Below are 576,716 nucleotides of genomic sequence, written 5' to 3' on the forward strand. Positions count from 1 at the left end.
AGTCGACAAGTTAGTAAACCTAAAAAAAGTTGGTGGCAAATACGAAGAATAAGATCAAGATCAAACAGGAAGCCACAAGGTTGTGACAGATTTGGTGCAAAATAGAAAGAAACATTAGAGTTAATACATATAGCAAAAAAGAGGAAAGAATAAGAAGGTGCGTAACAACAGGAACGCAAATAAAAATAACATGTACTTCTTCTTCATGTACCATCTCCTTTCAGAACGTTGGTTACCATCATAGCTATCCTAATTTTATTCACAGCCAACCTAAATAGCATGCTTGTATCAACACTCTCGCAAGTTCTTCAACCATGAGGTTCTTATTTCCGTATGTTCATATCTAGACCTACCTCCACACACACACACACACACACACACACACACACACACACACACACACACACACACACACACACACACACACACACACACACACACACACACACACACACACACACACACACACACACACACACACACACACACACACACACACACACACACACACACACACACACACACACACACACACACACACACACACACACACACACACACACACACACACACACACACACACACACACACACACACACACACACACACACACACACACACACACACACACACACACACACACACACACACACACACACACACACACACACACACACACACACACACACACACACACACACACACACACACACACACACACACACACACACACACACACACACACACACACACACACACACACACACACACACACACACACACACACACACACACACACACACACACACACACACACACACACACACACACACACACACACACACACACACACACACACACACACACACACACACACACACACACACACACACACACACACACACACACACACACACACACACACACACACACACACACACACACACACACACACACACACACACACACACACACACACACACACACACACACACACACACACACACACACACACACACACACACACACACACACACACACACACACACACACACACACACACACACACACACACACACACACACACACACACACACACACACACACACACACACACACACACACACACACACACACACACACACACACACACACACACACACACACACACACACACACACACACACACACACACACACACACACACACACACACACACACACACACACACACACACACACACACACACACACACACACACACACACACACACACACACACACACACACACACACACACACACACACACACACACACACACACACACACACACACACACACACACACACACACACACACACACACACACACACACACACACACACACACACACACACACACACACACACACACACACACACACACACACACACACACACACACACACACACACACACACACACACACACACACACACACACACACACACACACACACACACACACACACACACACACACACACACACACACACACACACACACACACACACACACACACACACACACACACACACACACACACACACACACACACACACACACACACACACACACACACACACACACACACACACACACACACACACACACACACACACACACACACACACACACACACACACACACACACACACACACACACACACACACACACACACACACACACACACACACACACACACACACACACACACACACACACACACACACACACACACACACACACACACACACACACACACACACACACACACACACACACACACACACACACACACACACACACACACACACACACACACACACACACACACACACACACACACACACACACACACACACACACACACACACACACACACACACACACACACACACACACACACACACACACACACACACACACACACACACACACACACACACACACACACACACACACACACACACACACACACACACACACACACACACACACACACACACACACACACACACACACACACACACACACACACACACACACACACACACACACACACACACACACACACACACACACACACACACACACACACACACACACACACACACACACACACACACACACACACACACACACACACACACACACACACACACACACACACACACACACACACACACACACACACACACACACACACACACACACACACACACACACACACACACACACACACACACACACACACACACACACACACACACACACACACACACACACACACACACACACACACACACACACACACACACACACACACACACACACACACACACACACACACACACACACACACACACACACACACACACACACACACACACACACACACACACACACACACACACACACACACACACACACACACACACACACACACACACACACACACACACACACACACACACACACACACACACACACACACACACACACACACACACACACACACACACACACACACACACACACACACACACACACACACACACACACACACACACACACACACACACACACACACACACACACACACACACACACACACACACACACACACACACACACACACACACACACACACACACACACACACACACACACACACACACACACACACACACACACACACACACACACACACACACACACACACACACACACACACACACACACACACACACACACACACACACACACACACACACACACACACACACACACACACACACACACACACACACACACACACACACACACACACACACACACACACACACACACACACACACACACACACACACACACACACACACACACACACACACACACACACACACACACACACACACACACACACACACACACACACACACACACACACACACACACACACACACACACACACACACACACACACACACACACACACACACACACACACACACACACACACACACACACACACACACACACACACACACACACACACACACACACACACACACACACACACACACACACACACACACACACACACACACACACACACACACACACACACACACACACACACACACACACACACACACACACACACACACACACACACACACACACACACACACACACACACACACACACACACACACACACACACACACACACACACACACACACACACACACACACACACACACACACACACACACACACACACACACACACACACACACACACACACACACACACACACACACACACACACACACACACACACACACACACACACACACACACACACACACACACACACACACACACACACACACACACACACACACACACACACACACACACACACACACACACACACACACACACACACACACACACACACACACACACACACACACACACACACACACACACACACACACACACACACACACACACACACACACACACACACACACACACACACACACACACACACACACACACACACACACACACACACACACACACACACACACACACACACACACACACACACACACACACACACACACACACACACACACACACACACACACACACACACACACACACACACACACACACACACACACACACACACACACACACACACACACACACACACACACACACACACACACACACACACACACACACACACACACACACACACACACACACACACACACACACACACACACACACACACACACACACACACACACACACACACACACACACACACACACACACACACACACACACACACACACACACACACACACACACACACACACACACACACACACACACACACACACACACACACACACACACACACACACACACACACACACACACACACACACACACACACACACACACACACACACACACACACACACACACACACACACACACACACACACACACACACACACACACACACACACAGACACACAGACACACACACAGACACACAGACACACACACAGACACACAGACACACACACAGACACACAGACACACACACAGACACACAGACACAGACACAGACACAGACACAGACACACAGACACACACACACACACACACACACACACACACACACACACACACACACACACACACACACACACACACACACACACACACACACACACACGCTCGTATCAACCCCAGCCCCGGGGACATGTGTGTTCCAATGGAAAAGTGGAACCCACATGTCCGAAGATCAAACCGGTCACACCCCGTAATAGAGTGGTACCTATCTGACCCCCAAGCTATACCTCCACCCCTCCCCATCGAAGGACATACCGAATGGGGATAACTACAATGGATAGACCTGCCTCCCGACAACTCTTAACGATACTATCAAGTAGTGTTTGCAGATCTTCTTGACTAGAAGCTAGGAGTACTGTATCGTCCGCATATCGCAAATTATTGATGACTTCACCGTTCACAAGTATTCCTTCTTGTTTTTCAGAAAGAGCATTTCTGAAAATTCTTTCGGAGTAAACGTTGAAAAGCAGTGGTGACAAGAGGCATCCCTGCCGACTCCTCTTTTAATATTAAGAGCCTGTGATTCCACACCATCTACTAAAACTGATGTCGTTTGATTCCAATATAAATTTGCAATTATTCGAACATCTCTGCCGTCCAAGCCTATGTATTTTAGAGCTTCGATCAATATAGAGTGCTTAACACGATCAAATGCCTTTTGGAAGTCAATAAAACAACAGTATATGTCTACAGATATATCCCGACATCTTTGAGCAAGTACGTTCATTCCAAACAATGCCTCTCTCGTTCCAAACCCGTTACGGAAACCAAACTGTGCGTCATCCACGTATTTCTCGAATTTATTGTAGATACGACCATATATTACCTTCAGAAAAATTTTCAATAAATGGTTTAACAAACTGATGGTTCTATAATCAGCACAGGTTATAACATGTACAGTAGGGGAAAATGGGAAGGAGATGACATCAAAAAAATTTATCCACAAATTGAAACACAGGATAGGGGAAGAATCAATGGCCGTTAAATTCCTGGCAGCAGCCAGAAATAAATTCGACCGCATAGAAGAAATGGACACAAAAAGATTATGTAAATTAAAATTTTTACTAATTTCTCTATTTTTATATGAAAACTATTAAAAATATCAATGTTAGTAATAAATAAAAAACACAGTAAATGTACTTTTAAAATGCCAATTTGCAAATTGTGGGTAATTAATCAGCACGAAATTATTATTTCAAGCAAAATAATGTAACAATTTTTATACCAATTTAAAATATATATGTAGGTATATAGACAAGGCGAAAGGCTCGGGTTCGTTCGAAAAAATACTTCCATGAGATTTTTTTGCATAATCATACCAAAGGGTAAGTTTCTAGGGATCGTCCATGCGAAAAGTGGTAATAATTTATTTAAACAATATCTTTTTAACAAATTGTAAAAATCAATTATTTCGGATCGGACAGATATATTTTTTTATTTTTTTGGATCATTGTGAACACAAAAGGTTTCTTGGAATTTTTCTCCAAGTTGATCGTTTTTAAGTTATACACAATTTAAAACTGAAAAAAAATGAAAGGAAAACTTTGTGACACAAATATTGCTTGTCTCTCTCATACAGGCGGCAGCCTAACGCCCGTCCCGTCATGGGACATGTCTTAATGAAGCAAAACGCTTCATTGAGAATTAAAAACCAATGTTGTAGAAAAAGGTGTCAAGAATATTTATCGGGAGCTGATACAAGAAGGCTGGAACTTCAATTTAGGCACTTGATTATTACGAAAATAATATCTTTTACTTGTGTTTGTGAGCCTTGGAAATCATAATTTTTTCGTTTTTTTTTCAGTTTTTAATTACTCATAACTCAAAAAGACCAGCTTTGGACACAAACTAAAAGTGACCTTTTTTGTTCAGAATGATAGAAAAATCTAAAAAAAAAATCTGTTCGGGCAAAAATTACTTTTACTATTTGTTAAAAAAAAATGTTTAAATTAGGACCATTTTTAAACCGGGAGATATTAACAGAAGTTCAACCACGATTTTCTAAGTCCTACCCTTTGCAATAGGTTAGAGAAGGTACTTACAATTTATGGAAAAATCCATGGGTTTCCTGTGACATTTTCGTGTGAAAATTAGATTTTCCATGAAAAAAAAATTGGTACTTGCGATGAATTTCTGAGTCTTGCCATATCCATAGAATAACAGGATACTATCTATTTTATGAAGAAAATTTTTTGGACAGGAGGGTTGTAAATGGACTAAGGGAGTATATAAATATACAAATATGTAATGAAAATAATGAAATTTTCATAATTTTCTGAGTCCTGCCAACTTAATAAATTAAACATATTTATTTCAAAATGACCAAAAAAATGTTGGCATGACGTCACCTAATGTTTAACTGCACTTGTCCCTTGGAAAATTCTGTGGAAAATTTTCACCCTGGGTAAATGATTTTCTGAGTCATAGATTAAATTTTATTATAAAATAAATAGTTTAACTAGACATAATTCAAAATGGCAGGATGTTTAGTTACACCTTTTTTACTATACATAGTTAAAAAATATGTAAGAAAATTCGTGGAAAGTTACACGATTTTCTGAGTCATGCCATTTCCCACATATCTCAAGAAGGTTGATATAAGTCTATTTACAAAGAGGGAGGATGGTTATGGTAGTATAGTTATTTCGTATAAAAAAATAAAATTGTAAGTCTGTAAAATTATTTCAGGGTGTTATACAAACATATTCATATATCACTACAATTTTCTGAGTCATGTCATGTCGAGTATGCTTAAAAAATACTAATTTAAAACCGTCTACAACGTGGCAGGAGAACAGCAAAGATATTTAATACATAAAAATTAATTTTTATATCATTAAAACAATCGTACGCTATTAAATATTATTTTCCTGAATAATGTCTCGGAAATTTTACACACCTTTCAAATCTAATAGCAAACTGTAACATCTTTATTTTAAGTGGTTAGATCATATTTTTATCCAAGTAAAAGCAAAAAAAGTAAATAAATAATTTTTACAATTTATTGGTTATAGTAGGGAATTGACCTACCTATTATACCGGGTGTCCACTTATATTTTCCCCCATTTTAACTGCCTATAACTTCTAAACGGCTTAAGATAGAAATATGAGGTTTTCGATGAAATGTTTTATTTTAGTAAAAGTTTTGTCTGAATGGACTGAATTGTTTATATCGCTTTCAAATACGAAAAGAAAAATGGCGGATTTTTGAAAAAAAAACGTTGTTGACTTTTTTTTAATGCAACACCCAGTATATTTTTTTGTAAATTGAAAGAAAGGTCATTCACCTATCCAGCGATATAAAGTTTTTCAAAATCGGTTGTCAAATCACTGAGTAAATAATTTTTAAAATGAGCGGTGCAACGTGGATATCACATACCTAAATAACATAACTAAGCAAAATGATATTATGTTATGTGATTTCCACATTGCATCTTTCAATTTAAAAATTATTTGCTCAGTAATTTGACAACCGATTTTAAAAAATTTAATATCGCTGGATAGGTAAATGACCGTTTTTTCAAGCTACTAAACAATATAATGGGTGTTTCAATAAAAAAGTCAACAACGTTTTTTTTTCCAAAAATCCGCCATTTTTTATTTAAAAGCGACATAAAAAATGGTCATTTACCTAAAAACTTGAAAAAACGGTCATTTCCCGATCCAACGATATAAATTTTTTTAAAATCGGTAGTTGAATGACTGAGCAATTAATTTTTAAAATGAGAGATGCAATGTGGAAATCACATAACATAATATCAATTTGCTTAGTTATATTATTTAGGTATGTGATATCCACGTTGCACCTCTCATTTTAAAAATTAATTACTCAGTGATTTGACAACCGATTTTGAAAAACTTTATATTGCTGGATAGGTGAATGACCTTTCTTTCAATTTACAAAAAAATATACTGGGTGTTCTATTAAAAAAAAGTCAACAACGTTTTTTCTCAAAAATCCGCCATTTTTCTTTTCGTATTTGAAAGCGATATAAAAAAATTCAATCCATTCAAACAAAACTTTTACTAAAATAAAACATTTCATCGAAAACCGCATATTTCTATCTTGAACCGTTTAGAAGTTATAGGCAGTTAAAATGGGGAAAAATATAAGTGGACACCCGGTATTATACAGGGTGTCCAGAAACTCTCCTAACAAACGAAAACCGGAGATTCCTCAGATAATTTTAAGAAAATTTAACTCAATTCACCTAGTCCAAAAATGGTTCCATGGAAAGCTAGAGCTCTTTAAAGAGGCGTCTTGTAATTAGTTTCTTTAAAATAGCTCCAGAACGCTTTTATTTAGAAAATCAAAAACTGGTATGGTATGTTTAACAGTAATTGGTCGAGTTCAATTAGTTACCACTATAAACATTCTGGATTAACCGATAATAGTATAAAAGGCCCGGTTTCAGGTAAAATTTAAATGTTTTCTGGTAAAATTTCTTTGTTTTATTATGGGAGTACCCTTTAGTCAGTGTTAAATGTCAAAAGACCAACTCTGTCTACCTCGGTTGCTTATCGCTCCGGGTGGGTCTTAACAATAGGCCAGGTCAGATAAATTTAATAATATTTACGACCGCACTAATTGAACTCAACCATTTACTGTTGAACAAACCATACACCTATTTATCTTCCAGAGGTCAATTATCAATTGTCAATTTTTAGTACCGGTCATAGGGGTCCGTTGTTGGGTACGAGAAAAATCGATTTGAAGAATTTTTCGTTTTTTTTTTTAATTAAAAAAAAATAAAAAATACTATTTGAGAAAATGAAGACTGCTGCGTTTATTTCTCTTCCAGAAATGAATCGATTTGATCAATTGTGAATTTCTAGTTGAGATGTGGATCTATCGACGAATCCTTAAAGTTCCCTGGACCGCAAGAATAACAAATGAAGAAATCCTGAGAAGAATTGGTACAGAACGACAACTGATGTGCACAATTAAACAGAAAAAAACGGCTTACCTGGGACACATAATTAGAAATGAAAGATATCAGTTTCTGCAAACCTTAATGGAAGGAAAGATCGAAGGAAGAAGGGGAGTGGGCAGGAAGAAAATGTCATGGCTCCGTAATGTCAAACAATGGACAGGACTAAAAAACATAGGAGACCTAATACATACTGCAAGGGATAGAGAAAAATGGTCAAACGTGATCGCGAACATCCATTAGTGGATTGCATAAGAAGAAGAAGAAGAAGAATTTCTAGTAATGGTCATAGGCGTCCGTCTTAGGTAGATCAACGGATATTTTATCTCACAACTTATTGGTCTTTAAATTTTTAGACATTTTTGACAGTAGAGTATTAAATTATGAGGTATTCCAGTACTAAAAGTTACTCTTGCTTTAAGTCGGCAAATAAACCTTTTTTTTATTTTTTTTTTCAATTTTTTTTCAAATTCAACAAACGAAAAATTTCAAAATGGATTTTTCCAGAAAACGGTGCATCCAACCGACTTAAAGTAGGAGTACCTTTTAGTACTATAATACCTCACAATTTAATAATCTAGTGTCAAAAATTCCTAAAAGGAAAAGACAAAAAAGTTATGCGATAAAATAAACGTTACCTCACCCAAAACGAACTCCTATGACCGGTACTAGAGATTCGCAATTGATGGAATCGATTTATCTCTGGAAGAAAAAGAGATTTATCTCTGGAGATATAAAAAAAAAACTAATTACAAGGCGCCATCTTTAAAGGTCTTAGCTCCCTTAGGGAAGCCGCACACCAAAGAAACATGAAAAGTAAAACATGAAACGTAAAACATGAAACGTAAAACACGTTTCATGAAAATAAAACACAGCTAAACAAATAGGTTCGCACACACAAAAAACTAGTGTGATTCATGCGCATGAAACATTTTTATCTTGGTGAAACCTGTTTCATAAAGTAGATCGTGTTGTATTTTTCGGTTTCAGTTTCATTGTTTTACAGGGTATTCCATTTGAAAAAACATAAATTTGTGTCACCCTGTCAATACGAGCAGCCCTGTATATTAGAAAATACTGTTAAATCATAGTCCTATCTGTGCCCCATGTTTTACCTAAATAACTTTTTTTCATGTCTCTTACGACAAACGAGTAATAGACTTATATTAAAATTCTTGAAACATATGCAAAATGGCATGACTCAGAAAATCGTGGAATTTTTCACGTATTTTCTTGCAAATCTAGGACTCCTGCCGTCTTACGTTTAACCTTCCTGCCGAGTACCGAAAAGGTATTGATTGTATTTAAGTATTATAACTTTTTAAAGGCAGGACTCAGAAAATCACGGAATCTGGGTAAAAATTTTTTGCAGAATTTTCCAAGGGACAATACTTAAGCATTAGGCGACGTCATGCCAATATTTTTTTTGATCATTTTGAAATAAATTATATGTTAAATTTATTTAGTTGGCAGGACCCAGAAAATCATGAAAATTTCATTATTTTCCTTACATGTTTGTATACATCTCCGTTAGCCCGTTTGCAACCCTCCTGTCCAATAAATTTTCTTCATAAAATCGATAGTATCCTGTCATTCTACGGATATGGCAGGACTCAGAAATTCATCGCAAAACCCTATTTTTATTTTTTGGGAAAATCTTATTTGTACTGGAAAATGTCACAGAAAATTTGTGGGTGTTTCCACAAATTGTAAGTACCTACTTCGTCTACACTTCCAGTATTAGTATGGTATAGTTAGACCCGAACCCAGACATCCAAAGTGAAAGTTATCCTTCAACACCAAATTGTTCTATATGGTCCACATAATGTTCAGAAAAATCACACCATTTTGAGCGTCGGGTTTGGGGGGGAGAAGGGGGAGAAATCTGCAAATTCGTAGTTTTTTAGGTTTTTCGTCAATATTTCTAAAACTAAGCGGCTTAGCATGAACAACCCTTTACACAAAAAAGGCCCTATGCATAACCCTTCTAAAATGAGCGGTTCCAAAGTTACGGAGGTAGTATAGTATAATTGGTCCAAAAAAAGGCCTAACCCAGACATCCAAAGTAAAAGTTTTCCTTCAACACCAATTTGTTCCATATGGTCCACATATTGTTCAGTAAAAAGTTAAACCATTTTGAGCGTCCGGTTTGGGGGGGAGATAGGGGAGAAGTCGGCAAATTAGTAGTTTTTTTAAGTTTTCCGTCAATATTTCTAAAACTATGCTTTAGCGTAAGGAATGTTCTATAGAAAAATGTTCTACATAAAATTTAAAACAAAAAAGGTTCTATACATAATTGTTATAAAATCAACGGTTCCAGAGTTACCGAGGGTGAAAAGTGTAGGTTTTCGATACTTTTTATATTTACCAATTTCTCCCCCCCCCCTCTCCCCCCCCAAACCCGACGCTTAAAATGGTGTGACTTTTTTCTGAACATTATGTGGACCATATAGAACAATTTGGTGCTGGAAGATAACTTTCACTTTGGATGTCTGGGTTTTTGGTATAGTTATATCGTTGATTGATAAATAACAAATTTGTATAAAACATTTATTTTAAATTTCATGTAGAACATTTTTGTATATAGTATTGTTTACGCTAAAACATAGTTTTAGAAATATTGACGAAAAACTTAAAAAAACTACTAATTTACCGGCTTCTCTCCCATCTTCCTCCCAAACCGGACGCTCAAAATTGTGTAACTTTTTACTGAACAATATGTGGACTATATAGAACATTTTGGTGTTGGAGGAAAACTTTTACTTTGGATGTTTGGGTTAGGCCTTTTTTGGACCAATTATACTATACTACCTCCGTAACTTTGGAACCGTTCATTTTAGAAGGGTTATGCATAGGGCCTTTTTTGTGTAAAGGGTTGTTCATGCTAAGCCGCTTAGTTTTAGAAATATTGACGAAAAACCTAAAAAACTACGAATTTAGCGATTTCTCCCCCCTCTCCCCCCCAAACCCGACGCTCAAAATGGTGCGACTTTTTTCTGGACATTGTGTGGACCATATAGAACAATTTGGTGTTGAAGGATAACTTTCACTTTGGATGTCTGGGTTATGCCATCTTTTGGATCAACTATACTATACTATATTGCAAAAGGCAGGACTCGGAAAATCGTGGCTGAACTTCTGTATATCTCCCGGTCTTTCGAACCTTATTCTGAGGTATCTCATGAAAGTGATTTAGCAAAAAAAATTATTGGAATATTTTTCCGAGCTTTTCTCCTTGTTTTATTCAAGATAATAAAATTATTAATTAGGTATCTAACGTTTTTAAGTTTTGCGTAACTCTCGAACCCTTAATTGGTGTTAATGTATATTAGTATGCAGTTCATTATCAAAATGTCGATCGCACAAATAAACTCTACATCATACTATTGTGTCGTAAATAAAATTTTGTATTTATTAAAATACACACAATATTGTCTAATACAAAAGTTTTATGTAATTACATAACAATTATATTTGTTCCATGGTAAATTACCATTTTGTTCTAAGCGCACGTTTGTTGCTCCATTGCGGAGTTGTTATTTTAGATACAAAATGGAAACTTTCAATCTGTAGGTTACACTTTTAGCGAAAAATCTTTACATTCAATTTAAAAATTATTTTCGTGTTTTTCTTTATTTTAGAACAGTTTAAAAAAGTGAGACAATTTACAGTTTATTAGACTCTAACGTGCAAATATAAAATCATAGATTATGTTCAAAATACTGTAAAAATCGGTACTTTCAATAAAGTTATTTTTAAATAATGAATGGGTTGCATGTGTGAGTCCATACTATTGTAGTAAAGAAAAGAGAGACGTTCTCACAAACAATTTATTTTACAACTGACGACCGGTTTCGCTGTCTACAATATTCACAGCATCTTCAGGTCACGGTAAAAGTAAAATTAAATGCTACAAATAACAAAAAACCAGAGTTAGCTAAGTGGTCTGGTTGAAATCAAAGGGTAATGATCAAGCCAATATTAAAGTATATATACTTATGCAATCATATAAATACTAAAATGTACGTAAATATGGTTTAACAACCCTCACACTCACATACATGCACGCATTCAAATGTAGTGGCAACTAAAGTATGTCAAGTATAAGTATAAAATGTACACTTACTTTCCGGTATAAGGGAAGAATATAGTAGTATTCAATATCATACTTTTTCTCTAAATTATGCTAAAGGGAGAGATGGTAGAGGGACAGATTTGATTGTAAAGATTGTCGGACAGATTGTCGTGTTCCCTTACTAATCCCCTCAAGATCCTGCCAACTATTTTGTTTTTTTTTTTTGTGCATTACAATCAAATCTGTCCCTCTACCATCTCTCCCTTTAGCATAATTTAGAGAAAAAGTACGATATTGAATACTACTATATTCTTCCCTTATACCGGAAAGTAAGTGTACATTTTATACTTATACTTGACATACTTTAGTTGCCACTACATTTGAATGCGTGCATGTATGTGAGTGTGAGGGTTATTAAACCATATTTACGTACATTTTAGTATTTATATGTGTGCATAAGTATATATACTTTAATATTGGCTTGATCATTACCCTTTGATTTCAACCAGACCACTTAACTAACTCTGGTTTTTTGTTATTTGTAGCATTTAATTTTACTTTTACCGTGACCTGAAGATGCTGTGAATATTGTAGACAGCGAAACCGGTCGTCAGTTGTAAAATAAATTGTTTGTGAGAACGTCTCTCTTTTCTTTACTACAAAAGTTATTTTTATTAATTCGACGTAGCAAAAGTAGTGATTAACTGCTCTGCTTCCGTTCAAATTATTCTTTCTCTTACGTCACATAGGTACAACCTACAGTCTAAGTGAGCCTGAGATATGTCCTCGGAATGCCCCTTTGATTACATATTTACAGGTCTCATTTTGTTATACTGTCAAGTATGTGTTAAATTAATTTGCAAAAAAGAAAAAAAAATGTTTTATTTTGTAGGTTAAGGAGAACGAAAAGAAAACTTATAATTTTCAACCCAATGTCAAAATTTCACTAAACGAGGAAAAAATGTAGATATCAGTATATGAAACACCTTTCAAACAAGTATTTGTACATTAAAGCCATCTATGTATAGTCCAGGGTAATAGGGTTTTTCCCATGACACTCGAGCAGCCAGGGTACTGAAGCGTTTTTTCGACAGGTAATAATTATAAGAGCAAATTGTAACTATTTCCTGCGTAGGATCTGGCGGCCATTTTTATTTATAAACAATTAAGTGTCAAAAATGGCATTTTTCCCTTTTTTTTCAAATCAATGGAAAACAGTGGAACTTATGGTTTTTTAGTACAAATATCTTTGAGATTATGGAAAAAGCTTTAAAATGACGTATTACAAAGTTTGATACTCATTAATTGTTAATATAATTGCGAAAAAAGGTCGGAATTGAAAAAAAAATTAATTCCGCAATATCTATTGTAAAAATTAGTGTACAGCTTTGAAATTTTTGTCATATAAGGTTTCTTTAGTGCTTAATATGTGATAAAAATTTCAAAGCGATTCATTCAATTGTTTAAATTTTATTCAAATTGTTTATCCCAGAGAGCATTTTTTTGCAATAACATAAGTCAGAAAAAAATGACGTTAGAACCATTTCACAGGTGTCAAGTGAAAGAGAATGAGCTATTTTTTCAACTTAATTTAAAAAAGCGAATAAAAAATGCATTTATTAGTAGTAAATAATTATGCAAATGTACCGTAAATCTTTCCTTATAAACTTTTTATTTTGTTATATAAGAAATTATATATATTTATTACAAGTTTTTATCAATTATGATATAAATAACATTACTTGGTAGTTGTGCACTTAAAATAGGGTAAAAAAAGTTAATTTTTTTGGAAAAAGTTATTCAAAAAGTTTATAAGGAAAGATTTACTTTTGCATAATTATTTATTACTAATAAATACATTTTTTATTCGCTTTTTTTAAACCAACTTGAAAACATAGCTCATGCTCTTCCATTTGACACATGTGGAATGGTTCTAACGTCATTTTTTTCTGACTTAAGTTATTGCAAAAAAAAATGCTTTCTGAGATAAACAATTCGAATAAAATTTAAACAAATGAATGAATGACTTTGAAATTTTTATCACATATTAAGCACTAAAGAACCCCCATTTGAAAAAAATTTCAAAACTACACTAATTTTTACAACAGTTATTGCGAAAATATTTTTTTTGCAATTCCGACCTTTTTTCGCAATTATATTAACAATAAATGAGTATATCAAACTTTGTAATATGTCATTTTAAAGCTTTTTCCATAATTTCAAAGATATTTATACTAAAAAAATCATAAGTTTCACTGTTTTCCATTGATTTGAAAAAAAAAGGGAAAAATGCCATTTTTTGACAGTTAATTGTTTATAAATAAAAATGGCCGCCAGATCCTACGCAGGAAATAGTTATGATTTGTTCCTATAGGTATTACTTGTCGAAAAAACGCTTCAGTACCCTGGCTGCTCGAGTGTCACAAACAGGGTATATTTTTGTCTTATTACCCTGGCCTAGTAGTATATTCGAAGATACACCTGTTTAAAAATAGCCAGTTTTTCGAAAATGGCATCGTTTTCGCATTTGTAAACTGATAGTACTTTTGCCTGACAAGCTCATTTTGCCAAAATGCAGGAGAAGGTATTTCAATATGTATACAATAATCTCTATTTATTGGATTTGTTGGCCGAGCCTTTAATTTTTTTTCGCCTAAAAATTGAGCTTTTTGCTTTATAAGTAAGCCAACACAAGTTGTCGTTAAGGATTTCTCCCACCCGTTTAATTATTCTGCAATATTAGAACTCAATACGTGAACGCTAGTAGATATTGCTGACAATATAAAGCTACAAACTAGGCGTCACTGCATAAGGTCACCTCCGAAGCATTAAATGAATTTAAGTATTTGATTAAAGTTAAAATTAAAACTGCCCTAACTTTCTTTCTCTGACACCTAAAGACTTGCTTAAACTCTTAAAATTTAGGTTTTTTATGTTTTAATAATAATGTTGAGGGCGAATATTGCAGAATAATCAAACAGATGAGGGAAATCATTAACGACAATGAATGTTGGCTTACTTATGAAGCAAAAATGCAATTTTCAAAAACTGGCTATTTTTAAACAGCCGTATCTTCGAACATAGTAGATGAATTTTAATTCACAAATGCTCATTTGAAAGGTATTTAAAACACATTAATTTGCTGGTTTCTACTTTTCCTCGTTTAGTTAAATTTTGACAATTAGTTGAAACTCATAAAATTATATAAGTTGTCTTTTCGTTCTTCTTAACGCGTTCGGTGGCCATCTTAAACAAACGCCACATGACTGGTACCACGTACTTAAATGGTTCATTTAGTAACTCAGTACTACCGCCGACACTCATGCGTTGTCGGCACCATTGATTAAACCTTCGTGCCGACACACTTCGGCGTGGGTGCTGAATGAGTTAACCTATAAAATAAAACATATCTTTATCGGTTTTGCAAATTATTTTCTCAAAAAGTTGACATTATAACTAGAAAAATGTGACCTTGTGCGCCAAAATCGGTCCACTGAGCTCAGAGATAGCTCTTTAATTATACATATGGTAAAAAGGCAATTTTTGGGGGCATATTTCAGGTTCAGGATCACATAGAGGCTAAAAAATAGCTGTAGATTACTTTTTTAAGGTACACTAATTACTACAATTTCGTAAAAATCCGCGGATCCTCCCCCTACAAAAGTGGCCGTAAATTAAAAATATGGCTCATAATTTCGTTATATTAAAGTCGTATTTTTAATGTAAAAGGCATAATTAATATATATATATATATATATATATATATATATATATATATATATAAAAACATGAGATGTAGATCCTTGAAACACACTCAGTGATCAAAAGATCCAAGGTTAATGGTTTGACGACCACTCGTACGAAATCAAACAGATGAAATAGAGAATGTGGAAAAATCCCCTTACGAACAATTCACACATCCACCATTTCGGGTTGGGAAAAATTTTTTGAATAGAATCAAAGATCCAAACACCAGTTCTTAGAAATGTGTTTCGTCCTCTTCAACCTCTCTGGGCTTATCAATAAAGATGAGAGGCTGAATATCTTTAGACACATTCCAATCAAAAAACAACATTCGAGACCTAGACATAGAAGGTGCGTAAATCTACGGCAAGTCCGACAATGACAGTCTCAAGTTTTAATTCCCTAATTACTTAAAGTAAGTAAAATATATGTTTAAAAACATGAGATGTAGATCCTTGAAACACACTCAGTGATCAAAAGATCCAAGGTTAATGGTTTGACGACCACTCGTACGAAATCAAACAGATGAAATAGAGAATGTGGAAAAATCCCCTTACGAACAATTCACACATCCACCATTTCGGGTTGGGAAAAATTTTTTGAATAGAATCAAAGATCCAAACACCAGTTCTTAGAAATGTGTTTCGCCCTCTTCAACCTCTCTGGGCTTATCAATAAAGATGAGAGGCTGAATATTGCCGTAGATTTACGCACCTTCTATGTCTAGGTCTCGAATGTTGTTTTTTGATTGGAATGTGTCTAAAGATATTCAGCCTCTCATCTTTATTGATAAGCCCAGAGAGGTTGAAGAGGGCGAAACACATTTCTAAGAACTGGTGTTTGGATCTTTGATTCTATTCAAAAAATTTTTCCCAACCCGAAATGGTGGATGTGTGAATTGTTCGTAAGGGGATTTTTCCACATTCTCTATTTCATCTGTTTGATTTCGTACGAGTGGTCGTCAAACCATTAACCTTGGATCTTTTGATCACTGAGTGTGTTTCAAGGATCTACATCTCATGTTTTTAAACATATATTTTACTTACTTTAAGTAATTAGGGAATTAAAACTTGAGACTGTCATTGTCGGACTTGCCGTAGATTTACGCACCTTCTATGTCTAGGTCTCGAATGTTGTTTTTTGATTGGAATGTGTCTAAAGATATTCAGCCTCTCATCTTTATTGATAAGCCCAGAGAGGTTGAAGAGGGCGAAACACATTTCTAAGAACTGGTGTTTGGATCTTTGATTCTATTCAAAAAATTTTTCCCAACCCGAAATGGTGGATGTGTGAATTGTTCGTAAGGGGATTTTTCCACATTCTCTATTTCATCTGTTTGATTTATATATATATATATATATATATATATATATATATATATATATATACAGGGTGGTTCACCTTATTCGCCTCGGTCTCTGTACGGAAAACCACTCGATATTTTAAAAAAATTTCTTCACAGAAATATACAGGGCCTTTAATACTACAACCTAAAAATAATGTGAATTATACAGGGTGCTCCAAAAAAGAGTGGTATATCAAAGTTATATTTTTTCTTATGGAATGCACTATATCTGATGACATTACTGAATTGACCTTAAAAAATAAGCTATACTTTTATAAGGGTTCCCTATACCTAAATACAGGGTGTTTTGATTTATTTCGATTTTTATGAAAATGTAAGGTTTTAGAAAAAAATAAATATCTACGAATCTAAGAATCAGTAACAACTTCCTTCTTGGATCTTAATAATAGACTATTTAGCATACTTAAACAGATGCTTGCTGCAACAAAATTTCTTACAGGGTGGTCAAAATATGAGATTGTTCTATTAACAAATTCAAGCTGTAATAACTTACTTATTTTAAACAGAACACCCTGTATCTTACTAGTCTATCGCGTAGAAAATTTACTTAGCTTTCAATTTATATTAGGGTTTCCTATACCTATCTTTTACAGGGTGGTCAAAATATTAGACGGTTCTATTAACAAATTCAAGCTGTAATAACTTACTTACTTTAAATGGAACACCCTGTATCTTACTAATCTATCGCGTATAAAATTTACTTTGCTTTCAATTCTTATTAGGGTTACCTATGCCTATCTCCCTTCATTTTTGAAATATTTAAAGATTTCCTAATTTGTAAGCTTTAAAAATTAGAATAAAGTACCTATGTCGTTGTTATGTACAACACATCACCAACACCGGCAATATATTTAAATATCTTAGTCAAGATACTTTCGTTAATAAAATTCATATTTTTATCATTTAAACACACAGAGTGTTCTTATTTTAAATGACATACTCGATATTCTATTCTTTATAATGGAAGATATTTCAAATCTCTTCAATTCCATGTAAACATTCTCAATACACATGTTCTTCTGTAAATGTTAATTCCCATGTTATTCTGTAAATACCCATTTTTACATATTTTTGTACAATAGGTTCGTTTTCGTCATAGTAGCCATTGCATTTAATTGTCTGTAATTGCGATTCAAAGATTCAAACAAAAAGTGGTGTTCTTAAATTTATTTAATAACCATTGGTTTAAGATATGGAAAATACTTATACAGAATGAAATATAATTTAAGTATCTTCCAGAATACGGCATCTAATATAGGGTATGCAGTTTAATATAAACATATTATTCAATGTCACATGTAGGCCAAAATCAACTAAAATAATACAACACTCTGTGTGATTACATGATAACAATGAAAATTTTATTATTGACAGTATCATGTCTAAGTATATTGCCGGTGTTGGTGATGTGTTGTACATAATATGTAACCACTAATTTTTAAAGCTTGCAAATTAGGAAATCTTTAAATATTTAACAAATGAAGGGAGATAGGTATAGGAAACCCTAATAAGAATTGAAAGCTAAATAAATTGTCTACGCGATAGGCTAGTAAGATACAGGGTGTTCTATTTAAAATAAGTATGTTATTGCAGCTTGAATTTGTTAATAGAAAAATCTAATATTTTGACCACCCTGTAAAAAGATAGGTGTAGGAAACTCTAATACAAATTGAAAGATAAGTATATTTTCTACGCGATAGACTAGTAAGATACAGGGTGTTCCATTTAAATTAAGTAAGTTATTACAGCTTGAATTTGTTAATAGAACAATCTCATATTTTGACCACCCTGTAAGAAATTTTGTTGCAGTAAGTATCTGTTTAAGTATACTAAATAGACTATTATTAAGATCCAAGAAGGAATTTGTTACTGATTCTTAGATTCGTAGATATTTATTTTTTTCTAAAACCTTACATTTTCATAAAAATCGAAATAAATCAAAACACCCTGTATTTAGGTATAGGGAACCCTTATAAAAGTATAGCTTATTTTTTAAGGTCAATTCAGTAATGCCATCAGATATAGGGCATTCCATAAGAAAAAAATATAACTTTGATATACCACTCTTTTTTGGAGCACCCTGTATAATTCAAAATATTTTTAGAATGTAGTATTAATGGCCCTGTATATTACTGTGAAGAAATTTTTTTAAAATATCAAGTGGTTTTCCGTACAGACACCGAGGCGAATAAGATGAACCACCCTGTATATATATATATATATATATATATATATATATATATATATATATATATATAGTGGTTTGAAGTTTCAGCAATTCGGTCATGTGAAATAAATATTGAGAAATAACAAATAGACTTTTATTTCACATGACCGAATTGCTGAAACTTCAAACCACTATAACACAGTACGGTCGAAAATATTTGTACAAATATATATATATATATATATATATATATATATATATATATATATATATATATATATATATATATATATATAAAATGATGTTGGATAATCGAGTACAAATATAAAAATAAATAAGCAAAATTATTTTTATATATATATATATATATATATATATATATATATATATATATATATATATATATATATATATATGTGTGTGTATGCTTTCTGTTGTTTTCCGGGTTGACTCCGCGTGTTGAATGATTTTGGTTTTGAGAAAAACCATTATTTTGACGACGTTTCGGCAAGATCTCACTTGCCATTGTCAAGTCAGGTAGTTCCGCTTCTCGCTGTTGCTTGAAGTAGACTGAATTTTTATTCACGATACCGTAACTTATATAGTTGATCCTGATGTATTTGCTTGACCTGCGCGTCTCTTGGATCTTGTGATTGGTCCAGTATATGTTGGGGGGTCTGGAAGGGTGACACGCGTAGATGTCGCTGCTTGATTTATTTTGGTCTTTTTCTTCAATACCGTTTTCCATGTTGTAGGAAGCCGTTGCGCATCATCTCTTTGGTTTAGACCGTTGGGATTTCTTTCGATTTCTATCGATTCTCTGATTTCACGTTTTCTTTTTATTTCTATGTTAGCTAACATCGTTGTTTGGTTCAGGTTTATTTTATGTCCTGTATTTGCGACATGTTGTGCAAGGGATGACGTGGTTTCTCCCCTTTTGATGGCATTTCGGTGTTCTTCTCGTCTTACATGGATTCTTCGGTTGGTCTGTCTAATGTACGACTTTCCACAATCCCCACACGGAATCTCGTATACTCCTTGACTTTCTAACGATATTTTGGTTTTTGGTGTTGGTAGAATAGTTGAGATCTTTCTGTCGGTGTTAAATATCGTTTCTATGTTATGTTTTCTCAGCACTCTCCCTATTTTCTCTGTTGTACCCTTAACATATGGCAGAATGGTTTTGCCGATCGGTTTCTCGTCTTCTGTTGGGTCCTTCATTCTTCTTCGAGCATTTTGAGCTTTTTCGATGGTATATGTTGAGAAGCCGTTTTCTCTTAACCCGCCAGTGGTCGCTATATGATATTTCCTCTCACGGTTTCAGAAAATTGCGCACAACTTTTTTTCTGGGAAATTATACGCGCTGTAGTTCCTTCTAGTCTCCTAACTATCCTACCTCGACTATCTAATAGACTCGTCCGCTCAGATAGTGACTCAGTTTACTTAGTATCACCATATTGTTGAGTCAGTGCGCTTCATGTGAGAGATTCTCTCATCAAGCGACCACCGGCGTCACCAACTGTGTATAAAAATTAATTTTATTTTTCCCGTTAAAACCTAAAATAATATCCTTTTATGATGTAATAAAAGGCGCCGTTGATGTGGTCGATGATATGAAAATCCTATATTGTGTTTCACGGGTTAGTTGTAGATGGTCACTTACCATATATTTTTCAATGTTAAATATTGGCGGCATCAATAGTCACATTTTATATACAGATAATAATAATAAAACAGAAAAACGTCGTGTCTTTTTAAAGCAAATGGCTTTATCGTTGATGAAACCTCATCTTTTTTGTAAAATTTTGTAAAGAAAGGCAAAAGTTGGATATGTGAGAGAAAATCTCACGCGCGACCACTCGCGTAACAACCTACCTAGCGACCAATGCCGGATTAACGCAGTTTTCACATTATGAATTTCTTCATTTTGATGTTCTTGGTCTGTCAGTCTTTCAGATCTTGTAATCAAGGTTTTGATGACTGAATGTAATTGTGCAGGATGGTGGTGTGAAGCAGCATTTAGATATCTATCGGTATGTGTCGGTTTCCGATACACTGTATGGCCTATGTGTCCGTCTTGTTTCTTTATTATTAACACATCTAGGAATGGTATTTGATCGTTTTCTTCCAGTTCCATAGTAAACTGAATTTTATGGTGGATATTGTTGATGTGTTCTAAAAATGCCTTTAGTTTTTCTTCTCCGTGGGTCCAGATGATAAAAGTGTCATCCACGTATCTAAGCCAAAGTTTAGGTTTGTATTCAGCTGTTAAGAAAGCCGTTTAAGAAAGCTGTGCTTAAGTTTGTATTCAGCTGTTTCTTAACAGCTGAATACAAACCTAAACTTTGGCTTAGATACGTGGATGACACTTTTATCATCTGGGCCCACGGAGAAGAAAAACTAAAGAACACATCAACAATATCCACCATAAAATTCAGTTTACTATGGAACTGGAAGAAAACGATCAAATACCATTCCTAGATGTGTTAATAATAAAGAAACAAGACGGACACATAGGCCATACAGTGTATCGGAAACCGACACATACCGATAGATATCTAAATGCTGCTTCACACCACCATCCTGCACAATTACATTCAGTCATCAAAACCTTGATTACAAGATCTGAAAGACTGACAGACCAAGAACATCAAAATGAAGAAATTCATAATGTGAAAACGGCATTAAGAGAAAACGGCTTCTCAACATACACCATCGAAAAAGCTCAAAATGCTCGAAGAAGAATGAAGGACGCAACAGAAGACGAAAAACCGATCGGCAAAACCATTCTGCCATATGTTAAGGGTACAACAGAGAAAATAGGGAGAGTGCTGAGAAAACATAACATAGAAACGATATTTAACACCGACAGAAAGATCTCAACTATTCTACCAACACCAAAAACCAAAATATCGTTAGAAAGTCAAGGAGTATACGAGATTCCGTGTGGGGATTGTGGAAAGTCGTACATTGGATAGACCAACCGAAGAATCCATGTAAAACGAGAAGAACACCGAAATGCCATCGAAAGGGGGAGAAACCACGTCATCCCTTGCACAACATGTCGCACATACAGGACATAAAATAAACCTGAACCAAACAACGATGTTAGCTAACATAGAAATAAAAAGAAAACGTGAAATCAGAGAATCGATAGAAATCGAAAGAAATCCCAACGGTCTAAACCAAAGAGATGATGCGCAACGGCTTCCTACAACATGGAAAACGGTATTGAAGAAAAAGACCAAAATAAATCAAGCAGCGACATCTACGCGTGTCACCCTTCCAGACCCCCCAACATATACTGGACCAATCACAAGATCCAAGAGACGCGCAGGTCAAGCAAATACATCAGGATCAACTATATAAGTTACGGTATCGTGAATAAAAATTCAGTCTACTTCAAGCAACAGCGAGAAGCGGAACTACCTGACTTGACAATGGCAAGTGAGATCTTGCCGAAACGTCGTCAAAATAATGGTTTTTCTCAAAACCAAAATTATTCAACGCGGAGTCAAACCCGGAAAACAACAGAAAGCACATATAGCTCCCGCGGAAACTTCAAGTGTAACATATACATATATATATATATATATATATATATATATATATATATATATATATATATATATATATATATATATATATATATATATATATATGGTAAGTTGTATTTTTACATGATCTTTGTTCCACTTTATCAGTTACTTTTTAGCTCTTGAAAATGAATGTAAACACATTCGAAAGCTTGAGTAATTAAAAAATAGTTTTCTAGTAGCCCTTTTATTGACTCCAACCCACCGAAACTCAAAATTATATATATATATATATATATATATATATATATATATATATATATATATATATATATATATATATATATATATATATATATAAATATATATAAATATATATATATATATATTTTGATTCCATTACAAGTTTTAATTATTAAAAATACTCGTAGCACAGTGATTATCTTTTAAGAAAAATTGTAATTTCTTACCATGTTAAAATGTTTAATATTTAAAAATGCATTTACATTTTAACATTTTCAACAAATAGATCATAGAATTTGTGTATAAATTGAAACATACCTCATGTTTTTATATTATAAGACTTAGCCATCTTGGAATAATATGTGATTTTTTTAAATGATTCGTAGACCTTTACCGCAGGGTTTAGGAAATGCTATAGTATCGTGTGACATGCAATGGAGTAATTAAACCAAATAATATACAATACAGATTTAGCATCAAATCAGTTTATAATAGGTACATATTGTAATGTAAAAAATAATTATTTGAAGTATATTTCATAAAATACTTTTGATTTATGCCAATTTATGGTACGTTATAAGCTAATAAAAATCAAAAGTTTTGCCTGAAAAGTATTCTGAATAACTATAAGTAGGCTTCGAATGGTTTTATTCATTTGTATATTAATTGAAATAAATATCTATCTTTTTCTGAATTAATTAATGGACATTTTACAATTTTTAAACTATTTTAATTATTTTGTTTTATTTGTAAGGCATATGTTTGCTTTTTTACTTGTTTTAGACATGAACATAGGCGCCCATACCCGTGTTTTAATAGTACAGTATTTCTCATGATCATTTTTCAGTGCGTAACAAATGATAGGAAAAAGGGTAAGTCCGTGGTAATACACATTTATGGCATTTATTCTAACATGACCTTTTAGTTAAATCTGACAGTTGCCACATTTTATTTTCAATTTGGAATAAAAACAAATCAAAAGTGTTTCTTGCATTTATAAAATGGTATTTTCTTTGATTTGTATAGTCATAAATTATACAGATTATATTTGTAATATTATTATCTAATTAAAAAACATTATTTTTTTATTATGGCGCCATCTATCGACAACTAGAATAAATGTTATAAAAATGTCACCGACGAAATGTAATCACCGACACGTGCCTTTTTTCTGTCACATACAATTTAATGCGTTAGAAAGAAATCGAAAAACTGTGACGCACTGAAAGGTGATCATGAGAAATACTGTATATTATTCAACGAGCATGTAATGATGGCTATTACTCACGATGATGAAGTTTGCGACACGAGCCGTAGGCGAGTGTCGTAATTTATCAGAGTGGGTAATAGCAATTACATGCAAGTAGAATACTATACTTTTTCTACGACCTTTCTTATTTGGATTAGTAGAAAAATATAATAATTATCAACTACCTACTAACATTATTTAAAATCGAAAGATTTTATTTTTCATAAGAAAACATATTTTATATAACTATGGCAACACTGTTAGAATTACCCTCTTTGAGCTTATGAAACATCAAAGTTGTCATTAATGTCATGGAATGGCGGTGGCTTTTAAAAATAAGACATATTTTAAGGCAATTACATGAAAAATAACGTGTGCTGTCAATAAAAATCTATTGTACAATCAACAGTAAGTAAAAGAGAATTCATTGATATAAATTTCATATCCGTAAGCCCTTTTACGGAATAAATACCGACTGTTTATATTTACCTTTTAATGACGGCAATCTTAAAATGTCAAATGTTGAAATTTAAACGTAAAAAATATACTTAACCATTGTTACAGTTAAAAATCCTTTAAACATTTTTCAAATGTAATTGTTGCTATAAATTACAATGATTATTTTATCAAATAAACAAGTTTAAGTAACTTATTTGCTAATAGGTATATTACAACTGCCATGCACCACTTGAATCTAATTTCAACCCGTGAGTAATGATCCGTGAGTAACTTTAGCCCGTGAGTAATGAAATATTACTCACGGGTAAAGTAATGGGTGTTATTATCTATTCAAAAATAGCGAATAATGAGCATATTAAACGGTCGTAGAAAAAATATATATTGTTAAACGGTCGTAGAAAAAATATATATTGTTATCCATATTGTACAAAATGTAATGTGCAAAATCTTCACGTCGGCCCTCCCTAAAATTTTTTATGTGGGCGCCAATGGACATTAATGTCAATATTTTACTTGCTATAACTACTTATACAGTACATTTTTATAGCCTTTGATCGAAAACATTCTTTTGTACTACCATGTTCTAACGATATAAAACGGGAATTGTAATTATTGCTGATAATTTCAGTTGATTTACCTGAACCTACCTTAATCAATATTCAGAAAATTTTAGTGCCGGAGGAAAACTTTTATTTTTGTGATATAGCTAACACATATATCTTTAACGAAAAAAGTGTATCTTTTCTAACGTTTACCGACGTAGTAGCTCATAGTCGGTGGTTACTCAAAATAATTGTAATTTTTGAAGTACACCACTCGAAAAATTAAATACATATCTCGTTATTAAGAGCTATATGTGCAATATTGAGTTATACGTGTTTAAAACAGCGATTGGTGCCTAATATTCAGTTAATTTTATAACCAGTACAAGTGTACAGAAATATCTGAAGCCGCAAAGGTCACTCAGGTCAAATAAAGGAGATGGTAGTTCAGTTAAATGCGTTGGCGCAAAGAGTTAACATTCATTATAAAATGCATTTTGAACGAAATCAGTGGTTTTACGAATTGCCAGATAAAATCGCCGACTATTTGTTTATTCAGAATGCATTCTTACTATTGTTTGTTTTTTAACCAAGAGGAGCGATTCAAATTTACCGCGCCGTAATGCTTGTTTCTAGTTGGTCCAACCGCAGGCAAGTTTACTCTAGTTATTAAATTATTTTGACACTAATGACATTTATCAAATTTTGGCACTTCTGTCATTTATAGGTTAATTAAGTATATAAATCGGAGATTTTGTGTGTTTTCTGCATTATTCCTTTAATTTTTAGATTTTTAGTCTACTTTTATATAAAAAGAGTTGTTTTTAGAACTCTTTAGCGATGTGTTAGTATAATATCGTCCTATTAGAGGTAAAACTCACTAAGTGCACTTTTTTGAGAATTTGACATCTTCATCAATCTGAACTAAATACGGTAGGTACTGCCCAGCCCTGGAGAAGTCACCTGGGGCTCTAACCCTTCTAATTGCTAAGATAATTTATGGTACAATTCACTAAGTGCATTACTGTGAATTTCGATTTCAGAGCACAACTCATTAAAACGTATTATTGCACTTAGTGAATGTTTCCTTCCAATCTGGAGTGCAATATTGTGAACTTCGGTTTCAGGGCAAAACTCATTAAAACTTATTATTGCACTTAGTGAATTTTTCCTTACAATCTGGAATACCGAATCGGTACTTAGTGATCTTTTAAACAATACATTAGATAACATAATCTATTTTGCGATTAAGCAGGCGACTTGTGCGTTACATTGTATTGTTAAAACTGTACATTATATTTGTATGCATTATCTGTTCAGCGATTGATTAAAAAAATATGAGCTTAAATTTCTTTGAACAGTGATAGCTTATATAAATGGTACCTAACATAATCTATTCTGCGAATAAGCAGGCTACTTTTGTGGCTGTCATAAATGCCGAAAGAATTGCATTTGTTTTCGAAGCACGAAACTTATTGTTCATTTTTTAAATAATAGACTGTTATTTCCGATAGTTTGTTGTACGTCAGCGAAATTTTATGGAGACAAATTCATTAACTTCTCAATATCCAATAATTGTGTTCCAAGGAAAAACTAATCAAGTACAAAGTGTAGTTAGTGAGTTTTACCTCTAATAGGATATCAATATCCAATAATTGTGTTCATGGAAAAATTCATCAAGTACAAAAGTTTATCTAATATTGATTGTATTATAGTTCCTGTGACGAAATATGGCTTAAAATATCTGTTTTTATTTATTCTTTAAAGGTACATTACAAAAATTCCAATATTCGAGTCAGGTGAATTTGAAAAACAATTTGTACCTTTGAATCTTCTCAACTTTCTGAAAAGTGTAGTTAGTGAGATTTACCTCTAATAGGACGATATAATATGGATTATCATCGAAAGGTGATATGATCAACGAAAAGAGAAGATGCATTTGGTGACTTTTCTAGTAACTTTCTTGGGTGTGAATCTGTTTTTTTAGTTTACTCGTTTATTCCTCTTGGTTAAAAAATCAACATAGACATGAATATTATGTATGAGATAATGAGGACACGAAGTACACCATCCCGTGAAATTATACACAATGTTTTAAAATTAACGCAGGAGTAAGCATAAGAAAGTATGTACAGTACTTATTGAGTTACACAGGATTTAAGAACGGGTTGCTAACTGGACAGTTAACTTCATTGTATGTTTAAAAATATTTAGCAAAAAAAAAATTATATCTATTACATATTTTATGTTTGTTTTGTAAACAAGTATTCTACCGACTACCACCAAATATACAAATATTTATTGTTGTATAATATGTCAAGTAATTGCATCAATCAACTTAAACAGGTAGGTACCTACATGTTTGCAGTTACCAGATGCAAGAAATTAAGCTTTTTTCATTAATAGACGTTTGTGGTTTGAAGTCATTAATAAACAATTAGCATTCCTTATTTCTATTTACCTGAAATAATTGACAAGAGGAAGTTCACCAATGTACACTGTAACTTATTACGTATAATATTTCGATTCATGATCAAAACTGTCCATAGGAAATATACATTGAGACAATTATGGCAACTGCGCTCTCTCGATGACAATATGGTTGTTAGCATTAAGGAGTATTAACCTCAAAATTGACAATTCATTTCGGCCGATACAAATAAACCTCAAAACATTACAATGTAGTAGCTAAATATTTTTTTCCTAGGAGATGGGAAAACTTTGTCTGTTCAATTTTAAAATTAGTTTTTAAATAAAAAATATTTTAAAAATTAAAATAAGATAATTAACTCGTTAATCATAATCTTTGTTTTTGATTTATTTATGGACAGCTGTGCTTCCAAACTCACTGATTCTTAACAGCTCTATTGCACCAAAGCTCGTACTCAAACAGAAACTTCAACTAACACAGATTACCGCAGTTGCCAAAATTATCTCAATGTATATTCCCTATGTCCAGCTGTACGATTTACGTACTGTATAATTGTTATTAACTTTACTGTTAAGCAGGTAACAAATAAAAAACCGAAAAACTTTTGAAACTCGATCGATCTGACAACGTCGCGTAACCAAACTTTTGATCGATCTCACCTTGGCAGTTTCAGATATTTCTTATTTCTGTCCGTCTATTGGGACCGTGCAAGTTCGAAAAAGCGACACCTGGTTTCATAGCTCGGCAACATTTTTCGCACTTTTAATTATATTGGCCAATCATATCGGTCCTGGTTACTGGACAATTGTCGAGGCCATAGTCCAAAAAAATTATAATAAGAAAAAGTAATATTAAGGTTACGTTATTAAAAGGTAAACAATTGTATGTAGTAAATAAAAGTAATCATTAAAATGCACCACTACAAGCAAAATACAATTAATTAAATTTACTTTTATATAATAATTGAAGGGCTTAATGTGGAGCAATGACAAGCCACACATGGGTTCAAAATGAGTTAGTGTTATTTTCGGTTAAAGTAATTGTATAACAAGACACTATAAAATTATTACAGCCTTTCGTTAATAGATGGCGCGATAAGTTATGGTAACAATATTGCATAGGTCCAGTTTTCTCTAATATCTACTCGACATAATGACAAGCCACATCAAAATGGCGAACATGGGCGGGAGCGATACGGATAATTCAGTTAGTTTTAACGAATTTAGCAAGAAAAATACTGAAGTTAAGTCGACTTTCGATGACAGTGACTGTGATCCTGACTATGTGGTACCTAAAAGTAACACAAATAATGAAAATTCAGAAATATATAATTATTTTCCGAAGTGTGGCTTGTCATATTATTACCATTCAAGATTAATGTAGTGGCTTATGACGTGGCTTGTTATATTATTGCATCTGATTGTAGGATAATGAACAAAGTCTGTCAATAAAAACCAAACACACCCGTCAAAAATTCCAACAAGTTGATGGAGACAAAGAAATAAACACTGTTTAACACCTACAGGGTTGAATTTCTCCGCTATTCGCGCACGATCGTTTCTCGTATCACCTCCAAGTACTTGCACATGGCGTATACGTCCCTATATTGACAATGTTGCAAATTTCGAATGTTTTTTTCTCGTGGAAAGTAATTCTAAAGGACGTATCCACTAGGTTAGTACTTCGTGCTCCGTGTAACTGATCCGTATAGTGGCTACGTTGGTGCTCCCGGAGCGGCGCTCACCCTCGGTGATCCAATCGGTGGCGGTTTATATGTAGAGGAGCGCATGCCGTATCAATTGGAGCAGTTACACAGAACACGGAGCACCAGCGTAATGGATACGTGCCTTAAGACTACGAATATGTATACCTTATTATCTTGATAAGATAAATTGAGTTATTTGTTTAAAAATAAAGATTATAAATGTTGTGACTTCAATATTATAAAAAAAACATCTAAATATTGATACTTGCAGTAGGTATCTACTATTAATTTTGTATATTAATAGAAAAATTTCGAAATACCACTACAAATGTTTAAAACAAAATTTTATTCAATAAAATATCCAAAACAATTTGGTGATTCCGAAATATTACTTCAGGATACAAGAAAATTCAAAAATAGAAAAGTATGTGCCTTTTATTTTAAATAAATCAAAGCACATTAATATTTTCCTAGTATCAGATACATTTAGATGCCATTATTTGAGCTTCCATAATATGGCATATATAAAAATCATTGCAATCTGTATTTTCTTCGCGTGCAATATGAAGTGAATGAGGTATAGTCCGTCCGCTATAACTTTTCCCATGCGGTACGATTCATTTTCAATCAAATTAAGTCAAAACATAAATTGAAACGGACGTCGATGTGTATATGTTACAGTTCAAGTTGATTATCCAGTTGGAGTTGACTCCAACTAGTTGGAGTCGACTCTAACGGCTGGTTTCAGTAAAAGTTGATTATAAATATAAAATGAAGATTTATATTCAACATTTACTAGTAAAAGTAGACTCCAACTAGGAAAAGTATACTCTTCCCAATGCCATTTAGTAAAAGTTGATTCTGATTCACACAACAGCCGATTCTAGAAATTAAATGTTACTGAATATGTTCAAATTAGTCTAGGCTGTATCGTCGCCCCCGTTAGGTAAATTACTCCGATTCGAATTTTTTGCACAAACTTACTCAAAAAGAGGTCCTTATAGCAAATCTACTGGGTGCCAGGCAGTACATTGATCGATAAATTGTTTAAACAATTTTCTTAGACAAATTCACAAAAATAATTTTTTCACTTCGAACAATTTTTTTTTAGATCATTTGGGTTAGTCTGAGCAAAAAAAGGTATTTTGTGATTTTTCTCTAAAATTGATTGTTGTCGAGTTATACGCGATTTAAAATTTGAAAAATGCGAAAATAGCCATTTTCAAGGCTTAATAACTCGGTTAAAATCGATTATTTTATTATGAAAGTCAGAGAGTGACCTATATAACGATAATTCCTCTATAACGATCAAAATACTAAACATTGTTTGGTTCGTCATAAGGACAATTTAATTCTTTCTCTATACCGATATCGTTCTCTCTTTATAACGATAACTTTTCAATATTCGATGACATCACTTTTCAAGAAACAACTCATAACCATTTGCGTTTGGCAATAACTAAGATAACTAAACCGTGAGAATTTTACCAATTAAAGATAACACTTAATTGAAACACAGGGAATAACTGAAAAAGCTCTAGCGTAGGTGCAACTTGATACAAAGTGATTAGTGAGTGATTCATTTTGTGGCTCTAATTTAGCAAACATTTGGTGGTTCAAATTTCAATCCGATATGCAGAAAGTTGAGTATTACACGCTTTTATCGTTCGGGCGGTGTGCCTTAACTGTTTTCACACAGATGCTGTCCTCTATTGACTATTGACGACTTCTAAGTTTCAATTTCGGTTGTATCTCGGTCTGTGAACAGTCAAGATGTTTTCGAAAAAGCGTAGAGTACTCTCGGTTAAAGAAAAGTTATCGATAACTCGGGCAATAGAGAAAATTAACACAAGTTATTTAGTACAGTATGATTACTATTACAATAACGATTTTTTTCTCTCTCTCTCTCTGTATAACGATCTCTCCTTATAACGATGAAAATTCTCGGTCCCTTGCATATCGTTATAGAGAGAGAGGACTGTATTTTATTACCAAGCTTTATCTTTAATTATTAACAATGAGCGCTAAGTGCGTATTAGGCGGCCGTCAAGGGTGAGTGCTAAAGAGATGCACCATTCCGGCCGTCCAATGGTGAATCTCACTCGCACTCACATTGACGGCCGCCTCAATACACGCTTAGCGCTCATTGTTGATAATTAAAAATAATATCTTATTAATGAAATAATGACAAAAATTTTTTCAGGATCTTATAGAGGTAGCTTTAATTTTTGATTTTTTTAGTTTCTGACTTTCATAATATATAATATCGTATGGCATTTTTGCCTTTCGGGCAGTTCCGGCGCCAATTATATCTTTAACCCTGTTTCAAGTAACTAGTGTCGATGTACACTAGCCCAGGGGGACCGACGGCTTAACGTGCTCTCCGAGGCACGGTGAGACGGCTCGTGTCATTATTGGAAATGAAAATGGTTTGTCTTTGGCAGGACCGCAAATAATGATATGTACCACCAGTGGTACATGTACCACAGATTGAGAACCGCTGCTTTACATAATATGAAATAGAGTAGATAAAAATTATTTTTGTGAATTTGGTTAACGAAAATTGGTTAAACAATTTTTCGACCGCGGTACCGCGTGACACCCTGTGTATTTGTTATAAGGATTGTTATACGGATGTATTTCTTTGAGTAAGTTTGTGCAAAATATCGAATCAGAATAATTTACCTAACGGGGGCGACGTTACAGGCTATACTAACAAGTAGATGAAACGGTCAAAACAAAGAAACGCACACTCATCAAAAATGCACTTGAGATTCTCGTATAATCAACATTTACTGAATCGATCCAGGAAGAGTCAACTCCAACTAGTAAAAGTTGATTTAAATTTTTAAAATCAACTTTTACTGCTCGTTTCAGTTGGAGTCGACTCCAACTAGTTGGAGTCAACTCTAACTGAGAATCAACTTGAACTGTAACATATATACATTTTGTATACTGTATACTATATACAGTGCTAGTCAAAAGTCCGTACCCCCCCCCTCTTATCTTTTGAACGGTTATACCTATAAACGTGAAATTTGGAGGGAGGAAATAAACGAACGTAAACTTCTTAACTAGTCATGACAGGTGACATAATAGTGATAGATGATGTTACAGAGCCACTGTGACCGATAATTTTAAATAGGACCTTATGGCAAGTGATACCTCGTTTGAAAGGTATTCAAAATACCGATTCAGTCATACCAATTTTTTTGGGTTTAAGTTGATTTTGATTTTGGTGAATAAATTAAATAAACATAATATTGTAGTTTCGCATTTAATTAATAAAAATTCAAATGTCCGCCTATGGTTTTTTTGTCAAAAAATTTGACGTTTTTTAATTCTCTAGTAGTTTTTGCGTCAACGTCAACCTTTTTGATAAATAATCATAGGCGGAACTTTGAATTTTTATTAATTAAATGCGAAACTACAATTTTATATTTATTTCATTTATTCATTAAAATTAGCTTAAACTCAAACAAAATTAGTATGACTGAACAGGTATTTTCAATACCTTTCAAACGAGGTATCACTTGCCATAAGGTCCCATTTAAAATTATCTGTCACAGTGGCGCTGTAAAGTCATCTGTCACTATTACGTCACCTGTCATGACTAGTTAAGAAGCTTACGTCCGTTTATTTCCTTCCTCCAAATTTCACTATTATAGGTATAACCGTTCAAAACATACGAGGGGGGGTACGGACTTTTGACTAGCACTGTATATACTACACACATCGGCGTACGTTTCACTTTCTGTTTTGACTTAATTTGATTGAAAATGAATCATACCGCATGGGAAAAGTTATAGCGGACGGACTATAGTTTGCAATTTAAGGTTTACATGTATCATAAAAGAAAATGTAAAATATAAAATACATATATGTATTCATATTTTTAAATACATAAAATTGTCCATATATGGACCAACCAAATACGTAAATATATTAAAACATGAAATAAGTGCATCAGCAATTATCTACCTTATTGCTAAAACTTAGAAAAAGAAAAACAAATTTTGGCCTAGCCAAAAATAAAATTAATCTAAAACACATGTACCCGGTTATTTCCGAAATCCACAACCACAATTCGACCCTCAGGATTTAAACAAATTCCACTGGGTCTATCCAGCTCCCCTGGACCTCTACCGACGCGTCCGACTTTCCATAGAAAGTTTCCACTACTTTCAAATACTTGTATTCGATTATTTCTTGAATCTGCTACCACTATATTACCTTCGTCATCACAAACAACTCCTTGAGGTCGTAGAAACTGTTTAAAACTAGAACCTTCTTGGCCCAAGAATTGTGCCTGATGAAAATGCTGGTCCACCACAACTAATCTATGATTGTTGAAGTCTGTCACAATTATGTTACCTTTTGGTGTAAAGCAAACACCTCGCGGTGAATCGAAATGCTTCCACATGGTCGAAGATCCTTCAAAGCCATACTTATTTAAGAAAGTTCCTTCACTAGTGAAAAGTTGTATGCGATGATTTCTGGTATCAGATACAATAATCTGTCCTAATGAATTACAAGCAACATCCCAAGGGTAGTTAAATTGTCCATTTCTTGTTCCCTTTTCTCCAAATTTTAAAATAAACGTCCCATCCGAGTTAAAAACCTGTATACGGTGATTGTCTTTGTCAGCTACAATTATATGGCCATGATGATTAACTGTTACTCCTGCAGGTCTATCAAATTGTCCAGGTGCTGTCCCTTGACTTCCAAATTTAAACAAAAACTTGCCAGTAGAACTAAATATTTGTATGCGATTGTTGCTGCGATCCGCGACGATTATGTTTCCCAAATGATTACAACAAACTCCCCAAGGTCTACAAAGTTGACCGTCAGCCTCTCCTTCGGTACCAAATGACAAAGTTGGTAAAGGACCAGTATCTTTAGCTACCACATGATTAACACCATATATAGGACGATTTCTAAGCGGTTCATCTTTCACTTCTCGTGGAAGTTTGACAAATAGCTGCGGTTCTTTAATGACGGGAGGTCTGACTACTCTGGAAGACATTAAAGAAGAATTAACAGTTAGACTACCTATAGAGGATATTGCACGCAAAAAGCCATTATCTGGCGGTAGGAACATGATACCGTCATCTTCACAAGGTATAAGCTCTGGTCTCAGTGCGCGGATTTGCTTGAGTTCATTTACAGCTTTTTCATTTACAGCTATCAGGTCGAAACTATTGGCTGAGTCTACAGATTCATTTAAAATATCGGAAATGCAGGATAATTTTGTTAAGGCCATTCGAAGATTTTCCACTTGTGACATGAGTAATTTCCCTTTTATTTGGCGTGTTTGATCAATTCGTTGTAGGAGTTCGATTTCTCTTTCTTCTAAAGCAGCTATATATCTAAAAAAAAAATAAACAATATTTTATTGTGTATTTAAAGCAGCGTAGACTAATTGAAAGATATCCAAATTGTCACAGATGAAAATGTTGAGGTAGTGGAGTGATAAAAAAGAATAAAATTAAAAATGATTGATTGGCGAAACTAGGTAGGTATAGCGTAAATTGATGAGAAAATTAAATAAATATAGGTTATAATAATTCGAAGTTTTATTTCCGGAGAAATAAAAAAAATATAAATTATTATTATAACTTGTTAGAATACTTCCTAATAAAATATCGTAACCTTAATAAAATTATTATCGTAACCTTTTATCCAATAAAAAAACCTTGCGGCTTACCAAATAAATATTCTTTTATAGTTCTTTAGTAGTTCTACCGAAATGTACCTAATCTCTTTTATGTTTTATTATTCATTTGTAATTCATCTGTACAAAATAATCGTTATTTGGGTTAGTTCAGTTTCATCACGTTCCGTTTGAAAAATATTCTGTTATTTAATATTCTTACAGTTCCAGAAGTTTAGAGCACCCGCCAATCCAACAGCTAATTTTCTATTTGAATATCTTCCTATAAATAGGTTTACTCTGGGTATCCTAGTCACTTTTCCGTTAGAATTTGTGTTGTGAATATTCGTTTTTAGTATAGTATAGTTGATCCAAAAGATGGCATAACCCAGACATCCAAAGTGAAAGTTATCCTTCAACACCAAATTGTTCTATATGGTCCACACAATGTCCAGAAAAAAGTCACACCATTTTGAGCGTCGGGTTTGGGGGGGAGAGGGGGGAGAAATCGGTAAATTCCTAGTTTTTTGTTTTTCGCCAATATTTCTAAAACTATGCGGTTTAGCATGAATAACCTTCTATACAAAATTGTTCTAGATTAAATTTGAAATAAAAAAGGCCCTATGCATAATCTTTCTAAAATGAATGGTTCCAAAGTTATGGAGGTAGTATAGTATAACTGGCCCAAAAAAAGGCCTAACCAAAACATCCAAAGTAAAAGTTTTCCTTTAACACCAAAATGTTCTATATGGTCCACATATTGTTCAGTAAAAAGTTACACCATTTTGAGCGTCCGGTTTGGGAGGGAGATGGGAGAGAAGCGGTTAAATTAGTAGTGTTTTTAAGTTTTTCGTCAATATTTCTAAAACTATGCTTTAGCGTAAACAATGTTATATACAAAAATGTTCCACATGAAATTTAAAACAAAATATGTTCTATACATAATTGTTATAAAATCAAAGGTTCCAGAGTTACAGAGGGTGAAAGTCGAAGTTTTCGATACTTTTTATATTTATTGGGCAATATTTATGATATAACTATACCAAAAACCCAGACATCCAAAGTGAAAGTTATTCTCCAACACCAAATTGTTCTATATGGTCCACATAATATTCAGAAAAAAGTCACACCATTTTGAGCGTCGGGTTTACGAGGGAGAGGGGAGAGAAATCGGTAAATATAAAAAGTATCGAAAACCTCCACTTTTCACCCTCCGTAACTCTGGAACCGTTGCTTTTATAACAATTCTGTATAGAACCTTTTTTGTTTTAAATTATATGTAGAATATTTTTCTATAGAACACTCCTTACGCTAAAGCATAGTTTTAGAAATATTGACGAAAAACCTAAAAAAACTACTAATTTACCGACTTCTCCCCCATCTCCCCCCCCCCAAACTGGACGCTCAAAATGGTGTAATTTTTTACTGAACAATATGTGGACCATTTAGAACAATTTGGTGTTGAAGGAAAACTTTTACTTTGGATGTCTGGGTTAGGCCTTTTTTTGGACCAATTATACTATACTACCTCCGTAACTTTGGAACCGTTTATTTTAGAAGGGTTATGCATAGGGCCTTTTTTATTTCAAATTTAATGTAGAACAATTTTGTGTAGAGGATTGTTCATGCTAAACCGCTTAGTTTTAGAAATATTGACGAAAAACCTAAAAAACTACGAATTTGCAGATTTCTCCCCTCTCCCCCACCCCCCCAAACCCGACGCTCAAAATGGTGTGACTTTTTTCTGAATATTATGTGGACCATATAGAACAATGTCCATGTTGGAGAATAACTTTTACTTTGGATGTCTGGGTTTGGGTCTAACTATACCATACTATTTCACAATTTGCGGAAGAAGCTGCAATTTGGTCACCACTTTTGTTTGGTCGAATTAACCAATTTAATTTGGTACCATAAGTTAAAATTATTTAAATCTTAATATATTTTTTTTACTTTCACTCTTTTACTTTATTCTTCTTCTCACCGTCGACCCGACTCTCGTTGTCACTGTATTATTTATAGGTTTCAAGATTTGACTGACGTATCTACAAGCCAAATTCTGTTACAATTAAGCCCGATAGTGCTCAGTTCAATCGAAGGTAATGTGTAAGAAAATTAGAAAGTACATACTTATTTATGATCAATGCTTAAGATCTCATATTGAAACAGTGCATATTTCATTATTTGTTATTTTTATTGAATAATGTTATTTAATACTCTTGTGCAGTCTCAAGCTTAAACATGTAAGACAAGATGGATTAGCTAAACAGTAAATGTTTTGTTCTTTTAGGATATTTTAAACTTAACAGTATATTTCTTATGTGTTTGAATTTAATCAACCATCTGATCTTGGCAACAACGCTCATAACGCTTTTCCCTCGTAGCGCCACTATCTTGACCTTGACCTGTTTTGGCCAACCTTTTGAACCTACGAGTTTCCTGCACAACCAAAACTAGATCTATTCCACTTTCAACCGCCGACCACAGCACACACACAATTTCAAAAACTGTAAGTTGTACGTTTTCATTACGATTCAGAGCAAATAAATGATTTCAACCATTGTTAACATCGACATACCATTCGAATAATGTTTTTTTTTGTAGTAATATAATACATTTATATTGAAGTACTAGCAGTGTTTTGACTCATTTCATAATAAAATTGAACCTCTACCTATGGAAATATACCACTATCGAAGGAACCACAGAAAATCCATCCGAGAAAACAGCTGTACCGGTTGTTTTCTGTACCCTGGCTCAAGAAGTAAGCCACACTTGGACGATTAGAAGCCCTAATCGTTCATGGTCCTTCTCACCGATGCAAAAATCAGGGTTTATAATAATAATTAATAATAGCCCTTCACCGCAAATATTTTAAAATATCATACTCTACATTACCACGTTTCGCCTAGCCACGGCGCGTCGACGGCGATTTCAAAACCAGTCGGTTTGGAAACTGGAACCACTATTTAAACAAGATACCTGGCGAACGATTTCGACATACAGGGAAAATAAAAAGACATTTATTTTGCATAAATAAAAAACTTTTATAATAATTAATTTTAAAACTTGCCAATTCATTGTAACAAGTAGTTTTAAGGATTACACAAACATTTATTTGCTCTTTGAACTCTTAAATATTTTGAATTATCACCAAATTTTCTAACTTTTCACTTTGAATCAAATTATGAAATTTCACTGAATAAATATTTTTAAACATTTTTACACAATCGTAAATACTACACTTACTTCACAATGCCTCCATGTACTTTTAACCATTTTTTATAAATACATACTACATACATTAACACGTTGAAAAATTTACATTTATTTTTATTTTTATTGAACTTGTGGTTTTTGTTTTCTCTTTCAGGGCGCTTATTTTTAATTTTTTATTACGCAGTGATTTTAGGGTGTTTTTGATTTAATTTTCATATCATACTTGCTTATATTAATTACTGTACTTGATTAATAATGGAGGCACTGAAGAAGCAGCGAGCAACGGCAAAGTCAGGCTTAACGCGAGCGTATAATTGGTGTGATAAGATTTTGGCCTCACAATTAACCGTAACAGAAATGCAGTTGAGAGAACAAGCAATAATTAAAAACTTTGAACGCTATAACGAAATACAAGATGACATAGAGCAGACTAGTGACGTTGCCGATGCTTCTGAAAATCGTGATGCTATGGAAGGCAATTATTTTAAATATTTTTATCTTTATTACGCGAAAGGTGCAGATCTCTCGTAGAGTCAAATCTACCCACTCTTGTCAATCAAACTCCCACTGTCACATTAACCACGCCTACTAATGTAAAATTGTCTCAACTATCTCTCCAAATCTTTTCAGGAAACTATGATGAATGGACATCTTTCCTCCAACTTTTCACCAGTCTGATAATTGACAACCCCTCTCTAACAAATATCCAACGGTTCATATACCTGAAATCTTCGCTAAAAAATGAAGCTCTCGCCTTAATTGACTCCGTAGAACTAACCCACGATAACTTTAACATTGCTCTTGACCTCCTAGAAAAACGCTACTCCAACAACTTAAGCATAATTAACGCTCACTTAAAATCCATTTTGGACTACCCTGCTCTTACTAAGGCTAATGCTCAAAATCTCAGAGATTTCATAACCACAATAAGAAAACACATACAATCTTTGAAAAACTTAGACATTCCCGTAGATACTTGGGATATCATACTAGTTTACATCTAATCACGAAAAATTGACTACAACTCGAAAAAACAATACGGAGAAAAACGAACCAAATCTGAACTACATACATTAGACGAGTTTCTAGACATTCTAGAAGATAGATGCATTTTATTGGGCGATTTAAATGACTCACGTGACTATAAAACGGAAAAACTTATTCCGAAATTCTCCCGCGCTACCTCTCTTCACACCAATGCCACCTACAATAATTCCTCCACTTCTAAATGCATATATTGCAATGACTCCTCTCATAAAATATATCGTTGTCCAGCCTGTTCATCTCTATCGCACTCTGATAAATTAAACTTCACACACTCTCAGCACATGTGCACAAATTGTTTGGGCACAAAACATTCTTACAATGAGTGCATCTCTAGAACTTGTTCCAACTGCTCTAAGAAACACCACACCATCTTGCACATACAAAAAACCCACACCAACTTCTCACAGCAATCTCAAAATTCAAGCACACCTCAAGGCCAAAGAACTACCAATCCTCAGGGCAATCAACATAATTGGAGATACAATTCAACTCAAACCCATTCTGAAGCCAATTCCAGAAAACATCATAATTATCGTCATCAAAACTCAAACCATAACCGTCAAACTCCAGAACAGTCAAACCCTAATTTAAACTCTTCTAATAAACCACACACAGAATACGACAACATGCCATCCTCTTCTGGCAATAACTCACACCCCGAGTTCGTTACAGCGGTATCTCTAAATTCCACAGGCGAACCCACATTTTCAGCTAACCCTTGTAATGTTCTATTAGCAACAATTAAAGTAACCCTTCGATCAAAATCAGGTCATATGATAACGGTTAAGGCGCTTCTCGATAATGCCAGTCAAAGTAGCTTCATATCAAGGAAACTGTTCGAAAAAATTAGCTGTAAAACTTACCAACAACCACTTCAAATTTCTGGAATTGCCCAGATCTCAATTATGTCCAACGAAATGGCAGATCTTACAATATTCTCGCCTAATAATACAAGCAATAAGCTTAATATGTCTTGTTACGTACTTGATAGAATAACTACCCCACTGCCGCAAACGCACATACCCTTAGAATTACTCGAAATACCACACAACATTTCTTTAGCCGACAATGACTTCTTCTCAACTTCAAATATTGACATTTTGATAGGAGCTGACAAGTATTACGAACTTATTACAGATGGCATCGTAAGATTAGGAAAAAATCTCCATGTACTTCAAAACACCTTTTTCGGTTGGATTGTCGCAGGTAGTGTACCTTATAATCATCCACAAAATAAAAGAGTATCCCTATTTACTCAAACTTTCTAACATTATCTCCGAAAACACTTTTTCGCTTAACTCACTTCTTCCCAAATTCTGGGAAATGAAAGAATTACCCACTAAAAAACTTCTCACCCCTACTGAAGAAATTGCAGAACTTGACTTCAAGAAAAACTTTAAAATTTTAGAAAACGGACGATTCCAAGTCGATCTCCCCCTTAAATGCCCCTCAGAGCATACCGAACTAGGTGACTCTTTCCTTATCGCTAAAAAACGATTCGAAGGTTTGGAAAGGAAATTCCAATTAAATAATTCTTTATTTATTGAATACAAAGGGTTTATCGATGAATACATTACACTTAATCACGCACGATATATTCCACTCACACTATATAATAATTTATCTGAACACAAATACTTTTTGCCCCATCATTGCGTTATAAAAGAGAGCAGTACTAGCACTCGATTACGCGTCGTTTTGATGGATCTTGCAAATCTTCCTCTGGAACCTCCTTAAATGACATTATGCTTCCAGGTCCACAAAATACAACCTGATCTATTTGACATTCTTTGCCGCTTTAGAATACCCCAACTTGTTTCTACCGCTGATATTTAAAAAATGAACTCTAAACCCCTTGAGTGCGTTGAACTTACTAGCGTGACGTACGGCCTCAGATTTTCAAGTTTCTTAGCTACCCGGGCAATAAAAGAACATCCACTGATATACAAAAATACCCTCTTGCTTGTGAAGCCCTACTTACACAAACTTACGTAGACGACATCCTCTGCGGTGTCGAAACTGAAACTGACTTAGAAACCACTTATCACGAATTAAATACCGTTCTAGGCAGTGCTTGCATTTCAACTCACAAATGGGTTTCCCATTCTAAAAGGTTTACTGAAAAATATTGCAATAATGATCAACCCACTTCGTATGATATACAAATCGAAAATGCCTCTAATAAAGCCTCTAATTTAGGACTTTCATGGAACCCTTCTCCAGATACACTCTCAATTTCAGTACCTGAACTCCCAACTGACACTCACGTTACAAAAAGAACTGCTCTATCCACTTTAGCCAAAATGTATGACCCCTTGCGGTTAATAACTCCAGTGAATCTACATGGAAAGTTATTCATTAAGAAACTTTTCCTCGAACGAATGGATTGGGATGGTATCTTGCCTCCCTCCTTAGAAAAGGAATGGAGAATTTTTGTAAATAATATACCTCACTTAAAATCATTAAAAATCCCACGCGCTGTATATTTCTTAATAGGAAAATCACAAACATACAAATTCATGGATTTGCTGACAGTAGCGAAAAAGCTTATGCAGCATGCATTTATTTTCGTACATTATACTCTGATAACACAGTTTCCTGCATACCTACTGGTTACCGGAAAATCTAGGCCTATCAGGACAACTACCCTACCTAGACTCGAACTCTGTGCTATGCTACTCCTCGCAAAACTCACCAACCGAATCATATCAATATATGAAAACAAACTGTCATTCTCTAGCGTCAATCTATGGAGCGATTCAAAAATAGTACTATCGTGGATACAATCTCATGCGTCCCGCTGGAATACCTTTGTTTCCAATCGAGTTGCTCAAATCACTGAATTGACAAATACCTTTCACTGGCGCCACGTAAAATCTGCAGAAAATGCAGCAGACTCCCCATTTCGAGGATTATTGGCTCAAAACATTTTAAATTTAGATCTATGGTGGTCAGGCCCTTGATTTCTGCAAGACCCCAACCTAAACCTCACTTACTTTAATGAAAAATTTGACGAATGTAACTTACCAGAAGAGAGGAAAATCTCACTTCTTATCACTAAAAATTTTCCCCATACCGAAGAAAATTTTTGGTATAAAATCTTCCTAAGATTTTCAAAATTTTCAAGACTAGTGCACGCCATAGCATATGTTCACAGATTTACTCATAACTCTAAATTTCCCACTAAAACCCTTACCGGTCCCCTATCTGTAGATGAAATCCTAACGTCCACTAATTTTATTTGCAAAACTATTCAACACCAATACTTTAATTCAGAAATCTCGGAACCCGTAAGTAGTAAACCACTATCTAATAAAAACGTGGTGTCACTTAGCCCATTTATAAATCACTCTGGTTTTTTGTGCGTCGGTGGACGTTTAAAAAATGCAGACATTCTAGAATACCACAAACACCCTATTTTACTTCCCTTTAAATCACATGTAACCACTTTACTACTTTCACACCAACATATTAGACTTGGTCATGTTGGACCACAAGCCTTACTTTCCAACGTCAGACAAAAATTCTGGCTTTTGAATGGCCTAAGGGAATTTAAGAAAATTATCCGAAACTGCTCCATTTGTTTTAGATTTCGCGCTCAACCTGCACAGCAAATCATGTCCGATTTGCCAAGGGAAATAGTTTCGACTACACGCCCCTTTCAAAATGTTGGAACCGACTATGGTGGACCACTGATGATAAGATCATGTCACCTTCGCAAGGCCCCTCTCACAAAATGTTGGGTGGCACTTTTTGTGTGCATGACCACAAGGGCTGTACACATTGAGCTCGTATCTTCTCTCTCTAGTGACTCCTTTTTACTAGCGCTTAAACGGTTTATTGCTCGTAGAGGGAATCCCTCTGTTATATTCAGCGACAATGGTACCAACTTTACCGGCGCAAACAACTGTCTTCGTGAGTTGCACGACTTCCTCAAAACCTCTAACAATTCCACTTTAATTTAAAACTTTGCATCAGAAAACCTAATAAAATGAAAATGGATACCCCTCACAGTCCTCATTGGGGAGGAATCTGGGAATCCGCCATAAAATCGACCAAACTTCACATTCGTCGAATATTAGGCAACGCTCATTTGACCTTTGAAGAACACGCCACTATACTAATTCAGATAGAGGCTATATTAAATTCCAGGCCAATTTGCCCTCTCTCTAGTGACCGTGCCGACTTAAAATGCCCGACTCCTGGACACTTCCTTATAGGCACGACACTTACTTCTTACCTTGAACAAGAAATCACTCACATATCCGAGAATAGACTCAACCTCTTTCAGCGCTGTACTCAGCTTCAACAGCATTTTTGGAAGAGATTCTATTTGGAATATTGGAACAGACTACAGGGACGGCCCAAGTGGTCTCAAATTAAGGAAAATTTGAAAACAAACGATCTTGTTCTCTTAAAAGAAGATGAGACCCCCCTCTCAAGTGGCCTTTGGCCAGAATATTAGAAATATTTCCTGGTTTGGACGGAAAGGTCAGGGCTGTACGGATTCGCACCAGTAAAGGAGTCTTCATCAGGCCCATCACAAAGCTCTGCCCCTTGCCTCAAAATCCTTAATCCTTGGATTGCTTTTGCTTTATTTTTGTTTTCGCTTATGTTCTTTTACACATCTTAGGTTTTTTTTTGTATTTTTCTCGCATTCTAGTTTATTCGATAGAAATCGTTCCTTTCGTTTTCTTTACCTCATTATTGAATGGGACATTCAACGGCCGGGGACTATGTTTAAATTTAATCAACCATCTGATCTTGGCAACAACGCTCATACCTCTTTCCCCTCGTAGCGCCACTATCTTGACCTGTTTTGGCCAACCTTTTGAACCTACGAGTTTCCTGCACACCCAAAACTAGATATCTTCCACTTTCAACTGCCGACCGAAGTGGTCGATTGCACAGCACACACACGATTTCAAAAACTGTAAGTTGTACGTTTTCATTACGATTCAGAGCAAATAAATGATTTCAACCATTGTTAACATCGATACCATTCGAATAATGTTTTTTTGGTAGTAATATAATACATTCATATTGAAGTACTAGCAGTGTTTTGACTCATTACATAATAAAATTGAACCTCTACCTCTGGAAATATACCACTATCGAAGGAACCACAGAAAATCCATCTGAGAAAACAGCTGTACCGGTTGTTTTCTGTACCCTGGCTCAAGAAGTAAGCCACACTTGGACGATTAGAAGCCCTAATCGTTCACTTATGTTTTTACGAAGTTAATTGATTAAAGACAGGACTTGGCAGTTATGTAAAGAGAAAAGTATACAAGAGTAAGCAACAAGACATCTCGCATGTATTATGACAATAACTTATCAATATCTGATGTTTCATACGACACTTATTTGCCTTAATTGAATATTTTATCCAGATATTTATGTCTATTTTGTGATAATTTTAATATTTTTGAACATAGTTATTTAGAGAATTTTATAGGTGAGATGAAGTAATAAGAGAATTATTCTAAATAAATGTGACGAACTAGACTAAACTACAGAGATGGATGCTTGGAATAAGCTTCAGGGATAGGACAAGAAACGGGAAAATTAGTAGACAAACCAGAATAGAAAACATTGTAGAAAGCAATACAAGGCGAAAATGGAGAGAAGAGGAACATACGAGGAAGAGGTTACAATAACTAGGGACGGCAGATGAAGCAAACAATTGCTTGGGTGAAGATCAAAGGCAGACAAGCAAATCAGGGGAAGACTGTATATAGATAGACGGACGACCTTAAAAGAATTACGATCAGCTGCGCAGAAGAGCAGAACAGAGATGTGTAAAGAGAAAAGAAATAGATAAGGACTCTTATGTTTGTTCTCTCTGGGCTTATTGTTAGGATTTCCACAGTTTTCACTGTATTCCTTCACACAACCGTTCTCTCTAGTTAATGCCGTTTTGCCCGTTCCCTTCCTGTAGATTTCTTCTCTCCATTGCTTCGCCCACTTCATCTCTAAAGGATCTTCGGAGCCTGCCTCTCTTCCTTTTTCCTATCGGGCTCCACTCTTTTATTCTATTTATCCAACGATTTTGGTCTGCTCTTCTGACATGTCCGTACCAGGTTAATCTCTTCTGTTCGATGTTTTCTATTATATTCACTCGTTCACTCCCATTTTTCTCTTAATCTCTATGTTATTCATTCCACCTCTTCTTGTTACTCTTCAGCTTCTCCTTAGAATCTCTAATATCTCTGTTTATCTCTAATATCTAATCTCTAATATCTAATATCTCTGTTTTTATTTTGTTTTTGTTTTTCTTATTTATTGTCCAATTTTCACACCCATAAGTTTCTTGTTATGGTATTATATATTCTTCTTCTTATTTTTATGCTGATGTTCTTATCCCACAGTACCGGGTTCAATTTTCGTATGTTCTCTTGTTTGACCTAGTCTATTTTTTATATCATCTTCCGTTGTTCCTTTGTTTGATAGTATGAAAGCTATATACCTACTTGTACTTGTCTGTTCCTCTGATTTGTTTACCTTCCTCTATTTCCAGCTGTTTTATTTCTGTATTCTCCGTTGTTAGGTACATATTTAGTTTTCTTTAGGTTTATTTCCATCCCATTCTTTGTATATTCCTGTTCCAGTTTTCTCATCATAAAACTGAGATCACCTTCGTCTTGTGCGATCACCATTTTAGCCCGATCAAAGAACAATCTGACCAAAAAAAAAATAAAGGAAGGATGAAAATTTGGGAACAGGTAGTTGAAATTGTCTATTATTTTATAAAAAAAAGTTTACAATTCTACACCCCCTCCATTTTACAAAAATAGGGAAATAAGGGTTGGTTTTTCATTAAAAGTGCTGTATTTCGGAAAATAAGGCAATAATAACAAAAAAAATTATTTAGAAATCATCAAGGTACTTTTATCCTAACATTTTGACTAAAAACTTTGTTTGCATCTTGATTCGTTTCTAACCTATAGCCCTTTTTAAAGTACTTAACAGGGGCGCTTATTTGAATTGCGCGCGCAACAAAAATGTCACATTTTAAAATTAACAAACTTTTAAATCGATAATTTGGGGCATTTATCAAACATTAAAATGTACGAAAAAAACACAATACCTTTAGAAAAATATCAATTTTAACGTGAATATATTTTCATTGTGAATTACAAATTTTTAATTTAGAAAAATATGTTTTAAAATATACTAATACAAGTTTTGAGAGCAACACATATTTTATGTCACAAAAATTTACATCATCATTTAAATTAAAATTCCTTTTAGATTTACGTTTTAAGATGGCTAATTAACATTTAGATTTAAAATTGCACAACGTTACTTTAAAGGATAAAAATTTGTATGGCGATAAAAAATGAATATTTTTTTGATTTTTATTTTAAGTCAATTTTCAAGATTTCGATCAATAATATCTTTGTTGAAAATTCATAAAAAACTTTAAAAATATGCTTGTAGATACTTGAAAATGTACTCTTTCGAAAGCGGTATCTATTTTTCTTATGCATAAAATACTTTTTAAATAAGGCTCACTTATTATAAACAACTACAAAAAAAGTCATGTTTTAATAAAATCGATGCCATTCTTTTCTGAAAGCCTTTTTTAAATGAAAATATGAGAACATATTAAGAAAGGCTTGAATAACATATTACATATATATACAACACGCCTATTGCAAAGGTAAAAATATGGGGCACGTAAACACAGGTGAAAAAGTTGCTTAAAAGAGAAAACGGCGCGCTTCCTAAACACAGTAGACGAACATAACCTAAAAAAAGGAACAATGTTTACGCTGCAATGTTTTGTTATCGTTTTCGGCTGTCGTTTTTGAATTTGAGTTTTTGAATTTATAACTTATTATCAATAAAAGTGATCTGTTTGTTATAAAATAATTGTGTAAATATTTACAATGAGTGCGAACAATGAAACAAATAATATTAATTCTTGTTTTATTTGTGAAAAACATTTAGAATATGATAACGAAAAAATTGTAATTGTCAAACGTGGAATTGAAACATTAAAAAGTGTAAGTTTGGAAAGAAAAGATGATAGACACAAAATGATTTTGGACTGTGATGAAATTAGAATGTAGACAAAAATATGTATTAAAAAGAGGAGAAACGTTTTCATGCTGCATGCGGAAGTTGTCAAACTGGTAATTGTACAAATCATAAAAATAAAGACATTATAGTTTCTGATGATGAAGATGATAATAGTTTAGATGGTAGCTGCCAAGAGACCCAAAATTATGATTTTACAGACACAAATTTTACATCAGACGAAGATGAAAATTAACTTTGAATAATTTAGATTAATTAATTAAATGTAAACAGTGACGATCCAGTTCGATATACAATAAACGATTTTTCATTGCACCTTTTATCATTTTAGTACTTCATACTCATTTGATCCTTTAACTTAGGAGGCAACATCAGCGCGCGAAAAACGCGTTCCAAGATTGCAACTTTAATTTTGAATATTCTGTCGAGATATCTGGCACACATATTCGCAATATAGTAAATAATTGTGGTACAGAGCCCAATTTAAGAAACATGTTAGTATGTAGAAATTACTCTAAAATTAAATTAAATATAAAAAACGAGTCTGTGCTGGTTTAGGAAGAACAAAAAATACAGTTTTTTCAAATAAACTTTTTTTATCCCATGTCTAGATTTTGTGTCACAATGCAATTACTAAAAAACGATTATCTATAACAAGAAATCGAACTTGACTGTGCCTTTGTTTCTGATAGTATAGTGTATAGTGTCACTGACACTGTAGTACTGCCGACACACTGTTGCCGCACTGTTGAAAGTTCGGAGAACTATCGAAAAAAAATATTGATGACGCGCTGATGTAGCCTCTTAATAGAGTACATTTATTTTTAATTAAGTTAATTTAATTTTTAAATGAACTTTAGAAAACCTAATAAATATTTAGTAAAAGAAATATTTTTTTGAGAAATTTTGATACATATATTTTCATTTTATATGTTTATATTGAAATAATTAACTTAAAAATATAAGTATGTACAGTGGAACCCCGATAAGTCGGCCCCCGATAACCCGGAAGTCCGGCTAACCCGGACCGATTTTCATCAGATAAACATTTTGATTTTCAGGACATATATTTTGTATTTTGACAACGACCGCCGATCTGGGCGTCGAAATGTTAATAAAATTATTTTTCAATTTAATTGTGGCTTATTTCCCATCAAAATACATAGTTAATTATCAGACAAACATTTCAACAATAAAAATGTCTGAAATATAATATTTGAGAGATAATACGTATTTGTGTAATTTGAACTACATAATATACCATAGTAAAAATGACTCATGGCACACAACGTTTATTGTCGTGTTATCGAAAACAACAGGCACCTGTAAGTATCCTTTATTTATTTGAAACTGTCTTAGGCCGATGTCAGATTATGCGTTTTGACCGGATGCGTTTCCGCCGCATCCGGTGAAAACGCATAGTGTGACAGATCGGTCCGGTTGCGTTGGAAACGGATGCGTTTTGAGTCATCGGTACGCGCTTACAAACTGCACCAGACTAAACGCATAGTGTGACAGGTCGGTAAGGTTGCGTTGGAAACGGATGCGTTTTCACCGCATCCGGTCAAAACGCATAATGTGGCATCGGCCTTAGCATTGTTTAGAAAAGATTAAAAGACTATTAAAATTCTTTTTCAAACAATGGTCTTAGTCTTTACTGTTATTAAATAACATAACTTCGTTGCGATTGAGACGGTATTGTGTGTAGTAAAGTCGCATTGTTCGCTTCCGTTCTGTAATCGTTCGTAAATCTATTCAGATTTTGTGTTTGCGTGTTTTTTGTCTACGTAATGGCAATAAAACGTAAAAATGTTGTTTTTGTTTCAAAATGATATCAAAAGACAGTTTGGACAATCGGTGCAAAGCTAATAAAGCTAAAAATGAGACTCTCGACGACGCGACGCTTTGTATGTGTGGTTTTGTGCGAAACTCGAACGTGGTTTACCAGTGTCTGTGTGCCAATTATAACGGAGTTCTGTAAGCATACCATATTTTATTAATTTTTACCATTTTCTCCGGCTAACCCGGATTTTCGATAACCCGGATCGGCCGCGGTCCCGATTAATCCGAGTTAACGGGGTTCCACTGTACTTTAAAATTATAGTTTTTCAAATTATTAACTTGATTCGAAAAGAAAATAATATAGGATACGTGCACGCGCATGTAATTCGTTCATGTAAGTACATACTTACAAGAAAAACCAAAGTTTTCAGTTCTTTTCCAAAAATTCAAAAAAAAAAAATTCCAAAATTTTTCCACTGGTCGTAAATTTTTTTTGAAATTTTTTGGAAAATCTTAACCTCAAGCCCTTAATAGATCTGTAAAGAGTGTGTTCACCAATTTTCAGATTAATTGATACAAAACTAACCGAATAAGACCGTTTTAAAAATTTTTGGTTTTCAACCCTTATTAAAAATAGGCTATATCTCATAAAATTATCGAGATCTAAAAAAAAATTTAAGACCATTCTTTAAGGTTAAATCACTCTGATGACTATTTTATTTTTCACTGTTACATTTTTTTTATTATTTCATTATTTTTAAAATACAGCACTTTTAATGAAAAACCAACCCTTATTTCCCTATTTTTATAAAATGGAGACGGTTTAGAATTGTAAACTTTTTCTTATATAATAATAGACAATTTCAACTACCTATTCCCAAATTTTCATCCTTCCTTTAATTTTTTTGAGGTTTTTGTAAAGTTTTGTGTTCCTTGATCGGGCTATTTGGTCGTCAGCAAAACTTAGGGTATTATTAACTTAGGTCTTATTTATATTCGTTCCTGACTGGTATACCCATTCCTTTCCACTTTCTTTTTTATGGTTTCAGGATTTTTCCAGGAATATTTTGAACAGGGGAGGGGCTAGGGCTAGAGCAATCCTGTAGTAGCCTCATATGCCTTCATAAAGCGTCGTTTAGACACAGCGATAAGTCACAGCAACTAATTGTGATGACAAGTTGCTGTGATTTGTTGATGATTGAAACGCTGTTTAGACGCTGCGATATGTTGCTGTGATTTATCGCGATGTGATTGACCACAACAAGTTGAAGAGGGGAGTATTGTGTACACTTTAACACCCTTCAATAAATTATAACGAGTTTTCATCCTACATCAACAAATAGATCCTGTTACCTTCTTCATAACAAACAGACAAAGGTTGGGTATGTTATACAGGGTATTTACAAAGTTATAACCAATTTTATATGAAAATCGTAACATGTTCAACTCACTGTATAAATAAGAATAAGCACAACGGCAATGGTTTATTGATGCCATATTTTTTAATTTATTGTCAAAATTTTTAATTGATATTGCTAATTTACTTTATATCTCATAGGTACGGTGTGAGTTAAAACTCAAGTACATTATTTTCTCAGTAAAATTTAAATGGGATACCCTGTATTTTATATCACTATTGAAAAGTACCATTACCGTACTTTAATTTGTATACAATATTCCCTATGTCTAAATTTATTAGTTTTCGAGATACATATTTTTATTTTTCAATGGACCAGTAGCGTGGCTACCCAGATCACCAGAATTTAATAAACTGGACTGATTTTTGGGGTTACTTTTAGAATAGAATGCAGGTTATAAAATGCCTCCAACAACAAGAGATGAGATTAAAAATAGAATAAAAAGTGTATTTCGAAGTGTTAATTTACAAATGCTTCGTAGTGTAAGTAACTCATTCAATGACCGTTTTTAGACATGCATAAAATGTGTTAGGCGGTCATTTTGAACAACTTTGTAACTTTGTAATTTAAATTTTTTCAAAAATGTTGTGTTTTGAGTTCATGTCTTTTTTGTAAAAATTTTTACTGATAAATTATTTTTAGTTCTTTATTTGTTACACTGGTACATTTACATACAAAAGTAGTTTTTATTTGTTTTCACAAAATGTTTGTTTTGTGTTTGTTTTTTTTTTGCAAAATTTATAATTAATAAATTATTTATCTTTCTTGTTTCTTACACTTACACACAAAAGTAGTTTTTAATTGTTTCAAAAATCGTGTAAGTATGTTGTGGTTGTGTTTTTTTTTGTAAAATTTATTACTAATAAATAATTTTTCTTTCTTTATTCGCTACATTGTTACATTTATTACCAGATTGATAATCAGTACTTAATAGTAAATTGTCAGTTTTAGACAATTCAGTCATGGCGTACTCAAAATTTGGAAAGTTTTAGACCCGTAATTAATAATTTGCTCTGAAAAATGAGAATATATCGAAAGCTAATAAATTTAGACATAGGGAATGTTTTATAAAAATTAAAAATTAAATTAAAAATTTTTATTTATACAGTGAGTTGAACTTGTTACGATTTTCATATAAAATTGGTTATAACTTTGTAAATACCCTGTATAACATACCCAACCTTTATATTTTTGTTATGAAGAAGGTAACAGGATCTATTTGTTAGGATGAAAACTCGTTATCATTTATTGAAGGGTGTAAAGTGTACACAATACTCCCCTCTTCAACTTGTTGTTGTCAATCACATCGCGATAAATCACAGCAACATATCGCAGCGTCTAAACAGCGTTTCAATCATCAACAAATCACAGCAACTTGTCATCACAATAAGGTGCTGTGACTTATCGCTGTGTCTAAACGACGCTTAACAAAACATAACATGCCCCTTTTTTAACAAAAAACTAAACTATCCAAACAAATTATCCAAATATTATCCAAAATACATACCTACTTGCAATATTAGGTACCTACATTGCCACATTACTTACTCTACTGAAAATGAAAACATTTTTGGTCTGTTTACTATTCGTAACTCCTGGTACAAAATTTATTATTTACATTAATTTGTCTGTGTGGCCTATTTAAGCTAACATTTGAATTGTTAAAACTTTGAACTGAAATTGGTGTATTGTTGTTCTTATTTAAAGCCTCATGCACCATTCTTCCCAGTTGTAAGCTAAATTTCCATCCATTGACAAAGGTTGAATTTAATTGCCTACTTAAGTACATTACTTTTTATTTTTACAACGACAGGTTGGTTATGCTCTACACTCTACAGTTCTTCTGTGTTCTTCCATGATTGCACTTTATCTTTTGACTGTTTTTACTAAAATTTCTTTTAAAACCAGACCACGTGTTGTTAGGTTATGTTTCGACTTTAGGTTATGTGTGATTATTATTATAAGGATTCTCCGATATTTGACTTAGATTTTTACTTCTGACACCATGCTGTTTATTCTCTGTAAGCTTATTGTTAGAATTGACGACCAGTTTCTGTTCCTATTACATACCGGGTGAGTCATGAGGAACTGTACATACTCCTACCTCATATAGAGGCTCCTATGGGGAATAACAAATGACCATTAAAAAGTGTCTGCTCCCATTGTTTAATAATATACAAGGTGAGTTTCGCATTTTGACAGAAATTTATATTCGTCATAATTTTTGAACGGTCAGATCGATGTGTCTCTTATTTTGGTCAACCGTTACACTATTACCACCTAATCAACTGATTTATTCAAACTAGAAAAAAATCAGGCCCGGCTTTAAAAAATTAGTTCGTTTGGGTCTTAGAAAAAATTTCACCCTGTATAAGCTTTTTGAAAACTCTAATATGAATTTTACAAATAAGACAAATAGGCAATATAAATGGCATATTTATTTTTTTCCCCACAAGATTATTTAATTTTTTATAAAAAAATCAAATTTGGCTATGATTTAAAAGTTTGGTAAAGTAAACCATAGATTTAAAAAAATTAACTTTTATTACAAAAATTAATTTTTTAAACAAATATTTGATTTATGTTACCACCCAATCAACTGATTTATTCAAACTAGAAAAAAATCAGGTCCGGCTTTAAAAAATTAGTTCGTTTGGGTCTTAGAAAAAATTTCACCCTGTATACGCTTTTTGAAAACTCTAATATGAATTTTACAAATTAGACAAGTAGGCAATTAAAATGGCATATCTATTTTTTCCCCACACGATTACTTAATTTTTTAATAAAAAATCAAATTTACCAAAATCGGAATTTTAACCTAAAAATGAAAAAAAAGATGAAATCACGGTTTAACTCGCTACAACGTTTCATTTTAAATTTTTTTTCTGAAATTTTTACAGCACACATCTCTTACCATTGTAAAGACTATGACAATTGTTGTAGACGTTCAGTCTTCTTCTCGTAAAAGTTATGAATTTGTAAAAATAAAAGGTGCAGCTTCGTGAATTGCAAAGTTAAATCGCAAAAATTAAGTGAAAAAATTTAAAATTTATCTATTTGATCACGTCTATGTTAAACTATAGAGTCCAAAGACAAGTGTTATGGGGAGTTTTAGATCTAGACGTGCTATAGAAAAAAATGGTGAAACTTTTAATTTTAAGAAAAACGTTGTTTAATTTTTTTTATTTTTATGGTAAAATTGCGATTTTGACCAATTTGATTTTTTAATAAAAAATTAACTAATCGTGTGAGAAAAAAAATAAATATGCCACTTTAATTGCCTATTTGTCTAATTTGTAAAATTCATATTAGAGTATTCAAAAAGCGTATACAGGGTGAAATTTTTTCTAAGACCCAAACGAACTAATTTTTTAAAGCCGGACCTGATTTTTTCTAGTTTGGATAAATCAGTTGATTGGGTGGTAACATAAATCAAATATTTGTTTAAAAACATTGATTTTTGTAATAAAAGTTAATTTTTTTTTAATATATGGTTTACTTTACCAAATTTTTAATTCATAGTCAAAACTGATTTTTTTATAAAAAATTAAGTAATCGTGTGGGGAAAAAAATAAATATGTCATTTTAATTGCCTATTTGTCTAATTTGTGAAATTAATATAAGAGTTTTCAAAAAGCGTATACAGGGTGAAATTTTTTCTAAGACCCAAACGAACTAATTTTTTAAAGCCGGACCTGATTTTTTTCTAGTTTGAATAAATCAGTTGATTAGGTGGTAAAAGTGCAACGATTGATCAAAGTAAGGGACACATCGATCTGACCGTTCAAAAATTATGACCAATATAAATTTCTGTCAAAATGCGAAACTCGCCCTGTATATTATTAAACAATGGGAGCAGACACTTTTTAATGGTCATTTGTTATTCCCCATAGGGGCCTCTATACGAGGTAGGACTATGTACAGTTCCTCATGACTCACCCTGTATAAACTTACGTGCATAGAAATCGGCCCACTTAAAAATTTGGTCATTTTTTATGTCTCTTATTTCCTAAACCTGTTGACCGATTTAAGTGATTTTTTGAACAGGTTATAGCCTGATTCTTTAACAATACCACTGTAATAATATTGTTGCTAAACAGTTAAATTTTCATTGTATACCGGGTGTACCAATCAAACTGTGTTTTTTTCTCAAAGTTCGCTTCACCCTGTGGAATATTCTAGCATTTATAAAATACTAAAACTTGAACCCAACTATAGCCTCAAGTTTTCTTAACATTCTGTTTTTTGAATCCTTCATTTATGTTGGATAATAAAAAAGTTAGGTACTTTAACAACTAGACATGTTCTTCATCAATACACGGTGTTTCTAAATAAATGCCACAAACTTTAAGGGATAATTCTGCATTAAAAAATAATGGCGTTGGCTTTATAAACAATGTCCGCAAATGTTTCGTTTCCGAGATACGGGATGTTGAATTTTTTTTTACAAACTGATGATTTATTTTATTGCTTTAAAACCTGTTGAGATATGCCAATGAAATTTGGTGGGTTTTAAGACGTAGTTATTGCACATCTTTTGACATACAATTAAGAATTTAATATTCACCATTATCGCTCATACGTGTAATATGACCGATCATATTACCCGTATGCACGCTAATGGTGAATATAAAATTCTTAGTTTCATGTCAAAAAATCCGCAATAACTAGCTCTTAAAACCTACCTTTCATTTGCATATCTCAACTGGTTTTAAAGCAATAAATAAATCGTCAATTTGTAAGAAAAAATTCAACATCCCGTATCTCGGAAACGAAACATTTGCGGGCATACGTTTATAAAGCCAACTTTCATTATTTTTTTATGCAGAATTACCCCTTAAAGTTTGTCGCACGTATTTAAAAACACCGTGTATTGATGAAGAACCGTTGTTGAAGTATCTAACTTTTTATTATCTAACATAAAGGATTGAATCAAAAAGCAGAATTTTAAGAAAACCTGATGTTATATAGGGGAGTGCAATTAGACCGAAAACATGCATTGTTTCGGAAAAATTCGAACAAGCGTATATTTTTCTAAAACTTTTTTTGTTAGTTTATATACGACATGTTGAAGTAAAAAGTTCTACTCGCAGATTTGGCCGCTAATTGTTTATTAATTGTTTAAACAATAACAATTGTTTTATATAAATCATTTTAAAAATATCGTTGAATTCATCATTTTACTTTGATCAAATATGTTTCTATTTTGTTTTTGATTATGCTGAATCCGAATATGGCATTACAATTTGAAAATTATTTTACAGAAGCTCTTATACAGTATGTCTGCGTAGCTAGGAACCAAACGGAAAACTTTTTTATTATAAATTTTACGAAAAAAAGTTTTTCTTTATAAAATGCTCTACCTGGTCAAAAATCTAAGATACAACAATCAGATATCAAACTTTTTTAATTTTATACGAGGTATGTAAAAAATATGAATTTTTGTAAGAGTTAAGTGCCTGTATGTGCACAATATTTTAATTAGAAGGATATTATTGAAGACTGAAATATATTTTTTAATTCTAAACAACTTTTTTTAATAACAATTTTCGATATTGTGAAATATAAAGGTACTTTACTCTTGAGTGAAATTCATATTTTTTTATATACCTCGTATAAAATTAATAGAATTTGATATTTGATGGTTGCATCTTAGATTATATACGATGCAGAGTATTTTATAAAGAATAACTTTTTTTCATAAAACTGATAATAAAAAAAGTTATCAATAGGTTCCAAGTTACGCAGACATACTGTATAAGAGCTAAAAAAATTTTTTTTGTTGAACATTTATTATTGTTGAAGCTTATTATTAAATGTATTTTAGGTAAGTTTTGTATAAACATTTTGGTAGCTGGTAATTTTCGGTTTTTGTATTACATTTTTGTTATCTTTCTTAATTTTCTCAAAAAGAAATAGTTTATTTCATTTCTAAAGTAAAATAATTTAGTGCATTTTAAAGATTACATTCTAAGCTTTAAAAAAGTCTGTTCAAACTTGAGTAATACCGTCTTAAAGTGGTGGTAATTTTGTAAAAAGTTTTCAAAAATTACATTTTTTGAGACGTCGTATCATTTGAATTCAATTTTTGAGATTTTTTTTTAATGAAACATCGTTTAGTGAGATGTTTAAGATGAAAGTTGTGCAAAATTGAGGGTCTTATAGAAAAAATTGTATTAGTTACACATTTTTAAATCATTTTTAAACAAAATTCATGTAAGTCTCACTTTCCGCCCACACCGTACTTATGCCCATACATTTTATTTTTATTTATTATAACCATAAGATAGCTTAAGTATTCTTCTTTTATGTACATCTTGTAAAATTTCATTTGATCCATTAGTTAAAGAATTACATTAAAATAACTCAACCGTGCACTTCGCCGTACGCTAGTTTACAGTGCGCCAATGTTTGTGAGAAGGGTGACTTTAGCGTTATAAATAAAAAAATATAGAAGCTACAGATTTAACTTTAGAAAAATCTTTATAGAAAGTTTTTTTTGTAAAATTTCCTGAATTTTTCCATGGTCAGTTTTTTTCTAAAATTTATATTTTCGGAGTTATTTGAAAAGACATCTAATTTCGCAGTTCATTTGTTTAATAAAAAATGAAGCACCCACTTCTCGAGTAGAACTTTTTGATATGTTGTTTATTAAGCATTTATTAATGAAATTATAAAAAGTTTTATCTTGTTTGATTTTTTCAGAAGTGAAAATCTATATGCACTCCCCTAATAGTTGGGTTTTAATTTCAGTATTTTATAAATGCTAGAATATTCCACAGGGTGATTCAAAATTTGAGAAAAAAACACAGTTTGATTGGTACACCCGGTATACAATGAAAATTTATTGTTAAATAATCAGGCTATAACATGTCCAAAAAATCACTTAAATCGGCTAACAGGTTTATTAAATATTAGACATCAAAAATGACCAAATTTTTAAGTGGGCCGATTTCTATGCACGTAAGTTCATATTAAACACAGACCAATTATTACATATAGTCCGTCCGCTATAACTTTTCCCATGCGGTACGATTCATTTTCAATCAAATTAAGTCAAAACAGAAAGTGAAACGTACGCCGATGTGTGTAGTATATAGTATACAGTATACAAAATGTATACAGAAAGAGTCTGTAATTTGGAATAAATTCAATATCTCAAATATTCATTGTTTTATTGGAAAATGCTCAGACACGTCGATTAGTATTTCAAATTGTCCTTTTTGACATACAATAATAATGTATACAAGGTGTACCAATTTCGAGATATGACGTCATCGTTGATTTTCTTAAATGGCAACACTGTCATTTTGACAACTATTTTCATAGCGTGTGTAAAGTTATACACAACTGCAAAATATCAAATTTTTATTCTCTACCGTTTACAAGATAATAGAAAATAACAAAGTTATGTCTGTAATTTGGAATAAATTCAATATATAAATACTAATTGTTTTTTTTTTGAAAAATGCTGTGACCAGTCGATTAGTATTTCAAATTGTCATTTTTGATATGCAATATTAATGTATACAGGGTGTCCCAATTTAGAAATATGACGTAATCGTTGATTTTCTTAAATGGTAACACTATCATTTTGATAGCTATTTTGATAGGGTGTGTAAAGTTATACACAACTGCAAAATTTCAATTTTTTATGCTCTACCATTTACAAGATAATAAAAAATAACAAAGTAATGAAAAACAAGTAATCAAATAATAATTGAATTTAATTATTTCAGTTAAGCAAATACTCATAATGTTGCCCTCAATTATTGTCAAATTGTCAATTGGCAATGGGCAGCGTTATGAGCATTTGCTTAAATGAAATAATTAAATTCAATTATTATTTGATTACTTGTTTTTCGTTACTTTGTTATTTTTTATTATCTTGTAAATGGTAGGGAATAAACATTTGAAATTTTGCAGTTGTGTATAACTTTACACACCCTATCAAAATGACAGTGTTGCCATTTAAGAAAATCAACGATGACGTCATATCTCTAAACTGGGACACCCTGTATACATTATTATTGTATGTCAAAAATGACAATTTGAAATACTAATCGACGGGTCTGAGCGTTTTTCAAAAAAACAATTACTAGTTGAGATATTGAATTTATTCCAAATTACAGACTCTCTCTGTATATATGAGCAATATTTTTACTTTTTCTAAAATTTTGGGGGCAGGTCTACCGATTTTCCCCAAATTTTAGTATGTTATTGTACTACAAACAAAAAGACATTCTGAATTTTTTCAGATTTTTCTAAGCCCAGGCGGCCATTTTGTGAGCCTTAAAAAACTCAAAAAACTTAATGTTGCTCTCAATTATTGTCAAATTGTCAATGGGCAACATTATGAGCATTTGCTTAATTGAAATAATTAAATTCAATTATTATTTGATTACTTGTTTTTCATATCTTTGTTATATTTTATTATCTTTTAAATGGTAGGAAATAAAAATTGGAAATTTTGCAGTTATGTATAACTTTACACACCCTATCAAAATAGCTATCAAAATGACAGTGTTGCCATTTAAGAAAATCAAAGATGACGTCATGTGTCTAAATTTGGACACACTGTATACATTATTATTGTATGTCAAAAATGACAATTTAAAATACTAATCGACGGGTCTGAGCATTTTTCAAAAAAACAATTAGTATTTTAATTATTGAATTTATTCCAAATTACAGACATAACTTTGTTTTTTTGTATTATCTTGTAAATGGTAAAGAATAAAAATTTGATATTTTGCAGTTATGTATAACTTCACATACCCTATAAAAATAGTTATCAAAATGACAGTGTTGCCATTTAGGAAAATCAACGATGACGTCATATCTCTAAATTGGGACATCTTGTATGCATTATTATTGTATGCCAAAAAGGACAATTTAAAATACTAATCGACGGGTCTGAGCATTTTTTAAAAGAACAATTAGTATTTGAGATATTGAATTTATTCCAAATTACAGACTCTCTCTGTATACACATAGACGTTCGTTTCAATTTATGTTTTGACTAAATTTGATTGAAAATGAATCGTACCGCATGGGAAAAGTTATAGCGGACGGACTATATATTTTATAATTACCTAAAGATCAATAATACAAGTGTCTGTAGACTATCGATGTCTGTCCATCTTCCACTTCTGGGCCTGGGCTTCTTCTATTTTACATGTTACTAATGTTAAGGTAGGTTTACAAATATTAAGGTAAGTTTACAACTTAACACAACATAACAAATACGTGCAGAACAGAGATAAGCTTCTAGAGAAGGTTCAATATTGGTGCTCAACAGAGGACTGTTGATTGATTATGAAGTCAGTACTGATTGATTATGAATAAATGAACAAGCTAAGAGGGACACAATAAATCTCAAGGATTTTTGTCCTACACGATATAAATAGGTATACCGGAATGTAAAAACAAAGAGAAATAAGTCAATACAACAAAATGTGGTAAACATATTTCCCCATTTTAATGCATAAAAAGTTTATAAAAAAGTCATCGAATTTTTGTTTATTTTAATTAGAACTAAAATCTACTTACCGTCGCATTATATTTCTTACTTCAGTAGCAGCCTGAATCGATCTTAACTCCACATTCTCAGTCATTCTCTTCACATTATCAATCGCCTCTCGAATTGCGCTAATAGCTTGACGCGTCTCTGTATTTAATTTCTGATGAGTCGTCTTCGCCGATTCTATTGCATCTTCAATATAAATGAGTTGATGACCACAATGTTCTTCTAAGAGACATTCAGTGCAGGCGGGAATGATACATGTTTGGCAGAATAACCTATGAGGTTCTCTGTGATTATCACACAAATTGATAGCAATGTTATTGCAAGGACTTGTACTGATCTACAAAAAAATATTTATGTAGGTATTAATTTAAATGAAACGAATCAAAAATTAAAAAATCTAACTAGTATCCAGATACAAAATAATAAATCTCCACTGTTTTCTATTTCTTATTGAAGCATTCTTAGTTTAGTAACTTAGACACAGTAATTTAGCTCTGCTTCGTTATAAATACCGATCTGATGAGAGACACATTTAGAACTGATTAAATTACGAAAGAGTATAAATTATTACTAGCGTAATCAACTTGGCATATGGATGAATATTACCGCATTTATACTCAGTCCTGTTGGACAAGGAAGTGGGCAGCGTGAATGTGTAAATAGCTCACTCGCGCTGCCGCTGCTAATGCTACTGCCATTGCACGGCGCTCACTTAAAAATCGGTTTTCGAGATGGAAGTCAAAGGACTGGCAGCGCAAGCGCGAGTAATCGCGTCGATATCGTATTTCGGGCAATATTTCCGGCAACGGCAGCAACAGTGGCAATGGCTGAGTATAAATCCAGCATAATACAATGAGAGGTGGTCGCTTATGGCTCGATAATAACTCACAATCGCTTACTAATTAATCAAATCATTATAATTTAGCTCTGCTTCGTTATAAATACCGATCTGATGAGAGACACATTTAGAAGTGATTAAATTACAAAAGAATATAAATTATTACTAGCGTAATCAACTTGGCATATGGATGAATAATACCGCATTTATACTCAGTCCTATTGGACAGGGAAGTGGGCAGCGTGAATGTGTAAATAGCTCACTCGCGCTGCCGCTGCTAATGCTACTGCCATTGCACGGCGCTCCCTCAAAAGTCGGTTTTTGAGATGGAAGTCAAAGGACTGGCAGCGCAAGCGTGAGTAATCGCGTCGATATCGTATTTCGGGCAATATTTCCGGCAACGGCAGCAACAGTGGCAATGGCTGAGTATAAATCCGGCATAATACAATGAGAAATGGTCGCTTATGGCTCGATAATAACTCACAATCGCTCACTAATTAATCAAATCATTATAGAATCCCTGTTCGACGAAAATGCACATTTCATGTCGTGATACCTTTAAGTATTTGAGTACTGTGTACATAAAGCTGAGAAGAGAAAGAAATAATCCCCAAAGGAAGAGTTTGGCACGGAGAGTCTTGAAACTTTGCACCTCCTTAAACCATCCCAAGACTGCTTAGAACTTCCAACAATAATTGTGTGTGTGTGTGTGTGTGTGTGTGTGTGTGTGTGTGTAATTTTTTATTGTGCCCCTGTTAAAACTGGACCCAACTAATTTAGGCTGGAGGCAGTTGATAAACCATCCACAAGCCAAGGTGTGAGACACCGTGCTGAAAGCTATAAGGCACTAGGATGACAGTGCCATAAACGGTTCATTTGGACAAAAGGTCACACGCCATTATATTAACGTAATTATTTGAATTTCATCTTATTTAAGTTTTAATTATATCGTATATAGGAAAAAAAACAACTTTTGTCACTAGGACACGCAAAAACAAAGAAGTGTTGAAGAAGACTATACAAGGAATGAAGTGATGAAATTAACAGATTGGTATGTGTCTGATGAATTCTCCTGTTCGGATGAAAGACACTATGCGATTTGACCTTAATATACTATATCAGGAATTAAATACAGAAATTTTACAGAGAGAAACTGGATAGAGTATAGGGAGGCCCTCAGTAGGGATCGCAGGGAAAATATGAACTTGTTTAAGGCTTTAGGCTATAAATTCGGCAACAGAAACGCTAAGCGGCTATTGTGGTGGCTTACTTGGAAAACTGTTCGGAAAAAATCAACGAAGAATAAATACGGGCAGTAATAGTCCGCTGAAACAACGTCTTAAAAAACCTAGCTTCGGAAGTCCAAACCCTATTTAACAAAGTCAAAAGTAACCAAGACTGGTATAACTACAGATATAAGCTAACTCTATGCAATAAAGGAATTCGGAAAACCAACAGGAATTCTTGGAAAGTTTTACGAGGAGATTCTAGATATTCCAGCCTGCTACCACATCCATAAAGTCCTGACAAAGGAAGATGCTACCATTAAAGAGGTAGGTTTCTAAAGAAGGCTAATTGTAATTTACGGAGACCAAAGAGAACTCTTACAGAACTAATAAACATACACTTTTCAGCCTCAATAAATCTGAATGATGCTGATAGGCTAACCAACCTAAACCAAAGACCAACTATTCGAAGTTCTATAGATTGGGAAATAGTCATCGCAATCACAAGACCAAGCAGAATTAGATGGGATACAAATAAATTTCAATACTCCAAGACAATACTCCAAAAAACTACGAAAGAATTCAGCAACTGATAAAACTCAGGAACGAAAATTGGCTATGAATAAGGCTATGAAAATTGGCTATGAAACAAAAAATTCGAAATAAAATAAAAACTAACAGGATAAGAATAGGAACATTGAATATTAAGACTTTATTACGATTTGGGAAAATGGAAGAGCTGGTGAATGAGATGGAAAAGTACAAGATCGAAATCTTTGCGCTACAAGAAATTCGATGTAAAGATCAAGGAGCAATAGTAAAAAAGAAATAAACAACGTTTTATTCCGGAGATACCAAACTCAAACATAATGGTCCTAATTAGCAGCAAACTAAGGGACAAGGTGATAGATATGGAATATGTGGAAGATCATCTTATGTCAGAATAAAGAACAAGCAACCTAATTTAACAACAATAGGAAAAGATATAAACAAAGACATAGCTGGTAAGGAAACTGTCCACACAATTACGAATACTAATGGGAGAATGCTTTGTAACCTAGCAGCATCAATACAATTATATAATAATCATACACTTCAAACACAAAAAGAGCATAATCTTAAGGTAATTCAATAGATCATATTTTCAGAGAACAATTCAAGATGTCAGGTCATATCGTGGTGCAAATAAAAATAATTAAAGACCCAAAGAAATACACAAAAAGAAAAAAGTTAGAACTTACGGAAACTAGAGTCGGATACTGATACTGTTCAGAAAGATTATTCTAAAGAGTTGGAAGCAAATTTTAAAGTCTCGAACCCCAATAAATTAAAAGGTCACGAAGACTGCTAACCAGCAAGCAGGGAAAAATCTAGCTTCAAAGAAATGGCTGAAGACAGGTAGAGAAGAAGATTCGGAAGAGAATATGAGGAGAAAGAAAGACTCGACAAATGCTGTACAAACAAAAAGAAGATATGGATTGATGAAGTTATACAAAAGTTGGAAGTAACTAGCAAGAATAATGTAAAGCTTTATAAATATATAAAATTACAAAACAAGAAGAAACCAACAGTTAAGATTGATAATTGATGCCAAAATATGGGAGAAATACTACGAAGAGTTATTTAAGGAGAAATAAAGTTTCCTCCAATGAACAGAAGAAACATACCATAATGATGAAAACGAAATCGAAAAGCAGTCATATGAGGATTTTTTACGTGTGATACGAAATCTAAAACAAAAGAAAGCAGCAGCCCAAGATGAAATCCCAAACGAGCTAATAAAACGAGGTGGAGAAGAACTACAACGGAAAATATACGACCTAATAATAAGGATTTGGAAAGAGGAAAGGATGCCAGAAGAATGGAAAACTGGATGAATATTTCCGATTCTAAAAGGTGGCACCACACAATGCAGCAACTATGGAGGAGTAACACTGTTAAAACAACTGCTACAAAATATTGACATCATTAATCAGACAAAGACTCTCAAAATACATTGAAACGAAAATAGGAGACTACCAGCAGGGATTTAGATAGGGAAGGTCAACAATAGACGCAATACACATAATCATACAGTTAATTGAGAAATGTTACCAACATGATATCGAGTTACACATCATTTTCATAGATTTTGCAAGCCTTTGACAAGAGCAAGACCTGACCTAATAAAAGACATGAAAAACCTAGATATCCCAATGAAACTTATAAAGATTACAAAAATGACAATGATCGACTGCAACAATAATAACAGATGGCAGAAATAAAAGGTATAATTATAACATAGACGTCGCAGCTTGTGGCATATGCTGATGACAACATTGATTAGCAGAAATATAAAGAGTTTAAAGGAAGAATTTGCGAAGTTATGTAAAGGGTCGTTTAAACACAGCGATAAATCAAACAACTTATCAAGGTCCATCGAGTTGTTGCAACTTATCATTGTGTGTAAACGGTGCATCGCACAACTTATCAAAGTTGGAGTTGGGTTGAAGGTGGTATCGCATTGAATCGCAGCGTCTAAACAGCGTTTCAACTTGTCATCACAACTAGTTGCTGTGACTTATCGTTGTGTTTAAACGACGCTTAAGGAAGCATCCAAAAGTGGTTTAGCAATAAATCAAAACAAAACAAAATACCTAATATGCTCAAGAAAAATGCAAGTAATATTGTAACAAGTTTAATATTGGTGAATATGAGTTTGAAAAGGCAGAACACTTTAAATTTCTTAGGGTCTCAGTTAATGGAACTAATGATAGATAAGAATACAGGCAGGAAACAGAACCTACTGAAAATACAACAACTTTCTCATCAAAGATAAGAAGCTTACTCAGAATACTAAACTGAAAATTTACAGAGCAGCAATTAGACCAGTAATCACATAATATGGTGCTGAAGTAATGTGTCTGATACAGAAAGATGAAGAAAGTTTGTGGATCCTAGAAAGGAAAATAATTCGGAGGATAGCAAGCCCGCTAAACTTAGGTAATAATGAATTTAGAAAACTGATTATAGACCTATTGGTTTACTACCGGCACTCTCCAAAATTATTGAGGGACTCATAAAAGCATGACTTATGTCCTTTTTGAAAACAACATTTTATCACAAAATCAGTTTGACTTTAACCCTTTCGCTGCGGTCGCTGCGGGGGCAGATTGCACTTGCGCGCAGCGGTCAGGGTTCTCAACAGGGTGTCAAGTTTTATTTACTTCTTATTCGTTTTGAACGGAAATTTTGCTAATTTAAAAAAATTAATTAATTAAAAAATTAATACATTATATATATTATATATTATACAGTACAATTTTCAAAGGAGGAAGACCTAACCCTTCGGTCCAAACCTAACTTTCGGGTATTAGAGTGTAGAGTACCCCAGGAGGTATTTGACCGCTGCGCGCAATCACAATATACCGCGCTGCGGATCTTAGACAAGGAAAGATAGAGGACGGGTAACACTCATTTAATACACACGTTCCAAGCAGCGTTTAAGCATGGTAGTTTAAGGAGACCCGGTCTCCTTAGAGCTGCATTACACAGACCTACAGTGTTTTTGGTGCCAAAGTGTTGAGAGCTGATTTTAGGTATATTTGGGGTGCTGATTCCGAATATGGCTTTAGTTTTGCCCTATCAGCTCTAGTTTTCAAGATAACGGAGGTCGTGCCAGCTATTATGCATTAAAATACGAATATGCTGACATGGATATACTAAATTGGAATAAATATCACACAATTAGAAAAAAAAAGTATATTTTAAGGCATTTAACTACAATAAAACCCTTTGTACAATGAAACATATATACAATTAGTTTTGAGAAAAAACTAACAAAATAGAAAAAAAACTTTGACATAACGAAAGTTTCTCTTGCGCGATTTCCTGGAATGGACTTTTAAACAGTCTCTCTTCAGACTCCAGCAAAAACCTGCCATCATACGGGTGTCCCATATTCCTTGGTACCGGTCCTCCATGGTTTTTATGTCTTGGTGAAATCTATCACCTGGCTCACTTGTGTCACCTAAGTTTTCAGGGAAACGGTCCAGGTGGCTGTGAAGATAGTGGACTTTGATGCTTATATTACATCCGTAATTGGAAATTATTCAGCAAACAATTTACCAGCTCAGCATAGTTTTCACTTTTGTGATTTCCCAGAAAATTTTTCATAGTGTCCACAAGAAAGCCAAGCCTTTTTTTTTCACCTCATTCATTGACCCCACAAATGCCGTATCCTTTGTAAGAAGTCTCATCTGTGGTCCATCAAAGAAACCAGCTTTAAGTTTTTCCGTATTTATCTGGGGCAGTTTCCTTCCTATGTAGGCGAAGCATGGTCAATTAGAATAAGTGCCTTAACGAATTGCTTCATTAGGCCTAGCTTAATATGGAGGGGTGGTAAGATTATTTTCTCTCGTTCGACTAAAGAGTGGGCAATAATGTTCTTTCTTGCATAAATAAAGCATAATACATTGAGAACAACAAATATACCGAGGAAGAGGTTTAATTAACAATGTATATTCCTTTGAATAACATATTCTTCATTATCTGACATATTAAAACTACTAATTTCGGAATGTGCCATATCCATAAAACTAGAGCTGATATAAAAAAACGGAATCCATATTTCTATTTATCGCCCCTAATATAATAAAAATCAGCTTAAAGATTCACGGCACCAAAACAAAATTTTTTTTCTGTAGGCCTGTGTTATTAACGCACACGCTGCCCGGAGATTGGACAAGGGCGGCTTATCGGCCAGCAGCCTCCTCTGCGATTTTAGGATCCTGACTACAAATAATGAAAAAACTAAAAGTGCGAATTTTGTGATGAAATTTGGTATGTGGGATTAGAATAATATTTGGAACAACTTGTTCAAATAACTTTTTCCGATATCTGTAATGCAAAGCAAAATATCGGTAATTTACCATGTTTTTGGATTCGCAGTAGGCCGCTTTTAGAATTAAAAAAATTCAGTTGAGTATCTTAAAAAATGTGAACCTTCAACCTGAATGGACTGCAAAACTTCAAATCTGTATTTATTTTGATATGCATATCTACTTACAGAGATAGAATTGTTAAGAAATAAACGACACAAACTTTGGTAACACTTTTACAATTAGACTTACTATTTTTAAAATGATATGTTATTATGAAATTGTGAATTATGATGATATTATAAAATGTAAATAAAAATGGTCAAAAAAATGGGGCCTTAAATTAGATTTTTTTGGCGGATTTTATTTTGCTAGTGCAAATTTATCTAGATATTTTACAGTTAGGTAGGTATAGCATCCCCTATTGTAAAAATCACGAGCCGCCACTGATAAAAACATATGTATGTATTGAAACATATGTACTTAATATGAGCAACTTAATAAAACATTTACCGTACACAAATTCTTCATTTTATACATTTTTCATGTTTTCATTTTAAATACTCAATGCATAACAATACCCCAAAGATACGTCGATGATCAAAATCTCTGGTGACGGTTTGGCTTCACTTTTGGTCATATGATTACTCGTCCTCTCTCTTTCCTTGTCTAAGATCCGCAGCGACCGCAGCGAAAGGGTTAAAGTCAAACTGATTTTGTGACAAAATGTTGTTTTCAACGAAAAAGGACATAAGTCATGCTTTTATGAGTCCCTCAATAATTTTGGAGAGTGCCGGTAGTAAACCAATAGGTCTATAATCAGTTTTCTAAATTCATTATTACCTAAGCTTTCCTTGTCTAAGATGACTCGAAAGACGTCACTTGAGGATGACGAAACACTAAAGTAAGTTATTTGCCCGTGCCGATGGCGTCGAAAGAGGTTATCCGCTTGTCACTTAAAAAGCGAATGACGTCTTTCGACTTTTCGACGTCATCCGACGAAATGGTTAACTAATAAAGACTGATGCCATGTTTTTTGTACTGCATAAGGTTTACCAAGCACTGAACAATAATCTTTACACTGCGACTGTTTTTTGTGACTATGCCAAAGACTTTGATTCTATACATCACGAAATTTTGATAAAAAATAACTTTCTACGGAATTCGAGGTATTGATTTGAATTAGTTCCAATCTTACTTGGTTAACCTTCGGATTACCAAGGGGTGTAAATTTTTGACCCCAATGCATGTTTTTATTTTATAAATTCAGAAATATTTTCAATTTGAAACTCATTATTTTTTTATTTGACTTTAATATCATTCTAGATACCCTCATATTTTGTAATAAAAAAAATTCCCTATATTTTTCCAAAAAAAAAAAACTGCATTTGGGGTCAAAGACGAACTCCCCTGGCCTTATATTTATATTAAGTAGGGGAGGGTTGGATAAAACGGGATAGTCGGATAAAACGGGATACCTAGCCTAGAGACCCAACTAGTGGTGCTATCAATCGGACAACGACGGAAACTTGTTATCAATCGTCATTTTAACATTCTCAGTTCGTTTTACCTCGATGCCACTATTTGATGAAAAGTTGTTGTGTTTAGAATTGTTTGACTCTATTTTTTTGATACTTTGTACTTTTAAGTTTGTTGTTTTCTACATTATACTGCCTACATAAAAAATATAATTCCGGTGACTATTACATTTAATTAAGCAGTCATTAACGAATATTCTCATGTATAGTCTACCTAATTTTACTTTCACATTTAGGCAGCAGCCATTTTTGTTTTGAAAAATGTCTGAGTTTGGCAAAACGGGACACTTATGAGTTGGATAAAATGGGATACAGTTTCTTATGTCCCGTTTAATCTACCTATTTATTTGTTGGCTTATTAATTTTTTAAATAGAGATATGAAGCGTTTTCTCATACCGCAGAGAAGAACAACATATTTTTATGTGACTTTTGTTCTGATATACGTACCTAGTCCTAAATAAAAGGTCTTATTTCTCATTTTGCCATAAAACATAAAAAACGCCTATTTTTAAGTTTCTGACTACTGAAGATATTATTCTTTCAAGAGTAAATTTTAGTATACAGTTTAATGTCTACTTAATTTAGACATAAATTAAGTTTTAGATAATTTTATACAAAAAATTAAATATTATAAACCTATCCCGTTTTATCCAACCATGGTTGGATAAAACGGGATGTGTAGGACTTTAATAAATATTTTTTTTTACTATTTTCCAGTTATTAAAAATAGCAAAATATATGTGTTTTGTGTGCTGTAATAAATGTTATACCTATAAAAAATAATATGATAATTTCTTTATATTTTCCGTAGTAAAAGTAAACAAGAATGGTATCCCGTTTTGTCCAACTCTCCCCTAAATACCATCTATTATGTGGAATTGTATGTAAGAAACATTCCAATATTGAAAATAAAATGATTGTTAAACCAGTGACGACGTAAATTAGTGTATATTTTAAAATTTCTTTAGTTCTAAGTTCAGAATGATGATTCCTGTTTTTGTTCAGTTGTAATTAAAAATATGTTTTACCAATGTTTATTTATCATTTATTGATACAATTATTGCATAAGTAACAGTATTATTAGTAACATTAAAATTATTATCATTTATTGATACAATAGTAACATTACAATTACGAATACATTATTTTATTTTTAAAAACAACTTAATTTTTTTGTCAATTGTCATTTTTGACTTGGGGTCATTTTTGATCCCCGTTGGTCATCCGTGTAACAAAAAAATGTTGGTCATCGGAAGGTTAATAGAAAACAACTGTTTAGAGCAAAAAATGAAACAGGCTATAGTCTCAAAAAATTTGTATGTGCGGTACCACAAGGTTCAATTTTGAGTTCTCTACTTTTCCTGATCTTTATTAATGACTAATTTTATTAGTCATTATTAATCACTAATTTAAAAATCGACGGAAAATTTTTTCTTTTTGCTGATCGTACCAGTATCACTTGGAGCAACTCAAATATTGCAACTCTTCATGCAACTACATATAACTTCTGATCTACTTTTAATAAAAACTTAGTACGACTCTAATTTACTATGGAACTTTAGGGACCTCATTGCCATCTTTATAAACACTCTTTAAACGATTACTTTATTATTTGTACTCCGATTTTCAAGATTCTTGCATCAGTTTATAGGTACATGTATTGATGTCGTTTGTTATTATTACGGTAACAAAATTTTTTTGCTTAGATGACATTATACGGGGCTGAATGGAAGCGTTGTATTTTCTCCAACTTTAAAAAATTCTGTGGCAAAATTGGGGGGTCGATTTTGTTACATACTGCTTTTATATTATCCTGGAGGTCTCCCTGTAAGATTTTGTTTTTTGAATTATCTGAATATCTCTTTTCTTTTAAAAGCTGTAAATAAAACACTGCTTTGAAGGTTTATTTATTAAAAAAAAATCAAACACACTAAAATTAAAAACACAAGACAAAATTAACAAAACAAAACAATTCAATAGCGGGTATGTCCACCTCTCGCAACAACAACTGCTCGCAATCTGTTTAGCATCGAACAAAGATGTTTTATCCTTGCCTGGGGAACAGCCCGATATTTCTCTACCAGGGCCATAACTGTACCAAATTTTCTGGAGGCCTATGATGACGGCGAATGTTTAATTCATCCCATAAATGCTCAATAGGATTGAGATCTGGGCTGCATGCGGGCCGTTCTAATCTTATCAATCCAATCCAATCCAATCAATACAAAAAATTGTACAGCTCTTACAAGAAGAGATATTCGGATAATTCAAAAACAAAATCTTAGTAATACCTCCAGAATACTACAAAAGGAGTATGAAACAAAATCAGCCCTCCAATTTTTCCACAGAATTTTTGAAAGTTAGGAAAACATACAACGCTTCAATTCACTCCCGTATAATGCCATCTAAGCAAAAAAAATTTTTACCTCCTAATAACAAACGACGTCAATACATGAACCTACAAACTGATGTAAGAATCTTGAAAATCAGAGTGCAAATAATAAAGTTATAAATTGTCAAACTTAATCAAACATTTTTGGTGGCGGCATTTTGTGCCGGTGAGTGTATAAAGAAGGCAATATGAACGTAAATTAAAAAAAATGTTGTGACTGGCTGATTATTAACCTAGTCTATGCCATTAAACAAAAAAAGACTAAGTTATTCTTTTTTAACGTAAATAAAACAGTAGCATTATCCTATTATAAACGTGCTCTTCAACTCTTGTTCTGCTTAATAACAGCCAGATCAGTACCGTTGATTCTGTACAATTTCTTGGTAGTTTTTTTAGACAGCAACCTTAAATGGTCCCTTCATATCGATTTGTTAAGTAAGAAACTAGCCTCAGCTTGCAATGCAATGAGATCTGTTTCGAAGGAACTCAAATTAGCATCTTCAAAAATAACATATTTTTCTTTGTTCTAGTTTCATTCTTCGATATGATCTTTCTTTTTAGAGTTCTGGCACAGCTGCCAATTCCGATGTTATTTTTAAATTACAAAAAAGAGCAATAAGGTATCTGTTTGGCCTCATGAGAACCACCGATTGCAGAAGCTACTTCAAAGATCTCAGGATTTTAACAGTTCCTTCTTTATATCTGTACCATCTGTGAATAAGTCGATAAATCAAAAATACAAACTTTTCAGTATGGCCATTTTAAACATTTTATTAGTTTTTGAAGAATAAAAAAGTTCAGTTTCGTTTTCGTAGAAATTGGTGGGCAATCATGCAACGAATGACGTACATAATTATGAGCTTTGAGCATGTCACTTACTTTAAAAAAAATCTAACTTACCCACTTATTCACTTCAAATTTCTGTGGTCTTATTGAGTTACCGACTTATTGTACTTAGTGTAAATTTCCAGGACAAAAAATTCAACATTTTTTTATACTTTATTTCTTTATAAAAAGTAACATCAACGTTAATTGGAAAAAGAAACTAAAAAACTACTGTTTATCTGCATCAAACTCTTATAAATTAGGGTCCAAGTCTTGCATATCTGTAGTGGGAAAATTTCGGTAAAAGTTATGAAAAACTTCCAAACTCTTCCAAATCAGGGTCCAAGTCTTGCATATCTGTAGTGGGAAAATTTCGGTAAAAGTTATGAAAAACTTCATCGATGAGCGGCAAAAGATCAAGTAGGTCTTTCCTTTTCTCCTTACCACAAATTAACCCAACACAGATGCGAAACCCTGGCGATAACTCTGGTACCGAGTTTTGGTAAACTCCTCCCACTTTGAGTTACCAAAAGGGTAGTCGCTTAGTAGCTCGCTTAGTATGTAGGCTTAAGCTTAATGTCAGTTCCTGAATAACCTCGACAGTACATGCGCTTATTGTAGTGTTAAATTGACGGGCGGATTATTGGGAATTTTTTCTATTTATCAAGTGTGTTTAAATAGTTTTGTTATATGTATTTTAAAAAATGGTTGGATATACGTGTATTTGTGAAGGGTGTTCATCTTAGACGGGTCAAGGAATATCTTTTTTAGATTGCCAAAGGATGAAGTAAGGTATGTAGTGTCATTATTAAATTGATTTACTTTCTAAATACTGATTAAGCGGCATATTACTTATATCATATTAATTATATTAATCTCGAAACTTATATAAAATGGTTACTCAAGCTATGTGTGTTAGAAATAGTTCCAATAGTATTTTTTCAAGAAATATTTTGAAAAAAATCCTGTCTGGATAAGAGTAAATTTTAGTTACTAGTAAGAATGAATAACGCCCTGTTATTGAAGATAGTCAAAATAATCTTAAAAAATAAATGCGATATTAACAAGACATTAAATTTTTATTAAACACATCTTATGTTATAGGAGCTATGGTTAAAAGCTACCAAAAGACAAGATTTGTTAGAGGAGGATTTAACTAGATAAAGAATTTGCGAAAATCATTTTGAAAATAAATTTTCATGCACATTTTCACGACGAAAACTCTTGTATGGCAATGCTTTGCCGTCAATTTTTTCCGAATACAAAGATATCTGCGCGAATACGTCTGAGGAGTCGCCGAAAAAAGTTCAAATATTTTCAGGTAAAAAATTAGGTAAATATCAATAGTTTCAATAATAAAAAGATATGATTTTTCAGATAATAGAATAACGCCTGCGGCGGAAAATTTACAGGTAATATCCTCTAAACAATTTTCTATCAGCCCCAGTAAGGAAAAAGATGAACACATTTCTACAAGAATTACAAAATATGTTTCCCAGTTATCACCTTCAGTAGCATTACAAACACCAGCATCTTTTATGTATAACTTGCCACGTGAATCTAAACTGAAATGTAAAATCAGGTTTTTAAAAAGTAAACTTTTAAATAGAAAAATATGTAAAAAAAACAGAACGGTACAAAACAAGAGTAAGAGCAGTTTAAAAAATTATGTGACAAATTTCTTAATAAATTATTGGCCGAAATTGTAAAAACTCAGGCACTGTTGCAGAAAAAAGTCCCGAAGGCCAGAAGATATTCTCAGGCTTACAAACAATTCGCTCTCACATTATACTTTTTTGGACCCAAAGCTTATCACTTTTTGATAAAAATTCTTTATTTACCAACTAAACGTTGTTTGGAAAAAATGACTGGAAAAATTGTTTGTAAACCTGGATTGTCTCAGACCTCTATATTTAATGCGGTAAAGTTAAAAGTTAAGACTATGTCAGAATTGGATAAAAATTGTATTATATGCATTGATGAAGCTGTCTATATTTAATGCGGTAAAGTTAAAAGTTAAGACTATGTCAGAATTGGATAAAAATTGTATTATATGCATTGATGAAGCTGCGCTTAAGTCAAATCTTTATTTTCATTTGGGTCGTGATGAAATTGTTGGATTTCAAGATATAGGCAAATAAAAAAATAAATAGTTGCAAAAAACGTTGCGGTTATTCTGGCAAGAGGGCTGTTTCAGAATTGGAAACAGCCAATTGCTTATTTTTTTTTAAATACAACCTTTGATGCCAATGACTTAACTGAAGTTCTCACTGAATGTGTTAGCAAATTATCAGAATCTGGGTTACATGTTCAAGGTTTTCTAACTGATTTAGGGTCAAACTTTATAAAGCTTTCCAGAAACTTAAATATCACTGTCGAAAACCCTGAATTTGAATTGGGAGGTCATAAGCTTATTTATTTTTTTGATCCTCCACATTTACAAAAAGCAACTAGAAACAACTTAATTAACAATTCGTTCCATTTTGATAATAAAAAAACTTCTTGGGTGTTTGTGGAGCATTTTTATAGGGAAGATAAAAAACAGCCTTATAGATGTGCACCTAAACTTACCGACGCGCATATTCGACCAACAAACTTTAAAAAAAATGAAAGTGAAGTTAGCGACTGAAGTTTTAAGTGGAACAGTTGCAAGCGGTATGCAGACTTACATGACATTAGGAGCCCTACCCCTTGATGCTGCAGGTACTATTGAAGTAATAAATAAGTTTGATAAATTATTCGATATATTCAATTCTACCAATATATGTCACCCAAATAAATTTAAAAATGTTTTTAAAGGTTTAGACTACCAGCTCAATTACATTGACGACATGTGGACATTTTTGGATAATTTGAAAATATATAGACAATAAAGATGTAACATCAAAATCTAAATTTCGTACCGGTTGGATGGTGACAATAAAAGGTCTAACAGTTCTTTGGCAGCGACTGGAAAGGGCAGGGTTTCTTTACTTAAAAGGCAGACGAATAAACCAAGATAGTTTAGAAAATTTTTTCGGAAATTTTAGACAACAAGGAGGAAACTTCGTAAACCCTACCCCAATTCAATGTGAAAGACCATTTAGAAAATTATTTTGCCTTAATTTTTTACACCTAGAACATATGAATTGTGCAGATGACTTAGGGAATATATTAACAAGCTTAAATAATATCAAACACAATATTTTTGAACCTAAAAATCTTACCAAAAATAAATACCGCTATATCCATTCCGGATTCCAACTACCGGTACGAAAATATAGGTACAGCAGAAAATGCCTTTACTTATGTATGTGGATATTTGATCAAAAAAGCTCTACAAATGCACGATTGCACTCTTTGCAATAAGGTTTTTCAAGAGGCATATTAACTACACTTTATCTGGTTTTGTTCTGGAAGGCCATACCTGGATTTTCCAAATTACTGTCACCAGACGACTGTCACTTTTCTAATACCTAGTTTACTTTCTCTTGTTTTGTTAAGGATAAAACTTTGTTTTGTTTTGTTTTGTAGCTAGTTTACTTTCTCTTGTTTTGTACCTACCTAGAATTCGCAAATTACCCTATTATATTTATATCGTGTTCACTTTCAAGCAACTTTTTATTATTTTTCAATATACACAGAAATTTAATAAATGACCATTTATATATAAATCTTTAACGATTGTCACTTTTCTAACAATTAGTTAACTTTCTCTTGTTTTGTTAAGGACATAACTAGAATTCCCAAATTACCTATTGTATTGTTATTTAATTTTTTGTTTAACACAGAAATTTATTAAATGACCAATGTTTTGTTAAGTTTGGTTTGTCTTAATTTTTAGTGTAAATATAGTAAATATCAAATCAGGTGTAAAAGTAAGTATTATAGACCAAATTAACTATTTTGTAAGTTATCAATTGTATTGGTGCAAACACTTGCACAACAACTGTGCTCCTTAGGCCGCTATTATATTAGGCAACTGGTGACGCCACCAAGTTGCTCCACCAGTGACTCATGACGTCACGGGGCATTTAAGTAAATGAGACCTATTAGACTACGGCAACTGGTTGCGCCACCAGAAATTGTTGTCGATCTGGTGGCCGAACCCGTCCACCAGCCGGGTAACCGGGCCTGGTGGCACCACCAAGCCGGGGCATTATGTTATATGGACCCTATTAGACTGAGCAACTGGTGTCGGCCACCACTAGTTCATTTGTATTGTAATCGAGTGCTTCGTATTTCTTTTCTATTAACTTCTATATTTTCTATTAAAAAGCGTATATTTTTCTAAAACCTTTTTTGTTGATTTAAAAATATGTTATATTAAAAAGTTCTTCTCGCAGATTTAGCCGTTAATTGTTTATTCATTGTTTAAACAATAAAAGCTCTTTTTATATTTTAGAAATATCGGTGAATTCATCACTTTACCTTGATCAAAAATGTTTCTATTTTGTTTTTGATTATGCTGAATCCGAATGTGACGTTAATTGGAAAATTTAAAAAAAAATTGAGCTTTTATATAAAGGTACAGTATGTCTGCGTAACTTGGAACCATATGGGAAACTTTTTTCTTATCAATTTTACGAAAAAAAATATTCTTTATAAAATGCTCTGCATAGTCTATGTTATACGAGGTATGTCAAAAAAATTGTATGTAAAGTACCTTTAGATTTCACAACATCGAAAATTGTTATTATGAAAAGTTGTTAAGAATTAAAAAAACTATGTTTTGGGTCGCATTAATTTTATTACATCATTCTAATTGAAAAAAAAAATGCATTTTTTTTAAATTACAGATACCCAACATCATTTTATTACAAATATCTATAAGTATTTTATTATTAATTTTACGAAAAAAGTTATTTTTTACAAAAAGCTTTATATGGTCTAAAATCTAAGATCCAATGATAATATATAAACTTTTATCAATTCTATACGAGGTATGTTAAAAAATATGAATTTCGTCCAAGAGTAAAGTACCTTTACGGTTCACAATATTTCAATTAGAAGAATGTAATTGCATATTCAAACATAGATTTTAATTCCGAACAACTTTTTATAAAACATTTTTCGATATTGTTTAATATAAGGATACTTTACCCTTGAGCGAAATTCATCTTTTTTGACATACCTCGTATAAAATTCACAAAAAATTGAATCTGATGGTTGCATCTTATATTTTATACTATTAAGAGCATTTTATGAAGAATAACTTTTTTTCGTAAAATTGATAACAAACAAGTTTCCAATTGCATTTGATTATTTTTCCAATTCCAATTCAGTTTATTATTTTTGCTGGTGGCTATTCTCGGCCACCAGTTGCCCGTGCTCACAATTTGGTGGGCCCACTAGTTGCGCCACTAGTTGCGCCACCAGTTACCTAGACTAATAGAGCCCTTAGTTTCAATGTTACCAATTTTTGTACCGGCATTATAGCATAGCTTTCGCATCTGTGTTGGGTTAATCTGTGTCCTTACTAATTGGCAGAAGCTTATCTGTGATTTCGAGGCAATGTGTTTGGTACAAACTGTAGAACCAGTTCTTGTACAAAGTTAATGAAACGGGTTTGTCTAGTGTTTTTTTTTGTACATGTCAAACATTTTAGCAATAGATAAGTCACTAGACAAGTACTTTTTAGATGTCCTATTTCTGCAATAGTGGCTATCGTATTTAGAAATTGACAAAATGTGATCTTTGGCATTTTGGATTTCTTTCGCAGAGCGTTTATTACCTGATGGCGCAATTCCACGTCTATCAGGAGAAATAATTCCAGAAAATGCATTTTTTTCTTTTCACCCACTATCTCAATAAATCTTTTAGTTTCGCCAAGGGTTGCAATGAGGCAAGTTTTACAAATTGGCTTTTGTATGCCAGCAATAATGACGCTATATTTATATCAACATTCTCTATATTTTTTTCTTGGTCCTAGCTTTTCTGTTTTCTTTGGATTAATGTTAATTAGAGAAGCAATATAGTTAGCCCTTCTATCCTGACTTCCCAAGTTCCAATAATTTTGAAAACATTAACCCCGATCTTCATCTAAAAACCTTTTATTACATTTCATACGACATGCTTTTAATGGTCTCATATTTCTAGGTTTTACGACCTTTCGTTTTTCAGTAGTGTAACTTTTACCAGTACATATTTCTGAGTTCTTTACTTTCTTGTCTTTGCTTTCGTGTCCTTCCCTGTTTCTTCTTTTTTTTTTGTACTATTTGGCTCGTTTTCCACTGAAACAAGGTCTTGATCTTTTTCCTTTGTCTTGTAGGAATCTTTTCTTGTCCTGACGGACTAGACTTGACTTGAATATCTAGTTACTCACGATTCAAATGTAAAACCCCCTAATATTTTGTTATGTTGATAAACAGGTAATTGAATATACAGTACAACCTGCCATATCCGGACCTCCCCATATCCGGACGGTTCTTTGTCCGCATCTATCGAAATATACCGAGAAAGTCAGTCCTGCTGTTGGACAACGCACCCTGTCATCTCGACCCAAAAGAACTAAAAGATGGCAAAATAATGTATAATAGAATCTATACAACGTGTCTATCGACGAAAGTTATTGACGGCGTTGATTACTGGAATGTATGAAGGAGAAAACGTTTCAAAGACTATAAAAGAAGTGGTTTTGATTGATATCCGGATTTTTTCATATCCAGATCGGTCTGTCGCCACATTGATCCGGATATGGTAGGTTTTACTGTACCGAGAAAAATAAAGCAAAATGCAACGTGCCCAAGTGGGTATTTCTGCATACCTAGTTAATCACGGACTGAATATTATGTACCCGGATGGTCAAGTTAAGATACATTATTTCAAACAAATATTTAAAACTTCAATATTAGATAAGTCGATATACCGGTTCTGATACCTAATAAATCGTCAAATCCAAATATTCACGGGCTTCTACCAAGTAAGCTACTGCATATTTGAATTACTTATTTATTCACCTGACGGAATTGAAAGAGAACTATTTCAAGATTGAGATATCTTGTTTTTACGAAAATTTGTCTTATCCACTTATTCACGGATGGTACAGATATATTTTATAAACTGTTTGCTTAATTCGTAAACACCTAATGTCTCTCCAGTAAGACCTAAAAAAATCATAACTACTCCACCCGAAATTCAACTTTTGATGTCTATATTACCGATCCCGTCAACTGAGTTAGTAAAGAAATCCTATATTATATTCTGCAAAAAAACTATATGACCATCTCCTTTTACAACTTAAATCTGCAACATCCTTCCCAAAGTTCCGTAAAATGACTACAGCCTATTTATCAGAAAGACAGTTATTTAGTAGAAGAGTTTTTTAAAGAATACCTAAGAAATTACACTACCCACATGTACATGTACAAGTAACATTTATTTCGGTGTCATTATGCAGCAGCTTAAACTCGTTAGTTCTTGGTTGATTGTGCAATTTGCAATTTATTTCAATTTTGCAATAGATTGTTTTTGTATTATTTCATTGTCTTTTATTTTACAATAATGTAAAAATTACAAAATTTTCAGAATTCTTATTTCCAAATTAAATAAAACTAGTTTTAAGCGCCGGACTCCACTTGCGATTTGTAGTCGCGCGATTGTTTTGTCGCGAAGATTGAACATATTGTTTCAAATACAAGTCAATCCATTTGCGACTAAATAATCGTGGAGTGACTTGTATTTAAAACAATGTATTCAATCTTCGCGACAAAACAATCGCGCGACTAGAAAATCGCAGGTGGAGTCAGGCGCTAACGTAAATCAAAGTAGGTACTCCTTAGGATTTGAAGCGTGTGATTGTGTGATGCAGTTAAATAGAGGTATTTTTAAACTTTTAAACATTATTGTTGGTTGGCTGAATAATTTAAACGTTATAAACCACTTCCTTTGATAATAAAATGTTTAAAAAAGTTATTTATTCATATTTTGAATCAGTGGCGTGCTGGACCTTTTTAAGCGGCCCGGTGATTTTATAGAAAAGCGGCCTTTCATCCTCATTTTACCTTCTATTATCACAACATGTGAACAAGTTCAATTAGAGCTCGGATGGTACCTAGAGGAATATTTTGAACATCCATGTTTAAGTTCGCATATTTAATCTATGTTTCCTTGACGGATTACTTTTAAAGGGTTTTTACCCATTTGGTTAAGAGAAATAAGGAAAAAAATATCCTGTTGGTGACACAACCCGCTCTAGGCCGAAACCAAATTTTTTGAGTAGTATTTACATCTATATTAATAACCTATATGTTTCCTGCAGCCGATTTTGATGATATACATAGTTATAAATAAATGAAGATCAAAAACGGTAAATTTTCGCTTTTTTCGTCTATAACCAAAAAGTTTAGTATTTTAAACAAATTTGAGAGTGAAAAACTCATAAATCGTATAAAAAACTTCAATATGGCGTTCGCTGAATAGGTCTATCCTTATTGGTTGCTTAGAAAATTTCAAAATAAATCATAAATTTTGAGTTTTTATAAATATTCATAACTTATGTAAAAATTAGCTTAGAACGTTCTTATTACACGGAATGCTGAGACTTCTGGTGCTTAAATCATACCCTAAATTTCAAAGCAATTGATCAAATAGTTTTTTTTTTTATATAATTGGCTTTGGCATGAACCAATTAGCCAGACTTATTTTTTATTTATGAAATATAAAGGGAACATTTTTTTTTGATCCAATATAAATAAATTGATTTTTCAAATTCTCACACCCTAGGATAAATGTAATTGTGTTAGTAAAATGTGTGTTTCTGTTTAGTGCATTTTTTTATATGTATATTTTTTTTTTATTTATTTTTTTTTAATTATATTTTTGTTTTTTTTAATGCTTTATTTATGTAGTATTTTGTTTAGTTTTATTTCCTTTTTTTTCATTGTTTTTTTTTTGTTTTTTTTTATTTGTTTATCATTATTTTACTTTTTTTTAACTTTTTTTTTAATTATTTTTTTTATGTTAATTTTTTCGTGAACACACTTACAATAATATTTTGTATCGCAGAATTGCTTACAATGGTGTTAGTTTTTTACAATTTCATTTTGCAACGAATTAAATGATTATACAAACATTGATATAAGTTAATATTATTACTAAAAATTATACAATTTAGACTGGTTGGCAAACAGAATTTGAGATTTACCATTTCTTCGAAAAATAATTCTATGCTCTTCTTATTTCTTGAACATTCTAGGATTACATGGTTCATATCACCAACTTCTCCGCATGGACAATATGGGTTTTCATCCAGTCCTATTTTATATTTGTACAAAGGAGTCATAGCATGATTAGATCTTATTCTGTTTATTGTAACAATGAAGTTTCGTTTGGTTAATTCATGAAACCAGGTTTTCAATGGTATGTTATTTTGGTGGCCGACATAGTTAAGCCCTGTGACTGATGAATTATATTCTTGCTGCCACAATTGTTTTAAATGTGAAGTAAACTTGGAGGTAAGATCTGTATATGGAACAATATTGGTGGTTAGATGGTAGCCTGTGTCAGTGGCTGATTTGGCTAGTGTATTCACTGCATCATTACCTTTTATTCCTGAGTGCCCTTTAATCCACACTACAGTTATTGTTTTCCTTTGTTTTGTTGCTTCAAAGTTCAGTTTTAATATTTCTGCCTCTATGTTAGTAAGGTTTTTCGATGATTTCAAGTTTGTTATTCGGTCAACTGCACTTTTACTGTCAGTGAATATAACATGATTTTGTGTGTTTCTCGACTGGACGAATCTAAATGCATTTGCTATGGCAATTGTTTCGGCGGTATATATGGAACACTCATCTGGTAGCTTGAACTTGTAATATTGGGAAGAGTTTGCGTCATAAAAGGCACAGCCTACTTTTCCATTCAACTTGGATCCGTCAGTATATATGTATTGGTGTTCAGGCCATCTTCCATTAATGGTTTCTAGAAAGTTTTCTTTTGAGTCCAGGTAGTATGTTTTTATATGTTTTGAAAAGAAAACATGGGGAGGTTCGGTGTAGATAGGTATAGTTTTGTTGATAGACAGGGAGTTAGAGATTTGTGCCAGTGTGGTATAGCTGTTTACTAGGAGTGGAGTAGCTTTTGAGTGCCAATATGGATGGGTGAGTACTAGGACAGTGAGGTCGTGAATGTTACGAAGATAGCTGGCTTCTTTGGATATGGCTTTAGCCATAAATTTATGACTAATTAGCTGCCTTCTGAAAGATAGTGGAGGTTCTACAGATTCGACTTCTATAATATTTATTGGGGTAGATTTAAGATAACCAAGACATATTCTCAAACTTGTGTTTTTCTGGGTCTCTATTTTGTTTCGGTGAGTATGTGCTGCTGTTCCATATAGGTGACTGCCATAGTCTAATATACTTCTAAGCATTGTTTTATAGAACAGTAAAGCGGTATTTGGATCTGCTCCCCATTTGGTATGGCAGAATGCTCTCAAAATATTCATAGCGTTCTCGGTTTTTTTTTATTGCATGGTGGATGGTATTTTTTCTGTCTAAATAGAGTCCAAGGTATTTAACACAATTTTTGATTGGAAGAAGATATGGTCCCAGTTGTAACTGTACTTGAGTTATGTCCCTTTTTTTAGTAAAAATACACACTTCAGATTTTTTTTTCAGAAAGAATTAAGTTGTTTGAATCTAACCAGTGCTTAACTGACCATAGGTTTGTGTTTAAAATGTTCTGACAATTTGAAATAGTAGTACCGTTGGTGTAGATAACTATATCATCAGCAAACTGTATCATATTCACGTTATTCAAATTTACTTCGAAGTCCATTGTATATAGTATAAAAAGTAGCGGGCTGAGTATGCTGCCTTGAGGGAGTCCTAAATTCGATGTTCGGGATCCTTGAAGATTTTGGTTTAATTTTAGTGAAAGTCGTCTATCGGAGTATAGTGAAATTAAAAATGAACATATTTCATGATGTATTCCTATTGATGTCAGCTTATGGTACAAAATGTTTAAATTTACGTTATCAAAAGCCGAGGAAAGGTCAATAAAAACTGCAGCTGTATGTTTTTTTATTGTATATCCTGTCAGTATATCTGTAACGAGAACAGTAATAGCTTCGAGAGTGGACCTACATTTCCGGAAACCATATTGTGAGTTTGGTAGGATGTGTTCAAATTCTAGCCATTGTTCTAATCGATTCTTTATTATTCTTTCCAGAGTTTTAAGAATACAAGATGCCAGGGATATAGGTCTGTACGAACTTGAGAGGTCTAGCGGTTTGTCTTTCTTTTTAATAGGTAATATTATATAGTTCTTCCAGCTATCCGGAATAGGGCTTGCACCAGTCCAGATACTATTATAGATTTCTAACAGACTTTTTATGTTTAAATGGGAGGTGAAACAGCATGGAGTAAGTTATATTGTCCTCGCCTGGTGAAGTATTATTAGATAGTTTCAACGATCTTTCTAATTCCCACATCTCAAAACGTTCAAGTAAGTACAAGTTGTTTCTGGGAACAGTTTTTAAAGATAACAGATTGTATTCTATGCATTCTTTTGCCCAGCCTGGTAAGATTGTGGCATGGAATTCTTCTATCCAATTCGCTTCCAGATCAATAGGTAACTTATTCTGCTGCTTACGATTCTTAAAACTATTTACCTTTTTCCATACTTCAGTGATGGGAGTTGTCTGATTTAGGCTCTCAACATATTTCCTCCACTGAATTCTTTTTGTTTCTTTGAATGTTTTTTTTTGCGATGGCATCAACTCGTTTGAATTCAAGTAAATTTTGTATGTTTGGGTTTTCTTTCCATAATCTGAAAGCTTCTTTTCTCCTATGAGCAATGTTGTTGCAGGTCTCATTCCACCATTGTTTTGGTTTGTGCTTCCAGTACTTGATTTCTTATTATTGTTCTTTTCGGGATACAAATGTTTGCAGCTGAGTTTATCGTGTCTATGAAATTGTTGTAGTTACATGCGGTGCTCATTTCCTCTAGTGTTGTCGTGTACAGATTCCAGTTGGCTCTTTTAAGAACCCATATGTTGTGAACTGGACCATAGGTTTGTAAGCCTGAGTCAGAGTTATTAAACTTCATATATATAGGAAGGTGATTGGATCCATGAGGATCCTGTATGACTGACCAAGATATTAAATGTACTATGTCTTGCGTACAAATAGACAGATCAATGGCACTTTTTCTACCTGACGTAACAAGTGTGGGTGCACCATCATTGAGATACACAAGATTGCAGTGATTAATAGCATTGAGCAAAGAAACACCATAGACATCATTAAACTCACAACCCCAAGAAAGATGATGAGCGTTGAAATCTCCAGCAATTATAAAAGGTCGTGGTAAGTTTTCGAAAAATTGTATCCATTCTCTTACTTCTATCCGAGTCTTTGGTTTAATGTATATTGACAATATGTACACTGCTTTGTTATTAGGTAAAGTTTCACTTCGATGCATGTACACATCATTCTTGCTGGTTTCTGTACTACGACTTCTGAAAATAATCTATTGGATTTTACTAGTATGGCTACCCCACCGTAACCATCCATACGATCTGACCGAACAATATTATAACCTTGGAAGTTATAAAACCTTTCCTGTTTGAACCAGGTCTCTGACAAAGCTGCTATGGTAGTTTCTGTTGTATTTAAGAGATATTCTAAGTTTTCTTTATTGCCAACTGCAGATCTGCAGTTCCACTGTAAAATGTTGAGTTTGTTTATAGCTGAGAAGACGACGAAGTAGTTGGTATATTGTGCACGTTTAATAATTGTTTACTAATTAATATTTGCTGTAAGTCTTGTTTAGTAACATTGGGATTATTAGTTTCCCTAAAATTTTTAAAAAGTTCGGTAACAATAGTAAAAATTATATCTAAAATATCAGAGTTTGACTCTGTTTGTAGCGTGTGAGAATTTGAATTTAAATTATTTTTATATGAAGGACTATTTATAATTGGAATATTAGTTCCTGATTGTCTAAAGTTAAATGTGTATTCTGGATCTGACTGTGTCAAGACAGGACTATTCGGTCTCTGCCTTTTGCTGCCTTTAGAAGATTTGACGACTGTATATTTATTATGATTACTATTGGCCGAAAATGTGAATGGACGAGTAACAGAAGAGCTATTTAAACTTTGGTTAACAAGAGGGTAATTAGAAGAAGGCAAATTTTGTTGATGAGAATCTTTAATAATGTTATTTGATGTTACGTCTGCATAAGATTTGCGGGGAATTTGTTTGTTGGCATCATGGTAATTAATATTACTATTAGTGCATTCTTCATGCATTCTTTAATTAATTTCTGTCTTTTGAATTCTGGACATGACTTAAGATTTGTTGTGAAGTGGTCTCACATACAACTAAAACATTTTGGGGTTAATGTTGTTTCCTGACACTCTTTTGTATTATGGTCTTTCTGGCAATTGTTACAACGGGGGTTACTCCTACAATGCTTCCCCTGGTGGCCAAATCGCAAACAGTTGAAACAAAGCAGGACTTTTTGTTGATATGGTTCAATTTCTTTCAACACCTTATTTATAGTAACGTATTTTGGAAGTACTTGTGTTTTAAAGCTTACTACACACGATTTAGTAGGAACATAATTTATTTTATCATCGGTAACCGTTTTTCTATTTATTCTAGAAACGTTTACTACCTCAAAATTAGAATTTATTTCGAATTTTTTAATTTTATTTTTAAGATATTCATCGGAGAATTCTGTTGAGACATCCCGTATAACACCTTGTCTAATAATAATAAATTTAGGTATATAAACATCCAAATTGTTTTTAACAAAAACCGGATCGTCTTTCTTGTCGATAAGGTAATTAGCGTTTTTAGAATCCGTAAATTTAATTCTTAATTTATTTCTGCCAATTGTATCGATACTAATTATTTTATTATCTAATTCTGGGAATTTTGTAAGAATAATGTCACCAATTTTTAATGCATTAAGTTTACCTTTAAGATCGCTATCTTTATTTTCAACATATATATGGAACGGTCCACGATCATTTATGGTATACTTAAAAATTTCTTTTTGTTTGTCATCGTTAGATTTAATAGGATCGGAAGTACTTACAGTTTGGTTGAGTTCAGCCTTACTAAAACCTTTAAAATTGCTAGGGGATTCCATTACAACATCTGGACTACTAAGGGTGGTATTGGGAGGTCCATCAGGTTCAGGGGGCGGTTTACCGCCCGTGTCCGCACTCATTTAATTAAAAAATAGAAACAAAAACGCGAGTTATTAGTCTATATATTATTTGAATAATTATCGATACTTATTATTCGTATTAGTAAAGCGTTTAGATTACTCGTCAGCACCGGCTATTGACACGTCCGACTCACACGAGAACTAAAACTAGAATGATCAAATAGTTTAAAAGGTATTTAATTTGTTTATCCCAAATTAATTTTTTTTGCAACGCTATAAGTCAGAAAATGATAAAGTTACACCAATACTTTGGATAGTTTATGAAAGAAGAAGATTTATACTATTAATTTAATTAAAAAAAAATGACAAAAAATAATTCTAAATACTGCAAAATTATTTTGCAAAAACATGTAAATTAAAAAAAGGGGGGCTAACTTCGTCCCTAATTGTCGTAGGACAATTGTTTTTCTTTCTAAATGTGTATAAGAATTCAGTCTTTCCAAATATGAAATAATAATTTTTCTACGGGTAACGGTTAAAAAGTTATTCTAATTGTTTATAAGTAAACAAAAAATCGACGTATTTTTGCAAAATAATTTTACACTGTTTAAAATTACTTTTTGTCATTTTTTTTAAATTAAGTCAATATAAATGTTCTTCTTCCACAAACTGTCAGAAGTCTTACTGTAACCTCATAATTTTCTGACTTATAGTGTTGCAAAAAAAATTTATTTGGAATAAACAAATTAAATAACTTTTAAACTATGTATTTGACCAATTGCTTTGAAATTTAAAATATAATTTAAGCACCAGAACTCTCAGCAATTCGTGTAATAAGAAGGTTCTAAGTTAATTTTTACATAAGTTATGAATATTTATAAAAACTCAAAATTTATGATTTATTTTGCAATTTTCTAAGCAACCAATAAGGATAGACATATTCAGCGAACGTCACATTGAAATTTTTTAGACGATTTATGAGCTTCTTACTCTCAAATTTGTTTAAAATGCTTAACTTTTTGGTTATGGAAGAAAAAAGCGAAAATTTACCGTTTTTTGATATTCATTTGTTTATAACTATGTATATCACCAAAATCGGCTGCAGGAAACATAAAGATTATTAATATAGATGTTCATACTACTCAAAAAATTTGGTTTCGGCCTGGAGGGTGATGTGTCACGAGAAAAATCTTATTTCTCTGGACTAATATATTTTTTACAATATGTATTGTATTGTGGTGGTCAGCATGTTAGATCACGTAAGCACTGATGATGATTGGTCATCCAATGGAAAACTAGTTCTGTGATGTAGCCCTCTTTAGGGATTTTTAAATATATACCTTTTATACAGGATTTTATTCGTTTTTTATTTTATAAAACATTTACTTAACTGTCGATCAATAACTTCCGCATTAAAGTAGATTTTTGAGCAAATTCGTCGATTATTTCATTATTTTTAATATAAGCTCGTACAAAGCCAATACTTCTTTTTCTATAGCCATTAGCATAAATGTTTCCAAGTGATCTTGTGTTAAAGTACTTCTTAGCCGATTTTTTTATGTATTTCAATGTTGAAAACCTTGTTTCGCAAGATACTTGTGTCACTGATAGAGTTAATAAATGCTTATATACTAAACTTAAGTGCATAGAAATCGGCCTACTTAAAAATTTGGTCATTTTTGATGTCTTATATTTTCTAAACCTGTTGGCCGATTTAAGTGATTTTTTGAGCATGTTATAGCCTGATGCTTTAACAATACCACTGTAATAATATTGTTATTAAACAGGTAAATTTTCATTGTATACCGGGTGTACCAATCAAACTGTGTTTTTTTCTTAAAGTTCGCATCACCCTGTGGAATATTCTAGCATTTATAAAATACTGAAATTAAAACTCAACTATAGCCTCAGGTTTTCTTAAAATTCTGTTTTTTTATTCATTCGTTTATGTTGCGTCTTATTAATTTACTTAAACTGCTAAAAATGTTTTTGAAATGTTCTTGAAATTAAAAAAATATTTTTTTTTGTTACATCTAAAATTTTTTGTGAAAAAAACCTATTTGACCGGCCTCAAGAGGCCGCGGCCTCTCGGTGATTGCACCGATTCATTTATATGGCCAGCACGCCACTGTTTTGAATCAATTTAATAATATTAATTAATTAATTAATTAATTTGAATTAATTTTGAATTAATTTGAATTAATTTAAATCAATTTTATATCGGTATTTTGGGTCAATGTTACTGAAGTGAAAATTTCTTTAGGGACGTTGTGCCCTTTTTAAATGAGGCAAAAGTATTAAATTAGCGACCGTCATTGCTTCGACGAAATAAATTTTTGAAGCGAAAACTTTTTTAGGGACGTTATACACTTTTTAGATGGGGGGAAGTGTTGAATTATCGACCGTCATCGCTTCGGCGAAAAAAATTTTTGAAATAAAAACTTCTTTAGGGACGTTGTGCACTTTTTGGATGAGAAAAAGGATTAAATTAACGACCGTCATTGCTTCGACGAAATACATTTTTGAAGTGAAAACTTCTTTAGGGACGTTGTGTACTTTTTAGATGGGGAAAAAGTATTTAATTAGCCACCGTCATCGCGACCGTCACTGCTTCGACGAAATAAATTTTTGAAGCGAAAACTTTTTTAGGGACGTTATACACTTTTTAGATGGGGGAAAGTGTTGACTTAGCGACCGTCATCGCTTCAGCGAAATAAATTTTTGAAATAAAAACTTCTTTAGGGACGTTGTGCACTTTTTGGATGGGAAAAAAGGATTAAATTAACGACCGTCAATGCTTCGGCAAAATAAATTTTTGAAGTGAAAACTTCTTTAGGGACGTTGTGCCCTTTTTAGATGAAGAAAATGTATTGAATTAGCGACCATCATTACTTCGACGAAATAAATTTTTGAAGCGAAAACTTTTTTAGGGACGTTATACACTTTTTATATGGGGGAAAGTATTGAATTAGCGACCGTCATCGCTTCGGCGAAATACATTTTAAAAAAAAACTTCTTTAGGGACGTTGTGCACTTTTTGGATGGGAAAAAAGGATTAAATTAACGACCGTCTTTGCTTCGACGAAATAAATTTTTTTGAAGTGAAAACTTCTTTAGGGACGTTGTGCCTTTTTTAGATGGGGAAAAAGTGTTAAATTAGTGACCGTCAATGCTTCGACGAAATAATTTTTGAAGTGAAAGCATCTTTAGGGACGTTGTGCCTTTTTTAGATGGGGAAAAAGTACTGAATTAGCGGCCATCATCGCGAATGTCATTGCTTCGACGAACTAATTTTTGAAGTGAAAACTTCTTTAGGGACGTTGTGCCTTTTTTAGATGGGGAAAAAGTATTAAATTAGTGACCGTCAATGCTTCGACGAAATAAATTGTTGAAGTGAAAACTTCTTTAGGGACGTTGTGCCCTTTTTAGATGAGGGAAAAGTATTGAATTAGCGACCGTCATCGCTTCGGCGAAATAAATTTTTGAAGTAAAAACTTCTTTAGGTACGTTGTGCACTTTTTAGATGGGGAAAAAGTCTTGAATTAGCGACCGTCATCGCGACCGTCATTGCTTCGACGAAAATCAATTGTTGAAGTGAAAGCATCTTTAGGGACGTTGTGCCCCTTTTTACCCTGTCTCTAGGAGTGCGACCGTCATTGCTGCGACGAAATAATTTTTGAAGTGAAAACTTCTTTAGGGACGTTGTGCTCTTTTCAGATGGGAAAAAAGTATTAAATTAGTGACCGTCAATGCTTCGACGAAATAAATTGTTGAAGTTAAAACTTCTTTAGGGGCGTTGTGCCCTTTGTAGATGAGGAAAAAGTATTGAATTAGCGACCGTCATCGCTTCGGCGAAATAAATTTTTGAAATGAAAACTTCTTTAGAGACGTTGTGCACTTTTTGGATGGGGAAGAAGTATTGAATTAGCGACCGTCATCGCGAATGTCATTGCTTCGACGAACTAATTTTTGAAGTGAAAACTTCTTTAGGGACGTTGTGCCTTTTTTGGATGAAGAAAAAGTATTAAATTAGTGACCGTCAATGCTTCGACGAAATAATTTTTGAAGTGAAAGCATCTTTAGGGACGTTGTGCCTTTTTTAGATGGGGAAAAAGTACTGAATTAGCGGCCATCATCGCGAATGTCATTGCTTCGACGAACTAATTTTTGAAGTGAAAACTTCTTTAGGGACGTTGTGCCTTTTTTAGATGGGGAAAAAGTATTAAATTAGTGACCGTCAATGCTTCGACGAAATAAATTGTTGAAGTGAAAACTTCTTTAGGGACGTTGTGCCCTTTTTAGATGAGGGAAAAGTATTGAATTAGCGACCGTCATCGCTTCGGCGAAATAAATTTTTGAAGTAAAAACTTCTTTAGGTACGTTGTGCACTTTTTAGATGGGGAAAAAGTCTTGAATTAGCGACCGTCATCGCGACCGTCATTGCTTCGACGAAAATCAATTGTTGAAGTGAAAGCATCTTTAGGGACGTTGTGCCCCTTTTTACCCTGTCTCTAGGAGTGCGACCGTCATTGCTGCGACGAAATAATTTTTGAAGTGAAAACTTCTTTAGGGACGTTGTGCTCTTTTCAGATGGGAAAAAAGTATTAAATTAGTGACCGTCAATGCTTCGACGAAATAAATTGTTGAAGTTAAAACTTCTTTAGGGGCGTTGTGCCCTTTGTAGATGAGGAAAAAGTATTGAATTAGCGACCGTCATCGCTTCGGCGAAATAAATTTTTGAAATGAAAACTTCTTTAGAGACGTTGTGCACTTTTTGGATGGGGAAGAAGTATTGAATTAGCGACCGTCATCGCTTCGGCGAAATAAATTTTTGAAGTAAAAACTTCTTTAGGTACGTTGTGCCCTTTTTAGATGGAGAAAAAGTATTGGATTAGCAACCGTCATTGCATCGACGAAAATAAATTGTTGAAGTGAAAACATGTTTAGATACGTTGTGCTCTTTTTAGATGAAGAAAAAGTATTGAATTAGAGACCGTCATCGCGACCGTCATTGATTCGACGAAATAATTTTTTGAAGTGAAAGCATCTTTAGGGACGTTGTGCCCTTTTTAGATGGGGAAAAAGTACTGAATTAGCGGCAGTCATCGCGACCATCATTGCTTCGACGAAATAATTTTTGAAGTGAAAACTTCTTAAGGGACGTTGTGCCTTTTTTAGATGGGGAAAAAGTATTAAATTAGTGACCGTCAATGCTTCGACGAAATAAATTGTTGAAGTGAAAACTTCTTTAGGGACGTTGTGCCCTTTTTAGATGGGGAAAAAGTCTTGAATTAGCGGCCGTCATCGCGACTGTCATTGCTGCAACGAAATAATTTTTGAAGTGAAAACTTCTTTAGGGACGTTGTGCCCTTTTTAGATGGGGAAAAAGTATTACATTAGTGACCGTCAATGCTTCGACGAAATAAATTATTGAAGTGAAAACTTCTTTAGGTACGTTGTGCCCTTTTTAGATGGGGAAAAACTATTGAATTAGCGACCGTCATTGCATCGACGAAAATAAATTGTTGAAGTGAAAACATCTTTAGATACGTTGTGCCCTTTTTAGATGAGGAAAAAGTATCGAATTAGAAACCGTCATCGCGACCGTCATTGCTTCGACGAAAATAAATTGTTGTAGTGAAAACATCTTTAGATACGTTGTGCCCTTTTTAGATGAGGAAAAAGTATTGAACTAGCGGCCGTCATCGCGACCGTTATTGCTTCGACGAAATAAATTTTTGAAGTGAAAACTTCTTTAGGTACGTTGTGCCCTTTTTAGATGGGGAAAAAGTATTGAATTAGCGACCGTCATCGCGACCGTCATTGCATCGGCGAAAATAAATTGTTGAAGTGAAAACATCTTTAGATACGTTGTGCCCTTTTTAGATGAGGAAAAAGTATTAAATTAGAGACCGTCATCGCGACCGTCATTGCTTCGACGAAATAAATTTTTGATGCGAAAACTTTTTTAGGGACGTTATACACTTGTTAGATAGGAAAAAAGTGTTGAAATAGCAAAATCCACGAGGAAAATAAACTTCCTGTAGCTGGCTGTATACCATAAATCACAAAAATACCAAGTTTCTTGTAAAAGGTATATATTAAAATACCCTAAATAAGGGTCACAATACAAAAACGTTTTCGGATTAAGGAATCCATCATCAGTGTTTAAAAGCCCTAAAATTAAGTATAACCTAATTAAATGAGATAAAAGTTAAAATTGACAGAGGTTTTCAAGAACAAGAGGCCATACTTACAAAATTTGCATGCCTGAGCCACCAAAATGTATAGGGTAATGTATATGTAAAGGGTTTTTACCCTATACATTTTGGTGGCTCAGGCATGCAAATTTTGTAAGTGTGGCCTCTTGTTCTTGAAAACCTGTGTCAATTTTAACTTTTATCTCATTTAATTAGGTTATACTTAATTTTAGGGCTTTTAAACACTGATGATGGATTCCTTAATCCGAAAACGTTTTGTATTGTGACCCTTATTTAGGGTATTTTAATATATACCTTTTACAAGAAACTTGGTATTTTTGTTGAAATAGCGACCGTCATCGCTTCGGAGAAATAAATTTTTTAAATGAAAACTTCTTTAGGGACGTTGTGCACTTTTTAGATGGGGAGGAAGTATTGAATTAGCGACCGTCATCGCGACCGTCATTGCATCGACGAAAATAAATTGTTGAAGTGAAAACATCTTTAGATACGTTGTGCCATTTTTAGATGAGGAAAAAGTATTGAATTAGAAACCGTCATCGCGACCGTCATTGCTTCGACGAAAATAAATTGTTGAAGTAAAAACATCTTTAGATACGTTGTGCCCTTTTTAGATGAGGAAAAAGTATTGAATTAGCGGCCGTCATCGCGACCGTCATTGCTTCGACGAAATAAATTTTTGAAGTGAAAACTTCTTTAGGTACGTTGTGCCCTTTTTAGATGGGGAAAAAGTATTGAATTAGCGACCGTCATCGCGACCGTCATTGCATCGACGAAAATAAATTGTTGAAGTGAAAACATCTTTAGGGACATAAAATTAACATGAAGTAAAACTCCCTAGTGTAGTTGGTATATTTAATAAAATTCTAAAAAATTTTTTTTTTTTTATTAAATATACCAACTACACTAGGGAGTTTTACTTCATGTTAATTTTATTTAACCAGATGGTATACAGCCAACCTTCGGGTATTATCCCGTTTTATCTTTAGGGACGTTGTGCCCTTTTTAGATGAGGAAAAAGTATTGAATTAGCGACGGTCATCGCGACCGTCATTGCTTCGACGAAATAAATTTTTGAGGCGAAAACTTTTTTAGGGACCTTATACACTTTTTAGATGGGGAAAAAGTGTTGAAATAGCGACCGTCATCGCTTCGGCGAAATAAATTTTTTAAATGAAAACTTGTTAGGGACGTTGTGCACTTTTTGGATGGGGAGGAAGTATTGAATTAGCGACCATCATCGCGACCGTCATTGCTTCGATGAAATAAATTTTTGAAGTGAAAACTTCTTTAGAGACGTTGTGCACATTTTAGATAGGGAAAAAGTATTGAGTTTGCGACCGTCATCACTTTGCCGAACTAACTTTTGTACGTATATATACAGGGTGTCCCGAAAAGATTGGTCATAAGTTATACCACACATTCTGGAGTCAAAAATAGTTCGATTGAACCTAACTTACCCTAGTACAAATGTGCTCATAAAAAAATTTATAGCCCTTTGAAGTTACAAAATGAAAATCGATTTTTTTTCAATATATCGAAAACTATTCCAAGATTTTTTATTGAAAATGGACATGTATCATTATTATGGCAGGTTCATCGTAAAAAAAATTATAGTGAGATTTGTCCACCCCATAAAAATTTTATGGGGGTTATGATCCCTTAAACCCCCCCAAACTTTTGTGTACGTTCAAATTAATTCACTATTGTGATACCATTAGTTAAACACAACGTTTTTAAAACTTTTTTGCCTCTTAGTATTTTTTTGATAAGCGAGTTTTTATCGAGATGCGGCTTCTTTTTTAATATATTTACATAAAATTTTTATGGGAGTTTTGTTCCTTTAAACCCCCCAAATGTTTGTGTACGTTCCAATTAAACTATTATTGTGGTACCATTAGTTAAACACAGTGTTTTTAAAACTTTTTTGCCTCTTAGTCTTTTTTTGATAAGTCACCTTTTATCGAGACGTGGCTTCTTTTTCAAAATATACCTAAAAATGTAAATTATAAATATATTTTCAGATTATTAACAGGTCTTTATAATCGTACTTAACCATATATAAAAATATGTGGTGGATTCGATAAACATTCAAAGTATCTCGATAAACACTGGCTTATCGAAAAACTCCTAAGAGGCAAAAATGTTTTAAAAACTTTTAAAATGTTTAACTAATGGTGCCACAATAAAAATTAAATTGGAACGTAGGTACACAAAAGTTTGGGGGGGTTTAAGGGAACAAAACCCCCATACAATTTTTATGGGGTACCCCAATTTTACTTTAATTTATATTTAAGATGCTGCTGCCATAAGAATACCACATGTCCATTTTCAATAAAAAATCTCTAAGAGTTTTCGATATAAATATGAAAAAAAATCGATTTTCATTTTGTAACTTCAAAGGGCTGTAACTTTTTTTGTGTGCACTATTGTGTATAGGTAAGTGAGGTTCAATCAACCTATTTTCGACTCCAGAATCTGTGGTATAATCTATGACCAATATTTTCGGGACACCCTGTATATTATGTGTATGTATTATTGTGTTTTCAATTTATCAATCAAAGGCAAAATGAAAATTAAATTAAAATTTTTTTAAATAACGAGGGCACATAAATTTAATACACCCTGTATATTGATCTGTAAATATTTATTAGAATTTAGTTTGGATGTAAGTGGATTTCTCTTTTAATGAGCTTTCCGATGAACCATTAAAGACTTTTGTGAATAATTAAAGTGAAAAGGACAATGTATTTAGATTTAAAATGGAAATAGATTGTTTGTTACGGGAACTATAGAATCCACAGGTAGATGGTAATTATCATTTTCTAAAAAGGGTGGTTTAAAAGAAAGTTTGGAATTTTAATATTTGTTTCAACCCGAGTAAATGTTGTAGAGTTTCCCCGAAAGTAATTAAGGATGGTCGGAATAATTTTGAAAATGACTGTTTGTTTGTCGAATGGAAAAGTCGATGTTTCTGATTCTTGGCAATGTGGAAGGGGAAAAGTGGATTGGATGATTGAGAGAGTTTGAAAAAGAAGGCATTATGTTTTTGGCATCGCTGAAGAGCAGTTCGACGTTTTCGTGGATAGATAGTTAGCAAGTACCAGTGGCTGTTTGATAGTGGAGAATAGTGTTGAAAAGTGGAACGAGAGACAGATCAAATTGAGACGAAATACCTCTTTGATTCTGTATTGTGAGAAGGAGAGCAGAGAATTTTTGGAGTTTTGTTTGAATCGAGTACGTGTCAAAAGAGGCCCAGCTTGTTGGAGAATTGGTGCTGGTATGCTGATAGTTTTGAAGCTGGAGAACGGAGAGGGCTTTGATGAGTAGCCTTTAACATAGTCAACGAGGGAGAGCTGTTTTTGGGTCGCGAGAAGACATCAGAGTGAGTGAAGAAAAAGGTCAGTCAACTTATGTGAAAGATATTTTTATGTTCGGAAACTAAAATTTTGAGTAAAAAGTATATGAATTAAAATTACAATATTTCTAAAAGTATAGCTAATCTTGCGAATACATAAATTTGTTTTGTTTAGTTTGTTTTACCAAAGTCATCGGGAACAAACCGATAAATTGTTTTTTTTTAACTATAATAAATTTAAGTGGTAAAAATTTCATTCGGACATTTGTGTCCACAGGTTTTAGATTTGATAGATTTTAGAGTATTGATTTTTATAAATAAAAGACAATTCTGTATGTGTATTTTAATATTTTGCTTTATTTCTTTTCCCTATATAATCCCGATTAGGATCAACTAAGAGATACTGAACCCACGAGAGAAGATAAGTATAACATGAGATAATTTAGATTTTTTTATAGTATAAAAAGGCACCCTGAGATTTTTTATTCATTTTTATGTATGATTTGCGACAATTAAATAATTAATCAAATAAATAATAATTAATACAAAATTAATAAGAAGCAGATCATAACAGTATACATAAGTGGCATAGAACGTAGTTACGCAACACGTATATAATATTAATATAGCTATACCACTTCTTTTTGGACGGGGAAAAATCATTGAGATCGCAATTTATATACTATAAGAAGTTTTCACTTCTGTCGGCACTCCCATGAGTGCTTTAAAAAATTTTTTCCATTTTTCAAGTACACTTTAGAAGACCAAAAATAAGCATTTTTTAAGATTTTTTTTTCAGAACCTTTATTAAAAATGAACATAAAACTTTTTACATATTAATATCTAACTCTTAGCGAATACAAAAAATATTTCTTTTTTCATTTATTCACGTACACTAATATTGTAGAGGGCGCCAAAGTCGAGGCCTCGAAAAAAAGCAGTTCCGATGGCTCACAGTTAATCTCAGGATTGGGATCTCCGAAACAAAAAAATCGTAGGGTATTTGGAAACGGAAGGTTTCTTACGTGACAATTTACCACCATTAGTGAAAAATTCCGCAAAAAATAAGTATTTAAGGAAATTTTAAAAAAATTCGTAAAAATATCGCCCGTTTTTCTTCAGTTTTTTATGTTAAAAAATATTTATTTTTTATTTTTTGGTGAAATTGTGGCCAATTGTCACGTAAGAAACCTTCCTTTTTCAAATGCAGTACGATTTTTTTGTTTCAGATATCCCAATCCTGAGAAAAACTGTCCGGCATAATTTTTCGAGGACTCGACTTTTGCGATTATTATATTACTATCTACAATATTAGTGTAAGTGCATAAATGAAAAAAGATATATTTTTTGTACTCTCTAAGAGTTAGATATTAATATGCAAAAAGTTTTATGTTCATTTTTAATAAAGGCACTGAGAAAAAAGTTCTTGAAAAAAATGCTGATTTTTGGTCTTTTTTTTTTTTCTTAAAAAACAACCCCTATCTTTATAAAAAAAATAGATTTGAATATAGGTCATTTTATTTATTTATCTCTTTATTTACATGACATATTTTTCTGTCATTTACAATAAAAAATATCTTTTTGTAATTTTACATCCCTTAAAATACCCAGCATGGTGGAAAATATAATATCACAGAAAAAAATGATCTTTGCAGAAAAAAATAAAATTTATACAAGAGATCTATAGAAAAATATGTAAAAAAAATTTAGGCATTTAAAGAAAAACAGTCATGTCACTAGCTTATTCTAATCTGCATCACTGTCGCCACTGTCATTCGTCCCTGTTTGTTTTTTTTTTACAATAACTCCGTTCATTTTAAAGATACCGTATCCATTCAAAAACAATTTGAAAGGGCTATAAAACCACATTGATTACATTTTTTAAAAATGTTTGGTTTTTAAAAGGTAAATGGTTAAAGGGCGCAAGACAGTGGCGTGCTGGCCATATAAATGAATCGGTGCAATCACCGAGAGGCCGCGGCCTCTTCGAGGCCGGCCAAATAAGTTTTTTTCACAAAAAATTTAGATGTAACAAAATTTTTTTAAATTTATAATTAAATGATATTAACAAAACAATTCAAAAATATTAAATTTTTTTTAATCGTAAAAACAGTTTAAGTAAATGAATAAGACTTAAGATTGTTACAGATAATATTTATTTTCATACATAGACCACTAACCAAAAATGAGGTGCAACAAGAAATTCAATATTTAAACACTAGAAAAGCTCTTGAGCTGGATAAAATAACACCCAGTTTGATAAAGGAACTACCAGATAAAGCAATCACACTGATAACTCATCATCTTCAATGCCATTCTACGCTCAAACTACTTGTCAAAGCTCTTTAAAACGGCTGAAATAATATTAATCCCAAAAACAGGAAAAAATCTAAACGAGGTTTCATCATATAAGCCAGTAAGCCTACTAACAATCGTATCCAAAATACTTGAAAGACTACTGTTACAAAAACTGAACTCGGACCCCAACACGGAGGAATAGATATCCAACCACCAATTTAGCTTTCGAAAAAAACATTTAACGATACAGCAGGCTCATATAATAGTACACACGATAAATTCTGCAATGGAAAGCAAACAGTACCGCACGTGCACAGCTGCCTTTCTAGATGTTAGTCAAGCCTCTGACAAGGTTTGGTACACAGGCCTGATTTTCAAAATCAAGAAATATCTTCCCATCACCTAGCTGAAACTGTTAAAATCCTATCTAAATAGGAGAGAATTCCGAACAAGAGTGAATGAAAGTTATTCCAATAATTTTCCTATTAAATCTGGTATCCCACAATGCATTGTTCTTGGACCAAATGTATACCTGCTATACACAGAAGATCTACCTTACAATAATGAAACAATCACTGGTACATTTGCAGATGATGCTGTCATCCTTGCAGCCAATGAAAATACAATTATAGCATCTAACATTCAACAGGTACAACTGAATGAAATCGAGACATGGTCAAACAAGTGGAAAATTAAAATTAATGAAACAAAATCAGTCCAATTGACTTTTACCTTGAGAAGAGACCAGTGTCCCCCAGTTTTACTTAATAATATCCAACTTCTTTAATCCTCCGCACCAAATACCTAGGAATACATCTTGACTCAAAACTCAATTGGAAGGAACATATTTTTAAGGACCGAAAACAAGTGATGAAAGTGATGACCTAAGAATGAAAGGTCTAAACTGGCTAGTAGGTAGGAAATCGAAAATGACCCTAGAAAATAAAGTTTTTGTCTACAAAGCTGTCATAAAACCTATCTGGGCGTACGGAATCTAACTTTGGGGATGTGTACGAGCAAGTCAAATACAGCCATAATTCAAAGAAGAATCGAAAATACTGCGAATGATAACTTATGCACCTTGGTGTGTATCAAACCTAACGCTTCATGAAGATGTAAGACTCCCGTTCATACAGGATGTGATCACTAAATACAAGCATCATGAAGGACCGGAATCACACAGTAACCCCCTACTTCAACCTCTATTAGAACATCATGGCAATGGCAATAGGGACTCAAAAAATCTGGCCAGCTGAGCGGGCCTTACACGGTCTGCGGGCCTTACACGGTCTGCGGGCCATCTAGTACTCAAAGTTTGTCATTAAATATAATCATATATTATGATACAACAAAAATCAGTCCATAACTTATTGTGACCTTGTGACGCATCATGTCTGGCTAGCACAGAAATATTTGCATGAACCACAGAGAACAGGTTGGACATAACATTAAATCGATAAATGAGTATAGAATATTAAAAATCAATTCAAATTCAAGAAGCTGTTTCAATACGATTAAGTTACAAAAAAAAATAATACAAAATTCTGATAGTAAAAGGTAAAATAAGAATGGGAGGCCGCTTTTCTATAAAATCACCGGGCCGCTTGAAAAGTTCCAGCACGCCACTGGCGCAAGAAATGTGACACTCGCGCTATCAACCTATCATAAAGTAGTGATATCTCAGTTTGTACGCTACAGTAAGGGAAAAATCAAAATTTCTGTCAAAAAAACCCTACATTTTTGTACACATCATTTTGTTCATACAGTGCGCTGGAATAAGTGTTACCTCCCTAATTAACTTATTTATTTATAGCACATAAGCAAAACGCTCGGACAGGTCGATTTTTAAAATAATCATAGTATATTATAGCATCAATATTTCGAACTTTACGCGATCTCTCTTCAGGTAACAGGCATAACTTTGATTTTTTTAAATGGAAAAGTACTTCATGTGACACCTAAATTTAATAAAAGCTTTTGAAATACTGATTAGGTACAAAAATGTATAATACTTTAATCCTTTTTGAGAGCGTAGGGGCAAAATTTCGGTCGAATTATTTTTAAACACATCAATTTTTTCCGAATCCTGAGAAAACTAATAAATATTTTTGAAAAATTTAAACGCAGAATGAAAGATTACATTATTACAGGGGGGGGGGGCTGAAAGTCTCTTATAATAAACAAAAAGTTTTTTTGAATGATGTATTTGAAATTAAAAATCAGACTAAATTTTCTCTTTTTTTCACCGCTGTGACTTATTAAAATAAACATTATAAAAGTTCCCAGGGACTTTCGACCCTTGATAATACTGTATTATTTCATTCTACGTTTAAATTTTTCAAAAATACATTTGTAACTTTTCTCAGGACTCGAAAAAAATGTATGCATTTAAAAATAATCCGACCGAAATTTTGCACATACGCTCTCAAATTGGATTAAAGTATTATACATTTTTGTAATTAGTATTTTAAAAGCTTTTAAATGAGGTGTCACATGATGTACTTTCCTATTTTAAAAAATCAAAGTTATGCCTGTCACCTGAAGAGGGATTGCATAAAGTTCGAAACATTGATGCTATAATATACTATGATGATTTTATTAATCAACGTGTCCGAGCGTTTTGCTTATGTGCTAAAAATAAATAGGTTAATGAGGGGTGGAGGGTAACACTTATTCCAGTGAACTGTATCTCTTGCATGCATTTTAAACCAGTGCAACTTTTTGAGCATAGAAATGTCATTAAAATAAAAGTTATTGTAGAGGAAAACGATGTACATATTTAAATTCTGGTAGATGCGGGTTAAATACACGCTCATTTTTTCTGACAATATTTGAGTGATCAATCTTTTTTGCACCGAATCTCGTTTATTTTGAATGTAATCGACATTTAACAATACTAATTTAAAAGGTCTTTTCAAGCACTACAAAAGTGTTTTTGACACTATACACGTAAATACGATCATTTTTCTGTTATTTCAAGTTAAATGCACCGATTGGAACATTCGAGTCTCTTTGTTTTTTCATAAGATACAAATACGTTTTTTGCACTTTTTTCGTTATAGTAAGAGATTAAGTTATTTGTAAAAAACCGTCCGAAAAGATGTCATTTTTCAATCACATATAATTTAAACAGCATTGAGTTATTTTGATCAAAATTTACTACTATACTCTAACGACTATAGGTTATTTTGATAAAAAAATTTCTACCACCGAGCAGGGGTGGGAACCACCCCCAAGATAAAACCATATTTTGGCATAAACTTTGTTTCTTGAGCTATTCCCTACTTGAGCTTCTCTTGAGCTGTGAAAATATCATTAGTCTGGGCTGATTATCGGAGAATAGGCCATTTTTGGGAAAAGTTATTTACCAGCAATTTTATTGCTGGAATCGAATTATTAGATCCTATATATTAATAATATAGGTATGCAAAGTCCTCAGATAGTGTGCTACTTTTTTTATAAACAAAATGGCGCACGAAAATCGTGTTTTTTTCAATTATTGCTCTATTAACTCCGAAGATTTTAACTTTACAACAAAAACACCCAAAAAAAATTCACCGCAATTAAGTTCTGCATAGAGATATGTTTTTCCCGATTTGCTCCGACGAAAATTTTCCTCGGAAAATGCGGGTTTTCCCAACAAAATCTTTAAATTTCAAATAAAGTTTTAGATAAGTAATTATCTACCAATAATTAAATAACTTGGTGACATAAAAGCTTTCTTGGTTTAGATTGTAGTTCCAGAAGCTGGTGAAAATTAAACGAATATTTTAGCCACAATTCAATTGTTAATTAATAATTTATGGTCGCAATAATAACCAAAATAATTATGATACACTGATTATTAAACTTTGAAATCTTATAAAGATGAGATGCCTATTTAACATTTTGTCGACAAAATATAAATTTTTTATTTTTTGGCATAATCTTTAAATGTTTTAAAAAATAGTTATAAACAAATTAACGTTTCTCAGAAAGTTTTTACTATATTATAATTTTAAAAAATAGCTAAAATGCGCATTTCAAATATCTTGAAAATGAATGCTTTAAAACTTTTTTGCAACCATTTGCAAAAAAGTTATGAAACATCAAAGTAAACATACGATTATTACGGTGTTTATAATTTTTTTTAATTCTTTCAAAGCGTAGAAGTGAGTTTAATGTACAAGCTAATTATTTACAAAAAAAATATCGATTATAAGTTTAATGGTTATATTTTAATTAAAGATTAGAAATATATTTTTTTGTAATTTACACGCGCGAAAGTAGAATAATACAGTACTGTAGCTAAAATTTTGACTCGGAGCGACGACCGGCGGCCGCGCGACGTACACTTTAATAAATAATGTATGCTGCGTGTCAGTCGCTTCGAGTGAACATTTTAGCGCCGACTCTGTATCAGGCCTACTTTTGCGCTAAAAATTACAAAAAAAGTATTTTTAATCTTTGATTAAAATATAACCATTGCACTAATTTTTGACATTCTTTGTGAGTAATTAGATTGTACCATAGACTCACTTTTAAGCTTTGAAACAATTAAAACAAATTATAAACAAAGGAGAAATCGTATATTTACTTTGCTGTTTCATAACTTTTTTGCAAATGGTTGGAAATTTTTTTTTCCACCTACCTCTACTGAAAGTATACTTTTCCGGACCTGATTGTAGGGAGCCAAGTTGTACTTTTCCTCCCTAGGGAGGTAAAATAAAAGTGACGTCATGGTATTTCATTCATGAAATATAACTCATTGACGCCCTGTACAATATCTATTTTCTATTACGTAAGTATCTATACATTTTAACGTTTATTTAAAAATACCCTGTATTTTGCAGAATGGTAAAAAACAGTAAATTGTTATTTTGATTTAACAATGTTTACTTTAATAATTTGACTTATATTTGACAGTTGACAGTTATATTATACCTACTTATTAGTTTTAGTTCTAATAAATTTTGTTGGTTACTTATATAAATAAATTAAGTAAAAATGAAAAAATGACTTGTTATTTTTTAGAAAGGTGGAAAAACCATATGTATAACATGGGAGTAAAGTTCCTTTTCCTCCCTTGAATGATTACTGCCCTTCGCTACGCGTCGGGCAGTAAACTTCATTCTCGGGAGGAAAAGTAGCACTTTTCTCCCTTGTTATACAAATAGCTATTAAAGCATTCATTTTCAAGACCTATGAAATACGCATTTTAAGTATTTTTAAAATTAGAATATAATAAACAATTTCTGAGAAATGTTAATTTGTTTATAACAATTTTTTTTAAACATTTAAAGATTACAGTTGAACCTCGATTATCCGTCTCTCTATTAACCGTCACCTCTGTTAACCGTCAGGGTCCATACATAAGTTATATTCAGTCTTGTGATGGATGACCGAAGTTAAGCTTAACGTTTGAGTTAAAGTTAAGATAACTCTCAGGAATAACGTGCCCATAACTATATTGGTAAAATTTGGTGTGATGTATCGATCGCAGTTATGAGATAGTTATATCATCAACGTTACAGTAGGAAAAATGAAAGAATACCCATAAACGAACATATAAAACACGCTGTATTTTTCTGTCACCGTGTCACACAAAAAATTGGCCAGCGCAAGTACATGTAATAATTATTATTACATGTACTTGCGCTGGGCAATTTTCTTTGTGACACGGTGACAGGAAAATACAGCGTGTTTTATATGTTCGTTCATGGGTATTGGGTGCGTTCGGACGACCACAGCGGCTGGACAGCTGAGCCAGCAGTAGCTGTCAGACGTCACCGCTGGAAGCCAGCCGCTGAGAGATTTACTAAGCTTTCCCTATCACGGCTGGATACAACCACTCAGCCGATTTCTGCTGAATGCCAGCCGCTATGGTCGTCCGAACGCACCCATTCTTTCATTTTTCCGACCGTATATTAGAAAGAAGTTTTGAGGAACAAATTTTGAAGTAACAAAGAGAACCTTTATGTAAAAATAGTACAAGTTGGAGTGAGCGCGAGAGATTGTTCCGAACATACCCGTCGTCGGCTACCGCCGATGACCGAACAGCAGACAGCTGTTTGGGTTCCTTGGTGTTTCTAAGTTGCTTTCAAACGGTAGATTGAAACAGGGTTGCCAGATTGGTGTATTTTCCCAAAATTTTGGGTTAATTTGAAAGCGTCTATTGAAATTTTTCTAAGCAGAAATTGTAGTGGGATTTTTTGGGGGCGGAAAATTATGGATGATTTTAAGGGGTCATGGTAAATTAAATTTGCGAATGTACATAGAACTGTATATTATACTCCCATATAATTGAAGACGATAGGAACTATGAATTATTTCCATGGCCCTCGTTGATATTGTAGTATGAATTTTGCTTTACTGTTCTCTTCATTTGACTAATAATTTATTAAAATGCGGCAACAATTTAAATTTGGGGACTTTGGAGTATTTGAGCTTCAATTTCAGGGAATTTCAGTTTCTAAGTGGGGGATTTATAAAATATCATCTGGCAACTCTGGATAGAAAGCTCAGTAGCTACTTAAAATAAAATTTCAACTTATATCGCTCGATTTGATTTTTGTATAATTTTTAAAATTGTATTACCCTTCTATTCTTAATTATTAAATTACTAGCTTCTAAATTCACTTGATTTCTGTCTAAAAACAAGTCAAAAGATGAACCTAACCTTGCATAACTACAGAGTTATCTCATAACTTGAGGTTTAACGTCGCGTTATAAAGTGACCAGATAACTCAAGAACTGTCAAGAAATAACGCAAATAGTTAAGTATGATACATCACACCAATTCGATGGTTATAACATAACTACAGGATAACTTTACGTTAACGATAACTTCGATCATCCATCACAGGGCTGAATGATTATAGTATGTACAAAGTAAAAATTTAGTCATCAATTCATTTTGTTTGAGTATTGAGATAAGCCAAACGAAATTCATTGAAATGTACACGTGCAGTATGCCACCACCGCATTTTTTTATGTAAATAATTTTTGTTTTTATTCAGGGCTCTGCATTAAATTTCAATTTAACTAGGTAACTAATGATAAATGATACCGTGCTTTTAGAGTTCTATTTTTAGAATCGCAAGCCGAAAAAAAAACGCACAACATAATAATTATTACAGTCAATATCTGTGTGTCACCATAATTCAGTTTGATTCAAATTCGAACATTTATTGTGTCACTTAAAGCTTTCGTTTAATCAAATTATGTTTTGAAAAAATGGAGCCTACAAACATCTGGAGCATCAAAAAGAAAACGTGTTGTTTTGTGAATTGAAAAAAAGGTAGAAAGTATTGCAGAACTAAAGAAAGGAAGAAAGGTGATTCTGCTGTCGCATTGAGCAAAAAGTATGATGTTCCGAGAACAACAAATCAATGATTTAAAGAAAAATGCTGAAGGAATTGAAAAGTATGCTTCGCAATTGAAATCGTTGGATGGCTGGGTGAAACATCATAAATTTGAGAGTTATATTATGAATTTTTATTTTTTTTTAATGTTCTGTTAACCGTCTTTTCGATTATCCGTCATACCCTTGGTCCGATGCCCTGACGGATAATCGAGGTTCCACTGTATGCAAAAATATTAAAAATTTATATTTTGTCGACAAAATATTAAATATGCTTTTACCTTTATAATCTTTCTAAGTTTGATCAATGTCTCATGATTATTTTGGTTGTTATTGCGACTGTAAATTGTTAATTAACAATTGAATTGTTGCTACAGTATTCGTTTCATTTTCACCGGCTTCTGAATTTATAATCTATACAAAGAAAGCTTTTATTTCACCAAGCTATATAATTATTGATAAATAATTACTGGCCCAAAAAAATTATTTGAAAATTCGAGATTTTGATGAGAAAACCCACATTTTCCGAGGAAAATTTTCGTCGGAGCAAATCGGGAAAAACATGCCTTTATGTAGAATTAAATTGGGGTGAATTTTTATTTGAGTGTTTTTGGTGTAAAGTTAAAATCTTCGTAGTAACATATAGAGCAATAATTGAAAAAAATACGATTTGTCGGCGCCATTTTGTTTATAAAAAAAGTAGCACACTATCTGCGGACTTTGCATACCTATATTAATAATATATAGGATCTTATAATTCGGTTCCAGCAATAAAATTGCTGTATTGATGGTAAATAACCTTTCCTTGTACTTTACTAATTAGACCAGCGTATTATAACTATTTTTTTTTCAAAATTTAAAGATTATGCAAAAAAAAGAAAAATTTATATTTTGTCGATAAATAATTAAATAAGCATCTCATCTTTATAATCTTTATAAGTTTGATCAATGTATCATGATTATTTTGGTTATTATTGCGATCATAAATTGTTAATTAACAATTGAATTGTTGCTAAAATATTCGTTTAATTTTCACCGGCTTCTGGAATTACAATCTATACCAAGAAAGCTTTGATGTCACTAAGTTATTTAATTATTGATTAATAATTACTTACCTAAAACTTTATTTGAAAATTAGAGTTTTTGTTAGGAAAACCCGCATTTTTCGAGGAAAATTTCGTCGGAGCAAATCGTGAAAAACATATCTCTATGCAGAATTTAATTGCGGTGAATTTTTATTTGGGTGTTTTTGTTGTAAAGTTAAAATCTTCGGAGTTATAGAGCAATAATTGAAAAAAATACGATTTGTGGGCGCCATTTTGTTTATAAAAAAAGTAGCACACTATCTGCGGACTTTGCATACCTATATTACTAATATATAGTATCTTATAATTCGATTCCAGCAATAAAATTGCTGGTAAATAACTTTTCCATCAATTTTGCTAATTAGCCCAGAGTACATGTAAATTGATGCATTAGGACGGAATTCGGAGCCAAATCTCTCATTGATTGAACTACAAGTAGCTATCCTAATTTCTCCCCTATTCAAGTTTTTTATGTGCTTGTACGAATTTTCAAAGAACCACCCTCAACATCTTTTCTGATTCTGAGTAATCGGCCTTGTTAATTTTGTTTGCCTCAAACCAGTGCCGGTTTAACCTAACTTTGGGTCCTGGGCGCTGGAGGTTTAGGGGCCCCATTCACTGCTATTCGTTGTCAGTTTTTTAACAAGAAAACACATGCATTAACTATGAAGGTTTATTGTAAAATCCATAAAACATTTTTTTTAAAGAATCAAGAAGACTAGCCAAAGTAAAAAATAATCCCGGGCCGGCGTAGCTCAGGCGGTAGTATGCTTGACTCGCGTGATGGTAGGCCGGGGTTCAAATCCCAGCGTCGACAAGAACATTTTTAAAATGTCTATAGGCCCCAGGTAGACTCAGCCTGAATAAAATGAGTACCTTGGGTAAAACCAGGAATAATAATAGGCGTTGAAGCGTAGCACTGGCCCTGTTACCCTCCTTGAACGTAGGCCCTAGATATAGCAGACTACCCTACTATAATCCGAAAGGCGCGTCAGCGGTATAAAACGGGAGACTATTATTATAAAAAATAATCCAAAAAATACATTTGAAAACATAAATTAAAAACAGAAAGTTTCACAAAACAACACATGATCAACAAAAAACATATTCTAAAAAATACATAAAGACAAGAGTTAGATTACTTTTTTTGTTGACTTGGCATTCGCAAACTGCCATATAATATTATCACAATTATTCAGTTTCTTCAGTTCTTCATTCTCTATATACAATAGTGATAATGCGTCTATACATTTGACCAGGGCCGCGTTTAGGTCAATTGACGCCCTAGGCAATTCTCTAGTAGCCGCCCTTCAACCATGAACCATTTTTGCGAAAAAAAAATGCAGAAATTTGCAAAAACACTAAAAATGGATTTAAACTACGATGTTTATATACCTATAACAGAAAAAAATTTCATTTCAGTTCGATCACATCAGACTTCTTTAAAAAAAAAAATTTCTTAACAAAATCGACAAATTTTTAACACGTTCTTGCGTCATACTTAATGGGAAATTATTATTAATTCTTGACATTTTCGAAAATGACCTTTCAGCGGACACGTTGGCAACTGGGATGCACAAGTAAATGTGCAAAGTAATGCCAAAATTAGGGAAAATATCTTTCAATCCACTTAGTGCAGTCACTGAAGGTTTTCACCTCCGGTGAATGGTGGTGAATGCCACCCCTTCTCGGTGATGAAAATTATTTTTATTTTATGGTACCATAAATCGATAGAGACAAATTCTAAGCAAAATTTGTTATATAAAATTATTAATATAAATCAATACTTTTTGAGGTATTAAAGATCAAAGATTTTATTTTTTCTTACTTAAAAAAAATGCATGTTTTAAAGCTGTTTTTCACGTAGAACTCAATAACTATAAGCTTTTACAAAAAAGTTATTATTATCAAAATTGAAGAAAATAAAAAGCTGAATACACTCCTTACTTAAAGAACTAAACTAATAATTCAAAGTGAGTTATGGGTAATTGAATGTATATTTTTTTCAACGAGTACTCAAATCTACATAAGTATTCAAGCTTAAATAACGGGAAAAGATGCATTTTATAAAATATACCTACTAATTACACATGTTAAAGTACTTCTGATTACCTATCAAATGAGCTCCAGTAGAAGTTAATATCATCACAATTAAGCAAGTTATGATGAAAATAAGAGAACCCTTTAGAACAGGGGTTGGCAAATACTTTTAAGCGCGGGCCAAAATGAAATTTTCAAAATGTCTCCCGGGCCGGAGGACTACACCGCGTACGTACGTGTTGCCTATGCTAATGTTTTTGGCGGAGAAAAGAGATACAAAAATTGCTTGCAGAATTTTTCAACGGGCCGGATTAAGTAAGCAAAAGGGCCGGATACGGCCCGCGGGCCGGCTTTTGCCCATCCCTGCTTTAGAACTTTTTAGGTAAAAGTGAAAAATAAAACATACACCATTTCCACAAAAATTAAAATTTATAGTAATCCTTAGCATAATTTCTTTATATTAGCATAAATAATGATTTCAACAATTTTGACCGGTTTAGAATGCATATTTAAAAAAAGATATAGTTTAAAAAATCAAAATTTTTAAAATTACCGTAATTTTCATTTTCTTTTGATAATAACTCCAAAAATACTCAATATACGTAAAAAGTGATATATTATGTATAACCAAATTTTGGTTTTTTCTGTATCAAATATTTTAACTTTTTATATCGTAGTTATCGTAGTATAATCGAGTTATTAAAAAAAACAATAACTTTTTTGGAAAAATTTGTAAAAGATAAATTTTGAAAAATATTTGTTGCATAAATTGTAATGCTATCAACTTATTTGGGAACTCATTTGATAGATATTTCTAAGTACTTTGACAAATGTTTCATAAGGTTATGTTATAAAATGCATCATTTTCCTATTATTTAAGCTTGGATACTTGAATTTGGGTACTCGCCGAAAAAAATATACATTCAATTACCTCTAACTCACTTTTAGTTAACATTAAAAGGTTTTTTCAGTAAGGAGTTTATTTCATTTTTTATTAGCTTCAATTTTGGTAATAATAACCTTTTTGCAAAATCTTATAGTTTTTGAGTTATTTATGAAAAATCGGATAAAAACATGCATTTTCTCACACAAAATTAAAATCTTTGATGTTTAATAACTGAAAAAGTTTTGATTTATTTTAATAACTTATGTAACAAATTTTGCTTAGAATTTGCCCCTCTATCGAATTCTGGGGATATTTTGAATAAAATAATTTTACGATTTTAACTCTCGAGAAGGGGTAGCATCCACCTCCAGGGTAAAAGCGCAAGTTGATACCATGTCACCTTTGTTCCTTGAGACATCCTCTAACCACTAACCAATTTTCATGCAAATCGATGGAGGTTCAACGAAATCGGAGGTAATAGCTCATATTATCCACCTTCAGTGACTGCACTAACTCTTCTTTAAATATTAAGATATGTCAATTGGTGATTTTATTGTGGCATTCAAATGACCCTTTAAGTGAATGCATTCATGCATGAATGATGTATCTTGGCATGATGCATCTTGAATTTTGGCAAATCTCTTAATAACACGAAAACGTTGATAAATAAGATGATAAGATTCCAGACGTCTATTTAGGTCTCTTATCAGAGTGTCGATTATAATATAGAATGTGTGCATTTTCATCTCATCGCCTGCTAAAAAGTTTAGTTCATCATCGGCCCCCTCGTCAAATTGAATTTTTCTTTTTCTCATTCTTATTTCTTTATATGTTTTATTTGGGCATAATTTTTTGGCTTCCTTGCGTTAAGTTAATTTGAAAGAGCTTCATACTCTTTAATGACAGAACCCAGATCCATAATTTTTATATACAAATATTTTTTGTACAGTATTTTTGCCGCCCTCTTATAATGTGCCGCCCTAGGCAACTGCCTATATTGCCTAATGGATAAAGCAGCCCTGCATTTGACCTTAAAAATGTTTTTATTCGTTAAAGCCTGATTCTCATTAAACTTGCAAGAAACCGGACCGGCCACGGCAAGGTACGGGCAAGGTTTTCGGAGCCAATTTACACTGCGAAAGGCTTGCCGCGGGTTGGTTGCTTTGTAGTGAACAATGTTGAAATTGAACGTTAATAAAAATTGCTCTAATATTAGACGAAAAAACAGAAAATGAAAACAAATATTGCAGAAATAGAAAAATACGTTGTTAATGCTAATAGGTCTGGATCCTGCGTATGAAAAAGTTGATTAATATGTAGCAAGCTGAAAATTTTTTAATAGCTTAAGGGTGTCTAGTCGGACAAACTTTGATGTATGGGAACACTGGAACAGGGGAAGTTTTAATTGTGGAACAGGTTAAAAATTTGAAACGTCAGATTACGAAAACGTCCCATGTATTTTGTCGGACAGAACTTCCAATTGATTTGTTACCCCTTCATTAAACTCTCACGCAAAAATCAGACTGCTATTTGTCACCTGTCATAATTCCTGTCATTTGACATGTTCTACGTGTTCTACTCATTAAAATGCCCAGTTGGTGATAAATAACAGTCTGATTTTTGCAGGACAGTTTAATAAAAGGGTAACAAATTAATTGGAAGTTTTGTCCGACAAAAGACATGGGACGTTTTCGTAGTCTGGCGTTCCCAATTTTTAACCTGTTCCACAATTAAAACTTCCCCTGTTCCAGTGTTAAAACTAGATACCCTTAAGCTATTAAAAAATTTTCAGCTTGCTATTAATCAACTGTTTTCATACGCGGGATCCAGACCTATAAATAAACGCACAAAAGAATGAGAATTTGCAACCTTACACTCCGAACTTTTTTTTTAAATATAACCGAATGACAGTAGATAAATTATTTAACAACTTATGGCTGCATATTGAACCATAATATTCAACATAGTTCTTGAGTCACTCATCAGAAAACCCTATGAAACACCAAGACAGTACAAATCACTGCATATGCAGACGATGTAGTTCTACACTTTAACACTACTAACTGAAGCGTTCAAAAACATTGATCCTGAAGCACGAAAAAGGGAGCTTTAAATAAACGAAGCAAAAACGAATTACATGACCGTCAAAAGAACACCTGACAATGAAAATTATCACAATAGACAACTATACTCTTGAACGTGTGGATGCCTTCACATAATATCTGTGCACAGAAATCAGAAGAATTCGGTAAGGATCGAAATTAATGCACGTACTTCCAGAGGGGAATCGTACATACTATGCTATTAACACATTGATGACATGAAATTATTTGACAAAAGATCCAAAATGACTATGTACGGAACATTGATTAGACCCGTATGGTTGTGAAACCCGAGCAATGACGAAAAGGGATGAAGCCTCAGTACATCAGAACTCAGTACATTCGAGAGAAAAATACTGAGAGAAGTATATGGCCCGGTGCAAGAGGAAGACGGCACATGGAGAATCAGTATCAGTAGAAACAACGAGGTTAATGAATTGAATGAAGGTTACGATATTGTACAATTTGTGAAAAGTCAAAGACTCATGGCTGGGACATGTGCAGAGAAAAGACAATGAATAAACAACAAAGAAAATATTACAATGGAAGCCGATGGGAAGGCGAAAAAAAAGAAAGGGCCAGAACGAGAGGGATGGATGACGTGGAAGACGACATGAAAACCATGAACATAAGACAATGGAGAAAAAGTACACAAGAGAAATCCGAATGGAAGGATATAGCCAGACAGGCAAAGACCCATCCAGAGTTATGATGCTAAAAGAAGAAGAAAAATTGACACATATTGAGGGACCTCTTCAAAAACATAATACTTCTTTCTCTATCGTCTTTATAAAACTGATTTTAAACAACCAAAATTGCAGATTACTTGCCGGTAAGGTATTCACACTATCGTGACCTTCACAAGATTGTTTCGAAAAGAATGTCGCATGCAAAGCCCGTCGCTTGCCGGTGCCTGACACGCATAGTGTGAATTTCATCCCGTGAAGTTCATAAGATTTTATGTAAAATGTATCTTGCAGAGCCGATGCCTTGCCCATGCCGAGCACTTGCCTTGCATGATAGTGAGAATCAGCCTTAAAGTCGAAAAAGACCGCTCGCCTGACGCATTAGAAATTCTTCTTCTTCAGGTTCCGTCCCCTATCGGAGGTTGGAAATCATCATCGCTATTTTAATTTTATTGGCCGCACTTCTGAATAATTCTAATGAGCTGCAACCGAACCACTCTCTCAAATTTCTTAGCCAGGATATTTTGCGTCGTCCTGGGTTTCACTTCCCTTGCATTAGAAATTAGTATCGTCAAATAAAATTGCAGTTAAAATATTGGGAAAAGTTGTCTTTACATCCTGGATGACATCAAATTTTTCATAAAATGTATTTTTCTTTAAATTTTGGCATAACGTTACAAAATGGGTAATTTCATTATGCAAGTTCTCTTTGGTTTCATCAACATTTTTTTTATATTTCTCGCAGAAAGTATTAATTGACGTCTTGACTTCTTCTTTATCTAGCGTAAAAGAACATCTTAAAGCTGATGGTACATCCTTGTAGCTTGTAGCATTAAATTCTCTTTAAAAGATCTTGAGTAATATTGTCGCAGATAACATTAAATACTTCAATTCTGAATATCTCTGGCCCCTTTAAAATGATTTGACTTTCACCTGCTTCTTCGAAAAATGTTTTTACTTTCTTTATTCTTTGAAGGTCAGTTGTATGGTAGATGTTTCGAGATATCCTCGCCTTCGCAAAAGAAAGTTTTCGCTTCTTGTTCAATTTCGCTAAACCTATTTCTTACGTCTCCACCAAAGCTCAAAAGAAATATCGTTAAATTCTACTCCAATTGACACGTTTAAATCCACAGTTTCTAACGTTTTGCTGGTTGCATTCGCTCGTTCCAAAATTCTTGCCCAAATCAGTGTCAATAGAGCTGTCTCAAAGGTATCCATTTTATTGTACAGTGCCTTGGCTTCACTTCTATCTGCTGATTTCTCATTTCTATTATTGTTTAACTGGGAAAAATATGTTTAATAGATCCGTAGTTTTTAAATACTTAATGCACTTACAGCGTCAAATCGTGCGGACCATCTAGTTTCAATTAATCTTTTTACACAACATTTGCCGCTTTCTTTCAGTAAATTCCACCTTTGAGGAGAAGCCCAAAAAAAACGTGTAGACACTTTAAACAGTTCTGAAATAACTAGTTGCTTCCAAGCTGGATTCACATGCAAAATTCACTACAATTCGAGACATCTTTCTGAAAATTTTCTGTAGTTTTTGGAAAAGGGCCCCGTCACAAACATTGACACGATGTGTATAAGCGTGAAGGCTACGCCACTGTGTATAGGCGTGAAGAGATGTAACAATAGAACATAGGTGTTTGCAGTGTATTGGCGTATCTGCGTATGAGATTATTTTCGGAAAATATGTAGATTATTTAGCGACTACTTTTTTATAATTAAAAGGAACGGGCTCTTTCGGGCCCCCCCGGGGCCCGTGTCCCTGGGCTCCCGCCCCATGCGCCCAGTGGATAAACCGGCACTGCCTCAAACACTGTTCATCGTTTTGAGTGTTACTACACCTATAACTGAATTTATTGTTAAGGGGATGGGTACGTATTTTCGGATGCAATGCTATTCAAATGGGGATTCATTTTTTTCGAATCCTGAAAAAACTAATATGTAAGTATTTTTGAAAAATTTAAACGAAGAATGAAAGATTACGTTCTTACAAAGGGCCGAAGTCCCTAAAAACTTCTATAATGTTTATTTTAATAAATTACAGGCATGACAAACTAAAAGAAAATGTAGTGTGATTTTTAATTTCAAATATCTCATTCAAAAGAAACTTTTTATTTATTCTAAGGGACTTTCGGCCCTCGGATAATAATTTAGTCTTTCGTTCTGCGTTTAAATTTTTTAAAAATATTTATTAGTTTTTTCAGGATTCGTGGTGATATTTTCCAAATCTAACATTCGCTATTTTTGTCATACAACGCACTGAGTCAAATAGAATATGATGACAAGACAGTGACAGTTTGAAATATTTGACATGGCATATGGCATCGGGAATATTTTGAGTTATTGATTAAATAATATTAATAGTGTATTTGATAAATAATTGATTTAAGACGATCCAAGCAGAGAATACATCAGGATATATTCTGTGATCCAAGTATTTTGTTGTTAAAGATGTTCAAAATTATAAGCGTTCCATAGTAACAATATATGATTAAAAAATTACGTTAACACTTTTCGTCTTTTCTCGATTGAGTAGATATTAGGTTTTGTTGTAGATAGATAGATAGATGGATAGATAGATAGATAGATAGATAGATAGATAGATAGATAGATATGTTTATTGTTTCTAATGAAAAATCATATAACAAGAGGTTGAGTACAAATTATTACACATAAATAGTCGACGCTTAATGAAGATTTAGTTACAATTATTCATTTAATATAAATGAACGCAATCTGAGTGCATTAATAAAAAATGTACACAGTTCCTTAATCTCAGTGGGAGAATGGGTTGTATTTAAAAACAGAAAAAAGCTCTCGGTATTCTCTACAAATGATCGAATAAGGGGTGATCTAAAACACGAGTATAATGGACATTCCAACAAAATGTGGGAAAGAGTCTCTAATTTGTGTAAATTACATATTGAACATTTTTCAGTTTGGTCGATGTGATACGAAATCCCTTTATAATAAAATTTTATGTAAAGTTTAGAGCAAAGTCTGATTTGTGAATAAAGTCTTGTAATGGGAGTTTTTATTTGTAAATAGCTTTGCGGTTGCCTATTGTGTGAGAAATGTTTATAGTACAAAGAATAGCGAGAACTTGTTAATGCTGATAAGTCATCTTGGAAGAGTTTTTCTTTCATTTTTAATAACAAACCGTTTCTTTGATGCCTCAGTAACCCCCATGATAAATTTTCCCAAGTTTCTTTTGCATCAATTTCAGAAAAATAATTTTTTAGCTGAACTACCCAGTTATAATTCTCATTATTGTCATTATTGTTACATAGCTGACGAAGACGGTTATAACAAATTCTTGGATACCTAGAGGAGTCCATAAGTAAAATTCTCTCAAGCCAATTAAGTGATATTTTAAAAATTAAGTATTTTAAGTGAACTTGGCCAACTTCTAGCCTAACATAAGTATTGGGGGTATTTTTTGGTAGATGCAGCAGTCTCTTAAAGAAATTAGTTTGAATTTGTTCTAGAGTATTTGAGTAGCGCAGACCCCAGACAGATATACACTGAGAAAGACAGTTTAAAATAATGGAATTATATAATGTAATTCTCGTCTCCCATGAATTTACTATTGCATTAGACAAGAGGTTCATTACTGCTCCTATAGACTGCTTGGCTCTAGCAATCGTAGTAACGGCCATCTCTCGAAATAACGAGGAACTACTAAACGTTACACCCAGATAATTAAATTTATTAACGCTTTCAAGTTTTTGACCATTTAGTAGGAATCCTCGCTCTTTGGAGAAATGGCCACCCCTCGAGAAGACTAAGATTTTGTTTTTGGAAGTGTTTATAGTCAGTTGATTCTGTGAGGTGTAGGTTTCCAATATTCGTAATTTGCGGGTCATGTCAACTTCTGATTCTCCTAATATTATCAAATCGTCGGCATAGAGTAATAGAAGGATATCAGTATTACCATTAATATTAATTCCCTTTGCCCCTGCCTCCCTAAAAAAGGCCTCCACATCTGAAAGAAAAATTGAGAACAAAGTCGGGCTTAAGCATTCTCCTTGAAGAACACCTTCCGTTATTTTATATTGTCGTGACAATTGTGAGTTTGAGCGAACCTGGAAGGTAGCCGTTGACGGATTTTCGCTAAGCGATGTACACTTTCTGTGGGCGACGCTTTTACATACTGAACATGAGACTTCATCGGGGCCTGTTAGAATCGAGTTCGAGCAAACAGAACAAGTGGGAGGCATTGTGGTTGACTGTGAATTGATAATAATGGCAATGAATGATTGATATCAGTATAAAATGTCAACAATTTTGATTTGGCTAAATTAAATCCAGGTTTCCTTTTTGGTATTCGAATGGTTTTCACTTGTAGTAAGAAAAGTGTAACTTACAGTTTGTAGTGCAGCACACCGAGTGGCCTTTTTTCACTTTTAAATACAGAACTGTTAAATTTCTTGACTTTACGCACTATACTTAACAACATACATGTGTTCACGTCTGCGGTCGGCACTCAACTCCTCAGTTTTGTTGTACATATAAATTATTACACTCACTGACACTGAATACATAGTGAGTGAAAAAATTATCACATTTATTAACTGAATAATTAATAATTTGCAATTATACAAATAACAGTTATCCAAGAACATTCAAAAGCCATCTCTTTAAAGTTAATGATGACATTGTCAAGTAGAATGACATTCTAGTAATGTTTACATATCCATACCAGTGTGAATTTTACTACACGTAATTTGCCGTGTAAAGACAAAAAAGTAGGGATAGCCGTAAAAATTTGCGAATTATGTACCGATGGCCTTAAAGGAAATAGTGATTAGTACATTACCTGTGAGGATGATCCCAAGGAACCCCCGCCTACGGAATGAGAAACTGAAACACCGGAAGGTGCAAATTTTGATATTCGATGGTCTTTGGTGAGGCGAACTCTTTGATGTGCGCGGACACATGTGTCGCACAATATTTCACTACAATCCATGCATTTTGAAAATGCAGAAGCGCCTTCTTCGCAATTCCCACATACCGAACTATCTTCTATTGTCACAGCCTAAAAGAATATAAAAAAAGGTAATGTCTTTTAATGTGGACATTAAAAAATAAAACAGATTAAGTACAATTATTATAAAGTGTAGATAGATTTTTCGAAGTGTTTATATTTTAAAGTGTATCTGGACCTCGGAGGTAAGCAACACTAATGTCATAGCAACTGTGTTTTTTAGCCTGTGTTTGCAACAAAGTTTAGAGCACTTAGGATGTAGAATAAAAATCTGATATATCCCATAATTGGTTGAAAGACAATATGACCATATTTTAATGATAATATAATATAACCAATTTGTATATAGTGAAATCACTGAAGGTTTTCACGTCCGATTTCGCTGATCCTCCATCGATTTTTATGAAAATTGGTCAGTATCTAGAAGATACCTCAATAAACAATGGTGAAATGGTGCCAACTTGCGCTTTTACCCTGGGGGTAGATGCCAACCCTTCTTGGGGACGGAAATTATTTTATTAAATATATCCCCAGAAATCGATAGAGGGGCCAATTTTAAGTAAAATTTGTTTTATAAAGTTATTTAAATTAATCAATAGTTTTTGAGTTAATAAAGATCAAAGATTTTGATTTTTCATAAAAAATGCATGTTTTAATACGGTTTTTCGTGAATAACTCAAAAAGAGTAAGTTTTTTCAGAAAAGTTGTCATTACTAAAAATTAAAGTTAATAAAAAATCAAATAAATACGTTATTATTTAAACCTTTTAGTATACAGTGCGTCCATAAAGTAACGCATAAATTCATTATTTCTTAAACCGGCGACTTTAATGAAAAATCCCGAAACAGGTCGATTTTTATTTTTAAATTACAATTTTTTGGCATATACAGGGTGAGTCATGAGAAACTGTACATACTCCTACCTCGTATAGAGGCTCCTATGGGGAATAAGAAATGACCATTAAAAAGTGTCTGCTCCCATTAGAGAGTTATCAAGTAACTCTATGAGAATACAGTAACGTTATAAATAACATGTGAAGTATACAGTAAAATAGCGTTACCGTATTCTCCTAGGGTTACTTACTTGATAACTCTCTATTGTTTAATAATATACAGGGTGAGTTTCGCATTTTGACAGAAATTTGTATTCAGTCATAATTTTTGAACGGTCAGATCGATGTGTCTCTTATTTTGGCCAATCGTCACACTATTACCACCTAATCAACTAATTTATTCAAACTAGAAAAAAATCAGGTCCGGCTTTAAAAAAATTAGTTCGTTTGGGTCTTAGAAAAAATTTCACCCTGTATACGCTTTTTGAAAACTCTAATATGAATTTTACAAATTAGACAAATAGGCAATTAAAATGGCATATTTATTTTTTTCCGCACACGATTGCTTAATTTTTTATAAAAAAATCAAATTTCACTATGAATTAAAAGTTTGATAAAGTGAACCATGTATTTAAAAAAAAATAACTTTTATTACAAAAATTAGCCTTCCATACGGAGTAGTTTGTTTGTTCAGTTGTATCTAGTTGTTTTATTTGTTCACTGAATTGTAGATTCTTTTCTGTTGCTATCATTTCTTTTAGCTCCTTAACAGCATTGTTTAACTGCGTTTTTGTTTGTGGCGCTCTAGTTGCTTGCCACTGTTTTCCGAGTTTTCTTTTCTGGGCTATTTTCTCTCTTATTGATATTGAAGTGTATTCACTCTTCATTTCATTGTTGCTGGGTGTTGTTGAGTCCCAGGCAGCTTGTTGCATAACTAAGTTTAGGTGTTCTACTGCATATTCGATCTCCTCATTGGTCTTTAGAAAAATGTTTAGTTGAAGTCGCTCCTCGACCAGTTGTTTAAAGATGTTCCAGTTTGTTTTTCGGTTGTGCAATACACATGGTTTTTCCCTGTGGAGAATTTTTTTATTTAGTGTTATATAACAACTGGCGAATGATCGGAAGAAAGTTCATAACATGACTCCGCATGCATATAGTTCCTGTTAATTTGTTTAGTTATGCTATAGTCCAGAAGATCGGGTGTTTTATTTAAGTCGGTTGGCCAGTACGTTGGTTCTTGTGTTGTTACTACTTCTAGATTATCGTTGTTTATTGCTTTGTATAGCTCTCTTCCTCGGGTCGTATCTAGTCTAGAACCCCAACTCTGATTATAGGCTTATACGGGGCTTGGTATTATAGTCACCGCCATAAATGAATCGGTTGCCTAGTTCGTCGAAGAACTCTTTAAAGTCTTCTTTTGTTATTTTGTGCTTTGGAGGGCAATAAACCGCAGAGAAAGTAATGGGGCCTATCCAGTCTTCTACAACTATGTTTGTGGCTTGTATGTATTCTTTTGCAAGACAAGTTGCGAGATGATGTTTGATTGTGTTTTTAATAATGATTGCAGTGCCACCGTGGGCGGTTCCATCAGGATGCATGGTATGTTAAACTGTATAGTATGGAATTTTTAAGACATTCTTTTTTGTGAAGTGCGTTTCTGATATTAATATTAGATCCATTTTATGACTTGTCAAGTATAAACTAAGTTCATGTTTGTGTTGGGCTAATCCATTCGCATTCCAGATAACAAATTTCAGTTTGTCTGCCATCACTTCATCTTTGCTACGACGGTGGTAAGAAGGTTGAGCATGGTGCTCATCTGCTCCATGAGACCCTTCATCATTTGTTTTAGCTCTTGTATATCAGATGGAGGTGTAGTAATTTGATTCAGTTGTTGATTATTATTTGCGACTTGGCTGTAACATCTGGTACTATGTAATTTTGGTATGCTCTTCTTGCACTTTCTTCGGACTCCTTCTTCCTCAGCGGGGGGTATCTTTCTTTCTGCAATTGCTTGTATACAGTGCACCCTCTGTAGTTGGCAGGGTGATTACCATTACATAAGACACATATGACATTTTCTGTTCGATGTTTCTGTGTGCATTCTTTTGTTGGGTGGTGGTTTAACGCACATTTTACACATCTGGGTTGCCTGACACAGAAGTTCTTCGTATGCGCATATCTCTAACATCTTTGGCATTGTGCTAGATCCCTTACAGGCCTTGGTGGTTCAAATTTTACTCTTGCATTTTGTAGTGAGTCTATATCATATATATCTTTGTTGTTAGAGCTTGATTTAAAATTTACAAAAAATAATGGAAGTGGGTTTTTTGTTATTCTATGTCGTATGTTAGTGATTTGGTTCACAATATGCCCTTGGCTCTTCAGTTCCGCCTTTACCTCTTCTAGGTTGATTGTTGGATGTAAAATTGGTCAGTATCTAGAAGATACCTCAATAAACAATGGTGAAATGGTGCCAACTTGCGCTTTTACCCTGGGGGTAGATGCCACTCCCTCTTGGGGGCGGAAATTATTTTATTAAATATATCCCCAGAAATCGATAGAGGGGCCAATTTTAAGTAAAATTTGTTTTATAAAGTTATTTATATTAATCAATAGTTTTTGAGTTAATAAAGATCAAAGATTTTGATTTTTCATAAAAAATGCATGTTTTAATACGGTTTTTCGTGAAAAACTCAAAAATAGCAAGTTTTTTCAGAAAAGTTGTCATTACTAAACATTAAAGTTAATAAAAAATTAAATAAATACGTTATTATAAAAACCTTTTAGTATACAGTGCGTCCATAAAGTAACGCATAAATTCATTATTTCTTAAACCGGCGACTTCAATGAAAAATCCCGAAAGAAGGATTTTTATTTTTAAATTACAATTTTTTGGCATATACGGGTGTCCAGAAATTCTACCGACAAACGAAGACAAGAGATTCCTCAGATAATTTTAAGACAATTTAACCCAATTCACCTAGTCCGAAAATGCTTCCTAAGGGAGCTAGAGCTCTTTGAAGATGGCGCCATGTAATTAGTTTTTCGTAAATACCTCCAGAACGCTTCTATCTAGAAAAACGAAAATTTTCATACATTTCATCCATTGTGGATTTCTAGTACCGGCTATAGGCGTCCGTTTTGGCTAGGGCAACGGTTATTGTATCGCATAACTTTTTTGTCTTTAACTTTTAAGCATTTTTGATATTGGATTATTAAATTGTGAGGTATTCTAGTACTAAAAGGTACTCTTACTTTAAGTCGGTAGGACACACTGTTTTCTAGAAAAATCGATTTGAAAGTTTTTAGATTTAGGAATTTGAAAGAAAAAATTGAAAAAAATTTAAAAAAATTAAAAAAAAAACGATGTATTTTACCCACTTAAAGCGAAAGTATCTTTAGTACTCGAATATCCCATAATTGAATAATCTAGTGTCAAAAATACTTAAAAATTAAAGACAATAAAGTTATGCTATAAAATAACTGTTGAACTACCCAAAATGGACGCCTATGATCGGTACTAGAAATTCGCCATTAATGAAATCGATTAATCTCTGGAATATAAATAAATGTACCAGTTTTCATCTTTCTAAATAGTTTTTTTTAATCTTTTTTTTTTAATTCGAAGAACAAAAAATTTTCAAATCGATTTTTCTAGAAAACGGTGTATCCTATCGACTTAAAGTAAGAGTACCTTTTAGAACTAGAATATCTCACAATTTAATAATTCAAAGTCAAAAATGCTTAAAAATTAAAGACAAAAAAGTTAGGCGATAAAATAACCGTTGCCCTACCCAAAACGGACGCCTATGACCGGTACTAGAAATTCGCAATGGATGGAATCGATTCAGTTCTAGAAAGTAAATTACCATACCAAATTTCGTTTTTCTAAATAGAAGCGTTCTGGAGGTATTTAAGAAAAACTAATTACATGACGCCATCTTCAAAGAGCTCTAGCTCCCTTAGGAAGCATTTTCGGACTAGGTGAATTGGGTTAAATTGTTTAAAATTATTTGAGGAATCTCCTCTCTTCGTTTGTCGGTAGAGTTTCTGGACACCCTGTATATCATACCAGTGACGTCATGCATCTATGTAATCGATTATTTTTTTAAATGAGAATATGGGTCATGTGATAGCTCATTGAAAGGGTATTCAATTCTCTATTCAATAATATAAACACTAACATAATTATTTATACAGGGTGTTAATAATTTTAAATTAATTTAATTGAGACAAAAAGAAGAATGTATGTAATTTATTTAATTCAAAATACGTTTTACTGTTTTCAGAAAACAGGAAAAACATGTTAATTTAACAAATAAATATCGCTTTTCGCTTAAATTCAAAGTTAAAGCTGCCACCCACATGCCTCTCGGCAATTTGAATATTTCGTTTAAGCGAATATCAATGTTTATTTTTTAAACAAAACATGTTTATGTTTTCTGACAGCAGTAAAATGTATTTAGAATTAAACAAATTTCATATCGGCATCTGTCGTTTTGAACCTGAGGGTCTTTGACCACTTTGACGATATATTTCAGGTTGTTTCTGGTTGGTATAACCTGATCCTGAATGGCCAGTAATGAAACCTCCGTTTCAGGGAACATCTTTCCTGATGTCAACCAATAGTTCGACGCTGTATTGTCGACATAGTCTTGGCTGACCTCATTGGGATGTCGCCCGTGCAGAGGTTTACCCATCCAGGTGCGCATTTTTTCGTCTTTAGTGAGGTGGTTTATGCGCATTTCTGGTTCTACTGCGCAGGTAGCGCGATGTAGAGTAGATGTCTCAGCTTGCATATGAAAATAAGTTCTTAAATTCGCAATTTGTTTATACAGGGTGTAACAAAAATACGGGTCATAAATTAAACCACATATTCTGGGACCAAAAATAGTTCGAATGAACCTAACTTACCTTAGTACAAATATGCACACAAAAGAAGTTACAGCCCTTTAAAGTTACAAAATGAAAATCGATTTTTTTGAATATATCGAAAACTATTAGAGGTTTTTTGTTGAAAATGGACATGTAGCATTCTTATGGAAAGAACATCTTAAAGAAAAATTATAGTGAAATTTGTGCACCCCATAAAAATTTTATGGGGGTTTTGTTCCCTTAAACTCCCCAAACTTTTGTGTCCGTTCCAAATAAATTATTATTGTGGTGCCATTAGTTAAATACAATATTTTTAAAACTTTTTTGCCTCCTAGTATTTTTTCGATAAGGCAGTTGTTATCGAGTTGCGGCTTCTTTTTTAATATGTTTACATAAAAATTTTATGAGGGTTATGTTCCTTTAAACCCCCAAATGTTTGTGTACGTTCCAATTAAACTATTGTTGCGGTACCATTAGTTAAACACAGTGTTTTTAAAACTTTTTTGCGTCTTTTTATTTTTTTGATAAAGCATCTTTTATCGAGATGTGGCTTCTTTTTTAATATGGTTCAAAATATACTTAAAAATGTAAATCGTAAACAAATTTTCATATTATTACCAAGTCTCCATAACCGTACTTTACCATATACAAGTATGTGGTGGATTTGACAAATATTCAAATATCTCGATAAAAACTGACTTTTGAAAAAGTACGAAGAGACAAAAAAGTTTTTAAAAACATGTGTTTAACTAATGGCTCTACAATAATAATTCAATTGCAACGTACACAAAAGTTTGGGGGGGTTTAAAGGAACCAAACCCCCATAAAATTTTTATGGGGTGTCCAAATTTCATTATAATTTTTTCTTAAAATACTACTGCCATAAAAATACCACATGTCCATTTTCAATAAAAAATATCTAATAGTTTTCGATATATTGGAAAAAATCGACTTTCATTTTGTAACTTCAAAGGGCTGTAACTTTTTTTCCGTGGACATTTTTGTTCAAGGTAAGTTAGGTTCAATCGAACTATTTTTGGTCCCAGAATATGCGATTAAATTTATGACCTGTATTTTCGTTACACCCTGTATAATTGCTCACCTATATCCATAAGTCCTCTTCCTCCGAGATTCCGTGGTAATGTCGTTCTTTCTACTGCACTTTTAGGATGGTGTTTTTGTGCCTTTGTGAGGTGTGTTCTTACTTTTCGCTGAAGATTTTCTATGTCCGTTTAAAAACAAAATCTACCCTATATACTATGGCACTTTTATCTTGGGGCGATACCCACCCCTTCAAGGGGGTGGAAATTTTGTTGGTCAGAATAAACACGGAAGTGGCTAGACAACCTATTTCTAAGCAAAAACTGGTCCATATTTTTTTTGAGAACTCAATACTTTTTGAGTTATGCGTAGTTGAACATTGGCCATTTTCATTGAAAAATTACACATTTTCGGACGGTTTTTTGTGAATACCTTAAAAACTAGGCATCGAACTAAAAACACTATATAAAACATTTTTTAGATTATAAATAACAAAGAAATTCGTTCCTTCGTAAATTTTTTAAGTATTTATAATACAAAAAGAGATATGTTAGGTGAAAAGAGTTTGTTTTTTGGTGCATGCTCAAATTGGTGTATTCAACTTGAAATATCAGAGGAACGGTAGGTTTTAGATGTCTAATGCTACCAACGCTTTTTGTAATGTTTGAAAAGCCTTTAAAACGAGCACCCTTAAATGTCGGTTACATTCAAACTAAGCGAGATATGGTGCAAAAAAATTATATGACTAATGTACTTTAAGGAAAAATGAGAAGTACATACATTTAACCCCTCATCCACCAGAATTTAAATGCATTGTTTTTCTTTTGCAATACCTTTTAATAGTGTTATTTCTACTTTCAAAAAGTTGCACGGGTTTAAAATGAAATGTTTTTGAAAAAATAAGATCAATTTATAGAGCGCATTATTAAATTTTCTTAAAATTCTTCCTTTTTCTCCATGTAATTAGAAAATAAAAATGTTCTACCCCCGAGAAGTGGTGGGAACCGCCCCCATGATAAAAGCGCCATAGTATATAGGGTGAGGCAGATAACTGGCCTATTAGAAATATTTAGAGAACTAAAGGCAACAGAATCATGAAAATTGGAATGAACGGGTTTTGAAGGGTGATCTATTTAATGAAAATATTTTCATCAATTTTCCACTTCCGGTTATACCGGAAGTTGCTTATAACTTCGTTTTTTTAAATGGAACACCCTGTATATTTTTACATTTTTAGATTCTACTCGATGTCTTCTTTCTTAAAATATGCGGTTTTGTAATGTTATACAGGGTAGTTTAAAAGCTAATTACGTTTTTTTTATTAATTTCGTAGCAACTTTCACACCCTGTAGAATTGTAGTAGTTGGATATCAAAAACTCTGTTTATGTTAAAATGATTTTTAATATAGTCTACTATTACTAAAAATTATTAGTATAGCTAAATGTTAAATTTTAGTGTACAGGGTTGGTCGAAACTCGGAATGAGGATTTTCTGAATTTTCTTAAATGGAACACCCTGTATTTTAGTATTGCAATGAGAAGACATTTTATGGTACTTTTTTATTTCTTAAGCATTCCCTATACCTAAATGCTTTAATTTGTGCTTAATTGTTAATCGCGCCAAGAATGTTAACTACGTACGTATTTTGATAGCTCAACCATTATTGGCAATTTTAAAGATCAGTCAATATTAATATGTATTTATTTCCGAAAAATTATTTGTATTGAATATTTTCACGGCCAACCTAATAAAATTTCACGTATTTTTTGTTGAAATTAATGTTTGGCTTGAATCACCAATAACTCACAAATTAAAGCAGTTAGGTATAGGGAATGCTTAAGAAATAAAAAAGTAGCATAAAATATCATTTCATTACGATAATAAAATATAGGGTGTTCCATTTAAGAAAACTCAGAAAATACCCTTTCCGAGTTTCGACCAACCCTGTATAGTACAATTCAACATTTAGCTATACTAACAATTTTTAACAATAGTAGACAATATTAAAAATCATTTGAACATGAATAGAGTTTTTGATGTCAAACTACTACAATTCTACAGGGTGTGAATTTTGCTAAGAAATTAAGAAAAAAAAAACGTAATTATCTTTTAAACTACCCTGTATTACATTACAAAACCTTATATTTTAAGAAAGAAGACACCCAGGAGAATCCAAAAATGTAAAAATATACAGGATGTTCCATTTAAAACAACGAAGTTATAAGCCACTTCCGGTATAACCGGAAGTAGCAAATCGATGAAAATATTTTCATTAAAGAGATCACTCTTCAAAACCTCTTCATTCCAATTTTCATGACTCTGGTTACTTTAGTTCTCGAGATATTTCTAATAGGACTTTTATCTGCCTCACCCTGTATATGATAGACTTTGAATTAGGAGATTGGGCTTCTCCCAAAATTTCATTAAAATCCATGAAGTAGGATAGAATTCGGATGTAATATCTTGTTCTTAATCTTGCGCATTGACTGGCGTAATAGAAATAGAATGAAATGCAAATATTGTAAACTATTAATTTTTCAGAAAAATGAACTAATTGGAAATAAGAGTATGACTAATATTCTATTGATTTATGCAATAATCTACAGTGTGTCCCCGAAATATGGCATCTAACATTTTTTCAAATGCAGGAATTAATGATGCGTAGAATCATAAAATATTTTCATACAAGGTGTTTTTAAATATCAAAATAAGGAGTAATTTTATTTTTATAGAATGCCAGTATCTAGTACGATAACGACAATAGATCGGTACTCGGGCGGCCCTTCCGTCCAGCGTTTTTTTAACCGAGTTATTAAGCTTGAAAATGGACATTTTCGCATTTTTCAAATTTTAAATCGCGTTTAACTCGATAACAATCAATTTTAGAGAAAAATCACAAGAGACCTTTCGTGCTCAGAATAACCCAAGTGATCTAAAAAAAATTCTTCGAAGTAAAAAAATTATCTTTGTGAATTTGTTTAAAAAAATGGTTAAACAATTTTTACGGCACCCTGTGGATTTGTTATAAGGACCTACTTTTGAGTAAGTTTAGGCAAAAAAAATGAATCGGAATAATTTACCCAACGGGGGCTACGATACAGCCTGGACTATAAGTACATGCAGAACAGTGTATAATTAAAAAATCTGACGATTTGAGCGGGGCGTAAGGTCATGGGTGAGTCACAAAGTTTCACAAAAAAAAGGCGAATATTTCGCGAAATGAACGTCAGATCGAAAAGCTGAAAAATACTTGTTCAATATTTTTCAAGAATCTATCGAATGATACCAAACACGACCCCAACAGGGAGGTGGGGGTAACTTTAAAATTTCAAATAGGAACCTCGCGATATTTTGCGAAAGGAACATCTCAAAAAACTGGAAAATACGCGTTCAATATTTTTTTAAAATCTATCGAATGGCATCAAACAAGACCACCCACTTAGGGGGGTGGGGAGTTTACTGAAAAATCTTAAATGGGGGGCCCCATTTTATATTGCAGATTTGTTAAATAAATAACTTTTATTCGACACATTTTTTCGAATTATGGACAGATCGCGCTAAGAATGGATAGCAAAAACTAATTAAATACAAACGAATATCTAGGCATAACTGAGATATAATCTGGAAATAATAATGAAAATGTTGAGTTGTATATTACGAAGAGTCTGTAAATCAAGCTTACTAAATACTTTTAACATTTTCGCTTCTTATCGAAGAGGATGGAATTCGGCTAGGAACCGTTCTGTTGAACGGTTGCACCTGATTGAAGTAATCATATCACTCGCTGGCGCGTGAATGGCACCTGACTGAAGTAACCATATCACGAGCTGGAGCATGATCGGCAGCGAATGGGTTAAAGGCAAAAGCTCACCGATTGCATATCCAATGAAGAAATAAAAAAACGATCAAAAGTACCATATGTAATCTAAAAGATTGCCGTGTTAAAATTGAACTGAGCAAGACACATAGGAAGACTAGAAGACATCCGTTGGACGAACAGAATTGTTAATAGGCGACAAAAAGCAAATAGAGAACTAGAGGCAGACTTGAAACTAGATCGTGACACGACGATGACACGAATGGATGTAAAACATTACGAATAGAAATCAACGGACCCACTTATAGCCCAGGAGGTAGTGTCAAATTTAACCGGAGCATTTTAGCATGGTTGTTTTCTTTTTATTTAGTTAGGTGTTTCAAAGCTTATTAACAAATGATGTGTCAGCTGGCCCAAGACCGGGGATTTTAGCCAAGAAAAGGTAAAATGTGAAACTTGATGGAAAAACGCTATAACTTGTCAAATATTTATCACCGTTACTTACGTGTATAATAGCCAAGGATACCTAGCTACTGGCTGTCACCCAGACGATTCGGGTTCAAATCATGACCCTGAAAATCTTTTTTGTTTTTAAAATTGACATTTTGATTTGAAAAATAATTTTTTTTTGATAATACCACTTTTTTATTATTTATACGACACAATATAAAAAAGTCTGTATGTCTTTTATAGAATCGTAAACTTCGCATTTGATCATATAAATTCAGCTGACCCTTTTTTCTTACAATCTAAAATTCATAAATTAATGATTTATACTTTTTAATCTTTGCCAAACTACATAGTTCAAGAATATTTTTTTATTATTAACTAGCTGACCCGGCAAACTTCGTACTAAAAAATAATGTTTAAAAGTTAAATACCTAAAAATTACCAGAAAGCCAAAAAGTACCTACTCAAAAATATTGCGTATACTTTTTTTTCTAATAAACAATATTGTTTTTGTACTGTCTGCGTAAATAATGATTACTTAGGTTGGTCGTATTAACTCAGATACCTTTCCGGGTTCATGTACAACAACTTTGCTTGAGGTCATCATATGATCAATCAAATGCACAGTTTACGATTCGATAAGGGGCATACAGACCGGAATGGGACGTTTCGATGCCGCCGGTTCATCGCCGGCCGTTTCGATGCCGCCGGTTCATCGCCAGTCCATTTCATCGCCGTCATATCTCGCATTTCCTAGAACTCCTAATTAATACTAAAAATAACTAATAATTGTAACTGTCGAAAATTCGGAAATATATCAGATAGCGATTAGTTGACTGGCGATGAATCGGCCGGCATCGGCATCGAACTGGCGGCATCGAAACGGCGGCGATGAAACGTCCTAGACCCATACAGACAAACATTCATTTTTATATATTATAGAGAACAAGGAAATATTTAGATTAATAAGGGGTTGGTGATAGAAAAATGAAAAATTTTCACTTAGATTGGTCGTACTAACTAAAGAAGCTTTAGGGGATTATGTACAACAACTTTGTTTATTAAGGAGGTCAATCATAAATATTAGGTTTGTTCTAGCATCAGTTTCAAACGGTTTGAAACCATCAGCGAATAGTGGACCAGCGCGAGTAGAGAGGATAGCACTGGTGACTGTATTATGTTTTCTCACTGACCAACTGTTTGCTGACGGTTTCTGACCAGTTTGACTGCTTGCTAGAACAAATCTAATATTATATATTATCACATATTATGATCAAATGCATAGTTTACGATTCTATAAAAGACATACAGACTTTTTTATATTGTGTCGTATAAATAATACACCAAATCGGTGCTGGACAATTAAACTGCCACACTAATTTAAGACATTTTTATATAATAGAGGTATCATATATTACTACTGACCTTTTATTTATTTTATATTAGGTAGAAATGTTTCATATTCTTTATTAGAATACGGGATTATAATAAAATATTGCTAAAATTTAACAAAATAATAAATTTTCCATTTTATTTTTTAATGTTTTTGTTGCAATGACAATCAACAATTGACATAATGAAATGTGACAGGTTGCCAATTTTTGTCGTAGCATCCGCAAATACATCAAATACATCCGCAGTAGAGTTGTAAAAAACAATGGACTTTAGGGTTACATGATATTGTTTTAAAAAGAGATATTAAAATATAACTTACTTAAAAAGTAGAAAAGGCGAGGTATTAGTGGATATTATTAAACGATGCGTCCGGGAAGCAACGGAAATTTTCACAGACCAGTGGAAAGGTTACTCAAATTTAAAAAAAATGTGTCTATATTTACAAAACTGTGTATAGTATATTGATTGATGGTTATGTAGGATTCATTATATTATGACAGCGATGCTAAAGAATATTTAAGAATATAGTAGAAGCCATTAACATGGTACGACGCCCGTAGGGCGTCGGAGTGTATTTCTCCATGCAGACGGCCGCAGGACGTCTGTGTATTGCTACTTTGTCTGTGAACTACCGACGCCCGTAGGGCGTCGCCGTGTATTGCTCCTATTACTCCTATTGCTCCTATACAGGTTAAGTTTGGTTTGGTTAGGTTATGTTAGGTTCCCAGACCGTGAAATGAACTACCGACGTCCGTATAGTGGAGGAAATGAAGCATTTTGGCTCGCAATTTTTTCGTCCAGCATGGATTTACATACTTGAAATTTTTACAGAAGGTAGGGAATAGTCCAAGGATCATTTTCTATATCATGCCGCTGTACGCTAAAACCTTGGGGGGTGGTTGCCACCCCATGTCGGGGCGGGAATTTTTTATTACATTTTAACCATGTAAATCGATGTAAAAAGTGATTCTAAGAAAAAAATGTTTTTTACATTTTCTTCGTAAAACTAATATTTTTCGAGTTATTCGCGCTTGAAAGTAACAGTTTCTCGATGCAAAAATCGACTTTTTTAAAGGGTTTTGTGAGAATACCTCGAAAAATATGCATTTAATCAAAAAAACTGTAGATATCAAAATTGTATCTTTTAGTAACAAAAACCAAATTCATTTTCTGTAATATCTGTAAGACCAATACACACCGAGATACGGCATGTTAAAAGTTAGCTTTTTTCGTCAAATGCATAATTTGAAATATTCAAAGTAAAATAACGGAAAAACTTTACATTTTTTGAGGAAAATTTAAATAATATTTTTTCAAGTATACAATTAGAACGTTCAAAAAATAATAATAAAAAGTTTCTAGCTTGAAAATTAAGCGACTTATGATCAAAAAAGGTCGGTACCTGCTTTTCTCTATGAAAAAATCAGTGAAAACAACCCCCTAACTACCCTCCTAATTAAAAATTTGTCTTCACCTTTCTGTAATTCCTTTTAAATTTGTATTATCAATACACCCAAAAAGTTTGACCTATTTAAAAGCCTAATTTTAGAAAAATTGGAGTTTAAAGAAAAATTACTTTTTTTTCAATTTTCCATTTTTCACCCCTTACTTCAAAATATCTCCGAAAATACTGGAGATACAAAAAAATGATCAATTACTAAATTGTAGCTTTTTTAATAGTTAAAATTCCCTTGTGCATAGATTTTCATCACAGTGAACAGTTAGCGAGATATAGCTGTTTAAAACCTCTATTTACAAGCAAACACCCCCTTATTCGAGCCCTTTAAACCCATCCTAATTAAAAACTAAGGGATTTTACGGAATTTAGTTTACACATCTTATAACTCTTCAAAAATCCTATAAAGTTATTTTTGAAAAAACTTTTATCGCCAAAAATTAAGGAGCTATGTTTATAAAACGATTTTTTTTTAGAAAAATTCGGATAGTCCGCTTATGGATAATTTTCAATGTATGTATAATACCACAGAAACGGTTCGTATACTGGAAGATGACAAAAAAACTATTTGTATTTGTATTTGTACATATTTGTAAATTCGTATTTTGGTGTAAATAAATGTTTTTGTAATTCTTTCATTCTACTTTTTTTTCTGTATAGATGTATTAAAATATCTACTTATAAAAACTGTAATGTTATTAAGGGTGGTTTTTAAGGGTTGAAATATTAGATATGATATTAAATCCTAAAGTATAAAATAATCATTATTTAACCAATCAAAACCAAATTTTACCCATATTAAAGTTTACTTTGTTTTTATATAATTTTTGACAATTAGGGGCAGTTTACACCCCTAAAAATAATCAACGCCCTTAAGTATGATATAGAATATGAAGTACAGGGTGAGATGATCCTAATCCCAAATTTTTATGTAAATCGATGCAAGCCGAAATTATTCTTTTAGGATAAGTAATTTTTTATATATAGCTCCAACAAGGGTGGTTTGAAGGGTTGAGAGAGTATGATAGTATATATTAAAGCATAAAACAATCATTATATAACTAATAAGAACCAAATGTTGACAATATTAAAGTTTAAATGTTATTTTATAATTTTTTTAAAATTAGGGGTAGTTTTCACCCTTAAAAAACAAAAGCGTACAACGGCTCAATATAGAAAATGAACTAGTGGGTGTAATGAGCCTAATCCCAAATTTGTGTACAAATCGATGCTGGACGAAAAAATTGCGAGGTTTTGCCATTTTTTCAACTTCATTTCCTCGACTAGTAGGGCGTCGCCGTGTATTGCTAATATTGCTCCGTAGGAGCAATACACCCACTAATATATCTTATCTTATCACTTTTAAATTAGGTTACGTTAACCTAACCTAGGTTTATAGATATATATAATACTCTAGATTGCGCCCTGTCATCTTAACATGAGTGACGATTGCGACAGAGATAAATGAGCCTATTTGGTCGGTAGTCTCTTTCTAATCCAAGGGGAGTATCGACGACGTCACTCTCCTACTCTATAGAGCAGTGGTCGCCAACCTGTCGATCGCGAGCTACCGGTAGCTCGCGGAGGCAATTCTGGTAGCTCTCACAACGATTTTAATTTAAAAAATACAAACTGCAAAAATCAGAGAAGCTTCCGAAAATTCCACAAAAAATCTAATTGTCATAATATTAAACATAAACAGCGGCAACGTTGCGGTGAGTGATCTGTCGCTGACGCCATCAAGCTAGAATCGGCTATTTATAGAACCGACCTGCCGGACCAGCGCGTTAGTCGTTAAGCCTGGTTTTCCTCGAAAGCGGCACCGACTAACAGCGACCGTAGCACTTCGATGAATTACGTCAGATTACGGTGAAAAATTCAAGGTTCTTCACTGGGGCAATGGAATGTGTAAGCTCAACAAGCGGTGACTGCCAACGCATCCTTGGAAACCAACGCTATTATTTTGCATGGTACAGTTTTTTATGATGTCATTCATCGCAGTGTTACGATCGGAGGTTGTCGGCACCGCTTTCGAGGAAACCAGCGCTTTAGTGTTAGAGAACGATCTGGATTGCTTTGAACGGGATAAATACGCACGGCGCGGCGACATTGCGCTTAGTTTAAAACTGAACGCGTAACCAACGTCCAGCGGTTGGGTTAGTAGAGAACAACAAAAATAATATTATGGCAAGCAGTTGTAAGAAGGTAAAGACTCCTGTTATATGTCAATGGTAAATACATACCACTTTCATTCGGAATGGGAAGAACAATACTTTTTTACAGAAGTTAAAGATAAAAATGTGTGTTTGTTATGTAATAAATACTTCGGTCTCCGTTGCTAAAAAAGGAAATATTGAGAGACATCATAAAACTGTACATTCTAATTTTGAAAAATCATTCCCACTACGTTCTGCCGCCAGAAAGGAGAAACTGAAACAGTTAAAAAACAGTTAATTGGACAACAATCAATATTTTTAAGAACAGTCGACAAAAATAAGGCTGCAACTGAAGCATCGTACCGTGTGTCCCAGATAATTGCACAAAAAAAGAAACCTTATGAAGACGGGGAAATGATAAAACAGGCGTTTTTAGAAGCTGCTGATTCGTTATTTGCCAACTTTAGAAATAAAGACGAGATAGTTTCAGCTATAAAATCTATGCAACTTTCTGCTAATACAGTGATGAGACGTGTAGAAGTAATGAGCAATGATATTTTTTTACAGTTAAGAACTGACTAAGATAACTGTGTTTATTTTTCCCTTCAACTGGATGAATCAACAGATGTCGTTGACACTGCCCAGATGGCCGTGTTCGTCAGGATGGTTTTTAGTGATTTTACGATTAAAGAAGATCTTTGAAGTTCAATCCACTGAAAGGACACTACTGGACAGGAGTTGTTTTCTCATGTAAAACATATTATTTCTTCCGAGAAAATTCCAATATCGAAAATGGTAGGCTTGACAACCGATGGCGCTCCAGCTATGGTGGGTTGTGATAAGGGTCTGGTGGCGTTATGTCGTAAAGATGAAACTTTTCCGCAATTTCTCTGTTACCACTGCATTATCCATCAGCAAGCATTATGTGGAAATTTCCTGAAACTAAACAACGTTATGAAACTGGTGGTAAAAATTGTGAACAAGATTAGAGCTCAAGCGTTAGAAAGAACATTATTCAGAACCTTGGCCGATGAAGTTGACTGTCAATACGGGGACCTACTCCTTCACTCTGAAGTCCGATGGTTAAGTAGAGGACGGGTGCTGAAACGTTTTAATGATGTCCTATCTGGCATAGTTCAATTTTTCAAACAACGCGATGAACCGACTCCGGAACTAGAAAATTCAATCTGGCTTAGAGATTTTGGTTTTCTCGTGGACATTACAGAGAAATTAAACGAACTTAATTTGCAGCTTCAGGGGAGAGACAAAAAACTAGCGGAAATGATTTCTGATATAAAAGCATTTATCAACAAGCTGGAGTTTTGGAAACAAAACCTAATTAACAGCGATTGCAAGCATTTTCCTATTCTTTCAGAAAAAATATTTCCAAATACATTCTAACCAAATGACAACAAATATCATGTAGAAATAATTTCTACCCTGAAGAGTAACTTCAAAAATCGTTTTAAGGATTTCAATGAAATGGCTTTAGTAGCGCAGTTTGTTGTTTCACCCTTTATGGAAATTGATATCCAACAGTTTGCAGCTTGTGTTATGCAGCACTTTGGCGAAGACATCGCTGCAACAGAAATGGAAGTCATTGAGTTTCAAAATGATTTAGCCTTAAAATCGTTAGGAAGCTCTCAGACCAAATGCAACACATACAATAAAATTCATACCTAAAATGTTGCACAGTTCATAATAGCGTACATCTGTTTATACTCAACAGAGATAACGTCCCATAACACATTTTATCATTATGTAGAATACAGGAGCGTGCCAATTTTGGAACTTCCGAATATCAATCAGTATTTGAAATGTCTTCAAGCGAAAAAGATGTTATTGTAGCTTGGCAATTTTTAAGAAGATGTCAGAGAAAAGAAAGAAAAATGCGTCGATGACGCACCCACTGAATGCATTTAACATTATTCATAGTCCAGCAATTGTTTTACATGACCAGACATGAACATTTTTGCTAGGAGTGTTTTTTTTTTATAAAATTACTTACTTTTTGAGTTATTTGCAAGAAACCGTATAAAAATGTGTTTTTTTTAATGAACATATTTACTCTCAAAAACTCGACACGTTTTAACTTAGTGAAAAAATGCTATAGAACAAAAATTGCTTAAAATTACGTAGTTTATCCATTTCCGGCCTTATTTTGAACGTATAATTTTCACCCTCGGGAAGGGATGAAACTTGCCCCACATGCTACCTACTTACATATGTCTATGAGAGATTTTCATGTTATTTTAAAGGGTTCTTTACAAATTTATAGGTTTTGCAATATTTTACCGTCAGCATTAACTTTAAAAATATCACAAATTTTTATTTATATAAAAATTGTTTTTTTATATATTATTAAAGAAAGAAATATGAAAATAAACATGGAGAAAACAAAGATAATGGTCATGGGAAATGAGGATAAACAAGTAAATATAGAGATAAATAACCAGAAATTATAACAAGTAACAACATATAAATACCTGGGTGTGAAAATATAAAATGGAGGAAGATCAGAAGAAGAAGTCAACGAAAGGATAACCATGCCGTTCAGAATCTACTACAGCTTAAACAGAGCATTCATTGGAAAAAAGGAGTAAGCAGCAAGATGAGGACAATGATAGAGGTATATAAAACGATCTTCAGGCCAATCCTTACCTATGGTAATGACAGCTGGGTGCTAACACAATCATCGAAAAGTAGAATAAACTCAATGGCCATGAAGTACCCAAGAAAAGTAAAAGGAATTACAAGACGCGATAGAATAAGAAACAGCATTGAGAACACAACTTGGACTGAAGCGAAGCGAAGGGCTAAGAATAAACAAGAGTGGAGACGATTTGTATATGATATAGATACATGAAATTTATTTTTTAAACACCTTGCACCGTTAAGTAGAAAGATTTAGATTATGTTATTATGAACATATAAAATTATTTACTACTTGGACTAAAGAAAAATGGGATCTGTGTAACAATTTAATAAATTTAAATTATACTAGAAAATAACATGTTTTTTTTCTCTGATTCTGGCCTTGATTTAGAACTAGAACCTTTAGCCACGTAATTGGATAACTTATCACTAACTCAGATGTAATGTGTAGTGTGTGTGTTGAGTAAGTGTCTTGTTACTTTGCAAAGTCGACGTCATTGTCTTTGCAAAGAGACGCTAATTGTATCCGAACGTCTGCGGTCCAACATAGTTAGAATCTCTAAAAAAATGATTTGTCAAAAAACTGTAAATAGGTATTAATCTGTAAACATTAGATAGATAAGTCAACAAGCACGTTTATCCTTTTAAGACTTTTTTACGTTTATTTTGTAAGTAAACAAATCATTGTAAAAAATTGAATTAAATAAACGTATTATTATCTCAAAACTTAAATAAATTTATCCTATTATCCCTAATAATTATATTCTACGCCCTAATTCCAAACACACACATTTGCACATCTGGGCACTCTTTACTGCTCTTTTCTTGAGAATCCGATCGCCGTTGCATCGGAATTCTAGGAATTTTAGTTTAAGTGCTTTCAAGGGATGCCTGTTAACCGTTGAAACATATTAGACCAGACTATGTCATCGTCCCCGTGAGGTAAATTATTCCGATTCGTATTTTTGTACAAACCTACTCAAAAACAGGTCCTTATAACAAATCCACAGGGTGGCGGGAAGTGGCGCGGTCGGAAAATTGTTTAAATAATTTTTTAAAACAAATTCAAAAAATCAATTTTTTCACTTCGTAGGTATAATTTTTTTAGACTCTTTGGGTCATTATAAGCAAAAAAAGTCGGTTGTATTTTTCTCTAAAATTGATTGTTGTCGAGTTATACGCGATTTAAAAGTTAAAAAACGAGAGAAAATGGCCATTTTTAAGGCTTAATAACTCGGTTAATAGTACATTGTGTACCTAGTAGGAAAAGCTTAACATTCCCGGACGATGTAAAGATTGCTGTCGAGGCGCAAGCCGAGACAAGGGAATACAGAGTCCGGGAATGTTGCTTTTCCTGCAAGGTATACATACTATTTTTTCGAAAATCTAACATTTAAATTATATTAAAATAAATATGTTAAAATTTTCAAATAGACATATTCTGACTCAAATATTCTTGATGCCACCAAGTACATGTTTTGTAACTATAGAAACAAAAATATTGAATTGTCAAATTTGACGTATTTGCGTATTTTTGACAGTACTTATAATACATTTGTTCTGAATCTGCTGTAAGGAAAAAATATTTTTCTATGGATGTTATACAATGTGCAACTTCTCTCACTACTTACATACATTCAAAACGAACAATTTCTTATGCAGTGAGAAAAGTCGGCCATTGCAGTGGGAAATATTTTTTCTCACGGGTTCTCGTACGGTTTTCCATATCGTCGTCTTAATACTATAACTTGATAACACGAAATTAGTAGTTTTGAGATAAACGAGTTTAAAGATTTTAAAGATATTTGTGCTGCTACCATGATGTTGGTAAAATACGGAATTCACTCTGCGGCTCTCAAATACTGTTCCTTAACTTTTTGGCAACTGATCTATTTGGGAATACGGTGCAAATTTGTTTTCCAATATGGAAAAAACCATGAAAAATTAAAGTTATCAACTTTTAGCATTACCATAATGTTAACATTTGGTAATGTCGCATGTTGTGTCAAGTTGCATATAAGTGAACTTTTTAACACAACTAATATTTTATACATTATTTTGTTGAAAATTAGCCCCCTGCCATGGGGGTTACCAGATCTGCTAACAATTCTCGAATTCTTGCATTAAAATGAACCGAATAAACAGATAGCAATTATGTGGTAAGCTCAATGGTTTCAGAAAAACATGTGCTACAACTAGATAACTCGAGTTATCTAGTTATAGCATTCAGTGTATGTCGTATTCACGATTATTTCGATTAAATAATAGCTTGATAACTTATCTTTGTCAACTTTTAGCACTGAATGTTAGGGGCATTTGAGTTTTATCAACTTTCGTCAATCATAAATAAATACTTAACCCGTTTGGAGCGAGCTATTAAGTTTTTACACAATATGGAGGCAAATAAAATACATCTTGTGAACTAGTTATCTCAAAAACATCAATTTTGGAGTTATTAAGTTATAGTACTAAGGCGACGATATATGATCGCCGTTTCCATGGTAACATGCGCAATACAAGCACAAGTTAATATTGTCAAATAAAATGTGTTGGAGCAAAACTTACCAGGAATTACCTTTCAAAACTGTTCGAAAATAACTGTTAATTAGAATTTTAAATAAATAAGGTAAATATATAAATTTTAAGAATATTAAATAACTACATGTATATGTATTTTATTTCAATTTTGTATATAATATACGTAAAAGCACCTAAATTATTCAATTTTGAAGTTTAAACTCATGACGTCATGACACAACCGCATCCATAGAAAAAGTACAGTATACAACACATGAGAAAATGACATATTTCTCCCTGTTGTACAATATACTATTCCTTATGTATAGTAAGGAATAGCTATTTGTATAACAAGGGAGGAAAGTGCTACTTTTCCTCCCGAGAATGAAGTTTACTGCCCGACGCGTAGCGGAGGGCAGTAATCATTCAAGGGGGGAAAAGGCACTTTACTCCCATGTTATACATATGGTTTTTCCACCTTCCTCAAATAACAAGTCATTTTTTCATTTTTACTTAATTTATTTATGTAACTAACCAACAAAATTTATTAAAACTAAAACTAACAAGTAGGTACAATATAACTGTCAACTGTCAAATATAAGTCAAATTATTAATGTAAACATTGTTAAATCAAAATAACAATTTACTGTTTTTTACCATTCAGCAAACTACTGGGTGTTTTATAAATAAACGTTAAAATGTATAGATACTTAAGTAATAAAAAAAGATATTGCACAGGGCGTTCAATAAGTTATATTTCATGAATGAAATACTATGACGCCACTTTTACTTTTCCTCCCTATTGAGGAAAAATATTTTCCTCCCTAGGGAGGAAAAGTACAACTTTGCTCCCTACAATCAGGTCCGGAAAAGTATACTTTCGGTAGAGGTGGGTGGAAAATAACATTTTCGTACAGTTATTTTTCATTTCCAGGCAATGGCTAAGTATAAGGAAATATCGAACGTTTCTTTCAAAAATATCTAAATTCCTGACCGATTTTCGGAAAAAATTATTATTATGAAAGTTAGAAAGTGAAAAAATAAAAGTTTAAAGTCCCCTTACATGATCCTGAAAAAATTTGTGTCATTAATTTATTACTAAGTTGTTATTTTTAATTATTAACAATGAGCGCTGAAAGCGTATTTAGGCGGCTGTCAATGTGAGTGCGAAAAATATGCACCATTCCGGCAGTCCAATGGTGCATCTTACTCGTACCCACATTGATGGCCGCCTCAATACGCTGTTAGCGCTCATTGTTAATAATTAAAAATAACAGCTTTTTAATACATTAATGTCACAAATTTCTTCAGGATCATGTAAGGGGGCTTTAAACTTTGATTTAGTCACTTTCTGACTTTCATAATAATAATTTTTAACAGAGTTAAAGCCTTGAAAATAACTATTTTCGTGTTTTTCAAATTTTAAATCGCGTATAACTCGACAACAATTAATTCTAGAGAAAAATCATAAGAGATTTTTTGCTCATAATGTCCCAAAGAATCTAAAAAAATTGGTACGAAGTGAAAAAATTGATTTTTTAAATTTGTTTAAAAAAATTGTTTAAACAATTAGCCGACCGCGGCACCTCCCGGCACCGTGTATTTGTTATAAGGACCTTTTTTTTAAGTAAAAACGTTTGTGCAAAAAAAGACGGATCAAAATAATTTACCTAACGGGGGCGACGATACAGTCTGGACTATATGGGATGTTGCGTGTTACATATATCGATCGGATATCGCTTTTGGTATGAGAGCTTCCTAAGTCTCAAGTACTGAATGTATCTGGCCTATTGTAAGTAAAGACAAATATTCAGTTCTATGCCGTGTTGCCTTGAAAGTGAAAGCATTATTCAGTTCAACCTATTTGTGTGAATCTTCTTTTTCCAATATGAAGTTTATTAAGAACAAATATCGCAATCGACTTACAGATGAACATTTGGATAATTGTATTCGAATGGCTGCATCAAATTAAGTATACGGCAAACATTAAAAAAATTTTCGATGAGTCTGAGTGTCAGCCTTCTCATTGAACGTGTTTTTTTATTTTTCAATGTTTATGTTTATGATAGTGCGTTACTTTTTTGTTGTTATTATTAACTATTTTTAAATCATACGTGACATGCCGTTGTGGCTGGATAAAAGTTTGTGTTTATTTTTCAAACACCTTCGTTTGATAGGTAGGAATGTAGCTATGAACAAGTACTACACGTACTAGTAATATTAGTTATTTTGTTATTAGTTTATTACTAGTACCTATGTATTATGTATTTGTATCACCAGTTAAATAGTAAAATAAATACATATAATGATAAATTAACTGTGGATTATTTCATTTACGTTGCGTTACGTGGCTTCCGTGTGGGTAGCTCGCTGTTTTTTCCAAAATTAACAAAGTAGCTCAACACATTGAAGAGGTTGGCGACCACTGCTATAGGGTATTATTTAAATGCTTTAACAGTTCGAGCGGGTGGAGACGAGAACTGGTCTTTGGTCTTTGGACGTGGATAATCGGGGTTCGAATCCCACACCAATCATTACTTTTTTTATTTTTAATTTAATCAATATTGCGTTTATTAGATATTATTACAAGTAAATCTATGCAAAGAAATATATAGCAAATAAGAAAAACTGGGTAGGTACCTATGATTTTTAAAAATATAAAAGCCAATGTTATTTTTTTAATAAGTTAATGGTAGAATATATAAAGTAATTGTTAAATTTTCGTACAAATTACCACTAATTAATATTAACATAATGTACCATCGATTTATTATAATTAGACATTATTTTTATTTATGAAACTATTGTTACAATTTTTTGAAAAGGTAGAAGCAAAACAAACTTTCGAATAAGGTCGAATTTATATTAATAGCGAACGACTTTTATTTTACTATGCAGTTCACAAATTAACATTGTATTGTAAGGATAAGTTAGTGAACTTGTTATATAGTGAAGTGGAATTTATTTTTTTCGGTGAGAAATATCTAAATGTTGTAATGTTTATATAATTTTTGTGTTTTAATTTTATTTAACCGTAGAAAGAATGACTTGTCCTATACATTGTATAATATGTCTCAAAGGATGAATAAGTATCTATTTAAATATTTTTTGTATTATTTTTATTACAAAAGAAATAAAAGTAAGTACAATTCTACTGTTAACGTATTTTTTTACAGTAGAAAGTTTTTAATAATTATTAATGTGAGGATTATACTAAACCGAAACCACAAAATGCTAATATGGATTGGTAATTATTATTATACTATGAGTATAATTTAACAATACAATTATGTATTGTACCTATACAATTATACAGGGTGTAACAAAAATACAGGTCATAAATTAAATCACATATTCTGGGACAAAAAATAGTTCGATTGAACCTAACTTACCTTAGTACAAATATGCACACAAAAAAAGTTACAGCCCTTTGAAATTACAAAATGAAAATCGATTTTTTCCGATATATCGAAAACTATTAGAGAGTTTTTAATGGAAATGGACATGTGGCATTCTTATGGCAGGAACATCTTAGAAGAAACTTGTAGTGAAATTTGTGCACCCCATAAAAATTTAATGGGGGTTTTGTTCCCTCAAACCCCCCCAAACTTTTGTGTACGTTCCGATTAAATTATCATTGTAGCACCATTAGTTAAACACTATGTTTTTTGAGACTTTTTTGCCTCTTAGTACTTTTTCGAATAGCTAGTTTTTATCGAGATATTTTTAATATTTTTCAAATCCACCACATATTTGTATACTGTAAGTACAGTTATAGAGACCTAGTCATAATAATGAAAATTGATTTATAAATTACAGTTTGAGGTATATTTTGAACCATATTAAAAAAAGAAGCCACATCTCGCTAAAAGGTGCCTGATCGGAAAAATACTAAGAGACAAAAAAGTTTTAAAAACACTGTGTTTACTAATGGTACCGCAATAATAGTTTGATTGGAACGTACACAAACATTTGGGGGGTTTAAAAGCACAAAACCCCCATAAAATTTTTAAGTAAACATATTAAAAAAGATGCCGCATCTCGATTAAAACTGGTTAATCAAAAAAACACTAAGAGGCAAAAAAGTTTTAAAAACATTGTGTTTAACTAAAGGTACCACAATAATAATTGAACTGGGACGTAAATAACATTTTGGGGGGTTTAAGGGAACAAAACCCCCATAAAATTTTTATGGGGTGCACAAGGGCGCCCATATAAAAATTTTTAGGGGGGGGCCAAACCCCTTTTAGACGCTCTCTATAACGAACACGGATATAACGAGGTTTCGCTTATAACGAGGTACATTAGGTGTCCCATGAAATTCCTATTGAACTATAACGCTCTGTAACGAGGCATATTTGGTTATAACGAGGAAAATTTAAATCGAAGAATACTTGTTTTTACCTGTTTTTAGCGTTGTAATGGTCATAAATAAATAAATGCCCCAACTACCTGTACATAGAAATGTTTAACATCTGTCTTATTATCGAGGCCAGTGCCGTAATAAACTCGGCCACCTGTAATAAACATCTGCCTGTTTATCGACCGATATTGAATACTACAGGAAATTTACAATTTATGGCGGCGAAGTCTCATATTGTTCACTGTTCAGGTTGACCATCGACATCTAATAAACTACGTAAGAGGTATCAAAACATTTCAATATTATTATTGTTTGATATAACGAGATCCGCTTATAACGAGATAATTAATCCACCATTTCAGTTCTCGTTATAGAGGGAGTCTACTGTAGTTTAAACCACCTAAAAAACCTAGTTTGAACCCTGTTGTGAGAAATTATTCATACATTTAAACACTAGACCAAGTTTTTAAATGGAAATGTCATGGGTACCTCAAAAGTTGCACCTCTCTTTAAAACCCGTTTGAAAAGAATACAATGCTTGCAAAGCCTTCCCTTCAACTTTGGCGAGCAGACTAACCATGAGTATGTGTCGAACCAAGTTTTTACTTTAAAATCTTAAAAAGGAGCCCCCTTTATTTTTGCAGATTTAGAATCCTTATGAAAAATAAGGCACACATATTCCAAACACTTTTAGAATCGTTGATAGATGGCGCAAATAAATCGCATTTTCCGAATATAGCGCCATCCGTCAACAATTCTAAAAAAGTTCGAATAAATGTTACTTATTTTTTGAGGAGGAAACTCAATCTGCAAGAAAAAACGGGGGTTCCTATTTAAGATTTTAAAGTTAACTCTCACCCCACCTCCAGAGTGTGGAATGAAAATGCCTGTTTGGTGTCATTCTATAGATTTTTGAAAAATATTAAACACGTGTTTTTTAGTTTTTATTTGGAAGTATATTTCTCGAGATATTAGACCGTTTCTATAATTTTTCTATGGTATCACGATATACCGTTTTTTCCGATTATAGCGCTATGTATCCACAATTCGCAAAATGGCTCGAATAAAATTTGCTTATTTTTACAAGGAAAATCCAAATCTGCAACAAAAATTAGGGGTTCCATTTAAGATTTTAAAGTTACCCCCCGCTCCACACCCAGGGGTTGAAGTGGTGGACTTGTTTAGTGTCATCGCATAGATTTTTGAAAATTATTGAACACGTATTTTTCAGTTTTTCGATCCGATGTTCATTTCGCGAATTATTCGACCTTTCCGCTACTTTTGGGACACCCTGTATATAACAATCATTCATCATGAAAGATCACCTGTTTTTCATTTAAATAAAATTGTTCTGTTCATCATAATGCACACTTTAAAAATAATCTACTTACTAAAAAAATACTTATGCAAACTAAAATTTGACTATGTTCATTAAATTTAAAAAATTATTTTTCAGTATGAATTTATTTCGAAATATAAAATATAATTACCTACTTTATACCAGTTCTCAAAGATTATCGGTCAGAGATCGGATTTCTTGCTGATATGGTTTTTTTTTACAGTATTATAAATGATTCATTTAATTGATAATTTTGGGTGTCGATTACAGTGTATATATGTTTCCCACGCCTCTAATCTCTTTCAATGTTTTCGTTAATAGCATACCGTGATTGTGAAAATGTGTATTATGCACATTCTATATAGACCACTGTCGCAGACACAAAGATTTTCTTAAACTATTAATAACTACCCAATATGTGAATTTTTTTTATTAATAAATATGTTGTTTCCAATTTATCTCTCAAAATTATCCAATAATTTTTTGACAAAAAAAAGTTTATGTAATATAAATTTAATTTTTGTTCTTTCCCGAAAAGCTAGGGGGGGCCACGGCCCCCCCTGCCCGTGTGAATGGGCGCCTATGGGGGTGCACAAATTTTACTATAATTTGTTTTTAAGATGTTCCTGTCATAATAGTGCCACATGTCTGTTTTCATTAAAAAATCTCTAATAGTTTTCGATATATAGGAAAAATCGATTTTAATTTTGTAACTTCAAAGGGCTGTAACTTTTTTTGTGCGCATATTTGTACTAAGGTAAATTGGGTTTAATCGAACTATTTTTGGACCCAGAATATGTGATTTAATTTATGACCTGTATTTTTGTTAAACCCTGTATATTGTACACAATTATATTGTACACAATTGTATACAATTATATATTGTACCTATATTAATTTATAGTATGTATTCCAATATTAACTTACTATACATACATTTATTATCCGCTAGATTTACTTGGTCCATTTTCCAGATGTAAAAATATGTAATAAACGCAATATTGATTAAATTAAAAATAAAAAAAGTAAAGTTAGTATGGGATTCGAACCACGATTATCCACGTTCGGACCCAAAGACGATTTCTCGTCACCACCTGCTCGAACTGTCAAAACATAATACTCGATAAAGTGGGATAGTCACGTCGTTGATATTCCCCTTGAATTAGAAAGAGACTACCGACCCAATAGCGGTGCCGCCCAAAATCTCGACAGCCAAAATCCCGACAGCCAAAATCCCGACAGCCAAAATCCCGACGGCCAAAACACCGACACGCCAGAATCCCGACAGGCCAAAGTCCCGACATGCAACAATCCTCGCTTAAGTAAAAATTCCGACTTTTGTTTAATACTTTTAATACAAAATACTTTTGTTTACTAACAAAAAATAAAAAGCAGATGGCCATAAACAAAAAAGAAGAAATAAATGTTAAAAATATGTTAAAAAGAAACTTATCAAACCTGTCGGGATTCTGGCTTGTCGGGATTTTGGCCTTTCGGGATTCTGGCGTGTCGGGATTTTGGCCGTCGGGATTGTGGCTGTCGGGATTTTGGGGTAGACCCACCAAATAGGCTAATTTATCTCTGTCGCAATAGTCACCCATTTTAAGATGGCATGGCGCAATCTAGTGTATTATATATCTATGTGTAGGTTAGAAATTGGTAATTATAATAAGAATTTATTACTTCACTTTAACTACTTCATTTTAATTCTACCTTTAGCTTTTTAATCTCATTAAAACTATGAAGAATGCTTCAAATTTTTAATTTGAATATGCAGAATTCTAAGAGTAATATAATAACTGACATCTGCAATAGTATTTTAAAGTGTATTAAACTTTCTTCCGCATAAAATGTACCTTTATATGCGTATATATTCGATGCTTGAGATGCTAAACATCATGAGATGCTTCAATTAACCGCCTGTCAGTCGCCCGGCCTCTTCGATATCCGTAAGTGAGTGACCAGCTTAAGAGAGGCTTACATCCGACGCTGGATGAAATAGCTATTGATGATGATGATGATATATTTAGAATATAACTTATGTAACCTGGAATCATGTCTATGCCGACAAATGTATTCACAATCATGTGATTCCGTTTTACAATATAATATTTATGTGTCCAAATATAGTAATTTTAAGAAAATAATATTAAAATAGTTAGTTTAGTACTTACCGAAATAATGTCCGATATAAAATTATCTATTGGAGATTCCGAAGAAACGCTAGCACCAATGTTAAGAGGTAGACTGGAGGTTGTCGATGAGGGAAAACTTGATGTTGTAAGGCAAGACATTTTCTAATTTGTTGGATGGATCTATGGTAGTTATGGTTGTATAATGAAAAACTGAAACATCAAATTTATCTTAAGTATTAATAATCACTAAGAGCTTACGGTATTAGTGGCTTTTTACGTGAATTTTGATATTATTTTATTAATTATAGCAAATTTAAAACCGTCATTTTGACAGTTACATTAGTAAATATAAAATAAAAAAAATTTTGTATTATTTATTTTATGGTTAGGATATAAAAAGAGACATTTGAAAAAGCAGGAGTGAATAGATTTTCAATATTAAATATTCTAAATTTTATATTCTATGGAGTTTTATCTAATTCATTCACTAACAAACTAAAAACAATATAGGTACTAATTGTCTAAATTCAGCTAAATAAACAATGTATTGTAGCGAGCTTATAGTTAAAATCATACTCTCGTTTCGTTTATACGAATTTATTTATACAAGTTACAGACGAATTTATATTATACACTAACTCTATTTACAAAAATTGTGCCTTATATACCCTAGCCGTAATTTCTGGAACGTTCCACGCTCATCTCTAGTTATTGTCCAGACATTCGGAGAATTTCTCGTCTTCCGTCCCGCTACATCGCGTCTTATCTAGAAAGATCCAAGTGGAATGCGGCTGTGGAGATGGGACCTGTTATACGAGGGTCAGTCAAAAGTAATATTTTGTTACACTGCTCCCCTCTTAAGATCTGAGCGTCTTGATCAGCAACTCTAGATGGCCCAGGATGGCGGAATCTACAGGATTCTCCAGCTCTGCATACACGCCTCAAGAAGAAGTAACAGTCTACTGTCTTTGAAGGGTACGACATCTTTGGGTTAATGCAACACACAGCAATTCGTACGCCGGTCTCTCTGAAGATCACTTCAAGCATGCTTCTCACAATCTTCCAATCCAGATCTTCTACTGCATAGCCTATTTTTTGGTAAAGCCAAATTTTTGATGTCATAATTACACACGATTTTCTTCAAATTAGTTAGAGCACGCCATATGTTCTCAAAGCTTGGCGTGTCCGTATAAGACTTCCTGGCCACCATTAACAGCAAAGATCGAGGACCATCTTACAATCGCAGTACTCTTCCAATTTTAGGCTGCTGATTTCTTAACTCGTCCAGGCGGCCGAACTTTCTATTGAATACGGACGAGATTCCGTTAGTCATCTCGAGGTCTTGGGCAGCACAGTGCGCTAGCGAGACGTTTTCTGGAACACCAAACAGATCTTGCTGAACTTCTGTAGTCACGCCGAATCTAGCACTCTTTCTCTCTGCGTGATTTGACATAAATTCCTTAAAACTTGGCTGTGCGGCAGCTTTCATCTCCTGTTGGAGGACTCCTCGGGCTTCTTCTGTTTCATTTAAGCCAGCATATGGTGCAAGACGATTTATGTGAATAACTTTTGGTTTACCGTTTGGCAACTTCTTAATTTTGTATGTTACGTCATTTATTTTCTTCTTAACTTCATACGGACCTTCCCGTTGTCTTTGCAGTTCAGGACACAAGCCTCGACGTCGTTGTGGGTTTTAAAGCCAGACAAGATCACCTACTTCGAAGCTTTCATTCTTGCATCGAGAATCATATTGATCTTTCATTCTGTCACTGGCTATCTGGATGTGTTGTCGGGCAAATTCATGAATGTTGTTCATTCGTAACTTCAGGCGGTCGACATATTCTTCGCCTGCAACATGTCCCTCGAAAGGTCTGCAGCCAAACTCTAGGTCGCAGGGCAAACGCACTTCACGACCCAACATCAGGCAGGTTGGTGTCTGACCTGTAGTTTCATTCACGGCCGAGTGGTAGGCCATCAGGAATAAATGAATGTGCTGGTCCCAATCTCGCTGATGTTCAGATACAACTTTGGACAAGTGTTTACCCATCGTTCGGTTCATCCTCTCGACCATTCGATCTGATTGAGGAAGGATGCAGGGGTGTCGTTCTGGTCTTATTGACACCAATCAATTTACAAACGTTTTGGAAAAAGGCTGACTCAAAGTTTCTTCCTTGGTCGGAGTGGATCTCCAAGGGAACACCAAATCGGCTGAAGAATTCTTTAACAAGTACCTCCGCAACGGTAGCAGCTTCTTGATTTGGTAATGCATAGACCTCGGTCCATTTCGTAAAATAATCCGTGGCTACCAGAATGTATTTATTTCCAGCATCGGTTTCTGGAAATGGACCTGCAATGTCGATTGCTACTCTTTCCACAGGACTGCCACCGTTGTACTGTCTCATGGGTGCTTTCTTTTTACCAACTTGACCATTACCGGATGCACACAGTTCACATTTCCGACACCATCTTCTTACATCATCTTTACAGTTCACCCAATAGAACCATTCTCGAACCTTTTGCAGTCTTCGTAATACCAAAATGTCCACCTGATGTACCGTCATGCAACTGACGCAATATCTCCGACACTTTACTTTTAGGTACAATTAACTGAAGCTTAGATTCTGTACCATCATCGTTCTCAAAGGTTCTGTACAGAAGATCATCTTTTAGTACCAGGCAATTCCACTGGCTCCAGTAGGCCTTGACTTCCGGACTACATGCACTAATGTTCTGCCAAGTAGGTCTCTCACCTCGAGGCATCCAATCCAATACTCTCTTTATACAAGGATCATCTACTTGGGCGTCTTGTAACTGTTGGGGCTGCCATTGCTCATTAACGACGGTGGTTCGTCTCACGGGGCAAAATCGTTACTCCAATTTGGCACAGTGATTACAATTTGCACTGCTGTCGTCTCAAAAGGGCATCAGCATTTGAATGAACTCTTCCGGCTCTGTGTTCTATCTCGTAATCATATTCTTGTAATCGTTCTAAACATCTTGCCATCTGGCCCTCTGGATAACGGAATTGTATCAGCCATTTTAGAGCAGCGTGATCTGTTCGAAGAAGGAACTTTCTGCCATACAAGTATTTATGGAAATGTTCGCAAGCCTTCACTACTCCCAGCAGTTCTCTTCTGGTAACGCAATAGTTTCTTTCTGGTTTCGACAGGACTTTGCTGAAATAAGCTATGACTTTTTTCTGTCCATCCTGGATTTGTGAGAGAACAGCTCCTATGGCACTGTTACTAGCATCGGTATCCAAAACAAACTTTCCTGTCTGTCCCGGGTAGCTTAATATCGGTGCACTGATCAGAGCCCTTTGTACAGAGCCCATGTATATTCTTTTCGCTCCTCCGTCAACTTCGTTAGGGGCTTGGAGATATTGCAAATCGTCGGTAATATGTACATAGGCCAAGGAAACTTCTAATTTCATGTTTATCTTTTGGTACGGGCCAATCTTTAATTGCTTCAATCTTTTCAGGATCAGCTGTTACACCATTACTCGATACAATATGTCCCAAGTACTTAACTTCTCGTCGAAACATGTGACATTTCTTCAGACTTAATTTCAAGTTCGCTGCCCTCAGTCGTTGAAAGACTTCTATTAGATTCTTGGCATGTTCATCAAAGGACCTTCCAACCACAATTACATCGTCCAAGTAAACCAGGCATGTTTTCCATGTTAGACCTCTTAAAACTACCTCCATTGACCTTTCAAATGTGACAGGAGCATTACATAACCCAAAAGGCATAGCCGTAAATTGCCAAAGCCCTGATCCTATCGAAAATGCGGTTGTCTCCCGATCGGCTGGCTCCATGTCTACTTGCCAATATCCACTTTTTAAATCGAGTGTGGAGAACCAACGAGAACCGGAGAGAGTATTCAATTTATTGTCTATTCTGGGCAAAGGATAACTATCTTTTTTTGTTACCGCATTGAGCTGGCGGTAGTCTATACAAAAACGCGTTGAACCATCTTTCTTCTTTACCAGAACTACTGGTGATGTCCATGGACTGTTCTATGGTTCAGTTACCCCTTGTTTGTCGATATCCTTCTTCGGCTTCATCTCTTTTCGCAAATGGAAGTCGTCTAGGCCGTTGTCTGATTGGCTGAGCGTCTCCGGTATTTATTTTATTACTATGCTTGTTTGCCCTTATCCTTTTTATCAATAGCAAAAACATCTTGATACTCTATCAGCATCGAGCTCACATTTTTCGTTCGTTCATGATCAAGATCTTGGCATCTTTCAATGACCATCTCAACAAGCTCCTTGGGATACTTCGACGTCGATGATTTTTCATTGGTATTCATAGAGCAAATGGAAGCCACGGGAACACACTGTCCGATCAAAGCTCCTCTACTTAACTTGATAGCAGTTTCCTTTAAAATTATAACTCTTACAGGGACGACATCTCGAACTCTCACCAAAGTTTTTGCCGTTAGGAACTCGACATTGTCCACATCTTCGACCATCCTTAAACTTCCCTCTCGGCAGTGTTTATCAAGTCTGGTCATCAGAATTTTCTCACTATTACCGGGTATGGTTACGTCGCATGTAGTTAGTAAGCGGATGACATCTTCTTTGTCGTCGTGAAAGGGCAACTCTTCACCATTGATCCTGAGATCTCCATTTTGAACATCCAATATTGCTCCCACTTTTCTTGGCAATTAATACTTGATGTTCAACTGCGGTCTGGCCAATAGATATTGACATATTAGCCTCGCCATATGTATTAATTAGCTCAACAGTCGCTGTTCTAAGCTTTACTGTTGCAGGTGATAACTTAAGATGGCCTCGTTCTGTTTCTGAACGTGCGATAGTTCTTGTTGCACCTGTATCCACTAAAAACGATTTACATTTATTATTGATACAACCTTCGATGTATAAGTTGTGAATTCCACCGGAGGACGTAAAGTTGACAGTTACAATGGGGGCTCTAGTTCTCGAGGTCGGCAGTTGCCCCTTGGTGTCGACCCGCTCTAGTTTTCCGACTGCTGTACGATCTTGCAATTACGCCGAATGTAGCCTACTCCTCCGCAATTCCAACATCTAGGCTCGCGTCTCTTTGGTATCTCGTTACGAACTACTCTACGTATCATTTCCTCCAGACGTTCATCGTTGTGTTCGTCACTTTCTTCAATGGTTCTTACTCTATGGCTTCGTGAAGTTTGACTGGCCGTCTCGTGTTCCAATGCAATAGCAAGTGCTTCATCTAATACTTTCGGTCTTGCTAGTCGTAAAGCTTTCTGTAGGTCACTATCTTTCAACCCATTGACGAAGGTATCTACCGCAATTTCTTCTAAAACGCTGTCTGGCACCTCCGGATAAGCCAACCGCACCACACGAGCCACATCTGCTTCAAATTCTTGCAGATTCTCACTTGCTCGTTGACTTTTACTTCGCAGTTGTGCTTTGTATACTTGTTGTAGATGGGCATCATGGCGTTTTTCTAAACGAGTGAACAAGGTCTGGTAACATTTTTCTTAACCCTTAGGAATTGACCTTAATATATCTGCAGCATCACCTCGTAGAGCAGCAGTCAAGGAAATAGCCTTTTTTTGTTCGGTCCAATGATTGGCGGTCGCAATAGCTTCAAATTGTCTAATATATGGACCAAGAGGACTTTCCATCAAGTGGTGGTAATTTGAATCTCATATTATGGGACGTTTCGTCTCTCGGTAGTTTATATTTCTCATTCTTATTTCTTCTTTTCTTGTTTCATTGTAGACCAGTATTGTTCTCATTATTTTTCTTTCAAATTTCAAAAGGCTATCTTCTTCTTTCTTGGTAATCGTTGTTGTTTCCATCCCATATGTAACAACAGGTCTTATTAAGATCTTGTATATAGGTTCATATTATACTTGAGCCTTGTTTCTCAGCAGATTTCTATTCAATCCATATGTTTTTCTGCCTTTCAGAATTCTTTCCTTGTTCTCTCTTTTCCGGTTTTCCCCTATTGTTACTCCCAAGTAGCTAAAGGTTGATACAGTTTTAAGTTTATTGTTCTGTGTTATTAGATATTTCTGAGTTGTTGTGTCATCCTTCCCTATAGTCACAGTATATAGAGTTTCCACAGTAAAACCACTCCTCTGTCGGAGCTTTGATCTCAAGAAATAAGACCGGCACTAGGCAATTGGTAATTCACTAGTGGTGGATGCGGGTTTTCCCTGTTAAATTCCGTACGTTTCTATGCGACTAGCAATGCGAGAGTGGGGCAAAAGCGACTAAGAACATTGCGCGGTCGCCATGCGCGACTACAGATTTTACTTCCAATTTTTTGGAGAGTGGTTCTACTGTCCCTCTTTATACTGTGCTATCGTCATGTATTTTATTTTGTGCTGGTTTATCTCTAGTCCTATTCTCTTTGCTTTCTTATCTAATTTTCCGCTTTTATAAGTGTCATCTTCGTCTCCGCTATATGATGACTAGATCATCTGCATATGCTACTAGGTGAAGTTGTATGATCTGTAATAATGTTTTTGTTTGCAAAGTTTGCCCTCCGTATGATTACTTTCAATATCAGATTAAATAGTGTCGGGGAGATAGAATCACCTTGTTGCACGCCTTTGTTTCCATTGATCTCCTTAGAAGTTGTTCCGTTGAAACTGATCCTTGATCTGGTATTCTTTAGGCTCACTGTTAGCATATGTCTTAATCTTTCTGGGATTTCAACATTCTCTAGCTCCTTCATAATTTTCGTCCGATTCAGGGGCGTAACAGAGGGCCCCGCAGCATGAAGCTTGCGGGGGGGCCCCAATCGCTTAAGGGCCCCATCTTGTCATCTGATATTATGTAAAAATCTGTTATTCTTATATTATTTTTACGTTGTCTGTTTAAATTTAAAAACGTAAAAATTTCTAACTAGACGTATTTGCCAAGTGAATCATCTCATAATATCTAGAAACTTAATCCCTTCCGGCCTACCGAAATTTTATGGCAGCGACAATAAACTATATAATGCTTTGTACGTGACTATTGAAAGATATTAGAATTGCATTTTGCCGAATTTAAAAACAATATTTTTAAATCTAAAAATGGGTTTCCTTTCTCTCTGTTCTTTACCTACTTTTAGTATTTCGATACAATATTATCGCCAGTAATTTCATATTGGTTTTTTGTATTGAATGTTATTTATGTTTGTGTTGTTTTACGGTTATAGTTGCATCAGTTTGGTACGCATTTATTTAACAATTATTGACGACTTTTCTTGTGTAATCATTGGACAATCTCTCAACAGATAAACGGTAAGATAAGGAAATTATAACACTTACGCTTTAGAGGAGTCAATGTAGAAAAACTTGCATAGTTTCGGTTTCGGAAAAAATCAAACAATCTTATATTTTTTTAAAACATTTTTTGTTAGTTTATATATCTTATCTTAAAGTGAAAAGTTCTACTCACATATGCCTCCAATGGTTTATTAATTCTTTAAACGATAAAACTGTTTTATATTAAATAGTTTTAAAAGATATCAGTGAATTCATCATTTTATTTTGTTCCAAAATGTTTCTATTTCCTTTTTGATTATGCTGAATTCGAATACGCCCTAATAATGTCTTTAATCTTATTATAATATATCTTGTAATCTTATTGGGCAGTGTCCCGTTGAAAATAAATAAATAAATAAATAATAGCACACGACGTCCTTTGGACGTCCAAAATAGGTCCATTTTTGGTCCTTACGTCCATGGACTATAAACGGACGTCCTTTGGACGTCCCATTTTGGACGTCCTTCGGAAGGAATAAATATGGACGTCCGACGTTGGACGTCCTTTGGACGTCCGGCGTTGTACGTCCTTTGGACGTCCATACTGGACGAAAATACGGACGTTTTATGAACGCTTATATTGGACACATTATACCAATTACGGGATCAAATAGCAAAATAATTCAATAAAATATTAACTTACGCGTTAACTTTACGTTAATGAAATACAGTCAAACCTGTCAGTAACGGCCACTAAAATGAAAGAACTATTGGCCGATATAGAAAGGTGGCCGTTATTGCCAGTTTTTGTAGTCTAGATATACAGTAAAACCTGTGTTACTGGCCACCTGTACTAACGGCCAATTTAGAAATTCCCCAAACCAATTATATCTGGGCTACAAAAACTGGCAATACCGGTCACCTTTCTATATCGGCCAATAGCTTTTTCATTTTTAGTGGCCGTTACTGACAGGTTTTACTGTAATTGGTGTGGGGAATTTTTAAACTGGCCGTTAGTACAGGTGGCCAGTGTTGGCAGGGGGCCGGTAACACAGGTTTTACTGTAGTTTAAATCGAAAAGATTAAATCTTAATTCAAAATTGCATATACAATTATTACAGTTATAAACTATATAGTTTAATATCCAAAACATGTTTTTGATTTTATGTAATGTAATGAAAATCTTATTTGTAAATTATTGGTTACAATGTTTAACAACAGGAAATATTCAAGAATAAATAAAATAAAAGTTTAACCCTAACAACACAAAACATTCCAGGAATGTAGGAACTATTAAAGTTCTATTCCGTGAACATCTGATTAAATTATGGGTGGAAAGTTACCACAAGATATTCTATGAACATAGTACAATGTCTTCCTGGAGGGGTAAAATTTTCCATTACAAGATTTTAAGAGAGGCCATTTACTATTCAATTTGCATTCATTTTCAAATTTGCCGCGCGAGAATCTATGTAGCGTCGCGTAGTCGCGTGGTCATTGGTCACCACCACATTTCATATATTTCATTTTCATGTCATGATAACTGATAAGATAACCTAAAAATTTAGTAAAAATTTTGATTGGAAAAAAATGCATCGATAAGAGTGTGGGAAATGGAAATTAGTGGCTTTTATGCTGTACCTGTACTGTCTACTGGTTTTTGCGCTGGCTGGATCTCTTTTGTTTAAACAATTATGTAAGTATTATAAAATCCATTTTCAATTTTCTTTTATTCTTTATGAAACGAATCATTTATGCATGCATATTATTACCTGTAAATAGTACCTATTTTTTTTTATTTTTAATTGTAAACCCTTCATTTTAATTTTTTTTAGAATCAGCTGAAAGTGGTCTTAAAAAAAAACCAAGAAGGAAATGTATAGCCTTGTGTCACATTGGCCATGCATAATAAGTTATTACTTTATAAACAAATATTAAGACCTAGGAATGGAACATGGATATAATCATCAAGAAGATAGCAGGAAGTCAGGAGGTTTGTTCCAACATGACCGAGAACCGTCACGAAACGGTAACGCTCCTGCGCAGTAAAGAAAATCCGTTCCAACAAAAATATGATCGTCATCGGATCGTCCTTCCGACTGTTCCAACAAGAATTGTGATCTTTCGGTGACGGTTTCGTGATGATCATTTCAGTAATCGGGCAAATGCATAATGTGCTGGTTGGACTGACTTGAGCACTAGGATTTAATTCTTTAAATTTTTTGAGGAGGTAGCAGGTAGGAACTCCTTTTGGATAGTCCTATCAGGGAAATTGAATCAATCCCTGCCTTCTGCAGATTCCAGGTGTTTCCTGACCCGGGAAACTAGTACCTGCTAAGGGTCCCCTGTCCAGGGTCACGGATGAAGCCCACAACGGCATCCAGGGCGGAGAAGAAGGTCTTCACAACGGTCTGGAGGACGGAGGTGGCAGCCCCCTGGTTTTAGGGCTTGTATAAAATCGAACCTGGAAATCGGCAGCTGGTTTTTCAGTATCTGTATTGAGCGGAAGTCATTTAGGCCAGAACGGTCAATACAGAATAGTACTCGGTGCGGTGGCAACCACTTAAACAGCGTGTACACAGCGGTGTAGAAAGCCAAGGGAATGACTACTACACTATTTTTCCCAGGTTAATCAATATGGCTGAGGAAATAAACGATGGCCCCGAGTACGGGCGCTTCTTAAATGGGGCAGGGGTGCGAAGAATCTCCCGCTTGGCAAAATTTGATATACAGAGAAGTTGTAGAATAGGCACATGGAATGTGCGGAGTTTATATGAACCAGGAAAAACACACAATGCCATAAATGAGATGAAAAGGCTGCAAATATCAATTCTGGGTATCAGTGAAATGCGATGGCCCGGATCTGGCCAATGCCATGTGGATGATCATGAAGTATATTATGCAGGAGAAGAGAGTAATTACCATCGTCATGGTGTAGGATTCATAGTCTCAAACGAGGTTAGCAAATGTGTTAGAGCGGTATGCCAGGTATCTGAACGAGTCATAATGATTCAGTTGAACGCGAAACCCAGAAACATAAATTTAATACAAGTGTATGCACCGACAGCGGAAAGTGAACTGGAAGAACTTGACAAGTTCTACGCCGATGTAAAAACTGTTACCGACCAACTCAAGACTAGAGATCTCACCATTCTGATGGGTGACCTTAATGCTAAGATAGGAAAAGGCAGACAAAGTAATATTATTGGCTGTTATGGACTGGGCGATCGAAATGAAAGGGGAGACTATTTCGCAGATTTTTGCAAAGAACATAATCTATGTATAATGAATACCTTTTTCAAATTACCTAAAAGGAGATTATATACGTGGAAATCTCCAGCAGATACCCCCAATAATATCGTAAGAAACCAAATTGACTACATAACCATCAGTGAGCGTTACAGAAATGCAGTAAAGTCTGTAAAAACCTATCCTGGCGCCGATGTGCCATCTGATCACAATCTATTGTTAGCCGAAATAAAATTAAAACTTAAACGGATAAAACAACCACGATCCTCTAACAAACTGGATACCGATTTTATTAGAAACAACAGTCAGGGGATTTCAAACAATTTAGAGAGCAATTTTGAGAATAGCGAACAACAAGAATCCATCGAGGATCATTGGAACCAAATCAAAACGATTATAAACAACTCAACTCCAAACTTCAAAGAGAAAAATCAAAAGAAGCAACAGTGGATGAACGATGAGATTTTGAATTTGATGGAAAAAAGACGCAAATTTAAGAATCAAAACATCGAAATGTATAAACGCATTAATAAAGAGATAAGGACTAAAATACGAGCGGCAAAAGAAACATACTTTGAAAAAAAAATGTTTAGAAATTGAAGAGTTGCAGAGAAAACATGATTCATTTAATATGTATAAAAAAATAAAAGAACTCACCGGTCAGAACAAAAACATGCAAATAACATCGTTGATAGAGACGGAAAACTGATTATCACTGATTTGGATAAAATAGACAGATGGAAAGAATACATTGAGGAACTGTTTAATGATGAAAGGCCCGAGCTTGAAATTAACGAAGTAGTTACAGGACCTGACATAACTATGGACGAAATTGAACAAGCAATAAGATTAGCAAAGACCAGAAAAGCGACGGGACCAGACGAAATACCGAATGAAATAATAAAGCTCTTCGAAAATTCAGGTAAAAGATCTCTCCTTCATCTTTTTAATAAAGTTTATCAAACTGGCTATATACCAACGGATTGGCTGCTGTCGACTTTTGTGACGATACCTAAAAAGGCAAACGCGAAAAGATGTAGTGACTACCGAACCATTAGCTTGATGAGTCATGTTTTAAAGATATTTCTACGAATTTTGCACTCTAGGATGTACCAAAAAATAGAAGAACAGCTTGGTGATACACAGTTTGGATTCCGCACCTTGGGACCAGAGAAGCACTGTTTAGTATTCAGGTTATGGTACAGAGATGCAGAGATGTCGGACATCCGGTTTATATGTGTTTCATTGACTTTGAGAAGGCCTTTGATCGGGTAAAACATACGGAAATGATTGCTATTCTTCAGAAAGTGGGTATTGATGATAAAGACCTACGCATAATCAAAAATCTTTACTGGCATCAACGTGCAAACATCAGGATTGGCTGGGACACGTCTGAAGAACTTCACATACGAAGAGGAGTAAGGCAGGGCTGCATTTTGTCCCCACTAATATTTAACATCTATTCTGAGTTTGTTTTCAATAAAGCAGTGGATAATGCTCAATGTGGTATCAAAATGAATGGCGTCAATATTAATAATTTGAGATATGCGGATGACACGGTGTTAATTGCGAGCAATTATGAAGAACTTCAACATCTGATTAATAGGATTACCACAACGTGTGATGAATATGGACTCAAGCTAAACACCGCAAAGACCAAGGTGATGGTTGTCAGTAAGACGCCAATACAACCGGAAGTAGTAACAGCTTATGGTGAACAATTAGAAAGAACTAACAGTATCACCTACCTTGGTTGTAATCTAAATGAGAACTGGGACATGAGCAAAGAAATTAGAATACGTATAGAGAAGGCCAGAGCTGCATTCTTTAAGATAAAGAAACTTTTATGTGGAAACAACATTACTTTGAATCTTAAAATTAGATTAGTGAGATGTTATGTGTTCTCTACTCTTTTGTACGGTGTCGAAGGTTGGACTTTAACAGATACTCTTCTCAAGAAATTGGAAGCCTTTGAAATTTGGGTATACCGAAGAATCCTACGAATAAGTTGGGTGGATAGAGTTCGTAACGAAGTTGTTTTGCACCGGATGGGAAAAGTCACAGAAGTCGTCAGAACAGTTAAAAATCGAAAACTTGAATATTTTGGCCATGTTATGCGACACCCAGAGAGATATAATATACTCCATTTAATAATACAAGGCAAGGTAGACGGAAGAAGAGGGCCAGATCGAAGAAGAACGTCATGGCTTAAAAACCTGAGATAATGGTATAACAGATCCTCTGCATCCCTTTTCCGAGCTGCCGTTAACAAAATTACTATAGCCAATTTGATAGCCAACGTTCGATAATCGAGCACGGCACATGAAGAAGAAGAAATTTTTTGAGCCTTTGATCGACTAAAAGCACACAAGCTGTCACCAACAAAAATGACAAATATATGATTACCGTCATGGGACGATAACTGGGCGATACAATTACGAACATGCGCACAACAAACGGTACAAGTAGTTTCGTGACGATTTCTGGGCCGTCCAAAAGTTCATGTTGGAACAAACCTAGGAGCAACCACTTCATAAGTACAAGAATATTGAGGAAATCCAGCTCCTTGATACTACTGGGCAAACTAGAAGATTGAAGAGGACAAAGCCTTTTGAACTAGTTTGAGTGATAGGTGATAGTGAAAAACAGAGCATAGTGCGTGTGCCTGTGTATGTTAGAATAGTGCACGTTCTTGTTAGATTAGATAAGAGACGCTATGGGGTAAGCTCTTCATTTTAAGAAACAGTAGTAATTTAGGTTAAATTAAAATTGCTCATTGGTCAGTTACGACCAGATTGTTTTTTTATGTTTGGCAAAAAGGGCTTAAGTCAGAATTGCACATTGATAATGTTTTGATGATTTCTGGACCAGAAAAAAACTGTTGTAGACGTAAACTGTATGTACAGTAGAATCTACTACAGTACTGTAGAAATCATCAAAACATTATCGACGTGCAATTCTGACTTAAGTCCTTTTTCCAAGACATCAGAGAATTGTAATGTACAATAATTCCCCTATCTGCATTTTCATGAATTTTGTAGGAGACGAAAAACCATTTTTAGGATCATCTCCTGCTTTCACATGTAAATTTTGACATGTTTTGTAGTAAATAGATAGTGGAATTTACTACAAAACATGTCAAAAAATTTATGAAAACAGGAGGTGACTATAAAAAAAGTTTTTAGTCTCTCTTACAAAACTCGTGAAAAAACAAATCGGAGGTATGTCACATTAGTGACTATATCCAGGGAATGTCTAAAAAATATACTTTGATGTCCCAAGAACCAAATATAACCTATATTCTTATATATATATATATATATATATATATATATATATATATATATATATATATATATATATATATATACAGGGTGTAACAAAAATACAGGTCATAAATTTAATCACATGTTCTGGGACCAAAAATAGTTTGATTGGACCTAACTTACCTTAGTACAAATCTGCACACAAGAAAAGTTACAGCCCTTTGAAATTATATATATTGTTATATTTATATTTGATATGAAAATTAAAATTTGATAATTATAAACAAAATTCAATTTAATATAAAATATTTTCAATTTTCTCAACCACGGGCATATAAATTTAGAACAACCTGTATACAACAAATTGTTATATTTAATTTTAAGAAGTGATTAGAAAAAGCTTACGGAACACGGGACAATGCGCTTAGAAAAAACAAAGTGAATTGCGCGTACCATTATCGTTGTTCGCGGAAGGTTCGATCATTAGCCTATGCTAAATAAAACTCAAGTGAAATCGATAATAGGTCATTATCGTTGTTCGCGGAAGGTTCGATCATTAGCCGATGCTAAATAAGACTTAGTGGAAATAGAGAATAGGTCATTAAAATTTGTAAATAGTAGAAAGTAATTTTAGAATGGGAATTAACTATTTTCTTTGAAATCCATTAAGCATATTTAGAAAGATTAAAAATTGGTTTTGAGGAAGACTGCGAATGAGAGTTGGTGGTGGAAGGTTGATTTGTGAATCTGGAAGGGATATTTAGAAAGTAGGGGAATGAATGAGAAATAGAGATGAGAATGTTTTGAGCTGTCGAGAAGTGAAGTCCAGTAGTAGACGGTAGTGTACGGAGAGTGAGAAAGCCGGTGTAGTTCCGTGAGTGTGGAGTATCTATCGTGGAACGAGAGGTAGGCCAGGTTGAGAGTAAAAGAACCTCCTTGAGCCAAGAGTGTCCCGGTAGCTGATTGCAGTTTCGAAAAAGGTAGAATACAGCATCACGACAGAAGCAGGTACGAGAGCTATACGAGCTAGTTTTCAAAGGAGAACATTACTGAAAGCCAGGACGAGGTTTTGATCGCAGCCAAGGATAGCAGGAAACGAGTCTTGTGTGAAGACATTCTCAGTTCACCAGAAAAAGGTCAGTCTCATTTGTTTGGACATGAATGTATGGGTTTTTCGTATTAAATACCACATTATAAATTGAAGAACATAATAAATAATATCAGAAAAGCTTCATCAAACTTAAATAGAATTGTTGCTAATAAATCCTAATAGTTAAATGTTAATAAAAACTTTCAATTGGAAACCAAAAGGAAATAAGATTCCCATTTGTAAATGTTATGTTTAAGAAAAATAAGATCTAGCAAATATTAAGCAGTGATTGCCATTTAAATAAAATAAACAATATTTTGATTATAATTGTAACCCATATATGTGTATTATTTTACTCTTTTCTTCCCTATCCCGATTAGGAACCATTGAGAAATACTTAGAAGCCACGAGAGTAAGTAATTAATTTTATAATTCGCCCTGAGATTGAAAACATATTGATATGTGATCTGGTAAATTAATTAGATTATTATTAATACATTGATTAAATTAAATGACATATAAGAATATTATCTCATATCAATAATCAAGATCACATCAACTGTCGTCCAACGTGGAAAGCATTGTAAAGTATTTCTAGTGGCAAATTTGAAGGATAGAAAGAGTAAAGCCGGTATTTGAAAATTTATATGCCTGTGGTAAAAAGTGAGATGCTTACATTTGATAACATAAAATTTTAGATCTCTTTAGGTACAAATTTTACATAATTGATTTAATATTTTATTTTTACGATATTTACATTTGATATATTTATTGACAATTTATAATATTTGGGTGAGAAAAAGTCGTCTTGGTAACATACTAGTAAAATTTCATATTTGGCGGGGACAGTACTTCTTGAAAACAAATGTCTGTGACAAGAAGCCAAAGCAAAGACAACAAAAAACAAAAAGAACATTCAGACCAAGAAGATATTTTAGACACGACAATCATGGCATCAGAACAGCAAGAATTATCAGGAATAGATAAACTATTACAACTGATGCAACTCCAGTCACAAAAACTGGATGACAATCAAAGAGAAACAAAACAAGCAATGGATAAAAATCAGAATGAAACATCAAAGAAAATGGATAAAATGGATCAAAAAATGGATGAAACACAACAAAAATTGGATCAAAAAATGGATGAAACACAACAAAAAATGAAACAAGCAATAGAAGAGAACAACAACAAAATGGAGGAACGCATAGGAAAGTATGAAAAGGAAGTACAAGGATGTTTAACAACAATGAAAAACGAGATGAAAGAACAAGAAATGAAAATTCAAAGCAAAATAAAGGAAATAACGAATTGCCAGAAAAAGGAAATAGAAAATTTGGAAAATAAGTTGGAAAATGCTATTCAAGTAGACAGAGAAGAAGTGGAAAAAAGAATCACAGAAATAGAAAAACAAGTCACCGAAAACCGGACGCAACAAAATGTAGGAGAAAGAAGAGAAATGGTTATACATAGCACAGATGACGTGAAGATAAGGTTTGGCGGGGATGTAAGAAGATTACACCCAGTGCCGTTCATAAATAGCCTGAAAAAGAAAATACAACACATCGGAAATTTCGAAACAGCAAAAGAAACTATCAGAAACCATCTCAAATATGAAGCAAGCCTATGGTTCGATAGTAAAGAAGAAGAATTCGGCAATTGGCAACAATTTGAACAGAAATTTTTGAATTATTTCTGGGGAAAGGTCCAACAATTGGAAATTAACAAGGAATTGCAAAATGGGAAATACAATGATAGGATGGGTGTATCAGAAAGGACATATGCTTTGCAAATTTACAATAATGCAAAACATTTACAATATAATTACTCATTGGAACAATTAGTCGAACTGATTGCAAGACATTTCGAGGAAACGCTGGAAGACCATATCACATTGCAAAATTACAAAGACATAGATAGTTTATGCCAATTCCTACAAATAAGAGAATCACGTCTAAGAGAAAGAAAATCAAGAAGGTCGCGAGAAGATTACAGGCCCCGAGAAACACAAGATTACAGAGATAGAAATCAAAATAGGAGGGACTATACAAGACGAGATTTTAATCCCAGAAGGGAAAACGAAAATAGAGACAACGGAAGAGGAAATTATGAACAAAGAAATAGGCAATGGAATGAGGACAGAAATCGAGAATACCAGAATAGAACCACCACACGCTCAAATCAAGAAAACAGAAATAATGGTAGACAAAATGAACAGGGATATCGAGAAAACCGAAACAGATCCGACAGACCAAGAGAAAATAGAAGAGAAGTAAATAATACCCAGACAGATGAATATGACGGAGAGAGACATTATGACGAAAATATAAACAACGATGAGCAACCGGCGTCTTTTCACGACGGCGCTCACTAAAAACCAAAAATCAAACAGGAATCTTTTGTCGCCCCAAGGAGTTTATTAAATTGGCAGGAAACAACGAAAAGAAAAATGGAGTTAATTTAAAATTTGTGGATGGATTTATCAACGAGAAACCAATTAAAATTATGATAGACACTGGATCTGAAATAACATTGGTCAACAGAAAACTAATAGAAGAAGTTAACTTAACAAATTTAATTTACAAAATACCTAGGGTAAATTTAGTGGGCGCAAACAAACGGACATTGGCAACTATAAATGAAGGCATACGAGTAATGGTACGACTGGGTAAGAAAATGTATGCACTACAATGTGTAATAATGCCAAACATGTCACATGACATGATAGTAGGAGTTGACGAATTGGCAGAAAAACATGTAGTGATAGATTTTAAAAATAATACGATGAAACTAACAGAAGAAGAAGAAAAAGAACAGGACAAGGAACATGAGAAACAAAATACGGACGAATCAGGTAAAGAACAAACAGTGGAAATGAATTTGGCAGCGAAGCAAGGACAAAGAAAAAAAAGGAGAAAAGGTCAGAAAAAGATAAAAGAAAATGAAACCTGTGGCTCCTCAAAAGAAGAGTTGAGCCCAGAAGAAGAAAGTTTGAGAGTATCAGAAACAAAGGAAACCTGGGATTCCTCAAAAGAAGAGACGAGCTCAGGAGAAGAAGAAATAAAGCTAAAAAATGAAAGTGAAAAGAATATGTTTGAAACAGTAGTATTTGAAGAGGAGGTATATGCAAACGAGGATGCAGAATGCACGGTAAACATGTGTGAAGAATCTGAAAAAAAAGACAGAAAATTGATATGTGGAGAAGGGAACGAAAAAGAATTGCGGTTGATGTTAAGAAACTACGAAAATTTGATCAATGAGGAAAACAGAGTGGCTAAAAAGTACGAACATTCATTTGAGGTGAAAAACTTGGGAAATTTTCGATCAAAGACTTACCCGATTCCATACAAGTATCGACAAGAGGTGAAAGAAGAAATAAATAAAATGTTGGAAGATCAAATCATCGAAAGATGTGATTCACCGTATGTTAACCCGATTGTGATAGTAAAGAAAAGCAATGGAGAATTGAGATTATGTTTAGATGCCAGGAATATCAACCAGCACACTGTATCACAATATGAATCACCTCTAAACATCGAGGCCATTTTTGGAAGAATCACCGGGTCACACATATTTTCAAAAATTGACTTAAAACACAGTTTTTGGTTGATACCGTTAGCTGAAAAGTGTAGAAACTACACCGCTTTTTCTATTGATGGTATTGTCTACCGGTTTAAGGTAGTGCCATTTGGATTGCAGAGTGCTTGTGCTGCACTCGTCCGAGCTCTACATACCATTTTGAATCGCCATGAAGATTTCATAGTTCATTATATCGATGATTTATTAATTTTTTCACAAGATACTCAGAGTCATCTGGAACACATAGAAATAATTCTGAAAGAATTGGACACAGCGGGATTGAAATTAAACATTGAAAAATGTCAATTTTTTCAAAAAGAAGTCATTTATTTGGGTTTTCAATTGGACACCAAAACAGTAAGATTAGCCGAAGACAGAGTCAAGCTCATAGATGAATACCCAAGACCAACGAATTTGAAAACATTGAGAGGTTTTCTTGGCACGATAAATTATTTTAAAAAGCTGATTCCCGATTTGAGCCAAAAGGAAATCCCTCTGATAAAATTGCTTAAAAAAGGAATAAAATGGAATTGGAAAGAAGAACAGGAGGAAGCTTTCGAAACATTAAAACGAGAATTCGCAAAAGGAACGAGAATATACCACCCCATTTACAATTTACCTTTTATACTCCGAACTGATGCGTCCATACAAAAATTTGCAGGAGTTCTGTCTCAAATACAAAACGACCAAGAAGTGCCGATATGTTTTATATCTCGAGTGACTAAAACACATGAGAGAAAATATAGTGTTACAGAATTGGAGTTTGCCAGTGTACTATATTGCGTAAACAAATTGAGGTTTTACTTATTGGGAGCAAAATTCACAATCGAAACAGACCATGCAGCTTTAGTACATATCATGAAGAATAGATTAGTAAATAATAGAATACATAGAGGCATTCTATTATTACAGGAGTATGATTTTGAGTTCCGATATATAAAAGAGAAAGACAACATAATAGCCGACGCTCTAACACGGGATGAGGACACCGGAAAAAAGGAAACAATTACTCTACAGGTGGGACTAAATAGATTAATACAAGAAGAAGGGATATATTCGTTAAATGAGATAAGGACAAACCAGGAAGACCTAGAGGAAAGAGAAAAAAGAAGAGCGGAAGTAGAAAATAACATATATTTTAAGAGAATAGACGGAAAGGAACTATATTTAGTGACACAGACATTGGCCGAAAAGATAATAAAGAAATTACATGAGGACAATGGGCATATCGGTAGCAGAAAAGTTTGGCTCGTTTTTAGGGAAAATTACATCAGCCGACAGGATTACCGCATTGCAAAGGAAATTACCCAGAAGTGCGATGTATGTCAAAAATATAAGAGTCGGAATTTCAAAAACGAAAATGTTGCCAAAAATATTGAAGCCCGAAACAAACTAGACATTGTAGCAATAGATATGTTAAGCGATCTAATTATGACCACTAAAAGGAACAAACATATTCTGGTAATGGTGGATGTGTTTTCAAAATACGTAAAATTATATAGTTGCCGCACCACAAAGGTGGAAGAAATATTAAGAAAAATCGACAATTTTATAGCCATAGTAGGAACACCAAAAAAGATTCTACTGGACAATGCAACGTATTTCCGAAATGATCGTTTCAAGGGACAACTTCGAGAACGAGGAATAGAGACAAATTTTGTCAGCATCAGGCATCCACAGAGTAATCCTTCGGAACGATTCATACAGGAAGTGACGAAATTTATTCGCATTGCAACAGATGGTCAACATCGCCACTGGGACAGGAAAATGGCGGAAATAGAAAGGTATCTAAATACAATTCCGAGCACAGTAACAAAAGAGACCCCAGAATACATCATGAAGGGTGTACTGCCGATAAGGCCATGGGAAGACCAAGATCCAAAAGAATATCAACAGGTGATTGAAACCGTACAGAGAAGATTACGGCGAAGCAACGAAAAATATATCCAAAGACAGGAACAAAATAGAAAAAGAAGACCAGTGACTTTCCAAAAGGGTGAAAAAGTACTCGTGAGGGCATTACGAGTATCAAATCTTCCTGGTGGCATTTGCGCAAAGTTGATGCCTGTTTTCGAAGGCCCGTACATCGTGAATAATGAAACTGGGATAAATAGTTATGAGTTGAGGCACAGGAACTCGGAAAAGATCCGAGGAATTTATAATATTCACGATGTATACAAATATCACGAATAAAAGACAGAATTACATGAAGTAGATAGTAAGTTAGGGTATAAGACGTAGATTAAAGTAAGGAAATATACAGGGAGTTGGTTTTGCCTCGAGAAAATTTATTTAAAAATGCAGATAAATTTTATCGAATACAAGGCGGGGATTTGTTATATTTCTATTTGATATGAAAATTAAAATTTGATAATTATAAACAAAATTCAATTTAATATAAAATATTTTCAATTTTCTCAACCGCGGGCATATAAATTTAGAACAACCTGTATACAACAAATTGTTATATTTAATTTTAAGAAGTGATTAGAAAAAGCTTACGGAACACGGGACAATGCGCTTAGAAAAAACAAAGTGAATTGCGCGTACCATTATCGTTGTTCGCGGAAGGTTCGATCATTAGCCTATGCTAAATAAAACTCAAGTGAAATCGATAATAGGTCATTATCGTTGTTCGCGGAAGGTTCGATCATTAGCCGATGCTAAATAAGACTTAGTGGAAATAGAGAATAGGTCATTAAAATTTGTAAATAGTAGAAAGTAATTTTAGAATGGGAATTAACTATTTTCTTTGAAATCCATTAAGCATATTTAGAAAGATTAAAAATTGGTTTTGAGGAAGACTGCGAATGAGAGTTGGTGGTGGAAGGTTGATTTGTGAATCTGGAAGGGATATTTAGAAAGTAGGGGAATGAATGAGAAATAGAGATGAGAATGTTTTGAGCTGTCGAGAAGTGAAGTCCAGTAGTAGACGGTAGTGTACGGAGAGTGAGAAAGCCGGTGTAGTTCCGTGAGTGTGGAGTATCTATCGTGGAACGAGAGGTAGGCCAGGTTGAGAGTAAAAGAACCTCCTTGAGCCAAGAGTGTCCCGGTAGCTGATTGCAGTTTCGAAAAAGGTAGAATACAGCATCACGACAGAAGCAGGTACGAGAGCTATACGAGCTAGTTTTCAAAGGAGAACATTACTGAAAGCCAGGACGAGGTTTTGATCGCAGCCAAGGATAGCAGGAAACGGGTCTTGTGTGAAGACATTCTCAGTTCACCAGAAAAAGGTCAGTCTCATTTGTTTGGACATGAATGTATGGGTTTTTCGTATTAAATACCACATTATAAATTGAAGAACATAATAAATAATATCAGAAAAGCTTCATCAAACTTAAATAGAATTGTTGCTAATAAATCCTAATAGTTAAATGTTAATAAAAACTTTCAATTGGAAACCAAAAGGAAATAAGATTCCCATTTGTAAATGTTATGTTTAAGAAAAATAAGATCTAGCAAATATTAAGCAGTGATTGCCATTTAAATAAAATAAACAATATTTTGATTATAATTGTAACCCATATATGTGTATTATTTTACTCTTTTCTTCCCTATCCCGATTAGGAACCATTGAGAAATACTTAGAAGCCACGAGAGTAAGTAATTAATTTTATAATTCGCCCTGAGATTGAAAACATATTGATATGTGATCTGGTAAATTAATTAGATTATTATTAATACATTGATTAAATTAAATGACATATAAGAATATTATCTCATATCAATAATCAAGATCACATCAATATATATATATATATACAGTACAACCCCGCAAATCCGAACTAATTGGGGGGACAGGACAGCCTGTTCAGATTTCGAAAAGTTCGGATTATCCAAAAATTAGCCTACCTAATAATTCAAAGCTTTCGTTGTCATTGATTTTGAGTCGCAACATGTTCTAGCAAGAGTGTGGACAATTTTTTTGGGACTCAAGTTGACTAGAAGTACCTACTATGGGCTAAATATGTACTAAAAAGTACATATTTTGTTGGGATTCCATCCGAATTATCTTGCAACGGATAGTAAATTTATGTTTAACCTATTTAAGAACTACATATTAAGTATGTATTCATTTTTAAGAAATTTTAAAATGTAAAAGTCCTATTAATCCTACATTGTTCAATTCTCTAGTTTTACTCTCTATAAAAGTATGTTTTTAAATTTTTGTCTTAAATTTTTAATTTCTTTTCACTTTTCGTTGGTTCGGATTTGCCGAATGTTCTAATTAGCGGTATTCTACTGTATAATAGCACTAAGGGCCTTAGAGACCCATGGCTTGAAAAGTTTGTTTTTTTTCTTCATTCTCACGTTTCTTTATGTACTGAGATCTCTCTGGCTTGATATGTGATTTTTCTCCATTCCTTCCTGTTATTCATTTTTCTTTTCTGACCCTGTAGCACCATTCTTTCCAAATATTTTTCGACCTCTTGCTTCCATCTATTTTTCGGCCTTCCTCTTCTCTTTCTTGAAGCTATAGTGTAGTTTAGTACCTACCCTTTTTGGAGTCCTCGTGTTTGGAATCCTTTCAATGTGACCTCACCATCTAAGTCTCTGTGCCTTTATCACTCATTTGAAGTTACAAAATGAAAAGTGATTTTTTCCAATATATCGAAAACTATTAGAGATTTTTTATTGAAAATGGACATGTGGCATTATTATGGCAGTAGTAACGTACGAAAAAAACTATAGTAAAATTTTTTACACACCATAAAAAATTTATGGGGGTTTTGTTCCTTTAAACCCCCCCAAACTTTTGTGAACGTTTCAATTTAATTATTATTGTAGTACCATTTAAACACAACATTTTAAATCTTTTTTGCCTCTTATTGCTTTTTCGAAAAGTAAATTTTTATCAAAATATTTTGAATATTTGTCAAATCCACCACATATTTGTATATGGTTAAGTACGATTATGGAGACTTGCTAATAATATGCAAACTTATTTATGCTTTACATTTTTACGTATATTTTGAACCATATTTTGAAAAAGAAGCCAGATCTCGATAAAACGTGCCTTATCGAAAAAAATACAAAGAGGCAAAAAAGTTTTAAAAACACTCTGTTTAACTAATGCTACCTCAGTAATAGTTTAATTGGAATGTACACAAATATTTGGGGGGTTTAAGAAACAAAACCCCCATAAAATTTTTATGTAGACATATTAAAAAAGAAGTCACAACTCGATAAAAACTGCCTTATCTGAAAAATACTAGCAAACAAAAATATTGAATTTAAAAATATTGAATTTAACTAATGTCATCACAATAATAAAATTGAATTGGAACGTACACAAAAGTTTGGGAGGATTTAAAGGATCAAAACCCCCATAAAATTTTTATGGGGTGCACAAATTTCACCATAATTTTTTCTTTAAGATATTCCTGCCATAATAATGCCACACGTCCATTTTCAATAAAAAATCGCTAATAGTTTTCAATTTAATAGAAAAAATCGATTTTCATTTTGTAATTTCAAAGGGCTGTAACTTTTTTTTATGTGCATACTTGTACTAAGGTAAGTTAGGTTCATTCGAACTATTTTTGGTCCCAGAATATGTGATTTAATTTATGACCTGTATTCTTGTTACACCCTGTATATATAGCCCATTACGCACCACCTTAAAATTTGGGCATTTTTGATGTCTCGAATTTCCTAAACCTGTTGTTGCATCTAAGTGATTTTTTTTATAATATTCTAGCCTAGGCCCTAGGCTAGAGACCTCCTTGTGCTTGTCATGCACGGGGAGCTATATTGTAATCTATACTAAAATCACTTAGATGGGACAACAGGTTTAGGAAATACCGAGATATCAAAAATATCCTATATAAGTTCCTTAAAAAATTTATTTTTTATTTCCCACAATACATTCTCCACAGGTCTAAATATCATCGCTAGACGTCCACCGAACGTCCTTCCAGGACGTTAGATGTATGTTCGGTAGCAAGACATTGGACCAAACTGGGACGTCCTATGAAGGCCCAATTGACGTCCACCGAACGTCCCCTCGGACGTTAGGTGGACCTCCATTGGACGTTTGGCAACGTGGAATTTGGACCAAAATAGGACGTCTTAAGGTCCAATTCACATCCCCTAAGACGTCCGATTAAGGTCCAATTTACGTCCGATTAAGGTCCAATTTACGTCCAATTAAGGTCCCATTTACGTCCGATTAAGGTCCAATTTACGTCCGATTAAAGTATAATTTACGTCCGATTAAGGTCCAATTTACGTCCGATTAAGGTCCAATTTACGTCCGATTAAGGTCCAATTTACGTCCTATTAAGGTCCCATTTACGTCCGATTAAGGTCCAATTTACGTCCGATTAAAGTATAATTTACGTCCGATTAAGGTCCAATTTACGTCCGATTAAGGTCCAATTTACGTCCGACTAAGGTCCAATTTACGTCCGATTAAGGTCCAATTTACGTCCAATTAAGGTCCCATTTACGTCCGATTAAGGTCCAATTTACGTCCGATTAAAGTATAATTTACGTCCGATTAAGGTCCAATTTACGTCCGATTAAGGTCCAATTTACGTCCGATTAAGGTCCAATTTACGTCCGATAAAGGTCCAATTTACGTCCAATTAAGGTCCCATTTACGTCCGATTAAGGTCCAATTTACGTCCGATTAAAGTATAATTTACGTCCGATTAAGGTCCAATTTACGTCCGATTAAGGTCCAATTTACGTCCGATTAAGGTCCAATTTACGTCCGATTAAGGTCCAATTTACGTCCGATTAAGGTCCAATTTACGTCCGATTAAGGTCCTATTTACGTCCGATTAAGGTTCAATTTACGTCCGATTAAGGTCCAATTTACGTCCGATTAAGGTTCAATTTACGTCCGATTAAGGTCCAATTTATGTCCGATTAAGGTCCAATTTACGTCCGATTAAGGTCCAATATACGTCCGCTCGGACCTTAGATGGACGTCCAATGGACGTTTGGTTGCGCGACATTTGGACCAAAATAGGACGTATAAAGGACGTTCCTCGGACGAAAACGGACGTCCAATGGACGTCCCTAAAGTCCGTGAAGGACGTCCAATGGACGTCCATTGGACGTCCTTGTGCTATTAGGGTGTCATTAAATCAGGGCCATAAGTACGATGTTGAAGGCCCCGGGGCAAACGTGATCTGGGACCCCCCTACCGGGGGGTCTGGGGTTAATCACCCAGCAGAAGGAGTCCGGGAAAATTGATATTTAACCACTTGAAAACGCATTTTAATGTACTCCATGACTGAAGTATCCTGTACCTACCTACATATGTATTGCTATTTTAGTTGACCAACACAAAAAAAATTTAAAATCACATTATTTTAAGCTAAATATTTACCATCAATATAACATCTTTTCTGTTTTCATAAAAAATATACTACATATAATGTTACTTACATTCTTCGGCTATTGCTATTATGTAGGTTTTTAATCGCGTTATATTGCCTATAGGCAGTATAACGCGATTACAATCGCGGGGCCCCCTTCGCCGGGGGCCCCTGGGAAACATTTTTATTATCAATTTTACGAAAAAAGTTATTCTTCATGAAATGCTCTGAATGGTCTTAAATCTGAGATACAAAATAAGCCAGATAAACCATCAGATATCAAAGCTTATCAATTTTATACGAGGTAAGTCAAAAAATAGGAATTTAACTCAAGGATAAAGTACTTTTATATTTAACAATATACGATTTTAATATGTAATTACATCCTTGTAAATAAAAATTAATTTTTCCAAATATTTCTCAAATTACCGATAACCAACACACCATTTTATTACAATTACTATTTTATTATTAATTTTTTAATTTTACGAAAAAATTCTTTATAAAGTTCTTCTCAGATTCTTTATAAAAAGCTCTGCATTATCTCAAAACGAAGATTCAATCGTAATATATCACATTGTACCAACTTTATACGAGGTATGTCGAAAAATATGAATTTCTCTCTAAGAGTTAAGTACCTTTATAATTCACAATATTTCAACTGGAATGATATAATTGCATATTTAAACATAGTTTTTAATTCCGAACAACTTTTTATAATAAAATTTTTCAATATTGTAAAATATAAAGGTGGTATAGGTACTATTATATCTCGTATAAAATCAATAAAATTTAATATCTGATTATTGCAACTTAGGTTTTATACCATGCAGAGCATTTTATGCATTAAATAAACATTAAATAAAAATTAATTCAGCCACTAAACAAATCAATAAAATATTAACAATAGGCGAAAGCCACAAAAAAAATATTAGTAACAAAACCCAAAAAAGGGCATGAGGGGCCCACATCCTCGAGCGCCGAGTCGCCGAACTGGACATAGCCCAGAGCGGGGACTCGGCGCCCGAGCAAGCAAAACAGATCGAAGATAAGTCACTAGAGATAGCGGGAATAGAGCGCCTCACGCTGGCCTGCATTGATCGGGGTAGGATTTCATATGGGAGTCCGTGTACCCAAGACTCCCATATGATAAGCACTTTGCTGATTGAGAGCCCCTATAGCGCATCAGAGTGCTATCGGGGGGTAAGTGGATGGTCTGGAGCATTGAAGCGGGGTGGAGTGATTCCTGCTTACGGGAGTTAATCCTCCTCGCCCCAATGAATTGTATCACCCGAATGTCATTCTCTAGGGGTGAGCAAGTCTCTCAGGCTGGGTTAAATCACTATGCTTGCTTGCTTGAGCATTTTATGAAGAATGACTTTTTTTCGTAATATAGATATGTAATAAAAAAGTTTCGCATAGGTTTCATGCTACGCAAACACACTGTTAAGAAATCAAGAAAGAATTGTTTTAACATTTACTATTTTTAAAGCTGGTTATTAAATGTATTGTAGGTAAGTTGTACAGAAAACAACAAAAGAAGTTGTTTATTTGAAATGGGTCTGTATACCAATAAAGATGAGAAATGTAAGTTGTTATGAACAGTGAATGATAACGCTAACACAAAAAAATTTTTGTTAAATAAGTCGTATTTAGTAATAGGTCTGGATCCCGCGTATGAAAAAAAAATTGATTAATAGCAAGCTGAAAATTTGTTAATAGCTTAAGGGTGTCTAGTCGGACAAACTTTGATATATGGGAACACTGGAACAGGGAAAGTTTTAATTGTGGGACAGGTTAAAAATTTGGAACGGTCAGACCACGAAAACGGCACATGTATTTTGTCCGACAGAACAGACTTAAACTCTCCGAACAGAGATTAAACTCTCATACAAAAATCAGACTGCTATAATTTATCACCAAATTGGCGTTTTAATGAGTGGAACATGTAGAATATGTCAAATGACAGGAATTATGACAGGTGATAAATAGCAGTCTGATATTTGCATGAGAGTTTAATCTCTGTTCGGAGAGCAAGTCTGTTCTGTCGGACAAAATAAATGCGCCGTTTTCGTGGTCTGACCGTTCCAAATTTTTAACCTGTTCCACAATTAAAACTGCCCCTGTTAGTGTTCCCATATATCAAAGTTTATCCGACTAGACACCCTTAAGCTATTAACAAATTTTCAGCTTGCTATTAATCAACTTTTTTTTCATACGCGGGATCCAGACCTATAATTGTTTAACGCGGGAGCAGTCGCGCTCACTTCTGTCACGTAAGCAGTCGCGCGTAGAACAATACGAATTTAAAACAAATTTCAATTTTATAATATTTTTGTTTGCTTGTTATGTTAAAAATATCTATTTCTAACAATTTTAAAACTAATTGGTTCCCACCAAAGCCATAAATTCCACAAAAAAAAATAAGAATGAAATTAAAAAAAATTAAACAAAAAATCCTACGCATTACTACAATCTTCTTCGAGGCACTAACAAGTGGAAAGTTATGTTGCAAAATTTTTCGTTCAGTTATCACGGAAAATGATAAAAAGTTGGAAGTTGGAACGGGCGGCGCGACTGCTCCCGGGTTAAAAGGGGCCCCATTTCAAATTCTGCGGGGGGGCCCCGACGGAGTTTGTTACGCCACTGGTCCGATTTATTGTATCAAAAGTGCTTTTGAAATCTTTGAATAATAGATGCGTTTCTCTGTGGTATTTTCTCGATTTTTGAATTATTTGCTCCACTGTATGTACGGAATTAATCGCCGACCTCCCCGGGTCGGAATAACCCAAAAAATATTTTCCTAATATTCGTTCAGCGCATGATTTAAGTCTCATGTTTAGTATGTTTGCGAGAATGTTGTACAGTGATGAGCGCGCTAACAACCGGTAGAATAACGTAAAAGATGGAAATGGAAAACATACTACTTTGCGATGTAAAGAGAGATGAAACTAGTGGAGGTGGAAATTATCGCTATAAACGTATAAATTAACATTACATTACATAGTTTCCGACCTTTCGACGTATCGAAGGAATATGACAACTGTCACTGTGACGGGAGAATTTTATAAAATACTTTTGTCACTGACGTCTAAAGTTGGGAAACTATGTAATGTAATGTTAATTTATATGTTTATGTTTATACTGATTATTTCATTCATAGGAGATTCTGACCAATAGAAAGCTACAGAAATCTGAATTAAATCGATAATTTTTGATAATATCCCGTCGTTAAGTATATTACGTCAGATGCCCTTCGTTGCTACGAAAAAATACATTCAGTGACATTAATGACAATTAATGTTTTAAAAATTATAAAAGTGATGACTTTCAATCGTCAAATATTTATAAAAACTGTGTGTTTAATGGTACTTACATAAATAAATTACAATAAAATTTTGGTTTTGAACAGTTTTATTCATGAAATAATCGCAACAAATTGCACTCGACCTCTGAAATTAATATAGAATTTTTGCTCTCGTGACACTTCCGACATAATTTCACTCGCCTTCGGCTCGTGAAATTAAAACTGTCAAAGTGTCACTCGGGAAAAATTCAATAATTTCAGAGCTCTTGTGCAATTACTACTGATAATTTCTACCTTTACTAGTTTTAACTCTCTTTACTTCGCAATGTATTGTTTTCCATCTTTTACGTTATTGTACCGGTTATTATTGCGCTCATCACTGTATAATATGGTGTTTAATAAAGTTATTGCTCTGTAATTCTCGCACTCCTCCCGATTTCTTTTTTTTATACAGTGATGAGCGCGCTAATAACGCAAAAGATGGAAAACACATTAAGTTGTGAGATAAAAAGAAATAAAACTAGTGGAGGTGGGAGATTTAGCGATAAAAACCTATAAGTTTACATTCTACTTATTATTTCCCACCTTGAGACGCATCGGACGAGTTTGGCACATAGATATATTAACCTGTAGATTAGGGTAGCTATGGGCCTCTCTGTGCATCTAGGTGTAACCGTATAACACCGATATCAAGGACGCCATTGGTCAATATTCATTTTGAGTGGTCTAGCCATCTTTGTCCGTCATATGGGCGATATCGCTTAGTAAAAAGAGATAGATAGACCACCGATCGACTGCGGCGCGTTACGCTTTTTTTCTCAGCATGCCTTGTCTACGGTTAACATATCTCTGGTTTGGCAACTGCTACTGTGAGAGTGACCGTTTTAGTTGGCATTAGGCATACTCCTCTGATACGTCTAAAGGTGGGAAACAATAAATAGAATGTAAGTTTATAGGTTTTTATCGCTAAATGTCCCACCTCCATTAGTTTAATTTCTTTTTATCTCACAACGTAATATGTTTTCCATTTTTTGGGTTTTTTGCCGGTTATTAGCGCGCTAATCGCTGTATGTAGGTCGTAGGTACTATAATATATGTGTTCGTATCGTCTTGTAGTCTGTTTTGTCCATATTTGTTGTATTAGCTGGTTTAATTGTTTATGGAATTCTCTTCCTCCGTATTTTATTAATTCCACTGCATTTGCATCTTCTCCTGATAGTTTTCTTTCCGTTTCCTACGATTTTAATATTGATTTTTGTACTTCTGTAAAAATTTCTACTTTGTCGTTATCTTCTACGGCCTTACTTTTTCATCGCAGTGTGTTTCCTTCATAGTAAATAGCATTTTTTTGGAATATTATTCGCATATTCTGCTGATCTGTTTGTCTTCAAATACGGTTTCTCCTTTTTGGTTTTTTAGTCCCCTTGTGTTAATGCTGGGCGTATTTTTTATTGCTCTGACTGTTTTGTAAAATTATTTTATTTTATGGTTTTCTGTCTTTTTCAATATCTATCCTCCAGCGAAACCAGTCATTTTTCTTCTTTTTATTTATTGAGTTGGTTTTGTTTCTCGCTATTTTGTAATCTTCCCTGTTTTGTTTTGACGGGTTGTTGATCCTTGTCATTCTGGCCAAATTTTTTAGTGTTCTGTCTGTTTTGCAGTCGTGATCGTACGTAAATTACATAGTCAAAGGTAAATTGAAATCGATTTATAGGTCCCAAATTACTAATTTGAAATTAGCTAAAAGATGTTATGTTTCATTTCCCATGTTTCAATCGCCCCTACCTGTTTGGTATCGCCAAACCCTCCTTGGAGCGCACCCAGGAGATGGGGGGTTTGGGGGTTAAACCCCCTTTCCCCAAGGGCATATGAAAAATATAAATATTATGAAGAATCGTAGGAAAATGTAACTTGTCCTTGGATGTGTCCCGTGTTTTCAAGTTTATGATTTGGTCACCCTACTGTAGGGTGACCAAACGTCCCGTAAAAACGGGATTGTCACGTTTTTTAACGATTTGTCCCAGGGTCCCGAAAAAGTCTCTCGGGACGCGTAAATGTCCCATATTTACGTTGGGTTGATTTTATGTATCTGACTATATTTTCTCTCTTTAATTCTTCTTCAATTTCGGCATTTGTTTTCATTCTTATTTCTCCCTCTCTTGTTACATTTTAGACCAGTAAGACTATCTTCCTCTTTCTTGTTAATCGTCGTTGTTTTCATTAAATATGCAACAACAGGTCTTATTAAGGTCTTCTTTCATCTAGATTCATCTTTGTTCTCTCACTTAGTTCTTGCTTCTCAGCAGATTTCTATTCATTCCATATGTTTTTTTTTCCTTTCAGAATTCTTTCCTCTGTTCTCCCTTTTCCTGTGTTCCCCATTGTTACTCCCAAGTAGCTAAATATGGATATAGTTTCAAATTTATGGTTCTGTGTTATTAGATATTTCTGAGTTGTTGTGTCGTCCTTCCCTATCATCATGTATTTTGTTTTGTGCTGGTTTATTTCTAGTCCTATTCTCTTCGATTCCTTATCTAATTTTCCAACTGCTGTTATGTCATCTTCGTCTTCGCTTTGATGACTAGATCATCCGCATATCTTACTAGTTGAAGTTGATCTCTAATAATGTTTTTGTTTGCAAAGTTTGTTTTCCTTATATACTTCCAATATCAGGTTAAATAGTGTCGGGGAGCTAGAGACACCTTGTTTCACGCCTTTGTTTACATTGATCTCCTTAGAAATTGTTTCGTTGAAACCTTGCTGTAGTGTTCTTTAGGTTCACTGTTAGCATATAATAATATGTCTCTAGGATTCCAACATTCTCTAGCTCCTCCATCATTTTCGTCCGATTGATTGTATCAAAAGCGCTTTTGAAGTATATGAATATTAGATGCATTTTTCTGTTGTATTCTCTCGAATTTTGAATTATTTGCTCCACTGTATGTATCGAATTAATCGTCGACCTTCCCCGTCTGAACCCGTTCAGGTATTCTCCTAATATTCGTTCAGCACATGATTTAATTCTCATGTTTTGTATGTTTGCTGTAATGTTATACATGTGTGGTGTTTAATAAAGTTATTGATCTGTGATTCTCGCACTCCTCCCGATCTCCTTTTTTATATATAGGTACTATAATACCTGTGTTTCAATCGCCTGGTAGTCTGTTTTGTGTCCATATTGTATTAGCTGGTTTATTTCTTTATGTAATTCCGTTTTCTAGGTTTTAATTTGTTTTTTCATTTCTTCTTCTGTAGGAATTTCTACTTCGTCGTTATCTTGTAAGGCCTTACTTCTTCATCAGTGTGTTTCCTTCGTAGCGAATAGCATTTTTTCGTAATATTCTTCCCATATTCTGCTGATCTGTCTGTCTTCAAATACGGTTTCGCCTTTTTGGTTTTTTAGTCTTATTGTTTTAATGCTGGACGTATTTTTGGTTGCTCTGACTTTTTTGTAAAATTGTTTTATTTTATGGTTTTGCTGTTGTTTTCAATATCCACCAGCGAAAACAGTCATTTTTCTTCTTTTTATTTGTTGCGGTGGCCTTGTTTCAATAATTACGTCTCTATGGAGGCCCCTTGGTTAGCTGGAGGGTATCGCTCCAAACCCTCGTTGGCAATGGCGCACCCAGCGGGGTTTTGGGGGTGAACCAACACCCCCCCCCCCGGCATTTGAAAAATATATAAAGAATAGTAGGAACATGTAACATGTGTCTTTCACAAACAATACAAACAAATTTCGGTGCCCAAGCCAACCACCCAGAAGAAAATTCTAGGTGCACTGCTGCTCCTTGGATGTGTCCCCTACCCTACTGTAGAAAAGTACACTATGTCAATGTGGGATTATAAAAACTTTTGACCATGTATTTTTATGACAGTCAATAAAATATTTACGAATTTTTAAAAAGTGAAACTGTTCAAGATGTTTATTTATGTTCATACTATTTATATTTCACAATGTTAAATTACTCTCTGTTACTAGCTTTACTATCTTAAACCGACATCTGGAGAAACAGTAATAATACTATGATACCAAGTAGGTACCCAATTTTACAACACAAATCTTTTCAATACCGTGTAAACTTTAAACCATCCTTGAAGTAACTATTTTGTAGAACTACACAATGGAAAACCTGCACATTTTCTACCTGCCCTCTAGAAAAGGTTCAGAGGCTTGTGTAGAAGAAATTTGTATTTTAAGCCAAACTTATAGAAGAGCATAGGATATAGTTTACATAGCAGTCACTGAAAATTATTTTAACTAAAACTATAGGGTTCTATATTTTAATTTTATGGAATTATAACATCGGTAAGCAACCGGAACAGATTAGGTACTTGTGTGTAACTTGTAAATTGTGGCAACTGGTAAATTATTACCCCAGTCAATCTGGGAGAAAATCATCGATTTCACGTACCTAACATATTACACATAGGTCTGGATCCCGCGTATGAAAAAAAAGTTAATTAATAGCAAGCTGAAAATTTGTTAATAGCTTAAGGGTGTCTAGTCGGACAAACTTTGATATATGGTAGGGTGACCAAACGTCCCGTAAAAACGGGATTGTCCCGTTTTTTAACGATTTGTCCCGGTGTCCCAAAAAAGTCTCTCGGGACGCCTAAATGTCCCGTATTTACGTTGGGTTGATTTTATGCATCTGACTATATTTTCTCTCTTTAATTCTTCAATTTCGGCATTTGATTTCATTCTTATTTCTCCCTATCTTGTTACATTGTGGTCCAGTATTGTTCTCATTATTTTTCTTTCAAATTTCGGAAGGTCTTCCTTCCTCTTTTTAGTTAATCGTCATTGTTTCCATCCCATATGTAACAACAGGTTTTATTAAGATCTTATTGTCTTATATAGATTCATCTTTGTTCTCTTACTTACGAGTTTTGTTTCTCAGCAGATTTCTATTCAATCCATATTTATGTTTTTTTGGCTTTCAGAATTCTTTCTTCGGTTCTCTCTTTTCCGGTTTTCCCTATTGTTACTCCTAAGTAAGTAAAGGTGGATACAGTTTCAAATATTTATGGTTCTGTGTTATTGTAATTGTACGGCCTTACTTCTTCATCACAGTCTTCCTTTGCAGTGAATAGAATTTTTTCGTAATATCCTTTCCATATTCTACTGGTTCTGTTTGTCTTCAAATGCGATTTCTCCTTTTTGGTTTTTTAGTCCTCTTGTTTTAATGCTAGGCGTATTTTTGACTGCTCTGACTTTTTTGTAAAATTGTTTTATTTTATGGCCTTTCCTGTCCTTTTCAATATCCTCCAGCGAAACCAGTCGTTTTCTTCGTTTTATTTGTTAGATTAGCCGTATTTCTCGCTATTTTGTATTCATTCCTGTTTTGTTCTGACGGATTGTTGATTCATGTCATTCTGGCGGAGTTTTTTAGTGTTCTGTCTGTTTCGCAGCCTTGATGTAATTTACGATCATGTAATTTACGTAAGTAAATTGAAAAGGATTTATATTTCCCAAATAAGCTAAAACACCATGTTTCAATAATTACATCTCGATGGAGGCCCCTCCTTGGCAGTGGTGCACCCAAGGGGGTTAACCCTCCCCCCTCCCCCGAGCATATGATAAAATATAGAAAGAATAGTAGGAAAATGTAAATTATCTTTCACAAACAATACAAAAAAAATTTCACCCCCCCCCCGCTCCAGAAGAATAATTCTAGGTGCGCTACTGCTCCTTGGATGTGTCCCGTTTTTTAAAGTTTATGATTTGGTCACCCTAATATATGGGAACACTGGAACAGGAAGTTTTAATTGTGGAATAGGTTAAAAATTTGAAACGGTCAGACCACGAAAACGGAACATGTATTTTGTTCGACAGAACAGACTTAAACTCTTCGAACAGAGATTAAACTCTCATTCAAAAATCAGACTGCTATTTATCACCTGTCGTTTTCTTAGTTGCTCAACCATTTTCTAAGTGTAAATCCTCCTTTCTTGAACAGTTGTATTAGTTCCTTCTGGGCTGTTTCTGCTTCTTGCAATGTCTCAGCTCCTCCTAGGATATCGTCTACATACATATCTTCTTTTACTATTTTCGATGCCATTGGGAACTTCGTTCCTTCGTCTTCTTGTTCTTAATTGTTGTATTGTTCTTAACGCTAAAGATGGTGCTGCGGCCGTGCCGTATGTCACCGTCTTTAAATTATACTCTTGTATTGGATCCTTTGTGTCCTTTCTCCACAGTATTTTTTGATATTTTTGGTCTTCTTCTGCCATTCTGATTTGTCTAAACATTTTCTCCAGATCCGCTGAGTAGGCTATCTTATTGGATCTCCATCGTAGTAATATATTTGTCAAATCTAGTTGTAATTTTGGCCCTGTGTGCATAATATCATTCAGGCTTACTGCCGATGAGCTTTTACTTGCTGCATCAAACACGGCTCTTATTTTAGTTGTAGTACTGTCCTCTTTTCTCACTGGATGATGAGGTAGGTAGTAACCGTCTCCCTGGTTTTCTGCTATTGCCATATGACCTTGGTTTTCATAATCTTCCATGAATTGTCTGTAATTCGCTTCTAACTGTTTGTCTTTTGTAAACGTCCTTTCTAGTTGCATCAATCTGGCGAATGCCTGCTGCTTAGATTCTCCTAACTTTGTGACGTCTTCCCTAAACGGAATTCTCACTTCGTATCTCCCTTCTTTATTTCTTTTTACTGTCTGTCGATACATTTCTTCACATTCTTGTTCTTCTACTGATAAACTTGTTTCCTGATTTACTTCTTCTAATTCCCAGAATTTCTTTATTTGTATATCCATTTCTTGTCTGGATATCATACAGCATAGGGGAAGTCGGGGCAAAGTGAACCGTTGGGGCAAAGTGAACTATCTTTTTAAATTTTAAATTATTCGCGCCAGTACTACAGTTTCAAACGTAAATTTAATAAATTTAAGTTGGTAACATTGTGCTTACGACGAGAACACGTTTGACGAAAGCTGCTAAGTTGTGGATGAAATTTTTATTTTATCGTGGTAAAATTCTAAATGGTAAGTGTGTAATCTAATGTATAACTCAACTAGTTATTATTTAATTCAAACGTTGTTAATCTATTATGTTAGGCATCTAATTAGAGATAGTTTTGCAAGAAAACGAAGATGATATGTAATGACAGTTTCACATTAACATCAAATGTCAAAAAAGTATCAGTGTGGGGTGAAGTGAAGTTTTTCGCAAGGGGCAAAGTGATCCTAGGTTCACTTTGCCCCCAGTATTGTTTTGTAGTAGATAGATTTGTAGAATGTGTTTATTGAAGGTTGAAGGTTAGAAACTATATTTAGTCGGGATTTGTAAATCTCGGTTTAATAATTATCCGAGATTAATTTACTAATTCTTGTATCGCCTAAAATTAAACCGGATAAAAAAACTACTATAGATATATTATAGGTCTGGATCCCGCGTATGAAAAAAAAGTTGATTAATAGCAAGCTGAAAATTTGTTAATAGCTTAAGGGTGTCTAGTCGGATAAACTTTGATATATGAGAACACTGGAACAGGGGCAGTTTTAATTGTGGAACAGGTTAAAAATTTGGAACGGTCACACCACGAAAACGGCACATTTATTTTGTCCAACAGAACAGACTTAAACTCTTCGAACAGAGATTAAACTCTCATGCAAAAATCAGACTGCTATTTACCACCAAATGGGCGTTTTAATGAGTGGAACATGTAGAATATGTCAAATGATAGGAATTATGACAGGTGATAAATAGCAGTCTGATTTTTTGCATGAGAGTTTAATGTTTAATCTCTGTTCGGAGAGTTTAAGTCTGTTCTGTCGGACAAAATAAATGTGCCGTTTTCGTGGTGTGGCCGTTCCAAATTTTTAACCTGTTCCACAATTAAAACTGCCGCTGTTCCAGTGTTCCCATATATCAAAGTTTATCCGACTAGACACCCTTAAGCTATTAACAAATTTTCAGCTTGCTATTAACAAACTTTTTTCTCATACGCGGGATCCAGACCTAACAGGTTTTTGAAGGTTCTAACAGCTAGGTATTACGAATAACTGATGATAATTATTCCGTAATACACCAGTTAATAGGGAAAAAAATCATAGATTTCACATAAAAATGTTACAACAGGGTTTTGTAGGTTTTAAACGATAGATTAGGGATAAGTGATGATAACTCCGTGAAGACGTATAGATAATTTTTCTTCTCCTTTTTTTTTTAACAGTTACAAAGAATGAAAAACTCACGTTTGTTGACTATAAAACGTTTCTTGTGCATTTCGGAGAAAAATGTTTTAAATAGATATTGTAGACCTTAAAAATTTCTTTAATTTGGTGGGACACATATTGAAATATATAAACAATTGACCAAGATAATTGTAAAAAACTCTCATTTTTGCATTAATTTATAAATCGACGCTGCCAAGCCAAAACGGCATAAACGCCAAAATAACCACTTTTTAGTTAGCTGCACCAAAAAATAGGATTTTAATTTCCGCATTAGACAGTCAACGCGGTATAACCCCAGACAAAGTGAAATAGGGGTAATATTGGTTTAAAATTTTTATAAACGCCAGTCTAGTCACACACGTGAACACCGACGTGAACACCGATTGACATAATCGCCAGTGCCCGTAAGATTATCATTGTGTACAGTTCGGTCCAGTAATAATAGTAAAGGTATGTATTTTTACAATTTTTATGGATAAGTAACATGATATTACTTACCTCTGCAATATTTTCAATTTGTATTGATTTTTTAAGCGTAAATACACTGAAATTCTCTAAAAACTGTGAGGCGTTTATGCCAAAACCAAATATTTACATCGTGGTTGACACAAGCGCCATTCCTCAATGGTATTCTTATGGAGGTTTCTTATTTAAAAATTGCGCAAATAAAAAGTTTATTTTAAAATTTTCTATTGTAACTTTGTACTAGTGTGATGAACAATTCATTTTGTATTACAGCATATAGTCCAAATAAATTTTATATAGCTAAAAATGGCGATCGATTTTTGGCGTTTATGCCATTTTTTTGTTGCAGATGAATAGCAGAAGTAAAAAAATAATGGCCTTAATAAATGACAATAAAACATATACCGAAGCAGTAAAAATGATATACAGACTGACAATAATTCCCCTATATTCCTCTTAGAGGTTTATGATATTTATAATGCCAACATTGCAGAAGCTTTTAGCAATGACATTATCATCTTTGAGGAACCACCAGACGTTGCAGTAGAAGAAGAAATATTTAGTCACGATCTCACATCATGTTTCAACTTAGCAGCAGATAATGGTTTGGGTGCCGGTATAAGTAGTGATCAAAATAAGGAAAATACAAGCAATCAAATCAATAATGATGTTGAACCAAATATTGACTGTGATTATGAATTAGAATCCGCTATTATCAGATATCCGCTCCTATTTGCGAATTATTTAGTTTTAAGTATTTCATCCTAGCATCAAAAACATGTTTAAAGAATTTAGGGTATTGTTTTTAACTTAGAATGTATTTTTGGTTTAAAAAAATAAAGCCTATCAAGAATCTTCCTAATTTCATAATTTTTCTGGTTGCATAAACGACAATTTTTAGTTTTCGTTTTTTTTTTTTTCATTAATGGCATATATCCCTTTTAAGCGCCATATTGGCTAACCTTACAACAATGCGATCGACACAAACGCCAGAGGTAAGTTTGGCATATTCACCAATGTTATATCTTGATTGGACATAAGCGCCATTTTCTAGTTTTTAATTTATTTCAGACAGTATTTTCAGCTACATTCATGTTCGCAAAATATTAAAATTTGAAAAAAAAATCATCAATTTTTTTGAGTCACTATGCAGATAAGCAGAATTGGTAAAAATAAAAATAATCAGTTTTTTGTGTTTCCTGAAAAATCAAGTTAATGTCGTTTATGCCGTTTTGGCTTGACAGCGTCGAAATATTAATAACTGTATTTTTTGCACAACGATATTTAATTTAACTACTTTAAATTATGCCAATTAATGGGTTATTTTAGTGTGGTACATTTCAACCATATCGATCAAACAGTTTATAAGTTATTCAATTTGTTTATCCCAGAGAGCAATTGTTTAAACAACTGCTCTTGCCCTAACAGTGACTGTAGAGATATTTTACAAATCGCAATCGATTATTTGAGACTTTAGTTTTAAGATGTATTGAAAATGTTTTAAGATTTTATCAAAATTGTTATTAATAAAACCGTCTGAAAAAGACCCTACTTTTTAGGTTATAAACAATTACAATAACTTTGACAGTTTTTATGTTACACGCTTGTATGTAGGCTCACTGAAAAGCTGGTGAAAAAATACACATTAAAATAGTAAAATGGATTTTATGTGACCAATAGAAATCGAGTTAGAATCTTTTGTTTCAATAAATCATATTTTCATTGTTTATAAACATTAATATCTGAAAATTGAATAGGTTGTTTAAGAATATCTATATTTTATGACCCACTTCATAGATTGCATATTCAGTGAAAAAATAAAAAGTCATGACCCGTTAAACTGATGGTACTCCTCGTGAAACACCGCCAACGAATGTGAAATTGCGTTTTATTTTTTAGAATGGAATCCAAATTTAAAACACGTTGAAAAAAATTTGAAGTTTGCTATTACTCCGCTCTTAATATTTCAAAGAATTTGTGCTACCATAGAAAATAAAAATGAAATGAAAACGAAATTGCAATATGAGTAGGCACCATTTCCTCTATCATTGTTTAACGAAGGGGATATACCTAAAACCCAAAAATCCGCATTTTGCAATTTATTTGACGGAATTCCTTTACCTCCCACATCTGAAATTCTACACGTTGTAGATGGAGGATACTTATTACAAAATTTTATCTGGGGTCTGAAATTATTCAAGGATATGTCTCCTATGCGAAAAGACATTTTGCCAAACACAGCATTACATATTGTATTTGATGGGTACGACACAGTTGGAACCAAAAGTTGTGAAAGAATAAGACGCAATGTCGAAGATAGCTCAGGCCCAGAAATTAAATTGGTTGAAAAAGTTGAATCGAATGAAAGCAATTGATTCAACTTTTATGTGCAGAGCTCAACAAATCTGGGTACCGAACTAAAGTAGCAGATGAAGATGCAGGCGTATTAATAGTGCAGATAGATAGCTCTTTACGAACATACATTATGGAACTGACAAAACCGTTGTAATAATTGGTAATGACTAATGATACCGATCTACTGATGGTATTGACGCAACTCTCTGCTCCGCACAAAAAAAAATATATTTAAAAAAAAAGGCGAAAAAGGAAAATCTATCTATTATAGTTGTAATAGTTTTAATCATGCTTATCTAAGAAAATACGTTGGGTTCCTTATATATTTTTACTGGCTGTGATACAACTTGCTCTTTTTTTAATCCAAGGAAAATTCTAATTATTAACTGCAACGTCAGAAATTTTAGATCTGATATAGTTATTTTCCTAACAAGTGCAAAAAGTCATACTTTTCCGCACGCGACTGCAGTTTGCCGAACAACGCGAAGCGGGAGTTCGGCAAGCAGTCGAGTGCGGAAAAGAGACTTTCTGCAAGCGTTAGGAACAATATTTTTTCTACGAGTTTTTAAAAAATGACCAAATCTTTATCAATTAATTTAATTAATATCAAAATACATACACAAATTAATTCTTTAACAAGGTTGTCGAAACCGAACTTTCAGCATAATTGGTTAGCATGACGACGTACTTGGTTTCCATGACGACGATTCAAAACCACTGTTATTGTCTATTGATTTGAATTTCGAATATTATGTCAAAATTATTTTATTTCATCGAATTCTCGCGTTAATTTCATTAAAACATGAACACAATAAGATATATATTTGAAATAAATTAGTAAATAATGTCTAAATATTAGTTTATTGCATGTTTTATAATTACTTTAAGGCCATATTAACATATCTAAATTAACACGCGTGCGGAAAAGTGAAACGCGTGCGGAAAAGTGAAACGCGTGCGGAAAAGTAAAACGCGTGCGGAAAAGTAACACGCGTGCGGAAAAGTAAAACTTTCTAAACTAAAACGCGTGCGCAAAAGTAGACATTTTTGCACGCTCGTAGAAAAAATATTTTTTATGACGAGAATGCTAACAAGGAGGACATCATGAAAAACGGATGTGATATCATTGTTGCTTTGTATTCTGCTGCAATTGATGTTACATATACAAAAAAATTACAATTGACATTAAACACTTTGACGTTTTTTACAATTTATAAGAAATACAGGGAAAAAATCTTTTAAATTGGAAAATTTGCCCCCAACAGAAGGTGCAGGTTATCAGCATGTACTTCGCGTTTATCATCAATTACAACACTGGTTAGGTAAAAAACTGGATGCTACCCAATATGGATGGAAGAAAACTGATATAAAAAAAAAAATTAGGGCACTCGTGGGAGTGCTGACAGAAGTGAAAACTTCTTACAAAGCACGCCCATTCGGGTTTACACACTATCCCTCAATCCCTCCTCCAACCATTATAACTTCGGTCGAACTTATACGCTATTCAACCTATAGTATATAAATTACTAATATTCGCCATGTCGATAACGATCGCGAGTTCAATGCTTTTTCCCCATCCAAAGAGAAGTGATATACCTACATTATACAGTATGTCCCTGTAAGTTTTATCCATATGGAAAACTTTTTTATTATTAATTTTACGAAAAAAAGTTATTCTTTATAAAAAGCTCTGCATGGTCCAAAACCTAAGATTTAACCATCAAATATCAAATTTTTTGAATATTATACGAGGTATGTCAAAAAGTTTGAATTTCACTCAAGAGTAAAGTAGCTTTATTTTTCGTAATATTGGAAATTTTTATTATGAAAAGTTGTTTGGAATTAAAAACTATATTCTAATATGCAATTACATCCTTCTAATTGAAAAAAATTTTTTTTTTGAAAAATTATGAATATCATTATTTTTTCAGTTATTTCAATTCTGATAACTCTTTTATTATTAATTTTACGAAAAAAAGTGATTCTTAATAAAAAGTTCTAGATCGTCTAAAGCTTAAAATACAATCATATTATATCAAATTTTATTAATTTTATATGAGGTATGTCAAAAAGATAAATTTAGATCAAAAGTAAAGTACCTTTATAGTTCAGAATATTTCAATTAGAAGGATGTAATTACATACTGAAAAATAGTTTTTAATTCTAAATAACTTTTCATAATAACAATTTTCGATATTGTGAAAAATAAACGTATTTTGCTCTTGAGCGAAATTCATATTTTTTGACATACCTCGTATAAAATTGATAAAATTTGACATAAGATGGTTGTATTTTAGATTTTAGACCATGCAGAACTTTTTATTAAGAATCACTTTTTTCGTAAAATTAATAATAAAAGAGTTGTCTGAATTAAAATAACTGAAAATAATGTTAGTTATCCATAATTTAAAAAAAAATTCAATTAGAAGGATGTAATTTTATACTAGAATACAGTTTTTAATTCCAAACAACGTTTCATAATAGCAATTTTCAATATTGTGAAAAATAAAGCTACTTTACTCTTGAGTGAAATTCAAACTTTTTGACATACCTCGTATAATATTCAAAAAATTTGATATTTGATGGTTAAATCTTAGGTTTTGGATCATGCAGAGCTTTTTATAAAGAATAACTTTTTTTCGTAAAATTAATAATAAAAAAGTTTTCCATATGGATACAACTTACAGGGACATACATATCCATTGGGTGCATCCTATACTATTTATACAGTCGAAAAAATGAAAGAATACCCATGAACGATCACATCAATCACTTATTTTGAATTTGCTGTCTTTTGTATAACAAACGTTTGTTATTTATAGAAAATGACAGCAAATATAAGATAAGTGATTGATGTGACCGTTCATGGATATTCTTTAATTTTTCCGACTGTACATACATACACATAATACATAAACGTACAGAATTTATTTCGGCGAAGCGATGACGGTCACGAATTCAATGTTTTTTTTCCCATCCAGAAAGTGCACAAAATCGCTACAGAAGTTTTCACTTCAAAAATACTTTAAACACTAATCACTTATAATGATTGGAGTAGGGACCGTGTGGCCCCATATGTGTTTGCTTCGCAAGCTTCTTCGGGTACACACTTTATCCCTCCTCCAAGCATTATAACTTATAGTAGTATATAAATTACTAGAGCTCGGGAAATATGCAGAATGCATATTAAATTCATATTTGCATATTTTGGATAAATTTTATAAGTGCATATGCATTTATTAAAATTGCATATTTTCAGACTTTTTTACACTGAACCAAAAAAGTACGTAAATATAATGAAAAAAACATTGATTCAAAAACTTTGAGCATTAATTTTCGTCCAAAGATCAGTATCATTGGTCCAATGTAAGTAGATACATGAACTAATGCTCAAAAACATTAACCAATAAAAAGTTCGTTAATATTACGAATCGGATACATTAACCCAAAGAATGATGTCCGTTAGATTAACGAATTAGTTCATTAATTCTATGGAAATTAGTTTTTAAATTGATGAATTAGTACGTATATTCAATGTATCGGTACATTGATACAATGAAATATAGGCATTATTTTAATGAATGGAATTATTGAATTAAAAACTATTTTACATTGTTTCGTCGTATGATTACGTAGATACAATAAAATATTTACACTAAAATAATGGACGTTTACATTGATTCAATGTGTTAAGACATCGATATGATGACATGTGGTTACTGTCAAGCCATAAATAGGAAACGGAAAGTATAGAAATAGAGTTGATGAAAATAATGCTCAAAATAAGTTTTAAAAGTTTTAATGTAACTATAAACAGGTACACTGATAGGTCTGGATCCCGCGTATGAAAAAAAAGTTGATTAATAGCAAGCTGAAAATTTGTCAATAGCTTAAGGGTGTCTAGTCGGACAAACTTTGATATATGGGAACACTGGAACAGGGGAAGTTTTAATTGTGGAACAGGTTAAAAATTTGGAACGGTCAGACCACGAAAACGGCACATGTATTTTGTCCGACAGAACAGACTTAAATTCTCCGAACAGAGATTAAACTTTCATGCAAAAATCAGACTGCTATTTATCACCAAATGGGCGTTTTAATGAGTGGAACATGTAGAATATGTTAAATGGCAGGAATTATGACAGGTGATAAATAGCAGTCTGATTTTTGCATGAGAGTTTAATCTCTGTTCGGAGAGTTTAAGTCTGTTCTGTCGGACAAAATAAATGTGCCGTTTTCGTGGTCTGACCGTTCCAAATTTTTAACCTGTTCCACAATTAAAACTGCCCCTGTTCCAGTGTTCCCATATATCAAAGTTTATCCGACTAGACACCCTTAAACTATTAACAAATTTTCAGCTTGCTATTAATCAACTTTTTTTTCATACGCGGGATCCAGTCCTATGAGTAGAGTAACATACAATGTTAATAAGTAAACAACGTGACGACTTAATATCTACATAAGTATTGCAAAATAATATAGATTGAAGCAACGATTTTTTGCAGATTCTCAAATTTTAATTAAGTATCTATAGGTTTAAAGAAAAAGAAACATATATTTTTAATTAATATACAACTTTTTATAATTTAATTTGGAAAAAACTGAACTAAATATATGTAGCAGAAATTGATTCTTCAAGCAGAAAAACTTCAGCAAATTTTTGTTTCTCTAAACGTATATTTTATATAACTTGTGTAACTATTTTTCTGGATTTTATTTCAAAGCTTCAGATCTTATACGGACATTTGAAAAAGAGCAATTACTTTGTATTAAAAAAAATATATAGTATTCAATAAAATTCCAGAACATTTCTGACTCGGAAGGAAAATCCAGATTAAATAAAAATAAAAAATATATACCCGATATCATCAAAATATACACATATCCCTCTGGCAGTAATTAATGGTTGAATGTAATTTTTCTTTGGTTTCAAAAATGTGATATGGTCTTACACATCTTGCTGGGTCTTCCCGACGTATAAGAATGATTCCTGGGAATCTCTGGGAATGATGGTATATTTTATTATATTTATATCCATTAAGATCTTTTTTTAACCATTTTATTAGTTGGCACAAAATATCCATGTAGAACCCAAAGAAGAACTGCATGTTTGCCATCTACAATTAATATTAATAATTATTATAAAAAATAGATCTAAATAATGCAGGTACATAGTTGTATTTTTGGGTGCCATTTTTATTACAGAAATATTTTAATTTATTCTGAAAAAAATTTATTTTGGTACTACCGACTGCGACTGCAGGAGTTAATAATATTCTTCAATTATTTACGGTTTAATCACATAAAGATTTAATTTATTAATCTTTTATAGGATTATACTATTTAGAAATATTTTCAAATGGTTCCTATTTTCTTTTACCTATTTGTCGAATTAGCTTTTCCAAAAATTTACAGAGAACAAAAATTAATTAATACTAGATAAGTAGGATTGAATAATGAAATATTTACCTTCCGTAATTTTTTCATGGGTAGCCTTTTCAAATACTATTTTTTATTTGTTTTTCCTTGATATGACTTTCACACTGAAGAAAGGAAATGATTATTTCGAAATTGCTGTCCCATCCATCAATAAGTCAATTTACATTTCCAAATGCCACTCCAAAGTCAATATCGATCTGCAAAAGTAAAAATAAAAATACAACTTTTTTACAGAAATCCAACTTAATAGTTTATTAATTGTTAACAATATATGTAAATACATACCTTAGAAAAATCAACCAAATCGCAGAACTTTTCTTCTTTATTAGTGTGGTCTGTGCACGTTGAACAGACAAATTACTAGTGCCAAACCAGCCTTTGGAGTCTGCAGGGTTGATTCACTGTTGTCACGTGACTTTTTTGCACCAATAGAAACACTTACAACATTTCAAGAATGTATGTAAAAGATTATTGTTGCTACAATGTATTGATCACTGATTTAGGTATATTACATTAAAACAATGATCTCGCTTCATTAAATTGATGTACTTTTACATCAGTTCGGTTTACTTTAACAGAATTATATTTTATCTTAAACATTAAATCAAGAAATGCGTTCATTGATTTAATAATCGAGGTCATAATTTAAAGAACACTGTACATTAGTGCCACGTTTTATATTCATTAATTTAACCGCATCATCCTGATGTACAGTTTCATATACACAATGAACAAATTATTAGTATTATTGTAAAAGTCATTGGATCGATAAAACGATTCATTGAATTAATGATTCTATTCATTATTTTTTAATGAATAGAATTACATTGTAATAATGAATATGGTCATTACTTAATGACTACGTGTTTATTGTATTAACGAAATTTTCATTGAATCAATGTAAAAAAAGTCAATGATTGGCGTTCATTGGTACTATGTACAATATTTTTTTCAGTGTACCTAAAGCGATACCAACAGAACAGATTTTAAAGAGAAATGAGAAGTCTCAGATCTAAACAATAAATCTGAAAATTCTCGTGGAACCACTTTCTGGTAACATCCTTAATCTATGCCTTTTACAATTTATAAGGCAAGGAGACGACGAATAAAGGAGACGAAGGGGACTCTACAATATGCAGTCACATTTTGTTAGTGAAAAATTTTTGTTATTTTTAAGTGATGCTGAGCCATATGACCAAAGGTGGACAACATTTAAAAATATTTTTTCAAGTTTGTAACTTGTTTAGCACACGCTTTAAATAGAGTAGCAGAATCTGTAAAGACAGAATTTCCAATGGTCAATACCCTTGTATCAAATATAAAAAAATATTTTTAAAAGCCCTTCTGCGAGTACAGGTGTATAAAGATCGTTTATCCAATGTGCCTTTACCACCTAAACCTGTGGTAACTAGATGGAGAGCATGGTTAAATTCTGTAAATCTCATAACCGATAATTTTGAGGGAATTATAAACGTCATTTGTGGTGTCGACGTAGATGAAACCAACAAAATGTATCAACAATTCTGCACTGTGTTAAAGAAAAATGAGGGATATCAAAAAATAATTCAAATAAATAGTGTTGTTTAGGCAATACGTAAAGTATCCTTAACAATAGTAACCTATACTTATTGTACGGTTATAGAGTATATTCCCATAGGTAAGCTGGTTAAGAGTAGATAACGATTTTTCATATGTAATTTAAAGTATTATCTGCATAAATGGCACAAAGAATATTTGCTACGAGAGGTATATGGTTCAAAGTGCATACAGTATCACGACTAATAAGTTATGTTCACATACATGTAGAGTACTTACAGTTTTATTCCTTGATGACGTGTCACATCAGAGCTCTGATTGAATTCCATAATCCATTTGGTTCATTTGTAAGGCACTCACTAATACGCTAAATAAATCATCGTCGATAATACTGAGCAGATTGAATTATCTGAGCGGTATAAAACGATAGCAAAAAAAACCGGTAAAATGCGGCCTTTTTACGAATAGCGGGAGCGTCGATAGATTAGAGATGATTCTCGTTAGGAAGCTTTTGACGATCTGCCCCGGCGAGGGGTTCAAATGCGAGTCTCAACAATAACCTGGAGTTTCCAGAAAGGTTACATAAATACTACTTGAATTTTAAGTAATCAGTAGTACAGGGGCGTAACTAATTATTTTAGTGAGCCGTGTATAATATATTTATTGTACATATTGCCGGGGGCGACAGGCGAGAGAGATGGCCTATATCACCTCGAAGAGAGGGGATTGGCAAAGATGTGCACAACGATAAGAAATGTTTGAAGAAATTAGAGTTTATATACACAAGGGGTAACAACGATAAAATGGAGGAAAACGATAAGTTTTCCCCCTAGGGATAGATTTTAATCTTCCAGGGGAATCACAGCGATTTTCGTAATACCACGAAGAAAATCACCGTGAGTAGTGTGAATCTTGACAGTACGAACTAGACCATCCTTACCAGGCAATACATCTATTACCCTGGCAGTTGGCCATAAGAGTGGAGGAGTACCATCCTCCTTCAACAGAACCAAATCCCCGATCTTGACAGGGTCAGTAGGGTCGGTCCATTTATTTCTTTGCTGCAGGAGGCAAAGATAGTCTTTTTTCCACAATTTCCAAAATTGCTGTTGAATTTTACTAATACGCTGAAAAAGATTCAACCTATTTTCAGGTATCTCTGAAACACTTGGTTCAGGGGGCGCGGTTAAACTTCTTTGAACTAAGAAGTGAGCTGGAGATAGGAAAGCGAAGTCATTAGCGTCAGACGACATCCTAGTGATGGGTCTCGAATTTAGAATAGCCTCGATTTGGCATAATACTGTGTTAAACACTTCAAAGGTGAAGTGGGAATTTCCTATAATTCGATAGAGGTGAAAATAATTAATTGAACATCAACAACTTTCTTTTGTAAAAGTAAGCATCGAGGTACCTTGACCTCTTCTATAGTTTTGAATGTCGATAAGAGGTTTTGCCAATTTTTCATAATGATGGGTGAGTCAATGGGTTGATCCCAGTCCAGTTTCTGGGACCATATTTCCTGTATCAAGAGCTTAGCGTTCACAAGGACAGGGGATAACCATCCTAGCGGGTCATACAAAGTAGCAATGTAGGAGAGAATAGTACGTTTAGTAACAACATTAGCCAATTTGAAGATAGGAGTTTTAAACGAAAAGTGGTCGCGTTCTGAATCCCAGAATATGCCTAAGACTTTATCAGATCCCGTGAAGTTAAGACTGACTTCAGAGACGGGATTTAAATTGTGTTGAGACAGAAATTCTGAAGAACTGCAGTTCCACTTGTGGAGGAGGAAACCATGGGTTTCTAGCAAAGAAGTTAATTGTTCGAAAAGACAACTTAATTCATGAAGACTGTCAGCACCGCTGATCAGGTCATCCATATAGATAGATTCTTGCAGAACACTAGTAGCAAGTTCGTGGGTATGTTTGTTGTTGTCAGCGATGTGCTTGATAACTCTTTGAGCGATAAATGGGCTACTTGGGAGCCCGAAGGGTAATCTTTGAAATTGATAGCACCGTAAAGGCTGCTGAATATTGTCCCTAAAGAGAAAATTTAACAGAAATGTTTCAGTGGGACAAATGGCGATTTGTAGGAACATAGCCTTGATGTCGCCTACTAGTGCGAATTTAAACTGACGAAACTTAGCGAGAATGTCAAAAAGTTCATGTTGGACGACATAACCTTTGTCTATGACGTCACTGAGGGAGATTCCCGTAGACGATTTATTGTTTGGATCGAAAACTATACGAGTGGAAGTAGTAGAGTTGGATTTGAAAACGGGAAAGTGAGGGAGAAAGTAATTAGGTTTACCTGAGTCATTTAGCATTTTTAACGGCACTTGAATTATTTGTCCGTTATTGAGATATTCCGATATAATGTCCTGATATTTTTCCAATAAATCAGGGTTGAGTTGAAAACGTTTCTCGAGACTGAGAAAACGTCTTTTTGCCGAGAGAAACGAATTTCCCATGTCTATATCTTCGATAGGGAGTTTGAGATTGAGTGTGGACTCATATCGTCCATTGGGGAGAACATTAACATGTTTTACAAAATTAATTTCAGCGGGGTGATCATTAATGAGATCGGTGTTCTGAGGAGCGGCTTCTTCCAGCTCCCAGAATTTTTGTAAATGATCGGATAGTTCCTCGTTGGACACTACCGGCTCATTTACGGCGGAAGGAGTGTTATGAGAACAACAAGTAACGAGAGAGTTTGAATAAAATTCCAAAGCCTTTTTAGTATTTTTCGACTTAAGAGCAAAGTCTGGAACTGACCCTGATATCGTGTACCCGAGTAGAGTGCGTTGAAGAACGGGAAGACCTTTTCCCAAACGAATTATTTCAGGTTGAATGATATCGTTATACAGGTCTGCACCGAGCAGGATACCAATTGGGGATGTTACATGGAACATCGGATCACCTAATGGTATCTCTGAGGGTATGTTTAGTTTGCTCGCCGAAATAGAAATTTGAGGAAGCGGATTTGTTATCTTTGGGAGTACAGAGCACGAGATGTCAAAAGGAACGTCGTTAGCGACAGCGAAAATTGTTGTATCTACAATAGATTGAGACGAGGATGAGGTGGAGTTAATTCCATTGATCCGTAATTTTCCATCTCTAGTGGTGAGTGACAGTTCCTTTACGAGGTCAGCACTAATAAATGAAACCTGTGAGGCCGAGTCTAAAAGTGCCTTTGCGAAGACCCTCTTGCCGCTAGGAGCGACAAGATAGACCTGGAGTGTGCTTAATAACACCAAATGATTATCAAGCGAGGCTGCAGATAGAGCCATTGAATGTGGAGTCGAATTTTGAAGATTAACTTCCGTTTCAGGAGCTCTAACATGTGAGGGCCCCTGTTGTGAATTACCCTGTGTATGGGAGTTATTTGAGATAGCGGTTTTATTATGATTATTTGAGTTGTGTTGGCCAACAGCCGCGGAAGGGTTACTATGACCCGTTTTGTCGAAATGGAGCAACGTGTGATGACGAGATTTACAAACTATGCAAGAGAATTTGGATTTACACTGATCGAGCATGTGAGACCCAAGACAATTAATACAAAATTTATTTTGTTTGACAAAACTAAAACGTTCTTTAGAATTCAACTGCTTGAACTGAGGACAAGAGTAGATCGAGTGAGAGTCGTTGCAATAGGAACATTTCTTAGGACCTAAGCGAGGCGAAAGGTTACTGGTAGAAGTGTCTGAGGCTAGGTGTAAAGAGTGTCTGGAAGTAGTAGTCGATTTTGGTTTTGATTGAGATTGAATATTCTCAAGATGAACAACGCGTGTCTCGATTTCCCCTAGAAAATGGACAAAATCAGGGGTAGCTTGGCTACCACCGGATTGGAACTCAAGAGCCCTAATGGTAGGTGCGTCGAGTTTCTGAGTAGCGATATGTATGAGAAGTAAATGCAAGAGATCTGAAGGGGGCCTATTCAAGTTCAATAGGGCCTTGAAATTATTTGACATGACCGTATGAAAATTTCTTAATTGTAAGTGATTTGCGTTTCCAGAAATAGGAGGCGCATCAAGAATTTGAGAGATGAGAGTTTTGATAAGCGATTTAGAGTTGGCGTACCTTTGTGTCAGGTTATCCCGGGCTATTTTGTAATTGTCACCTGTGAGTGGGATATGCTCGAGAAGCGTCAAAGGCTCGGAAGTTAGAAAACTTTTGAGGTAAATGAGTTTTTCCAGATCACTTAATGTAGTATCAGATCCTATTATTGTATCAAAGGTCTCAATGAATGAATTGTATTCAGTAACTAAGCCACTAAATGGTTTTAACTGAATACGAGGGAGGTTTACTGTTCGTTGCCTAGCCATAGACTGTGAGGTTAGAGAAGAATTAGGGTCAAATTGGAGGGAGGGGGTAGCAGTCACATTAGAACTTTCAATGACCTCTAACCTTTCTTCCAATAGAGAAATTGTATCCAAATATTTATCAAAAACCACAGAGGAATCAGTAGAGGGGGTAGGTTCCTCGGGGATCGTCTCCAGCACATTTTGAGCATCGCGGAAAAGTCCGTAAGAATGTTTGAGTTGTGAAATTATTTCACGAATTTTATATTTGTTTAGAGAATTAAGAGTTGTGGGAACCGAATCAGCCAACTTGGTTATATCAAGTTTTGCGGTGAGCCTCTGTCGGTTATATTTTGATCGGTCAGCCATGTTGCGAGAATGTGAGATTAGATAGATTATTTGCAAATGTCTAAACCTATAAATCGATGCGAAAATGAGAGAATATGTACAATATATTATATATTACACGTTTAATAGTGTGAGATTGGCTTAATAGTATCACCCTGTATGAGCGCAGATTAGTATATGAAATGCAAAACTATAAAATTTCAAAATATATGCAATTTTCCAAAATGGGTATTTTTCAGCAAGTGTGAGACACCCTTAACAAGTATTTAAATTAATTAAATTGAAGGAAAAAACAATTATTTATTTTCTATAGTTTTCTAGAAGTGTAAAATGAGCTTAAGCGAAGCTAAATGTAGCAAAAACTTACAATTTATGCAAGAAAACAAAATTATTTTTAATAATTTTTGTAACCTGTGAACCAGGCTTAATCGGATTCAAAATTATAAATTTAATTTAAATCAAAAGGTTGAACAAACAATGTTAAAATTATAACACCCGTACTATCAGCCAAGAAATGAGTACACTTTTTGTATACTATAAACAGAAAAATATATTTACGAAAATAAAATAATGTAATATATGCAAATATTTTTTCATACAAACAAAACGACTCCTTTATTTGAACAAAGCAAGTAGTTTCTGAAATTGCACGTGTAGACCGGGCTTAACAACCTACCAGCTATTGTAGAGACGTGCTGGGTTAAATACTGAGAATTTGAGTGCAGAAAGAGAGGAATATTTTATTTTTGTGCCGGGGCGGCGTGGCTTGGAAATTTCCAAATGCAACAGAAAGACACTATAAATGAAAAACCGTTATTCTCAGAATAGAGATTATCAAAATATGCAAATACGAAGGACCTTGAGGATTTAATTAATAAATAATTAATATGATACGGCTCGATGGAACAGAAATGTTTAGGCAATACGTAAAGTATCCTTAACAATAGTAACCTATACTTATTGTACGGTTATAGAGTATATTCCCATAGGTAAGCTGGTTAAGAGTAGATAACGATTTTTCATATGTAATTTAAAGTATTATCTGCATAAATGGCACAAAGAATATTTGCTACGAGAGGTATATGGTTCAAAGTGCATACAGTATCACGACTAATAAGTTATGTTCACATACATGTAGAGTACTTACAGTTTTATTCCTTGATGACGTGTCACATCAGAGCTCTGATTGAATTCCATAATCCATTTGGTTCATTTGTAAGGCACTCACTAATACGCTAAATAAATCATCGTCGATAATACTGAGCAGATTGAATTATCTGAGCGGTATAAAACGATAGCAAAAAAAACCGGTAAAATGCGGCCTTTTTACGAATAGCGGGAGCGTCGATAGATTAGAGATGATTCTCGTTAGGAAGCTTTTGACGATCTGCCCCGGCGAGGGGTTCAAATGCGAGTCTCAACAATAACCTGGAGTTTCCAGAAAGGTTACATAAATACTACTTGAATTTTAAGTAATCAGTAGTACAGGGGCGTAACTAATTATTTTAGTGAGCCGTGTATAATATATTTATTGTACAAGTGTTATTAAGATGGGGAAATGTGAAGATAATTTAATTTTATAGGTAGAACCCTCAATTATACAATATTTTAAGTTTGTTCCTTTAACTTCATGTGAAGTAGAAATAAGTTTTTCCGTGTATAAACAATTATTATCAGATTAATGGCTCAGTTTTTCTGTGGAAAATTTAGAAAAACATTTAATAATGTATAGTTTTAATTGTAATAATAATATAATAAAGAATGATGATGGTAAATATAAAGAATAAATGAATATATAATGATGTAAATAATAGAAATTTCAGTAAATATTTTTAGCATAAAATAAAAAAATATCGTTTTTTATTTATCTTAAATGCCTCGACAGCTAAGGCCATTGGCATAAAATAAATAATTAAATACCTTAAAAACAAGGATTACTGCGTTTTTATTTATATGCATTAAATGCATAAAAGCATATTTTAGTGCATATTTCAACTGTTTTTTGTGCATATTTGCATGCATATTTTAGGGTTTTTTAAGTGCATATTTCCCGAGCTCTATAAATTACTAATATCTCGCCGTAGCGATGACGGTTGCGAATTCAATGCTATTTCTCAATACAAAAAGAAGTTCTATAATATTATACACGTGTAGCGTGCGTTCTTTTCTATTTATATATGTTACAGTTCAAGTTGATTATCCAGTTGAAGTTGACTCCAACTAGTTGGAGTCAACTCTAAAGCGTCGTTTAAACACAACGATAAGTCACAGCAACTAGTTGTGATGACAAGTTGAAACGCTGTTTAGACGCTGCGATTCAATGCGATACCACCTTCAACCCAACTCCAACTTTGATAAGTTGTGCGATGCACCGTTTACACACAGTGATAAGTTGCAACAACTCGATTGACCTTGATAAGTTGTTTGATATATCGCTGTGTTTAAACGATCCTTAACGGCTTGTTTCAGTAAAAGTTGATTATAAATATAAAATGAAGATTTAGATTCAACATTTACTAGTAAAAGTAGACTCCAACTAGGAAAAGTATACTCTTCCCAATACCATTTAGTAAAAGTAGATTCTGATTCACACAAACATCCGATTCTAGAAATTAAATGTTACTGAATATGTTCAAATTAGTCTAGGCATTATCGTCGCCCCCGTTAGGTAAATTACTCCGATTCGAATTTTTTGCACAAACTTACTCAAAAAGAGGTCCTTATAACAAATCTACTGGGTGCCAGGCAGTACCTTGATCGATAAATTGTTTAAACAATACTTTTTAGACAAATTCCCAAAAATAATTTTTTCACTTCGAACATTTTTTTTAGATCATTTGGGTTATTCTGAGCAAAAAAAGGTATTTTGTGATTGTTCTCTAAAATTGATTGTTGTCGAGTTATACGCGATTTAAAATTTGAAAAATGCGAAAATAGCCATTTTCAAGGCTTAATAACTCGGTTAAAATTCATTATTATGAAAGTCAGAAAGTGACCAAATCAAAGTTTATAGCCCCCTCTACAAGATCCAGCAGAAATTTTTGTCACTATTTAATTACTAAGCTTTATCTTTAATTATTAACAATGAGCGCTAAGTGCGTATTAGGCGGCCGTCAATGGTGAGTGCTAAAGAGATGCACCATTCCAGCCGTCCAATGGCGAATCTCACTCGCACTCACATTGACGGCCCCCCTCAATACACGGTTAGCACTCTTTGTTGATAATTAAAAATAATATCTTATTAATGAAATAATGACAAAAAGTTCTTCAGGATCTTATAGAGGTAGCTTTAATCTTTGATTTTTTTAGTTTCTGACTTTCATAATATATAATATCGTATGGCATTTTTGCCTTTCGGACAGTTCCGGCGCCAATTACATCTTTAACCCTGTTTCAAGTAACTAGTGTCGATGTACACTAGCCCAGGGGGACCGACGGCTTAACGTGCTCTCCGAGGCACGGTGAGACGGCTCGTGTCATTATTGGAAATGAAAATGGTTTGTCTTTAGCAGGGCTCGAACCCACGTGCACTGGCGTATGAGGCCAGCGATTATGCCGTTACTCCACGGCCGCTCGCTCGACTTTCACAATAATTATCTTTAACCGAGTTATTTAACCTCGAAAATGGTTATTTTGGCGTTTTTCAAATTTTAACTAGCTAATAACTTGACAACAGTCAATTTTAGAGAAAAAAAGGCCCAACGGATCTAAAAAAATTTGTACGAATTGAAAAAATTACACACACCGGCAACATTAGCCGAACACCTTAAAAATGGGACATGTTTGATGTCTCGAATTTCCTAAACCTGTTGTCCGATTTAAGTGATTCTTTTAGTAAGTTATAGCCTTATTAGTTAAGAATATCGGTGTAATAATATTGTTGCTAGACAGGTACATGTCATTTTATACCGGATGTTACAATCATACTGTATTTTTTTCTTAAAGTTTGGAACACCCTGTGGAATATTCTAGTATATATAATATTTTAAAATTAAAACTCGATTGTAGGCTTTCTTAACATTTTCTTTTTTGATTCATTTGCTTATGTTGGAAAATAAAAAAGTTATGTGATTTAACAACTAGCCATGTTTTTTATCAATAAATCCTCATAGTAGGGGAGGAAAGTATGCTAAATTTGCAGTTTGTACAGATGTCTCCTATTTAAGATTTTAAAGTAACCCCCCAGCCCACCTCCGTCGGGATCGTGTTTGGTGACATTCGGTAGATTTTTGAAAAATATTGAATAAGTGTATTTTGCAGTTTTACGATCTGATGTTCATTTCGCGAAATATCGCAGGGTTCGTATTTAAATTTTTTAATTTACCCCCTCCCCTCTCCGTGGGATGTCACGAACCCCCACGGAGGTGGGGTGGGGGATTTAATTTAAAATCCCAAATAGGAGCCCCCAATTTTTATTGCAGATTTGGATTCTTCACGTAAAAATAAGCAACTTTTATTCGACACATTTTTTCTAATTATGGATAGATAGCGCTATAATCGGAGAAAAATGATTGTTTCAAATGAAAAATTAAATTAAAAAATGAAAAGTCCCCCACTTTATGGAAAATTTAACTTAACCTTTTTCTGATTTTAGCACATACTCTTCACAATCCAATAGGTTCCCATAAAGCTCGAGTAACTACAAATTTAGTATACTTTCCTCCCCTACTATGAGGATTTATTGATGAAAAACATGGATAGTTGTTAACGTACATAACTTTTTTATTATCACACAAAAGTAAATGAATCAAGAAAAATGTTAAGAAAGCCTAAATCTACAATCGAGTGTTAATTTTAATATTTTACATGTGCTAGAATATTCCACAGGGTGTTCCAAACTTTAAGAAAAAACACAGCATGATTTGTACACCCGGTATAAAATGATATTTACCTGTCTAGCAAGAATATTATTACAACGATATTCTTAAATAATAAGGCTATAACATACTAAAAGAATCATCCAAATCGGATCAGTAGTTTAGGAAACTCGAGACATCAAACATGTCCCATTTTTAAGGTGTTCGGCTAATTTTGCCGGTGTGTGTATTTTTGTGAATTTGTGTAAAATCTTTGTTTATCGCCAAACGTCACTAAAATCATTCATTATTGTACTCATTTGCCCTCATTTTCGACAGTAAAGTAACACTTTGTTGTATTGAAAGAATAATGTTACTTTACCTGCCGCGATAATTAATCAAATTAACCGAGATAATGTAAGTGGTCAATGGCAGCAATCGATTATTTATTTGAGTGAAATTAAAATTTATTTACTTTAATTATTAAAAATATTGTACAAAATTTATCTTATTATTGATAAAATTTATGTCAAAAAGTAAAATTCTGTAGTGTTTCGCAATTATATTCATACAAAATAAATCAAAACTTTACAGATTTAGTAATTAGGTAGGTATACAATATTGATAAAACTATCGATTAAACATCAAAACCGGCCATCATGCAAAAGTCATATGTGATTACTGTCATTACTGTCATACGAATTTTTTATTTCGTCTAAAATTAAAAAAAATTTCTCAAAGTTGTAAGTAAGTGTTAATTTTTTTTATGATTGACGATACAATTTTGTACGCACCACCTCAATACTCTTTATCGAACGCGTCTGTTCCTCTGCTCGTAATATCAGACTCGTTCGATAAAGTGTCACTTTACTGACTGACTTTACTGAAATTGGTTAAACAATTTTTCGACCGCGGTACCGCGTGACACCCTGTGTATTTGTTATAAGGATTGTTATACGGATGTATTTCTTTGAGTAAGTTTGTGCAAAAAATCGGATCAGAATAATTTACCTAACGGGGGCGACGTTACAGACTATACTAATAAGTAGTTGAAACGGTCAAAACAAAGAGACGTACACTCATTAAAAATGCACTTGAGATTCTCGTATAATCAACATTTACTGAATCGATCCAGGAAGAGTCAACTCCAACTAGTAAAAGTTGATTTAAATTTGTAAAATCAACTTTTACTGCTCGTTTCAGTTGGAGTTGACTCCAACTAGTTGGAGTCAACTCTAACTGAGAATCAACTTGAACTGTAACATATATACCTACATACACCTAATATGTAGGTACAACAAACGCGAAAATTTCAAACCAATAAGCCTGTTGCCACATCCGTACAGAATGCTTACCAAAATAATTACTAACAGGCTATCAAATAAATTCGATAGTTACCAGCCTGTTGAGATAGTACCATAGAACACCTACAGACAATAACGACACTTTCGAAAAGTGCAACGAATACAATAAACCTCTTTATTTGCCATTTGTGTATTACAATAAGACATTCGATTCCATAGAACTCTGGGCCGTATTAGAAGGAATGAATAACGCAAGGATTGATTCTAGATATAGAATACTCCTCTAATATAAAATCAATGGAAAAATTCCAATAACTTCTCTAATACATATACGACAATGCAACTATGCAAATAAATGTATCAGAAGGTCAAGAACGGAGAGAAGTTAGACAAAGGACAAAAACAAATAAAACAAAAGTGATGACAAATCAATATATCATAATCGACTTGATGGAAGTGATATCGAAAGTGTCTAAAAGTATATATACCTAGGTCACACGATCAAACTAGGAAAAGAGAATCAAACGGCAGAAATAACTAGAAGAATCCGAATGACCTGGGAGCAGTAGCAAGACTCAGTGATGTGTTGAAGAACAAAAAGATACCAATAAAACTAAAGAAAACGGTATTCAACAGTTGTATTCTATTTACCAATTATGACCTATAGAATGGAGACGATGACACTTACAGAGATATCAGCCAATAGATTGAGAACAATACAAAGGGCGATCAAACGAGCTATGTTAGGGGTATCTCTGAGGGAACATATACAAAATGAGGACGTGCGAAGCAGGACGAAAGTGGAATATTTAATTGGAAGAATTGAAATGCAAATGAAACGGACCTGGGTAGGACACGTTGCATGACAAAACATCGAAATGTGGACGAGAAACATTGTACACTGGAGTCTGGAGACCACGCGAGCACAGTCGTAGTAGAGGAACACCACAAAACCGATGGCTAGAGAACATCAAAGCAAAAATGGGGAGAAACTGGCACCAAACAGCACAAAACAGAGAAGAATGGAGAACTCATAAGGAGGCCATTGTCCAGGGGTGGATGTAAACAGGTCGAAGAAGAGGATAATACATATACATACAAAATTTATTTCGACTAAACGATGACGGTCGCCAAATTAATTCTTTATCCCCATCCAAAAATAGGTGTTATACCATTATTATATACGCGTTGCGTGCCTTCTACACTATTTATATATACATACCAGAGCTGGGCCGGGTACTGATAAATTGTACTCGAGTACAGAGTACCGGGTACTTTTCATATTTGAGGAACGAGTACAGAGTACCGAGTACATTGCTCCAGAAAAGTACTCAGAGTAACATACTCAAGGTACAATTACCCGAATTTCTCGGGTACTTATTTCGAGTACATCTGAATATAGAACCCGAAAAAAGGTAAGAAGGTACATACAGTCGGAAAAATGAAAGAATACCCATGAACGATCACATCAATCACTTATTTTGTATTTGCTGTCTTTTTCTATAAATAACAAACGTTTCGTTATAGAAAAAGACAATGTGATCCGTTCATGGGTATTCTTTCATTTTTCCGACTGTAATAATTATCTCTGCCTCTCTGAACATATTTATTTATGAGTCATGAAAACATAAAATAACGTAGGTACAACTCCAACTTAAATAAAAAAAAATAAGAATTTTAAAAATTGATCATTGAAATACAATAAAACCCGTCAGTAACGGCCACTAAAAATGAAGCAACTATTGCCCGATATAGAAAGGTGGCTGGTATTTCCAGTTTTATAGTCCACAAATACATAAAAGATAATTGGAACTTTGTTTATTTTGTTAATAAAAGCAAATATAATTCTATACATAAACGGAAACGTCGGAGACTACTAAAACTACTTTAATATCCTAATATAAAACAAAACTATACTACGGAAAAAACATATTGATGAAGCTTTTTTAAAGAATTTTTTTCAACCCACTTTTATTTTTTTATATCCTTTGATAAATTTGAGTTTTTACACCATATTTTTCGGCCAACTGTTTTTGTGAATTGTAATCATACTATAAATACATAGTGACAAACATTTCTCTTGTACTACACTTTTACCGACATTTTATTATAGGATTTTAAGAACCTATTGTGACCACCCACCAGATGAAGGTTAATCTCCTGTTTAGGTAAATACAAAAGTTCCTAATAAAATAGTACTGGGAATTTCCATCCACAAACAGACAAAATTATTTCGGCGGGTGTAATTTCCTCACCAAAATAATCTTATACCTGAGTTTGGAAGGGTATGTCATAATCCGACAGGTATTTTCCTCACCAAAACTGAAATGGTTGTTTCGGGTAGATTTTACTAAAAGGCATTCAAGGAAATTATTTATCTACTATAAAATTACAGTAGGTACCTATAATAATTAATAAATAAATTGATAGTATTTTATTTTTAGTCCTAATTGAAATTTTGACAAAAATGGCATGTTTAATAGAAAGTAATCACGGTATTTGAAAATTTTATTTTTTATAAGGTGAAAGTTTTAGAAAGTGAAGAAATGTTCTGGAGGCAATAAAATAACTTTTAGTGCGAAATTAAATACTATTGGGGCAAATTTTACAATAACTAGAAGTAGCCTACAACATAATCATGAACCAAATCTGCAGATCGAAAAATTGTTTCTAACTCTTGTAAACGTAAAGCCGAAGAGAATAAATATACTGAAAAACCGCCAAAAATCATTCGCCAAAAGCTTGCAGCTAATTTGCCTGAAACAATTACTTCGATTGATATCTTGTTACATAAGAAAAAATATATATAATTATCGACGAAAATGATGCCTGGTCGACTTTCTTCCAATATTTATTAGGTTCAAGAATTTGTGAAGAGCTGTGCTCAAAAAACAACCGAGGAGGAAAATTTTCTCTTTATAAACTGTGTCAAAAGTAAGATAACTGTATTTAGTTGTGAATGTGAAACAAATATAAGATTTTTAGCAACATTGAATTTTATACAGAGAGGGGCAAAATTATGGAATATATTCATTTTCTCTAAAATGGACGATTTTGGACAAAAAACCCCGAACCACGTCGATTTTTATTTTTAAATCACAATTTTTTGGCATATCTATATTTCATATTAGTGACGTCATCAATCAATCAATAATTACATTAATGTTTATATTACTAAATTGAGAATATAACACCCTTTCAAATAAGCTACGCACACGACCCCTATTCCCATTTAAAAAAATCATTGATTACGTGATCACGCACAGTTAGATGACGTTACTACTATGAAAATATAGGCCAAAAATTGTAATTTAAAAATAAAAATCGACCTGTTTCGGGAACAGAAACTTAAAACAATCTTTTCTATTTGTTAAAATCACAAATTTTTAAAGCTCTCTAAATTGAGTTTAATCCTAGTAAAGTTTTTGTGGATTTTGAAAAGACTATATTTATACATAATGCAATCATTCAAATGTGTCCAAACACTGAAATACATGATTGAAGATTTCACCTAAGTACACCAAACTTGGTATAGAAAATTCAGTCTCTTGATTTAACATCAGAATATACAAATGATTCTGAAGTAGGCTCAAACATACTTTTGGCCTTACATTATATAAAACCGGAAGACGTATCAGATTGTTTTGTGTTTGATTTATTGTCATGCAAACTATAAAATGAATTTTTTTTATCACTGCAGTCTGCAAGTAAGCTGAGAAAAATGTAGAAAATTTACGTATTATTTGACAAAATGACATTATTTCGAAGTCAATTAAGTACGATATAACGCCCAAGGGGGTGTTATAGAAAAATAACGCCCTAGCGCCTATTAAATTTAAATAACCAGTTAAATACTGTCAAGTTGACAAATAAAACTCTCAAGTAAAACTATGGTTACAGTATTTCTCATGATCATTTTTCAGTGCGTAACAAATGATAGGAAAATGGGTAAGTCCGTGATAATACACATCTATGACATTTATTCTAACATGACATTTTAGTTAAATCTGACAGTTGTCACATTTTATTTTCAATTTGGAATAAAAACAAATCAAAAGTGTTTCTTGCATTTATAAAATGGTATTTTCTTTGATTTGTATAGTCTTATAAATTATACAGATTATATTTGTAAATTATCTAATTAAAAAAAAATATTTTTTTATTATGGCGCCATCTATCGACAACTAGAATAACTAGAATAAATGTTATAAAAATGTCACCGACGAAATGTAATCACCGACGTGCCTTTTTTTCTGTCACATACAATTTAATGCGTTAGAAAGATATCGAAAAACTGTGACGCACTGAAAGATGATCATGAGAAATATTGTACCACAATTACGTTACGACTATTTCTGGTAAATGTACTTATTCGAAAACTAATTAATTCAAAATTTATTCAAATTTTTTGCATATAAAGAATAATTTAGTCGGACATTAAACGTTGAAGGCATCACGGGTATTATAATAATAAAATAATAATAACGCTTTCGGTCAAGGGCCGAAGGCCCTCGGTCTATACACTATTGACCTCAAGCGTTATTATCCTTATAATAATACCCTTGGTACCTTAATAACTATAATAAGTTATCAGTCTAATCAAATGACTATAATGGATTTTGTAAAGTGTGTTTCTTATTATAGTAAATAATAAATAATAAGTTATACGTTTTGCACATTATCTATATTATAAACTATTATTACAACGTAAGGAAATGAATGTCTTTTATTCGGATTTCGGATGCTTTCATAATAATCATTCTTAAATTACATCTATATTTTTTATTTTATTACCTGAGTGAGTTGGTGAGGAAAATACCTACCGGATTAATACGAACCCTTAAACTTGGTGGGGAAAATACCTGTCGGATTATATGGTTTTACTGGTTGGTGAGGAATTTACCTTCGCCCAATTATTTTAACAAAATTATTTTGGCTAACATTCACATTCAATTTCTATAAAATGGGCTTTAAAAATATGTGATTGTGATTATTTCGCCGTATTATAAAGGTGGCCGTAAATAGTAGGTCATAAATAAGCGAATATAAAAATAGTATATTGTATTAGATATGATTGGTTTGCGGAATTTTGAAACAGGCCGTTAAGTACAGGTGGCCGATTTTGGCAGGTGGCCGGTAACACAGGTTTTACTGTAATCAGTATAACACCACTCACGCACTCACACTCACTGATTAATTTTATTGGCTTTTAAGATAACTAATTTTTCAAAGTTTCATCAGTTCTTCAGAGCATTTCTTGAAGGGCTATTAATTATTATGGCATAAGAGAATAGGCGTTTGTTTGACTTTGCGAATGGACTGATACTGAAAACGGCGTTTTTGCGTGTTGCTATTAATTTGCTCTCTGGGTATCTTTTACCCATATGCTACGGGTACGAGTACCGAGTACTTTATTGAAAATGTACTCGGGTACCGGGTACCGAGTACTCAAAATGTACTCAGAGTACAAAATTCGGGTACTTGTACCCGGGTATTGCCCAGCTCTGATACATACACATAATAATATATACGTACAAAATTTATTTCGCCGCAGCGATAACAGTCGCAATGACGGTCGCGAATTTAATGCTTTTTTCCCATCTAAAAAGTGCACAACGTCCTTAAAGAAATTTTCACTTCAATAATATTACTACGTACAAAATTTCTTTAGTCGAAGCTATGACTGTCGCGATAACAGTCGCGAAATCAATCCTTTCTCCCCATCCTAAAATAGATTTTACATTTATTTTAAATTTAAATACTTCTACACCATTTATATATACATGCAGATAATAAATATACGTACCTACAAAATTTATTTCGCCGAAGAGATGACGGTCGCCAAATAAATCCTTTTTCCCCATTCAAAAATAGGTTTAACATTTATTTTAGGACCAGGCAACACTCCTTATGGAAAAGTGGTCCCGGTCAAATTTGATGAAAGTTTGGTCAATGATACTTCTTGATGTGTAGATTAAAAAAGTCCTGGGCACCTGGGTCTGAATAACTACTATTCTCGAGTTATAGCCTTCTGAAGTTATTGGATTCGAGTGCTCGGTTTACGTTAAGTGCACTAATTTACGGTCAAGTGAACGAAAATATTTATTATTAGAAGAAGAGAAACTCATGTTCTTCATACATACTTGCGTGTTGTATATGAATTCGTGGTCAAAAATAGTTGGGGATCGTATTTTAGTCTTCAGAAAACCTCTGAAAAGTCTTCAAGAAAACTAAAGAAGTGCGGTATAAAAGGTGCTGCTAGATCGATATAAGCATTATCATGTTTTCATGAATGCTTCTCAGTTATGGAATACCCGCAAAACTACAGTTCCGCCTTATCTTTAGAAAACTACTGAACAGTGGCGGATCTAGGGGGGATGGGGGTAATTCCACTCGTAACATGTTCCAGAATAATTAAAGAAAAAATTGTTGAAACATAAAAAAATACATTAGTTGACATGAAACTTGTCCCGGATATCAGATATAAGACAGGTAGAGAACATGGACTTGATTTCAATACAAAAAAAGTAAATGGTAGTTTGTAAATGTTACAATATTAATTACAATTGTCTATGGAAACATCGGGTTTAAATCATCTTCGACTATTCGTATGTTAACATTTTGCTGATTTCGGTTAGATGCATCATACGTCGTGTTAACTAACGACCTATCAGGATACTTAACATTGGGTTGATGTCTTGCAAAGCCTAAAAACAATAACACACTGGTGATATGAGCACAAGTACCTACAGTTCTCGCACCAGATTGACAGGTACAGTAGTACCCCTCAGCTACGTTCTTCTACAGGCTCATCTTCATCATTATCTTCATCAATCGTATAATAAATGAATACTTGGCGTTTTGTAGCTTGCCGAAACCTAGAAAATATTCGAACTTTTATGAATCCCGGTTTATACATATTCTCATCAATTTGAAACTCTTCGTCATTTTCTCTTATTATTTTATCTTGTATGTAAGATGGTGCCAGTTTAATTTGATATATCCCAATCGTAAGGTCTTTTAGGTAGTCTAAGTCGAAAACAGGAAAGTTAGCAAAATCATGATTATGAAGCCTTCTCCATTGACCATTTCTTCTATATTATTAGGTATATTCATACCTAAGTATGAATATTATAGTTGTTATAAAAATAACCCTACAAAATTATTCTCCATAAAATTTTGTATTAAAAAGCTCATCATCATTGGCTGTACAGTCCATTCATTTTACATATTCCCAACTGTAAACAAACGCACATGGAAGCTAAACAGGGTCGTCCTGAAGTGTATCTTAGAAACCAACACGCTACCTACAATTTGAATTTGCAGACTGACCAGTTTGGACCTGTAAAATGAGAATCCGCCTCGTTTAGGGCAATAAATTACATTTAACAGCCTCTTGACGAATGAGACGGCGAATACTAACACGTGCGTTTGTTTATAGTTGGGAATTTGCTATGTGAATGTGGTTTAGAACCCCTGGTGGACCTCGGTCTGTTCGAGAATCAGCTTCCATTCCATTCTATCCTCCGCCGTGGTTTTACAATTTCGTACTCTGAATACCCCTAACTCATCTTCTCTGGTCCTTAAATCGTACTCTGGGCCATGGGCGCCCATACCCATGGGCAGGGGGGGCCGTGACCCCCTTGGCTTTTCGGGTGCTTTGAATTATATAGGGTGAGGCAGATAACTGGCCTATTAGAAATATCTCGAGAACTAAAGGCAACAGAATCATGAAAATTGGAATAAAGGGGTTTTGAAGGATGATCTACTAAATAAAAATATTTTCATCTCTTTCCGCTTATAACTTCGTTTTACACCCTGTATATTTTTACATTTTAGGATTATCTTCGATGTCTTCTTTCTTAAAATATGAGGTTTTGTAATATTATACAGGGTATTTTAAAAGATAATTACGTTTTTTATTAATTTCGTAGCAACATTCACACCCTGTAGAATTGTAGTAGGTTGACATCTAAAACTCTACTTACGTTCAAATGATTTTTAATATACTCTACTATTGTTAAGAATCATTAGTATAGCTAAATTTTTAATTTTAATATACAGGGTTGGTCGAAACTCGGAATGAGTATTTTCTGAGTTTTCTTAAATAGAACACCCTGTATTTTTGTATTGTAGTGAAATGATATTTTATAGTACTTTTTTATTTCTTAACCTTTCGTTACTCGCGCCAACTTTTTGTGATCGGATACTCGCGCACGGTGCAGGAGACCGGGTCCAAAAATATGGGTCAGCAGTGTTTTAAAATTATTTTTTTTTTGCAAAATTGTGTACGATTAAATTATTTAATGAATATATGATCATATAATTTTGTAGATATGCGTTTGTGTTCACATTATATTACTTTAATCAAAAATTTAATAATTTTCATTGTTATCCATTTATATGTATATACAAAAACTTTGCAAGTGAAAAAAAAAATTGAATATGGTTAAATTTGTTTACTAAGAACTTTAGATCTTAATTCAATACACAAAAAAATTAAAAATAAAGAGTAATTGTAGTAACAAAAAAAGTTATAAAAATTAATTAACGTTTTTAAAACATGAAATACACAATGGTGTCACATTCATTGGAACAATGGTGTTCCAAACACAGATATTTTGAGCATATTTGGCAGTAAAACTTTGTTTTTCTATTTTTCTTCCAATCACAAACAGCACAGCGATCTGAAGTTCCTGGTGTTACGACTGGTACTTGTTCTGTTGGTAAACCACATATCTCCCTAAACCTCATTCTGATGGTTCTGGGTAAGTTATATATTTATATTTATATATATAAATATAAATAAACTAATCTATAAACATTGAAAATAAGGAAAAGATCTTTAATTACCTTACTAATTAAAAATATCGATGTGTGATCCAAACACAAAAATTGGTGCACAAATACTCGCACACGGTGTACGGGACCGTGTTGCGTAATAACAAAAGGACAGTACTATTTTTTACACTGCGAACTGACTTTACCCACAGTTGATTGACCACTCAAGAGGAATACGAAGTAGCCATTCAAAATCCCCACTACAAGCAGAGTTACAGGAATTTATTTACAGGCCCGGTCTCCCACACCGTGTGCGAGTAACGGAGAGTTAAGCATTCCCTATACCTAACTGCTTTAATTTGTGAGTTATTGGTGATTCAAGCTAAACATTAATTGCAATAAAAAATACGTAAAATTTTATTAGGTTGGCCGTGAAAATACTCAATCCCAAATAATTTTTCAGAAATAAATATATATTAATCCAGACTGGTCCTTAAAATTACCAATAATGTAAATAGCTATCAAAATACCTACGTAGTTAAGATTGTTGGTGCGATTAACAATTAAGCAGAAATTAAAGTAGTTAGGTATAGGGAATGCTTAAAAAATAAAAAAGTACCATAAAATATCATTTCATTACAATACTGAAATACAGGGTGTTCTATTTAAGAAAACTCAGAAAATACTCATTCCGAGTTTCGACCAATCCTGTATACTAAAATTAAAAATTTAGCTATACTAATGATTCTTAACAATAGTAGAGTATATTAAAAATCATTTGAACGTAAGTAGAGTTTTAGATGTCAAACTACTACAATTCTACAGGGTGGTTAATTTTGCTACGAAATTAATAAAAAAACGTAATTATCTTTTAAAATACCCTGTATAATATTACAAAACCTCATTTTAAGAAAGAAGACATCGAAGAGAATCCAAAAATGTAAAAATATACAGGGTGTCCCATTTAAAAAAACGAAGTTATAAGCAACTTCCGGTATAACCGGAGATGAAAATATTTTCATTTAATAGATCATCCTTCAAAACCCCTTTATTCCAATTTTCATGATTCTGTTGCCTTTAGTTCTCGAGATATTTCTAATAGGCCCTTTATTTGCCTCACCCTGTATATGGTTATGAAAAGTATACAAAATATAATGTGCAACATCTTCACGTTTGCCACCCCCTAAAAATTTTTATATGGGCGCCCGTGCTCTGGGCTTACGTCTTTTCGTCACACTATCCGCTCTTTGGTTTTAAATGTGTTTTGATGGCTCCATCTCGTTCATTTTCGTTAAATAAAGTTATTTCATTAATTCTGGAACACGTTACCGGTGGAATTACTCCTATCCCCCCTAGATCCGCCACTGTTCAGCAGTTTTCTAAAGATAAAGCCGAACTGCAGTTTTGCTGGTATTGCATAACTGAGAAGCATTCATGAAAACATGATAATGCTTATATCGATCTAGCAGCACATTTTATACCGCACTTCCTTAGTTTTCTGAAGACTTTTCGGAGGTTTTCTGAAGACTAAAATACGATCCAACTATTTTTGACCACGAATTCATATACAACACGCAAGTATTTATGAAGAACATGAGTTTCTCTTTTTCTAATAATAAATATTTTCGTTTACTTGACCGTAAATTAGTGCACTTAACGTAAACTGAGCACTCGAATCCAATAACTTCAGAAGGCTATAACTCGAGAATAGTAGTTATTCAGACCCAGGTGCCATGGACTTTTTTAATCTACACATCAAGAAGTATCATTGACCAAACTTTCATCAAATTTGACCGGGACCACTTTTCCATAAGAAGTGTTGCCTGGTCCTTTAAATACTTCTATACAATTTATTATATAATACATACACATAATATACATACGTACAAAATTTATTTCGCCGAAGAAATGACGGTCGCGATCACGGTCGCCAAATAAATCCTTTTCCCCCCATCTTAAAATAGGTTTGACATTTATTTTAAATTTAAATAACTCTGGTATAAATAAATAACTCATAAATATTGGCAATATCATTTTAAAGTCTTCTACTTTAAAATGTATAATATATGTCTGAATTGCCAATATAAATGAGTGAGATTAAATAAATTATTAGAAGAATTTTTTTGCTTAGCAACAACACTTTTGTTTATTTTATGTAATATTTTGTATTTTGACAACGGCACCCGATTTGGGCGTCGAAACGTTAATAAAATTATTTTTTTCATTTTAATTGTGGCATATTTCCCATATAAATACTTAATCATAAAAATGCCACAAGGAAATAGCTTCAGAACAACATTAAATAACTCTATACCATTTTGTATATACATACACATAATGTATATACGTACAAAATTTATTTAGCCGAAGGGATGACGGTCGCGAAATAAATCCTTTTTCCCCATCTTAAAATATGTTTTACATTTATTTTAAATTTAAATACCTTTACACAATTTATATATACATACACATAATATATAGCATAAGCGATGACGGTCGCAATGACGGTCGCGATGACGGTCGCGAATTAAATGCTTTTTCCCCTATCCAAAAAGTGCACAACGTCCCTAAAGAAGTTTTCACTTCTTTATTTCTCAATTTATTAAAATAATATATTACTATTAAAACAAATATATATAACTTTTATTCTAATTATTGAACTTAAACCTATATCATTAAATAGTGCAAACATATTATTTATACTTATTAGATGCCTACCTAGACAAATATTAATAGCTTCATTAAATCAAATCATAATAAAACAAAAATTAGTTTTTTTTAAAAACTATTAAGGACTTTTAAATACTTTTTAATTATTTCAAATAAAACAAATAAATAATGTATTGTACTAATTTATAATTATTTTATATTTATATAAAAATATACTTACTAATAAAACTTAAAGAATTTTTACGAAATACTTGTAAAATTCAGTAACTTTTATAGTAAAATTGAATCAATTAATTTTCACGTGATTTTCCAATTTTCCCCCAGAAGGTGAAATTTGCACAATTTTTCTTATTTTCTTGAGCTACCCCAGTTAAAAAAAGAAGGTTGCGCGTGCTATGGAAGGTGATAATATATTGCAGGTTTTTTCCCAAAAAGGCAGCGAAACTCGAACAGTTCCCACCTTCACTTTCGTTGGTGGTGTTTCACGAGTACCATCAGTTTAAAAGTTTTTATTATTTCACTGCATATTATGCAATGTATAAACTGGATCATAAAATATCTCTCTCTCGTTCCATCCCTCCTTTTGGAGTATTGGGCGCTTATGCGTTTCTTGGCCAAAAGTGTAAGATTGCTGTCTGGCCGGGACAGCGCAATGGATCATAAAATATGTATTCCCATATATACAATATGTTCAATTTTCAGCTATTAATGTTTATAAACAATGCAAAATTTGATTTATAAAAAAAATACTAACATGATTCCTATTGGTGATATAAAATTATTTTTTCTTTTTTAATATATATTTTTTCACCAGCTTTTCAGTGATCCTACATTAGGGTGACCAAATCATAAACTTGAAAAAAACGGGACACATCCAAGGAGCAGTGGCGCACCTAGAATTTTTCTCTGGGGGAGAGGGTTGGTTGGGCGTCGATTTTTTTTTGTATTGTTTGTGAAAGACGTTATATTTTCCTACGATTTTTTGTATATTTTTCATATTCCCTGGGGGGTTTAACCCCCAAAACCCCCCTGGGTGCGCCACTGCCAAAGAGGGTTTGGAGCGATACCCAAACAGGTAGGGGAAATTAAAACATGGTCTTTTAGCTAATTTGGGACCTATAAATCCTTTTCAATTTACTTTTGAATGTGTAATTTACGTAAAATCAAGACTGCGAAACAGAAAACTATAAAACTCCGCCAGAATGGCATGGATCAACAACCCGTCAGAACAAAACAGGGAAGAATACAAAATATCGAGAAACAAAGCCAACTCAACAAATAAAAAGAAGAAATATGACTAGTTTCGCTGGAGGATATCAAAAAAGACAGAGAAAATTATCAAATACAACAATAATTTTACAAAATAGTCAAAGCAGCAAAAAATAAGCCCAGCATTAAATCAAGAGGACTAAAAAAGCAAAAAAAGAAAAACCTTGTTTGAGGACAGACAGATCAGCAAAATATGGGAAGAATATTACGAAAAAATGGTATTCACTGCGACGGAAATACACTGCGATGAAGAAGTAAGGCCGCACAAGATAACGACGAAGGAAAAATTTTCACAGAAGATGAAATAACTGTGGAATAAAATACGGAGGAAGAGAATTACGTAAAGGAATAAACCAGCTAATACAACAAATATGAACAAAAAGACTACCAGCCGATTAGAACGCAGGTATTATATAGTAGGTACCTATATATAAAAAAGGAGATCTAGAGGAGTGCGAGAATTACAGAGCAATAACTTTATTAAACAACACATATTATAACATTCTAGAACATATTATACTAAACATAAGACTTAAATCATGCACTGAACGAATATTAGGAAAATACCAGAACAGGTTCAGACCGGGGGAGGTCGACGATTATTCCATACATACAGTGGAGCAAATAATTCAAAAATCAAGAGAATATAACAGAGAAATGCACCTAATATTCATGGATTTCAAAATCGCTTTTGATACAACCAATCGGACAAAAATGATGGAGCAGCTAGAGAATGTTGGAATCCCAGAAAAATTAAGACATGCTAACAGTGAGCCTAAAGAACACCAGAGCAAGGATCAGTTACAACGGAACAACTTCTAACGGCCGGTTTCACAAGGTAAAGTTAACTTGTGGTTAAGAGATAACCAGAGGTTACCCCAAAATATGCGTTTTAGTTTCAGGTCAACGGCGAAGTATGGTTAACTCACAGAATTTTTAACCAGAGGTTGGAGTGGGTTACCCTTATGGGTATACCCAGAAGGGTAACAATTATGAAACTGAAACGCATATTTTGGGGTAATTTTGAGGTTATCTCTTAACCACAAGTTAACTTTACTTTGTGAAACCGGCCGTAAGGGGATTAATGTACACAAAGGCGTGAAACAAGGTGACTCTATCTCTCCGACAGTATTTAATCTGATATTGACAATATCAGATATTGACATAATCTGTAATCATGAGGATGACAAACTTGCAAACAAAAACATTATTACCGATCAACTTCAAATAGTAACATATGCAGATGATTCAGTCATCACAGCGAAGACGAAGATAATACTTGCAGTTGGAAAATTACATAAGGAAGCGAAGAGAATAATAGGACTAGAGATAAACCAGCTTACAGCAAAATACATTTCGATAGGGAAAGATGATCCAACTCAGAAATATCTAATAACACAGAACCATAAATTTGAAACTGTATCAATCTTTAGCTACTTAGGAGTAAAAATAGGGAAAACCGGAAAAAGAGGAATTCTGAAGGACAGAAAAACATCTACACTGTAGAAATCTGCTGAGAAGCAAGACTCGTAAGTATAATTTGAACCTATATAAGACCTTAATAAGACTTGGTGTTACATATGGGATGGAAACAACGACGATTAACAAGAAAGAGGAAGATAGCCTTCTGAAATTTGAAAGAAAAATAATGAGAACAATACTGGGCCACAATGTAACAAAAGAGGGAGAAATAAGAATGAAAACAAATGCAGAAATTGAAGAAAAATTAAAGAGAGAAAATATAGTCTGATACAAAAATTCAACACAACTCAACCCATACGGGACATTTAGGCGTCCCGAGATACTTTTTCGGGATTCCGGGACAAATCGTTAAAAAACGGGACGATCCCGTTTTTACGGGACGTTTGGTCACCCTATCCTACATGCAAGCGTGTGATATAAAAACTGTCAAAGTTATTCTAATTGTTTATAACCTAAAAAGTAGGGTCTTTTTCAAACGGTTTTTTTAATAACAATTTTAATAAAATGTTAATGTTTTCTTAATATATTTTAAAAACAGAGTCTTGAATAATTTATTGCGATTTGCTAAATATCACTAGAGTCACTGTTAGGGCAAGAACATTATTTGTATAAACAATTGCTCTCTGGGATAAACAAATTGAATAACTTCTAAACTGTTTGGTCGATCTAGTTGAAATTTAGCACACTTAGATAACCCAATAAATGGCATAATTTGAAGTAGTTAAATTATATATCATTATGTAAAAAGTAAAGTTATTAATATTTGTAAATTAATGCAAAAATGAGGGTTTTTTGCAATTATCTAGGTCAATTATTTCTGTATATGAATATGAGTACTATCAAATTAAATAACTTTTTAAGATCCACAACACTTATTTAAAACATTTTTCCCTAAAATGGACAACAAACGTTTTATAGTCAAAAAACTGAGTTTTTCATTCTTTGTAACTGTTTAAAAAAAAAGAAGAAAAATTAGCTGTACCTACATCTTCACGGAATTATCATCAGTTATCTCTCATCTACCGTTTGGCACCTTCAAAACCGTGTTTAATATTTTTTCATGTTTTTTTCCCTCTTAACTGGACTGGGGTATAAGGCTTACAGCTAATTTTGCTTTATTTTAAACAATCATAAAGAGTAAAAAACACATTTTTTACCTATAAAACGTTTATACATTTTAGAGAAAAATGATATAAGTAAAAGTTGTAGATCCTTACAATTCCCTTTTCTTTGCGTTTCTAAATTAAAATAAATAAACAATTGACCGAGATAAATGCAAAAAACACTTATTTTACAGTATTTTTATTGCATAGATATTGATAATTCAGCCTTCAGCCAGTCGCGATTAGATTATAGTGTAGGTAACTAATTTGTAGTATGTGTGGTGAGTAGGTATATCAATAATGTCTTGGTATTTTAGTAAAGTCGACTTCGTTGTCTTTACAAAGATACGCTTATTTTATCCGAACGTCTGCGGTTTTATAAATTAATGTTCAATCTTCTTTTTTGCATAATGACATAATATGTAATCAGGCCCGACTCGAGACGAAATTTTCACCCGGGCAAGGATCCTTTTAGTCCCCCCCCCTAGTAAAAACCTCTATAAAAACAACAACAATCAGCTGGTTTTTAAGATTGCAACACCTTTCGAGTAACTGCTGATTTTAAGACCTTTGACTGTAGAAAGGTTCGAGTTAAATCAACACAGCATGATATCACAGGATGTTAACACCTTTTGTGTGTGTCATATTGACACCGTCTGTGTTTAATTTGGACACCAACTGTGTGTTATATTGACACCGTATGTGCATATGACACACAGACGGTGTCAATTTGACACTCACAAAAAGTGTGTAATACCATATAAATGTAATTGGATGGTAAATCAACGCCATTTTGGTTTACATAACCGTTGTATATTTTGCACAGTGTCAGTTAAAGAAACATAAGACTTTGGACACAGTTTGGACGTAAAGTATATTTACATTGTATTTAAAAATATTATACAGTGCGTCCATAAAGTAACGCATAAATTCATTATTTCGTAAACCGGAGGCTTTAAGGAAAAATCCCGAAATAGGTCGATTTTTATTTTTAAATTACAATTTTTTGGCATACATATCATACTAGTGACGTCATCCATCTGGGCGTTATGACGTAATCGATAATTTTTTTAAATGAGAGTAGGGACCACGTAATAGCTCATTTGAAAGAGTATGTAATTCTCTATTCAATAATATAAACATGAATATAATTATTTATACAGGGTGTCCAAAAAGTATTTTTTTAAATTAAATTAATTGGTACAAAAAGATGAATGTATGTAATTTGTTTAATTCTAAATATATTTTATTGGTGCCAGAAAACATAAAAAAGTTTTATTTAAAAAATAAACATTGATTTTCGCTTAAGCGTAATGTTAAACTTTCAAGAGGCAGGTGGGTGGCAGCTGTAACATTGAATTTAAACGAAAAGCAATATTTATTATTTGTCAAATAAACATGTATTCCTGTTTTCTGACAAAAGTAAAACGAATTTTGAATTAAATTGGTTACATACATTCTTCTTTTTGTCTCAATTAATTTAATTAAAAAATTCTTTTTGGACAACCTGTATAAATAATTGTGTTATTGTTTGTATTAATAAATAGAGAATTAAATACCCTTTCAAATGAGCTATCACATGACCCATATTCTTATTTAAAAAAATCATCGATTACGTTATCAAGCCCAGATGGATGTCACTAGTATGATATATATGCCAAAAAATCGTAATCTAAAAATAAAAATCGACCTGTTTTGGAATTTTTTCCTTAAAGTCGCCGGTTTACGAAATAATGAATTTATGCGTTACTTTATGGACGCACTGTATAATGAACAATAGCCTGGTGTCAATGATGTAATTTAGTCTGTTAGGCTTCTCTAAGTATTGCAAGTCTAGTTTACAAAGGCAACTTTACGAGTCTTTTTTTCAGCAAAGTCCTTAATGATGTTGCTTAAATCAAGTCGTTGTAATACATCATATTCTATAGACATAAGTGTCAGTCCTACTAGCCGTTCTTGGGACATAGTGGATCTTAAGTAGTTTTTAATTAACTTAAGTTTAGAAAAGCTTCTTTCTCCAGATGCAACACTTACTGGAAAAGAAAGAAGAATTCTTAGAGCTACACAAACGTTTGGAAAGTTCTTACTTAAAGAATGTGATGAAATAAATTTCAAAATGTCATTTGGTTTATCTCCACAATCGTCGGGTAGAACTGTTTTCAACACTAAGAGTTCCTGATACATCTGGTGTCCTTCAACATCACGGTGCTCTCCATCAGTTAGAGATATCTGCAGGTCTGCACATTTAGTCATTAGAGTATTGATGTCTTCTCTTTTCAGTTTGTAAAGAAATCCAAACGTGTCATTGTGGGTGGATAACTGAGAAAATCTCTCTTCAAGTGATGTGATTGTTGTGTCCAAAATGTAGAGGTAAAATTTACTCCTGAAGTTTTTTTTTTGGATCCACAACTGCTTCATCTCGTACCTCATAATCAAATTGGCGCTTGACTCTCCTTGGTCGAACTTGTTGTTCAGAATCAGAAGGAAAGGATGGTTCAACTTCAAGGCTTTCTGCTACTTCTCGGGCATCAACAAGCATTTCTTCAAACACCTTGTCACTTCTTATTTCTTTAAAGTAGGACTTTACAGAAGCTATCAGTTCCATAGCGGCTGCAATATCAAAATCTTCTTGTTGTAGCAGTTTACTGATCACATTTATCCTAGAGAGAATTGTATTCCAAACCACCACACAGCAAATAAATTTGAAGTTTTTCAGCTTCTTAGCCAGACCTAAGGCTGTACTTTTAGCATAAGCATCACCTGATGGATCAGTGGATAATTCAAGAAGTGCATCATAGATTTCACCAGCTTGGTAACTTACAGGTCCGATCGCGTCAATGCGACTTTCCCATCTTGTGTCGCTGAGTGGTTTCACAGTCAGAGCAGATAAATCTTTTTTAGAACTGTCCATCGATGGGTAGAGGCAGACAAATAGTTATACATTTCTTGTAAACCCATGAAAAAGTTTACAGCATAGGTACAAGACAACGCTGAGTCATTGACGACCAGGTTAAGAGTGTGTGCGCTACAAGGGATAAAAAACTCGTGAGGATTGATGTCCAAAATTCTTTTTTGAACCCCAGCGTTTTTCCCTCTCATATTTGATCCATTATCGTACCCTTGTCCACCATGTTATGCACCACACGTTGTTTGTTCACAGCTGTGGATCACCAACTTAGGGCCGATTTCTCATATCGAGTTCAACTCCAGTTTAACCTGAACTTCTAGTGAACGTCAGTTTAAAGTCAAAATCGTCTTTCTCAATTATTCACGTTCAACCGATGGCAGTTTAACTACGTTCAGCTTGAACCTTTCTTGAACGGTGAAATTCGGCCGTTCAAAACAATCAGAACCCAGTTCAGATGATTTCACGGATTACGCATGCGTGGTATTATTGCAACTTATCATGAGACGCATATAAAGCATAACGATAAACGATAACATTATTTTTATGTTTATTAGATTCATTAATAATTATTAAAGTGAATTTTTGACTTAAATTTAACATTATTCAGAAACAGCATAAAAAAAGTCATACAAAATGGTGATGGTTTTACCGTTCGCCATCTATTGGCATTTCTCGAAAGCTGTAGAACTTGAACCGACAATGAGAATTACATTTCCAAACAAACCGACGTTCACGGTTGAACCGTAGTCAACTGAACTGTAGATTAAAGCAAGAAACCCATTATGAACGGCCAGCACGGCACAGCCCGGCACGGCACAGCACAGGCCGGCCCGTCCAAAAACCCATTTGTAACGGCCAGCGCGGCACGGCACCGGAAAAATGATCATTTGCCATAAATGATAATGTATTTTTATTAATAAAATATATACAGAGAGGGGCTAAATTATCGAATAAATTCATTTTCTCTAAAATGGACGGCTTTGGAAGAAAATACCAAAACAGGTCTATTTTTACTTTTAAATTACAATTTTTTGGCATATACAGTGGAACCTCGATTATCCGTCACCTCTGTTAACCGTCAGGGTCCATTAAGTTATATTGTATACACAAGTAAAAATTGAGTCATCAATTCATTTTGTTTGAGCATTGCGATAAGCCAAACGAAATTCATTGAAATGTACACGTGCAGTTATGCCAACACCGCATTTTTTTATGTAAATAATTTTTGTTCTTATTCAGGGCTCTGGATTAAATTTCAATTTAAATAGGTAATGATAAATGATACCATACTTTTAGAGTTCTATTTTTAGAATCGCAAGCCGAAAATAAAAATGTACATCACACAAATTATTAGTTAATATCTGTGTGTCACCATAACAGTATGATTTTTATTTTTTTAATGTTCTGTTAACCGTCTTCTCGATTATCCGTCATACCCTTGGTCCGGTGCCCTGACGGATAATCGAGGTTCCACTGTATTTCATACTAGAGACGTCATTCATCTGAGCTTAATGATGTAATCGATGATTTTTTTAAATGGGAATAGGGGTTGTGTGGCATCTCATTTGAAAGGGTGTTCAATCCTCTATTCAGTAATATAAACAATAATATCATTATTTATACAGGGTGGCCAAAACAATAATTTTTAAATTACATTAATTGACGCAAAAAGAAGAATGTATGTAATTTATTTAACTCAAAATACATTGTACTGCTGTCAGTAAATAGAAAAAAATGTTTATTTCACAAATAAACATTTCGTTTCACTTAAATTAAATCACAAACAGCCTCCCACCTACCTCTTGACAGTTTGAACATTTAATTTAAGCGAAAAGCAATGTTTTTTGCCAAATAAACATTTTTTTCTATTTTCTGACATCATTAGAAAGTATTTTGAGTTAAATAAATTGCATACATTCTTCTTTTTTCGTCAATTAATTTAATTAAAAAAGTATTTTTTGGCCACAAATGAGATGCCACACGACCCATATTCCCATTTAAAATAATCATAGATTACGTCATCACGCTCAGATGGATAACGTCACTAGTATGAAATATATGCCAAAAAATTGTAATTTAAAAATAAAAATCGACGTGTTTCGGGATTTTTCTCCAAAGCCGTCCATTTTAGAGAAAATGAATTTATTCCATAATTTAGCCCATCTCTATAATATATAGGAGAAAAATGTTATGTATTGTTTTAATTTTATTTTAGAAACGCATCATGTCATCTATGATATATTTTAAAAACTATCGTAAAATAAAAGTTTTTAAAAGACATAAACTACACAATTTTAATGAATATATCATGTTAAAAAAACGAATTCATGGTTAAAAGATAATGTACGTACCTGTCCATTGATCAGAATGTTCGGATATTTGTACCTATGCATTGTCCTTTTTCTTGCTATCGTGATAACCTGGGTCCGATGCATCATACAAAAATGGGTATTCTCTGACACTCTCAATTAAAAGTTCGTCCGTATTATTTCAAAAGAAACAACGCGCTTTCAATTAAAAAATCAACAATATAATATTTTATAACAATTATGACACACTGGCGCCGACTGGCCGTTCCTGGCCGTTCGACTCCAACGGATTTTATTCTACTCGGAGAATTTCGGCCGTTCCGTTTGCGTGCTGGCCTGTGCCGGGCCGGGCTGGCTGTTCATAATGGGTTACGTTGCATTTAAAACTATACAAATGAATTTGGACTGTCCTGTGCCGTGCCGGGCTGTGCCGGGCTGTGCCGTGCTGGCTGTTCATAATGGGTTTCTTGCTTAACGCAGGTATGAGAAATCGACACTTAGTGGATCGCCCGCTGTTGGTGTTCGACAAAGCTTAGGAGCCGCGAATGCAAGGGCGCCTCCGGCGCCCTTACATTTGCGGCGCCCCGGGCAAGCGCCCGGTTTGCCCGGCCCTTAAGCCGGGCCTGTATGTAATATAACTAATAAAAATTGTGGCAGTCAATGAGTTATTAAAGTTTGTTAAATTTCAAAATGATGGACCATATAGTTTTCAAGTTTTTCTGTTTGTTTATCCCAAAGAGCAATTATTTAAACAACTGTGCTTATCCAAAAAGTCGCCCACTTTCCAAAAACACAGAGAACTTTCTATTGCCAATAGAAACAAAGATTATCAAGAAACAATGATAGGTTAAAATGATGGTACATACTAGTAAAATACCGCCACGGAAAAGTGGAGGGGAGAACTGACTGCTGTTTTCAGAAATAATAATAGCTTTATTCAATTATAATAGAATGGTGTTAACTTAATGTTGTTAAAAAAAACTATAAAAGTAAATAAAATAATTATCTAAATGTATTGCATTAATTTATAATACTTTATATTTATATAATTAATATAAAATACACACACCCAAACTTATATGGAATCACCTGATATTTCTTACTATTTCGTGCAAATTTAAAAAAACGAACACACGAAGTCAAACAATATTTATTTTAAAGCAATTTAATAACAAGTATATAACAATTAAATAAAACAATTAAGTATTTAACAAACAAATTGAAAGTAGTTGTTTTAAAGTCAATAGCATACAAAATTTCAATGTAAAACGAATAATGTTTAAATTGTTTTTTTATTTTTTTTGTATATTGTGGTAGTTAGTGTTATCACCTCTAGTCCTTAAGCAAGCTTCAGTTTGCGTGGGCACGCCCCTAATAAAATTATCAACATATTGTTGTGGTAGGTTGCTCCATCCTTTAAGAGCAGCTTGTACTAGCCGTGCGGTGTCTTGTGGATTATTCCGACGAACTCTAATTTTTCTTTAAAGCATATCCCATAAATACTCTATAGGATTGAGCTCGGGTGAGCAAGCAGGACATTCCAAACAAGGGATACCTTTGCTTAAATGATGTCTGTAGTCACTCTTATGGCATGTGGAGGTCCATTACCATGCAATAAAATTAAATTTTCTTCTGTTGCACCTCTCCAGAGCCTGAATACAGGTTATCAACATACCTGTGAGCAGTTAAAGTTGATTGGATGGAAATTAAAGGAGTTTTTTACGGATCACAATTCTTCTCCAGAACATTACACTTCCCCTTGTATATTTGTAAACAGATCTGACAGTTTTTGTTCTTGCTTGTCTTCCTCGATCGACCTCTAAGTACACGATTTTGTGGGTCATCTGATTTTACACAAATCCTGACTTTTTTTGAAAATAGCACATTTTGTCAATTCCCAATGTTCCAGTTTTGGTGGTGAAGACACCAATTTAGGCGATCAATCTTGTGCTGCCTGGATAACTCGGGAACCCATAACTGTCTCCTGCTGTATACTTCTTGATACGAACTCTTATTCTTATCGTTTCAACTGAAACAGTTACACCTGTAGCTTCCAAAAGCTGCAGATGAGAAATGGTTGGGTGTCTTCCAGCTGATTGGACAATTAAACGATCGTGGAGAGTCGTTATTACTTTCGGCGACTTTCCCTTGCTTTATTTTTGAGCTTTCTTAGTTCCTGTTACCTAGCATAGGTTTCGGGCAGAACGCCCTGTATTAGGCCTAGCTCTACAGCTATGTCCCTCTGAGAACATTACTTTCTCCACAAGACACAATAATCTTTCCTCGTTGTAAGTTCTGTAACCCCACATGAGGCATATTTTCGTTTTTGGACGCAAAAGTTAGTTTATTTATTCTCGTTCAATTTGCAACTCAAGTAAATAACCTAACCGTACTGAGCTGTACTATCCGATTGTCTTATACCTATATTTGTTTATTTTCAATAAAAACCTTTATTCTTCGCAACAATAACAAGTTTTTTCAAAAGAAATAAATATTACTTTGAAATACATGGTGATTCCATATAAGTTTGGGTGTGTGTATATACCCTTATCAATAAAATTTAAATATTTCTTAGGAAAAAATAGTAAAATTCGACAACTTTTAATGGAAAAATTTCATTCGTTTATTTTTTCCTAGACGTTAAAATAGCACAATTCCTATTATATACATAGTTGAGCTACCCCAGTTGAGAAAAAAAATGAAGGTTCTACGTGTCATAGAAGCTGAGATATTGCAAATTTTACCGGCGCAGTTTAATTTGGAGTTCCAAACCAATGGATACTTATATGATTTTGGAAAAAACGCTATCTTGGTTCCTATTGGTTATAGAAGGTTCTGTTTTTTTTTAAAGTGTGTTTTTTCACCAGCTTGTCATTGAACCTACCTATAAGGGTGTGCCAAAAAAACTATCAAAGTTATTATAAGCTAAAAGTGAGCAGTTTTGTTGACCCTGACAAATTCGAAATAATTACATATTGGGTCACGGTGCAACCTAAATGTACCCCGAAAACTTCAATGTGTCGCAGCGAATATCCTTGGAGTAGATATAGACAACACACATGCACCACTGCCGGTGCAGTGCCAATCCAAATATATCTAAAAGGAAGAGATGCAGAAGTTGTCCCGGAAAACAAATACATAGTATTTTGTGTGCAAAATACCCATAATATGTTTACATAGTGCTCTGAAAATATGTCCAAGTTGTAAATAACAATTACTTTACATTACATTAGTCTAGCATTTTTTAAAAAGTGTTTTTGACTTGAAATAAATATAGTAGTTAATGGTTTTTCTGTACTTCAGAGGTTTAAGCTGGGTCACAGTAACCCGTCAATTGTACTTGCGAGATAACTTTTTGTCAGTAGGAGTTACGGGTTAAAGTAGTGTAAAGCTTTATTTTTGTTCTTTATAAAAGTTTGGACCATCAAAATTACACAAGTTATGCTCAAAATAAAGTTAAATCTGTTTTTGTTAAAAAAAAAAAAAAATCGTGAAAATCACCCCCCAATTAGCACTCCAAATGAAATTAGTCGTTACCTTTTTACAATTTACTTTACTTATGTATTGTTTGTATGATGATCTGTAAGGTTCACCGATTCAAAGTGTTTATTTTTGAAAGGGCTGTAGTTGAAATGGCTCGAGCAGAAACTAATCACGAGTGTATGCTTTAAACAGCCATATCTTAACCAATTTTTGTCTTACAGAAAAATAAAAAAAATTAAAAATATTTAGATAAGTAAACGTAAATTTGTTTACTATTCCAGATTTTTCGTATCACTAATACCTTTTGAGCTAATTTGAAAAAAAAAGGCATTTGCCCAATGACAACAAGTTTGAGAAAAAGTGGAGCATAATTTTCTTATTTATTCTTACTGTCGTGTGATATTCGTAAGGTTATTTTTTAATACTTACGTATAAAATTAAAGTCTTTGTATAAAAACATTCAGTGACATTGATCCCAATTAATGTGATACACATTTTTTAACTTGTCAAAGTAAACAGCACAGTTTAGCAAATATTTAGCCGAAGATTAGTTAAAATTATTTATAAATATACATAGTTTTACTCATGAAATAATCTTGCCGAGGTAAACTCGAGCGCTTAAATTTGCCGATTTGTGTTCTCCTCGTGACAATTTGACATTAGATGCAGAACTAAAAGTTTATTATGGATATTTTCTTAAATGTGACAGTTGTCAAAACTAGGAAAATGGTTGCAATTAAACAGAAACAATTTACTTAAAAAAGTTCCAACTGTAATTTTGTACAGTAAAAAATTATCGCTGTAATAATAATTTGATTGGACAGAATTAAACACGTGATGAAAATTCTTACTACACGATTCGAAGTTAAAATCATTAAAAAATAGCCGCTCTAATTTTTATTCTTGTAGGTTTCTATTGGTCAGAATCTTTATGAATGAAATAATCAAGCAAACCCGTCTTGGCGAGAAAAATTACGCTCCAAAACAGTCATTTACTGGCCTATTATAAATTATAAGTAATAATTATACGTACTATACGTAATCATACTATAGTAATCATACGTACTATATAGTGGAAAATTTTATTCTAATATACTCTACCACTCTACCCCATACACTCAAAATTCATCTTCCTGTCAATTAGTCAAATCATGGAACAGGAGCACCAATCCTACTTCAAAACGCATAATCTCAGTTCTTAGAAAAGCCATTGCCTCAAGGTCAAACTCGCATCACATTCTAATAATCTGAAAAATTTTGGTACATGTGCATAGTGCCGTTATCTGTGTTGAAGATCATTGGCGGGTACCAGGTGGTTTTAGCGTGGGTGTTTAGGGGTTGGTAGTGGTTTTTTAACACTGGGTATGTTTAGGCAATGCAGAAAAAAGTCAAGCACAATGTGTGGCTTACAGTGGCGTAGCTAGGGTGGGTGACACCCGGGGCGGTAATCGATGGTGTCACCCCAAATCCTAAAAATCCGATAACCGTATGTTTTGAATAATGAAAAAATTAAGAATTATAGTTAACGAAACTGCAGTAAATAGTATATCATCGTCGTCGTCTAACCGCTATCGTCCACTGCTGAACATAGGCCTCTTAAGTTTCTGCATGTCTCCCTATCTCGAGCTACCACTCTCTAGTTCCCGGCAGTTCTATATAATAGTTTATTTACTTTTTTGTTTTACACTATGTGAATGAATTAAAATATTTTTTAGCTTTACTAGCGAAAAGTTCTGAAATCACATTTTCTATATTTATGTTTTGTGTTGCTTCATGTTCGATAGTTAATCATCATCATCCAGCCTCAATAGTCCACTGCTGAACATAGGCCTCCTCCCCTCGTTTCCATCTCCATCTATCCTGCGCCGCTCTGATCCAGTTTTTTTAGCTTTCTTAAGTCGTCAGTCCATCTTGTAGGCGGTCGACCGACGCTTCTCTTGTCTTCTCCTGACCTCCATTCCAGTAACCTCTTCGTCCATCGCCCATCTGTCGTTCTGGCTATGTGTCCTGCCCATCTCCACTTCAACCTGGCTATCCTTTCGATGACGTTAGTCACCTTTGTTCTTCTGCTAATTTCTTCGTTTTTGATTTTGTCTCGCATTGTTATTCCTAACATTGACCGCTCCATTCTCCTAACATTAATTGCTCCGTTCGATAGTTAATAAACCGAGGTTATTAAGCCTTGTTGACGTCATTGTTTCTCGCAAGTAATTCTTGATTGATTTTAGCTTCCCAAAACTTCTCTCACATGAAGCAACCGATGCAAAAATGGTCATAAACAAGTTTAAGGCGACCAAGTTTGGGAGAGATTCCATAAAATCGCATTCCACTATGAATTATAAAAAGTCTACAGCTAACCATTTAGATATTGTAATATTGGCCGCTTGTAAAAGTCTTCTAAGCCTTGGTATTTCTAGCAGGAGGTCTTCTTCTGATACCTCTTCATGGTAAAAGTCACAAAATGTTGAAACAGCTAATTTCAACTGTTTACTGTTCGTGGAAAAGTAAAGTGTGTGTCTGCACAGCCTCGAACAAAAAAGCCATATGGATGGACTGATCTGATTTCGAGTTCAACATTGAATTATTGAATGTCAAAACATTTCAACATAATATTATCTTTTTGAAGTTCGGCTCGAAGTGTAGAGTTTTTAGGTAGAAATGTCGTCGTCTTCATATTTTGTCGTTGCAAAATATATGTATTACTTTATTTTATAATATGATTATGTTTTTCTTCAATATAAAGACGAAGTACCCCTATTTTGGTCGCTGATTGATCAATGCCTTTAATTATACAAAGCGGGCATAAAGTTATGTGTGGCACCTCTGGTGTATAAATTTTCTTGTTGATGAGAGACCTTGTAAATTGAAGGAACAACACTATAAAAATGTTCTGCCAATACTTTAACTGCAGCCAGCATAGTGCGCAGTGACTGAGAACTCCAACGCGTTGTGGAAAGTCGCTTAACAGATGTTTTGCTGTGTTTAATAAGCACTTCCTAGCAGCTAATGGAAACACATAAAAAACTTAAAAATTGCTTCTTCAGTTCTGGAAAATGTTATACAAGATGTGTTTTGTGCAAAAGAGTGCTGGCCACATAAATTAATTAAATGATCAATAGATCCGAGGAAAATGGCCTTTTTGATTTTTGCTTTAATAATAGCTTGTATTCCTCCATGTACGCCGCTCATAACAGATGCATTATCGTATCCCTGTGAACGGTATTTCATAATATTTCTACACCATCAATTTCAAGCTTCTTGAGAATTTCGTTACTTAGATTAACTGCTTTTTTCCATTTAACGGAAAAAAATCCAAGAAATGCTTCTTACACCTCGACTTCTCTCGGTTTCGTCACAGTATAAAGAGGAACAGTATAAAGAGGAACAGTAAAATTTCTTCTATGTAGGCACTTTGATCTCAAGAAGTACTACCGGAAGTTAACCGGTACGTAGCAATGCGAGAGTGGTACTCTAGCGGTCTAGCGACTGGGAACCTTGCGCGGTCGCCATGCGCCTTTTTTACTTCTTACTTCTTTACTTCTTTTTACGATTTTACTTCCAATTTTTCTCAGAGCAGTTCTAGTGTCCCTATTTATACTGTGGTTTCGTGTGTTCACAAAATAATATCGAACTTTAGATTGTTACGTGAGTAAAGTCACAAATTAATGATTTATTCTTTTGTTATCGGGTCTCTCGGGTGTCACCCCTGAAGGGGTGACACCCGGGGCGGACCGCCCCCCCCGCCCCACCCTAGCTACGCCACTGTGTGGCTATTATAATTTAGCGAAAATTTTTGTAGTTATCATCAATTTTCGATTTTCATAAAACAGAATACATAATATTAACTATTTTGGTAAAGCTAGGTACCTATATTTTTTAGTGTTGGTTTTATTATTCTAGTTTATACATTTTCAAAAATATTTATTTGTGTTAAGCTGATAATCAATTAGGGGGTTAGCACCATAGATTCAGGGTTCAGGAAGGAATGTGAATATGTCTAAAATTGGAGACATTTGAGTACATTTTCAAAAACGAATAAAGTTAGAAAATTATTACAGGCCAATACCAAAGTTATTATTTCATTCAGACTGAAGCACCCAGAGGCCCAAAAAGACAAACATTCTTAATGGAACATAATATATAAGTTAGGTAAATACCTGCATGGTTATAATGTACATTATATCACTAAATGATTAAATTGGTGAAATTATTAAAACTGTTATATATTGGCAAAAATTTGCTTAAAAATAACAAAGGTCGTACAATCAATGGATAAATAAACGAACATTACAGAAAACACTTCAATCAACTGAATCAACTCATTTAAAGGGTGGGTTGTGATTGCGCGCAGCGGTCAAGGTCAAATACCTCCTGCGGTTCTCTCACTCTAAAGGCTGATTCACATTATAGCTCAGGTCACGGTTCGCTCACGCTCAGCTCAAGGTTCGGTCAACTATTCTTACACGCATCTTAATCATGCTGTCCGCACTAAACACGACGGTCAAGTTCCATCCCTTTTTTTTGACCGCGTGGTTTCTCCGAGAGAATATTTTGATCGTGGCTTGAGCTGACCGTGAGCGGAGCGTGACCTGAGCTATTATGTGAATCAGCCTTAATACCCGAAAGTTGGACCGAAGGGTTAGGTCTTCCTCCTTTCTGACCGCTGCGCGCAATTGCAATCTGCCCCATTTAAATGGTGCTGTAAATGACTGTAATAGAAGTTAAAAAATAGTATAATATGTACTTACGAGAAATATATTTAGATTATAAAAGAAATTTATATTTCTTTTGCAAATAGCAATGAGCAACTTTAAAGAATTGTAGAACTTAGGTAGGTACACTCATCGTAAAAAATCGCTATTACCCAAAGACATGAATTCTCTTATTTACACTAGACATTATCAATATATCGCACCTCCGCTCAAAGAGTGTCATAACTCAAAAAATTCTAAAATCGGTTTTATTGCACCAACAGTTTAATAAAACTGTAAACTCCTATCTCACAAAGTGTCACGTCTATGAGTCAAGTATTTATCGTTAGATGACACTAGTGTAGTGTCATTATACGATTATCCAAAATCAACTACGCACCGAACACAAACAGTGTCACATATCGCCTTGTGCAAATCATTTGTCCATATAAGATGTGTATAAAGCGTCGTTTGTCAAGTTAAGACAGTATAGTATATGGTGATTACTTTATTCAAAACAATCTGCGTATGTGCTCAAGAAAGGTGACACATTCATCACTTATTTATCTTTTTTTGCAGTATTTGTGTTAATGTGGTTACTTGTATTTAAAGTTAAATCATTAAGTGTCACTTTTGATAAATAATATTTCTTAAATTTTTCGTTTTTTTATCTGTATATAGTGTCACAACTCAAAAAAAAATTTTTAATATACTTAATAGGCTAAAATAGTTATTATTCTAATTAAATAGTCATTAAACTGACTAAAATAGTTATTATTCTAATTTTAATAGTTTTTTTCTACAACCGTGTTAAAAATGCAATTTTTAGGCACTCCATGGTGCGTTAAAAATGCTACTTTAAGGCACTAGTGCTTTAAAATATTTTTAAGGCACTGCAGTTCGTATTGACCGTATAGACAATTTTGATGCAATGTCAAAAAAATATAAAAATTTAATGTCAGTCAAGTTCAAGTAAAAGTTTTTGTAGATATTGTCCTGTAATTACGTTTGTAGAAAAAATATTGTATGATATGCGTGTTAAAAGTACATTTTTAAGGCACTCATGTGAATTGCAGAACTCGCTATCGCTCATTCTGCAAACTTTCACATGCGTGCCTTAAACGTGTACTTTTAACACTTATTATATCATAAATAACTATTTAATTAAACCCGAAAATGTTGTAGTACAAACTTTAAACGTCGTTTTCTCGAAACTTTGCTTTATTGACTTACCGACACTCTTTGAGCGGAGGTGTGATATTTATGTGAAGTTTGGTCACAGGAGAGTCATTTGAAATTTTGCTAGGGGGGGGGGGCAAACATATATACAATACATTACACATAATTACATTACATTATACAACATAATACAAAATTGATCTATTTTTTTGTAAATTTCAGTCATTTTCAGGGTCAGGGGGGGGCAAATGCCCCCCCTGACCCTATCAAATGACGCCCCTGTTTGGTTAAGAATATTTTTTAATTTTTTTTTTTTGAGAAAATTGAGTAAAGATCGTATACAGTATACACCAATAGTATGCAGAATACAGTAATTAAGGAAGGTTGCTTCCATACAGATGTAAAAGTAGGTACACAGCCAGTTGAAAAACAATTTGAATTAGCGTTTTTATTTATTAAATTGTGTGCAAATAGGTAACTCATTAGGCAAATTCTGTACAGCTTTTCAGAGATAATAAATATAGAGATTGGTAAGTAGGTATAGTCCCTACCAAATAATTTAAAAAAATCTTAATCCTATCACAAAGTCATTTGTATTTGAGTGGTGTCAGTTAAGTTTCGAGAAATATCTACCATAAACAAATAGTCCAGTTACAGATGAATAAATTTTGTGAGAATTTTTGAAATAGTTCTTGCTACTTGTTCCTTGTAGTTTAAACATTAATTTTAGAATATCTTGATTTAAACTTATATTAAATAATCCCAGTAGAGGTAATGGATTTTGACAAGTGCCACGAGTCATACCAATGCAGTAAACAAGTTTACGTGTTATTTACAAGATCATAGATCTGGTCAAAATTCATTACCTCTAATATAGAATAATAATGAGTGTGCCGTCATTCGTTTCTAATTAGCAAGAATTTTCATTAGGTACTTTTATTTGACTGTATTCCTTTGTTTACTTCCATCACAGGTAACAGATAATAAATCTATTTTACGTTTTGTAATTCAGTATGTATACCTTTAACCCTTTAACGATTAAAAATTTTAGACGGGAACAACAAACTACAAAGATATTAAATAAAGTAACGTTTACACGTATCCAGTAACTGGCGCCAGTCTCACTGGAATGCGAGTGCTTGACTAAGACAGCGCTGGATAGGTTCGTTTACACGTATCCAGTAACTGGCGCCAATCTCACTGGCACTCTTATTAAAAATCCTAATACGGCCACTGAAACCACAGGTACGACAGCGCCAGCGACTGGAACGCTGTGTTTACACGTGTCTACAACCACTGGCACGGGGTTAGAGGGGACGCGGACGAGTGCCACTGGCACGAAAAATAGACCAGCCTTCTATTCGAGACAGCGCTGGCAGACAGCGCTGGACTGGAACAAAAAAGCGTTTAGATGATGCCAGCACTGTCGTTCCAGTGCGACTGGCGCCAGTTACTGGATACATGTAAACGCGCCTACACGTATCCAGTAACTGGCGCCAGTCTCACTGGAATGCGAGTGCTTGACTAAGACAGCGCTGGATAGGTTCGTTTACACGTATCCAGTAACTGGCGCCAATCTCACTGGCACTCTTATTAAAAATCCTAATACTGCCACTGAATCCACAGGTACGACAGCGCCAGCGACTGGAACGCTGTGTTTACACGTGTCTACAACCACTGGCACGGGGTTAGAGGGGACGCGGACGAGTGCCACTGGGACGAAAAATAGACCAGCCTTCTATTCGAGACAGCGCTGGACTGGAACAAAAAAGCGTTTACATGATGCCACTACCATGCCAGCACTGTCGTTCCAGTGCGACTGGCGCCAGTTACTGGATACATGTAAACCAGGGGCTTGATTCTAATTCATTTCGACAGTCGCAATTTCATTTCGACACCGCCATGACAGCCGCAGAGCATAGCGATTCTTATTCATTTCGATATTAGTTACAACTGGATATATTAACCTTATCATGTTGAGACTGCTCAGAATTTGGGTTGGCGCTCCGGTTTAATGGAATTTGTTGATAGTCTGGGAAAATTATCGAAAAAATGCCATTTTTGGGAAAAATTATTTACCAGCTATTTTATTGCTAAAATCGAATCTTAAGATTGCATATATTAGTAATATGGGGTATGACAAGTCCGCAGAAAGTGTGTTATTTTATTTATAAACAAATTAGCACTCCCAAATCTTCTTTTTTTTTTTCAGTTAGTGGTCTGTAACTCCTAAAATTTTTCCTTTGAGCCAAAAACACTCAAATAAAAATTCACCGTAATTTAGTTCTGCACAAAGTTATTTTTTTTTCCGATTTCCTTCAACAAAAATTTTACTCAGAAAATCCGAGTTTTCCCAAAAAATCTGCAATTTTCAATTAAAATTTTAGGGAAGTACCTAATTATTTATCAATAATTAAATAATTGATGACATGAAAGATTTATTATAGTAGATTATACAGAGGGGCTAAATTATGGAATACATTCATTTCTTTAAAACGGACGATTTTGGAGCAAAATCCCGAAAGAGGTCGATTTTTATTTTTAAATTACAATTTTTTGGCATATATTTCATACTAGTGACGTCATCCATCTGAGCGTGATGACGTAATCGATAATTTTGTTAATGGGAATAGGGGTCGTGTGGTAGGTCATTTGAAAGGGCGTTCAATTCTCTATTCAGTAATATAAACATTAATATCATTAGGTATTTATACAGGGTTGCCAAAAAAAATTTTTGAATTAAATTAATTGGCGCAAAAAGAAGAATGTATGTAATTTATTTAACTCAAAATACATTGTACTGCTGTCAGAAAATAGAAAAAAAGTTTATTTCACAAATAAACATTTCTTTTCGCTTAAATTAAATCACAAACAGCCTCCCTCCTACCTATTGGCAGTTTGAACATTTAATTTAAGCTAAAAGCAATGTTTATTTGGAAAATAAACATTTTTTTCTATTTTTTGACAGCAATAGAATGTATTTTGAGTTAAATAAATTACATGCATTCTTCTTCTTGCGTCAATTAATTTAATTCAAAAATTTTTTTGGCCTCCCTGTATAAATAATGATATTAATGTTTATAATACTGAATAGAGAATTGAACGCCTTTGTAAATGAGCTACAACACGAACCCCTATTCCTATTTAAAAAAATAATCGATTACGTCATCACGCTCGGATGGATGACGTCACTAGTTTGAAATATATGCCAAGAAATTTAATTTAAAAATAAAAATCGACATGTTTCGGGATTTTTCTCTAAAATCGTCCATTTTAGAGAAAAAGAATTTATTCCATAATTTAGCCCCTCTCTGTATATCAGGAGACCGGCGACAATCTAACCAATAGTTTAGCAATAATTAAAATGTTAATTAAAAAATTTCGGTCGAAATAATAACCAGAAAGATTATGATACACCAGAATAACTATGATTTTCATATAAAAAAGCACTATATCTACCTATTCAACGTACCTTACAGGATTGAAATTGGACCATTTGAGCGGTCTCAGGAATGTTATAAAGAAACGATTTTTTGGCTTATAAACAAATAGAACCCCTCAGAAAATATTAGATTAAATTAAATTAAGTTAACACTGTTGAAAAGGGCACGGCTTCTGTGTCCTTTTCGAAGAAAAACAAATTGGAGGAGTGATTCCAGGTATAACCGGTCAAATTTGACCGGCATTTGCGACAGAGTTATAAACAACAGGATTTTAATCTTTGAACCATTAGATACGTTTTAATTCCGGTCCTCTTTGTACATACAAATTTTCATATCTTCAAGACACTCATAACAAAAAAGATTTATGTCACTGTCACCAAATTATTTAATTATTGATAAATAATTACTTCCCTCAAATTTTAGTTGAAAATTAAAGATTTTGTTTGGAGAACCCGAATTTTCCGAGGAAAATTTCCGTCGAAGGAAATTTGAATAAATTATCAATGTGCAGAATTAAATTACTGTCAATTTTTATGTGAGTGTTTTGGTTTAAAGTTAAAATTTTCGGTTAAATAAATTACATGCATTCTTCTTCTTGCGTCAATTAATTTAATTCAAAAATTTTTTTGGCCTCCCTGTATAAATAATGATATTAATGTTTATAATACTGAATAGAGAATTGAACGCCTTTGTAAATGAGCTAATCTTGTTCTCATGATCATTTTTCAGTGCGTCATTAATTATGACGTCATATACTGTATTTGGTGTGTCGAGACTTATTTCATGTAATTATTGACGAATCTGACAGATGCTAGAATCGTACTTAGCCATAGGTGAAAAGCTGGTGGAATTAAACTAATTAGTAATTTAGTATATTTGATTTTTACACAATATGTTAACATGTAGATATTTTTTATAAAGGGGAATAAAGTTAAAAAGTAAACAATATTGTTAATTAAATTTATAAATATGGAAACATTAAAAAATGACACAAAACTATCCATTAATTGTGTTTTTATCTCCTTCTCTAGGTGCTGTCTCCGCTTCAAAAGTTGGCAGTCATCAGAGCGATCTTTATTTCTGAAACCGCGGCTCTAAATAATTCATTGTTATTACATCCAAACCAGTTCCTAAGGTTCTTCAGCCATGAGTTACGTCTCCTTACTATAGATCTTTTTCTTGCATAATGACCTGGAGTATTAGATATACATCTCTCATCACATGTCCCACATATCTCAGTTTTCTTCTTATTTGTTAGTTCTTCTCGTTCCTTATGCGTAAGTCTCATTACCTCCACGTTGGCTATTCTATCTACTCATGAGATATTTAGCACTCTTCGGTACATCTCAAATGTCTCTAGTCTCCTCACGCCAATGACTAACTTTTAACGAACTAAATTCTAAACCAAAACACAAAAAAAATGCACAAAGACGTTGTGAAACACAAGGGAAGTCGAATTCGAAATTTCAAAATGACAGGTACACAAAATACTGACCTGAATAATAACCGTCACTTGACTCTTTGACACTTCTAAAAAATGGCCAAAATGAGAGAAGTTTTCGTCAAATGTTCGTAATACGTGTATTTGATTGGCTAGAAAAAACGCGCATTCTAAATATCAACGAATCAAACGTAGGTTAGGAATAGACATCTTATGTATATAACCATTGTAATGCTGCATTATTTTTGTGTTTAATCACGGAGCTACCGCTTTTTCCGTCTCATCTAACTTAATGCATTAGAGAGAAATCGAAAAACTGTGACGCACTGAAAAATGATCATGAGAACAAGAATACAACACGAACCCCTATTCCTATTTAAAAAAATAATCGATTACGTCATCACGCTCGGATGGATGACGTCACTAGTTTGAAATATATGCCAAGAAATTTAATTTAAAAATATAGAGCAATAATAAAAAAAAAGATTTCGGAGCGCTAATTTGTTTATAAACAAAATAGCACACTTTCTGTGGACTTTGCACAGCTATATTACTAATATAGGAAATCTTAAGATTTGATTTCAGCATGTCCAGCAATAAAATAGCTGGTAATTAATTTTCCTTGTTTTTTACTAATTTTCCCAGATTATTACCTTATATCTTTCATTGAGTTGATGATTCATGTTGTGGACATTCTCAATTATTATATTTCTAATTTAATACTATTCTATCTAATTCCTCAAAACAAGTAAATTTCAATTAAACCCAGCTATATTATAATACCTTTTGCTTTAGTTTTCCTTGCAAGAAATAAACAAAACACATCTAAACTAAACCTAACCTCGCTTTTGGCCATTCATTCATCTCCGTGTCAAATAATTTCCACAGTCGAAATTATAATATCAACACCCTTTTTAAAGTCGCTATTAATTTCGATAGTCGCTATTTCATGACGTCATATCGTTAGTTCAACTAAAATCCACAAGGCTCGCACAATCGCATTTCAACCGTCGCCATATTGAAAGCGACTTGTTTTTGGTCGAAATTTGATTTAGAATCAGGGCCCTGCCTTTATATTAATAATATTACAGAAACAAAGTTCCGAAATTTCCACTAAAAGATTACATTACATTTACTATTTATTATTCAATATATACTACATAAGTACAGTGCATTATAGTACCGTATGTACATGTACTACAGTATGTGTATACAGAGTCGGTATTTTCTTATCGATGGTATGGGCTTTTAATAAGAGCAACAAAGAGACATGCATTTATTATACATTTAAAACGGGTTAGAAGATATTGGGCGGCCGAAGTAGGAAGAGCCACCAAAAAATTTCGCGTTGTAGGTATGGCTTTGTCAGACAGCGTTGCCGAATTTGGATTTTATCAAAGGAAAATATTAAAGTAGAAAAAATAATATAGTTAACTTTTTGTAAACAGATATAATAAACAAATTATTTAAAAATAACAAAATATTGTTTTCACCCATTATAAAAAAAATGTGAAAACGTTGAATTATAATTCAACGTTTATTTTTTTACTTATATTTTTCTTTTAAATAATTTGTTTAGTAGATGTACTTATTTGTTCACAAAAATAATATAGGTACAGTAATGAGTGCGCTATTAAGAACCGGCAAAATAACGCAAAAGATGGAAAGCATAATACGTTGTGAAATATAAAAAGAGATGAAACTAATAGAGATGTAAAATTATCGATAGGAACCTATAAATTTACATAACATTACATAGTTTCGCACCTTTAGACATATCTGAGACAGACACAGACGTCTAAAGGAGGGAAACTATATATGTAGGTACCTGATGTAATGTAAACTTATAGGTTCCTATCGATAATTTTACACATCTACTAGTTTCATCTCTTTTTATTTCACAACGTATTAAGTTTTCCATCTTTTGCCTTATTTTGTCGATTATTAGCGCGCTCATCACTGTACTATTTTTTTTTTTCTACTTTGATGGATAATTACGCATGTCTGTCTCTCTCAGAGACTTTGTAAACACAACTTTTCCGTCATTAGATAAGACAGGACAAATGAGCTGTCGAATGAAAGTTCATTACCCAACGATCTTATTAAGGTGAGAAATTTGACCTTGCACTTCCAGTTTTAGAGTTGAAACTTGAAGTACTATTTTAAAGTCGCCCAATAAATATTATAAACGACTTATTATTGGACGCGCTTTAGCAAGACGAAAACCATTATATTTTTCCGGCTTTGTGCAAGTCTGTCCGTCCGTCTGTCTATCGAATATAACTCCTACGTTATTAAAATACTCAACTCCGGTAGCAAGATAATATAGCAGGAGACCTGAAAGCTACGGGCGTGGAGAACTGGACAGATATTGTCTAAGACAGAGAAGAGTGAAGGCATGCTGTCGAGTGGGCTAAAACCCACGAAGGGTTGTAACGCCACGTAGTACGTAGTAAGTATGAGGTGTCGAATTAAGGATGGTATTAAAGCTGAGAAATTGGACTTCACACTTCCGGTTGCAGAGTTGAAACTGGAAGTAGTGTTTTAAAGCCGCCGAAATAGTACAAGCGACATATTATTCGATGCGCTTTAGCAATACGAAGACAAGGTATCAAATTAGATCTTATAACCCAAAGATGGTATCAGTTGCAACCGGAAGTACTGTTTTAAAATCACCGAAATAGTACAATACATTTGTTTTCGTCTTGCTAAAGCGTGTTAAATAATACATTGCTTGTATTAATTCGGCGTCATTAAAACCGTACTCCCGGTTGTAACTCTATAAACGGAAGTCCGAGGTCAAATTTCTTACTTCTAATGCCATCTTTGGGTTATAAGCTCTCATTCGACACATCATTTGTCATTCTATTTTTTTGTCGGACTTGACTAATACCGGAAGCATCTTGCTACGGCGCGTCGAATAATATGTCGCTTGTACTATTTCGGTGACTTTAAAGTAGTACTTGTGCTATCAAGTTTCTCACTTTAATAACATCCTTGGGTTAAGAGCTTTCACTCTTACACCTCATTTGTCATTCTGCCTGATCTTATGACGGAAAAGTTGTGTTTACAAAGTCTCTGGGACAGAAAAACTTGCATAATTAAAGTAGAAAACATATTATATTAATTTTTGTTAACAAATAGTGTAAGTACGAACCAAATTATTTAAAAGAAAAAATTAATAAAAAAATAAACGTTGAAATATAATTCAACGTTTTCACATTTTTTAAAATTGGCAAAAACAATATTTTTTTACTTAAGTTTTTTTCTTTTAAATAATTTGTTTATTATATCTGTTTACAAAAAGTTAAATATATTATTTTTTCTATTTTAATATTTTCTTTTGATAATTTCCAACTTTGGCAACACTGTCTGACAAAGCCATTACCTACGACCAGAAATTTTTTGGTGGCCCTTCCCAGTTCCGCCACGTTCGACCGTCCCACATCTTCTAACCCGTTTTAAATGTATAATAAATACATGTCTCTTTGTTGCTCTTATTAAATGCGCATACCATCGATAACAAAATACCGACTCTGTATATATATTATACAGTGTGTCTGCGTAACTTGGAACCATATGGGAAACTTTTTTAATATAAATTTTACGAAAAAAGTCATTCTTTATAAAGTGCTCTGCATAGTCTCAAACCTAAGACGCAATCATCCGATATCAAATTTTATTAATAGTATACGAGATACTTATGTCAAAAAATATGAATTTCGCTCAAGAGTAAAGTGCCTTTATACATATTTCACAATATCGAAAATTGTTATTAAAAAAAGTTGTTTGGAATTAAAAAATATGTTATAATCTGCATTTACAGCCTTCTAACTGGAAAAAAAAATTTTGAAAATTTTCCTCAAATTACGGACAGCCAACATCAATGTTATTTATTGACCTCCGGTATTATTATTTTACGAAAAAAAGTTATTCTTTATAAAAAATTCTGCATAGTCTAGCAACTAAGATACAATTACAAGATATCAAATTTTATCAATTTTATACGAGGTATGTCAAAAAGTATGAATTTCGCTGAAGAGTAAAGTATCTTTATTTTACACAATATTGAAATTTGTTATTATAAAAAGTTGTTCGAAATTAAAAACTATGTTTCAATATGCAATTTCATCCTTCTAGTTGAAATATTGTGAACTATAAAGGTATTTTACTCTTGAGCGAAATTCATGTTTTTTGACATATATCGTATAAAATTTAAAAAAATTATATCTTATGACTGCAGTTTAGTGTTTTGACTATTCAGACATTTTTATAAATGATAACTTTTTGTCGCAAAATTAATAATAACGAAGTTATCTTAAATAAAAATGATGTGTATCCGCAATTTGAGGAAAATTTTCAAAATAATTTTTTTGTTTCAGTTGGAATAGTGTAAATGAATATTATACCATAATTTTTAATTCCAAACAACTTTTCTTAATAACAATTTTCGATATTGTGAAATATAAAGGCACTTTACTGTTGAGCAAAATTCATATTTTTTGACATACCTGGTATATTGTTGATAAAATTTGATATCCGATGATTGCATCTTAGGTTTCAGACTATGCAGAACAGTTTATGAAGAATAACTTTTTTTCGTAAAATTGATATTACCAAAGTTTCCCATATGGCTCCAAGTTACGCAGACACACTGTATATACTGTAGTACAATGCACTGTACTTGTGTAGTATGTATATTATGGAATATTAAATATTCATTATTAAATATTATTTCCATAAAGTATTGGCCTACAAAAATTTTATTTTACATCAAGATATGGTAACTTTAATCTTTAAATTACAAGGAAAAAGTGGTATGAACTGTTTCAAAAATTGAATCTGTGACTGGACAACGGTGACTTTCTAAACTTAACAACAAGGCTTAACTCAAATGCAAATGACTTTGTAACAGGATAAAAATTAAGATTTTCTAAAATTATTTGGTAGGTACAGTACAATTTATTTTATCAAGATTTATCCATCGTCACTTACAAACAAGGAAATTCAGAAGATTGAAGAAAGGAAACGACAAAATACTAAAAACGACCCAGACATGCTCATAAGCGATTTAAAGATAACAACGATACCATAAATCGTCGGCTGCATAAAAAATGCACAAGAAAAGAATAAATACACAACTAAGAAACAGTTCATAACGAAAGAACGCACAACGTTCTTAAGGAAAACACTGATATGTACTTACCTACTTTACTGAGTCTAGTCTAATTTAAAAGAGAGTGGAAGTGTTGCTGCGTTATCCACGTGATAGGGAACTCCCGAATACACAATTGTTGTATAAAAAATATTTAACTAACTGTGATTAGAAACCCAAACAAGTTCAAACGTACTCCTTTGGGTATTCTACAATTTTAAAAATACAAGTTGGTACAAGACCAAGTGACAAGTGTCATCTTAGTCATACCTACTGACAATCGGTATCACATCACAACTATTAGGCAATACAGTTATTTAAAGTATAATATGCAATTGATGTTAAAAATAATGGATATTAACTACATGTAAGACGATCACATAAGCTGTTAAAAAATAAATGTGCAGCTGGGTAATTTTGGAATAGAAAGCTTAAATTGTAGGAAGATGGGTCAAAGAGAGGAACAAATTAATTTCTCTGTGAGTTATACAATCTATGCGAAGAATACACTTAAAAAACTGAATAACAACCTTGACGAAGCAAAGATGACCACTTGGCAAAAACAAGGAAAACGAGGTAGGACGAATGAAAAGAACGAACCAAAGGCTAAATCGAATGCTAAGATGAATAAAAATAATGAAAAAAATATAGAAAATAGGAAAGCAAGAACTAGTTAGGGACCTAGAATATCAAAAAATTACAATTAGAACAATACATAGATCAAACTAGAAATGGCGTATGAGATAGCGAATGTAGATTTCCTAGCTTTAATCGAAACGATAACGAGAAATAGAACTAGAAAATTGACATTTTTTGATGTTATACAGTGGAGTTGTTAAAAAAAGAGCATCAGGAGGTGTAGGTTGTATAACCCACCCTAAGGCTACGGCTCCACGGGCTGGAAATTGACGCTAGCAGTAGCCGCAAAACGAACTTAAGGTTCCACGGAACGGAATAGGAATAGCCGAACTGAACCGACTACGCACAAGTCCTGTAGTCGGTACAGCTCGGCTATTCCTATTCCGTTCTGCGGAACCTTAAGTTCGTTTTGCGGCTACTGCTAGCGTCAATTTCCAGCCCGTGGAGCCGTAGCCTAAGGAAAGAAAATTCTTGCGAAGCAGTATCAGCAAAAAAGAATGATAATTGGAATTCAATATAATAAGCAAACCAAGAGCTTAATCATCACTTACAGACCGAACGAGAATAAAGAAGCAAAACGAAAAGAATATTTCTGGGAAGAGTTATTACAAGTAACTGAGAATTATCACAAGTCACTAGTTTTCAAGCTAAGGAACATAAGTATGTTGTAGGAGATCTTAATGGCACAGTAGGAAAAATGAGATTACCAGTGTACTTATATCAGTAATAGACACACTTATATCAATAATAGATACACGGGGAATCCACAAGAAATAAAAATAGCCGAAGACTGCTCGATTATCGTCTATAACTTAACCAGACACTGTACTGTTGTAATACATAACTTTACCAATATTTTATGTTTTCAAATACTTCCAAAAATGTATTATAAGTTAATGTCACTACAGCTGGTTTGGAAACTTTAGAAGTATTGACAACAAAATGTTTTGATTGTTAGATAAAATGACCTTCCATCAAGTAACGGTCGAATTCATCACATATTTTATTCATCACTAATTTTAAAGGTACCATGTGAAAGAACATCGCAAATAGGCCAGCGCGTTGTCACTGGAAAACATAAAAAGGGTTTTGAAAAAATAAGGAAGATTAACATTTCATTTTCAACATTTTGAAGAACAAGTCAAAATGATTTCAATGTACAGCTGTGAAAAGTTCTAATATTATGTGCCAATATTCCACCAAATAAGCTACAAGATCCTAAATTCAAAATGTTTTTAGAAACATTTTGTCACCAAAAGATACCCATCAAAGTACTTTACCAAAAAATTATGTATCTATTATCTATCATTAAAAAAATCTAACTCAATATATAAAAACTCATACAAATTCTCAACATCTGTACATTGTTGTGGATGAAACGACAGATATTCGTGGTCGCTAAGTCGCTATAGGCCATTCCAACATGCTGTCAAAATTAAATCAATCTGATAGCGGGGAGGCAAACATTAATGTTATTCTATCAGTTCCTAATATGATTTCAATAATTTTAATTGTATTTTTGTACAAGGAATAATTTAACATTGTCACTAAAGTAGAAATCACAGTTGAAATGCAGTGTTGGTCTTCGACGCGCAGCGATGCCGCTCATCTCGGCACAGTGGTATGTGCGTGGTCGTGGTAGTTTGGCGATAGACTGAGAAATCAGCAACGTGGTTGGCCGTTCTCCCTTAAGGAATACATTGCTCTATACTACCTGCACTGCATTCTAACTGTGACTTTTAGTATAGAAGAATTAATCTAAAAAGATTATATGCCTCATCGCTGTTGTGTTTTGAAGTGTGGAATGCGAAGTATTTACGATACAATTCAATTTTATCGGTTACCATACTACATTTTAAGCGTAAAATAACTATGATTAAATGCTATAAAATTTCCTATAAAAATGCTAAATAACTATGTCCATGTTACTTACGCTTAGAAAACTATCTCGACTATAGGTTAACTCAGACTCCTTGAGGGAAAAATGAATTTATATTATTTATTTTGTTAACTTTTTAATTGTACCTACTAGCAACATATGTATTATTGTCTGATGACAACTTTTCAAAATATTCACTCATGTTTATTTATTCACTGTTTAAAACTAAATAAAGTCGTTCAAGTACTTCCACCACTAAAAACTACACAAAATCAACAACAATATGTTTGCAAAATACTACTAAAAACTATTAAAGATAAAAAACTTAGGGCGCAAACTTTCGGTTCCAGTGCTGTTTATATGCATTTATTTTTTTTTAAACCTGAGAAAACTAATAAGAATTTTTAAAAATTTAAACGTTGAATGAAAGATTACCATATTCCGAGACGAAAGTTCCTGAAAACTTTTATATTTATTTTAATAAGCTACAGCTCGGGAAATATGTTACTTAAAAAAACCTAAAATATGTAGGCAAATATGCACAAAAAATAGTTGAAATATGCACTAAAATATGCCTTTATGCATTTAATGCATATTAGTAAAAACGTAGCATGTAATCCTTGTTTTGAAGGTATTTAATTATTTATTTTATGTCAATGGCCTTAGCTGTCGAGGCATTTAACTAAATAAAAAACATATTTTATGCACAAAAATTATTTATTAAAATTTCTATTACCTACATCATTATATTCATTTATTCTGTATATTTATCATCATCATTCTTTATTATATTATTATTACAATTAAACTTTCTATAGAAAAACCCTACATCATTATATTCATTTATTCTGTATATTTATCATCATCATTCTTTATTATATTATTATTACAATTAAACTTTCTATAGAAAAACCGAGCCGTCTATCTAAAGCAAGCACCGCAGTCTCGGCGAAGTTACTTCGGCAAAGTTGACCGAAGTCCGAAGTACCCGTCACTACACACTCGTTCTACTTCGCGAGGAACACATTCACGCCGGGCGATAAGGACTTCGGTTCCTTTGACTTGATCGCAAAAACCGCCACCGAATGAAAGTAGGCCAAGGTACAGCGAAGTCACATAAGGTGCCTGTCTACACTCTCGTACTTGCTGAACTTCGATCGACTTCGCAAGTAGTATAGTGATCGTTTAATAATAATTGTTTATACAAAGAAAAACTTCCTTCTACTTCACGTGAACTTAAAGGAGCAAACTTAAAATATTGTACAATTAAGGGTTCTACCTATAAAATCAAATTATGTTCACATTTCCCATCTTAATAATATTATTTATTTTAATTATTTTTTGATATCCCTCATTTTTCTTTAACACCGTGCAGAATTTTTGATTCACTTTATAGGTTTCCCCAAGGTGTTTAATTTTTGCATTTAATGAATAATTGATTATTTTAATTCTTGGGCCTCATGAAATGTTTTGCTTTTCTAATTTAGTAATTGTTTCAGCAATATTTACAAAATTGGTTTGGATATGTGTCAAATTAGTTTTATCTACTCTATGCCATATTTGTCATATTATGTATAAGTTTTTAGTTTGTGAAAACTGTCATTATTGGGACCGTGCAAGTTCGGCAAAGCGACCTCTATTTCTACGCTCTGTACTTTTATTCGCACTTTTAATTATATTGGCCAATTATATTAGTCCTGGTTGCTGGATAATTGTCAAGGCCATAGTCCAAAAAAATAATAAGAAGAAAAAATAAGACGCAGGTTATGTTTAGCAAACGTAAACAATTGTATGTAGTAAATAAAATCAGTTATTAAAATGCAGTACTGCAAGCGAAATACAATTAATTAAATTTACCTTTATATAATAATTGCATATCATATCAATATTGTGGAGCAATATATAATTTTTCTGCGTCAATGACAGAAGGTATGAAATATACGTCAATTTGACAATTTCAATTGACAATATGAATTATTTAAGATAGATGCAATATTTCTCCGCGACTCGCGCACGGTAGTTTCTCGTTTCCCTTTCCAAGTACTTGCACACCGCGAATAGATAGCAGTGCGTAAAGGATTTAAAGTGTGCGTGAAGTAACAATGTATTTTAAATGGGATTTACTTTTTCGCACTGTTTTTAACTTTCGCGTTGTCATGGTGACAATCCTTAACTTTCGCGTTGTCATGGTGATGACAATATGAGCAATGAATTACAACAAAAGTTTTGACAGTTTTGTGGTTTGAAAGTAGTTAGAATTTTTAAATGTCAAAGTTCTAAAAATTGTAGAATAGAAATGAATTCCAGTGACGAATTACAGTTACAGCTTTTTTAGTTTATTTGTTTATCGTAGATAAAATATTTTATGAAACTGTGCGTGAAGTACTTTTTGCGAACTTACGCGATTTATAGCACTCGCTCCGTTGTCGCTCGTGCTCTAAAAATCGCGTGCGTTCGCAAAAAGCATAATTCACGAACTGTTTCATAAATAACATTTAATAACAGTTTTTTAACATCCACACATCTTTTTTATAGCACCTGAGTTATCTATATCTAAACTACAAAAATGACGTTTCTAATTCACTCAAAATAATAATCGGTTATGAAATTAATAGAATTTAACCATGTTTCCCGTTTAGCTATCACGGGTTCATGTGGTAAAGGTGTATTAGGTAAACGATCTTTACACACCTGTACTCGCAGAAGGGCTTTTAAAAATATTTTGATATATTTAATACAAGAGTATTGAGACCATTGGAAATTATGTTCTTACAGTTTCTGCTACTCTATTTAAAGCGTGTGCTAAACAAATTTGAAAACAATATTTTTAAATGTTTCCACCTTTGGTCATATGGCGCAGCATCACTTAACAATAACATCATTTTTTCACTAACAAAATATGACTGCATATTGTAGAGTCCCCTTCGTCTCCTTTATTCGTCGTCTCTTTGCCTCAAAAATTGTAAAAGGCAGAGATTAAAGATGTTACCAGAAAGTGGTTCCACGAGAATTTTCAGATTATTTATTGTTTAGATCTGAGACTTTTCATTTCTCTGTAAAATTTTTTCTGTTGGTATCGTTTGAGGTAAAGAAAAGCTGTTGAGCTCTAATGATGAGTAATGTCACATGGAGATTGTGATTTATCATATTCAGATGATTCATCAGATGATTAATGGAAGTTGCTTCTAATGGAAGTTATTTCAGTGAATGTGACATGATGCCAAGAAAACAAATTAGGAAGAATAAATATGGTACATATGTTTGTTTTATATTCGCAGCTTGACATCAAATTATCCTATTTTGAAACCGCAAACATTGAAGTGTTTCCTTGGACCAGCATTACTCAATGCTATAATACATAATATTGCACCGTGTCTCTTCACCGGCTCACGCGGTCTGATGTAAGATTTAGCTGTGAGACACACAAGATTACAACACCGTGAGACAGCATCTGCCTCACGCGGGGATGAACGTGTTAAAGATGTTCTCAAAATTTATCTAAGCATTCCATATAACAACACATTAAAAAACAACTTTTTCTCTTTTCTCGAGTATTAACTTTTATTGTAGAGTATATAAATTATTGTAACCACTAAATACATAGTTAGTAAAAAAATAATCATATTAATTAACTGAATTAATAATTTAAGCAATTAAACAAGTAACGGTTATCCAAGAACATTCAAAAGCCATGTCTAAGTTAGTTATGACAATGTCATTGTCAACTATTATTCATACCAGTGAGAATTTTACTTTTACGTAATTTTTCGTATAAAAACAGAAAAAGTAGGGATAGCCGTAAAATATTTACGCCTACGCTCTTAAGAAACACAGTGATTTCTCAGTTAAATATACACAAATACAATGTTTGCCTGCCATTGCCTCCCAGCGGTGACATAAACGTCAAAGTCTTGGAATGCCCTATCGTCAAGATATGTTTTAATCAGTGCGAAAGAGCTAGAGAAATTATAGCGTCATATATGCGGATATTCTTATGCATAGAAATCCCAACTGAAATTCAAATGCAACGCCGCTGTTACCAGCATTAGCGATTCATCCAATTTTTGGTGTGAGGCTCTATCAAAAGTTGTTTTCGTAGGTCAGGATTGCAACCACATAGAATAAAAATGAAGTATTTCTAACGGGATACATACGCATAGGCCCAACCCCTATTTATATGGTTAAGTCAAACTATCACATCAATACAGTTGAAGAAGGTTGGAGGGTTGGGAAACCACTACTGAAATTTAATATTGATTTTTTGAAAGAGAAAGAGCGAAATGTGTAGTTAGGCCGTGGTAGAAGTTGTAAATTCAGTTATTTGTGGGAAGCAGGAAAATATTTGTGTTGTTTTTCCTAGTGGTCATAATAATTAACAGGTAGGTACAGCCTTGCCAAACTCTATCTTTTTCAAAGTAGAAGGATATATAAAATTACTATATTATGGTACTTACTAAAAATATAAAACTAGCCCATACATTTGAAAAAAATTGCATTTTAAACCGTTTTTTATTTAAAAGAGATGATATGGAAAATTATCAACAAAAGTAGATTTCAGACAAAATCTGCTGATAACACAACGGAAACGAGCAATTGGACTCCGTAAATCCTAGGTTTTCACCCAATATAACCAGAAGTATACCCTATTCCACGAACATACGCCTGTTTTGGATTACTTCGACAACGAATATTTTACTGTGCAAAACAAGAAGAACGAAAGTAAATTGCAAATTACATTGTTGTTTATTGGAATAATTATTAACGCCATTTACTTTCGTACTTCTTATGTTGCACAGTAAAATATTCGTTGTCGAAGTAATCCAAAACAGGCGTATGTTCGTGGAATGGCCCATAGAACTGGAACTCTTTATTTGAACAACTCTTCGTGTAACTCTGCGTCGATTAATCTACGATTTCACCAATGTTAACCCTTAAACGTCCAACCTTTTTTAGGTTCCATGTATGCCCAAGGGTGGGTAAAAAATGTCCACCTCGAAAATAGCTAATATATTTATTGAGAGTTGTTGCAGATCGATTAAACTTAAGAAACTTATGCTAAATAAACACAGCATCTTCTAAAATATTAATATAAACAATTTACAAACCTTACAACAAAATTAAGTTGTACATCAAAATTAACATACCAGTAAAAACCAGTAATTCAGATATGTCGATTTTCTCCACATTCTTCCTGTCAGCCTCCTCATTGGCGGATAATTAAGTCGATTACGGAATTATACGTCGATAATTATATGGATTATGAACCTACCAAGAGAGTACTTTTTATGCCCACCCATATTTAACTCAAGATATTAAATTTAGTTTCAAACATATCGGTAGAACCAAATTAACATTGGATAAAGAGCTGTCTTTTTAACAATAAATAATTTTTGAAACATTTTTGAACAAGTAACAAATATGTTACAAGGGAATACGCATTAGGTGGACATTTTTTACCCACCCTTGGGCGTTTAAGGGTTAAGTAATTTTTGACCAATTTCCGGTAATAAATTCTTAACCGGAAATGAGATCAAAACAGGAACTAAACATTCGAGCATGACTTTTAAGTACGCGTCAATTAATCATATGTACTATTTCTGCGACTATGTGACACTTCCGGTTACACCTTTTCAACCGGAAATGATATAAAAACTGGATGTATATAGTTGCTCTCGTCTTGTTAAGGCGCGTCGAATAATATGTCGCTTGTACTATTTCGGCGACTCTAAAGCAGTATTTTCGGTTGCAACTCCAGAACCGTAAGTATATGGCCAAATTTCTCCATTTTATACCATCTTTATGTTATAGGCTATAATTCGACACTTCATTTGTCAGTCTATCTGTTCTAATAACGGGAGGAGTTGTGTTTACGAACGGACAGACAATAGACATACATGGATAATTCAAGGTTACTCACATTTTAATATTATAAAATAGGTGAAAACAATATTCTGTCTGAAATGATTCTGTCTTCCTGGTCAGAACAAAAATGAGAACAAGGCTTAACACGAGATATCCAAAGCAACGCCAACAAGGAAATAGATGGGACATTTCAAGGCTCGATCTCCCTGATAATGAACGCCAATATCAGTCATTGATTCAAAATAATTTGCAGACACTGGAAGAAGAAGAAACATCAACACCAGAATTGACCAGAAATGGCAACTTATAACGAACGCCATTGAAAGCGCCGCAGCGGAAACTATAGGGAAAGAAAGAAATAACAAGAAAAACCAGTAGTTTGACCTGGAGTGCGAACATAGCTTGCAGCAGAAAGCTGGAGTTACTAACACGACCTACAGAAGAGAACAGGAAAAGCTACAACAGAGTAAGGACTCAAACGAGAAGAATTTTGAGAAGAAAAAAGAAACAGTACCTAGAAGCGCGAATACAGCAACTCGAGGAGGAACATAGAACCGGTCAGTCCAGACAGTTTTATAGGAGCCTAAAAACAATGAAAAGCAACACGACCAACAGTCCAAGATTTATAAAAGACGATGCAGGACAATTGCTCACAGACGACGAGGAGATGAGCCGTCAATGGAGAAAGTATATTGAGCAACCCTTAAATACAGAAAAACCCACAACGACAGGGCAACAAAGACAGTACCCACACTAGCTGAAGTAATGTCCGCAATCTCGTCCCTAAAAAACCATAAAGCCCCAGACCCAGACTGCATACAAGCCTAGATCTACTAAAACAAGGGGGAGAAAAGCTCCTTCTTGAGATACATCATCTTATAAGCAAAGTCTGGAAGAGAGAAGAAATACCGAAACGCTGGCATGAAAGCCATATACTACTATATCATAGTACCTATCCACAAGAAGGGAGACAAACAAATATGTCGGAACTATAGAGGAATATCGCTAGTCAGTACAACATACAAAATTATATCCATAATACGGTTTAGAAGACTAGGATAAAAGGCGAAAGAACTGGGTGAAGGATATTTTATAAATTGTGATATGTTGGGAAAAAATAACACTAGTCATAAAGTTGGTAGAATCGCTGATAGAGAAATAAAAGATAATTTAGTAAAAGTTGTAAGAGTTAGTGGTAGAGTAATGACAGCGAAATTTTATCAATTTGGCTTTCTATGATCAATTTGCCGACATATTGACTAATATCCCTTCAGAAGAGGAAGATGGTGATTTTATTGCACATGTGGGATGTGGGCTAATCTAAGAGGGGATATGAAGCAATGCATGGATGACTAGGTTTTGGAACCAGCAATGAAGCTGGTAATATGCTGGAATTGGCAACGTTATTAGGTATGGCGATTGTTAGCACATTCTTTCAAAATAAAAGTCAACGCATTACATACAAAAGTGGACAAATCACTCACAAATAAATTATTTCATAACAAAAAGGAAAGATACACGTAAAGGTAGGGACTGCAAGGTAATAGTGACAATAATGTTAATGAACCTATAGTTAGTGACAATGTGAGCCAACAACATAAGCTGCTTGCAGGGCCGCGTTTAGGTCAATTGACGCCTTAGGCAATTCTCTAATAGCCGCCATTCAAGCATGTACCATTTTTGCGAAAAAAAAAAAAATTGCAAGCAGATTTTTTTACTTAAATAAGAATACATAAAAAATTGTCATTCCAGTTCGATCACATCAGATTTCTTTCTTGATTTTTCTTTGGAAAATCATCTATAATGTCGTCATGATTTATTGCCTTTGTTACGTCACTTTCTATGGACAAAATCGACAAATTGTTAAGAAGTTCTTGCGTCATACTTGATCGGAAATTATTTTCATGACTATTTTCAATTCTTGACATTTTCGAAGATGACCTTTCAGCGGACACGTTGGCTGGCAACTGGGAGGTACAAATAAATGCGCAAAGCAATATCAAAATTAGGGAAAAATATCTTTCAATCCCCTCTTCTTTAAATATTTAGGTATGTCAATTATTGGTGATTGGTGATTTTATTGTGGTATCCAAATGACCCTTTAACTGAATTGCATTCATGTATGAATGATGTATAGTCCATGTGGTGAGACCGCTCCCGTCTGAAAAAAATTTCTGATTCGGTTTCTTTGTGGATTCCTATTCAGAAATGTCTCCTTTAAACAAATCTGAAGGATGCCGGGCGGAATTTTTGGGCAGACATTGTTTAAACAATTTTTTTAAACAAATACAAAAGATCATGTTTTTTGCTCTGGAACATATATTTTTAGATTTTTTGGGTCAATCTTAACAAGAAAGGTATCTTGTAATTTTTCTCAGAAATTGATAGTTTTAGAATAGAATAGAAATATGCTTTATTGTCATGAAAAATTGTACAATTTTATCGACAAAGCTTATAAAAAGTCAAGAAAACAAAACAATAACAATTCAATTTACTAAAATTACATAAATCGTCAATATATTTACAATAATAACAATAATAATGAAGTTAAACAGAAGTAATCAATTGCAAAATTTAAGTAAATTGCAAATGCATAGTCTACCTAGTAATTAATAAGTTTAAAAGTTAAGCTGCTGCATAATACACCCAAATATAGACAAAAAAATGATAATAAAAATACTACTTGTGCAAAGGGTACTGTAATTTCTTAGTTATTGATTAAGAAAATCTTCTACTGAATAATATGGTCTTTCAGATAGGTAGGCTTTTGTCAGTTTACGGAATTTGGGGAAAGATGCTGCAGATTTAAGTTGTAGAGGGAGATGATTGTAAAGTTTTTTTTGCGGAATATAATATAGATTTGTGAATGAATTCGAGACCTTTCTTGAATTAGGGAGATAAGCAATGGGATCTTGTTGTGGCAAAATAGTTGATGTAATATTTTTACCCACATTAACAAAGTATTCATTTAGATTTTCAGGGTCTGGAAGGGAAATTGTTTTAGCAGTGTGAGTTTTATTTCGAAGATCGTTTATTATGGACCAAGTTTCTTTTGCAACACTTTTTGAGCTTCCCAAACGGTTATGGTAGTAGTATTTTTTAGCTGATTTTATAAGTTTAAGATAGGTTGCCCTGTACTTGGTGATATATTCAGTGATAGAGACGTTGGTAGTGAATTTTCTGATATAGAGAAGAGAACGCATATTCTTGGAAGATATTCGGATACCTTTAGTAGTCCAGGGTTTGCGATGTTTTGGCTTAATTGCGATTAAAGGAAATGCTTTATTGAAGATACAGACAAGCTTATCCAAAAAAGCACTGAAATTATTATCCACGTCCATAGCAGGAAAGCGCCACTCAGAGGTTAAGCATAAATTTTGGAAATTACGAAAGTTCCGGGTGGAAAAAATCCTGCCTAAACGTCTGGTTTTCGAGGAGGGTTTGCTCAAGATATTAAACTTCGTATAAACTGCTTCATGATCAGATAGTCCAGCATTAATAATTGTAGAGTGGACATCAAGGGGTGAAAAATCTGAGACAGTATAATCAATTATGGTAGATGAAGTTTTTGTAATCCTTGTAGGAGAATCAACGTGCATTGTTAGACCATACGATTCAAATATGTTGACCAAGGATATTTGTGTAGCACTAGCAACAGAATAATCAATGTTAAAGTCCCCGCATAAAATTTTTCTACTTTTATGGGGCAGGTCATCTGGCAGCAGGTTCTGAAAAAATAGTTCCACGGAAGAGTTAGGTGATCTATAAATGCAAATAATATAAAGATTAAGATTCTTATTGTAAATTAACGAAAACTCAAAGAAGGCTTCACTTAGCAGAAAGTCATATTTTGTTACCGAAGAAAAATCATTGCTCGTAGATAGAATTAGGGTGCCTCCGTAAGCTGAGCTTGGACGATCATACCTAGCAATTGTGGTGTATTTTTCTACAAAAAAAGGCTCGTTGACTTCAAGTCAGTGCTCTGTAACCGCAACTACCGGGGGAAATCCTAATTCCTCTAGGAACAAAAATAATTCATCAGTTTTGTATCTTATAGAACGAATATTAATCAGAACCATGCTAAAGTTGTTATCACTAAAACAATTTGAGGATTCTAGTCCCTCAGAACACGTCGTGATGTTTAAAAATTTCGTTTTGGAGAGGCAGCGGAATAGTAATTTCGGTGACATTCCCTTGATTTTTGAAGGTGTATAATTCTTTCAGAAGTGAGAAAGGATCTGTAAGCATCAGATCAGCTTCCACCTCATCTGGACGAATCCCATAAGCATTGTTAAATTCCAGCAGAATTCGTCGTAGATCTTCAGTCTTAGTGGGAAGTCCCTCGGAAGCCAAAAAGAGTTTAACACTTGTATTGGTAAATCCATCGTAAAACACTGAAGCTGGTTGGTCGTGTAGATAAGCAAGATGAAGTTTAATGGCTTTTAAGATATCCGGTTTCCTTAATCTGGCTATAAGATATCGACTATTCGAGTTATTGGTTAATCTAACTCTTGGTGGGGTCAAAGGATCCAGATTTATCGAAGGTTCTAAAGTATCCTTCTTAATGAAATTTACAGGCGAATGGAATGGATTCTTAGATTTACAAACTTCGATGGCCTGCTTTTCTGTACGTATGTTTGTGTTTTCTACTTCATCTTTGTTCTTGCGAGAATTGGTAATTGGATTTTCATAGGTGACAGGACTTCTGAGATTCTTCGGATTCTTATGTGACTCAAATGAAAGAGTTGGTTCAGAATTGAAAGATTCTATAGACCATTTGATGTTAACACCAGGTGGCCAAATTTCCTTATTAAATAATAGGTTTATAGCTGTTCTAGATTTTATACCTATTTTGAACGAAGAGCCAGTTGATGTGTCGGCATCTTTAAGGAGTGCGTAACATCTAATATATTCCTTAATGCCTAGCTTCTCTTTGATATAGTGAACAACTTGTATAGGGGTGTACGTTGGGGTCAAGTTACTAATAACTACAAAGTGACATTTATCTTCTGTAATTTTTGGCTTTTGTTCTGGACTTGGTTCGAGATGTCGGGGCTCTTCAGTTTGGGTACTTGCGGTGGCATAAGATGTATTTTTCTTCAATATCTCTTTTTTAGTTGGTATAGTAGATAAATGTAAGACTGCTCATTTGATTTGAAATTTCACCGATATTTGAAGAGAGCCTTTCTAATCCCAACTTAATTTCAGTTGAATTTGTGTCTTGGATTTCAACCTTGATAGTCTCATCAGAAGAAGAGCCGAAAAAAAATGACGATATATTAAAAATGTCGTGTTCCATCTGCCTTACAGATTTTAAAACCTTTTCAGGATTCAGCAGGTTGTTTAGTTTGTGGATCTCGTCAATTTTTTTCGTAAGATAGTCCAGTTTGCCGTCATTTTTAGTTAATAGGTCATAAGTCTCGATGAAAACAGGCAAATTGTCATTTAGTTTTTTAGTAACTTGAATTAAGGCCTCAAAGTTCTCTAAAGGTATTTGATTTTTTGATAAATTTGTAATTTTGTCATTTAAATAATTTAAACTTGGAGAGTCACATACGGTACAAAAGAATCTAAGATGAGAAGACTTTTGGTCCAATAGGGCTTTAGTGATGGTCTTGTTTAATTTTGTACATTTCATACAGAAGTTTCTTTGGCAATCTCCATTACATCTTAACTGGTTATATTTATCCGAGTCAGAATATTGTGTAAGACAATGTTCACAAGTATACTTCATTTTCAAGGTTAGATGTGCAAAAATTAACTAGGTCGATGTGATGATGGTAATAAAAATTGAAACACTTACAGCTAGTATTCACAACATATAAATCAAAACAAATAACAAAACTTGTAAACACAAGAAAACAAATCAAAACATACATCCGTATACTTCCACTGCTGGAAAAAGAATGAGTTATAGGCGAGGATATGGAGTTATAGGCGATTTAAAATCTAAAAAATGCGAAAATATGCATTTTCGAGGCTTAAAAACTCATACTTAAATTGGTATTTTTGAGGTTGCCAGATACTTAGATTGAAGACTGAACATTCAACTTCAAGATTCTAAAGAGTGATCGCGTCTAACTTTAATTTATACCGTTGTTTTTTAATTGTTAAATATGTGTGTTTATCCGATTTTTTTGCGGGTACGGTGCGCTCCATTTCAAAAATCTACTATTTTCCTTCGAAAAATATAGTTTTTTTAGATTCTTTGTGATATTCTAAATCAAATAAGTTTCTTGCGATTTTTCTCAAAAGTTAATAGTTTTTAAGTTATAAGCGTATTAAAATCCGAAAAATGACAAAAAAACGCATTTTCGGATTTTAAATCGCTTATAACTTTAAAATTATTAACTTGAGAAAAATGTCAAGAAACTTATTTTATTTAGAATGTCCCAAAGAATCTAGAAAACATATTTTTCGGCGGAAAATAGGAGATTTTTGAAACGGAGCGCTACGTACCGGCAAAAAAATCGGATAAACACGCATATTTAACAATTAAAAAACAACGGTATAAATTAAAGTTAGACGCGATCACTCTTTAGAATCTTGAAGCTGAATATTTATTCTTCAATTTAAGTATCTGGCAACCTCAAAAATACTAATTTGAATATGAGTTTTTAAGCCTCGAAAATGCGTATTTTCGTATTTTTCAGATTTTAAATCGCCTATAACATAACTCGAAAACTATCAATTTCTGAGAAAATTTACAAGAAACCTTTCTTGTTCAGAATGACCCACAAAACTCAAAAATATATGTTCAGGAGCAAAAAACGTGATCTTTTGTATTTGTTTAAAAAAATTGTTTAAACAATTCCTGCCCAAAAATTCCGTCCGGCACCCTTCAGATTTGTTTAAAGGGGACATTTTTGAATAGGAATCCACAAAGAAACCGAATCAGAAATTTTTCCAGACGGGAGCGGTCTCACCACATGGACTAGTAGGTATCTAGTGCAGTCAGTGAGGGTATTTGGCTCCGAATTCCATCATACTGCATCAATTTACTTGATATTTTCACTGTAAGTAGGGAAGAGCTCAAGAAACAAAGTCTATTTCGTCGAAGTGATGACGGTCGCTAATTTAATACTTTTTTCCATCCAAAAATTGCACAACGTCCCTCAAGAAGTTTTCACTTCAAAAATCAATTTCATCGAAGCGATGACGGTCGCTAATTTAATACTTTTTTCCATCCAAAAAGTGCACAACGTCCCTAAAGAAGTTTTCACTTCAAATATTTATTTCGTCGAAGAGATGGCGGTCGCTAATTTATTACTTTTTCCCATCCAAAACGTGCACAACGCCCCTAAAGAAGTTTTCACTTCAAAAATTTATTTCGTGGAAGTGATGACGGTCGCTAATTTAATACTTTCTTCCATCCAAAAAGTGCACAACGTCCCTCAAGAAAATTTTTACTTCAAATATTTAGTTCGTTGAAGCGATGACTGTCGCTAATTTATTACTTTTTCCCATCCAAAAAGTGCACAACGTCCGTAAAGAAGTTTTCACTTCAATAAATATACGTACAAAATTTATTTCGTCGAAGAGATGACGGTCGCAATCACGGTCGCGAAATAAATCCTTTTTCCGCATCCAATAATAGGTTTAACATTTATTTTAAATTTAAATACTTCTATACAATTTATGTATAACTATAACTAACTGACAGTTATTTTTGAACAGTTTTGAAAGGTAATTCCTGGTAAGTTTTGCTTTAACACATTTATTTGACAACATTAATCGTGTTTGTATTGTGCATGTTACCATGGAAACGGCGATCATAGTATGGAAGACCGTAGGAGAACCCGTGAGAAAAAATATTTCTCACTGCAATGGCCGACTTTTCTCACTGCGTGAATATTCGTTCTGAATATATGTAAGTAGTGAGAGAAGTTGCGTTTTGTATAGCATCCATAGAACAAAGACATTTTTGAACTATCTTGTCTATGAAATATATGGCCGCAGCGAATTTGTCGAGTTACGTAATCATCCGTTAACACCAGTCAGTGGTGTACATACAAGATTTTATTTTTCACTTCACATAATATAAAAACTAAAATTGACAGGTTATTCTTTTTGAATATTGATGTTCTCTTCTTATTATTGAATTTTCACCTAAATAAAAATGTTTGCATTCACAAAGTATTTTACAAATACAAGTCTTTGGTATTTGTTGTTCATGAGTAGGTTTAACTTTAGATAAAATCGATCTCAATGTGTTTCCTATCGTTTTAAGTTTTTCGGATAATTCTTTCAAGTATGGTATCGATCTGTTCCTTGCATTTATTTCTTGTAAATGTTATAAGACCTGGATCCCGTTTTAGGTTGTTCTGTTCCATTCATTCCATTCTTGAAAATTTCTTATTTTATAAACGACAAAGGATAATTATTTTTTAATAAAACATATGTTAACAAATGTTTTTCTTTTAAGAATTACTTTTCGTTAGAACAAATAAGTTTGGCTCTATGGTAAATGCTTTTTTAATGGTTCCCTTTTTACCATTGATGCGATTTGATAATTTAGATACCTGTTGGTGTGTGTTGCAGGGCCGCGTTTAGGTCAATTGCCGCCCTAGGCAATTCTCTAGTAGCCGCCCTTCAAAAATTCCATTTTTGCGAAAAAAAAATGCAAGCAGAATTTTTTATTTAATATAAGAAATGTATTGTTTGGAAATGTATTAAAAATATTCTTTATTTTACATCAAGCGTAATGTTACATATTACTATTATAAAAAGACGCCATGCATTTTTTTGACAATATTACTATAAGTGATACTTTAACAATAAGGGTAAATAAATTTATTTCATAGGGGAGTCAATGCAGATCGAAAACTTGCATTATTTCGGAAAAAATCAAACAAGCTTATATTTTTCTAAAATGTAAGCTTGTTTGATTACCCTTTATTTTATTTTATATTCAAAATCTTCTTAACTTCCCCATCACAAAAATATAAAGGTTTGTTTTGTTATACAAGGTATTTACAAAGTTATAACCAATGTTCTATGAAAATCGTAATAAGTTCAGCTCCCTGTATAAATAAAAATAAGCACAACAGCAATGGCTTATTGGTGCCATATTTTTTTGTTAGTTGTCAAAATTTATAAAAATGGTTGATATTGCTAATTTTCTTCATATCGAACACAGGGTGATTCAAAACGCAAGTACATTATTTTTGCATTAATTTTAAATCGAACATCCTAATTAATATCTTGGGCTAAAAAATGAAAATATCTCGAATATATAAAATGTAGGGTGTTCCATTTAAAATTTCTGGGAAAAGAATTTACTTGCGTTTTAACTCACGCTGTATTCGATATAAAGAAAATTAGCAATATCAACAATTCTGAAAAATTTTCACAACCAACAAAAAAATATATGGCACCAATAAACCATTGCTGTTGTGCTTATTTTTATTTATACAGCGAGCTGAACTTGTTACGATTTTCATAGAAAATTGGTTATACCTTTGTAAAAGCCCTATATTTATAACATAACAAACCTTTATATTTTTGTGATGGATAAGTTACGAGGATTTCGAATATAAAATAAAATATAGGGTGTTCCATTAAAAAAAACGTAAGTTTGGTCTGCCACTATGTTGTCGAACACTCTGTAACATTCTAACTAATTTCGTAATATGAAGATCAAAGTTGGCTACAATTTTTGTTAATAACTTTTATTGCTATCTATTACTATAGCGGATCTACTGAGCATTATCACACTAATCAATCAACTTGTATATTGATATTAAAATTATTTTAAGGCGAAAAAATTTCTTGTCATTATTTTTTAAACCACAGAAATGTCTGGCAATTATAATTCATATTTCTAATAATGTTTAAAAAGTAATGACAAAAATTTTTTTCGCCCAAATAGTTATTTATAAGTTTTAAGTACAATTTTAAGGCACGCATGTGAAAGTTTGCAGAATGAGCGAAGCGAATTCTGCAATTCACATGAGTGCCTTAAAAATGTACTTTTTAACACGTATATCATACAATATCTTTTCTACAAACGTTATAAATTTATAAAATACAATATTTTTGTTAATTGCTGAAACCATAAAACCTATGACCCGTAAAAGGTAGAACTGGTTGTCTACACTCGAGGGGAATGTCTAAAAATTCTTAGCGAACATATATTATACCGTTACATAAACTTGTTTTTTCTACAAACGTGTTCAAAATGCAATAATACAGTTTAAATTAAATTTTAAAAAACTTTTTAAACCACCTTTTTCATATTGCGCAAGTTGTACTATTAATATTAATGCTATTAAATGAAATATAAATATTTTGACGTTGCACAATTTGACAATTCACTTTTAACTGCAACTGCAGTGTGCAGTGCCTTAAAATTTTTAAAGCACTAGTGCCAAATACATTAGACGGTATAATACCATCTAATGTATTTGCTAGTGCTTTAAAGTAGCATTTTTAACGCTCCAATGGAATGCTAAAATTGCATTTTTAGCACGGTTGTAGAATAATACCAAATACCATCTAATGTATTTGCTAGTGCTTTAAAGTAGCATTTTTTAACGCTCCAATGGAATGCTAAAAATTGCATTTTTAACACGGTTGTAGAAACAATAATTTTAAATTCGATATATTTACCCGTACAGGTGTGCTGCGCAGTAATGAACGCAACATGTATCAGTAGCCAGATGGCCGGTACGGTGTTCGAGAAAGCATAAGGAATAATATTATATGAAAGAACCAGTTGTCAAAATACTTTTTTTTCCGACGTTGCTCTTGGTCCAGTAGTTATAATAAATATAGGTAAATATAATACATACAGTAGGAAAAATGAAAGAATACCCATGAACGAACATATAAAACACGCTGTATTTTCCGGTCACCGTGTCACACAAAAAATTGGCCAGCGCAAGTACATGTAATAATTATTGTTTCATGTACTTGCACTGGACAATTTTCTTTGTGACACGGTGACATGGGTATTCTTTCATTTTTCCGACTGAAAATCTGAATATTTCTTACTTACTGAGCCGAGAGTGGAACGTAGAATTTATAAAAAATAATATTTTACACAAGTGAGAAAAACAAAAATCACAGTATGGTATGAATTCACTTTTGACCGGTGAAAACAAACACATAATGTTTTACATAATAATGAAAAATTATGATTATGTATAATTTGCAATTTCCACTAGTATAAGATAGGAATGTGTTGCGATAGCAGTAGCCGTTATTTTTTAACTGTTATTTCACTGAAGCTGTTTCACACTGTTACATCATTTTCATAATAACTGAAATATTCAGGTAGCTGACTACTTTTTTGGTTATTGTAGACCTATAGGAGAAAACCTACCCGTGTCCCGTCTAGAGTTCACCTCCGTTTTTTTTTTAATTATTAACAATTTAATTTGTATGTAATTTCTACATACATTACATGCAATTTTATTATAAATGTATTAATTAATAAAGGGTCTACTTTGTTTAAACATTCCTTGAAAAAATTATTTTTTTCCAAATATCTATTTTCTTATTCATATCATTAATGATCATAGAAAAAGTTAAAGTATATTTTAATAAATAAATTATTTTTATTAAATAAGAATTTATTGAATATAATTTATTCATTAAAATATACCTTAACTTTTTCTATGATTAATAATGATAGTATCATTACAAAAAATGGATTTTTGAGAAAAGATTATTTTTTTCAAAAATTGTTTAAAAAAATTAGACTGTTTATTAATTAATAAATGTCTAGATAAATTGCATATTTGTAATGTACACAAAAGTACATACAAATTAAAAGAAGAAATATCAAAATCCATTGAGTGGATCCCAAGATATAGAAAATGGTAGTAGTTTTAAGTTGCTTTTTTAGTTTTTGAACTCGTGCATTTTTCGGCTCCCGCCAGGTAGCTGACAACTGTTTTAATTGCTGACCTATAGGATGAAAACCTACATGTTTCCTGCCTAGAGTTCGCGTTCGTTTTTTAATTATTAACAATTTAGTGCAATCAACGCAGAAGCTCCACCTTCACTTACTATGACCAGTCATCATTTGAACTACATTTTTAAAAATTCGAGCAAAATATCATCTTTCCGAATACCTATGTAAGAAGATGTTTTGTATGGACAAAATTTTTAAAGTTATTGTAAATGTTTATAAACTAATATTTTTTACTATATTAGATATTTTTTTATCTTTTCTTAATACATTTTGATAGTATCACTTTTCTACTTTCATTTGGCATACGCAGACTTGTCCTATCTTCATTATTTTCTGTCATTTGTTATTGCAAAACAAAGGTATCTGGGATAAACAAATAGAATACCTAACTTTTAAACTAATTAATGGATCGGTCTCAAATTTTGGGAGTTTGTTATGTACCCCAATACCCAACTTTGAGTAAAGTGAAACACTACAGTTCTAAGTTAGTTTTAGTAAAAGTTATTAATAAATAACGATTTTCAGTTATTTTGCAGTTTACGAAGCAACAAATTAACTTTTTGACTTTCAAAAATCGTCATTTTGAAGGTTTTTCAATGTTCTAAAAAAATAAATTTTGTAATTTTATGTCAACTATTTAGCTTTTTAATTGAGTGCAAAAAATGGAAAAAATCGCGTTGATTGCACTAAATTGTTAATAACTAAAAAACACGAACTCTAGGCAGAAAACATGTAGGTTTTCATCCTATAGGTCAAGTCAACAGTAACTAAAGAAGTCAGCTACCTTGATATTTCATTGTCCCGAACATGGTCTATTTCTTGCCTATTTCCCTGGCTGGAGTATTATATCAGTGCGACGACACGAATGATATCATCTACTTGTAATAATATAGTTTGAAAATCCCAACTCTAACTCGATTTCCTACTGTAATCTTTAGTTTCTGCAATATGTGCAATATTGATGTGTTCAGTCAATTCACCGTCTTTGCCGAGCTTCTGGCGGCCCAATAATCACTCAATTTATGACTTCCGTTCTTTTTGGATGAATAGTGTTAGGTTTAAGATAACAGAATACTATGTTTGTTTTATTTTTGATATGAATGCAATTTCTTTTATTTAGAAACGAATGCCCACTTCTATTTCATTGATGGATGAATGATGAATATACATATTTGTTATTCGATTTTAATTTTTAAATACAAATATTTTTGTACAGTATTTTTGCCGCCCCAGGGGCGTCATTTGGTAGGGTTAGGGGAGGCAGTTGCCCCCCCCCCCCTGAAACTGAAAATGACTGAAATTTACACAAAAAATGCTTTCAGTTTTCATCATTACATCATATTTATATAATGTATTGTATATTATATAATGCTTGCCCCCCCCCCCAATCAAAATTTCAAATGACGCCCCTGTGCCGCCCTCTCATAATTTGCCGCCCTGGGCAGCTGCCTATATTGCCTAATGGATAAAGCAGCCCTGTGTGTTGGTTTTCTATGTATACCTACGCCTACGCATTCAGTTTCCATCTTTGAGATTAAAGTATGGAGGAACGAAAGGAAGTGTCTATTTATATTCCCTTTTCAATGTAAATTATAAATTATACTTATTTCATTTCTGATGGATATTGCTTAGTTAAATTTAATTTCATGTAATCGAACGAATGGATGAATCTTCAAATAAAGTCGCACCGGGAAAGCAACTCATAAATATTGACAATACGCAATACCTATCATTTTTAAGTCATCTACTTTAAAATGTGTAATATACGTCAAAAATTTTAATATGAATGAGTCAGATAAAATCATATTAGAATTTATTTTAGTGAGCAACAAAAACAAGATTTGTAATTTATTGATGTTGTGTATTTTAATAACAATTTCTGCAATGGAAATCGAAACGTTAAAGTAAACTTAATTTCAAAGTAAAATTGTGGCTGTGAAATTGTTAATTAATAGTAAATTACATTAAGATGCCACAAAAAATTGCTTCAGAATATTAAAAATTATCAAATTAAAAAATAGTAATCTATTCTTAAATTTCGTTTAGAAATAATATTGAACTTAATAATTTAGGAAACAAATTACTGTAGGTACTATTAAAGGACTCGTCTACATATTATAGGCCTAAATAGTCTCATGATTATCAGCGGTACATGACGATGGACATTTCAAACATCCGAGAAACAGTAATGTAGTTGTGTAATACCCGCTTTACACCAACAATAAATTGATGAAGAAATTGACCAACTTCTTCAAGGTCAAATTTGACGTGTACAAAACTCAATTTTATATCCAATTTTGCCGTGAATAAAAAGACAATGAAGAAATTTGACGAAATAAAACATGTCCTTTGTTCTATTTCGTCAAATTCCTTCATTTTCTTTTGATTCACTGTAAAATCACAGAACACTTTAGGTGATCTGTGGGTAAAAATTAATGTCAAATTGTGTTTTGTACCACAAACTATACATTTTGTACACGCCAAATTTGGCCTTGAATAAATTCGTCAATTTCTTGATCAATTTATTATTGGTGCAAAGCGGGTATTAGGTGTTCCTTCCCGCTTGGCGTTTCTGTCGCTCTTTACTGTGTAGTAGTCCGTGAGACGATTCGTCCTTATTTATTTTACGCACTTCTAGAAATTCTACCCCTAGTCGTTGTGCGTTGTGGAAAAGAGAAATCGATAAAAATAAGAGCACCTAACAAAACAGTCACGGGCAAGGCAAGTGTGACATGGCATGTTTGGAAAATTGATCTGAAGGCCAAGGGCACCTCCTTAAACACAACGCATGCGTATTGTGTTTTGCACTGCCCCAAAATATTTTAGCTTCCACTAGTCCAAGAATATTGTTTTTGCATTTACTATTTTATTTGTGAATAAGTTAAAATTTAAGTTTGAAATTAAATTACTAATCACATTACAACGTCAATATTAAGAAGGGAATCATTAAATCCTTTTAAGATAGAGCCAAAACTACTTGTTGGATGGAATGGAAATTCGTTTTGAGATGAGGAACAAGGGATTTTCAAGATTGGACCGAATGGAACAAAACAACTTAGAACGGGAATACGAGGACAATAACAATACCATATATTATAAAATAATTATACGAAAAAATTAAAACTATACGAAATAAATTCAATATTTCAACAACATTCAAAACAACAAACACATTGAGATCTATTTCATCTAAAACCCAATCTAACAATGGACAATAAAGATTAAAGAATTGTATTTATAAAATAAAATATGTACCTTCTGAATGCTAACATTTTTGTTTAGGTGAAACAACAAAACCATTAAACTTTAGAATAAATAAACATTAATCTCATATTATTAAAAATAGAGAATTTGATAGATCTGAAGTAGGTATAGTCCTGCAAGAAAAAGATGCTAAAAAGAGAAAAATCAAAAAACAAAATACTACGATTAGTACTTCAATGACATATCGAGGATACATCATTTATATTTTAAAATCACAGACGTATAAAATCAGAGATTGGTGTTAATTTTGAGAGTAAACTAAATGTTAGACCAAATACTTGTCGGGATAGTAGCATGTTTTTCCTCGTGATTTACTATGGGATCTCCAACACTATTTACGGGATTCTTTCATCATTGCATGTGGTTGTTTTTTAGAGACAAATCACATGCTATGACTTTCTTGTCGGATATTCGTAAGTTAAAGTTGATTTCATATAATCGAATGTTGAATAAAATTTAAATAACTATCTTCAAATAAAGTCGTCACTGGAACGCCACTTAGAGATAGATATTGGCAAAATCATTTTAAAGTCATCTACTTTAATATATGTCTGAACTGAACTGTCAACGTCAATGAGTCAGATAAAATTAAATAATTAAAAGAATTTTTTCCTAGTTCGCTCCGGTGGTGGTCAGATTTTAATACCACTCAGAGAAATGTCACTGGCAAATTCGCTGCGGCCATATATTTCATAGAAAAGATAGTTCAAAAATGTCTTTTTTCTATGGATGCTATACAATAAGCAACTTCTCTCACTACTTACATACATTCAAAACAAATACTCACGCAGTGAGAAAAGTCGGCCATTGCAGTGAGAAATATTTTTTCTCACGGGTTCTCCTACGGTCTTCCATACTATGATCGCCGTTTCCATGGTAACATGCACAATACAAACACAATTAATGTTGTCAAATAAATGTGTTAAAGCAAAACTTACCAGGAATTACCTTTCAAAACTGTTCAAAAATAACTATTAGTTAGAATTTTAAAAAATAAGGTATGTAAATTTTAATAATATTAAATACCTACATGTATGTGTATTTTATTTTAATTTATGCATATAATATACCTAAAAGCACCTAAATTATTTAATTTTTAAGTTTGAACTCTTGACAAAACCGCATCCATAGAAAAAGTACAGTGTACAACACATGAGAAAATTACATATTTCTCCCTCGCTTGATTTGCGGCTCTCGCCTCGTGCCAACAAACTTGCTCTCGTGAGAAATATGTATTTTTTCTCACTTGTTGTACAATATACTATAGTAGGTACACAATGAATAATAATCAATAACCAGGATCAGCGTAAATATTTATTATGTGGTCTTCATAAAGCAGGTTCTTTGATTTTATTAATAAAATCTCTATAAATAAAAATGAATGTTTGTCTCTATGTTGACCTTAAGCAATGTTGTTGTACATGAACCCGGGAATGTTTCTGAGTTGGTACGACCAACGTAAGTGAAAGGGGGGGTTGCCCCCCCCCCATATTTTTTATATTTTTTTAGACAAACTGTTGTTTTTAATTTTTTATGATGTGGAACCAAAAGATGCGTACAACCATAAATTTTCACTTTTCCATCACCAGTCCCTATTTTTTAATAGGCATCTAAATATTTACCTCATATAGAGACAAGAAGATACAAAAACAATAACGAAAATATTACAATAGAAGCCCATAGGCAGACGAACAAAAAGGAAGGCTCAGAACGAGATAGTTGTTTGACGTAGAAGACGACCTGAAAACTATGAACGTAAGATAGGGTGACCAAATCATAAACTTGAAAAAACGGGGCACATTCAAGGAGCAGTACTGCACCTAGAATAGATCTCGGGAAGGGGGCGGGGTGGTTGGACACCGAAATTTTTTTGTATTGTTTCTGAAAGACAAGTTACACTGTCCTACTATTCTTTATATATTTTTCATATGCCAATGAGGGTTTGGGGCGATGACCAAACAGGTGGGGACGATTGCAACTGGTCTTTTAGCTAATTTAGGACCTATAAATCCTTTTCAATTTACCATTGAATATGTAGTTTACGTACTATTAAGACTGCGAAACAGACAGAATACTAAAAAACTCTGTCAGTATGATAGGTATCAACAACCCGTCAGAACAAAACAGGGAAGAATACAAAATAGTGAGAAACAAAGCCAACTCAACAAATAAAAAGAAGAAAAATTATTGGTTTCGCTGGAGGATATTGAAAAAGGCAGAGAAAACCATAAAATAAAACAATTTTACAAAAAAGAGAGAGCAACAAAAAATACGCCCAGCTATAAAACAAGAGGACTAAAAAACCAAAAAGGGGAAACCGTATTTGAAGACAAATAGACCAGCAGAATATGGGAAGAATATTACGAAAAAATGCTATTCACTGGAGGAAACACACTGCGATGAAGAAGTAAGGCCGTATAAGACAACGACAAAATAGAAATTTTCAGAGAAAAAGAAGTACAGAAACATTATTACAAACCTAGGAAACGGAAAAGCAGCATCCGAAGATGAAATAGCAGTGAAATTAATAAAATATGGAGGAAGAGAATTACAGAAAGGAATAAACCAGCTACTACAACAAATATGGAAAAAACAGACTACCAGACGATTTTAACACAAATATTATGGTACCTATACTTATATAAAAAAAAGGAGATCGGGAGAAACTTTATAAAACACCACATAACAATCTAGCAAACGTACTATACACCGAGACAACAATTTCTTTTCTCCTAAAACACCGATTTCTTTGAGCAATATTTCTTAAAAGTTAACATATCCTATTAACTTAAACACACCGATTCACATATTATAAAGAAACGAGTTTTTTAAACACAACTCAATAATTTCTTACAGATAATTTCTTCAATACTAAGAAATGCATTAATGGTTACATTTAATTTTCTTATCCTAAAGTTTTTATTTCTTAAATTGAAAACTACAAATATTTTGCAGTATAAGAAATATAATGTTAAGTTAATCCATATTTATATTTGTGAACAAGAAATTTTCTTGCAATCAAATAAATATTTTAAACCACAAGAAATAATTCTTCAGAAATACCCTTTGTAGTAACTGTGGTTATAAAATAAAAACTTTGTCATTAATGCCGAAATGTTACTTGCAAAGAGATTTTCTTCCACAAAAGAATTGCGCAGATTAACTATTTACGATTTAGTCGTCAGTGTTTGTCAAGATGGCGTGATATGTTCATGTTCATATAGATAGATGTTGGATTTATTGGTGTTCTTTAAAAATTAACGGATATTTTGAAGGTACGTACATATATAGGTATTAAATAAAAGTAAATTGAGTAATTTCAGATGTAATAATATTGTTGCGTATCCGAATGGTTAAAAAAGAAACATAATAGTATCTTTATATGCTTTTTAGGTATAATGATGGACGACTCTGAAATAAAGGAGCTTATTATTCTAACTGGGAAATATGCCACAATTTAAAGCTAGGACAGAATGATATAATATATAGCTTCAGAACAATATTAAGAAAGGATTTATTAACCAACTGCGGGGCCTTCCAGAAATGGTAGAACTTCATACATGTATAAGTACCTTTTTAAAAATGTGTATACTTATGTATCAACTATAATAAGTTTCTTGAATGTATCGTCTTCTATAAAAATATGCAATACAACGCTATATCAAACATGGCGGTTGCAACGCTGAGGATGTTTTCTGTTAATTTATTTGAGATAAAGAAATCAGTTAGTATAAAAGAAATATATGTTTATGGTTAAGAAATGTTATTGCCGAAAACCGTGAATTAGTTAATATGTATTAAATGACTTAGATGTAAACTAATAATACTTTCCCGTAATCAAATTTCTTAATGATTAGGTATGCTGTCTCTTTTAGATTATAAGAAAATTACATATTACATATTATGTCTGCTTCAATGTTTTACATTGGTTGTATTTTCCCTCTTGTTTTAGCTAAACAATGTTTATTGTGTGAGTTAATATTATACAGATAAATAATTAATATTTCATTAACAAAAAGAAAAAAATAAACAAAGATGTGTAGGTTAAATAATGCCATGTTTGAACTAAATATGATTGATTATTATTAGTATTAATAGTTCTTATGTGGGGCCGTGTATTTGTTTTTTTTTTGTATTTCCTAAATTTGTCAAAATTAATATCTATAGATTTTATAAAAAAATTTTTATTAAAGTAAGTTTACTCTTTCTACATAACGATTTTGTTTTAGTGAATTGCTGATATACACAGTGCTATTAACAAAAGAAGGAAAATTTGAGGAAGTTGGATTTGCCTCTCTATCCTTTTATTGTTGTGTAGAAGCCAGTGGTTTTAAGAGTGGAGAAAATATTTGTATGTAATAATAACGTTTTATATCTTGTTTTACTAATAAATAATGATTTTACCTTAACACAATGATTTATTTCGCCGTATGTAATATCACTTTATTTTCAAGAAATATTAACTTAACTCTAAATATAGGTTTATCTCTGCGAAATATATTTCTTAACATTAAATGCATTAATTATTAATAGTAAAATAATAATATTCCTTACTAAAGCGTCGTTTAAACACAACGATAAGTCACAGCAACTAGTTGTGATGACAAGTTGAAACGCTGTTTAGACGCTGCGATTCAATGCGATACCACCTTCAACCCAACTCCAACTTTGATAAGTTGTGCGATGCACCGTTTACACACAATGATAAGTTGCAACAACTCGATTGACCTTGATAAGTTGTTTGATTTATCGCTGTGTTTAAACGACCCTTTAGAAATATTATTGATCAGAAGGAATAGTTTTGTAATTGTAATGTGTAGAAAATATATTTTTATGACTAATAAAATTGATTAACATCAAGTGTAATTTCTTTCTGATAAATGGGTTTGAAGTTTGCCAGAAAGTGATGGTTCAATCATGTTTAAGATATATTTCTTTGGCTATAGTAGAATTTATTTGAAATATTTTAGAAAATTATCCCTAATAGCACACGACGTCCTTTGGACGTCCAAAATAGGTCCATTTTTGGTCCTTACGTCCATGGACTATAAACGGACGTCCTTTGGACGTCCCATGTTGGCCGTCCTTCGGAAGGAATAAATATGGACGTCCTTTGGACGTCCGACGTTGGACGTCCTTCGGACGGAATAAATATGGACGTCCTTTGGACGTCCGACGTTGAACGTCCATAACGTCCATACTGGACGAAATACGGACGTTTTATGAACGCTTATATATTTTATATTGGACACATTATTACGGGATCAAATAGCAAAATAATTCAATAAAATATTAACTTACGCGTTAACTTTACGTTAATGAAATACAGTCAAACCTGTCAGTAACGGCCACTAAAATGAAAGAACTATTGGCTGATATAGAAAGGTGGCCGTTATTGCCAGTTTTTGTAGTCTAGATATACAGTAAAACTTGTGTTACTGGCCACCTGATAAAATCGGCCACCTGTACTAACGGCCAGTTTAAAAATTCCCCAAACCAATTATATCTAGACTACAAAAACTGGCAATACCGGTCACCTTTCTATATCGGCCAATAGCTTTTTCATTTTTAGTGGCCGTTACTGACAGGTTTTACTGTAATTGGTTTGGGGAATTTTTAAACTGGCCGTTAGTACAGGTGGCCGGTGTTTGCAGGGGGCCGGTAACACAGGTTTTACTGTAGTTTAAATCGAAAAGATTAAATCTTAATTCAAAATTGTATATACAATTATTACAATTATAAACTATATATAAGTAGTTTAATATCCAAAACATGTTTTTGATTTTATGTAATGTAATGAAAATCTTATTTGTAAATTATTGGTTACAAATGTTTAACAATAGGAAATATTCAAGAATAAATAAAATAAAAGTTTAATCCTAACAACACAAAACATTCCAGGAATGTAGGTACTACCGTTCTATTCCGTGAACATCTATCTGATTAAATTATGGGTGGAAAGTTACCACAAGATATTCTATGAACATAGTACACTGTCTTCCTGGAGGGGTAAAATTTTCCATTACAAGATTTTAAGAGAGGCCATTTACTATTCAATTTGCGTTCATTTTCAAATTTGCCGCGCGAGTATCTATGTAGCGTCGCGTGGTCATTGGCATTCATTGGTCATCACATTTCATATATTTATTTCATTTTCATGGATAACCGATAACCTAAAAATTTAGTAAAAATTTTGATTGGAAAAAAATGCATCGATAACTGTCGATAAGGGGGTGTGGGAAATGGAAATTAGTGGCTTTTTTGCTGTACTGTCTACTAGTTTTTGCTCTGGGCTCTAGCTGGATCTCTTGTTTAAACAATTTTGTAAGTATTATAAAATCCGTTTTCAATTTTCTTTATTTTTTATGAAACGAATCATTTATGCATGCATATTATTACCTGTAAATAGTACCTATTTCTTTTGATTTTTAATTGTAAAGAATAGAAAAATTACCGTTCTTTTTAATTTTTTTTAGAATCGGCTGAAAGTGGTCTACAAAAAAAACCAAGGAGGAAATGTATAGCCTGTGGCTATGAAAGGCAAAAGAGAGATATAAAAAGTGTATTGGCTAGTTGGAAGAAAGTCCACATTGTCCATGCATAATAAGTTATTACTTTATCAACAAATATCAAGAAGATAGCAGGAATAAGTCACGAGCAACAACTTCATAAGTTCAAGAATATTGAGGAAATCCAGCTCCTCGATACTACTGGGCAAACTAGAAGATTGAAGAGGACAAAGCCTTTTGAACTAGTTTGAGTGATAGGTGATAGTGAAAAACGGAGCATAGTGCTTGTGTGCTGTGCCTGTGTATGTTAGAATAGTGCACGATCTTGTTAGATTAGATAAGAGACGCTATGGGGTAAGCTCTTCATTTTAAGAAACAGTAGTAATTTAGGTTAAATTAAAATTGCTCATTGGTCAGTTATGACCAGATTGTTTTTTTATGTTTGGCAAAAAGGGCTTAAGTCAGAATTGCACATTGATAATGTTTTGATGATTTCTGGACCAGAAAAAAACTGTTGTAGATGTAAACTGTATGTACAGTAGAATCTACTACAGTACTGTAGAAATCATCAAAACATTATCGATGTGCAATTCTGACTTAAGCCCTTTTTCCCAAACATCAGAGAATTGTAATGTACAATAATTCTCCTATCTGCTTTTTCATGAATTTTGTAGGAGACGAAAAACCATTTTTAGGATCATCTGCTTTCACATGTAAATTTTGACATGTTTTGTAGTAAATAGATAGTTGAATTTACTACAAAACATGTCAAAAAATATATGAAAACAGGAGGTGACTATAAAAAAAGTTTTTAGTCTCTCTTACAAAACTCATGAAAAACAAATCGGAGATATGTCACATCGGTGACTATATCCAGGGAATGTCTAAAAAATATACTTTGGTGTCCCAAGAACCAAATATAACCTACAGTCCATCTAATTTACTTACCGTTGCACGTCATTATCTACGCCAGAGATCTAAGTTGACATAGTTGCCAAAGTATAAAAAGATCCTGAATCCATTTTAAATCAAATTTATCACATAATTATTGTAAACGTGGATTATACAACAAAACAAATTAATATTCAATGTAAATAAGTAAAAACTTAAGAAATAGAGAACAAGAATTAAGTTATAATCTTTTAAGATTTGCAGTGCAAGCGTTTTTGCACTGCATTGTTAATAATTAAAAAACGGCAACTCTTGGCAAAAAGCCTGTAGGTTTCTTTGTATAAGTATGTCTACAATAACAACTAAAAAAGTTGTCAGATACCTCGATTATTCCAAGTCGTTATAAAATTAGGTGAAATTTATATTTTTATAGTAGAGGATCTTTTTATAGTAAAGTAAATAATAAAAACAGTAAATATAATAAATAAAACAGATACTTATAGTAAAGAATATAAACAAATATGAAGTGTCATCACCGCAACTGTCAAATAAATGTTACCAATTTATTCTAAAATGTCACCTTCGTTCGATTACAGTTACAGTGTGATCCGAACAAATCTGCTTCATAAAAACGCTTTATAATCCATTTATACAAATTAAATGAAACATATTATTGTGTATTTCTTTAGGTTAACATTAATAGAAATCTTCAAATATTATTTTTACGCGTATATAATAAAATATGTCTAGTGTCTGTAATTCCAGTGTACTCGGCAAAGTGATTCTAAAAAAGAACACACCTACCGCCTAAATATTTCGTGTTGGTATCATGCGACGTCACAGGCTACGACGCGGATGACGCGCAACAGTTAGTAAATTAGACGAAGTATGTAGATATATACAGGGTGTAACAAAAATACAGGTCATAAATTTAATCACATATTCTGGGACCAAAAATAGTTTGATTGGACCTAACTTACCTTAGTACAAATGTGCACACAAGAAAAGTTACAGCCCTTTGATGTTATATATTATATATATAATAGCACTAAGGGCCTTAGAGGCCCATGGCTTGAAAAGTTTGTTTTTTTTCTTCATTTTCACGTTTCTTTATGTACTGAGATCTTCTCTGGCTTGATATGTGATTTTTCTTCATTCCTTCCTGTTATTCATTTTTCTTTTCTGACCCTGTAGCACCATTCTTTCCAAATCTTTTTCGACCTCTTGCTTCCATCTATTTTTCGGCCTTCCTCTTCTCTTTCTTGAAGCTGTAGTGTAGTTTAGTACCCTTTTTGGAGTCCTCGTGTTTGGCATCCTTTCAATGTGACTTCGCCATCTAAGTCTCTGTGCCTTTATCACTCATTTGAAGTTACAAGATGAAGTGATTTTTTCCAATATATCGAAAACTATTAGAGATTTTTTATTGAAAATGGACATGTGGCATTATTATGGCAGCAGTATCTTACGAAAAAACTATAGTAAAATTTGGACACCCCATAAAAATTTTATAGGGGTTTTGTTCCTATAAACCCCCCCCCCCAAACTTTTGTGCATGTTTCAATTTAATTATTATTGTAGTACCATTTAAACACAACGTTTTAAAAACTTTTTTGCCTCTTATTGCTTTTTCGAAAAGTCAATTTTTATCGAAATATTTTGAATATTTGTCAAATCCACCACATATTTTTATATGGTTAAGTACGATTATGGAGACTTAATAATAATATGCAGACTTATTTATGCTTTACATTTTTAGGTATATTTTGAACCATAGTAAAAAAGAAGCCAGATCTCGATAAAATACAAAGAGGCAAAAATGTTTTAAAAACATTCTGTTTAACTAATGGTACCTCAGTAATAGTTTAATTGGAACGTACACAAACATTTGGGGGGTTTAAAGGAACAAAACCCCCATAAAATTTTTATGTAGACATGTTAAAAAAGAAGTCGCAACTCGATAAAAACTGCCTTATCTGAAAAATACTAAGAAACAAAAATATTGAATTTAACTAATGGTACCACAATAATAAAATTTAATTGGAATGTACACAAAAGTTTGGGAGGATCTAAGGGATCAAAACCCCCATAAAATTTTTATGGGGTGCACAAATTTCACCATAATTTTTCTTTAAGATATTCCTGCCATAATAATGCCACATGTCCATTTTCAATAAAAAATCGCTAATAGTTTTCGATATAATCGAAAAAATCTATTTTCATTTTGTAATTTCAAAGGGCTGTAACTTTTTTTATGTGCATATTTGTACTAAGGTAAGTTAGGTTCATTCGAACTATTTTTGGTCCCAGAATATGTGATTTAATTTATGACCTGTATTTTTGTTACACCCTGTATACAGCCCATTACGCACCACCTTAAAAATTGGGCATTTTTGATGTCTCGAATTTCCTAAACATGTTGTTGCATCTAAGTGATTTTTTTATAATATTCTAGCCTAGGCCCTAGGCTATAGGTTAAGTACCTCCTTATGCTTGTCATACACGGGGAGCTATACTGTAATATATATTATATCACATCGCTCTCTATAGTAATGAGTGAGCCTGCACATACGGAACCATTTGTTTCCTGTCTGCAGGCTCACTCATTACTATAGAGAGCGATATGATATACAGTCGGAAAAATGAAAGAATACCCATGAACGATCACATCAATCACTTATTTTGTATTTGCTGTCTTTTTCTATAAATAACAAACGTTTGTTATAGAAAAAGATAGCAAATACAAAATAAGTGATTGATGTGATCGTTCATGGGTATTCTTTCATTTTTCCGACTGTAATGTACATATATTACAGCATAGCTCCCTGTGCATGACAAGCTTAAGGAGGTAACCTATAGCCTAGTCTATAATATTATAAAAAAATCACTTAGATGAAACAACAGGTTTAGGAAATTCGAGACATCAAAAATACCCCATATTTAAGGTGGTGCGTTAATTTCTTGGAGAAGTGTATTGTAATTTAATGTAAATAATGTAATATCCAATAATTGTAATTTAATATAAGATGTAATATAAGTTCCTTAAAAAATATATTTTTTATTTCCCACGACATTAGATGGATGTTCGGCAGCAAGACATTGGACCAAACTGGGACGTCCTATGAAGGCCCAATTGACGTCCACCGAATGTCCCTTCGGATGTTAAGTGGACCTCCATTGAACGTTTGGCAACGTGGCATTTGGACCAAAATTGGACGTCCTGTTAAGGTCCAATTCACGTCCCCTAGGACGTCCGGTTAAGGTCCAACAATTTACTTCCGATTAAGTTCCAATTTACGTCCGATTAAGGTCCCATTTACGTCCGATGAAGGTCCAATTTACGTCCTATTAAGGTCCAATTTACGTCCGATTAAGGTCCAATTTACGTCCGATTAAGGTCCAATTTACGTCCGATTAAGGTCCCATTTACGTCCGATTAAGGTCCAATTTACGTCCTATTAAGGTCCAATTTACGTTCGGTTAAGGTCCAATTTACGTCCGATTAAGGTCCAATTTACGTCCGATTAAGGTCCAATTTATGTCCGATTAAGGTCCAATTTACTTCCGATTAAGGTCCAATTTACGTCCGATTAAGGTCCAATTTACGTCCCCTAGGACGTCCGATTAAGGTCCAAATTACGTCCGATTAAGGTCCAATATACGTCCCCTCGGACCTTAGATGGACGTCCAATGGACGTTCGGTAGCGCGACATTTGGACCAAAATAGGACGTATAAAGAACGTTCCTCGGTCGAAAACGGACGTCCAATGGACGTCCCTAAAGTCCGTGAAGGACGTCCAATGGACGTCCTTGTGCTATTAGGGATATCTTACATACAAAGATATATTTCTTAGGCAATATGCCAAGTCGATCTTTCTTAAATATTAATAAAGTTTCTTTATGTCAAGAATTTTTTTCTCTCGGTGTACGTGAGACATATCATGCGCTGAATGAATATTAGGAGAATACCATAACGGGTTCAGAGCGGGTAGATCGACAATTAGTTATTATAATATACATACGGTGGAGCAAATAGTTCAAAAATCGAGAGAATACAACAGAGAACTGCACCTAATTAAAATTGATACAATCAATCGGACGATAATTATGGAGGAGCTAGAAAATGGGGTCCCAGAAAAATTAAGACATGCTAGCAGTGAGCCTAAAGAACAGCAGAGGAAGCATCAGTTTTAACGAAACAACTTCTAAGAAGATGGCGTAAATGATAAACAATGGCGTGAAACAATCTCCCCGATACTATTTAATCTAATATTGAAAGTAATCATGAGGACAAACTTTGCAAACAAAAACATTATTACAGATCAACTTTAACTAGTAGCATATGTAGATGATCTAGTCGTCATAACGAAGACGAAGATGACACTTATAAAAGCACTTGGAAAATTAGATAAGGAAGCGAAGAGAATATGACTAGAGATAAATCAGCACAAAACAAAATAAATGACGATGGGGAAGGATAACACAACAACTCAGAAATATGTAATACTATCTACAGAACCATAAATTTGAAACTGTATCCATCTCTAGATACTTGGGACTAACAATAGAGAAAACCGGAAAGAGAGAGCAGAGGAAAGAATTCTGAAAGGTAGTAAAACATATGGAATGAATCTAAGTCTGCTGAGAATCAAGAATCTATGGATAATGTGAACCTATATAAGAGCTGTTGTTACATATGGTATGGAAACAACGACGATTAACAAGAAAGAGGAAGATAGCTTTTTGAAATTTGAAAGAAAAATCATAAAAGCAATACTGGGTCACAATGTAACAAGAGAGTGAGAAATAAGAATGAAATGAATACCGAAATTGAAGAAGAATTAAAGAGAGAAAATATAGTCAGATACATAAAATCAACCCAACGCAAATACGGAACCTCTAGGCGTCCCGAGAGACTTTTTCAGGACACCGGGACAAATCGTTAAAAAATGGGACAATCTCGTTTTTACGGGACGTTTGGTCACCCTAACGTAAGACAACGGACGAGAAGGACACAAAGGGGGTCTACATGGAAGTAAAAGTCAAAAAGAAATTCTTACACCAACCAGATACAAAAAGAAACGGAATGACAATGAATGACGGAGGAAATCTTAGATTTAAGGGAAGAAAGACGTCACCATAAAAACAAAGATAATCTGATGTACAAAAATGTGGATAAACAAATAAAATCAAAAATTAAGCAGGCAAAAGAACAATGCGAAGAATTAGAAGAACGCCAGAAAAGACATGGCAGTTTTTACACACATAAAAAAATTAAGGAATTAACTCGGAGCAACAGAAAAAGAAAACCGGGAATACTAAAAGATACAAATGGGAAACTTGTGTTGAGTACTAGGAAAAATTAAAGAGATGGACAGAATATATAAATATATTGTTCAAAGACAATAGAACAGATGGTTCAGAACAGAGAAGATGATATGGTGCTAAAGATATTAAAAGGAGAAATTAAATTGACATTAAAAAACAGCAAAAATGGTAATGTAGAAAGCTTAAAATGCACAAATAATGAAACTTTAGACATTATCGTAGACTTATTTAACACAGTGTACAAAACAGGAAAGATACCAAAACAATGGTTACTCTTTACCTTTTGTGCTATCCCTAAAAATACAAACGCTAAAGATTGCAGCGAATACAGAACAATATTATTAATAAGTCGCATTCTCAAATTATTCTTGAAAATAATAGATGGTCGTATAAATAAGAAACTGGAAGAAGGAATACATGATACTAAGTTTGGGTTCAGAAACAGATCAGGAACCAGAGAGGCGTTATTTGCTTTTAATGTGTTAGCTCAAAGATCCATGGACATGAATGTCGATGTGTATGTTTGTTACGTTGATTTTGAGAAAGCATTTTACAAAGAAGACATGAAAAATTAGTCTAAATTCTAAAGACAAAAACATAGATAGAAGGGGCTTACGAATAATATCAAACCTTTACTGGAACCAAAGAACACAAATTGTAGTGGATAACGAACCCAGTCCAGAAATTGAAATCAGGAGAGGAGTTAGGCAGGTAGGTTAGAAGAGTTAGGAAAGTATTATGTTTCCATTACTCTTTAATGCATATAGTGAAGCCATTTTTGAAGAAGCATTACTATCTCAAAGTGAAGGGATAATAATTAACGGAAGATCTATTAAAAACATAAGATATGCAGATGACACCGTGATTATGGAAAGCTCTGCTGAACATTTCCAATTACTACTAAACAAAACAAACAGTTTCTGTGAAGAATATGGACTAAAACTGAATATAAAAAAGACCAAATACATGATAATAACTAAGAAGACAAACATAGAAACAAGCATACATTTGGGAAATGTAGCGATAGAAAGGGTTGATAAATACAAATACCTAGGAACCTGGGTTTCAGAGAAAAATGATCAAACAACAGAAATAAGGACCAGGATAGAAATAGCAAGAAACGCGTTTGTAAAAATGAAACGAATTCACTGCAACAAAGACCTTAGCTTACGACTGAGAGTAAGAGCTTTGAGATGCTACGTGTTCTCGATACTGCAATATGGACTTGAAAGCTGGACATTGAAGCAAGAACACATAAATAAAGCTACAGTCATTTGAAATGTGGTGTTACAGAAGGATGCTTAGAATAGCATGGACACAGAACAAAACGAACACGGAGGTATTGCGAGTAATAGGTAAAGGATGCGAAATAATAAACACAATAAAAATAAGAAAGTTAGATTATCTGGGACACGTAATGAGGGGACAGCGATATGAAATGCTAAGACTGAAAATACAGGGAAAGATAAGAGTCGGAAGGAGTATAGGAAGAAGGAGAGTGACATGGTTGAAGAATTTAAGGGACTGGTTTAAATAAATGCAGTTCAATAGAACTCTTCAGAGCAGCGGTAGATAGAGTAAAGATAGTGATGATGATATCCAACCTCCGATTAGGAGACGACACTTAAAGAAGAAGAAATGAAAGGATATCCTGAGAGGGAAAGACCCATTCAAGGTTATGATGTCAAAAGAAGAAGAATAGTTAAATTCACCACTTAATTTTCACCCTATTATCACCTGTCCCTATTTTTTAAAAAATCTTCAAAAAGTGCGTTACGCAATAGTTAAAGGCCCATTAGAGTGCGTTACGCAGGGGGGAGGGGAGTCAAAAATCTTCAAAAATCGCATTACGTAATACTTGAACGCTTAGGTCTGGATCCCGCGTATGAAAAAAAAGTTGATTAATAGCATGCTGAAAATTTGTTAATAGCTTAAGGGTGTCTAGTCAGACAAACATTGATATATGGGAACACTGGAACAGGGGAAGTTTTAACTGTGGAACAGGTTAAAAATTTGGAACGGTCAGACCACGAAAACGGCACATGTATTTTGTCCGACAGAACAGACTTAAACTCTCCGAACAGAGATTAAACTCTCATGCAAAAATCAGACTGCTATTTATCACCAAATTGGCGTTTTAATGAGTGAAACATGTAGAATATGTCAAATGACAGGAATTATGACAGGTGATAAATAGCAGTCTGATTTTTGCATGAGAGTTTAATCTCTGTTCGGAGAGTTTATGTCTGTTCTGTCGGAAAAAATAAATGTGCCATTTTCGTGTTCTGACCGTTTCAAATTTTTAACCTGTTCCACAATTAAAACTGCCCCTGTTACAGTGTTCCCATATATCAAAGTTTATCCAACTAGACACCCTTAAGCTATTAACAAATTTTCAGCTTGCTATTAATCAACTTTTTTTTTCATACGCGGGATCCAGACCTAGCTCCCTTATTTATTTATTTCTAAGGCGGTACGAAGTTCGCCGGGTAAGCTAGTTTTTAATTAAATATTTTTTAAACTTTGTAGTCACTTAATGCAAAACTACTTCTTACTTAAAATTGTATAACGATATTATCAGTAGTAACTGCACAAGAGCTCTAAAATTATATATTAATTTTAGAGTTCCAGTGCAATTTGTTGTGATTATTTCATGAATAAAACTGTTCAAAACGAAAATTTTATTGTAATTTATTTATGTAAGTACAAATTAGTACAATTAAACACAAAGTTTTTATAAATATTTGACGATTGAAAGTATCACTTTTATAATTTTTAAAACATTAATTGTCATTAATGTCACTGAATGTATTTTTCGTAGCAACGAAGGGCATCTGACGTAATATACTTAACGACGGGCAATTATCAAAAATTATCGATTTATTTCAGATTTCTGTAGCTTTCTATTGGTCAGAATCTCCTATGAATGAAAGAATCACTAAAATGATGTTAGAGCTCATATTCTCTTATTCAGTATTTGATTGGGGTTTCACGTGTCCGAAATTGCAAGTTATATATTTTGGAAAATATTGCTCATTAGTATTCTACGTCAAAATTTTATGATATTACGAAACAGACGTGGTGCGTATCTTAATATTATTACAGATAAACAGATTCAACTGAAACCATCCAGGTCACTTGAGCCGCATTAACCAAGTCGTTCATTTGAATTTATTTCATAATTTTGCCCCTCACTATATATACTTAGCTAAGTAACTTAGCGTCTATATTGGTTGGTATATCAGTTACATTATGAACTAATATATAATATAATCTTTTGTTAGTTAGTTACATAAATAAATGATTTAAAAGGAAAAAATGACTTGTGATTGTAATTGAGAGAGGTGGAAAACCCCATAAGATGTATAACATGGGAGTAAAGTGCCTTTTCCTCCCTTGAATAATTCCTCGAAGTAAACTTCATTCTCGGGAGGAAAAGTAGCACTTTGCTCCCTTGTTATGCAAATAGCTATTTGGTATTATTTATTTTAATATTACTGAAAAAGTATTGCACATTTATCATAATTCTTAGTATTCAATGCTTAGATAAACAACTATAGGTTTATTTCAAGTAGCTATACAGGGTGAGGCAAATAAAGGGCCTATTAGAAATATCTCGAGAACTAAAGGCAACAGAATCATGAAAATTTGAATTAAGGGGTTTTGAAGAGTCATCTATTTGAGTCATATTTTCATCTATTTGCTACTTCCGGTCATACCGGAAGTTGCTTATAACTTCGTTTTTTTAAATGGGACACCCTGTATATTTTTACGTTTTTGCATTCTCTTTGATGTCTTCTTTCTTAAAATACGAGGTTTTGTAATGTTATACAGGGTATTTTCAAAGATAATTACGTTTTTTTTTTATTAATTTCGTAGCAATATTCACACCCTGTAGGATTGTAGTACTTTGACATCTAAAACTCTACTTACGTTCAAATAATTTTTAATATAGTCTACTATTGTTAAGAATCATTAGTATAGATAAATTTTTAATTTTAGTATACAGGGTTGGTCGAAACTCGGAATGAGTATTTTCTGGGTGTTCTTAAATGGAACACCCTGATATTGATATTTTATGGTACTTTTTTATTTCTTAAGCATTCCCTATACCTAACTGCTTTAATTTGTGCTTAATTGTTAATCGCGCCAACAATCTTAACTACGTAGGTATTTTGATAGCTAAACCATTATTGGTAATTTTAAGGATCAGTCTGGATTAATATGTACTTATTTCTGAAAAATTATTTGTGATTGAATATTTTCACGGCCAACCTAATACAATTTTACGTATTTTTTTTGCAATTAATGTTTAGCTTGAATCACCAATAACTCACAAACTAAAGCAGTTAGGTATAGGGAATACTTATAAAATAAAAAAGTACTATGAAATATGATTTCACTACAATACTAAAATACAGGATGTTTCATTTAAGATAACTCAGAAAATGTTCATTTCGAGTTTCGACCAACCCTGTATACTAAAATTTCAAAATTAGCTATACTAATGATTCTTAACAATAATAGACTATATTCAAAATCACTTGAACGTAAGCAGAGTCTTTAATATCAAACTATTACAATTCTACAGGGTGTGAATTTTGCTACGAAATTAATAAAAAAACGTAAATATCTTTTAAAATACCCTGTATAATATTACAAAACCTCATATTTTAAGAAAGAAGATATTGAGAAGAATCCAAAAATGTAAAAATATACAGGGTGTCCCATTTAAACAAACGAAGTTTGCAACTTCCGGTATCACCGGAAGTTGCAAAGAGATGAAAATACTTTCATTTAATAGATCATCCTTCAAAACCCCTTTATTCCAATTTTCATGATTCTGTTACCTTTAGTTCTCGAGATATTTCTAATAGGCCAGTTATCTGCCTCACCCTATATAGTAGAATATTTTATAACCTTTTCTAATTGAGACGAAATTAACAAATATCTTCTTTTGGGTGTTATTTAGTTCATGTAAAATCTCAGTTTATGTCAAACTATAATAAATAAACATGGATTCCCTACAGATTTTACTGTACCCAAGTATGAAAAATGGAAGTGGGAAAGTACTGACTGAGCTTTCGAGCTTCTGTCATGTTGTATAATCTGTGTATATTTTTAATATACACGGATTATACGACATATGACAGAAGCTCGAAACAAATAATTGTGAACGAAAAGCCCTATTAATCATCTCTAAAATATTAGTCCATTCAAAATATCAACATTTTAAATATTATGGTTTTGCCTATATATATCAAATAGGTGATTTGTATCGATGTATGTAGATAAATAAAAGTAAAACAGACTAAGAGTATCTTCTTCTTTAAATGCCGTCTCCTAATCGGAGGTTGGATATCATCATCACTATCTTTACTCTATCTACCACTGCTCTGAAGAGTTCTATGAAACTGCCCTTAAATTTTTCAACCATGACACTTTCCTTATTTCTCTTATCTTTCCCTGTATTATCCGCCTCAGCATTTCATATTGTTCAGATATTTGTAATTTTCTTATTTTTGTGTTCGTTTGTGTTTTTATGTTCGTTTTCTTCCGTGCTCATGCTATTCTAAAGTTGTGCCCACTACGGAGAGCAATGGATTGTATCCTCGCTCCGACCCTTGCTCCCTGGTATTTATATTCGTGAATTCTCGCATTTAAAATATGTATTTATTTTACATAGCGATCTAAACTATATTATCGATCGCTATGTAAAATAAATACATTATTTTAAATGCGAGAATTCGAATATAACGAATATAAATACCAGGGACCAAGGGGGTCGGAGCGAGAATATAATCCATTGCTCTCCGTAGTGAGCAAACCCTAAGCATCCTTCTGTAAAACTACATTTTAAATGACTGTAACTTTATGTGTTCTTGTTTTAATGTCAAGCTTTCAAGTCCATATTCTAGTATCGGAAACACGTAGCATCTCAGAGCAAAGAAGATGATAAAAGAGTCAAATATCAAATAAAGCAAGGATCTTAATTGTCACAAGAATATTAAAGAAAATGTCTAAGAAGATTAAAAGGAATGGACGCTAAAGAATATTATAAACCGATATTGGTAAAATATGACACGATTTTTTTAATCATTTCGTGCTAACATTAAGAAAGAAACATTTACACTTTTTATAAAAAATCATAATAGAGACAATTTGTAATTTATTAAAGTATAATTAAATTTTCTGAGTTCTTTTAATTTATTGCATTAAACCATTCAGTAACAATTTAAGACCACAAGCAACCGCGATAACATAGAGTTGCAAAAATGCAATAACATTGTTTAAACAATGAGTAATATCCATGAATTTGCACTATTTAGGACAATTATTTAGGTAACCGTTTAATTCCCATAATTATTTTTACATAAGCGAAAAATAGAAAGTACATAGGTAGGTAGGTACATTTTCTTTAATCGGTCATGAATTTATTTATCCACAATGTTTAACTATACTGAGCTGTATAAAGAAAATTTGTAGACCTCTTCTAATCTTAAAACCCGTAAAGTACTTTTGTACCATGTCATAATCGTATTTATTTTGTTATACCCCTTTTAGGATGTATATAGATGTCCACCTTTCATTCCAGAACTTCCGCGTAGACCTTTTGTATCAAATTTACCTGTTTTATGGACTTTCTATTTTTTTTGTATCTACTATTGTATACATACAGTTAAGAATTTTAATAGCTATTTGTGCCTGTTCAAATATTTAAACTTTCATGAGGTAATTTCTAAGAACCCCCCTGTATACAAATTAGTAGGTATGTTATATCAATAAAAAATTCTTATGAAACATAATTAGTGTTACTTTTATGCGAGTATTCAAAATGTCTAAAGCAAAACCTAACTCATTGTCAGGACCTTAATGCACTTAGGTATTATTTGACGTTAATTAAGATACGTTAATGTTGCTATTTTTTAGATAACTGTTTCTTCTAATTATTGGTAAAACTTGGGCTAAAACTGATGTTTTATCAGGGGTCGCAATTTTTTGGGTTTAGCCTGAACAGTAGTGAAAAGGCCAATCAGAACATTACGTTGCCAATTTGTTGGCGTTTTAGTAACACATACATTTTTTTTATACATATTATCATGTATACTATTTAATAATGGGTCTATTGAATAAAAAGAAGTATTTGCTTTTACTTAGAAGTATTTAAGTATTTACTTAATACTAATTGAATAAAGCCATTTCTTTAATGCTTTATTCAATTACTATTAAGTAAATACTTAAATACCAGGAAGTAAAAGCAAATACTTCTTTTTATTCAATAGACCTATTTATATACAATAAACATATTTATACATATGATTTAGCCACAATTAGCTGTAATTAAAATTACCTTTGATACATGTGTTTGTTATTTATTTATTTTGAAAATTTTTTGAAAACGATTTTCGAACTAGCAGTGGAAACCTCAAAAATAAATATAAAATAATTTTCATTACAACCAACTGTGATTTAATCGCATACACATTTATATATAATATCATAATATTGATAATATTATTATTGTCAATTCGCAAATTGATTTTGGCCCTTTATAATTTTTATAATTAACTTGAATAATGTTAAGCTATTTGATTTGGCATTGTTTTCTCGTACATAGAAAGCAATATCGACACCATATAATTTTTCTCACATTTTTATCAAAGTAACACAACAGTAAAAATAATAACGATTTAACATTTTTACTAACAAAATAATTATAAACGACTACCATAATATTGTAGCAATTTCAGGCAATTATAAAACGTAACCTCAAAGAGGCCGGTTTCAACCAAAGCACACTAACAAAGTAACATAAAAAGCTTCTGAATTTTCTAAAATCAATAAAATTTCCTTAAACTATGCGGTAAAGGACTTACCTGTCACATTAAATGTTCACATTACTGATGTGTTATTATTTTGAGGACTTTCACAACATATCTGTGTAGCACCACTAAACATTCTGCAAACCACCCCTCAAATAGAACTGTTCTACCCTAGCCTAAGTCAACTAAGGGTTGGATATGCCTGCGCAGAAGGATCCCCTTCTCGTCTCTCACTTGTCCGTTAATAGACCTTGAACGAATACTTTGCCAATTGTTGTCAGGACCGGTTCAAGCTGATAAGAAGGTCATGATGTGTCCTTCAAAAATTAGTTTTCTTAATTTAATAATATAAATGGTATAGAACAGTGGTTCTCAATTTTTTTGAGTCATGTACCACAAAATACTTTTTTATATGTTTGGTACCATCTAACTGAAATAACTACCTATCTAGATATGTAATCTAATTAACTGTAATAGTGGTGATTTTGACAGTTTTGTGTTTTGTGTACCACCGCAAATAATGATATGTACCACCAGTGGTACATGTACCACAGATTGAGAACCGCTAGTATAGAACATCTTGTGTGTCCTACATACATACCTACACACATATACAGTGATGAGCGCGCTAATAATATTAAGTTGTAAGATAAAAAGGAATGAAACTTGTGGAGGTGGGAAATTTAGCGATAAATACCTATAAATGTATATTCTATTTATGGTTTCCCATTTTGAGACGTATCAGAGGAGTATGTCAAATAAAACTGTCACTGTCAGAGTGGCAGTTGCCAAACTCGTCCGATACGACTAAAGGTGGGAAACAATAAATAGAATATAACCTTATAGGTTTTTATCGCCAAATTTTCCAACTCTAGTAATTTTATTTCTTTTTATCTCACAACTTAATATGTTTTCCATCTTTTAGTCTATTTTGCCGGTTATTAGCGGGCTCATCACTGTACATATGTTTTTGAACGACTTGCAATGGACATTCTCGGTACGCTTCCGATGACAGAGAAAGGAAACAAGTATTTACTTAATGGTCGCAAAGGATTATTTTTCAAAATGGCCCGAAATTCTACCCTTTGCTAATCAAGAAGCGACTACAATAGCAGAAGCATTCATAACACACGTAGTATCAAGACATTGAGTTACTTTAGAGTTGCATTCTGATAAAGGACGAGATTTTGAATCAGGATTATGGCAAAAATTAATGAAAATCTTGGGCATTATGACAACTCACACTATACCTCTCCATTCACATTGAGATGGAATGGTCTAAAGAGATAATAGAACTGTTTGTCAATGCCTTTCATCAATGTTTTTCTCACCGGAAAATTGTTATGCTCACCGGAAGAGAAATTAAGCTGCATCAAGATCTTATTATTTTCGAAAGATATGTGAAGAAGAACGTTCATCTCTGATGAACGTCATCGTACGATGAGATGAAGGATGTACGTTCATCTCTGAACGTACAACGAAAATTTTAAAGAAAAATGAGAAAAGGTCTAAGAATTTTATCATAAAAGTTTGAAGCTTCAAAGTGACGAAACCATGGTTAGTATGAATGCTACAGGAACAACTTTCAAAAGAGGTGACCCTGTAAGATTAAACAATCCCATACGTAAGAATGGCCTTTGTCCGAAACTTCAACGAAACTCGCACACAGTCCTAAAAAAAATAAACGATTTAATCTACCGCATCCAGTTTTCAGCTAGAAGTAAACTTAAGGTAATTCATATCGAGACAGTAGCTCCATACGATGAAATTGATCCTCCCTGTTAGCTGCAGTCGGTCCCTGATTGACCAATTATTCAAGGCGCATAACTATAAAGGACAGTGCAGTGTTACGAGTGTTTCATTAGATTGATCCCACCTAGACGAAGTTGATGAAAAAAAGTACATGGACACAAAAAGTATAAGTTCGATAATATTCGAGATGACATCGAAAAGTCTCAAAATATCCAGTGAATGCTGGAACAGGGCCGGTGATAACGTGCCTGCCAGCAAGCAATGCACTGCAGGCGGCACCCCTGTTTGGCCTGGGGGGGGGGGCAAAATGACTTTTTGTTCTCCTGGTCTTAAGCAAAAAAAATCAAAGGGCGCTTATGCTAGTTTTGTAGGTGGGCGGCAACTTGTATCCTAGCGCCGGGGCAGGTCGATATTTTAAGAATAGTAGTGTAGTAATTCAGTATTTAGTTTACAGTTGTCACTGTGTTACATTGTGTTTAGAAAAGAATATTGTAAACAAGTTCTGAGTTTAAATAAATTGATTTAAATCAGTGTAACAATAAACAATACACAATCTTATCCAAGCTTACGAAGTATTTGATTGGCTACCAAAGATGAACATTAAGGCCTCATTATAGCAGGTTTCCACTTCTTTATGGACTCACATAGATATACAATGTACCACTCACACCAACTTTTAGCAGCACAGGTTCTCCTTGCAGATATAAGTTTGCTTACAACTACAAGATGAAAACTTTTGTAAAAGAACACACAACATTGTTTGCAAAAGCTAGCAGAAATAGACTAAATAACCCTAACATCTTAGTTATTTATAATTTACCAACTAATACATTGTCAACTACAGCTAAACTGAATGGTTCACATACAATGATCAGCTTTTTATCATCTTTTTATAGGTATACTTTCTTTTGTATTCACATTCACTTTGCTAAATAAAATTATACAGAGTGTCCCAAAAGTAGTGGAACGGTCGAATATTTCGCGAACTAAACATCGGATCGAAAAACTGAAAAATACGTGTTCAATCATTTTTAAAAATCTATCCAATGACACCAAACACCAATCCCCACTACACCCCCTGGAGGTGGGGTGGAGGGTAACTTTAAAATCTCAAATGGAAACCCCTAGTTTTTCTTGCAGATTTGGATTCGTTACGTAAAAGTAAGCAACTTTTATTCAAGACATTTTTTCGAACTGTGGATAGATGGCGCTATAATTGAGAAAAACCATTTATCCTGATACCATAGGTAAATTATAGAAACGGTCTAATATATCGAGAAATACACTTTCAAATGAGAAACCAAAAAAAATGTTTTTAATACTTTTCGAAAACCTATCGAATAACACTAAACACGACCCTCCAACCCACCCCCTGAAGGTGGGGTGGGGGTAACTTTAAAATGTTAAATAGCAACCCCCACTTTTTATTACAGATTCGGATTCATCATGAAAAATTAGGCAACATTTATTCGAAACATTTTTTAGAATTGTTGATAGATGGCGCTTTAATTGGAAAAATACGATTTATTAGCGCCATCTATCAGCAATTTTAAAAAATGTTTCGAATAAATGTTGCTTAATTTTTCATGACGAATTCGAATCTGCAATTAAAAGTGGGGGTTGCTATTTAAGATTTTAAATTGACCCCCCCACCCCGTCTCCAGGGGGTGGGTTGGAGGGTCATTTTTGGTGTTTATCGATAGGTTTTCGAAAAATATTAAAAACCTGTTTTTTGGTTTCTCATTTGGAAGTGTATTTCTCGAGATATTAGACCGTTTCTCTAATTTACCTATGGTATCAGGATAAATCGTTTTTCCCAATTATTGCGCCATCTATCCACAGTTCGAAAAAATGTCTTGAATAAAAGTTGCTCACTTTTACGTAACGAATCCAAATCTGCAAGAAAAACTAGGGGTTTCTATTTGAGATTTTAAAGTTACTCCCCACCCCACCGCCAGAGGGTGTAGTGGGGGTTGGTGTTTGGTATCATTGGAAAGATTTTTGAAAATGATTGAAAACGTATTTTTCAGTTTTTCGATCCGATGTTTAGTTCGCGAAATATTCGACCGTTCCACTACTTTTGGGACACCCTATATAAAATTAGATAAAATTAGGTAAAATTAAATAAAATCGAATTGATTGGATAGCCCAGCGGGACGAGCGCTTGGTCGGACATCACTTCGCCGTGATGAATGCGAGTTCAATCCCCAGCCCGGTCAACGTAAAACAAAAAGGCTAACGCGTCAGTTTAAAATTCATAAGAATCTGAAGCTGAGACTGGAATATGCGAGCATCTGATCAACCTATGAGGGAGCAGTACGGCAAGCTATAAGGGCTTGCCCCTCAATAATACTCCCCATAGATCCCTACCGGAAGGGCGTTGACGCCTAAATAACGGTGCATATAAATAAAAAAATAAAATTAAACAAAATTAAGTAAAATAAATTGAAATTAAATAAAATCGAAACGGATAGAATCGAATTGAATATAATCGAGTGGAATCGAATTGAATAAAATTATTTCATATTTTTCCATCTACATAAAGTAATGACGCGCTGTATTCACTTCTGTCGCCACTTGCCAAGTGCCACTCCGTTTTTAAACGCTTTTCTTTAGTTCAATTGTTTGGGTCAAATCTTTAGACGTTATTCTACTTGTTTATAAAAGTTTCTAGCATTAAAAATAAACGAGTTACGCTCAAAATAAAGTTGGCCCCTTTTTTTTGTTAAAAAAAAATTATGAAAATCTCCCCGTGTTTAGCTCCCCAAATAAAATTAATCGTTACCGTTTTACAAACAATTTACTTTACTTATCTATTTTTTTGTATGATCTGTCAGTTTCCCCGGTTTAATGTGCTTACTTTTGAAAGGGTTATAATTGAAAGGGCCTGAACTTGAACAATAAACACGAGTGTATGCAAACCTTGAACAGCCATATCTCAACAAATTACACAAAAACAAATGAAACTATTTTTTTATAGCATATTTATAACAGCAAGTCCTACATTTTTTTACTTTTTATCCCTCTTCTTGACAATGTAACAAATTTGTAACATTTTCATTTTAGGTCCTAGGTGAGTTCTAGGTGACTTGAGGCTCATTCTGTTAATCACATTTTGTGGGCATATACTTGTTCGCTCCCGCGGTCAGATTTTAATCCCCTAAAGAAAAGGGTCAGAGGTAAATTCGCTCCGGCCAAGAAATAAAAATTTCTAATAACATTTCTGAATCAATCACACACATTTTTCAAAATAGGGACCAAAATAAAGTGAATATTATACTAGATAATCTAATTCAACTGTCTCGTATATAAATATGTAACAAATAGTATTTTATATAATTTCTATATAAGCCACAAAAATCACAGTATTTTCTACCAATTTTGCCGATATTAATAATTCTACTAGAACCTAGTAGATAAATATTTATTCCGCTTAACCATGGGAGCGAACTGGTATATAATTAAAAGGGTTTTTTGACCACGGGAGCGAACTAGTGTGCTCCGCATTTTGTACTAATAACATAAAACTCTCCATAGATGGCAATAGTTAACTTATATTTTTATTATTACCGATTTCTGACAACTTCTAACTTCTAATTGATGCCATCTGTCACCTGTTGCATTTTCGGGAAGGTTCTCCACTGTTTTTACAAACTTTTACTTTTTTATAAAAAATAGTGTGTTTTTTATTATTTTGGTGATTGTTTTATATTGTTCAATTATCCTATAAATAGAGAGTGTACGTTTTAGTTGTTTTTTGTTTATTGAACTATCAAAAAACGTCGTCAAACATTTGTAACGTTACATTGCTAAGTTACGGTTATATTTTTTTCTCAATATAGATTTTTGAATTTTTTTATCTTTGCAATATTTTTATGCAATTTTATTTGTTTTGCAGATAGATATGTTTAAAAAAAGAGTAGACAAAATTATTTCTGTTTTGTAAGTCAGGCACTACTTCCATTCAGTGCACAAAATGTGAAGGGGTAGGCTACTTTGTCTGAATGGCAAAGGAAACTGTTTTTACGCATATCATCACAAATAAGGAGTTACCTAAATTAAAAGGTTTTTATTTAGAATATAATAATTATATTTTATAAATAACTAATTCTATTTTAAAATTAATTTTTTTTTATTTTTAAAAAATTTAATTTTTCTAAAATGTAATGGGGAGACGGGGTTGTTATGACGCGAGAGCACTCCTATGAACTCTGATAAATGAAATTTGAACTTTGTTCTGAGAAATCGATCCAATCCTTAGTAAATGTATGGACCATATCAGTGATAATAAGGTGTATGGTATTCTTGGCAATGTAACAAATTCAAATTAAAGTGTAATAAATTAAAGGTGAAATATTTATTTAGGTGAAAACACAGTTTTCACATTTTTCTATCGGTCTGCCAAGAAAAGGCTTAAGACTTTTCGTATCACTAATAGTTTTTAAGTAATTTTGAAAAAAAGAAATTTTTCCGAAAGGACATCGAACACATCTTATGGAAAATATAATGTCACTCAAATTCAATAAAATTTATACGAATAGATGCGTTTTAAATTAACGGTCAAATCTTATCATTGCGCCAACTCTATATTTTCAATAATAAGAGCAGAAATTGATATAAATAAATCTGAAATCAAATGGGTACGTACATAAGTTAGAGAGAGAAAAAATATTTTAAAATACCCAAATTGTCGGTACTCCATAAATCAGCGGATTAGTTTCACTAATCCGCTTAGACCCAGCGGGGTTTAAGCTCTTGTGAATAGCACCCAGAGCAATAGTAAGTGTAACTGACACTTTTACTGACTCAAAAAACGTGATTTCGATAAACTTTAATTGCAATTTGCGCCGTAATTAATCATAATTAAGAGTTGGCGCAATGATAAGATTTGACCGTTAATTGAAAACGAATCTATTCGTATAAATTTTATTGAATTTCAGTGACATTATATTTTCCATAAGATGTGTGCGATGTCCTTTTTAGAAAACATTTTTTTTTGCTATAAAACCAATTTTTTTTCAAAAATAAGCTCTTCAAACCGGTCAAACTTATAAATCATATAAACAATATACCTACATTTAAAGTAAATGGTAAAGCGATATCGATTAATTTTATTTAGGGTACTAAAGAGAGGGAGATTTTCACGATTTTTTTAACCAAAAAAAAGAGGCCAACTTTTTTATTAGCCTAACTTATTTATTTTTGATGCTAGAAACTTTTGTAAACAATCAAAATAAAGCTTTTTAAAACACTTTAAAAAATGTTAAAATGTTTTTTCCGACACTTGCTTAATTTTTCGGTGATTTCACGTTGAAATATTCGATTTGGAATTAGACGAACTAGAACGTATTTTTCATGAGCTACAACTTTGCTTCTACTTGGTTTATAGACTTTGCTGATACACCATTTGTTTAGTTTTTTATAAGCTACACTTTTGCTAAGAATATTTTTTTCGATAAAATATTTACTTTTTGAGTTATTTGCGAAGAACCGCCTGAAAACGTAGTTTTTTTTTGACGAAAAATAAACATTTTCAATCGCAAATAACTCGAAAACTATTGACTTACATAAAAAACTCTATAAAACGACAGTTGCTAATAATTAGTCAATTTATCTATTTCCAGGCTTAACTTGAACGTATGTTTTTTCACCCCCGAGAAGGGGTAACTGTCACCCCCAAGTAAAAGCAACCAACGGCACAAATTCAACTTTGAAGTGGAGGGTAAGTAGAACCTAAATCCAAATTTTCATGCAATTTGGAGTTGCCCCTGAAAATTACACTTGAAAACGGTCATTTATTGGGCTATGATAACATAATAAATAAACTCAGTTTCTCACTGAAGTTGTTTATCACATGGATTACAACTTGTGCATGAGGGTTAGATTTTGATTATATTAAACAACATTAATTTATTTTAAAGTTTACAAAAAGGTATCAAATATAGTCTTTTCTCTCATCTATTTTCAAATTTGGACTTCTCTTCTCACTAGTTGAGTTACTGTTCAATGTTGTTTATCGGACCTACAAAAATCTCTCATAAAATTCAAGAGGGGATTGCGAAAAATTTCTTATGGGGTTCTCTGGCGGACTTTGTTTTCTATGAGATTTATCATGCCTTTTTTAAGGTGTTTATCCATTTTTACAATAATTTTCTCAATTTAAACATTTTTTTGTTAATAAAATTGTTTGTTCATAATGATGTTAATCTTTATTTTACATTAGAGAATTGAATTCAAATGAGCTACCGCTACCACACGACTCCTATTCCCATTTAAGAAAATCATTGATTACGTCATCACGCCCAAATGGATGACGCGACTATTATGGCGTAAAATCATAATATGTATATGTATGTCAAAAAATCATAATTTAAAAATAAAAATTGACTTGTACTGGAATATTTCTCCAAAGTAGCCTATTCTCAAAAAAATTAATTTATTCCATAATTTTGAACCTCTCTTTATACTTCATACTTTAGCTTAATGTTTTAAAAATTTATATATTTGTACACTTATTCTACAACTCGTCACAAAAAGTACTCTACGTATATCAAAACTATCCAAAACTATTTTAAACCGGTCCTGGTAACAGGAACGAATAGGCCCAGAATCTACGGATTGTGTAACGAATTCTTGTTTGTCCCTTAATATTTTATATATAGAGCAATCGAGGTTTATTACTAATATTTAATATTATTAGATTGGTAATTTTGATTAGTAGGGGGTGGTAAGTAAATCATTTTAAGGAAGGGGTTATATTTTTAAAAAATTTTGTTGCGCATAACAACCTTTGTTGCGCATTTTGTGTCCTTGTTTGTTGTTTAAAATAAAAATCATAAAAAGAATTGATATAAAACTAGAACCTATTTAAAAAAGTATATACAGGGTGGAACATTAGTGGGAGAAAGTCTAATTACTCGTTTGTCGTAAGAGATATGAAAAATAGTTATTTAGATAAAAGTTGCGAGTTGAGGTAGAAATAGGACCATAATTTAAAAACATTTTTAAATATACAGGATCACCCGTATCGACAGGGTGACACAAACTTATGTTTTTTTAATAGAACACCTTGTATATTTTTACATTTTCAAAGTCTCCTCGATGTCTTCACTCTTAAAATATGTATTTAGTTTTATAATATTATATGGCATATGGGATATTTTAAAAGATAATTACGTTTTTTTTATTAATTTCGTAACAACTTTCACACCCTTCAAATTGTAGTGATTTAAAATCATAAACTCTATTTATGTTCAAATGATTTTTAATATAGTTTAGTATTGTTATATAAAAAGTAATAATATAGCTTAAATGTTTAATTTTAGTATACAGGGTTGGACGAAACTCAGAGTGAGTATTTTCTGAGTTTTCTTAAATGGAACACTCTGTATTTTAGTATTGTAACGAAATTATATGTTATGGTATTTTTTTATTTCTTAAGTATTCCATATGCCTATCTTCTTTAATTTGTAAATTATTCGTGATCCTTTATGCCAAACATTAATAATTGTAACAAAAACACGTGAAATTTGATGAGGCTAGCAGTGAAAATATTAAATCAAAAATAATTTTTCGATTAAAAAAATACATATTACTCAAAAAATACATAATTTATCGGTACAAAGTTTCGGCTCCAGTGCTATTTAAATGGGATTCATTTTTAGTTTTCGAATCCTGAGAAAACTAATAAGTACATATTTTTGAAAAATTTAAACGCAGCATGAAAGATTACGTTCTTACCGAAAGTCCCCGAAAACTTCTATAATGTTTATTTTAATAAGTTATAGGGGTGAAAAGTAGTGTGATTTTTAATTTCAAATATCTCATTCATATGAAACTTTTCATTTATTCTAAGGGACTTCCGGCCCTCGATAATAATAATTCAGTCTTTCATTCTGCGTTTAAATTTTTTAAAAATATCTTTTAGTTTTTTCAGGATTCGAAAAAAATTAACACCAAGTCCGTGGTGATATTATTTTCCAAATCGAACATTCGCTATCTTTGTCATACAACGCACTGAGTCGAATAGAATATGGTGACAAGACAGTGACAATTTTAAATATTTGACGTGGCATCGGGAATATTTTGAGTTGTTGATTAAATAATATTGATAGTGTATTTGATAAATAATTGATTTAAGACGTGAACTAAATAAAAAGTTATTTATTGTTTATTATTTATGGAAGATCTTAGCAGATAATACACCAGGATACATTCTGTGTTGCAAGTATTTTTGTTGTTAAAAATGTTAAAAATTGTAAGCGTTCCATAGTAACAATATATTATTAAAAAATCACTTTATCACTTTTCCTGTTTTCTCAATTGAGTATTAGCTTTTGTTGCACAATATATAAATTATTACAATCACTGAATACATAGTTAGTGAAAAAATTATCGTATTAATTAACTGAATTAATAATTTATCTATAGTAACAGTTATCCAAGAACATTCAAAAGCCATCTCTTTAAAGTTAATGATGACATTGTCAAGTAATGTTTACATATCCATACCAGTGAGAATTTTACTACACGTAATTTGCCGTGTAAAGACAGAAAAAGTAGGGATATCAGTAAAATATTTGCGCCGACACTCTTAATATTGGATGATATATCAAAATACCTACCTACGTAGTTAAGATTCTCGGTGCGTAAAATATTAATAAAAACAGAATATTCTTCCTAGTTCGCTATGACTTAGACACTAAATTTGCTTAAACATTTGACATTGTACTACCTACTTTTAAAGTTCCAGTTGCTTTGTTACCAATATTAATATAAATTTTTGAAGTTATACTTCTTTAGGCGCGCTTCCGCGCTTGGGAGTAAATGTATATGTGCGCGAATTCATCAAAAGTCTTGGTGCAGTGGGCAGCTGAAACGTTATAGGTGCTCTGGTTGGGTATTACAAAGACCTATCAATGATTGTTCAATATGGCGGTTATGGGTAAACAAAAAATGTTGTATATATTAGTTTTTATTTTTGTGAGGACAGATACAAAAGCAAGTTTATAATTGTAGCGATTTTTAAATAGTTTTTAAAAGCATCAGGTTACATAACTGTAAATGTTTCAGTATTGTAATAAAAAACTACATACCTATTTGGAAAATGTAAAATGTATCTACCTAAGAGATAATGCTTTGATTTACATACATAATTTGATTACCAACAAAATTTCTACCAATCTTCATTTGATATAAATTCATATTGTTTTCTTACTCTAATGTATGATTTGTGGTATTTTAATTCCACAAAATCAAACTAATTAGATTAAATTCAGAGAGTAATCAACTGTCAAAAAGTTTAAAACGTTCAGTGTGTCGAAGTGGCTAAATTCTAACGTGCCCTGATTTCCAAAATAACATCCCTAATATACGTGGGTTCGATCACCAATGCAAATTTTTATTTTTTTATTTTTTTATACATTTTAGGATTGTAAGTATATTTTATTATATAATGTTTTTTCAGAAAATACGTATTTGGTTAAAATTTTTGCCGACAATTATTGTTCAGAAATCATTTCTTTGTGGCATTTTCAATGTGTTTGTAAGTGTCTTATTCTTTTATTTTTTTAATTTTTGGTATTGTTTTAATAAAATTTTTTGGAATGTAGTAAGTATTAAAATTAGTTTAATATTTAAATAAAATGTAAATAAACTGTTTATAGTTATTAAGGTACCAAGGGTATTATAAGGATAATAACGCTTGAGGTCAATGGTGTATAGCCGAGGGCCTTTGGCCCGAGGTATATACGTTGACCGAAAGCGTTATTATCTATAATACTTGTGGTGCCTTCAACGTTTAATGTCCGACTAAATTATTCTTTATATGCAAAAAATTTGAAAGAATTTTGAATTAATTAGTTTTCAAATAAGTACATTTACTAGAAATAGTCGTAACGTAATTGTGGTAACCATAGTTTTACTTAGGTTTTTAATTGTCAACTTGACAGTATTTAACTAGTTATTTAAATTTAATGAGCTTGGGTGTTATTTTTTTAAAATAACGCCCTAGGGCATTATATCATACTTAACTGACTTCGAAATCATGTCATTATTTGTCAAATAATATACCAGTCGGACGTTAAAGTATATTGATTTCGTTGAAATCATATAATAAAAGACCCGTGTTGAGCTTCCCCCCCCCCCACTTGCAAAAATTAAAAAAATAGGCCTGATTTATGAGCTATTTATGAGCTTTCATATTCCGCAAATTAAAAATTTTGAGCTCGTTCCACTGAGCAGCAATTTACTCAGCCCCCCCCCCCACTACTGAAAAAGGGGATATTGAATCGATTTTTGCGGCAGAATTACGAGCTATTTCAGAGCTCTTGAAATGATATAGTTTCGATTTTTGAGCTCATCCCGTTCACCCCCAAACAACCCTTTAATTGATTTTACTTAAGAGAAACATGCTGAAAAAAATTAAAATATATCCTATCACGGATATTATTCCAATAGCTTATATATTCTAAGAATAAACTCTTACATCATGCGCATTTCGATTATTGAGCTACAACCCCCTTCGCAAGAAAACCACCCCATTTTCCAGGCTTAAGAGAAAGTTGTACTTAAAATGCAATAAATTAATTATTTGGCGACTAAATATCGTTTAATAATTTATGAGCTCCCAAAATACGCGCCATTAGGTCATTAAATTGCAATTTCTTTTGTATAGTGCAGTCACTGAAGGTAAAAATCAACTATTACCTTCAATTTCGTTGAACCTTCATCGATTTTCACGAAAATTGGTAAGTGGCTAGAGGATACCCCAACAAACAAAGGTGACATGGTGCCACCTTGCTCCTTTATACTGGGGGTGGATACCACCCCTTCTCGGGGGTGAAAATTATTTTATTAAAAATAACTCCACAAATCGATACAAGGACAAATTATAAGCAGAATTTGTTATATAAAGTTATTAAAATAAATCAATACTTTTTGAGTTATTAAAGATCAAACATTTTAATTTTTCGTGAAAAACTGCATGCTTTAAAGCGGTTTTTCGCAAATCACTTAAAAATTGTAAGTTTTTATAAAAAAGTTATCATTACCAAAATTAAAGCTTTGAAAACCCATTTATTATTAATTTATAGTGACTTATAGGTAGGGTTACCATACGTCCGGATTTCGTCCGGACAGTCCGGATTTGTAAGACATGTCCGGATTGGCGTCCGGATATGAGAAATGTCCGGATTTTTTTCTTTACTAATAAAATGGAAAACACTTGGGCCAACGGTGGGAAATATCATTCTGCGCAGCACCTAGTAAGTTGGTTGCACTGCTTGTCAACAGCGCATGCGTACGAGCAGACAATAATCGTAATGTAATATTATTTTCTATGTCGAAAGTCAAGTATGTTAAAACATAGCTGTATATGTATTTTAAACTGGCAGAGATTTTCGATGTTAGTAGCATATTGTAGCGAAAGAGCTGTACTTTTAATTGTGCGATATGCATTTCGCATATATGTACAATGTAGAGGTAGCAACACAGTCAAATTCACATTTTACATTTTCTACAACCCCTTGGACTATCACTGTCCGGATTTGGCCTTAATAAATTATGGTAACCCTACTTATAGGTATCTAATTAAATGTATTTTTTGTTTCGGCGAGTAAGTACTCAAATCTAATTATTCAAGCCTAATTAACAGGAAAACTATGCATTTTATAAAATCCTACTGAATATGTATTTGTCAAAGTACTCAGAAATACTTATTAGTCCATGTGGTGAGACCGCTCCCGTCTGAAAAAATTTCTGATTCGATTTCTTTGTGGATTAATATTCAAAAATGTCCCCTTTAAACAAATCTGAAGGTTGCCGGGCGGAATTTTTGGGCAGAAATTGTTTAAACAATTTTTTTTAAACATATACAAAAGATCACGTTTTTTGCTCTGAAACATATGTTTATAGGATTTTTGGGTTATTTTAAACAAGAAAGGTATCTTGTTATTTTTTTTTTAAATTGATAATTTTCGAGTTATAGGCGATTTAAAATCTGAAAAATTCGAAAATACGCATTTTCGAGGCTTAAAAACTCATATTTAAATTAGTATTTTTGAGGTTAACATATACTTAAATTGAAGATTAAACATTCAGCTTCAAAATTCTGAAGAGTGATCGCGCCCAACCTTGCTTTATACCGTTGTTTTTTAATTGTTAAATATGCGCGTTTATCCGATTTTTTGCCGGTGCGGCGAGCTCTATTTCAAAAATCTCCTATGTTCCTCCGAAAAATATAGTTTTTCTAGATTCTTTATAATATTCTAAATAAAATAAGTTTCTTGACATTTTTCTCAAAAGTTAATAGTTTTAAAGTTATAAGCGATTTAAAATCCGAAAAATGCCAAAAAACCGCATTTTTGGATTTTAAATCGCGTATAACTTTAAAATCATTAAAATTTGAGAAAAATGTCAAGAAACTTATTTTATTTAGAATATCCCAAACAATCTAGAAAAAATATTTTTCGGAGGAAAATAGGAGATTTTTGAAATAGAGCTCGCCGCACCGGCAAAAAAATTGGATAAACACTCATATTTAATAATGAATTAAGGTTAGACGCGATTACTCTTTAGAATCTTTAAGCTTAATGTTTAATCTTCAATTTAAGTATCTGGCAACCTTAAAAATATTAATTTAAATATGAGTTTTTAGGCCTCGAAAATGCGTATTTTCGCATTTTTCAGATTTTAAATCGCTTATAACTCGAAAATTATCAATTTTTGAGAAAATTTACCAGATACCTTTCTTGTTTAGAATGACCCACAAAACTTAGAACTATATGTTCCGGAGCAAAAAAGGTGATCTTTTGTATTTGTTTAAAATAATTGTTTAAACAATTTCTGCCCAAAAATTCCGCCCGGCATCCTTCAGATTTGTTTAACGGGGACATTTTTGAATAGGAATCCACAAACAAACCGAATCAGAAATTTTTCCAGACGGGAGCGCTCTCACCACATGGAGTATATTAAATGAGCACCGAAAAAGTTGATATCATCAAAATTAAGCAAGTGAACATGAAAATAATAGGACCCTTAAAAAAATCAAAATTTTTCAACTTTTCGTAAATTATTTGCTTTTGATAATAACTCCAACAATACTCGATACACGTAAAAAATGATAGATAACGAAATTTGAGTTTTTTTATTAGCAAAGATTTTACTTGTCGTTTGTTTTATGTATGAATCAAAATAACCAAGATAGAAAGGTTTAAGCCTAAATTTTACTGCGAGAACAATGTAACTGGAGCCTTTTAACCTATTATCCTAAAAAAATAAAGTATTTGAAAGAATAAATGTAATACAGTTTTATAGCTCTTGAAATTAACTTTCAAATAGTTGGATGTGCCTGATATCATAAAAATTAACAGTTATTCCAAAAGAAAACAATATCTTTTTTTTGTAAAAATTTTTGTAGTAAAAATTTTGATGCTATCAACTTCTCCTGGAGCTCATTTGATAGGTATTTCTAAGTACTTTGACAAGTATTTATTAAGTGTTATAAAATGCATCGCTTTCCCGTTATTTAAGTTTGGATCCTTAGATTTGAATACTGGCAGAAAAAAAATATATACATTCAATTACCTATAACTTATTTTAAATTAAGTAACATTAAATGGTTTTTCAAGTGAGGAATTTATTATATTTTTTATTAGCTTCAATTTTAGTGATGAAAACTTTTTTGTAACTGTGACGCCTCACAACCCGGCCTAATTCTTCTCGATATTTCTCCGCGTTACGAGTAAAGGCCAGATCTTCCACGGCGATTCGAGGCGACCGCTGCCAGAGTATTTAAGAACAGGAATCCGATCACAGGCGAGTCAGTCAACGAACGAGCCGCGACGCGTGAGATAATTGTATTCGAAATCGGGTTTAATGAAATGTATATATTAGTTATCGAAGTTATTATCTTTAGTTAATTAAATCATAAATTTGAGTTGTAAATAAATTAGATGTGTTAGTTGGTGTTATTTGTAATTATTAAAATAAATAAGTGATGTAAATAAAATAATATAAGTAAGTCTTCCTTTATTTAAATTAAACTTAGTGCCTAAAGATATAAATAAATAAAATAGTAGAGTCAATCGCGTAACAAAATGGTGCAGAAGTGAGGATACTTGAAATAAATATCAACGTAATTTTTCGGTTTAAATACAGTGTGGAACCTTTAAAAATAAATAAAATATAAATCGTAATAAATAAAGAGTGTGACCATGTCTTCACAGTGTAAGCCGAAACTTTCTGATCTGCGCCTTACGGAGCTCAGAACAGAACTGGAAAATCGTGAGCTCGACGCAGCGGGGAAAAAGGCTGATCTAGTGGTTCGTCTGAAGAACGCATTACAAGAAGAGGGTCATGATCCAGAAACCTACGTGTTTGAGGACAGGCAAACTGCTTTAATTTCGTCAATTTCTAAAGAGATTTCGGCAGACATCACATCGTTGGAGAACAAAGTTTCCGGAGACATTACGTCGTTGGAGAAAAAGGTTTCTAGTGAAATCTCCCAAGTTTCCTCGGATGTTTTGAAAGTTTCGACAGACATTGCATCGTTAGAGAAGAAAGTTTCGGGTGATATTTCATCCCTTGACAGCAAAATGACTAACGAGATCTCTAAAGTCACTTCGGATTTTGACAACAAGATATCGTCCATAAAATCTACTTTTGAAGAAAAGATCAAGGAAATAGAAAAGAAAATGCAGGAAACGGAAAAAGTAGACAAAGGTATGGAACCCATCTTAACAGACATTAAAGATGATGAAACCAAATACAAATTGGAGCCACGGTCGATAGTTGAAGGGAGTGTAGGTCATGCTCGTGTTAAGGTGCCAAATTTCGACGGAAAGTCATCATGGAACAGTTATAAGAAACAGTTTGAAACAGTTTCAAGAGCGAACGGATGGTCTGAAAAAGACAAAGCTGTAAATCTGGTTATTGCCCTTCGAGGAGAGGCTTTGGATGTACTCCAGACCATAGCTGTAGAGGAGACGAATGATTTTGAACAACTTATGAAGAGACTAAACATGCGTTATGGGCACGAACATTTGGAGTATGTCTATCAAGCGCGGCTTAAAAACCGACGACAAAAGAAAGATGAAGCTCTTCAAGAATATGAGCTAGATATTGCCAGGCTAGTACGATTTGCTTATCCAACAGCTCCCGAAGACATGATGGAAATGTTAGCTGTTCAAACATTTATTGATGGTCTTCGTGATCATGAAATGCAAAGAACACTGCGATTAGCTCGTCACAAGACGTTGGTCGATGTATTGTCCGCGGCCCTCGAGTTCGAATCAGCTACGCAGGCCTCTGGTGAGTACAGTGCAGTTCGAACTGTGAAAGAAGAAGAGGATGAAGACAAACTTGACCAGCTGGTAAATATGATGAAAGGCTTTACATCGAAGAAAACGAAGACCATGGATTGCTGCAATTGTGGTGAAAAGGGGCACGCACGGAGGTTAAGGAAGAACGCAAATCAAGAAACTCGCCAGCAGGAAATAAGAGAGCGCACAGACCCTAGGGGGGCAGCCTCGACTCAGAACTACTCTAAAGACCATCTCATACTAATAGCTTCTTTGAAATGTCGTGAAGATAGTGTATATGTAGATGGAGAAATAAATGGTAAAAAGTATACATTGTTGGTGGATACCGGAGCGACCAGGACCATTATACGACCGTCAGTTATAAACAGCCGTAAGAAACTCTTACCAACGAGGTTGCGACTGCGGACTGCCACAGGTGAAAATGCCAACACCCACGGAGAAATCCAGATACAATTAGGGATTGGAGCAGAAAAGTTCGTCCATACTGTCATAGTTGCAGACATCGAAGAAGATGTTATATTAGGAATGGACGTAATGAATTTGCATGGATTTCAATTGGATTTTAAGAAAAGGGTAATCAAAGTTGGCAACGAGGAGGTATTTCTTCATCCACATGATGACAGCACTATGCTAGCAGCTATTAGAGAAGATACAGTTGTGCCTGCGAGGAGTGAAACGATTATCGTAGCGCGGCTACAGGGAATTGTAGAAGAAGGAACACCTGTTATGATGGAGCCATGGAACCACGACGAGGAGGTTGGCCGAGGAATCATAATTGGAAAGGAATTGGTTACTTCTGCTAAAGAAATTCCCGTGAGATTGATTAATATCAATGACTACCCGGTGACCATCAAGAAGGAGACAAAAGTAGGAACTTGTGTATCCGTGACGTCCATAATCCGTCAGATGACAACATCAGATAAAAAAGGAAATTAAGGGAATTTCTTCGGCAATATCGTGACATATTCGTACCGAAAGGAGGAAAGACAGGAAGAACGACAGTTGTCAAACATAAAATTAACACTGGTACCGCTAGGCCAATTCGTCAAACAGCTCGACGATTACCACAGGCGAAGAGAGAGGAAGCTGAAAGGATTGTTCAAGAAATGAAGAAAGACGGAGTGATAGAACCTTCTACGAGCCCATGGGTCTCTCCAGTGGTCCTAGTCAAGAAGAAAGATGGAACTACGAGGTTTTGTGTGGACTACCGTTTGTTGAACAATGTTACCAAGAAAGATAGTTATCCTCTGCCTCGGATCGACGACACGTTGGACACATTAGCTGGAAGTAAATTGTTTTCTACGTTGGACTTGAAGTCTGGATATTGGCAGGTAGAAATGGATCCAGTGGACAAGGAGAAGACGGCCTTCACGACAGGATCTGGATTATGGGAATTCAACGTTATGCCGTTTGGACTCTGTAATGCTCCTGCGACATTTGAGAGGCTTATGGAAAATGTGTTGAGAGGGTTATCTTGGAAAACGTGCCTGGTGTATTTAGACGACATAATCGTTTTGGGGGAGACGTTTGAAGACCACCTGAAGAATTTAGAAGACGTTTTTAATCGACTTAAAGCTGCCCAGTTAATGTTAAACCCCAAGAAATGCCAGCTATTTCAAAGTAAAGTCAATTATCTGGGCCATATAGTCAGCAAAGAAGGAGTGGCCGTGGACAAAGGAAAAATCGATTCCATTAAGGAATGGCCGGAACCAACTGATAAACATCAAGTGAGAAGTTTTCTGGGACTATGTACTTACTACCGGAGATTCATTAAGAAGTTCGCAGATATCGCTAAGCCATTAACGCGACTTACAGAGGAAGCAAGGGATTATTGCTGGGATGGAGACTGCCGAACGGCCTTTGAAACTTTGAAGAGGCATTTAATTACAGCGCCAATATTAGGGTATCCACTGCCAGAAGGAGAGTTCATCTTAGATACGGATGCAAGTAATGTGGGAATTGGAGGAGTGCTGTCGCAGATCCAAGGAGGACAGGAACGAGTCCTTGGATATTTTAGTAAAGTGCTTTCAAAACCTGAACGAAATTATTGCGTCACGAGAAGAGAACTTCTAGCAGTAGTCAAATCAGTGGAACACTTCTATCAATACCTCTACGGAAGGAAGTTTCTAATCCGAACCGACCATGCCGCCCTTAAATGGTTAATGCAGTTTAAGAATCCAGAGGGCCAGATAGCCAGATGGATTGAACGACTTCAAGAATATGATTTCAAGATCGAGCATCGGGCCGGAGTTAGCCACAGGAACTCTGATTCTCTATCTAGAAGACCATGTCCAGCAGAATGTTCCCATTGTAACAAAACAGAGTCAAAGGAAGCAGCAGTACTAAGAACAACAGTGGTCAACGACGAGTGGACGCCTACCAAGATCGAGGAAGAACAAGAAAAAGATCCAGTTTTACAGAAGATTCGAAAATGGAAAGAAGAAATTCGTCGACCATCTTGGCAAGAAATATCAAGCCTAGGCTCAGTAGTTAAGACGTATTGGGCCCAGTGGGACTCATTTATCTTGGAAGACAGCTTGCTCAAACGAGTAATAGAAAATGATGATGGTTCAGTGAGGAGAACACAGTTGGTGATTCCAAAGAGCAGAATAGCCGAAGTACTTCGTCAGTTACACGACAGTCCATCAGGAGGGCATTTTGGTGTAAAGAAAACCCTTCAGAGAATTCGGGAACGATTTTATTGGATGAATAGTTCCGACGATGTGAAGGACTGGTGTAAGAAATGTACTACCTGTGCTACAAGTAACGGACCGTACCGGAAAAGAAAGGCTCCTATGAGACAGTACAATGTTGGAAGTCCGTTTGAAAGAATAGCTTTGGATATTGCCGGGCCATTTCCAGAAAGTGACAATGGATGCAAATACATGTTGGTGGTAATGGATTACTTCACGAAGTGGGTGGAGATCTTCGCAATTCCAGACCAGAAGGCCGCCACTATTGCAGATGTGTTAATCAAAGACTGCATCAGCCGATTTGGAGTACCTCTGGAGATCCATAGTGACCAAGGAAGGAACTTTGAGAGCGATCTATTTCAAGGAATCTGTGATAAACTAGGCATGAAGAAGACAAGAACCACGGCCTATCACCCGCAATCGGATGGAATGGTGGAGCGTATGAATAGGACAGTTGGCAAGTATTTGACAAAGATGGTGTCCAATCATCAACGAGACTGGGACCAGTACCTTCCGTTCTTCGCAATGGCCTATAGATCTGCTGTTAACGAATCAACTGGCCAAACACCAGCAAAAGTTCTATTTGGACGTGAGATGCGTCTACCCTGTGATCTAGAGTTTGGATGTCGACCTGGAGAAGATGTTGCTGGTGAGGATTACGTGAATGAATTACGAAGAAGAATGGACGATATACATGAGTTGGTCCGTTCTAATCTTCAGATCGCTAGCGACCGAATGAAGAAACGATACGATACCCAAGCTGAGAAGGGATGTTTCAAGGAGAACGACAAAGTCTGGCTTTATAATCCAAAGAAGCGAACAGGTTGTTCTCCCAAGTTGCAGCAGTTCTGGGAAGGTCCGTACCTCATTGTCAAGAAAATCAATGACGTTATCTACCGAATAAGCAAGATTCCTAGGGGAAAGCCGATGATAGTCCACCATAACCGGTTGGCGCCGTACGAGGGAGACCACGACGTAGATGAAGAAGTGGAAGTCAACCAAGTTCGAGAAATACCTGACCTTACCTTTGAAGAGTTCATGGGTGCCTACGGAGGTACCGGTAAAGCAAGACATGGTGTTACCACTGAAGAAAAGCGAGATCTTCTCGCACTTCCCGATGACTACTCGCTGGCCCATACCATCCCGGCCAGTATCAAAGACGCACGAGGGTTGGCATCCGCCTTCCGCAGGAAGTTTGGTCGAGTTGCAGAACTTCAATGCCAACTGCCAGCTCCTGGCAAAGCATTGAAACTCCAAGATGCGTCACGTTACCTATTTAATCTGGTAACAAAAGACACTGTCCATGACCAACCTACCTACCAAGATGTATGGGATGCATTAATTCAATTGAGAGAGCACGTGTTGGAGTCCGACGTGCAAAAGTTAGCCATGCCAAAGTTAGAATGCCGCCAATTAGACTGGAGAGTTATCCGAAATATGGTAGAAGAAATTTTTAAAGACACCGAGGTCCAGGTGTTAGTCTGTTGCAATCCGCATAGTTACTGGTGCGGAGAGAAGACCGTCCCCTGTCACTTTTATACAACTGGGAGTTGTAAAAGAGGGTCGAGTTGCAGATACCAGCATCCAGTTCCAGTCCCGACAAGGTTCCAGGAGGAACCATCTTTTAAGGAGGGGGCAATGTGACGCCTCACAACCCGGCCTAATTCTTCTCGATATTTCTCCGCGTTACGAGTAAAGGCCAGATCTTCCACGGCGATTCGAGGCGACCGCTGCCAGAGTATTTAAGAACAGGAATCCGATCACAGGCGAGTCAGTCAACGAACGAGCCGCGACGCGTGAGATAATTGTATTCGAAATCGGGTTTAATGAAATGTATATATTAGTTATCGAAGTTATTATGTTTAGTTAATTAAATCATAAATTTGAGTTGTAAATAAATTAGATGTGTTAGTTGGTGTTATTTGTAATTATTAAAATAAATAAGTGATGTAAATAAAATAATATAAGTAAGTCTTCCTTTATTTAAATTAAACTTAGTGCCTAAAGATATAAATAAATAAAATAGTAGAGTCAATCGCGTAACATAACACTTACAATTTTTGAGTTATTTATGAAAAATCTCTTTAAAACATGCATTTTTTTTTAAATTAAAATATTTGATCTTTAATAACTCAAAAAGTATTGATTTATTTTAATAACATTATATAACAAATTTTGCTTAGAATTTGTCCCTCTATTGATTTGTGGGGTTATTTTTAATAAAGTAATTTTCACCCCCGAGAAGGGGTGATATCTACCCCAGGCTAAAACCGCAAATTGGTACAATGTTACTTTTGTTTGCTGAGGTATCCTCTATACACTCACCAATTTTCGTGAAAGTGAATGGAGGTTCACCGAAATCGAAGGTCATAGTTGATTTTTACCTTCAGTGACTGCATTATAGAAAGAAAATTGCAATTCAATAATTGAAATGCGTATATTTTGCGAGCTCATCAATTACTAAACGATATGTAGTCGCCAACTAATTAATTTAATTTATTTTAAGTAAAATTCTCTCTTAAGTCGGGAAGATAGGGTGGTTTTCTTGGGAAGGGGTTGTAGCTCAATAATCAAAATGCGCGTGATTTAAAAGTTTATTTTTAGAATATAAGCTATACGAATTAAACTTCTATTAACTTTTTTGTAAAAACTTACAGTTTTTCAGTGATTTACGAAAAATCGCTTGAAAAAATGGGCATCTTTTCACGAATAATTAAAATCTTTGATCTTTAATAACTCAAAAAGTATTGATTTATTTTAATAACTTTATATAACAAATTCTGCTTATAATTTGTTTTTCTATCGATTTGTAGAGTTATTTTTAATAAAATAATTTTCACCCCCGAGAAGGGGTGGTATCCACTCCCAGGATAAAGGCGCAAGGTGGCACCATGTCACCTTTGTTTGTTAAGGTATCCTCTAACCACACCAATTTTCGTGAAAATCAATGAAGGTTCACCGAAATTGAAGGTAATAGTTGATTTTTACCTTCAGTGACTGCACTATACAAAAGAAATTGCAGTTTAATGACCTAATGACGCGTATTTTGGGAGCTCATAAATTATTAAACGATATTTAGTCGCCAAATAATTAATTTGATGCATTTTAAGTACAACTTTCTCTTAAACCTGGAAAATGGGGTGGTTTTCTGGCGAAGGAGTTGTAGCTCAATAATTGAAATGCGCATGATTTAAGAGTTTATGTTTAGAATATATATAAGCTATTGGAATAATATCCGTGATACGATATATAGGTAGACCAACAATTATACATTGACAAAGTCACCTCTTTCCTAGACAACAATAACTTTACTTCTCTTCCCGTTGATCCCTCTAAATCTTTTGTTTCGAAGATGAAAACCAACTTAAAGCAATTTACTGAATTCTTTTCTGAATTTGAAGCACCATATACTAAAATTCCATCAAATCCACTCACCCCCAGGTTATACGGTTTACCAAAGATACACAAAGTTGACATTCCTATTCGTCCCGTTGTCAGCTTCATTAACACTCCAGTTTCTATTTTATCTAAATTCATTCTTAACACCATTAAAAACTTTATCAACTTTACCCCACAGTTTACTGTTTCGAATTCTCGCCAATTAGTTGAAAAACTTCAACTTGTCAATCTTAATCCAAATATTGTTATGCTTTCTTTTGATTATGACAGCCCTGGGCACTAAGGCTATCTTCTCCCGGTGAGGGTGGTTATCCCTTATCCGAGGGGTGGAATAATTGATACGCTTACTTGTTGAGTTGGTTTATTTACACTCGCATTAGTATAAGCTGGTAGCACCTCACCCAAAGAACATCTCGTGTAGAAAGAGACACTATCTTTAATGTGGAAATATTACGTCTGATCACCAAAACAGAATGACGAATGTCTAATATAATAATAAAGAATTCCCTTGTTATAGTTTAACTGTTTATATATTTAGAACTGCCTATTCAGCATCGACCATGAAAAGTGTTTATAATTGACTCTGCAATTATTAGTGAATCGTGATCTTGGCTAACAATATTTATATAATCGAATGAAGGTTGTAATGTTGTTTTGATGACATAAATAACTGAAAGTAATTATCGTAGATAATTACAGGGTGTTTTTAAGATATATCTACTGAGTACAGATGAATTCTTGTACACCTTCCCTTTTTAGGAATTTTGCGACTACGGGGAGGGAAATATGAAAGTCGTGCTACCAACCCATACTGTGTTGTAATCAATACAAAAAATTTATTTTATATACAAACTTCCTAAGCCTACGCAAATACATAAATAATATAAAATGTTCGTTTAACAACATTGTTTCGTAACACTTGTCACTCACTGTGTTTTCGGATTGTAAGCATATAATCTATTCTTATGTATTTCCTTGATTTTATTGTTTTCTATTCTGATTTTACAATTAACGTTATTTACTTCTGTTATTGTGAAAGGACCTACATAAAGACTATCAAACTTACCATTCTCTTCCCTTTTTACAAGGACTAGGTCTCCTCTTTTAAAGTGTTGTGGTGTTGCTTTGAGCCTATTCTTTTCTTCTTGCCGCTGTTTTTTGTCTTCATTGCTTCTAATGAGGTGACCTATCGTGTCTATGTACGCTGTGTCCTCTGGTTTCGAAGAAGTGTCCGATATCACGTCTTCTTTGACAAGTGTTCTATTCGGTTTGTTAATGTGACATTCATGGCATTGTTTAACGTATTTTTTACGTCTTTTTCTAAATTTTTCCATCTAAATCTTGCTTTTAGCTTCTTTATTAGTCTATTTTTCTTTAAGTGCCCTCCGAACATCGGGTGATTATGGTATTCTTCTATTAATCTGTGTTTTTCTTTGTCATCTTTTATTGTTTCTGGTACTTCACATATGTATATTTCTATATTCTTCAATTTTTTATTTCCTTCTTTAATAAATTCATCAATTGTGCACATTTTAAAAATAATATCATTTACGTATATTTTTACTTTACGTACTGCATTCTCTACCGCCAGCTTATCAAGCTGTACCAACGCTTGGTTTAAATCGAAATGATTCAATCCTGTGGCTATGCTTTTGCTGCATTTTATTTTGTTTTTGGCCCTAATGCTCAGTCTTGGTGAGATTAGTTCTGCTCCAAAGGACAAAATTGGTAGTCTATGCGCCTCTAAATTATTTAGTACCTTCCTTACTGTCTGTTTGGTGGCTTCTGGCTGTAGTGCGAGTTCACTTTCAGCCTTTGTTTGTCTTGCTTCTTTCTCCTTTTCTTTTGCTTGAGCTCTTGTTATAGCTAGTATATGGGCGTTGTCTATGTATAGGTTTTTTAGTTGATGCAATGTTATTCTTGAAAGGCTGTCTGCGTAGTTACTTTTCCCTGTTATATACTCTATTTCGAAGTCATATTCTTCTAGGTCTAATCTGATCCTCGTGAGTTTTGAGGTTGGTTCTTTCATTGCAAATAGGTGTGTCAAAGGTTTATGGTCTGTTTTTACTTTGAATGTTGGTGCTCCATATAGATAACATTTAAAATAATTAATTCCCCAATGAATCGCTAGTAATTCCTTAACGATTATAGGTTTATTACATTCTCCTTTACTAAAACTTCTTGATGCATATGCTATAGGTAGGTCAATTCCGTTGTAATCTTGACTTAGGATTGCTGAACAACTCTCATTGGATGCGTCTGTTGTTAAGATAAACTGTTTGTTGAAATCGGGATATTTTAAAATTGGTGGTTTCGTCAGAGATGCTTTAAGCTTTTTGAATGCTTTTTCACACTCCTCGGTCCACGAAAATTCTACTCCTTTCCTCGATAATTTGTTGAGTGGTCTGCATATTTCCGCAAAATTTTTAATAAAACGTCTGTAATAGTTGCAAAATGCTACAAATCTCTTTGTTTCTTCCGCTGTCTTAGGTGTCGGATATTGTTCAATTGCTGCATACTTCGCTTTGTCTGGTGATACTCCCTCTTGAGAAAGATCATGTCCTAAATATGTTACTTCCCTTCTAAAGAATTGACATTTTCCTGGGTTAAGTTTCAAATTGAATTTTCGACATGTCTCAAATGTCTTTTTCAGGTTGTCTAAGTGATGTTTTTCGGATATTCCAATTACTACGATATCGTCCATGTAAAGAAATGCTTTGTCTGGTGTTAATCCTGAAAATGCTATTGACATCATTCTTGAAAAGCTATTTGGGCTTACATTTAATCCAAAAGGTAATCTGGTAAATTGAAATGCTCCATTTTCTGTGCAGAACGATGTGTATTTTCTCGATGATTTTTCTAATGGTATCTGGTGAAAGCCTGACATTAAGTCTATAACTGAAAACCATTTTGCTCTTCCTAGTTGATCTAATATCGAATCTATTCTTGGTAATGGAAATTTGTCTGTAACTATCTTCTTGTTCAGTTGTCTAAAATCTATGCATAATCTCCATGCTTTTCCTCCATCTATAGCTTTTTTCGGTACCAGTACTACTGGGCTGTTGTACTCGGATGTAGATGGTTCTATGATTCCTTGGTCTCTTAGGTTTTGTACTTGTCGATTTAATTCCTCTGTTTGCGCATGAGGTGTCCTATAATTCTTGATATATACCGGAGTTTGGTCTTTAACTCTTAGTTTTTGTTCGTAGAAATTGTTACAGGTTAACATATCATGCCTTAGGGCGAATATGTCCGAATATTCCTCGCATAACGATACTAAGTTGTCTCGTATGTATTCTGGTATGTCTAATTTTAGTGATTCTCGTAATTCTTTTTTTCTGTCCTTGCTGTCGTTGACTAGCCTATATATATTGAATAGTTTAATATCCAACGTCCTGATTGTGCTTGCGTCTACATTTACTGTTTCGTACGTTGTGTTCAAAATTTTGATGTATGGATTATTACTTGAAATAATTGCTCTTGCTATGAATATTCCTGGTTGTATTTCTTGCTGTTCCACTATCCTGTCTTTCTTTAACGTTTGAAAAATTTTTACGATTCTGTAAATTTCACATCTAGGCGGTATTATTATGGTGTCATTGTCTATATTATCCAGAATTTTCGTACTAATGTAACAATCGTTGTCCTCTTTAATGTGCATTTTAAGGTTTGCGTAATCTAGTATACATTGAAAGTTAGAAATAAAGTCTCTCCCAATGATTCCGTCTGTTGGAATTGGAAAGTTAGGTTCTACCAATTGAAAGATGTGTTCGAATCGAGTTCCTTTTACTTCGAGTGTTGTCTCAACTTCTCCCATTGTTTGCAACTCTCCTTTAGTGACTCCTTTTATTTTCGCCTTTGTGTTTGGTTTCACCTGTTCCTTCATAAAATCTTGTGAACATTTTAGTATTGAAATGTCAGCTCCTGTGTCTATGATAAAAGTGCTTGTGTTTTCAAGAATTCCTGTTTTCATTCGTACAAAGTTCGTTAGGTTTAGGTCGAAGTTGTAAATGTTATATTTTATTTCTGCCTGTGTGCTTCCAACTTCTTGTTCATTCAAAACCCCAACTGCTGGTTTTCTTGCTCTTCTTGACTGTCCTCTATTTCTAGTAATCTTACGTTCCTGTTACGTCCGCCTCTCTGGTTTCCTCTGTATGTTTGATTGTTAAATTGTCTGTATCCTCTGTTCGAATAATTTCGTTGATTGTCCGTTGCTTCTCCTTCGTTCCGTTGTCCGAAGTTATTTCTTCTTCCTCTGTCATATTTGTTATGATATCCTCTTCTGTATTGCTGCTGTCCTCTCCTATTCTCGTAGTTTGTCCTATAATTTAAGACTCTTCCTTGTGCATTTTCTTCAGTCGTATCGATCGACAAAAATTTAGATACTACTTCCTGCGGTGATGTAAAGTTACCTGCTTCCAGTATTATCTTAGCTTTCTCTGCATTAGCGTTTCGTTTCATTGTTGTTACTACAGCTTCCGTCGTATATTTCTTTGCTAAGTCAAGTGGCATTCCTTCCGCTATGTATGCTACTTTTAATTGTTCTGCTAACTCTTCCACTTCAGATGCGTACACTGCTGCATCTCTATGCCCTTGCCTTTTTTTGGCTAATTTGGCTATTAAATTCTTCGGATTATCACCCTTTAATTCTTTCTTTAGTACTTCAGCTATCCGTGGAATTGTATCTTCTGTGGTTATTAGGTTCCTAGCCTTATTGGTGAGTCGCGTTTTTATTAGCGTTACAGCTGTGTCTTCATGACCTTCTGCCAATTTTCCAAGTAGTTCTAATGCGTCTAAAAATGGTTGTAATTTCCCTGCGCTTCCATCGAACTCGTTGGGCAATATCTTGCTTGCGATATTCAAAAATTCATTGATTGTCAAAGCCATGTTTAATATTGTTATATCTTGTTTTATGTCACCTTTTTCCTCTTTTATTTCGTCGTTAATTATTTCTTCTTCTACTTCCTCGTCGCTTTTTCCTTCTTCTATTTCCTCATCGCTTTGTTCCTCTTCAACTTCCTTGTCGATTGGTTGATGTATTGAACTTGGAACCACTGTTCTCACATTTACTGCTTGAAATGATCGTATAACTTTGTCTCTGATTTTTCCAAAATATTTGTTGCACGATTCCCTTTGTTTGTCCGAAAGTGCTTCCCAGTTTTTCCTAGTCAATTGTGTGAACTTGTTATAAGCTTTAATTAGCTGTGTCGTTACTTCTTCCTTTATGTCCTTAGATTTCGGAACTTTTTTCTTTAAGACTCTTCTGCTTTGCCTGTCTATTTCTTGTGCAATTTCCTCAACTATTTTGACAAAATCTTCCCAAGTAACTTTGTTGCTACTCATTTATACATAATTTTTTTTCTTTTTTTTTCAGCTTCTGCACTTCTTAGCGAAAATATAAATTCGATAGTCTTACGGTGTATATAGATATGTAGTATATAGATATATAGTAAAAATATAGAGATAAAATAATACGTCAATATATGGTAAAAATATGTAAAAATTGCAGTAGTAATAAAAATTCAAAAATAAATAACGTTATATTAACCCTTGTAAATAAGTAGTTAGAATAATAATTTAAATGTATTATGCATATAGCGTATATTTGTTATATATCGTATATTTATTTTGATAGGTATATTTACGATAGCAAATATTAAAATCATAAAATTTGCAAAAATGTACTAAAAATCAGTAGTCAAATAATAAATGAATAAAAGTCAGCAAGGATAAAGTATACGTTGATAAATATGTAAAAATCATATAAAATTGTATCATTGCGTCCTATAATAACTTAATATGAGGGTAAAAAAAAATCTTTTTATATTGATAAATATTGGTAATAGAATAGAATAATTAAGTAAAAATAGGTAAACTTGAAACATATATTAATGTAATTAAGGTAGCACATAATGTTTATACTTTATACTTTATATTAATCAGGAAATACCATAAAAATAGCTAATATGGACTTACCACTTTTACGCGTCTTTGTTCGTATCACAAGTCCTCGCTGCACGTTCCATAGCATTGTCCATTTTCCATTGTCCCACGATGTTCCATCTCCATACTATTCCATTTTCAGCTCCGCGTCGGCCTGATGTCTCCATCCATTTTACATATACCACACTGTCGTCTAAGGTGGTCTAGGTGCCTGAACATTGACGTGTTTCTCCATACCTGTCCTGTTTACCAGTCCTGAGTTCTTCCTTGGTTCTGGATCGCCATATGACAGCCCTGGGCACTAAGGCTATCTTCTCCCGGTGAGGGTGGTTATCCCTTATCCGAGGGGTGGAATAATTGATACGCTTACTTGTTGAGTTGGTTTATTTACACTCGCATTAGTATAAGCTGGTAGCACCTCACCCAAAGAACATCTCGTGTAGAAAGAGACACTATCTTTAATGTGGAAATATTACGTCTGATCACCAAAACAGAATGACGAATGTCTAATATAATAATAAAGAATTCCCTTGTTATAGTTTAACTGTTTATATATTTAGAACTGCCTATTCAGCATCGACCATGAAAAGTGTTTATAATTGACTCTGCAATTATTAGTGAATCGTGATCTTGGCTAACAATATTTATATAATCGAATGAAGGTTGTAATGTTGTTTTGATGACATAAATAACTGAAAGTAATTATCGTAGATAATTACAGGGTGTTTTTAAGATATATCTACTGAGTACAGATGAATTCTTGTACATGATGTTAGCAATTTATTTACTTCAGTACCAAAAAATGAATCGATTAGTCTGGTTAATTCACTCCTCTTAAATAATTCTGTCACTTCCACCACCACTTCGTCTATTATAAACATTCTCAAAATTTGTCTATCTCAAGATTACTTTGTTTTTAATAACAACTTTTATCAACAACCTGACGGTTTAGCAATGGGTAGTTGCTTATCCCCTTTCTTAGCTGATGTTTTTATGTATCACTTAGAATCCAACTATATCATAAAAAATCCAGAGATCTTACACTGGTTCCGTTATGTTGATCACATTTTAGTCCTCATTTCTGGTAACTCTGATTCAGCTCACAACTTACTTCACAAAATTAATCAAATCCATCCTAATATCACCTTTACCATGGAACTAGAATCTTCTAACTCCATTAACTTTCTGGATTTATCTATTACCAGACTACATGACCACTTCAACTTTGGTATCTACCGTAAACCAACACAGACAGATCATGTTATCCATTCTACTTCTAATCACCCTTTATCATATAAACTCTCAGCTTTTCGCAGTTTTATACATAGATTAAACTCTATTCCTTTATCCGTAACTGAATTCAACAATGAGTTGAATATTATCAAACAGATTGCAGTCAACAATGGTTATGACCCAGACATCATCACTAAACTTCAACAAAAAAGAGAACTCAAATTACTACAACAATCCGCTTTCTCTACATCATCCACAACTACTCCCATCTATGCCTCCTTACCATTCAATAACTCCAAATTATCTGAAAGAGTCAAACATATCATTTCCAATTCTTGTGACAACATAAAAATATCTTTCAAAGTTAATAACACTCTCAGCAAAAGTTTAACTAATACCAAAGATCCCATCCATTATATGAACCGGAGTGGGGTATACAGACTCTCTTGTTCAGATTGTGATGCCACCTACATCGGCAGAACTTACAGATCCCTTTCTACCCGATCTGCTGAACACAGCAAGAGAGATACCACTTCTGCCTTTTCACACCATTTAAAAGTCAATAAACATGAACTTAAGATTCCTGAAGGTGTCCAGTTGATACACAATATTCAACAAAACAATACACTCCGTTTAGACTTATACGAAGATTTGGAGATTGGCAAGGACATGAAGAAGAGTCCCAACTGTGTCAATAGACAAACATCCCTTAACCGCAACTTTGTCCCCATTCACCGCCAATTATTCTCATAATTCCTATTTTTCAACTTCCTCTTTTTATCCTATTCTTTCTCTTTCAACTTTCTCTCCCTTCTTTTTCAAAATTTCCTCTATCCTTCACTGTTTCAAACTCCTTTACCCGACTAACATTATTAACTACTGAACCCTATTAACCATCACCTCATTAACTCACCCTACTATCTTTTTACTTCTTTTTCATTTCATTACTTCGTTCAGTTTAATTCCACACCTTATCTTTTCTTTATCCCTCTCTTTCCCTTAAAATTCTTGTCTTTATACCCTACACCACAGCCCTCTACTTTTTGTCTTTGACTTTTCCAAAAAAAAATTTTTACCTCTCCAACTAACATCACATCACTTAATTTCAGTTCTCACATTCAGATCCATTATCATTACAATTAAATTATATCAATATTCTTTTTCTTACTTTGGTTTTATTTTATTCAGTACACTTTCAATATTATTTTCATTTCAATTTCATTCGTGTATCAACTGGACTTAACAGCTATAATCATACTTTTCTTATCTCTAACTTCACATACCCTCACTTTGTCACAAGAATTCTCTCAAAACTTTTGAAATAAAATTAAAAAATAAAACATCTCATAATAATTACAATTCTTTTTCATTCACATATTATACACTTTTAATTATTTGACTGTATCCTAACTCAAATCCATTATTTACAAAAAAAAAATTACATTTATTTTTTAAATAACAATATTTTCCTTTTACATATACAACCACCAATACAATATAGACTAGATTAAATTGCCTACCAATTTATTCATTTTGTACAATAACATTCCAACTAATACTGATTCTTTCTCTTCTCTCACCTTCATCTATTTTTATCTTTTTATCATTATTGACAGCAGCTCAACTTTCTTTCTATCAATTTGATCAATCTAATGTTATGGTATACAGTCAATATAAATAATCTTATATTCTAAATTAATTTTGTATATCACAAGTTCTTTTCAATAACCAATAGATTTAAAATGTTAGACATTTTCAGATATTAAAAAAAAAAAATTTTTATCATTTGTTGTGGGTCATGACCTATTGGTTAATTAATTGTAAAATCGACTACCTTTTTCTCTACTGTCAATGTCACTTCAAACAGTTCCATACACACTAGTGTCACTTTATAGTCAAAGTTGGCCTAAGATGGTTGATTGAGGTTTTGGTAGGGTTTCACCATGTTCCCATAGGCAATATCCTGTAACATCGGCGTTTAGCCTGTTGAATATTATTTTTAAATAATGTAAATCGAATTTTAAATTCAACCATTGTTTGGTTCTGGGGCTATTTAGCAAGTATGCACGTAAGTAATCTAACCACATTTTTAGCTTTTTAAAAAAATTTTTCAACCATCTTTCAATTCTAATGGTGGGATTACTTATTTTATTGTAGATTCACTGATGATGGACCGATAGGTCTGAAAACGTTCTGAATTGGACATATTTTATTCAATCCATTGGGATTTTTAAGTTTTAATAAATATACCAATTTACATAGAAGTGGTTTTACTTCTTGTTAGAGTTTTTTTTTTGAGGCACTTTACCTACAGGGTGGGGCATTAGTTTGTCGTAAGAGATACGAAAAAAAGTTATTTAGGTAAAAGTTGGGGTACAGATAGGAACATAACATAAAAATATTTTCAAATATACAGGGCTACCCTTATTGACTAGGTGATACAAACTTATGTTTTTTTTTTAAATGGAACACCCTGCATATTTTTACAGTATTGGATTCTCCTCGATACCTTCTTTCATAAAATATAGGTAATATTATACGAAGTAGTTTAAAACATTATTACGTTTTTTTGTTAATTTCGTAGCAACGAATAACATAGAATAATCTATCTAGTTGGCAATCACACTAAATTTGCTTAAACATTTCACACTATACTAGTTTTATAGTTCCAATTGCTTTGTTACCATTAACTAATATGAATTTTTCCCATCGTTTTCCAATGAAGAACTGATTAATATGGTTTTTGTTCTAGGAGAGTATAACACAAATGTGCTACTAGTACAGTGGAACCTCAATAAGTCGGATTAATCGGAACCGCAGCCGATCCAGGTTATCGAAAATCCGAGTTAGCCGGAGAATACGATAAAAATTAATAAAAGACGGTATCTTTATAGATAAACTCCATTATATGTAATTGCCAAAATATGAAATACATATACACAGTACATCTAAATTACGTACAGTTGTATACAGTATTGTTTATTTCTTGGTAAAAAACTCGGTCAAAGTGAAAAAAAAGTTTGTTTTGTCAATTTTGTCTGATGAAAATCGGTCCGGGTTATCGGAGGCCGACTTATCGGTATTACACTGTAATAAGAATTTATCATCAGCAATTACCTGATAGACGACAACCAAGAAGAGAAACTTTTAAAAGTATCTATACTAAACCCGTTCCTTCAACAGACACTTAGATTATGAGAACGGTCGTACTAATATGCAGATCCACGGTGACACTAAGGATTACATTAAATTCATTTTATTCATTTACAATAGAGTTTTTGTTGGGTCAAAATCAGTTTTTTCTTGTAATCTAAGTGTCCAGTCCGTTGAAACCGTTCTAGCAAACTTTCAAAAGTTTCTCTTCTTGGTTGTCGTTTATCAGGGAATTTCTGAAGATAAATTATTATTGCTAGTAGCACGTTTTTGTTATTTTTGTTATACAGTTCTAGCACAAAAAATATATTAATCAGTTACTCATTAGAAAAATTCATACTAGTAATGGTAACAAAGCAACTAGAATCATAAAAATAGTATTATGTCAAATGTTTATGCAAAATTAGTGTCATAACCCACTAAGTAGAATATTGTATGTGTTTATGAATATTTTACGCACCAACAATCTTAACTACTTATGTGTTTTGATATCTCATCCAATATTAATAAGTTAAGGATCAGTCTAGATTAATATGTATGTCTTTTTTTTTCTAAAAAATATTTTTGATTGAATATTTTCACGGCTGCCTAATACAATTACAGGTAATTTGTGTTGCAATTAATGTTTGGCCTAAAGAATCACGTATAACTCACAAATTAAAGCACTTACTTATACGGATTGCTTAAGAAATAAAAAAGTACCATAAAATATCATTTTATTACAATACTAAAATACAGGGTGTTCCATTTAAGAAAACTCAGAAAATACTCATTCTGAGTTTCGACCAACCCTGTATACAAAAATTAAAAGTTTCGCTATATTAATAATGTTTAAGAATTGTAGACTATATTAAAAATCGTTTGAACATAAATAGAAAATTTTGATTTCAAATCACTACAATTCTACAGGGTGTGAATGTTGTTACGAAATTAACAAAAAAACATAAGTATCTTTTAAACTACCTCGTATATTATTACAAAACCCTATATTTTTTGAAAGAAGGCATCAAGTAGAATCTAAAAATGTAAAAATATACAGGATGTTCTATTTAAAAAAAAAACATAAATTTGTGTCACCCTGTTAATACGGGTGACCCTGTATATTCAAAAATATTTTTATGTGATGGTCCTATCTGTACCCTAACTTTTATCTAAATAACTTTTTTTCGCATCTCTTACGACAAACGACAAACTAATGCCCCACCCTGTATGTAATACACTTTACAGCAGCGGTTCTCAACCATTTTGAGTGATGTATCACCTACAGTTATTTTTATTATTTTTGGTACCACCTATATTTTTAAATTGTATTATCAATACTTACTAGGTACATACTACTATTTTAATTTTTTCTGTGTTTTGTGTACCACCGCCAATAATGACATGTACCACCAGTGGTACATGTAATACCACAGATTGAGAACCTCTGCTTTACAGGATTATTAAAGCGCCTCAGCAACTAATAGAATATCTCCGTAAATAAACAAGTGGTCAAAGTTGACCAGAATTTGCGACGAAATTATAAACAACAGAATGATAATACTTTGAACCATTACCTTCTTCTATCGGTTCTTTTTCTCCATACAAATTTTCATATGTTCAAGGACCTGGATCCCGCGTAAAAAAGAAAAGTTGATTAATAGCAAGCTGAAAATTTGTTAATAGCTTAACGGTGTCTAGTCGGACAAACTTTGTTATATGCGAACAGTGGAACAGGGAAAGTTTTAATTTTAGAGCACGATAAACGTGTCTTCCTTTCCTGACAAGTTTATGAGTGTGAAAAATAGCAAGTTGTTTTTAAGTTTATTGAATAGCCAACGTTATATTATAATATTTAAAAAAGTGTTTGTCCGAAAAAAAGTTGGGCATTTTAACGAGTCCGACACGTAGAACATGTCACATCACAGGAATTATGTTGGTGATAAATAGCAGTCTGATTTTTGCATGAGAGTTTATTGAAAGGTTAAAAAATCAATTCGAAGTTCTCTCCGACAAAATTAATGGGAAGTTTTCGTAGTCCGACATTCTAAACATGTAAGATATACACAAAAATGCTGGTGTTAAATAGCTTTCCGAAAAAAACGAAATTTAATTAATTATTCCTTACACAGATTGACTGTTGCCGGAAAAAATAAACGGTAGATTTCGTAGTCGGACAATTTAAAAAAATAATTTTTAAATTTTAATAACGGGCGATTATTCTATGTCAAAAGTACCTACAATCAATAACAATCAATATCTTTCGATTTATCTCAACATCATTTAGGTATCTCACTGTAAAACATTCTAACTAGTACACTAGTAGCTTAGGCAAACTGTGGGTCGCTCTGTGCATCAAGGTGTAACGCCAATATTATGGATTGAGTGGTCTAGCCATCTTTGTCTGTCACATGCGCGGGATCGCTTGGTTAAAAGAGGTAAATAGACCACCGGTCGACTTTTTGCTCTGTATTCCCTGTCTCCCTTAATCATATGTCTATGAATGTATTGCAATTTAAGTCGAAGCTAAAGAGACCAAAAACTGTCACTTTTGACAATAATTCATAATAAATTGCAATCGTAACTTCAAATTTAAACTAATCAATTTATTTTGGCAGCAAATTATTTCTAGCCATGTGACATATTACATTATATATTTCATTTGTAGAAATTTGAGAAAAATTACGATATAGGTACAATTTTAATAAATAATTTATTTAGGTACCCTTCTTCAATCAAGCCCTTTTTAACTCAAAAAGCATTATAGCACGAAGATTGATATCCAATAGAATTTTCACAATTTTATGTGGCAACTGAACCTCATTGAATTGATGACCAAGTATTTTACGAACTTTGTAAAATGTTACTCAAACATGTTCCGTTGAATTGTTTCACTTTTTCATTTGGTGGCTTAAAATTTAAAGTGTTCACACTCAAAAATAGACACAAAAACACTCCATAGTTAATATTAATTTTAATTTCCAACACACGAGCAAACAGAAAGTCAGAGACTACTATGTACTTTCAAATACTATTTACCTACATACTTTCTATAATATCGAGTATAGAGCACAACGTGTCACACAGACAAATGCAGCCTTCCACGTATACATACTTCTAAGCATAAATATGTCATATTTACGTATATGCTTATAAACACCGAATTTTTACACTCTTCACATTTTTCAACGTGTTAAGATTTGATTGTGGAAAAAATGTAAACAATGTTTTTTGGAGGAAATTTTCCATACTTTCTAATGCGCCTAATACTCCGGTCAACTTACGCATCCGAGGCTATAAAAATTACCATCAAGCTGAAAATTGGCAGGATTGTTCAAAATATCATCATAAATGAAATCTAAAAAGTCCTTATAAATCCGACCCCTGCTAAAAATTTTACGCGGGGTCAAAGGTAACCAAATATGGTTTTTAGCGATTTTCAGCGAAACGGTAAGTTTTATCGTAAAATTAGTTCTAACAAAAAATGTAGATTAGATAATTATCTATAAAAAATGCCTTATTACTTTTTTTCCTGAGAGCCACCGTTTTTGAGATATAACGATTCAAAAAGTGGTAATCGTCATAATATGCGCACACGTTTTCACACCACCTTTGAGGTAGTGTACTTAACGCGTTTTTTTTTAACGTGGTTTCCCCAGTAGGCCTATTCCACGGATCTGTTATGATTCTGTTTAATTTAAAGCTATTTAATAATTGATATTGGCAAGGGTTAAAAATGATAAAAGTTATATAAAGCGGTATAAATTAAAAAAAAGGGAAATTTATCAAACTGGTTCATAATTTTCTACTACTTCTGCTTCCCTTTTTCTTCTTCTCATTGTTCTTTTTCCTCTTCTTCATCTTCTAGTTCTTCTTCTTCTTCTTTTTCATCTTGTTCTTGTTCTTCTTCTTCTTGTTCATCCTGGGTGCAAGTAAATTGTCCCAATAATCACACATCGCATGGCTCCTCGATAGAATCAAATGAATCCTCAATTGTTGGTGATTCAACATTGGAGCACGACCGGTTTCGACAATTAGTGCATGCTACCGAACAAAACAGTCCAACTTTTTTGCAACCACATTTAGCGCTACATCCCTTTTTACAGTTGCAAAAAATTGTGTTCAGGAGTTTTTCCGGCGCAGGGGGGAGTAAAGTTTGAATTGGTTCTAATGAACTGTCGACTAATTTCCAACCCCAGTCTTTTGGATCTAGCTGATAACCAAGCCACACTTGAACTTGGTAATATACCCGACAAAGATGTTGATGAGCAGCCGCTGAGGTTAGAGGAAGACAAGATAACTGCACTTGTTTTTTGTTTCGAGTACTTTTCGAAACTTATCAAGCACGTAGTTTTCTTAGGCGCTCCATACATAGAGAGAAAAAGCTAATTCCGTTGGAAATAACTTCTTGTGGAGTTGAATTAGTTTTTTTTTTAAACTTCAGCACAGTCAATTAAATCTTGTTTTTCAGACATTTTAAAAACAGTCGTTTAACCCCTCCTGAAAAATGCAGATGTCGTATCACAGCCAGTTATTGCGTGTAAAAATAGTATATGATTTTAACATTTTGCAAAAGAAGATAAACTTTTCGATGAATATATTTCCGATTGGTTTTGAGCTTTTCCAGGTTTTAAAAAAAAGATAGTTTTTTCGATTGGAGTTCTACCAGTGAGTAATACGAGCAAGTCTACATCTTCACCTACAACAATAGTTGTATTTGTTAAGTTGAATAATTGCTCTATGGCTGTTTCAATTATCATTACGTCAGCATCATTATTAGCTTGTTTTACCGATATATTTTCAGCAATAAACTTAGCTTTCAGCATTGAAATGAACCGAGATTTGTTGTGAGTATTTTCAAGAAATTTCTGTTGAGTGGTAGATACTGTCATAGATTGATCAAATAAAATATTAGAAGATGAAGATGTTGCTGAAGTTCTACGACGTTGTTCTGCAGCTCTAATATTTCTCGTAAAATCATTATAGCCATCAAATAAAGTTGTCTTTCATTATTATGTTCAAACCCTTCTGAAAAAATAATAGGTAGGGTGATTAGATTAGCCGACGAACGTGTTTATTCCGACAAAACCCATCTTTGCAAATTGAACTAAGGCGCATTAATAAAAAGTATTATTGTAAGGTAATACTTTGTCATATCAATTTACTATTTTTGTTGGGATTAAGCCGTAAAATTCAAATAATTCTTATTATTTTCGCGTTACATTCACTTTGTAAAGATTTTTTTGTTGGCACTGTAATATAATACAGCTTATACATTGCATCCCTCGGTAGACCGCAAGCTGTATAGTAGAAACATTATCATATTTATTATCTTATATTATTATGTGTAATATTAGTTAAGTTGACCGATAGAATATTATGTTTACTTCTATTAAAGCTTCAGTGATGTATAAGTATACCTGGTGTACTAATACATATTATATTATGACGATTACAAGTCTTTCAACTCTTTGAATCGTTGTATCTCAAAAACAGTGGCTCTTAGGAAAAAAACTATTAAGATATTTTTTATAGATAATTATCTAACCTATATTTTTTGTTAGAGCTAATTTTACGATAAAACTTGCCGTTTCGCTGAAAATCGCTAAAAACCATATTTGGTGACCTTTGACCCCACGTAAATTTTTTAGCAGGGGTCGGATTTATGAGGACTTTTTAGATTTCATTTATGATGGTATTTTGAACAATCCTGCCAATTTTCAGCTTGATGGTAATTATTGTAGGCTCACTCCTATTTTTGAGTCTAACTAGACCGGTCTATAATTAGAAAACACGTGTTAGCTCGTCTTGCTCGTCTTGTACGAACCCTGCGGCACAAGCGATTGCTCTCCGCACACTTTTGTCGATTCAATTTGCTCACATCTTCCAACCAGGAAGAACGCATTTTTTATATATTAACCAAAACGACTATTTCGATCTGTAAAAAGTACGATATTGTTACATTTTTAGTATAATTTGTATACAATAAGTGTTCTACAATTAATTGAGGGTATTTTTCTACTTCCCCAACGAATTTTATAATAAACACCTAGAAACAAAAGTTCAATGTTTTCAAAATTTTATGTTACAAACAATATATTTCCACAAAGCTAGTAGGTAGTACTACAATTAACATACATAACATGCACCGATCTTTAAATAAAACTAAAATTTAATCAAGCGCAAAAAAACAACACAAAAAGAAGGAAACAAATAAAATAAAATACCTATATGACTGGAAACGTGCGTCTCACTCGAACTTTCTCGTGCACTACGGATCGCAAGGGACGACAGTCGTACAAGACGAGGAGATTTGCAATCCTAAACGCTCCGTGTACGGAGCTCAATGCCACAACGAAGGAACTTGACTGGCGGGGAGAGACCTACACGACTGGAATCGAGTCGAGTAGTTCGAGCGTCGCCCCATGTGCGGACGGCCTAAGAGATTGATTTCACATGTTCTGTGACATATTTTATTTTCATTTTGAGAATATTTAAAACAAATTCCACCCAAAAAAATAATTTTTTTGCAATATATACATGCATTGAGACTTACCTTACTGTTTTTGGAGTGTCAGAATGGATCAATTTGCTTGAAAATCTATATGATGCCGACAGGCGCTTTTACCATGGGGATGGTTGCCACCCCATCTCGGGGGTGGAAATTTTTTATATTTTGACCGCAAAAATTAATAAAAACATTCATTCTAAGCAAAAAATGTTCTATACATTTTTTTGATAAAATTAATAGTTTTTGATTTATTCGCTATCGAAAGTATTAGTTTTATATCTAAAAAATCAATGTTTTACGATGGTATACTCATTTACGATTCACTCAATTTTTGCCGTAGAACAAATTTTATCAAACCAAGTTCTTGGGAATTAAATTACCTACAATTTCATAATTAAAAATTTTTTCGTATCTCTGATGCTCAGCTTTCTATTATGAAGAAAATGGCATTTTTACCAAATTGCAAACATTCGTTATTCGCTTTAAACTTCAGTTTATTTAAAACTAATGATTCTAAGCCAGTCAAATTCTAGAATCTATTAATAATACATAAAGAAAGAAAAATAAATAAGGCCAATGACTAAAAACACCTCTAACTTACATTATTATGCTTCCAATTGGATTTCTCCTTTTTTTTTCATAAAAATATATTGATTTTTTAAACGTTAATTTTTTTTTATCTTAGAAAGTTCGTTAAAAAAGAGTTTTGTAGGTTTTTATAAGAACTATAAGCGCTATAAGGATGTTAATATTAAATCTTTTTAAAATTATCTGTCACAAAAAGAGGTGGCATTGAAAGAGTTGGTAAAGGTGGTTTTTGCATGATATTATAAGTTTTAATTGTCAATAGCTCACTCAATTTTCACCGTAAAAAAATTTTTTCAAACCAAGTTCTTGTAAATTAAATAAGCTACAATTTCATATTTAATAGTTATATTCCTAACTAGTGCGGAAAGTGATACTTTCACGCACGAGACTGCCGTTGACCCGAACGACGCGATAGCGGAGTTCGGGCAAGCAGTCGAGTCCAGGGAAGACACTTTCCGCATGAGTTAGGAACAATATTTTTTCTAGGGCCGTACGTTTGGAAAAAAGCCACAAAAAATATAGTTACATCAATATTTATTTAGAAGTGAAAATACACAAATTAATTCTTTGACAAGGTTGTCAAAACCAAACTTACAATATAATGGGTTACCACGACGTCGATATTGGTTTCCATGACGACGATTCAAAACCATTGTAATTGTCTACTGATCTGACTTTTAAATATTATGTCAAAATAATTTTATTTCATCAAATTATCAGTAGTAATTGCACAAGAGCTCTGAAATTATTGAATTTTTCCCGAGTGACACTTTGACAGTTTTAATTTCACGAGCTGAAGGCGAGTGAAATTATGTCAAAGGTCACGAGAGCAAAAATTCTATATTAATTTCAGAGGTCGAGTGCAATTTGTTGCGATTATTTCATGAATAAAACTGTTCAAAACCAAAATTTTATTGTAATTTATTTATGTAAATATTATTAAACACACAGTTTTTATAAATATTTGACGATTGAAAGTCATCACTTTTATAATTTTTAAAACATTAATTGTCATTAATGTCACTGAATGTATTTTTTCGTAGCAACGAAGGGCATCTGACGTAATATACTTAACGACGGGAGATTATCAAAAATTATCGATTTAATTCAGATTTCTGTAGCTTTCTATTGGTCAGAATCTCCTATGAATGAAATAATCAGTAGTAATTGCACAAGACCTCTAAAATTCTATATTAATTTTAGAGTTCGAGTGCAATTTGTTGCGATTATTTCATAAATAAAACTGTTCAAAACCAAAATTTTATTGTAATTTATTTATGTAAGTACAAATTAGTACAATTAAACACAAAGTTTTTATAAATATTTGACGATTGAAACTCATCACTTTTATAATTTTTAAAACATTAATTGCCATTAATGTCACTGAATGTATTTTTTCGTAGCAACGAAGGGCATCTGACGTAATATACTTAACAACGGGCAATTATCAAAAATTATCGATTTAATTCAGATTGCTGTAGCTTTCTATTGGTCAGAATCTCCCATGAATGAAATAATCGCGCTAATTTCATTAATGAAATCGCACATGAACACAATAAGACAAATTTGAAAAAAATTAGTAAATAATATCTAAATATTAGTTTATTGCATGTATTACAGTCGAACCCGCTTATTGGAATAGCCTTTGTACCAGGCAAAAATATTCTTATAACCGGGATATTCTAATAACCGATCATTGGTGGCTAGTCGAAATAAGTGTACCGAATATACGTAATAATATTATTTACATACTATGCCAATGTGTAGTTTTACATACTATGCCAATATGTATATCATATATGTACACCTACATAATCAGTATATTATGTAAATGGTTTTAGGTCTTTTTACGTCAATAATACAGTAGTGTAACTAATACTTATCTATGTATGTGTTAAATACCAAATTACATTATATTATATATGTGAATGAATACAGTAGCAGTAGGTAATTAATATAAAATGTATGCAATATGTAGATATGTAAATATTTTCTTATTAAAATGCATATAACAAAATTACTTATTTTTTCTTGAGAAATTATCAGTAATTATAGCTTTTTGTTGTTAATCCGTGCGGTCATCCTTAATCCATTGGTTGAATGGAACTTTTATTGGCGGTAAGAAATGGATGAATTGAATTTAACAAAGCCATAAGCCTCTCTGGGTGAATTCTAAATAAACTGCTTCTAACAATTTTATAGCAGGCAACAGTGCCTTTGTGTAGACAAATAAAAATTACTTTATGACCCATGCATTTGTCGGCTAAAAATCGAATTGGTACTCGTAACAAAGTAATAAATATTTATTACCCTAATAATATCTAATCCATAATCCTTGACGACTGACCATAATAACCAAACATAATTTAAATTTTTAGTAAAATTGTAAAAAAAAATAGTCGTTGACCTGCAAAATATGCTAATAAGCGGTATTATCTAATTAGAACCTTATTCCAATAAAAGGATAAATTTATTAAGGAGTAAATAGAAACGTTTCGGGAACTCGAATTTATATTCCATAAACCGGGATATTCCTATAACAGGGATTCTAATAAGCGGGTTCGACTGTATAATATATTATAATGCCATATTACAAGGTATTTTACTTTCCCGCACGCCGTGCGGAAAAATTTATTTTCATACACGCCGTGCGGGAAAGTGCAACTTTCGGAAACGAAATGCGTGCGTGAAAGTGGCTCTTTTAGCACGGCCGTAGAAAAATAATGTTTCGTATCTGTGATGCTAATCTTTCTATTCTGAAGACAAGGGTATTTTTTACCAAACTACAAAAACTCGTTAGTCGCTTTTAACTCCATTTTTTTTTAAACTAATCATTCTAAGTTGATCACACTTCTAGAACCTATTAACAATACATAAATCAAGAAAACCAAATCAGGTCAATGACAAATTTTAATTAGGGTGGTGATTGGAGGGTTGTTTACGATCACTTTTTTGGTGAAAAAATAGGGACTTTATTTTTTCATTATAAGTCACTCTTTTCAGGAACTCTTTTCATTATAAGTCACTTAATTTTTTTAGCTAGAGAGTTTTTTTTTTAATTTCTGGAGATACATATTTTTAAATACTTTAAATTAGTTTCAACAAGTCATCCTCGAACAATGCATACTTTTCCCGTCCTTTGACTTTGAAACTACAATATTTAGAATTTGACGAAGAAGACCCAACATATAATAAAGTATAGCTCAATTACTATATTGGTTTTAAAGAAAACAAAAAAAAAACGGTTTTGTTTATTTTTTCAAAAGGTACATTTTTGTTAAGTAAAGTTGTTTTGATATAACGAAAACTTTTTGAGTTATTAGGGAGATTTTGTGCACACAAATACGTAAACGTAACGCGTCTTTTTGACATATACGCTTGCGCATTAATGGTTGAACTCCCGTATCGCGATACGTATTACCTAAGGTTACGGGCTGGTACGTTAGGTTCATACGCATCCCTATCGAGCCGAAAGTCACCGAATGCACACGAGGATCTTGCCCGATTACCTACCAAATGAACATTTCATCAGCGTACTATCCGTTTATTAGGCAATCCAAACCACGTGACCTCTGGTTGGCACACAAACTAACAAAGAGGTTATGTTTGCATCTATTTTTCAATGATTTTTCATTGTTTATCGTCGTATTTTGGATTCATTTGGATTTCGTTTCCTGTTTTTGTGAACTTTATAAACTTTACCACAATGCAAACTGATTATTTAAGGAAATTATTATTGGAAACTCCAGATGTTGCGAGAAAGGTAGGCGAAACAATTTTTTTTACTGTTCATTTTGCCCCGATATTTATCAATAATGATGAATTTTGCAAGCAATAACATTATTTCTTTTATTGTTCTGGATATTTATTGAAGCTGAAAATAATTGGGGATTTAGATCCATACGCAATTCAGTCAGAATTGGATTTTACAGTAAAGTGCAGTCCATCAAGTTACTATTATAGATATTTATACATATCTGGTGGAGTCTGATATGTCACAGTTGCTACTCTAAGCAGCAGATGAAAGCATACAAAAGCCTTCAGGCACATAAATATTTTACAGCTGGATTTGTTTTGAATGGAGTAAAAATTGTTAATGATTTCCATATTATTGTCGGAAAGGTATGCCTTTATTTTATTTATTCACCATTAAGAAATATATCGATAACAGTATTAGTGTCTTTTGGATAAATTGGTTTTAAATATTAGATTTATTTACGTTTATATATCTGTATGAAACCAGACATATCATCGTCCTAATCTGTAAACTGCGAACTCCATAATTCTCTGAAAATGATTTATTACTGCCATATATTTGAATTACTGTCATGATTGTTCTAAAATTATATTATATGAATGTCCGATTTTAAATAAAATATTCTCAATCATTGTAAAGAACGCAAATACTCTAATAAAAATAAATTTTTGTAGTTGAAGAATTTCCAAAAAAATAAAATATTTTTTTTAGGTGAAGCATTTCCAAAAATCTAATGCTAAACGACTAAATGCTTGGGTGGGGTGATAGCCAGTTCTGATGACATAGCAAATTCACATTGTATGCGTATGGCCGGTAATAGTGAAGTCTGCAGCCATATTGCAGCAATCCTATGTTTAGCTTAGTATGCTCAGGGCAAGACAGACGAAGAAGAACCCAATGTATGTACATATGTTACAGCTACATGGTTTGGAGATAGCAACATATGCATTCTCTGATGAAAAACTAATGAGTTTTGAAACTGTTCGGTCAGAGTGCTTGTTGCGCTCACTAAACGAATTGAAATATAAGATGGCTTTGGCATTGTGTTGCAGCCATATGAAAATGGTTATTCATTTTTAATTATAATGTACTTCTTCATCATGAGTAATTATGTATTGGTCTTTTAAATGTGTATTTATTTTTGTAATTAGTATCAACTTGTAATGATAATATACATTTATCGTTTAAGGTATGACTATGTTTTGACTCTAAAATAAATGTTTTAAAAATCGAATCCTGCCTCTTTCTGTTAGTAACTACCCATGGATATCACAAATTGTGCTTACTGATAGGTTTGTTCGTAGAACGATCAGCAACTCTTGCCAACCATCAGACACATGTGCATTCGTAGTCTATGAATGCTAACTATTAACTGCACAACGCTAACTGTTAACTGCTCATGCATCTGATGGTTGGCAGCAGTTGCTAATCGTTGGTGTCGTACTATGAACAAACCTATTAGGTCTGGATCCCGTGTACCAAAAAAATTGATTAATAGCAAGCTGAAAATTTGTTAATAGCTTAACGGTGTCCAGTTGGACAAACTTTGATGTATTGTGACACTGGAACAGGGGTAGTTTTAATTGTGAAACAGTTTGGAAACTCAGATTTGGAACATCAGATTACAAAAACATCCCATATATTTTGTCGGACAGAACATCCAATTGATCTGTTATCCTTTCATTAAATTCTCATGCAAAAATCAGACTGCTATTACTAACCAACATGATTCCTGTAGTTTGACATGGTCTTCGTGTTCTACTCATTAAAATGCCCAGTTGGTGATTTTTTCACCAGTCTGGTTTTTGCATGAGAGTTTAATGAATTGGTAGCAAATCAATTGGAAGTTTTATCTGACAAATTACATAAACATTTTCGTAATTTGACGTTCCAAATTTTTAACCTGTTCCACAGTTAAAACTTCCAGTGTTCCCGTACGTCAAAGTTTGTCGGACTAGACACCATTAAGCTATTAATAAATTTTCAGCTTGTTATTAATCAACTTTTTTTTGGTACGCGGGATCCAGGTCTATATGGAATAAATAAATAACAAAACAAATTCCCTGTCAAAACTGCATTTATTTTGAATAGAATGAAAAACAAAATAATATTGTTTTAACAAAATAGGGGATAAATGTTAAAATTTAGTACTATTAATAAAGTTTGTCACATTGGTCTAAAAATGAATGTCACTAGTTACGTTAGTGTCACATATAAATAATTGTAATAATATTAATAAAAACCATAATTCCTAGCATGAGTGCGTCCTGTTATTTGACAATTTAGTTAGGTGAGGAAACATAAATGAGTTTCTAATACGGCTTTTCATCGATTGTCATTTGTTTCGAGCTTCTGTCAGATGTTGTATAATCCGTGTATAATATTACTATACACGGATTATACGACATATGACAGAAGCTCAAAACAAATGACTGTGAATGAAAAGCCCTATAGAGGGAACACGAAAAAAATTAACATTATCCGATCAGCTCGACTTCCACAGTTCACTACTATACAGATTACAGGCATGTTTTCAGCACCTAAAATCACCACAAGCGAAAAGTTTATAAAATAATCAATCTAATGAATGTCTTTAAATACTATATTAAGCTCAAAATCACGACAAAAAACAAATTAAAATTAACATTATTCTGATCAGTTGGACTTCCACAGTTCACTACTATACAAGTCACAGGCATGTTGTCAGCACTCAAAATCACCAAAAATGTAAAGTTTATAAAATAATTAATCTAATGAATGTCTTTAAATACTATATTAAGCTCAAAATCACGACAAAAAACAAATTAAAATTAACGTTATTCTGATCAGTTGGACTTGCACAGTTCACTATTATACAAGTGACAGGCATGTTTTCAGCACTCAAAACCACCAAGAACGTAAAGTTTATAAAATAATTAATCTAATGAATGTCTTTAAATACTATATTAGCTCAAAATCAGGACAAAAAACAAATTAAAATTAACATTATCCCGATCAGTTGGACTTCCACAGTTCACTAATATACAAGTCACAGGCATGTTGTCAGCACTCAAAATCACCAAAAACGTAAAGTTTATAAAATAATTAATCTAATGAATGTCTTTAAATACTATACTACCTCAAAATCACGACAAAAAACAAATAAGAGAAATCAATAATTACATTGAGTTTAGGTTAAGAACAGTTTTGTGTGCCAACCAAAGATCACGTGATTTAACTTTGACAGGTCGATGGATTCCCTAATAAACATTTTAAGGTTATATTGGTTATTGGTTTAGTCTATTTGAGTAAAATTATTCTGTTTGTAATTGGAAATTGGAACTTCATAATAGATTTAAAATTTTATTGTTTTTAAGTTGTCTATTAATAAAGCAAAACAAACAAATCTTGTATTAATTTAAGAAATACAGTGATCACCACAATTAATAACTAGATAAACAAATGACCTAGTTTCAGTAAAATTTTCAAATAAATATTACCACACTATTTACATTATACCTACTGGAATTCTGATGTAGGTATACAATAATTTACAACTAAAAAGTAGGTATAAACAAAAATAAAAAAATTTTAACCTAAGGAAAAATAATATTTTTATATTTAAATAGAAGCAATTAAAACCATACAATTTCATTATTCATTTATCTTTTTTTACATTTGTATATTAATTGTATATTGTGTGAACATTGTTTTATTTTTTTGAATGTCAACGGAATTTAAAAGTGACTTTACGATTTGCTTTACGTTACGTTAAGGCAGTTACAAAAACTACCTATTTTAACAATCATCCTCTACGACACGTTAGTTGCTTTACGTATACGGAGATGCGTACGTTACGTAGCAACAAAAACTCCCTATTAAACTCCCTACAGAAAACTTATTAAAAACATTGATCTTTTCGATATAAAACTAACACTTTCGATAGCGAATAAATCGAAAACTATTAATTTTATCAAAAAAATGTATAGAACGTTTTTTGCTTATAATGAATGCTTTTACCAACTGTTGCGGTCAAAATATAATAAAAATTTCCACCCCCGAGATGGGGTGGCAACCACCTCCATGGTAAAAGCGCCTTTTGTTATGATATACATTTTGATTCTTGGACTATCCACTACTTATTCTCAAATTTTCAAGCAAATCGATCCATTCTCTAAAAATTGCGAGGTTTTGTCCTATTTTAAGCTTCATGGCGGTTTTTGACAAAACACCGGTTTTCGGTTATACCGTTTTTTTTTGCTTACGGTTTAACCAGGCGTATGGCGGTTAAAACCGGCCAAAAACCGGTTTTTGCAAAAACCGGTTTTCGGTTTTTTTAATCCAATAGGTTACAATGTTACATTTACAATGCACTTTAGTTTGCGATAGTCCACTCGACTCGATACTCGCTATCAATATGATCAAAATTAGTACTATCGAAAGAACATCAATATCAATATAAATAAAACACAATTTTTAATAAAACCATTTTATGTTATTAATTATTATATTTATTTATTATTTTATTATTATTATATATTTATTGATTATTATTAAATATATAATATAGCGTAAGATTAATATACTGGGTGTAATAAAAATACAGGTCATAAATTTAATCACATATTCTGGGACCAAAAATAGTTCAACTGAACCTAACTTACCTTAGTACAAATATGCACATAAAAAAAGTTACAGCCCTTTGAAGTTACCAAGTTAAAATTGATTATTTCCAATATAATATCGAAAACTATTAGAGATTTTTTATTGAAAATGGACATGTGGCATTCTTATGGCAGTAGCATCTTAAGAAAAAATTATAGTGAAATTTGACACCCCTTAAAAATTTTATAGGGGTTTTGTTCCTTTAAACCCCCCCCCCCCCTCCAAACTTTTGTGTACGTTCCAATTTAATTATTATTGTAATACCATTAGTTAGACACAGTATTTTAAAAACTTTTTGCGTCTTAGTAGTTTTTTGAAAAGTCAGTTTTTATCGAGATATTTTGAATATTTGTCAAATCCACCACATATTTGTATATGGTTAAGTACGATTATGGAGACTTGGTAATAATATGAAAATTTATTTATGATTTACATTTTTAGGTATACTTTGAACCATGTTAAAAAAGAAGCCACATCTCGATAAAAGATGCCTTATCGAAAAAATTACAAAAAAGCAAAAAAGTTTTAAAAACACTGTGTTTAACTAATGGTACCGCAGTAATACTTTAATTGGAACTTACACAAACATTTGGGGGGTTTCAAGGCACAAAACCCCCATAAATTTTTTATGTAAACATATTTAAAAAGAAGCCGCATCTCGATAAAAACTGCCTTATCGAAAAAATACTAAGAGGCAAAAAGTTTTGAAAATACTGAATTTAACTAATGGTACCACAATAATAATTTAATTAGCACGTACACAAAAGTTTGGGGGGTTTAAGGGAATAAAACCCCTTAAAATTTTTAGGGGGTGCACAAATTTCACTATAATTTTTCTTCAAGATGTTTTTGCCATAAGAATGCCACATGTCCATTTTAAATAAAAAACCTCTAATAGTTTTCGATATATTCGAGAAATTCGATTTTCATTTTGTAACTTCAAAGAACTGTAACTTTTTTTATGTGCATATTTGTACTAAGGTAAGTTAGGTTAATTCGAACTAATTTTGGTCCCAGAATACGTACTTTAATTTATGATCTGTATTTTTGTTACACCCTGTATCTTCTTCTTAACGTGCCCTATTATATCAAGTCCCCTTGACGTTGGCGATTAACATGGCGAAACTGTCTCTGTCTCGAGCTATTCTAAATAGGTGTTCTGCTTTCTTTATTTCTGTCCACTCCCGGATATTCTTTAACCAAGAGGCCTGCTTTCTACCAATTCCTCTGCGTCCTTCGATTTTACCCATCATAATAAGTTGAAGAATATTATACCGGTCTCCCCTTACTACGTGTCCAAAATAGGCCATCTTTCTATATTTGATGTTATCAAGCAGCTCGCGGGTAGCATTTGCTCTCTTAAGGACTGCCACATTTGTCAGCATAGCCGTCCATGGTATTTTTAGAATACGTCTGTGCAGGCACATTTCAAAGGCCTCCAAACGGTTAATGGTGGATATTTTTAATGTCCATGCTTCGACACCATACAAGAGGACTGACCAAATGTAGCATTTAATCATGCGCTTTCGAAGTTGAAGTTGCAAGGTATCATTACAGAAGAATGACCTCATTTTTAAAAATGTCGTGCGGGCTATCTTGATTCTACATTTTATCTCTTTATCTGGATCTAGTTGTTCAGTAATATGGCAACCAAGATATTTAAAACTGGGTACTCTTTGAATCATACATATTGCAATAAAATACAATTTAACCCAACCATTTCAACTTCACATTTCCCAGACTCTTTCAAGTGGGATTTAAAAAAAATAATATCAACATAAATAATTTACTTAAAAATAAATTGGATAATACAATTTATCTTTTATTTTTACTACCATCAAAAAAAATTATCATGTATTTCTTTTAACACGTTTGTATATTTGTTTGTATATTTGTATAATAGGTACATTTTAACTCATTTAATACTTCCTGTACGGGTGTATCGTTTTGAAAACGTAGGGAAATCCTTGGAGATTCGTATTCGTAATCGGTACTTCGATGTTCATAGTCAGAACATTATTTTTGGTAATCAGAAAAAGTCATTCGCCCACTTGCAATGTCAAGAGTCAAGTGTGAAACATAGATGATGTTTGCGTCTACTTCAACCAGATCACTTCTTATTTCTTATGTAAATATTATAATTACAAATACCTTTTCAACGAAATATTATAATAAAACTTAATTGTTTCTGGCTGATGTGAGTTTGCACTTTCAGTTTGCTTCTGTATTTATAAAATAAAATTTGAATTATGGTTTTGTTTGGAATAATTGCTTAAGAATGATAATTATGATTGGGATCCAAAATAATACCTAACCTAATCTTAATCACCGTAAAAACCTGATAACCGGTTTTTACTTTAAAAAGAAAAAACCGGTTATAACCGGGACAAAAAAACAACCGGTAAAACCGGTTATTGCGAAGTAAAAAAAAACGGTTTTAGGTCAAAACCGGTAGGTTTTTACCATCCCTACTTCATAACTTGGACTATATTATACAAATGCAAGTATGTGAATATAAATAATAATATACAACTAAAATAGCTTTATCAATGTGCGACTAAGTCAGTCTGAAAAAATGATTTTTTATTTATTTCCTTCGATTTTCCCAAACTTTTTGTCCGACATATAACTTTTGCGTTACAAAATTAGCTTGCTATTTATCACCAGCATTTTTGTGTAATATAAACATGTTTAGAACGTCTGACTACAAAAACTTTATTATATAATTTTATTTATAATTTTAAAATATATATATATATATATATATATATATATATATAAATATATATATATATATATATATAAAGTAGTTTGGTATTATTGACTGACAATATGTAGATACAAGTTTTTATTGAGGTTGCAGTCAGTGTAAGGGGCAGGATGAGAGAAACTCTTTGTTACAATCGAGCTTTCGCAAAATTTATTTGCTTCGTCAAGATTAGCTAAAATGAGTATATAATTATAAATACAATGAAATTAAAGATAAAAGAACATTGTATAAAAAAGCACAAAAACTTACAACGTGAGGTTAGTTCATTAATTTAACATTTCACAAAACATAATTATATAAAAATATCCTTATTTTAATCGTTTCCAAATTTCAATGTTTTAATTTTTACAATTTCTAATGAAAAATTTTGATTTATTAATTTAGTTCTAAATTTGATTAATGCCAGAAAGACACTCAATTAATGTCAATAAGACATTAAATAGGTATCTGTTTATTTTATTTTAAGTTGTTAAAAACTAGTTTTTTGATTATTACTTACTAGCGCACTTTAAATTATGGAAGGTATAGATAGATATAAGTACATGTTTTGTTGATTATTGTTTTATTAATAAATTAAAGTGGCGTTAATTTTAAAAATTTAATTTTTGAAATTTTGTCAGGGAATTTACTATTCTTTAATTAGAATATCATTTATCGTAAGATAAAATATAATTATAGATGTTACTTAGTTTATTTATGTCTGTTCTTTTATTTACACATTGATATTTATTTATGCACACCATTTTTAAAAATTCTCTTTTATTTAGTTTATTTTCATGTTTTAATACCGTTGTTTCATCGAATTTGAATGTATGATTTTTGTTTATTGCATGATCTACTAATGCACATGTGTTTTTATTATTTCTAAGGTCGCTTTTGTGTGACGTTAGTCTACCTATTAAATTCCTGGATGTGTGTCCGATGTATGACTTATCGCAATTTTCGCATGGTATTTTGTAAACTACATTTGAGCTTTCCATAATACTAATAGGTGTTTTAGTTTTTGTATATAGTGATGCTAATGTCTTTACATTTTTAGTTGCGATTTTAATTTGTGGGTAGTTCGTAAATACTTTAGTTAATTTGGGTGTTAATATTGGTATGTAAGGTAGTGATGTATAAGTAAATTGGGGTTGTAAAATTTGGTGATTTGGTGTTGTTGTTATATGTATGTCAGTCATTCTATTATTAGGGTTGTTAAATAAAAATTTGTTTATTAGTTTAATTGGGTAAGAATTCTCCAATAAAATGTCTTTGAGTTCCATTAATCCTTTATTGATGTTGCTACTGTGAGATAATTTGGTGATTCTGTGTTTTAGAGCTAATATTAAATTTATTTTCATATGAGGCGGATGCTGAGAATGATAGTTGATAAATCTATTACTATCTATAGGTTTTCTGTACCATTCAGTTATTAATATATTTTGTGGATTTCGTTTGAGTCTTATGTCGAGATATGGGATGCTGTTATCTATTTCTTCTTCACATGTAAATTTTAGATGTTCACTATAGTTGTTAAAAGTTTGTAAAGTTTCATTTATTTTATTTACAGGTAAAGCAAGTATTAAGTCATCCACAAATCGTTTAATAAATGGAACATAAAAAGGCAATTTATTTAAAGAATCCCTGACTAAATCATCCAGTACATAATTACATAATATGCATGAAATACTAGAGCCCATGGGTGTGCCAAAAATTTGTTTGTAGAATGTATTATCAAAAATTAACACATTAGAATCAAAAATGAACCCCAAAATGTCTAAGAAAGTTTTTTTGTTTATTTTGCAATTTATTTCAATTTCATGCCAGTGTCTGTTAATACTGTTATTGATAACATGTAGAGGTAGATTGGTAAATAAAGATACTACGTCAAAGCTTACCATAATATAGTTGTTAGGTAGTTGATAGTTATTGATAAAATTACTAAGTTCAAAAGAATCCTGTATAGAGAAACTATCATTTAAGTTATATGATTTTGTAAGAATATTATTTAAAAATGTTGCCAGTTTACTATTGGGTGAATTAATTGATGATACAATTGGTCTCATTGCTAAGTTAGGTTTATGTATTTTTGGTAGTGCATAAAACCGTGGTGTAACTGAGTTATATATTGTAAGAGTTGAAGATTCTTCTTTGGTGATCATTTTTTTATTTTTTAATTCAGTAACTATTTTGTTGGCTTTCTGTTGTAGGGTACTTGTCGGATTATTTTGTAATTTTTTATAATATTTAGTGTCATTTAAAAGTTCATAACTTTTTGTGTAGTAGTCATCTTTGTACATCGCAACAGTCACATTTCCTTTATCACTTCTCACAATGTATATTTCAGGGTGTTCTTTGATAAATTTCTTACATTCATGATATAAATTATTTAAAAAATGAGTATTATTTTTATTTTTGTGTAAATAGTTAGTTATGATGTTAGTGCATTGTGCCCTGACTAAATTTTTTTCATTTTCAGAAAATCTAGTTATTGTACTTTCGATATCTGCTAGTATATTAGAAATTTTGAAATCTTTAATAGTTGGTAATAAACAGAATTTAGGACCTAATGCGAGTATCTTTCTTACATTATAAGGAAACTCAATGTTAGTTAAATTCTTAAACCATTTTTCTTTAAAAGTAATTGAGTTATAAGCCTTCATTTTCAGATTTTCAAATTTAAGTATGTTATTTTGTTTTATATTATGAAATATTTTGTTGTAAGCTATTTTCTGCTTACGAAAAAATTCAGTAGTAATATCTTGTGGAAGTAAGTTTTGTAAGTTATCCTTAATGGTTAACATATTTTTTTCTAAAAAGTTTATGTCTGAAAATGTAGCTTTTATTTCTAAATTAATAACTTGTCTTTTTAAATTTAAATTAAAACATTGTACTTGTTGACCTGTTCTTCCTCCTCGATGGTGTAGTAGGTTGCTGGTATTAGCAATACCATTTATAATGTGGTTAGGATATAGGTGGTGTTTTCTACATTTAATTAAGAAAATTTTTCTGTTTTGTGAAGATGCCAATTTGCTGTTATATTTTGCCCAAGTTTTTAGTAACCTTTCAGTTGCAGGTCCATACCTATGTTTGATGTTTTCGTAGAACCCCATCTTTAATTATAAAGTAGTTTGGTATTATTGACTGACAATATGTAGATACAAGTTTTTATTGAGGTTGCAGTCAGTGTAAGGGGCAGGATGAGAGAAACTCTTTGTTACAATCGAGCTTTCGCAAAATTTATTTGCTTCGTCAAGATTAGCTAAAATGAGTATATAATTATAAATACAATGAAATTAAAGATAAAAGAACATTGTATAAAAAAGCACAAAAACTTACAACGTGAGGTTAGTTCATTAATTTAACATTTCCACAAAACATAATTATATAAAAATATCCTTATTTTAATCGTTTCCAAATTTCAATGTTTTAATTTTTACAATTTCTAATGAAAAATTTTGATTTATTAATTTAGTTCTAAATTTGATTAATGCCAGAAAGACACTCAATTAATGTCAATAAGACATTAAATAGGTATCTGTTTATTTTATTTTAAGTTGTTAAAAACTAGTTTTTTGATTATTACTTACTAGCGCACTTTAAATTATGGAAGGTATAGATAGATATAAGTACATGTTTTGTTGATTATTGTTTTATTAATAAATTAAAGTGGCGTTAATTTTAAAAATTTAATTTTTGAAATTTTGTCAGGGAATTTACTATTCTTTAATTAGAATATCATTTATCGTAAGATAAAATATAATTATAGATGTTACTTAGTTTATTTATGTCTGTTCTTTTATTTACACATTGATATTTATTTATGCACACCATTTCTAAAAATTCTCTTTTATTTAGTTTATTTTCATGTTTTAATACCGTTGTTTGAGAATTTTTTTTTTCATGGTTTAAGAATTTAACTAACATTGAGTTTCCTTATAATGTAAGAAAGATACTCGCATTAGGTCCTAAATTCTGTTTATTACCAACTATTAAAGATTTCAAAATTTCTAATATACTAGCAGATATCGAAAGTACAATAACTAGATTTTCTGAAAATAAAAAAATTTAGTCAGGGCACAATGCACTAACATCATAACTAACTATTTACACAAAAATAAAAATAATACTCATTTTTTAAATAATTTATATCATGAATGTAAGAAATTTATCAAAGAACACCCTGAAATATACATTGTGAGAAGTGATAAAGGAAATGTGACTGTTGCGATGTACAAAGATGACTACTACACAAAAAGTTATGAACTTTTAAATGACACTAAATATTATAAAAAATTACAAAATAATCCGACAAGTACCCTACAACAGAAAGCCAACAAAATAGTTACTGAATTAAAAAATAAAAAAATGATCACCAAAGAAGAATCTTCAACTCTTACAATATATAACTCAGTTACACCACGGTTTTATGCACTACCAAAAATACATAAACCTAACTTAGCAATGAGACCAATTGTATCATCAATTAATTCACCCAATAGTAAACTGGCAACATTTTTAAATAATATTCTTACAAAATCATATAACTTAAATGATAGTTTCTCTATACAGGATTCTTTTGAACTTAGTAATTTTATCAATAACTATCAACTACCTAACAACTATATTATGGTAAGCTTTGACGTAGTATCTTTATTTACCAATCTACCTCTACATGTTATCAATAACAGTATTAACAGACACTGGCATGAAATTGAAATAAATTGCAAAATAAACAAAAAAACTTTCTTAGACATTTTGGGGTTCATTTTTGATTCTAATGTGTTAATTTTTGATAATACATTCTACAAACAAATTTTTGGCACACCCATGGGCTCTAGTATTTCATGCATATTATGTAATTATGTACTGGATGATTTAGTCAGGGATTCTTTAAATAAATTGCCTTTTTATGTTCCATTTATTAAACGATTTGTGGATGACTTAATACTTGCTTTACCTGTAAATAAAATAAATGAAACTTTACAAACTTTTAACAACTATAGTGAACATCTAAAATTTACATGTGAAGAAGAAATAGATAACAGCATCCCATATCTCGACATAAGACTCAAACGAAATCCACAAAATATATTAATAACTGAATGGTACAGAAAACCTATAGATAGTAATAGATTTATCAACTATCATTCTCAGCATCCGCCTCATATGAAAATAAATTTAATATTAGCTCTAAAACACAGAATCACCAAATTATCTCACAGTAGCAACATCAATAAAGGATTAATGGAACTCAAAGACATTTTATTGGAGAATTCTTACCCAATTAAACTAATAAACAAATTTTTATTTAACAACCCTAATAATAGAATGACTGACATACATATAACAACAACACCAAATCACCAAATTTTACAACCCCAATTTACTTATACATCACTACCTTACATACCAATATTAACACCCAAATTAACTAAAGTATTTACGAACTACCCACAAATTAAAATCGCAACTAAAAATGTAAAGACATTAGCATCACTATATACAAAAACTAAAACACCTATTAGTATTATGGAAAGCTCAAATGTAGTTTACAAAATACCATGCGAAAATTGCGATAAGTCATACATCGGACACACATCCAGGAATTTAATAGGTAGACTAACGTCACACAAAAGCGACCTTAGAAATAATAAAAACACATGTGCATTAGTAGATCATGCAATAAACAAAAATCATACATTCAAATTCGATGAAACAACGGTATTAAAACATGAAAATAAACTAAATAAAAGAGAATTTTTAGAAATGGTGTGCATAAATAAATATCAATGTGTAAATAAAAGAACAGACATAAATAAACTAAGTAACATCTATAATTATATTTTATCTTACGATAAATGATATTCTAATTAAAGAATAGTAAATTCCCTGACAAAATTTCAAAAATTAAATTTTTAAAATTAACGCCACTTTAATTTATTAATAAAACAATAATCAACAAAACATGTACTTATATCTATCTATACCTTCCATAATTTAAAGTGCGCTAGTAAGTAATAATCAAAAAACTAGTTTTTAACAACTTAAAATAAAATAAACAGATACCTATTTAATGTCTTATTGACATTAATTGAGTGTCTTTCTGGCATTAATCAAATTTAGAACTAAATTAATAAATCAAAATTTTTCATTAGAAATTGTAAAAATTAAAACATTGAAATTTGGAAACGATTAAAATAAGGATATTTTTATATAATTATGTTTTGTGGAAATGTTAAATTAATGAACTAACCTCACGTTGTAAGTTTTTGTGCTTTTTTATACAATGTTCTTTTATCTTTAATTTCATTGTATTTATAATTATATACTCATTTTAGCTAATCTTGACGAAGCAAATAAATTTTGCGAAAGCTCGATTGTAACAAAGAGTTTCTCTCATCCTGCCCCTTACACTGACTGCAACCTCAATAAAAACTTGTATCTACATATTGTCAGTCAATAATACCAAACTACTTTATAATTAAAGATGGGGTTCTACGAAAACATCAAACATAGGTATGGACCTGCAACTGAAAGGTTACTAAAAACTTGGGCAAAATATAACAGCAAATTGGCATCTTCACAAAACAGAAAAATTTTCTTAATTAAATGTAGAAAACACCACCTATATCCTAACCACATTATAAATGGTATTGCTAATACCAGCAACCTACTACACCATCGAGGAGGAAGAACAGGTCAACAAGTACAATGTTTTAATTTAAATTTAAAAAGACAAGTTATTAATTTAGAAATAAAAGCTACATTTTCAGACATAAACTTTTTAGAAAAAAATATGTTAACCATTAAGGATAACTTACAAAACTTACTTCCACAAGATATTACTACTGAATTTTTTCGTAAGCAGAAAATAGCTTACAACAAAATATTTCATAATATAAAACAAAATAACATACTTAAATTTGAAAATCTGAAAATGAAGGCTTATAACTCAATTACTTTTAAAGAAAAATGGTTTAAGAATTTAACTAACATTGAGTTTCCTTATAATGTAAGAAAGATACTCGCATTAGGTCCTAAATTCTGTTTATTACCAACTATTAAAGATTTCAAAATTTCTAATATACTAGCAGATATCGAAAGTACAATAACTAGATTTTCTGAAAATGAAAAAAATTTAGTCAGGGCACAATGCACTAACATCATAACTAACTATTTACACAAAAATAAAAATAATACTCATTTTTTAAATAATTTATATCATGAATGTAAGAAATTTATCAAAGAACACCCTGAAATATACATTGTGAGAAGTGATAAAGGAAATGTGACTGTTGCGATGTACAAAGATGACTACTACACAAAAAGTTATGAACTTTTAAATGACACTAAATATTATAAAAAATTACAAAATAATCCGACAAGTACCCTACAACAGAATGCCAACAAAATAGTTACTGAATTAAAAAATAAAAAAATGATCACCAAAGAAGAATCTTCAACTCTTACAATATATAACTCAGTTACACCACGGTTTTATGCACTACCAAAAATACATAAACCTAACTTAGCAATGAGACCAATTGTATCATCAATTAATTCACCCAATAGTAAACTGGCAACATTTTTAAATAATATTCTTACAAAATCATATAACTTAAATGATAGTTTCTCTATACAGGATTCTTTTGAACTTAGTAATTTTATCAATAACTATCAACTACCTAACAACTATATTATGGTAAGCTTTGACGTAGTATCTTTATTTACCAATCTACCTCTACATGTTATCAATAACAGTATTAACAGACACTGGCATGAAATTGAAATAAATTGCAAAATAAACAAAAAAACTTTCTTAGACATTTTGGGGTTCATTTTTGATTCTAATATGTTAATTTTTGATAATACATTCTACAAACAAATTTTTGGCACACCCATGGGCTCTAGTATTTCATGCATATTATGTAATTATGTACTGGATGATTTAGTCAGGGATTCTTTAAATAAATTGCCTTTTTATGTTCCATTTATTAAACGATTTGTGGATGACTTAATACTTGCTTTACCTGTAAATAAAATAAATGAAACTTTACAAACTTTTAACAACTATAGTGAACATCTAAAATTTACATGTGAAGAAGAAATAGATAACAGCATCCCATATCTCGACATAAGACTCAAACGAAATCCACAAAATATATTAATAACTGAATGGTACAGAAAACCTATAGATAGTAATAGATTTATCAACTATCATTCTCAGCATCCGCCTCATATGAAAATAAATTTAATATTAGCTCTAAAACACAGAATCACCAAATTATCTCACAGTAGCAACATCAATAAAGGATTAATGGAACTCAAAGACATTTTATTGGAGAATTCTTACCCAATTAAACTAATAAACAAATTTTTATTTAACAACCCTAATAATAGAATGACTGACATACATATAACAACAACACCAAATCACCAAATTTTACAACCCCAATTTACTTATACATCACTACCTTACATACCAATATTAACACCCAAATTAACTAAAGTATTTACGAACTACCCACAAATTAAAATCGCAACTAAAAATGTAAAGACATTAGCATCACTATATACAAAAACTAAAACACCTATTAGTATTATGGAAAGCTCAAATGTAGTTTACAAAATACCATGCGAAAATTGCGATAAGTCATACATCGGACACACATCCAGGAATTTAATAGGTAGACTAACGTCACACAAAAGCGACCTTAGAAATAATAAAAACACATGTGCATTAGTAGATCATGCAATAAACAAAAATCATACATTCAAATTCGATGAAACAACGGTATTAAAACATGAAAATAAACTAAATAAAAGAGAATTTTTAGAAATGGTGTGCATAAATAAATATCAATGTGTAAATAAAAGAACAGACATAAATAAACTAAGTAACATCTATAATTATATTTTATCTTACGATAAATGATATTCTAATTAAAGAATAGTAAATTCCCTGACAAAATTTCAAAAATTAAATTTTTAAAATTAACGCCACTTTAATTTATTAATAAAACAATAATCAACAAAACATGTACTTATATCTATCTATACCTTCCATAATTTAAAGTGCGCTAGTAAGTAATAATCAAAAAACTAGTTTTTAACAACTTAAAATAAAATAAACAGATACCTATTTAATGTCTTATTGACATTAATTGAGTGTCTTTCTGGCATTAATCAAATTTAGAACTAAATTAATAAATCAAAATTTTTCATTAGAAATTGTAAAAATTAAAACATTGAAATTTGGAAACGATTAAAATAAGGATATTTTTATATAATTATGTTTTGTGGAAATGTTAAATTAATGAACTAACCTCACGTTGTAAGTTTTTGTGCTTTTTTATACAATGTTCTTTTATCTTTAATTTCATTGTATTTATAATTATATACTCATTTTAGCTAATCTTGACGAAGCAAATAAATTTTGCGAAAGCTCGATTGTAACAAAGAGTTACTCTCATCCTGCCCCTTACACTGACTGCAACCTCAATAAAAACTTGTATCTACATATTGTCAGTCAATAATACCAAACTACTTTATAATTAAAGATGGGGTTCTACGAAAACATCAAACATAGGTATGGACCTGCAACTGAAAGGTTACTAAAAACTTGGGCAAAATATAACAGCAAATTGGCATCTTCACAAAACAGAAAAATTTTCTTAATTAAATGTAGAAAACACCACCTATATCCTAACCACATTATAAATGGTATTGCTAATACCAGCAACCTACTACACCATCGAGGAGGAAGAACAGGTCAACAAGTACAATGTTTTAATTTAAATTTAAAAAGACAAGTTATTAATTTAGAAATAAAAGCTACATTTTCAGACATAAACTTTTTAGAAAAAAATATGTTAACCATTAAGGATAACTTACAAAACTTACTTCCACAAGATATTACTACTGAATTTTTTCGTAAGCAGAAAATAACTTACAACACAATATTTCATAATATAAAACAAAATAACATACTTAAATTTGAAAATCTGAAAATGAAGGCTTATAACTCAATTACTTTTAAAGAAAAATGGTTTAAGAATTTAACTAACATTGAGTTTCCTTATAATGTAAGAAAGATACTCGCATTAGGTCCTAAATTCTGTTTATTACCAACTATTAAAGATTTCAAAATTTCTAATATACTAGCAGATATCGAAAGTACAATAACTAGATTTTCTGAAAATGAAAAAAATTTAGTCAGGGCACAATGCACTAACATCATAACTAACTATTTACACAAAAATAAAAATAATACTCATTTTTTAAATAATTTATATCATGAATGTAAGAAATTTATCAAAGAACACCCTGAAATATACATTGTGAGAAGTGATAAAGGAAATGTGACTGTTGCGATGTACAAAGATGACTACTACACAAAAAGTTATGAACTTTTAAATGACACTAAATATTATAAAAAATTACAAAATAATCCGACAAGTACCCTACAACAGAAAGCCAACAAAATAGTTACTGAATTAAAAAATAAAAAAATGATCACCAAAGAAGAATCTTCAACTCTTACAATATATAACTCAGTTACACCACGGTTTTATGCACTACCAAAAATACATAAACCTAACTTAGCAATGAGACCAATTGTATCATCAATTAATTCACCCAATAGTAAACTGGCAACATTTTTAAATAATATTCTTACAAAATCATATAACTTAAATGATAGTTTCTCTATACAGGATTCTTTTGAACTTAGTAATTTTATCAATAACTATCAACTACCTAACAACTATATTATGGTAAGCTTTGACGTAGTATCTTTATTTACCAATCTACCTCTACATGTTATCAATAACAGTATTAACAGACACTGGCATGAAATTGAAATAAATTGCAAAATAAACAAAAAAACTTTCTTAGACATTTTGGGGTTCATTTTTGATTCTAATGTGTTAATTTTTGATAATACATTCTACAAACAAATTTTTGGCACACCCATGGGCTCTAGTATTTCATGCATATTATGTAATTATGTACTGGATGATTTAGTCAGGGATTCTTTAAATAAATTGCCTTTTTATGTTCCATTTATTAAACGATTTGTGGATGACTTAATACTTGCTTTACCTGTAAATAAAATAAATGAAACTTTACAAACTTTTAACAACTATAGTGAACATCTAAAATTTACATGTGAAGAAGAAATAGATAACAGCATCCCATATCTCGACATAAGACTCAAACGAAATCCACAAAATATATTAATAACTGAATGGTACAGAAAACCTATAGATAGTAATAGATTTATCAACTATCATTCTCAGCATCCGCCTCATATGAAAATAAATTTAATATTAGCTCTAAAACACAGAATCACCAAATTATCTCACAGTAGCAACATCAATAAAGGATTAATGGAACTCAAAGACATTTTATTGGAGAATTCTTACCCAATTAAACTAATAAACAAATTTTTATTTAACAACCCTAATAATAGAATGACTGACATACATATAACAACAACACCAAATCACCAAATTTTACAACCCCAATTTACTTATACATCACTACCTTACATACCAATATTAACACCCAAATTAACTAAAGTATTTACGAACTACCCACAAATTAAAATCGCAACTAAAAATGTAAAGACATTAGCATCACTATATACAAAAACTAAAACACCTATTAGTATTATGGAAAGCTCAAATGTAGTTTACAAAATACCATGCGAAAATTGCGATAAGTCATACATCGGACACACATCCAGGAATTTAATAGGTAGACTAACGTCACACAAAAGCGACCTTAGAAATAATAAAAACACATGTGCATTAGTAGATCATGCAATAAACAAAAATCATACATTCAAATTCGATGAAACAACGGTATTAAAACATGAAAATAAACTAAATAAAAGAGAATTTTTAGAAATGGTGTGCATAAATAAATATCAATGTGTAAATAAAAGAACAGACATAAATAAACTAAGTAACATCTATAATTATATTTTATCTTACGATAAATGATATTCTAATTAAAGAATAGTAAATTCCCTGACAAAATTTCAAAAATTAAATTTTTAAAATTAACGCCACTTTAATTTATTAATAAAACAATAATCAACAAAACATGTACTTATATCTATCTATACCTTCCATAATTTAAAGTGCGCTAGTAAGTAATAATCAAAAAACTAGTTTTTAACAACTTAAAATAAAATAAACAGATACCTATTTAATGTCTTATTGACATTAATTGAGTGTCTTTCTGGCATTAATCAAATTTAGAACTAAATTAATAAATCAAAATTTTTCATTAGAAATTGTAAAAATTAAAACATTGAAATTTGGAAACGATTAAAATAAGGATATTTTTATATAATTATGTTTTGTGGAAATGTTAAATTAATGAACTAACCTCACGTTGTAAGTTTTTGTGCTTTTTTATACAATGTTCTTTTATCTTTAATTTCATTGTATTTATAATTATATACTCATTTTAGCTAATCTTGACGAAGCAAATAAATTTTGCGAAAGCTCGATTGTAACAAAGAGTTTCTCTCATCCTGCCCCTTACACTGACTGCAACCTCAATAAAAACTTGTATCTATATATATATATATATATATATATATATATATATATATATATATATATATATATATATATATTTATGCCTGCATGCAGGGCTTGGGCAAAAGCTTTGCCAATGCTAGATTTTACATACCAAATAAATGGTGTAAGATCACATCGTTAAATCCTCCGTATATCAATGGGTACCAATAGAATAGACTAGTTTCGCGATGCCTCGCTCGTCAGTATTCGGCTAGGTACGAATTGATACACCGACGGTTCAATGATGTGTCTTAATATTTCGCACCTCAGGTGCCGAGCTACAAAAGTGCCATCTACTCTGATGACCAAGAAGTAGAAACACGACTCGAAAAGAGAAGTGCCTGCATGCAGGCAACTTTTAATACAGCTCAAAAGATTGTGGAAAACTTCTCTTTTCGAGTCGTGTTTCTACTTCTTGGTCATCAGAGTAGATGGCACTTTTGTAGCTCGGCACCTGAGGTGCGAAATATTAAGACACATCATTGAACCGTCGGTGTATCAATTCGTACCTAGCCGAATACTGACGAGCGAGGCATCGCGAAACTAATCTATTCTATTGGTACCCATTGATATACGGAGGATTTAACGATGTGAGCTTACACCATTTATTTGGTATGTAAAATATATATTTATATATTTGTACAAATATTTTCGACCGTACTGTGTTAAATAGTGATTTTTTGAATAACGGCAATTCGGTCAGATGAAATAAAACTCTATTTGTTCTAGGTCTCAATATTTCGTCACTATTTGGTGACTTCTTCAGGAGAAAACTGTAAATTTATTAAGATTAGATATGGACAAAAGACAAAACATTTCATTACTTACAACTATAAGAGTGATAATTTAAATTCGTTTAACATATTATATTGAACATTGACTTGAGAAATGACTGATGTTATTTTGACATATATTTGGGAGTTATGGTAACTGCAATATATTTTATGTTAATAGAATGGTGTCTAATATTAAAAAAAAATTTTTTTATTATTTTTAATTAAGTACAATCCACTTCTAAATTCAATGTTGTTCTCAAAAACTAAAGCTAATACTCCAAATACATTAAAGAGCAACATAATTTACAAAATAAACTGCATTGAATGTCAAGGTTGTTATATTGGTCAAAGTAAACAGTGGCTTAAGCAACGCGTCACTCAACATAAAAGTGACTGCAACATAAGAAAAAACTGTTGTGCCTTAGTAGATCACCACTTAAACACAGGACATAAATTTGATTTTAATAATGTAAAAATTTTGGAACAAGTTGACAACTATAAAAAACGACTCTTCCTTGAGATGGTACATATTAACAAAACTCCAGAATCAATTAATTATAAGACTGACACTAACCATTTGAGTAATATCTACTGTAATATTTTAAGTAATTCATAACATTCTTTCCCAAAATTTAAAAAATACAAACAAATTACTCAATTAATCTACTAACAATGAAGCTATCTTATTTTTATTCAAGTTCTGAATACCAGTCTTACACTAACTCATTACGTACCATCGATTACATTTTATAGTCAATTTAAAATACTTTAAGTCCTTTTTGATTTGTCTACTATTACCTTTCCACCTTAAAATTTCGCAAATACTTTCTCTTGTTTACTTTGACGTATTCACTAAAAATTTTTTTCAATATTAGACACCATTCTATTAACATAAAATATATTGCAGTTACCATAACTCCCAAATATATGTCAAAATAACATCAGTCATTTCTCAAGTCAATGTTCAATATAATATGTTAAACGAATTTAAATTATCACTCTTATAGTTGTAAGTAATGAAATGTTTTGTCTTTTGTCCATATCTAATCTTAATAAATTTACAGTTTTCTCCTGAAGAAGTCACCAAATAGTGACGAAATATTGAGACCTAGAACAAATAGAGTTTTATTTCATCTGACCGAATTGCCGTTATTCAAAAAATCACTATATATTTATATATATATATATATATATATATATATATATATATATATATATATATATATATATATATATATATATATATATATATATATATATATATATATATATATATATATATATATATTATATATATATATATATATATATATATATTATTGTGTTTTCAATTTTATCAATCAAAAGCAAAATAAAAATTAAATTAAATTTTTTTTAAATAACGCGGGCACATAAATTTGATACACCCTGTATATTGAGCTGTTTTAAAATTTATTAGAATTTAGTTTGGATGTAAGTAGATTTCTCTTTTAATGAGCTTTCCGATGAACCATTAAAGACTTTTGTGAATAATTAAAGTGAAAATAACGATGTATTTAGATTTAAAATGGAAAAAGATTGTTTAGGGTAGAGGTAATTATAAATTTCTCGAAATTGATAATTGAAAAGAAAGTTGGAATTTTAATATCTTTATTTCAACACGAGTATATGTTGTAGAGTTTCTCCGAAAGTAATTAGGATTGTCGGAATAATTTTGAAAATGACTGTTTTGTTTGTCGAATGGAAAAGTCGAGGTTTCTGATGCTTGGCAATGTGGAAGGGGAAAAGTAGTTAGAATGATTGAGGAGTTTGAAAAAGAAGTCATTATGTTTTTGGCATCGCTAAGGAGCGGTTCGACGTTGTTAGTGGATAGATAGTTAGCAGATACCAGTGGCTGTTTGATAGTGGAGAATAGTGTTGAAAAGTGGAACGAGAGACAGATCAAATTGAGACGAAATACCTCTTTGATTCTGTAGTATTGTGAGAAGGAGAGCAGAGAATTTTTGGAATTTTGTTTGAATCGAGTACGTGTCAAAAGAGGCCCGGCTTGTTGGAGAATTGGTGCTGGTATGCTGATAGTTTTGAAGCTGGAGAACGGAGAGGGCTTTGATGAGTAGCCTTTAACATAGTCAACGAGGGAGAGCTGTTTTGGGTCACGAGAAGACATCAGAGTGAGTGAAGCAAAAGGTCAGTCAATTTATGTGAAAGAGATTTGTATGTTCGGAAACAAAATTTTTGAGTAAAAAGCATATGAATTAAAATTCCAATATTTCAAAAAGTAAATAGTAAATATAGGTAATCTTGCGAATACATAAATTTGTATTGTTTAGTTTGTTTTACCAAAGTCATCGGGAACAAACCGATAAATTGTTTTTTTTAACTATAATAAATTTAAGTGGTAAAAATTTCATTCGGTCATCTGTGTCCACAGGTTTTTAGATTCGATAGATTTCAGAGTATTGATTTTGATAAATAAAAGACAAGTCTGTATTTTTATTTTAATATTTTGCTTTATTTCTTTTCCCTATTTTATCCCGATTAGGATCAACTAAGAGATACTGAACCCACGAGAGAAGATAAGTATAACGTGAGATAATTTGAATTTTTTTAATAGTATAAAAAGTCCCCCTGAGATTTTTTATTCAATTTTTATGTATGATTTGCGACAATTAAATAATTAATCAAATAAATAATAATTAATATAAAATTAATAAGAAGCAGATCATAACAACATGGCGAGCCAACGTTAGGGCATTAAAGTATCTCTGGTTGTGAATTTGAAGGGAATAGGAAACGGAAAAACAGGTGAAGGAAAATTTATTTGCCCGTCGGAAAAAGTTGATATATTTAAAATTTTTGAAATATTTGTTTGACTTAATTTTTTTTATCTAGGTACAGTTTTTACATATTTATTTTATTTTTGATTGATTTGAATTTTGAAATATTTAAAAAATTTGTGGTATAAATTGATTATATTTGGGGAGAGAAAAATTTTCGTCTCGACAGCATACAAGGTATTTTCGAATTTCATATTAGGCGGGGATAAATTTTAACTACATGTCGATAACAACCAGAAGCAAAAGCAAAGAAAACAAAAAACAAGAAGAACTTATAGAACAAGAAGACATTTTCGAAACAACAATCATGGCATCAGAAAATCAGGAATTATCAGGAATAGATAAACTATTACAACTGATGCAACTCCAGTCACAAAAACTGGATGACAATCAAAGAGAAACAAAACAAGCAATGGATGAAGCAAAAAGGACAATGGATAAAAATCAGGAAGAAACATCAAAGAAAATGGATGAAACACAACAAAAATTGAATCAAAAAATGGATGACAATCAACAGGAAACAAAACAAGCAATAGAAGAAAACAACAGAAATATAGAGAGTATTAAGAAGGAAATGGTTAAAAAAATTGATGAGATTTCAGAAAAGAACGAGAAACAGGAGATAGAGATTAAAGAAATCAAAATCAAAATAAAGGAGATAAACAATTGCCAGAAAAAGGAACTAGAAAATTTGGAAAATAAGCTGGAAAATGCTATTCAAGTAGACAGAGAAGAAGTGGAAAAAAGAATCACAGAAATAGAAAAACAAGTCACCGAAAACAGGACGCAACAGAATTTCGGAGAAAGAAGAGAAACGATTATCCATAGTACAGAGGATGTGAAAATAAGATTTGGCGGGGATGTAAAAAAATTACACCCAGTAATTTTCATAAACAATTTGAAAAAGAAAATACGACACATCGGTAACTTCGAGACAGCCAAAGAAACGATAAGGAACCATCTTAAAGATGAGGCAAGTTTATGGTTCGATAGCAAAGAAGAAGAATTGGACAATTGGCATAAATTCGAACAAAAGTTCCTGAGTTATTTCTGGGGAAAAATACAACAGCTAGAAATAAACAAGGAATTGCAAAATGGGAGGTACCATGATAGAATGGGTATTTCAGAACAAACATACGCGCTACAATTATACAACAATGCAAAACACCTACACTACAATTATTCGTCCGAACAGATAGTAGAACTGATAGCCAGACATTTTGAAGATACCTTAGAAGATCACATAACATTACAAAACTACAAAGATATCGACAATTTGTGCCAATTTTTACAAATACGAAAAGCAAAAATGAGGGAAAAAGAAATAAGAAGATCGCAAGAAAATTATAGACAACGCGATAATCAAGACTATAGAGATAGCAGACAAAACTTTAGGAGAGACTATACAAGAAGAGAATGTATTCCGAGGAGTGAAAACGAAAATAGAGACAATGGAAGAGGAAACTATGAACCAAGAAATCGGCAATGGAACGAAGACAGATACCGATAAAACCAGAATAGAAATAATACCTGCACAAATCAAGGAGACAGAAATGATAATAGAAGGAATGAACAGGAAAATCGTGGAAACCGATACGGGTCCAACAGACCGAGAGAAAATAGAAGAGCGGTAAACAATACGCAAATAGGCGAATATGAGGATGAGAGACAAAGCGATGAAAGAAGAAGCGAAGAAGAACAGCAATCGTTTTTTTCACGAAGGCGCTCACTAAAAACAAAAGAACAAACAGGAATTTTTTGTCACCCGAAGGAATTTATTAAATTAGCAGGAAATAATGATAAAGGAAGTGGATATAATTTAAAATTTGTAGATGGTTTTATCAATGAGAAACCGATTAAAATTATGATTGATACTGGGTCAGAAATTACTTTGATTAACAGGAAATTAATAGAAGAGGTTGATTTGACGAATTTGATTTACAAAATTCCCAGGGTAAATTTAGTGGGCGCAAATAAACGGACTTTGGCAACAATAAATGAAGGAATACGAATAAAGGTTCGATTGGGGAAGAAATTTTATGCACTACAATGTGTTATAATGCCAAACATGATTCATGATATGATCGTAGGAGTGGATGAATTGTCAGAAAAACATGTGGTGATAGATTTCAAAAATAACACGATGAAAATCACAGATGAAAAAGAAGAAGAACCGAACATTCTGGAAATGGACAAGGAACAGGAGAAACGTAAAAAGGATAATTCAGACAAAAAACAAACGGTGGAAATGAATTTGGCAATGAAGCAAGGACAGAGAAGAAAGAGGAGAAAGCAACAGAAGATAAATAAAAACAATGAAGCCTGGGTTTCCTCGAAAAAGGAGATGAGCCCAGAAGAAGAAAAAGAAGAAACAAGAATGACAAAGGAAATTGACGATTGGAATTCCTCGAAAAAAGAGATGAGTCCAGAAGAAGAAAAAGAAGAAAGAAAATGGATAAAAGAAAATGAAGATTGGGATTCCTCGAAAAAAGAGATGAGCCCAGAAAAAGAAAAGGAAGAAAGAAGATTGACACAGGAAAATGAAGCTTGGGATTCCTCAAAAGATGAGATGAGCCCAGAAGAAGAAGAGATCAGAATAGAAATAGAAAGCGGAAAAGATACAATTGAGACTGCGGTATTTAAAGAAAAAATATGCAAAATGGAGAAGACAGAATACACAATAAACATGTGTTTATTGTGTAAACAGTAAACAATAAACAATAAACAATAAACAATAAACAGAATCGGAGGAGAAAGAAAGAGAATTGATATGTGGAGAAGAAAAGGAGAAGGAACTGCGTGTAATATTGAGGGAATGTGAAAATTTAATAAATGAAGAAAACAGAGTAGCCAAAAAGTATGAAAATTCATTTGAAACTAAAGACTTAGGAAATTTTCGATCGAAAACTTACCCTATCCTATCTAAGTACAGACACTGGGAAAAAGAATGCAATTGTTTTACAGATGGGACTCAATATTTTGACATAATAGAAAAGTGTTGTTGTCGAGAGAAAATCATATTTTTGTTGCACTTATTTATACTGATTTTATCTCAAAACAAGGCGGGGATGTTATTGTGTTTTCAATTTTATCAATCAAAAGCAAAATAAAAATTAAATTAAATTTTTTTTAAATAACGCGGGCACATAAATTTGATACACCCTGTATATTGAGCTGTTTTAAAATTTATTAGAATTTAGTTTGGATGTAAGTAGATTTCTCTTTTAATGAGCTTTCCGATGAACCATTAAAGACTTTTGTGAATAATTAAAGTGAAAATAACGATGTATTTAGATTTAAAATGGAAAAAGATTGTTTAGGGTAGAGGTAATTATAAATTTCTCGAAATTGATAATTGAAAAGAAAGTTGGAATTTTAATATCTTTATTTCAACACGAGTATGTGTTGTAGAGTTTCTCCGAAAGTAATTAGGATTGTCGGAATAATTTTGAAAACGACTGTTTTGTTTGTCGAATGGAAAAGTCGAGGTTTCTGATGCTTGGCAATGTGGAAGGGGAAAAGTAGTTAGAATGATTGAGGAGTTTGAAAAAGAAGTCATTATGTTTTTGGCATCGCTAAGGAGCGGTTCGACGTTGTTAGTGGATAGATAGTTAGCAGATACCAGTGGCTGTTTGATAGTGGAGAATAGTGTTGAAAAGTGGAACGAGAGACAGATCAAATTGAGACGAAATACCTCTTTGATTCTGTAGTATTGTGAGAAGGAGAGCAGAGAATTTTTGGAGTTTTGTTTGAATCGAGTACGTGTCAAAAGAGGCCCGGCTTGTTGGAGAATTGGTGCTGGTATGCTGATAGTTTTGAAGCTGGAGAACGGAGAGGGCTTTGATGAGTAGCCTTTAACATAGTCAACGAGGGAGAGCTGTTTTGGGTCACGAGAAGACATCAGAGTGAGTGAAGCAAAAGGTCAGTCAATTTATGTGAAAGAGATTTTTATGTTCGGAAACAAAATTTTTGAGTAAAAAGCATATGAATTAAAATTCCAATATTTCAAAAAGTAAATAGTAAATATAGGTAATCTTGCGAATACATAAATTTGTATTGTTTAGTTTGTTTTACCAAAGTCATCGGGAACAAACCGATAAATTGTTTTTATTTAACTATAATAAATTTAAGTGGTAAAAATTTCATTCGGACATCTGTGTCCACAGGTTTTTAGATTTGATAGATTTCAGAGTATTGATTTTGATAAATAAAAGACAAGTCTGTATTTTTATTTTAATATTTTGCTTTATTTCTTTTCCCTATTTTATCCCGATTAGGATCAACTAAGAGATACTGAACCCACGAGAGAAGATAAGTATAACGTGAGATAATTTGAATTTTTTTAATAGTATAAAAAGGCACCCTGAGATTTTTTATTCAATTTTTATGTATGATTTGCGACAACTAAATAATTAATTAAATAAATAATAATTAATATAAAATTAATAAGAAGCAGACCATAACAATATATATATATATATATATATATATATATATATATATATATATATATATATATATATATATATATATATATATATATATATATATATATCAAGTAGTGATTCTTGAGGATGCAGTCTATTTTGGCCCACAAGACAAAGAAAACTCTTTGACTTACTGTCAAGCTTTCGAATTTATTTTAATTCTTTTTCAAGACATCTGTTGACAAAAATATACAATTATAAAAATTATGTAGGTACTTACAATTTTCTTAATTACTTACTAGTCATGAGATTACATTGAAAAAATTTGAAACTTTACTAAAAGGACAATTATGCACATAGGCATGAAAAATTATTTTTAAAAACTTCAGTTATGTTGTCATGTTTGAAATATGTCATGAAATATGTAAAGTGTATACACTTTATATAGGAGGAAAGTAAAACTAGTAACAACATATTTTTTATTTTTTTATTAGATTTTATTAGATTGATCTATGAAAAAAAAATTAATAACATCAAACCCAATTAGTCCAGTCATTTTTTAAAGCATGTTGGATTTTAATGTTGGATTATATGATAGAAAATCAGATTATGATGTACTAATTTTTTTGTTGATATGCTAATATGTAACAATAAATGTTACTTAATTTGTCTATATCTGATTTTCTATTTATACATTTTTTATTTTTCTGTATATGTGTCACTTCTATAAATAACCTTTTCTGTTCATTTTTTACCCTCTGTAGGATTGACGCTTGTGAAAAATTAAATGTATGATTTAAATTAATCGAGTGGTCGGCTAACGCACAAGCTTGTGATTTATTTGTGTTAATATCACTTCTGTGAGATATTATTCTACTGTGCAATGTACGAGAAGTTTCTCCTATATAAACTTTATCACAGTCTGAGCAAGGAATTTGATAAACAACTTTTGAACTTTCTTTGGTCGTTAGAGGATCCTTAGTTTTAGTGTATAAATTTGCTATAGTTTTAACATTTCTAGTAGCAATTTGTATGTTTTCTAATCCTTTAAATAATTTTAGAAGTTTTGGTGTTAAGAATGGAATATAAGGTAAAGATCCAAATGTTTGTGATGTTGCTGGTACTAAGGTGTCAACTGGAGGGTTATTGTTTTGGCTATTATTTATTTCTTGGCTTGCCGTGATGGAAGGTGGAGAGGTTGCAGTACTAAAAATTAATTTATTAAGTAGGCCTACCGGATAAGAGTTTTCCATTAATATGGTTTTTAGTCTCTTCAAACTCTGTTCTCTATATGTTGGATGAGATATTTTTATTACTCTACTTTTTAGTCCCAAAATTAAGTTTATTTTCATTCTTGTAGGATGTTCTGAATAATAATTTATGAATCTATTGCTAGAAATCGGTTTTCGATACCATTCTGTTTTGAGACTATTATCTTCAGTGCGATGGACTATCATATGCAGAAAAGGGAGACTGTTATTTTGTTCTCTTTCAGCAGTGAACTGTAATTGGTTACATTGGTTGTTAAAAATATTTAAAACCTCATTCATTTTGTCATTAGGTACTGCTAGGATTAAATCATCTACAAAACGTTTAACAAACGGAATATGAAAAGGTATTATTTTTAAATATTTTTTTTTAAATATTGTATATTTTTGTCAACAGATGTCTTGAAAAAGAATTAAAATAAATTCGAAAGCTTGACAGTAAGTCAAAGAGTTTTCTTTGTCTTGTGGGCCAAAATAGATTGCATCCTCAAGAATCACTGCTTGATATTTGAATATACAGTCAAGAATACCATAATGTTATATATATATATATATATATATATATATATATATATATATATATATATATATATATATATATATCTAAATTGAGAGTTGAGTTGAAGCAAGCGAGGAGGTCGCACGTATTTTATGTGACTCGGCGGTAAACAACTCGGATTCGGGCTTTACCACGAAAACCATTTATATATGTGATGTAAATTGATTTAAAAGTGATTTAGGATTGATTTAGGATTATTTAGTGTTGTGAATGTGGTTTGTGTACAAAGGACACAGAAGGATTTTGATTTAACATTTTGCGAGCGGTAAGTGATTTTTTAATTAGTAATGGTTTTATAAATTTGACCTAGTTGAAATCGGTGTCAAATTCCTCGTGCATAAACAATTTGAATTAAACTTTTACTGTAAATAGCAAATTGATTGCAAAACATATATTTATTTTATAAATAAAAACAAACAACATTCAGATAGAAATAGGAATACCAGTAAAATACAGTCAAACAATTAATTATAATAGTAATTGAAATTAAGATGACTGACAGCGGCAGCGACACTTATTTATCAGAGGATGGTAAAAGGAAAGGAAATGAATTTGACGGAATCTTTAGTAAGAGCAGAAAAGTATATCGATCTCCCGATACAAAGAATGCTGGAGGTAGAGAGAATGAAATTACGGAACTGATGAAAACGTTAATAACTGATAATAAAAAGAAAGATAAGGAACTAGAGGATATAAAAAACATGGTAGGTGAGTTCGTAGGAGAAATGAAAGAACTCAGAAAAGAGAATAGCGAGTACAAAGAAAAGATTAAACAAATAATTCAAGAAAATGAAAATTTAAAAAAGGAAATGATGAGTATGAAATAAAAAATGGATAAATTAGAGCTAACTTTAGAAATCTGCCAAAAAGAAAGAAAGAAAAATAATTTAATAATGAAGGGTTTGCCAATAAGTACGTCTGATATGGAACAGCTTAAGAATGAAATAGGAAACTTTTTAAATAAAGAGCTACGAATAATGGCAGAGTTAAATAAGGTAAAAAAGATCAACGACAATATGTGCATTTTGAGTTTAGTAATTTTGAAGACAAACTAAGAGTACTAAAAGCAAAAAGTAATCTTAGAAGTTATAGACAACACCGCGTATACATTGAATGCGATTTAACACTTAAAGAGATTGATATGCAGAAAAATCTTAGACATATAGCAGCAAAAGAAAAGGCAAATGGCAAAAGAATAAAAATGGGTTATGGTTTTATCGTTATTGAAGACACCAAATGGAGATGGAACCATAGTACGAATAATATAGAAATAGTCAGAGATAATGTAGCAGCAACTGGTTTAAAAAACTACTAGTTAATGCAAATTCGAGGATGGATATGGATACGAACATGGCACAGATTATGGACATGAGAGAATATAACAAAATCGATGCGAGTCTTGACAAAAATATGCAAAAACTAAACCATAAAAATACAGACAATGAAAGAACTATGAATGCAAAAAATGAAAAACAAAATAAGTATTGGAAAATTGGGTTGTGGAATATACAAAGTCTAAATGGTAAAGAAGAGGAACTTATTGATGAGTTTGAAAACACAAAAATGGATTTTTTAGCATTAACTGAAACAAAGAGAAAAGGTAGTGGATGTATTAAAATGAGAAATGAGCACTACATGATTTTTGGAGGTGTTAATGAGTCAGAACGTGCGAGGGCAGGAGTTGCCCTAATGATTCACAGAAATGAGCATAAAAATATCACTAGATGGAAAAATATTTCGGAAAGACTCCTTAGAATAGATATGAGTAAAAACGAGAAGACAACAATTATTGTTGGGTATGGACCATCGGAAAATGAAGCCAAGGAACTCAAAGATAGCTTCTGGGAACAATTGCAGGACGAAATGGACCAAATAAATCATAAGGTCATAATAGTAGGCGATTTTAATGGGCGAGTGGGGTCAAGCAATGAATATGACTACCCTATAGGACCATATGGAGAAATGGTCAGGAATAATAATGGACAAAGAGTCATCGAGTTTTGCATCATGAATGATATGCAAGTTAGTAACACATTTTTTCAACACAAGGAGATTCATAAATACACACGAGTGATGGATTCGCGGAACGAAAAATCCGTTATTGACCTAGTATTAGTACAGAACAGATACAAAAATGAAATAGCGGACGTGCGTGTTAAAAGAGGCTATGAGATCAGCTCGGATCATTTTCTCGTTGAAACTAAAGTAAAGATAAAGAGAGAACAGGCATTTAATATTAAAAATGAAGAAAATCGCTACGAACAACCAAGTATTAAAGTATACAAACTTCAGTCTGAAAATATTAGGAAAGAATACTGTCGTAAATTAAATGAAGAAATACGAAAAACAAATTGGAAAAATGAGGAGGATATAGAAATATTATGGAACATTTTTAAGGAGCTGGTGTACGCAACTGGGAGTAAAGTATGTGGGGTAACGAAAGGAAGATATCTGAAAGGTACAGCTTGGTGGAATAATGACATAAAATTGGAAGTTTCGAAAAAGAAAAAATTGTGGAAAAAGTATATAAGCAATAAAAGTGAAAGTAATTATCAAGAATATAAGGAACAGAGAATACTGGTTAAAAATAAAATTAAAGAAGCTAAGAATCGACAATGGGAAGAATTTGGAAATAAAATGGAAAGTGATAGTAAGGGGAATGCGAAGTTGCTTTATAGGACTTTAAAAAATCTAAGACAAAAAAAATCAAACGGATTAACAGGTTTAGGGGACAAAGATGGTAACATATTATTAAAAAATGAAGAGATTACCGAAATATGGCGAGAACATTTTATGGAGTTATTAATGGGAGACAACAACGAAATAGAGAATGACAGGGAGGAGTACAATTTAAATGAACAACACGATGATGATGACATAACATACGAAGAATACAGGGAAGCAATTTTAAAATTAAAAAATGGCAAGGCTGCAGGACACGATAATATTAAGGCTGAGCTAATTAAATATATGGAAGGAGAAGGATTACAATTACTATGGAAGATCATAAGGAGCTGTTGGCGTACCGAATGCATACCTAGAGATTGGACGCTTGCAACTATTCTACCATTACACAAAAAAGGCGATAAACATAAGTGTTCTAACTATAGAGGAATATCATTGTTGGTAGTTGCTAGTAAAATCTACGAAATAATACTAGAGAAAAAGCTGCGAGAAAAGATCGAGGCCACACTGGATGACAGCCAATGCGGCTTTAGGCCAGGGCGAGGTACAACCGATCTCATATTCACGGTGAGACAGTTATCAGAAAAAGCCCTAGAGCATAACAGTAAGTTGTATCTCTGTTTTGTGGACTTGGAAAAAGCATTTGATCGGGCGCCACGTAACAAGATCTGGGAAATATTAAACCGTAGAAATGTGAAACCGAAGTTAATCCAAGCAATAAAGAGTATATATAAATGTACACGTAATAATGTAAGAACGAACAATTGCTCATCTCTTGAATTCTACACAAGGACAGGTGTAAGACAAGGTGGTGTTCTGAGTCCTTTGTTATTTATCACTCTAATGGACGAAATTGCAAAAGAATGCAGGGGTAAGGTAAAAAGAACTAGGGTTGGGGTGTATAAACTTCAACAAGTTTGCGTGTCAGAGTTGATATATGCCGATGACCTGGTTATTGTGGCAAAATCAGAAAAAGACTTGCAAGTAAATGTGAATGTTTGGAATGAAGCCTTTAAGAAATTTGGGATGAGAATAAATATTGAAAAAACAGAAGCTTTAGTAATATCGAAAACACAAGAAAATATAAATGTTAAGTTGAATAATGAGACCATTACACAAGTTGAGGACTTCAAGTATCTAGGATCAACAATGAATGGGCAAGGAAATATAGAACCAGAAATAAACAGCAGGGTAATGAGTGCAACAAAATTATACTATGCACTAAATAAAAGTTTTATTAGGAAGAAAGAAGTAAGCCTGAAAACAAAAATGAAAGTATTTCAAACCGTATACGAGCCGGTGCTACTCTACGGTAGTGAAACGTGGACAGTGAACGACAACATCCGTAGTAAAATCCAAGCATGCGAAATGCGATATTTACGTGCGGTATCCGGGGTGACCAGACGTGATCGTATAAGAAATGAAGACATACGTGAAAGGTGCGGTGTTGGAAGGACCTTAGACAGACTTGAAACGAAACAGTTATCGTGGTTCGGACATATGGCGAGAATGAGTGAAGGTAGAACTGTAAAGAGGGTATGGAAAGCGGCATCTGACAATAAACGAAGAAGAGGCAGGCCAGCAAGAACGTGGAATGCAAATATTGGAAAGGCTTGCGGAAAAAGAAATATTGGGTGGAGAGAAACAGAAAGACTAGCTACCGACCGAAAGGTATGGAGACGTCTCATTTCTTCACTTACCTCGACACCGTAAGGTACAAGAGGACGGCTTAAGTAAGTAAGTAAGTATATATCTAAATTTATTTTGTCGGACAGAACTTCCAATTGATTTTTTAACTTTTCATTAAGCTCTTATGCAAAAATCAGACTGCTATTTATCACCAACATAATTCCTGTGATGTGACATGTTCTACGTGTCGAACTCGTTAAAATGCTCAACATTTTTGTCGGACAAACATGTTTTCATATATTATATAACGTTGGCTATTGAATAAACTTAAAAACAACTTGCTATTTTTCACAATCATAAACTTGTCAGGACGACACGTTTATCATGCTCCACAATAGGGAACTTGCACTAAAAAATTTTTTTGCATAAAATTGTTAATTTATGTTTACAAAATGTTATATTCAAAATATGACGTCTTAACAATGAATAGTGTACGTACAACATCTGATCAAAGTTCCGCGCCTAAAATTTCCGTTTCAAACAACTTCAAAAGCGCGAGCTTGGGTCTGACGTCACAGGCCACATTTATCGTTTTCGCCCGTTTGCTTTGAATGCAGTTTGCCATTGCCAGTTGTGCGTGTCGAATAACTGTGACGTTTGCTCGGTATTTATGTTATTGTATTTAGTGTAGTTTAGTGTATTTAGTGTGTAATATACTTTATCAAAATGGAAAACAAATCTGTGCAATATAAGTACATACTGTATAGTGCAGTGGTTTCCAACCTTTTTGTACCTGCGCCCCCCTTTAAAAAAATAAAACTCTTGCGCCCCCTTAATTTTTTAACAATCTAATTTTACAAATTCTCAACTCAATCTTGAAGATTTGCTATCACTAGATAAGTACGTTATCATTTCCTGCTCTGCTGTCGTAAGGCCAAAATCATCATATTTTTCAATCACAAACGGGTTTCTAATCCATTCATTTTTGGACATGTCAAGATCTTTAAAGTAAAACGAGAAATATTGCTTCTATAGACTGGTCAAATGATTATTAATAAGAACTTTACTTTCTTCTATTTCATCAGCAAGACAGGTAATTTTAAAAGTGGGAAACATGTCAAAATTTTTCAAACTTATTATCCACAGTTCTAATTTTTTCATAAATGCAGTAATCTTGTTTTTCTGCGTAAATGCATGCATTTGAGGCCCTTACATTGATTTATTTAAATACTGCGTATTTGAAGAATATTAACTAAATACGCAAGTTTTACAAGGAATTTCGTGCCATAAAACAGTTTGCTTATTCTCTATTATTATCAGTAAGAAGTGAGAGGCCGTGGAGTAACGGCATAAACGCTGGCCTCATACGCCAGTAGACGTGGGTTCGAGCCCTGCCAAAGACAAACCATTTTCATTTCCAATAATGACACGAGCCATCTCACCGTGCCTCGGAGAGCACGTAAAGCCGTCGGTTCCCCTGGGCTAGTGTACATCGGCACTAGTTACTTAAAACAGGGTTAAAGATGTAAATGGCGCCGGAACTATCTGAAAGGATCTCCCCGGCAAAAATGCCATACGATATTATTATTTATTATCAGTAAGAAATATGGCGATCGCTTTTTTTAGCTCAGACACCCTTTGAAGTACTTTGACACTGAGTGATCTATATTCTGAACCCATGGCATCACACAATTTTGCGAAAAGCCTTCCTCATAATGGGCTGTTTCTAATAAAATTTGCAGCTTTTATAATAACTTCAAATACTGTTAGTAGATCTTCATCCATATCTCCTAAATGCGTCCAAACTGCACGAGGAGCCACCTTTCGAACTCGTGCCTGTAGACTGGCGTTTTTTCCTGTCGTAGATGAAGCTCCAGCTGTGCATAGTCCCACACAGTTCTCCCACAGAATGTCATTTTCATTAAAAAATTATCAATGATAATGAAAAGCTTCACTTGCTGTAGTATTGCCTTCAATAAGTTTACAGAATAACATGTCTTCTCTAACATCAGTTTCCACAACATATCTTACATATGTTATCAAGTGTGCATCCTTAAAAACATCGGTAGCCTCATCTACTTGCATCGCGAAAGAAGATCGTTTTACTTTTTCTATTAATTGATCGCAGAGATCTTCAGATATTCGTCTTCCCATCGTAATACCTGCAAGTGGAATGATTTTAAGTTGATCAGTATATGATTCACTGAGCATCATAGCTATTATGCCAATAGATGCAGATAGCCTTAGATAGCAGGTATATTCATTTTTTTGACACCTATTCGACTTCTTTGGTTTGTATTCGAAAATGATATTTTGGAAACAGCTGCATGCCCACCTTGCAACACTCTTGCGCCCCCCTAGGGGGCGCGCCCCACAGGTTGGAAACTACTGGTATAGTGCCTGGATGCACCTGGATGCATCAAAAAGTTCTTTTTTATGAAATAACTTTTGTCGTTTCTTGTGTTGAAAAAAGAAACAAGTAACTTAAAAATAAACAAAACTTAGTAATAAAAGTAAGAGTAACTAAAAAGTATTGGTGCTACTATAGTATGCGGTCTACAGTCATGTTTCTACTATAGCTTAAGGTCTACCGAGGGATGCTGTGTGAGTATACCCTATTCCACGAACATACGCCTGTTTTGGATTACTTCGACAACGAATATTTTACTGTGCAAAATAAGAAGAACGAAAGTAAATTGCAAATTACATTGTTGTTTATTGGAATAATTATTAGCGCCATTTACTTTCGTACTTCTTATGTTTTACAGTAAAATATTCGTTGTCGAAGTAATCCAAAACAGGCGTATGTTCGTGGAATGGCCCATATAAGCTGAGATGATAAAGATATTAACTTGTAAAATTACAATAATGATTCTTCTTATTTATGCGTATTATTAACTTTGTAAAGAAGGGTTTTATTGGCTATCGGTACGTCTGCTAATCACCATAATCTTTTCTCAGAAGGCTTTGAACACAATAATGAAAGGCTCCAGTAGGTACTAATAAACATTACAATCAAATATAATAAACTTCATAAAAATTTAGTTTCTTTATTATTATGCAAATTACACCCTTTTCCAGGATATACGAAATCCTTCGATTAGAGTTAGGTAGATGAAACCCACGGGGAAAACCGTTTATTATAATACATATAATGGTACCAATTTCAGTTTGAAACTAAGCTCATTGGAACTACTTACAATATATAAGATGAACATAAATAATACGTAGGAATTTTCAATTAAAGACGATTAAAATGAACTGTTGTACTTAATCGCTTTCTTTTGAAAACCCCTCGTGAGTAATAATACTTATACGTTATAAACACATTAGTAATTTCTAAAGATTTATAAATTTCACTTGTAAAGTAAATAAACTGATTGTAGAACTATGCCAGAATACAAATAATAGCTGGTAATATCCATTTAAATACGATTAAAATGTAATACACCCGTAATACCTAATCGTAGACGTAGATGACTGTGGCCTCTGACGTCAGACCAATAGAAGGACGTTCAAGAGCCTCCTAAGATATTTGAATTTTATAGCATTTTCAAAGCGCCGTAATTAGCGTACGGGTTAAAAATATTTGTTTTTTTCGCATGCAAGCGTTTTAAGATCATGTTCCCTTATGTTTTTTAATATTATTTTAATATTTAAAAATTTATGCAAGTTCCCTATTAAAACTTTCCCTGTTCCACTATTCCCGTGCATTAAAATTTGTCCGACTAGACACTGTTAAGCTATTAACAAATTTTCAGCTTGCTATTAATCAACTTTTCTTTCTTACGCGGCATCCAGACCTATAACGTATATTAATAATAAAAATGATCGGTTTGCGCGATTAGTTGGTATAAAAATACCAAAAATACCAAAAAATTAGGTTGAAAAAAGTTGAATTTTAAAATTCAAAATCGGTATAGAGTAAAATCCCAATTATTGGCACTGAGTCATTAGTTGGCACCTTAATTGAATTTTTTTCAGTTTTGTAAAAATAGAGCGTTATTTAGGGAAATTATTATGTTTAAAAATTCACAAGGAACAAGTTTTCCTGTAGTTGGCTGTATACCATGTAATACAAAAAAACAGTAAAATCCTGTATAAAAGGTATATTTAAAAACCCTCAAAAGGGCCCCATCAAAATCACATAACTAGTTTTCAACTGGTTTACCAGTCATCATCAGTGCTTACCTAAAATGAATATAACCTGATAAAATAATACAAAGATATTAAAATTTTGACTAGGGTTAAAAAATTATCAGTTATACTCACGTGCAATGTACATGCTAACCACCAAGATAGTATTTAACAAAAATATTAGGGTCAAAGCCCAGTAAAAGAAGTCCGTCTAGGAAACATTGGTTTAAAAAGCTACATAGAGTATGGATGTTTAAAATATTTAGCTATTATGTTTAGTAATTTGGCAACATTGTTGGTAATACATAACGGCACGCACTAATATGTAGTATGAGTTCAGTTTGATCTGTGAATTGTGAAATAGGTCTGTGATTGTCTGTCTCCATCAACAAGGTAAGAAATTTTTGTCTCGATCCTTAGCAGAGTAGGAATAGGAATTTTAAAAATCGATTTAATTTCATTTTTAGATTGAAATCTTTGTTTTCGATGTACCGTAAAATGGGGTGACTTTGACCGATTTTGTACTTTTATCCTATAAAAATCATATTTTAAATTTTGCTACATTTTTGTATATGCAAATATGTTATGGGTTTAGGCGTCTACTTTCAGTAGCTTAGATTATAATTACAAGAAAATAATCATGACTTAGAAAAAAAAAAATAAAAAATGCCTTTGGCTCCCCATCTGGGGGAAAGTTGACCGTATATGCTTTTTGCCTGCTAAACTTATTTTTCTTTTAGGTGGGGTTACTTTGACCGTTTTTTAAACCATTTCTTCTTAATTCGTTATATTGGACTATTGGACCCTTGGACTATTAATTCTTTTTTTTTTATTTAAAAATGAGTTCTTAGATATTTATAAATTTGAATCGTTAAAAATAATTTTAAAAATTATACAGAATGACTATATTTTCGGTCAATCACCCCAGCGGTCAAAGTAACCCCATTTTACGGTAGTAGTTATTACATAAAAGTGTATAATTCATGTTCTAAAATAAAAAAACGTTATAACATAAAAAATATTGCGAAAAAAAGGGGTGCCAATGCCAATATTTGGAATGCATTATGATAATTTTTTCAAATATTGGCTCCTGCATGCCAATTTTACGTTAATTGTATATTGTTTTAGCTAATTTTTGACACCCATAGGAATTAACAAAATTTATTTAATTTAAGAGAAAATACGATAAAACGGATCTATATACTTCTAATAAAAACAAGAAAAGAAAATCAGGAGTTCATAAACGAAAGGTGAGACGAAAAATAAAGTTTATTAATCTTACGACTTTTGTTAGGTAAGGTAAACATGTATGATCCCAGTCAATATCCAATAAATTTCAGATATTTAACAATAGAAAATATATTTATTAAACATACGCTAAAAAGTATATCTACTAGTCTTAAGTTGGAGTTTGAATTTGTCAAAGAGACACTTCCCGTAAAAATTATGAGCATAGAGGTATATATTAACATAGAGTGAGCCTTCACTCCGCGCGTCCTGACGACAAGATCTCTTCGACTGGTTTGCGCTATCTCCTTTTAGCACATTGTACCGAGAAACTAAGATGACATTAAGGTGTGAATTTAGGCACGGAAGAGAAGGACAACTGTCGCAGCTTAATATGCGTAAGAGTGAAACAGCACTAATCCAAAGAAAAAAGATGGTGTCGTCACTTCGCTTTGAATGACACTCTCTCTATGTCAATATATACCTCTATGATTATGAGAGTGCCAACATTTAGAAGAACTTCGAATGTTTTTTCTAAATGTTAACAGTTTGTTCTCTGGTCTCTGGTATGGTACAAAATGTAATTATTTTATTGAAATAAAACTTTTTAACCCGCCGTATCCAAAATTGAGAACACAATATTCAGTAGGTATATGCCATTTTAATCACGTATACCAATTTTTTTTAAATGGAAAAATCAAATAAACTTGTAACTATCAATTGCTTAAATTAAGTTGGCTTACTAAATTTTTATTAGAATATAAAAATTGTCATAAGTTATTCTGATAACAGTATCTATTTTTTTTAGATACAAAAGAATACATATATTTAATGAAGAACTGCGGCAGAAAGCTCTTGAGGACGTTAGACTAGGTGTAACTGAGAAAAGTGTTGCTGTGAAATATTCAATACCTAGAGCTACAATTCAATATAGATTAGGGCAGTGGTTCCCAACCTTTTATGTCTGGCGACCCACCTTCTGATATTTTTTCATATTCGCGACCCATCCCTCACCCATGATGATAATATATACAATATCTACGTTATTCAGCTACTGTAAGAGAAAAGCTGCGACCCACCTGAAACCTGTCCGCGACCCACTAGTGGGTCGAGACCCACCGGTTGGAAAACGCTGGATTAGGGAATAAGTTTATGAAAATTAAAAAAGGCAGGAATACGTTTTTGTCAGAAAATGAGGAAGAAAAACTGGTCAATTGGATTATTGAAAATGATCGAAAAGGGTTTCCGAGACGCAAAATTGATTTACAAATGGCTGTAAAATCATTTTTAGACGTAAAACATAGACCAAATCCATTTAAAAACAATGCGCCTGGTGAAAGTTGGTACAAATAATTATTTATTCAACGTCATCCGGAGTTGGCAGAAAGAACACCAGAAGGAGTAACAAATGCGTCATCCGCTGTTTCCGAAAACGATATAAGAAATTGTTACAAACATATTGAAATATATCTTAAAAAGAAACAGCTTTTTTCTATACTTGAGGATCCTAAACGTATTTACAACGGAGATGAAACCTGTTTTCAGTTTAGCCCTAAAATTGGTAAAGTTATTGCTCTGAAAAGCAAAAAAAATGTGTATGAAATCGAACAAGGCAACGCAAAGCAAACAATAACCGTAATGCAGTGATGTGGGAGAGAGGGGATATGACATAAGAGATGCTCTCGTGTTTACTAAATGGGACCACTTGATTTGACACTTTTGGGAAAGGCAATATGGCGGCGGGCAGGTTTTTTATGTTATACGTGGAATATATGTTGTTAATTAATTATTAAAATTATTAATTATATATATTTATATATTATAATACAATTTTATAATTATATACTTTATATAGAACAGAATATACTGCTAAAGAGTTGTTCCGCCATATTGCCTTCCTTATTTATCCCGTGAAAGCGATCCCATCTACTTCACCTCATGTCACATCCCCTCTCTCCCACATCACTGCCGTAATGTTTACCTTTTCGTCTGCTAGAGATACAACCCCGCCAATGATAATTTAACCCAACAAAAGAATGCCGAAAAATGTCGTGGATGGTGTTTAGGGGCGGCCCGTCGGGGTAGGCAAGATAGGCGCCGCCTACCCTCTTCAAATGTAGTACAATAATATAAATTATTAATATAAATCACTTATTTCAAAATTGTAATTTATAAATTTTGACACAATATCTACAATAAAATAGCAAAAATTATCCAAATTATTTTTAAAAATATCCAAAAAATTTTCTCCGTAGTTATAATTATTGTACGCTCCTTGTAGTATCAGTAGTACTGAGTACTGATTCTCTATCAGATTCTATATTCTCCTTGGTCAGGCACTCGGGAACGTAGCCTGAAATAGAACGACGCCAACACCGAATTGACGTGCGATCTCTCTCTGTTTACGCGAGCAATCCTGCTGCAGGTCTGCTCGTAGCGACCCGTATTCTACGATTTTGAACGGGCGGATAGGCACAGAGTCTTATAGCCGGACCTACAAAATTTTATCAGTTGCTTCTCTTGTGTCTTGTGAAACTGTTTTAAAATAATTGTTTTTTGATTTTGGCTGTTATTAGTAGGTTAAGTATTGAATAAAACTAGGTAGGACAACTTAAATTTGTTTATGAAAACTGAATAATGTGTTATTAGATTATATAGATAATTAAAAATTTAAAGCGAGGTTAATTGTTAACTTATCAATTTATTCGAATAGTAAATTATTATTTGATACATAAATAAAATAAGTAATATTTGACGTTGTTGAAACGTAGGTGTGTTAGTTTTATTGGTGGAAAAACTTTAGTCATCGAATATGAATATTTTAAACGATGTAATATGCAGTTTGATCGAGACGCCTTTTTCAAGGCGCCAAAATCAAGAAAGATTAGTAATTATTTCAATGGGCCGTCCTTTACAAAATTTAACAATTTTATCCACAGATAAGACAAAAGACAATCAACCATTTTCGAGATCGTTTAAAACAATATGGTATGAAAATCATAAATGGCTAAGCGGAAGTTATTTTAAAAATTCACTTTTCTGTTGGCCTTGTATGTTGCTCTCAAATTTGAAGCAAAATGTTTGGGTGAGTCAGGGATATTCAGATTTGAAAAATTTATCAGCTAGTGTAAAAAAACATGAATCTTCGAAAGAACATTTAAACAATTGCTTAGATTTAAAACGGTTAGAAAAAAATATTTCTCTATCTAATAAGATATATAATGAAGAAGTTGAAAAAGATTGAAGAAGTTGAAGAAATTGATGTTACAATTCTTTTAGCAAAACAAGAACTTACATTTCGCGGTCGTGATGAGAGCCATAATTCTTCAAACATAAGTAATTTTAAAGAAATTTTTAATTTAGTAGTTAAACGCGATCAGGAAATCCAGGATCATGTTAAAAAATAGAAGGGGTGTTCACGGGTTTGTCAAAAACAATATATATATATAGTGGCTAAAACACCCCCGTGGGGGTAGCGCCGCCTTCACAGGCTCTCTAGATCCATGTTTTCGAGGTGGATCAGTCCTCCATTCTTCTTTTCTTAGACTGCATTACATATCCGGTTCCAGCTCCTTCTGTCTCTTGCTCTTTCTTCTGCATTTCTAATTCCCATGTCCTCTAGATCTCGCTTCACCTCTTCCAGCCATTTGGACCTCGGTCTTCCTCTTCGTCTCCTACCGGCCGGAGACCACTTTGTTACTATGTTTACTATCGCCTCTTCTCCTGCTCTCCATACATGCCCAAGCCATCTCAATCTTTGTCTCTTTATTCTCCTGACTATATCTTGCCCCTTCAATTCCTCATTTATTTCATTATTTCTTCGACTCCTGTATTCACCTTCTGCTGTTTTTATTGGTCCTAATATTGCCCGAATTATTTTTCTCTCAGTTCTTCTCAAATTTTCTTCGTCTGTCTTGGTCATTGTCATCACTTCTGCTCCATACATTAATGTCGGTCTAATTAATGTTTCATAGAGCCTTAATTTTGTTGTTTTTGTTAATATCTTGCTTTTTATCATTTTTTTGTTGGCTTGGAATGCTCTATTTATTGCCAATGATTTCTCTTTTATTTCGTTTTCTCTTGTTCCATCATTTGACAGCATGACTCCTAGATACTTATATTTACTTACTTCTTCAAATTTGTATCTTCCCACTTTGACCTCACTATTGGTAGGTTTTTTTCCTAATCTTAACATTTTTGTTTTGTTTTCGTTAATACTCAAACCCACTGTTTTTCCTTCTTGAATGAGTTCCTCTACCATTTGCGTTAATATATCTCTTCTCTTTGCCATTATCACGACGTCATCGGCATATGCTACAATTTGACCTCCTCTATTTCTGAGTGTTCCTTTGTTCATTTTTCTGGTAATATATTCTATTGCCATGTTGAATAATGTTGTGGACAAACTATCACCCTGCCTCACTCCTTTGTTTGTTTCGAACTCTTCTGTTTCCCCTATTTGCGTTTTCACACTCACTCTGGTATGACTCATCGTCATTTTTATAAGTTTTCTTAATTTAAGAGGTACCTGTAGCGTTTTTAGTATTTCCAATAGTTGCTTTCGTTTGATGGAATCAAAAGCTTGTCTAAAATCTACGAAAACGTATTTCTAAGTTTATGTTAGATTCGTTCGCCTTCTCCATTATTTGTTTTAGTATGTATATCGCATCTATTGTGGATTTTCCTTTCCTGAATCCACATTGATATTGCCCTATCTTATTGTCTGTTGCTTCCTGTAATCTTCTTTGTATTATGGTTGACAACACCTTATATACTGTACTCAGTAATGTTATTCCCCTGTAATTTTGACATTCTTGTTGGTTTCCTTTTTTATGTATCGTTATTATTTGCCCTGTTTGCCATTCTTTTGGCATTTTCTCTTCTTTCCAGATGTTTACTATCAGTTTGTGTATTTCCCTATGTAACGGTTCTCCTCCTAATTTTATGAGTTCGCTGTTTATGTTATCTTTCCCGGGTGCTCTTCCGTTTTTGTTATTTTTAATTATTTCGATTACTTCTTCGAGTGTTGGCTCATTCGTTCCATTATTTTCCCACTCTTCCTCCATTTCTGTAATCTCTTCTGTTTGATTTTCTGCCAATAACTCCTTGAAGTGTTCCATCCAGACTTCCATATATGGTTGATCTTGTGTTACTATTTGCCCTTGTTTATTTTTAACTCCACTTACTTTTGGTTTGAAACCTCTATTCTGTTCTCTGATTTTTGTGTAGAATTTCTTGGTGTTTTGAGTCTTACTTTCCGCCTCAATTTCCTCTAACTGACGTTCCATGAATTTTCTCTTATGTTGTCTTATTATTTTGTTGCTTTCCTTTCGTTTTTGTTCGTACATGTCTCTATGTTCAATTTTATGTGTCCGCATCCACTGATTTCGTGCTTTTACTTTTTCTTCAACTGATTCTTTACATTCTGTATTGAACCAGACCTTCTTTTTTGTGATTTGCTTCGTCCCTAGTGTAGTCTCCGCCGTGTGGTTAATTGCTTTTTTAATATCCCCCCATATTTCTTCGATATCATCTCTATCCTTATTCAGTGCGGCAATTCTTTTACCTATTTCATCTCCATACTTTTGTATCTCTTTTACTTCATTCAATTTTTCGATATTCCACCTCTTATTCCTCTCTTTCTGCCTTCTCATTACTTTCATCTTTTGTCTCAGCTTTGCTACCACCAGGAAATGGTCTGAATCTCCGCATGCACCTCTGTAGCTTCTCACATCCATTATACTTGATTGTCTTCTTTTCGATATTAATATGTGGTCTATTTGTGACTCTGTTTTTTGGTCTGGAGAAACCCATGTGACTTTGTGTTTTCTTGGATGCTTGAACATTGTACTGCTGATAGACATATTGTTTCCTGTCGCCATGTTGCATATTCTGTGCCCGTTGTCATTCGTTTTCTCATGTATTGTATGTTTGCCCGCTATTTGCTGTATATAATCCTCCTTTCCTATTTGTGCATTAAAATCGCCCAATATTAATATCACATCTTCTTTTGGTATTTTTTCTAGCTCTTCTTCCATAGTGTCGTAGAAATAATCTTTTTCCTCCTCTTTCGCATTTTCTGTCGGTGCATAAACATTTAGTAGGGATATGTTTGTCGGTTTAGCTTCAATCCTTAGGTAGGCTATTCTTTTGTTTATTAGTCTGACTTCCATTATTTTGTCTTTCATATTTCCAGTTACTATGAATCCTACTCCATGTTGTCCTTGCTTTTCTTCCCCTGAGTATATAAAGGTACCATTCTTTTGATCTATTTGTCCTTTCCCTTTCCATCGAATTTCCTGTAATGCTGCTATTTCTATGTTGTACTGTATCTTCGTACTTGTACGTATACTTGTACTGTATGAATCTTCGAAAGAACATTTAAACAATTGCTTAGATTTAAAACGGTTAGAAAAAAATATTTCTCTATCTAATAAGATATATAATGAAGAAGTTGAAAAAGATTGAAGAAGTTGAAGAAATTGATGTTACAATTCTTTTAGCAAAACAAGAACTTACATTTCGCGGTCGTGATGAGAGCCATAATTCTTCAAACATGGGTAATTTTAAAGAAATTTTTAATTTAGTAGTTAAACGCGATCAGGAAATCCAGGATCATGTTAAAAAATAGAAGGGGTGTTCACGGGTTTGTCAAAAACAATACAAAATTATTTAATAGATTGTCTTGCCGATTACGTAAAAAATGAAATTTCAACAGAAATTAATGAAAGTCAATTTTTTTCTATACTAGCTGACGATACTACTGATATAACCGAAAAATCACAGTGTACTTTAACAATCCGTTTTGTTAACAAAGTTGGTCAGGTAACAGAAAGATTTTTAGGGTTTTTTGATGTTAGCGATAATAGATCTGCAGACGCTCTATATAGTTTAATTTCAAACGTGCTTGAGCCGTAAGGGATGTAAGGGATAGTGATGCGCAACGTATAGCCTCTCCTATCCAAATGTCAACCTCACCTGCCCGTGTAATGGTCTTGATACTGACCTTTCGGTGCATCCTGCCAGATAACAAACGAGGCTCTGACGTCCGAGCGATTGCCGGTATAAGCAATCCCCCCACTTACTGGCCAACGGCTTCGGGCGGATGAGCTGATAAGTGGAAGGGCACCTTTTTGTCCTGAGATTGATAAATCGGTCTCGAAGGCGGATGAACCTAATAACAACGTAACGGTCAACGGCATAAAGATGCAGAAGGCAACGGGGAACCACTGCATTAAAGACTCGGAGAGTACCCCTAGTACAATTAGCATGACTACGACAAATCATAGAAACGATATTACTGATCATGGAACTCGGATACCAAGATCCGGCAGAGAAGGACAATCACAAGACGGCAAGGCCTTCTCGGTCGCCAGCAGAAGAAATCCTTGCCAATATAGTGTAAAGATAAACCTCACGATCTGCACATGGAACGTTAAAACATTATACGAGGCAGGTAAGACTCATAATGCAATCAAGGAGATGGATAGACTATCAGTAGACATAATGGGAATAAGTGAAATGAGATGGACGAACTCTGGGCAATGTAAAATTAATGATCATCACATATATTATTCAGGTAACCCTAATGGAAGACACGAAAATGGGGTAGGTATAATCTTAAATCAAGAAACTGCCAGACATGTTAAAAATTTTGTACCTATATCGGAAAGAATACTCCTCCTTCAACTTAATACCTACCCAATTACAACTAACATTATCCAGGTATATGCCCCTACAGCTGACAAACCGGACGAGATAATTGAAGCATTTTATAATGAACTATCCAACACCTTAAAATGCCTCCCCAAAAAGGATTTAACTTTGATTATGGGTGATCTAAATGCTAAGATTGGTAGGGGACAATCGGGAGAATTCATAGGGCAATTTGGACTTGGAGAAAGAAATGAGCGAGGAGACCGACTGGGTGAATTTGTGGCAGAAGAAGAGTTTGTGATTACTAACACTTACTTCAAACTCCCTTACAGAAGATTATATACATGGAAATCACCTCAAGACACTCCAGGCCGCATAGTGAGAAATCAAATAGATTACATCATGATTAATAAAAGATTCCGTAACAGCATAACATCAGTCAAGACATACCCAGGAGCTGATATCAAGTCAGACCATAACCCACTGATTGGCAAAATTAAGCTCAGGCTAAAGAAGGTTAGACGTAGTGTCAATCCAAAATTCGACATAAGGCTATTAAAAGACCAAAACACAGAACAGAGTGTAAAACGGTATATACAGAACAACTTGAATACCGTTATTCAATCGGATGTAATGGACCAGGAGATAGAAAAGTTGCATACAGTTTCACAAGACATACGTGAGAAATTCCTCAAACCACCAAAAATAAAGAAGAAATCGTGGATGACAAACGAGATTTTAGATATGATGGAAGAGAGGCGAAAGTCCAAAGATCAGGACATGTCATTATACAAAAGAATAGATAAAGATATCAAAAAAGCAATTAGAATAGCTAAGGATACACGACTAAGAGAACAGTGTGCGGAAATCCAGCAATTGCAACATAAACACGATTCATTCAATATGCACAAAAAAGTTAAAGAAGCTGCAGGCTTATACAAACCTAGAAGAGTTGGGTGTTTGGCAGATAACCAAGGCAAACCACTGTTAAGTGTGGAAGAAAAACTAGACACGTGGAAGAAATATGTGGAAGTAACTTTTGCAGATGAAAGGCAGAATACCATTGAAGACATTGAATGCCAAACAGGACCCCCGATTACCATTGAAGAAGTCACGTCAGCTATTAAATCAACTAAAGATGGTAAAGCTGTAGGGCCTGACCAGTTTTATGTAGAATTCCTAAAACTTATGGATGAACAAGGAATAAAATGGATAACAACCGTATTCAACAAAATATACGTAACTGGAAAAATACCCCAAAGCTGGTTAAAGTCGACCTTCGTAACTTTACCCAAAAAAGTAAATGCCAAAACATGTGAAGATTACAGAACAATTAGCCTAATGAGCCACTTACTCAAAACGTTTCTGAAGGTAATACATGGCAGAATATATAAAAAATGCGAACAACAGATATCATGGACGCAGTTTGGATTCCGCGATGCCTTAGGCACCCGAGAGGCTCTATTCGCTGTCCAACATGATAAACTCATAAACATCTTGAAAGAAGCGGGAGTAGATGATAGAGACTTGAGAATCATATATAATTTGTATTACAACCAAACTGCCAATATTAAAGTGGAAGACCAATTAACAGAGGCAGTCTCCATAGATAGAGGAGTGAGGCAAGGATGCATCCTGTCCCCGGTGCTGTTTAATATATACTCTGAATGTATCTTCGAGCAAGCGCTGGGAGAACTACAGGAAGGCGTATTAGTCAACGGAGTGCGTCTGAACAACATTAGATATACCGACGACGCTGTAGTTTTTGCAGACAGTCTAGATGGTTTGCAAAGAATAATGTCGCGCATATCAGATATAAGTAGAGAATACGGACTTGATCTCAATACGAAAAAAACAAAGTATATGGTAGTCAGTAAGCGCGAAATATTAAATACACAGCTTTTGGTTAACCAACAACTAATTGACAGGGTCGACAGCTACGCATACCTTGGTACCAACATAAACAGCCAGTGGGACCACTCAAGTGAAATAAAACAACGCATAGGAAAAGCGAGATCAGCGTTCATAATGATGAAGTCTCTTTTCAGAAGCCACGATTTACCTCTTGCTACCAAAATCTCTATCATCAGATGCTATGTATTTTCTACGTTATTATACGGAGTAGAGGCCTGGACACTTTCCGAGGCTTCTTTGAGAAAACTCGAGGCATTTGAGATGTGGTGTTACAGGCGCATTTTGAGAATTTCGTGGGTGGATCGTGTGACTAATATTGAGGTTCTACGTAGAATAGGCAAGGAATGCGAGATTATTAACATAATCAAAGAGCGCAAACTAGAATATCTTGGCCATGTTATGAGGAATGAACAGAGATATGGCTTGTTGCAACTCATTCTTCAAGGCAAGGTATTTGGAAAGAGAGGACCAGGGAGAAGAAGAATATCTTGGCTTCAAAACCTGAGAAAGTGGTTTAATACATCGACAACCGGACTATTCAGAATAGCAGCAAGCAAAGTTAGGATAGCCATGCTGGTCGCCAACATCCGGAACGGATAGGCACCTTAAGAAGAAGAAGAAAGTGCTTGAGCCATATGATTACAAAAATAAATTAATTGCTCAATTTTACGATGGTGCAAGTGTAATGGCTGGCTCTTTAAACGGATTACAATCAAAAATTAAAGTAGATGCTCCAAAAGCAATTTTTACACATTGTTGCGCTCATAGTATTGCAAGACGGCTCAAAATGTATTACAAATTGTAGGATATTTTTTGTCGCCTACCCGAAGTATATGTGTAGCCTACCCGCATACTGAGGTCACGAGCCGCCACTGATGGTGTTCCAAATAATTGGGGCATAGGATTAACAGAGAATGGCTGGATGAAATCAGAGATATTTATTAATTATATAAAGAACGTTCTGCACCCTTATTTGGTCTCGAAAACATTCAATTTCCAATTATTATGTTTCTTGATGGACACGAAACACATCTTTCGTTGAGCAATTTGTTTGAGTAAGTCATTTAGAAGAAATGTGTACAATGACAGGCGATTCTGAAGAGCATAAGACCTTGTCAGGCGAGGGGAAAGATTAGGGGTTTTTCCTAAAATTATTCTTTTTGCATCGAACAAATTTTTTTAGGTTTTTTGATACATTCCAAACAGAAAAGGTCTTTAGTGATTTTTCTCTGAAGTTAATAGTTTTTGTTATATAAGCGATTGAAAATTTTAAAAATTGCGAAATCGGCCATTTTTAACCCTAAATCGGACATTTATCTAAAAATTTCAAAGCTGCCAAGGTAGGTAGATATTCTTTAAACATTGATTGATGAAATCCCAAAGAGCTTTTTTAATACAATATCGGAAACGCCTTTGTTTTTTAATTGCTAATCAAGCGGGCGCGACACTGGTATAAGTGAGGACGTTTGAGTTGGCATAAATTCATTATCTCGAGAATGGGCTTTCAAGAGAAATCCTCAGACCGGTCGATTTTTATTTTTAAATTAGGACTTTTTGGCATATATGTAATACTAGTGACGTCATCCATCTGAGCGTGATGACGTAATCGATGATTTTTTTAAATGAGGGTAGGGGTTGTGTGATAGCTCATTTGAAAGGTTATTTAATTCTCTATTCACTAATATAAACATTAACATAATTAGATAAAGGCATTATTTTTTTTTTCAATTCAGAGACTATTACCCTCTTTCTATGGCCATTTCGAACCCCTTAGTGCTCATCAGGAAAGCTACCGTAATGATGCTCTGAAAAGAAAATAAAAATCTTTGCCATCTCTGTCAATTATAAAATATAATTAACATTCAGACGCTATAGCGACATCTATTAACAACTTGTCGAAACCAGAAGACTCCATTTTCAAACAAATAAATGTTTAAAAATAATAAAATCTTTGGATTTCTTAGTTCGGAAACAGATTCTCTCTTATACCTATTCCCCATCCTTCTAAAATTTGCAAGGAATAAAGGGTGATGAATGCAGAGACGTGGGGGTCTATATAGTTGCACTCCACAACACATCAGTTCATCGAGGCAAAGATCAACGAAACTGTCTCCTTGTACTCAATACGTGAGTAAGAACGTAGTTAGATAAAGACATTATTTTTATTTTCAATTCAGAGATCATTACCCTCTTTCTATGGCCATTTCGAACCCCTTAGTTCTCATCAGGAAAGCAACCGTAATGATGCTCTGAAAAGGAAATAAAAATCTTTGCCATCTCTGTCAATTATAAAATATAATTAACATTCAGACGCTATATTGACGCTATATGTTAATTATATTTTATAATTGACAGAGATGGCAAAGATTTTTATTTTATTTTCAGAGCATCATTACGGTAGCTTTCCTGATGAGAACTAAGGGGTTCGAAATGGCCATAGAAAGAGGGTAATGATCTCTGAATTGAAAATAAAAATAATGCCTTTATCTACCTACGTTCTTACTCACGTATTGAGTACAAGGAGACAGTTTCGTTGATCTTTGCCTCGATGAACTGATGTGTTGTGGAGTGCACCTATATAGACCCCCACGTCTCTGCATTCATCACCCTTTATTCCTTGCAAATTTTAGAAGGATGGGGAATAGGTATAAGAGAGAATCTGTTTCCGAACTAAGAAATCCAAAGATTTTATTATTTTTAAACATTTATTTGTTTGAAAATGGAGTCTTTTGGTTTCGACAAGTTATTAACATAATTATTTATACAGGGTGTCCAAAAATTTTTTTTTATTAAATTAACTTTGATTAAATTTGACAAATAGAAAAAAAAATTTTTTGTACACCCTGTATAAATAATTATGTTAATGTTTATATTACTGAATAGAGAATTAAATAACCTTTCAAATGAGCTATCACGCAACCCCTACTCTTATTTAAAAAAATCATCGATTACGTCATCACGCCCAGATGGATGACGTCACTATTATTATATATATGCCAAAAAGTCCTAATTCAAAAATAAAAATCGACCTATCTGAGGATTTCTCTTGAAATTTGTCCATTCTCGATATAATGAATTTATGCAAACTCAAACGTCCTCACTCATACTACAGTGACGCGCCCGCTTGATTAGCAATTAAAAAAACAAAGGGGTTTTCGATATTTTATTGCAAATAACTCTTCGGAATTTCATCAATCAATGTTTAAAGAATATCTACCAATCTTGGCAACATTGAAATTTTTAGACAAATGTCCGATTTAGGGTTAAAAATGGCCGATTTCGCAATTTTCAAAATTTTCAATCGCTTATATAACAAAAACTATTAACTTAAGAGAAAAATCACCAAATACCTTTTCTGTTTGGAATGTATCAAAAAACCTAAAAAAATTTGTTTGATGCAAAAAGAATAATTTTATGAAACACCCCTAATCTTTCCCCTCGCCTGGCAAGGTCTTATGCTCTTCAGAATCGCCTGTCATTGTACACATTTCTTCTAAATGACTTACTCAAACGCATACTTAAATTTAAACCTTACAGGAAAAAGTTTATTTTACCCCCTAAATATGCACTTTTCGATTCACCTGGTAGATACACGTGCACCGCTGAGGCCTGCCAGGTCATGGTTTTTAGCCTTGGTGTGCTATGAATTATCACTAGAAAAATTTCTAGCCTTACAGGACGACCGTTAGTCGGAGGGTTCACTAGCTCTTAGACTATGAATGTCGAACTGTCGCCAGTGGGGGTACAACGGCCTCCTTAATTCAGATGGACTTATCTAAGTTTTTTATGTATTTTGATCCGTAGAACACGAATTTTTTGGGTAACAGTCGATCCGGATGTCGGTAAGATTGTTATAAACAAAGAACTTGAGGAATCATATAACAGCAATTTTTTGCAAAACAAAACATTTTTTTGTATTTTTTAGGTCAGTCTAAGCAAAAAATGTTTTTACAAGTTTTTTCGTAGGATGCATAGTTTTCGACATAAACGCGATTGAACTTTCAAAAAATCGAAAAATTGCAATTTTTGAACCCGAATAACTTTTGATTTAAAAATAAAACAGCAATTCTGCTTACCGCATTTGAAAGTTCAAGGCAAATTCTATCGGTTTTGATTACTTTCATTGCTAAAAATTAATTTTTTTATTGTTAAACAAAGCTATAAACACATAGTGATCGAATGATGTTTTCAATGCATTTCTCATTTGAAATCGAACGAGTAGGCGCGCATACATACAATTTCTACGTGGATTACGTACATTAAAACGCATGCATTGGGCACGGGAAACACTATGTGTTTATGGCTTTGTTTAACAAATAAAAACTTAATTTTTAGCAATGCAAATAATCAAAACCGATAGAATTTGACTTGATCTTTCAAATGCAGTAAGCAGAATTGCTATTTTATTTTTTAATAAAAAAATATTGGGGTTCAAAAATTGCACTTTTTCGATTTTCTGAAAGTTCAACCGCGTTTATCTCGAAAACTATGCATCCTACGAAAAAACTTGTAAGACCATTTTTTGCTGAGAATCACCCAAAAACACAGAAAAATGTTTTGTTTTGCGAAGAATTGCTGTTATCTAATTCCTCAAGTTCTTTATTTATAACAATCTTATCGACATCCGGATCAACTGTTACCCAAAAAATTCGTATTCCACGGGTCAAAATACATAAAAAAAACTTGGGTAAGGGAAATATGTAGCAATGCAGTTAACTTTAATAGTACTGTAGACTGTAGACAATCAACGGTAGAACATTTAAAATAGATATTGAAGAATATAATCGAACTGACGAATGTTGTGATATAACTATTACCCTATTAAAAAACCGTATAATGAAAACAAAGAAAATAATCAAAAAGCTAATACATCAATAATAAAAGAGAAACATGTGAGAAATTTAAATCAGGTATTAGGTGATGACGACTTTTTTACAGACATCCCAAAAAACAATATTGTTCAGTATGATGGACTATGTTTTATATGTACTGAAAAAATTTACAAATGTTTACTTGGTATCAAGTACCATGGATGCTCCAGAACATACCACATAAAATGTTTAGAGAAACACAATTACAAAAAACACTTTTTATGTAGAGTTTGTTTAAATAAGGAATAATTGTTTAATAATAAATATTTAGTTCAAGTATTTTTGTATTTTTTCAGATTTCACGATATTAGCTTTGTACCTTTTTTTGTTAATTTTTATTATTTTTAACTGTATAAACAAGAAAAATAAAATTTCATTGTACCTTCATAGATACGTTAGTAGGTACCTAGGAATGTTTTCGTTACTGTAGGTATTCTCATAAAAGAGTGCCAAAAAGTAGACAAGTGCCAACAAATGAGGTGCCAACATTTAGACCCATGCTAACAAATGGGATGCCAACATTTAGACCCATGCCAACAAATGGAGTGCTCATTATTGGGTTTAGGGTGCCAACAATTATAAAATCAGTTTTTTTGACTTGACTTCAATATTAACAAAGCTTATAGTAAATATGTAAGTAAATTAATTGATTTTTTCAAAACCTGATATATTATGTATATTCCAATCCCAGACACAATTAGATAAAAATATTTTTAGAGCTTTTACAACCGAATTTGTAATGAAAGATCTTTAAAAGTGCCAATTTATGGGTAGTTTACCCTACGGCAAAAATGCAATTTCTCGGCTTCCAATCGAGCAATTTTCTCCATTTTTTTTTAATCCTCAGTAACTCGAGTGGAGCCATGTAATTAACGCATTACCCAATTAGTCCATTCTTTCACGGTTTTTGCTGTAAATTTTAAAGAACCGCTTGGATTGACATGAAATTTGGCATACGCATAGCTTACATGTCAAAGAAAAAAAGTGATATTGTGCCGATGTGTGCTTTTCCCCTGGGGGTGACTTTCACCCCCTGTTGGGGGTGAAAAAATATATGTCCAAAAGTAAGTCCGGAAATGGATAAACTGACAAATTTTAAGTAACTTTTGTTCTATAGAGCTTTTTCGCCAAGTCAACACTTTTCGAGTTATTTGCGAGTGAATATGTTCATTTTCAACAAAATAACTACATTTTTAGACGGTTTTTCGCAAATAACTCAAAAAGTAAGTATGTTATCGAAAAAAACGTTCTTAGCAAAAATATAGCATGTAAAAAAGTAAAAAACATGGTGTTAGGTCTCTGGATCTCGTAGAACCAGAGTTATGGCCAATGAAAAATAGATTCATATTCACCAAATTTCAAATAGAATATTTCGAAGTGAAATGTCCAAAAAATTAAGCAATTTTTTGGGAAAACCCATTATAACTTTTTTAAAGTGTTTAAAAAAGCTTTATTTTTGTTTTTATAAAAAGTTTCTAGCATTAAAATTAAGCAAGTTACGCTCAAAATAAAGTTTGGAAGACCACCCCCTAATTAGCAACTTAAATGAAATTAATCGTTACCACTCCACAAATTATTTTACTTATGTTGTGTTTATATGATCTGTAAGTTTCATCGATTTAGTGCTTAGTGCGATCCAGTGCTTATTTTTAAAAAAATTTGGTTTTAAAGTAAAATTTTCAAAAATTTTAATTTTGAAAAATCTTTTTTTCAAAATAACTTAAAAATTGTTAGAGATACCAAAAATCTCGAAAAACAAAAAAAGTCAGCATTGCTTTTCTGAATATCATGTATTTTTTTTGTTTTTCTGTTAGACAAAAATTGATTAAGATTTGGTGTTTCTAAATTTGCATACATTCGTGATCAGTGACTCGTTCAACCCCTTTTAACTACAGCCCTTTCAAAAATAAGGACTTTGAAGCAATAAAACTTACAGATCCTATAAACAATACATACACGAGTCAAGAAACTTGTGAAGTCGTAACGATTAAGTTCATTTGAGATTCTAATTAGGGGGTGATTTTCCCGATTTTTTTACCAAAAAAAAAGGGACCAACTTTATTTTGAGCGTAACTTGTTTACTTTTGATGCTAAAATTTTTTTTTATAAAACAAAAATGAAGCTTTTTTTAAACACTTTATTTAAGTTGTAATGAGTTTTCCCCGAAATGTGCTTCATTTTTGGTTATTTCACGTTAAATTATTCCATTTGGAATTTGGCGAATATGAACCAATTTTTAATTAGCTATAACTCTGCTTCTACTAGGTACAGAGACGCGATATTTACACCATTTTTTTAAAATTTTTTACAGGTTCGACATAATACTTATTATTTGAGTTATTTGCGAAAAACCGTCTAAAAGCGTGGTTATTTTGTTGAAAAAATGAACATATTCACTGGCAAATAACTCGAAAAGTATTGACTTGTGAAAAAAATCTATAGAACAAAAGTTACTTAAAATTAGTTAGTTTATCCATTTCCGGACTTACTTTGGACGAATATTTTTTCTCCCCCAAGAGGGGGTGAAAAGTACCCCCGGGGCAAAAGCACATATCAGCACAATATCACTTTTTTACTTTGACTTGTTAGCTATGTATATGCCAAATTTCATGTCAATCCAAGCAGTTCTTTAAAATTTAGAGGTTTTGCAATATTTTACCGTTAAAGAACGTACTAAATGCCAAATATTATGCTTTAGTTTTGTTATAATAAATTAATTATTTACGGTACCAAAATAGAAACACATATTTTTTCCTATGTTGTAAAATTCTTTTTAGAAAAACTTACCATACGTGTACCTTTTAACGTTCTAAATACAAAAATATTCTCATTTGAATGCTGTATAATTATATAGGGTGAGGCAGATAAAGGGCCTATTAGAAATATCTCGAGAAATAAAGAAAATTGAATTATGAAAATTGGAATAAGAGGGTTTTGAAGACTGATCTATTTAATGAAAATATTTTCATCTATTTGGTACTTCCGGTTATACCGGAAGTTGCTTATAACTTCGTTTTTTTAAATGGGACACCCTGTATATTTTTACATTTTTTGATTCTCCTCGATTTCTTCTTTTTTTTAAAATATAAGGTTTTGTAATAATATACAGGGTAGGTTAAAAGATAATTACGTTTTCTTATTAATTTCGTAGCAATATTCCCACCCTGTAGGATTGTAGTAGTTTGACATAATAAACTCTATTTATGTTCAAATGATTTTTAATATAGTCTACTATTGTTAACAATTATTAGTGTAGCTAAATTTTTAATTTTAGTATACAGGGTGGGTCGAAACTCGGAATGAGTATTTTCTGAGTTTTCTTAAATGGAACACCCTATATTTTAGTATTGTAATGAAATGATATTTCATGGTACTTTTTACTTCTTAAGCATTCCCTATACCTAACTGCTTTAGTTTGTGCTTAATTGTTAATCGCTCCAACAATCTTAACTTCGATGATATTTTGATACCTCAACCACTATTGGCAATTTTAAGTATCAGTATAGATTAATATGTATTTATTTCCAAAAAATTATTTGTGACTGAATATTTTCACGGCCAACCTATTACAATTTCACCTATTTTGTGTTGCAATTAATGTTTGGCTTTAATCACCAATAACTCACAAATTAAAGAAGTTAGGTATAGGGAATGCTTACGAAATTAAAAAGTACCATAAAATAACATTTCATTACAATACTAAAATACAGGGTGTTCCATTTAAGAAAACTCAGAAAATACTCATTCCGAGTTTCGACCAACCCTGTATACTAAAATGAAAAGTTTAACTATACCAATAACTCTTAACAATAGTAGACTATATTAAAAATCATTTGAACATTAATAGAGTTTATTATACCAATCTACTACAATCCTACAGGGTGTTAATGTTGCTATGAAATTAATAAGAAAACGTAATTATCTTTTAACCTACCCTGTATAATATTACAAAACCTTATATTTTAAGAAAGAAGAAATCGAGGAGAATCAAAAAATGTAAAAATATACAGGGTGTCCAATTTAAAAAAACGAAGTTACAATCAACTTCCGGTATAACCGGAAGTAGCAAAGAGAAGAAAATATTTTCATTAAATAGTTCATACCCCAAAACCCCTGTATTCCAATTTTCAAGATTCTCTTAGCTTTAGTTCTCGAGATATTTCTAATAGGCCCTTTATCTGCCTCACCCTGCATAGTATGGTGCAAATGAAAGGAATAAATTCGTTATTTCGTAAACCGGCGAATTTAAGGAAAAATCCCGAAACAGGTCGACTTTTATTTTTAACTTATAATATTTTGGTGTGTATGTCATACTAGTGACGTCATGCATTTGGGCGTGATGCCGTAATCGATGATTTTTTTTTAAATATTATAGGGGTCGTGTGCTAGCTCATTTGAAAGGATATTCAATTCTCTACTCAGTAGTGTAAACATTTATAATTATTTGTACAGGGTGTCCAAAAAAAATTATTTTAATTAAATTATTTAACAAAAAAAAAAACAAAGAATGTATGTAATTTATTTAATTCAAAATACATTTTACTGTTACCCGAAAGCAGAAATACATGTTTATTTCACAAATAAACATTGCTTTTCGATTAAATTCAATGTTAAAGCCAGCTCCCGCCAGCCACCTGCCTCTTCTCATAGGCGTAACCAGGATGATCCTAAGGGGGGTTATAACCCCAACCCCCCCCTGGTTACGCTTATGCCCCTTCTAAGTTTGAACATTTCATTTAAGCGAAAAGCAATAGTTATTTTTGAATAAACATTTTTTTCTGATTTGTGGCAGCAGTAAAATGTATTTTGAATTAAATAAATTACATACATTCTACTTTTTATTGTAAAATAATTTAATTAAAAAAAATTGCGACACTTTGTATAAATAATTATGTAAATGTTTATGTTACTGAATAGAAAATTGAATAACCTTTCAAATGAGGTATCAATCAGACGACCCCTATTCTCATTTAAAAAAATCATCGATTACGTCATCACGCCCAGATGGATGATGTCACTAGTATGCCATATATGCCAAAATATCATCATTTAAAAATAAAAATTGACCTGTTTCGGGATTTTTCCTTAGAGTCGCCGGTATACGAAATAAAGATTTTATTTCTTTCATTTGCACCATGCTGTATAATAATATATAATCTTTTTAAATTAAATGATCTTTTTCTACAAACGTGTTCAAAATGCAACTTTTAGCACTTCATAGGAGCGTTAAAAATGTTACTTTAAAGCACTAGTGCTTCAAAAATTTTAAGGCACTGCAGTTAAAATTGAAATGTCAAATTTTGAAAACAAACGTCAAAATATTTTTTATATTTCATTTATTAACATTAATATTAACAGTACAACTTGCGCAATTTGAAAAAGTTTTTTTAGAAGGTCTTTTATTGACCTTGATTGAAAATGAAGCACTTAATTTAAACTGTATTATTGTATTTTTAACACGTTTGTAGAAAAAAACTATTAGAATTTGTTAGAATTTACAACAATAAAAGTAGATGTTATTCTATAGTTGTTATGATTTACGTATTGACAGTATATGCAGTTTTGATGTAATGTCAAGAGAAATATAAAAATGGAATGTCAGTCAAGTTCAAGTAAAAGCTTTTGTAGGTATTGTCCTGTAATTGAGAATGAATAAATTATAATTGTTGATATATAAGACGTTTGTAGAAAAAATATTGTATGATATGCGTGCTAAAATTACATTTTTAAGGCACTCATGTGAATTGCAGAATTCGCTTCGCTCATTCTGCAAACCTTCACATGCGTGCCTTAAAATTTTTTTTAAACACTTATATCATAAATAACTATTATTTCATCAAGGAAATATACCTAAATTCAGACGACATTTTGTTCTGGAGCGAAATCAATCACTGCACTGAAACCGTGCAGTCCGCTGTTAGTACGTTCGCTAACGGTAAAATATTGCAAAACCTCTAAATCAGTATTCTGTCTAAATCCTGACCTGTTGCTTAGCGGCGTGTAATTTGGGTTGCCTATATAAACTTGAATCTACTATCTACTGTTTCCTGAACCTAACCTGAATTTCTACTGTTCACAGCAGTGTAGGTATTTCATTTATTCATTTTCTTGATTTAAACATGATTTTGTTTCTAAACATGATTTAAAAAGACATGTAAAAAGTTCGCATCCCGACAAATTGGATGTAATTGCCCCTTTAAAAGTGCTTACAGACAACGTCTATAAGTGCACACATTGTGATAGACAATTTAGATATAAGTCAAATTGAAACGTTCATGTCAAAAAAGTGCACACAAATGTATCAGTTTCTGCTTCGGTTTCTGCAGAAACTAAAACAATTCAACATAAATGTTCTCTGTGTTGCAACTTTTGAAAAGGACTTTAATAAACATTATGAAACTTCTCATAGCATTCCTATGCAATACGATACAATAGAGTTTTCCAACCATGATGACTTTATTTCTTGGAAGAATAAAATAGAGCTTGAAACAAATGCTAGTTTTATTGCGGAAAAGGGAAAAAAGGCAGGAATAGTGAATTACATATTATGCCACAGAATCAAGTTTATATAGGCAACACAAATTACACGCCGCTAAGCAACGGGTCAAGATCTAGAATCAAACTCTAAATATTAAAGATCCGCTTAGACTGTCATAAAATTTTGCATGCACATAGCTAACAAGTTAAAGAAAAAAAGTGATATTGTGCAAATGTGTGCTTTTACCCTGGGGGTGGTTTTCACCCCTTCTACGGGGTGAAAAAATATACGTCCAAAATAAGTCCGGAAATGAATAAACTGACTAATTTAAGCAACTTTTATTTTATAGAGTTTTTTCACCAAGTAAATACTTTTTGAGTTATTTGCGAGTGAATATGTTCATTTTTCAACAAAATAACCACGTTTTTAGATGGTTTTTCGCAAGTAACTCACAGGTAAGTATTTTGTCGAAAAAAACATTCCCAGCAAAAATATAGCCTATAAAAAGTAAAAAGCGGTGTACCTATATATTAGGTCTCTAGACCTAGAAGAAGCAGAGTTATAGCTAATGAAAAATAGGTTCATGTTCGTCATTTTCCAAATCGAATATTTTAACGTGAAATATCCAAAAAATTAAGCACTTTTTGGGAAAAACTCATTACAACTTTTTTAAAGTATTTAAAAATATTTTTATTTTATAAAAAAATTTCTAGCATCAAAAGTGAACAAGTTACGCTCAAAATAAAGTTGGTCTCTTATTTTTGGTAAAAAATAGGGAAAATCACCCTCTAATTAGCATCTCAAATGAACTTAATAGATACCACTTCACAAGTTGATTTACTCGTGTATGTATTATTTATATGATGTGTAAGTTTTATCGGTTCAAAGTCCTTATTTTTGAAAGGGCTTTAATTGAAAGGGCTTAAACGAGTCACTAATCACGAGTGTATGCAAATTTAGAAACACCAAATCTTAACGAATTCTTGTCCTTCAGAAAAACAAAAAAATACAGAATATTCAGAAAAGCAAAGCCAACTTTTCCTACTGTTTGAGATTTTTGGCATCTCTAAAAATTTTTAAGTTATTTTGAAAAAAGCATTTTTTTCAAAATTAAAATTTTTATAAAAAATTTTAATTCAAAACCAAATTTTTTCAAAAATAAGCACAATGAATCGATGAAATTTACAAACCATATAAAGACAACATATAACAAAGTAAAGTAACTTGTGAAGCGGATAGCAAAATGGAAAATTTTGACGCATGTCAAAATTTTCAAAGTGTTTTAAATGTAATCATTTAGCCGAGATGTAATCACCGAGAGCCGAAACTCCCTGAAAGCTTCTATGTTTATTTTAATAAGTTGCAGGGGTGAAAATAAAAGAGTAAATTTAGTGTGATTTTTAATTGTAAATATTTCATTCCAAAGAAACTTTTTATTTATTCTAAGGGACTTTTGGCCCTCGGTAATAAAGTAGTCTTTCATTCTGCGTTTAAATTTTTCAAAAATACTTATTAGTTTTCTCAGGATTCGAAAAAAATTAATACATTTAAAACACATTGAAAATTTTGACATGCGTCAAAATTTTGCATTTTGCTCCGTCTTCTTAAGCAGAAGCTATACACCAAGTTTCAGACAAATCGGAGATCCAAAAGTTTTTGTCTGAGTGATTTGACCTGGAATGTACCATGTTTATAATCTAATATATTTATATTGGACTTTTGGCCCTCGGTAATAAAGTAGTCTTTCATTCTGCGTTGAAATTTTCAAAAATACTTATTAGTTTTCTCAGGATTCGAAAAAAATTAATACATTTAAAACACATTGAAAATTTTGACATGCGTCAAAATTTTGCATTTTGCTCCGTCTTCTTAAGCAGAAGCTATACACCAAGTTTCAGACAAATCGGAGATCCAAAAGTTTTTGTCTGAGTGATTTGACCTGGAATGTACCATGTTTATAATCTAATATATTTATATTGAATAAAAAGTTTTACTTAAAAAAGCTAACCTGTAATCAGTTTAGTACATTCAAGATATAAAGAACTTAGGATTTACTAAACGGGAGTCTTACAACATACAACCTTGTAATATGAGGAAATGAATCTACACGGATAGCTTGACTTTCAAACAGGAGTAAAGCACTTGTTACTTCGAGTTCTCGTTAAGAAGGGAAAAGGCACAAAATGTCGCTTGTCAAAATTTTCAATGTGGTTTAATTTTCGAATCCTAAAAAAACTAATAAGTATTTTTGAAAAATTTAAACGCAGAATGAAAGATTACGTTATTACCGAGAGCCGAGAGTCTCATAGAATAAGTAAAAAGTTTCTTTTGAATGAACTATTTGCAAATAAAAATCACACTAAATTTTCTCTTTTATTTTCACCCCTGCAACTTATTTAAATAAACATTATAGAAGTTTTTAGGGACTTTCGGCCCTCAGAAGTTCTCTAATTGTTCATTCTGCGTTTAAATTTTTCAAAAATACTTATTAGTTTTCTCAGGATTCGAAAAAAATTAATACATTTAAAACTCATTGAAAATTTTGACATGCGTCAAAATTTTGCATTTTGATCCGTTCCCCTTTGCTCAGTTTATCGAATTCCGGACTTATTTTGAACGTATGTTTTTCACCCCCTGAAGGGGGTGAAACTCACCCCAGGGCAAAAGTAACATTAACACAATATCACTTTTTTCTTTGACATGTTAGCTATGCTTATGCCAAATTCCATGTGAATCCAAGCGGTTCTTTAAAATTTACAGCAAACACTGAGAAAATGTACTACATATGTCCGGTAAAAAAATTTAATTTTTTTTTAAATTTGTTTAAACAAAGATTGTTTAAATAATATCATAAATAACTAATACAGCATACAAATGAGAATATTTGTATTTATAACGTTAAAAGATACACGTATGGTAAGTTTTTCGAAAAAAAATCTACAACATAGGAAAAAATTGGATTTTTTTATAAATAAATTAATTTATTATACTAAAACTAATAGGTCTGGATCCCGCGTATGAAACAAAAGTTCATTAATAGAAAGCTGAAAATTTGTTAATAGCTTAAGGGTGTCTAGTCGGATAAACTTTGATATATGGGAACACTGGAACAGGGGCAGTTTTAATTGTGGAGGAAATTACACACGCCGACTGCCACTGCCTCCCCGGGGGGCGTCCCGTTTGTCTATCGGCTCGAAAAATGGTGAAAAGAATTTTTAATCTGGTCTTTCTGCACGTAAACGTTTACGTGCAGAAAGAAATTTTTGAGATAGGGATAGGCACCTGAAAATTACCGTTAGGATAAAAGTGGTTGAGTCTTAAGAAAAACGAAAACTGGTACGTATATTTATTTTCCAGAGATAAATCTATTCCATAAATTGCAAATTTCTAGTACGGCTCAACCCCTTTTGGGAAGGGCAACGGTTATTTATTTTATCGCATAACTTTTTTGTCTTAAACTTTTAAGAATTTTTGACACCGAGGAATTTTTTTAAAATCAGTAATTTTTGAAAACCTCTGAAAACAAAAACTGGACCATTTAGAAGTTTGCCCATTTGTTTACATAAAAGAGACACTTTACCTATCTGATACACTATACAGACAGGATTAAAATCGGATTATTAAAGCGGCCTCACCAATGTTTTAAACTTATAAACAATTTTTTGGCTTATAAACAAATATAATATCTCCGTAAATGTTATAATAAGTTAAAATAAGAAAACGGCACTGGAAAGGACTCGCCAAGGCACTTCTTTTAATAGAAAAAAAGTTAAATTGCGAGTAGTTCCTGGGATGCAACCGGTCGTTGAACAGAATTTGCGACGAAACTGTAAACAGTACGATGGTAATCTTTGAACCATTACCTTCTTTTTTTCGGTTCTCTTTCTCTATACAAATTTTCATATAATGTTCAAGAATCGGTATTGAGCGATTATTTGGTATGTAAATACCATTACCAAATGCCAAGTATGCTTTATAGCTCTGGATCCCGCGTATGAAAAAAAGTTGATTAATGGCAAGCTGAAAATTTGTTAATAGCTTAAGGGTGTCTAGTCGGACAAACTTTGATATATGGAAACAATGTAACAGGGGAAGATTTAATTGTGGAACGGGTTAAAAATTTGGAACGGTCAGACCACGAAAACGGCACATTTATTTTATCCGACAGAATAGACTTAAACTCTCCGAACAGAGATTAAACTCTCATGCAAAAATCAAACTGCTATTTATCACCTGTCATAATTCCTGTCATTTGACATATTCTACATGTTCCACTCATTAAAACGCCCATTTGGTGATAAATAGCAGTCTGATTTTTGCATGAGAGTTTAATCTCTGTTCGGAGAGTTTAAGTCTGTTCTGTCGGACAAAATATATGTGCCGTTCTTGTGGTCTGACCGTTCCAAATTTTTAACCTGTTCCACAATTAAATCTTCCCCTGTTACAGTGTTCCCATATATCAAAGTTTGTCCGACTAGACAACCTTAAGCTATTAACAAATTTTCAGCTTGCTATTAATCAACTTTTTTTTCATACGCGGGATCCAGAGCTATAAAGCATACTCGGCATATGGTAATGGTATTTACATACCAAATAATCGCTCAATACCGATTCTTGAACGTTATATGAAGATTTGTATAGAGAAAGAGAACCGAAAAAAAGAAGGTAATGGTTCAAAGATTACCATCGTACTGTTTACAGTTTCGTCGCAAATTCTGGTCAACGACCGGTTGCATCCCAGGAACTACTCGCAATTTAACTTTTTTTTTTTCTATTAAAAGAAGTGCCTTGGCGAGTCCTTTCTAGTGCCGTTTTCTTATTTTAACTTATTATAACATTTACGGAGATATTATATTTGTGTATAAGCCAAAAAATTGTTTATAAGTTTAAAACATTGGTGAGGCCGCTTTAATAATCCGATTTTAATCCTGTATAGTGTATCAGATAGGTAAATTGTCTCTTTTATTTAAACAAATTGGCAAACTTCTAAATGGTCCAGTTTTTGTTTTCAGAAGTTTTCAAAAATTACTAATTTAAAAAAAATTCCTCGGTGTCAAAAATTCTTAAAAAGTTTAAGACAAAAAGTTATGCGATAAAATAAATAACCGTTGCCCTTCCCAAAAGGGGTTGAGCCGTACTAGAAATTTGCAATTTATGGAATAGATTTATCTCTGGAAGATAAATATACGTACCAGTTTTCGTTTTTCTTAAGGCTTAACCACTTTTATCCTAACGGTAATTTTCAGGTGCCTATCCCTATCTCAAAAATTTCTTTCTGCACGTAAACGTTTACGTGCAGAAAGCCCAGATTAAAAATTCTTTTCATCATTTTTCGAGCCGATAGACAAACGGGACGCCCCCCGGGGTGGCAGTGGCAGTCGGCGGGTGTAATTTCCTTACCAAAATAATCTTTTGCCTGCGTTTATAAGGGTATGTCATAAGCCCACAGGTATTTTCCTCACCAAGACCAAAATGGTTATTTCAGTTATTTCAGGTAGATTTTACTAAAGGGCATTCAATTGAATTATTTATCTACTATTAAATTGCAGTAGGTACCTATAATTATAATAATTAATTAATTAATTAATTATAGTATTTTATTTTTAGTCACAATTGGAATTTTGACAAAAATGGCATGTTTAATAGAAAGTTATCGCGGTAAACCTTCGCGGTATTGGTATTTGAAAATTTTATTTTTTATAAAGTGAAAGTTTTAAAAAGTGAAGTATTCTGGAGGATAAAACAACTTGTAGTGCGAAATTTTTTACTATTGGTGCAACTTTTACAATATCTAGAAGTAGCCGACAGCATAATCATGAACCAGATTGTCAGAAATTAGATCGAAAAATTGTTTCTAACTATTGTAAACGTAAAGCCGAAGAGAATTGAAAAACCAGCAAAAATTATACGCCAAGCACTTGCAGCTAATTTGTCTGAAACAATTACTACGATTGTTGTCAGTTACATAAGAAAAACTATATAATTATCGACGAAAAATGATGTCTGGTCGACTTCCTTCCAATATTGATGAGGTTCAAGAATTTGTGACGGGGTGTGCTCAAAAAACAACCAAGAGGGAAAATTTTCTCTTTATAAACTGTGTCAAAAGTAGGATAATTGTATTTAGTTGTGAAACAAATATAAGACTTTTAGCCACATTGAATTTTATTATATGGATGGCACATTGCAATTATTCATTATTCATGGGCTAATTAATGGGCATTATATTTCTTTATTATACTGTTTACTGCCAAACAAAAAAACAGAAATTTACAACAATATTTTTTATTTGTTAAAATCAGAAATTTTTAAAGCTCTCAAAATTGAGTTTAATGCTAGTAAAATTTTTGAAGATTTTGAAAAGGAATGCAATCATTGAAATGTGTCCGAACACTGAAACACATGGTTGTAAATTTTACCTACACTAAGTGTTGGAGAACTGTATGATCCACCCAAATAAATTCTATTTCATAAATAATATTCATACCACGACGCCTCTGAAAAAGTCATAAATAATTTTATTACGCAGTGCCTGAAGAAATATTCCAAGAATGTTAATCTCCGCCTTCTTTTACCCAAAGCACCCCAACGGAAAAAATTGTTAACGGGATGCAAGATGCAAGAGCAAACAGCAGTCAACTATCAACATTCCTTAAGAACGCATGCAAAAACCTTTTTCATTACGCTTGTTCGAAGAGTATTCTTCACGCGGCAATTAGCATAAAGCCGGTACATAAAGTGTAAAAATATGTGTGGTGGCGTCTTTCACGGATAGTTGTTAACTCAATTGTTCACATATAAAATTCGATTTCTTGCCCTTTTCAACTTCATTACAGTCATAACAAAATAGAAAGTGTTTTATTTACATAACCAATTCAACAGGCCAGAATTACAGCATCTTACGGTTCATTAAAATTTCTCCACTTGCTATCGAAGGCTTAGCGACACATTGAACTTACTGCAAGTACAAAACGCTGGAAAGAGACATTGGAACTACTCCAAACTCTCCATGGAGGAATGTTGAACACCGGCGTCCCTCCATTTTGTTCCTCCGAGCCCTGATTTTGTTCCTAGAGCCGAATTTGTCCCTTAGAGCCACATTTGATCCATCGACCGAACTTTTCTGGCCTAAAAACACTCAATTCAAGTTTCTATCTGATTCTATTATTTGTTAAAAAACATTTCTGGCTAATGCCAACTCTTTCTAAAAGACATTATAAGTGTCGCGTTTTTCGGATATTCTCGTCGAATAGACAATAATTCCAAGAGACAAAGTGATTGCGTTATTTATTCTACGGACAAATAAACATTCTGTGAACAAAAACAGTGATAATAGTTTACTTCAAGAAGTGGTGTTCAAGGACTAGCTGATTCCAGGAAAAGCAGCCCACATTCAAGTACCAAGAGCCCAGGGGTGACGTACAAAATAAACTTTTCTATATATGTAAATTCAAAAAGTTAATTTTCAAAGATCTCTTGCGAAATGATACTCTAATAAAGTTACACACTATTTAAAGAACTATTCAGGGTTGAATGTTTGGTTTAATATTGCATGCTTATTAAAATTCAAAAATAAATAATAATTTCATTCAAAAATAAACAAATTTAAGTTATTACAATGAGCAAAAAAGGTTTAAATAAATTATTAAACAAAAAGCATTCAATTCTAGATTCTGTTAGTAGAATTCAAACGTGGCTACATGCAAACCACGACTCAGAAAAAGATATTTTCTCATTCAAAACAAGAGAAGGTCGCTTACAAGGCCTGTTCTCTGACTTCAATAACGTACAGGATGAAATTGAATTCCTGGACGATTCTCAAAAATGTGATCGTGCCATATTTGAAGAAAATTATTTTGCGGTTCTGTCAAAAATACAAAATTCGATTAGATCATTGGATATTACCAATACAGGGAGCGTCGCTGCAGCTAAGCAAGTGGCCGTAAAATTACCCGAAATCAGTATCTGTAAATTTTCCGGGAAAATAGGTGACTTCGAAAGTTTTTTTGAGCTCTTTCACACACTGATAATACAAAATCAGTCCCTTTCTGACATCCAAAGGTTTCTTTATTTGAAAAGCTACCTACAGGATGATTCTCTAAAGTTAGTGGATTCTTTGAAAGTCACAAATGAAAATTTTTCGATTGCTTTGGACATTCTAAAGAACCGCTATCAGAATAAGGTCACAATCATAAATTCTTATTTAACAGAAATTATAGACAGTCCTACACTAAGAAACAGCTCACCGCAAGCCCTCAGAAATTTTCTAACTACCGTAACAAAAAATATGCAATTGCTAAAAAATTTGCAATTTTCAAGTGCAGAGCTCATTGATATAATTTTAGTTTTCCTGCTAGAAAGCAAATTAGATTTTTCAACAAGGAGACTTTTTGAAACGGAACGAAATCATTCAGACGTACCAAAATTAGATGTTTTCTTAAATTTCTTGAAAAAAGGTGCATTGTTCTGGAAAGCCTGGAAAATACAAATCGTACGCAAGCCAAAAACGTAAAAGTTTCACATCATGCATCAAGTAATAACACATCAGAGGATTCAGATAAAAATAATACGTCAAATAATTTAGTTTCTGACTTTTATTGCATTTTCTGCAAAAAACAAGGTCATAAAATTTACAAATGTCACTTTTTCAAAAACATTCAGCATGATGACAAAATAAAATTCGTAAATTCAAAAGGTCTCTGCGTAAACTGCCTAGGTAGGCATAATTCTAAAGATTGTTCATCAAAACATGCATGTACCGTTTGTAAAAGGCGCCATAACACAAATCTTCACATTCTGGCACCAAATAATAATTCGGGTAAACATAATACTTTTTCTACGACCCATAAAAATGAAAGTCCGTCTACTTCTACAAATTCAAACAATTACGAACGCGAACATTCGTCAAATTCAAACTTTCAAGGTCCTTCGTTTTAAGGGCAAGAACCTTTAAAGGCCGCGTCTCACCATCAAATAATTTGATCAAACAGTTTGAGCAAACTTGACGTACTTGAGGAAGTACGTCAAAGTGACGTCACAATTGCAGTTTTTTTGAAATTCTAAAAATTTGTGCTCTCACTATCAGTCTAGTTTGAACAAATTTTTTGTATTGACTCGTCTAACTTGTTTGTACTGTATTTAAAATTAAAATTTTTCATTATTATCCACAATGAACACTCAGGATGTGACGTCACTAACTGTCACTTTCAGTTTGCTCAAACCAGTTTGATCAAATTATTTGATGGTGGGACGCGGTCTTTACAAATTCCTTTTCTGCTTTGTCCGTAAAAATTTAAACATACTTCTAGCTACGGCCAAAGCAACCATTTTCGACAAAAACGGGAAACCTTTAACGGCCCGATTATTACTCGATACGGGAAGTCAAAATAGCTTTTGTACCCAGTGTCTCGCTGATAGGCTGGGCTACAAGCCATATGACATATCTCTAAACATTTCTGGCATAGGCCAAAGTAATTCGGTTTCAAAAAAGATGGTCAACATAAAAATGCATTCTAACTATAATAAGTCTTTCAAAATTTCATGTGCCATCTTAGAAAATATTACTTGCAATCTTCCACAGTTCCGCATTCTTACAAAAAATTACCAATTCCAGGGGACGTTTTTCTCGCCGACGATTCCTATCACAAACCTAGTCAGTTAGACATCTTGGTTGGGGCTGATTTGTACTACGACCTAATTCTTCCTGACATAATTCCTCTGGGCCCTAGGCTTACAATTTTGCAGGCTTCGCATCTGGGGTACCTAATTGCCGGCGTGATTGCTCCTCACTTGACGGCACCTACAGTAGCAAAGAATGCTTCTGGAGATGTTGCTCTACTTTCTACGTGTAGCACGGACGAGCTGCTCACGAAATTCTGGAACATGGAAGAACTTTCTCAAAAACCTATTCTGTCGGAAGCTGACGAGCTGGCCGAACAAATATTTCAAACTACAACAAAGATCCTTGAAAATGGACGCTTTGAAGTAGATATTCCATTAAAAAGTGCACAAGAACACCAATTACTGGGTGATTCATTTTCTATAGCCAAACGGCGTTTTCTGTCGCTCGAAAATAAATTCCAAAAAGATAAAAAATTATTTTTCGAGTACAAAAATTTCATTGACACATATATTTCTTTAGGGCATGCTGAATATGTACCTCTTTCGTTCGTAAATGAAAATTCGGACAAAAAATATTTTATTCCACATTTATGTGTCATCAACGAACAAAATAAAAGTACAACTTTGCGTGTCGTCATGGACGCTAGTTGTAAAAGCTCTACAGGAAAAAGTCTGAACGACATTTCATTAAAAGGGTATCAGGTTCAACCTGACCTATTCGATATTCTGGTTCGCTTCAGGCAATACAAATTCATATTCTCCTGTGACATTCAAAAAATGTTTCGACAGACGTGGATCAACAAGGATCAACGCTTTCTACAAAATATTCTGTGGAGGGACGATACCCACGATTTTATAAAATGTATTCAACTAAATACTATTACATACGGGACGAATAGCGTCCCATTTCTTGCGACGAGAGTCTTGCAAGAAATTTCAAATAAAAATAAAGTTCAATTCCCATTGGCCTCACATTTTCTCGAAAACCAATTCTACGTAGATGATGGTTTATGTGGGTCAAGTAATATTGAAGAATTGCTCGAAATACTTCAGCAATTAAATTCTCTTCTAAACCGCCATGGGTTTACTTTACATAAATTCCATTCAAATTCATCAATATTCCTACAACAAATCAACCCAGAATATTCAAAAAATACTACTCAGGAATATGACCTAAATTTCGATTCTACTTCCAGTAAGGTTCTAGGCCTAAAATGGGATCCTGCGGAAGACCAAATAACAATTTCAGTCCCCGAAATAATTTCTGCCCACCAGTAACAAAAAGAAAAATCCTATCTGCATTAGCACAATGTTTCGACCCTCTGGGACTCATCAGTCCGTTCATCGTTAAATGCAAAATGCTTATGCAGAAACTTTATCTCCAAAAAATTCACTGGGACACAGAAATTTCGGACAAAACTATTCTAAACGATTGGAACAGCTTTCTACAAGACTTGTCACAATTAAAAAAGTTAAAAATTCCTCGTTTCTATTTTTCTGAAAAAGTAATTCTGAAGGTTGAGCTTCATGGATTTTCAGACAGCAGCATGGCAGCTTATGGCGCATGCGTATACCTAAGAACTTTCTATTCCGAGGAGACCATCTCTTGTGCACTAGTTTCTTCCAAATTAAGGATAACTCCGTTAAAGACGGTAACACTTCCTAGGCTTGAGCTGTGCGCAATGGTTCTTCTTTCAAAACTTGTTGCAAAAATAATTTCTATCTTTGAAAATCAATCTATAAAATTTCATTCAGTCAGCCTCTGGTCAGACTCCCAAGTAGCTCTGTCGTGGTGTAAAAGTCATCCAAGTCGGTGGTCGGTTTTCGTGGCTCACCGGGTAGCTCTTGTCCAAAAGTTGACTCAAAACTTTACATGGCTTCACATAAAGTCTGCGCAAAATGCCGCAGACCTTCGTTCTCGAGGAATGTCTGGTTCTGAAATTCTCAATAGCGACTTCTGGTGGCAAGGTCCCAAATGCTTGCGAGATAAAAATTTCAATGTTTCCAATCTAGAAAATGACAAAGTTCTCGAAAACCTACCCGAGGAACGAAAAATAAGCCTCGTGGTAAATTCTAATGTAGACAATTTCTGGCTAAAAAATTTTTCACGTTTCTCAAATATTTCACGATTAAAACGTACAGTAGCGTACGTATTTCGTTTTATTTCTAATTGTAAAAAACAAAAAATTTCTGAACCTCTTTCTGTTGCGGAGTTAAATTATGCAATGGATTTCATCATCAAGCAAATACAGGGTGATGCATTTTCAAAAGAAATTTCGGCGCTTAAAAATAACAAATTTATTTCAAATAAAAACATCATTTCACTAAAACCATTTTTAGATTCTTCTAATTTTCTCAGAGCTGGAGGTGGACTTACGAACTGTCCCGACATAGACTATTTGCAAAAACATCCGATACTGCTTCCATCCAATAATCCTATCGTAAATCTTATCTGGTGCGCAAACAGTTCTCTCAAATCTTCGTTTGAAATTCTGGCCTCTCAATGGTCTAAAGGAAGCAAAACGAATCATTCGCAACTGCACCACATGTTTCCGATTTTCGTGCACTCCTGCACAACAGCTTATGGGTAACTTACCTGAAGATAGGTTGTCCTTTACAACACGACCCTTTCAAAAGGTAGGTGTAGACTATGGTGGACCCTTTCTGTTAAAATCTTCTTCACTCCGAAAAGCGCCAAAAATCAAGGCGTACATAGCCATTTTCGTGTGCATGGTGACCAAAGCTGTGCACATTGAGGTTGTTTCTGATCTAACAACTTTTTCCTTTCTCTTAACTCTCAAGAGGTTCATTTTCCGACGTGGTAACCCAACCGTCATTTACAGTGACAATGCCACATGTTTTTCTGGTGCAAGAAACCAACTCTATGACTTATACAATTTTTTTCAAAATAAGTCTAATTCTCAAACCATTATGGAATACCTTTCTGAAAATCAAACCTCATGGAAGTTTATCCCCCCTAGATCTCCTCATTGGGCTGGGATCTGGGAAGCTTCAGTAAAAAGCGCAAAATATCATATGCGTAGGCTAATAGGCGCTTCTTCTTTCACGTTCGAACAGTTTTACACTGCCATGGTTCAAATTGAAGCTGTGATGAATTCAAGGCCTATCTGTTCCATGTCCAGCGATCCTTCAGATTACACCTTTCTCAGTCCTGGGCATTTTATAATTGGTTCCAGCCTGTCAGCGCATCCTGAGCAAAAGTTACAAAAAATTCCGGAAAATAAACTATCCATGTTTCAGCAAATTGCAAAAATACAACAAAGTTTCTGGAAAAAGTGGTCTGTTGATTACTTGAACCGGTTACAAAATTCTCCAAAATGGTCCCGACCAAGGGAAAACGTAAAAGTCAATGACTTAGTTCTTCTGAGAGGATAATGTACCTCCTCTAAAATGGCCTTTAGCACGGGTAGTTGATACAATGCCCGGGCAAGATGGCAAAGTTAGAGTGGTCAAGTTGAAGACCATCGATGGTCAATTCACAAGGGCAATCTCTAAAATTTCGGTTCTCCCTAATCAAGGTAAAGAAGAGTAGGTTAGACCACAAGGCTCTAACGCCGGGGGGAATGTTGGAGAACTGTATTCTCCACCCAAATAAATTCTATTTCATAAATAATATTCATACCACGACGCCTCTGAAAAAGTCATAAATAATTTTATTACGCAGTGCCTGAAGAAATCTTCCAAGAATGTTAATCTCCGCCTTCTTTTACCCAAAGCACCCCAACGGAAAAATTTGTTAACGGGATGCAAGATGCAAGGGCAAACAGCAGTCAACTATCAACATTCTTTAAGAACGCATGCAAAAACCTTTTTCATTACGCTTGTTCGAAGAGTATTCTTCACGCGGCAATTAGCATAAAGCCGGTACATAAAGTGTAAAAATATGTGTGGTGGCGTCTTTCACGGATAGTTGTTAACTCAATTATTCACATATAAAATTCGATTTCTTGCCCTTTTCAACTTCATTACAGTCATAGCAAAATAGAAAGTGTTTTATTTACATAACCAATTCAACAGGCCAGAATTACAGCATCTTACGGTTCATTAAAAGTTCTCCACTTAGCTATCGAAGGCTTAGCGACACATTGAACTTACTGCAAGTACAAAACGCTGGAAAGAGACATTGGAACTACTCCAAATTCTCCATGGAGGAATGTTGAACACCGGCGTCCCTCCACTAAGCTTGGTATAGAAATGTATTGGTCTCTTGATTTAATATCAGAATATAAAAATGATTCTGAAAGACGCAAGTGGCTCAAACATACTTTTGACCTTACATATAAAACCAGAAGACGTATCAGATTGTTTTGTGTTTGATTTAATGTCATGCAAACCAGGAAAGGGAGCGTTCAAGTATTACGTAACGCACCTGGGGGGGGGGGTCAAAAATCTTCAAAAACTGCGTTACGTAATACTTGAACGCCCCCAAATGAAATTTAAGATAGATATGTTGATTATTTAGTTTAAACTTATATAGACGAAAATACCATATTCTCCCCATATTTGTGGACAGAGGCAAATTCTTCTGTTATTCGTATTACGAATGCTTGCGAATCTTTTCATTCGCATTTTAATTTATCGTTTTGTAATACGCATCCATCCATATATATTTTTTTTGAAAAAATTAAAGAATTTCAGGTAGATACGTATGTTAAAATTTAAAGTTTGCATATTGCAAAACCTATCAAAGATAAACAAGTTAAACTGAAATTGAAAAATGTAGTAAATTTATTAAAAAGATATCAGTCTAATCAAATGACTAGAATGTATTTTGTAAAGTGTCTGTCTTATTATAGTAAATATTAAATAATAATTTATACGTCTTGCATATTATTATCTATATTATAAACTATTATTATAATGTAAGGAAATTAATGTCTTGTATTCGGATTTCGGATGCTTTCATAATAGACATTCTTAAATTAAACCTATATTTTTATTTTATTACCTGAGTGAGTTAATGAGGAAAATACCTACCGGATTAATAGGAACCTTTAAATCTGGTGAGGAAAATACCTGTCGGATTATATGTTTTACTGGTTGGTGAGGAATTTACCTCCGCCCGTGGCAGTTATGGAGCTAAACAATAAAACGATTAACTTGGGGTCGTTCTTATTTTCAGGGAGATTATCGATAATTAGAATGTACCTACATTTTAAATTATAGTAGAAACATGCAAAGTTATATTTTCGAGAACAATATTATAGGTCTAGATCCCGCGTATGAAAAAAAAGTTGATTAATAACAAGCTGAAAATTTGTTAATAGCTTAAGGGTGTCTAGTTGGACAAACTTTGATATATGGGAACACTGGAACAGGGGAAGTTTTAATTGTGGAACAGGTTAAAAATTTGGAACGGTCAGACCACGAAAACGGCACATGTGTTTTGTCCGACAGAACAGACATAAACTCTCCGAGCAGAGATTAAACTCTCATGCAAAAATCAGACTGCTATTTATCACCAAATGGGCGTTTTAATGAGTGGAACATGTAGAATATGTCAAATGACAGGAATTATGACAGGTGATAAATAGCAGTCTGATTTTTGCATGAGAGTTTAATCTCTGTTCGGAGAGTTTAAGTCTGTTCTGTCGGACAAAATAAATGTGCCGTTTTCGTGGTCTGACCGTTCCAAATTTTTAACTTGTTCCACAATTAAAACTGCCCCTGTTCCAGTGTTCCCAAATATCAAAGTTTATCCGACTAGACACCCTTAAGCTATTAACAAATTTTCAGCTTGCTATTAATCAACTTTTTTTCATACGCGGGATCCAGACCTATTAATTTAGATTTCAAATTTTTAAATAAAACAAAATTAACAAAATTAGGTATGGTATAGCAAGATATTTTAAGGTCATGGTATTGCTGAATTCGTTTTTTTATAATGTCTTATATTTGCTTTTATTTTTTGGTCACTTTTTTACAGACAAATTGGATGTCCTAATTTTAACGTAGATTACAGTTTGGAACTGTAATAAATTTTTGTAAAATGTTGAAAATGTGGCGACACGATGCTTTTGTCTCTTGACATATCCGGCCCGTCTTTGTGACTTTATTATTTTAACTATATCTGGTTGGTTATATAATCCTTTCAATTCTTGGTTGGTTCTCATTCACTAAATGTCTCTGGTGCAATCCTTAACAACTGCTCCATATATTCCTCTAAGAATTTTTTTCTGCGATTTTTAAGCATTCTCATTTTGTTTTGTCATTGTCCATGTTTCACAGGCATACGTCATTATAGGTCTTATTACCGAATGGTAAATTCTAATTTTCGTACAGCTGGATAGATTTTCTTATTTCATTATTTTTTGTAACGCAGACCAACAACGATTGGCACTTTGTATTTTGTTGTTAATCTCTGTGTATGAGTAATGTTTTTGTCAGATGTGATCGTAGCTCCCAAATTTTTAAACTAATGAACCTTTTCAAAGTTGGTCTTTGTCCATGGTAACGTTTTGCCCTATTCTGTCTCGCTGTTCCGTCCGTATTGTAGCCATACATTTTGTTTTATCCTCTCTTTATTCGGAGGCCCAATTGTTTTACGGCATTTCTCAGTCTAATAAAGTCTTCCTTGACACTTATCGTTATATTTACTACTATATCTAGAAAGCTAGTATAATGAGAAACACTTTTGTTATAGGTAGATAATAATGTGAAGATAATGTTTTATAATGCAAGGAGTGTTTCTGTGCTCGTTTTGCTCACAATACTCTCCAAGGAAAGGTTCATTACTTCGGTCATATAAGATAAAGGACCTAAATATCGCTTTTATTCGGTTGATCATTCAGGGCAAAATCGAAGTAAAACGCTGGGTTGGAAGAAAACCATTGTACTGGCTGCGTAACATTAGAGAATGGATAGGTCGAATGGTCGAGTAATTGCTTCATATAGCTGCCGACCGAGAAACATTTCATCAGCTTGTTAAAAGACGATAGCCAACGCTTGAAAACAAGCAGGCACATAAAGAAGAAATAAGAAGACTCTCCAAAGTGATACTGAAGAAAAGTGAGGATAAGATATCTCCCTGTTGGAGACAGCCGTTGATTGTAAAGAAAGTCGACTGTTTTTCTTCAATTCTTACAGCACTCATAGATTCCTCTGCACATGCTTTTGTGATATTTATTAATTTATTTGGTATCCCTAGTTCGACCATGGCATTCCGCTGTTCCACTCGTATAATACTATCATGTGCTTGCTTAAAATCTATAAAAATCTGGTGTTATGTTTTGTTGCATTCCCAATATTTCTCCATCAACTGCCAAGAGGTATAGCACAAACTATAGTTTGTACAATCCATTTTATCACCTTTTTTGTGTATCGGAATGACAACATGTTCTCACGGAAACAAAAATAAATGGTAAAAAGGTGCAAGTAGTTTCAATTCTTATAAAGAAAAAAATTATATCTTCTTCTTCCTTCTTGTATGTAGGCTTTAAAGCTTGTTTCTTCTTCAATACTAGCCTCCTAAATTGTTTATGTTATCTCACCATCTTTTTCTTGGTCTGCCAATACTTCTTCGTCCATTTGGTGACTTATCTCGTGCTATTCGTACTATCCTATCCTCTGCCATTCTACTAATTTGTTCGTTCCACTCCTGTTTCCGTTTTGTCACCCATCCATTTATGTCTTCTACATTGCATGACCTTCTGATGTTTTCGCTTCTCTCCCTATCCAACAGACTTTTCCCTGATATTCGTCGGAGTATTTTCATCTCTGTTGTTTCTAGTAGTCGTCTCGTTTTAGATGTGTCAGGTCTTGACTCCGCCGCTTATGTCAATATAAGTCTAATTGCTGCTTTATAGATTCTTGCTTTTGTGCCCTGTCTTAGTGTCAATAAAATATCCCGCCTCTTTACTTGCTTTTAATCTTTGTTGTCATACTTTCTCTTCAACATCTCCGTAACTGGTTATAAGTATCTATTCCCATATATCTAAACCTTGTTTCCTGCTTTATTATTTTCCTATCAATTTCGATTTTACATCGTAGTGGGTATTTAGATGTTGTCATACATTTGTTTTTTCTGCTGATATTATCATATTGTATTTCTTGGCTATTGTATTGAAGATGTGTGTTAATCTTTGCAGATCGTCTTCTGTCTCGGCGATTATTGCGGCGTCGTCTGCATAAAAAAAATATATAACTTTTTAAAATATTTAACTGAGTGGGAAACAATTGATGAAAATTTTATTAAAATGAACTCCATAGGATGCAGAAGAAGTTGAGAGTTCATGAAAAATTATCAATACCGGTAATTCCAGGAAAACAACGAATGCGCCAGTACAATAATTTATTATCAGAAAAAAGAGAAGAATATAAGATGGCACCAGAAGAACACATCGATTTACCATAAGAAGGAGTAGAGGTGACCAAAAGCATCCTAAGGAACGCCGTAATGTGATTACAAAATAAAAGAGCAACACTTATCCTGAAGTATAGACGCCGAACTCTTTATATGTAGCACCGAAAAACTAGTTCGACGACTGATTACAAAAATTGTTAATATATAATATGTATAAATGTATACCAGCAAAAAGAGCAATCCGATGTCTCAATAATATTCTTTGGAGTACTCAAATATCGAATAAGAGAAAATTTAATATCTACGAGACTATGATTAAGAGTAGTTTATTATATGATGCTGAAACTTGGAGGCTTACAGAAAAAACCAAAAACAAAATTGAAGTAGTGGAAATGGATGCAATCAGAAGGTCATTACGTATATCCAGAAGAGAACATATCAGAAATGAAGACATTAAAAATCGAATGGGAATAGAAGGAACAATAATGAAAGATATAGAGAGAAGACAACTGATCTGGTGTGGACACGTAAACAGAATGAATGACGAGAGACTTCCAAAACAATGTCTGGAATGGCAACCTCCTGAACATCGGAAGCCGAAGGGGGGAGACCGAAAGTTAATTGGACCACCGGCATCCGGAAAGCGATGAGCGCGCGAGACCTCAGGGATGACCTGTGGCAAAATAGGAAGGAATGGAATTTGGGAATCGGACAACGCCGCAAGACGTTCTAAACCGATCATATATATATATATATATATATATATATATATATATATATATATATATATATATATATATATATATATATATATATATATATATATATAAGTAAACGTTCAATATTGGGTTTGCAGCAATAAAAGGTGAAATGTGTACTCTTGTAAATTTTTTATTCCAAGCTTTCGGGGAACCTATGGGGAACCCTATATCACCAATAATTTCCTGTTATGTAATGGACCACATACTTGACACCATCATCCTTGTTCTACCGTATAAATTTCATTTTATAAAAAAAAATATGTTGATGACATAATACTAGCATTACCAAGCACGGGCATAAACGATATACTTTGGTATTTTAATAGTTACAACCCCTACATTCAATTCACATTAGAACGTGAAGATGCTACAGGTTCAGTACCTTTTTTGGATACCAAATTGATACGAAAAGGTACCCATTTGCTGGTTGATTGGTATAGAAAACCTATCAGTTCGGGTAGATATCTCAATTTTTGGTCATACCATAAATATTCAATGAAACTTAATTTAGTTAAAGAAATGAAAAATCGTGTCCTTAAAATCAGCGATACCACTTTCCATACAAAAAATCTAAAAATCCTTTATACCCTATTCATTGAAAACTCATACCCAAGTACACTACTACAGAAAATTTTGTTTAACACTCCACAAAATTCAAGTAGTCTTTTAAGAAACGAGGAAAATATATCTTTATCACAAGATATGATAGGACCTGTAGATCCTTTACCAAAACAAACCGCAATTAGATATGTATCGCTTCCATACATTAAGGATATTTGCCTTAAACTTAGTAGAATTTTTTCATCTATTGAGAATATCAAAATTGCATTTAAAACAGTACTAACAGTGAATAAAGTTTTATCTAAACTCAAAGACCAATCCTCACTCTTGTCCTTAACGGATGTTGTTTATTGTATACCGTGCGGATCATGTGAACAAGTATACTATGGTCAAACATCAAGATGCCTTAAAGACCGAATGACATCCCACAAGTCTGATAATAGACTACATCCTGAAAGAAGTGCATTGGGTGAACATGCATTTAAAAATGGGCATCGGATAGATTATAATAACATCAAAGTAGTAGAACAGGAAAGTAACATCACCAAAAGACTTTTTCTTGAAATGGCCTACATTTGCCAAGATATTAATGCAATGAATCATAGAACGGATATTGGTAATCTAAATGAAATGTTCTCCTATCTGTTACTACTAGATAAATGCAACAATAACAAAACCAATAATTTATCAATGGACATTTAAGGGAAAGAAAGTTTTTGAAGGATTTTTTCAAAAGATAATTTTTTTTGTTTTTTTTTTCATTGAAGTTTGTTTAAAAATTTAGTAATTTTTTTATACACACAGATATTGGGGTCATACAAAATAAAAACTCAATCAATTGTAACGTTGTTAGAATTATGACCTGAATAATTTTTTTATGTTAGTTTGAAAAGCTTTGTATTGAAGAATTGACAGGTTAAAGCTTCACTCCTTTCTAATATTAACAAATATAAAATAATTTATATTGCCACAATACACCCAATGATAGGCCTATAATTTGCTGTACTACCAGTTGCTTGATATTGTGGGTGTGGAGTTTTCATCTGTCAATTCGAATATTTTTAAATTAACACACGGAGAGTTCCGAAAAGCCAATAATAAAAACTACTTGATTGTCGTGACAAAAACTAATGGCGATATAATAAAATTAAGAATAACAATGTCATGGCATGGTTTTATAATAATTAAGTGTTGTGAATGTAAAGCAATTTTTGATTTTAAATATAGGAGTAAGTTTTAGACTTAACAAAGATGACAGACTGTGATAAATTTTATCAACATTATAATATAACATCATTGATGTTACAATCTCAATAAGTTTGTAAGTAGCGAATTTTTTAATTAATTATACCAACGTTAACAAACTATTCATCACATTTGTAGCTCCCTGATGAAGGACATAACCATGTCCGAAAGCTTGGAATAAAAAATTTACAAGAGTACACATTTCACTTTTTATTGCTGCAAACCCAATATTGAACGTTTACTTCCTTACGTTGTCAGCAAATACTTTTGGTTTATATATATATATATATATATATATATACACAAATGGAAAGGATTACAAATTTTAACCATAGAGCCGCAATCTCAACTTTGTAAGTTTAATAACATTTTTAATTATTTCACAAAGCAACTCACTTAAAACACATTTGTAGCAATCACTGATGATGGTATAAAGGCAATACCGAAATATATTTGATATTGAAAAAAGAGTACTCTTGGCTCCGTTATTTCAGCTGCTTACCCATTAATCCTTTCCATTTGTGTTTAATATTGTTCAGCTGTGATCAAAATTGGATTTATATATATATATATATATATATATATATATATATATATATATATATATATATATATATATATATATATATATATATATATATATATATATGGTACATTCCATGTCAAATCACTCAGGCAAAAAATTTTGGATCTCCGATTTGTCTGAAAATTGGTATATAGCTTCTGCGCGACGTAAAAATAAGATACTTTTGCATTTTCTGTCGTAAAGTATCAATGCAAAACATAATATTTTAATAGAAAGGACTCAAAAATGTCATTATATAGCATCATAACAAGTTATTTTAAATCAAAACAAGTTTTTGATCAAATTTTATAGTGTAAAAAACGTTAAAATACCGGTTTTTACATTTTCCTCCATTCCCAAAATACATCATCATCGATTTGGCTGAAAATTTGCCCACAGATAGCCAAAAGATAGGACTTTAAGTGGTTAGAAGGATTTGAATTATATTACAATACCAAAAAAGTTACATGCAGTAATATCAGACTCAAAAGTATATATTAGTCCAGTCGGGATAGCATTTGACCTTGAATGCCGAGCTGCCCAAAATTTTATTTTTCTGATCTTTAGGGGGTGTCGATAGTAGCCTAAATTTAAAATCACTAATGAATTCCTCCGTTACGTTAGCCGCCATCTTGATTTTAAAGGAGAACCTGTTTTGCTCAATATCTCCGCCATTTTTAACTTTTCGACAAAAATGGTAGGAACTAATATAATTCAAATCCTTCTAACCACTTAAAGTCCTATCTTTTGGGTATCTGTGGGCAAATTTTCAGCCAAATCGATGATGATGTATTTTGGGAATGGAGAAAAATGTAAAAAACGGTATTTTAACGTTTTCTACATTATAAAATTTGATCAAAAGCTTGTTTTGAATCAAAGTAACTTGTTATAATGTCATATAATGACATTTTTGAGTCCCTTCTATTAAAATATTATGTTTTCCATTGATACTTTACGATAGAAAATGCAAATTTGTCTAAATAAACACCAAATCACTGTCAATTGCATAAAATAACATTTTGAGAAAAAAAGAAGAAGATTTTTTGACCTTAAGTATCTTATTTTTACGTCCCGCAGAAGCTATATACCAATTTTCAGATAAATCGGAGGTCCAAAATTTTTTTTGCTCCAAAATTGAGTGATTTGAAATGAAAAACCCATATATATATATATATATATATATATATATATATATATATATATATATATATATATATATATATATATATATATATATATATATATATATATGTTCGGAAAGATTTCCGCGGTCAGGTAAATGAAAATTACTAAGTTCTCGGGAAGAACCGCGTTGAGAATTTATAACTCGACGTTTCGGCACCCTTTTGGAGCCATTATCAAGAGGGGTATGGTTCCGTTCGAGTTCGGGGTCTCAATCTGCCTACTCCCCTCACTCGTGACGTACCAGTAGTGTCTTGTTCTCTAGGAGAACGGTCAAGCGGCACTGAGGTCTCAATCTGCCTACTCCTCAGTGTCGAGTGACGGCCTGTCTTCGCCTGTGTAGCTCCTTTTATACTCTCAGTGCGCGCGGGAACTGTATGCGCGGGAGAGGCCTGAGTGGGATCGACTGACGTGGGGATTCGCCGAAGCAGCGGTCGCCATGTTGCCGGCAGTCTTTTGGCGTCATCGCGTGTGTTTAGGCTGTGAGGGCGTTTTTCAATTTCGATGGCTTCACGGATGATTCTCGATTTTAAGGAGCGGACAGGGGCGATGGTTTTTGCTTTCTCGAAATCTATTTGGTGACCTGTCTGAATATGATGTTGGGCAAGGGCTGAAGTAGTGTCGGAATGTTTTACAGATATGGAATGTTCGTAGATACGGTTTTGGATTCGTCGGTTTGTCTGTCCTATGTATGTCCGTGGGCAACTGGAACAAGGTATCTCGTAGACACCATGGTCTTCATTGGGGATTTGGTCTTTTACGGATCTGACAAGATTGCACAACTTGGAGTGAGTAGTGAAGACGGTTTTGATATTTAGAGGGGTAATAATTCTACTAATCTTGTCAGTGACACCTTTGATAAAAGGTAGAAAGATTTTGGGTTGATCGGGCGGCAAGTTTTCTTTATTAGATGGAATGGGATTTAGATGTTTCTGAATGCTCCTATTGATTTGGTTTTATGGTAGCCGTTTTGTAAGAGTGTTTGCCTTATTGAATTTATTTCAGATGGTCTGTGATTGAAATTTCATATATATATATATATATATATATATATATATATATATATATATATATATATATAAATAAGCAAAATCATTGGCTAATACTCGTAAAGTGAATGTGAATTTAGTTGGAAATATATAAAATGATGAAGGGTCATCATTCCATACATTTCTGTGCAACTATATACACCGGTGTTTCGGCCTATTTGGGCCTCGATTTTTTTATATTTGTACTCGATTATCCAACATCATTTTATATATATATATATATATATATATATATATATATATATATATATATATATATATATATATATATATATTGTAACGTGACTATTGTAATTACTTATAATTACAATAAAACTAGCGGTTCGTATTTATATACGACTTTATTATTTATTTATACAAGTTTACTTTACAAACTTTAGCTTAAGACTAAACTCTATTCACAAAAATTATGCCTTATATATCCTAGTCGTTATTCTCGATCATTCCGGGCTAAGCCAGCTCTCCGACTATCGTGTGACCTTCCAACAACCGCGCATCGGTTCCACGTATAGCGTGCTTCGATCTAGACTTTTCTCGGCTTACGCCTGGCGGCCGGTGACTCATTGTTTTGCTACATTGCTCCCCTCTTAAGATCTGAGCGTCCCGATCAGCAACTCTAGATGAAGGCCCAGGATGGCGGAATCTGCACGACTCTCCAGCTTTGCATACACCCTTCAAGAAGAAATAACAGTCTACTGTCTTTGAAGGATCCGACATCTTCGGGTTCATGCAACACACAGTAATTCGTACGCCAGTTTCTCTGAAGACCACTTCAAGCATGCTTCTCACAATCTTCCAATCCAGATTTTCTACTGCATGGCCTATTTTTGGTAAAGCCAAATCTTTGATGTCATAATTACACACGATTTTCTTCAAATTAGTTAGAGCACGCCATATGTTCTCGTAGCTTGGCGTGTCCGTGTAAGACTTCCTGGTCACCATATACAGCAAAGATCGAGGACCATCTTCCAATCGCAGTACTCTTCCAATTTTAGGGTGCTGATGTCTTAACTCGTCCAGGCGGCCGAACTTTCTATTGAATACGGACGAGATTCCTTTAGTCATCTCGAGGTCTTGGGCAACACAGTGGGCTAGAGAGACGTTTTCTGGAACACCAAACAGATCTTGCTGAACTTCTGTGGTCACGCCGAATCTAGCACTCTTTCTCGCTGCGTAATTTGACATAAATTGATTAAAACTTGGCTGTGCGGCGTCTTTCATCTCCTGTTGGAGGACTCGGGCTTCCTCTGTTTCATTTGAGCCAGCATATGGTGCAAGACGATTTATGTGAATAACTTTTGGTTTACCGTTTGGCAACTTCTTAATTCTGTATATTACGTCATTTATTTTCTTCTTAACTTCATACGGACCTTCCCATTGTCTTTGCAGTTTAGGACACAGGCCTCGACGACGTTGTGGATTATAAAGCCAGACAAGATCACCTACTTCGAAGCTTTCATTCTTGCAGCGAGAATCATATTGATCTTTCATTCTGTCACTAGCTATCTGGATGTGTTGTCGGGCAAGTTCATGAATGTTGTTCATTCGTAACTTCAGGCGGTCTACGTATTCTTCGCCTGCAACATATTCCTCGGAAGGTCTGCAGCCAAACTCTAGGTCGCAGGGCAAACGAACTTCACGACCCAACATCAGGCAGGTTGGTGTTTGACCTGTAGTTTCATTCACGGCCGAGCGGTAGGCCATCAGGAATAAATGAATGTGTTGGTCCCAATCTCGCTGATGTTCAGATACAACTTTGGACAAGTGTTTACCCATCGTTCGGTTCATCCTCTCGACCATCCCATCTGATTGAGGATGCAGGGTTGTTGTTCTGGTCTTATTGACACCAATCAATTTACAAACGTTTTGGAAAAGAGCTGACTCAAAGTTTCGCCCTTGGTCGGAGTGGATCTCCAAGGGAACACCAAATCGGCTGAAGAATTCTTTAACAAGTACCTCTGCAACGGTAGCAGCTTCTTGATTCGGTAATGCATAGGCCTCGGTCCATTTCGTAAAATAGTCCATGGCTACCAGAATGTATTTATTTCCAGCATCGGTTTCTGGAAATGGACCTGCAATGTCGATTGCTACTCTTTCCATAGGACTTCCAACATTGTACTGTCTCATGGGTGCTCTCTTTTTACCAACTGGACCATTACCGGATGCACACAGTTCACATTTCCGGCACCATCTTCTTACATCATCTTTACAGTTCACCCAATAGAACCGTTCTCGAACCTTTTGCAGAGTCTTCGTAATACCAAAGTGTCCACCTGATGTACCGTCATGTAACTGACGCAATACTTCTGACACTTTACTTTTAGGTACAATCAACTGCAGCTTAGATTCTGTACCATCATCGTTCTCAAAGGTTCTGTACAGAAGATCATCTTTTAGTACCAGGCAATTCCATTGGCTCCAGTAGGCCTTGACTTCTGGACTACATGCACTAATGTTCTGCCAACTAGGTCTTTCACCTTGCTGCATCCAATCCAATACTCTTTTTATACATGGATCATCTTCTTGGGCTTCTTGTAACTGTTGTGGCTGCCATTGCTCATTAACGACGGTAGTTCGTCTCACAGGGCAAAGCTGTTCATCTACTTTAAGCCGGTGATTACAACTTTCACTGCATGGCCGTATCGAGGAAGCATCTGTATTTGAACCAACTCTTCCAGCCCTCTTCATGCGTCTCTTCGGCATCGTGTCACGAATCACCCTCCGTACCATTTCCACCAAACGTTCATCTTTTCTCTTATCGCCTTTTTCCACGGTTATTACTCGATTGTTTCGTGAAGCTTGGCTAGCTGCTTCGTGTTCCAAGGCAATAGCAAGTGCTTCATCTAAAACTTTCGGTCTTGCTAGTCGTAAAGCTTTCTGTAGTTCATTATCTTTCAGCCCATTGACGAAGGTATCTACTGCAATTTCTTCTAAAACGCTGTCTGGCACCTCTGGATAAGCCAACCGCACCACACGAGCCACATCTGCTTCAAATTCTTGCAGATTCTCACTTGCTCGTTGACTTCTACTTCGCAGTTGTGCTTTGTATACTTGTTGTAGATGGGCATCTCCATAGCGTTTTTCTAGACGAGTGAACAAGGTCTGGTAACAATTTTCTTGACCCTTAGGAATTGATCTTAATATATCTGCAGCATCACCTCGCAAAGCAGCAGTCAAGGAAACAGCCTTTTCCTGTTCGCTCCAATGATTGGCGGTCGCAATAGCTTCAAATTGTCTAAGATATATGGACCAAGAGGACTTTCCATCGAATGGTGGTAATTTGAATCTCATATTATGCGACGTTTCGTCTCTCGGTAGTTCATCTTTCACTACAGGATCTAACGCTGCTGCATTAACTGATGGTTGTACTTTTGTATCGGTTATCATGCTCTCTAGTTGTTTGATCTTTTCTTCTACGGTCTCTACACTTTTCTGCATCTTATCGAATGTTCTAGAAACTTCTTCAAATTTCTCGTCATTCTGTCTACAAACGTCTTTAATTACTTGAGAAACACTTTCAAATTTCTCGTCGCTTTTTCTAGAAGTTTCATCGATCTTTTGAGAAACACTTTCAAATTTCTCGTTGTTCTGTCTACTAACTTCTTCGAGTTTCTCGTTATTCTGTCTACTAACTTCTTCAAGTTTCTCGTCGCTTCTTCTAGAAGTTTCATCGATCGTTTCAGAAACAGTTTTTAATTTCGATAAGATTACTTGTTCTGCTGACTGGAAGTGGAACGTCTTTGGGTCTTCTCCGTTCTTCGTGAGGACATCCTCGAGTCGTGCTTGTAGGACTATCTTGAGCCCACTGCTGTCCAGATCCCGTTCCTCTAGCTGTTCACGGAGCTGTTTTACTGTAAGTTCTTGTAGCAACATCTTTGGTCGGCACACACGTACTTTCCAAAATGTCTTTTAACAGTCTTTCCGAATACCGAACAATCAACGCACTTTAACTATTCCCGACGAATAAAGTCCAAAAGTCTTTTAAAGTCTTTCCGAATACCGAACAATTAACGCACTCCGGTTATTCCCGACGAATAAAGTTCAAAAGTCTTTTAAAGTCTCTCTGTAATTCACTTATTTATATCGCACTAAGTTAACCGAACACCGACACCAACTGTAACGTGACTATTGTAATTACTTATAATTACAATAAAACTAGCGGTTCGTATTTATATACGACTTTATTATTTATTTATACAAGTTTACTTTACAAACTTTAGCTTAAGACTAAACTCTATTCACAAAAATTATGCCTTATATATCCTAGTCGTTATTCTCGATCATTCCGGGCTAAGCCAGCTCTCCGACTATCGTGTGACCTTCCAACAACCGCGCATCGGTTCCACGTATAGCGTGCTTCGATCTAGACTTTTCTCGGCTTACGCCTGGCGGCCGGTGACTCATTGTTTTGCTACAATATATATATATATATATATATATATATATATATATATATATATATATATATATATATATATATGTCTTCATATCAAGGCGAGATCCGTTTGTATCATAAGCTATACAAGATGAGATCCGTTTTGCAAGGCGAGATCCGATTTTGGATCTCACCTTGTATTCACGTGTATATAGTGACATCTCGATGTAACAATGGTTAGGGTACAAGGAAATCGATTTTTGTCTGGACCTCATTTTGCACCCCTTTTGGTGAATTTTATATTGCAGTGGTTCCACTAAATCCGCTGTAGAGGGCAGCGCGCGCGATCCGCTGTGTATATGGTAAATATATATTTTGCAGACAACTCGAGATCCGGTAAATTTGGAAACATCGCAAATGAATTTCACGGTCAGCTCTCTCACTCGGCGTGTGTCTAGCTTGAATAAGAATGTTTACATTATTTAAGGGCTCTGTCCAGAAAGGCGATTGTCAAATATCTCGAGAATTAGACGGCATATCGAAAAAACTTTGGAATGCTTTTTGAATGGTTTTTCAAAATCTATATACTTATGCAATAGCAGGGTTCTTATTCTGCCTGCGAAAGCGGTGGGTGTAGCAACTTTGAATTTTCAACTGAAACACTTTATTTTTAATTAAATAGTTGAAATTTAGAATTAAAAATACACAACTTTTGTTTGAATCGATAATAGCTTCTTTAATCCAGTCGGAAGAGCTTCAAAATCGTCGTTTTGATGACATTTTTAGGGTTTAGGGGTACCTCAGGTAGTTAGCTTAAAACGTAAGAAATAAATTTGAATAGTTAATGTTTATTGATAAACAAAGCTCCAATTCTATTTTACTTCAACTCATTTTAAGGCTATTTCAATAAACTAATCGGTTCTTTTTTCAGTTTTTTGGTAAAACATTGTAACTTATAGACGAAAATTCTTAAAATCGGCTATCTTTCATTTAAATTGTCAATAAATAATTAAATTGAGAAAATATTGGTCAGATTTACATAAATTTTGTTATTCCGTCCATATAGAAACTAAAACAATTGTTACGTAGTTACACTGAGTGTCATAAAAACCGTGTATTTTTACTCATTTCTTTGAGCTATTTCACGTAATATCGAGATATAAGTTGTATTTTTTACATAAGTTATATTAACGTTAAACTGACTTAATTTATAGTTTTATAAGCAACAATTAAGTATAGCGAAATTTATAAAACCTTGTTTAAATTGTTTTACATGCTCTATAATGCGGTTATCTTAAATTTTGTTTTGAATGTTTTTCTTCTTACTGGTAGACAAAAAATGGCAAAATGTGCATTTTTGACATCAAATTGTTGATAACCAACATAGTTACTACTCAAAATATTAAAAAAACTAACCGTCGGTATAACAGGTTGCCTGGAAACCAGATGCAGAACAGTACCATAAATGTTTTAGACTTTTTAGCACTTTCTTTAAGTGAAATTTAAAATCATTTACCACCCATGTACACTCATTACGGAATCTGTTACAAGAATTTCAGCGATTTCAGCCATTTTTTCAAAATTTATTTGGATTTTCTCTAGTAATCCTTCCAAAAGACAATACATAAATGGTGAATACCTTTTACACCAACTTCAAGGAGGGTAATTTATACAGGTACATACCTGGAATTATTATATGGACCGTTCACTCTTGTTAGAGTATAGTTCGGTCAAATATGAGCTCTTTTAATCCATTTCACGCGGTAAATTAGTCCGCTTTTCCTTTAGGTCTTAGTTCATAGGTTGTGATGTTTTTTTGTCCTCTCTACTATCTTCTTCCACTCTCTTCGGTCCTGAATCTTTTCTCTCCAGTTTGCAATTTCCATCTTTGATATATCGTCTAGCAGTTGATCTTCCCATCTAATTTTTGGTCTTCCTCTTGGTCTATTTTTTACTGGTTTCCAGTTCATTATCTTCCTGATCAGTTCTTCTACCCCTCTTCTTTGTGTGTCCAAACCATCTGAGGCTTTGTGCTTTAATGAATTTTACTATATCTTCTCCTTTATTTATATTTATTATTTCATGGTTCATCAGCTTTCAATATTCCCCTGTTTCTGTCTTTACTGGGCCATGTATCCTTATAATTTTTCTCTCAATTATTTTTAACTTTTCTTCGTCTTTTTTCGTAAGGCACATTACTTCTGCTCCATAGGCTATCACTGATCTGATTGCTGCTGTGTATATTTTTGATTTTGTTTTTTTTTGCTCAGGTTTTTGTCCTTGAGTAGTTGGTGATATTTCCAATATACTCTATTACCTGCTTTAATTCTGTCGTTTATCTCTATACTCCTTCCGTTTTTGCCGTCCACCATCACCCCCAGGTATTTGAAGCAATCTACTCTCTGGAATGTATTTTCACCTATTATTATTTCTGCTATTCTGTTTACATTGTCTCGTGTGCTTATATAGTCCAGGGCGGATCTGTTTTGAGATGGACGTTGAGAGGTGACTCAAATTTTTTTGCAGAAACTGTTTGAAAATAAATCAAATAATAATATTTGAGTTATCCTCCCTCTCAAAAAGGTCCGGAACATTGTTTAAATAATCAAAATGTCAAGAATTGAAGAAAATATTCGATTTTTTTCTTCGTTTTTTGATTATAACTTTAAAAGTATTCATTTCCGAGAAAAGTTGTACTGACATAAAAGTTGCGCAATTCAATTTACTACAATATAGAATTGGTTAAAAATTAAAAAAATAGTCACCCTAGTTGCAAAATAGCAATAATTGCGAAAAAACCATACAAAAACAAGTATTCGCGTTTTTCAACCATTTATGCTACACTTAGGACCTTCATATTTCACCCAAAAAAACTTTATGATACAGTAAAACAATACTGTAAATTTCATTAAGATCGGTTCAATAGATTTTGCAAAATAAATTTTGCAATACAGCTTTCGCAAAAAAAATTCATTTTTTCAAAATGTTACAGGACTGAAAATAAAGCAGATGGCAAGTTGAATTTTTTTTTGCTTATAAAAGTGTACTGTACCTTTCATTTGCAATTTTCAAAATTAAAATCGATTAATTACCACGGCGTCAGAAATTTTTTGAAATAAACAATAATTTTTGGTGCTACGCGCAGGACAGCGGTGTTCGATTCACACAGGTTGATTTCCACCAAAATTTCTTCCAATCTTTATCTAATAAATTATTTTCTTACTCTATATTTTGTTGTATTTTAATTTTTTAATTCCACAAAAATCAAACTAATTTTATTATTGTTTGTGAAATATTGTTTAAACAATTGCATATGTTTAAAAATAATAAACTTTTATTATTTAAGTTAAAATATATGAACAAAGAAAGTTTTTGCTAATAAAAGTGTTATTTCAAAGGATAGAGTATGTGTTTTTATTTTGCAATAAACAAATTTATTTATTTATATCGAAATGTCATAAAAATTAAAATGTATCAATCATTATCAAAGGTCATTGGAATGATCAATCAGAGCAACCTATCCGCTGTCCTGCGCGTAGCACCAATAATTAATGTTTATTTAAAAAAATTCCTGACGCCGTGGTGTTAAGCGATTTTAATTTTGCAAAATTGCAAATGAAAGGTACAGTACACTTCTATATGCAAAACAATTTTTAACTTGGTATCTGCTTTATTTTTAGTCCTGTAACATTTTGAAAAAATGAATTGCTTTTACGAAAGCTGGATTGCAAAATTTATTGAACCGATCTTAATGAAATTTACAATACTGTTTTACTGTATCATAAAATTTTTCAGGGTGAAATATGAAGGTCCTCAGTGTAGCATAAATGGTTGAGAAACGTAAAATGCGAATACTTGTTTTCGTATGTTTTTTTCACAATTATTGCTATTTTACAACAAGGGTGACTATTTTTTAAATTTTTAACTAATTCTATATTGTAGGAAATTTAATTACGCAACTTTTATGTCAGTACAACTTTTCTCGGAAATGAATACTTTTAAAGTTATAATCAAAAAACCAAGAAGAAAATCGAATTTTTCCTTAATTTTTTGACATTTTGATTATTTAAACAATGTTCCGGACCTTTTTGAGAGGGAGGATAACTCAAATATTATTATTTGATTTATTTTCAACCAATTTCTGCAAAAAAATTTGAGTCACCTCTCAACGTCCAAATGTACTAATATTTTTACAGATGCGTCCTGGTCTAATAAGATATTTTGTTTTATTCTGATTGATTTAGTCCTCTCGTCTTTGCTTCTCTTACCAGGGTTAAAAGTGCCTCTTCTAGTCTTTTTTTATCTCGTGCTACCAGTCCCAGTTCATCTGCATATCCTATGATCTGTGTTGAGCTTTGAATAATTGTCTTTTTCAGCCCTGTGTCCCTAATTACTCCTTCTAGAGCGATATTAAATAGTGTCGTTTGTTGTTGACAGACTGTCTCCTTGTCTTACTTCAAGTTTTATTTTGATGTCACTTGTATCGCCCTCATTTGTTTTAACTTTTGCTGTTGAGTCTTTTATTGTCATTTTAGTTAGTCTTTTTTTCAGCATTTTTTTCATTTCTTTTAATAATTGTTGTCTGTATAAGCTGTTGAAGGCCTGTTGGAAGTCGATGAATAGTATGTGTAATTCTATGTCATGTTCATAGCTTTTTTCAATTGTTTGTGTCAGTACGTGTATTGCATCTATTGTTGATCTTCCTTTGATCTATTGTTCTAAAACCCTGTTGATATGGTCCTATAATTTTTTCTGTGTATTGATTTAGTCGGTTTCTTATAATTGTGGTCAATATCTTATACGTTGTATTTAGTAGCATAATTGGTCTGTAGTTGCAGCACTTAGTTGGATCTCCTTTCTTAAAGATTGGTGCGATGTGTCCGTTTTTCCATTCTATGGGCATGCTTTCGTCCTTCCAAATTGTAACCATTAACTTGTGCATTCGCTTCATGAGCTCCTCTCCGCCGTTGATGATCAGTTCGTTGTTGATTTCATTTGGCCCTGGCGTTTTGTTTACTTTTAGTTGTTTTAATACCTCCATGAATTCCTAATAAGTAGGTGCGACTTCCTCTTCATCTCTGTTATCTCTTATATCCTCATCCTCTGAATATGCCTTATTGTCGTTTTTGTATAGGTCCGTGAAATGTTTTTCCCAATCTTTTTTGTTTATTTTTGGGACAGATTTTTTGGTACTGTGTTGTTGTTTTATCTATTCGAACAATTTCTTGTTGTCTTTATTATTCGTTTCTAATTCTTGCATTTGTTCAGAGATCCATGTGTTCTTCTTTCTTCTATAGAGTTTCAATGCTTCTTGTTTTTTTTTTTCTATATTGGTCCAGTTGTTCCTGTTCGGCACTTTGTAGCCATTTGTTTCTTGCGAGGTGCTTCAGTTGACTTTTTTGGTGACATTCCTCATCAAACCATTCTTTCGATTCTTTGTTTTTTTGGAATCCTATTATTTGTTCTGCTGTCTTTACTATGCTGTTCTTTATGTTTTTCCATTCTCCTTCTATTTCTATGTGCTCGTACTGACCCAATTTCTGTTCCAGTTGTTCTGTATATTGTTGCTTTGTTTCTTGCGTTTTCAGATTGGCTATATTCCATTTCCTCCTTTTTCCTTCCTTATGATTATTTGCTTTGATTATTTTTATCTTAAGTTTTGCTATCAACAATATGTGGTCAGTGCCTCCATTTGCCCCTCTATATGACCTTACGTCTTGTACTATTTGTGTCCACTTTTTCGAAATTAGAGAATTATTTATTTGGTTTCCATCCATTCTTCCTGGTATCATCCATGTTATTTTGTTTTCTTTTTTATGTTTATGCCCAGTACTAACTATATATGTATTTGTTGCTGCTGCTAGGTTGCAGATTTCTCCTCCATTATCATTCGTAGTTTCATGAATGGTTTCTTTGCCAGCTACATTACGATTATAGTCCTCCTTTCCGATCTTTGCATTGAAATCACCCAATATTATTAACATGTCATTCCTCGGAATATTTTCACAGGTTTCTTCCAGGATGTCTTAGAATTCTGTTTTATCTTCTTGGTTTGCTTCTTCGGTGGGTGCATAGCAATTGACTATCGAGATGTGGGCTTGTTTATTTTCTTATGTAAGATATCCTTTCATTAACTGCTTTGAATTGTATCAGTTTTTCCCTCATTTTTTTGTTCACCATAAATGCCGTACCATTCGTTCCCTGTTTGTTTTCTCCCGAATAATACATGCTAAAGTTTTTCTTCTCAATTTTTCCTTCTTTCTTCCATCGTATTTCCTGTACGGCTAGGATTTCTAGTTGGTATTTTTTCATTTCAAGAGCTATTTCTTGCATCTTACCTGCTGCCAGCATGGTTCTAATATTCCAAGAGCCCATTCTAATGGGTTTTGTTCTTTTCTTCTCATTGAGATTCTTTCTTTATTTTGTGTGCGTTATTTTGTTTTCGTTAACCGTTTGCATTTCCGAGTCTTTTTTTTGCCATGTCAATATCATATTTCAGCCGCTGTTCTTCGTTTATTAGCTTTTTGAATTTTCTATCAGCTGTTCTCTCTCTTCGTCCCATATCTAGATTTTGCCACTCACTATTAATTTCTTGTAGCCGATTTTCGTTTGCTTACCTTTGCTTCTTTCGTCCTTTGCTATTTTAGTTATTTCCTTTTGTATTTCTTTTTCTTTCGATGTCCAATCGTTGTTTATATAGATACGATCTTTATGCTGTTTTAGTTTACGTTTCTTGTTTAGGATTTCCATTTTATCCGTGAGGGCTTCTGTTTCTATTGCGCATACTGTTTCTCCTATTTTTTGCACTTCTTAGTTTTATTTGTATTTGCAACTCTTGGGCTCTGAAATTTTCCATTTCTTCTTTTAATTTTTTATAATCATTTGTTTCTACTTTCAACCCAGTTACGATCAAGCTTTCCTTTTTGCTAAATTTCTCCAGTTGCTATTCATTCATGTAGCTGTTTTACTTCTTTTTTTAGTTTTTGTTTCTCTGCTTTTACACCCATTAACTCTTTATTGGTTTTTTGTTATTCTTTCCTTATTTGTTTTATTTCCTGAAGCATTTAATCGTTTTTATTCATTAGCTCTTTCATTATTGTAATCATAACATTTTCCATGTCTTCCTTGTTTTCGTTGCCTGCTTTGCTTGGTGACCGTTTTTTAATTTTACTTCTATTAAAACAATCATCCAAGTTTTCTCTTTTGCGTTTCGTTTCATCATCGGTTTAATTTTTTGTGACATTTTTTCCATTTTCTAGGAGTGCAGCGCTAAATACCTGGAATACCGATATTAGATTATCAACAATACTTAAAAAATGAAAGTTACCAATTCACCGGTAGTTAATGCGTTATTTAAAAATTACCTGCGCACCAGAGTTGCCAGTTGGTCTGTAATTAGGATAAGGATTAAAATAGATACGAATTCACCGGGACCCGGAAATATGCACGCCCTGATATTCTAGTTACGTAAGCTCGTCCGATTGGCGCATGACGTTAACAACAGAGTAAAGCATAGTCCCGTCTATGCGTTCGTAATACGAACGCGAATGAAATTTGAGAATAGTACAAATGAATGAATTATGACTAAAAGAAACTAAGTGATTTTTATAGTTTAGAGGAAAATTATTAAACTATTTACTTTTATTTAAATTGATTTTCAGTTATTTGTAAAGTTCCCAGTTTCTTGATTATATTGGTATCCGGAAAATAAAAATATTCATATAATCGATATCTACTAAAATTATTATATTTCGTTAGTTGGCAAAAATTGATTAGTGGCCTACACATTAGTAAATATAATTTTTACCAAGGGGAAGAAAAGCCTCAAAATAAAACCATAAATTTAATGGATTGATAAAAAAACAAAATTTTTTACTTTTTAAATAATGTATTTCATCAGATTTAAGTAAGAGGCTTGGAAAAGACAAAAATAAGTTTTAAAGTTTTCATGCCATGCACTTTATTTAAATTTTGTGCATGTGAAATAGACGTACATACAGCAACTATGTAGCAGTTTTCATAATTTTTCTTTTACGCAATGTCAGGTTGTTAAGAGACTTGTTTAATTCTTTAATTCGGAAGTACATCCGAGACCTAAAAAATAACTTGTTCGCTTTGTTAGAACAGTCTACAGTTACACTTTTGGACATAAGGTTTTCTAAATAATTTTTAGTTACCAAAATGGAATCACCAATTATGTGGAAGGAAAAATTGTCTCCAGTTACTTAATATATGACAAGAGAGTGTCTGATGGTTTACATAAACCACACTTACTCAAATGATCAACCCACGTGTACGTTGAAACATCTTCGGATTGAATACTGGAGTCCTTCAATTTATGGCAGATATAACCAGCCAAATTCTCCAAACCATCATACTCGAGGTCACTAATGTTTTTTCATTCTAACTCTCATTGAAAACTTGAAAATCCACAACTGTTTCGTTGTTAGAATCCAGCCTTTGGATCAATTGTCCAGAAATTGGTAAATCTGGGATGTCGTCTGTTTAAACGTTCGAAAATTCGTTCCGTTGTCTCTCCTACCCGTATATAACTTTTATAAAATAAAATAAAGCTTTTTGTTAACACTTTAAAAAAATTTTAATGGGTTTTCCCCGAAAAGAGCTTCATTTTTTGGTACTATGTATCACGTTAAAATATTTGATTTGGAATTTGAAGGATAAGATCGTCTTTTTTATGAGCTACAAATTTACTTTTACTGGTTCTATAGACTAAGAATATACCATTTTTTCGTTTTTTATATGCTACATTTTTTCCAAGAATATTTTTTCGATATAATACTTACTTTTTGAGTATTTGCGAAAAACCGCCGAAAAACGTGTTTTTTTTTGTTGAAAAGTAAATATTTTTAGTCGCAAGTGACTCTAGTACCTACTACTGAATTAACCTAGTACCTAAGTTAAAAAAAACTCTATAGAACAAAAGTTGCTTAAACTTAGTCAGATCTGTTTCCGGACTTATTTTAAACATATATTTTTTCACCCTCCAAGTAAAAGCAATCAACGGCACAAATTCAACTTTGAAGTGGGGGGATGGGTAGAATCTAAATCCAAATTTTCATGCAATTAGGAGTTGACCCTGAAAATTATGTGTGTATCTTTTTATCTTTTAAATCATTTTACTTAAAATCATTTTTTAACTATCAAATAATAATTACATATTGAGTTATTTTATTTTTTAAACTTTAATAATATTTATAAAAAATTTTACTTTCTTGTAATGTATTTTTAAAACAAGCAATCATTTAAATAATTATTTTGTAACAATTTGTATTATTTAAGAATATAATAATTACATTTTGGTTTCGTAGTAAGTGTTTTTTAAGAATATTAATGTATAATTTTAAAATATTGTATTGCAAATAATTATCATTATTAAATGGTTATTATTTGTCAAGTATTCTTTTTCTTTTTTCACACCCTTATGTATGTAATAAAACTAAGGGACTTTCTGAAAGGTCAATCGTAAACTTTAAAGACACAAAAGAAGCGATACTTAAAAGTTACGCCCATTATATATCTTTATATCGTGGGAAATATACAATACAACACGAGCTCCAACCGCTCGACTAATACTCTTTAGAGCTGGCATCAGTGTGTGATCTCGCGTTGAACGGTAAATATCTAAAATTTCGTATATAAGTCCTCCCCTTTACTTTTCAGCGACGGATCTCGTTTCGCTGTAAATTTATCAGAAAAATTTAAGTACAAAAATCTTTTCCCCTCTAAGTGTGCCATGATTAATATGTTAATTATAAAGATACTTATGAACAATATACTCCAATAATTAATTTCCTATTGGTGGATCTCGGGTTGTCCTCGATTTAGTCGGATCTCGCCTTGATATGAAGACGTATATATATATATATATATATATATATATATATATATATATATAAATATATATATATATATATATATATATATATATATATATAAATATATATATATATATATATATATATATATATATATATATATATATATATATATAAAACACTTTTGAGTTTCGGTGGGTTGGAGTCAATAAAAAGGGGCTGTTAGAATACTATTTTTTATTACTCGAGCTTTCGAATGTGTTTACATTCATTTTCAAGAGCTAAAAAGTAACTGATAAAGTGGAAACAAAGTTCATGTAAAAATATAACTCACCAGATAAATCTAGATTGGTTATTAAAACTTGCTAACATTAATACATATAAATAAGAGGAAAACTATTCATATCCATAAAATGAATTCTTCCCAGACTGCATAATATAAATTAATGGCCAAAAGATTTAAAGTTATATAAATAAAATTATACCAAAAATTATATATATTAATATATATATATATATATATATATATATATATATATATATATATATATAATATATATATATATATATATACGTCTTCATATCAAGGCGAGATCCGACTAAATCGAGGACAACCCGAGATCCACCAATAGGAAATTAATTATTGGAGTATATTGTTCATAAGTATCTTTATAATTAACATATTAATCATGGCACACTTAGAGGGGAAAAGATTTTTGTACTTAAATTTTTCTGATAAATTTACAGCGAAACGAGATCCGTCGCTGAAAAGTAAGGGGGAGGACTTATATACGAAATTTTAGATATTTACCGTTCAACGCGAGATCACACACTGATGCCAGCTCTAAAGAGTATTAGTCGAGCGGTTGGAGCTCGTGTTGTATTGTATATTTCCCACGATATAAAGATATATAATGGGCGTAACTTTTAAGTATCGCTTCTTTTGTCTTTAAAGTCTACGATTGACCTTTCAGAAAGTCCCTTAGTTTTATTACATACATAAGGGTGTGAAAAAAGAAAAAGAATACTTGACAAATAATAACCATTTAATAATGATAATTATTTGCAATACAATATTTTAAAACTATACATTAATATTCTTAAAAAACACTTACTACGAAACCAAAATGTAATTATTATATTCTTAAATAATACAAATTGTTACAAAATAATTATTTAAATGATTGCTTGTTTTAAAAATACATTACAAGAAAGTAAAATTTTTTATAAATATTATTAAAGTTTAAAAAATAAAATAACTCAATATGTAATTATTATTTGATAGTTAAAAAATGATTTTAAGTAAAATGATTTAAAAGATAAAAAGAAACACACATAATTTTCAGGGTCAACTCCTAATTGCATGAAAATTTGGATTTAGATTCTACCCATCCCCCACTTCAAAGTTGAATTTGTGCCGTTGATTGCTTTTACTTGGAGGGTGAAAAAATATACGTTTAAAATAAGTCCGGAAACAGATCTGACTAAGTTTAAGCAACTTTTGTTCTATAGAGTTTTTTTAACTTAGGTACTAGGTTAATTTAGTAGTAGGTCTAATTCTTGGAAAAAATGTAGCATATAAAAAAAACGAAAAAATGGTATATTCTTAGTCTATAGAACCAGTAAAAGTAAATTTGTAGCTCATAAAAAAGACGATCTTATCCTTCAAATTCCAAATCAAATATTTTAACGTGATAAAAACGTTTGGTACATAGTACCAAAAAATGAAGCTCTTTTCGGGGAAAACCCATTAAATTTTTTTTAAAGTGTTAACAAAAAGCTTTATTTTATTTTATAAAAGTTATATACGGGTAGGAGAGACAACGGAACGAATTTTCGAACGTTTAAACAGACGACATCCCAGATTTACCAATTTCTGGACAATTGATCCAAAGGCTGGATTCTAACAACGAAACAGTTGTTGATTTTCAAGTTTTCAATGAGAGTTAGAATGAAAAAACATTAGTGACCTCAAGTATGATGGTTTGGAGAATTTGGCTGGTTATATCTGCCATAAATTGAAGGACTCCAGTATTCAATCCGAAGATGTTTCAACGTACACGTGGGTTGATCATTTGAGTAAGTGTGGTTTATGTAAACCATCAGACACTCTCTTGTCATATATTAAGTAACTGGAGACAATTTTTCCTTCCACATGAATGGTGATTCCATTTTGGTAACTAAAAATTATTTAGAAAACCTTATGTCCAAAAGTGTAACTGTAGACTGTTCTAACAAAGCGAACAAGTTATTTTTTAGGTCTCGGATGTACTTCCGAATTAAAGAATTAAACAAGTCTCTTAACAACCTGACATTGCGTAAAAGAAAAATTATGAAAACTGCTACATAGTTGCTGTATGTACGTCTATTTCACATGCACAAAATTTAAATAAAGTGCATGGCATGAAAACTGTAAAACTTATTTTTGTCTTTTCCAAGCCTCTTACTTAAATCTGATGAAATACATTATTTAAAAAGTAAAAAATTTTGTTTTTTTATCAATCCATTAAATTTATGGTTTTATTTTGGGGCTTTTCTTCCCCTTGGTAAAAATTATATTTACTAATGTGTAGGCCACTAATCAATTTTTGCCAACTAACGAAATATAATAATTTTAGTAGAAATATAATATAATCAAGAAACTGGGAACTTTACAAATAACTGAAAATCAATTTAAATAAAAGTAAATAGTTTAATAATTTTCCTCTAAACTATAAAAATCACTTAGTTTCTTTTAGTCATAATTCATTAATTTGTACTATTCTCAAATTTCATTCGCGTTCGTATTACGAACGCATAGACGGGACTATGCTTTACTCTGTTGTTAACGTCATGCGCCAATCGGACGAGCTTACGCAACTAGAATATCAGGGTGTGCATATTTCCGGGTCCCGGTGAATTCGTATCTATTTTAATCCCCATCCTAATTACAGACCAACTGGCAACTCTGGTGCGCAGGTAATTTTTAAATAACGCATTAACTACCGGTGAATTGGTAACTTTCATTTTTTAAGTATTGTTGATAATCTAATATCGGTATTCCAGGTATTTAGCGCTACACTCCTAGAAAATGGAAAAAATGTCACAGGAAGTGAAACCGATGATGAAACGAAACGCAAAAGAGAAAACTTGGATGATTGTTTTAATAGAAGTAAAATTAAAAAACGGTCACCAAGCAAAGCAGGCAACGAAAACAAGGAAGACATGGAAAATGTTATGATTACAATAATGAAAGAGCTAATGAATAAAAACGATGAAATGCTTCAGGAAATAAAACCAATAAGGAAAGAATAACAACAAACCAATAAAGAGTTAATGGGTGTAAAAGCAGAGAAACAAAAACTAAAAAAAAAGTAAAACAGCTACATGAATGAATGGAGCAACTGGAGAAATTTAGCAAAAAGAAAAGCTTGATCGTAACTGGGTTGAAAGTAGAAACAAATGATTATAAGAAATTAAAAGAAGAAATGGAAAATTTCAGAGCCCAAGGGTTGCAAATACAAATAAAACTAAGAAGTGCAAAAAAAATAGGAGAAACAGTATGCGCAATAGAAACAGAAGCCCTCACGGATAAAATGGAAATCCTAAACAAGAAACGTAAACTAAAACAGCATAAAGATCGTATCTATATAAACAACGATTGGACATCGAAAGAAAAAGAAATACAAAAGGAAATAACTAAAATAGCAAAGGACGAAAGAAGCAAAGATAAGCAAACGAAAATCGGCTACAAGAAATTAATAGTGAATGGCAAAATCTAGATATGGGACGAAGAGAGAGAACAGCTGATAGAAAATTCAAAAAACTAATAAACGAAGAACAGCGGCTGAAATATGATATTGACATGGCAAAAAAGACTCGGAAATGCAAACGGTTAACGAAAACAAAATAACGCACACAAAATAAAGAAAGAATCTCAATAAGAAGAAAAGAACAAAACCCATTAGAATGGGCTCTTGGAATATTAGAACCATGCTGGCAGCAGGTAAGATGCAATAAATAGCTCTTGAAATGAAAAAATACCAACTAGAAATCCTAGCCGTACAGGAAATACGATGGAAGAAAGAATGAAAAATTGAGAAGAAAAACTTTAGCATGTATTATTCGGGAGAAAACAAACAGGGAACGAATGGTACGGCATTTATGGTGAACAAAAAAATGAGGAAAAAACTGATACAATTCAAAGCAGTTAATGAAAGGATATCTTCATAGGAAAATAAACAAGCCCACATCTCGATAGTCAATTGCTATGCACCCACCGAAGAAGCAAACCAAGAAGATAAAACAGAATTCTAAGACATCCTGGAAGAAACCTGTGAAAATATTCCGAGGAATGACATATTAATAATATTGGGTGATTTCAATGCAAAGATCGGAAAGGAGGACTATAATCGTAATGTAGCTGGCAAAGAAACCATTCATGAAACTACGAATGATAATGGAGGAGAAATCTGCAACCTAGCAGCAGCAACAAATACATATATAGTTAGTACTGGGCATAAACATAAAAAAGAAAACAAAATAACATGGATGATACCAGGAAGAATGGATGGAAACCAAATAAATCATACTATAATTTCGAAAAAGTGGACACAAATACTACAAGACGTAAGGTCATATAGAGCGGCAAATGGAGGCACTGACCACATATTGTTTATAGCAAAACTTAAGATGAAAATAATCAAAGCAAATAATCATAAGGAAGGAAAAAGGAGGAAATGGAATATAGCCAATCTGAAAACGCAAGAAACAAAGCAACAATATACAGAACAACTGGAACAGAAATTGGGTCAGTACGAGCACATAGAAATAGAAGGAGAATGGAAAAACATAAAGAACAGCATAATAGAGACAGCAGAACAAATAATAGGATTCCAAAAAAAACAAAGAATCGAAAGAATGGTTTGATGAGGAATGTCACCAAAAAAGTCAACTGAAGCATCTCGCAAGAAACAAATGGCTACAAAGTGCCGAACAGGAACAACTGGACCAATATAGAAAAGAAAAACAAGAAGCATTGAAACTCTATAGAAGAAAGAAGAACACATGGATCTCTGAACAAATGCAAGAATTAGAAACGAATAATAAAGACAACAAGAAATTGTTCGAATAGATAAAACAACAACACAGTACCAAAAAATCTGTCACAAAAATAAACAAAAAAAATTGGGAAAAAACATTTCACGGACCTATACAAAAACGACAATAAGGCATATTCAGAGGATGAGGATATAAGAGATAACAGAGATGAAGAGGAAGTCGCACCTACTTATTAGGAATTCATGGAGGTATTAAAACAACTAAAAGTAAACAAAACGCCAGGGCCAGATGAAATCAACAACGAACTGATCATCAACGGCGGAGAGGAGCTCACGAAGCGAATGCACAAGTTAATGGTTACAATTTGGAAGGACGAAAGCATGCCCATAGAATGGAAAAACGGACACATCGCACCAATCTTTAAGAAAGGAGATCCAACTAAGTGCTGCAACTACAGACCAATTATGCTACTAAATACAACGTATAAGATATTGACCACAATTATAAGAAACCGACTAAATCAATACACAGAAAAAATTATAGGACAATATCAACAGGGTTTTAGAACAATAGATCAAAGGAAGATCAACAATAGATGCAATACACGTACTGACACAAACAATTGAAAAAAGCTATGAACATGACATAGAATTACACATACTATTCATCGACTTCCAACAGGCCTTCAACAGCATATACAGACAACAATTATTAAAAGAAATGAAAAAAATGGAGATACCGGCAAAATTAATAAGACTAACTAGAATGACAATAAAAGACTCAACAGCAAAAGTTAAAACAAATGAGGGCGATACAAATGACATCAAAATAGAACTTGAAGTAACACAAGGAGACAGTCTATCAACGACAAACGACACTATTTAATATCGCTCTAGAAGGAGTAATTGGGGACACAGGGCTGAAAAAGGCAATTATTCAAAGCTCAACACAGATCATAGGATATGCAGATGAACTGGGACTGGTAGCACGAGATAAAAAAAGACTAGAAGAGGCACTTTTAACCCTGGTAAGAGAAGCAAAGACGAGAGGACTAATAATCAATCAGAATAAAACAAAATATCTTATAAGCACACGAGACAATGTAAACAGAATAGCAGAAATAAAGATAGGTGAAAATACATTCCATAGAGTAGATTGCTTCAAATACCTGGGGGTGATGGTGGACGGCAAAAACGGAAGGAGTATAGAGATAAACGACAGAATTAAAGCAGGTAATAGAGTATATTGGAAATATCACCAACTACTCAAGGACAAAAACCTGAGCAAAAAAAACAAAATCAAAAATATACACAACAGCAATCAGATCAGTGATAGTCTATGGAGCAGAAGTAATGTGCCTTACGAAAAAAGACGAAGAAAAGTTAAAAATAATTGAGAGAAAAATTATAAGGATACATGGCCCAGTAAAGACAGAAACAGGGGAATATTGAAAGCTGATGAACCATGAAATAATAAATATAAATAAAGGAGAAGATATAGTAAAATTCATTAAAGCACAAAGCCTCAGATGGTTTGGGCACACACAAAGAAGAGGGGTAGAAGAACTGATCAGGAAGATAATGAACTGGAAACCAGTAAAAAATAGACCAAGAGGAAGACCAAAAATTAGATGGGAAGATCAACTGCTAGACGACATATCAAAGATGGAAATTGCAAACTGGAGAGAAAAGATTCAGGACCGGAGAGAGTGGAAGAAGATAGTAGAGAGGGCAAAAAAACATCACAACCTATGAACTAAGACCTAAAGCAAAAGCGGACTAATTTACCGCGTGAAATGGATTAAAAGAGCTCATATTTGAGCGAACTATAATTTAACAAGAGTGAACGGTCCATATAATAATTCTAGGTATGTACCTGTATAAATTACCCTCCTTGAAGTTGGTGTAAAAGGTATTCACCATTTATGTATTGTCTTTTGGAAGGATTACTAGAGAAAATCCAAATAAATTTTGAAAAAATGGCTGAAATCGCTGAAATTCTTGTAACAGATTCCGTAATGAGTGTACATGGGTGGTAAATGATTTTAAATTTCACTTAAAGAAAGTGCTAAAAAGTCTAAAACATTTATGGTACTGTTCTGCATCTGGTTTCCAGGCAAACTGTTATACCGACGGTTAGTTTTTTTAATATTTTGAGTAGTAACTATGTTGGTTATCAACAATTTGATGTCAAAAATGCACATTTTGCCATTTTTTGTCTACCAGTAAGAAGAAAAACATTCAAAACAAAATTTAAGATAACCGCATTATAGAGCATGTAAAACAATTTAAACAAGGTTTTATAAATTTCGCTATACTTAATTGTTGCTTATAAAACTATAAATTAAGTCAGTTTAACGTTAATATAACTTATGTAAAAAATACAACTTATATCTCGATATTACGTGAAATAGCTCAAAGAAATGAGTAAAAATACACGGTTTTTGTGACACTCAGTGTAACTACGTAACAATTGTTTTAGTTTCTATATGGACGGAATAACAAAATTTATGTAAATCTGACCAATTTTTTCTCAATTTAATTATTTATTGACAATTTAAATGAAAAATAGCCGATTTTAAGAATTTTCGTCTATAAGTTACAATGTTTTACCAAAAAACTGAAAAAAGAACCGATTAGTTTATTGAAATAGCGTTAAAATGAGTTGAAGTAAAATAGAATTGGAGCTTTGTTTATCAATAAACATTAACTATTCAAATTTATTTCTTACGTTTTAAGCTAACTACCTGAGGTACCCCTAAACCCTAAAAATGTCATCAAAACGACGATTTTGAAGCTTTCCGACTGGATTAAAGAAGCTATTATCGATTCAAACAAAAGTTGTGTATTTTTAATTCTAAATTTCAACTATTTAATTAAAAATAAAGTGTTTCAGTTGAAATTTCAAAGTTGCTACACCCACCGCTTTCGCAGGCAGAATAAGAACCCTGCTATTGCATAAGTATATAGATTTTGAAAAACCATTCAAAAAGCATTCCAAAGTTTTTTCGATATGCCGTCTAGATCTCGAGATATTTGACAATCGCCTTTCTGGACAGAGCCCTTAAATAATGTAAACATTCTTATTCAAGCTAGACATAAGCCGAGTGAGAGAGCTGACCGTGAAATTCATTTGCGATGTTTCCAAATTTACCGGATCTCGGGTTGTCTGCAAAATATATATTTACCATATACACAACGGATCGCGCGCGCTGCCCTCTACAGCGGATTTAGTGGAACCACTGCAATATAAAATTCACCAAAAGCGGTGCAAAATGAGGTCCAGGCAAAAATCGATTTCCTTGTACCCTAACCATTGTTACATCGAGATGTGACTATATACACGTGAATACAAGGTGAGATCCAAAATCGGATCTCGCCTTGCAAAACGGATCTCATCTTGTATAGCTTATGATACAAACGGATCTCGCCTTGATATGAAGACATATATATATATATATATATATATATATGTCTTCATATCAAGGCGAGATCCGTTTGTATCATAAGCTATACAAGATGAGATCCGTTTTGCAAGGCGAGATCCGATTTTGGATCTCACCTTGTATTCACGTGTATATAGTGACATCTCGATGTAACAATGGTTAGGGTACAAGGAAATCGATTTTTGTCTGGACCTCATTTTGCACCCCTTTTGGTGAATTTTATATTGCAGTGGTTCCACTAAATCCGCTGTAGAGGGCAGCGCGCGCGATCCGTTGTATATATGGTAAATATATATTTTGCAGACAACCCGAGATCCGGTAAATTTGGAAACATCGCAAATGAATTTCACGGTCAGCTCTCTCACTCGGCTTATGTCTAGCTTGAATAAGAATGTTTACATTATTTAAGGGCTCTGTCCAGAAAGGCGATTGTCAAATATCTCGAGAACTAGACGGCATATCGAAAAAACTTTGGAATGCTTTTTTAATGGTTTTTCAAAATCTATATACTTATGCAATAGCAGGGTTCTTATTCTGCCTGCGAAAGCGGTGGGTGTAGCAACTTTGAATTTTCAACTGAAACACTTTATTTTTAATTAAATAGTTGAAATTTAGAATTAAAAATACACAACTTTTGTTTGAATCGATAATAGCTTCTTTAATCCAGTCGGAAGAGCTTCAAAATCGTCGTTTTGATGACATTTTTAGGGTTTAGGGGTACCTCAGGTAGTTAGCTTAAAACGTAAGAAATAAATTTGAATAGTTAATGTTTATTGATAAACAAAGCTCCAATTCTATTTTACTTCAACTCATTTTAAGGCTATTTCAATAAACTAATCGGTTCTTTTTTCAGTTTTTTGGTAAAACATTGTAACTTATAGACGAAAATTCTTAAAATCGGCTATTTTTCATTTAAATTGTCAATAAATAATTAAATTGAGAAAAAATTGGTCAGATTTACATAAATTTTGTTATTCCGTCCATATAGAAACTAAAACAATTGTTACGTAGTTACACTGAGTGTCATAAAAACCGTGTATTTTTACTCATTTCTTTGAGCTATTTCACGTAATATCGAGATATAAGTTGTATTTTTTACATAAGTTATATTCACGTTAAACTGACTTAATTTATAGTTTTATAAGCAACAATTAAGTATGGCGAAATGTATAAAACCTTGTTTAAATTGTTTTACATGCTCTATAATGCGGTTATCTTAAATTTTGTTTTGAATGTTTTTCTTCTTACTGGAGACAAAAAATGGCAAAATGTGCATTTTTGACATCAAATTGTTGATAACCAACATAGTTACTACTCAAAATATTAAAAAAACTAACCGTCGGTATAACAGGTTACCTGGAAACCAGATGCAGAACAGTACCATAAATGTTTTAGACTTTTTAGCACTTTCTTTAAGTGAAATTTAAAATCATTTACCACCCATGTACACTCATTACGGAATCTGTTACAAGAATTTCAGCGATTTCAGCCATTTTTTCAAAATTTATTTGGATTTTCTCTAGTAATCCTTCCAAAAGACAATACATAAATGGTGAATACCTTTTACACCAACTTCAAGGAGGGTAATTTATACAGGTACATACCTGGAATTATTATATGGACCGTTCACTCTTGTTAGAGTATAGTTCGCTCAAATATGAGCTCTTTTAATCCATTTCACGCGGTAAATTAGTCCGCTTTTCCTTTAGGTCTTAGTTCATAGGTTGTGATGTTTTTTTGCCCTCTCTACTATCTTTTTCCACTCTCTCCGGTCCTGAATCTTTTCTCTCCAGTTTGCAATTTCCATCTTTGATATATCGTCTAGCAGTTGATCTTCCCATCTAATTTTTGGTCTTCCTCTTGGTCTATTTTTTACTGGTTTCCAGTTCATTATCTTCCTGATCAGTTCTTTTACCCCTCTTCTTTGTGTGTGCCCAAACCATCTGAGGCTTTGTGCTTTAATGAATTTTACTATATCTTCTCCTTTATTTATATTTATTATTTCATAGTTCATCAGCTTTCAATATTCCCCTGTTTCTGTCTTTACTGGGCCATGTATCCTTATAATTTTTCTCTCAATTATTTTTAACTTTTCTTCGTCTTTTTTCGTAAGGCACATTACTTCTGCTCCATAGGCTATCACTGATCTGATTGCTGCTGTGTATATTTTTGATTTTGTTTTTTTTGCTCAGGTTTTTGTCCTTGAGTAGTTGGTGATATTTCCAATATACTCTCTTACCTGCTTTATTTCTGTCGTTTATCTCTATACTCCTTCCGTTTTTGCCGTCCACCATCACCCCCAGGTATTTGAAGCAATCTACTCTCTGGAATGTATTTTCACCTATCTTTATTTCTGCTATTCTGTTTACATTATCTCGTGTGCTTATAAGATATTTTGTTTTATTCTGATTGATTATTAGTCCTCTCGTCTTTGCTTCTCTTACCAGGGTTAAAAGTGCCTCTTCTAGTCTTTTTTTATCTCGTGCTACCAGTCCCAGTCCATCTGCATATCCTATGATCAGTGTTGAGCTTTGAATAATTGTCTTTTTCAGCCCTGTGTCCCTAATTACTCCTTCTAGAGCGATATTAAATAGTGTCGTTTGTCGTTGACAGACTGTCTCCTTGTCTTACTTCAAGTTCTATTTTGATGTCATTTGTATCGCCCTCATTTGTTTTAACTTTTGCTGTTGAGTCTTTTATTGTCATTCTAGTTAGTCTTATTAATTTTGCCGGTATCTCCATTTTTTTCATTTCTTTTAATAATTGTTGTCTGTATATGCTGTTAAAGGCCTGTTGGAAGTCGATGAATAGTATGTGTAATTCTGTCATGTTCATAGCTTTTTTCAATTGTTTGTGTCAGTACGTGTATTGCATCTATTGTTGATCTTCCTTTGATATATTGTTCTAAAACCCTGTTGATATGGTCCGATAATTTTTTCTGTGTATTGATTTAGTCGGTTTCTTATAATTGTGGTCAATATCTTATACGTTGTATTTAGTAGCATAATTGGTCTGTAGTTGCAGCACTTAGTTGGATCTCCTTTCTTAAAGATTGGTGCGATGTGTCCGTTTTTCCATTCTATGGGCATGCTTTCGTCCTTCCAAATTGTAACCATTAACTTGTGCATTCGCTTCGTGAGCTCCTCTCCGCCGTTGATGATCAGTTCGTTGTTGATTTCATCTGGCCCTGGCGTTTTGTTTACTTTTAGTTGTTTTAATACCTCCATGAATTCCTAATAAGTAGGTGCGACTTCCTCTTCATCTCTGTTATCTCTTATATCCTCGTCCTCTGAATATGCCTTATTGTCGTTTTTGTATAGGTCCGTGAAATGTTTTTCCCAATCTTTTTTGTTTATTTTTGTGACAGATTTTTTGGTACTGTGTTGTTGTTTTATCTATTCGAACAATTTCTTGTTGTCTTTATTATTCGTTTCTAATTCTTGCATTTGTTCAGAGATCCATGTGTTCTTCTTTCTTCTATAGAGTTTCAATGCTTCTTGTTTTTCTTTTCTATATTGGTCCAGTTGTTCCTGTTCGGCACTTTGTAGCTATTTGTTTCTTGCGAGGTGCTTCAGTTGACTTTTTTGGTGACATTCCTCATCAAACCATTCTTTCGATTCTTTGTTTTTTTGGAATCCTATTATTTGTTCTGCTGTCTCTATTATGCTGTTCTTTATGTTTTTCCATTCTCCTTCTATTTCTATGTGCTCGTACTGACCCAATTTCTGTTCCAGTTGTTCTGTATATTGTTGCTTTGTTTCTTGCGTTTTCAGATTGGCTATATTCCATTTCCTCCTTTTTCCTTCCTTATGATTATTTGCTTTGATTATTTTCATCTTAAGTTTTGCTATCAACAATATGTGGTCAGTGCCTCCATTTGCCCCTCTATATGACCTTACGTCTTGTACTATTTGTGTCCACTTTTTCGAAATTAGAGTATGATTTATTTGGTTTCCATCCATTCTTCCTGGTATCATCCATGTTATTTTGTTTTCTTTTTTATGTTTATGCCCAGTACTAACTATATATGTATTTGTTGCTGCTGCTAGGTTGCAGATTTCTCCTCCATTATCATTCGTAGTTTGATGAATGGTTTCTTTGCCAGCTACATTACGATTATAGTCCTCCTTTCCGATCTTTGCATTGAAATCACCCAATATTATTAATATGTCATTCCTCGGAATATTTTCACAGGTTTCTTCCAGGATGTCTTAGAATTCTGTTTTATCTTCTTGGTTTGCTTCTTCGGTGGGTGCATAGCAATTGACTATCGAGATGTGGGCTTGTTTATTTTCTTATGTAAGATATCCTTTCATTAACTGCTTTGAACTGTATCAGTTTTTCCCTCATTTTTTTGTTCACCATAAATGCCGTACCATTCGTTCCCTGTTTGTTTTCTCCCGAATAATACATGCTAAAGTTTTTCTTCTCAATTTTTCCTTCTTTCTTCCATCGTATTTCCTGTACGGCTAGGATTTCTAGTTGGTATTTTTTCATTTCAAGAGCTATTTCTTGCATCTTACCTGCTGCCAGCATGGTTCTAATATTCCAAGAGCCCATTCTAATGGGTTTTGTTCTTTTCTTCTTATTGAGATTCTTTCTTTATTTTGTGTGCGTTATTTTGTTTTCGTTAACCGTTTGCATTTCCGAGTCTTTTTTTGCCATGTCAATATCATATTTCAGCCGCTGTTCTTCGTTTATTAGTTTTTTGAATTTTCTATCATCTGTTCTCTCTCTTCGTCCCATATCTAGATTTTGCCATTCACTATTAATTTCTTGTAGCCGATTTTCGTTTGCTTACCTTTGCTTCTTTCGTCCTTTGCTATTTTAGTTATTTCCTTTTGTATTTCTTTTTCTTTCGATGTCCAATCGTTGTTTATATAGATACGATCTTTATGCTGTTTTAGTTTACGTTTCTTGTTTAGGATTTCCATTTTATCCGTGAGGGCTTCTGTTTCTATTGCGCATACTGTTTCTCCTATTTTTTTTTGCACTTCTTAGTTTTATTTGTATTTGCAACTCTTGGGCTCTGAAATTTTCCATTTCTTCTTTTAATTTCTTATAATCATTTGTTTCTACTTTCAACCCAGTTACGATCAAGCTTTTCTTTTTGCTAAATTTCTCCAGTTGCTCCATTCATTCATGTAGCTGTTTTACTTCTTTTTTTAGTTTTTGTTTCTCTGCTTTTACACCCATTAACTCTTTATTGGTTTGTTGTTATTCTTTCCTTATTGGTTTTATTTCCTGAAGCATTTCATCGTTTTTATTCATTAGCTCTTTCATTATTGTAATCATAACATTTTCCATGTCTTCCTTGTTTTCGTTGCCTGCTTTGCTTGGTGACCGTTTTTTAATTTTACTTCTATTAAAACAATCATCCAAGTTTTCTCTTTTGCGTTTCGTTTCATCATCGGTTTCACTTCCTGTGACATTTTTTCCATTTTCTAGGAGTGCAGCGCTAAATACCTGGAATACCGATATTAGATTATCAACAATACTTACAAAATGAAAGTTACCAATTCACCGGTAGTTAATACGTTATTTAAAAATTACCTGCGCACCAGAGTTGCCAGTTGGTCTGTAATTAGGATGGGGATTAAAATAGATACGAATTCACCGGGACCCGGAAATATACACACCCTGATATTCTAGTTACGTAAGCTCGTCCGATTGGCGCATGACGTTAACAACAGAGTAAAGCATAGTCCCGTCTATGCGTTCGTAATACGAACGCGAATGAAATTTGAGAACAGTACAAATGAATGAATTATGACTAAAAGAAACTAAGTGATTTTTATAGTTTAGAGGAAAATTATTAAACTATTTACTTTTATTTAAATTGATTTTCAGTTATTTGTAAAGTTCCCAGTTTCTTGATTATATTGGTATCCGGAAAATAAAAATATTCATATAATCGATATCTACTAAAATTATTATATTTCGTTAGTTGGCAAAAATTGATTAGTGGCCTACACATTAGTAAATATAATTTTTACCAAGGGGAAGAAAGCCCCAAAATAAAACCATAAATTTAATGGATTGATAAAAAAACAAAATTTTTTACTTTTTAAATAATGTATTTCATCAGATTTAAGTAAGAGGCTTGGAAAAGACAAAAATAAGTTTTACAGTTTTCATGCCATGCACTTTATTTAAATTTTGTGCATGTGAAATAGACGTACATACAGCAACTATGTAGCAGTTTTCATAATTTTTCTTTTACGCAATGTCAGGTTGTTAAGAGACTTGTTTAATTCTTTAATTCGGAAGTACATCCGAGACCTAAAAAATAACTTGTTCGCTTTGTTAGAACAGTCTACAGTTACACTTTTGGACATAAGGTTTTCTAAATAATTTTTAGTTACCAAAATGGAATCACCATTCATGTGGAAGGAAAAATTGTCTCCAGTTACTTAATATATGACAAGAGAGTGTCTGATGGTTTACATAAACCACACTTACTCAAATGATCAACCCACGTGTACGTTGAAACATCTTCGGATTGAATACTGGAGTCCTTCAATTTATGGCAGATATAACCAGCCAAATTCTCCAAACCATCATATTCGAGGTCACTAATGTTTTTCATTCTAACTCTCATTGAAAACTTGAAAATCCACAACTGTTTCGTTGTTAGAATCCAGCCTTTGGATCAATTGTCCAGAAATTGGTAAATCTGGGATGTCGTCTGTTTAAACGTTCCAAAATTCGTTCCGTTGTCTCTCCTACCCGTATATAACTTTTATAAAATAAAATAAAGCTTTTTGTTAACACTTTAAAAAAATTTTAATGGGTTTTCCCCGAAAAGAGCTTCATTTTTTGGTACTATGTATCACGCTAAAATATTTCATTTGGAATTTGAAGGATAAGATCGTCTTTTTTATGAGCTACAAATTTACTTTTACTGGTTCTATAGACTAAGAATATACCATTTTTTCGTTTTTTTTATATGCTACATTTTTTCCAAGAATATTTTTTCGATATAATACTTACTTTTTGAGTATTTGCGAAAAACCGCCGAAAAACGTGTTTTTTTTTTTGTTGAAAAGTAAATATTTTTAGTCGCAAGTGACTCTAGTACCTACTACTAAATTAACCTAGTACCTAAGTTAAAAAAACTCTATAGAACAAAAGTTGCTTAAACTTAGTCAGATCTGTTTCCGGACTTATTTTAAACGTATATTTTTTCACCCTCCAAGTAAAAGCAATCAACGGCACAAATTCAACTTTGAAGTGGGGGATGGGTAGAATCTAAATCCAAATTTTCATGCAATTAGGAGTTGACCCTGAAAATTATGTGTGTTTCTTTTTATCTTTTAAATCATTTTACTTAAAATCATTTTTTAACTATCAAATAATAATTACATATTGAGTTATTTTATTTTTTAAACTTTAATAATATTTATAAAAAATTTTACTTTCTTGTAATGTATTTTTAAAACAAGCAATCATTTAAATAATTATTTTGTAACAATTTGTATTATTTAAGAATATAATAATTACATTTTGGTTTCGTAGTAAGTGTTTTTTAAGAATATTAATGTATAGTTTTAAAATATTGTATTGCAAATAATTATCATTATTAAATGGTTATTATTTGTCAAGTATTCTTTTTCTTTTTTCACACCCTTATGTATGTAATAAAACTAAGGGACTTTCTGAAAGGTCAATCGTAGACTTTAAAGACACAAAAGAAGCGATACTTAAAAGTTACGCCCATTATATATCTTTATATCGTGGGAAATATACAATACAACACGAGCTCCAACCGCTCGACTAATACTCTTTAGAGCTGGCATCAGTGTGTGATCTCGCGTTGAACGGTAAATATCTAAAATTTCGTATATAAGTCCTCCCCTTTACTTTTCAGCGACGGATCTCGTTTCGCTGTAAATTTATCAGAAAAATTTAAGTACAAAAATCTTTTCCCCTCTAAGTGTGCCATGATTAATATGTTAATTATAAAGATACTTATGAACAATATACTCCAATAATTAATTTCCTATTGGTGGATCTCGGGTTGTCCTCGATTTAGTCGGATCTCGCCTTGTTATGAAGACGTATATATATATATATATATATATATATATATATATATATATATATATATATATATATATATATATATATATACGAATTTCACTATTTTTAGGTATAGAAGTCAAACTGGGGCCTTAAAGTACACTATTATCCAATATTCAAGCTTTCGGAAATGTTTATTTCCTTTCTCAAGAATTTCTACAATGCAATAAGATAAAATTTAGAAAATATGTATGAAAGAAAAAAAAATATTAATGAGTAACTTACCAGAATTTAGATTATAAAAGAATGTTGATTACAATACATAATTAAAAATACTATTACTAAAACGGCTGTTAAACATTTAAAAAAAAACATAGAAACAATAAAAATTCTTCAGAAAACATTTTAGAAAAGATTAAAAAATTGATTAATTTTGAAGTTTTGATCTAATTTTGATTGACTTTTTAAAATTTATTTATAAATTCTAAATACATGGCTGACAAAGATTAAATGTAACTATGGTCATAGCATATCGGTGTCTACATCTACAAGGAATTGAAAACATTTTTTGATAATAAAAATAAGGAAATGTTTAAAGGCAAAAAAAAAAATTAATTTTAAATATTGGTGATGTTAATTAATTTTGTTAACATTTAATGCCAAATTATAAAGTGTAGATTAGAAAAAAATAATAATGATTTGATATAACTATGATTATTTTTCAAAAGAAAGGATGTAATTATAAATTTTGCTAAGATTGTCAATTTCAGATTTTTTGTTCATTGTGTTCGAACCTTTGCTGATATGAACCATCTTAAGAAAAGTACGTTTATGTTTATTGTTTTCAATATCTAATATTTTTGGATCATGAAAATTCATAATGTGGTTATTTTGAATAACGTGCTCTGCTAAGGCACATGAGGGTTTAAGAATTTTACAATCACTTTTATGAGATGTTATGCGACTAGATAAATTTCTACCGGTTTGACCAATATAAACTAAATCACAGTTTGTACAAGATATGGAGTAGATAACATTGCATTTTTCTAGAGTGTTAAATTGTTGTTTAGTTTTAGTATATAGTGAATACAAAGTTTTTATATTTTTAGTTGCTATCTTTACTCTTTTAAATTCGTTAAAAATCCCTTTTAGTTTTGGAGTAAGATTGGGTATAAATGGAAAAGAGTAATAAAGAGTTGTTATGGGATTATTTGCAGTGTTATTATTGTTAGCTTGAGCAACAGATAAGGGGTCAATTGTATTCGAAATATGCAAAGAAGGAGTGTTAAATAAGAAGTTATTTACTAATTTCAATGGGTATGAGTTTTCAACTAAGATGTTACGTAATTTTAAAAGATCTTCTTGGACAAACTGAGGATGGGAAAGTCTATTAACACGATTTTTTAATGCTGTTATTAAATTATACTTCATTTTGGTTGGATGGCAAGAATAATAGCTTATGTAACGATTGCTACACATTAGTTTTCTGTACCATTTTGTTTTAAGAATATTGTTGTCACATCTCAATATCAACATGTCAAGGAAAGGTAGGGTGTTGTCTACCTCTTCTTCGCAAGTAAATTGCAGATGTTCATTATAACTATTAAAAAGTTGTAAAGTATAATTGATTTTATTATTAGGAAGTGCTAATATTAGATCATCCACATATCTCTTAACAAAAGGAACGTGATATTCTAATTTATCAAGACAGTATGATACCAAATCATCTAATACGAAATTGCATAGAATTGGTGATATACAAGATCCCATAGGTAGACAACACCCTACCTTTCCTTGACATGTTGATATTGAGATGTGACAACAATATTCTTAAAACAAAATGGTACAGAAAACCAATGTGTAGCAATCGTTACATAAGCTATTATTCTTGCCATCCAACCAAAATGAAGTATAATTTAATAACAGCATTAAAAAATCGTGTTAATAGACTTTCCCATCCTCAGTTTGTCCAAGAAGATCTTTTAAAATTACGTAACATCTTAGTTGAAAACTCATACCCATTGAAATTAGTAAATAACTTCTTATTTAACACTCCTTCTTTGCATATTTCGAATACAATTGACCCCTTATCTGTTGCTCAAGCTAACAATAATAACACTGCAAATAATCCCATAACAACTCTTTATTACTCTTTTCCATTTATACCCAATCTTACTCCAAAACTAAAAGGGATTTTTAACGAATTTAAAAGAGTAAAGATAGCAACTAAAAATATAAAACTTTGTATTCACTATATACTAAAACTAAACAACAATTTAACACTCTAGAAAAATGCAATGTTATCTACTCCATATCTTGTACAAACTGTGATTTAGTTTATATTGGTCAAACCGGTAGAAATTTATCTAGTCGCATAACATCTCATAAAAGTGATTGTAAAATTCTTAAACCCTCATGTGCCTTAGCAGAGCACGTTATTCAAAATAACCACATTATGAATTTTCATGATCCAAAAATATTAGATATTGAAAACAATAAACATAAACGTACTTTTCTTGAGATGGTTCATATCAGCAAAGGTTCGAACACAATGAACAAAAAATCTGAAATTGACAATCTTAGCAAAATTTATAATTACATCCTTTCTTTTGAAAAATAATCATAGGTATATCAAATCATTATTATTTTTTTCTAATCTACACTTTATAATTTGGCATTAAATGTTAACAAAATTAATTAATATCACCAATATTTAAAATTAATTTTTTTTTTTTGCCTTTAAACATTTCCTTATTTTTATTATCAAAAAATGTTTTCAATTCCTTGTAGATGTAGACACCGATATGCTATGACCATAGTTACATTTAATCTTTGTCAGCCATGTATTTAGAATTTATAAATAAATTTTAAAAAGTCAATCAAAATTAGATCAAAACTTCAAAATTAATCAATTTTTTAATCTTTTCTAAAATGTTTTCTGAAGAATTTTTATTGTTTCTATGTTTTTTTTAAATGTTTAACAGCCGTTTTAGTAATAGTATTTTTAATTATGTATTGTAATCAACATTCTTTTATAATCTAAATTCTGGTAAGTTACTCATTAATATTTTTTATTCTTTCATACATATTTTCTAAATTTTATCTTATTGCATTGTAGAAATTCTTGAGAAAGGAAATAAACATTTCCGAAAGCTTGAATATTGGATAATAGTGTACTTTAAGGCCCCAGTTTGACTTCTATACCCAAAAATAGTGAAATTCGTATTTCCTAATAAGTCAATTAAGATACTATTTGTATATATATATATATATATATATATATATATATATATATATATATATATATATATATTGATGCACGTTAAGTTGTGACTTCCGGTATACAGAAGAGGCTGTCTGGCTTCCACCTTTTCTACTTGGGATTATTTTTTAAAAATTGTATATTTGATAAGAGGGGGGGTGCTACGATAGATCCAGATATTGAGGGGAAAGGATTTACCATAATAAATTTTGTATATATATATAGGTATATACGGAAGCGGACATAATACGTTGTGGCTTCTGTAAATAGGGTAGTTTAAGTCGCGTTGTCACTTCCAGCGATGTTGTCATGTTTTTGGAAGTCACAACGTCTCTTCTGCCAAATTTACCTCGTAGTTTGAGCGTGATCTGTTATCTTAGAGTCTCACACTTGGCAGTGGAATTCATTGGTATCTAGCGTTCCAATAAGAATGTCTTCTTTTTAAAGTGCCTACCCGTTCCGGATGTTGGCGATCATCATGGCTATCTTGACTTTGTTTACCGCAGCGCGGGACAGTTCAGTGGTAGCCATGTTATACCACGTTCGTAAAGTTTACCACTTTTACCACGTCCTCTTTTACCACTTACCTTCCCTTGAAAAATCCGTTGGAGAAGGCGGTAACGTTCTTGATTTCTCAATACATGTCATTTTCGCATTGGAAATCGAAATTGGTTAATTGGCTTAATTGGTTAATTGGTTAAACGGCTTAATTCTATATATAAAATATCATTAATATTATATAGTTTAACTGTAATAATAATTGTTACAATAATTAAAACTATGCATTAGTCAATTACAGCTGAACATAATTCTGTAAATGAATATGAGTCTGTAATTCGGACCCCCGGAGAATTACAGAGGAATTAATTGATTAAACACAACACTAAGTGATAACAAACACACTGAATACAATTATAAGATTAGCAGAAGAACAACAAGGTTTTAGGTCGGGAAGATCATGCACCGACGCTATATTTATAGTGAGGCAGATTCAAGAGAAATCAGTAGAATACAACAAACCGGTATACTTATGTTTCGTCGATTTTAAAAAGGAATTTGACAGAGTCAAATTAAAAGACGTTATCCATTTATTGTACGCAAGAGAGGTACCTCTAGGAATAATTAAAACGATCGAAAATATCTATCAGAACAACACGATCAGAGTAAAAGTAGATAAAGGACTAACTCACCCAATTGAAGCTGACAATGGGATAAGACAGGGAGACTCCCTGTCTTGTTCTCTATTGTTCAACCTGATCATGGATGAAATAATAAAAAAAAAGTAAGAACAAAAGAAAGATACCAAATGGGAGAAAAACAACTTAAAATAATCTGCTATGCAGACGACGCAATACTAATCTCTCAAAGTAAAGATGATTTACAACGTAAGCTGCACCAATTTAATATAACCGCTAGAAAATTTAACATGTTGATTTCCCCAAAAAAGACTAAATGCATGGTTATAACAACAAATTTAGTTGTAAATTAGAGCTGGACGGTCAGATAATAGCACAAGTCATAGAGTTTAAATATCTAGGCATCACACTATCTAGCTCTATCTACGGAAAGCTCGAAACCGAAGTACAAGCTCAGGTGAATAAAGTAAACAGAGCCGCAGGCTGCCTAAATGACACAATATGGAGAAATAAAAATATCGGAAAAGAAATGGAAGGCAGAATTTACAAAAGAGTCCTCAGACTAATAATGACATACGCGACAGAAACACAACCTGATACAGAAAGGACAAAAAGAATGCTAGAAACAGCAGAGATGAAAACACTTCGAAAAATCGATGGTAAGACACTATGTGATAGAGCCAGAAGTGCAGATATATGTATACGACAGAGATGCAAGGTGGACAACATTAATAACTGGGTGAAAAACAGAAGATTAGAATGGTGGAATGACCACAAAAGCCGAATGACAATAAACAGAGTAGTAAGGACGGCGAGAGACGGTTCCCCAATAGGAAGGCGATCAGTGGGAAGACCACGAAAACGATGGAATGACAACTTACTGGAGTCACATTGAAAAACAGACAGAGTTATGTCTACACAAAAAGATGAAGAAGAAGAATAAATGAATATAATGAATAAAATGATGCTAGGTAATAGTAATTTTAACAAATATTTTTAGTGATTTTATTTTAGCTCCAGGTTATTGTTGGAGTTGGAGTTTACTAACGACATTTTAAATTTAATAATATAATATTGAAAAATAAAATATTATGAACAATATAAAGGTAGATACACTCCGGCCAAGAAAATCGAGCTTAGTAACAAATAAAAAACAAAATGTTGCAAATCCTATAATTGCAAAAAACGCTCAGGGAGTTTGTCAGTGATCCAAAGTCAGTGTCAGTGTCAGTTTTTTTAACAGTAACAGTGATCCAAAAAATTTTTTACGGCACAAAAATAGCAACTGTAACAATTTGTTTAAAACATTTTTAGAATTTTTAAGTGCTTATTTTCCGAGCTCTGTTAATATGATGTATTTCTACACACGTATAACGCAAAAAACTTTTAATAATTAGATACAATTATTCTATTATAGAGTGAACTCTCCCTTGGATGGACAGTAGTTGATCCGCATAAACTGTCCGTTTAAGGCAGGTGTCCGTTTAAGGGAAAAATAAATATGATATAATTATTTATTTTTAATGAGAAATAAGCCACAATTTTACTAAAAAAAAATATTTCATTAACGTTTCGACGCCCAAGTCGGGTGTCATCAAAATAAATATTACTAGAGTAACAATGTATTACTAGAGTAATATTTTGTATTTTGACAACGACAAATATAAAAATGCCACAAGGAAATAGCTTCAGAACAACAATGAATATGTTAATTTAAAATTTTTAATAACTTTAATAACTAAAATTATTTCAGTTACTTTAATTATATGTACATATAGGTTGATGGCTCAGATCATGCACAAAATTTATTGTGAAATTTAATCCGAAAATAATTTACGAAATTTTTACCAAAACGCTAAGACCTACAAATTAATACAATGACGTCTATTGAACCCAAATATCTTCATTCGACAATTAAGTTAAGATTCATATTTCAGTCAAAACACAAAAATTTATCGAGGTATTTATTATCAGAGTAATAATGGGGTCAGCAATTCTTTCATGGATCGACATACACATTAAAATTTTGCTTGCGTTGCTAACAGTTAAAAGATGTGAACAGATTTGTATTACATAATTAATATAGCGTAAACAGTATTCATACCTAATATCAAATATCACTCGTGTAAAGATCTGTTAGCCCGATCAAGGAATACAAAACTTATTGAAAACCTCCAAAAAATAAATTAAGAATGATTTGGGAATAGGTAGTTGAAATTGTCTATTATTATATAAGAAAATGTTTACAATTCTACATCTCCTCCATTTTACAAAAATGGAGGGGAATACACCCTTCTTGGGGTTGAAAATATACATTCAAAATAAGTCCGGAATTGGATAAAATAACTAATTCTAAGCAACTTTTGTTCTATAGAGTTTTTTCACTAAGTCAATACTTTTCGAGTTATTTGCAAGTGAATATGTTCATTTTTATGCTTATGAACGGTTTTTCGCAAATAACTCAAAAAGTAAGTATTTTATCGAAAAATGTATTCTTAGCAAAAATATAACTTATAAAAAAGTGAAACAAATGGTGTACACATGAAGTCTGTTGACCCAGTAGAAGCAGAGTTGTAGCTAATGAGGAGTAGGTCCTTCTTCGTCAAATTTCAAATCAAATGTTTCGACGTGAAATAACCAAAAAACGAAGCATTTTTCAGGGAAAATAAATTACAACTTTTTTAGTGTTTAAAAAAAGGTTTATTTTTGTTTTTTAAAAGAACTTTTAACGTTAAAAGTAAGTGAGTTACGCTCAAAATATTGTTACGCAAATAAAAGGGCTCAACCCTTTCTATTTTTTGGTATAAAGATCGCGAAAATCACCCCCTAATTAGCATCTCAAATAAATTTAATCGTTACCGCTTCACACTTTACTTTTCTTATGTATTCTTTATATGATCTGTAAGTTTCATCGGTTCAAAGTGCTTCTTTTTGAAAAGGCTTTAGTTAAAATGGCTTGAACAAGTCACTAATCACGAGTGTATGCAAATTTTGAAGTCTTAGCATAACCAATTTTTGTCTACCAGGAAAACAAAAAATCCAAAATAATCAGAAAAGTAAAACGTACATTTTATTACTGTTTGAGATTTTTGGCATTACTAATAATTTTTCAGTTATTTTGAAAAAAAAAGGAATTTTTTTCAAAATCAGAAAAAATTTTTATTTTAAAACCAATTTTTTTTCAAAATTGAACAGTTTGAACCAATAAAACTTATAGATCATTATAAAAAAAACATAAACAAAATACCTTGTGAAGCAGTAACGATTTATTTTATTTGGGATGCTAATTAGGGGGTGATTTTCGCGATTGTTTTTACCAAAATATAAAAGGGAGCAAAAATATTTTGAGCGTAACTCACTTACTTTTAATGTTAGAAGTTAAAAAAAAACAAAAATAAACCTGTTTTTAAACACTTTAAAAAAAATTTTAATAAGTTTTCCCCGGAAAGTGCTCCGTTTTTTGGTTATTTCACTTTGAAATATTCGATTTGGAATTGGACGAATAAGGACCTACTTTTCATTAGTTACAACTCCGCTTCCACTGGGTATACAGATTTCATGCGTACTCCATTCTTTTCACTATTTATAAGCTATATTTTTACAAGAATATCTTCTTCGATAAAATACTTACTTTTTGAGTTATTTGCGAAAAACCGTCTAAAAACATGTTTTTTGTTGTTAAAAATGAATATATTCACTCGCAAATAACTCTATATTTTTCACCCCCGAGAAGGGGTATTCCCCTCCATTTTTGTAAAATGAAGGGTGTGTAGAGTAGTCAACTTTTTCTTATATAATAATAGACAATTTCAACTACCTATTCCCAAATTTTCATCCTTTCTTTATTTTTTTTGGGTCAGATTATTCTTTGACCGGGCTATGTATCAATTTGAAACGATAAAAAATGACCTACAGTATCATACGCAAAGCATGCGAAACATGGGTGCTGAAAAGTCAGAAACAGACCTTTTAGAAAGATTGAAGAGAAAAATGCTAAGAGCAATATAATATGGAGGTGCGAAAATAGATCAGTGGAGAAGAAGAACCAATAAAGAATTGGAAGAACTGTATAAAGAGCCAACGATAACGATGACGATCAAAGCACAGAGAATAATATTTGGGGCAAATCGAAAGAATGAGAAGTAAAAGAATGCCAAAATGGTACTCTTACGTAGACCATAACAAAAGAAAAGGAAAGGCAGGCCAAGAGAAAGATGGGAGGACAGTGTGTACGAAGACCTGAAGAAAAGTAACATTGAGAGATGGAAACAACTAGCATTGAACTGAAGGAGAGGGGAGTAGGTGGTGAAAGATTGTATAAATGGGGACTGAATTGGAATTATATAAAATTTATAAGACTAAAATAAAATATAATCAGAAATGTAAACGTTTTATTCCTAGGCCAACAAGGAATATTGAGCTTAATAAATAATAAAAAATGTAGTTTTATATCGTAAAATGTTTGGAAAAAGTTCTTCATTTTATATTTGCTATCCACATTTGCGGATACGTGCTGTCGCCACAATTATTCAATGTGTACTCCCAACTAATATTTCAGGAGGCACTATGGGAAAGAATTGAAGGTGTAAGGATTGGAGGGAGCATCATTAATAACATAAGATTTGCAGACGATACCGCAATCATGGCAGAGAATATAGACAATTTACAAATTCTCCTAGATATCATTAAGAGAGAAAGCAAAAAGATGGGACTAACAATGAATATAAATAAAACCACATTAATGGTGATCTCAAAAAACCCTGTTGACAACATACATCTGACATTGGAGGTAAACCGATAGAAAGAGTCGAGAGGTATAAATACCTAGGAGCAATTATAAACTCACAATTAGATCAAGATGAGGAAATAAAGGTGAGAATAGAAATAGCTCAAAAAGGATTTATAAAATTCAAGTTAATGTTTACAAATAAGAAATTGAGTATGGACATTAGATTGAGGTTAGTCGAATGTTATGTTTGGTCGCAACTACTATATGGGGTAGAAGCTTGGACTCTAAAAGCACAATCCGTAAAAAAATTGGAGGCATTCGAGATGCGGCTGTATAGGCGTATTCTGAAAATTCCTTGGACTGCAAAAGTCTCAAACGAAGAAGTGTTAAGAAGAATTGGACATGGCAGGATATGAACACAATTAAAATAAGAAAAACATCGTATCGGGGCCACATACTTCGTAACTATAAATACTCTCTGCTACACGTCATCATGCAAGGAAGAGTAGAGGGGAAAAAGGTTTGGGAAGAAAGAAGAAATCATTGCTGAGGAATATCAGAGATTGGACTAACCTCAGTGTTGAACAGATATTTCACTTTGCAAAAGACAGAGAAGCGTTTAAAAAGGTGATCACCAACCTTGGTTAGAAGACGGCCTAAGAAGAAGAAGAAGATCCGCATTTACACATCATTTTTACTGTCAACGTCCGGTGTTGAGTGTCAGTTGTCAGTTGAAGGGTACAGGTTCATATATCGCCGAATTATTTTTGTTTGAAAAACCGTCCATATAGAGGAGGTGCCCGGCAAAGGGAGGTGTCCGTTAAGAGAGAGTTTACTGTATTTCATATTATTACTAGAATTTATTACTTTATTAAAACTATTTATCACTTTTGATTCATTGTTTCAATTTTTTTGTGGGTTTTTATACTTTTATTACTTCCAAAGTAACAATCACTAAAATTGACTTTTCAGCCTAGGTCCAAAATACCTATACGCGATTTTCGGCAATTTCGTGAAATGAAAATAATATTTACCTACATTTATTTTTTAATAAGGTTTTTAAAAAATAATTTAGATTATTTAATGGACACTTTGAATTTTGTACATGTATAATATACTAATTATAGAGATAATATATTTAATTTAACGCTAACTATGAAAGTAAAGCAGATCTGCTATTACTCATATTTAAATAACAGCTGCACAAAATACTACGACCGCAAATCTATAACAATTACATGTCTGGCGTCTGGGAACGTTTAGACAGCGTTGCCAAATAACGGAAGTCACAACGAGCGGTGTGGTATACGGAAGTCCCTACGCGTTGTGTATATCACGTGTATTCTCGTACGGGAGCGACACTAGCGCTGGTGATATACCGTCGTACTAAAATCTGATCTTATGAGTATATTAGATACGATGTGACTTCTAGTGAAATTTTTGATATAAGCCTTCTAATACCATCTAGTAGCCAAATTCGTAAAAATTTAGGCAAAACGTTGTGACTTCCGAAATCGGAAGTCATAACGGTATATATGAAGTGACAACGTATTACGAGAATCTACTTTGGAAGTTACATGGATACATGTATCAATATATATATATATATATATATATATATATATATATATATATATATATATATATATATATATATATATATCATAAAGGAGTACGACCGTCAATTCCAATATAACAAAGGAGCACTCGTAAGTGTAGGGTTTTATCGGTCAAGTGGGTGAAAAAAGAGACAAAGAATTCAGCTACTTCATCTATTTATTGAAGACGTTTCGTCTACTGCTCAGTAGACATCATCAGTTCATCTACAAAAAGAGTGGTATAAGAGACAACATCCAAAAGAGAGGTAAACAAGCACTAGCGTTACCTTAAAAAGACATGTAGCAAACGATAAGATGTACATAGTAAAAAAACCTTATCCATGAACCAACGTAATGTAAAAGTATATAACATTTAAGTGTATAGTTAATATTTAAAAAAAAACTTTAGTACAGCCAAAGACAAGACCATGTGGTAACAGTCATATATAACAAGTGAAAAAAAGCCGGCTTGCTTTTTTTGAAGTCAAGAATGAACCAAGAAAAAACCAGATTCACTTCCAAAAACTTAGTAGTATTTAAGCATACTTCATTTTAACTTTAGGTAACATCATTAAATGAGTAGAATGCTAATATGCAACTTTAAAAATTTAAGGTCAAATAGTTACCAGCAGGTCATCATATATATATATATATATATATAATAAAGTATTTGATTTATTATCGACCGTATATTATTTAAACAAAATTTTGGTATTTTTCGGGTTCTGTCGGTCAGGAATTAAAACAATTCTATTTTTTTGTCACTTAATATTTCGTCAACTGATTGTTGACTTCATCAGAAGTGCACTACAAATTTACAAGAAACAAAGGTATAAGCAACATAAGAAAAATTACATAAAACACTACTTACAATGTGGAATTGTTGACAAATGAACAAAACAAACATTGGTCACACACTCTTACAATTAGACTAACATTTTTGAAATGAAACAAATTAAATATAGATAAAATGATAAAAAATGTACACTAATGACTAGTTTATGTGTATAGATAAAATAAGTATAATTGGTAAATGTTGTATCAATAATCTAATTAAATAGATTGCAGAATATTGCAGTATATATTGCTGAGTTGGTTGGTGTCAGCCTTATAATTAATTACATTTTTTGTTTTTGTGATGTAACACATTTCGAGAAATAGCCTGTTTTTATAGTGTTGTACTGTTTGTAGTATTTCAACATTGGTATAGTCAAACTGATGACCTGTGTTGATGCAGTGATCGACTACAGCGCATGTATTTTTATATTTCTGGCAGTCACTTTTGTGTTGAGTAATACGTTGTTTCAGCCATTGGCTTGTTTGTCCAATATAGCAACCGTCGCAGCCTAAACACGGTAGTTTATAGATCGTATTGGTTGTGTACATAGTTGGTGTATGATCTTTTACACGAGAGAATAAACTTTTGTTATTTATACAGCTGTACTTACCAATTCTGATATTAGAATGTGGTTTAAAGAGAGCCGTAATTTTGTTCGTGAGATTTTCAATAAAGGGTAATCTTCTGTATTTAAAATCTTGTGGAGCATCTCTATCCAATTGTCCATCATAATATTCGGAGTTGTAAATTAGTTGTTTTAATATAGACCTCGGGTAACCGTTGTTGATAAATATGTCAAATAGTTTGCGTTTATTGGTACTTAGGAACTGATCATCACATATATGTAGTATTCTATTTTTCATAGCAAGAACTGTACTATATTTTTGGTTTTTGGGGTGGTTGGATGAAAAATTTAAAAATCTTCCTGATGCAGTAGGTTTTTGATACCAATCTAGGATGACGTGATTGTCTTCTGTACGAATTACTGTTGTGTCCAAGAAGGGTACGCTGTTATTAGTTTCTCTTTCAACAGTGAATTGTATCTTACTATTGAAAGAATTGAAAGTGCTTAAGATGGTGTCGACCTGATTAATTGGTACGGAACAGATGATGTCATCGACATATTTATATAGGAAAGGCAGTGTGAATGGAAGGTTGGCTATGGTGTTTTCTATTAGATAATCTAAAACAATAAGTGCCAGTATATTGCTTATCGGACTACCCATAGGAGTTCCAAAGGTTTGACGATAAAATATGTTGTTGAATGAAAAGTAAGTATTTTTAAAAATGAATTTTACCAACGTCAAAAAATTGTCTCTAGTTAGAATTGTGTATGATGTTATTAGTTCCCATTTTAGATCTATAATTGAATATACTAAGTCTTCTGGAATACTAGTGAATAGAGAAATTGCATCTAGGGAAATTAAGACATGATTATTAGGCAATTTTTTACCTCTGATCCTATTTACAAATGTGAACGTGTCTTTAACATTAAAATCTGTCATATCTTCAAAGGCATTCTGTAAGATGTTACATAAAAACTTTGATATATTATAAGTAACAGAATTTATTGAGCTAGTTATGGGACGTAGAGGGAAATTTTCTTTATGTACTTTTGGTAGACAGTACAGTTTTGGAAAGGACGAATTGTAGATAGTAAGTTCTTTTGCCTGTTGATCAGTAAGTTGTTTTTCGGATTTTAGTCTTTTTATTATATTGTTGAATGAAGTCTGTATTGATGATGTTGGATCTTTAGGTAGTTGTATATATGTTAAAGGGTCATTAAGAAGTAACTCAGTTTTCCTTATATAGTCATCCTTGTTAAGGGCAACAGTACAACCCCCTTTATCAGACTCCAAAATAAGTAATTCAGGATGAGATTGAAGAAACTTTTGTGTTTTTTTATACATAATATTTAGGTGAGACGGCTGATTGTTTTTTGAATGATGCAAAAAGTTCGTCACTATATTTGTGGCTTTGGCCCTAATAAGATCTCGTGATGTACCTGGAACATCATCAATAATATTTTCCATATCAGCAAGGAAGATATCAAGTCTTAAGTCACTATGTACAGATGGTATCGCAAACTTTGGACCAAGAGAGAGGAAGTCAGAAATATCTTGTGGTATTACTATATTGGATATGTTTTTAAACCATGCGCTATTGTCTTTAAATAGATAGTCATCAGTTGACTGATGTTGATAGAGCTTTTCAAATTTTTTAACATTGTGTTGTTTTATTTTCTTAAAATTGGTATTGAAATTTCGTTTTAAACAGGCTTCAAAATCACTTAAAATATTGAAAGGTATTTTATCTGATAATTTAAGTTTTATATTTGTAATAGTATTTTGATATCTCGAAATGTTTTTACATGTTATTTTTATTTCTAAAGATAAAGTCTTTTTGGATGTATTTAAAACTAAATTGTCACTTTTATTTACTAATTCATTGTGATTGTTAATTAATAAACTTCTAATTGTCGTAGTGCTGTCTTGGATGTGCTTAGGTGTGATTTGAGATTTTCTACAGCGTAATAGAAATATTCGTCTGTTAATATTCCTTGCTAATTTTAAATTGTTGCTCGCCCATTGTTTCATTAGCTTCGTTACGCCTATGCCATATATTGATGTTATTTCTTGATAAAAACCCATCGTTAATAATAAAGTATTTGATTTATTATCGACCGTATATTATTTAAACAAAATTTTTTTATTTTGGAGTCTGATAAAGGGGGTTGTACTGTTGCCCTTAACAAGGATGACTATATAAGGAAAACTGAGTTACTTCTTAATGACCCTTTAACATATATACAACTACCTAAAGATCCAACATCATCAATACAGACTTCATTCAACAATATAATAAAAAGACTAAAATCCGAAAAACAACTTACTGATCAACAGGCAAAAGAACTTACTATCTACAATTCGTCCTTTCCAAAACTGTACTGTCTACCAAAAGTACATAAAGAAAATTTCCCTCTACGTCCCATAACTAGCTCAATAAATTCTGTTACTTATAATATATCAAAGTTTTTATGTAACATCTTACAGAATGCCTTTGAAGATATGACAGATTTTAATGTTAAAGACACGTTCACATTTGTAAATAGGATCAGAGGTAAAAAATTGCCTAATAATCATGTCTTAATTTCCCTAGATGCAATTTCTCTATTCACTAATATTCCAGAAGACTTAGTATATTCAATTATAGATCTAAAATGGGAACTAATAACATCATACACAATTCTAACTAGAGACAATTTTTTGACGTTGTTAAAATTCATTTTTAAAAATACTTACTTTTCATTCAACAACATATTTTATCGTCAAACCTTTGGAACTCCTATGGGTAGTCCGATAAGCAATATACTGGCACTTATTGTTTTAGATTATCTAATAGAAAACACCATAGCCAACCTTCCATTCACACTGCCTTTCCTATATAAATATGTCGATGACATCATCTGTTCCGTACCAATTAATCAGGTCGACACCATCTTAAGCACTTTCAATTCTTTCAATAGTAAGATACAATTCACTGTTGAAAGAGAAACTAATAACAGCGTACCCTTCTTGGACACAACAGTAATTCGTACAGAAGACAATCACGTCATCCTAGATTGGTATCAAAAACCTACTGCATCAGGAAGATTTTTAAATTTTTCATCCAACCACCCCAAAAACCAAAAATATAGTACAGTTCTTGCTATGAAAAATAGAATACTACATATATGTGATGATCAGTTCCTAAGTACCAATAAACGCAAACTATTTGACATATTTATCAACAACGGTTACCCGAGGTCTATATTAAAACAACTAATTTACAACTCCGAATATTATGATGGACAATTGGATAGAGATGCTCCACAAGATTTTAAATACAGAAGATTACCCTTTATTGAAAATCTCACGAACAAAATTACGGCTCTCTTTAAACCACATTCTAATATCAGAATTGGTAAGTACAGCTGTATAAATAACAAAAGTTTATTCTCTCGTGTAAAAGATCATACACCAACTATGTACACAACCAATACGATCTATAAACTACCGTGTTTAGGCTGCGACGGTTGCTATATTGGACAAACAAGCCAATGGCTGAAACAACGTATTACTCAACACAAAAGTGACTGCCAGAAATATAAAAATACATGCGCTGTAGTCGATCACTGCATCAACACAGGTCATCAGTTTGACTATACCAATGTTGAAATACTACAAACAGTACAACACTATAAAAACAGGCTATTTCTCGAAATGTGTTACATCACAAAAACAAAAAATGTAATTAATTATAAGGCTGACACCAACCAACTCAGCAATATATACTGCAATATTCTGCAATCTATTTAATTAGATTATTGATACAACATTTACCAATTATACTTATTTTATCTATACACATAAACTAGTCATTAGTGTACATTTTTTATCATTTTATCTATATTTAATTTGTTTCATTTCAAAAATGTTAGTCTAATTGTAAGAGTGTGTGACCAATGTTTGTTTTGTTCATTTGTCAACAATTCCACATTGTAAGTAGTGTTTTATGTAATTTTTCTTATGTTGCTTATACCTTTGTTTCTTGTAAATTTGTAGTGCACTTCTGATGAAGTCAACAATCAGTTGACGAAATATTAAGTGACAAAAAAATAGAATTGTTTTAATTCCTGACCGACAGAACCCGAAAAATACCAAAATTTTGTTTAAATAATATACGGTCGATAATAAATCAAATACTTTATTATTAACGATGGGTTTTTATCAAGAAATAACATCAATATATGGCATAGGCGTAACGAAGCTAATGAAACAATGGGCGAGCAACAATTTAAAATTAGCAAGGAATATTAACAGACGAATATTTCTATTACGCTGTAGAAAATCTCAAATCACACCTAAGCACATCCAAGACAGCACTACGACAATTAGAAGTTTATTAATTAACAATCACAATGAATTAGTAAATAAAAGTGACAATTTAGTTTTAAATACATCCAAAAAGACTTTATCTTTAGAAATAAAAATAACATGTAAAAACATTTCGAGATATCAAAATACTATTACAAATATAAAACTTAAATTATCAGATAAAATACCTTTCAATATTTTAAGTGATTTTGAAGCCTGTTTAAAACGAAATTTCAATACCAATTTTAAGAAAATAAAACAACACAATGTTAAAAAATTTGAAAAGCTCTATCAACATCAGTCAACTGATGACTATCTATTTAAAGACAATAGCGCATGGTTTAAAAACATATCCAATATAGTAATACCACAAGATATTTCTGACTTCCTCTCTCTTGGTCCAAAGTTTGCGATACCATCTGTACATAGTGACTTAAGACTTGATATCTTCCTTGCTGATATGGAAAATATTATTGATGATGTTCCAGGTACATCACGAGATCTTATTAGGGCCAAAGCCACAAATATAGTGACGAACTTTTTGCATCATTCAAAAAACAATCAGCCGTCTCACCTAAATATTATGTATAAAAAAACACAAAAGTTTCTTCAATCTCATCCTGAATTACTTATTTTGGAGTCTGATAAAGGGGGTTGTACTGTTGCCCTTAACAAGGATGACTATATAAGGAAAACTGAGTTACTTCTTAATGACCCTTTAACATATATACAACTACCTAAAGATCCAACATCATCAATACAGACTTCATTCAACAATATAATAAAAAGACTAAAATCCGAAAAACAACTTACTGATCAACAGGCAAAAGAACTTACTATCTACAATTCGTCCTTTCCAAAACTGTACTGTCTACCAAAAGTACATAAAGAAAATTTCCCTCTACGTCCCATAACTAGCTCAATAAATTCTGTTACTTATAATATATCAAAGTTTTTATGTAACATCTTACAGAATGCCTTTGAAGATATGACAGATTTTAATGTTAAAGACACGTTCACATTTGTAAATAGGATCAGAGGTAAAAAATTGCCTAATAATCATGTCTTAATTTCCCTAGATGCAATTTCTCTATTCACTAATATTCCAGAAGACTTAGTATATTCAATTATAGATCTAAAATGGGAACTAATAACATCATACACAATTCTAACTAGAGACAATTTTTTGACGTTGTTAAAATTCATTTTTAAAAATACTTACTTTTCATTCAACAACATATTTTATCGTCAAACCTTTGGAACTCCTATGGGTAGTCCGATAAGCAATATACTGGCACTTATTGTTTTAGATTATCTAATAGAAAACACCATAGCCAACCTTCCATTCACACTGCCTTTCCTATATAAATATGTCGATGACATCATCTGTTCCGTACCAATTAATCAGGTCGACACCATCTTAAGCACTTTCAATTCTTTCAATAGTAAGATACAATTCACTGTTGAAAGAGAAACTAATAACAGCGTACCCTTCTTGGACACAACAGTAATTCGTACAGAAGACAATCACGTCATCCTAGATTGGTATCAAAAACCTACTGCATCAGGAAGATTTTTAAATTTTTCATCCAACCACCCCAAAAACCAAAAATATAGTACAGTTCTTGCTATGAAAAATAGAATACTACATATATGTGATGATCAGTTCCTAAGTACCAATAAACGCAAACTATTTGACATATTTATCAACAACGGTTACCCGAGGTCTATATTAAAACAACTAATTTACAACTCCGAATATTATGATGGACAATTGGATAGAGATGCTCCACAAGATTTTAAATACAGAAGATTACCCTTTATTGAAAATCTCACGAACAAAATTACGGCTCTCTTTAAACCACATTCTAATATCAGAATTGGTAAGTACAGCTGTATAAATAACAAAAGTTTATTCTCTCGTGTAAAAGATCATACACCAACTATGTACACAACCAATACGATCTATAAACTACCGTGTTTAGGCTGCGACGGTTGATATATTGGACAAACAAGCCAATGGCTGAAACAACGTATTACTCAACACAAAAGTGACTGCCAGAAATATAAAAATACATGCGCTGTAGTCGATCACTGCATCAACACAGGTCATCAGTTTGACTATACCAATGTTGAAATACTACAAACAGTACAACACTATAAAAACAGGCTATTTCTCGAAATGTGTTACATCACAAAAACAAAAAATGTAATTAATTATAAGGCTGACACCAACCAACTCAGCAATATATACTGCAATATTCTGCAATCTATTTAATTAGATTATTGATACAACATTTACCAATTATACTTATTTTATCTATACACATAAACTAGTCATTAGTGTACATTTTTTATCATTTTATCTATATTTAATTTGTTTCATTTCAAAAATGTTAGTCTAATTGTAAGAGTGTGTGACCAATGTTTGTTTTGTTCATTTGTCAACAATTCCACATTGTAAGTAGTGTTTTATGTAATTTTTCTTATGTTGCTTATACCTTTGTTTCTTGTAAATTTGTAGTGCACTTCTGATGAAGTCAACAATCAGTTGACGAAATATTAAGTGACAAAAAAATAGAATTGTTTTAATTCCTGACCGACAGAACCCGAAAAATACCAAAATTTTGTTATATATATATATATATATATATATATATATATATATATATATATATATATATATATATTGTTGTGATCTTGATTATTGATATGAGATGATAATTTTATATGTCATTTAATTTAATCAATGCATTACTAATAATCTAATTAATTTACCAGATCACATATCAATATGTTTTTAATCTCAGGGCTATTTATAAAATTAATTACTTACATACGTGGCTTCTAAGTATTTCTTAATGGTTCCTAATCGGGATAGGAAAGAAAAGAGTAAAATAATAACACATATGGGTTACAATTGTAATCAAAATATTGTTTATTTTATTTAAATGGCAATCACTGCTTAATATTGGCTATATCTTATTATTCTTAAACATAACATTTACACATGGGAATCTTATTTCCTTTTGATTTCCAATTGAAAGTTTTTATTAACATTTAACTATTATGATTTATTAGCAACAATTCTATTTAAGTTTGATGAAGCTTTTCTGATATTATTGATTATGTTTCTTCAATTTTAAATGTGGTATTTACTACGAAAAACCCATACATTCATGTCCAAACAAATGAGACTGACCTTTTTCTGGTGCACTGAGAATGTCTTCACACAAGACCCGTTTCCTGCTATCCTTGGCTGCAATCAAATCCTCGTCCTGGCTTCCAGTAATGTTCTCCTCTGAAACTAGCTCGTATAGCTCTCGTTTCCTGCTTCTGTCGTGATGCTGTGTTCTACCTTTTTCGAAACTGCAATCAGCTACCGGGAACTCTTGGCCCAAGGAGGTTCTTTTACTCTCAACCTGGCCTACCTCTCGTTCCACGATAGATACTCCACACTCACGGAACTACACCGGCTTTCTCACTCTCCGTACACTACCGTCTACTACTCGACTTCACTTCTCGACAGCTCAAAACATTCTGATCTCTATTTGTCATTCATTCCCCTACTTTCTAAATATCCCTTCCAGATTCACAAATCAAACTTCCACCACCAACTCTCATTCGCAGTATTCCTCAAAACCAATTTTTAAACTTTCTAAATATGCTTAATGGATTTCAAAGAAAATAGTTAATTCCCATTCTAAAATTACTTTCTACTATATACAAATTTTAATGACCTATTCTCTATTTCCACTTAGTCTTATTTAGCATCGGCTAATGACCGATCCTTCCGCGAACAACGATAATGACCTATTAACGATTTCACTTGAGTCTTATTTAATCACTTCTTAAAATTAAATATAACAATTTGTTGTATACAGGTTGTTCTAAATTTATATGCCCGTGGTTGAGAAAATTGAAAATATTTTATATTAAATTGAATTTTGTCTATAATTATCAAATTTTAATTTTCATATCAAATAGAAATATAACAAATCCCCGCCTTGTATTCGATAAAATTTATCTGCATTTTTAAATAAATTTTCTCGAGGCAAAACCAACTCCCTGTATATTTCCTTACTTTAATCTACGTCTTATATCCTAACTTACTATCTACTTCATGTAATTCTGTCTTTTATTCGTGATATTTGTATACATCGTGAATATTATAAATTCCTCGGATCTTTTCCGAGTTCCTGTGCCTCAACTCATAACTATTTATCCCATTTTCATTATTCACGATATACGGGCCTTCGAAAACAGGCATCAACTTTGCGCAAATGCCCCCAGGAAGATTTGATACTCGTAATGCCCTCACGAGTACTTTTTCACCCTTTTGGAAAGTCACTGGTCTTCTTTTTCTATTTTGTTCCTGTCTTTGGATATATTTTTCGTTGCTTCGCCGTAATCTTCTCTGTACGGTTTCAATCACCTGTTGATATTCTTTTGGCTCTTGGTCTTCCCATGGCTTTATCGGCAATACACCCTTCATGATGTATTCTGGGGTCTCTTTTGTTACTGTGCTCGGAATTGTATTTAGATACCTTTCTATTTCCGCCATTTTCCTGTCCCAGTGGCGATGTTGACCATCTGTTGCAATGCGAAGAAATTTCGTCACTTCCTGTATGAATCGTTCCGAAGGATTACTCTGTGGATGCCTGATGCTGACAAAATTTGTCTCTATTCCTCGTTCTCGAAGTTGTCCCTTGAAACGATCATTTCGGAAATACGTTGCATTGTCCAGTAGAATCTTTTTTGGTGTTCCTACTATGGCTATAAAATTGTCGATTTTTCTTAATATTTCTTCCCCCTTTGTGGTGCGGCAACTATATAATTTTACGTATTTTGAAAACACATCCACCATTACCAGAATATGTTTGTTCCTTTTAGTGGTCATAATTAGATCGCTTAACATATCTATTGCTACAATGTCTAGTTTGTTTCGGGCTTCAATATTTTTGGCAACATTTTCGTTTTTGAAATTCCGACTCTTATATTTTTGACATACATCGCACTTCTGGGTAATTTCCTTTGCAATGCGGTAATCCTGTCGGCTTATGTAATTTTCCCTAAAAACGAGCCAAACTTTTCTGCTACCGATATGCCCATTGTCCTCATGTAATTTCTTTATTATCTTTTCGGCCAATGTCTGTGTCACTAAATATAGTTCCTTTCCGTCTATTCTCTTAAAATATATGTTATTTTCTACTTCCGCTCTTCTTTTTTCTCTTTCCTCTAGGTCTTCCTGGTTTGTCCTTATCTCATTTAACGAATATATCCCTTCTTCTTGTATTAATCTATTTAGTCCCACCTGTAGAGTAATTGTTTCCTTTTTTCCGGTGTCCTCATCCCGTGTTAGAGCGTCGGCTATTATGTTGTCTTTCCCTTTTATATATCGGAACTCAAAATCATACTCCTGTAATAATAGAATGCCTCTATGTATTCTATTATTTACTAATCTATTCTTCATGATATGTACTAAAGCTGCATGGTCTGTTTCGATTGTGAATTTTGCTCCCAATAAGTAAAACCTCAATTTGTTTACGCAATATAGTACACTGGCAAACTCCAATTCTGTAACACTATATTTTCTCTCATGTGTTTTAGTCACTCGAGATATAAAACATATCGGCACTTCTTGGTCGTTTTGTATTTGAGACAGAACTCCTGCAAATTTTTGTATGGACGCATCAGTTCGGAGTATAAAAGGTAAATTGTAAATGGGGTGGTATATTTTCGTTCCTTTTGCGAATTCTCGTTTTAATGTTTCGAAAGCTTCCTCCTGTTCTTCTTTCCAATTCCATTTTATTCCTTTTTTAAGCAATTTTATCAGAGGGATTTCCTTTTGGCTCAAATCGGGAATCAGCTTTTTAAAATAATTTATCGTGCCAAGAAAACCTCTCAATGTTTTCAAATTCGTTGGTCTTGGGTATTCATCTATGAGCTTGACTCTGTCTTCGGCTAATCTTACTGTTTTGGTGTCCAATTGAAAACCCAAATAAATGACTTCTTTTTGAAAAAATTGACATTTTTCAATGTTTAATTTCAATCCCGCTGTGTCCAATTCTTTCAGAATTATTTCTATGTGTTCCAGATGACTCTGAGTATCTTGTGAAAAAATTAATAAATCATCGATATAATGAACTATGAAATCTTCATGGCGATTCAAAATGGTATGTAGTGCTCGGACGAGTGCAGCACAAGCACTCTGCAATCCAAATGGCACTACCTTAAACCGGTAGACAATACCATCAATAGAAAAAGCGGTGTAGTTTCTACACTTTTCAGCTAACGGTATCAACCAAAAACTGTGTTTTAAGTCAATTTTCGAAAATATGTGTGACCCGGTGATTCTTCCAAAAATGGCCTCGATGTTTAAAGGTGATTCATATTGTGATACAGTGTGCTGGTTGATATTCCTGGCATCTAAACATAATCTCAATTCTCCATTGCTTTTCTTTACTATCACAATCGGGTTAACATACGGTGAATCACATCTTTCGATGATTTGATCTTCCAACATTTTATTTATTTCTTCTTTCACCTCTTGTCGATACTTGTATGGAATCGGGTAAGTCTTTGATCGAAAATTTCCCAAGTTTTTCACCTCAAATGAATGTTCGTACTTTTTAGCCACTCTGTTTTCCTCATTGATCAAATTTTCGTAGTTTCTTAACATCAAACGCAATTCTTTTTCTTTCCCTTCTCCACATATCAATTTTCTGTCTTTTTTCTCAGATTCTTCACACATGTTTACCGTGCATTCTGCATCCTCGTTTGCATATACCTCCTCTTCAAATACCACTGTTTCAATCATATTCTTTTCACTTTCATTTTTAAGCTTTATTTCTTCTTCTCCTGAGCTCGTCTCTTCTTTTGAGGAATCCCAGGTTTCCTTTGTTTCTGATATTCTCAAATTTTCTTCTTCTGGGCTCAACTCTTCTTTTGAGGAGCCACAGGTTTCATTTTCTTTTATCCTTTTCTGACTTTTTCTCCCTTTTCTTCTTTGTCCTTGCTTCGTTGCCAAATTCATTTCCACTGTTTGTTCTTTACCTGATTCGTCCGTATTTTGTTTCTCCTGTTCCTTGTCCTGTTCCTTTTCTTTTTCTTCTGTTAGTTTCATCGTATTATTTTTAAAATCTATCACTACATGTTTTTCTGCCAATTCGTCAACTCCTACTATCATGTCATGTGACATATTTGGCATTATTACACATTGTAGTGCATACATATTCTTACCCAGTCGTACCATTACTCGTATGCCTTCATTTATAGTTGCCAATGTCCGTTTGTTTGCGCCCACTAAATTTACCCTAGGTATTTTGTAAATTAAATTTGTTAAGTTAACTTCTTCTATTAGTTTTCTGTTGACCAATGTTATTTCCGATCCAGTATCTATCATAATTTTAATTGGTGTCTCGTTGATAAATCCATCCACAAATTTTAAATTAATTCCATTTTTCTTTTCGTTGTTTCCTGCCAATTTAATAAACTCCTTGGGGTGACAAAAGATTCCTGTTTGTTTTTTTGTTTTTAGTGAGCGCCGTCGTGAAAAAGACGCCGGTTGCTCATCGTTGTTTATATTTTCGTCATAATGTCTCTCTCCGTCATATTCATCTGTCTGGGTATTATTTACTTCTCTTCTATTTTCTCTTGGTCTGTCGGATCTGTTTCGGTTTTCTCGATATCCCTGTTCATTTTGTCTACCATTATTTCTGTTTTCTTGATTTGAGCGTGTGGTGTTTCTATTCTGGTATTCTCGATTTCTGTCCTCATTCCATTGCCTATTTCTTTGTTCATAATTTCCTCTTCCGTTGTCTCTATTTTCGTTTTCCCTTCTGGGATTAAAATCTCGTCTTGTATAGTCCCTCCTATTTTGATTTCTATCTCTGTAATCTTGTGTTTCTCGGGGCCTGTAATCTTCTCGCGACTTTCTTGATTTTCTTTCTCTTAGACGTGATTCTCTTATTTGTAGGAATTGGCATAAACTATCTATGTCTTTGTAGTTTTGCAATGTGATATGGTCTTCCAGCGTTTCCTCGAAATGTCTTGCAATCAGTTCGACTAATTGTTCCGATGAGTAATTATATTGTAAATGTTTTGCATTATTGTAAATTTGCAAAGCATATGTCCTTTCTGATACACCCATCCTATCATTGTATTTCCCATTTTGCAATTCCTTGTTAATTTCCAATTGTTGGACCTTTCCCCAGAAATAATTCAAAAATTTTTGTTCAAATTGTTGCCAATTGCCGAATTCTTCTTCTTTGCTATCGAACCATAGGCTTGCTTCATATTTGAGATGGTTTCGGATAGTTTCTTTTGCTGTTTCGAAATTTCCGATGTGCTGTATTTTCTTTTTCAGGCTATTTATGAACGGCACTGGGTGTAATCTTCTTACATCCCCGCCAAACCTTATCTTCACGTCATCTGTGCTATGTATAACCATTTCTCTTCTTTCTCCGACATTCTGTTGCGTCCTGTTTTCGGTGACTTGTTTTTCTATTTCTGTGATTCTTTTTTCCACTTCTTCTCTGTCTACTTGAATAGCATTTTCCAACTTATTTTCCAAATTTTCTATTTCCTTTTTCTGGCAATTCGTTACCTCCTTTATTTTGATTTTGATTTCTTTAATCTCTAACTCCTGTTTCTCGCTCTTTTCTGCAATCTCTTCTATTTTTTTAACCATTTCCTTCTTAATACTCTCTATATTTCTGTTGTTTTCTTCTATGGCTTGTTTTGTTTCCTGTTGATTTTCATCCATTTTTTTCTGTGTTTCATCCATTTTCTGATCCAATTTTTGTTGTGTTTCATCCATTTTCTGTTCTATTCTTTGTGACTGGAGTTGCATCATTTGTAATATTTTATCTATTCCTGATAATTTATGCTGTTCTGATGCCATGTTTGTCGTGTCTAAAATATCTTCTTGGTCTGAATGTTCTTTTTGTTTTTTGTTGTCTTTGCTTTGGCTTCTTGTCACAGACATTTGTTTTCAAGAAGTACTGTCCCCGCCAAATATAAAATTTTACTAGTATGTTACCAAGACGACTTTTTCTCACCCAAATATTATAAATTGTCAATAAATATATCAAATGTAAATATCGTAAAAATAAAATATTAAATCAGTTATGTAAAATTTGTACCTAAAGAGATCTAAAATTTTATGTTATCAAATGTAAGTATCTCACTTTTTACCACAGGCATATAAATTTTCAAATACCGGCTTTACTCTTTCTATCCTTCAAATTTGCCACTAGAAATACTTTACAATGCCCTCCACGTTGGACGACAGTTGTTGTGATCTTGATTATTGATATGAGATGATAATTTTATATGTCATTTAATTTAATCAATGCATTACTAATAATCTAATTAATTTACCAGATCACATATCAATATGTTTTTAATCTCAGGGCTATTTATAAAATTAATTACTTACATACGTGGCTTCTAAGTATTTCTTAATGGTTCCTAATCGGGATAGGAAAGAAAAGAGTAAAATAATAACACATATGGGTTACAATTGTAATCAAAATATTGTTTATTTTATTTAAATGGCAATCACTGCTTAATATTGGCTATATCTTATTATTCTTAAACATAACATTTACACATGGGAATCTTATTTCCTTTTGATTTCCAATTGAAAGTTTTTATTAACATTTAACTATTATGATTTATTAGCAACAATTCTATTTAAGTTTGATGAAGCTTTTCTGATATTATTGATTATGTTTCTTCAATTTTAAATGTGGTATTTACTACGAAAAACCCATACATTCATGTCCAAACAAATGAGACTGACCTTTTTCTGGTGCACTGAGAATGTCTTCACACAAGACCCGTTTCCTGCTATCCTTGGCTGCAATCAAATCCTCGTCCTGGCTTCCAGTAATGTTCTCCTCTGAAACTAGCTCGTATAGCTCTCGTTTCCTGCTTCTGTCGTGATGCTGTGTTCTACCTTTTTCGAAACTGCAATCAGCTACCGGGAACTCTTGGCCCAAGGAGGTTCTTTTACTCTCAACCTGGCCTACCTCTCGTTCCACGATAGATACTCCACACTCACGGAACTACACCGGCTTTCTCACTCTCCGTACACTACCGTCTACTACTCGACTTCACTTCTCGACAGCTCAAAACATTCTGATCTCTATTTGTCATTCATTCCCCTACTTTCTAAATATCCCTTCCAGATTCACAAATCAAACTTCCACCACCAACTCTCATTCGCAGTATTCCTCAAAACCAATTTTTAAACTTTCTAAATATGCTTAATGGATTTCAAAGAAAATAGTTAATTCCCATTCTAAAATTACTTTCTACTATATACAAATTTTAATGACCTATTCTCTATTTCCACTTAGTCTTATTTAGCATCGGCTAATGACCGATCCTTCCGCGAACAACGATAATGACCTATTAACGATTTCACTTGAGTCTTATTTAATCACTTCTTAAAATTAAATATAACAATTTGTTGTATACAGGTTGTTCTAAATTTATATGCCCGTGGTTGAGAAAATTGAAAATATTTTATATTAAATTGAATTTTGTCTATAATTATCAAATTTTAATTTTCATATCAAATAGAAATATAACAATATATATATATATATATATATATATATATATATATATATATATATATATATATATATATATATATATATATTAATGTGATATTCAAAGATCGGTGTGCTCAAAGCAATTGATTAGATAATTAATTAATTAATTAAATTTAATTTTAATGATGCACTTATGATTTAATCACACTATTTAATGCTCTAATCTCAGGGTTTTATATTCTCGTGCTTCAATATCTCCTTTGCTTTACATATGATAAATAAGGTCAAAGACTAACGGAATAAAACACATATATGGTACAAAAACATCTATTGAAATAAATTCACCCTCAAAATATCCTCTAAAAATAATATCTCCTATTCTGATTATTGAAATACTCCTACCACTATCTAAAGTACTTATTGAAATTTGGGTTATGAATAATTCTACAAGAAAAAATAAAACTGTCTCTCGGATGATGAGTTGTCCAAATTCTTGTCTCTGGTCGCCTACAATTTACTCTTAGCAGCCCCCTATGTAGTCAGCAATCTCGCAACAAACTATTGCAAGCCTATTGTCATCAATGACCCCCTACAGATGCACGTGTCTTTCAAAAAACAATGCTAGCCTTTTCTCCTCTCAATAAACTGAATCTATTTCTCGTTCCGGCATGCAACGGTGACTCTTGGAATATAAGTAGAACAATATAACTTACAATGCTTTACGTGATGAGCCTCCGTCAGGACACTTATTTCAACAAACTCACAGCTATTCATTTATCTGCCTTACTACTTCAGGAGACTCTCAGAGATCACCACTATTCGACTTGACGATCATTTAACAACTATCGTCTAGAATCACATTCGTTTAAAGGCCAGCACTAAACAGTAACGTTGAAAAAATTATTCTACCGTAAAATTAAATTATGTAAAAAATTATGAAAGTCCACTGACAACCATTCCAAAGAATTAAATTCCAAATTGTCAATGTCAGATTCAACACCAACTTTTCCTACCATTAGAAATTTCCTAAAACTAATTACATGCCAATCGGTTTTTAAGGAGATTACATTCATTTAAATTTCTAAATACAATTGTTCCCTAACCCGGTCTCATTGTCCAAACACATAACCACTTCCTTATCATACTAACTGTACAAAGAAAATACTTAATCCCTATTTAAATTTTGTGTACCTACGGCCATCCAAAGATAATTGACTTTCATTTCTTCGAAATGAATTTTGGTATATTTTTATTATATGTTTTAACTTTTCTAAAATATTAAGATCGAAACCATATTAATTCAAATTTTACATATCTTAACAACTCCCCGCCATTTGATTTGCCGAAAAACTCTGTTATTTATTTAAATGACACAAGTTTTTTTTAGGATCAAATTATTCCATTATGTTACCAAACTCTACTCATGATACTTATAAATGTCGTGAATGTTAAAAATACCCCGTATCTTGCCTGTCTCTATATGCGCTAATTCATAACTATTTACCCCATTTTCCGTATTGACCCTATATGGACCTTCAAATACCGGCATCAATTTAGCACAAATACCATTTTGTAAATTGGACACCCTTAGTGCCCTCACTAAAACTTTATCCCCTTTCTGGAATGTAACCGGCCTTCTTCTTCGGGTCCTCTCTTGCCTTTGGAGATATTTCTCTCCACTTCGTCTCAATCTTCGTTGAACCACCTCGATCACTTCTTCGTATTGTCTGGGGGCGGTGTCTTCCCACGGTATCGTAGGCATTGTTCCTTTCATTACATATAAAGGCGTCTCCTTGGTAACCGTATTTGGTGCACAGTTCAAATACGTCTCTATTTCAAACACTTTTCTGTCCCAATGTCGATGATGTTCTTCCGCAGCAATTCTTAGAAATTTTGTGACTTCTTGTATAAAACGCTCTGATGGGTTGCTCTGTGGATGTCGGATGCTTACAAATTTTGTATTTATGCCTCTCTCTCTTAATTCCCCTTTAAAACGGTCGTTCCTAAAGTATGTTGCATTGTCCAACAAAATATTGTCTGGTCTTCCCACTGTTTCGATAAAATCGTCTATCTTCCGAAGTATTTCAGCTCCTTTCGTGGTTCTACATGGGTACAGTTTTAAATACTTTGAAAAAACATCCACCATAACTAATATGTGTTTATTCCTCTGTGTTGTTGTTATTAAATCGCTCAACATATCAATGGCGACAATATCCAGTTTCTTCCGAGCTATGACGTTTTTTTTGATGTTTTCGTTTTTGAAATTCTTACTTTTACACTTTTGGCATGTCTCGCAATTTCGAGTCATCTCTTTGGCTATTGTATAGTCCTTTCGACAGATGTAGTTCTCCCTGAACATAAGCCACACCTTTCTGCTTCCAATGTGTCCGTTGTCACAGTGTAATTTTGCTAAAACTTCTTTTGCCATCTGTTCCTTGATTACATATAGTTCTCTACCATCGACCCTCTTAAAATATAAGTTATCCTCTTGTTCGACCCTTTGCTTTTCTCTTTCATCCAGTTGTTCCTGATTTTCCCTGATCTGAGCCAAAGAAAATAAGCCTGCTTCTTCTCTCATTATGTTCATGCCAACGTGGAGAGTTTTGTGGTCCTCTTTGCGGAATTGTTCATCTCTCGTCAACGCATCAGCCAAGATATTGTCAGTTCCTTTGATATATTTAAATTCAAAATCATACTCTTGAAGTAAAAGAATGCCCCTATGAATTCTATTATTTACCAGCCTATTTTTCATTATATGTATCAAAGCTGCATGGTCTGTTTCAATGGTGAATTTTGCCCCTAGTAGGTAAAACCGTAATTTATTTACACAAAATAACACACTGGCGAACTCTAATTCAGTAACGCTGTACTTTCTCTCATATGTTTTGGTTACACGGGAGACAAAACAGATTGGCACCTCTACATCGTCTTGGATCTGTGATAACACCCCTGCGAATTTTGTTATGGAAGCATCGGTCCGGAGAATGAAAGGTTGATCATATCTTGGGTGGTGTACTCTTACAGCTGTGGAGAAAGCTCCTTTTAAATTTTTGAAAGCCATTTCTTGTTCCGTTCCCCATTTCCACCTAACATTTTTCTTAAGTAATGCTATCAACGGTATTTCTTTTGTGCTGATGTCTGGTATTAGTTTTTTGAAATAGTTTACCATTCCCAAAAATCCCCACAATGTTTTTAAATTGGTTGGCCTAGCGTAGTTATTTATAATTTCGATTCTATCTTCTGCAAGACTAATCCCTTTTGTGTCTAATTTGAATCCTAAATACAGTATTTCCTTTTGGAAAAACTGACACTTTTTAATATTTAATTTCAATCCCGCTTGATCCAGTTCTTCTAGCACAGTGTGAATATGTCGTAGATGGCTTGTTATATCTGGTGAGAAAATTAATAAATCATCTATGTAATGTACAACAAATTCTCCATGCCTATTTAAGATTGTGTTCAATGCGCGAACCAAAGCAGCGCATGCACTCTGTAGGCCAAATGGTACCACCCTAAATCGGTATACCACTCCGTCGATCGAAAAAGCGGTATAATTTCGACATTTCTCTGCCAAAGGTATTAACCAAAAACTATGTTTCAAATCGATTTTGGAAAAAATGTGTGACCCTGTGATTCGTCCAAATATGGCTTCGATGTTCAAAGGCGCTTCGTATTGCGCGATTGTGTGTGAATTAATGTTTCTTGCATCTAAACATAATCGCAAATCACCACTCGATTTTTTAACGCATACTATCGGGTTGATATATGGAGAGTCACATCTTTCTATCACCTTGTCTTCGATCATTTTTTCAATTTCCTGTCCGACGCTTTGCCTGTATTTATACGGGATTGAATATGTCTTGGATTTAAAATTTTCTAAGTTTTTAACTTTAAAAGAATGTTCATAATTTTTAGCCACTCGGCTTTCTTCATTAATCAAATCTCCATAATTTTCTAGAATCTTCTCTACTTCCTTTTCCATGTTTTCTCCACATTTTAATTTTCTTTCATCCTCATTTTGTTCGCATGTATTCACTGTCCATAATATTTCTTCGTAAAATTCTGGATTCTCGTCCATTATTGCCATTTCTTCTCTGTCCTCATCCTTTATTTCTTCTTCTGTTTTTTTTTATCTTCAATTTCCATTTGGTATCCCGAGCACCATGTTTCTACTGCTTTCATTTCTCTTATGAGAACTTCCTTTTCTTCCTGCTTCCTTTCTGTTTTATCGTCGATTGCCGACAATTCTTCCGTACCTTCGATTTCCTGTCTTTCTCTTGTATCCACCTTGTTTTCCTTCTTTCTTTTTGAACTCTTCTTCTTTTTCTTCCTTCTTTTTTTTTTCTGGTTGACTTTTTCTTGTACTTTCTGTTTTTCCTCTACAGTCATATTGATTTCTTTATGTTTTTCCTGTTCATTTATCTTTTCAACAATTATTTTCCTATCTATTTCCATTTCTTCTTCTATGTTGTCTGGTTCTGCTCTGATTTCCAGTTTATTCTCCGAAAAATTTATGGTGATATGTTTTTCACTCAATTCATCAATTCCCGCTATCATATCATGGTTTAAATCTTCGATCACCACACATTGCATAATATAGTATTTGTCTCCCACTCTGATCCGCACTCCCAAACCTTCATTTACTGTCGTCAATTTTTTGTTGTTTGCACCCACTAAAGCAACCCTAGGAATTTTATACACAAATCTGTCCAAATTTAATTCTTTTACTAGTTTCTTATTGATTAACGATATCTCCGATCCAGAATCAATCAAAATTTTAATCGCTTTATGTTTTATAAATGCATCTAAGAATATTAAATTTGAATTAGAACTTTGTCTTTCATTTCCCGCCAACTGTATAAACTCTCTCGGATGACAAAATATACCGGAGAGTTGTTTATGTTTGTTCAGTGGATGCTTTATTGAAAATCCTGTCTGGATTCATTGCATACATCTTCTTCCTCGTTTTCTATTGTTACATGATTCATCTCCCTTCTATTTTGTCGTTGGAAATTCTGATTGTTTCTACCGTCCCTTTGTTCGTTCGTATTCCTAGTCGGAGGATTTTGTGCATCTCTGTTTCTGTTGTGATTTTCATATGTTCTATTTTTTGCGTGATTCCTGTTATCATAATTTTGTTGTCTATTGTAATTTTGGTATTCTCTCGGCCTATCTTCGTTTGTTGATTGGGCATGTCGGTTTCTCTGGTCATAATTTGATTGATACCTTCTTGCCGGTCCATTATATTGTTCATGTTGTCTTCTGTTTCGCATTTCTCTTCTTTTTGCTTCCCTTACTTGAAGGAATTGGCACAAACTATCAATATCTTGATAGTTTCTCAAAATCACGTGGTCCTCCAGCGTTTCTTCGAAATGTCTGCTTATCATTTCTACCAGTTGTTCGGTAGAGTATTTGTAGTCTAGATATTTGGAATTGTTATATATCTGCAAAGCATATCTTTCTTCCGATATTCCCATTTTCTCGTGATATCTTCCATTCTGTAGCTCTTGGTTGATTTCCCTCTGTTTAACTTTCCCCCAGAAATAGTTGAGAAATTTATCTTCTTTACTTTCATACCATAACGCTGCTCCTTCTTTCAGATGGTTTCTAATTGTTTCTTTGCAGTCGTCAAAATATCTAATATGTTGCAATTTGGTTTTCAAATTTTTAACAAATGGTACTGGGTGTGTTTTTCTAATATCCCCTCCAAATTGTATTTTCGCGTCGCTTGTACCAAGGATAATCATTTCCCTTCTTTCTCCACAATTCTGTTGATTCTTGAGTTCCGCAATTTGTTTTTCGTTTTGCTTAAATTTTTCTTCTATTTCTCGCCTGTCTTCTTGTATTGCATTTTCAAATTTGCTTTCTAACTGTTCTAATTCCATCTTCTGCACAGTCTTAATATCCTTCATTTTAGTTTCTATTTCTTCTCGTTGCATCTTCAGTTTCCTTTCTGTTTCTTCTCTAACTTTTTCTAAACAGGCTTTCACTTCATTTTCATATTTTTCCAAACGCTTTTCCAATTTGCCATCATTCTCTTCCAATTTCTGTTCTATTCTCTGTGATATTTCTCTTTGTGTTTCTTCCATTTTTTGTTGTGTTATTTCCATGGCTCGTTTTGCTTCCTGTTGATTTTTCTCTATTTTTTGTTGTGTTTCTTCCATGGCTCGTTTTGATTCCTGTTGATTTTCTTGCATTGTCCTTTTTGTTTCCTGTTGATTTCTATCCATTTGTTGTGATTGGAGTTGCATCAGTTGCAATAGTTTCTCTATTCCTGTTAATTCCTGTTCTTTTCTCTCCATAATCGTTGTATCTCCTTCATTACCCAATCCTTCTTCAACAATTTTTTCATCTTCTCTGTTATTTTGCATTTTGCTTTGCCTCCTTGTGGTCGACATGTTGTTTCTTTTTGTTACTGTTTTCTTTGTCCCCGCCAAATGTGAAATTTTACAACACTCTATAAGTTGCAGAACACGACAAATATTTCTCCCCAAATTTAATAAATTTTCGCCACAAATATCAAATATGCAATCAGTAAATTTCAAAATAAATATCAAATGTACGATTGGTAAAAATATTAAATAATTCAATAGCAGTAAATATCAACTACCTACGATCAATCCATAAATCAAAAATATTTTTACACCTGGAAAAATTGTCAAATTATCTCTGGATCACCTGTAGTTATTCCTTATCTCTTTCCCTACCATCAAATGCAAAGCTGCGATATTTTTTAAGCCCCACGTTCTGGGCGCCAGTTAATGTGATATTCAAAGATCGGTGTGCTCAAAGCAATTGATTAGATAATTAATTAATTAATTAAATTTAATTTTAATGATGCACTTATGATTTAATCACACTATTTAATGCTCTAATCTCAGGGTTTTATATTCTCGTGCTTCAATATCTCCTTTGCTTTACATATGATAAATAAGGTCAAAGACTAACGGAATAAAACACATATATGGTACAAAAACATCTATTGAAATAAATTCACCCTCAAAATATCCTCTAAAAATAATATCTCCTATTCTGATTATTGAAATACTCCTACCACTATCTAAAGTACTTATTGAAATTTGCGTTATGAATAATTCTACAAGAAAAAATAAAACTGTCTCTCGGATGATGAGTTGTCCAAATTCTTGTCTCTGGTCGCCTACAATTTACTCTTAGCAGCCCCCTATGTAGTCAGCAATCTCGCAACAAACTATTGCAAGCCTATTGTCATCAATGACCCCCTACAGATGCACGTGTCTTTCAAAAAACAATGCTAGCCTTTTCTCCTCTCAATAAACTGAATCTATTTCTCGTTCCGGCATGCAACGGTGACACTTGGAATATAAGTAGAACAATATAACTTACAATGCTTTACGTGATGAGCCTCCGTCAGGACACTTATTTCAACAAACTCACAGCTATTCATTTATCTGCCTTACTACTTCAGGAGACTCTCAGAGATCACCACTATTCGACTTGACGATCATTTAACAACTATCGTCTAGAATCACATTCGTTTAAAGGCCAGCACTAAACAGTAACGTTGAAAAAATTATTCTACCGTAAAATTAAATTATGTAAAAAATTATGAAAGTCCACTGACAACCATTCCAAAGAATTAAATTCCAAATTGTCAATGTCAGATTCAACACCAACTTTTCCTACCATTAGAAATTTCCTAAAACTAATTACATGCCAATCGGTTTTTAAGGAGATTACATTCATTTAAATTTCTAAATACAATTGTTCCCTAACCCGGTCTCATTGTCCAAACACATAACCACTTCCTTATCATACTAACTGTACAAAGAAAATACTTAATCCCTATTTAAATTTTGTTTACCTACGGCCATCCAAAGATAATTGACTTTCATTTCTTCGAAATGAATTTTGGTATATTTTTATTATATGTTTTAACTTTTCTAAAATATTAAGATCGAAACCATATTAATTCAAATTTTACATATCTTAACAATATATATATCTCCTGATGAAGCTGACAAAAAATCAGCGAAATATAGAGATATAAAAGAAAAAAGAGTTTTTTTTTTTTCAAATAACAGACCGCATACCCGATACACCACTACATTAAATTGTTATTTACGTTTCGGTCGATAATCCTACCAGTTTTGTTATATATATATATATATATATATATATATATATATATATATATATATATATATATATATATATATATATATATATATATATATATATATATATATATATATTGCATTTGCGTCCCTCGTGGCTTCTGTATAGTTTTGACTCTTCGTGACTTCCGATCAATATACAGCGTGTATATTAACAAGAATGACTCCATACAGTTAGCGCTCGCTTTGGCATCCGTTATACTGGCAACAATGTACATATGGTATCAACTAAAAATATTTAACCTTGGACGTGTTTATGTGAGAATTTAGTTGAAGAACCCAGACAAATTCTATTTATAACTTTTGCCAACTAGGTGGTTTTGCTCGGGCATACGATAAGGATTTGCTGTAAATTGTTTGTTTTCGTCGTTTTTATACTATTAAATCAGGTTAAAAAATCTTGTTTCTTGGGTGTAGTTATGAATGATGTATTTTCTAGACTTTAAATTTTCTATTTTATGTCGATGGAAGAAGATTATGGATTTCGGAAGATTTTGATGGATAAAGTTATAAAGTAATATACTTAACAATACCAGTATATACCCTTGACAATTGTTTATTTTTCTAAGTTAGGAGTTGTTTAATGAGCCTTTCGATAGGTTAGATTAGGTTTATTATTAAATTTTATTTTGATAAATAATCGGTATTGTTTCTCTCTCTCTCCCTATAATGCCTTCCCTCCTTATGAAGTATTGAGAGTTCTTGCGTTTCTTAGCCAAAAATCAAAGATGGCTGATTCGCAGGATCAGCACATCCTTTTCTATTTTATTCTTTTGAAATTTGCTATTCAAGTATTATTCATTGCTCCCTGTTTCTCGCTCTTTGTTTGACTTCTCTCCATCTCAGGCCAATTATTTCATGATCTCTTGTTACAGTTCTCCAGCTATTATCAGGTCTTCCTCTCCTTGTTCTTTCGTCTGGTTGGTATTCGAGTGCTTGTTTGGTTATATTATTTCGATCCTCCCTCAGAGTATGTATAATCCATTTATATTTCCTTCTTTTAATCGTGACTGTTATTTTCTCTTGTTTTGTTCTTCTCCGTAGATCTATGTTTGTTATTTTATCCGGCCAGTATATTTTTAGGATTTTCCTCAACGATTTATTTATAAAGGTTTGTAATTTTTTGCTAGTTGTCTCTTCCTGTCTCTAAGATTCTGCGCCATACAACAATATTAGTATATAGTATTAATACATCTGTTAAATATTTTGATTTTGGTTAATTCTGATATATCGAGTATGTTCCAGATTTTCCTTAATGCATTATATGATTATATATTGAGTGCATATTGTGTTTACTATCCCTTTTTCTACAACTGATCTACTAGCGCCTTTTTTCCATGATTGATCCCAGATATGTAAAGTTATTTACCTCCTGTATTTGTCTTCCTTGTATTTTAATTTTAGTTTCTTGGTTGCTGTTATTTTAAAGTTTTGTTTTTTTTTTAGTCTTTATCTTCAGGCTCATTACCTTGGAGTATTCATCTAATACCTGTTTTTTTATCGCTTACTTTCTGCATGATCCAGTCCGTTATTATTAGATATAATGTCGGGAATAGCACACATCCTTGTTTAACTCCGCTTTGTATAGCTATATCTACATACTACCATTTTTCCCGCATGTTCTAGTCTGGCTCTATATTTCTTGTCAAATAGTCTGATTAAGTTGATGTATTTTATCGGTAGTCCATATAGTTTTAGAATCTTCCACATTCGTTCTCTGTTTATACTATCGAAGGCCTTTTCAAAGTCAAAGTCAAAGTAAACATGTTTATATTTTTTTGCCATTCACTAGCTTGTTCTAAGATAATTATAGAGTACAAGAGATACAGCGGTACAGGTACAAGATACAGAGGTACAGATAGAGTACAAATGTGGTCGATAGTGGAGCGTTTTGCGCGAAAACATTCTTGGTTGTTTCTTAGTCTTAGTTTCTTGTCTAGTTCTGGCTTCAGTCTATTCAATATGATATTTGACATTATTTTGAATGTGGCACTTAGCAGTGTTATTGCTCGCCAATTCTAGCATTTATTTAAATCGCCCTTTTTTGGTATCTTAATGGTTACACCCTCGTTCCATTTCTGTGGGAGCTCCTGGTCGGCCCATATCTTGTTAAAGAGTTTGTGTAATATTTCTACTGATTCGTTGGCGTCCGCCTTTATTAAATCTATCGGTAGGTTGTAGCTTTCAGCGGCTTTACCATTTTTTAGTTGATTCAGTGTGTTTTGTATTTCTTCTTTCGTAATTTCAACTGTTCTAATATTTATTTCCTGTATTACATTATCTTCGTTTATATCTGATGTTTGGAGTATATTTCCTCGCAGTGTTCTTTTCATCTTTGTATTATTTTATGTTCTGATGTAATTGTATTTCCTTGTTTATCTTTGATTTGTTTATTAATGTTTAGTGTTTTCCCTGTCAAATTTCGGATGATATTGTACTGTATTTTCAGGTCGTTTTTTGCGCAGATTTTTCTGACATTTTTACCATATGATTTACATAGTATCTTGTCTTTTCTGGGTTGCTTTTTAACCGCTATATTTTTTCTTTGTATTTCCTTTCTACTGCTTTTCCTTCTTCGGTTGCTTCTTTTTGTAACATTTCTTCTTTAAGTTTCTTTCTTTCTTCTCTTAGTTAGTTATACTTATTACATTATAAATACAACAATGCCCGTCACAGTTCGGACGAGAATTTTAGTTATTAACAAATAAGGGTCAAATAAGACAGTTTTTTCGTTTAAATCGCTACAGGTAAAAATAAGGTAATTAAATAAGTAGATAAGCAAAGGTTTAAAATGGAAGTTTTTGAATTTTGATCCGATTATTTGTTATTGGGAAATTGCAAAATAAAACTAAATTTCGAAAATAAAAAATTGCTATAACTTTTGCAAAAATGAACTTAAGACTTTGATATTGCATGAAATGTTGAGTCAAATAGTCCACATAATGCACAAAAAATTTCCAGACGATTTGTCAATTAGTTTAAATTTCATTCGATTTGTTTATCACAAAGAGCTTTTTTGCAATGTTGTTGTTCAGAAAATAATAATGATACAGCAATTCTGTGAAAACCACAGGAAAGAAGAATACTTATATTTTCAACTTATTTAAAAAATCAATAAGAAGTCATTTTTACCATTCTGAAAACATTTTACGAAAGTAGAATCATTTTTGGCTTATAAACAATTTGAATAACCATATTAACATATTGACTAAATCTGCGTTGGGATTTGAAAAGCTGATATTTTTGCACGAATTTTCAAAAAAAAACTTTCGCCTAGGTTAATTACGAGCAAAGTTAGTCACGTTATTTTTAAAGATATATTAACCACTATGTTCAAGTTTACTCAAACTTTTACACATAAAACTATATATACCCTATTCCACGAACATATGCCTGTTTTGGATTACGTCAACAACGAATATTTTACTGTACAAAATAAGAAGCACGAAAGTAAATTGCAAATTACATTGTTGTTTATTGGAATAATTATTAGCGCCATTTACTTTCGTACTTCTTATGTTGTACAGTAAAATATTCGTTGTCAAAGTAACCCAAAACAGGCGCATGTTCGTGGAATGGCCCATACATACCTTGAACTTCAAAATAACGATAGTACGGTTTCTTAATTGTTATGAACAAACTAGCTGTGATTTAAATAAAAAAGTGGCTAACTTTGACCGTAGTTAACCAAGGTAAAATTTTTTTAACATTTATGTAAAAGTACACATCGAAAACAATGTGATAACTACAGGGGTATACCCTATTCCACGAACATATGCCTGTTTTGGTTTACTTCGACAACGAATATTTTACTGTGCAAAATAAGAAGAACGAAACTAAATTGCAAATTACATTGTTGTTTATTGGAATAATTATTAGCGCCATTTACTTTCGTACTTCTTATGTTGCACAGTAAAATATTCGTTGTCGAAGTAATCCAAAACAGGCGTATGTTCGTGGAATGGCCCATATTTCCGTTACACCAACAATCAGCAAAATATACGGAAGGATCTTAAAAAACCGAATAGAAGACGAATACAAGGAAATGGAAGCAGAAGAACAAGCAGGATTTAGAGCCGGAAGATTTACAATTGATCACCTATTTGCAATCGCACAAGTCATGGAAAAGAAAACAGCGATTAACCAAGAGATTTATTTCGTATATTATATTGATCTGAAAAAGGCATATGACAGTGTACCTTTGGTAAAGTTTTGGGAGGCAATGCAGAATACAAATATTAACATAGAAATGTGAAAAGTGAAAACTACCCCTAATTGTAAAAAATTATAAAACAACATTTTAAACTTTAATATTGTCAACATTTGGTTTCTATTAGGTACATAATGATTGTTTTATGCTTTAAGATATACTATCATAATATTTCAACCCTTAAAACCACCCTTGTTGGAGCTATATATAAAAAATTTACTTATCCTAAAAGAATCATTTCGGCTTGCATCGATTTACATAAAAATTTGGGATTAGGATCATCTCACTCTGTACTTCATATTCTATATCATGCTTAAGGGCGTTGATTATTTTAGAGGTGTAACCTACCCCTTATTAACAAAAATTATATAAAAACATTGTAAATTTTAATATGGGTAAATTTGGTTTTGATTGGTTAAATAATGATTGTTTTATCATCATCATCAACCCGTACGCGTCCACTGCTGGACATAGGTCTCCCTCAGCTCTTTCCATCTTTCTCTGTTTTGTGCGGCTTGCATCCAGTTGCCGACAATACGTTTCATATCGTCAGCCCATCTGGTTGGTGGTCGTCCTCTGCTCCGTAGTGCTTCTTCTCGTGGCCTCCACTCGACAATACGTTTTGTCCATCGGTTGTCTGACAATCTGGCGACGTGTCCTGCCCAATTCCACTTAAGCGACGCGATTCTTTCGACGGCGTCCGCTGTTTTTGTTCTACGACGTATTTCTTCGTTTGGGATTCGGTCCCTCAGGGAGACACCCAACATCTGGCGCTCCATAGCCCTTTGAGTTATGCGAATCTTGTTCACTACCTTTTTTGTGAGTGTTAATGTTTCCGCTCCATAAGTGAGTACAGGCAATACACACTGGTCAAAGATTTTCCTTTTCAGGCATATGGGTAAGTCCGATTTAAATGCATAGCTCAGTTTACCAAACGCTGCCCAGGCTAATCCTATGCGACGTGGGAGCTCGCACGTCTGGTTATCTCTTCCCAATCGAATTTCATGTCCCAAGTACTTATAAGATGCAGTCTGCTCAATATTCATTCCATCAAGAACAATATTACGATTTAGCACCAGATTAGTCATTATTTGCGTCTTGTTGATGTTAATCTTTAGTCCGACCTCTAAGGAAGCGTGATATAACTTGTTCAACATTATTATTGCATCATCCATACGATCGGCTATAAGGACGATGTCATCTGCGAATCCGATTGTTTTATACTTTAGGATAAAATACTATAATATTTCAACCCTTAAAAACCACCCTTAATAACATCGCAATTTTTAAGTATAAGTAGATAATTTAATAGATCTATACAGAAAAAAAAGTAGAATTAAAGAATTAAAAAAACATTTATTTACACAAAAATACGAACTTACAAATATGTACAAATACAAATACAAATAGTTTTTTAGTCATCTTCTAGTATACGAACCGGTTCTGTGGTATTATACATACATTGAAAATGATCCATAAGTGGACTATTCCAATTTTTCAAAAAAATATTGGTTTTCTAAACGTAGCTCCTTCATTTTTGGTGATAAAAAGTTTTTTCAAAAATAATTTTGTAGGATTTTTAAAGAGTTATAAGACTGTGAAAACTAAATTCTGTAAGAGCCCTTAGTTTTTAATTGGGGTGGGTTTAAAAGAATAAGGGGGCGTTTGCTCGAAAATAGAGGTTTTAAATAGCTATAGTATCTCGCTAACTGTTCACTGTAATGAAAATCTATGCAGAAGGGAATTTTACTTATTAAATAATAAGCTACAATTTAGTAGTCCATAATTTTTTTCGTATCTCCAGTATGTATTCGTAACTCCAATTTTTCTAAAATTAGGCCTTTTAAATAGGTCAAACTTCTTGGGTGTATTGATAATACGAATATAAAGGGAATGACAGAAAGGTGAAGACCAATTTTTAATTAGTAGGGTAGTTAGGGGGTTGTTTTCACTGATTTTTTCATAGAGAATAGCAGGTACCGACTCTTTTGATCATGTCGCTTAATTTTCATGCTAGAAGATTAATTTTCATATTATTATTTTTTAAAAGGTCTAACAGTATACTTGAAAAAATATTATTTAAGTTTAATTTAATTTGTGTTACTAAAAGATATATTTTTGGTATCTACAGTTTTTTTTTTGATTAAATGCATATTTTTCGAGGTATTCTCAAAAACCCTCTAAAAAAGGCGATTTTTTCGTCGAAAAACTGTTACTTTCAAGCGCGAATAGTTCGAAAAGAATTAGTTTTACGAAGAAAATTTAAAAAACATTTTTTTCTTAGAATTACTTTTTACATCGATTTACATGGTTAAAATGCAATAAAAAATTCCCGTCCCCGAGATAGGGTGGCAACCACCCCAAGCTTTTAGCGTACAGCGGCATGATATAGAAAATGATTCTTGGACTATTCCCTACCTTCTGTGAAAATTTCAAGTAAATCCATGTTGGACGAAAAAATTGCGAGCCAAAATGCTTCACTACCTCGACTATAGAAGGAGGAGAAACAATCAGTAAATGTTACGAATATAAATACCTGGGTATAAAAATCACGCATGGTGGAACACTGGACGGAGCCATTAAAGAACGAAATACTCAGGGCAGGAAAGCAATTAGGCTCTTAAACTCATTACTCTGGGACAAGCAGATAAACAACCAAAACAAGAAAAAGATCTAAAACGCCGTAGTGAAAAGAATTATAACATAGAGCTGAGAAGTATGGCATATGAAGGAAAAATCAAAAAGAATATTAGATGTCACCGAAATAGACTTCTGGAGAAGACCTGCAGGAAGATCAAGAAGAGAACATGTCACCAATGAACGGATACGAGAAATAATGAAGGTCACACATACCATAAATGACGAAATCAACGAAATACAACTACGATGGTTTGGTCACGTACAAAGAATGCATGAAGACATAATCACAAAACAAGTGCTAAACTAGAAACCGCAAGGTAGAAGAAGAAGAGGTAGACCGAGGAAAAGTTGACAGGCAGGAATAAACAAAGCCAGGAATGAAAGAGGTCTGAAAGTAGATTAATGTGCGGACGGAGAGGAGTGGCGAACGGGTATCGGAAGACGGAGAACGTTATAAACCGATAATACAATAATAATGTAAAAGTACCAGCCTTTTAATTTTAAATCCTAAAGTCTAGGAATGGCGGTTGTTGAACAAAAAACTGGTTTTCGGTTATACCGTTTTTTTTACTTACGGTTTAACCTGGCGGTTATAACCGGTCAAAAACCCGGTTCTTCCAAAAACCAGTTTTCGTTTTTTTAATCAAAAGCAAATACTCAATAGGTTATAATGTTACATTTATATTGCACTTTAGTTTGCTCAATTTTCCTCCCGAAAAATTCCCCAACCAATTCAACCTATAAAAATTTTCCCAGGCGCTTTCAAATTACCCTAAAAATGGGCGAAAGTACCCCAATCTCTGATTCGTCGCTCGTTGTAGACGGCGTCGGCGTATATTGCGTTGTCAATAATTGGGATATTCCCAAAACTGATGATCCTACCGATCTACCGAAATGTCTCTTGGATCTATCAAGTTTAAAAAAATATCCAAATGACTTATATTTTACTTAAAAATAAATTCGATAAACCAATTCATTATTTACTTCTCTATTGCCATCAAAAAATTTCAGTGGGTAATATTTTTTAATACGTTCGTATAATACCTACCTTTTATATTCTAAGAATTATTTATTGTTTAAAAATTACCCAATGGAGGTTCCTAATCGGTTTTCGGTATTCAAATTTCTTACAAACAAGTTAAGATTCTCAAGTCTTATGTATGTACTCAAGTATAAACAATTTTTTAGATGATGGTTGGAATATCAATTTCAAGCAGATCACTTACTTTTTTATGTAAATATATTATCATCTAAATCTAAAAATAACTATTCCCAAAATTGTTTCATAAAAGCTGATGTGACACTTTCGTCCAGTTCTCTATTAGTAAATAAAAGTTGAATTATGGTTGTTTGGGTTAATTACTTCGCATATTATTTATAATTAGTGTGACAACTCCAATTCAGTCCAATCCGGGACAAGGCTTAAAAAATACCTGAAATCCGGGACTTTTCAATGAAAATCGGGCCATTTTTTAATATGTATGTAGAAACTTGATATCATCGTTTTATTGATTATTTAACACTTTTATGTTGACAATGATGTTTTTATGGGATTAAGCCACAATTGGTTGTAATGATAATTATTACATTTTTGTTAGTTTTTGATGTTTAAACTTCCAATCGGGAAATCGTTCTCAAAAACAGAAAAATTAGAAAATCAGCTGATGTTGGATTTCTATGTAAATATAAATTTAGGTGAATATAGAAATGTAATTATCAGTAGTAATAACCCAAGGACATTGATAATTGTTCGAAAAAATTTTATAACAGATTTCGAAAGCTTGTTGCTTGGAAACAGACCGACGCCGTAGGCGGAGGTCTGTTGCCTGTAAGCAACAAGCTTGAGAAAGTTGTTAAAAATTTTTTGAGCATTTATCAATGTTCGAGGGTTATTCGGATAGAAAATTTTTTTGCTGGTTATGAAAAAAAAATACAGAGCAGAAACAATTTATTTAAATGTGCAATTAACAAAGGAACAATTAGAAAAATTTAATGAAGATCCAGACATGTTAGTTTCTATAACTGATGAAGATGTATTTCCACTACGCATGCTGTTAATAATTTTATTATGATGTTATTCGTCAATGTTCAAGTACGGTTTTATTGAGTTGGGATTGTTATGCCCCGTAATTTTTATAAGCTCTTGCTCTTGAACACCACTTTTGGCCAACCAACTGACCGCGGTCGATCTATTGGAGTGATTAGTAATTTTTTTTTCCTTGGTTTTCAAGCCAATCGCTTCGGCAGACGTTTTTGTCCAATTTTGAATCATATTTTTTCCAATGGGCATATTATCATACCAATGATCATTTTCGGTTTTCCAGTAACGATTTGTTCTTAGGAATAATCTATCCGTTTTAATATTTGGGCCCCTTTTTGATAACAATTTTTTAAATAATCTGACAGGACATACGTTACTGTCGTTGTTTTCTATTAAAAATTTGCTGTTAGTACACCTTCTTGAACCACCTTGGCAAGTCTTGCTGAATACAGGGTTATATTGTACTCGATTTGTTACAGAACCATCGTTATTTGTTTCAATACGAAAAAAGTCAATCAAACAAGCAGCAGCTTCCCCACCTCGCCAAGCTAATTCTACGGCGGTTATGTGATAGAATTTCCGTTGTAGCCCTTCAGGGGTGTCTTCGTTCCACAAATTTATCATTTTTGTTATTTCTACTGCACTCAATGCCTCTGAACTTTGTTTCCTTTTACAGGGATCCGATTGTAGTTTTCGTCGTATAGAATCGCGGGCAGCTCGCGCTTGTTGAAATACAACGCTTTTGAATGGGTCAATAATAACTTTCATTTCCTTATAATACTTTTCTTATAAAAGCTTACTTGTTAGGTTCCACATGGTTTTGACAGTAGCTTCTTTAAACTCTGTACCATCTTTTATTCTCATGTTCACAGCCCAATCCTTTAAAATCGACGCCAATTCTTCCACCGTCCGATTTCCATCTAATTCATATTTTCTATCATTGCAAAAGTCCATAAACGCTTTCCATACAAATTTTTTACTGTAAACAGTATTCTTTGGTATATTTGATTCGATAATTTCATTAATATTCTCATCAGTATTACAACCAAATCGTGACATTTTGAAATATTGAATATATGAAATATCAAAATCGAAATGAAACGAAATGTAGGTATCCATAGCTACATGATTGAGTGAAAAGAGCCCATGGGATCTGTTTTCAGTATAATGTTGGTTTTATTGGTTGTATTCAATCAGATGACCACAAATTAATTGATTTCATTGGATTTCTAATTGAGCAAAAAATTTTCATTACAACCAATTGTGGCTTAATCCCATCAAAAATATAATTGTCAAACATGCCACAAGAAAACAGCTTAAGAACATCATTATACTGATTACTTCTTACTATCATATTTGTCGAACGATTGAATTTACTTAAAAATGAGAAGAAAACCTTTAAAAATCAATCCATTAATATTTTAAATTGCCCCCAACGAAGAAAATATATTCATTGTTTACATTGCTTGTTTCTTAAAATATACAATTTGTCTTGCAATGAAATTTGCTTTATAACAATGACGGTGACCCACCATGAATTTTTTCGTCCCACCAATTCAGTTTCATGTGAATTTTTAGAAGAATAGGGTATTCAAATTTCAAAATAGAATTTTACCAAAACGTTGAAAATTCGGATGGCCCAGAAGCCTTGTCCGGGACGCCGGGACACAACTTCCTAATTCGGGCCATGTCCCGGATTTTTCGGGCTAGTTGGTCACACTATTTATAATACATATGATTGAGATCGAAAATAGATAGAAATTTCTTCATTTTTCTCTAAATAAATTTTTTTTCACAGGTAACTTATTCGGTTTTTCACCGGTAATTACTTTAAAAAGAAAAAAACGGTTATAACCGGGACAAAAAAACAACCGGTAAAACCGGTTGTTTCGAATTAAAAAAACCGGTTTTAGGTTATAACCGGTAGGTCTTTAGCATCCCTAAGTCGATTAATTTAGTTTGCAGTCAATACTAACAAAGCTATTCAAATTGTTTTTAAGCCAAAAATGACTCTATTTTACTAAAATATTTTCGGAATGATAAAAATGAATTTTTATTATTTTTTTTTAAACTTTGAAAACATAAGTATTCTGTTTTCATGTGGTTTCCACAAAATTGCTGTATCATTATTATTTTATGAAGAAAAGCATGCTTCATCATTGCCAAGAAAAGGCTTTTTTTTATAAAGAAATTGAATAAAATGTAAACTAATTGACGAATCGCCTTGAAATTTTTTGTGTATTATCTGGACTGAACATGGACTGTTTGACCCAATATTTCATGTAATATCAGTCTTAAGTTTATTTTTGCAAAAGTTATAGCAAATTTTTTATTTTCGAAATTTAAGTTTTATTTTGCAATTTCCGAAGCAACAAATAATCAAAGGTAATACCACGAGTCCTCTAAATTTTATCGATAATTTTTTTTGTTTTCACGAAAACTTCTTTATTTGGTAAAATTACGAAAACAAACCGAATGATAAAATTACGAGTCCGAAGGACGAGTGATTTTATCCATTTCGGTTTGTTTGAGTGATTTTACCCTAAATAAAGAAGTTTAAGTATGAAAATGAAAAAATTTATCAAGCAAAATTTAGAGGACGAGTGGTATTTGAAAAGATTATTTTGTGAACCAATATCGAATCCTTTTATGTGATAACACTGGTTTGTTGAAATCGGCAACAAAATAGAAGAATTAGTTCTGTTTTCTGTGTACGGTTTACATCCGTTCTGTTTGACGTTTATGAAAAGTTTAGAAATATTTATTTTGAAAATAAAAACTGTAAAAAATCTGAGTATATCGTGGTTAGTGTTTTTAAAATATCTATGTACCAGGGCTGTTCATAAATTAAGTTAGTAAACACGGGTATGTACGTATTATTTGAAATTTAGGGTACCTTAAGTTTTATCAGGGAAGAGACTGTTTTATCAAGGAAGAGGCTGTTTTATCAGTATTACACTCAATGATTGGCTAGAACAACGCGTGGTGATTGGCTGAAAAAGCAAAAACGTCAGAATTTGACAGGTGAAAAGAATAATCGTACGAAAGTTCAAAAACCGCCATTTTAAACCTTTGTTCATCTACTAAAAATGAATACTCTATCTGATATAAAATATTTAAATACTTATTTTTACCTGTAGCGATTTAAACGAAAAAACTGCCATTTTTGATCCCCTTTTGTTAATAACTAAAATTATCTTTCGAACTGTAACGGACATTTTTGTATTTATAATGTAATAGGTATATAGTGTCCAAAAAATCCATTTGAAACCTGACCGGTCAAGGGTTCCGAACGTATATTTTTGATATATTTCCCTGGAGTACAATGTGTCTCCGGTTATCCATTTCTTTTCTCTTTTTTTCATCCCTATAATTTCGTTTGCAGTTTTTGCATAATGTCCTTGAAGTTCTTCCATATTTCTTCCACTGTTTCCTCATGTTGGGACAGTGCTGTTCGATTTAATTTCAGTCTTTTTGTGAATTCGATTCTTATGTTTTCTTGTTTAAGAGCTTCGACATTGTATCTTCTTCTTGTGTTTACTTTCCGGTTTTTGTCTTTGACTAATTTCATCTTTATTTTGGCCCTTACTCGCATGTAATATTTAGTATTCGCCATAAGTGTCTCCACTTGACCTTGTCGAACGCCTTACGATAATCTATAAAGCATATGTATAGTGGAATATTGAATTCCCTAGATTTTTTGATTATCTGTCTTATATTCAACAGGTGTTCTCGAGTACCTCTACCTTTGGTAAATCCAGTTTGCTCTTGTGGAATTTCTCTTTGAGAGAATGTTTTTATTCTCTCATTGATTATATGTAGCATTATTTTAATTTTAATGGCATGTGATATAAGAGAAATAGTTCTATAATTGTCGCATTTATGGAAGCTGCCTTTTTTATGAATTTTGTTATTGTAGATTTTGTCCAGTCTTTAGGCCATTGTTTAGAATGCCATATTTGGTTACAGAGTCGATGAAGTAATCATTTTACGCCAGTTTCTTCTGTGGTTTTGAGTATTTATGCTGTTATCATATCTGGACCTGGTGCTTTATTATATTTGAGCTAAATGATCGCTAGTCTTACTTCATTTTCAAGTATATCAGGTTCTTCTTCTACCTCGTCAAAGATTTGTTTAACAAGTTCTTGGCGTTGATCATCTTTATATAGGTCCCTCCAATACGATCTCCATGTCTCTGCTATATCTTCTCTGATTGTTCTCAGAGTTCTACTGTTGTCTTCAATGGCCCAAGTTCTGGCTTTGAAGTATCTTGTTAAGTAGCGTATTTTTCTAAATAGATCTCTCGGCTGATTATTCTGATCATGTCTCTCAATTTCTTTGCATATACTTTGATATTACAGTTTTTTGTCTGCCTTGCATCTTCGCTTTACTTCTTTATTGAGGTTTCTTAAACTAGCTTTTTCCCTTTCACTATGCATACCACTTTGACAAAGATTTCTTCTATTCTCAATGAGTTGAAAGGTTTCATCTGTTATCCAGTGTTTCCGTTGCACAGGAATATTTATCTTTGGATGATCAATTGGTGTTTTTACACAATGTTTAAAAGTCTCCCATATTTCTTGTGATGTTCCGTTACGAATAGAGGGCATTATTTTATGTACTTCCTGGAGAAGGTCGTCCTGCTTTCTTAGTTATATCTAATGATCTATCTGATTCTATCTATGATAAAGGTGGTGACATCATAATTGATATATTATAGTATGAGAATAGAAAAATTATATAATTAAAAATATTGTAATAAAGAATTATATCTATATATCTATAAGCGAGGTTCCTATAGCCTTTGCTGCTTCTCGCATTTCGACCGCCATCTTTTTCTGTCCATCGATTCGTCTTCTTTGATGGCTGACATGATGTGTCGTACATGTTCTTTCCAGGTAACTCAAGGCCTCCCCTTCTTCTTCTTTGTTGTGGTATATAATTTAAAGCTTTCTTTGGCCATCTATCTTCATTCATTCGTTTGACGTGACCATACCACACTAGTTGTCTCGTTTCAATTCTATCTACTCTGGAATATACAGTTTTTGTCCTCCTTCTAATATCTTTATTCCTGATGCGATCTTTTTTGGATATACCACACGCTCTCCTTAGATAATCCATTTCTACTACCTACTTCTATTCTCTTTCTATCTTATTTCGTGATGTGCCAAACTTCTGCCCCATAAGTCATAATAGGCTCTACCAAGGTACGATAGATTGTCGTTTTTTGTCTTATCTTTTTAGACCATAGCTGAGAGCTTAGAATGTTTACCGCTATTTTGCCCTGCTGTGTGCTGTTTTCGATGTCTCTTTTGCCTTCTTTAGATATTATAGATCCGAGATATTTATATTCTTTAAATGTGTTTGTGGTTCTAATTTCTAAATCTGGATCTTCTAATCAAGCATTAAGAATTAAATTCTAACACTTCTATAATATGTTACAATTGAGAAATTAGACCACCAGTTTCGGCAACTGGTTATGATAAATTCATCAATTTTAATGAACATACTTTTTAGTTTTTATTATTTTTGTAATAAAAAAATACATCGTTAATTATACAAAGAGAACATCATGAATCTGTCACAACAATAATTGTTTTAACATACTACAATAATCATTTATAAAAATATCCGAAGTCTAAATACCAACATTTGAGGTGGCAACAGCGTAGTAGAAGCCATGAGGACATAAACTGAAATATACGGATTCCGCGACAACCTTAAACTGAATAAATATATATTTGGACGTCACCAAAACCGTTAAAGTGATTTTAGATATACAGCAAGCGAACGTGGCGCGCCTGACGGCAACTGCTCCAAGTAATGTGTATATTATTATACAGATAACGTGTCTGAGGACATCCGGCCAATATTTTGTTCAGGCATTGTAGGAAGTGGTACCTTTCACCTGCGATAAATTTTAGAGAAAATCCTCGTGGCAACCGTATATCGGAGTCCACGAAGACCTGGACGCCACGAGAGACTACAGTTTAACATGGGGGGACGTCATGAGATGCTAAAAATAAATATATATATATATATATATATATATATATATATATATATATATATATATATATATATATATATATATTATTGTGATCTTGATTATTGATATGAGATAATATTTTTATATGTCATTTAATTTAATCAATGCTTTAATACTAATCTAATTAATTTACCAGATCACATATCAATGTGTTTTCAATCTCAGGGCTTTTTATAAAATTAAGTACTTACATACGTGGCTTCTAAGTATTTCTTAATGGTTCCTAATCGGGATAGGAAAGAAAAGAGTAAAATAATAACACATATGGGTTACAATTGTAATCAAAATATTGTTTATTTTATTTAAATGGCAATCACTGCTTAATATTTGCTATATCTTATTATTCTTAAACATAACATTTACACATGGGAATCTTATTTCCTTTTTGTTTCCAATTGAAAGTTTTTATTAACATTTAACTATTATGATTTATTAGCAACAATTCTATTTAAGTTTGATGAAGCTTTTCTGATATTATTGATTATGTTTCTTCAATTTTAAATGTGGTATTTAATACGAAAAACCCATACATTCATGTCCAAACAAATGAGACTGACCTTTTTCTGGTGCTCTGAGAATGTCTTCACACAAGACCCGTTTCCTGCTATCCTTGGCTGCAATCAAAACCTCGTCCTGGCTTCCAGTAATGTTCTCCTCTGAAACTAGCTCGTATAGCTCTCGTTTCCTGCTTCTGTCGTGATGCTGTGTTCTACCTTTTTCGAAACTGCAATCAGCTACCGGGAACTCTTGGCTCAAGGAGGTTCTTTTACTCTCAACCTGGCCTACCTCTCGTTCTACGATCGATAATCCACACTCACGGAACTACACCGGCTTTCTCACTCTCCGTACACTACCGTCTACTACTCGACTTCACTTCTCGACAGCTCAAAACATTCTGCTCTCTATTTGTCATTCATTCCCCTGCTTTCTAAATATCCCTTCCAGATTCACAAATCAAACTTCCACCACCAACTCTCATTCGCAGTATTCCTCAAAACCAATTTTTAAACTTTCTAAATATGCTTAATGGATTTCAAAGGAAATAGTTAATTCCCATTCTAAAATTACTTTCTACTATATACAAATTTTTAATGACCTATTCTCTATTTCCACTTAGTCTTATTTAGCATCGGCTAATGATCGATCCTTCCGCGAACAACGATAATGACCTATTAACGATTTCACTTGAGTCTTATTTAATCACTTCTTAAAATTAAATATAACAATTTGTTGTATACAGGTTGTTCTCAATTTATATGCCCGTGGTTGAGAAAATTGAAAATATTTTATATTAAATTGAATTCTGTTTATAATTATCAAATTTTAATTTTCATATCAAATAGAAATATAACAAATCCCCGCCTTGTATTCGATAAAATTTATCTGCATTTTTAAATAAATTTTCTCGAGGGCAAAACCAACTCCCTGTATATTTCCTTACTTTAATCTACGTCTTATATCCTACTTACTATCTACTTCATGTAATTCTGTCTTTTATTCGTGATATTTGTATACATCGTGAATATTATAAATTCCTCGGATCTTTTCCGAGTTCCTGTGCCTCAACTCATAACTATTTATCCCATTTTCATTATTCACGATATACGGGCCTTCGAAAACAGGCATCAACTTTGCGCAAATGCCCCCAGGAAGATTTGATACTCGTAATGCCCTCACGAGTACTTTTTCACCCTTTTGGAAAGTCACTGGTCTTCTTTGCCAAATTCATTTCCACTGTTTGTTCTTTACCTGATTCGTCCGTATTTTGTTTCTCCTGTTCCTTGTCCTGTTCCTTTTCTTTTTCTTCTGTTAGTTTCATCGTATTATTTTTAAAATCTATCACTACATGTTTTTCTGCCAATTCGTCGACTCCTACTATCATGTCATGTGACATATTTGGCATTATTACACATTGTAGTGCATACATATTCTTACCCAGTCGTACCATTACTCGTATGCCTTCATTTATAGTTGCCAATGTCCGTTTGTTTGCGCCCACTAAATTTACCCTAGGTATTTTGTAAATTAAATTTGTTAAGTTAACTTCTTCTATTAGTTTTCTGTTGACCAATGTTATTTCAGATCCAGTGTCTATCATAATTTTAATTGGTTTCTCGTTGATAAATCCATCCACAAATTTTAAATTAACTCCATTTTTCTTTTCGTTGTTTCCTGCCAATTTAATAAACTCCTTGGGGTGACAAAAGATTCCTGTTTGATTTTTGGTTTTTAGTGAGCGCCGTCGTGAAAAGACGCCGGTTGCTCATCGTTGTTTATATTTTCGTCATAATGTCTCTCTCCGTCATATTCATCTGTCTGGGTATTATTTACTTCTCTTCTATTTTCTCTTGGTCTGTCGGATCTGTTTCGGTTTTCTCGATATCCCTGTTCATTTTGTCTACCATTATTTCTGTTTTCTTGATTTGAGCGTGTGGTGTTTCTATTCTGGTATTCTCGATTTCTGTCCTCATTCCATTGCCTATTTCTTTGTTCATAATTTCCTCTTCCGTTGTCTCTATTTTCGTTTTCCCTTCTGGGATTAAAATCTCGTCTTGTATAGTCCCTCCTATTTTGATTTCTATCTCTGTAATCTTGTGTTTCTCGGGGCCTGTAATCTTCTCGCGACTTTCTTGATTTTCTTTCTCTTAGACGTGATTCTCTTATTTGTAGGAATTGGCATAAACTATCTATGTCTTTGTAATTTTGTAATGTGATATGGTCTTCCAGCGTTTCCTCGAAATGTCTTGCAATCAGTTCGACTAATTGTTCCGATGAGTAATTATATTGTAAATGTTTTGCATTATTGTAAATCTGCAAAGCATATGTCCTTTCTGATACACCCATCCTATCATTGTATTTCCCATTTTGCAATTCCTTGTTAATTTCCAATTGTTGGACTTTTCCCCAGAAATAATTCAAAAATTTTTGTTCAAATTGTTGCCAATTGCCGAATTCTTCTTCTTTGCTATCGAACCATAGGCTTGCTTCATATTTGAGATGGTTTCTGATAGTTTCTTTTGCTGTTTCGAAATTTCCGATGTGCTTTATTTTCTTTTTCAGGCTATTTATGAACGGCACTGGGTGTAATCTTCTTACATCCCCGCCAAACCTTATCTTCACGTCATCTGTGCTATGTATAACCATTTCTCTTCTTTCTCCGACATTCTGTTGCGTCCTGTTTTCGGTGACTTGTTTTTCTATTTCTGTGATTCTTTTTTCCACTTCTTCTCTGTCTACTTGAATAGCATTTTCCAACTTATTTTCCAAATTTTCTAGTTCCTTTTTCTGGCCATTCGTTAACTCCTTTATTTTATCTTGAATTTTCATTTCATACTTTTCTATGCGTTCCTCCATTTTCTTGTTGTTCTCTTCTATGGCTTGTTTTGTTTCCTTCTGATTTTCTTGCATTATTCTTTTTGTTTCATCCATTTTTTGATCCAATTTTTGTTGTGTTTCATCCATTTTTTGCTGTGTTTCCTTCATTGCTAGTTTTGTTTCCTCCTGATTTTTATCCATTGTTCGTTTTGCTTCATCCATTTTTTGTGACTGGAGTTGCATAAGTTGTAATAGTTTATCTATTCCTGATAATTCTTGCTGTTCTGATGCCATGATTGTCGTGTCTAAAATATCTTCTTGGTCTGAATGTTCTTTTTGTTTTTTGTTGTCCTTGCTTTGGCTTCTTGTCACTGACATTTGTTTTCAAGAAGTACTGTCCCCGCCAAATATGAAATTTTACTAGTATGTTACCAAGACGACTTTTTCTCACCCAAATATTATAAATTGTCAATAAATATATCAAATGTAAATATCGTAAAAATAAAATATTAAATCAGTTATGTAAAATTTGTACCTAAAGAGATCTAAAATTTTATGTTATCAAATGTAAGTATCTCACTTTTTACCACAGGCATATAAATTTTCAAATACCGGCTTTACTCTTTCTATCCTTCAAATTTGCCACTAGAAATACTTTACAATGCCCTCCACGTTGGACGACAGTTATTGTGATCTTGATTATTGATATGAGATAATATTTTTATATGTCATTTAATTTAATCAATGCTTTAATACTAATCTAATTAATTTACCAGATCACATATCAATGTGTTTTCAATCTCAGGGCTTTTTATAAAATTAAGTACTTACATACGTGGCTTCTAAGTATTTCTTAATGGTTCCTAATCGGGATAGGAAAGAAAAGAGTAAAATAATAACACATATGGGTTACAATTGTAATCAAAATATTGTTTATTTTATTTAAATGGCAATCACTGCTTAATATTTGCTATATCTTATTATTCTTAAACATAATATTTACACATGGGAATCTTATTTCCTTTTTGTTTCCAATTGAAAGTTTTTATTAACATTTAACTATTATGATTTATTAGCAACAATTCTATTTAAGTTTGATGAAGCTTTTCTGATATTATTGATTATGTTTCTTCAATTTTAAATGTGGTATTTAATACGAAAAACCCATACATTCATGTCCAAACAAATGAGACTGACCTTTTTCTGGTGCTCTGAGAATGTCTTCACACAAGACCCGTTTCCTGCTATCCTTGGCTGCAATCAAAACCTCGTCCTGGCTTCCAGTAATGTTCTCCTCTGAAACTAGCTCGTATAGCTCTCGTTTCCTAATTCTGTCGTGATGCTGTGTTCTACCTTTTTCGAAACTGCAATCAGCTACCGGGAACTCTTGGCTCAAGGAGGTTCTTTTACTCTCAACCTGGCCTACCTCTCGTTCTACGATCGATAATCCACACTCACGGAACTACACCGGCTTTCTCACTCTCCGTACACTACCGTCTACTACTCGACTTCACTTCTCGACAGCTCAAAACAGTCTGCTCTCTATTTGTCATTCATTCCCCTACTTTCTAAATATCCCTTCCAGATTCACAAATCAAACTTCCACCACCAACTCTCATTCGCAGTATTCCTCAAAACCAATTTTTAAACTTTCTAAATATGCTTAATGGATTTCAAAGAAAATAGTTAATTCCCATTCTAAAATTACTTTCTACTATATACAAATTTTTAATGACCTATTCTCTATTTCCACTTAGTCTTATTTAGCATCGGCTAATGATCGATCCTTCCGCGAACAACGATAATGACCTATTAACGATTTCACTTGAGTCTTATTTAATCACTTCTTAAAATTAAATATAACAATTTGTTGTATACAGGTTGTTCTAAATTTATATGCCCGTGGTTGAGAAAATTGAAAATATTTTATATTAAATTGAATTCTGTTTATAATTATCAAATTTTAATTTTCATATCAAATAGAAATATAACAATATATATACATATATATGTTCGGAAAGGTTTCCGCGGTTAATACAATGAAACTTAAAGCTAAAATCAATATCAACAAAAGAATTAATATTAAAATTAAACTCACCAGGCTTCCGGGTTGAACCGCGTCGTTGGTTTCTAGGCCGAGCTTTCGACGTCATCTTCAGGGCTTCCGGGGTCTCAGTCTCCTGAGGCTCCAGACACTACACTCACTACTCACTACTTCACTACTCACTGCAATACTGTTGTTGCTGACGCTGGGGCGGTCATTTATACCGTGGACTGATGTGACTGACGTGGCTGTCGATGACGTGGCGGAGTGGGAATTAGCGCGAAGACTATTTGGAGTGGCGCGAAGATTTTTGACGGCGGGAATTGTATTTGTAGATGGAGCGGACGATGTTTTCTTTAGGAGGGGTCTCCAAGTCGAAGGTAAACGGATGCCGTCATCTCTTTTATTGAGACAACTTGGCCGTTTTTCGATTTCTATGGCTTCTCGGATAATCCTTTGTTTATAGAAACGGATGGGGGCTATGGTTCTGGAGTTTTCAAAGTCAATTTTGTGACCTGTATGAAGATGGTGTTGGCCTAGGGCTGAAACTGAATCGGAATTGCGAACAGATATGGAATGTTCATAAATCCTATTTTGGATTCTACGATTGGTTTGTCCTATGTAAGATCGGGGGCCCCCGATCTTACATAGGACAAACCAATGCTGGTGAGTTTAATTTTAATATTAATTCTTTTGTTGATATTGATTTTAGCTTTAAGTTTCATACATATATATATATATATATATATATATATATATATATATATATATATATATATATTATTTCATTATGGTATATATATATATATATATATATATATATATTATTTCATTATGGTATATATATATATATATATATATATATATATATATATATATATATATATATATATACAGAACTGGATTCGAAATCCGATGTATTTATCGACCGTGCAAGTATATTCTATAACACTATAAAACAGCATGTTTACTGCAATGTTTTAAAATTCGAAAAATAGCAGCATATTAAACAGATGGCTCGATATTGGAACTTTTGACCCTTAACACATGTGAGAAAAGATACCTGACTCAGTGCCGCCCTCGACGTTCTCGTGAAACGACATGCATAGCTTTAAGTTAAATTGCTTTATATAACATACCTACAACAATTCGTAAGTTATATTATTGTATTATTATGTTTGTACCTAACTGTTAGTTAATTTTGTAGTTTGTTCCTGATGAAGATGAAATTTTTTCAATCTAAGCCATCTAAGCCACAGACCGCAATTCCCGATAATTTCAACACTGCTTTATAGTGTTATAGAATATATATATATATATATATATATATATATATATATATATATATATATATATATATATATATATATATATATATATATATTGTTATATTTCTATTTGATATGAAAATTAAATTTTGATAATTATAAACAGAATTCAATTTAATATAAAATATTTTCAATTTTCTCAACCACGGGCATATAAATTTAGAACAACCTGTATACAACAAATTGTTATATTTAATTTTAAGAAGTGATTAGAAAAAGCTTACGGAACTCGGGACAATGCGCCGAGAATAAACAAAGTGAATGGCGCGTACCATTATCGTTGTTCGCGGAAGGTTCGATCATTAGCCTATGCTAAATAAGACTCAGTTGAAAGAGATAATAGGTCATTATCGTTGTTCGCGGAATGTTCGATCATTAGCCTATGCTAAATAAGACTCAGTTGAAGTAGATAATAGGTCATTAAATTTTGTAAATAGTAGAAAGTAATTTTAGAATGGGAATTAACTATCGTTTTTTTGAAATCCATTAAGCATATTTAGAAAGATTAAAAATTGGTTTTGAGGAATACTGCGAATGAGAGTTGGTGGTGGAAGGTTGATTTGTGAATCTGGAAGGGATATTTAGAAAGTAGGGGAATGAATGACAAATAGAGATCAGAATGTTTTGAGCTGTCGATAGGTGAAGTCCAGTAGTAGACGGTAGTGTACGGAGAGTGAGAAAGCCGGTGTAGTTCCGTGAGTGTGGAGATCTATCGTGGAACGAGAGGTAGGCCAGGTTGAGAGTAAAGAACCTCCTTGAGCCAAGAGTGTCCCGGTATCTGATTGCAGTTTCGAAAAAGGTAGAATACAGCATCACGACAGAAGCAGGAACGAGAGCTATACGAGCTAATCTTCAAAGGAGAACATTACTGAAAGCTAGGACGAGGTTTTGATCGCAGCCAAGGATAGCAGGAAACGGGTCTTGTGTGAAGACATTCTCAGTTCACCAGAAAAAGGTCAGTCTCATTTGTTTGGACATGAATGTATGGGTTTTTCGTATTAAATACCACATTATAAATTGAAGAACATAATCAATAATATCAGAAAAGCTTTATCAAACTTAAATAGAATTGTTGCTAATAAATCCTAATAGTTAAATGTTAATAAAAACTTTCAATTGGAAACCAAAAGTAAATAAGATTCCATTTGTAAATGTTATGTTTAAGAATAATAAGATCTAGCACATATTAAGCAGTGATTGCCATTTAAATAAAATAAACAATATTTTGATTATAATTGTAACCCATATGTGTGTATTATTTTACTCTTTTCTTTCCTATCCCGATTAGGAACCATTGAGAAATACTGAGAAGCCACGTAAGTAAGTAATTAATTTTATAATTCGCCCTGAGATTGAAAACGTATTGATATGTGATCTGGTTAATTAATTAAATTATTATTAATGCATTGATTAAATTAAATGACAAATAAGAATATTATCTCATATCAATAATAAAGATCACATCAACTGTCGTCCAACGTAGAAAGCATTGAAAAGTATTTCTAGTGGCAAATTTGAAGGATAGAAAGAGTAAAGCCGGTATTTGAAAATTTATATGCCTGTGGTAAAAAGTGAGATACTTACATTTGATAACATAAAATTTTAGATCTCTTTAGGTACAAATTTTACATAACTGATTTAATATTTTATTTTTACGATATTTACATTTGATATATTTATTGACAATTTATAATATTTGGGTGAGAAAAAGTCGTATTGGTAACACACTAGTAAAATTTCATATTTGGCGGGGATAGTACTTCTTGAAAACAAATGTATGTGACAAGAAGCCAAAGCAAAGACAACAAGAAACAAAAATAACATTCAGACCAAGAAGATATTTTAGACACGACAATCATGGCATCAGAACAGCAAGAATTATCAGGAATAGAAAAGATATTACAACTTATGCAAATCCAGTCACAAAAAATGGATGAAGCAAAACGAACAATGGATAAAAATCAGGAAGAAACATCAAAGAAAATGGATGAATCAAATCAAAAAATGGATGAAACACAAAAGAAAATGGATAAGATCCAAGACAATCAAAGGGAAACAAAACAGGCAATGGATAAAATGCAAGAAAATCAGGAAGAAACATAAAAAAAAATGGATTAATCACAACAAAAAATGGAACAGAAAATGGATAAAGTGGAGCAAAAAATGGATGACAATCAACAGGAAACAAAACAAGCGATAGAAGAGAACAATAAGAAAATAGAGGAACGCATAGAAAAGTATGAAATGAAAATTAAAGATCACATGCAAAAACAAGAAATGAGAATGAAGGACCACATGAAAGAACAAGAAATGAAAATTCAAAATAAAATGAAGGAGTTAACGAATTGCCAGAAAAAAGAAATGGAAAGTTTGGAAAACAAGTTGCAAAACGCTATTCAAGCAGACATAGAAGAAGTGGAAAGAAAGATTGCGGAAATCAATACTGAACAGAATGTCGGAGAAAGAAGAGAAATGGTTATACATAGCACAGATGACGTGAAGATAAGGTTTGGCGGGGATGTAAGAAGATTACACCCAGTGCCGTTCATAAATAGCCTAAAAAAGAAAATACAGCACATCGGAAATTTCGAAACAGCAAAAGAAACTATCAGAAACCATCTCAAATATGAAGCAAGCCTATGGTTCGATAGTAAAGAAGAAGAATTCGGTAATTGGCAACAATTTGAACAAAAATTTTTGAATTATTTCTGGGGAAAGGTCCAACAATTGGAAATTAACAAGGAATTGCAAAATGGGAAATACAATGATAGGATGGGTGTATCAGAAAGGACATATGCTTTGCAAATTTACAATAATGCAAAACATTTACAATATAATTACTCATCGGAACAATTAGTCGAACTGATTGCAAGACATTTCGAGGAAACGCTGGAAGACCATATCACATTGCAAAATTACAAAGACATAGATAGTTTATGCCAATTCCTACAAATAAGAGAATCACGTCTAAGAGAAAGAAAATCAAGAAGGTCGCGAGAAGATTACAGGCCCCGAGAAACACAAGATTACAGAGATAGAAATCAAAATAGGAGGGACTATACAAGACGAGATTTAATCCCAGAAGGGAAAACGAAAATAGAGACAACGGAAGAGGAAATTATGAACAAAGAAATAGGCAATGGAATGAGGACAGAAATCGAGAATACCAGAATAGAAACACCACACGCTCAAATCAAGAAAACAGAAATAATGGTAGACAAAATGAACAGGGATATCGAGAAAACCGAAACAGATCCGACAGACCAAGAGAAAATAGAAGAGAAGTAAATAATACCCAGACAGATGAATATGACGGAGAGAGACATTATGACGAAAATATAAACAACGATGAGCAACCGGCGTCTTTTGACGACGGCGCTCACTAAAAACCAAAAATCAAACAGGAATCTTTTGTCACCCCAAGGAGTTTATTAAATTGGCAGGAAACAACGAAAAGAAAAATGGAGTTAATTTAAAATTTGTGGATGGATTTATCAACGAGAAACCAATTAAAATTATGATAGACACTGGATCTGAAATAACATTGGTCAACAGAAAACTAATAGAAGAAGTTAACTTAACAAATTTAATTTACAAAATACCTAGGGTAAATTTAGTGGGCGCAAACAAACGGACATTGGCAACTATAAATGAAGGCATACGAGTAATGGTACGACTGGGTAAGAATATGTATGCACTACAATGTGTAATAATGCCAAACATGTCACATGACATGATAGTAGGAGTTGACGAATTGGCAGAAAAACATGTAGTGATAGATTTTAAAAATAATACGATGAAACTAACAGAAGAAAAAGAAAAAGAACAGGACAAGGAACATGAGAAACAAAATCCGGACGAATCAGGTAAAGAACAAACAGTGGAAATGAATTTGGCAGCGAAGCAAGGACAAAGAAAAAAAAGGAGAAAAGGTCAGAAAAAGATAAAAGAAAATGAAACCTGTGGCTCCTCAAAAGAAGAGTTGAGCCCAGAAGAAGAAAATTTGAGAGTATCAGAAACAAAGGAAACCTGGGATTCCTCAAGACGAGCTCAGGAGAAGAAGAAATAAAGCTAAAAAATGAAAGTGAAAAGAATATGATTGAAACAGTGGTATTTGAAGAGGAGGTATATGCAAACGAGGATGCAGAATGCACGGTAAACATGTGTGAAGAATCTGAGAAAGAAGACAGAAAATTAATATGTGGAAAGGGAAAGAAAAAGAATTGCGGTTGATGTTAAGAAACTACGAAAATTTGATCAATGAGGAAAACAGAGTGGCTAAAAAGTACGAACATTCATTTGAGGTGAAAAACTTGGGAAATTTTCGATCAAAGACTTACCCGATTCCATACAAGTATCGACAAGAGGTGAAAGAAGAAATAAATAAAATGTTGGAAGATCAAATCATCGAAAGATGTGATTCACCGTATGTTAACCCGATTGTGATAGTAAAGAAAAGCAATGGAGAATTGAGATTATGTTTAGATGCCAGGAATATCAACCAGCACACTGTATCACAATATGAATCACCTCTAAACATCGAGGCCATTTTTGGAAGAATCACCGGGTCACACATATTTTCGAAAATTGACTTAAAACACAGTTTTTGGTTGATACCGTTAGCTGAAAAGTGTAGAAACTACACCACTTTTTCTATTGATGGCATTGTCTACCGGTTTAAGGTAGTGCCATTTGGATTGCAGAGTGCTTGTGCTGCACTCGTCCGAGCTCTACATACCATTTTGAATCGCCATGAAGATTTCATAGTTCATTATATCGATGATTTATTAATTTTTTCACAAGATACTCAGAGTCATCTGGAACACATAGAAATAATTCTGGAAGAATTGGACACAGCGGGATTGAAATTAAACATTGAAAAATGTCAATTTTTTCAAAAAGAAGTCATTTATTTGGGTTTTCTATTGGACACCAAAACAGTAAGATTAGCCGAAGACAGAGTCAAGCTCATAGATGAATACCCAAGAGCAACGAATTTGAAAACATTGAGAGGTTTTCTTGGCACGATTAATTATTTTAAAAAGCTGATTCCCGATTTGAGCCAAAAGGAAATCCCTCTGATAAAATTGCTTAAAAAAGGAATAAAATGGAATTGGAAAGAAGAGCGGAAGTAGAAAATAACATATATTTTAAGAGAATAGACGGAAAGGAACTATATTTAGTGACACAGACATTGGCCGAAAAGATAATAAAGAAATTACATGAGGACAATGGGCATATCGGTAGCAGAAAAGTTTGGCTCGTTTTTAGGGAAAATTACATCAGCCGACAGGATTACCGCATTGCAAAGGAAATTACCCAGAAGTGCGATGTATGTCAAAAATATAAGAGTCGGAATTTCAAAAACGAAAATGTTGCCAAAAATATTGAAGCCCGAAACAAACTAGACATTGTAGCAATAGATATGTTAAGCGATCTAATTATGACCACTAAAAGGAACAAGCATATTCTGGTAATGGTGGATGTGTTTTCAAAATACGTAAAATTATATAGTTGCCGCACCACAAAGGGGGAAGAAATATTAAGAAAAATCGACAATTTTATAGCCATAGTAGGAACACCAAAAAAAGATTCTACTGGACAATGCAACGTATTTCCGAAATGATCGTTTCAAGGGACAACTTCGAGAACGAGGAATAGAGACAAATTTTGTCAGCATCAGGCATCCACAGAGTAATCCTTCGGAACGATTCATACAGGAAGTGACGAAATTTCTTCGCATTGCAACAGATGGTCAACATCGCCACTGGGACAGGAAAATGGCGGAAATAGAAAGGTATCTAAATACAATTCCGAGCACAGTAACAAAAGAGACCCCAGAATACATCATGAAGGGTGTACTGCCGATAAGGCCATGGGAAGACCAAGAGCCAAAAGAATATCAACAGGTGATTGAAACCGTACAGAGAAGATTACGGCGAAGCAACGAAAAATATATCCAAAGACAGGAACAAAATAGAAAAAGAAGACCAGTGACTTTCCAAAAGGGTGAAAAAGTACTCGTGAGGGCATTACGAGTATCAAATCTTCCTGGGGGCATTTGCGCAAAGTTGATGCCTGTTTTCGAAGGCCCGTACATCGTGAATAATGAAAATGGGATAAATAGTTATGAGTTGAGGCACAGGAACTCGGAAAAGATCCGAGGAATTTATAATATTCACGATGTATACAAATATCACGAATAAAAGACAGATACATGAAGTAGATAGTAAGTTAGGATATAAGACGTAGATTAAAGTAAGGAAATATACAGGGAGTTGGTTTTGCCTCGAGAAAATTTATTTAAAAATGCAGATAAATTTTATCGAATACAAGGCGGGGATTTGTTATATTTCTATTTGATATGAAAATTAAATTTTGATAATTATAAACAGAATTCAATTTAATATAAAATATTTTCAATTTTCTCAACCACGGGCATATAAATTTAGAACAACCTGTATAAAACAAATTGTTATATTTAATTTTAAGAAGTGATTAGAAAAAGCTTACGGAACTCGGGACAATGCGCCGAGAATAAACAAAGTGAATGGCGCGTACCATTATCGTTGTTCGCGGAAGGTTCGATCATTAGCCTATGCTAAATAAGACTCAGTTGAAAGAGATAATAGGTCATTATCGTTGTTCGCGGAAGATTCGATCATTAGCCTATGCTAAATAAGACTCAGTTGAAGTAGATAATAGGTCATTAAATTTTGTAAATAGTAGAAAGTAATTTTAGAATGGGAATTAACTATTTTTTTTTGAAATCCATTAAGCATATTTAGAAAGATTAAAAATTGGTTTTGAGGAATACTGCGAATGAGAGTTGGTGGTGGAAGGTTGATTTGTGAATCTGGAAGGGATATTTAGAAAGTAGGGGAATGAATGACAAATAGAGATCAGAATGTTTTGAGCTGTCGATAGGTGAAGTCCAGTAGTAGACGGTAGTGTACGGAGAGTGAGAAAGCCGGTGTAGTTCCGTGAGTGTGGAGATCTATCGTGGAACGAGAGGTAGGCCAGGTTGAGAGTAAAGAACCTCCTTGAGCCAAGAGTGTCCCGGTAGCTGATTGCAGTTTCGAAAAAGGTAGAACACAGCATCACGACAGAAGCAGGAACGAGAGCTATACGAGCTAATCTTCAAAGGAGAACATTACTGAAAGCTAGGACGAGGTTTTGATCGCAGCCAAGGATAGCAGGAAACGGGTCTTGTGTGAAGACATTCTCAGTTCACCAGAAAAAGGTCAGTCTCATTTGTTTGGACATGAATGTATGGGTTTTTCGTATTAAATACCACATTATAAATTGAAGAACATAATCAATAATATCAGAAAAGCTTCATCAAACTTAAATAGAATTGTTGCTAATAAATCCTAATTGTTAAATGTTAATAAAAACTTTCAATTGGAAACCAAAAGGAAATAAGATTCCCATTTGTAAATGTTATGTTTAAGAATAATAAGATCTAGCACATATTAAGCAGTGATTGCCATTTAAATAAAATAAACAATATTTTGATTATAATTGTAACCCATATGTGTGTATTATTTTACTCTTTTCTTTCCTATCCCGATTAGGAACCATTGAGAAATACTGAGAAGCCACGTAAGTAAGTAATTAATTTTATAATTCGCCCTGAGATTGAAAACATATTGATATGTGATCTGGTTAATTAATTAAATTATTATTAATGCATTGATTAAATTAAATGACAAATAAGAATATTATCTCATATCAATAATAAAGATCACATCAATATATATATATATATATATATATATACATATATATATATATATATATATATATATATATATATATATATATATATATATATATATATATATATATATATATATATATATATATATATATATATATATATATATATATATATATATATATATATATATATATATATATATATATATATGTGCATTTGCTACCCATACACCTCCGATTGCTACATCCTTAGTTCGAGTGTGCCTCCGATTTTACGAGTTCGCCTCCGAAATCGGAGCCGAACACGTACAGTCATGTTTCTTGTGCATTTATTTGTTAACACGTCTGTATAAGGCGTTTGCCAATTTTTTAAGTAGAGGTAAAATCGAGTCATTAACGTCTATCGATATACATTTTAGTTCGCCGTATCTGGCGTCAGAGGCGCAGCTTGTTACACGCGTATACTCTGTCGTTAGCCGAAGGTAGTGGGCGCCTCCGATATATACGCTATGTCCACCGGTTCACTTCGCCTCTTAGTAGTGGCAACATCGCAATCATTTAATCGCATAATGTAGTCGGAACCTGATACACAATGATTATGAATAGCTAGATATAAGACAACGCTAATTTTTGTATTTTCTCACCTTAATAGAAAATTTTATGCAAGTTTGCATTTGACTAAATTCGTATAATTTCGGGGTAATCTTAAATTTATCAGATCCTAAGTAGGTATATATCTTTATCTATTTATAAAATAGGGCCCGTGATTTAAATTAGAAAGTCTAAAAGGACAAAATTTAACTTTCTTTTCGCGTACATGGCCTTCAATAGTAATAGCACTTAATAGTGATGTAATTATTATAAGTCATACTTTTCTTGTACTAAACGTACCATACAATTGTTTTATGTTTTATTAACACTGTCGTTATTCTTATTCCTTTATTTTGATGTTAATCAAACTCGATACTGAAACACAGCTTTTAATGTAAATAATATGAAAAGGAATTAAACAAAAAGTAATCTCAACTACACCAAATTTAAAAAATTAGAGTATTTGTTAATTCTAATACTAACAAACATCGTCATAATCGGGATATCGGGGAATTCCCCTAAGCAAAAGAGGCTCAGTCGATACTATTTCATGTATTTGTTTTGTAGTTAGTAAGTAAAAGTGCTTTATTATAACTGCAAATAGTGTAGACGTCATCATTAAACGTGAATGTTTAGAAGTAATAGAAGCCGAACAACAGTGCAGTACATAATAAAAAAATAAAAACACGAAAAAGTTAACTATAAGCAAGGAACGATGGATTTCTATAAAAAATAAAAAATGATACAAGAATTAATGCACTAAAGCGTACTATTGAAGTACAAACGTGCTGAAACAAGATTGTTCATCCTGAAAACATCCGACGGATATTACGAAAGAAACTTTCATGGTAGGTATAACAAGCTCGGAAGTAACCTTACATTAGTCAAAATAACGGAAAAATTAAAATGCAAAAATTGAAACATGTGCTCTTTCTTGACGAGAGCAAATTTTACCATAATATTATATTGAAAACAAATTTAAATAAAAGCGTCTAGAAGTTAGGTATTATAGATAGTTTTGTCTTCTACACTGATAACAATTCAAAGCATTCCGCACAAATTGTTAAACAATGGCTATTATATAATTTAGCGTAGGTAATTCAAACACCGACAAAATCATCTGACTTAAATGCAATTAATAATTTATTTCCTAATTTAGTTTTCCTTATTGAGTTCAGATCCGTTAACATGATATTCACAATAATAATAATAATAAAAGAAGATATTAATATAAAATATTAATATAAAAGATAGAAGATACATACAGTAGGAAAAATTAAAGAATACCCATGAACGAACATATAAAACACGCTGTATTCTCCTGTCACCGTGTCATACAAAAAATTGGCCAGCGCAAGTACATGTAATAATTATTATTACATGTACTTGCGCTGGGCAATTTTCTTTGTGACACGGTGACAGGAAAATACAGCGTGTTTTATATGTTCATTCATGGGTATTCTTTCATTTTTCCGACTGTATATTAATATAAAAGATAAAAGATAGAAGATATATAGAAGATATTAATATAAAATATAAGACATTAATATAAAAATGCTCTTCTAGAAGAATGAAGTAAAATTAATCCTAAATATTGAAACAAATTAGTGAAATCAATAATTGATCCAAACAGGCTTAAAACTGTCGTAGCTCAAAGGAACTACTGTTATATTGTGGTAATATAATATTATTATATTATATTATGTGTTAATATTATAATAAAGTGGAGATTGACGATTTTTATTGTGAGCATTAGTATTAACAAATACACAATTTTTTAAAAATTGCTGTGGTTGGAAGACTTTTGTTTAATTTATTTAATATTATTTACATATATGTTAAAAGTTGTATTACCACATTGAGTTTATTAATTTAAATTTTAATTTTTTATATACAGTGCGCTGGAATAAGTGTTACACCCTTATTAACTGATTTATTTTTGGCACATAAGCAAAACGCTCGAACATGTCGATTTTTAAAGTAATCATAGTATATTATAGCATCAATGTTTCGAACTTTACGCGATCCCTCTTCAAGTGACAGGCATAACTTTGACTTTTCTAAATAGGAAAGAACATCATGTGATACATCATTTAAAAGCTTTTGAAATGCTGATTACAAAATTGTATACGTTACTCCTGTTTGAGAGCGTAGGCGCAAAATTTAGATCAAATTCTATTTAAACTGATTTATTTTTTTCGAATTCTGAGGAAACTATTAAGTATTTTTGAAAAGATCAAACGCAGAATTATTACGGAGGGCTGAAAGTCCCTTAGACTAAACAGTTTTTTTGAATAATATATTTGAAATTAAAAATCAGACAAAATTTTCTCTTCTTCTCACCCCTGTGAATTATTAAAATAAACAGAATTACAGAAGTTCTTAGGGAAACCCTCGATATTTTAAAAAAAGACTTATTAGTTTTCTCAGGATTCGAAAAAAATGAATGCAATTGAAAATAATTCGACCGAAATTTTGCGCCTACGCTCTCAAATAGGATTAAAGTATTATATATTTTTGTAATCAGTATTTCAAATGCTTTTAAATGACGTGTCACATAATGTACTTGCCCGTTTAAAAAACTCGAAGTTATGCCGATCACCTGAAGAGGAGTCGCGTAAAGTTCGAAAAACTGATGCTATAGTATACTATGCTTATTTTAAAAATCGACCTGTCCAAGCGTTTTGCTTATGTGCTAAAAATAAATAAGTTAATAAGGGGGGGTAACACTTATTCCAGCGCACTCTATACAGGGTGAGTCACCACTAACGGGACGGAAGATTACAGCGAAATGGTAAAAGATTTGAAAAAATTTTTAAATTAATAGTTTGTAAGTTGATAAAAGCTACATTTTAAAATTATTTTGGAATATACAGGGTGCGCCAATAAATGGCGGCGTATCAAAGTTATATTTTTTCTTATGGAACACCCTGTATTTTATTGCATTTTTTAATTGTCCGCAAAAAATAAGGTATAGTTCCATAAGGCTTCCCTATACCTATGTACAGAGTGTTCTGAGTTATGCTGACTTTTCTTAAAATGTAAAGTTTTAAAAGAAGGCTTATTCTTAAGTTATTTAAGAAATTATAAAAATACTACTTTTACATCTTAATAGTTTGATATTGGTTAAATGTATTCCATGATTAATTATTACACATTTGTCTACAGGGTGTTCAAAATTTACAGTTCCATTATTGGACTATTCAATGTGTCATATGATGCTTATTTTAAATGGAACACCATGTATATTAATAAACAATTATACTAAACAAATTTACCTCTTTCGAATGGTATATGGATGTTCTATACCTAAGTGTCATAGTTTTTGCGTAATTTACAAATATTTAAATTCTTTATCTGTAAATCGATTTTAAAACAAAAGATGAAGTTAATTAATGTCATTGTATGACCTTGTCATTTTATGACAATACGGTCTGGTAATAATCTTATAATTAATGCATCCCATGATTGATTATTACACATTTATTTACAGGGTGTTCAAAATTTACAGTTACAGAACACCATGGATATTATTCGCTTATGTAATAGGTACACATTCAAAATGTTTATACAACAAGCGATTTTAAATGATTTGTTATATAGCACATTATTTATATAGCTGGTGCTATAGAAGCAAAAACGTTCGAAATTCTTAATTTCATAAAAATATCATCTGAGGTAGTAGGGTAGGAAGTGTAGCATTTACAATATTCTTAATATAACCCCATTTAAAAAAATTCAACTTGGTCAATCCTGGTGACCTAGGTGGCCAAATATATGAACCGAATCTATCTATCCATTTATTTCTAAATTTCATGTTAAGGTTGTTCTTAACATAACGTCAGAAATAAGCAGCAGCTCCGTCCAATTGGAGCCACATGTTTGTTCGCACGCTAAGTGGAAGGTTTTAAGAAGGATCCAAAAAACTTATTTTAAGAAATTTAAAAAAGTTGCTCCATTCAGATTTTCGTCAACAAAATATGGACCGATAACGTACTCGCTCAGAATACTGCCCCAAACATTAACACTTCATCGGTGTTGGCGATCAACAGTAAAATGTTTGTTTCCTGTATCATAATAAAGTGAAAGCTGTCTATTAACTAGACAATTATTATGAAAAGTAGGTAGATTCGTCTGTACACAATAAATTCTTAAAAAAATCAGGATCTTCTCCAAATTCTAAAGTCTATAAACGAAAAGTTAAATGTTCCTGTTCTGTCTAATGCTGTTGTAGTTGAGTTTTATACGGATGATAGTGGTTTTTCTTATATATTGTACATACACTCGTTTGACTGATTTCCAATCGACCCGAAATTTTTCTCGTACTAGTATTTGGGTTTTCCGTAACAGAAAGCAGTACATTAAGTTCGTTAACGTCATCAAAAATAAATGGTTTATTTTTATTTAACTTTTCGTATCTATGCAACATTACCATTAGCACAGAATCTATCGAGAAATCTCTTAAAAACGTCCTTTTTGTGTGTCTTCTATCAGGATACTTTTAAGCGTAAACTTTAGAACCTAAGAGACAATTTTAAAAATATTCCCAAACGAAAAGTAGCATGTCTACTCTTTCATGGATAGCGTGATTATTCATTTTTAGGAACAATTAAATTTGAATGTAATTGGCCCTGCCAAAGCCATTTTTAAGTAAAAAAAAATTGAATTTCATACACGGATGTTTATAGTTTTGATAATTACCAAAACAGACTGTCATAAACTGACAATGTCATACAATGACATTAATTAACTACATTTTTTGTTTTAAAATCGATTTACAGATTAAGAATTTAAATAATTGTAAATTACCCAAAAACTATGACACCTAGGTATAGGACATCCATATACCATTCGAAAGAGGTAAATTTGTTTAGTATAATTATTTATTAATATACATGGTGTTCCATTTAAAATAAGAATCATATGACACATTGAATACTCCAATAATGAAACTGTAAATTTTGAACACCCTGTAGACAAATGTATAATAATTAATCATGGAATACATTCAACCATTATCCAACTATTTAGATGTAAAAGTAATGTTCTGATAATTTCTTAAATAACTTGAGAATAAGCCTTTTTTTAAACTTCACATTTTAAGAAAAGTCAACATAACTCAGAACACTCTGAACATAGGTATAGGGAAACCTTATGAAACTATATCTTATTTTTCGCGGATAATAAAAAAATGCAATAAAATACAGGGTGTTCCATAAGAAAAAATATAACTTTGATACGCCGCCATTTATTGGCGCACCCTGCATATTCCAAAATAATTTTAAAATGTAGATTTTATCAACTTACAAACTATTCAATTTAAATTTTTCTCAAATCTTTTACCATTTCGCTGTAATCTTCCGTCCCGTTAGTGGTGACTCACCCTGTATAATAATGTAATATTTTTTGCAATAAACATATTTCAAACGAATGACCATATTTACCGTGAGCCACTGTATAAGTTGAACAATAATATATAAGTTAAAAAATAAAAAATATGAAAAGAAAATTTTTTAAGAAACGCTTTTCTTTAGTTGCGAGTGACTAAAATTAAAAATCCTATAAAAAAATCAACTAAAAAGCAAAAAATAAACAAAAAATGAAAAAATCTAACACATTCGTCAAAGAAAAGCGTGGAGCGTGTTCATCGAATAAACAGTTTTCGCCCCACGCTTATCTTTAACGAATGTGTTAGATTTTTTCAATTTTTGTTTATTTTTTGCTTTTTAGTTGATTTTTTTATAAGATTTTTAATTTTAGTCACTCGATTAGCTCGCTAATCACGGAAAAAATGTCGTACAACTCGGGAAACCACCGGGCGAAAGCGATTACGCATTAATAATTTTTATCAATACCAATACCATTAAAAAATAACAGAGAAGGTAAAATACAACAAAAAGTTGCGAAGATTATAAAGAGAAACCGAAGAACTGTACAGTACCTAATAAAAAGGCAGAAAGACTAAAAGAGGGGGTGCATATAAATTCCAAACTAGAAATACGAAAAAGTTAAGTATAAGTATGAATCATATGTCGCAATCGCGATAATTAAACGATAAATTTGGCAACATCTACAGAGTTGGGCCCGCACTTGCAATATCATATAAAATATGCAAATGAGGCCATAGAGTACGTTCAGTGTATGGAGGCAAACACGAACTACACAAATAAAATAACTGTATAAAATTAGGTTAATAAATGTTTACCCCTCTTTCTTTGCCTTTATATTATACATCAAAATAAGGTTAATGATGCATTATATGTGCACATACTACCTTTAGTTTTGGTGGAGCGATGGACGTCTGTTGTATGTGCGGAGGCAAAAAGGATACAAATGCACATATATATATATATATATATATATATATATATATATATATATATATATATATATATATATATATACATATATATATATATATATATATATATATATATATATATATATATGAAATAAACGAAAGGATTTCTCTGGTGTACAGAAGAAATCCTTTCCGTAGCGGCAGTGACCATGTGAATTCAAAGTCTTGATAAAAGACTATGAAACGACAAAAGATACCTCTTTGTATCACAGATTTGTCTACAAAGCCACGTTATTCGCTACGCATTCCTCAATAACGGAGAAACCGTGATAATATGAAAGAACGGCAATTGCATTTTATTACACTTCGACCACCACCGGTATTCTACACGACGTGTTTCGCAGGTTATGTCAACCGCTCGTCAGGAACACCTAGGTGAAGTGGTCGAAGAGGAATAAAATGCATGGGGCCTTCCTGGTAAAAATAAAATACCAGACTTCAGTACACTAGGTACGACATCTATATGAAATAAACGAAAGGATTTCTCTGGTGTACAGAAGAAATCCTTTCCGTAGCGGCAGTGACCATGTGAATTCAAAGTCTTGATAAAAGACTATGAAACGACAAAAGATACCTCTTTGTATCACAGATTTGTCTACAAAGCCACGTTATTCGCTACGCATTCCTCAATAACGGAGAAACCGTGATAATATGAAAGAACGGCAATTGCATTTTATTACACTTCGACCACCACCGGTATTCTACACGACGTGTTTCGCAGGTTATGTCAACCGCTCGTCAGGAACACCTAGGTGAAGTGGTCGAAGAGGAATAAAATGCATGGGGCCTTCCTGGTAAAAATAAATAACGTGGCTTTGTAGACAAATCTGTGATACAAAGAGGTATCTTTTGTCGTTTCATAGTCTTTTATCAAGACTTTGAATTCACATGGTCACTGCCGCTACGGAAAGGATTTCTTCTGTACACCAGAGAAATCCTTTCGTTTATTTCATATAGATGTCGTACCTAGTGTACTGAAGTCTGGTATTTTATTTTTACCAGGAAGGCCCCATGCATTTTATTCCTCTTCGACCACTTCACCTAGGTGTTCCTGACGAGCGGTTGACATAACCTGCGAAACACGTCGTGTAGAATACCGGTGGTGGTCGAAGTGTAATAAAATGCAATTGCCGTTCTTTCATATTATCACGGTTTCTCCGTTATTGAGGAATGCGTAGCGAATAACGTGGCTTTGTAGACAAATCTGTGATACAAAGAGGTATCTTTTGTCGTTTCATAGTCTTTTATCAAGACTTTGAATTCACATGGTCACTGCCGCTACGGAAAGGATTTCTTCTGTACACCAGAGAAATCCTTTCGTTTATTTCATATAGATGTCGTACCTAGTGTACTGAAGTCTGGTATTTTATTTTTACCAGGAAGGCCCCATGCATTTTATTCCTCTTCGACCACTTCACCTAGGTGTTCCTGACGAGCGGTTGACATAACCTGCGAAACACGTCGTGTAGAATACCGGTGGTGGTCGAAGTGTAATAAAATGCAATTGCCGTTCTTTCATATTATCACGGTTTCTCCGTTATTGAGGAATGCGTAGCGAATAACGTGGCTTTGTAGACAAATCTGTGATACAAAGAGGTATCTTTTGTCGTTTCATAGTCTTTTATCAAGACTTTGAATTCACATGGTCACTGCCGCTACGGAAAGGATTTCTTCTGTACACCAGAGAAATCCTTTCGTTTATTTCATATAGATGTCGTACCTAGTGTACTGAAGTCTGGTATTTTATTTTTACCAGGAAGGCCCCATGCATTTTATTCCTCTTCGACCACTTCACCTAGGTGTTCCTGACGAGCGGTTGACATAACCTGCGAAACACGTCGTGTAGAATACCGGTGGTGGTCGAAGTGTAATAAAATGCAATTGCCGTTCTTTCATATTATCACGGTTTCTCCGTTATTGAGGAATGCGTAGCGAATAACGTGGCTTTGTAGACAAATCTGTGATACAAAGAGGTATCTTTTGTCGTTTCATAGTCTTTTATCAAGACTTTGAATTCACATGGTCACTGCCGCTACGGAAAGGATTTCTTCTGTACACCAGAGAAATCCTTTCGTTTATTTCATATAGATGTCGTACCTAGTGTACTGAAGTCTGGTATTTTATTTTTACCAGGAAGGCCCCATGCATTTTATTCCTCTTCGACCACTTCACCTAGGTGTTCCTGACGAGCGGTTGACATAACCTGCGAAACACGTCGTGTAGAATACCGGTGGTGGTCGAAGTGTAATAAAATGCAATTGCCGTTCTTTCATATTATCACGGTTTCTCCGTTATTGAGGAATGCGTAGCGAATAACGTGGCTTTGTAGACAAATCTGTGATACAAAGAGGTATCTTTTGTCGTTTCATAGTCTTTTATCAAGACTTTGAATTCACATGGTCACTGCCGCTACGGAAAGGATTTCTTCTGTACACCAGAGAAATCCTTTCGTTTATTTCATATAGATGTCGTACCTAGTGTACTGAAGTCTGGTATTTTATTTTTACCAGGAAGGCCCCATGCATTTTATTCCTCTTCGACCACTTCACCTAGGTGTTCCTGACGAGCGGTTGACATAACCTGCGAAACACGTCGTGTAGAATACCGGTGGTGGTCGAAGTGTAATAAAATGCAATTGCCGTTCTTTCATATTATCACGGTTTCTCCGTTATTGAGGAATGCGTAGCGAATAACGTGGCTTTGTAGACAAATCTGTGATACAAAGAGGTATCTTTTGTCGTTTCATAGTCTTTTATCAAGACTTTGAATTCACATGGTCACTGCCGCTACGGAAAGGATTTCTTCTGTACACCAGAGAAATCCTTTCGTTTATTTCATATAGATGTCGTACCTAGTGTACTGAAGTCTGGTATTTTATTTTTACCAGGAAGGCCCCATGCATTTTATTCCTCTTCGACCACTTCACCTAGGTGTTCCTGACGAGCGGTTGACATAACCTGCGAAACACGTCGTGTAGAATACCGGTGGTGGTCGAAGTGTAATAAAATGCAATTGCCGTTCTTTCATATTATCACGGTTTCTCCGTTATTGAGGAATGCGTAGCGAATAACGTGGCTTTGTAGACAAATCTGTGATACAAAGAGGTATCTTTTGTCGTTTCATAGTCTTTTATCAAGACTTTGAATTCACATGGTCACTGCCGCTACGGAAAGGATTTCTTCTGTACACCAGAGAAATCCTTTCGTTTATTTCATATAGATGTCGTACCTAGTGTACTGAAGTCTGGTATTTTATTTTTACCAGGAAGGCCCCATGCATTTTATTCCTCTTCGACCACTTCACCTAGGTGTTCCTGACGAGCGGTTGACATAACCTGCGAAACACGTCGTGTAGAATACCGGTGGTGGTCGAAGTGTAATAAAATGCAATTGCCGTTCTTTCATATTATCACGGTTTCTCCGTTATTGAGGAATGCGTAGCGAATAACGTGGCTTTGTAGACAAATCTGTGATACAAAGAGGTATCTTTTGTCGTTTCATAGTCTTTTATCAAGACTTTGAATTCACATGGTCACTGCCGCTACGGAAAGGATTTCTTCTGTACACCAGAGAAATCCTTTCGTTTATTTCATATAGATGTCGTACCTAGTGTACTGAAGTCTGGTATTTTATTTTTACCAGGAAGGCCCCATGCATTTTATTCCTCTTCGACCACTTCACCTAGGTGTTCCTGACGAGCGGTTGACATAACCTGCGAAACACGTCGTGTAGAATACCGGTGGTGGTCGAAGTGTAATAAAATGCAATTGCCGTTCTTTCATATATATATATATATATATATATATATATATATATATATATATATATAAAAATGTATACCAGCAAGCGAAATCTATAAATTGAAAAAAAAATGGGGATTCCATTTAAAGAAAATGGTGATAACGTCGTCATACGAAGGTGGTTCACTCTGTATATTACATTATAATTTGAAGAAATAATAAATTAAAATCGAAAATCGACCTATTACGGTAATTTCTAATAATGTTGTTTATTTAGCTAATAATGAGCTCATTAGTTACTTTATGGACCCACTCATTTTTGCCACCCTGAACCAATTTGAAGCAACGTATTATACATTTTTGCAATCAGCTGAGCAAGCGAAATCTATAGACTGAAAAAAATGGGGGTTGCGTTTAAAAAAAAGGTTATGACGTCATTATACGAAGGTGGTTCATCCTGTATATTAGATTATAATTTGAAAAAATAGAAAATTAAAATCAAAAATCGACGTGTTTCGGTAATTTCTAATAATGTTGTTTATTTAGCTAATAATGCATGTATGCGTTACTTTATGGACCCACTCATTTTTCCCACCCTGTACCAATTTGAAGCAACGTGTAATACATTTTTTGAATCAGCCCAGCAAGCGAAATCTGTCAATTGAAAAAAAATGTGGGATTCGTTTAAAAAAGGTGATGACGTCATCATACGAAGGTGGTTCACCCTGTATATTAGATTATAATTTGAAAAAATAGAAAATTGAAATCAAAAATCGACCTGTTTCGGTAATTTATAATAATGTGGTTTATTTAGCTAATAATCACGATCTGTACTATCGATAAAATACAATTATACAGGGTGTTTCATTAATAATTGTCCATATAGTAACTGGAGAAACCTTAGCACAAAATACGAAGATTTAACCTAAAACACTTAAATAAAATGTGGTTCCTTACTGAGTTACAGGGTGTTTTATCTAAAAATTTAAAAACTATTTTTGCTCAGCATTTTAAAACTATTCGACGTATCCTTTTCGTACTTCGCAGGAAGTATAGGTACTGTACAAACTACTAATTTATGTTAAACAAACGTTTCTGTCTATTACCAGAGGCGTACGACGGGGGAAAGTGAATGGTTGACCCTTTCCAAATTCTACGCCACTGGCGGAATTGCTATTTTACTTCAATTTTTGTATTCTCCAATACTTTCTATGAAAATAATATACTCTTCATTCGTAACGATAAAGTCATTAGTTTTCGAGATATTTGAAGTTAAAAATGAAACGACACGGTTATTTTGATTAATGTATTGTGTCGCTTCATTTTTAATTTCAAATATCTCGAAAACTAATAATTTTATCGTTACGAATGAAGAGTATATTCTTTACATAGAAAGTATTGAAAAATAAAAAACATTACACTAAAATAGCAATTTCGTCAGTAGCGTAGAATTTGGGAAGGGTCAACCAGCCACTATCCCCTGTCGTACGCCTCTGGTAGTAGCTAGAAATGTTTATTTATTTTAACTTAGTAGGGTGTACAGTACCTACACTTTCTGTCAAGTATGATAAGGATACGCCAAATAGTTTTAAAGTACTGGGTACAAATAATTTTTAAATTTTATTCATATGAATAATATCATAAATTGATCAAAATAACTGTGCCGTTTCATATTTAACTTCAAATATCTCGACAACTAATGACTTTATCGTTACGAATGAGGAGTATATTATTTACGTAGAAAGTATTGGAGAATCTAAAAATGGCACTAAAATAGTAATTACACCAGTGGCGTAGAATTTGAGAAGGGTTAACCATCCACTATCCCCTGTCGTACGCCTCTGGTAGTAGCTAGAAACGTATGTTTATCATAATTTAGTAGGTTGTATAGTAGTCGCACTTTCTGCCAAGTATGAAAAGGATACGTCAAATAGTTTTAAAATTCTGAGCAAAAATAGTTTTTAAATTTTTAGATAAAACACCCTGTAACTCAGTAAGGAACCACATTTTATTTAAGTGTTTTAGGTTAAATCTTCGTATTTCGTGCTAAGGTTTCTCCAGTTACTATATGGACAATTATTAATGAAACACCCTGTATAACATAGAATTATGTGTAATGTTTCTGTAGAAGGTGTTTTCAAATAAAAATTATAATAAAAGTCTTGCAATTTTATCAAAAGTCTAAATAAGCTTTGTCTATTTACAAGATACTCCCTGCCGAGAGGGTTTCTGTATGTTGACTGCTGACTGCTCGATATCGACAACAAGGACAGCCTCTGACCCCCGAACGAGATGAATTTTAGCAGAACTCTGAGATTTTTTTAAAGTTTAAACAAAATAGGTGCTTTGTGGTACACTTTATGTTAAAAACAAAAACAGATTCGGAAAGTGGGAAAAATTCTCTAGTGACGTAAAACTGATATTTTGACATCAATTTCAAACCGCATCCGCCATTTTAATTGCTGTCAACGACGTGCGTGTGCGTATTGCATACTTTTTTGAAGCAATGTTGCCACATGTTTCAAAATTATTTTTTATTGCGAAATTACTAATTCCAATACTAGAGACTTTTTGCAAACGTAAAATAAAGGATCCGTTATTACAGGATACTTGTAATAAGATCATTGAAAAAAGTAAAACATTTAAAGAATGTCATAACCCATAATACTCATCCTAAAATATGGAAGTGCAATTAGAAACACTATTTTAGGAGTTGTTAAATACTTTTGCATATTATGGGTATATAAAATGGGGAATTTCTGGAAAATACTGTATTATTAGGGAATAATGGATATCCAGTCCTCAACTACCTAAGAACATTGATACATACAAATTGCTTCAAGAATAATAATTGTTCTTAAAAGAACATTTGGTATTTTCAAGAAATTTCTCATTTTTTACTTTATTAGGTTTGTTCGTAGTACGATCCAATCGATCAGCAACCGTTGCCAACCATCAGACGCATGCGCAGTTAACAGTTAGCGCGGCGCAGTTAACAGTTCGAGTTCGTAGACTACGAACGCGCTTGCGTCTGACGGTTGGCAACGGTTGCTGATCGTTCTACGAACAAACCTATTAGTTTTAGGTTTATATTCTTAGATAATTAGTACTTTACTTTACATGTTACTATTACCCTAATAGCACACGACGTCCAATGGACGTCCAAAATAGGTCCATTTTTGGTCCTAACGTCCATGGACTATAAATGGACGTCCTTTGGACGTCCCATGTTGGACGTCCTTCGGAAGGAATAAATATGGACGTCCTTTGGACGTCCGACGTTGGACGTCCTTCGGACGGAATAAAAATGGACGTCCTTTGGACGTCCGACGTTGGACGTCCTTCGGAAGGAATAAATATGGACGTCCTTTGGACGTCCGACGTTGGACGTCCTTCGGACGGAATAAAAATGGACGTCCTTTGGACGTCCGGCGTTGGACGTCCTTCGGAAGGAATAAATATGGACGTCCGACGTTGGACGTCCTTCGGAAGGAATAAATATGGACGTCCTTTGGACGTCCGACGTTGGACATTCTTCGGACGGAATAAAAATGGACGTCCGACGTTGGACGTCCTTCGGATGGAACAAATATGGACGTATATATACTGGACGAAATACGGACAATTCCCTAATAGCACACGACGTCATTTGGACGTCCAAAATAGGTCCATTTTTGGTCCTAACGTCCATGGACTATAAACGGACGTCCCATGTTGGACGTCCTTCGGAAGGAATAAATATGGACGTCCTTCGGACGGAATAAATATGAACGTCCGACTTTGGACGTCCGACTTTGGACGTCCATACTGGACGAAATACGGACGTTTTATGAACGCTTATATTGGACACATTATACCAATTACGAGATCAAATAGCAAAATAATTCAATAAAATATTAACTTGCGTTAACTTTACGTTAATGAAATACAGTCAAACCTGTCACTAACGGCCACTAAAATGAAAGAACTATTGGCCGATATAGAAAAGTGGTCGTTATTGCCAGTTTTTGTAGCCTAGATATACAGTACAACCTGTGTTACTGGCCACCTGTACTAACGGCCAGTTTAAAAATTCCCCAAACCAATTATATCTAGACTACAAAAACTGGCAATACCGGTCACCTTTCTATATCGGCCAATAGCTTTTTCATTTTTAGCGGCCGTTACTGACAGGTTTTACTGTAATTAGTGTGGGGAATTTTTAAACTGGCCGTTAGTACAGGTGGCCGGTGTTGGCAGGGGGCCGGTAACACAAGTTTTACTGTAGTTTAAATCGATTAGATCGAAAGATTAAATCTTAATTCAAAATTGTATATTAAATTATTACAATTATAAAACTATATAGTTTAATATCCAAAACATGTTTTGATTTCATGTAATGTAATGAAAATCTTATTTGTAAATTATTGGTTACAATGTTTAACAACAGGAAATATTCAAGAATAAATAAAATAAAAGTTTCCCCTAACAACAAAACATTCCAGGAATTCTACTATCAAAGTTCTATTCCGTGAACATCTGATTAAATTATGGCTGGAAAGTTACCACAAGATATTCTATGAAAAGAGTACAATGTCCTCCTGGAGGGGTAAAATTTTCCATACTCTAAAGAGAGGCCATTTACTATTCAATTTGCGTTCATTTTCAAATTTGCCGCGCGAGTATCTATGTAGCGTCGCGTGGTCATTGGTCATCAAGTCATCAATTATTTCATTTTCATCATAAGATAACCTAAAAATTTAGTAACAATTTTGATTGGAAAAAAATGCATCGATAAGGGGGTGAAAAATGGAAATTAGTGGCTTTTTTTGCTGTACTCAACTGTACTGTTTAGTATGCTAGTTTTGGCTATGGCTGGATCTCTTAAACAATTATGTAAGTATTATAAAATCCGTTTTCAATTTTCTTTATGAAACGAATCATTTATGCATGTATTACCTGTAAATATTTTGATTTTTAATTGTAAAGAATAGAAAAATTACCGTTCATTTTAATTTTTTTTAGAATCAGCTGAAAGTGGTCTACAAAAAACCAGATATAACCAAAATAAAGATATAAAAAGTGTATTGGCTAATTGGAAGAAACAACATTGTCCATGCATAATAAGTTATTACTTTATAAACAAATATTAATACCTAGGAATGGAACCTGGATATAATCATCAAGAAGATAGCAGGAATCCCGACAAACAACTTAAATAAGTACAAGAATATTGAGGAAATCCTCCTCGATACTACTGGGCAAACTAGAAGATTGAAGAGGACAAAGCCTTTTGAACTAGTTTGAGTGATAGGTGATAGTGAAAAGCAGAGCATAGTGCGTGATGTGGCTGTGTATGTTAGAATAGTGCACGATCTTGTTAGATTAGATAAGAGACGCTATCGGGTAAGCTCTTCATTTTAAGAAACATTAGTAATTTAGGTTAAATTAAAATTGCTCATTGGTCAGTTATGACCAGATTGCTTTTTTTATGTTTGGCAAAAAGGGCGTAAGTCAGAATTGCACATTACTAATGTTTTGATGATTTCTGGACCAGCAAAAAACTGTTGTAGACGTAAACTGTATGTACCAATAAAAAGAGCCGATTTTTCTGGTCCAGAAATCATCAAAACATTATCGATGTGCATTTCTGACTTAAGCCCTTTTTCCCAAACATCAGAGAATTGTAATGTACAAATTCTCCTATCTGATTTTTCATGAATTTTGTAGGAGACGAAAAACCATTTTTAGGATCATCTCCTGCTTTCACATGTAAATTTTGACATGTCTTGTAGTAAATAGATAGTTGAATTTACTACAAAACATGTCAAAAAATATATGAAAACAGGAGGTAACCATAAAAAAGTTTTTAGTCTCTCTTACAAAACTCATGAAAAAACAAATCGGAGGTATGTCACATCAGTCACTATATCCAGGGAATGTCTAAAAAATATACTTTGATGTCCCAAGAACCAAATATAACCTTTATATATATATACAGGGTGTAACAAAAATACAGGTCATAAATTTAATCACATATCCTGGGACCAAAAATAGTTTGATTGGACCTAACTTACCTTAGTACAAATGTGCACAAAAGAAAAGTTACAGCCCTTTGAAGTTATATATTAATAGCACCAAGGGCCTTAGAGGCCCATGGCTTGAAAAGTTTGTTTTTTCTTCATTTTCACGTTTCTTTATGTACTGAGATCTTCTCTGGCTTGATATGTGATTTTTCTCCATTCCTTCCTCTTATTCATTTTTCTTTTCTGACCCTGTAACACCATTCTTTCCAAATCTTTTTCGACCTCTTGCTTCCATCTATTTTCCGGTCTTCCTCTTCTCTTTCTTGAAGCTATAGTGTAGTTTAGTACCCTTTTCGGAGTCCTCGTTTTTGGCATCCTTTCAATGTGACCTCGTGATCTAAGTCTCTGTGCCTTTATCACTCATTTGAAGTTACAAAATGAAAAGTGATTTTTTCCAATGTATCGAAAACAATGTGCTTTTGTGCACGTTTCAATTTAATTATTATTGTAGTACCTACCATTTAAACAACGTTTTAAAAACTTTTTTGCCTCTTATTGCTTTTTCGAAAAGTCAATTTTTATCGAAATATTGTGAATATTTGTCAAATCCACCACATATTTGTATATGGTTAAGTACGATTATGGAGACTTGGTAATAATATGCAAACTTATTTATGCTTTACATTTTTAGGTATATTTTGAACCATATTAAAAAAGAAGCCAGACTCGATAAAACGTGCCTTATCGAAAAAATACAAAGAGGCAAAAAAGTTTTGAAAACACTCTGTTTAACTAATGGTACCTCAGTAATAGTTTAATTGGAACATACAACATTTGGGGGGTTTAAAGGAACAAAACCCCCATAAAATTTTTACGTGGACATATTAAAAAAGAAGTCGCAACTCGATAAAAACTGCCTTATCTGAAAAATACTAAGAAACAAAAATATTGAATTTAACTAATGGTACCACAATAATAAAATTGAATTGGAACATACACAAAAGTTTGGGAGGATTTAAGGGATCAAAACCCCCATAAAATTTTTATGGGGTGCACAAATTTCACCATAATTTTTCTTTAAGATATTCCTGCCATAATAATGCCACATGTCACATGTCCATTTTCAATAAAAAATCGCTAATAGTTTTCGATATAATCGAAAAAATCCATTTTCATTTTGTAATTTCAAAGGGCTGTAACTTTTTATGTGCATATTTGTACAAGGTAAGTTAGGTTCATTTGAACTATTTTTGGTCCCAGAATAATGTGATTTAATTTATGACCTGTATTTTTGTTACACCCTGTATATACAGCCCATTACGCACCACCTTAAAAATTGGGCATTTTTGATGTCTCGAATTTCCTAAACCTGTTGTTGCATCTAAGTGATTTTTTTTATAATATTCTAGCCTAGGCCCTAGAATATGTTACCTCCTTATGCTTGTCATGCACAGGGAGCTATACTGTAATATATATTATATCACATTACTATAGAGAGCGATATGATATAATATACATATATTACAGCATGACAAGCTTAAGGAGGTAACCTATAGCCTAGGCTATAATATTATAAAAACATCACTTAGATGGGACAACAGGTTTAGGAAATACGAGACATCAAATATACCCCATATTTAAGGTGGTGCGTTAATTTCTTGGAGAAGTGTATTGTAATTTAATGTAAATACTGTAATATCCAATAATTGTAATTTGATATAAGATGAAATATAAGTTCCTTAAAAAATATATTTTTTATTTCCCACAATACATTCTCCACAGGTCTAAATATCGTCGCTAGACGTCCACCGAATGACCTTCCAGGACGTTAGATGGATGTTCAGCAGCAAGACATTGGACCAAACTGGGACATCCTATGAATGCCCAAATGACGTCCACCGAACGTCCCCTCCGACGTTAGGTGGACCTCCATTGGACGTTTAACAACTTGGCCTTTGGACCAAAATTGGACGTCCTGTTAAGGTCCAATTCACGTCCCCTAGGACGTCCGATTAAGGTCCAATTCACGTCCCCTAGGACGTCCGATTAAGGTCCAATTTACGTCCGATTAAGGTACAATTTACGTCCGCTTAAGGTCCCATTTACGTCCGATTAAAGTCCAATTTACGTCCGATTAAGGTCCAATTTACGTCCGATTAAGGTCCAATTTACGTCCGATTAAGGTCCAATTTACGTCCGATTAAGGTCAAATTTACGTCCTATTAAGGTCCAATTTATGTCCGATTAAGGTCCAATTTACGTCCGATTAAGGTCCAATTTACGTCCCCTAGGACGTCCGATTAAGGTCCAATTTATGTCCGATTAAGGTCCAATTTACGTCCGATTAAGGTCCAATTTACGTCCCCTAGGACGTCCGATTAAGGTCCAATTTGCGTCCGATTAAGTTCCAATATACGTCCCCTCGGACCTTAGATGGACGTCCAATGGACGTTCGGTAGCGCGACATTTGGACCAAAATAGGACGTATAAAGGACGTTCCTCGGACGAAAACGGACGTCCAAAGGACGTCCCTAAAGTCCGTGAAGGACGTCCAATGGACGTCCATTGGACGTCCTTGTGCTATTAGGGTAGTTTATAGTGTTTGTAAAGTTTCAAATAAATAAATAAATAAAAAACATGTGGAATGAGATGTTAGTTACCTTTTGTTCAAAGAATAATATCAGCTTGTTGTTTTACGTAATATTGCAGTAGTTACTAGAGAAAACATTGAAATATAGGAGTTGATATTGGAAAAAAACATTAATAATCTACATTTTAGAATAAACTCTTATTATTTATGAGTTCTTTTTAATAAAAAAAAAACAGGACATACAACTTTAATGATGAATATTATTTACTCCGTAATTGTTAATAATAATTAAAATTTAAATTCAGTTATTTATTTACACCACAAAAAATAACTCATATGTACTGCTGTTGTTAAAATTTAAATTCAACATAATAATTATGTAATCCCCAAAAAACAAATAACTCATAATAATAGGTAACTGTTATTACAATTGAAGTTTAATATTTATTACGAAAAACACAAATGTAGATTTGGCAACATTGAACATGATCAGAATATATGGTATGTTGTGCGCCAACACACTGGACTTCTTTTTCCAAACAATTAATTTTTGGCCATTTTACAATATTGTTTATTTTTGTATAATTTAATGCGAAAATCATGAATGGTATTTATAATTTGTTTATATATGTTATAATAACTAAAGCTATGTCGTACTTTGATAGCATTTTAATCTCGTTAATTTTCAATTTTCTAAATTTTATAATTTTTTTTTCAATTGTTTTAAACATTTCTACACTTTTTGTATGTTCTGTAATAAAAAAACACGAAAATTTTGCCTTTTTTCCAATTTTTAGGCTAAGTCTAAAAAATACGCATTTTTAGGGATCCTTACTAATGTAAACATTTACCTTAATTTTAAACAAAAAAAAAATTAAAAAACATATTGTTTAAACAATTTAATAATTTAAAAACAGATAGAGCACTAGAACTTTTTATTTCCTTTCATATAGAAAAAGAATTATTTCAATATATGCCATAGTTTTTGCGTTATTTTATTTAAACTTTTACATTGAAATTTAGATATGCCCAGAATCGCGAGGAACGGCCTTAATAGAGGCGTTCTAGAGGTATTTCAAAAAGGCTAACTACAAAACGCTATCTTTAAAGAACTCTAGCTCCATTAGGAAGCATTTCTGGACTAGGTGATTTGGGTTACACCTTTATATTTTGAGCACAGGAATTTACAGTTAAAAGATTTCCAATTATTATTAAAAAACAGCCTGTACATAAATGACCTCAAAAAACGCTATAATTGGCTTTTTTCGGCATTTTTAATTGTTTATTTGCATTGTATCTTTAGAGTAAGCATTTTATGAAAAAATTACAACAATACCTTTCATCTTAAAATAATCAAAATTAACAAGAAAGTTATTTCGAATCGAAGCGAGATAAGTAATTTTTTATAATTGACCTATTTTGACAAACACCACCCGGCTAAAACAATAATAATGGCGCTGCTGTGAACTAAAAAAATTATCTCCGGTTCTATGAATCGTGCAAACTTTTTTTAAAGATGTGTTTTTTTAGAACCTTTCAGATGATGTATTTTGTTTTTTTTTTTGTAAAGGATAAAACGGCGCATATAATTTAATTGTTTATAGGCCAAAAATGATACTTCACTCTTCATTCATATTCTGCGTCAATTATTCTCAATAGCTCTTCTAAATATTGCCTAAAGCAAAGCCATTTGAAAATGACCATTATTTCTCAAATGGGATAACAAATAGAATTGTTTAAAACTACTCGACCTATCGCGCTAATCTTTTTGACGTAATATAGTAACTACCTATATAAAAACTAATTATGAAATTAATATTACATATATGTTTTAAATAATTTTATTATTTATTTCAATAATTATAAACAATTGAAAAATGCAGACTTTCAGGTTTAATTTGCATTAACTTTTTCCTTTATAAATGTTTTTTAATTTAAAAAAATCTCATTTAAAATAACAAGTATGTATATCCAAGAAAGTCGCCAGTTAAACGTTTTCATCTACAATGCTTAGGTATTTTTTTCATAATATTGAAATTAATGAAGAAAGCCGACATTTTGTTTTAAATGTTAATAAAAAATCATGACGCAGTAAAAATTTCGATTTGCATGAGATGGGACGCCTTTTCTATTGACTTCGCCCAGATATTCTATTTAAAAAATAATGGACAGTAATTATTCGATTTTTAAGTGATTCGTTTCCTGGGGTAATACTTTTTAAATTATTTATAACAGAAAAATTGTTTCCAATATTTTCTTTTACCATAATGAAAATAAATTTCTGATACATTTAATTATTTACTTAAATTTAAATATAATAATTAATCTAATTAAATAAAATGATTTTATCTATAGGAAGTCTTTTCTTGTACTACGTAGATATAACTCAAGTGCTCCAAGTGATTATGTAAACCAAAAGAAAATGAACGAACCTAACTGAAGGCCTTTATAAATTATAACAATCAGCCCTTGTATTAGAAATCTAATTATTTAATATCAAGGAGAAAAATGACCTGGGGTCGAAATAAACCATCGAGACCCAAATCTCTCTCGTGCTGCTACAGTAATGAAAATGATTTATAATAATGATATCGTTATAACAATAATAACAAAAAAACAATTATATGTTGCTGTTCTCTGCAAAATCCTGACAAAAACCAGAAGAACCCTCACAAATGCAAATAATTTGTACTTACTTACAGTAATTCGCGTAGATCAGGACACAGCACTGACTAACTTTACTGTTAAAGCTAAAACAATTACTTTTTCGAAAATACTTGACAGGTCGTAATGGTAGAGGTTTTTCCCTCCCCTATTTCAGCGTATTTCTTCGCCCTCCTATCTTTCATACATCAAACAAAAGCTTTTTGGAAATACCGAATAATAGAGAAATTCCTAATTCTTGCTAAACAATAATTCTCTCTGTACCTACTCATTTCAAAACAAAAGCAAAATCAACTTTCTAATTTTGAAAACCACAGCACACCTGTCTGTAAAAGAAATTTCGTAAATCGTAAATACAATGGTCCATTTTATTTATATCGGGTTTTTGGATTAAATTTTTACTGCATAATAATATCATAACTTCTTCAAATTTAAATAAAAATAGTTTGTAGAAGAAATTTTAAATATTTGCTTCTAAATTAAGTTTGTCGTTTTAAAATTACATTGTTATATTTACAGATTATGTGGTGTAGTTTGAATGAGCTATTGACCTATAAAAACATAAAAACACTTTACAACACGCGGGACAAACGGATTTTTTCCGATATCTTAAGGCCATCGGTACAAAATTCTACAAAATTAAACTTTACTTGACAATGTCATCATTAACTTCAAAGATGGCTTCTGAATGTTCTTGGATAACTGTTACTTGTATAATAATAATTAATAATGTATTATTAATTCAGTTAATTAATATGATAATTTTTTCACTAACTATGTATTCAGTGATTGTAATAATTTATCTACTGTACAACAAAAACCAGCCCCGGATTAATATTGAGGCCCCTAGGCAAACCATGCTACGAGGCCCCTAAAGAAATCCGTAGTTTCTCCTTCCAAAACCTGAGATAACCCCTCCATCTCCAAGCGGTATTCCTTAGATAAGTGGATAACTCTATCTAGTGCTGCTTGGTCTTTTAAGGACTAGATCCAGGCGCGGATCCAAGGGGGGTCAATGGGGTCAATTGCCCCCTCCTTGAGACTTCGCCTGGTGTCGCCTTTTTTTAAGAAAGAGATAATTACGATTGAAAATAAATAGTGAGTATTGTGTCCTGTTGACAACTGAATAACGGAATGAAACATAAAACAGAATTTCTTCTCCAAAGTACGTGTTCTCGGTCTTACTGTATGGTGTCGAGTCTTGGACTGCGAATAAAATCGATCTAGTTACCTAAATCGCCTTGAGGCTTTCGAAATGTGGTTCTATAGAAGAATTTTAAAAGTATGTTGGGTGAAGAAGATTCGAAACTCCACAATACTAGAACGTCTCAGCAAGACTACTGAGATTATAGAAGGCATCAAGAAGAGAAAAGTGGAGTATTTTGGACATGTAATAAGGAGAAGTTTCAAATATAGGTTGCTACAAAATATTATGCAAGTGAAAATAGAAGGAAAACGCAGTCCAGGACGAAAAAGCACTTTCTGGTTGATTTAAGGTGGCAGTGATTAAAATTAAGATAGCTATGATAGTAACCAACGTTCTGAAAGGACATGGTATACGAAGAAAAACAAAGTAACAGCCCATACCGAAAAAGAATCCTGCGTACGCGAGTGACGAGAAAATTTTTATTTCATTGCCCCCTCCTTGCAAGGTTGCTGGATCCGCCGTTGACTAGATCGTGGGGAATGGGATTGCTTAGTCGAGTTTCATTTAATCATTTAATCATAACTTCCCAACGGTGGATAGAGGTTGAAAAAAAGTTGTACACGAACTGAACAAACCCAAAATACGATATTGCTCCAACGCAACTTTCAGCAGCACTTACTCCAACAAAATTAAGTGAGTGTGCGGCACAAGGAATGTAAATTGCAAGCTTGTTAATTTTAGATAAATGAGCCTGGAGACTATTGTATTTGTCTGACATTTTTGATGCATTGTCGTATGATTGTTCCCTGATGTCGTTTTAACATCAATGCCACATTCGTTTAAAAAGGTTAAAACTGCAGAAGAAAGATTTTCTTCGTTATGGATACATATGGGTATGAATGTGAGAAAACGCTCATACACTTTACCATCAGATGAACTAACAAAATAATAGTTAACTGGTCAATATGAGACAAACCTGATGTTGAATCGACACTTTCGGAGTAGTATTCGGCTTCCTTAATTTCTTCAACAATTGTATTCAAAACGTGTTTTTCCATTACTTCTATTACTTCTTCACACATCTTTGAAAATAACTAAGAAGGTTTTCCAATACCCTTTTTGCCATACCTATTTAGCTAAATGAAAGCTTAAAAATGGATGGTACTCTACAAGTAGCTCTAAAATGCCTTAGTAGTTCTTATTATTTTGTGAACCAAGGATCTCTTTATGACCTCTAAACGCTAATCCGCGAGAAGATAAAAATTTAACCACAGAGACTACTCTTTTCAGAACTTGCATCCAGTAATCTCATTCTTGATTAAATTGAATAATTTCCAAAGAGCTGTCATTTCGACCACGAAGGCGCTGCCTTTCGATGAGTGTTTTCACATATGATCGGTGACTTTCACTCTCTTCATGTGACTTCATTCAATGAAAAGTATTTTTCCAATTAGAATATCCTGTTGTGAAGTAACCAAACTAAGAAGAAATAAGAGGCTAAATGATAAATTCCGCGGAAAACTAGACCAAAAAGGCTTGGGTACCTAGTGGAGGAGAAGGTAGGGAGGGGGGCGCTGACTCATTTGTTCCTTTTGCTCTTACTACTTTTCTAAGAAATCGTGCAGACTGACAGGTAGTACTACTATCGTAGTACTGTATCTTCTACCAAACGGCATTCATTAGCGATTTATTCTAACAACATAAAATTTCTATATGAACAAAAGTATGCATTGTAAGGCAATTTTATACGTCCACCATTACTTTCATGGTATTGAGCGATATTTGAATTTTTCAAAATAATATAATTTATAGTTTTTATTTAATTCTAATGATGATTTTTTCGTTTTGGGCCCTGCGAGGCCCCCTTCCGGGCCGAGGCCCCTAGGCAACTGCCTAATTTGCCTAATGGTTAATCCGGCACTGACAAAAACTAATAATCAATTGAGAAAAGAGGAAAAGGATAAAGTGAATTTTTAATAATATATTGCTACTATGAACCGCTTACAATTTTGAACATCTTTAACAACAAAATACTTGGATCACTGAATATATACTGATGTATTCTCTGCTTGGATCTTCCATAAATAATAAACAATAAATAATTTTTTATTAAGTTCACGTCTTAAATCAATTATTTATCAATACATTATCAATATTATTTAATCAACAACTCAATATATTCCCGATGCCATGTCAAATATTTAAAATCGTCACTGTCTGACTGACAATTAATATGCTGACAATATTCTATTAGACTGAGTGTTGACAAAGTATGACTGAGTATGACAAAGATAGATTTGGAAAATATTACCATCGACATTGTGTTCATTTTTTTTTTCGAATCCTGAGAAAACCAGTAAATATTTTTGAAAAATTTAAACGCAGAATGAAGGACTAAATTATTACCGAGGGCTGAAAGTCCCTTAGAATAAATAAAAAGTTTATTTTGAATGAGATATTTGAAATTAAAAATCACACTAAATTTTCTCTTAGATTTTCACCCCTGTAACTTATTAAAATAAACATTATAGAAGTTCTCAGGGACTTTCTGTCCTCGCTAATAACGTAGTCTTTCATTCTGCGTTTAAATTTTTTAAAAATACTTATTAGTTTTCTCAGGATTCAAAAAAAAATTAATCCCATTTGAATAACATTTGAGCATAAACTACGTACCCATCCCCTTAATTAGTTCAGAGAAATAAGGAAAAAAAATAACCTGTTGGTGACACATCCCCCTCCAGGCCGAAAACATTTTTTTGAGTAGTATGGACCCCTATAATAATTATAGAATTATATCTAATTATTAGAACCTATACACAGGGCCGCCGAGAGGAATGAGCGGACCCCGGTAAGAAATAAAGAGCGGGCCCCGGCGAAAAGTGAAGAGCGAAAAAGTTGTTTAATTTTTACAGAAATAAAATTATCAATAATAATAAGAAACATTTCAAATATAAATTTTATTATAATAAATGAATATAGTTTCTGTCCTTGTGGGATCGGTACTCACCGGAGGGACCGCAGACGTTCGGATACAATTAGCGTCTCTTTGCAAAGACAATGACGTCGACTTTGCAAAGTAACAAGACACTTACTCAACACACACACTACACATGACACTAGGTACCTAATTGTTCAAAATTACCGTACCTACCATGCCAATGGCCATTAGTTATCAAGGCATTAGATAAATAAAAAAAAAAATTTGATTATATTTATAATAGTGAAAATATTTTTATAAGTAATACAGGTGCTTTTTCGAGTTTTTTAATTATTGGCAAGGCAAAGATGTCTATAATTTTTGAAAAATCGCACGATTTTACCAAATCATTCTCAATGCACAAGTTGCTAGGCCAGATAACCGATCCTGTAGCATAGTAAATGAACGGGAAATTCGGCGATACCGTGTAATTTTCAGGGGCAACTCCGAATTGCATGAAAATTTGGATTCAGGTTCTACTTACCCTCCACTTCAAAGTTGAAATTGTGCCGTTGGTTGCTTTTACTTGGGGGGTGACAGTCACCCCTTCTCGGGGGTGAAAAAACATACGTTCAAGATAAGACCGGAAATAGATAAATTGACTGGTTTTAAGCAACTTTTGTTCTATAGAGTTTTTTACTTAAGTCAATACTTTTCGAGTTATTTGCCATTGAAAATGTTGATTTTTCGACAAAGAAACTCGTTTTCAGACGGTTTTTCGCAAATCACTCAAAAAGTGAATATTTTATCGAAAAAAACATCCTTAGCAAAAGTGTAGCTTATAAAAAACCCAAAAAAATGTTGTATCAGTCAATTCTATCAATCAAATAAAAACAAAGTTGTAGCTCATGAAAAATGCGTTCTTATTCGTCTAATTCTAAATCGAATATTTCAAGGTGAAATCACCGAAAAATTAAGCACTTTTCGGGAAAAACCCATTTAAACTTTTTTAAAGTGTTTATAAAAAGCTTTGTTTTAATTGTTAACAAAAGTTTTAGCATTAAAAATAAGCGAGTTACGCTCAAAATAAAGTTGGCCCTCTTTTATTTTTGGAAAAAATCATGAAAATATCGCCGTGTTTAGCTCCCCAAATGAAATTAATGGCTACCGCTTTACAAACAATTTACTTACCTATCTATTTTTTATATGATCTGTCAGTCTCACCGGTTTAAAGTGTTTATTTTTGAAAGGGTTATAATTGAGAAAGCTTGAATGGGTCACTAATCACGAATGTATGCAAATTTTGAACAGCCATATATTAACCAATTTTTGTCTTACGGAGAAACAAAATGAAACTAGCATATTTATAATAGCAAAACCTATATTTTTTTACTCTTTAAGATTTTTCTTATCAATAATACTTTTTAAGTTATTTTGAAAAAATGAAATTTTTCAAAAATTTTTAGACATTTTTTTTTACTATAAAACCAAATGTTTTCTAAAATAAGCACTTCACACCAATCAAACTTACAGATCATATAAACAATACACATACAGTTAAAATAGATGGTAAAGCCAAACATTTAATTTAATTTAGGGTGCTAAACAGAGGGAGGTTTTCACGATTTTTTTTACCAAAAAAGGGGCCAACTTTTTTTTCAGTGTAACTCGTTTATTTTTGATGCTGTAAACTTTTGTAAAAAACAAATAATAAGCTTTTTTTCGATACTTTAAAAATGTTAATAAGGTTTTCCCGAAAAACGCTTCTTTCTTCGGTGATTTCGCGTTGAATTATTCGATTTGAAATTAGACGAATAAGAACGTATTTTTCATGAGCTACAACTTTGCTTTTACTCAATTTGTAGACTTTACTGGTACACCATTTTTTTCGTTTTTTTATAGGCTACACTTTAGTTAAAAATATTTTTTTCGATAAAATATTTACTTTTTGAGTTATTTGGGAAAAACGGTCTGAAAACGTAGTTTTTTTGTCGAAAAATCAACATTTTAAATTGCGAATAACTCAAAAAGTATTGACTTACGTAAAAAACTTGATAGAACAAAAGGTGCTTAAAATAAGTCAATTTAGCCATTTCCGGCCTTATTTTAAACACGCGTTTTTCACCCCCCGAGAAGGGGTAAATGTCACCCCCAATTAAAAGCAACCAACGGCACAAATTCAACTTTGAAGTGGGGAGTAAGTATACCTAAATCCAAATTTTCATGCAATTCGGAGTTGCCCCTGAAAATTACACTCCAAAACGGTCATTTATTGGGCTACTGTTTCTTGTAGATCTCAAGCATTTTTTATGCGAGAAAGACAACTAAAGGATCTTTTCGCTTCTGCGACTGTCACGGGTAATGTGCAAAACAGTTTTTTAAGACAATAACGACGGCGACGCTTAGGAAATAATGAATCCAATTTGAGATGTTTAATTTTATTAAGTAAAGCTAATGAAGAAAATTGAAATTCACCAATATTATCCTTGTGTATCGCTCCCAAATGAAAAAATTCATCTATCATAATGTTCATAACATCTTAAATAGCAAATAAATTTCATTGCTCTATTAAATTTTCTGGTAAAATATCTTATTATACAATCAACGACAATATCAAATATTTCACAGCTACTCTACATATTACGTCGGGCTCAAAATTATTCGGTCACGTCACTACTAGGCCCAGGTAAATCATCAAAAAATCTTGCAGGCTTCTTACGAAGTTTTTCTTTATTTGATGTAAATTCTGGATTTATTTCATAAATGCTGACAAGTAATTTAAATTCTTCAACAATGGGAGATCATGAATTTCTGATTTTATGGAAAGATTACGTCTTTGATCTGGTCGACGCCGGGCCACTTACATCGCCGGGCCCCGGTAAAATGTACCGGCTGTACCTCCCGCTCGGCGGGCCTGCTTATACAGTAAGTAAATCGTTCAGCTGGACATAGGGAACATACATTGTATATATTTAGATACATAAATACATACTGTTGTGATCTTGATTATTGATATGAGATAATATTTTCATATGTCATTTAATTTAATCAATGCTTTAATAATAATCTAATTAATTTACCAGATCACATATCAATATGTTTTCAATCTCAGGGCTTTTTTATAAAATTAATTACTTACATACGTGGCTTCTAAGTATTTCTTAATGGTTCCTAATCGGGATAGGAAAGAAAAGAGTAAAATAATAACACATATGGGTTACAATTGTAATCAAAATATTGTTTATTTTATTTAAATGGCAATCACTGCTTAATATTTGCTATATCTTATTATTCTTAAACATAACATTTATACATGGGAATCTTATTTCCTTTTGATTTCCAATTGAAAGTTTTTATTAACATTTAACTATTATGATTTATCAGCAACAATTCTATTTAAGTTTGATGAAGCTTTTCTGATATTATTGATTATGTTTTTTCAATTTTAAATGTGGTATTTACTACGAAAAACCCATACATTCATGTCCAAACAAATGAGACTGACCTTTTTCTGGTGCACTGAGAATGTCTTCACACAAGACCCGTTTCCTGCTATCCTTGGCTGCGATCAAACCTCGTCCTGGCTTCCAGTGATGTTCTCCTTTGAAAAACTAGCTCGAATAGCTCTCGTTTCCTGCTTCTGTCGTGATGCTGTGTTCTACCTTTTTCGAAACTGCAATCAGCTACCGGGAACTCTTGGCTCAAGGAGGTTCTTTTACTCTCAACTTGGCCTACCTCTCGTTCTACGATAGATACTCCACACTCACGGAACTACACCGGCTTTCTCACTCTCCGTACACTACCGTCTACGACTCGACTTCACTTCTCGACAGTTCAAAACATTCTGCTCTCTATTTGTCATTCATTCCCCTACTTTCTAAATATCCCTTCCAGATTCACAAATCAAACTTCCACCACCAACTCTCATTCGCAGTATTCCTAAAAACCAATTTTTAAACTTTCTAAATATGCTTAATGGATTTCAAAGAAAATAGTTAATTCCCATTCTAAAATTACTTTCTACTATATACAAATTTTAATGACCTATTCTCTATTTCCACTTAGTCTTATTTAGCATCGGCTAATGATCGATCCTTCCGCGAACAACGATAATGACCTATTAACGATTTCACTTGAGTCTTATTTAATCACTTCTTAAAATTAAATATAACAATTTGTTGTATACAGGTTGTTCTAAATTTATATGCCCGTGGTTGAGACAATTGAAAATATTTTGTATTAAATTGAATTTTGTTTATAATTATCAAATTTTAATTTTCATATCAAATAGAAATATAACAAATCCCCGCCTTGTATTCGATAAAATTTATCTGCATTTTTAAATAAATTTTCTCGAGGCAAAACCAACTTCCTGTATATTTCCTTACTTTAATCTACGTCTTATACCCCTTCTTCTTGTATTACTCTAATTAGTCCCACCTGTAGAGTAATTGTTTCCTTATTTTCAGTGTCCTCATCCTGTGTTAGAGTGTCGGCTATTATGTTGTCTTTCCCTTTTTCCCATATCAATCTTCTGTCTTTTTCCTCAGATTTTTCACATACTTTTAGCGTGTATTCTGCATCCTCGTTTTCATATGCCTCCTCTTCAAATGCCACTGTTTCGATCATATCTTTTTCGCTTTCATTTGTTAACTTTATTTCTTCTTCTCCTGAGCTCATCTCTTCTTTTGAGGAATCCCAGTTTTCTTTTGCTTTTGATACTCTCAATTTTTCTTCTTCTGGGCTCAACTCTTCTTTTGAGGAGCCACAGGTTTCATTTTCTTTTGTCTTTTTCTGACTTTTTCTCCCTTTTCTTCTTTGTCCTTGCTTCGTTGCCAAATTCATTTCCACTGTTTGTTCTTTACCTGATTCGTCCGTATTTTGTTTCTCCTGTTCCTTGTTCTGTTCTTCTTCTTTTTCTTCTGTTAGATTCATCGTATTATTTTTAAAATCTATCACTACATGTTTTTCTGCCAATTCGTCCACTCCTACTATCATGTCATGTGACATGTTTGGCATTATTACACATTGTAGTGCATACATATTCTTGCCCAGTCGTACCATTACTCGTATGCCTTCATTTATAGTTGCCAATGTCCGTTTGTTTGCGCCCACTAAATTTACCCTAGGTATTTTGTAAATTAAATTTGTTAAGTTAACTTCTTCTATTAGTTTTCTATTGACCAATGTTATTTCAGATCCAGTGTCTATCATAATTTTAATTGGTTTCTCGTTGATAAATCCATCCACAAATTTTAAATTAACTCCATTTTTCTTTTCGTTGTTTCTTGCCAATTTAATAAACTCCTTGGGGTTACAAAAGATTCCTGTTTGATTTTTGGTTTTTAGTGAGCGCCGTCGTGAAAAAACGCCGGTTGCTCATCGTAGTTTATATTTTCGTCATAATGTCTCTCTCCGTCATATTCATCTGTCTGGGTATTATTTACTTCTCTTCTATTTTCTCTTGGTCTGTCGGATCTGTTTCGGTTTTCTCGATATCCCTGTTCATTTTGTCTACCATTATTTCTGTTTTCTTGATTTGCGAGTGTGGTGTTTCTATTCTGGTATTCTCGATTTCTGTCCTCATTCCATTGCCTATTTCTTTGTTCATAATTTCCTCTTCCGTTGTCTCTATTTTCGTTTTCCCTTCTGGGATTAAATTCTCGTCTTGTATAGTCCCTCCTATTTTGATTTCTATCTCTGTAATCCTGTGTTTCTCGGAGCCTGTAATCTTCTCGCGACCTTCTTGATTTTCTTTCTCTTAGACGTGATTCTCTTATTTGTAGGAATTGGCATAAACTATCTATGTCTTTGTAGTTTTGCAATGTGATATGGTCTTCCAGCGTTTCTTCGAAATGTCTTGCAATCAGTTCGACTAATTGTTCCGATGAGTAATTATATTGTAGATGTTTTGCGTTATAGTAAATTTGTAATGCATATGTCCTTTCTGATATACCCATCCTATCATTGTATTTCCCATTTTGCAATTCCTTGTTAATTTCCAATTGTTGGACTTTTCCCCAGAAATAATTCAAAAATTTTTGTTCAAATTGTTGCCAACTGTCAAATTCTTCTTCTTTGCAATCGAACCATAGGCTTGCTTCATATTTTAGATGGTTTCTGATAGTTTCTTTTGCTGTTTCGAAATTTCCGATGTGCTGTATTTTCTTTTTCAGGCTATTTATGAACGGCACTGGGTGTAATCTTCTTACATCCCCGCCAAACCTTATCTTCACGTCATCTGTGCTATGTATAACATTTTCTCTTCTTTCTCCTACATTTTGTTGAATATTGATTTCCGCAATCTTTCTTTCCATTTCTTCTCTGATTGCTTGAATAGCGTTTTCAAACTTGTTTTCCAAACTTTCCATTTCTTTTTTCTGGCAATTCGTTATCTCCTTTATTTTATTTTGAATTTTCATTTCTTGTTCTTTCATGTGATCCTTAATTTTCATTTCATACTTTTCTATGCGTTCCTCCATTTTCTTGTTGTTCTCTTCTATGGCTTGTTTTGTTTCCTTCAGATTTTCTTGCATTATTCTTTTTGTTTCATCCATTTTTTGTTGTGTTTCATCCATTTTTTGATCCACTTTATCCATTTTCTTTGATGTTTCTTCCTGATTTTTATCCATTTTTTGTTGTGTTTCATCCATTTTCTGTTCTATTCTTTGTGACTGGAGTTGCATCATTTGTAATAATTTATCTATTCCTGATAATTCTTGCTGTTCTAATGCCATGATTGTCGTGTCTAAAATATCTTCTTGGTCTGAATTATTCTCTTGATTTGAATGTTCTTTTTGTTTTTTGTTGTCTTTGCTTTGGCTTCTTGTCACAGACATTTGTTTTCAAGAAGTACTGTCCCCGCCAAATATGAAATTTTACTAGTATGTTACCAAGACGACTTTTTCTCACCCAAATATTATAAATTGTCAATAAATATATCAAATGTAAATATCGTAAAAATAAAATATTAAATCAGTTATGTAAAATTTGTACCTCAAGAGATCCAAAATTTTATGTTATCAAATGTAAGTACCTCACTTTTTACCACAGGCATATAAGTTTTCAAATACCGGCTTTACTCTTTCTATCCTTCAAATTTGCCACTAGAAATACTTTACAATGCCCTCCACGTTGGACGACAGTTGTTGTGATCTTGATTATTGATATGAGATAATATTTTCATATGTCATTTAATTTAATCAATGCTTTAATAATAATCTAATTAATTTACCAGATCACATATCAATATGTTTTCAATCTCAGGGCTTTTTTATAAAATTAATTACTTACATACGTGGCTTCTAAGTATTTCTTAATGGTTCCTAATCGGGATAGGAAAGAAAAGAGTAAAATAATAACACATATGGGTTACAATTGTAATCAAAATATTGTTTATTTTATTTAAATGGCAATCACTGCTTAATATTTGCTATATCTTATTATTCTTAAACATAACATTTATACATGGGAATCTTATTTCCTTTTGATTTCCAATTGAAAGTTTTTATTAACATTTAACTATTATGATTTATCAGCAACAATTCTATTTAAGTTTGATGAAGCTTTTCTGATATTATTGATTATGTTTTTTCAATTTTAAATGTGGTATTTACTACGAAAAACCCATACATTCATGTCCAAACAAATGAGACTGACCTTTTTCTGGTGCACTGAGAATGTCTTCACACAAGACCCGTTTCCTGCTATCCTTGGCTGCGATCAAACCTCGTCCTGGCTTCCAGTGATGTTCTCCTTTGAAAAACTAGCTCGAATAGCTCTCGTTTCCTGCTTCTGTCGTGATGCTGTGTTCTACCTTTTTCGAAACTGCAATCAGCTACCGGGAACTCTTGGCTCAAGGAGGTTCTTTTACTCTCAACTTGGCCTACCTCTCGTTCTACGATAGATACTCCACACTCACGGAACTACACCGGCTTTCTCACTCTCCGTACACTACCGTCTACGACTCGACTTCACTTCTCGACAGTTCAAAACATTCTGCTCTCTATTTGTCATTCATTCCCCTACTTTCTAAATATCCCTTCCAGATTCACAAATCAAACTTCCACCACCAACTCTCATTCGCAGTATTCCTAAAAACCAATTTTTAAACTTTCTAAATATGCTTAATGGATTTCAAAGAAAATAGTTAATTCCCATTCTAAAATTACTTTCTACTATATACAAATTTTAATGACCTATTCTCTATTTCCACTTAGTCTTATTTAGCATCGGCTAATGATCGATCCTTCCGCGAACAACGATAATGACCTATTAACGATTTCACTTGAGTCTTATTTAATCACTTCTTAAAATTAAATATAACAATTTGTTGTATACAGGTTGTTCTAAATTTATATGCCCGTGGTTGAGACAATTGAAAATATTTTGTATTAAATTGAATTTTGTTTATAATTATCAAATTTTAATTTTCATATCAAATAGAAATATAACAATACATTGTATTATATTGAAATAATTGTGGCAACTGAGCTCTCTCGATGACAATATGGTTTTTAGCAATTAGGAACATTAACCTCAAAATTGGCAAATCATTACGACTGACACAAATAAACGTCAAAATATGACAATGTAGTTGCTAAATATTTTTGGCCTAAGGGAATGGGAAAACTGTTTAGTTTTAAAATTAGATTTTAAATAAAATAGTTATTTATGATATAAGTGTTAAAAATACAATTTTAAGGCACGCATGTGAAGGTTTGCAGAATGGGCGAAGCGAATTCTGCAATTCAGATGAGTGCCTTAAAAATGTAATTTTAACACGTATATCACACAATATTTTTTCTACAAACGTCTTATATATCAACAATTATAATTTATTCATTCTCAATTACAGGACAATACCTACAAAAACTTTTACTTGAACTTGACTGACATTCCATTTTTATATTTTTCTTGACATTACATCAAAACTGCCTATACTGTCAATACGTAAATCATAACAAATATAGAATAACATCTACTTTTATTGTTGTATATTCTAACAAATTTTAATAGTTTTTTTCCACAAACGTGTTAAAAATGCAATAATACAGTTTAAATTAAATTTTAAAAAACCTTTTAAAATTCATTTTTCAAATTCCGCAAATTGTACTATTAATATTTATTAATGTTAATAAATGAACTATAAATATTTTGCCGTTTGCTTTTAAAATTTGACATTTCACTTTTAACTGCAGTGCCTTAAAAATTTTAAAGCACTCAGTGCTTTAAAGTAACATTTTTAACGCTCCTATGGAGTGCTAAAAGTTGCATTTTTAACAAGTTTGTAGAAAAAATATTTTAAAAATTAAAGTAAAATCAGTAACTCATTAATCAAAGACTTTGTTTTTGATTTATTTATGGACAACCTTGCTTCAAAACTCACTCATTCTATTCGTTTTACCAGCTTTATTGCACCAATAGTGCAGTCACTGAAGGTTTTCGCCTCCGATTTCGTTGAACCTTCATAGATTTTCATGAAAATTGGTGAGTAGTTAGAGAATACTTCAGGGAACAAAGGTGACCTGATGCCAACTTGCTCTTTTACCCTGGGGGTGGATGCCACCTCTTCTCGGGGGGTGAAAATTATTTTATTCGATAGAGGGACAAATTCTAAGCAAAATTTGTTATATAAAATTATTAAAATAAATCAAAACTTTTTGAGTTATTCACGATCAAAAATTTTAATATTTCGTAAAAAAATGCGTGTTTTAAAGCTGTTTTTCAAGTATAACTCAAAAACTATAAGCTTTAACAAAAAAGTTGTTATTACTAAAATTGAAGATAATAAAAAGTTGAATACACTCCTCAGTAAAAGAACCAAATTGCATTTAATTTAAAGTAAGTTATGGGTAATTGAATGTATATTTTTTTCGACGAGTACTCAAAAGTTTTCACGCTTAAATAACGGGAAAACCATCCATTTCATAAAATATTCCTGCTAAGCACTTGTCAAAGTACTTCGGAATAGGTACCTATCAAATGAGCACCAGAAGAAGTTCATAGCATCAAAATTAAGCAGGTTATGATCGAAATAAGAGAACGCTTTTAATTTTTTAGAAAAAAAGTGAAAAATAAAACATATGTCATTTCCACAAAAATTAAAATTTATAGTAATCGTTACCAGAATTATTGGAATATTAGCATAAGTAATTATTTCAACGATTTTGACCGGTTTAGAATGCATATGTTTGGAAAAAAGGTATAATTTATAAAAATCAGAATTTTTAAATGTATCGTAATTTTCATTTTCTTGTGATATTAACTCCAAGAATACTCAATATACGTAAAAAATGATATATAACCAAATTTTAGTTTTATTTGTGCCAAATATTTTACCTTTCTTACTATTTCTGTAGGGTAAAAGATAACCGTTTAAAGTTTAAAGCTTAATTTAGCTGCGAGAACCATGTAACCGGGGCCATTTAACCGTTTATTTTTAAAAAAGTAAGGCGTTTAAAACATTAAGTTCAACGTGGTTCAACGGTTTTTAGGTGATCTTGATGTCGTAAAAATTATTGGAGTTATTAAAAAAAAAGAATACCATTTTTGGAAAAAAATTTAAAAGATAAATTTTGAAAAAATTTTTGGAGTGTAAATTTTAATGCCATCGACTCGTTCGGGAACTCATTTGATAGATTATTTCATCCATAGGAGATTCTGACCAATAGAAAGCTACATAAATATAAATTAAATCAAATTAAATCGATTATTTTTTAATGATATTAACTTCCAATCGTATAGTAAGATATTTGATCACGTGTTTAATTCTGTCCAATCAGATTAAAATTATACTGAGAATTATCTACTGTAGAAAACTACCGATAGAATTTTTTAAGTAGATTGTTTCTGTTTAATGGCAACCAATTTCCTAGTTTTGACAACTGTCACATTTAAGAAAATATCCATAATATACGTATTAAAAAATAATCTTACAAATATCACACGACAGTAAGAATAAATAAGAAAATAATGCTTCATTTTTACTCAAATTTGTTGTCATTGGGCAATAGCCACTCTTGTGATACGCAATTGTGATATTCTCAAATATCACACGACAGTAAGAATAAATAAGAAAATAATGCTTCATTTTTACTCAAATTTGTTGTCATTGGGCAATAGCCACTCGAGCCCTGCGGGCTCCCGTGTCTATTGCCAGACAACAAATTTTCGAAAAACTGTCGCATTATTTTCAATTTATTCTCACTCTCTTGTGATATTATACCCGATAATTTTTGATTATTTCATTCATAGGAGATTCTGACCAATAGAAAGCTACAGAAATCTAAATTAAGCTGATTATTTTTTAATGATTTAACTTCCAATCGTATAGTAAGATATTTGATCACGTGTTTAATTCTGTCCAATCAGATTAAAATTATACTGAGAATTATCTACTGTAGAAAATTCCCGATAGAATTTTTTTGTTTACCAATTTCCTAGTTTTGACAACTGTCACATTTAAGAAAATATCCATAATATACGCATTAAAAAATAATCTTACGAATATCACACGACAGTAAGAATAAATAAGAAAATAATGCTTCATTTTCTACTCAAATTTGTTGTCATTGGGCAATAGCCACTCGATATGGGCCGATTGGGCAATAGCCCTGCGGGCTCTCGTGTCTATTGCCAGACAACAAATTTTCGAAAAACTGTCGCATTATTTTCAATTTATTCTCACTCTCTTGTGATATTATACCCGATAATTTTTGATAATTTCCCGTCGTCAAGTATGTTACGTCAGATGCCCTTCGTTGCTATGAAAAAATACATTCAGTGACATTAATGACAATTACTGTTTTAAAAATTATAAAAGTGATCACTTTCAACCGTAAAATATTTATAACAACTCTGTGTTTAATTGTACTAATTTGTACTTACATAAATAAATGACAATAAAATTTTGGTTTTGAACAGTTTTATTCATGAAGTAATCGCAACAAATTGCACTCGATCTCTAAAATTAATACAGAATTTTTGCCCTCGTGACACTTTGACATAATTTCACTCGCCTTCGGCTTCATGAAATTAAAACTGTCAAAGTGTCACTCGGGAAAAATTCAATAATTTTAGAGCTCTTGTGCAATTACTACTGATAATTTCCCGTCGTCAAGTATATTACGTCAGATGCCCTTCGTTGCTACGAAAAAATACATTCAGTGACATTAATGACAATTAATGTTTAAAAATTATGATGTGATGACTTTAAACCGTCAAATTAATATTTATAACAACGGTGTGTTTAATTGTACTAATTTGTACTTACATAAATAAATTACAATAAAATTTTGGTGTTGAACAGTTTTATTCATGAAATAATCGCAACAAATTGCACTCGATCTCTAAAATTAATATAGAATTTTAGAGCTCTTGTGCAATTACTACTGATAATTTTAAGTACTCTGACAACTGTTTTATATGTTCATGTTATAAAAAAATGTATCATTTCCCCATTATTTAAGCTTGAATACTTAGATTTGAGTACTCGCCGAAAAGAATATACATTCAATTACCTATAACTCACTTTTAGTTAACATTAAAAGGTTTTTCTAGTAAGGAGTTTATTTAGTTTTTTATTAGTTTTAATTTTAGTAATTACAACTTTTTTGTAAAAACTTATAGTTTTCGAGTTATTTGTGAAAAATCGGTTAAAAACAGGCATTTTTCTCACGAAAAATTAAAATATTTGATCGTGAAAACTCAAAAAGTCTTGATTTTATTTAATAACATTATAAAACAAATTTTGCTTAGAATTTGTCCCTCTATCGAATTATGGGGTCATTCTTAATAAAATAATTTTCACCCCCCGAGAAGGGGTGGCATCCACCTTCAGGGTAAAAGCGCAAGTTGGCAACAGGTCACCTTTGTTCCCTGAAGTATTCTCTAACTACTCACCGATTTTCAATTCCTCTAACCAATTTCCAATTTTCATGCAAATCGATGAAGGTTCAACGAAATCGGAGGTAATAGTTCATCTCCACCTTCAGTAACTGCACTACAAAACGTGCTAACAAACTTCTGCGCTCGTGAGAAATATGTCTTTTTTCTCTCTTGTTGTAAAATATACTATTTTTCCTTTGACATGTTAGCTATGTGTATGCCAAATTTCATGTCAAATCTATGCTGTTTTAAAATTCGGAGGTTTTGCAATATTTTACCGTGAAGTGAATGGACTAATAGTTCAGTTTAATGAGAGAAATTTAATAAGGGTTCGTACACTTATGGGATCAAAGTAATACTAACTGCTATTTTAATATTTACCTACGATTGGTAAGTTTTCAATTTTACAAGATAATAAAATATTACTAATATTTATAGTAATTTCGGTATTGTCAAATATTTTTTCGGCACCTACCGCACCAACGGCGCCTTTTTGATTTGGCGCCGAGGGGCGCCGCCCCTCTTCGCCCTTATGGACGGAGCGGCCCTGGATATACATAGTTATTGACAAATGAATATCAAAAAAAGGTATTTTCGGTTTTTTTGTCTATCACCAAAAAGTGAAGCGTTTGAAACAAATTTAAGAATGAGAAACTTATGAATCATATAAGAAGTTAGAACCTTCTTATTACACACAATGCTGAGGCATCTGGTGCTTAAATTATACTCAAAATTTCAAAGCGATTGGTTAGATAGTTTAAAAGTTATTTAATTTGTTTATTCCAAATTAAATTTTTTTGCAACAATATAAGTCAGAAATAAATGAAGTTACAGTAATACTATGGATAGTTTAGGAAAGAAGAATATTCATACTACTAATTAAAAAAACTGACAAAAGATAATTTTAAATATTTCATAATATTTTGCAAGAAGATGTTGATTTTTTGCTTATAAAGAATTATTAAAATAACTTTTTCACCATTGCCCATTGAAAATAGCTAGTTGTATAACAAGGGAGGAAAGTGATACTTTTCTTCCCGAGGCATTAATCATTCAAGGGAGGAACAGGCACTTTACTCCCATGTTATACATCTGATTTTTCCACCTTCCTCAAATATCAAGTCATTTTTTCATTTTTAAATAATTTATTTACCTATGTAACTAACTGACAAAATTTATTAGAGAACTAAAACTAACAAGTAGGTACATTATAACTGTCAACTGTCAAGTATAAGTAACATTATTAATGTAAACATTGTTAAATCAAAATAACCATTTTCTGTTTTTTACCATTCTACAAAATACAAGGTGTTCTATAAATAAATGTTAAAGTGTATAGATACTTACATAATAGATAATAAAATATTGTACAGGGCGTCAATAAGTTATTTCATCAATGACATTCCATGACGTCACTTTTACTTTTCCTCCCTAGGGGACGAATTTGCTCCCTACAATCAGGTCAGGAAAGTATACTTTCGGTAGAGGTAGGTAGAAAATTAGTTTTTCATATTCAGAAAGATTTAGTTTTTTTACAAATTTAAAAAGAGGAAACATTGTCATAGGACAATTAGAGACGAAGTTGGTTCCTACTTTTTTTTTTAATCCACAGCAGCTTTGTTTATAACAATTAAGAAATCATATTAGCCACATTTGAAAGAATATAATTTAAAGTTTTAATGTGTCAAATACACAAAAGATTTTCTTTCAAGGGAATCGTCCACAAAGCTTCAAAGTGGCCCTTAAAATCGGCCAGCCTTGAAACTTGGGAGAGCGATGGGAAGAGGGAAGCATATATACAAGTGTTAGTAGGATTGGGTAGAATGCGATCTTACTCTTCAAAAAATATGTCACGTATTTCAGCGTCACCTGGTTAATTGGAAGTATACCATAATCTAGCCTCCACGCTAGGTACATAACTTCCATACGGTACTTCCAATATTTAATATTTTATTCAAGTGGACAATAAATGTAAAACACAAACAACTTTTGTTTCTTAATTATTTATTTATATATGTAACATTTTACATAGAAATATGAGTACCCATTTGATTTGGATTAAATATATGTTTACTTGTTGAACTTTTCCACCGTCTGCACACAACAGCTGATCGGAGCCATTAGACCTAACAACAAAACGCGAAATAAAATGTGTATTTTAAACCCGTTGGATAAACAGTACAATCAGAAAATGGAAGTACCACTACCTAGAAGTACCTCTACCTTACAATCAGAAACAGTAGCGTACTGATAGATCAGCGGGTCCTGGTTCCATTTGGGATGCGGGCCTCCCGAACAATAAAAACACACATTGTATATCAAAAGTTTTTAATAAACATTAAATATAAATCATCATATTTTTGTAAAAATTCAAACTGATTTAAAACAGTAAATTAATATTAATCCTATCCTTTTTCATACTGACATGTCTGATCACTTTACTCCAGCTGTTTTTTTATAAATAATGAAACTCAAAAATTGTCTACATCTAAATCTCCAGTCATAATTAAAAACCTTAATATCGGAAAACTAAAACAGCTTTTAAAAAATGAACATTGGAATGCAATTTATATCAACAAAATGGATTCTCAAATTATTGTATGATACATTTATAAAAATAAGTTAAATAATTACATACAAACCCCTAGGGAGATAAAAAGCTTAAATAAAAACAGCAAAAATAAAACCTTGGATATCGGTGGGGTGGATATATTTAATCAAGCGACGAGTTTTTTTTAAAAAGAAATTAATAAAGCAATGTTCGTCAACACTTAAGGGAATGGGCGCAAATTTCGGCTCCAATGCATTTTAAATGCATTAATTTTTTTCGAATACTGAGAAAACTAATAAGTGTTTTTAAAAGATTTAAACTGTGATTAAATTCTGTGATCCAAGTATTTTGTTGTTAAGATGTTCAAAATTTATCTAAGCGTTCCATAGTAACAATGTATTATTAAAAAAATCACTTTTAGTACATTCTTTCACGGTTTTTGCTCTAAATTTTAAAGAACCGCTTGGATTGACATAAAATTTGGCATACGCATAGCTTACATGTCAAAGAAAAAAAGTGATATTGTGCCGATGTGTGCTTTTGCTCTGGGGGTGACTTTCACCCCCTCTTGGGGGTGAAGAAATATATGTCCAAAATAAGTCCGGAAATGGATAAACTGACTAATTTTAAGTAACTTTTGTTCTATAGAGCTTTTTCGCCAAGTCAACACTTTTCGAGTTATTTGCGAGTGAATATGTTCATTTTTCAACAAAATAACTACATTTTTAGACGGTTTTTCGCAAATAACCCTAAAAGTAAGTATTTTGTCGAAAAAAACGTTCTTAGCAAAAATATAGCCTGTAAAAAAGTAAAAAAAACGGTGTACGCGTTATGTCTCTAGACCTCGCAGAACCAGAGTTACAGCCAATGAAAAATAGATTCATATTCACCAAATTTCAAATAGAATATTTCGAAGTGAAATATCCAAAAAATTAAGCACTTTTAGGAGAAAACCCATTTTAACTTTTTTAAAGCGTTTAAAAAAAGCTTTATTTCTGTTTTCATAAAAGTTCCTAGCATTAAATTTAAGCAAGTTACGTTCAAAATAAAGTTGGTCCCTTTTGCTTTGGCAAAAAAAAAAATCGGGAAGACCGCCTCCTAATTAGCAACTTAAATGAAATTAATCGTTACCGCTTCACAAATTATTTTTCTTATGTTGTGTTTATATGATCGGTAAGTTTCATCAATTCAAAGTGCTTATTTTTGAAAAAATTTGGTTTTAAAGTAAAATTTTTAAAAAAATTTATTTTGAAAAATATGCTTTTTTTCAAAATAACTTAAAAATTGTTAGAGATACCAAAAATCTCGAAAAACAAAAAAAGTCAGCATTGCTTTTCTGAATATCATCTATTTTTTTGTTTTTCTGTTAGACAAAAATTGATTAAGATTTGGTGTTTCTCAATTTGCATACATTCGTGATCAGTGACTCGTTCAACCACTTTTAACGACAGCCCTTTCAAAAATAAGGACTTTGAACCGATGAAACTTACAGATGATATAAACAATACATACGCGAGTCAAGAAACTTGTGAAGTCGTAACGAGTAAGTTCATTTGAGATACTAATTAGGGGGTTATTTTCCCGATTTTTTAACCAAAAAAAAGGGACTAACTTTATTTTGAGCGTAACTTGTTTACTTTTGATGCTAAAAATTTTTTTTATAAAACAAAAATGAAGCTTTTTTAAACACTTTAAATAAGTTCTAATGAGTTTTCCCCGAAATGTGCTTCATTTTTGGTTATTTCACGTGAAAGTATTCCATTTGGAATTTGACGAATATGAACCTATTTTTAATTAGCTATAACTCTGCTTCTAGTAGGTATAGAGACGTGATATATGCACCATTTTTTTAAATTTTTTACAGGCTATATTTTTGTTAAGAATGTTTTTTCGACAAAATACTTACTATTTGAGTTATTTCCGAAAAACCGTCAAAAAGCGTGGTTATTTTGTTGAAAAAATGAACATATTCACTGGCAAATAACTCGAAAAGTATTGACTTAGTGAAAATCTCTATAGAACTAAAGTTACTTAAAATTACTTACTTTATCCATTTCCATACTTTGGACGAATATTTTTTACCCCCAAGAGGGGGTGAAAACCACCCCCGGGACAAAAACACATATCGGCACAATATCACTTTTTTTCTTTGCCATGTTGGCTATGCGTAACCCAAATTTCATGTCAATCCAAGCCGTTCTTTAAAATTTAGAGCTTTTGCAATATTTTACCGTTAAAGAACGTACTATTTTACTCTTATTTCGATTATTAGTGTTAATTGTATAGTATATAAATTCAAGAAATATCCAATCAATATCCAAGAAAGATGTTAACCTAAATATTGAAATCCAAGGCAAAAAAATAGAACAGGAATACCAAACAAAATAACAAAAATACCTTGGAATAATTTTAAATAATAAGGGGACACAAGAAGACGACATTGGAAATAGGATAAAAGCAGCCACAAGCCACAAGAACATATCATTCGCTGTATAAAAACTTCTTAAATAAAAAAGAAATAACCAGGAAAACCAAAATGATAATATTTAAAACAATTTACGTACCTATCACTACATATGGAGCAGAGAATTGGGTATTGAACGACAAACAAGAAAAGATATTGCAAGCCGCGGAAATGAGGTATTTAAGAAAAGTCGTGGGAGCTAGGAGAACCGATAAAAGACGTATCTAAGATATTAGAAGAGAATTAAATGTAAAATCATTAAAGAAAAAAATTCATGAAAAGAAATTAAAATGGACTGGGCACTTATTTAGAATGAACGACGGCAGACAGGTTAAAATGAGATGGGACGCGAGGCTGATAGGGAAAAACAGGAGAGGCCGACCAAGGAAAACGTGGAATACAAGTGTGATGGAAATATTGCAGAATAGAGGAAAATCGTAGCAGGAAGCCAAAGAATTAGCTAGGGACCGAAAAGAGTGGCGTAAGTATGCAGAGAATAAAGAGTAAAGAAGACACCTCGACACCTTACGGTATAAGAGGATCATCGATTATGTATGTATGTATGTATAATCACGGAATACATAGTTAGAGAAAAATGATCATATTAATTAAATTAATTAATAATTTAAGCGATTATACAAGTAACGGTTATCCAAGAACATTCAAAAGCCATCTCTAAGTTAATCATGACAATGCTATTCTCAACCAATATTTATATCTCCATACCAGTAAGAATTTTACTACACGTAATTTGTTGTGTAAAGAAAGAAAAAGTAGGTATAGTCGGTTCGCTAAACTCAGACACAACTAGCTAGTGATATTAATAGGTATTTTTTTTTGTTTTTTGCAAATTTTACCAAAGTTGGCAAAATTACTAACTATTTAGTAATTATTTTTTGCCAATTTTACCAATATTGGCAAAATTACTTCCTCCTAAAATCACTTGACAGTTGTGTCTGAGTTTAGCGAACCGACTATATATCTGTAAATATTTGCGCCTACGCTCTTAATGTTAATTATAAAAACTATAGAAATAAGCTTAAAAGTTTATTAAGAAAAAAAAAAAAAACAAAAACGACTTATATCAAAATAAAATTCATGAAGCTGGTGCAAACACAAAAAAATGCGGAATACTATAAATTGAAGCAAACCGTTAAACTTACTTTTTTGTGCTCTTTTCAAATATGCAAACAGATTTTCAAAATTTGAATATACAGGGTGTTGTTTAAAGGTCAAAATTACTTTATAATTTTTTGTTAATCCGGACCTGGATTTTTCTTACGGTTAGTATGTCGGTCGTTTGAGTTTTGAATGAGACATATGTGTACCAAATATCAAAAAAATATACAGGGTGGTTCTAAAGTTATGTCTTAGGAAAGAAATGGGCAAAATCGATAAAACACCCTGTAACTCGGTTATAAAAGTCGGTAGGGCAAAAAATGTAGTACACCTAGAACCGGCTCGGTGACCTCTATTCACCATTAAAATATTTCCGTTTCCCAATGAAACACCCTGTATAACTTAATTTACCTATGAAATGCCAATAATGTTAAAATTTCATAACAGTGGAGTAAACTTCCCTCAGGTTGCATGAAATTACAAACAAACATTACGGAGCAGTAAATTTGAATTACACCTCCTGGTTTAAAAACAGCATAATACTATAAAATATATTAAATGTAATAGTACATTATTCAACGAGCATAATGATGCCTTCGACTCGTGACGTAATTCATCTCGAACAAAAGGAGCATCGAACGTCGAGTCTATTGTCATGGGATTATTTTTATAACACTAAGCAACACTTGCATTGAATATCTAAATTTCCGAAATTTTACAACTTCGTAGTTTACAACTTAATTCATAGATACAAGATAGATAGAATACAAGTGTTTGGGTTGGCAGATACAGGAGGTTAAACAAAGTGTTGAAACCATGGCTTCGGTTTATTGCGTGCAGGTAAAAACGAGTACCGAACCTTTAGAAAGGCGTTCACTATGTTTCTTCAAAAATTTTGTTTTCAAATTTTTTTATAAATAGGTATTCTTCGTTTTTATTAATTTATAAGTAGATAGTACCTACTACACCAAAATAAAAATTTATTAAGCAGTTACATTTTCTACTATGTACTTGTGTAGTTCAAAATGTTCCCATCAAATTAGAAAAAAAGAAGCAAAAATCGAGTTAGAGCGGGCCAATTCGGGGCCAGGCCCTGGTTCCGCGGAACCATGATACTATAAATAACAAGATAATATATTGCACATCCGGAAGTCGTGACGTAACTGGAGACCGACAAGTTCGTCATGGTTCGTAATCAGTGGCGGCTGGTCAGAGGAGGCCAGGGAGGCTTAGCCTCCCCATAAATTTTTTACACGTGCTACACTGTTTTGCTTACTTTGCTATTTTGCTTCGCGTTAGAGATATCGGAAAAAGTTATTTGAACAAGTTATTCCAAATAATATTTTAACCCCACATACCAAATTTCATCACAAAATTCGCACTTTTAGTTTTTTCATTATTTGTAGTCAGGATTCTAAAATCGCAGAGGAGGCTGCTGGCCGGAAAATCTCACTTGCTAATGCTCCGCGCAGCCCAGCAGCGTTTAAGCATGGTAGTTTAAGGAGACCCGGTCTCCTTAGAGCTGCATTACACAGACCTACAGTGTTTTTGGTGCCAAAGTGTTGAGAGCTGATTTTAGGTATATTTGGGGTGCTGATTCCGAATATGGCCTTAGTTTTGCCCTATCAGCTCTAGTTTTCAAGATAACGGAGGTCGTGCCAGCTATTATGCATTAAAATACGAATATGCTGACATGGATATACTAAATTGGAATAAATATCACACAATTAGAAAAAAAAGTATATTTTAAGGCATTTAACTACAATAAAACCCTTTGTACAATGAAACAGATATACAATTAGTTTTGAGAAAAAACTAACAAAATAGAAAAAAAACTTTGACATAACGAAAGTTTCTCTTGCGCGATTTCCTGGAATGGACTTTTAAACAGTCTCTCTTCAGACTCCAGCAAAAACCTGCCATCATACGGGTGTCCCATATTCCTTGGTACCGGTCTCCATGGTTTTTATGTCTTGGTGAAATCTATCACCTTGCTCACTTGTGTCACCTAAGTTTTCAGGGAAACGGTCCAGGTGGCTGTGAAGATAGTGGACTTTGATGCTTATATTACATCCGTAATTGGAAATTATTCAGCAAACCATTTACCAGCTCAGCATAGTTTTCACTTTTGTGATTTCCCAGAAAATTTTTCATAGTGTCCACAAGAAAGCCAAGCCTTTTTTTTTCACCTCATTCATTGACCCCACAAATGCCGTATCCTTTGTAAGAAGTCTCATCTGTGGTCCATCAAAGAAACCAGCTTTATGTTTTTCCGTACTTATCTGGGGCAGCTTCCTTCCTATGTAGGCGAAGCATGGTCAATTAGAATAAGTGCCTTAACGAATTGCTTCATTAGGCCTAGCTTAATATGGAGGGGTGGTAAGATTATTTTCTCTCGTTCGACTAAAGAGTGGTCAATAATGTTCTTTCTTGCATAAATAAGGCATAATACATTGAGAACAACAAATATACCGAGGAAGAAGTTTAATTAACAATGTATATTCCTTTGAATAACATATTCTTCATTATCTGACATATTAAAACTACTAATTTCGGAATGTGCCATATCCATAAAACTAGAGCTGATATGTATAAAAAAACGGAATCCATATTTCTATTTTTCGCCCCTAATATAATAAAAATCAGCTTAAAGATTCACGGCACCAAAACAAATTTTTTTTTCTGTAGGCCTGTGTTATTAACGCACACGCTGCCCGGAGATTGGACAAGGGCGGCTTATCGGCCAGCAGCCTCCTCTGCGATTTTAGGATCCTGACTACAAATAATGAAAAAACTAAAAGTGCGAATTTTGTGATGAAATTTGGTATGTGGGATTAGAATAATATTTGGAACAACTTGTTCAAATAACTTTTTCCGATATCTGTAATGCAAAGCAAAATATCGGTAATTTACCATGTTTTTGGATTCGCAGTAGGCCGCTTTTAGAATTAAAAAAATTCAGTTGAGTATCTTAAAAAATGTGAACCTTCAACCTGAATGGACTGCAAAACTTCAAATCTGTATTTATTTTGATATGCATATTTACTTACAGAGATATAATTGTTATAAGATAAGAAATAAACGACACAAACTTTGGTAATACACTTTTACAATTAGACTTACTATTTTTAAAATGATATGTTATTATGAAATTGTGAATTATGATGATATTATAAAATGTAAATAAAAATGGTCAAAAAAATGGGGCCTTAAATTAGATTTTTTTGGCGGATTTTATTTTGCTAGTGCAAATTTGTCTAGATATTTTACAGTTAGGTAGGTATAGCCTCCCCTATTGTAAAAATCACGAGCCGCCACTGTTCGTAATCATTCGTAATGTCCGATTACTTTGAATTGTTCGCGGTTGTATTTTATATTTTATTTTTGACAGTTATTTTGACTGGAATCTCGACACTTTTCTGTTTTGAAATGTTTTTCGAATACATTGAAGTTTAATGTTATTTTGCTAATTGAATAATTTCATCACATAATGCATACAAATCCCATTTAACTTTAACAAGAATTCAAATTCAACTTCCGGTCTCCAGTTACGTCATGAATGCGCGAACTCGGACGTATTTGCGCTACGGGAAAATACTATCTCTTTATTTATAGTATCATGCGCGGAACCATGCTCAATACGCCACTGATCAGAAAAACTTACCTTTAACCGTTGATTGATGAATAGAGGGGGAAGATACGAAAGCCTATGTATTATTTTGTTCGCTTTAAAATCTGACCGTATACGCTGTGAGCTCGTACGTAGAGGGGATATTTACAAATTCGCGAACGCCAGTAGTGACAAATTTGTAAACGTTTACCGGAAATTTGACATAAATGTCAAAGTGATTAATTTAAAATTAAAATTAAAAACATTAATTATAAACAATATTAGTTGGTCAAAGCTGTGGTATATATTTTTACCTTAAATATACTTACGTTTTAAATACTGAATTTAAGTTTTTTTAATGTTCCGTAATATCTAATTATAAATAATCTATTACCCTAACAGCACGTGATATCTTATGGACGTCTTTTTTATGTCGTTATTATGCCTGAACGCCTGACGATCTAATAAAGACGTTTTATGGATGTCTTTCAAAAGACATCTTATGGACGTCCCTGCAAGACGTCCATAAGACGTCTTTATTACGCCGTAAGACGGAGTTGTAAGACCGATAAATAATTACCGAGCAAACCTCTTGGGGTTCTTGATTTCCAACCAATATTGTGCTTTTACAGTGTTTAGGCTAAAAATATTGTATCATCACGATTTTTGAACATAATATATATGACTATATCTGTCGTGGTAAGAGTAGTTTAACTGTAAATTAAAATTGATAATCCATCGAGAGGAACCGAAAATGCTATAATTAAAAAATATGGAAGTTTGAAGGGATAGTTATAAGTTAAAATGAGGTAAAAAATGTTTGCTAAAATTGAACTTTTATACCCATATCCACTCACAGAACCAATTATAAGAAAAAAGAAGAAGAGCGGTGTATGAAAAAGAAGTGATATTTAGGTTAGGATATTGATTTTGCCTCGCATTTCATCATTTTTATTCCTGATTCCCGCTATTTTTGCTTGAAAACGGTGCCAAATGATACTCATGCTGCCATTAGCCATTCAGCCATTGATAATAGTGGAAGTCGAATCTGTAAGTACACTTTAATTTTTATCAAGTGCAATAATGAAACGAAATATTTATCAGAAACATTACATGCGTGCCAAAAGGATGGACAAAAATCGATCCTTTCCAAGTAGTGAAAGTTTTGGTAATATTAATGAGCAACAATTTAATATTAATCATTCAATTCCTGGGTGCAGTAAGGACCAAGTAATATTTTTAGGAGAAACATATTCCGAATCGGACACTGAAATTGTTAATAGTGACGATTGTGGTGCCTCAACGGTATCAAACGTTTGTGGGGATAAAAGTGTACCAAATCAATCGTTTAATAATAAATTGGCTGAATGGTGCATAACACACAATATAAAAAATTCAGCTACAACTGACTTGCTAAAACTTTTACAAGAATTTAAAGGTGAACCATTACCATTGGACGCTCGAACTTTATTACATACTGTTCGAAGTATTGAGTTAAAAACTGTGCCACCTGGAAACTATTACCATTTTGGCTTAAAACATGCAATTGACACTATTGTTAGGTGTTTGGGGTCATCTTTTAAAAGTAGTGGAAATATTATTAATCTTAATGTAAATATAGATGGGTTACCGTTAACCAAAAGTTCTAGCAGTCAAGTATATCCAATACTAATATCCATTGTTGGTGAAAATCTCGTCAGTATGGTAGGTGTTTACCATGGTTATGAAAAACCCAAAAATCCAAATGAATTTTTAGATGACTTTGTGAAAGATGTGATTAATGTTAAGAATTATGGAATTGATATTTTTAAGAGACATTATAATGTAAATATAAAAGCAATTGTATGTGATGCTCCAGCCAAAGCATATATTAAAGGAATTAAAGGACATTCAGGTTACTCGTCTTGTACGAAATGTAATATCGAAGGTGAATACAGTGAGAGAGTGTATTTTCCTGAAATAGATAATTTAGTTTTAAGAACGGATAATCAATTTAGGCTTCAACAAGACGAAGAACACCATATAAATAAGAGTATTTTAGAAGAAATTCCAGGGTTAGATATGATCAACAGTTTTCCATTAGACTATATGCACTTGACTTGTCTTGGTGTAATGAGAAAATTGTTAAACTTCTTTTGCAATGGAAAACCCACTACTAAAATATCGCATCAAAAAATAACTTCTATCTCACAATCCTTGGTTGCTCTGACTAAATGTATACCTCTGGAATTTAATAGGAAACCTCGCTCTTTATCTGAATTACGTAGATGGAAGGCAACAGAATTCAGGCAGATACTGTTTTATACTGGTCCTGTAGTTTTGTTAAAAAATCTAAGCCAGGACCGTTATACAAATTTTTTATCCCTTCATATATCTGTAACAATTCTTTCAAGTAATCGATATAGCAACCTTTTAGATTATGCTGCTGAATTATTACATTATTTTGTAAAAACATTTCAAGTTTTGTATGGCATTGACCATACATCTCACAATATACATAATTTGTTGCATCTTGTCAATGATGTAAAGATTCATGGTCCTTTAGACACTTTCAGTGCGTTTCCATTTGAAAATTTCCTTCAAACTATTTTAAAATCAGTGAGAAAAAGTGAGGCACCCTTGCAACAGATAGTTAAAAGACATTTAGAGAAAAGTACAATACCAATAATAGAAACACAACAGAGCAGTGATAGTGATTATCCCATTTTTAAGGATCCACATATACAGGGACCGATACTTAGTGTAAATGATTTAGCTGAACAATTTAAAACTGTGAAGTTTAAAGATTTTACTTTAAAAACTATTCCACCAGATAATTGCTGTTGTTTAAAAAATGGTGATATTATAATAATTTCTAATATCATAAAAGATGAGGACATCTTTAGTTTGATAGGCACAAAATACATACATAAACATTCTTTTTACACTTATCCTTGTGAATCTTCTAATTTAAACATTTTTAGATTACAAAAGAGTTCAGAAATGCCTCTTGAAGTATTTATAGGAAGTGAAATTGACTACAAGTGTGTTCATTTAAATTTTCAAAATGATATAGTTGTTTTCCCACTCCTACACTGCTACTAAAGATTAATTTTTTAACAAAGTGGATTTTAAAACTATTGTATTGATATTAATTGGACACTTATGCACAACTCATAATAAAAGTGTTGAAGTAATAATGAAATGTTTGATTTTTTTCTAGTTGTTGTGAACAAAACTAAAATCTTTTTTAAAAATGGCAGAAAAAACGTGGACTGTTGTTCAATTTATAGATGATGCAACAGTTGAAGCTGTGCCGTCAATGTGGATCCAAGGGAACCGTTGCCACTGGCCATCTACATTACCTATTGACAAATTAAATAATGCAATTAGAAAAAATGATCCATTGAATACTTGCTGGCCAAGTCACACAGTGAAAACTTTCAGAAATGCCACTTTTGGTAAGTAAATTTTTATATTGAGTAATATTTTATATTAAATTTTTTATATACAAGTAAACTTGCTTTACAAATGACCACCTTTCACTGTTGCCTTATATTAGACCATTTTGTTTGATATTTTAAATAACTACTTTATACATCTCTACCAAATACTAAAGTCTCATTCGCTTCTTAAACTGATCTATTAATCAGGATATGGGTTGAACTATATAGCTTTTTCTATAATTATTCTTTTCATATATATTCTTCACCAGATATTATAATTGATATTCTATTAAGTATTTCATCGATGTTGACCAAAAACATTACCAAAGTAAAGTGGATGTTGTAACTTATCTATGTTGTATGTTTTCACTCTTGTCAGATTAACCTTAAGTCAACAATTCATTATTATGGTTGTCAAATAAATAGCAAATATGTGTTGTCAAATAAACTGAAATAAGAAAACATGCTTTTTATGCCTATTACATAAACTATATCAAGCTTGTATAGGGCTTTTCATTCACAGTCATTTGTTTCGAGCTTCTGTCATGTGTCACATAATATTAATATATGTATGTCATACGTTATTGGTACCTATATACCAATGATACAAACCAAAGACGTATGATGTAGATATATTAATATTATGTGACACATATGACAAAAGCTCGTAACAAATGACAATCGATGAAAAGCCCTATTAAACACACTACTCATTATGTTTATTCGTGGTTTATTTTTCAGATGATTATATGACAGCGAGAAAAAAGGCAAAAGTTGCAGAAGAAAGAAGCGACTTGAGTTCCACTGATGAACATCATAAAAGAAAAAGAATTCAAAAAATTGTCTCAAGCAGTGATGAATCCCTGGAAGAGAATTCAACAATTATTGGTCCAGCTCCAAAGTTTACAATTAGTAAGTATTCGTCGGCTTAGGGACACACAAACCTAACTATATTTCAGGTAAGGGCGAACTTTCTATGATAATACCCGAAATGTAGTTAGGTTTGTGTGTCCCTAAGCCGAAATATTCTTGTTACTAAACAAATTCAGTAATTTTTTGTGACTTTAATAAACTAGATTTTTTTGAATATTCCTTAACTGTATACTGTATACAGTTAAAATATGAAAAATAAAATGACATTACTTTTTAGGAAATATAAAAGTGACTCAAGAAATTACAAAAGATGCATTAGGTTCTACCCGAGGTTCTACCCAAACAGAAACTTATCCAGTAAATGAGCAATTATTAACATCTGCTTGTCAAAATATTCAGTGTGTGGAAAAAGGTAAATTCTCATTTTATTGCTTGAACTCTTTGGTTCCCTTGTTTGGTTAGATACAATGATTGTTTTCAAATGTTTCAGTTTTCAGGATGAAACTATATTTATTTTTTTTATTAATTTTATTCTTCTATCCCAATTCAACAATTAATTCCTGACACATTTTTTGTGGAGTACTAAAAATCTTCTGAGATCACTTATGGTCATATACCCTATTTGTAAAAAAGGACGAATTCATTAAGATTCATAATAAAGGCCACTGCTTTTGAGAACGGAGACAAATATAGTCTTCGAAATATTGAGTTTGTAACTGTTTATAGTAAGTAAATGAGTAACTCTTTGAAAGTCGTTTTCAATTTTTGTTAAATTGTTCATAACTTTTTATCTTATAAAGGCTGCTGACTATTCAATCAAGAATTTAAAATTTGCAGTAGCCTTTTATTTAATCCGTCTTTTTTTACAGTCGAGTATATTCCAAGAAGTGAACTCAGAAAATTCAACAATTACTGCAAACAGAATTTAGTAATCAGCCAAGTATGTCAAAAAATAAACAGAAACGGACTATTATAAGTTTTTTGTTATTTGCTAAACACAATCTGTAACTTATAAAAATATTGTTACAAAAAATGATAAATTTTATATAGTATAATTATTACTCTATTAAACAGTTCGTCAATAACCCATAATGTATAGTATGTATATAATAATCAATAATGTTTAGTTCAAATAAAAATCGATATTTTATTACAGATAAGATGTTAAAGACCTTGATACAGCAGGGTCATATATTAAGAGGCCTTGTAACGGAGACTTTGGCGGAGGTCAGAGTGTTCAGAAAAGAGTTCAAACAATATCACACTACTACCAATGATACTGACACTGGCCACAAGTTTTTCCAGTCGTATAGTATGCCCATTAAAAATGAGGAGGAGTTCTCAATCATAGAAGAGGCGCTTGAGAATAAAGAGACATTGTTGAACACAGTAAGCCAAATATTTTTAAATTTTTATTCAATTTGCAATGCAAGATAGATATTAAAGATATAAAACAATTTGTAGAACTGAAGGAAAACTAAATAACTTGTCAAAGTCGATTATTAAACCAAAATATGTAAAATGCATGATGAAGCAAGTTTGCGTTTAGGACGACAAGAAATGCATTTTACAATTTTACTTAGTTTTGTTTTTTATAAAATGTTTACTTATATGTAGTATGTAAAATGAAAAACTACCTATGAACAAACATATAAAACTGTCATTGTATTTTTCTGTCACACTGTCATAAATAAAGCTGTTCACCTATCGCAGCTATCAACTGTCGCTGTTTAGCTTAATTACTCAGATATATTTACACTATTTTTTCACCGTTGACGTTTATGTATTAATCACTCACTAAATTCAGTCAAAAGAGAAATTTTTTATCACTACGCTCACAGGAGTCTGCTAAGTTTAAGTCCTGTTCGAATTTTTTTAAATATTTTGTGTTGTAAGTCGCGAAAATTGTGATTATTACAGACGGAAACTATAACACATTCTTACTCTTCTATACCAACGTTGCCACCTTATAATTGTAATAATTATATAAACTGTTCTTATAATACTGGTACTAGTTCATTATTTTCGGGAACAGAAAATATGTGTTTTATATGTTTTACGTAGCGGTTTTAAGTGTTTCAATAGTCATGTGAATATTTAATCAAATTTGTTGTAGATCACCGAAGTATCTAAATTGGGAGGAGCCACGGTATACGATTTTGTGAGAAGGGCAATGATATTAATATTAACAAATGAATTTGCCAATGAATATAGCTGGCTAGGTAGGAAGGGTAAAAAGCCTTTCCACACCACAAATATTGCCAAAATGGTAATAAGTAAGTAATTAAAGAAAAATATTTGAAATAACTGTAGTACTTATAAGCAATATTCATTGTATTTTGATATGAATTTTTTTTACTTGTAGGAGCTGCTGAAGTTGCTGGTTTGACAAAAAGTCAAAAGGAAACTGAGGTTTCTATACAAACATGGCTACGGAGGGCGTCAGATCGACGCAACAGTGGAAAAATTATAAAAAAATTTTAAAATAAATAAAAAATAGGTACCAACTTAGTTTTTATTTGACTAATAATTCCTTAAATGACTCAATTGCTCATTATTAAAAATGCAAATGCACATATTTGAAGGAAATTAGTTCGCCTTAAAAAAATAAGTGCAATTTGCTGTTTTGGGGATAAATTTTCCAGGGTAGGATTGTATAAAAACGTTCATATAAGGTTGTAAAAATACGTCCATAGGATGTTGTAAAAAGACGTCCATAGGACGTTGTAAAAAGACGTCCATAAGATGTTGTAAAAAGATGTCCATAGGACGTTACCTTTTACAACATAAGACGTCCATAAGACGTCTTATGGATGTGTTTTAGGCGTAAATGGACATCCATAAGACGTACGTAATGTCGAAATCAGACATCCCATTGATGTCTTTAAGACGTCTTTGTGCTGTTTGGGTATAATCTTAGCGCCATCTACACGATTATTGTCAAAGTATCCGAAGTAAGAAATTGATATTTTATCAATAGTACGTCAAAATGATTAGAAAAATCTTAAAAAAATCAATTACAATTTAATTACTTTTTTGCGTTGTAAATATTAAGCGATAACAATTAAATAATAAATTTAAAAATTACCAGTAAAAGTTGAATTAGTAACCGCTAGGAGCGACACCAGCGAAGCTCACAGCGTATAGTGGCGAGTCTAGCGTAAATCTGTTGGAACTAATTAGCCGAGAACTGTCATTTATTTTACGTAGCCCGTATGCAAAATTTTAACGCAGCAGTCGCTAGCCTATTGCTGATCATTTTAAATGATGGTCAATCGTCATTTATTTATTTGAATCAGTGATATGGGAGAGAGGGGATACGACATAAGGGATGATTTTGTATTTACTAAATGGGACCACTTGATTTGACACTTTTGTGCTACATCCAATATGGCGACGGGCAGGTTTTTATACGTTATATATGGAATATGTTATTAATTAGTAATTAAAATTATTAATTATTTATATATTTATATAATATATTATAATATAATTATATATTTTGTATACGCTGTGAGCTCGTACGTAGAGGGGATATTTACAAATTCGCGAGCGCCAGTAGTGGCAAGTCTGTAAACGTTTACCGGAAATTTGACATAAATGTCAAAGTGATTAATTTAAAATTAAAAGTAAAAACAATAATTATAAAAAATACTAGTTGGTTAAAGCTTTGGTATATATTTTTACCTTAAATATACTTACGTTTTAAATACTGAATTTAAGTTTTTTTAATGTTCCGTAATATCGTTGATTGAAATAAACGGTAATCTTAACGCCATCTACACGATAATTGTGAAAGTATCCGAAGTAAGAAATTAATATTTTATTAATAGAACGTCAAAATGATTAGCACAATTTAAAAAAAAATCGAGTACAATTTAATTAATTTTTTGCGTTGTAAATATTAAGGGGGTATGTAAACGCCACAGTCAAAATGGTTGGTGATCATAGAAACTAAACGTTTAACAATTCTTTCAGTAGATGACAGCACGTATATATATTCGAACATTTTAATAACGACGAATTTTAATTCTATTAACGACGGCGTTGTTGCCACGTACTAAATAGAACTTATGATCGTTACCGATCGATCGGTACTGTTCGCCTTCAATCGTACTTGTATTGTATTTACAGTGATGAGGGTGTTTAATTCTTTACGTGGAAATGGTAAATTCTTACTATTAATAGATAGCATTGTATAACTAGACAAATTTTTATCTTTTTTTAAACAATGCTAATAGATACAAAACGTTTCATTTGGAAATATTTTATCACTTATTGTATTTAGATTATATTTGTAATAATGTGATTTGCAATTTTGTGACAATTATTAATTCTTTACCTGGTCAAAAATTTTTATTTTAAACTGATAAAGAAATTTGCAATTGTTTGAAATACAAGTATGTAGTAAATATATACATTGAATCACACTTTTTGCTCTAAATTTTAAATAATCGCTTGGATTAGCATGAAATTTGGCATACAGATAGGTAACATGTCAACCAAGAAAAGTGATAGTGTGCCGATGTAAGATTTTGCCCTGAGGGTGAGTTTTATTCCATCTCGGGGGTGAAAAAATATACGTTCAAAATAAGTCTGAAAATGGATAAACTGACTAATTCTAAGCAACTTTTGTTCTATAGGATTTTTTCACTAAATTAATATTCGAGTTATTTGCGAGTAAAAAACACGTTTTTAGGCGGCTTTTACAAATAACTCAAAAAATAAGTATTTTATTCGAAAAAAACATTCTTAGCAAAAATATGTAGCTTCTAAAAAAGTATAAAAAAATGGTGTATTAGACCTGGATCCCGCGTACCAAAAAAACTTGATTAATAGCAAGCTGAAAATTTGTTAAAGCTTAACGGTGTCTAGTCGGACAAACTTTGATGTACGGGAGGGAACACTGGAATAGGGGAACTTCGTAACAGGGGGTTACGAAAACGTCCCAGGTATTTTGTCGGACAGAACATCCAATTGATTTGTTACCCTTTCATTAAACTCTCATGCAAACATCAGACTGCTAAACAACCGACTTGATTACTGTCATTTGACATGTTCTTCGTGTTCCACTCATTAAAATACACAGTTGGTGATAAACACCAGTCTGATTTTTACATGAAAGTTTAATGAAATGCTAACAAATCAATTGGAAGTTCTGTCCGACAAAATACATGGAACGTTTTCGTAGTCTGACGTTCCAAATTTTTAAGCTGTTCCACAAATAAAACTTCCCCTGTTCCAGTGTTACCATACATCAAAGTTTGTCCGACTAGACACCGTTAAGCTATTAACAAATTTTCAGCTTGCTATTAATCAACTTTTTTTAGGTACGCGGGATCCAGGTCTATACAGCGTGTCTACTTAAGTTGGAAACATATGGGAAACTTTTTTGTTATTCATTTTACGAAAAAAGTTATTCTTTATAAAAAGTTCTGCATGCTCTAGAACCTAAGATTCAATCATCAGATATCAAATTTTGTCAATATTATACGAGGTAAGTCAAAAAATATAAACTTCGTTCAAGAGTAAAGTACCTTTATTTCTCTCAATATCGAAAATTCTTATTATGAAAAGTTGTTTGGAAATAGAAACTAAGGTCAAATATGCAATTACATGCTTCTAATTGGAAAAAATTATTTTCTAAATTTTTCTCAAATTTATTGATACTGAACTTCGTTTTTATTTATTACACATACGATAACTTTTTTATTATTACTTTTACGAAAAAGTATTCTTTATAAAAACCTCTGTATGCCCTAAGACCGGAGTGCAACCATCAGATATCACATTTTATTAATTTTATACGAGGTATGTCAAAAAATATGAATTTCACTCAAGAGTAAAGTACCTTTATTTTTCACAATACTGAAAATGGTTATTAAAAAAAGCTGTTTAGAATTAAAAGCTATGTTTCTAATTAAAATATTGTGAAATTTAAAGGTACATACTATAATCTTGAGTGAATTTCATATTTTTTGACACACCTCGTATAAAATTAATAAAAGTTGATATATCATGGTTGTGTCCTAAATGTTAGACCATGCAGGGCTTTTTATGAAGAATAATTTTTTTTCGTAAAATGGATAAAAAAGAGTTAATAATTAAAAACGACGTTGGGTACCTATCCATAAATTTGAGAAAAAAATTTTAATTTTTTTTTCAATTAGAAGCATGTAATTGCATATTTGATCTTAGTTTTTAATTCCAAACAACTTTTTATCAGATTTTTCGATATTGAGAGAAATAAAGGTACTTTACCCTTGACCGAAATTCATATTTTTTGACATACCTTGTACAATATTGGGAAAATTTTATATCTGATGATTGAATCTTAGGTTTTGGGGCATGCAGAACTTTTTATAAAGAATAACTTTTTTTCGTAAAATTAATAATAAAAAAGTTTCTCATATGTTTCCAACTTAAGTAGACACGTATATTATGAACTCTATGGACCCAGTTGAAACAAAGTTGTAGCTAATAAAAAATAGTTTCATATCCGCCAAATTTCAAAGTGAATATTTCAACGTGAAATAACCAAAAAATGATGCACTTTTTTTGGGAAAACTCATTACAACTTTTTGAAAGTGTTTAAAAAATATTTATTTTTGTTTTTTTTTTTTTTAGTTTGTAGCATCAAAACTAAGCAAATGCTCAAAATATAGTTGGTCCCTTTTTTTTTGGTCAAAAACCTCGGGAAAATCACCCCTAATTATCATCTTAAATAAAATCAATCGTAACCACTTCACAAGTTACTTTCTATCTATCTTTGAGCCTTAGGACCAGTATTTTATGTCCTGGTTAGCTAATTGGGATTTAATCGGGACAGAAAACTACCTCTTAGGGTCTCTTGCGTTGTCCTCCTCCTCCTAAGTGCCTTCTCTATTGAGGTTGGCGATCAATATGGCAAATTTCTCTCTGTTCTGCGCTTGATGAATTAAGTCATTCCCTGTTGTGTGGGTCCAATCTCTGATGTTTCGGAGCCAAGATTTTTTCTTTCTTCCTATACCCCTTTTACCTTCGATTTTGCCTTCTAATATTACCTGAAGCTACTCAAATTCCCTACGGCGCATTATGTGTCCTAGATATGACGTCTTTCTAATTTTGATTGTATTGACCAGATGATAACAATTAAATAATAAATTTAAAAATTACCAGTAAAAGTTGAATTAGTAACCGCTAGGAGCGACACCAGCGAAGCTCACAGCGTATAGTGGCGAGTCTAGCGTAAATCTGTTGGAACTAATTAGCCGAGAACTGTCATTTATTTTACGTAGCCCGTATGCAAAATTTTAACGCAGCAGTCGCTAGCCTATTGCTGATCATTTTAAATGATGGTCAATCGTCATTTATTTATTTGAATCAGTGATATGGGAGAGAGGGGATACGACATAAGGGATGATTTTGTATTTACTAAATGGGACCACTTGATTTGACACTTTTGTGCTACATCCAATATGGCGACGGGCAGGTTTTTATACGTTATATATGGAATATGTTATTAATTAGTAATTAAAATTATTAATTATTTATATATTTATATAATATATTATAATATAATTATATATTTTGTATACGCTGTGAGCTCGTACGTAGAGGGGATATTTACAAATTCGCGAGCGCCAGTAGTGGCAAGTCTGTAAACGTTTACCGGAAATTTGACATAAATGTCAAAGTGATTAATTTAAAATTAAAAGTAAAAACAATAATTATAAAAAATACTAGTTGGTTAAAGCTTTGGTATATATTTTTACCTTAAATATACTTACGTTTTAAATACTGAATTTAAGTTTTTTTAATGTTCCGTAATATCGTTGATTGAAATAAACGGTAATCTTAACGCCATCTACACGATAATTGTGAAAGTATCCGAAGTAAGAAATTAATATTTTATTAATAGAACGTCAAAATGATTAGCACAATTTAAAAAAAAATCGAGTACAATTTAATTAATTTTTTGCGTTGTAAATATTAAGGGGGTATGTAAACGCCACAGTCAAAATGGTTGGTGATCATAGAAACTAAACGTTTAACAATTCTTTCAGTAGATGACAGCACGTATATATATTCGAACATTTTAATAACGACGAATTTTAATTCTATTAACGACGGCGTTGTTGCCACGTACTAAATAGAACTTATGATCGTTACCGATCGATCGGTACTGTTCGCCTTCAATCGTACTTGTATTGTATTTACAGTGATGAGGGTGTTTAATTCTTTACGTGGAAATGGTAAATTCTTACTATTAATAGATAGCATTGTATAACTAGACAAATTTTTATCTTTTTTTAAACAATGCTAATAGATACAAAACGTTTCATTTGGAAATATTTTATCACTTATTGTATTTAGATTATATTTGTAATAATGTGATTTGCAATTTTGTGACAATTATTAATTCTTTACCTGGTCAAAAATTTTTATTTTAAACTGATAAAGAAATTTGCAATTGTTTGAAATACAAGTATGTAGTAAATATATACATTGAATCACACTTTTTGCTCTAAATTTTAAATAATCGCTTGGATTAGCATGAAATTTGGCATACAGATAGGTAACATGTCAACCAAGAAAAGTGATAGTGTGCCGATGTAAGATTTTGCCCTGAGGGTGAGTTTTATTCCATCTCGGGGGTGAAAAAATATACGTTCAAAATAAGTCTGAAAATGGATAAACTGACTAATTCTAAGCAACTTTTGTTCTATAGGATTTTTTCACTAAATTAATATTCGAGTTATTTGCGAGTAAAAAACACGTTTTTAGGCGGCTTTTACAAATAACTCAAAAAATAAGTATTTTATTCGAAAAAAACATTCTTAGCAAAAATATGTAGCTTCTAAAAAAGTATAAAAAAATGGTGTATTAGACCTGGATCCCGCGTACCAAAAAAACTTGATTAATAGCAAGCTGAAAATTTGTTAAAGCTTAACGGTGTCTAGTCGGACAAACTTTGATGTACGGGAGGGAACACTGGAATAGGGGAACTTCGTAACAGGGGGTTACGAAAACGTCCCAGGTATTTTGTCGGACAGAACATCCAATTGATTTGTTACCCTTTCATTAAACTCTCATGCAAACATCAGACTGCTAAACAACCGACTTGATTACTGTCATTTGACATGTTCTTCGTGTTCCACTCATTAAAATACACAGTTGGTGATAAACACCAGTCTGATTTTTACATGAAAGTTTAATGAAATGCTAACAAATCAATTGGAAGTTCTGTCCGACAAAATACATGGAACGTTTTCGTAGTCTGACGTTCCAAATTTTTAAGCTGTTCCACAAATAAAACTTCCCCTGTTCCAGTGTTACCATACATCAAAGTTTGTCCGACTAGACACCGTTAAGCTATTAACAAATTTTCAGCTTGCTATTAATCAACTTTTTTTAGGTACGCGGGATCCAGGTCTATACAGCGTGTCTACTTAAGTTGGAAACATATGGGAAACTTTTTTGTTATTCATTTTACGAAAAAAGTTATTCTTTATAAAAAGTTCTGCATGCTCTAGAACCTAAGATTCAATCATCAGATATCAAATTTTGTCAATATTATACGAGGTAAGTCAAAAAATATAAACTTCGTTCAAGAGTAAAGTACCTTTATTTCTCTCAATATCGAAAATTCTTATTATGAAAAGTTGTTTGGAAATAGAAACTAAGGTCAAATATGCAATTACATGCTTCTAATTGGAAAAAATTATTTTCTAAATTTTTCTCAAATTTATTGATACTGAACTTCGTTTTTATTTATTACACATACGATAACTTTTTTATTATTACTTTTACGAAAAAGTATTCTTTATAAAAACCTCTGTATGCCCTAAGACCGGAGTGCAACCATCAGATATCACATTTTATTAATTTTATACGAGGTATGTCAAAAAATATGAATTTCACTCAAGAGTAAAGTACCTTTATTTTTCACAATACTGAAAATGGTTATTAAAAAAAGCTGTTTAGAATTAAAAGCTATGTTTCTAATTAAAATATTGTGAAATTTAAAGGTACATACTATAATCTTGAGTGAATTTCATATTTTTTGACACACCTCGTATAAAATTAATAAAAGTTGATATATCATGGTTGTGTCCTAAATGTTAGACCATGCAGGGCTTTTTATGAAGAATAATTTTTTTTCGTAAAATGGATAAAAAAGAGTTAATAATTAAAAACGACGTTGGGTACCTATCCATAAATTTGAGAAAAAAATTTTAATTTTTTTTTCAATTAGAAGCATGTAATTGCATATTTGATCTTAGTTTTTAATTCCAAACAACTTTTTATCAGATTTTTCGATATTGAGAGAAATAAAGGTACTTTACCCTTGACCGAAATTCATATTTTTTGACATACCTTGTACAATATTGGGAAAATTTTATATCTGATGATTGAATCTTAGGTTTTGGGGCATGCAGAACTTTTTATAAAGAATAACTTTTTTTCGTAAAATTAATAATAAAAAAGTTTCTCATATGTTTCCAACTTAAGTAGACACGTATATTATGAACTCTATGGACCCAGTTGAAACAAAGTTGTAGCTAATAAAAAATAGTTTCATATCCGCCAAATTTCAAAGTGAATATTTCAACGTGAAATAACCAAAAAATGATGCACTTTTTTTGGGAAAACTCATTACAACTTTTTGAAAGTGTTTAAAAAATATTTATTTTTGTTTTTTTTTTTTTAGTTTGTAGCATCAAAACTAAGCAAATGCTCAAAATATAGTTGGTCTCTTTTTTTTTGGTCAAAAACCTCGGGAAAATCACCCCTAATTATCATCTTAAATCAAATCAATCGTAACCACTTCACAAGTTACTTTCTATCTATCTTTGAGCCTTAGGACCAGTATTTTATGTCCTGGTTAGCTAATTGGGATTTAATCGGGACAGAAAACTACCTCTTAGGGTCTCTTGCGTTGTCCTCCTCCTCCTAAGTGCCTTCTCTATTGAGGTTGGCGATCAATATGGCAAATTTCTCTCTGTTCTGCGCTTGATGAATTAAGTCATTCCCTGTTGTGTGGGTCCAATCTCTGATGTTTCGGAGCCAAGATTTTTTCTTTCTTCCTATACCCCTTTTACCTTCGATTTTGCCTTCTAATATTACCTGAAGCTACTCAAATTCCCTACGGCGCATTATGTGTCCTAGATATGACGTCTTTCTAATTTTGATTGTATTGACCAGATGAGGACGTGTGTTCATTATTTCCAGTACTTCTTCATTTGTAGTTTTGGTGGTCCAGCTTATTCTTAGCATTCGGCGGTACATCCACATTTCGAATGAATTCAGTTTGTTGACATCATACTGTTTTAATGTCCAGGTCTCACAGCCAAATAGTAATAGAGACCACACATAACACTTTAGTGTTCTCAATCTTATTGTGACTGATAGCTTGGGGTTACAGAGCATTTTAAGCATGTTCATGAAGCCAGACCTTGCTATTTCAAT

The 576,716-nt window shown here is 32.9% G+C and overlaps 2 protein-coding genes and 1 long non-coding RNA gene across 5 annotated transcripts; 2 read left to right on the forward strand and 1 right to left on the reverse strand.

Annotated features, from left to right (window-relative positions):
* Positions 1–34,518: 34,518 nt before the first annotated feature.
* On the reverse strand, positions 34,519–289,177 carry LOC126884422 (E3 ubiquitin-protein ligase TRIM71). Of its 2 annotated transcripts, none has more exons than XM_050650326.1 (5): positions 289,033–289,177; positions 147,221–147,391; positions 117,979–118,197; positions 61,374–61,687; positions 34,519–36,025 (listed from the first exon to the last, which is right to left on the reverse strand). In XM_050650326.1, the coding sequence occupies exons 2-5, from the start codon at positions 147,338–147,340 to the stop codon at positions 34,699–34,701; spliced, it is 1,980 nt and encodes a 659-aa protein (XP_050506283.1). In that variant the 5' UTR covers positions 147,341–147,391; positions 289,033–289,177; the 3' UTR covers positions 34,519–34,698. The 2 variants fall into 2 exon arrangements, with proteins under 2 accessions (XP_050506283.1, XP_050506284.1); XM_050650327.1 differs by lacking the exon at positions 289,033–289,177 and adding an exon at positions 194,484–194,763.
* A 43,743-nt stretch (positions 289,178–332,920) lies between these two features.
* LOC126884424 (uncharacterized) lies at positions 332,921–334,540 on the forward strand. The gene is made up of 2 exons (XR_007698026.1): positions 332,921–333,671; positions 334,018–334,540. It is a non-coding gene; the product is annotated as an uncharacterized LOC126884424 (long non-coding RNA).
* A 229,599-nt stretch (positions 334,541–564,139) lies between these two features.
* Positions 564,140–567,776, forward strand: LOC126884423 (uncharacterized). Of its 2 annotated transcripts, none has more exons than XM_050650328.1 (6): positions 564,140–564,407; positions 565,134–565,304; positions 565,543–565,677; positions 566,422–566,654; positions 567,382–567,541; positions 567,631–567,776. In XM_050650328.1, the coding sequence occupies exons 1-6, from the start codon at positions 564,203–564,205 to the stop codon at positions 567,747–567,749; spliced, it is 1,023 nt and encodes a 340-aa protein (XP_050506285.1). In that variant the 5' UTR covers positions 564,140–564,202; the 3' UTR covers positions 567,750–567,776. The 2 variants fall into 2 exon arrangements, with proteins under 2 accessions (XP_050506285.1, XP_050506286.1); XM_050650329.1 differs by having other exon boundaries at positions 567,382–567,534.
* Positions 567,777–576,716: the final 8,940 nt, after the last annotated feature.

This window comes from Diabrotica virgifera, chromosome 5 (assembly GCF_917563875.1).
Source record: "Diabrotica virgifera virgifera chromosome 5, PGI_DIABVI_V3a".
NCBI classification, from domain to species: domain Eukaryota; kingdom Metazoa; phylum Arthropoda; class Insecta; order Coleoptera; family Chrysomelidae; genus Diabrotica; species Diabrotica virgifera.

Excerpts from the sequence above, each read along its gene's own strand:
- LOC126884422 (XM_050650326.1), bottom strand. The coding sequence starts at position 147,340 with ATGTCTTGCCTTACAACATCAAGTTTTCCCTCATCGACAACCTCCAGT. Across the intron at positions 118,198-147,220 it reads TTATATCGGACATTATTTCG|GCTGTGACAATAGAAGATAG; the intron begins GTAAGTACTAAA and ends ATATTCTTTTAG. Across the intron at positions 36,026-61,373 it reads GTAAGAAATATAATGCGACG|ATATATAGCTGCTTTAGAAG; the intron begins GTAAGTAGATTT and ends TTTTTTTTTTAG.
- LOC126884423 (XM_050650328.1), top strand. The coding sequence starts at position 564,203 with ATGGCAGAAAAAACGTGGACTGTTGTTCAATTTATAGATGATGCAACA. Across the intron at positions 564,408-565,133 it reads TTTCAGAAATGCCACTTTTG|ATGATTATATGACAGCGAGA; the intron begins GTAAGTAAATTT and ends TTTATTTTTCAG. Across the intron at positions 565,305-565,542 it reads AGCTCCAAAGTTTACAATTA|GAAATATAAAAGTGACTCAA; the intron begins GTAAGTATTCGT and ends ATTACTTTTTAG.